This window comes from Pelmatolapia mariae, linkage group LG3_W (assembly GCF_036321145.2).
Source record: "Pelmatolapia mariae isolate MD_Pm_ZW linkage group LG3_W, Pm_UMD_F_2, whole genome shotgun sequence".
Taxonomy (NCBI): domain Eukaryota; kingdom Metazoa; phylum Chordata; class Actinopteri; order Cichliformes; family Cichlidae; genus Pelmatolapia; species Pelmatolapia mariae.
The window spans coordinates 49104480-49666815 of NC_086229.1; the positions used below are offsets into that span (position 1 = coordinate 49104480).

At 40.1% G+C, this 562336-nt stretch overlaps 22 protein-coding genes and 3 long non-coding RNA genes across 28 annotated transcripts; 12 read left to right on the forward strand and 13 right to left on the reverse strand.

Moving 5' to 3' along the window:
• Positions 1 to 944: 944 nt before the first annotated feature.
• LOC134624549 (RLA class II histocompatibility antigen, DP alpha-1 chain-like) lies at positions 945 to 9430 on the forward strand. Its single transcript, XM_063469549.1, has 5 exons — positions 945 to 959; positions 6893 to 6956; positions 7051 to 7299; positions 8761 to 9045; positions 9291 to 9430. Exons 1-5 carry the CDS (start codon positions 945 to 947, stop codon positions 9428 to 9430), a joined length of 753 nt encoding a protein of 250 aa, XP_063325619.1.
• Positions 9431 to 13038: 3608 nt separating this feature from the next.
• On the forward strand, positions 13039 to 16265 carry LOC134623271 (H-2 class II histocompatibility antigen, I-E beta chain-like). The gene is made up of 5 exons (XM_063468425.1): positions 13039 to 13090; positions 13289 to 13561; positions 15657 to 15870; positions 15963 to 16030; positions 16129 to 16265. Exons 1-5 carry the CDS (start codon positions 13039 to 13041, stop codon positions 16263 to 16265), a joined length of 744 nt encoding a protein of 247 aa, XP_063324495.1.
• A 102329-nt stretch (positions 16266 to 118594) lies between these two features.
• On the reverse strand, positions 118595 to 119397 carry LOC134623288 (uncharacterized). The gene is made up of 3 exons (XR_010573604.1): positions 119369 to 119397; positions 119202 to 119281; positions 118595 to 118673 (listed from the first exon to the last, which is right to left on the reverse strand). It is a non-coding gene; the product is annotated as an uncharacterized LOC134623288 (long non-coding RNA).
• Positions 119398 to 124794: 5397 nt separating this feature from the next.
• Positions 124795 to 125757, forward strand: LOC134624559 (histone H2B 1/2). The gene has a single exon (XM_063469558.1). The coding sequence runs from the start codon at positions 124808 to 124810 to the stop codon at positions 125180 to 125182; it is 375 nt and encodes a 124-aa protein (XP_063325628.1). The 5' UTR covers positions 124795 to 124807; the 3' UTR covers positions 125183 to 125757.
• A 2536-nt stretch (positions 125758 to 128293) lies between these two features.
• On the forward strand, positions 128294 to 128932 carry LOC134624553 (histone H1-like). Its single transcript, XM_063469551.1, has one exon. The coding sequence runs from the start codon at positions 128294 to 128296 to the stop codon at positions 128930 to 128932; it is 639 nt and encodes a 212-aa protein (XP_063325621.1).
• A 1681-nt stretch (positions 128933 to 130613) lies between these two features.
• LOC134624548 (uncharacterized) lies at positions 130614 to 232931 on the reverse strand. Its single transcript, XM_063469548.1, has 3 exons — positions 232549 to 232931; positions 225241 to 225243; positions 130614 to 131016 (listed from the first exon to the last, which is right to left on the reverse strand). The coding sequence occupies exons 1-3, from the start codon at positions 232929 to 232931 to the stop codon at positions 130614 to 130616; spliced, it is 789 nt and encodes a 262-aa protein (XP_063325618.1).
• On the forward strand, positions 131329 to 131863 carry LOC134624557 (histone H3). Its single transcript, XM_063469556.1, has one exon. The coding sequence runs from the start codon at positions 131345 to 131347 to the stop codon at positions 131753 to 131755; it is 411 nt and encodes a 136-aa protein (XP_063325626.1). The 5' UTR covers positions 131329 to 131344; the 3' UTR covers positions 131756 to 131863.
• LOC134624561 (histone H4) lies at positions 134380 to 134896 on the reverse strand. The gene has a single exon (XM_063469560.1). The coding sequence runs from the start codon at positions 134878 to 134880 to the stop codon at positions 134569 to 134571; it is 312 nt and encodes a 103-aa protein (XP_063325630.1). The 5' UTR covers positions 134881 to 134896; the 3' UTR covers positions 134380 to 134568.
• On the forward strand, positions 228413 to 395636 carry LOC134624555 (histone H2B 1/2-like). Its single transcript, XM_063469553.1, has 2 exons — positions 228413 to 228543; positions 395184 to 395636. The coding sequence occupies exons 1-2, from the start codon at positions 228418 to 228420 to the stop codon at positions 395487 to 395489; spliced, it is 432 nt and encodes a 143-aa protein (XP_063325623.1). The 5' UTR covers positions 228413 to 228417; the 3' UTR covers positions 395490 to 395636.
• On the forward strand, positions 230589 to 231218 carry LOC134624554 (histone H1-like). Its single transcript, XM_063469552.1, has one exon. The coding sequence runs from the start codon at positions 230589 to 230591 to the stop codon at positions 231216 to 231218; it is 630 nt and encodes a 209-aa protein (XP_063325622.1).
• LOC134624564 (histone H3) lies at positions 232665 to 233687 on the forward strand. Its single transcript, XM_063469564.1, has 2 exons — positions 232665 to 232687; positions 233276 to 233687. The coding sequence occupies exon 2, from the start codon at positions 233277 to 233279 to the stop codon at positions 233685 to 233687; it is 411 nt and encodes a 136-aa protein (XP_063325634.1). The 5' UTR covers positions 232665 to 232687; position 233276.
• On the reverse strand, positions 291868 to 294531 carry LOC134624566 (uncharacterized). The gene is made up of 3 exons (XR_010093582.1): positions 294490 to 294531; positions 292825 to 292980; positions 291868 to 291959 (listed from the first exon to the last, which is right to left on the reverse strand). It is a non-coding gene; the product is annotated as an uncharacterized LOC134624566 (long non-coding RNA).
• On the reverse strand, positions 310549 to 313627 carry LOC134646901 (H-2 class II histocompatibility antigen, E-S beta chain-like). The gene is made up of 6 exons (XM_063500931.1): positions 313573 to 313627; positions 313067 to 313339; positions 311510 to 311723; positions 311348 to 311415; positions 311080 to 311251; positions 310549 to 310570 (listed from the first exon to the last, which is right to left on the reverse strand). Exons 1-6 carry the CDS (start codon positions 313625 to 313627, stop codon positions 310549 to 310551), a joined length of 804 nt encoding a protein of 267 aa, XP_063357001.1.
• LOC134624551 (RLA class II histocompatibility antigen, DP alpha-1 chain-like) lies at positions 315225 to 316923 on the reverse strand. The gene is made up of 4 exons (XM_063469550.1): positions 316866 to 316923; positions 316534 to 316782; positions 315612 to 315896; positions 315225 to 315355 (listed from the first exon to the last, which is right to left on the reverse strand). Exons 1-4 carry the CDS (start codon positions 316921 to 316923, stop codon positions 315225 to 315227), a joined length of 723 nt encoding a protein of 240 aa, XP_063325620.1.
• On the forward strand, positions 341121 to 348701 carry LOC134646908 (uncharacterized). Its single transcript, XM_065470018.1, has 9 exons — positions 341121 to 341309; positions 341615 to 341720; positions 345847 to 345993; positions 346241 to 346407; positions 346651 to 346787; positions 346909 to 347002; positions 347788 to 347950; positions 348109 to 348176; positions 348375 to 348701. Exons 1-9 carry the CDS (start codon positions 341121 to 341123, stop codon positions 348699 to 348701), a joined length of 1398 nt encoding a protein of 465 aa, XP_065326090.1.
• A 1645-nt stretch (positions 395637 to 397281) lies between the features above and the next one.
• On the forward strand, positions 397282 to 397920 carry LOC134623297 (histone H1-like). Its single transcript, XM_063468453.1, has one exon. It carries the CDS (start codon positions 397282 to 397284, stop codon positions 397918 to 397920), a length of 639 nt encoding a protein of 212 aa, XP_063324523.1.
• A 1500-nt stretch (positions 397921 to 399420) lies between these two features.
• Positions 399421 to 399807, reverse strand: LOC134624558 (histone H2A). The gene has a single exon (XM_063469557.1). The coding sequence runs from the start codon at positions 399805 to 399807 to the stop codon at positions 399421 to 399423; it is 387 nt and encodes a 128-aa protein (XP_063325627.1).
• Positions 399808 to 400138: 331 nt separating this feature from the next.
• On the forward strand, positions 400139 to 400671 carry LOC134624556 (histone H3). The gene has a single exon (XM_063469555.1). The coding sequence runs from the start codon at positions 400153 to 400155 to the stop codon at positions 400561 to 400563; it is 411 nt and encodes a 136-aa protein (XP_063325625.1). The 5' UTR covers positions 400139 to 400152; the 3' UTR covers positions 400564 to 400671.
• A 3554-nt stretch (positions 400672 to 404225) lies between these two features.
• LOC134624562 (histone H4) lies at positions 404226 to 404549 on the reverse strand. The gene has a single exon (XM_063469562.1). The coding sequence runs from the start codon at positions 404535 to 404537 to the stop codon at positions 404226 to 404228; it is 312 nt and encodes a 103-aa protein (XP_063325632.1). The 5' UTR covers positions 404538 to 404549.
• A 59005-nt stretch (positions 404550 to 463554) lies between these two features.
• LOC134623304 (inter-alpha-trypsin inhibitor heavy chain H3-like) lies at positions 463555 to 488862 on the reverse strand. The gene is made up of 18 exons (XM_065470179.1): positions 488791 to 488862; positions 487876 to 488036; positions 487652 to 487756; positions 486979 to 487141; positions 486772 to 486882; positions 485475 to 485603; positions 485230 to 485346; positions 484946 to 485114; positions 484745 to 484855; positions 484022 to 484203; positions 483746 to 483925; positions 483529 to 483650; positions 481944 to 482182; positions 465693 to 465812; positions 465371 to 465539; positions 464094 to 464242; positions 463831 to 463915; positions 463555 to 463740 (listed from the first exon to the last, which is right to left on the reverse strand). The coding sequence occupies exons 1-18, from the start codon at positions 488860 to 488862 to the stop codon at positions 463626 to 463628; spliced, it is 2499 nt and encodes an 832-aa protein (XP_065326251.1). The 3' UTR covers positions 463555 to 463625.
• On the reverse strand, positions 466677 to 480880 carry LOC134624567 (uncharacterized). Its single transcript, XR_010093583.1, has 4 exons — positions 480826 to 480880; positions 479622 to 479657; positions 479077 to 479094; positions 466677 to 466782 (listed from the first exon to the last, which is right to left on the reverse strand). It is a non-coding gene; the product is annotated as an uncharacterized LOC134624567 (long non-coding RNA).
• Positions 488863 to 493877: 5015 nt separating the features above from the next.
• LOC134623318 (NACHT, LRR and PYD domains-containing protein 3-like) lies at positions 493878 to 502241 on the reverse strand. Its single transcript, XM_063468466.2, has 9 exons — positions 502171 to 502241; positions 501794 to 501889; positions 499912 to 499978; positions 499527 to 499746; positions 497635 to 499429; positions 497355 to 497528; positions 495936 to 496109; positions 495654 to 495700; positions 493878 to 494419 (listed from the first exon to the last, which is right to left on the reverse strand). Exons 1-9 carry the CDS (start codon positions 502239 to 502241, stop codon positions 493878 to 493880), a joined length of 3186 nt encoding a protein of 1061 aa, XP_063324536.2.
• Positions 502242 to 505968: 3727 nt separating this feature from the next.
• On the reverse strand, positions 505969 to 507470 carry LOC134623328 (tripartite motif-containing protein 16-like). Its single transcript, XM_063468477.2, has one exon. The coding sequence runs from the start codon at positions 507464 to 507466 to the stop codon at positions 505991 to 505993; it is 1476 nt and encodes a 491-aa protein (XP_063324547.2). The 5' UTR covers positions 507467 to 507470; the 3' UTR covers positions 505969 to 505990.
• A 24938-nt stretch (positions 507471 to 532408) lies between these two features.
• Positions 532409 to 534295, forward strand: LOC134616773 (tripartite motif-containing protein 16-like). The gene has a single exon (XM_063461772.1). It carries the CDS (start codon positions 532438 to 532440, stop codon positions 534136 to 534138), a length of 1701 nt encoding a protein of 566 aa, XP_063317842.1. The 5' UTR covers positions 532409 to 532437; the 3' UTR covers positions 534139 to 534295.
• An 11569-nt stretch (positions 534296 to 545864) lies between these two features.
• On the reverse strand, positions 545865 to 555723 carry LOC134616779 (gastrula zinc finger protein XlCGF57.1-like). Of its 4 annotated transcripts, none has more exons than XM_063461809.2 (4): positions 555491 to 555723; positions 550519 to 550624; positions 547804 to 549156; positions 545865 to 547480 (listed from the first exon to the last, which is right to left on the reverse strand). In XM_063461809.2, exons 2-4 carry the CDS (start codon positions 550534 to 550536, stop codon positions 546986 to 546988), a joined length of 1866 nt encoding a protein of 621 aa, XP_063317879.1. In that variant the 5' UTR covers positions 550537 to 550624; positions 555491 to 555723; the 3' UTR covers positions 545865 to 546985. The 4 variants fall into 4 exon arrangements, with proteins under 4 accessions (XP_063317879.1, XP_063317862.1, XP_063317856.1 ...); XM_063461792.2 differs by having other exon boundaries at positions 545865 to 547483; positions 550519 to 550616; positions 555491 to 555720; XM_063461786.2 differs by having other exon boundaries at positions 545865 to 547483; positions 555491 to 555720.
• Positions 555724 to 562336: the final 6613 nt, after the last annotated feature.

The window sequence follows — 562336 nt, forward strand, 5'->3', positions numbered from 1 at the left end:
ATTCTCAACCGAAGTGTCACCAAATATAATTTTTTTTTCCGTTTGCTTCTGATCGGCTCCAACCTCAGAACAACTATAAGTTCACAAGCAGAGAGCTGGGGCTGCACAAAGTTTCACATTGTTCTGGGACTAACAGCAGCTGCTGTGCTGTTTGTCTGTCTGTCTGCTGTTTTCTGTTTTTAAGAAAGAAAGAAAAAAAAAAAGGAAGAAAACACGACATTCACAACACAACGCACTGCTCCTCCGTAGACTGCAGTAACAGAGGGAGGTCTTTTTGACTGTGTGAGGCGTTCAGGTGCAGTATGGATCTGTAGGTCACATGAACATTGCAGGCAGTCAGAGCCCAGAACTAAAAATCGGACCAGCTCCTTAGACTTTCTCATACAAAAAAGAGCATCTATGAATATGGGAAAACAATTAACTGTAGGCTTTGCTCAAGGCCATGATACACTTCATTATCAAGCGGGTACCTACATGATGGTGAGCGTTTAACTCGCAGCCACTAAATTGACTTGCATCCACATAATGGCTATAAAGGAGCTGTTATTATCTTGCCTCTTGGTTATTTCCAGTTCAAAGATGTCCATGGAGTACTGATCTTTTTGCAAAGTTTTTATCTTTCAGTAAGTATCAGAAAAGTTTGGTTTTGGTGCTCAGTTTATTTTTCCACAATCATAACATCTCTTTTTACCCTCACTTCAACAATTTGACCAAGATTTTATGCTGGATACTTTTCCTGATTGACTTCAATGGCTTGTGGTCCCCAATGGCTGGGTTATTATCAATGACAAAGACTGGCCTACTGCTACATCCTACGTGTTAAACAGCTAGAAAGAGAGCTATATTAACAACATGTGCTAGACACGGTTCCATAGTTACAGCATTACAGACTGCCTCTGACTACAGGAACACCCCATATCAACCACACACACAATGATACAATAATGATGGTTATTAAGGTGATATTGATGACAATATTGATCATAATAACTGTGAAGATGAGCTCAGCTATGACCATGGCTTGTTGCTGCTTCCTGATTTTTACTGAATACTTCTATAAACCAATGGCACAGCACAAAAGAACCACCTCAACAGGACAAGACTCACCTGTACATCTCTATCTGAAGGTCAAAGGTCACTCTTTCAAGGATCCCAGTGTACACATTATGGACAGACAAGACAGGTGGTTTGAAAGAGGAGTAAAATAGGCCATCTACGTCCACTGTGAACAACCACCTTTGAACAGATTTATTTATAGGGGAACAAAGTGTATTTGTTACCAGTTTAATAGAAAAACAAAGCGATTACATTTTATACCTAGATTTTCCTAGTCCCTACAAAACATTCTGCAGCTACAACTAACTTTGTGAGGCCGGAAACCATCAGAGTGGGATTGCAGGTATCCCATCCAGTGGCACAATTATCTCACCATGCATCAACTGGCATCCAGCCTGGTTCAGCTGCTTCGATTTCTTCCCCACACGTACACATTGCAATAGTTTTACTGCCTTAATATCTGCACATCTTCTACAGAGAAATTAACAACATAAAGTTGATAAGAGGGACTTGTTTGCTACTGTACTTACTTAGCAACTGTGACCATATAATTTCCTCTGAGATTAATTAAGTATTCTGGTTCTGATTCACCAGGAGAACAAACATTTACAGTAATCCTGGTTTTGTTTTCTGATCCTCCAAAATTTGACTGGTTCTTATATAGCCAATTTTTACTAAAGAGATTTAAGACTAAGTTCAACAAAAATCGGGGAATACTGATACAGTCTAACATATATACTCACATAGTCTTCATACAATTATAATATCACTATAACCCTATCTCACTTTTTATGAGAATAAACTCATTTTGCATATATACATTCAATTGTCATTTTATGGAAATTGAAATTTTGAATAATCAAACAAATAATGAACCAAACTTTGGAGATGCAGAGCCTGTGGTCCCATCATCATCTGCATACAACATGTTAGAGTGAAGAAAGAACCTTTTGTGATCTGCTTTACATCGTATTTTCACCAGAGTATATATTCACCATCACATTGCTTTTATTTTTGACCTCATGACTTTTACAACATGGAAGACCACAAAGATGCTGCTGATATTTAGATCACACACTCTGAGGTCAGAAAACCAGGAAACAAAGTCAGAGTGCTTCCCAACATCATCATAAAATAAAACAATAAGCTGTTAAGCAGCCAGTGAACCTCTGAACTCATATATACATGTTTAATGTTTAATCAAAGTTTGACTGTTGTATTCCCAAAAATTAAGTGAAAGTAAAAAAAAAAAAGTCTGGTGCTGAAACAAAATTCAGTGAATATGCTATTATCTCAACCTTCAAGTAAACTAAGACTTTAATTCTGTCCTGCAACATATTTTCTTTGTCATTTTAGTGAAATACTGTGAAATGTGACTAAATTGTCCTTGATTCACTAGTTGAATGGACAGTTTGTGACTCCTGACTGAGATGTGGTATAGTGTCAGTGTTTCTATTTGCTCAGCAGCTTCAGGCTGACTCCTCAGGTAACTGAGGACCTTTGGGTGAATTTTGGACAAATATGTCAGAACATCATCAGTATAGAAGGGGATTGTTAGTAATTTAAAATTTTTCAAAATCATTCAAACATAAAGAATGCACGTCAGTAAAGACAAAACTCTGATCATACGGTGAAAATAACTTCAAAGCAGAACTATAAAATGTTATGCTATCAATTTCACTCTGAAAAACATCTCCTCCCTGCTGCTTTGAAACATAGAACAATTGGGAAAAGAATAATTAAAAGCTTGTTTGTCCCGTGTCACTGTTTTATCTCTTTTTTTCAGTTGAAAAAAAATTCTCCATCTAATCACGTTTCTCACACATGGATCACCTTCACCTTTGAAATAGAACCTAATCTGACTGAGTCCATTTTGGAATGATGTTCACGTGAACTAAACAGTGCTAAAAGGTCTGATGCCTCTAAATCTTGAGACTTTATTGTGCAGAAGCAGAGGGGAGATATAAAGTTAATAATGTTTTTGAAAGCAAGAAAAAAAATGTCAGAAGGTGATTACAGTTGAAGTGCTGACCAAAGTGCCCCCAGTAAAAGAATAAACGAATAAAAACAATAAAATAAAGTACAATAAAAGAAAATGTGAAGTGGCTGGAGCCCATCCCAGCTTATGGCAAGAAGCAATCTTCCCTCTAATTTTTCATGTGTCTGAGCAAACACACAAACTCCCTGAGTAGTTCCTTGGACCACTGTGAGCAACAGCAGACGTGAGACATCATCAAATCCATCCAAGTTACATTGTTTATTAAAATAATCAAATGACAGCATTTACATTTATGTTAGACTACTTTGAATTAACTGCTTTAGCCCACTTACAATGAAAATTAAAAAAAAAATCTTGTTCATGACCTGTGTAGTATGTTAACACTATTGGAAGTAAAAATAACTTGAACTCCAATTTTGAAAACACAACTTTCTTTTTTCTTTTTTTTCTTTTTTATAAATAAAGCTCTGACTTGTATTATGAGTATGAATCTGTGGTTTGGGAGAGAGTCCTGTAACTCTGTCTGCAAAATACAGGACATAATGACCAATGTTGGGCAATTCATTATATAGTTACTTCTTCTGAGTTTTGCAAACAACAAAGTTTTTTGCAGATATTTACCTAAAAATGCAGCCAAGGTGTTTTTTTAAATAAACATTTCAAACTATTTACAGAACAAGATCAGCTGTTCTGCATCAAATTTGATGCCACAAAAATTATTTGTGCCACTCCAAAAAATAATTTCTGTCCACTATGAGATAAAGGAAACAACAGCCTGATACCTGCAGGCCTGACAACAGGAGATGTATCACTGCTGTAACACCTGTAACAGTCAGCAGTCGCCTCATTGTTCTGACACACACAACAAAACTTTTGACTACACTACACACTAACTACACAAGATTTGTGCTAAACGTCTCAAGTCTCTCACATCTCAAAACACCGCCGTAACTCCTAAAACTTCCCCCTCCCTAAACAACTAAATGCCATGTTGCCATATCATTTTTTGATTTGTCGACATGGTACATTTTTTGACCAATAGGAAAGGGTGGGGATTTTTGGTTTTGTTTGCTCACAGGCTTTCGAGTGTTTTCCTTATAAAACGCTGTTTTTACCATTTCTTCCCGCAGTAAATATAAACAACAATAGTATTCAGGAAAAACCAAACATTGAATATATTCTTTATCATAACTCTGGTTTTACGTGGCCTATCAACACAATTTAAAAAAAAACTGGTATAAAGTCCACACTTTTTCCGTCAATTGTTCGTCTGTCCTGCTCACATCTCCAATGGTTGTACACGTTGTCATTAACGTGGCTTCACTCCACATCAGCCACGCCGCTTTGCTAGCTAAAACACCGGTGATGGCACATAAGGACGCTGTCATAGCCTGTCAATCACGTTGATTAGCTGCGTATATACGAATGTGAATCGCATCATTGGCTGGACTATGGGATAAGATGGCATCGTTCTAATCTCATACTGGAGCAGCCAGTCACTTACTGACTCACACTGCAAAACAGAATAAATTGTTAAAGTATTTATTTAATTTCAATTCAGGTCAGATTTTTTTGTGCACAACGTAGATTTTCTCTGCACAGAGACCGTGCCAGCAGTGTGCGATTGCGCACGCGCGCAGCTTAGAGGAAGCCTTGCCTGGATGTCAAAATGGGAGATGCCCACTAGGGTGGTGGAAAATGGCCGAGCTAAGATCCTGTGGGACTTCCAGATACAGACTGACAAAATGGTGGTAGCTAACCAACCGGACATAGTGGTGGTAAACAAGCGGAAGAAGACGGCCGTTGAAATAAATGTAGCGATTCAGAATGACGGCAACATCAGGAAGAAGGAACACGAGAAGCTGCAGAAGTACCAAGGGTTTCAGAGAAGAGCTTGAGAAGATGTGGAGGGTGAAGGTAACAGTGGTCCCAGTAGTAATCCGAGGACTAGGTGCAATCACTCCCAAGCTAGGTGAGTGACTCCAGCAGATCCCGGGAACAACATCTAAGATCTCTGTCCAGAAGAGCGCAGTCCTGGGAACAGCTAAGATACTGCGCAGGACCCTCAAGCTCCCAGGCCTCTGGTAGAGGACCCAAGCTTGAAGGATATTACTGCCCCCAGGGGCGAAAGGGTAACTTATAGATAGATAGATAGATAGATGGATATACACGTGTGTGTGTGTGTGTGTGTGTGTGTGTGTGTGTGTGTGTGTGTGTGTGTGTGTGTGTGGTATCTCACAAAAGTGAGTACAGTCTTCACATTTTTTGTAAATATTTTGTTATATCTTTTCATGGGACAACATTGGAGATATGACACTTAAGATAAGATAAGATAACTCTTTATTGTCATTGCACAGTCATACATAGTACAATAGTACAATGAAATTGGAAAACTGTCCTACGTCCGACACTTTGATACAATGTAAATTATTCAGTGTACAGCTTGTATAACAGTGTAAGTTTGCTGTCACCTCATATAACTCAACATACAACCATTAACGTCTGAACCGCTGGCAACAAATGTGAGTACACCCCTAAGTGAAAATGTCCAAACTGTGCCTAAAGTGTCACTCCTCCCTGATGACATCATGGAGCATGTGGATGTTAGAGACCTTCTGGAGACATGGTTGCCCAGTCAAGTACCTTTACTCTCAGTTTATTTAGCAAGGTAGTAGACTTTTGAAGGTGTGTTTGGGGTTGTTATCATGTTAGAATACTGCCCTGTGGCAGCATTGTACTTCTCACCTGGTTGACACACCCCTGACACCATCTGAACCAAATAAGTTTATCTTAGTCTCATCAGACCACAGGTAATCCATGTCCTTAGTCTGCTTGTCTTCAGCAAACTGATTGCAGGCTTTCTTTTGCATTATCTTTAAAAGAGGATTCCTTCTGGGATGACAGCCATGTGATGCAGTGTGCGGCATATGGTCTGAGCACTGACAGGCTGACCTTCCATGCCTTCAACCTCTGCAGGAATACTGGCAGCACTCATACCTCTTTTTTCAAAAGACAACATCTGGATATGATGCTGAGCACATGCACTCAACTTATTTGGTCCACCATGGCAAGGTTTGTTCTGAGGGGAACCTGTCCTGTTAAACTGCTGTATGGTCTTTACCATGCTTTAGCTCAGTTTCAGGATGTTGGCAATATTCTTATAGCCTAGACCATCTTTATGTAGATCGACAATTCTTTTTTTTCAGATCCTCAGAGAATTCTTTGCCATGATACGCCATGTTAAACTTCCAGTGGCCAGTATTAGAGTTTGAGAGCAATAACACCAAATTCAACACACCTTTTCCCCATTTGCACCTGAGACCTTGTAATACTGACGAGTCACATGACACCAGGAAGGGAAATGGCTAATTGGGCACAATTTGGACATTTTGATTAGGTGTGTACTCACTTTTATTGCCAGCGGTTTAGGCAATAATGGCTGTGTAGAGTTATTTTGAGGGGGCAGCAAATTTACACTGTTATGCAATCTGTACACTGACTACTTTACCTTGTATCAAAGTGTCATATCTTCAATGTTGTACCATGAAAAGATATAACAAAACATTTACAAAAATGTGAGGTTTGTTCTCACTTTTGTGAGATACTATAGTTGTACGTGTGTGTGTGTGTGTGTGTGTGTGTGTGTGTGTGTGTGTGTGTGTGTGTGTGTGTGTGTGTGTGTGAGTGAGTGTGTGTTTGTGTCATTTATGACATCATGAGCTGTGAGCTCTGTGATTGGATGTGTGTGTGTGTGTTTTAGAGCTCACGTGCTGCTGCACTTTCTGTCAGTTCACTCAGAGACTTCATACAAAGTTTAACTCTTTTAGTCAGTGAGAGCTGCTGATGAAGATGAAGGAGCTGCTCCTCTTCCTCTCCTGTGTGCTCTGTGTCTCCGCTGATTGTGAGTTTCTCTCTTTAAACTGACAGACAGTCAGCAGCGTTTTGATCAGGTTATTGATTGATGGTTATTGTTGAATTTCATTAATGTGTTTCAGCTCTACATACGGACATTCATATTGTTGGCTGTTCAGACTTTAATGGAGAGGTCATGTTTGGACTGGATCGTGAAGAACTCTGGTACGCAGACTTCGAGAAACAGATGGATGTTTATCCTCAGCCACCTTTTATCGATCCTATCAGCTTCGGAGATGGAGCTTATGAAACAGCTGTGTCTAATTTATATGCCTGCAGACAGTTCCTGCAGCTTAGTCGGCAGGGTATGAAGGACTTCCCTCTACTACGTGGTAAACACATACAGGCACACACAAACTTATAACAACACTCAATACAATCTACATTAATCAACTGAAATCTGGAATTAAATTTACTTCGATGTAAATGTTGTCATCAGTGTCACATGATTAGTGAGGTTAGGTTATAAATGATGCAGTGTGTGGTGGGTTTCATGAATCAGAATACTTTATTAATTGCAGAAGAAATGATGTGGTCATACTTTCTCCAAGTTTGAGAACTGTCAAGGTGGAGTATGCCGGTGTACTTTGTAAACAGGACCCAGAAGCACAACTGATTAACAAAACTGCAAAACACAAACTAAGAATTGTGAACTAAAGTTATGAGAGAACTGTGGTGGCAAAACAGACGACATAACAACAGAACACAGGAAACAGAGGACTTAAATACACAGGAGGTGATCAGGGCAAGTGGGAACACATGGGGAAACAGCTGACACACATGAACTTAATGATGCTACGGGGAAAGTCACAATGAACCAGAACACACCAGACTCTTTCAAAATTAAACAGGAAACATGGAGACGTAGAGATGACAACAAAAGCTTGACAATACACAGCCCTAAAACACATGACGGACAAGAAACAGAATACAAAAACTCATGAAAGAGATAATAATAATGGCAAACCAAACTCAACTAAACCCTATATAGGAAAGGAACTTAAAATCACAACCTAACATAAGAGATTATGTTAGGTTGTATTCAGTAATGTATATACCTTTACATATTGTACATATATTTATTACTTTTTAGATTAGCCATTTTTATATTTTGCTTGTTTTACATTATTGTATTTTGCACAACTCTGTTGCTTGTGAAGCTCGCACACAAGAATTTCACTCACATATACTGTACCAGTGTACCTGCACATGTGATGTGACAATAAAAGTGATTTGATTTGATTTGATTTGAGAGACCCAGCCCGTGACAGAGCACAGTAACAGACTAAACAAAATTAAATAATACAACATATTACAAAGTTACCAAATGTAACAAATAACTATAGTAGATAAAAATAGCTCAAGTATAAATATCCCAGTATATTACACAAATTATATATTTGGCTGACATAGGGGTGTCCCTCTTATCATACTATATGTTCCATACTTTCCCAGTACAAACCATTACTAACTCACAAACCTCTACATTTATTCGTTTTGAAGATTTTCTTCAACACTTTCAAGTCCCCAAAGTTCAAGATTTTCATTTCAGGTTTTAGAGCAGGATCTTCTATATGGGTCCCACTGACCATTTCACTGCCATATGACTGTTTGGTATTTTATCACATGTATATTCTCATTGAAGTTTCTTTATTATAAACTCTGTCTGTTGTGTTTCCATGCTGACAGTCCTGACAGGCTCACTGAAGGAGTAATTTATCTCATATAAGGACAAAAGATATTCTACTCTGCAGATTCCTCGTCCATCCTCTAACTGCCTGACTTGTGTACAGATGCTCCTTCAGGTGTGATGATCTACACCAGAGACGAGGTGGAGCTCACAGTTAAAAACACTCTGATCTGTCATGTGACTGGTTTCTATCCTGCTCCTGTCAAAGTCTCCTGGACCAAGAATGGACGGATTACAACTGAAGGATCCAGCATCAACACTCCCTATCCCAACAAAAACGGAACCTTCACCCAGATCGCCAGACTGCAGTTCATCCCACAGCAGGGAGACGTCTACAGCTGTACAGTGGAACATCTGGCTCTGACCAAACCACTGACCAAGACCTATAGTGAGAAACACTTTTATTAACACAGAGGAGACAGACTGAAACACAGAGACAATGGTGCATAATTATGCAGGTTCATGTCTTCGTGTTTCTGCCTGCAGATTTCACAAAGCCTTGGCTGAGTATTAACCTGAGCTGACTTTAGTTAATCAGCTGACAGTTTTCAGCAGGTGTGTGGTTGTTGAGCTGTAATTAATCAGATCACAGTCTGAAAGATTTCTGTGTCATGTGTCTGTTTCTGCCTCCAGATGTGGACACACCTGAGACACCTGAGAAGCCTAAGCCCAGCGTTGGACCTGCAGTGTTCTGTGGACTCGGTGTGATTATCGGCTTACTCAGTGCTGCAGGTGGAACTTTCTTCATCCTCAAAGCAAACAAATGCATCTGATTGGCTGGGGTTGATGGTTTCATCAGTGCTTTTGCAGACAATGCCGTTTAAGGCTGCTGGTCTGCTCTCTGGTCTTCATTCATGTGGCTGCCAGTTTGAAGGACCCTGGTTGTGTTTACATGGAGCTTTACATTCACTTTATTTTTACACTGTTAAACAGATTCTGTTTAAAATGCCAGGCAAAATAAAAGTGACAAGCAATATAAACCAAATGTCAGAAAGTATGCCCATGTAACCTGCTGGGTAAGCTGGTCTTCATAAACAGTCTGAACAATTCATCCATCTTTTTAAGTGTTCTTAAAGTTATATCTGTTGACTATCTTAGCTGTCAGTTCCATGTATATGATTTGGACAAATGTAAATAAACCAGAATTTGAAATAAATCCTCACCTGTAAACATGAGTCAGCTTTTTGTTTTGTTAAGTTTTATGAATCATCAGTATCACCTGATATAAGAGAAAGCTTATATTATATTATAATTAGATTGAAGATCTATTGATGTCAGAGCTCAGCCATCTCAATCTATGCCCAGAAGTGTTATGTGTTTCACTACTGCATTGCAATCTGGAATATTAATAATAGTGCCCTGTTCCTGCACACTCTAATATTCACCTGGGAGTAGTATGCACCTCTTATATTGTTGGGTTTAGACAAAAGACTCAGACATGATTAAAAAACCTCAAATCGCTGCTGTTGTGGTGGCAGATATTTTTTTTCTTTGACTTTTGAAAAAAGAGTTTAGTTTTCCCTGCACTCTAGGAGTTTCAGTAGGCTGGATCATCATATTGAAATCACTTGGATATACAGGTCCTTCTCAAAAAATTAGCATATTGTGATAAAGTTCATTATTTCCTGTAATGTACTGATAAACATTAGACTTTCATATATTTTAGATTCATTACACACAACTAAAGTAGTTCAAGCCTTTCATTGTTTTAATATTGATGATTTTGGCATACATAACTCAAGAAAACCCAAAATTCCTGTCTCAAAAAATTAGCATATTTCATCCGACCAAAGAAAAGTGTTTTTAATACAAAAAAAGTCAACCTTCAAATAATTATGTTCAGTTATGCACTCAATACTTGGTGGGGAATCCTTTTGCAGAAATGACTGCTTCAATGCGGCGTGGCATGGAGGCAATCAGCCTGTGGCACTGCTGAGGTGTTATGGAGGCCCAGGATGCTTCGATAGCGGCCTTAAGCTCATCCAGAGTGTTGGGTCTTGCGTCTCTCAACTTTCTCTTCACAATATCCCACAGATTCTCTATGGGGTTCAGGTCAGGAGAGTTGGCAGGCCAATTGAGCACAGTAATACCATGGTCAGTAAACCATTTACCAGTGGTTTTGGCACTGTGAGCAGGTGCCAGGTCGTGCTGAAAAATGAAATCTTCATCTCCATAAAGCTTTTCAGCAGATGGAAGCATGAAGTGCTCCAAAATCTCCTGATAGCTAGCTGCATTGACCCTGCCCTTGATAAAACACAGTGGACCAACACCGGCAGCTGACATGGCACCCCAGACCATCACTGACTGTGGGTACTTGACACTGGACTTCAGGCATTTTGGCATTTCCCTCTCCCCAGTCTTCCTTCAGACTCTGGCACCGTGATTTCCAAATGACATGCAAAAGTTGCTTTCATCCGAAAAAAGTACTTTGGACCACTGAGCAACAGTCCAGTGCTGCTTCTCTGTAGCCCAGGTCAGGCGCTTCTGCCGCTGTTTCTGGTTCAAAAGTGGCGTGACCTGGGGAATGCGGCACCTGTAGCCCATTTCCTGCACACGCCTGTACACGGTGGCTCTGGATGTTTCTACTCCAGACTCAGTCCACTTCTTCCGCAGGTCCCCCAAGGTCTGGAATCGGTCCTTCTCCACAATCTTCCTCAGGGTCCGGTCACCTCTTCTCGTTGTGCAGCGTTTTCTGCCACACTTTTTCCTTCCCACAGACTTCCCACTGAGGTGCCTTGATACAGCACTCTGGGAACAGCCTATTCATTCAGAAATTTCTTTCTGTGTCTTACCCTCTTGCTTGAGGGTGTCAATGATGGCCTTCTGGACAGCAGTCAGGTCGGCAGTCTTACCCATGATTGCGGTTTTGAGTAATGAACCAGGCTGGGAGTTTTTAAAAGCCTCAGGAATCTTTTGCAGGTGTTTAGAGTTAATTCGTTGATTCAGATGATTAGGTTAATAGCTCGTTTAGAGAACCTTTTCATGATATGCTAATTTTTTGAGACAGGAATTTTGGGTTTTCATGAGTTATGTATGCCAAAATCATCAATATTAAAACAATGAAAGGCTTGAACTACTTCAGTTGTGTGTGATGAATCTAAAATATATGAAAGTCTAATGTTTATCAGTACATTACAGGAAATAATGAACTTTATCACAATATGCTAATTTTTTGAGAAGGACCTGTAATTGGACATAAATTTAAGGTAACAAAGAAGAAATTAGCACGGTGATATTTTTAAGATTTTCTTCAACAAACGTGTGCATGTTAACTTGGTATCTATTCCAGAAAACTGGCAAAAGAAAGAAACTTTTAGCTTCGTGTTTCAGAGCAGCTGATCAGAGTCGGACCTATCACCTGAGTATGGTCATCTTGACTTACTAGCAGAAAGTGATCATCAATGCAGCTCACATTATAAATAAAGAGCAGAACCTCCATTTGAATTTAGAGCAGCAGGGGCATGAAGACATGTTAGTACTGACAGTGATATTTTTTTTAGAAATAGTAGAGAAAAGAGTCATTTTAATCAGCTTGCTCCACTCTGTCATCATTATTTTTCCAACATCAGCTTTCCTTAAAGCTGGAATCAACATCAATCAATGTTATGTTTTCAAATCTAATTGTTCAGGTATAATGTGAGAAGCACAAAATGAAGGTGTGCATAAAAATAAAAACCAAACAGATTAGACATGTTTTACTACTGGACCTCTTATGTCAGATGCTAATTTTGGTGATTTGCTGGTTAAAACTTTACATTTAAAATGTTCTCTGCACCATTTACTGACTGTATTTAACTGTGTAAACATATTTGAACATGATGTCAGAAACAATCAGACTGTCCTCAGCTGCTTTTAAAAAATCTACTTTCAATCTTTTACTTAGTTCTGTTCGAGAGTTGTTTCAGCCTTATCTTCACTCAAATATTCACATCTTCCAGCTTCACTTAGTCCAACATGTACTGTTGCGGGCGCATAGAGTCGGAGACGAAGCGTGGAGAGTTCGTGGGGCTCCTGTACGGTGGGAACAGCAACCCAGGGACCCCCAAGAACGGGCGAATAATATCACACTTTATAGAAGCCAAATCATGTTGTATTTGGTTTATCTTTATCTGAACAAATGAGTCACAGTGTTTCAATCTGGACAGTCCAAAGTCTTTAGACTATATACCACCACCTGCCACAGTCCTTAGTCACAGCGCCATACCGGGCACTGCATCAGCCAGAGAAGAAAGGGGTGGGTGGGGTGAGCAGATATAGCTAAAGCCTATCTCAGAGAGTTCTTCCTGGTAACAGGTGACACTGCAATCACGTGACTGTATCATCTGGTTTTTAAAGCAGCTCTCATTGAAACTGAGTTAATTTGTTTGGAGAACTCAGGAACATGGCTTCATCTTTTCTCTACACCTTCCTATTCATCACCATCCACACAGCAGGTATAATCAATGCACTGATCACTGATCAATATACTGATCAACACATGGATCACTGATCAATAAACTCTGCAATACACTAAATAATACACTGATCACTTGTTAATACAACATAAGTTCATATTTAATCTTCCATTAAACAGCAGGTATGATCAGTACTCCACAGTCTGCACTTCACTGTGGTTCTGTTTTGTTCTTCAGATGGATTTTTAGAGTATAGTGTGGATCGCTGTGAATTTAACTCCACTGAGCTGAAGGACATGGAGTACATCTACTCTCACTACTACAACAAGATAGAGTACATCAGATTCAGCAGCAATGTGGGGGAGTATGTTGGAGTCACTGAGTATGGAGTGATGCTGGCAGAGATCTTGAACAATAGTACTGCACTGCTGAATTCAACGAGACAAATGGTAACGGAATACTGTTACCACAACATTGATATTCATGATCAGGCTATTATAGCTAAATCAGGTGAGTGTGTATTTTTTGTGACATTATTAGATGATTATGTTCAGCCTCACAATGACCAACACTCTGAATCACTCAGTTTAATAATCCTTAAACTCCTGAAGGTTTAAATACATTTAGAACTCCTGAGTCTACTAGAGTTCTGTCTTTAAAATTCAAGAAAAAGGGTTGACATAAACATGTTTTTTTATTATTATTTCAGAGATAAATTACAACTTTAAATAAAAGTTAAAAATAAATAGACGATTTAACAAATATTTCTGTAAATACAGTTTGTGTTGTATCCTGGTGGTGAAACGTCCCATGTTTAATCCCAGAGAAACTCATACTGACAACATGTATATTTTAAATCATAATTATAATTTGAAAAAAAATCTCTTAATTCCAAAAAGTGTCATTTTTGACCATGATATGTCCTTCAATGTGCATATTTAAAAAAAAAAAAATATGTGGGACTGCTTTCTCCAGAGTGACAACAAAACTCCTTCATGCATTTATTACTTCTAGGCTTGACTACTGTAATTCATTATTATCAGAATGTCCTAGGCAGGCAGAGCCTTCAATTTTCAGGCCCCTCTTCGGTGTAACCAGACCAGTTTGGATTTGGGAGACAAACACTATCTCTACATTTAAAATTAGCCTTAAAACTTAAACCTTTTTGCTAAAGCACCTAGAGCTGGATCAGGTGACCCTGAATCCTCCTTTAGTTTGGTTTCATCCATATGAAAGGGAGTTTTTCATTTCAATTACAGACAAAAAGCTTGCTTATAGGGGGTTGTTAGAGTTTATGCTTTTGAGATTGTCATTTGAGATGTACATAACCATTGATTTTATGTGTCCTAATATGGTTGTCATTGTGCAGAAAGAGCAAGAGGATTAGAAGCTTTATTTTCAGCTTTAGAAGTGCAGACATGAGATTAAGGAAGCAGCCTCGTCACTATAATTTTCTGTTATACATTTAGAAACCAGAAGGTTTTATTCTTCTAAGGTGCAAGACTGTTTACTTCTGCTTTTCACATGTCAGCTCGTTGAAAGGTTGCCTCCCGTGTAGGGCGACTAAACGGCTTGATAAGAAGCCATGCCTTGTATGGTGTCACACACACACAGATGCTTGCCTTAACAGTCACGTGGTTAACTGAATTGTAAATGGTAAATGGCCTGCATTTGTATAGCGCTTTACTCAGTCCCTAAGGTTCCCAAAGCGCTTTACACTACATTCAGTCATCCACCCATTTACACACACATTCACACACTGGCAATGGCAAGCTACATTGTAGCCACAGCTGCCCTGGGGCGCACTGACAGAGGCGAGGCTGCCGGACACTGGCGCCACCGGGCCCTCTGACCACCACCAGTAGGCAAACATGGAGTTAGTATCTTGCCCAAGGATATTTGGCATGTAGCCTAGAGGCAGCCTGGGATCGAACCACCGACCTTCTGATTAGTGGCTGACCTGCTCTGCCACCTGAGCTACATCCACCCCGTTACAGTATGTAACCACTGCTGTCAATAAAAGAGGCAAAAGACAAAGTCAGGTTTGAAGTTGTTGCTTGGATGGGCGAATGGCAACACCGCTCACCCAGATGCTTCCATTGCCGGTAAGAAAACCAATTGAGCTCTGAGTGTCTGCTTTGTTCACAGTGACAGGTCTCTGAGACAGCGAGGTCTGTGAGCTTAGATCTAACAGGGGTCATCTGACTGTTATGGTTTTCTCTGTTTTCCTTGTAATAATGTAGGTTTTTACCTTACAATATAGAGCACCTAGAGGTAACTGTTGTGATTTGGCGCTATATAAATAAAATTGTTTTGAACTGAAAAAAATCTCTTTTGTTTTGTTTTTTTTAAATTTGCAGCTGCAGTAATTTATTTAGTTACAAATGCAAGAAATTATGGCAGTTCTGACAGCTGAGCTAACAGTGTTTCTGTAGATGGAAGGTAAAAGTCTGTATCAACTTCTGTATTCATGACATGATTTTGTATCAGATCAGTATGAAATGCATTCCTGCTACTGTAAATGTTTTTGTCAATAAAGCACTTTAAAAATATCATCACACATAATTTTGCCACAATGGAAATATAATGTCTCTGCGGTTTTTAGTTCAGCCCAGGGTCAGAATTAAGTCCAAGACTCCGCTTTCTGGTCAACATCCTGCCATGTTGGTCTGCAACGTTTACGACTTCTTTCCCAGTGAGATCAAAGTGAGCTGGCTCAGAGACGGACAAGAAGTCTCCTCTGATGTCACTTCCACTGAAGAGATGCCAAATGGTGATTGGTACTACCAGTCCCACTCCTACCTGGAGTACACACCCAGGTCAGACCACATCAAATCCAGATTCAGGTCCATGTCCATACTCATATCCAGTTCTTTGAGTGGTCTGTGAATCAGTGGTATTTGTCTTGAAGGTCTGGGGAGAAGATCTCCTGTGTGGTGGAGCACGTCAGCCTGAAAGAATCTCTGATCACTGACTGGGGTAAATACCTGTCTGTCTGTCTGTACACACAAATATGTATCTGACTGTTCACCTGTCTGTTTAACTATTGGCCTCTGTCTGTTACCTGTCCTACTCAGAGCCGTCCTCGGACAAATCAACATCTGAATCAACACCACTGTCTGCCATCGGAGCCTCTATACTGACCCTGGGTCTGATCTTACTTCTGGCTGGATTTATTTTCTACAGGTGGAAAGCCCGAGGTCAGACCACTTAACAGCACTTTATATCAGTCTTTATTAGACTATATTTGTTCTATATTTCATTTCATTTCATTTATTTATTTCACACTTGGTACAACAGTTCAACAAACCAACCACACTTTCTATCAATAAAGCACTGCAACCATGTGTGAAAAGGAGCAGGAAGAAGAAAATATTCTTATTAAACCCTGCCCCCTATCTACAATCCAACTTATATTACAAGTGGGCACCAAAAATCAAGGAACAAACTAACATTAACATTTATCTCCGGTCCTAACCCAAACCAAACAACAAATTTACAATCAGAATATACCACTCCACATAGTAACAAGGAGAAAAATAAAATTAAAATAAATAAAACAAAAAATTATAATGGATCCTTTTTCAATGAACCCCAATTTCATTCACATTCTTCATATTGAGTTATCGTTTTAAGCATGTAACACTTTTTAAAACAATGTAAATTCATACAATTCTTTAAATTATAATGAAGACAGTTCCACAATCGTATACCCCTAACCGTTGGACTCATTAATATTTGTGTAGTCCTAGCTAACTGATGCTTAAAATAAAATTTCCTTCTGCTATCTTCTCCCCCTGAACACAATAAAAATACTCTTTGTAACTTAAAGGGCAAAATATTATTTTTAGCCTTAAACATAATTAATAGTGTCTGTAGTCCAGACGCTTTTCTTCGCAAACTCCTTTGACTACGATGACCTGGATGACTGAGAACCTTCACAGACAATAGTGTCTGTAATTTCACTAAATCTCCTAATTTTAATAATTTCGATTTTATAAATAATTTATTTGTATGTTCTCTATATTTAACATTATGAATCATTCGTATCACTTTCTTCTGTAATAAGTTTAAAGGTTTAATAGTATTCTCGTATGTGTTCCCCCAGATATTCACTTTCAGATAGTTTTAAATCAGTTTCTCACAGGTTTTAAGTCCATATTCAGACCACAGTATAATTTTAGTGCTGCATTCAGATATGATAGATGCTAGCTATCCCTGTATAGGAGGTTTGGATTCACTATCTATTTAAAGATAGCCTCAGGTGCTTGAAGTCTCAGGGATTGCCATGTCTTTGACAGACCTGAGGGATTTCATACCAGTTGAGATGGGGTTTTCACTGAACCATTGCTGTAGAACAGGGGTGTCCAACTCCAGTCCTCAAAAGCTACCGTCCTGCAGCTTTTAGATGCATCCTTGTTTCGATCGGAGATGGGCAGTAACGCATTGCAAGTAACGTGTCACTGTAATCCGATTATTTTTTTCAAGTAACGAGTAAAGTAAGATTACTATCGCAAAAAAGGTAATGAGATTACTGTTACTTTCCCGTAATCACGCTACGTTACTGCATTACTAAACCGTGATTTTTTTTCGTGAGAGTGTATCATGACAATGATGTAAGTGAGGGCGACATGTGTGGTAACAGACATGCGCAGATCAACAATGGTTAATATATCGAGTGCAGGAGAGAGTATGACCGTGCAGCGTTTAAAGCGTGGAAGTACTGACCTTACTTTGAGTTTGATTCTGTAAAAAGTGACAAAAACATTAGCGTCCACTGTACACTGCATGGGAAGAAAACTTCTTTTTACAGTGAAAAAAACCCTAAACTTCTGAGTAAGTACCTAGCACACTGCTACGGGAATATGAAATTCAGAGAGATCCAGATCCTAGAAAAAAAGTAAGTAAGAAAATTTATTTATATAGCACATTTCACAGATAAAAATCACAAAGTGCTTCACAATAAGATCAGACATACAATTTAAAATTAATTAAAAGCCTGTTTGTATAAAAATGTCTTCAGCTGCTTTTTAAAGGAGTCAGTAGAGTCTAGAAGCGTAAAGACAACGGCAGGGAGTTCCACAGCCTAGGTGCCAGTGCCTGAAAAGCCCGATCCCCACGTGGTTTAAACCTAGTACGTGGGACCACCAGTAGCCTCTGACCCGAAGACCTAAGTACTCGGGATGAAGCATGAGGTTTCAACAGGTCAGCGATGTACTGGGGAGCTTCACCGTGCAGAGCTCTAAAAGTTACAACTAAAATTTTAAAATGGACCCTAAAATTTACTGGCAACCAATGAAGAGAAGCCAAAACTGGAGTAATGTGTGACCTCTTGTTTGTGCCAGTTAAAAGTCTTGCCGCTGCATTCTGTACAGACTGAAGGCGATCCAGAGCTGATTTGTTGAGACAAGTAAAAAGACCGTTACAATAATCCAAACAAGAAGAGATAAAAGCATGAATAATCATCTCAAGTTCTGCCTTTGACACCAGTAGTCTGAGTTTATAAATGTTTCTTAGATGATAAAAACAGTCCCGGACAAGTTGTTTAGAGTGTTTCTCAAGAGACATTGAACTGTCAAATATAACACCTAAGTTTCTGAGACTCGACTGAAATGAAGGGTCTAAAAAACTGATATGCTGCTTAATTTCTGAGAGCATGTGATCAGGTGCAATAATCAAGGTTTCTGTTTTATCTGCATTTAACTGGAGGAAATTGTCATTTAACCATTGTTTGATTTCTGACAGACAATTATTTAAACAAGACAATTTATAAAACTCAGAAGCTTTGAAAGAACAGTATAACTGAATGTCATCAGCATAGAGATGATAAGAAATATTATTGTAACATCTGATAATTTGGCCTAGAGGGAATATATACAGCAAAAAGAGAATAGGTCCTAAAACAGATGCTTGAGGTACCCCAAAAGGCAGAACTGATGTTTCCGACAACACATGATTCATACAGACAGTAAAGGATCTCTCAGATAGATACGACATAAACCATTTTAAAACAACACCAGTAATCCCAAACAAGTCCTTTGATTAGGGATGGGTATCGTTTAGGTTTTATCCGATACCGGTGCCAAACCGATACTTTTGAAACGGTGCCGGTGCTTAAACGGTGCTCAAACCGGTGCTTAAAGAATGGAGAACACAAAATTGGTCCAAAAACCTCTCATGTTCAGCTGTTTTTTTTGTAAAAAGATAACAATGTAAGCCTTTTCTTCAGCTATAGGGCATATATGATATCACTCTTGGCTGGAAGCAGTGCTTAAACAATGGAAAAAACACAAACTTTGTCCAAAAACTTCTCATGTTTAACTGTTTTCCACTTTTTCTTTGGTCATTTTAGCCTTTTTGGCCAGGGTGAAGTTAGTATCTGCCATCAAACAAGAAGACAGCCGCATGTAACTACGACGGTGTTTTCTAGTTACATGCATTAATGTAATAATGCGGTTAGCGTACTCAACGTAAATTACACACGAACAGCATTAAGCTACTCACGCAGAGAAGAACGGCTGCTGCTGCCATCATCATCCATCATCATTTCTGCTACACTGGCAGGGTTAGGGGCCAGGACTCTCCTCTTCGGGTTTTTGGGAGATGTTGCTAACTCCGGGTCCGATAACAGGCACCACACCCACAGTAGATGTGCACGGTGTGAGGTCTCGCAGCAAGCTATCAAACACGGCGCATTTAAAAAAAAAAAACGCTATGCGTTGCCAGGTGTTTCATCGGATTCGAGGTGTTACCTCCTTTGACAGTATCAAAGTATCAGCTTAAAGCACTTGTTGCAGGCTGCTGAGTTTGCATCTTTTGCTGTGAAGTACAGCCAGACTTTTGACCGCTTCGCCTTGGGCATTTTTAATCTGTAGCTCTGCTCTAAAAGAACGTACGTACCTGGGCCCGCCTACTATCCTCGGAAACGTAAAATGATTGGCTAGAATTGGCTCAGGAAAAAAAAGCACCGAAAAAAAGCACCGAAATGTGCACTGCTTTTCGGTCTGGTTACTACCGTTGATGTCAGAATGGTACCCATCCCTAATCATGATGCTGTGATCAACAGTATCAAAAGCAGAGCTGAGATCCAACAGAACCAGAACGGTGTACTCTCCAGTGTCTGCTGCCATCAGAATGTCACTAGACACTTTAAGTAAAGCAGTTTCAGTGGAGTGCAATTTGCGAAAACCAGACTGGAAAATGTCCAGAAAATTGTTCTTCTCCAAAAAGTTGTTAAGTTGTTCTGCAACTGTTTTTTCCAAGATCTTTGACACCAATAGTAATTTTGATATTGACCTGTAACTGCTTGGAAGAGATGGGTCCAAATTTGGTTTCTTTAGTATTAGTTCAACAATAGCTTGTTTAAAATCGCTGGGAACTGAGCCAGTTTAAAGAGAAGTATTAATTATTTCCAGAATACAGGGGCCAATAGAGTCAAACACACTAATGAAAAATGATGGAGGAAGTACATCAAGGTGGCTTGAAGTTAGTTTCATTCGACCAAGCAGAGCACTGATGTCCTGTAAGGTAACAGGAGTAAAAGAGGACCAGGTATCAGAGGTAAGCAACGTGTCAGTGTGATACTGAGAGGATGATGGAGAAATATTAGACCTGATGGCAGCGACCTTATTAACAAAATACTTTAAAAAGTCATTATAATCAGAGTTAGTATAGACTGGTACATGAGGAATATCCGGCGAGACAATGTTTATATAATTTTGAGCCCAGCGAGGGTCAAACATGGCAGAGAACCTTCTAGCAGCATCCTGGTTTATAATCCGCCTTTGGATAATGAATTTAGGAGGTGAAGGATCCAGGTAAAATGACAAATTAAAGAATATACAACTATGGTCACTAGGGATGGGTACCTGTATCTGGTGCCATTATGGTTTAACGATCAATGTCAGAAGATCGTTAAATTCAGTTAGAAAGACCCCAGCAGGTCCAGGAGGTCGATAGATTAAAATACAGTAAAAGGTTTTCAGAGAACCGACCTTCATCATCTGTGACTCAAATGAAGAAAAAAAGTCTGAGGTCATCAGTTTGCATATGAGTCTGTCCTGGTAAACAACAGCGAGTCCTCCACCACGTCCTAAAAGACGCTGAGTTCCAATGACAGAACAGCCAGACAGGCAGATTTCATTCAAGTGGACATAATCCTTATTTTGCTGCCACGTCTCAGTCAGACACAGAAAATCTAGAGACTCTTTAATAAAAAGATCATTTAGAATAAATGATTTGTTCATTATAGAGCGAACGTTAAGCAGGGTAAACCGAATTGATGGCAGTTTATCTGCGAAATCTACAGCTGACTGCAGCGGTACTTGAATTAAACACCTGTGCAAACCTGTGGACCTGCCGGGCAGGGCGGCGACTCCAGAGTTGGGAAAAACCTTGATCGATGAGCAGACGTAGCTGTCACCAGCAAAAGGGAAAATTTTTGACGGACACAGAGTGAGCAAACTGCTTTCGAGCCATGGGACTCGGGTCCCAGGCGGCGGAGTAACATCCCCAGCAAACGACAGGAGAGGAACTGGTCGCAGGCACCGAAAGTCACCCCACAGTCAAGCAGCTAGCCTTCGGTACCTTCTCCATTTCACCTGGACGCCGGCCCTCGTTCCCCTTTTTCGTCTCTTGAGGGTGGAAATGTCGCGGGTTGTGAACAGTAGCACGCACTCACGTGAGGAACACACCAGAGGAGGAGGAAAAGTTTTTCTGTAGCTGTCCCAGCTGTCACAGTAGCTCTCCATTGAGTCTTTGATGTTTAACAGTGTATGCCAATCATAAATTAAAGCAGCAGAAGCAAAGTCAGAATACAAAAGAGCAACAATTATATTGTACAGTGAAAAACTATACTGTCGTCTCCAACGAGCTGTAGCAGCGGCAAAGCCAAACACAGGCGCCATTGCTGCTGACAGGGTACCGCTTCCTAATTATCGAACGCCGCTGTAGCACACTTGCACCTAATCAGTAATTAGTTACTGATTACTTTTTCAAGTAACTTGACCAACATTGGTTTCGACACACCTGAATCAAATGAATGGCTTGTTACCAGGCCTTTGACAAACTTGATGACATGCTGAAGAGGTAATCCAACCATTTGATTCAGCTGTGCTGGAGTAGGGATGCATCTAAAAGCTGCTGGAAGGTAGCTCTCGAGGATTGGAGTTTGAAACCCCTGCTGTAGTAGTTTGATCAAGTTTTCATAATGTGGATAAAAATTTTGCTCTTTGTCTTTGTCTCTTTATGCAGATCCGACACCATCTTCCAATGAATGAGGCAGGATCCTGGTCCTTGTCTTCATTTTTTCTGATCCAATAAGAATCAGGTGCTTCATGTATTCAGCAGACTCCTGATGTCTGGAATGGGCTACACACAACATGATCCATGACTAAACACATTTATAGATTTTTTACTGGATGTCTTCAAACAACAATAAACAGAAACTCGCACCTGTGTGTTTATTTAGCTACATCAACACTTCAATGTCAAAAACAACCAGTTTAAACCAGTTTAAACACTGACCGTGAAACCACTGTCCTGCAGCACAGAACAGCAGTCTTTGATGACATGTCTCAGAAAATTCCTTGGTTTTACTGGGAAATAAAAGTGGTTCAGTTAGGTAAATCTGCTTGGGTTAGCGGTGTTGTTATTCTGTTATTTAAAAAAAAAATACTCAATGGGAAAAATGGCTCCTACAAGTTTGGCAAAGAAGCTTTGATGTGTGTGGCTCCCTGAACATGTGATGTGATTTAAACTGTGTTCAGTCACTGGTTTCTCTGAGCACATTTAAAGCTTTGCTGCAGGAACTCTGCACATCTGTCAGTGTCAGTGTGTTTGAGAGGAACTTTGAATGCTTTAAAAGCTTCATGGTCATTTGAATACATTTAAACTTATTGAGTTGTATTTTGTCTTTTAATAGTTCAGTCTGTATTATTCATTTTTTATGTTCTCCACACTTCCCATTGCTCTCTGTCTTGGTTCCTGAAATTTGAAGATTTTTAATTTCAGCTTCTCCTGTGATGTTAATCCTGCAAAGCCTGATGCTTGTAGTAGAAGGTTTGCAGTCCAGATCCCAAAACACTGCAGATTATAGGCAACTTATTAAAACACTTATGAACATTGGTAGCAGGAAAAACTGCAGCTGATACATAAGATATCAAAAAATTAAAACCGTCTAAAAACCGTGCTGTTTAAAACTGCACAAACAGCAGAGACAAACAAAGTAAGAGACAGAAAAAGCTGTTGGGGGCATATCTGACCATCCTTTAACCCTTTAATGCCGGTCAGAGCGGGCACGCTCCGTTTTGCGTAACTATTTTTAAATCCCTGTAGAACCAGAACCACGTAAGCTAGCGCAATAATTTTTTTTGCATATGAAACCGGAGGAGTTCTACTTACATCTTATGCCATCAGCTTGTCCTAGGTCACGGTTTCCTTCCACATATAGCTTTGCAAAACTTGCATAAAAACCACTTGCAGCAACAAAAACATAATATTCCAGAAACATGGTTTGCTGATCCGATCAGCTGTTCGTAACACTTCCTAGGTTGGAATAGACGTCAGTGCGAACTATCATATGTCCGCCATACCGTCCCGAAACTGGAAGTGATGTCTTTTTCGCAGAAAATGTAGTTTTTTTACTTATAGGCCTTACAAGCCTATACTGGTGTTTTTAAAAGTCATGTTTGACTTCATGCTTTTCTGAATAGTTTCTGGGATGCTTAGAACTCAAATTGCACTGCTTTAAATAGTTTATTTTGATGCACATGCTGTTTTCTTTGCAAATTTGCATTATAATATTTTTTTTTCGTTTTTTCTGCAGTATATAAAAATTGGTGTATCTCAAAAATAAAACTATGAAGACACTCAAAATAAATTTCCTGTTGTTGTAAACTATTTTTTGCAACTTTTTTGTATTTAAAGTTTTGAGGGATAAGCCTCTTAAATTTCTCCAAGTAGAAATATATGTAAAAAAAACAAAAACGATTTTCAATTTTTTTTTGTAGTTTATTGCACCTTTTTGCAATTCATGTAGTTACTATGGACTTAATGCATACATATTATTAAAATTTGGGCTATAACAGTTGTATTGATGTATATCAACTTGAAATGCTTCCAAAAATGGCACTACAGCATGTAAAAATATTAAGTAAGCTCTGGCGGACTTGGTTCTATGGTAGGTCTTAAAGGGTTAATAGGAGTCCATAACCTCTCCTTATCGTCCATCATTTTTTTTTTCCATTTGACAGTTTTAGGGCCCAAGTGAGTTTAAAAGCTTAAACTTAATGACTGTTGGCCAATTTTGACTATCTGTATGCCATTACCTGCCACTGCAGTCCATAAAACTGTCAAAAGTTACATTTTATTGTACTTATTAAATTCCAGTGCAAACAGTGTTTATCAACAGGTACTCGTGCCACAGATGGCGCAGGCTTATGATATAAATGTAGATAATGCTTGACCTAAGTATATGGGTCTTATACACTTTATGTGAGTTGGATGCTTAGCATGGTAATTCCATTATTTAAAACACTTTAGTACATATCCCATGTGGATATTCTGTGAATAAAAGCATACATGATTAGATAATATATGTCATCAAAACAGATACAAGCATATGGTATATATCTCTTCAAAAAATCCACAACAAGAAAGAGGTGAAGAGTCATTGTAACACAGTAAGGGGAATTAATGAAAAAAATATATGAATGGGCCAATAGGTTTGACTATAGGTGTGTTTAAATAAGACACAGAGACAGGAATGTGACTCGAACGAACCACCCGGCTTTAGTGAACTAAACCATTAGTTTGACAACCACAGGTTTAAGGCACTTTACACAACTGTGGAAAAGAAAATTACAAAAAAATTAAACCACATAAAACTACTAATATAGAGACTTCGCCAAGTGTTAGTAATCAATGTTGCATGCACCCTAGTAACCTGACTCCTAAACTGTTATGGAAAACAGGTTCCCCAAATTCAATTTCCATTCAAATGGAGATCTCACACATCAATCACATGTGGAGGATATTCTACACAGCAGCTTATTATGCACAGTCCCAAATAAAATTTGTCCAAGGGGTATAGTCCAGGAATTCTCAGGATGTGAAAGAAAATGGGAATAAGAAAATGTCAGTCACTGGACTGTGTGTGACAGTGTGGGTGATACCGACATGCAGGGCTTTCTGAAAGCAGAATGAGATGAACTTCCAGGCAGTTGATAACAAACATAGGGCTAACAAAGGCTAATGGTTTACCTCCATGCAGTACTCTTTAAAGTCACCGGAAAACTGCAGCATCCATCTGTTTACTCACTGCGACTACTTTCAACATGAAACATAGCTGATAACCAGTGAACTTATGTGCAGCAGAATTTGTTGCAAGTTTATATCCAGTACTTTTTCCAACTCAAAAAGTTCAGTCTCTCAGGAATTTAAAATGTTGCAGCACGGAACTCTTTTCCTCCAGCCAGCTCGCAACTACACACACAACAGAGCAGCGGACACAGAGCAGGTGGGCTGGACACACAGTGACAGTCTGCTTTCCCTATGGACTGTTTTGTTTCTTTGCTGTTTTACATAGCAACTCTGTGTATGGTTCATTGTAAAGACTGTCCTGCCTTTGAGACTAATTGCTCTCCTCTTCCTATGACTATTCCTGAGCTCAATATTCCATGTTTTTCTGCTCACAGAGCAGCTATGCTCCAGCCTTTCCCTGCACCCGTAACAGTGCCCTGCATCACTCGCTCCTGCACCCATATCTATTCTTTGGCTGGGACAGCGGACGCCCAGCTGTTGCCTGTGCTTTTCTCGGCACCCATTCTAGCTCCTAGGGTCTGGACAGCTGTAACCCAGCCTACTCCTGCAACTGTACCTGCTCCTTGGGTGGGAGTGACTTGTGTCCTGCCTGTTCCAACCCCCTTTCCAGTTCCCAGGGTGAGGCCAGCTGAGGTACAGCCGACCTCTGCACCCGTACCAGTCCCTCGGGTGGCAGTGGCTAGTGTTTGCCAGGTGCCTACACCTGTTCCTATCTCTGCTGGAGAGCCGGTCCAGCATCCTGGGGCCTCTGGAGAGTCCGTTCAGCATCCTTCCTCACCAGCTGGGGGCTCTGGAGAGGTCGTACAGACACCACTTGTCTCCGCTAGGGGCTCTGGAGGATCTGTCCAGCCACCACCTGTCTCCATTGGGACCTCTGATTAGTCCGTCCAGCCCCCTGCGGCCTCCATGTCGACACCTGCCCTTGCCAGTGCCTGAAGACCTCATATCATCTGGTTCTGCCTCGTTCGGTCCTGCCACGTCTGCCCTGCTTGCATTGCCAGGTCCAGCATCTGCCAAACCATGTCTAGCACATCAGCCACCTGCCAAGCCATCCGAGGATCGTCAATCTTGCCCATGTCACCGCTGGCTGGCAGTGAGGTACCGTTGGCCGCATGGCTGACCACCTACCACACCACGCTGCTGTTGGCCCTACGGTCAGACTCCTGACCTGCTCCATCGCTGGTCTAGGTTCTTCCCATGTCTCTGTCTTCCCCACTATGTTAGTTATAGTATCGTATCTTCAGTGTGCGAGTCTGTCATGTCCCCTATATTTCAGTCTGCCTCGCCCTTTGTGTGTCTCAGTGATGTCTTTGAGTTACATATCAGTCTGTAACAGTAGTCTATGTTGGTAAACACTTGATCATCATTGTCTTCTCCTGACTCATATTCATTTGGATTATCGAGTTTCTTTCTTGTTCTAGGAGGATATCTTCTGGAGTTTTTAGTTTCATTAATTAGTGGCATCTAACTGTTTACTTCTAGTTGACTGTCAGTACCTGGTTCAAGTGAACTGGTACTGGGGCTTTCCCTGTTGGTGTTGTATAAATTTGTTTCCTATTTCTCACTGTTTTTGGTCACAAAGTTAACCAGTCTACACTTTTGCACTTTAGCACTGTCTGAGAAATAATCCTTGTATACTGAAATGTTTTTGTTGTAGCCTGCTGTGAGAGTGCTTGGAAGCATCTCCTTCACTAAGGTGAAGCACCAACACGTTCTCACTCCTTACTCATCATATATGGACAGTGTTTGGAAGGTTACTGTTAAAATGTATTCCACTACAGATTAAAGAATGCATGCCCCCAAAATGTATTTTGTAACGTATTCCGTTACGTTACTCAATGAGAGTGACGTATTCTGAATACTTTGGATTACTCAATATATTATCATGCTTTTTTACAACTACATGAATGTACTATTGCTGTGTGATTTATTACTATTACTGAAGGTTACTCGCCATACCAATACCAACTAGATTTTTAATTCTTAATACAAAATGAATAACAGTAGGGTGGACATTAGGTAAGGCTGCACTTTTTGCAGCGATCTCGTATAGAAAACTGTTCCACGTGTATATAAAACAGGTCCGTAGTAAAGGGACCTCTGGCTAATACCTCGGGTTCCATGTTGGGCTCGTAGCCGAAAACTAGCTTTACTTTGTTGTTTGGGTCAACTTTGCCAGCAAGAGACAGAGAGAGGCGTTGAAAGGCTGCTCCAACGGAACTTATTGTTTCAGAGGAAAACATGAACACAGTGTACAGCCGAGTCTTAATAGCTTACTTACAACTGGGCTCGTCAGGCACTCTTCTTGGCTGCTGTGGTTATTATTATATTTACATGCTTCCATCTCCACATGCTTTATTTGCATCTGGTCAGTCATTTTTTGAATAATAATTACAAAAAATATTTCTTCACGTCATTATGTGGGCCGCAAGTAGAGGTCACATGAGCCGTGAGATTGAGACACAGGCATTAGAGCCTCTTAATGCGTGTTTTGTTTGGGTTTCCACCGGTGTAGATTTACCAAAAATAGAGCGGGCATAGCCTAATATATGAAACAGGAAAAGACAGTCGTGTAATCCATTTATTTCAACAAAGTAACTGTATTCTGAATACCACCTTTTTAAATGGTAACTGCAACGGAATACAGTTACTCATATTTTGTATTTTAAATACGTAACGCCAGTACATGTATTCCGTTACTCCCCAACATTGTATATGGATGCTTGGTCAGGGTCCCTCTGCTTCACTTATCAACGCACCGGTACCCCTCTTGAGTCATGAATCAACAAGCAGGGTACTCTCATTGAATACTATAAACCTCCCTAAACGTTGGTAATTGACGACATAAGACTGCTCTCATGGTTTGTAACGTACCAGGACAGGGACCGGGAATGCTGTCTCCACCCGAGGAGCTGGTACGGGTGTATTGAACTATAATTTTTTTTTTCAGTAATGCTTCAGCAATGTTTTATATTTACATAACTTTCAAAGCTAATTACAAGTATGCCCTTCACAGGCGATATTGTTCCGTCTTGAGTATTTTTATGTGCATTTCAAGTATACTTTCATGGTATGTACCATTTCATCACAGAATTAATATTTTGAGTACAGTGGCAGTACTGCTTATGTTAAAGAAAATCCTACTACAGTACAGTAAACAGTCCAGTTGATTATTTCACAACAACCTTTATTTGTCTTAATTGATCCAGTGATTAACAGGCCTACACAGCAAATCCAGCATGTCCAAATTAACACTTTCAGATTTGATTTCAACTCTTTTAAAGTGTCTATATGGGTCCACACCAGAGAGAGTTAATTTAACTCTTATTGGAGAGTTGGTATGTTAACTCTGATTTAGTGTTAAGTACCAAATCTGTCTGGAGTTGATAATTTAACACTTATTAATGCTAACTAGGTGTTAAGAGTTTATATACTAACTCTCACAGAGTATTCTAGTTTAACTACATAAGCGTTATCTTCTAATTAATTCTAAAAAGTTTGAATTTTACTCTTCTGAACTTCTAGAAATTACTTTGGAAATAAACATTTATTACAAAGAGGCAATGGTTTTTGAAAAACATTTATTTTGAACTGTGCACTACAATTTCAAAACATTTTCTGAAACATGTAACAATATGGAGCAATGTACATGTTCTCACTTTCATTAGAATATTGTTTATCAAACGGTCTGACATAGGTAAATGCAACAGCATGCTCATTGTTCTTTTCTTGAATACAATATGCATGTCCTCCATTCATCACTTCTGCTCTCCACCATATTCCACCTTCACAAGCATATCCTGTGTGGAGATTCAATAAAAAATAGTTGTGCACTAATTAATTGCACAAATAATCTGGTAATCAATTGCAGCACAGTAAAAAATAAAAAAAAGAATCATTTCTGAGCTATAACTTGTATTTTCCCAAAAGATTCCAGATCCAGTGCCCATATTTAAAGGCAGTATTCTACCCGAACATGTTTGTTAAAATGGTGCTCTCTCAAACAGCTGAAGAACACAGACAACAGTTAATGTTGAACTAAATTTAAAAACTCGATCTTTTTCATTTTTACCTAAACCGTGTGTACAAAACTGGAGGGATCTAAACGTACAACCCAGTCAGGACATCTGCTACTGCTGTTTGCTCGTTTTTTTTGTGGGAGATCGTTTTCAGGCTTGAAGTAGCACCATTATACCAACATTTCACAATCTAGACATTGTTTTAGGTGTATTTAAGTTAACCAAAAACTCGACTGAAAATTCATATGCAAGCTTTTTTCAAGGCTGTACTATTTGCCCGCAGACCAGTGGCGGTCCTAGCCTGTTTGGCGCCCTGGGCGAACACCCCCTCTGCCCCCCCCCCCCCCCCCCCCCCACACACACACACACACACACACACAGAGTATGAGAGAGAGAGAGTATGCATAGTATGCAAACGGCTACCAAACAGACATCATAATTCGTCATACAATGAGAACAGGACAAATCAACAATTGACACTGACTAATTAATATTATATTATTGTATATATTGTTTGGAGTTTAGTCTCTTACTGTTACTATTTTTACCATTTCTTCTTGGAGGAACTGTAACCCACATAATTTCCATAGGGATTAAGAAAGTATTCTGATTCTTAATGTTTTAGGATACATGACCTGCCATTATCCAATGACACATCTGCTTACCTGTATCTTTTGCTCGTTTCTCCTTGTAGAAGCCATAATTAAATGTATTGAATTTTAATGATCACTGGGTTTTCATTTGTTTGGTTGCTATGGTGATGTATAACGGGAGTCACGTGGGTGGTAGTGGCGACATTAAGAGGGCGTTGTCAGTCTGTCATTCACTGGTTTGATTTTGACAGAGAGGAGGGCTGGGTAGTGTAGTTTTTGTTGACCGCAGCAAAAACTACGGCTACGAGTTTCCCCTTGTTGCATTAGAGCCTGTGATGTTTTAAGAGTTTGAATAGCGAGCCGATCACATTGCTCTGTAAACTTTTCAAGCACTTTAATAAACAAGCAAGCAATTCCACCTCTCGCATTATTGCGTAAAGTTGACAGCGGGTCAGGCAAATAGGCAGGCTCCATCCCCGGCCTCTAGCGACTGTGGAAGTCGCTACACTCCTCCTTTTCTTTTCTCTTTTTTTTTAAACTTTAAAAACGGGTTGTGTGTGAGACTTTAAATCAACAAAATATAAAATATACATTTTAAATTGTTATTGATCCCTTTACCCCTGGTCCTAAAGTGTATATATATTTTTTTACTCTTAAATATTTATTGTTCGTTTACTTGCACTGCTGTAACTGGAGCCTCGTGTCTCGTCTCTCTATATACTGGACTGTATGTAGCGGAGATGACAATAAAGTTTACTTTGACTTCAGCAGCAAGCAGGCGCACCGAGGGCTCTCGCGCTCACTTTTCGCGTATAGAATTTTGAAAAAACATCGGTGCAAATTATAAGTCTGTATCATAATGTCTGCTGTTTTCGTGTTGTTGGTTTGTTTTTATTTTTGTTTTATTTTGCGAGTTGGTAGTTTTTGCTGCTCCAGCCAGCCAGAGAATCCCCCACCGCCCCACCCTCTCCTCCCTGCGCCGCAAGCAGCAGGCGCACCTCGCAAACGGAGGGCGCCGTTAATCCCAGCTAATGTCGGGGCAGCATGAGTACGAGCAATTTTTTTTTTTGCCGATGCCCGTGATGCCGCCCCCCACCACGATGCCGCCCCGGGCAACCGCCCGTCTCGCCCGTATCTAAAACCGCTACATTTCAGCTAGCTAAAACAGATTATTATGCTATCACCGAGCAACGTGGCTAATGCCTTTCACACAGCTTTGTCTCAACTCCAAAAAGCCACAGAAGTAAAAGCTAATAATAATAATTGAAACAATATCACAAAAAATGACTTACCAAGCATGACAAACAACTCAGAAATATGTAGAGCAAAATGTTCTGAAACGGCTTCACTTCAGCTTGGATCGGAATCTGTGGTGCTGGGGGTGGGGTCTGTGAATTTACTCTATTAGTGTTATAGCCCCTCTAGGAGTTTGGAGTTAAGAGGTCAAGAGTTAATGTTTCCATTGTAACACCTCCAGATTTGACATAGAAACACTAATTTTTAACACTCGATTTTAACTACTATCATTTTACACCTCGGAGTTACATTAAAAGAATGTGACTCTACTTAGAGTAAAATTAACTCTACTTTTGCAAGAAGTCTACTAACACCAAAACATTTGACACTTTTGAATTTGCTGTATACTGGGTGTAGGAGTTGAATGATGTCATAGTCATTTTAGACACATAAAAGTTGATGAAATTGTCTGTATCATTTGAATTTATTTGTTTGTAGATTTCCAATGAACAAAATCAAATACATTTGAAAAATAGCTGTCATTTTGATGTTTTCATGGAGTTTTCATGGATGCCATCATTTTATTTAATCGTTCATAAATGAATGATGATGAAAATATTGCTACCATTCATAAAGGTATTAACCGTGTTTTACTTTATATTTTTAAGACAGACATGTCAAACCTTTTGCCCGGGGGACACAACTGGTTCATTAGAGGGTCCAGTCTTACTTCTTCTTGCAATACTACTAACACACCACAACATATATGTTTGCATGATAAATACATAAAACATTATTGTTAGTGGCAAAAATCTAAATGTTGAGACCATTTTGTTTTTAGAGCAACCATGATGTAAATTATTATATAGCTCTGACTGTAGACGTGATATGGAACAACAGAATATGAGTGCAGAAAATGTAATTACTTTGTAAAAAGGAAAAGAGAAATATGTGTACATAATCTAACAAGGTTATTATTTTGGGGGGACATCAGACTTGAAATTAATTATTAGTAGTGCAATGAAGTATTTACTGTGTTAAATGTATGAATTATATGTAGACAAGAGAAAAAAATAACAGATTAGCATAGAAAGTGGAGTTATATAACACTGGAGGGACTAAGATTTCCAATGAAAAGTCTATGTTAAACATTTATAAAAATGATAAATGAGAGTGATTAAATGACATATGACAAACACATGAGAAAATGTAAAAGTGAATGTTATAACTTGTTTGAACTGTTTCAAGCTGTCTGCTGTGAGATGGCTTCATTCCATTTCAAATTCTCACCAACCGGCCACAGAAACATTTATATATTTAAAGGTATGTACTCCAGTAGCTGCTGAAAAGGAATTAAAACATTGTGTATGATAATAACACAGTCTGGGACACTGATCCTTCAATATAAATTCCATTTCAGTATAGTTTCATGAAAATTAGAGCTAATCACAACCACTCAGCACAGTTCAAGGAAGCAGCATCAAGCTACACAAAGTGGATGAAGGGAACTGGAAGTCAGAGCAGGAATAGAACCGAACATCTGGAGCTTTCAAAGTAAAATTAAAAATTGCTTCTTTGCTGTTGATGGATGAGATCTGCCATACCCTTATCATTAAACATGTAAACACACAGTTCCTCTGAACTACGCAAACTCTGACTGTCGAACAAGCAACAGCAAATACAATCAGGCTAATTACAGTTTCAGCATTTGTCAGTTTACTGTTTTACACATTTGCCTCACAAGCAAAAGGTCCCTTGTTTGACTCCAGGAGCTTACAAATCAGTTTGGTGTGTGTTAAGAAAGGCATCCAGTGTAAAATCTACCAAATCAAACAGACAGAGCTAAAAGCTGTGGCAATGCCTTGTGATAAGAACTGCCACAAGTAGCTTTTGCCTTTATATATTTCTATATTGTTGAAAATCTGCTTTGATTTTGTTACACTGATTCATTAACATAACATTTTTTTTTAAAAGTTCAGTCAGTTCATCTGTACACCATAATACATCAGAGTCCAAATGCCACCATCACTATAAACTAAAGACATTTAGTTTGTTGATCATTTAATTGCAGCATATTTCCATAAATTATGTGGCTTAATGTTTTTTTTATGAAATTCTAATTTTTATACCAAATAATAATAATAGTGGAAACATGAATCCTCAACATAAAATAGCACAATTTTTTTTTTTTTTTTTGCAGTGACAGTACTCAGTACATTCACACCAGCCTGCATAGTTAAATATAAACAAAACACATGTTTATAATGCCGCCTATATTTGAGAAAGTAAAGGAAACAGATTGATGAGTTTACAGGCTTAGTTGCTGGTTTCAGGTCATAGTGTCATGCAACATGACATGGATTTTTGAAAAACAGCCCCCAATACAGTCAGAAGGACACAGCTAATGCAGCAATGCTCAAACTGAAAAGTTAGAAAAGTAGACAGTTTCAGAACCACTTTTCACATTCTGCACTCACTTTTTACAGAACGTAGCAAGAAAAAAATGCTGTGCAATTAAAATATTCAACATAAGATTGCAGAACTAGTATTGTAGGCAACAACACAAGATACAGATTTTTGCATAACACAATACATTGAAACAAGTATAATTATGTGTCTAACATTTGTAACCAATCACACTGCTTAAAATGAACACATCCTGTCAGTAAATAGCAAAGACCAATGTGGTATCTGGATGTATGGATCTTTGTTCCACATATTTTTGACATATTTTCAGTACACAGCTACAGTTTGCAGGAATTTTGAAAAACAACCAACAGAATATCATGAAAAGACTTGCTCACTGGCTGAAGGAAGTGGCACATCCGGCATGGAGAAGTGGTGTTGAAATTCATTGTTGGGCACCCACATGTCATCCCAGATTTTCCCAGTGGAAAATATAATTACTGAAACAAATGACACCAAAAACATTAAAATCAGGTTGTGGATTACTTTAAGTTTTTTTTTTTTTTTTTTTTTTTTAATGCCAGTGGTGAAATATAATAAATACACTTACTTAAGTAATGTACTAAAATACAAATGTCATTTTCATAGATTTTTTTTCTACTCCACTCTTTGTAATTTAGACTGATTACAAAGAAAACACTCATGTACAGGTACACTAAACTTGTATGATAGATTTAGTTATTGTTTTTCAGTTTAACATTTCATAATGACCTTTCTGCAAACTGAAAACAACATTTCTCAGAGACAGCAGGTTTTTCTGCTTGCTTGATTGGGAGTCTGGCAAGATGTGCTAGGCCTGAAGTTGGGGCATGTTGTGTTGAGACAAATATTAATACACCCATAAAAAGGCAGCAGATAAACAAAAAGCTACCTATAAGTTAACCAGCTCACTGACAAAAACTGAAAAATGGACAAAAACGAAAAAGATTTAGGTAAATAGACAAAAAAGCGGATAGCAACAGAGAAACAGACAAATAAGGACAGCAGTAAGAATAGATTTAAAAAAAAAAAAAAGACCTGGCTGCTCTTAAAAGTGCATTTGGGATTTTTTTCAAAAAGCAGATGTAGGAAGCAATAATTGGCTGATTGACGAAGAACCTCTTGAGAAAAAAAGAACTCAGAAGCCCCTTATACACCACTGTTCTCTTTATCTGTGTTGCCACAATGGGAGATATTTTGAGGACTGGCTGCCATAGACGGTGGAGAGGATTTTAGTTGTGATGATGAAGTTTGATTTTTTTAAATACAACAAGTAGTACAGTATATTACAATACAATACAATACAATTTACATAGCACATTTAACACCAGGGGGTACACCAAAGTGCTTCACAGTAAGGAATAAACAGTAAAATGATTACATTGAACAGTAAGTCATATTAATAAACTATAAAAACAAATATATACATTAAATCCTTCCTGATGCAAAGACATTCAGTCATTCAGCTGGCAAACTGTCTTCAAAAGGCTCGGTGCAGTGTAACGATTTAGATAAACACCATTTACTGTCCATTTGTATTTTATTTGCTTGTGCAGAAGAGATGCTTGGTCTGCTATTTAATGGTCATGAAATGTTGTTATTAAGTTATTAATCGAGAGACAGAGAGCTAGATAGACAGATAACATCTGGCTTGATTTGAGCATCAACCCAGTGTTTCAACACTGATACACCACACAGTTTCAGGGTTCTAATAACGGTCAGAGTTCAGCAAACATGAGCACACACTTCTCTGTGACTGTACCTTGGATCATAATATGTGACCAGGTTGAACTTCATTGGCTAACAGAAACTAATTTAGTTAGCTAACCGCACATGTGGTGTAGCAAGATATATGCACTTAAATGTTTTAAGTCATTCGCTGCTCCACGAAATTGTTACCCTTCACTTCTAGAACAGCTAAGAGCAACTTTGTGAGCTGACTCTTTCAGGTTTTTTTGTGTTTTTAAAAAAATCTACAGATTCAGGTTTTTACTTACCTATGGTACGTTTGTGTAGGATGACATCACTGAGTAAATCGTCATGTAATCTTTAACGAGCAATATACGTATTTTGCCTCACATTAAGGTTGTTCTTTTTATTTCTTTTTTCAAAATACGTAAGAGCGTGATTATCCAAAGCACATGGTAAAATGACTGCATGTAGTCAGAGAAGTTGGAGAAAATATGTTAAAGATGTAGCTCAGGGGTCTGCAACCTTTAACACCCAAAGAGCCACTTGGACCCGGTTTCCACGCAAAAGAAAACACTGGGAGCCGCAAATACTTTATGAAATCTAAAATGAAGATAACACTGTATATATTGTTTTTTTTACCTTTATGCTTTGTGTGAACAACTAAAGTAAGTAAGTAAAGTTTATTTATTAAGCGCTTTTCACAGACAGGCAGTCACAAAGCGCTGTGCACAAATATTAAAATAACAATACAATCAATAGACATTATACACAATGTAAAAGATGAAATGTAAATAGTGTAAAGAATATAAAATACGTAGATCAACAAAAGGCTTGTTTGAACAGAAAAGTTTTTAACTGCTTTTTAAAAGAATCCACAGCGCAACTAAGGTGTGTTCCTTATGAAATCCATGAAGTGCTACAGAGAAAATTACATTTTATTTATGTAATTAACACATTTTGAACTCTTAAAGAAATATAACAAAAGGAAAGACACCCAGCTGAACTAAAATGATCCATGTAGCAAACAAAAACTGTTGTGAGCCGCCACCCTTATATCTCCTTTGGGCTTTTGGAGCCTTGACCTGACTTTTAAAAAGTAATTGGAAAAAAAGCACTATGCTGCTAAAAGATGAAAAATAGATATTTGCAAAATTCTGCCTAAATATGTATTTTACCACGTTAATGTGTGTGGCGAGGCGTGGTCTGCAGCACCGCTGCAGGGGAGGCGGACGCACCTGAGCGGCACCTGCAAATGCGCCTCGCCGCCTTAAAGTCTGTGCTCTCTCTGCTGTTGTGTTGTCGGGCTGTGAGCTGAAAAGCTAAAGCCGGCTGTATGCGTACAGCAACCGTGTGTGAAAAGCGGTCAATAAAGAGATGCTGAAAAGCGTGTTCATGCAAACATCGTCGAGTCTCCCGTGATATGTTTACAATAAGACTTATGGTCCCGAACTTTTGCGCACAGCGTCTGCAAATCGGGGCATTCATCTTCATGCAGGACTGTAAGCTGTCATCTGTGAGGCGTGAGCGTTGTTTGTTTTTAAACATAGTTCACGGTGGAGAACAGCTGCCGGCATAATGTGGATCCGAAGATCCATAATTGGCCTACCTGGGGTTGAAAGTCTCGATAAATGCACAGCGTTTCCGCGAGTATACCGGCTTCCGCGAGTGTGACACTTATTTTGAGCGATGAAAAAAATAATAGAATATAATTTTATTTTTATATTTCAAAATCACAATAATCTTCCAATTTAGAACTAAAAGTTAAAAAAAAGAACTAAACACAAATAAAATACACTTCAGCTAAATACTTCTAATTTATTTTCCCAAACCACGCGGAGCCGCAAAATAAAGACTAAAGAGCCGCATGTGGAGCCGCGGGTTGCCGACCCCTGATGTAGCTGAATGAATGAAAAGGTTAAAAATGTTAAAGAATTGGTATGAAAAGGATCATACAACCAGTACAATAAAGTCACCCAGTTGCTAGCTGTGACATTACCCAGCATACATCACCCCCTCCATCATTGAGAGAGGGATATTAGGCCCCTTATGTCAAAATATTCATGAGCTTTTTGAGTGATAGGTTGAAATGAATTATTCATGAGCTCCGGAAGTAATAACGGAAGTAATTAAAATATGATATTCATAAAAATATGATATTCATAAAAATATGATATTCATAAAAAATATGATTTTCATAAAATTATGATATTCATCCAAAATATACTAGTTCATAGCTCATTGCTTTTTCTTCCCTCAAAAACCTACTAATTGATTATTTAGAAAGATTTATTTTATATCAAATAGCATTCTTTTATTTTTAAGCTATTAAAAAAGTTTTTACTTTTTTATGCTTAAAAAACACCATCTACTGGTGGGTCAGCGCATGAGCGCACAGGGCGCGCGCCCGCGCCTGTGTCTCTAGGCGCGCCCGTGAGCGCGCCTCCCTCTGCATCGGGCCTGTGTGTTTCTGGGACCGTGCTTGTCTGTGAAAATGTGTTAAACCAGTATAAATGTGCTTAGTTAAACTTGTGCTTTGTAACGTTCAGTATGGGCAGACATACAGGGTGCATGCCTTTGGGGAAAACTTTATTTCAATTTATATGCATTTGTTTAATCCGAACAAGGAGATTTAAAATCACACTCAGAATCGCAAAAAACTCTCGCAATCCCCGTTGCTCCCACCCCGAGCATAAACGCACCGCTGCTCCCAACATAAAAAACTTTCTCAAAAAACTATTTTCTCCCAAAAAACGCTCCCACCCCGAGCATAAACGCACGGCTGCTCCCAAACCCCGATCCTTAGGCAAATAAGCAGGAAACCTCCTGAAAAACCCTCCGCGTTTTTCTCCAAAAACCCCAAGAATAACTAGTAGGGAACCCACCCTCGTATACCCAAATCCTTATATTCGATAACAGGGAAAAATCCTGAAAAAAAAAAACCCTTAGTCTTTTTTCTTCAAAAAACCAGCCCTCTCACTAGCTCCGTCTCAAATTCAGCGCAGAGTCTAAGTTCTACCTCGCTCTTACTCGACCCGCAACCGCACTCAGCGCACGTTTCCTTCTTGTTCGCTCCCTGGCTCAGCTCACGAATGCTCTATACCTAGTTTGAAAATTTGCGCCGGAGACCAACTCCGCCTCCCAGGTAAACCTTACTGCCCCGCTGCCAATCACATAACAAAGGGGCGGCTCCATTCGCACCCCGCGCAGCCAATCGCGCTCAGCTTGGATTTTACGACCCCCGCCGATGTTAAAACTTGCAAACGGTGTCTCACAAGCCAAGTGACTTCGGACGCGTGGACAACTACCGCCGCTCAGACCACTTCAGCAATTGGCGGCCCTCAGACCGAATTCACAATAATACCGCCGCTCAGACCACTTCAGCAATTTGCGGCCCTCAGACCGAATTCACAATAATACCCCCGTCTACAGACCACTTCAACAATTTGCGGAACTTTTACCTGTGTGCATATCAATCGGTAAGTGGTACTCTTGCTTTCTAACTACATTTTGCACTTTCCTTTTACTTTCAAGAAAAGCTTTTCAAAGCCATCCAGTAATAGGTACTCTAACACCTGTAATACACTTTAAAAAAAAATATATATATATAAGCTCCAGTTTATCGCTCAGAGCTAAAAAGTGATTGAGTACACTAACAGCGATCATGTCCTCCTCAGGTACCTCTTTTTTTTTCTTACTCCTGTTCATATAATGCTTATATTTTACTGTATTTCCTGTTTTTTAAATACTCCTTGTTATTTCTTTTTAGACTCTGAAATAAGCCTGTTTGATTCTTCTCTCTTGGATTATCTCGATCAAATCGGTAGGTCTGCTTCATTCTTCTTGTCCCTCTTAACAGTTAATTGTACAAGAAAAACAAAACATTAACCCTCTTTTTAACTTATCAAACTTTTTTCAGACATATCGGATTTGGACAACTATGTTTTTTCGAGTTCACCTATTTCTTCGCCCAGTTCTTCACCACCACCGGTTTTAGAGCGAGCTACAGGCAAGAACATACGTCTCTCGACCCGCGAGAGGCAGGCCCTGCTTTCTGCAAGGGCTCGCCCCGCTTCAGCTCCCCCGCGCCCCTCGGGGAAAAACCTCCATCTAACCGCCCGGGAGAGGCAACAACTGTTCGCGGCACACGCTCCCAGTGCCCCCGCCGGAGCTTCAGCTCCCCCGCGCCCCTCGGGGAAAAACCTCCATCTAACCGCCCGGGAGAGGCAACAACTGTTCGCGGCACACGCTCCCAGTGCCCCCGCCAGAGCTTCAGCTCCCCCGCGCCCCTCGGGGAAAAACCTCCATCTAACCGCCCGGGAGAGGCAACAACTGTTCGCGGCACACGCTCCCAGTGCCCCCGCCGGAGCTTCTCCTCCTGCATCGGGACCAAGACATCCACAGCCCCTGCCTCTGAGATCCAATCTAGGTCAGTCACTCTCGCTTTTTCTCTCATTTTATAAAAAACTATCGCCTTTTTCTATTAAACATCACTAACTAATTTGTATCTTACCACAGGATTTTGTGGAAAGATGGCGGCGCGCACAGACACAGCGGCCCGGAGCTCCTACATTTTTGCACTTTTGGTGGCACTGTGTATCATTTCACACAGTCTGGGTTTACTTCAGTACAACAGAGATGATCTACTACAACTATTACAACTAAGCCGTGGAGATCTTCAACTAACATCCGAGTATCTCATCCCCCCGGAGATCGTCAAACAACCCCCGGGGCTACCCGCAACAGCGAGCCGCAGGAGGAGACGCTGCGAGCGGAGGCAGAAGAGAGGCAGGCGGGGAGGCCTGTGGGCACGGCTAAAGGCTAGTCCGTTCAAACCACCACTCCCGACCATATTCCTCTCCAATGCTCGTTCAATCCGTTACAAACTGGATGAAATACGACTGCAGATCGCCACTCGACGGACTTTCAACAACTGTTCGTGCATGATTTTCACTGAAACCTGGCTGGACAGCGCCATTCCCGACGCGGCTATTGAGCTAGCAGGCCGCACCGCCTACCGAGCCGACAGGTCTGCGGACTCTGGTAAGAAGACCGGCGGGGGGCTGTGCATCTATATCAACAACTTTTGGTGCACGAACGTCACGGTAACGGACAGACTGTGCAGTACAGAGGCAGAACTGTTGGTGTTAAAGTGCCGTCCATTCTATCTCCCTCGGGAATTTTCTGCCGTTTACATCTGCGCTGTTTACATTCCACCAGATGCTAATGCTAAGCTAGCGTTAGCACAACTGAGCAGCAGCATCAATAACAGCCTGGTAGCACACCCGGACAGTGTCTTTATTGCGGCTGGGGATTTTAACCACGCGGACCTGAAATCTGTACTTCACAATTTCCACCGAAATGTGAAGTGTGCTACCAGAGGAGATAGAATTTTGGACCAGGTGTACACCAACACGGCGAACGCATACAGAGCCCAGGCCTGTCCCCACCTGGGCCTGTCAGACCATCTCTCTCTTCTGCTACACCCAATATACACACCAAAGATCAAGAGCACTGGGATTACAACCAAAACCGTGAGAACATGGCCGCAGGATGCTATTCCGATGCTCCAGGACTGTTTCCACCGCACAGACTGGGAGGTATTCAAGGAGCAGGACACTGACAATCGTGTCGCATTGGACAGTTACACCTCCACTGTCTTGGACTACATCTGTTTCTGTGTGGACAATGTAACAACTTGGAAACGACTCAGTGTGTTCCCTAATAATCCACCCTGGATGACACACGGAGTTCAACAACTTATCCGAACGAGGAACAACGCTTTCCATTCCGGGGACCTGGAGGCATACAGTGCTGCCAGGGCTAACCTGAGAAGAGGCATCAAGACTGCCAAGCAGCAGCACAGGAGGCGCATCGAGGCCAGGTTTGAGAACATCACAAACCCAAGACAGGTCTGGGAGAGCATCAGGGCCATCACGGACTACAAGAGGAGAACACCATCACCCTCAGCCGACAGTCCTACTCTGGCTGAGGACCTAAACCTCTTTTATGCCCGTTTTGATAGGGATAACACCGACCCTGTCCTGTCCCCACTCCCCTCAACCGACCCTGCTCCAGTCCTGAGCACTCATGAGCTGAGGCGTGTGTTCCGCAGCATTAACATCAGGAAGGCGGCCGGACCAGATGGAGTGCTGGGCCGGGTGCTAAAAGACTGTGCTGCGGACCTGGCGGACGTCTTCACCTCTATATATAACACCTCGCTGTCCTGTTCACTGGTACCATCCTGTTTCAAAGCAGCAACCATCGTTCCCATCCCCAAACAGTCAAATGTCACATGTCTGAACGATTTCAGACCTGTGGCACTCACCCCCATTCCTGCCAAATGCCTGGAGAGACTGGTCATTAAACACATCAGAGCTGCCCTTCCACCATCTCTGGACCCGCACCAGTTTGCATACAGGGAGAACCGGTCAACTGAGGACGCGATTGCCACAGTGCTGCACACACTACTGGAGCACCTGGAGCACAAGAACACCTATGCACGGCTCCTCTTTGTAGACTACAGCTCGGCCTTTAATACCATCCGGCCATACAAACTCCGTTCCAAACTCCATCAACTGGGACTCAACTCCTCCCTGTGCAACTGGATTGTGGACTTCCTCACTAACCGTAGACAGAGTGTCAGAGTGGGTAAGAACACCTCTTCCACCCTTGTGGTCAACACCGGTGCCCCTCAGGGGTGTGTTCTGAGCCCTCTGCTATACACTCTCTTCACTCATGACTGTATTTCCTCCTGCGCGTCCAATCTCATTGTTAAGTTTGCCGACGACACCACAGTGCTCGGACTCATATCCAACAACGATGAGACAAACTACAGGACAGAGGTGCAACAACTAGAGTCATGGTGCCGCGACAATAACTTGGTCTTAAACACCAAAAAGACCAAGGAGATTATTGTAGATTTCCGGAGGAAAGGTCATAACAACTACCGGCCTCTCTTCATTGGCAGTGAGGCGGTGGAGAGGGTGAGCAGTTTTAAATTCTTGGGGGTAACTGTGACTGAGGACTTGTCCTGGGGCAACCACATCACCTCAGCTGTACGGAAGGCCCAACAGCGCCTCTACTACCTGAGGAGACTGCGGAGCGCACACATTCCCAGACCTCTGATGTTGAACTTCTACAACTGTGCCATCAGCAGCGTTCTGACGTATGGATTTCTAGTGTGGTTCCCCAGCTGCACCAAGGCCGACCAGCAAGCACTCCAGCGGGTGGTGAAAGAAGCTGGCAGAATTATTGGAACGATTCTGCCAGAGATTAGCAACATCTTCCCCACTCGCTGTCTGAGGAGGGTGCACAGTATCCTGCGGGACCAACATCACCCTGCGCACCACCTTTTCCACCTGCTGCCCTCAGGGAGAAGGTACAGGTCCATACAGGCCAGAACGTCCAGATTGGCCAACAGCCTGTATCCACAGGCTGTGAGGCTCCTGAACTCTGCCCCCCCCCCTCTGCCCCCCCTCTCACGGACAATAACCATATCCAACTTATTAATATCAGTGAACTGGTCTGAAAAATAGACAATTATCATATCTCACAGTACAATAATTGAATGGGTTGCACTGTTGCACTTTGTCATATTTCTCAGGTCTTTGTCTGAATGTCCCATGAACACTACCTGTCATATTTTCATGTTTTTTTTCCTAAGGATCGTCTCATTACACTGAAGTCACATTGGGTTAAATGGTTACACTTGGGTCTAAGGGGAATTTAGTATTTATTATTATTTGTTGTAGAAGCTCCAAACACAATTTCATTGTTCTTGACAATGACAATAAAATAAATACTTGATACTTGATCTTACCCTCAAATTCTTAGGGCATCTCAGAAGGAGGCGTAGGAGGACCGTTAGGCCACTCAGGACAAGGAGCACAAGGCAAACACGCAGACAACGAAACCAGCTCGCTTCCATCGCTCTTCGAGCTGTATCTCTGTTCGCTGAATTAGTGCAACTCATCCTATAATAAGGTTTTATTTTATTTTATTGTTTTTTATTTTTATTTTTTTTATTTTTTATTTTTTTAAAAAAATATATTCTTTGTTAAACAATAAAAAAAAAAAATGGACAACCAGGAACAAGATATTCCAGACCCATTTCTTGCTTTAGAAATAGAGTTAGCCCGGTTAAATGAAAACGCTCATCATTCACAGAATACACCTCCGCAAAATTATGAACAACCTGATGTGATCAATAATAACGATCCTCTAGAACTGATTGATTTAGCTCCTGCACAACTAGCCCATAGGGAAAGTGCCCTGCAGAATAACACTCACAATTTAAGAGTTGAGGATGTTGAGGCTCATTCTCAACAAAACATTTCCTCTTCTGACCCTTTTGCAGCTCTTAATCGCGCATTAGAGTCATTAGCGCAGATACAACATGAGGTTCAAATACCTCCTGAGTTATTGAGCCAAATAAACAGGTTGAATGAAAATAATTTTAATGATAGCCATCATTCCCTCAGCTCTACCCCCAGCGGTGAGTCTGTTAACCACAGTCCACCCCCATCGCTGTTAAGCGGTTTCAATCACTCTAATCAACAACAATCGTCCGAGATTGTCTCTGTTAACGAGCCACTTAACCCCGTAAATAATGCTCGCGATCATTCCTTTCAACAAGGGGGTAATCCAGACCAGGGGTGTTCCAGTAATTCAGCACAGCCGCATATAATTGTTAGAAATAAATTTAATAACGTTGAAATTAGAGAAATTTTGAATCTCCCTCCTCCAAATGATATACCTGATTATGCGTACTATTATCAAAGCGTAATGGCCGCTGCCCGTCAAATATCAGACAGGATTTTCTCGCATTCACGTCCAGGTGATCTTATACAATTAGAGTTGATAGGCCAACAGCTACAAAATAATGTTTCAGTTATTTTAAGGGGCAATCGTGATTTGAGTGAATTTGAAAATTTATTCCTCAGAGCCGTACAGTCAAACTGGTCAGTAATGTGCGACGCTTCGCTGGAGCTCGTTGCTCAGATCGTTACACCCCCAGCCGGTAGTGGAAAGAGACATCTTACTCAGATACTCAACAATGAGATTATTAAAAAGAAGAGGCGCTTTTTATATGTCGTTCATAACCCATTCAACAGGTTATGTTTTTCAATAAGTCTTGCCCACCTGCTGCACCCTGATTTTAACGATCAACAGGCAGAGGTTTTCGGTAGAGAAATTCAACAAAAAGCTGGTCTAACTGATCAAACGCCTGTCGGCTTTAATCAGATTATTACATTTGAAAGGTTACTCGGATGTAAAATTATAGTATTTTACCGTAACGAAAACGATCGAAGCCTTTGTAAATTTCAAACTAGTACTCCGAATACAGAAAAAACCCTTTGTTTATTTTTATTTGAGAATCATTACTACGCTATCAAAAATTTAAAAGGATTTATGGGTACAGATTATGTATGTAATCATTGTTATACGGGGTACAATCACGTGTTATCACACTTCTGTCCTGCCCGCTGTTCAGTCTGTATGCAGCCTGACTGCAATGACCATTCCATCTCTCCTATTGTTTGCAGCGATTGTAATCGCACCTGTCGCTCTTCCTATTGTTTCCAGAGCCATAAAAAAGTTATGCAGAGGCGTGAAAGACTCGCAAGCAACTGCCAGCTCTATAAAAAATGTGCCAAGTGTTCGAGACTTTATTATTTAGCAGCAACAGAAAAACCCCACAAATGTCAAAACAGGAAATGCCCAATCTGTCGCCAGGAAATCTCCACTGATCAGCAAACCCATCAGTGTTACATGCAGGTTTTAGAACGCGAGACAAAACACAACAACAAGTTGATTTTTTACGATTTCGAAACGTTCGTAAACGAACACGGTGAGCACACTCCTTTTCTGGTTTGTACGAAAACATCAGATGGTAAATCCTGGAACTGTGTTGGTGAGGACTGCGTGCAAAAATTTCTCGCTCATTTCAGACGCCCACTCTTTAAGGGGTATATTTTTATCGCCCATAATGCAAAAGCTTTTGACGGGTACCTTATTTTAAGAGCAATTTCTAAGCAAGGGTTAAAACCATCGTTGCTTATGCAAGGATCGAAAGTCATAAGCTTTACAGACCCAGACTTTAATCAACGCTACATGGACTCATGTAGCTTTCTCCCCATGCCATTGTCAGGTATCCCAAAGGCTATGGGTTTTCAAGACAGCATTAAAGGTTTTTTTCCACACTCTTTCAGTTCCAGAGAAACTCTAAAATATATAGGCCCCTATCCTGCGCCCTCTGCTTACAGCCTAGAGAGAATGACAACAAAAGGCAGGCATGATTTTTACAAATGGTATGATTCAGTCAGCTCTGGCACGTTCAATTTCATGAAAGAGGCCCTGTCATACTGCGAAAACGATGTTGAAATTCTATCTCGGGGCTGTACATTGTTTAGAAACGGTTTTATTGAAGAGACAGGAGTAGATCCTTTCAGCCGCGACACGCTTGCAAGTGCCTGCCTGAAAACTTATTTAACAAACTTCATGCCAGCCAATTCTTTAGCAATACCATGTCCTCTAAATTACCGTAATCAGGTCAAATCATTTTCCTCTGCCTCAATTCAATGGCTAGAATATCTCTCGTACACACGAGGTGTTTTTATCACACATGCGCTCAATCAAGGAGAAAAAAAGCTCGGTAGTTATTATGTAGATGGATATGCACAAATTAATAATAAAACATATGTATGGGAATTTTTGGGCTGCTACTTTCATGGGTGTGTTAAGTGTTTTTCAAATCAGTCCGACATTAATCCCTAGACCTCTCTTTTGCAGAGTTAAACAACAGCACTGAAGAAAGACTCGCTAGATTGAGAGCTGAGCATAATATGTCTCTTGTTACAATCTGGGAGCATGAGTGGACCGAGTTAAAACATAGTGATGAGAGTGTAATTAACTTTCTAAAAAATTACGAACCACCCGAGCCTTTGAACCCCCGCCACGCCCTCTTCGGAGGGCGTACAAGCCCTGCACAGCTGCGCTGCAGTGCAGGGCCAGGGGAGAGAATCAGTTATGTGGATGTTACCTCACTGTATCCGTTTGTAAATAGCACCTGTAGTTACCCCTTAGGACATCCTCAAATAATCTTTCGAAATTTTCAGCACCCTAAAAACTACTTTGGGTTTATCAAAGCGGTTGTATACCCACCCAGAGCACTCTATTTTCCAGTTTTACCCTATAAAACAAAGTCAGGCAAGCTTCTCTTTACCCTCTGTCGCACTTGTGCTGAAATGAACAACCAAGAGGGAGCTTGTAACCATAGCAACGAGGAGAGAGCACTCAGAGGGGTCTGGACCACTGTAGAATTTAACCTTGCGTTAGAAAAGGGCTATCAAATAAGTAGAATCACCGAGGTATGGCACTTTGAGAAACAGAGTAACACAATATTCACAGACTATGTACATCATTTCCTGCGCAAAAAACAGGAAGCTTCAGGCTATTCGTCAGATGTTGTAACTGAGGAGGATAAACAGCTTTACATTAAAGACTACCAGGCTAAGCAAGGCATCACTTTAGACCCTGAAAACATAAAACTAAACCCCGCTAAAAGACAAATGGCCAAACTGTGTTTAAACTCTTTGGGGAAAATTTGGCCAGAGAAATAATCTCACACAGAGCAAGCTCGTGAGTGACCCAGAGGAATTCTTTAATCTGATGTTCTCTCAAAAATACAAAGTCACATATTTCTCTTTTGTCAGTGAGGATGTAGCACTTATTCAATGGTGTTATGGCGATCTCTGTACCCCATTGCCAAACTCCACAGATAACATCTTCATTGCGGCCTTCACTACATCATATGGGCGTATGAAACTCTACAGTTATTTGGATCAGTTGCAGGAGAGAGCTATTTACTATGACACTGACAGTGTTGTTTATCTCACCAAACAAAATCAATCTGAACTAGAATTAGGTAGATATTTGGGTGACCTCACTAATGAGTTAGATCAGGATGATTACATTACAGAGTTTGTTGCAGCTGGACCTAAAAGCTATGGCTATACGACCAAAAAAGGTAAAGTTGTCTTGAAAGCAAAAGGGATCACACAAACACACGATGTCTGCGAAAGGGTCAATTTTGAATCTGTAAAAAACCTGGTTGACAATTACATTGATAACAGTGAAGGAGGGTCTATACTTGAGGGCCCTCAGCACAATATCGTCCGTAATAAAGCAGGCTTTTCACTGAAAAATTCATCATTCCCCAAAGAATTCCGGGTTGTTTATGACAAGCGTAGATTGCTGCCAGGAGGTCTCACTTTACCCTTTGGTTATTGATTATTCTTTCTTTTTTTTTTCTTTTTGTTTTGTTTTTTTGGTTGTTTTTAAAAATGTTTCAACCTGCTTTAATCGAGTTTGATCCCCGACTTCATGTGCCATTTTCCTGTATGGTTGTGGGGCCAAGTGGCTCGGGAAAGACATTTTTTGTGAAATCTGTATTGGAAAACTGTGTACATGTTTTGAACAAGCTTATTGACAACATTGTGTGGGTTTATACATCCTTTCAGCCTCTGTATTCTGAGCTTCAAGAGAAAAATAAAAGCATTAAATTCATTGAAGGTCTCCCTGAATCTTTTGAAGATGAGAGCTTGTTTCCCTCACACCAAAGTCATCTCGTTGTACTGGATGATGTTATTTTTCAAGCAGCTAATCATCCAGAAGTGGTCCGGATTTTTACTCAATACAGGCACCATAAACATATGAGCGTAATGTTTTTGACACAAAATGTGTTTTTACAAGGCAAACACAGCAGGACGATCAGTCTGAACAGTACTTATATGGTGTTATTTAAAAACCCCCGTGATAAATTACAAGTTAATACACTAGCTAGACAAATATGTCCAGGACGTGTACATTTCTTTTTGGAAAGTTTTGAAGAAGCCACAAGAGAGCCACACGGATATTTATTGATAGATTTAACCCCCACCTGTCCAGAGCAGCTAAGACTGAGAACAGGAATACTACCCTCAGAACAGCTCTGTGTTTTCTTACCCAGGAAAAAATAACAGAAACAATGTCTGTAAGATTGAGAAGAAACTTTGCTTTGCTGAAAAGACTAACCACAAGCTCCCCTAAAATTCGTAAGGTCATTTTACAAGAATGCTCACCTGATTTTATCCAAGCTATTTGCGAGCTTTGTATGAATCTCTTAAAAGGAAATATTCCAATCACACAATGCCAGCATAACAAATTGAAACGATACAAAGAGAAGATCAGAGAGATGGCATGCAGACGGGATGGTGTCAGGAAGAAGAAAAAGTTACTGACTCAAAAAGGCGGTTTCCTGCTACCACTCCTCACAACAGTTTTACCCATGGTAGCTGATTTAGCTATAGGAGCGATCCGTAAATAACAATGCAGAAAATGTATCTTATCTCACCCGATCAGATCAAACGCTTACATGAAACACATGCAAATGCCTCACGACCAACCATCAGAGACAAGGCGGAAGATGAGCTGGATAGTGAAATGAGACGTGTATTGGAGAGTCAGGGTCTAACAGCGGACGAGAAAATTAAAAAGTATAACATGCTTTTACAAAAGTACCTAGTACTTGAAAGACAAAAATCAGACGAAAGCAAACAGATAACACTAAGACTCCCCAATGAGCGTGAAGTAGGGGAGACTGTGAGAGCACATGAACACCATCAGGAAGAAAGCGAGGAGGGGGAGCAGACGGGTAGTGTGAATAAAGTTTTACATGATGTTTTAAACCACATAAACCCTCGCTCAAAGAGAAACACTGAATATCTAATGCATAGAATATTAGCATCAAAAGGGCACGGCGGATGGACTGAGGACGGGGAATTCGTGCATAGACAGAAGCCAATACCAGGAAGTCATATGCTCGATTTGATGAAATTTTTATCGAGCTCTCGGGCAAGTGTAAAACCAACAGGCTGGAGTTCACTTGCACGAACTTTGGCGGATCTAAAAATACCCCTATCCACTATTACAAACTTATCGGCTAGAAGGGAAATAGCCGCATTAAAAGAATCGAGAGAAACAGGAGAATACCACAGATCATCTGATGAAGATGTTATTGTGAAGAAAAAGAAGAAAAGGAAGAGAATTGCCTTATCACCCACATGGTTAAGTTTCTGATGTAATCCAAACCAGAAATAAAAGATTGTGTTTTAAAGTTAATTTTCTCTCATGTTTTTATTTAACAATAAGCACAATACACCACTTTTTCACAGAAACATTTTTCAGTTTTATTGAAATTATTTTGAGCACAAATTACAATCGTTAAAAGCTTTCAAAGAACATGAAGTTTGATTAAAATTGCCAGCTTTACATATTAATACACATCTGATAAATTGTTTTACAAAACATGACACCATGCTATCATTTTTGTTTTGATCAGAGCTATATAAAGAAACTACATCATCATAACTCTTTCCACGCGATTTCTGAGCTAGGAAAAATATACAATGCTGCCCACACACTGTGGAGAGTGGGGCTTGTAGCTGTCTTTGATGGAAAGATACTCGTTTAGCATGCTTTTTCAGAAACGTTACAATGCTTTTAGGATAAAAAGCATAATCTGGAGGGAGACCAAACGAGTCAAAAAAGTTAGCCCCTCCGTTTTCCTCTAATGATATTGCAAGCCAATGAGTTCCAGGCTTATGCCTTCGGTCTGTATTTATGATCAGATATGCCGGTTTTTTAAATGAACGTTTGAGTAATGATAATAACTCATCTTCTGCATATACTCCAAAGAAACTGTCCCCAACTAACAATCTCATTATACTCTCCAATTGGTGGTTGTTCATAATTAATACAAAAGTGTGGAGCCTCTCAGTAATAATCGACCAAAACTTGCCTTTTGGAGTTGATCTCGAGAATGGAATCATAACATGCATAAACGATCAGTGTGGTTGTGTGAGGCAGCGGCACTCTGAAGCGCATTTCTAGTCTCAAGTTTCCATTTATCACAGGGGATAAGGCCTGACTCTCATCTGAAGGATTCAAGTTAAAAACAAACAGTGTATATCCTTGCTGAAACTCCTGTCTGTCAATGCATAAGGAGAGATCCTTAAGGTTTCTCCCGGTAGCGGTGTACAGGCTGTAAAACTCTCTTACAGAGTGATTCTCAGCAAAATTGGGTTGAAACGCTTTGGCTGGAATCTGCTTACTCTCATGACATAAAGCCAGGAACTCCAAATCATTATGGCGGAAGTTGAAAGGAGATAAATCATAACGGCCTGTAAAGGCTTCGTGATTGACCATGCCTATGACTAAATAACGGGGGAGTGAACCCAGAAACAGATTCTCATGATGTGATATGCGTGAGTTCTCTGGTATTGAAAATGTTTTCACATTAATGCGTGAGATGGGATACAGAGCATTAGCCTGCATGAGAGCGGAAGCGTGGCCTACGCGCACAGCGGGGGACACTGTAACTTTTCGTACAAACAATGAAGCTCCCAGAATATTCAGGTGGTGATTCGCATTTTGAGACGCCATAAGGCTGGAAGCATCGTTGGCCCTTGTGAGCTTAACCCTCAAATCCACATTATTGAGCAATAATCGTTCGCAGAAAAAAATATCAGAATGTAGCGGTCCCATCACATGGAACTCTCGGGACCGTTCACTGTAAACAGCACGCCGAACTAATCCCCGGTTCGGCCCATTGATTACCACGTGTGAGTCCAATGCGCCAGCGGTATCTTTGTAAAACAACCCTGCACTAAATTGAGTTTTCAGAGCTTCCTCTGAGTAATTTAAATATGTTTCTATTATGGCCCTATAGGGGTGAGTTGAGCTGGCTTGTGAAATCAGTCTGTCGCCCAATGTGACGTCACATTGTGAAAAAATGGTGTTTAAAGGGTAATTTATAATTGCAACATTAGCGTCTGCATCAATATCAGACCCATCTGGGTTTGTAATTTTCAGCCTTAAACTCAACAGTGTGTCATTTAAATCCAGGTAATGCAACCCGTTTCCCGGCACGTAAAATTCCAAAGGTCCCCGATCAGTGAGCGCTGTTACTGGTAATATTTCTGAATAACATTTGTCCTCGATTGAAAATTGCGTTAATGGGGCTGTGAACAGATCCAGTTCACTCAAGGTGCATTCGCTTGATCGCTCATGAAGTAAAGACATTGTTGTTTGTTTTCTTGGTTTTTTTTTTTTAAATATCCTGCTTCGACCTGCGTGTTGCACGTGTGGTGTTTTTAACGCTCTGTCTCTTTTTGACAGTTTTCCTCCGCTTTTTAAACTCGGTCAGCCGCTGGCCCGGAGGACGTTTTAGTGCTCTCCGGCCGATTATGCTTAACCCTGAACCCTCTTGCTTTTCCTGTGTGTTTGAGCGAGTCAAGTTAGATAGAGAGGAGGTCACAACATCTGTAGCAATTCCTTTGACAGCTGTTTTCAAATGAGGTTTAACCAGGCTGACACCACGCTTTAAGAATGGGGTTACAAATCTAAACAGTTTTGAGAAAATAGATGCTATTCCTCGTCCGTAAATTACAGGTGCACCAGAAAACCCCGGGAGACCGTTACCAGCTTGCGATTCGTAATATCTTATGAACCTATTATTATCCATATTTTGTTATTATGGCAGATCCTTGAGAGGCCGGAAATGTAGCTTTACTATCGTTTTACCGTAGGTAAAGTTTACAGGTTCGTTCTGATCAGTTTTGATTTCAATATGGATATTTTCTATGTGTTTCCGAGCAACCGGAATATAGTCTGGTTTGTTAAAGCACAGGTTCACGATATCTCCGTAATTTCCCTCTATTCTGACAGTACGCAGTAGGGGCGAATAGCTATCACCTACCAGCTGTAGCGCTGCTATATCAGAATAGCAAAACAGATGATAACATCCAGCTTTTATATCTGCAGGATAGGGGGCAAATTTGCGCTCAAACCGCTGCCATACACCTACTGGTACACCAAGCATATATGCCAGAGGGGGGGAAAACCTGAGCTGATATATCCCTCCAGCTGTGAATTCAAACTTTTTAACAATGGGGGGATATTTCAGATAAATATCCGAGTCAATACGCCTAAGGCAGGCTTCAATCTCTGTTCTCAATGTGGTAGCATCCTCATAAAAGCCAGCGCGTATTTTTGTTTTAACCACGTCATCAGGCCGCTGCTCAGCATCGCCCTTTTTCCTCCATTCAAAATAAGCCTTATCATTCGGGAGATTAAGCCATGTATAGGGATATGAAATTTCAGTGAGAGCGACCTCCCACGCCCCATCGAGATTGAGATGTTGAGCCAAATCCACACGGAAACTCGAACTTGTGTTATTTTTAAAAACATTCAGACTTGCGTTTGATGGTAGTGTGACGTAAAACCCCTGCGACCTGAGAGTCATTGCTGAACCATTACCAAGGTTACCCCGGTGAGAGTGAGGTAAGGAGTTTGTTACGTGAGGTTTTTAAGCTCACTGGCTTTAATCCAGCTATTAAACTTTTCAGGCCAATTCCTCCATTTCACCAGGAAATAAAGCTGTCCCCTCTGTTTACGTTTTGAGAGAATTTTGTCTATGTGATAGAGCTTATCCTTCACAAGAGCGATTTTCTGCAGCTCATGCTCGTAAAAACTACAGATAATTTCTTCCCCATCGTAATCTTTGATTTTATGAACAGGAGGCTCTCTAGGTATGCATTGATCAATAGTAAATACCTCGCTTGTGAATGTTTGCTCATAACGTTTATCAAACACACCTCTAACTTTAGACAGCCTCACGTGATCTCCCTTTTTAAATTTCATAGGGTTTTTTCTACAAGGAATAGTAGAAGTGCCATATAGGTTTTGAAATACTACCGCTACGTTCTCTGAATTTACTTCATTGGGGGACATTTTTATGGAACGGTGATAGCTAGTGTTATAGCTATGTAATAAATCTTGTAACACATCGATATATCTACGTGTATTTGCAGCGGTGAAATATCTATACATTTTACTTTTAAGAGTTCTATTAAACCTTTCACAGACTGAGGCTTTTAGATCGCTCCCTGTAGCAAAATGATTTATACCATGCTTTTTCATTAAAGATTGAAAACTGGAATTAAAAAATTCCTTACCACTATCTGTCTGTAGCTTTTGAGGAATTTTGCTATCTTTTAAGACAGACTCAAAAGCTTTAGTGACCTGAGCTCCTGTTTTGTTTTTCAGGGCTCTTGCGTAGGCTTTTTTAGAGAAAACATCTATAACTGTAAGTAAATATTGATAGCCATCGTTATGCTCAGCTAACGCCCTCATGTCACAAAGATCTCCTTGAAATTGATTCAGAGGCCTGGGGACAAACACGCGATTTCTCGGAAAGCGCAGTCGTGCCACTCTGTGCAAGGTGTACGCATCCTGCTCTGACAGGAACTGCTGAGCAGTGCGCATGTTAATCTTTGTACCAGTTTCATCTTGCACGCTTTTAATCAATTTTTGCACACCGCAAAAACTACCAGGGTGAGATGGTTCGTAATATGCGAGGTTCAATAGTTTCTGCTCAGCCATGTGTGTTCTTTCAAGTTATGTTTAACTATGGTTTTTATTTCACGATCGTGTGGTTACTTATGCAGAGAGTTTACAAAAATATTTTATATTTGGTGTAATTAAAAACATTACACTTTCCGATTATAGTAAAACAAATAATGAGTTTGATTCTTGCAATGCTTTTCCAAAAAGTTTTTATTAGATGTAGAGATTTTCCACAAACAATTTATTTGATGTAATGAAAAACAATACATTTGAACGAGTAAAAACAAATAATGAGTTTGATTCTTGTAATGCTTTTCCAAGAACGTTTTATTTGACGTAAAGATTTTCCACAAGCAATTTATTTGATGTAATGAAAAACAATACATTTGAACGAGTAAAAACAAAATAACTGAATAGTAAGAAAAACAAGATAGCTAAAACAAGAGAAATAATAGGAAGGAGAAGAAAAAAAAAAAATTACTAGGACAGCCACAGTGAGTAATTGTCATCTAGCACTTTATGAATTATGGTCCGGGTAACCTCTGTGACACTGGCATCGATTTCTTGCAGAGTGCCTTCTATATCGCGGGCGTCTCTGAGTTCAAAGAGATACGCCTGGGCCACACCTCTGACTTGATCCGCTGGTGGTGAAAACCCCTCTAACCGTAAAATTTGTAATAATGTGTTGGTGAAATGTCCATTCCATAATCTTTTGCAGAGTTCATCATAGTACTTGAAAAAGTAATATTTTTCCAGCGGGAAAAGACAAGGATGGCGTCTCTGCGAGGGGTGGGAGACCTCGCATCCTTGACACACATCTTGTCGGTGCTTCTGGAGTAGCGACATGATAAGGTACTTGACAGTTAATTTTATAAGTTCAAAAACAACGGTGGGGAGTAGAGTCGCGGCCTCATCGTTGTCCACGGACGAAGGCTTACCACGGCTCTCCCCGGGGTGGGGATCATTGTCTTCAGGCTCTTGGAAAAGCGCCCGGCACACAGGGTCGCCCAACGCCCACAACGAGGCACCGGAGACCGAGCTGGTTACGGGGGTCTGCTCGGGTGATTGCCAGCCGAGAGCGGGATGGCTAGATGAATTCCAGCCTTGAGGTGATGGAGGACGGAGCGGTGAATCTGGAAGCATAGCGGTCGGAGATGATGAGCCCCGCTGGGGACTCGGTGGCGGAGTAGCAAGATCCATCAAGGGGCTCGGGGCTGGAGTAGAAGCAGCTGATGGCTGAAAGGATGTTGGAGATAGAGCAGAGGGAGTCCCAAAGCTGTGGTGAGTCATGGTTGTTTTTAGGACATGTGGAGGAGAGAGGCGCTGTGGTTTTTAAAGGACTGGGTAAGAGGAGGAGGGGTAAGCAGGACCGGATGTGGGCGAGGTTATGTGGAGCGCTGGGGGTTGTTTCCAACCAGAACCAAGTCAATTGTGGTTTTACTCAGCTTAAAAAACTCTAATATTCTCCCGTTCTTCTCACCGACCATCTTCAACCAGTCCTGAGTCGGAATTCGCAACAATGTGTTGAAAACACCGGATTGGGTGTTTGTAAGGTCCAGCACAAAATCGTCTATGCGAGCGTCGTCGGTTATTTGCCGACTAGCTCTACAAATCCATTTTCAAAATGCCGTGTTCTTGGTCTCCCACTGCGCGTATGTTACTGTTTTTTTCACCGTGTTTAAAGGCCGGTGTTGTTGGGTGACTGGTGGAAACTTGTGGGCCCCTTTGAAGGGATACGTCTGGGTCTGCTGATCCCTAGTGCGTGGTTGTTGAGAGCTCGTTTCCCGCAGGCTCTTCTGTACTTCGGGGGTCGCGATGAGGGTCAGAACAGCCCAGTCAGAGCTAGTAAAGCTGATCCGTGGTGTGAGTGGACCAAAACTTTCACCCGCTTTTAGCTGGTAGAAATAGATCTCGCTCTCTGGAAGGCTGAAAGCATACCCCCAAGAGCCACCAGTGTTGAGAGGGAATCTTTCCTCCAGCGGGATAGAAGCTGCAGGCTGCACCCTGCAAAGATGCAATCGTCTGAGTTCTGCTGGAGTCGCGGAAGCGGTGTAGCTGGTTACAGGGGTCTGAGAAACCACAGTGAGGTTGCTAGGTCTGGAGGCCATGTTGTTTTTGTGGAAAAGAGAAAGCTTGCTTGTTTTTTTCTGAGAGAGAAAAAACAGTTAAATTTAAGCTGAAATGTTAGATTATTTATCCTGAATGCGAGCGAGAGAATAAACCTATCGCCGAGAAGGTAAATCCAAGCTGAGCGCGATTGGCTGCGCGGGGTGCGAATGGAGCCGCCCCTTTGTTATGTGATTGGCAGCGGGGCAGTAAGGTTTACCTGGGAGGCGGAGTTGGTCTCCGGCGCAAATTTTCAAACTAGGTATAGAGCATTCGTGAGCTGAGCCAGGGAGCGAACAAGAAGGAAACATTGTGCGCTGAGCGCGGGTCGAGTAAGAGCGAGGTAGAACTTAGACTCTGCGCTGAATTTGAGACGGAGCTAGTGAGAGGGCTGGTTTTTTGAAGAAAAAAGACTAAGGGGTTTTTTTTTTCAGGATTTTTCCCTGTTATCGAATATAAGGATTTGGGTATACGAGGGTGGGTTCCCTACTAGTTATTCTTGGGGTTTTTGGAGAAAAACGCGGAGGGTTTTTCAGGAGGTTTCCTGCTTATTTGCCTAAGGATCGGGGTTTGGGAGCAGCCGTGCGTTTATGCTCGGGGTGGGAGCGTTTTTTGGGAGAAAATAGTTTTTTGAGAAAGTTTTTTATGTTGGGAGCAGCGGTGCGTTTATGCTCGGGGTGGGAGCAACGGGGATTGCGAGAGTTTTTTGCGATTCTGAGTTTGATTTTAAATCTCCTTGTTCGGATTAAACAAATGCATATAAATTGAAATAAAGTTTTCCCCAAAGGCATGCACCCTGTATGTCTGCCCATACTGAACGTTACAAAGCACAAGTTTAACTAAGCACATTTATACTGGTTTAACACATTTTCACAGACAAGCACGGTCCCAGAAACACACAGGCCCGATGCAGAGAGAGGCGCGCTCACGGGCGCGCCTAGAGACACAGGCGCGGGCGCGCGCCCTGTGCGCTCATGCGCTGACCCACCAGTAGATGGTGTTTTTTAAGCATAAAAAAGTAAAAACTTTTTTAATAGCTTAAAAATAAAAGAATGCTATTTGATATAAAATAAATCTTTCTAAATAATAAATTAGTAGGTTTTTGAGGGAAGAAAAAGCAATGAGCTATGAACTAGTATATTTTGGATGAATATCATAATTTTATGAAAATCATATTTTTTATGAATATCATATTTTTATGAATATCATATTTTTATGAATATCATATTTTAATTACTTCCGTTATTACTTCCGGAGCTCATGAATAATTCATTTCAACCTATCACTCAAAAAGCTCATGAATATTTTGACATAAGGGGCCTAATATCCCTCTCTTCATTGCAATAACCAATACAAAAGTAAGTGCCTGTAATTAATTTATCTGTTGTATTTTTCACTCAGTTATACCTACATAATTATAAAACATGTTTCTGTCTGGTATAACAATTGTTCGCTTTGTCTTCACTTCCTTCTGCTGGTGAAAACGGTATTATTAAAGAAAGTTTGATAACAGGTAACATCACCCCTTTTCACAAAATTTCACTGAGAAAGTCACACTGACAGCATGAATAAACAACACTCACTGAAACCTGCATAAACAAACAAAAAACACCTTTCACAAACTCACCTCCATGTTTGTGTCATTTTCTCTGGTGTTCAGTCCAGAGTTCCTCCTTGTCTTACTAATGTAGAAGAGCATGAAGAAAACAGCCATCAGCAAAACACCATCCAAGGACGCACGCACAACCAGAAGCCAGGAGGAGTCAGGACAATCTGATGAAGGTGTGAAGTCTCCTGAAGTGATACTTTCACTCTGTGTTGTTGCTGTCTGCAGAGTGGAAGCAGGTGCGTTGGAAGCCATTTGTGTTGTTGTTTGTGGTGTGGAAGTAGGTGGGTTTGAAGCTTTGAATAATAAGCACAAAACAAATCAATACTAAATCAATAGTGATACAGATGCGGTAAAATAGTAATTATATTATGATACAGGTAATTACAAACATTTATGAAGCACTAAATGCAGCATTAACATGAAGCTTATGCTTAAGTTCAGTAAGAAAGATCTGTAATCACTCAGCTGCCTGCTTTCCTGTTCTTTACATTATTATCACTTTTTCAGATAGACCACAAAGTTGTGTTCAGTCTCAGTCTCATCAGATCAGCTAATGGATAAGCTCATGCTCTTTTCAAATCAAATCAAATCAAATCAAATCAAATCACTTTTATTGTCACATCACATGTGCAGGTACACTGGTACAGTACATGTGAGTGAAATTCTTGTGTGCGAGCTTCACAAGCAACAGAGGTGTGCAAAATACAATAATGTAAAACAAGCAAAATATAAAAATGGCTAATCTAAAAAGTAATAAATATATGTACAATATGTAAAGGTATATACATTACTGAATGTGTATACTAAATATGTTTTTCTACGTGTGTGTGTTTGAGTGTGTATATAGTATGTATATACATGTTTTACAAATGAAATAAAGTAAACAATAAAATAAGATATATAAAATAAAATATACAGAGGTTGGTATGTGCAAAACAGTGGTATTTATATACAGTATGGAGTGCATAATGTTGAAGTTCCAGTAGTGAGGGTGAGGTGTCTATGAAGTGTTCAGCAGTCTGATGGCCTGATGGAAAAAGCTGTCTCTCAGTCTGCTGGTACGGGACCGGATGCTGCAGAACCTCCTTCCTGATGGAAGTAGTCTGAACAGTTTATGGCTGGGGTGACTGGAGTCCTTGATGATCCTCCCCGCTTTCCTCAGGCACCGCTTCCTGTAGATGTCTTGGAGGGAGGGAAGCTCACCTCCAATTATCCGTTCAGCACACCGCACTACTCTCTGGAGAGCTTTGCGGTTGTGAGCGGTGCTGTTGCCGTACCAGGTGGTGATGCATCCAGTGAGGATGCTCTCAATGGCACAGCGATAGAAGGTCCTGAGGATGCGGGGGCTCATGCCGAATCTTTTCAGTCTCCTGAGAAAGAAGAGGCGCTGCTGCGCCTTCTTCACTGTTTTGTTTATGTGTACTGACCACGTAAGATCCTCAGCCAGATGTACACCAAGGAAGCGGAAGCTGCTCACTCTCTCCACAGCGGCGCCGTTGATGGTGATGGGGGTGTGTACTCCTCTGCACCTCCGGAAGTCCACTATCAACTCCTTTGTCTTTGCGACGTTGAGGGTGAGATGGTTGTCTTGACACCAGTGGGTCAGGGCGCTGACCTCCTCCCTGTAGGCCGTCTCATCACCGTTGGTAATAAGACCCACCACTGTAGTGTCGTCCGCAAACTTCACAATGATGTTGGAGTTTCTAGTGGCCGTGCAGTCGTAGGTGTAGAGTGAGTACAGGAGAGGGCTCAGTACACACCCCTGTGGAGCACCAGTGTTCAGTGTGATGGGGGATGAGGTGGTGCTGCCCAGTCTGACCACTTGGCGTCTGTCAGACAGGAAGTTAAGGATCCAGCTGCCGAGGGAGCTGCTCAGTCCTAGATCCTGCAGTTTCCTGTCCAGCTTCGAGGGAACGATGGTGTTGAATGCTGAGCTGTAATCTACAAACAGCATTCTCACATACGTGTCTCTCTTCTCCAGGTGTGACAGGGCAGCATAGAGTGTCAGGGCTATGGCATCATCAGTGGACCTGTTGTGGCGGTATGCGAACTGTAGAGGGTCCAGTGAGTCGGGTAGTGCAGAGCAGATGAAGTCCCTGACCAGCTTCTCGAAGCATTTGCTCACGATGGGGGTCAGGGCTACGGGTCGCCAGTCGTTCAATGAGGAGATGGTGGAGGATTTGGGTACAGGGACGATGGTGGCCATTTTGAAGCAGGCTGGGACTACAGACAGAGAGAGGGAAAGGTTGAAGATGTGTGTAAACACTCCAGCCAGCTGAGCCGCGCATGACTTGAGGACGCGGCCGGGAATCCCGTCCGGACCAGTAGCTTTGCGTGCGTTCACCCTCCTGAAGCACTTCCGCACATCCTCCTCAGACACAGTGTGCGCACTGACGTCATCCGCGGTGCGCACACTGTCCGGTCTCGTGGTGTTCGCTGTGTCGAATCTAGCGTAGAATACGTTTAGATCCTCACACAGAGAGGCCGTGGTCTGCGGTGTGCTGGTTTTCCCTCTAAAGTCTGTGATCGTGTTTAGTCCCTGCCACATACTCCGAGGGTTGTCAAACTGTTGTTCCACCCTGTCCCTGTACTCACGTTTGGCTGCTTTGATCGTCTTCCGGAGTTGGTAATGTGCGTGTTTGTAGTCCGATGTGTTCGCGGAGGCAAAAGCGGTGCTCCGTGCCGCCAGTGCTGTGCGAACATCTCCGTTAATCCAGGGTTTTTGATTTGGGAAGGATTTAACTGTTCTGGATGGGACGACATCTTCCACGCATTTTCTGATAAATCCGCAGACTGAGTCTGTGTACTCATCAATGTCTTTAGCAGCCACGTGAAACATTTCCCAGTCCGCGTGATCAAAACAGTCCCGCAGCGTAGACTCCGATTGGTCCGACCAACGGTGCACCGCCCTCAGGGTTGGAGCTTCCTGTTTCAGCTTCTGCCTGTAGGCGGGCAGGAGCAGGATGGAGCGGTGATCTGATTGGCTGAATGGGGCGCGGGGGAGGGCTTTGTATGCATCCCGGAAAGAGGTGTAGCAGTGGTCAAGAAGCCGGTCTCCACGAGTGCTGAAATGGATGTGTTGGTGGAGTTTTTGTGAGACTTTCTTCAGGTTACCCTTATTAAAGTCCCCGGTCGTGATAAACGCCGCCTCTGGGTGTGCGGTTTCCTCACTGCTGATCGCGCTGTACAGTTCCCTGAGTGCTCGGTCAGTGTCGGCTTGTGGGGGAATGTAAACCGCCGTAATAATCACTGCTGTGAATTCCCTCGGTAGCCAGAATGGCCGGCACTTAATCATCAGGTACTCCAGGTCCGGTGAGCAGAAAGATTTGACCGGGTGCACGTTCGCATAATCACACCAGCTGTTGTTGATCATGAAACATACACCACCGCCTCTGCTTTTCCCAGTAAGCTCCTGTGATCTGTCCGCGCGGTGCACAGAGAACCCCGGTAGTTGTATTGCGGAGTCCGGTACCTTGTCCGATAGCCAGGTTTCTGTGAGGCAGATCACGCAGCAGTCCCGCATCTCTCGCTGGAATGAGATCCGTGCCCGAAGCTCGCACAGCTTGTTCTCCAGAGACTGCACATTAGCCAGTAATAAACTGGGTAACGGTGGTCTGTTAGTGCGCCGTCTCAGTCGAACCAGAACGCCAGATCTTCTCCCTCTGCGTCGGCGTTTGCGGCCTCCACGGGCCCAGAACAAAGGCGTCTCAGGTGAGATGAATGGGGGGTCTGCAAACGGAGGGTCCGTGTTGCAAAACTTGAACTCCGGAAAGTGATGAGAAAGTCCATCTTTTATGTCCAGTAAGGTTTGTCGGTCGTACACAAGGAGACATGTGCTACTCGTGAAAAAATAAAGAAAAAGTAAAATTAAACACAAAAAACAGCTGTTGCTTGGGGGAGCTCGCGACGAGGCTGCCATACTCGGCGCCATCTTAAACTCTACACATTGTGCTGCCACTACTGGGGTGCAGTAGCTCCACCACCCCACTACGGGGAGGCAGTGGGTTTGTGTACCCAAGTTTATATAGAAAACATAGTAAATAAGTTAATGGAGGTGACTGGCTGGAATAGCGTCTCAGGTAGGTGATGACGATGACGATGACACAAGTTTGTTTGGGGCACAGACCAGTAGATGGAGTTTGGAGGAAAACAGTTCAGATGAAGGGTCCAGGGTTGTGCAGAAAAATGGTGAGGGAGAAATTTAAAATACTCCTGCAGTTCATGAAGGATGATGAAGATGTACAGTTAACCCCAATAGCTTTGTCTAGGTAGTTGAAAAAAAAGTGTGGACAAGTGCAGCTGGCTAAAATTCTCAGGGACGGAAATTTGTTGATAGTGGTTAAGACAAAATAACAGAAAAATGAAGTGTTAAATGTTGAAAGCATCTGTAAGGGGACTGTGGGAGAGAAAAGGATATTAGGAGAAAGTAAAGTGACACAGGGGATGATTACAGGTATTCCATAGAGGAGGATCTAGAAAAGCTCAAGTGGTGTATTAATGGTGGCAAGGTCAGCAGGGTAAAAAGACTATTAAAAACATTCAGGGGCTCTGTTGTGTCTGCTGCTAACCCGGCCCATGTAGACCGCGAAGGCCGGGTCCTACGAAGGATGCGGCCTAGGTTTTGGGACACAGCTGTTAATGGAGTCTGACTAAACTGATAGCAGCACACAAATTGCTAGTCCCAAGGTTGGTTATACTGGAGCATGAGAAATATATGCTTGTTAGTATGAGTATAGTCTGAGTTTATGTTAAACAATGACGTGAAATGGTTCTGTAGACTCTCATATTTGAAGCAAGCATATAGTTAATTAGCACTGGCGATGCTAATTATGTTAGCAGGTCAATGGGAAATTCCATTATATGTTACCAGTAAGCTATTAAGATTTGCACTACCTATTTTTTCACTTATTTCTCTTGGTTATACCAGCTGTAATTTGAGTTATTTAAACTTCAGTCTGTACCATGTAATATTTTGTAATATGCTTTTCTTATGTTTGTAGTTTTACAGTGCCTTTATTAGGGAGACAAACGCTCCAATGACAACTGCTTAACATGAAATTAATACTCTGAGATTGTTCATTCAGACTTTAACAAAAAAAAAAAAAAGAAAACATGGAAATTTTAAAGGAAAAGGTTGGGTTTTTTTGTTTGTTTTGTTTGTTTTAAGTGTCAGATCTCCTGTGTCAAAGTGATGAGAAAGTTCTAGAAATGTATAATGATCTCTCAGCCAATGTATCAACTGATCTCTGGCAATAGCAAAAATCTCACCTCAAAACCAGCAGAAGGTTCGTGTTTTTATTTTGTTGTTGTTCTAATTTTACTTTTTTTCTGAGTTGTCATTGTCTATTATTATTAGTAGTAGCAGTAATAGTAGTAGAAGTATTTTAAGGCACGTGGAATATGAAAAAAGCTTTTACTACTTAAAAAAAAACAACAACTTACCATCAATGACAACAACATCCTCTCTTTCATATGAATCTGGAGACAGAGGGTTTCCATAACCACAGATGTACCGTCCGGTGTCTGACTTGGTTGCCTGTGTGATTGTTGCATACAGTCCATACGTGGATCCTGGTCTGTATTCAATGCTGTATCTGCCACTCACAGAATTATCATTGCTTGTGTCAATGAGGATCTCCCCTTCATTCTTACACTGATTCTTACAAAAGAACTTCCTCTGTCCATACACATTGTTGGAACATACCAATGTGATTTCTTCTCCCTCAGTTACTGTGCGATAAAGACCAACCTTTTTATCCACATCTGTAAAATAGAAGAACATTAATTTTAACTGGACCTATAAGCTGGTATGTAATGATTCTATTTCCCTGCTCAAATAAACACAGTTATTATTTCATATTAAATCTCAAAAACACATTCTCGTCTGATCCTCATGGAATCAACACTTTTTTTGTACAATATTCAATGAAGCCATGCAAAATGTTACGTTCATTAAATAAGTAAAAAAATTTTTTTAACCCTTTAAGACCTACCATAGAACCGCCAGAGTTTATCTTTATATTTGTACATGCTGTAGTGTCATTTCTGGGAGCATTTCAAGTTGCTGTACAACCTTTATAGCCCAAATTTTAATCATATGTATGCATTAAGTCGATATTAACTACATGAATTGCAAAAAAGTGCAATAAACTACAAAAAAATTGAAAATCTTTTTTTTTTTTTACATATATTTCTAATTAAAGAAATTTAAGAGTTTTATCCCTCAAAATTGTAAATACAAAAAAGTTGCACAAAATAGTTTCCAACCACAGTATATTTATTTTGAGTGTCTTCATAGTTTTGTTTTTGAGATACACCAACTTTTATATACTGCAGGAAAATCGAAAAGAAATATTATAATGCAAATTTGCAAAAAAACAGCATGTGCATCAAAATAAACTATTTCCAGCAGTGCATTTTGAGTTCTAAGCATCACAGAAACTATTCAGAAAAGCATGAAGTCAAACATGACTTTTAAAAACACCAGTATAGGCTTATAAGGCCCCGAAGGTAAAAAACTAAATTTTCCGCCAAAATTATGTCATTTTTAGTTTCGGGCAGGTAATGGCGGACATGCGATAGTTTGCACTGAAGTCTATTCCAATGTAGGAAGTGTTATGAACAGCTGATCGGATCGGCAAAGCGTTTTTCTGGCATATTATGTTATTGTTGCTGCATTTCCTTTAATGCGATTTTTGCAAAGCTATATGTGGAAGGAAACTGTGACCTAGGACAAGCTGCATGCATAAGATGTAAGTAGAACTCCTCCGGTTTCATATGCAAAAAGAAATTATTGCGCTAGCTTACGTGGTTCCGGTTCTACAGGGATTTAAAAGTAGTTGCGCAAAACGGAGCGTGCCCGCTCTGACCGGCTTTAAAGGGTTAATGCAATTGTGCATACCATGCCATATAACATTCAAACCTACATGTTATAGCTGTTTAAAGTTTCTTGTATTAATTCATTAACCCTAGAACACTATCGCCGGGTGATTTTCACCCGAGCAGATGTATTTACATAATTTTCAATATGTTGCGTTTGTCTGAGTGTGGTGGGTCCCTGGGTAGCTTCAGCATTGTCTTTGACGTCTTTGAAGGCGTGGGTGTTTCACTACCCCAAATCCCGCTTTTTCCTACAGGCATGTGTTCGGGTGAATTTCACCCGGCAATAGTGATAGAGGGTAAAGTAGGTTTTGGGTGGATTTCACCCGGTGATAGTGTTAGTGTATAAAATCAGGCGATCTTGCCGCATTTTAAGGGTGACAACAGTAGCGGTTTTAGATACGGGCGGTTGCCCGGGGCGGCATCGTGGTGGGGGGCGGCATCACGGGCATCGGCAAAAAAAAAAAAAATTGCTCGTACTCATGCTGCCCCGACATCAGCCAGCGCATATTGGGAATGTCATAGGCACCGATCGGTTTTCTATCGCCCATTTGCTGGGAGTAAGGGCGCCCTCCGTTTGCGAGGTGCGCCTGCTGCTTGCGGCACAGGGAGGAGAGGGCGGGGCGGCGGGGGATTCTCTGGGTGGCTGGAGCAGCGTCTAATAACCAACTTGCAAAATAAAACAAAATAAAAACAAACCAACAACACGAAAACAGCAGACATTATGATACAGACTTATAATTTGCACCGATGTTTTTTCGAAATTCTATACGTGAAAAGTGAGCGCAAGAGCCCTCGGTGCGCCTGCTCGCTGCTGAAGTCAAAGTAAACTTTATTGTCATCTCCGCTACAGTCCAGTATATAGAGAGACGAGACGACGAGGCTCCAGTTACAGCAGTGCAAGTAAACAAATAATAAATATAAGAAGAGTAAGAAAATAAATATACACTTTAGGACCAGGGGTAAAGGGATCAATAACAATTTAAAATGTATATTTTATATTTTGTTGATTTAAAGTCTCACACACAACCTGTTTTTAAAGTTTAAAAAAAAAGAGAAAAGAAGAGGAGGAGTTTAGCGACTTCCACAGTCGCTAGAGGCCGGGGATGGAGCCTATTTGCCTGACGCGCTGTCAACTTTACGCAATAATGCGAGAGGTGGAATTGCTTGCTTGTTTATTAAAGTGCTTGAAAAGTTTACAGAGCAATGTGATCGGCTCGCGATTCAAACTCTTAAAACATCACAGCTCTAATGCAACAAGGGGAAACTCGTTGTGCTGCGGTCAACAAAAACTACGGCTACCCAGCCCTCCTCTCTGTCAAAATCAAACCAGTGAATGACAGACTGACAACGCCCTCTTAATGTCACCGCTAGCACCCACGTGACTCCCGTTACACATCACCATAGCAACCAAACAAATGAAAACCCAGTGATCATTAAAATTCAATACATTTAATTATGGCTCCTACAAGGAGAAACGAGCAAAAGATACAGGTAAGCAGATGTGTCATTGGATAATGGCAGGTCATGTATCCTAAAACATTAAGAATCAGAATACTTTCTTAATCCCTAAGGAAATTATGTGGGTTACAGTTCCTCCAAGAAGAAATGGTAAAAATAGTAACAGTAAGAGACTAAACTCCAAACAATATATACAATAATGTAATATTAATTAGTCAGTGTCAATTGTTGAATTGTCCTGTTCCCATTGCATGACGAATTATGATGTCTGTTTGGTAGCCGTTTGCATACTATGCATACTCTCTCTCTCTTCATATATAGGGTCATATATGTGTGTGTGCGTGTGTGTGTGTGTGTGTGGGGGGGGGGGGGGGGGGGGGGGGGGGCGCCAGAGGGCGTGTTCGCCCGGGGCGCCAAACAGGCTAGGACCGCCACTGGGTGACAACATTCAGGCTCACCATATTTACTGTCCCTCTTCAACTACAGCTGTCACCCTGTTGCAGGTTTAGTGTCTTTGGCATCCCAGCTAGTGAGTAACACATAGGTAAGGTTTGTTTAACTTGGCAATTGTTAGCTGATTAGATTTCTTTTTCTTTTCTTTTTTTTTTTTAATCTAAAAGCTATGTTATGTAGCTAGCTGTGGCATGACCTTAGTGGGAACAATAAAAGCAAACAAAAGGGAGATCCCACAAGTGATGAAAGTTAAAGAAAATCGCGCGCCAGGCTCCAGTGCATTTCTCTTTACCAAAGAACTAACCTTGGTGTCCTTCCTCCCTGACAAAGCTTCAAAAAAGAAGGTTGTACTGCTCCTGTCATCCATGCATACACAACCAAGCATAGGACCCACTCGTAAGCCCGAAGTGATTGAATTTTACAACAAAACAAAGGGAGGTGTCGATACTTTTGACCAGATGTGCGCTCACTATGGTTGTGGAAGAAAAACCAAGAGATGGCCCCTTTGCGTGTTCTATGGCATGATCAATGCTGTTGTGATAAACTCATGGATCATTCACAATGAGAATGCAATGAAGAGAGGTGAAAACCAAATGCAGAGGAGGCCTTATATGCAGGCTTTGGCATTGGCACTCATCAAACCATGGGCAGAGCAGAGGCTCCCCTCTTCAAATCTGTCACGTCAACTCAGAGTCCTGATCTGTAGCGTGCTCGACATCCCTACCCCTGGCACTCTTGAAGGTGAGGCAGGACCAGTGGCAGCAGAAAGCAGTGGTCCCTTATTGAGGTGTGCTGACTGCCCACAGGCTTGGACAGGAAGACGCGATACAGGTGCCATGTCTGCCGTCGACCGGTGTGTCCATGCCATTACTACCCTGTGTGTACTGACTGCATGTAAGGAATAGGTAAGTAAGAGTGGTCCTGGAATTTGCATGTTATCCTTATTTAGTGCAGTGGTTATGAATAAATCTCAACAAGTGGTGATTTCCAAGGGAATTCATATGGTAAAAAAAATATTTTAGTCAACTGCTCATTTTTACCCACTCAAAAAATGCCATTTTTTGTTTCTCTCTCCTGCAGCTGTTCGCGTGTCAAGGAGACTGTGCCTTCACCAGGGAAGACTCAAATATCCCAGGAATGGGTGGACTAAAGACCAAGTTTCCAGCATCATTATATTTTTGTTTAGGATTTGTTTTGTTCTCCAACTGCTAATTTTCCAAAAATTTTGGAGCATTTTTTAGGGTCCCCCCATGAAACTTTTTTTCCATTTTGTTAGATATGGCACAGCTGAAAATAAAAGAAAACCACTCTAATTTGTCATGTGTTGTCATATATTTTATATATTTTGATGACAAGTACTTTTTGTTGGGTATATTATATTGGGTAAAAATCACCCGGCGTTAGTGATGGTGTTACTATTTTTAGCGATAGTGTTCTAGGGTTAAAGTGATTGATCTAAACACCATCTATATTGCTAAATGAGAGTTAGTGAGGGGTCTTCACATTTTTTATTTCAGTGACTTTTAGTAAAAACTCACCATTTGAAACTCTGACCTCAAAGTCATTGTATTCATCTGGAAGAGAAGAGGTTCCCAAACCACACCTGTACATTCCTGAATCAGACTTGATCATATTTGTGAAGGCTACAAACACTATTCCTCTTCCTGGAGATCCGTCTTCATATTTAATGCTGTATCTCCCACTCTGAACTGTGCTTCCATCTGTTTTAATGAGGATATCTTCTGCTCGCTCACATTTTCCCTTACAGAAGAACTTTGTGCTTCCAGATAAAGTTAAGTTGCAGTTAAGTGTAGCATTTAATCCTTCAGCTGCAGACCAAATATTGTGTTTTGCCTTAATGAGCCCAGCTGGAACAGTCGGATGAAAAAATTAATATTTTTAAAAAGGTGGATAATCACAAGATTATATAGTGCATTTAAATATCTTTGTTTTATAAGGTTGAGCATTTTTTTAATGAGCAACATTATGATCATCAGTTCTCACCTGACAAGAAGCAGAAGAAGAGAAAATGGAGGATTTTCATTCTGACTTTGATCCTGATGCAGAAAAGTTGTTAAACTGCAGAAGAACAGCGTCTGACACTTCACTCTGTCTGTGTTTGTCAGATTGTCGGATAACTGAAGTTACTGAATGAGTTGTTTCCTTTTTATCACTTCCTTCAACTTGTTTAGATGCATCCATCACACGCTAATGAGGATGATGATGTGATAATGAATCATATGTGTACAAAACATTGTATATCTAACATTATGGATCTGCCTGTTTCTAGATCTGTACTGTGAAGCTCCTCTGATGCTCTAAATGTGAATGAAAAGAGTTTCAGACCAAATTTGACTTTGAAATCCTGATGACAGGTGGTTCAACCTCTGCGAGGAACACACAAACAGATTTTTTGTTTGTTTTGCTTTCAGATTATAAAAAAAAACATTCCTGGCATTTTTCATCTGAAAACTGAGCTGGGCTTCAGTACTGTTGATGAAGTCCTTAATCACATGTTTTTTTTGCAATCATGTAAATGTATTATAATCAATATTATACATTATATTTATAAAGTTGTTGCTGTAAACAGTAAAAGTTCAGTTTATTATATACCACAAGCCAAGAATACGTTCAGTTTAAAGTAAAAAAAAAAAAAAATTTAAAAACCCTCCAAATTGATGATTGATTTCATGGCATGTTGTTAACTTTGAGTAATACTTTAGTTGGTGAGGTGGGTGATCTCTCACCTCTGGTCTAAACTCTGTCCCCAGTGGGGATAAAAATTTTAAAAACTGAAAGTCAGCATGAAAGCAGAAAACGTCCATCAAAGCTGACTTTTTTTTAGGAATAAAGAGGAATATCTGTCACGGTTAGTCGTGCAGGACTCAATCGCAAGATTCAGACTGGTAAAAGTCAAAAGGGAATTTATTTACAACAAAACCAGTGAAATGCAGGGAATCCAGGGGAAGGTCCTGGGCTGGGTACACGTCCACATCCTCGTCACGCTGTCCATGACTTACAAACACACACTCCAATCTTCGTGGGAAAAACTTGGTCACACTCATCCAAAACAGGATTCACAGGGAAAAACAGGTGGAGATCTAGGGAAGTCTGCACACAGAGAAGAACAGTTAGGGGAAAGAACCGGGAAATAAGAGAGAAATCACTAAGAGAGCTGGAGCTACACTGACAGAGGACAAAGGACCGGAAAAGTAAGGTTTCAGTTGCGAGACATGGAAGACACTGTGTATGCGCATATTAGGAAGCCGCCGTCGACCTGCCAAGCGCTGGTTTGCTTCTTGGTATAAAGGAGAGCTGCACGGGTTGTATGCCAGATACGATGGCACCTGCAGAGATGATGGTGTACGGAGGGAACCATATGCTCACCTTCAACGACTGGGAGCAAGGGTGGTAGGTATCCCAGTGATACTTGGGATGGGTACAACCTGGTGGGAGACAAGGTAAGGCTGTTATGACCATACTCGACCCAGGCGAGATGCAAACTCCAGAAGTTCTGGTTAGTAGAGGCCATGCAATGAAGAGTCATCTCTAATGCTTGGTTTGGCTGTTGGTCTGTGGATAATAACCAGAACACAGACTAACATGGGCCCCAATTCCTTCCAAACCTTAAAGGTGAATTGGGGTCCCCGGTTCAATGCAATTCAATTCAATTTTATTTATATAGCGCCAAAATACAACAACAGCCGCCTCGAGGCACTTTATATTGTACAGTAACGAGATGATATCCGAAGGGATCCCGTGCAGCTGAAACACATGATCTGTGACTAGTTGGGCAGTCTCGAGAGCTATAGGGAGTTTAGGCAGGGCCACAAAATGTGTTGCTTTTCAGAATCAATCAATGATAAAGATTACCATATTCCCAGCTGAAGGGGGAAGACCCATCACAAAGTCTAGAGCAATGTGTCCCGTGGTTGGTAGAGGTCAAAGTTATCCTGCAGATGGAGAGAAAAAGTGATTTGTTTTGAGCACAAATGGGACAGGCTTAAAAATACTCTCTGGTTAGTAAAGGTTAGTAAAACAATCCAGCGAAGAACAGCACTCCACCGGGACTTTAAGTAGCACCGAGTAATTACTGGTGATGAGCAGCCCGTGAGTAATGGCATGCAGGTGTGGCAACATGTTCTCACTCACAAAGCGTAACATTTTACACTAGGTGACAAATCGTCAAAATATTACACTTCCGGGCACCCAACACATCCCTATATTACGAGATCGGAAAAATGAGGAAACATGAGAACCATTTGGAAAAAGAGAGTATATGTGTGGGAAGATGGGAGCAGACACATGTGGGTGTTGAAATTTTGTAATGCTGGAACTTTATGCAGGAAATGCAGGAGCAGCACTTGCAAGCTTTTTATTGCAGAGATTTCCTATTAAGATAATAAAAATACCCACTTAAACATATGCAGTTTAAAGTTTAAGAACTCTAATGTGGAGCTGTAAAGATAGACAACAGTAGGTCTGTGGAGACGGCACCAAACTGTTTCCTCTCTGTGCACTTGCGATGATCAAGTGTGACTGTGTCACACTCATCTATAAATGTGATCTAACCACAGTGTGTGAGGCATACATGGATGAGTCTGAGTTTAAGTCTAATCAGTTTATTAGAGTCAAATACTTCTCATGTCAGGTATTTTACATTTACTCCATTAAGTTTAAGTTATGTAAGTGCAGTCATGATTGATTAGTATTGTGTGTATGGATGTTAAGTATAAAGAGAGTGATGATCTGCTGAGTGGCAGGTCTTTGCTATTTTGTTTTCCTGTTTCTCAAAGATATAATGTTCAGATACTATTCGCCTGCTTCATATAGTTGCTAGACCCATTTATGTTCTCTAAATTTCTTTTATAACACACTGCATGCAAACCTGAAATACACCAAGTTTGGAAAACCCCTGGCTGATGTAAAATATTACATCAAAGCATGTGGTTTTGTTTATTTAACTGGAGAAATGAGAACAAATATAATTATATGTTTTTGGTTTGAGTCTCATGCTTAGCGGACACCCCCCTCCCCCAAAACAAACAAACAAAACAAAAAGCGTTCCTCTAAAAATGGTCAGGTACAACGACTCGTCAATGTTCAATGAAAGATTTTGAACAATCTTTACAAGAAATACAAGAAAGCCTGGTTCTGGGAAACAAAAAATGCAGACATGCAGGGTGGTTTGGAACTTACACAATGTTGTAAAACTGGAATCCAATAAAATTTCCATTTGCTTTTTAAATATTAGCATTCTGCTGTAATCTGAAAGGAGAAAATGGTCAGTGTAGCTTAAAAATTTGGGTCAAACAGAAAAGAAACATTTTGCTCAGACTGATTTTAGTGGTTTGCAAGAGCTTTTATAAATCCACTGCACTTTTCAATATGTTGCATGACAGCATTTAATCAATGCAGGAACAGTCTCATTTAGATAAGCAACAACGAAACTAGCTCAAGATTACAATCTTGATTTTGGTAAAACTGTTGCTTCCAGATTAAGAACTGGGACCTATTTACCTATTTAGACAGCATAACAACTTTATATATAAACTAAGAGCAGAGAAAAGATAAAATGGTATGAACATAGCAAATTGCTGAAGACACCAAACTTTTTGAGCCTGCATGAAAATTTAACCAACTATGGTGATATGCAACCACTTATTTTATTTTCATACAAGCTGCTTCATTCAAATGGGAACAGGAAATTAATTTAGCATTGCTGCTAGAAGAGGAGCAGACGTATGTTATTATACCACATGTCCTATACCAGGGGTAGGGATGGGTATCGTTTAGGTTTTATCCGATACCGGTGCCAAATAGACTTTTGAAACGGTACCGGTGCTTAAACGGTGCTCGAACCGGTGCTTAAAGAATGGAGAACACAAACTTTGTCCAAAAACCTCTTATGTTTTTATTTTTAGCAGTCTCTTTTCTGCTGCAAAATGATAATAACCGTCCAGCCCCATGCACGGGGCGATCCGCGCTAACTCGCTAATGGAGATTTACCACACCCGCAGTAGATGTGCTCGGTGTGAGGTCTTGCAGCAAGCTATCAAATACGGTGCATTTCTCGGCTTTTAAAAAAACGCTGTGCGTCGCCAGGTGTTTCATCAGATTTGAGATGTTACCTCCTTTGCACAATATCACCTTAACCTCTTAAGCCCCAAAGGGGTTTCTGAGCTTCCTGCTCAAAAATGCAGTGCCCAAATTTAATTGGTTATTTCTCTGCAATTACAAACTTTGTGCTTACAATCTTAGAATCAAAATAAAGCTAACACTTGTGAAATTTCATCAGAGGTGTAAATATTGAAGCAGATATTACTGAGTCAAAGTTACTGAGACTGGAACACAGAAAAAGTAAGTAGATTTTATCCTCGCCTATTTTCTTTTTAAATTCTTAGCATATAACCCTTTTAAAAATATGCCTCAGTTCACATTTCATTACAGAAATTCAGTAACCAACATATAAACATCATCTGTGCAAAGATTTATGGTTGTAAAGTGAAACAGTGAAAAGTTACAGCACTGTCCATACATGAATATCCAGATGTTGTACAAAAATGTCCATTTGGCACACAATTGGACACCATGCCAGTTGAATTTTTTAGGTATTTAAGAGCATAAATTAATTAATTTTATTAACATGCCTAAAAATGCTTTTTTGTTTTTTTTTAACATATTTTTGAAGAATTAACCACACATTTACATGGCAATGGGCCTTTTCTGCGCATGGAGCGCTTAATTGGCCTTTGGCCCTTTAAAATCTGGGGGGCTGTAACTTTGGTTTCTTTTGGTCAATTAGCATGATTAACACCTCTTTTTAATCGTTTGAGCCAATAGAATAACAGTAACGATGCGTTACTGTGATTCCCTTTCACGTTACTTCAACCAATCAGATAACCTTTCACGTTACTTCAACCAATCAGACGTTCCAAGGCCAAAACCCACGTGGGCCCAAATTTACTGCATGTGACGTCTGTCCAGTCACGTGTCTATAGGTGGGTCTAAAATGGAGGTTGTTGACGGAAAACGGCTCTGATGCGGCTAGGTAGGCGTGGTAACTGCTGATAATCACGTGGCTACCGGCGAAAATAACAGAGGAAATCTAGACAGTAAGCCAATTTCTGTCTTAGCGCATTTGCGCCACTGTGTGTTTTTGTGGTCTTCTTTTGCGGCTCATTCGGTGAATTTTGGACAGAGCGTGGTGAAACTTGGTGTTTGGAATTGGTGATAGCTCTGGAAGATAACCAGCCTTTCTTTAGCCGGTTACATGAAGTCTGGAGAATGTCTGGTTCGCCTTGTTTGACTTGTGCACATTAATGTAACTGCTCATTTAATCATGGCTTGTTTTCGTTGAGTTTGGTTGTTGTAGAAATGGTTTATATGACATTTCAGCTGAGATTCAGAGGTTTCTGTGGATACCACACATGTCTGGACTTATATTTCTCACCCCGTGTTATAACCGATTAAACGTGATCTCCTCCTTTTTGCCCCCGGTACCGGGGGCGTGGGGCTTAAAGCACTTGTTGCAGGCTGCTGAGTTTGCATCTTTTGCTGTGAAGTACAGCAAGACTTTTGACCGCTTCGCCTTGGGAGTTTTTAATCTGTAGCTCTGCTCTAAAAGAACGTATGTACCTGGGCCCGCCTACTATCTTTGGAAAGGTAAAATGATTGGCTAGAATCCAAAGTGTATGACATCTCAGGAAAAAAAAAAAAAAGCACTGAAATAAAGCACCGAAATGTGTGCTGCTTTTCGGTCTGGTTACTACTGTTTATGTTAGAATCGGTGCCATTACCCATCCCTAACCAGGCGTCGGCAACCCTGGAAACGCGTGCCAAAGCTGGCACGTGAAGGGTTAACTGATGGCACGACCATAGCTGGACTGGCCATTAGACATATCAGGCATTTGCCTATGCCCGATGGTGATTTTTCGTTTTTATGGGCGGATGTTTTTTTTGGGGGTTTTTTTGTAACGGCATAAACAATGAAAGGTAGCTCAGTTGTTTGGTGGTGGTGGTGGTGGTGGTGGTGGCTGTGGCGGAGCTTCCACAGAGGCCAGCAGATCGATGAGGGAAAGGGGAGGCAGGAAGAGGAGAGACCCGAGGCGGACCCCGGTGTTCTGGGAATCCATCCTACCTGACAAACAATCCTACCCGTTGTTTCTGCGTATGCGCACAACACAAAATTAAGTGGCAAATCGTCCTACCTTTGTTAATCTGACCTAGAACCATACTTTAACAGCTAAAATTCAGTGGCAAATTGTGATGCCTCAAAGGCATTTATGCCATTTATCTTTAATGTTTGCTTTAAAATAATTCATTTGTATGTATTTACGTTAAAAAGAACAGTAAAAAGAGTTAAAAATGTTAAGAAGATTTAATTTTGAAGGTGAACTTGCTAATAACCTCACTTCCTGGTGGGTTACCTGTATTGCTTCATTTCCTGTTTACCTCCTCTTCCTGGTTGCTCTAAGTGACATGCGGTCATGCTCTGAGGCTTATCCACAGCCATCCACTTGGGAACATTGTTCAGGCAACGCCGTAAGTGTATAGATTTCATGATGAAGGTGTTAAAAAGCATAAATAGCTGTATTTGTTAAAAAAACTGTATTTTATTTGTAATTTATGAAGGTTGATTTGTACATGTTAAAAAAGGCATTAGTTTTGATGATCTTTACTGTTGCTCAAGCTAATATGAAGATGTAAAGTCATATTTTGAGTTATTTCGTGATGCAATAGTTATGTAAACACGATCCTTTTTTCTATTCTGTTTTTCTTTTCAACTACAGTTTTCACCGCTTGTCAAATGAAGATTCTGAGTAAAAAGTCAACTCTACTCGGACTCCTGTATTCATTGACAAAGGTTTAGCTTGGTGTTTAATCAGAGTTGCTACACTCTGCAACAGAACACTACAGTGAAAAGGTGGCATTCGATGGTCCTACGTGTTCGTGATGGCAGCAAGCAACAAGTCATCGGTATCAAATACCAGGAGCAACGTGACATCAGCATCATCTGTAAGTGCGGCTCGCGCCAGAGCTAAAGCAGAAGCTGCTAAGGTACGAGCGTCATATGCTAGCCAGGAGGCTAAATTAAAACTGGAAAAGGCTGCTAGAGAAGCAGAAAGGAAAACTAGAGAAGCTCAAAATCAGTTGGAAGCCGCTAGAATTGATACAGAGCTGGAAGTGCTAACATTAAATCGTGAAGCAGACACAGCCATCGCTGAACCACAGGTGTTAGGAGATGTAGCAGAAATGCATGGAAATGTAGAAAATGTGAAATCTGAGTTAGAAGACAGGCTTAGATTGCAACGTATTAGTGAATATGTTTGTTCTCAAAACAATCAGAATCAGTCTACCTTTGCACCAGTATCTGTCCCACCTGTTAAATCTGTAGACCGTGCAGAATCACAAGACAGTTTCAGAACATGGCATCCACCTACAAGCTTAGCGGAATTCCAACATAGCAATAGCAAGCCCAAGCCTGAAGCGGATGATGGGACACATCCACCTACAAAAAACCTGTCTAAACTGACCAGAGTTGAATCAAATCCTCGCGCGTATATAGGTGCTCAGTCACAAACACCCCGGCATATGCTTCCAGTGAGCGTGTCACAACCACCAGACCCTCTGGCACAGTATTTGGTGCGACGTGATCTTGTTACGTCAGGACTGTACCAATTTGATGATAAGCCAGAGAATCTCCATGCATGGCGGTCCTCATTCACTAACGCCGTGGCTGAACTTCAACTTACAGACACAAAAGAATTAGACCTCATGACCAAATGGTTAGGAAAAGAGTCTGGACAGCAAATAAGATGCATACGCTCAGTGCACGTGAATGACGCTGGTTTGGCTCTGCGCAAGGCGTGGGAGAGGCTGAATGACTGCTATGGTGCCCCTGAGATGATTGAGTAGTCACTGTTTCAGAGACTTGACAGTTTTCCAAAAATTGTGGCCAAAGATCACATCAGATTACGTGAACTTAGGGATTTGCTCATGGAGATACAAGGCGCCAAGGAGGATGGATATCTCACCTGGCTGTCGTATCTAGACGCCTCCAGAGATATTGGACCCATAGTAGACAAGCTTCCATATGGGCTCAAGGAGAAGTGTGTGTCATCCAGGTCATTGTACAAAGAGGAGAGCAACGGTCGCTTCCCTCCCTTTAGTTACTTTTGTAACTTTGTGTGTCATGAGGCAAGGAAGCGAAATGACCCCAGCTTTATTCGTCAAAGCAACGGCGCGAACCCCACAAAACCAGAAAGATTACCTGTGAAGAGCTTTAACACCAACAAGTCTATCGCAGTTCACAAAACAGATGTCTCTATAATCAACAACGACCCTAATAAGAACTGCCCATTGCACAATAAACCTCATCCACTTAAAAAATGCAGGACATTCAGAAACAAGTTCATCGATGACAGGAAGGCCTTTCTAAAACAGAAAGGAATATGCTTCAACATATTGCCAAAGACTGCAAATCTTCTGTGAAATGCTTAGAGTGTGAAAGCATCTATCATGATGCAGCCATGCACCCGGGCCCACAACCTCAACTCACCAAGGCTCCTCAACCACCACAAGAGAACGGTGGGGAGGGAGATGATTCTAACGTAACTGATGTTAGAACCAGCTGCACAGAGGTTTGTTTGCCCTGGCCAGTGGGGTCGTTCTTGCTCTAAGATCTGCCTTGCAAAGGTCTACCCCAAACATTCAAAACACAAAGCCATTAACCCTTTAAGACCTACCATAGAACCAAGTCCGCCATAGCTTATATTATATTTTTACATGCTGTAGTGCCATTTTTGGGAGCATTTCAAGGTGCTATACATCAATACAACCATTATAGCCCAATTTTTAATAATATGTATGCATTAAGTGCATAGTAATTACATAAATTGGAAAAAAGTGCAATAAACTACAAAAAAATTGAAAATCGTTTTTTGTTTTTTTAACTTATATTTCTAGTTAGAGAAATTTAAGAGGCTTATCCCTCAAAACTGTAAATGCAAAAAAGTTGCACAAAATAGTTTCCCACCACAGGAAATTTATTTTGAGTGTCTTCATAGTTTTATTTTTGAAATACACCAATTTTTATATACTGCAGGAAAAACGAAAAATAAATATTATAGTGTAAATTTGCAAAAAAGCAGCATATGCATCAAAATAAACTATTTCCAGCAGTGTAATATGAGTCCAAAGCATCCCAGAAACGACACAGAAAGTCATAAAGTCAAAGATAACTTTTAAAAACCTCAGCAGCATCAATTAGGAGGACGATGTGCTTGCTATGAGGCTATTTAAAATCGCTTCTTGGGAGATGCTGATGAGTTCTGCGATGCTGGGGTTTAGATCTCGAACGTCGTGGCTGAAAATGGAGGAACTGGGGTCGGAGCTGCCTCTGCGTAGAGCGCCAAGGCTCTGAATGTCTTTGGTCGTAATAGCCCCAAAGCCGGCAGAAGGGGCGGCATCTGTGAAGAGCTGAACACTGTCGGGGTGGGACAGCTGATCGTTGTAGATGAAGGTGATGCCGTTCCAGTTAGCGAGCAGAAGTTGCCAGAGACGCAGTTCGGCTGTGGAAGAGCTATCCAGGATGGCGGAGTCAAGGAGTGACTGTTTGGATGCAGCGAGTGAAAGCAAGTGAGAGATAAGTTTAAGTGTCCCAACGGGGAGAGCAGCTGTCATTTGGAGCAAGTGAGAGCGAGGAGAAAGTTCGGAGGAGAAGGGTGATGTGATTGAGCTTTTCAATGGGCAGGGAGGCCTGGAAATGTTCAGTGTCGAGGGTTATCCCGAGGAATTCCATGGATGTTGAAGGTCCCCCCGTTTTCTCTTCCAACAAAGGGACGCCGAGTTCAGAGAAGACTGACCTTGGAGTTGATAATCCGTGAGCTGGTGGTGACGTGGTAGGGGGGATGACTGGAAGTCATCAAGGAGATAAACCATCTATTTTTTTCCCTTTCTTCTTTTCTGTCTCTCTTTTATCTCGCTTTTTGTTTTTCTTCTTCTTTATTATTCTTGTTGTTGTTTTTTTTGTTTTGACTCCAGGTTTTTGCTTATTGCTTATGGTACAGCCTCCAAGGTGCGTGATGGGCCTGACCCACCTGTCTGAACCGTGAGGCAAAGGCATGCTGGAGGTGGAGATTGTGGGTTTAAAAGGTTCTGGTACGGGAGCTGGGGTCAAGCGGGAGAGAACAGAAGGACAGTGCGAGGGCTGTGTATTGTTTTGGGCTGGGACTATGCAGGCGGAAGCGGGAGGTGACGGGGCGCACGACTTGCAGGAGAGAAAAGAACGGGCGGCGAAGACGCAGCAGTAGATTTCCTGATCGAGACTGCCACAGAAGGTGTCTTGGTTAAACTGCTGAAGGCAAGCAGCTGCCTGAGAAGCAAACTGGATGTGGTACTGATAGAATCCGGTGCCACCAAGTCATAACGCGAGGTCGAGAATAATGGTCAGGTAGGAGTCGAACTCTGGTCTTCGGGAGAGAAAAGCGGTGCAGAGGACGTCTCTGTATAATGAGAAGGCTAGAGCAAACTCGACCGGGGTGAGCTCTTTCGACTGAGAAGGGGCCGCACCACGGATAACAATGGGACCGTCGTGGCCATGAAGAGCAGGACAGGAAGAGCAGGTTGCGTGAGAAGAGGGAGAATGAGCTCCGCTAAATCTACATATTTACCGGCGGTGATTAGTTGGCGAAGGTTGATACAGGATAAGACTAGATACAGGAGAAGGCTTTGGGGCCGGTGGGTTGGGAGGAGGAATTGCTGTGGCTAGCGAAATGGAAAAATGGAGCCTGGGCGAAAAGGCTAGGCCATGTGCAGCTCTGAACTTCACCGATGGGAGGAGGAAAGGCTGCTGGGTAGGAGGTAGGAGCAGTCGGACGGCTGGTTGTAGGAATGTTAGCTGGAATAAGGTGGAAAGTAGCGGAGGTGTGAGGACCTGGCAACGCAGTGCAGGTGTTAGCTGTGGCGTTTAACAGAGGAGGAATGAGTGGCTGAGAACCTAGCATCCCGGTGCTGAGGTTGGTGGCATAGTTTAGCAATGGAGGAATATGTGGCTGAGGGCTTGGCAACTTGGTGCCAAGAGGGTTTGTTGGGGCCAGCTGCGAAGGGAGGATAAGGGCACGCAGAACTGGCAACCCTAGAAGAGTGTCACGCTGAGTGGGAGGAGCAGCTGAGGAGGGAGCATGCGGAGTGGTGGTGAGCTGCGGCTGTAGCTGGCTGGGTGAGGCTGAAAGGAGCAAGGAAGCGTTGTTAATGGAAGTGCTAGCTTCATCAGTGCCCGGAAGAGAATTAACTGTGTTCGGTGAATCATAGCGGGAGCGCTGAGATGTTAAGAAGAAACAGAATAATGTAGCCTTGTAATCGGATCGACGAAAGTGAATGCCTCTCTCTTTTGGGACTCGTTGGAGACGGGCGACAGTCCAGTCGGAGATATTCGTGGGCAGAGAAGCTTCGGGAGACCTCACCGGAGCGTGGGAACGGCGACGCGACCTCGGAGTTGAACGCTGAGATCAATCGTGTTTCCGGGAAGCTCCGCGGGGCTGGAGACAGCCTCGGGGCGATCCGGAGTGGAGTTTTGCCGAGAACTTTTACTGGGAGGGGATCGTCCTCTAGCAGATCGGAGGTTGGAGTATTGCGGAGAAGGGGAGCGACTGGAGCCGCTGTATTGTTGAATGGAGCGGAGAGAGGAGTTCCGGGGAATGCGAATGGCAGAACTGATGGCTGCGCGGCGAAGACGGCTGCTGGAAGGCGCGCCGGACGGGCCGGCTGTAATAGGGCACTCCGCAGCGGCTCCACTAGGAAGATCAGTTGCAGATCCCGAACTGCCAGGGGAAAATCAGGCAGAGAAGGAGTGAGGTGTTGGTCCGATGGGCTGAGTGACGGGGAATTCATGGTGATGAGCCGAAGGGTGAGTAGGAATCAAGCTCTTAGAATTTGTGAGGCGTCTGGCGATGAGGAGTGTTCGCATGAAAATGAGAACAGCGGGTATAGGGCTTTGGAGCGTGATGTCACTGGAGGTGGGCCACGCCCCCTTCCGCCATGACACTTGGCCAGACAAAGCATACAGCTTCAGCTATGGTTCGTACGTGTTGTGTGGTCGGTTGCAACGTTAGATCTCACGATCGTAAAGGCAACAAACTGGATAACGGGCTCTCTTTTCATCGTTTTCCATCCTGGAGGCAACGTGAGGGATCCCATGTATCCGATATTACTAAACAAAGACGTCAGGCTTGCATTGCAGCGGTGAGACGAGCGGATCGAGTTCTGTGCAATCCCAGCTTTTTGTTGGTTTGGTCTCCGCATCTTCTTTCCGGTGAGTTCTAAAGTAATTCATATCACTATTAAAAGGCTTTTAGTGTTATTTTCAATGCGCTGAGGTCATAGATAATGAGATAAAACATGCTAATGTGTGATGCTGCAAAACCACGTCATGTCATCATGTCGACTGAGTAGCTTATGATTTAGCATTATTGCAGGCAAACCAGCATATGAAATGGATGTAACAAATCCAGACTGGGCACCAACACTGCACATGGGCCTCTAAAAACATACTAAATTGCTATCATTGTACACTAATCTGCACATAACTTCCAGATGAATCACACACCTGTCATTGGAATATTGGTGTACATTTACCTTATGTTTATGCACTAATTTTATCTTACAGGCTTTTGTTATGCAGCTGCAGAGTCTGAAGGTTCTTATTAATAATAATAAGCATAATTCTTAAACTGGTTTGCTGTGTATGCGCTGACTCCACAGACAAAGGGCTGTATCGCGACCGATTGCAACCAGACGCCAAGAGACGGTACTTTGAAAAAATTGAAAGGTAAGTCGGTTTGAACTTGATAACTTTCTAAACAACTTCCTTGTTACAGTTTTTGATTTGCACGTACAGCGAACCCATCTATATTAGCCTTGGTTCATTACAGACCTTTTATTAAAAGTGGTTTTTGTGTGTTTCAGGTACTGCACTCACAACGACTGAATGAAACTGCACTGTGACCTCGTTGTGTGGACACAGAGAGACCGTCTGTCATACGCATCTTCCCTGATGTGGACTTCTGGGAACCACGTTTAAAGCAAGCACAAGACTTCTTTCTTAAAGTGTGTCTTCCTGAACTTGTTGGGAAATACTTCTCCAAACAATGTGCTGCTCTAAATAGCCTGTAATGTTTAATTTTGTGGTTCAAGATTGATGCCAGCTGTGTGTTGCCATGTAAATAGTTTGCATTTCATTTTTATGTACTTGCTAAGTACATGTGATAAGATCAAGAATAAAAAAAAAAAACATGTATACTATTCTTTTCTGTTTTATTGAAAGTACAATTATTTACAATGAACTACACATGCAACACAACAGCTTTATGAATACTCAACAAGAGCAAGTTTCATTTGGCGCTGGTTTGACAACCACACTGGGGGACATATTAACCAAAACACAGCAAACCTTAACAATCTTATCAAGCAGTGTTGTGTTTATTTCTGCTCTGCCCTGTTCATTGCACACACAATACTTCATCTGCCCTTTAGCTTCCGTGATGCTCTCTGTCCGATCGCCACTGTCCACATTTGCAGCTGGTACCTCAACCTCCACTTGTCCAACACAACTGCTGTCCACTGCCTCCATGACATTGTGATTTTGTTGTTGTTCTTCTGTCAGATCTTCATCGATTACTTCTGCATGGGGCACACCTTCAGACTCTGCAGCTGCATAACAAAAGCCTGTAAGATAAAATTAGTGCACATGACAGGTGTGTGATTCATCTGGAAGTTATGTGCGGATTAGTGTACAATGAGAGCAATTTAGTATGTTTTTAGAGGCCCATGAGCAGTGTTGGTGCCCAGTCTGGATTTGTTACATCCATTTCATATGCTGGTTTGCCTGCAATAATGCTAAATCATAAGCTACTCAGTCGACATGATGACATGACGTGGTTCTGCAGCATCACACATTAGCATGTTTTATCTCATTATCTATGACCTCAGCACATTGAAAATAACACTAAAAGCCTTTTAATAGTGATATGAATTAATTTAGAACTCACCGGAAAGAAGATGCGGAGACCAAACCAACAAAAAGCTGGGATTGCACAGAACTCGATCCGCTCGTCTCACCGCTGCAATGCAAGCCCTGACGTCTTTGTTTAGTAATATCGGATACATGGGATCCCTCACGTTGCCTCCAGGTTGAAAAATGATGAAAAGAGAGCCCATTATCCAGCTTCATGCCTTCACGATCGTGTGATCAAACGTTGCAACTGATAACACAACACGTACGAACCATAGCTGAAGCTGTATCCTGTGTCTGGCCAAGTGTCATGGCGGAAAGGGAGGCGTGGCCCACCTCCAGTGACGTCAACTCCAAAGCCCTATTGGAGAAGGGGGGTCTTTTATAGCCTGAGGCCAGAGGGGGCGTGAAGGAGGAGTGGTCCCGGTCCTGAAATTCAGATGATATCTCCACTAGAATTTGCATATTAATGATCAAGGAACTGACCTTTCAGTCATTGTGCAAATGTACTGTTTATAAGGTTGGAGAAACCTGCAGTCAGCTGAGACTGAAGAAGTCACTTGGATGAGTGACGAAATGTTTCTCCCTCTGAAAACGTCCAGATGACAGAATCAACTTTTTGGGATTTACTTACCTGGATGATTGAGCATGCATTATGACATTTCTGTATAAAATTTAGTAAATTATGATGTAGTTATGATGTTACTGCACCACAAAGCTTCTTCAGTTATCTGCCGAGGGTCAGGTCAAGCATTAATGCCAGTTCAATGCAGGTCATAAAGAACCCAGAGTGATGGCGGGATGGACTGAATGGCAGTGTAGTGCTTTTATTTACAGTGAAACACCAGGGTGATATATACAGGTTGTGATGGGGGGAAACAATTGAAATGGGGATCCAGGGAAAGGGGTCAGCCAAGAAATCCAACCTCTTCACACTCACTCAGCCCCAGCAGTCTCTCCAAGCACTACAGGGAAGGTCTGTACACGAAGCAAAGAACAATTGAATTACCTATGAGAGAAAAAGGCGCAGAAACACTAGACTAGCTGCTGCTTCACTAACAGTACAACAATCCATGAAATAATTATGCTCAGCCACCACCTTAAGTACTGTCCTGCTCATGAGATTGTCTGGAACAGGTAGTTGATTGCTGCAGGAGTGTTCAGCCAGTTTTTCTTTTTTTATACTTTTTCAGCATCTATGTTGTTTGGTGTCAAAGTTTGAACACTAAACACAGATGTTATTAGTGCTTTCATCAGCACAGAGATTTGTGTCTGCATGTGGGAGTGTAGCCCAACATTCATATTGTTAGCTTGTGGTTATATAACAATGTGTTTCAGATCATGTTACAGAGTGAAAGTAGTGTAACATGTAGTGTAATGAATTGCTTTCTCTACTGAGTAACTAAGTAAAATCTTTTAAGAAAAATAATAAATTATGTTTAATAAATTTAATTCATAGTCTGTAACACATAAAAAAGGTGAATAAAGCAGTTTAACGAGCCTTTCACTTGCCGTGACCACATCATCACTTGGACTTAATGATTGTGGATGAGGGATCGTGAACTACAAATATTAGTGAAGGAGACATCTATAGACAGAGAACCAGAAGGGGAGTGTATGAAGTGTGTTCCCTCCCCTGAAATTCAGATAGATCATCTTCACTTGTTAAACATCTGTAATTAGATACAAGCCCAGTTGAATAAAGTTTTTGTTAAAGTGGGAAAGTGTCAAGAGACCCTCATTTATTTGCTGTTCTTTTAGAAAGATTCTGCTTTGATGTTTGAAAATAACTATTACGGGTTTATTTTAACATTTTATCTGTAGCCACACTCTGCTTCTTGTAAACCTGTCTCCTCTCACTGGGAGAAGATGATCAGCAAGGTTTCAAAGCTGCAGCTATAGCTTGAGCAGACCATGAAACCTGAAGTTCAGTTGTACATGGAAGCTCAGAGATATGCTAACACACAGAGGGAACTGTAATTGTAACTGTTTGAAATCTTGACTTAGTGGAATGAACTTTGCAAGTTGCAAACGTTTAGTAGTGTGTCACACAAACAGCAAATATTGTCAAAAAGAAGTAAGAAATCTTTGAGGGTGCTTTGATTCAAAAGTGGGCTAAAAATGCCCCTGTTTGAAACAACAACAACAAAAAAACCCACTAGACAAGCTTCCAGTTTTGACTATTTCTCCCCCTTATCTCTGCGTGTGTCACAGTGAGGACATTTAATAGTCTAAGGAGCTTAGAAGGAAACCATCTGGATTTCTTTAAGTTGCTTGAAGACGTTTCACCTCTCATCCGAGAAGCTTCTTCAGTTCTAGGGTCACAACTCACTGTGTGTTTAGTGAATACCTCAGGCAGGAGAAACCTGAGATGGAAGAAAAGCAAGAGAAGAAGCCATAATGAAAGGGCAGGCCTCTGCTTGGTATGTACCACCAGCAGATAGAGGAAGTGGCCGACATCCAGAAATCCTACAAAGCTGGAGTAAAGGACAGCACAGAGGCACTAATCATGGCATCACAGAAACAAGTTCCAAGTACAAGATCTATAGAAGCTGAGGTCTACCACATCAGGCAAAACCCCTGGTGCAGGCTATGCAAAGATGCCTCTGAGAATATACAGCACATAACAGCAGTGTAAACGATGCTAGCAGGCAGGGCATTTATGGAACACCATAACCAAGGGGCCAGCATAGTACACAGGAACATCAGTGCTGAGTATGGAATGGAAGTCATCAGGGCAAAATGGGACACACTCCCTAGGACGGTCGAGAATGACTGAGCTCCTTTACAGACAGACAAGCTGGTGATGTATAACCAACCAGAATTAGTAGTGGTGGACAAGGAGAGGAAGATAGCCTCATGTGAATGTGGAGGGTGAAGGTAACAGTGGTCCCATTGGTAATCAGAGTGCTTGGTATCTAAATTGCTTACATTTGATTGATTAACATTATCAGTTTAGACAAGTGCTGAGGGGAAGTTGGGGTGACGATGGACATCAGTAGAGTGTTGGGCAAAAATAAATAAATAAATGCATAAAAAATGATGAGTATGTTTTTCTGATCTGTCTTCTGGTGAAAATAAAGGGGTCGAGAATTTTTCATCATTCCTAGCAAATATTTCCCTGATATACCAGCTACTACACTTGCTGCACCATAAATGCAACATAAGCATCATGTCAGTGGCTGCTTTATCTGTATGTTTAGGATCAGTATCCTCTTGTATCGACCAAAACTGAAGGTCTGTTTGTTAAATTCAGTGAGAACTCTGACATTTCCAAAGTTAAGTTTATTTATAAAGAAGAAAGGGTTAACAGCTTGAAAGTTGAGGTGAGCAGTGAATTAAAAAGGGTTAAACACACATCATCGCTCTCAAACTGCTCCTCTTCCTGCAGTGAAGCACAGCCTGATAAACCTCCCTCTTCTTCCTGCTCTTAGCACCTCCTCTCTGTCCACCTGTTTCCTCGTTGCCTCCCCTTCAGATCTGCAATTTGAAGATGGGTGTAACCAACATGTGGTGATGTGTAAAAGCTCACACAGGCTCCATTCACTGCAGAAACACATGTTGTTGAGATCAGAGCTCAGACTAGTTTCAGTCATATGGAAGAAAACCTCACGCAGTCACTGACACTGAGTGTCCGGTTCCTGTTCCATCTGTTTGGATCTACTGAAGGATCTGGTGACTACAACCTGTGGACACAGCTACTGCATGAATTGTATATACATCTGTACACACACACATATATATATGTATATATATATGCACATATATATATATATACACACACACATTTCAGTCATGTTGTACCATGACTGAAATGTTTCATATTTCATATCCATATTGAGTTCCATAAAATTCTAATCAGACTGTCTGCATCACAAATGACTCCATCCTGTGAAATCTTTGACTCACCTCTCATTTTCAGGTCCTGAGTAAAGAGAGTCTGACTGGGCGTTGTTACTGGGAGGTGGAGTGGAGAGGTGGAGCAGTTTATGTCGCAGTTGCATACAAGAATATCAGCAGAGCAGGAAGGGACAATGAATGTGGATTTGAATGAAATGACAAATCTCAGGCATTATATTGTGACACAAACGGTTATAAATTTAAGTACAACAAAGTCCAAACTGACCTCTCAGGTCCTCGGTCCTCCAGAGTAGGAGTGTATCTGGATCACAGAGCAGGTATTCTGTCTTTCTACAGCGTCTCTGAAACCATGACTCTCCTCCACAGAGTCCAGACCACATTCACTCAGCCGCTCTATGCTGGACTTTGTCTTTACTACTCTGATGGAGCCACTGCAGAGTTGATTAAAGTCAAATAGACAGAGAAGACAGGTTCATGTTGATCCCTGACCATTATATGTACTTATGTAGTTTCTAAATGAGGCTTTACATTTTAGAAGCTGAGAAGTTCAGTGCTCCATTGATGTGTGAAAATAATATTACATTGATTGATTCTTACATTTATGAGCATTTTTTACGATTATGTGATCGTGCTACTGACAATCTGTTATTGTATTTAGAGCATGAGTGGGAAAATCCAGGCCTCGAGGGCCGGTATCCTGCGGGTTTTGGATTCCACCCTGTGTCAACACACCTGAATTAGATGATTAATTCATTACCAGGCCTCTAGAGAACTTCAAGACATGTTGAGGAGGTCATTTAGTCATTTAAATCAGCTGAGTTGGATCAAGGGCACATCTAAAACCTGCGGGACTCTGGCCCTAAAGGCCAGGAGTTCGACATCCGACAGCCCTGATTTAGAGTGATAATTTAGAGCCATTTTCAGATGAAAAGTTTGAGTGATTAAAGCAGATATTTATTTATTTATTTAGAAACTGGGGCAATATATATTATTGAACATTTTTAACAAATGTAAATATGCCAGATTATAGCCTTGGGTTAATTTCCATCTGCAGACCCTCTGGCAGGTTGGTGTTAAAGACAAGTTAGTAAAAACATACAGAGACACTGTTTACAGGTCATGTGACAAGGACAAAAACGGTGATCACATTATACTAGAACAAACAATGACAAGAAGAGTGGACAACAGAGAACAATATAGATAACAATAACAGAGACACATCAATTATATTGCACAAACCCCAGTATTGCACATGCCCTGACTGTCCTGATATTGCACTGACCCATTACACTAATAGTTGTTTCCATTTTTTTAATACACTAACTCTTTTTCATGTCCAATATGAAACATGATTAATAAACATGATCACATGTTTGTGTGTCCCTCAGCCACCTTTTTAAGTGACTCTTAAAGATGTGGAGACTTGTACTTTCCCTAACTGACAGTGGAAGACTGTTCCAGAGGCTCACTCCCTGATATGAAAGAGCATTCTGTGAAAAGGTGGTCCGTCTAAATGTCAATTCACAATCATCTCTAACAGTGGCTCGAGTCAGTCGAGACCCGGCAACACTGCTAGACTGTTGTTTAATAAAATCACTCATTAGTGGAGGTGCCAGACCATGTATAACTTTGTATATTAGACAGGCAGATTTAAATAATTTGAAATTAGTAAAATTTAGAAACTTGTATTTATTTAAAATTTGACAATGGTGATATAAAAAAGTTTTTTTATCTAATATTTTCAGTGCTCTTTTGTAGCATACTTTGATTGGCCCAATAGTAGCAAAGCTCGTATAGGACCAACTTGTAATACAATATTTAATATGAGCTAGAATAGATACGAATAGATACGACCGGATAACTGCTTGAACTGTTTTTTTCTTTGTTTGTTTGTTTTTTGTTTTTGGTAATTTCAGCATATTTAGCAGTTTGCTTTTAGACATTTCACTTCGACAAGCAGGATTTTCAAGGAGAGCAAATAAAAGTAAAAGTGAGCTCTATTAAATATATTGATTTTTTTTCTTTCTCTCAGTAACAGAAACAGACTCATTTTCAGTACCGAAGATAACCAGTCCCAGTTCAAACCTTTTGCCAGCAGACTCATTAACATCATGGTATATAGTTACTTGGTATCTGATGCTTTCAGAAAACCCAGTTTAGAACAAAGACTTTTGATGTTTAGATGAAGGATACCTGGACCAGATCTAGTCTTAAAACCAGTTAAAAACAGAACATTGATGAGAACAAACAACAGGGGCATGGTGTCAGGAAACAACATCGTTTAACACAAAAACAATAAAACTCTAATCAAATTTATGCAGATATTTCTGCTTCTTACTCATCTGCAAACATCCAGCATGTTTCAAATATTCCTGCTGTTTTTGCACTAATTTTAGTTTCTGTTAGATGGAAGTTCATGTTGAGCTCAGTGAGTTTGATTTGAATTTATATGTGAGAAAATACTTACACAAAACTAAACCTGAAGCAAACATTAAAATGAGCAGAGAATGAAAGAAAACTGTCACACTGAGAATATGAGCTGAGTGAGACACCTGGTGGACAAACACAGACATGACAGGAAGAAAGAATAAGTGCAGAGGGGAGACAAACAACTGGAAATACTTGTTGGAAAGGATTTTCATGCTTCAGAAAAACACACAGCACACACTCTAACAGTCCTTTATTTGCACTGAAGGAGACACGTGAAGAAACCAAATCACACAATAATGAAGTGAACACATTTATAGCCAGTGTTCAAGATGATGGATAGAAATGAAAATCAAGGAGCATTTATGCATTTTTAGGTCTGTGTCTTACAGCAGAAGCAGCATTTACATGAACTCACTGGTCTTTTTCCACTGAACACTCTCTTCTTCATCACCTCATCTTCCTCTTCTGACTGCTGAGCTCCAACCCTTTTTACCTCCTGGAGATTTATATTCACTGAAACTTGCTGTCAGCTTGGAAAAACCTTGAGTTTCCTTCGTCAGTCTCTTTATATTGTAATCATTCCTATGAAACTGATGAGGTTTATATAACATAGTTTTGTGGTTATATTTGAATGAAGTATCAGTTTGAGTTAATATTTTTATAACATGAACACATAAATTACCCCCCCCCCGCGGACAAACTCTGCAACTACAACAGTTTTTCAAAATGGCTTCAGACCTGCTGTGATATTTCTGCAGTTTCTTCTTGTGCCTGTTTGTAGATGTTGTAATGAGTGAATGAAGTCAGACTGTAGATTTCCTCTTCAACTTGTACTGACTGACCTTTGACCTCATGTGTTGATGACTCTTCACCTCTGTCTCCTCTCACAGGGAGAAGATCTGCAGGATCCTGCTGCTCATCATCCTCACCTCATGTGTCTCTGGTTAGTTTACAGCTTCACTTTATGAACTCCAAATAAAGCTCAACAACAGATTAGTTCCAGTTCTCAGTGTGTCTGCTCCTCTCTTTCCCTCTCTGTCTCCTCAACAGGATCATTTGTAGTCAATGTGACACAGACCTCCTATCAATTTTATTTATATAGCGCCAAATCACAACGACAGTCACCTCAAGGCGCTTTTATTGTACAGTAGATCGCACAATAATAAATACAGAGAAAAACCAAACAATCATATGACCCCTGTGAGCAAGCACTTTGGCGACAGTGGGAAGGAAAAACACCCTTTTAACAGGAAGAAACCTCCGGCAGAACCAGGCTCAGGGAGGGGCGGCCATCTGCTGCGACCGGTTGGGGTGAGGAAAGAAAGACAGGATAAAGACATGCTGTGGAAGAGAGACAGAGATTAATAACAGATATGATTCGATGCAGAGAGGTCTATTAACACATAGTGAGTGAGAAAGGTGACTGGAAAGGAAAAACTCATTGCATCATGGGAATGCCCTCAGCAGCCTACACTGCCCATGAGGCTACATTCTTTGGGGCTATGCCTGTAACACTCAGCCTATTGCCTTCATATTAAGTAATTTTTTGAATAACAATTTCAAAAAATATTTCTTCATGTTATTATGTGGGCCGCAAGTAGAGGTGACATGTGCCGCGAGATTGAAACAAGGCATTAGAGCCTCTTAATGTGTGTTTTGTTTGGGTTTCTACTGGCGTGAAATTACCAAAAATAGAGAGGGCATAGCCTAACATATGAAACAAGAAAAGACTGCTGTGTAATCCATTTATTTCAACAAAGTAACTGTATTCTGAATACCACCTTTTTAAACGGTAACTGTAACGGAATACAGTTACTCATATTTTGTATTTTAAAAACGTAATGCCGGTACATGTATTCCATTACTCCCCAACACTGGATGTGGTATATAAAATATAGAAAGTGAAAAGAGGAGGGTGAATAGGAAATGGTCAGTGCACTATGGGAGGTCTCAGGGTCACCTGGTCCAACTATATGCTTTATCAAAAAGGAAAGTTTGAAAACTAATCTTGAAAGTAGAGATAGTGTCTGTCTCCTGAATCCAAACTGGAAGCTGGTTCCACAGAAGAGGGGCCTGAAAACTGAAGGCTCTGCCTCCCATTCTACTTTTAAATACTCTAGAAACAACAAGCAAGCCTGCAGTGAAAGAGCGAAGTGCTCTAATAGGGTAATATGGTACTACAATGTCATTAAGATAAGATGGGGCCTGATTATTTAAGACCTTGTATGTGAGGAGCAGGATTCTGAATTCAATTCTGGATATAACAGGAAGCCAATGAAGGGAAGCCAAAACAGGAGAAATATGCTCTCTCTTTCTAGTCCCTGTCAGTACTCTTGCTTCAGCATTTTGGATTAACTGGAGGCTTTTCAGGGAGTTATTAGGACATCCTGATAATAATGAATTACAGTAGTCCAGCCTAGAAGTAATAAATGCATGAACTAGTTTTTCACTCTGAGACAGGATATTTCTAATTTTAGAGATGTTGCACAAATGGAAGAAAGCAGTCATATATATATATATATATATATATGTATATATATATATATATATATATATATATATATATATATACATATATATGCCATCTAGAGAAAGAATCTGATTACATACCATATTTCTAAGATTTTCAGGGCAGAGTAAAATAACCTCAGTTTTATCTGAAGAGGACTCTCCATTTACATGCACAAATTGAATTCTATTAGATAGATTTGATACAAACCACTGCAGCACAGTACCTGTAATACCTACAACGTGCTCTAATGCGCTAATAGAATATTATGGCCAACAGTATCGAACTAGACTGCTAGACTGAGACTTAGCCTTTTGACAACTACTCTTTTATGGAAGACTCTTTCAAGGTGTAGAAAGACCACATGTGGACACTGTTCGGGTTTATTTCCCTCTTTTATTGCCAACACTACTGGCAGACTCTCTGTCAGTAGTGTAAAAGCATCACACACTTGTGTCACACTTGAAGAAGTTCATGAAGTCATTACTAGTTATGGTTGCTTCCATGCACTTATATACAGTGTTGGGGAGTAACGGAATACATGTACCGGCATTACGTATTTAAAATACCAAAATATGAGTAACTGTATTCCGTTACAGTTACCGTTTAAAAAGGTGGTATTCAGAATACATTTAATTTGTTGAAATAAATGGATTACACGGTGGTCTTTTCCTGTTTCATATGTTGGGCTATGCCCTCTCTATTTTTGGTAATCCCACGCTGGTGGAAACCCAAACAAAACACGCATTAAGAGGCTCTAATGTCTGTGTCTCAATCTCGCGGCCTATGTCACCCCTACTTGCGGCCCACATAATGACGTGAAGAAATATTTTTTAAAATTATTCAAAAAATTATTTAATATGAAGGCAATAGGCTGAGTGTTACAGGCATAGCCCTAAAGAATGTAGCCTCATGAGCAGTGTAGTCCGTGCTGCAGGGAGAATGGATTGCCATACCCGTTATGTGTCTGTGAGCACGAGGAGGGAGAAAAAGGAGAGTCAAAAAGTACGGGTTGTTACCCAGCAGAAACAGGAGATGGAAGCATGTAAATATAATAATAACCACTGCAGCCTAAAAGAGTGCCTGACGAGCCCAGTTATAAGTACGCTATTAAGACTCGGCTGTAAACTGTGTTCATGTTTTCCTCCGAAACAATAAGTTCCATTAGAGCAGTCTTTCAACGCCTCTCTCTGTCTCTCTCTAGCAAAGTTGACACAGACAACAAAGTAAAGCTAGTTTTCGGCTACAAGCCCGACACGAACCCGACGTATTAGCCAGAGGTCCCTTTATGGTTTTACGGCTTTACAGTTCAGACCTTTTTTACATATGCGCGGAATAGTTTAGTATGATAATATATTAAGTAATCCAAAGTATTCAGAATACGTTACTCTCATTGAGTAACGTAACGGAATGCATTACAAAATACATTTGGGGCATGTATTCTGTAATCTGTAGTGGAATACATTTTAAAAGTAACCTTCCCAACACTGTTACTACTTAACGTTAAAGGGATGGTTGGCTCAACAGAGCTCTGACTTTTTGTCAGCCTGGCTACAGTGCTGAAGAGAAACCTAGGGTTGTTCTTATTGTCTTCAATCAGTGATGAATAGTAAGATGTTCTGGCTTTACGGAGGGCTTTCTTATAAAGATTGATGCCAATTATCAGCGCCGGAGAAGAAAAACCTCTGCACAAAGGTAGCAGCCACTGTTCCAAACAAAGCCATTGTTAAAGCACGGGCTCTCTTTTTTCTCAGTGTCCTTCTCTAATTAATTTGTCTGTTGGTTACGACTGTGCAGAAATTGATAGATTGCTGCAACAACACCTACTAGCTCTGTAGCCACCATTTTTACTTCGGTAAACAGAGCACGTTGTGTGTGACGTCTTCTTTTTGGCATGCGGGCCGCTTTGAGGGCCGTCATCTGTTCTTACTAGAGCGCGTTTGCTGTCACATTTTATTTGTAGTGTGAACCAGACAAAAAAATAAAATAAAATCTTAGCTAAGCATTAAGACCTGCAGTGTGAACATAACCTAAGGGAGGTAACACAGACAAACCAGCAACAAGGAAACAAGGCTTAATACATGCAGGAGCAATCAGGGAATGGGAGACAGGAGGGAAACACAGCTGGGAGATGACGAGACAAGGGGAAACAAAATCAGACACACTAACATAAGACACAGACACAGGGACCATGACATATACACTGTGTTCACTTTACTGAATGCACACTGATTTCAGAGATCAAGTGTTTTGGTCAGATTCAGGAGTTCCTCAAAGTTCTCTTTGCATCTCCCAACGTTGTCCTCAGTCCGGGGGCCCGTTCTTCGTACCTCACTTACTACATCCAAGATCAAATGACACATCCAAGATCAAATCATCGCGCTAATCTTGAGCTCGCTAATCCGGTTCTCCGAACACACCTGTTGTTGACGATTAGTATAGCTGGATGAAGTAATCTGAGATCACTGGGTGGCTTAAAAGGGGCTACGCATCGATAGTAGAAACATTGATCGGCAACCCTGTGATTGGTCGGCGAAGATGTCGAAGGAGCGCGCTCAGTATTTTACGGCAGCAGACCAAGAACTCTTGATTGAGGGATATCAGGAGTTTCAGAGTCTAATTAAAACGCAGGGGAACACTGCAAAGGCTGCAAAAGCAAGGAGAGAGGAATGGCAGAAAGTTGCTGACAAATTAAACTCGTAAGTAATTTATTATATTACATTATATCATGTGATATTATATTATACCACATTATATTATATTACATCATATCCTCTGTCACATTAGAGCCACAACAGGACCCACTAGAACATGGGAACAAGTAAAAGTGAAATATAAGAATATTCTACAGAATGGTAATATTTATCACTTATATTGCTTTTAGTCTCTTGAAAAGAGACCGTGAAATAACCTGTTTGTTTGTTCATAACAGCAACCAAGAAAAGGGCAGAGCAAATAAAGACAGGTGGTGGTCCTGCACCCCCTCGTCACACCCCGGCTTTTTGTACTGTGACATTTATTGACATTGTGGGGTTTTTTGTGTGTAGTTTTACATAACACTCCATCACTTTTACTTGTTCCCATGCAAGGGGTGACTGAAGCATGCACAGTAAGTTGGGAAATATATATATATCTATATATCTAGAGAGAGAGAGAGAGAGAGAGAGAGAGAGAGAGAGAGAGAGAGAGAAAGAAAGAAAATAATACCCTCACGGGAATATCGATATCTCTCTATGAGCACACTGTCGCTCTGAGCTAAAGGATCCTGTCTATCCCGCAATATACGCTGAATTCTGAGAACCCTTCTTATCAGTCTTGCACCTTCCGCAATGGGTTGCTCGCGTACAAACGGACAGGACATGGCTGCGACATACTTCCCAAATCCACCTTCGCTTTTATAGCCGTGGTCTCTCATCTTGATTACACGAAGTCATTTACTATTACTACTCTAAAATATGAATTACATCTGACATAATCTACTACATGACATAGAATGATTAATAGTACATTTCCCTTTTTTTCGGAAATGACCTGTATGTATCTGTATGAAATCAATAAAAGAATGCTGCATTATATTTAGTTACATTGATAATATTTATTTATGGTAAAACAGTGGCGAAATATCGCTGTTGCTTTCATATAACTTCAGCGGACATACCTGAGTGGCCGCGATCTAATCCTGTTTACATAAAGTAAACCTGCTCCCGAGCAGGTTTACGCTTACGGATCTGTTGCTATGACAGCAAGTCCCAGATGAGCTTTGGAGAACCGAACAATCCAAGATCACGCGAAATCGTCAACATTCAAATCCGGCTAACTTACTTAGCGAGGTACGAAGAACGGGCCCCGGGTCAGTTCTCCTCCCTGACCAAACATAACGTGAGCCAAGCTCTGCTTTAGCTTCCTGAGTTACCAGATGACTTTGACGCCGGTCAAAATTCCCCTTCTACCACCTCCCCAAACACCTCCCAAAACAACCAAGTTTTTTTTCCGCAGCTGCTGAAGCCACAACACTTTGGCCCTCCCATATCGGTCTGCTGCTTCAGACCAACCAAAGCCTTCTTCTTTAGTTTGACAGCCTCCCTTACCACCACAGTAAAGAACACAGTGCATGTTAGGAAAAAGATTCTTGTATTCTGTTTCTGCCACTAAAACATGTTTCTATTGATGCCTTCTTCAACTGTCTTTATTATGCAGTGCAATAAGCATGTTCTCAGTGTAAATTTTACAAAGCTAAGATTGCATATTGAAGCTTTTTTTTTTACTACGTTTCACTGACAACATCACAGTGATTAAACAATGGTCACTGAAACCTGATAAACAGAAATCAAATAAGTGACAAAAACTCACCTCCATGTTTTTGTCATCTGTATTTTCCCTGATCTTCAGTGCAGTGTTCCTCCTCGTCTTAAAAATGTAAAGGAGCAGGATGAAAACAGCAAAATCAGAACACCAATCAGAGACACACACACAACCAGACCCAAGGAGGATTCAGGACAATTTAATGAAGACGAAGGAATCTTTGGAGTGAAACTCTGACTCTGTGCTGTTGTTGTTGGTGGTGTTTGTGTTGTTTTAGTTGTTGCTTCTGGGGCCCGTTCTTCGTACCTCGCTTACTACATCCAAGATCAAATGACACATCCAAGATCAAATCATCGCGCTAACCTTGAGCTCGCTAATCCGGTTCTCCGAACACACCTGTTGTTGACGATTAGTATAGCTGGATGAAGTAATCTGAGATCACTGGGTGGCTTAAAAGGGGCTACGCATCGATAGTAGAAACATTGATCGGCAACCCTGTGATTGGTCGGCGAAGATGTCGAAGGAGCGCGCTCAGTATTTTACGGCAGCAGACCAAGAACTCTTGATTGAGGGATATCAGGAGTTTCAGAGTCTAATTAAAACGCAGGGGAACACTGCAAAGGCTGCAAAAGCAAGGAGAGAGGAATGGCAGAAAGTTGCTGACAAATTAAACTCGTAAGTAATTTATTATATTACATTATATCATGTGATATTATATTATACCACATTATATTATATTACACCATATCCTCTGTCACATTAGAGCCACAACAGGACCCACTAGAACATGGGAACAAGTAAAAGTGAAATATAAGAATATTCTACAGAATGGTAATATTTATCACTTATATTGCTTTTAGTCTCTTGAAAAGAGACCGTGAAATAACCTGTTTGTTTGTTCATAACAGCAACCAAGAAAAGGGCAGAGCAAATAAAGACAGGTGGTGGTCCTGCACCCCCTCGTCACACCCCGGCTTTTTGTACTGTGACATTTATTGACATTGTGGGGTTTTTTATGTGTAGTTTTACATAACACTCCATCACTTTTACTTGTTCCCATGCAAGGGGTGACTGAAGCATGCACAGTAAGTTGGGAAATATATATATATCTATATATCTAGAGAGAGAGAGAGAGAGAGAGAGAGAGAGAGAGAAAGAAAGAAAATAATACCCTCACGGGAATATCGATATCTCTCTATGAGCACACTGTCGCTCTGAGCTAAAGGATCCTGTCTATCCCGCAATATACGCTGAATTCTGAAAACCCTTCTTATCAGTCTTGCACCTTCCGCAATGGGTTGCTCGCGTACAAACGGACAGGACATGGCTGCGACAGACTTCCCAAATCCACCTTCGCTTTTATAGCCGTGGTCTCTCATCTTGATTACACGAAGTCATTTACTATTACTACTCTAAAATATGAATTACATCTGACATAATCTACTACATGACATAGAATAATTAATAGTACATTTCCCTTTTTTTCGGAAATGACCTGTATGTATCTGTATGAAATCAATAAAAGAATGCTGCATTATATTTAGTTACATTGATAATATTTATTTATGGTAAAACAGTGGCGAAATATCGCTGTTGCTTTCATATAACTGCAGCGGACATACCTGAGTGGCCGCGATCTAATCCTGTTTACATAAAGTAAACCTGCTCCCGAGCAGGTTTACGCTTACGGATCTGTTGCTATGACAGCAAGTCCCAGATGAGCTTCGGAGAACCGAACGATCCAAGATCACGCGAAATCGTCAACATTCAAATCCGGCTAACTTACTTAGCGAGGTACGAAGAATGGGCCCCTGGTATGGAAGTGAAAGACATATAGATAAAATATTAAAAACAGTAGTGATACTTGAAAATACAAACATTTATCAGCACAAAATGAAGAATATACATTATAATGAAATCTGTAAAGTAGTTCAGAAAGTCATGTTGTCAGTCTTGTCAAATCAGATGATCTTGGTATCAATCCACATCATCTGATAAACTCAGACTCTTCAAAACATTAAAGTGGAAAATTTGAGTGCACACTGAAAAACTGAGTTTGGATGTTGGTATCACAGATGGTTGTTTGGCACATGATTATATTGTTTTCCTTAAAAAAACCTTACTTTCTGCAGTGTCTTGTACATTGAATATACAAGCAGCAATCAATCATATCTTGACTATCACAAATGAAACTTCTGTTCAGAATATAACACCATCATGCTTTTAGGCTAGTGTGATTTTCTGAAATTCAGTTTAAATTATGATATTTTTCAAGTCACATTTGAGACACTTATAAAGCAGGTTTTGTCTTTCAGTTGAACACAATGTCATCACCAACACAACTTTAACTTTAACTGGTTGGCTTATAGATTATATGTATGTATATGAGCAGACATTGTTGAGACAATATAGCAGAGACAATATAAAATAACCCCCCCCCACACACACACACCTATATATATATATATATATATATATATATAGGTGTGTGTGTGTGTGTGTGTGCGTGCGTGTGTGCGTGCGTGCGTGCGTGTGTGTGTGAGACAGAGAGAGACAGACATGTCTTATCATTTGTTATTTGTTGGGGTGGCTGTAGCTCAGGTGGCAGAGCAGGTCAGCCACTAACCTGAAGGTCAGTGGTTCGATCCCAGGCTGTTCCATGCTGCATTCCAAATATCCTAACTAAGATACTAACCCCATGTTTGCCTACTGGTGGTGGTCAGAGGGCCCGGTGGCGCCAGTGTCCGGCTGCCTTGCCTCTGTCAGTGCGCCCCAGGGCAGCTGTGGCTACAATGTAGCTTGCCATCACCAGTGTGTGAATGACTGAATGTAGTGTAAAGCGTTTTGGGGTCCTTAGGGACTGAGTAAAGCGCTATACAAATGCAGGCCATTTACCATTTATTTTGAATAACACCGTAAATTATTTAAGTTCCAATGATATGCCTGTATCATACATACACTGAAAAGAGACAATCACCCCAGAATGTGACAGTGAGTAACAGGAGTCCTCAGTTTTTATCTAATTTTATCCTGCAGAATGACAAAGCATGCTATTGTTTTTTTGTTTTTGTTTTTTAAATTTTGAATCACATATTTCTTACCATCAATGACAACAAGACTAGTATTGTAGTATGAATCAGGAGACAGAGGGTTTCCATAACCACACCTGTACCCTCCTGTGTCTGACTTGTTGAGCTGTGTAATGGTCACATACAGTCCAAACAGAGATCCTGGTATGTATTCAATGCTGTATCTGCCACTCACAGATTTGTTATTAGTTGTGTCAATGAGGATCTCCCCTTCATTCTTACACTTATTCTTACAAAAGAACTTCCTCAGTCCAGTCACAGTACTGGAACATGCCAATGTGATGTTTTCTATAGTACATAGGGGTGACCTTTCATCTGGTATAATTTAATTTTCCCATAATATCAAATCCTTAGCCACTATTCAATTTTCGCAAACAAAGCAAACTTATTGCTTCTATTATTATTTAACTTGGGAGGGTTTTGCTGTTAAAATCAAGACACATCTGATAATGTGATGCTTGTAGGTGCAAGTACTTAGGCTAAAACACATGCACAGAAACACACACAGCCTCTACACTTTGGCTGAAGTGACTTTTAGTACAAACTCACCATTTGAAAGTCTGACCTCAAAGTCATGGTATGATTCTGGACGGGGGCGATTCTAGGATCAGAGCTTTGGGGGTGCTGAGCACCAAGAGAGCTGCCCAGCCAGGCAAGATAAACTTTACTCGTCACAATGAGACTTCTTCCCTGTCTCTGTCAGTTCCTGCATCCTTAAATGCCTCCAGTTGTCCCGAGTTCTCTCTGACTGTCTCATTGGTGAATTTAAACCCCTGTTCCTCCCTGTCCTCATCGTCTGTTGTCTCCGTCTCTGTTATCAGTCATCGTAATTTTACCCTCTCTGTGCAAGTCTGTAAATTTCTTTATTAAATCATAAGATTCTTAAATTCATTAATTCTCTCTGTGCCTGGGTCCTCGTCTCAAAACATGACATCACTGTTTTGTACATTTTAACACAATTTAATAAGCATATGCTTCAGCCAATACCTTTTGATTAGCCTTGTCTCTTGCTTTGTGGTAGATCTTTATTCTGTTTCCACTGAGATATTTGAATGCTAATCAATAAATCAATATTCAATTCTAAAAAAAAAATCTAATCCCCACATTTGTGAAAGAAGCAAAATACTTTTTTGAAAAGTTTGTAACAAAACCATCAAATCTGATAAAGGTTATTTAAATGCTGCAAAAGAAGAATGAATTGGAATAAAAAAAAAAAAAATACATATCCTAACCTTAATTACTGGGGGAGAATAATGAATGATGCTCATAGTGAGTAAACTGAGTGCATTTTTTGGACAGAGATTCACTTTTAATATGTATGTATAATATAATACAGACAAATAAAAAATACACTCCAAAAATAGAAGAGTCCTTGAAATGTACAAATGTACAAAATATTAATTTAAAAAAATATATAAAAATGGAGGCCACTGTGCCTATAGTGCAATGTATGAAAAGATCTTTACTACAGATACTACTAATATGGCTCTGCAGATTTTTTCTTTTATTTTAACCCATGTCGCCTCACCTTGAGGTTGGCAAATGTATCACTGTTTGGTGGTCAATTCTCTCAAGCAGTTTAACAGTTTCTGTTGTGCCTGTCACTGTTCCCTGTCTGTTTTCTCACCTGATTCTTCCTGACCTTGTACTTTCCCCTCTTTCCTCTCTCCCTCTTTGGACTGACAATCATACGCAAATAGATTGTGTTAGATGAAAAAATCAAATGAATATGAAAAAAAAATACTATTGAAACCACTAATAAAAAAGTCCTCTCTCAGTGTGCTTTCAACCAAAAGGCAAATAACCAAACCTGTCATGGTTAGGCTGTGTGGCAGGCAGGAAGTGGACCCAAACGCAAAACTCACGGGAAAACAGGACTGAACTCAAAATACAGCTTTATTGCTGACAACAGATGACAAAAGATAACAGCGATACAAAATAACATAAAACTAAACTGGGAAGAACTAAGGTAACTGACTTACGAGGAACACATGGAGGAGCACACAGTCATGAGGGGGAACGCGACACAGAGCTGAGGGAGACGCAGACCTAAATACACAGAGGGTTAACGAGGGGAGTGGGAGCACACGGGGAACACAGGTGACACTGATAATCATAACGAGACAGGGGAGGAGTGAACACAACATGACGGATGCTGATGAGGGACTGTCAAAGCAAAACAGGAAGTGCACAGAGGTTCAGACAGGAGGAGAGAGAGCACGGGGAGAGCACAGACATAACGGGCTGGGGAAAACATGGAATAAAACACAAGGAGAGAGGAGGGCTCAGATACACAAAGGGGCACACAGGGGGTAAGAGCCACAAGGGGGAAAACACATAAGGAACAATGTAACAGGGCAGGAACCATGGCCTAAATAAAGAACAAAATACAAAAATACATGAAAACTAAGAATGCTGGGCCAACATGGCCCAGGATCATGACAAAACCACTTGTGCATCTAATAAAAATACTGAAACACTGATCCAACATTATCCTTACTTGACGGATAATTTGATTTTACACTTTTAACTGAATGTGGCTCCTTTTTTTTTGAAAAAAAAAAACGTCCTTATATCCATTATGAACCTGGCTTTCTCTCTGTACACAAACACACACACACACACACACACACACAACAGGAGTTATAAGGTTAATGGGCGTCAGTTAGCTAGTTAGTATCCATTTCAAACAGGACAGTGGTAACAACAGTAGGCTACGGACAATTTTAAGTTTTAGATTTTAAATAGGCTGTATACATTTCAATGGGAGCAACAGGACGGTCAAATGTCACTGATTTTACTACAGAGCAGGACGGATTGTAGGGTAGCAAACATCGTCGAAAAACACATTTTCAACACTGCAGGTTACCTGGGTGTAATGTTTTTCAGCTAAAAACAAACATGGTCTGACTCCTACCTAACTTTATAAAGAGTAATCGAAGGTTGAATGCAGTAAATATATCCTGTTTTAAGCCAGGAACTTACACCTCCGCTCCGCTGCGTCTCAGCCACGTCTCAAGGGCACCAGAGCCAGGGTAGGGGAGAGGCGAGCTGGAACAAACCATTTTGGGAGGGGGGGTATCTATACTTTTGTTGTTAAAATATTACATCTCAACCAAGTACTGTATGCTTTCTATATTTTTTTTGTAGTGTATCACAAAACACCAAATATTGTCAAAAAAGTAAGAAATCTTTGGGGGTGCTTTGATTCATTTTGGGAAGCACCCCCCAAAATGGGCTAAAAATGCCCTTGAATAAAGTTATTTACACATTTGCCTACCAAGTGGAAGCTCACCGGCTGAATCTCAGGAGGAGACATAAAATCTCTTTGGGGTTGTGTCAGAAATGGTATCAGGCCTAAAAATCTGTCAAATCACACATGAACAGTCACCCACTGTGGTGAGCCCTGTGAGTAAAAGTGCAGCTGAATGTAGCCAGCAAGCATTTAAAGCAATTCTTTTTAAATCCCTTGAATTAAAGCTCTAATTCTGCACTTCAACCACATTCTGATTGTTATACTTTGTACAGAGACACATCTACAACAAAGTTCATTGTCCAAATACTTATGGGACAAACACTTATAGTATATTACACAACATAGTACGTGAACATGTACTGAAGCACCCCTTCCTGCAACCCTAAATTGGTTGCAGTAAATCAAAGTCTGCCTGAGGTGGGATTTCAGAAGCAGAAACCATGAGGGAGCACAGTACCACTCCCAGAAGGATGAGATGTGAAGCCATAAATGCTTATGAGTGAAATGATGATGGAGGAGAACACAGATGAAGATCTGGAAGTTGCTGCGTCTTTATATAGTAGACACTGAAATTACCTTTTGCCTCCCTGCCAGCACGGACACCCACACTAAAAAATCACTTACACAAACCCTCGGCTCTGGGATGGATTCAAAAACATGTCAATTCTGGTAAACAAATGGACGGTTTCGCAACCACAAAGTTTAATCCTACAAGGGCAGAATTATGTTGAGAGGTGAACGTCAGAAGGTTAGCAAGAGAAACATTCAAAGAAACAACTTAAATAACACAAACTTAGCAGTTGGGATGTAGATCATACGATATCAGCAATGTGATGATCAAATTTAGTTAAAAAAAAAAAACACAAGAAAAAACAGGCTTTTGCTCCAAAAGGACAAACAAAGAAGGGCCAGATTAACCTGTCGGCACCTGCTGGCATGCAGAGTAACATGTAACAAAAACACACGCCCACACGACACACGTGGTAACCTGAACTTGTTTCACTGGAAACTGTAGTTTCTCTTTTATAGGTTTAAAGTGTGTATGAACTTTTGTTTCTTCATTTGGCTGCAAACGAATGGAAATCCTCACTTAAAGCCAAGAAGCTTATTACCTGTGCAGGCTTTAGTGCCCTCAGAGTAAACAAGAGAGCTTTGATCACAATTTTTTCAAATTTCATTCACTAGCAATTTTTTAATGTCACCTGATCTGAATCAGCAGATTGAATATAATGGTAAAGCACTAGTTAGCTAATTAATTAGATATTGGTCACTCATATCAACTGAAAGAGTGTAAGACAAGTAAATGTACTATAAAGGCAGGAGAAGAGTTAATAAAAAGGTCTTGAAAAGAAAATATTTCACTATTTGCTGTTTCATAGATCATTATTTTTGGTTTTATTGTACTGCACTTTTGTCAGCCCTGCTGGTGTTTTTAAAAGTACTTTTTTAATAAACTGGCATGGTATGGTAAAATTGAACTTGAAAACTTGCCAGTGTGAACAAAAGGTTCTTAACTTTAGCATAAAAGCTTCAGTTAACTTTTCTCATGGCAATTACTTCGGTATGTGTATTAATGCAAGAAAAACTCGATTACTAAATTCCACACAGCTAACATACCAAGACTGTCTGCTGTGTGGTTAACTTTATAACCTTTGGAACGCAGTGGTGTCATTCCACCTGTTAGCTAGTATAAGAAACTGGTTAAGGAGGGAGTATCTGTGAGGATAAGGAGGATTTAGTTCTTTAAAGACACATCAGATACTTGCAGGAAGCTTTCTTTCAGGTTCTTTTCTCCACTGCACAGGTTTAAAACCATGACACCAGAAGTAATGATGAAGAGAAAGAGTCCTCCTGCCTGTGTCGCTCGCCAGTATAAATAGACATTTGCTCCTGGAAAACAAATATATAAAAGGAATGTTGTCCAAGAAATGCATTTTATCTCACTAGTGAATCAAAGAAAGTCTGTATACTTTCTGACCAGCAGTTCATCTGAGCCACTTTAGACTTGGTGGGTGTTTTGTTTGGGACTACTCCTGTGTGCTGTGTTCAGTTTGAGGTTGTTTGGATGAGCTGTTGCTTAATTGTGCCTTTCTTCTCCTGTTGCTTTGTCTGGCCTAAATGAGAGTTGAACACTATATCTGCTGCTGCTCTTTTAAAACCAAGGGCTCAACTCTTTGTTTTCTTCTACATAGATGCACTTTTTCCTGAGATAGGGAAACATTGTTTTTAGATGCAAATTCAGCAGACAGGTGCTTTATCTTTAAGACTTTTTATTAGCTAGCTGTAATAAACATACAGTACATTCTACGTGGTTATAATAGCAGGCAGATAAAAGCAAAGTGATGAATATTGTTTTCGGACATTTAATTAATTAATTGTTAATGTTTGAAAGACCAGAGATAATAAATTAAAAGGAAAACTGTTGCAGGTTATGGATGTGAGTGAAAGTAGTCCTCTGTGACATGAACGCTGGGACAGAAGATTCAGCAGCTGAGCACTCCACTGAAGCATCACAAAGTACCACCACCTGCTATATAAATATCATAATAAATTTATTTTAATACAACGAATACAAACTTCTAATTCTAATGAATTCACAAAGCTTCAAAATCTATAATGTACAGGGGAAAAACAAAGGGAATAAAAAATGGCTCTATTTGCTGATGATTACATTGTAGGTGGGTGACTTTTCTTACACACTTAGAAAATTAACATTAAAGGCATTAAAATTAAATGAGATGTCTGTTCCCCCTGATGTAACCCAGCTCTGAAATCATTTGTCAAAAAAAAAGTTTTAGTTTGTGTCAATCTAAACACATCTGCACCAAGAGTGCAGTGCAGTGTACTTCAGTTTATCTGGCAAGAATTTCGACAACAACACATCATCAATATGTCGATCCAATTAAAAAAAAAAAAATAATAAAGTAAGCTTTAAATTTCCAGTTTAACAAATTCCATTGAGCAGTCCTAACCTTTAAAACTAATCCCTCTTCTTCCTCTTCTGCCCTGTGTTTTGTGCAACATTCTCCATCTCTGAGTGATGTTATCTCATATTCTTTTCTCTCCCTGGGAAATACTGCAAATGTACCTTTAGCTAGCAGACACACTGTGTGACTAATTGCACAGAAACAGTTTGCTGATATTTGTTGAGCTCTTAAGAAGGTTACATGTGTATTACTGTTAAAGTATACAATCAAGAGAGAGTTCACGATCACTGGTTAGCAGGACGGAGAAAGAGAGAAGCAGCTCATGAGCTGAAGCATGCCACATCATCTGTGAGGCAGGGTGGATGCTGTGTCATGACAGTGTGGATGTATTTACACTATTTATTTCTTTAGTGTCTTTTAATAATAATGTACAGATTCCTATTATAAATTTTAAATGTAATTCCACTTGTTTGTTTTTGAAACAGTGCACCACTAGATGTCAGTAGACTACAGACTGCAGTCAGCTGAGTTCTGTTGTCTTGCCCCTCCAAAGTGCATAATCCTAGCTATGGTGGCTGCAGGAGGACAAAAACTCTGAGTGGTTGATCCATATTGAGTGTAGGCTGTCAGTCTGGTGTATTACCTGAGCTCTATGGCTGTGTCCCAATTCAGGGTCTGCACGCTTGAAGTACGCATTTCAAGTGCGAATACGTCACCGCCACGCGACGACGGCTGTCCCAATTCAAAGTGTACTTCAAATGGATACTCCAAATGCGCCGTCGATTTCCCCAAATATCAAGCGTGGTCCGGTGCACGCTTCGTGGTCCCATATATCCCACAATTCATAGCGCAGCGGTGGGTGTGGATAATTTTGCCGCAAAATACGGCAGAAGGGAGCGGCTGAAGAGTGAACTGTCAAAAGTAAGTACTGAATATTATGTCACTTATTTATGTGCGAATGTTTAATAACATTAAAACATTACTGTTGGCCACATGTCGGGAAAGTTATGTGACATTAGTGATGTTTGTACTTTCAGCGTTAACTTGGTTTTAAAGCCTCTACTTATATATATATATATATATAGCTGACCTTAATCTTACAGAGAATGTGATGATTTTATGGATAATTAAAGTCAGTCATATATCCACAAACACAACAAGCTGAAAGTCAGTGATGCTGCTCGGTTTGCAGTCCTGAATATCACGGCACAAGCAGGATTCACTGCACTGTTAATGTTAGCTATGTTATATTGCTGCCTCTGTTCGGTGGTGTCGAGCCAAACGGACTTTAACGTGTGTTTGAACGAGCTGACGGTTCACTCGTTAAGCTGAAAGAAAGATGCTTTAATCACAGGAGTCACACATGTGTCCACTGTACCATCTGGGAACTCTTCTTGTTTAGCACTCGTAATAACACAAACACTAAATCCTCCTTCTCTTGTGCTGTTTTGTAGCAGTGTATACACCTGAGACTGTCACCTGTCTGTCTGTCCTGCACTCTCTCTCTGTTTCTTTCTCTCTGATTGTGTAATAAAAGTATGAACATGTATTTATAAGTTACACTTGTGTTTGAATCCTGCAGCTTATCACACATTTGATTTCCATGTGTGACAACTGCAAGTGTCCAGAGTGAGGACAGACTGAGGGACCCACTGCTGCACATCATCTGTGAGGCTTTGCACCCCTGATGATCCACCAGGACAAACTCAGCAGTGTGTGAGGAAGAGGAGGAGGAAGAGCCAGCAGCAGCTGACAGATGGAGAGAATAGACAGACTGTTCCCCGTTTGTGAAGGACTGCTAGGAAAGTTTAAAAGAACTAATTGTCTGTCCTGAATCAGTCTTATTAGGTAATGTTCAAATAATGTTATCATCCCAGTGTGTTCAGTGTGGGAGAAAGTACTCAGGGCCTTCAAGTTACACACTATGAAAGGCAGCAACAAGTTTAATATTCAGAAACCTAAAGTATGTATCAGCAGCAGAATGGAGCTAAAATAAATGTTTGTTTCAGTTCTATGAAGCTTTGAGTATTTTGGATTAGTAGTACTGCTGTGTTTGTTGCATCATATTGCTGTAATTGTTTATATGCTTTATATATTCTGAGGTAAGTTGATCTATAGTGTTACATCATATTCTATAAGGATGTTATGTGTTTGTTTACTTTCTGCCCAGTTTGACCCATTTAGCAGAAGTCAGCCTGTTTAAGGCTCTGATATCTATTCTGTATGACTTAAAGCAGTTATGACATGGTCTGATTTTCTCACCCAATAAAGGAATATTTCATATATCAGTCTACTCTTCATTCTATCAGAAACAGTTTTCACAGCTCGTACATTTTCTTTTTACACATATATGTGAGCATTGAGCCAAATGTAATAATGCCAACATACTGAAGGAACAATATCTGTCTCTTATGTATAATACATCTATATATACACTGTCAAAGGTACTTGTCTTTGAGTGAAGATTTAAGGTGATAGGAAATATAAATAACTGCAACTTTAATCTTTGACCCAGAGTTCAAGCTCACTGCTGTAATATATCCTGTAATATATATATATATATATACCATAATAATCTGACAATACATATAATATTGGCCATATTATATTTACATTACCACAGTGAGATGATTTTAGTCTCATGAACAACATTAGCTGATTGTTATTTACTAACTAATCTTGAAATGACTGTTCAGTACAGAAATGAAGCCCAACTATCATGTTTTACAGTCCCGTGGTCTCAGCCTCAGATAACCAACTAATCAAAGTGATGTCATGACAGAAATGAATGACCAACAGAACATTTTTTCTCCTTCATTTCTGTCACACAATGCTGTATGACACGTTTCTTGCAGTTAGTATCATAGTTGCTAGGCAACCTGAACAGCCCCACAAGGGCTAGACCGTCCCATTTCACAAGCCTCTCACTTCCGCACTTCCCGTACTTATAGTACGCACCGTCCGTAGTACGCGTAGTGTGCGTACTTCAAGCATGCATACCCTGAATTGGGACACAGCCTATGTCTATTTAATCTGGAGGAGGCTTAACAAGGTCATGAAAAGAGTCTGAATAGAGCTTTGTGAGTTACTGAAAGCCATTTTGGACAGTTGTAAAACTGAACTAGTAAAATGCATGACTTTGGAAAAGCTTACTCATAACACTGAATAGAGTTCAGATGAAACGATATTTTAATTTCAGTTCCACATGTCCTAGGATCTTGGTTATATTTAAGATCTTTGGATATGGTGTTCAATAAAGAGCAAAGAGGCTCTGTCATGAATACCATATTTTAACCACATGTCACTTTTGGCAAACACATGTATTTACCTATTTATTTATATGTGTGTCTTCTTTTCTTGTTTTCCCTTTTATCCATCACATTATTTTTCTAATGTAAGTGGAGTCATAAAAACTTGTGGCAGATATGAGAAGACTCCTTGGGCATCATTTACTACTATGTACAAAGACATGTTTTAATGTGTGCAACAAAAAACAACAAACAAATAAATAATAAATAAATTAAATTTTATTTATATAGCACCTTTCTAGACAGATTCACAAAGTGCTGCACATAAGATAACAAATAATAAAAGGGTAAAACGGACAATATAAAACAGGCAGAAATTTAACCAAAAACAGTTTAAAAAAGGTGAGTTTTGAGTTGTTTTTTAAAAACAACTACTGATTCCACAGTTCTTAATGTATGAGGGAGAGAGTTCCACAGTCTTGGGGCCACAGTGGCAAAAGCTCTGTCACGCTTCAGGGACCTGCTAGGGTCATCGGGCTGTAGCAAATAACTGCAAGATGAAAATTATTGTCAGATTTATAAAATGTGTACCAACCTGTTTTGTTCTTTCCTTGATGCATATGTTAATGAATCCAAATGAGTGAAAATCAGTGGGCACTTGTTCACCATCTGTAACCTGCACACTGTCACACACTCTTATTTCTCCAAATAAAGAATCACGCTTACCTCACGGTAAGATGGGTAAATGGTGAGGATACTGTAAGAGAGCGTGGTTAAGAGAGGGAAAATAAATAACTAAATAATAAGCTAGGCTTGGCTTCAAATACCATAGGTCTAAATATTGTTTTCCCTGAGATACGCTGACTCATGTAAACTAGCAAATAAATAATAAAGAAAAAAATCATTTCAATTTAATGTTATTTATATAGCACCAAATCAAAATAGCAGTCGCCTCAAGGTGCTTTATATTGTAAGGTAAAGACTGTACAACAATACCGAGAAAAGAGAGAAAACTCCAACTATCATATGACCCCTTATGAGTAAGCACTTTGGCAAGAGTGGGAAGGGAAAACTCTCTTTTAACAGGAAGAAACCTCCAGCGTAACCAGGCTTATGGAGGGAAAACCATCTAACAGTCAAATGTTTGATCATTTCTGAGAAAGTCCTACACTTTTATGGACAGATTCAGGGATGAAAGTATTAATGTTTTGTGTGTGAAATTCACTGTTCACGAACGAGGCACTTAGACTGTAAACAGCATTTTAATGTCACAGTTATTTGAGCTGAGGGTAACTCTATCAGATGGAAGCAAATACTATTTTTATAATGGGTCTCTCTGATGATTGTTTTTTAATCTGTTAGCAGTCCAATACTAGAAATTATTAAAACTATTACAAATACACAAAGAAAATGGTGATCACAGTTGTGGAGATAGAATCGTGAAATACTCGTGTGAATGGGGGAAATTTTGGTTGTGTTGTTATGGATGTTCTTTAGTTTATTTCATATAAAGGATGAATAATGAAGAAAAACATTGTAGATTTGTGCATTTTTATTGTTAAAAACTACTCAAGATGTTGCTCAGTCACATTTCCATAACAGATGGTGTAAGATCTTTATGCAGTGTCGGTGAGACGATCTTGCAACAGATCAGTCAGACAATACACTCAAGCGGACACTCCTCTGTAGAAGGAAAAATGGAAAGTGTAAGGTAATCAGTGCACAACATCAATTTGTATTTCAGGCTATTTTTATATAGAACTTCACCACCAATGTAAAAGTACCGGTTTTAGGAAGATGAAAAATATTTTCAGGAAGGATGCCGGTCTGCAAGCAGAGCTGGTTGAACTTCTCCTTCACCTCATCGCTGAGGTCCAGACTACGTCCTGTGAAACCACGTGATGTAAATCTGCTGCAGTGGCTGTAACTTTACTTAACAGTTTACGGAACACAGCTAAATGCAACTTTACCATATAGTCTGTTTTCAACAAAGGTTTCATTTTGTCCGGTGCTGATGTAATAATTCAGGACGTACTCGTCAGGCTTCCCATCAACCACACGCATTTCAGTTACATACGCCGCGACTGACAAAAAGGGAAACAGCAGAAGAAAAGATGTGAAAAAAAAGTAATACTCGATGATGATGATGGAGGATTAACCGTGGTGGTTAAACTGTTTCCTATCTTTGTGGGCGTACTCACAGGAAATGCTGCATATGAATTTTCCAGGTACGTCAGTCTTAGTGGCTAAAGTCTCATATTTCCAACATGGATCGCTACGGGTGCAAAGACATAACATTAATCATCAGTGTAAATATTTTAATTCTATCCAGATGGTATTTGCTTTGTTTGTCCTCTCACAGAAGAAATGAAGACGACACCTTCAAACCCCCATCTTCAGTTAGCTCAACCATGGCCGTGGCGGACTTCATTTTGGCTTTGCGACAGACAAACCACTTGAAATTAGAGCAAACTCCAGTCAAGTACCACTTACCTGCAATCTGTGGAGACACAAATGAAAAGCATTGAGAATTATACAGAAGCATAAGAGCTGTTTATTGTAACACTTTGTGTGTGTGTGTGTGTGTATGCACATTAATAATACACTGATGTATATTAGTTTTATTCATGCTATATCTTGAGAAAACAATTGCACAATTTTACATCAAAGTTTCCAACACTTATGTTTTGTTGTTCACACTCTGTTTTATATTTATATAGTTTTTTTTAAAGCAATGGACAAAATAAATATTATCACGCAAAATCCAGGGTGAAACATAACCAAATAACTTAAATGCTGAAGTAATTATAGAAGTAAATTTTGCAAATCCTATCCTTGTTGGATAAGCTCCAGTACTCCTTTTCCATAAGACGGAGACATTTGTATGAAAATAGATGGGCGGTAAAATAATAAAAAAAAAATATTATGGATTACTCTTACCCCCTGTAAATCAAAGTCCGCCTGAGGTAGGATTTCAGAAGAAGAAACCATGAGGGAGCACAGTACAACCCCCAGAAGGGCGCGAAGTGAAGCCATAGCTGCTGAAGAGTGAAGAAATGATGATGGGGGAGATCACAAATGAAGATCTGGAAGTTGCTGCCTGGTGACTCTTCATATAGAAGAGTGAGATTATCTCCCCACCAACAGCTGCACTTATACAAACCCCAGGTGCTGGGATGGCTTCTAACATGTGACATTTTATGCAACCACATCGACAGTTTCATAACCACAAAGATTATTCCTGCAGCGGCAGAATTGTTTCCACTGTGTGAGAGGTGAATGTCAGACAGTTCTTAGAAAATGTAGTTTTAATATCTTTTTTACCCCCATTTGTCTAAAAACTACTTGAAAGCCCTTCATGTAAGAGGTTTATCTGTGCAGGATGTAGCATCCTCAGAGTGAAAAGGAGAGCTTTGTTCACACAGTTTTTTCCAAAGCTGACTGATTAGGAATCTCAAAGTTGGCTTTCCTCATAAGTAATACATGGTCTCAGTCAGACTGGACATGATCACTCCTACAGGAAGCAAAGTAAATGTACTATGATTTTATTTCACCTGTGAAATGATGAAAAACAGCAGAATAGCTAACGCTAACAAATGGGTGTTGAAATGAAAATGTTTCATTTTCTGCTGTTTCATAGGTAATAAAGGGCGTTGAACCAAACTGAACCTGAACTGCTGCTACTGTTGTAGTGCAGTATCTGCTGTGTGTCTCCAAAAAGTTGATTCTGTTCATCTGGACGTAGCGTTTTGTGGGAGAAACGTTTTGCCCACAAAACGCTACGTCTAGATGAACAGAATCAACTTTTTGGAGATTTACTTTCCTGGATGATTGAGAATGCATCAAGACATATCTGCTGTGTGGTTAATCATATAACCTTTTGTACACAGCAGACAGAGGCTACTGGCACTAAAGTCCATCTGCTAGATAGCTTTAAAAATTGATTAGGAAAGTGGCTTTGATAATACTAATACACATTCTTTGCTACTGTCACAGGACAGGGATCCACCAGGGAATAGTTGTCAGGATAAAGAGCCTTCGGTTCTCTAAATATAAACTGGATACTTGTAGGAAACTTTGGGAAGCGGCATTTTTCCTCATATCGTCTAAATTTAAGTTAGCTCAGGTACTTCTTACATACTTGCTCTACAGAAAGCCAAAGAGTTTGGACCTCTGAAAACATTTCCAGTATAGCTGCATTTGTTTGTAACTTTGGTCATCTCTGTATCATCCCTCAGATTCTTTTCTCTACTGCACAGCTTTGAAACCATGACACCACTAGTGATGCTGAGGAGATGGAGTGTTTTGCTGTCTAGTTTAAATAGACCTTTATTCCTGGAAAACAAATATATGAAATGATGCTGTTAAAGAAGTACATTTTATTGCACTAATGAATCAAGCAATCTGTATGTTTGTCTGTCAGTCTGTCTGGTCAACAGTTCCTCTGATCTACTTCAGACTTGGTGGTTTTTGTTTGTTTTTTTTTGAGCGGTCAAAGTCTATCACCCGTGTTGCTTTGTCTGGTGTAAATTTGCCTGTACAAAGGGAAACATGCATATGTTTTTAGAAGCAAATTCAGAACATGGGTGCATTTTTTGGTCATCTTCTGTGATTATGTGTATTTTATATTTATTAAATTCTATTATTTTTTGTGTATGAATCTTTACAAAGTGTGTAGATACAAAGGCTTGATTAAAACAAAGGTCTCAGCTGTGCTGTTAGGGATGTACTAATATTTGTTTAAAAATGTAATAAATCAAAGGATTTTAGGCATTTCATACTTTTTATTTGTTTGGTTATAACAGCAGGTGGATAAAAGCATGCAAGTGATGAATATAATTTTGTGATATTATGAGCATTCTTAATAAAGAAAGAGCAGAGATAGTAAAGTGAAAAGGAAACTGTCTCAGGTCATGGACGTGAGATTTTCAGAACAGTAAAAGCTCCTCAGTGAGATGATCACCTGGACACAAGGTTAGGCAGCTGGGCACTCATCTAGAGAGAGGAAAATGGAAAAGTGATCTGTGCATAACATCACTGTTGATTGCAGTTATTTTACATAAAACTTCTTCTCTGAGATAAGAGTACCATTTCTGGGAAAGATGACAATATTTTCAGGCTGGATGCTGGTTTGCAGGGAGAACTGAATGAAATTCTCCTGCACCTCAGCGCTGAGGTCCACACCACGCCCTGTGAAAACAGATGACGTCAATCTGCTGCAGCAAGTATAGCTTTACTGATCAGCATAACAGGTTAACAAGGATTCAGCAGAGCGTAGAATCAGAGCTAAATGCCACATTACCATATAGTTTGTTAACAACATAGCTTCCTTTCCCCTTTGTCTTGATGGAATGAATCAGGGCATACTTGTCATACTTCACGTCAACCATGCGCAAGTCACTGAGATACCCCAGCCTGACAAAGGGAATGCAGAAGAAAAGGGGTTATGAAATTATGAAAGCAGAAACAGCAAACATATCAGATGGTTCAATTGTGTTTTTCTCTCTGTGTGTGCACTCACGCCGACTTGTGTTTGTGAACTTTCCACGTACCTCAGTTTTTTTCTCCGACATGAGCCATTAGGACTGCAAAAACATCACTAAAACATGAATTCTTTCTCTTTTTTTGTTATTACATGTGATTATGTGTTTTGTTTACGAGTTCTTGTATAGTGTAACTAGACTTCTATGGGATGTAAATTATTGTTTTGTATACAGATCTGTACAAAGCGTGTAGATGTAAACACTTGATTAAAAAGGAGATCTCAACTGTGTTGCTATGGATGTATTTCAACGTATTTGTTAAAAAAAGATAATAAAGCAAAGTATTTTAGCTGTTTGGGAGTTTTTGTTTGCCAGCAAATGGTTTGATTCAGTTCAGTTTTATTTATATGGAGTCAAATAATAACAAAAGTTGCCTCAAGGCGAAAGGCAATAGAATAACCCTGAGTTTGGCCAGGTGACACTCCTCTGAAGAACAAATAAAAAGAGTAATAAGGAGATTCGTTTTCAAGTTTTGTTTCTTTAAAAATAAAGGGTCATTGTCATAGTGAAAAATGAAGCCACTGCCAATCAGACATTTGCATAGTGGATCAAATTCTGATGGTACTTTCCTGAATTCCATACCTATAATATGTTTGCACATGCTGATGAATATTTGCAACTGATTTTCAGTCCAGTTCCTGTGCAATGTGACATACGCCAGTCTTTCTCCCTGTGTCCCTTCCTTAATAATAGAGCCATCCTTCCATTGAGACTGTTTCTGATGAGGCTTCATTGAGCAGTAGCTGGATCCCTCACCTCATCTAATCGTCCTATTTCTTAACACATGACTGTCAGAAACTATTAATCTGCTGTAGCTCTTTAACTCTTCCACTTCTTATTTTTGTAATATCTTAGTTTCCTCATGTTTTTAAGGTGGCAATGCACACTACATCCAAAGTCAACATACTGTTATAAAATGGAGTTGAATCTGTAATGGAGTTTGATTTAAACCAATCTAAGCAATTAAGTGAATGATGATGAGTAAAGAAATGATGGCGGAGGTCGTGGATGAAGACCCGGACAGCTGTGGTTGGCTCCTTGTATATAGCAGACTGAGGTTGTGTTTGCACATTATTATAAAACCATGTTCACTATATATTTTAGCTGCAGAAAATAACATTATTATTATTTTTTTTCTTTTTTCTTTTTTGCTGTGGTGATGTTATTCCACTTTGGTAAAATGGGAAAATGATCATTTCTTGCTGTTATTTCACACATTATTCCAAGACCCTCAACACAAGCATTGTAGTCCAACCATATAAATGTAACGGAGGGTAGGTGGTTTATTTGCACAGATGTTATTAAAAAGAGAGAAACCCTCCTAAAAACGGACAGAGCAGTGGGGCAGCCAAGGGAAAGCACACAAATTAAAAACTGTAAGGCTAAAATACAATTTATTATAATTAAACAGTTAAAAATATAAAACGAATTAAAACAGCCCTGGCCAGGGGGCAACAATAAAAATCAATAAAACACAACGTTAAAAGTCCAGTAGCGTCCGCCACGGTATAAAAGTCACTAATTAAAAACCCAGTGAAGCGGTGCAGAAGGGAAGCCCGGCGGCGTCCTCGCCTTTGTCTCCACCCCGGTGCGCTAAAAAACAGAAAGGCAGCGGCAGTCACTACTCTTTTAGGCGGCTTTCATTCATTAAGGGGACAAGTCAAAAGACTTACCCCGGGTGGGCAGAGCTCTTAACTCTGCCCGCCGCTTCTTTGTAACCGCCTATCGGCACCGGCCCGCCTCGCCGCCTCTAGTTCCCGCAGACGCGTAATCTGGCCTCCTGTTGCTGCACCAGTCGGACACCTCGCTCCGCGTCCTTGCTTGTCGGCGCTGTATCCTCCTGGCTCGCTTCACGCCAAGCTCTCCCAGCCTCTCCACGGGCTTGCAGGCGCCGCCGCCTGACACTATTCACTGCGCCATCTCTGCCGCCCTGTCTCTGCCTCACTTCCTGTCAGTAGTCTGTAGGCCCTCTTATTCACCTCTGTGCCCTTCCAGGTGTATCGGATTTGTGATTGGAAGTGGGCGGAGTCTCTCCAGGGGAAGTTAATATGTTCAATAAAACATGCAACATAAATAAAACACTCCACAGAAATATAACCAAAACATGCAATACAGAAAATATAAATAAAGACACTCCACACTGAAACACAGTAAAAATACAAAAAATAACTTCCAAATAGAGTCAGTCCTTCCCTGGATGACATCCCCCCACACTAAAACGTTAGCAGTCCCTGCTACGGCACAGCTTCCAGTCCCATAATTCTGGTAGTATCAGCAACATTCTGCAAACTTATTGGAGTCCCAATTTCTGTTCTATTAAACTTGAGCAGAAGTATAATGATATGCGCCCTTCTGTCCCATGCCACAAAATAATCCATTTCACGTCCCAAAAGCATAGCTACCAGGAAGCCATTAGGTCCTAAACTGCACCTAGCTGCTACTGTGGGGATACTTCCAGGCCTAACCTGGGTTTCGTGCTTAATCCCAAGCACTGCTGCCTAGCAGCAAACCATTACCCCACGTCCCGCAAACTTGCAGTTGACCTCCCATGACAACCTAGGTTGGACGTTCCTTATTCACTCTTCTTGTGGCCAAACACTCATACCTGCGCACACTGTCCATACCCATCTGCTCAGTGGACCTTGGTTTTGGCTCCAACAGTCTATCCTTTTAAACTACAGCAAGACTGGGGCACCAGAATACACATACATCAAATTTTACTATTCCCCTGACTAACCCAACTGCTCTTAACTCCGTATCCTGTCGACAACGCCAATTATGTCACGGAGGGAAGGTGATTCTTTGGTTGCACAGATGTTATTAAAAGAGAGAGACCCTCCTAAAAACGGATAGAGCAGTGGGAGCAGCCAAGGGAAAGCACACGAATAAAAACTGTAAGGATAAAATATAATTTATTACATTTAAACAGTTAAAAATATATAATAGATTAAAACAGCCCTGGCCAGGGGACAACAATAAAAAAATCAATAAAGAACACAACGTTAAAAGTCCAGTGGCATGCGCCACGGTATAAAAGTCACTAATTAAAAATCCACTGAAGCGATACAGAGGGAAACCCGGCGGCGTCTTCGCCTTTCTCTCCGCGTTCTGAGCCCCGGTGCACTAAGGAAAGAAAGGCAGCACAGTCACTATTCTTTTAGGGAGTTGCTATTCAGTAGAGGGGATAAGTCAAAAGACTTACCCCGGGTGGGCAGAGCTCTCAACTCTGCCCGCTGCTTCCTTATGACCGACCAATCGACACCGGCCCGCTTCGCCGCCTCTAATTCCTTTCAGACACAAGCTGGGCCTTCCGTTGCTAGAGCAGTCGGACTGCTCTGCGTCCTTGCTTGTCCGCGCTCTATCCTCCTGGCTCGCTTCCTCCCAAGCTCTCCCAGTTCCCCTGTAAATTACCACTCACTCCTTTTCTCTCAGGTGTGTCCAATCAGTAAAATGGGAAAAGGGCGGAGTCCCTCCAGGACAGATTGACGGTGTAACCAAAAACATGCAATAAAAATAAAACACTGCACAAAATATAACCACAACATGCAATATAAAAAGTAAATAAACACACTTCACATTAAAACACAACAAAGCAAAACAACATCCGTCCTCCCCTGGATGACATAAACACAAATAAATAGTTGTGTTTGTAACAGCTCATGAACATGAATCATTCCACATTACTTTAAAAATCATTGTAAACTAAATTGGAATAAATTAGTGTTTATATATAGTTTTGTCTCAGCTGTTTATACACAGTGTTTCAGTTCTTATCAGAGAGTCCCACCGTCTCACATGTGATGAACCTTTAGCTCTGTTGTAAGCGTTTTGTTAGACCAGGTTTCCCTCATTTAAAAAATAATCTCTCATTAGAAATGGATATGATGTCTAAGACATAGAAATGCTTATTATGGGTTCACTTGATGTCATTGAAAAGAGAGATGCACATAGGTAACGTGCAAGCCATCCAATTCCGAGGTTTATCTTCTCACCTCGAGTTTGCGACACTCTCTCCATGTACTCTCAGATAAGGGCGCGCACATTTCTGCATGATCTTCTAAATTAGAAAGAGCAATTCACAAAACAGAAGCTGACCATCACAAAACACTCATCACAAACCAAAAATGGCTCCACTGAGCGTCAAACTATCACCAGAATTTACTGATAATCTAAAAACTCACATTTGCGAATAACTAATTTTGTCTCATTTTGTCTTAGTTTGAGACATAAGTGCATGATTATAATACTGTGTAGTTAGATGAGACAGGACTGATGGTTCCTCTTAATTATTCTCTTTATTTTTTCCCGAGCCTCAGTAGTGGTAGCTACCATGGATAGAAAAACAATGACTCATCTTAAATCTACACAACTAAAGACTCCAAATCTAAAAAAACCAACCAACCAACCAAACAAACAAAAAAACGGTGAAAGAAAACAGGGACTTTAACCAGAGAAGTACACACTCAGACACTGTTGACTTAATGGTGTTCCTTATCTGCAGCTGAACTTTAGTCTGAATTACACTGAAACTGGCAATTTTATTTACTTTTACTTTTTTTTAAAGCTATTAGGCTGCTTTGTAGCTCACTTAATACTAAACTAAGATTGTGTGAATCATTTGCACAAACACAGGCAGGATTTAAAGTGGCCTGCAGAACTTTACAGTCTCTGTCTCAAAGTTGGTCCAAACATGCTAACAGGTCTTTGTTTTTTTCAATTTTCACTGGTTTGATGTAATAAAAGAAATTTTAAAGAAGCAGACAATTTTTGTTATTTTAGTTCTATAATTTCATAAATCGTGGTATGGATCTAAGTCAACATTCAAAATAAATAAGATAATACAGCACTTTTGATGTTTGCCTTTTTATTTTCCCAGCAGTACTCAGGTTGGTTCTCGGCTACATTTACATAACAGATTTTAATGTCTTCAGCAGCTGGACACTCATCTGAGGAAGGAACATTGGAAAGGTGGTCAGTGCACAACTGCATTACAAATTATATGTAAGACCCTGTATTTTATTGTATTTATATATTTTTAACATTTTACTTAAACAGTACCACTTTTGGGAAGGATGAATATTATAATTGTAATTATAATTATAATATTTTCAGGAAGGAAGTCAGTCTGCAAGGAGAACTGCCTGAACTTCTCCTGCACATCAGCGCTGAGGTCCACACTGCGCCCTGTGAAAACATTAGATGTTTCAATAATAATAGATTGCATTTATATAGCGCTTTTCTAGGCACCCAAAGCGCTTTACAATGCCGCCATTCATTCACAGACTGACAGAAGCGAGGCTGCCATATTGCACCATCGGCCTCTGGCCATCACCAGTAGGAGGTAGGTGAAGTGTCTTGCCCAAGGACACAATGACCAGGACAGAGAGAGCAGGGGGATCGAACCGGCAAACTTCCGATTACAGATGAGCTTCCCAATCCCCTGAGCCACGGTTGCCCGAATCCTTTTAAAAAAGGATTCGTCAGAGTGTGAAATTATGACTAAATAGAACGTTACCGTCTAGTTTGTTAACAAAATAGGTGTCATTCCCCTTGGTGTTGATGGAGTAAGTCAGGATATATTCATCATACTTCACATCAACAATGAGCAACTCGCTCAAATGCCCAAAGCCTGACAAAAGAATATAATTGAAATAATGAAAATACTAAAAGGTTAAACTATTAATATCTTTCTCCCTGTGTGGGTGCACTCACTCTGACTTATGTGTCTGAACTTTCCAGGCACGTCGGTCTTATTGGCCACTTTTTCCATTTTCCGACATGTGCCATTATAGCTGAAAAGACATCATTGAAATATGATTAATCTTCATTTTAAATGAAGTATTAATGCCCATTCTCTCTGCCTGTCCACTCACACTTACACACTGGTGTATGATAAATCCAAATTCCCATTGGGTAGTGGGGTAATCACATACGTGCCGATTTTCATTCTGTCTTTACGTTGATAATCCGCTCAGCATTCGTGGCAAGTTCAATGTGATACCACTTACCAGCAATCTGAGGACACACACAAGGAAAGCAGCAGGTAATTATGCAGAAACACAAGAGCAGCTTTATTTAAGAAAAACACCCTGTTTTAAAACTCCTGTTAGGCTTTGGAAGACTACCAGTTTAACTTCACATAATTACATGTTAATTGTTACACTTAAAAATGCTTTAGCTGGCATTTGTAACCAGTTCAGTTTAGAAACTCTTGGGTTGTTTTTGGAGTGTGCTATGGGTCACTATTCTTTGAAATATTCATTTGAAATGTGAAGTGCTGTTCAGTTTTGTGATGGCTGCTGAAGGTGGCTGCTGTAAAAGGCCTAACAGAGCATCTCAAGGGAGGAAACAAAGGAAATTTGGCAATGTCCACGAATTCTGTACTTCAGAATTTCACACAAGCAATATAATCAGTTGTTAAAAATGGCACATTATGTGCAAAATTGCTGTAATTAATGATTAGTTAATGCATATAATGCACAGAAACACACAGCCTCTACACTTTGGCTGAAGTGACTTTTAGTACAAACTCACCATTTGAAAGTCTGACCTCAAAGTCATGGTATGATTCTGGACGGGGGCGATTCTAGGATCAGAGCTTTGGGGGTGCTGAGCACCAAGAGAGCCGCCCAGCCAGTCAAGATAAACTTTACACATCAACTTCTTCCCTGTCTCTGTCAGTCCCTGTATCCTTAAATGTCTCCAGTGTCCAGTTGTTCTCTCTGACTGTCTCCTTGGTGCATTTAAACCCCTGTTCCTCCCTGTCCTCGTCGACTGTTGTCTTTGTCTCCGTTATCAGTCATCATAATTTTACCATCTCTGTGCAAGTCTGCAAATTTCTTTATTAAATCATAAGATTCTTAAATTCATCAAGTCTCTCTGTGCCTGGGTCCTCGTCTCAAAACATGACATCACTGTTTTATACATTTGTCCACCTTTGATCAATAGACTGTTTTATTCCAAGTTTGGTTTAATGTGATCATTTCTATGAAACAAAGGAGTTTCCCATAAAAGAGATTTTTTTCTGTTTCTAGACATTTTGTGTACAGACTCAAGCTCCAATCTAACTTATAATTATAGAAATGACTCCAAACCAAAAGAAGCTGAATGATTTTGTTTTCATTCATTTTGTTTGTTCACTCAGTTTGTTCACTATAAGCTGATATTTTGTAACATCTGCCATTTCTCACAACATGAGAGTGGTCAACTCCTGCTATGATACAGTGGACATTTCTGCATCTGTCAGTCACACAGCTTTGAGTGTCTGTTGTCTCATGTCTTACACACAGAGTAGTGACAGCATCACTTATATCAACACAAATTATTCACTTTATTTTTATTTGAACTTTGAACTTTTATGAAATCACAGGGACATATATTTACAAAGTGAATAAAAAGAACACAGTATTTACAAGGCAATGTAAGGTAATGTTCATTAGCAGAACAAAAGCTTAATAAAGTGATTCATTAAAGTGATTTTACTCATTGCACAACATCTGGAGTTAACAGCTGGTGCTGTGATGATCAGTCCAGTCTCTGTTTGTACAGGACACACACTGATGTATTTCACACATACCCACAGGTCCTTTAACAGCATTTAGCATCCCCATGGTGACCGTTCAGCTGTTCGTCTCAAACTTTAACTTGGTATCTGTCTCCTTTGTGCTGCCACTGCTTCAAGTCTCTGAAGTTTCAGTCATCTCACATCACATCTTCCTGTGTGGAAGCCCCTAAAACCGAGTCACAGCACAGATGCCAAAGGTCACGTTGTGTGTGAATGACTGATGCCAGAGGTTTCCTGTCACACCTGTAGGAGCTGCCTGCTTTAAGTTATATATGAAATAAGTGTGAAAGAAAAACAGACTGAACACATGCACCTCTCCAGGAGCACATTTCATACCACTGTCTGACATAAAATTGTGGACTACTGGTAGGATACCAATCAGACATAATGATGATACCCTGTAAGAACCTGCAGACTGTCATAAGGTGTGGGAGTGAATCAGAGCTGCTGCTTGAATGACACACACAGAGGAACCAAAACACATTTGTTGTTAAACACAGATGAACTGTCACAAAGTGAAGTGTTACACATTCCTCTTCTCTTAAACCAAAGAAAAGCGCAAACACCCACAAGACTCACTGCAGATCATTTTCTCACTTTGAGAGGAGACAGAGATGAACAGTCATCAACAAATGAAGTTACAATGCATCTGGATGTTTTTGGTTTGAAGTTGAAATTAAACGATCAGCATTTGTTCTTTGAGCTCTTAAACACCTGGAGATCAGCACTTAGCTCTAATGTGTCAGTGCAGATGTTTCACTGGAAATAGTTGAAACAAATGAAGATGGGAAGATTGTGCAGTTTAGTTTGTATCTGTGTCAGAGTCTCGATCAGTTATTTAGTTTTAGAAGGTAAATTCGCATCAACTCAGACTAATAAAACATTTGTGGATGCATAAATGGCAAACAGACTGGCTCTTATTTGATGTTTTTCTACTCTTAGTACTCAACACACTTTACATAACTTGCCTCATTCACCTATACACACTCCCCAATAAGTTCTTTCTATCAGTCATGCACACAAATACATATGCTGATATATCCATCAGAGAGCAACTACATGTTAAACACACTGGGTATGCAGACTGGAAGGTTAAAACCACCAACCTTATCATGGTTAGTAAGGTACCACCAACATCTGGACAACAGGGGGAGAAATATCTGGATGGATTTTATTTTATTTTATTTTATTTTATTTTATTTTATTTTATTTTATTTTATTTTATTTTATTTTAGGAAAAACTGCATACTGCATTTATGCCTAGTGGAGTTACAGTTGGTGAAACTGTTGTTGCTGTGCTGTTGCTCCTCTGTAATACATGTAAAACTGTGGATGTTGCATCTTTATGCTGGAACAACCTCCATCAGGACATTTATTCCTTTTACTGAACTCAGAATCTGTCTCTACAGATGATTTGTGACCTGCAGGCAGCATTTTGTAACCGGAGATGAATCATCCTGTGCTCCAGGTCTCATAGGTGTGATCATGTAGCTCAAAGTTCAGACTGAATTTAAAACAAGAACAAAAGTGAAGCATCAAAAACAGACATAAGATTCCTCCACTATCCAATCAGAGAGGCAGAAAAGTGAAGCTCGTATTCAGCTCGACATCAGGATTTATTCATCATGAATTTTCTCTGACAGTGTTTGTGCTCCTCCTGAGCATTTTGTGCCATCTAGTGACATCTAGTGTTGCACTGGTGACAATACAAGGGGAGTAGGATGAAACTGGCTCTGAATCAGTTTTTAAACACACACACACACACACACACAGACACACACACAGCAAGGACAAAATGCTGATATCTAATATTCATGAGTTGTTCACAGAATAAACTCCACTGACATTTAACCCTTTCATGAACAGTGGTCACTACAGTGGACAGCTACTCAAAGGCTGTTTTCTTGTATTTGTGTCAGTGTTGATGGTATACTGGCACATAAACCAGTAAAGCATTGGACACTGATGTGTCACTAGATACCCTGCCACCTACTGGTCGTTTAATGTTACTATGGATGTATGGCGTGTGTCATTGTAATTATTGTTATTTAACCCTGTCATGCATGAATTATAATAACCTCAATCAGGATTATTGTATATATATATATATATATATATATATATATATATATATATATATATATATATATATATATATATACATATATATGTGTGTATGGGGTATATGGGGTCTATCACACCAGGCAAGACCCCAGGTGCAGGCTGTGTAAAGATGCCCCTGAGACAATCCAGCACATAACAGCAGGGTGCAAGATGCTAGCAGGCAAGGCATACATGGAACGCCATAACCAAGTGGCCGGCATAGTGTACAGGAACATCTGTGCCGAGTATAACCTGGAAGTCCCGAGGTCAAAATGGGAGATGCCCCCAAGGGTGATGGAGAATGACCGAGCTAAGATCCTGTGGGACTTCCAGATACAGACGGACAAAATGGTGGTGGCTAACCAACCGGACATAGTGGTGGTAGACAAACAGAAGAAGACGGCCGTAGTGATCGACGTAGCGGTTCCGAATGACAGCAATATCAGGAAGAAGGAACACAAGAAGCTGGAGAAATACCAAGGGCTCAGAGAAGAGCTCGAGAGGATGTGGAGGGTGAAGGTAACGGTGGTCCCCGTGGTAATCGGAGCACTATGTGCGGTGACTCCCAAGCTAGGCGAGTGGCTCCAGCAGATCCCGGGAACAACATCGGAGATCTCTGTCCAGAAGAGCGCAGTCCTGGGAACAGCTAAGATACTGCGCAGGACCCTCAAGCTCCCAGGCCTCTGGTAGAGGACCCGAGCTTGAAGGATAAACCGCCCGCAGGGGCGAGATGGGTGTTTTTTATGTGTGTGTGTGTGTGTGTGTGTGTGTGTGTGTGTGTGCATATAGATAGATAGATAGATAGATAGATAGATAGATAGATAGATAGATAGATAGATAAAAAAATCACGAGCAGCCCACCGGGCAAATGCCCGATATGCCCGATGGCCAATCCAGCCCTGCATCACAATATGAACCACAACAAATTACAAGGAAAAAATATTTTAACTGCTAGAACCAAATATTAATCTTTTTTATACACAAACCATTTCGGTAACACTTACACACACTTGGCTACTAAATGAATGTGTTGTTACACCATAACTATTTTGTTCTTGTGAAAGTGTTGCCAGCATCAACTAATCTAACAGTCATCTACCAATCTAATTCAAGGGTCGTGTCTGTGTTCTCCCACAGAAAATGATCCTACACAACATGCTGCTTCAGACACTGATCCTCCCGGTGGAAGTGCACCTTCTTTTCCCTCCTTTTTAAGATTTTTAATGTTAGTTTAAATTCAAAATCAACGGTTAAAAAATTATATGAACACAGGATAATAAAAAAGTGAATGGTTCAGTCTAATGTGTGCTCTAGTGAGACATTAAACTTCACTAAAACTATGCAGTTATGAAACGTAACTTTAATCTGAGCCAAATCGATTTGCTTAGTTGGAAATACATTTACTGCTCATTTAGAACAAATGACTGTCTCAGCAAACGAGGACACAATCACACAGTCCACTGTCTTTGTTAGACGCGCGCCTGTTTCAGCAAAATTCACAAATTCCCTCCAACACAACGTCCGGCCCACTGTGCGGCTCCACCAATGAGATGCGAGGACTTGCGCAGTGGTATTAGCATACAGCCTGTATAAGAAGCGCTGCTCTCAGTCACGGAGCTCATTTGTTGCTGCAGAGTATCGAGGAACGAAAATGCCTGAACCTGCGAAGTCCGCGCCCAAGAAGGGCTCCAAGAAAGCCGTGACCAAGACCGCCGGCAAGGGCGGCAAGAAGAAGAGAAAGACCAGGAAGGAGAGCTACGCCATCTACGTGTACAAGGTGCTGAAGCAGGTCCACCCCGACACCGGGATCTCCTCCAAAGCCATGAGCATCATGAACTCGTTTGTCAACGACATCTTCGAGCGCATCGCTGCCGAGGCCTCTCGCCTGGCCCACTACAACAAGCGATCCACCATCACGTCCAGGGAGATCCAGACCGCAGTGCGCCTGCTCCTCCCCGGTGAGCTGGCCAAGCACGCAGTGTCTGAGGGCACCAAGGCCGTGACCAAGTACACGAGCTCCAAATAAACAGACTGGCTATGAGACGTGAACACAACGGCTCTTTTCAGAGCCACACACTAACCTAACGAGCATTATTCTTACTGTCCAACTTAGTTACTAAGTTGTTGCCAACTACTTGAATCGCGGATGTGGATTTTGTCACTGGGTGGTATTAATCCGCTGTACTGACTGAGACGACTGAAATGTTATACTGCTGCTTAGATTGTAGAAAAGAACTCGCTACATACGTAGTATTAATGCGACTTTGTATTTGACAGTTTTGCTACAGTTCAAACTTTTCCTTTTATTCCTGATAAGCAAAGTTGCAGTTTTCTATTGCATGGTCTTGTCTGCTTGTCTGTATTAATGATGGCCAAAACAAGCTTTCTAAAGTTTGTATTGGGAAAAACTGTTCATTACTCAAGGCTTTTCAACAGTCCTCTCTGGTGACATTGGTTTGCCAAAAGTATGAAGAGCAGCCTGAATCCACAAAATAAAACCAACTGCTTTATTGTTGTCCACTTTACAGAGTGGAATTCTCTCTGATATTGGGCCACCGCTGTGTTGCTTTAAATGTGTATTTTTGGGGGTGGAAAAAAATGTTTAATTTTGACCAGTAAACTTTCCTTGTTTCAACATGCACCATGGTGTGGTCTGTCTTTACATGTGACTCTTGATATTGGTAAATACAATAATTGAAAAATACCACGTTACATATAATAAACATATAATGTACACATTATGGAGTATGTTTCTGCTGTGAGGTTCCACCTCCATGTACTTATGCAGTTAATCGCTGGACGGGTATATTTATAAATAGATTTTCCTAACCATATTTTTGACCTGGGGGTAGAATTGATTGTGAACTGGGAAGGAAAATACTTATAAACTTGTAAATTAAAAACATGATGCAAAAGGTAACCCTCTCATTGTTATTTTTAGAACATTTTTTCCTTTTTCATGGAGATAATTTCTCCAGCATTAAGGAAAATCCCTTCACATGGCACAGAAGAGGCTGGAGTGCAGAAAAGCTGGTAGATATGCAGTTATACAGTCTACCTGGGCTCCACAAACTATCAGCTAAACAGAAGAAATAAATTAAATTGCTGCACATTTTGCAGACTAAGAGTTTAAGATTATTTTTAAAAAAAAAATAAGATCTATCTTTTTATAACATTAAATAATGAGTCCAATTTAAGTCTTTCTAAAGTTATTTAATGATATTTATATTATTATTATATTATTTATATTATGAAAAGCAGATTTTTGACATTTTAAGTTTTTCCCGTTTCCAGATAAAATAAACACGCACAAAACAAAAGCAAACAGCCAGAACACAAAGCTGGACAACCCACCCGATTGACCAAAATCAACTCAAAATACTCCCACACAACAGAAACTCCTCTATTCCTCGCTGGCTCCATATCTCTCAGTAGAATGATCAGTGGTTTGCTATCTGTCACCATCAAAACACTCCACAAATCCCGCAAATGATTCACTTCCTTATAAACCATTGAATCAGACACCGAAGCATTTAGGTTCTAAATGAAGCTTCGGATGGCACTGATCACTGTGACGAACCAAGCTTCGACACAGTGCTTCTGAAGCAGTGTGTTGATTTTTTTGACAGCGAGCCATCACTAGTCTGTATCGTTTTAGTCGTCTGTCTATTAGTTTTGTTGCAGTTTCTGCATATGCAGCACCATGCTCTCACTTCACTGCGTACTGTACTACACATGGTTGAAATGACAAACCCACCTGACTTGATGTGCACTTTCACTTTATAAACACACAGCTAGACTAACAACTATGATACAAAGGGCTTGTTTGTTGGACTGTTAGATGGCAGAAATTGATGCTAGATGCAAAATAAGAAAGAAATGCATAATTACCTTTTACTTTAATGTTTTTTTTTTGTATTTTTTCCCCCACTTGTGGTGCCCGTGGATGGATGACGCCTTTAGCATTTGCCTATACTGCCTATGCCACAGGCAGGCTCTGCTGTGTCCTTCAAGCTTTCTATCTATGACCAAAGAGGAATTTCCATCAAAGCTTTCTTCAATCTATTTCGTAATTTGATGGCTCTGTAGCCACCTTTCTATCTGCATTTATATAATGCAATTATTGTAGTAAGTGCTGTGCATAAGACTGAAGAGTTGTACAGGATGTCGGTAGGAATGATTTCCTGTGGTGTTCAGAGGTGAATTTTGGTTCTCAGTCTCTCACTAAACCCACTCCTGTGACTGGTCAGCACATGATAGAGTGGGTCAGAGATATTGTTCAGCATTTTACTTATCATGGACAGAAATCTGTTTTTTTTTTTTTAATAGGTGGAAGAATAACAGAATCCTCCAGAAAGAGGAGCAGAGATATGCTGGGCATAATTAAAGACACTATACTAGATTAAACTGAGGTCACTATCCAGGACATGAGATCAGCTTTATTAGTCCCAGAGCTGGGAAATTCACCAACATGGGCAGAGCAGGATAAAATAAATAGTTACAACAAAATTATTATATTACAATAACATTAAATTATTAAAAAAATATTATTAAATTATTATAAATGGTTAGAAGTGAGCAGCTGTCACAGTCTCGCTGCTCCGTGGGCCTCCAGCAGCATCGGTGTGTTTGCTGGGAGCTCGCGGCGTCACTTTGTCCCACAGCTGCGCTCACCAGATGCTGCTTTTAACTCGGAGTGCGAGAACAAACATGTGTATCAGCTGGAAAAGGCTTTTTACGGAGCTCTGCTGCGGCTCCATCGGTTTTAGCAGAGAAAAGAGTGCAAGAAGCCGCCGAGCAGCGCTGAGCTCCGCACCGAGTCACTGAGCTTTGGAAGCTCCACGAACCGAGAGCAGAGAGCACGAGAGCCCGACACGAGGCCTGCACGACGAGACACAAGCCCGCTGTGGACTGCTCCACTGTCGACCTGCAGTGCTGCTCACACACTCACTTTGAGCTCTTTGATCCCGAGACACGAAACACAAAATGAAGCATTGCGGGGCACACGCGAGAGCTGCGCGCGCTGCCTTCACTCTCCACGGTTCTCATGGTGCGTTTAAGTGCAGCGTGGCGCTTCCGACTTGCCATCACTGTACCGTGAATCTCTTTGAATCTCGATCAGACGCTAAAGGGGAAAATGTCCGAGGAAGCTCCCGCACCTGCTGCCGCCCCGGCCAAGGCGGCCAAGAAGAAGAAGACGACGACTTCCAAGCCCAAAAAGGTCGGCCCCAGCGTGGGCGAGCTGATTGTGAAAGCCGTGGCCGCTTCCAAGGAGCGCAGCGGTGTGTCCGCAGCCGCTCTCAAGAAGGCTCTGGCTGCCGGAGGCTACGATGTGGACAAGAACAAGGCCCGCGTCAAGACCGCCATCAAGAGCCTGGTGGCGAAGGGCACTCTGGTGCAGACCAAGGGCACCGGGGCCTCCGGATCCTTCAAGATGAACAAGAAGGCTACTGAGAGCAAAGTCAAGAAGCCCGCAAAGAAAGCCGCTCCTAAAGCCAAGAAGCCCGCCGCGGCCAAAGCCAAGAAACCGACAGCAGCTGCTAAGAAGTCGCCCAAGAAGGGAGCGGCAGCCAAGAAGCCCGCAGCCGCTAAGAAGTCGCCCAAGAAGGCCAAGAAGCCCGCAGCGGCGGCCAAGAAAGCGCCCAAAAGCCCCAAGAAGGCGGCAAAGAGCCCCAAGAAGGTGCTCAAGAAGGCTCCCGCACCAAAGAAGTCCCCCGCCAAGAAGGCCGCCAAGCCCAAAGTCAAGAAGGCGGCCACAGCAGCCAAGAAGAAGTGAGCTGCCACCTCTCTCACACTCAACAACGGCTCTTCTCAGAGCCACCACAGCAACACACAAGAGCTCCTTCCTCACACTCACTCACCACTCTGTCATTCACAATAATGTCCTTCTTGTTAAAGCACACACTCCCCCATTTCTCTCATTACATTTACAACTTGTATTAGTATCATGGTGCACATTAGTGCTGTCTTCACAAGTCTACAGCTCCAGTAAAAGACAACAATACAAATACTAACGACTCAATATTTACAATCATACCTTCATAATACAACACATCACACCACATCTTTTGCTCTGAAACATTATCAGACAAGAAATAAACTGTTAAAACTTATCACCTACATTTAAAATATTCTATTTGACAACAAATAATACATTCATAGATGCATGTTATTATTCCTGTATGAAATATTGAGTTCTATGTTTATGTTTTAAAAGCCTACACTGGCTGTTGTAGTGGAAGTACGCTGTATATTTTAATAACTAGCCAATATTATCCACTCAAAACGCTCAACAACCTTACCTGACTAAATCTAGGCCAGTTGAATTGATATTGTGTGATTTCAAGGACATATTTTACTCCAAGCTGAGCCTGTACTGCTATTTATTTTACCATGTATTTATTTAATCACTCATTTCATAACCATTTTAATTTCAACAAATCAGTTATTTCAAAATATAGTCTTCAGTTTACTTCTCGACCTCACTGATTCTTTGGATATCCCAGCTGGAGAAGAGTCTGGGGCTGCCCTGTGTCACCCTCTGTAGTTTTCTACTAATTCTATTGTTCAGTCTGGGGGGGTCCTCTTCCCAGGCTAGTAACTGTGGCTTCCTTTTCCTGGCTGAGGCAGCTTTTACTCCTCATTTTATGACAGGGAGACCCCCACTGTCAATACACTTTTCACACAGTTATACACCAAAGTTTATAGCTGAACCAAGTGATTTGGCATGTCAGAGGTTTCACACATTCTGTTGTAATCGTTTTATTCTACTCACAATAGACACAGAAACATATGTGTAGATGTAAGTGACTTTGTAAATGTCCCAAATTCAGCAGCAGTGCTGAACGTGTTGCAAACAGCTTCACATTTCCCTCTCCTCCTGTTATGATTTCCTATTGTGTTTGACAAGGTTTGTGATCTTGCCACATGTGTCATGAACCACATGTTGTCTGTTTCCAGGAGCTTACAAACTGCTTTAATTATCAAGCGAGTGAACCATGATGCATGTCTACAGTCATAGTTATGAAGCTAATAATTAGTGATATCCTATTTATTGTAAGTTAGTAAGATGAGCAATGAGGTTGAAAGAGGCACGAGCCTTAACCACACAGTAGGAGACTGAGCTTTTTGCTTTGGTTTTAGTTTTGGACTAAGACCTGAATTTTAGGCTCTATTCTTGTCTTGTGAATAAAAGACAGTTAATAGTATTTTCTTCAAGGTGGATTTCAATCTCTCACTGAAAAATGACATGAGTGAATGTACATTTTAAAATAAATCATGGTGCGTAATCAACATTTCCCAGTACACAACTTGTTACACACACACACACACACACACACACACACACACACACACACACACACACACACAGTAACAGCAGGAAGGATGTTTGCTCAGAGAGAAGTGTGTGGCTCTTAAAAGAGCCTTTGTTGTTGGTGAAGCCGAGCGCTTTGCGTTTACTTGGCCTTGACGGGCTTCTCGGTCTTCTTGGGCAGCAGCACAGCCTGGATGTTGGGCAGCACACCACCCTGAGCGATGGTGACTCCCCCCAGCAGCTTGTTGAGCTCCTCGTCGTTGCGCACAGCCAGCTGCAGGTGACGTGGGATGATACGAGTCTTCTTGTTATCGCGGGCTGCGTTGCCAGCCAGCTCCAGGATCTCAGCGGTCAGGTACTCGAGCACAGCTGCCAAGTAAACGGGGGCGCCGGCTCCCACACGCTCCGCATAGTTACCTTTGCGCAGCAGTCTGTGGACACGACCCACGGGGAACTGAAGCCCGGCACGGGATGAGCGGGTCTTAGCCTTAGCTCTGGCTTTGCCTCCGGTCTTTCCGCGACCACTCATTTTCACAGGTTCTTTTCTTCGTAGTATCGACACTAAGAGAAAATGTGTCCGATCAGCTCAAAGCCTCGCTTATATTTCCGCAGAGCGCGCGCAGCTTCGTCACGCACCAATCACAGAGAGGCTTGCGGCAGCGCGCAACATGAATGCACTTTTCTCCAATGAGCGGCACACACCGAGGCGGGGCGGTGCTCCTCTGAACGGTGCTGAGCACCACGTGGAGCCCGTCACCAATCACGAGCCGGAGCAGCACCGCGTCACAGCCAGTCACACACTTTAAGAGCAGCGAGTCTCCTCCGTTTGCTACATTTTCTGCTCTTATCACAGGGAAAGATAAGCGAGAAAGAATGGCAAGAACCAAGCAGACCGCTCGCAAGTCTACTGGCGGCAAAGCCCCCAGGAAGCAGCTGGCCACCAAGGCCGCTCGTAAGAGCGCCCCGGCCACCGGAGGCGTCAAGAAGCCTCACCGTTATAGGCCCGGTACCGTGGCTCTGCGCGAGATCCGCCGTTACCAGAAATCCACCGAGCTGCTCATCCGCAAGCTGCCCTTCCAGCGCCTCGTCCGCGAGATCGCTCAGGACTTCAAGACCGACCTGCGTTTCCAGAGCTCTGCTGTCATGGCTCTGCAGGAGGCCAGCGAGGCTTACCTGGTCGGACTCTTCGAGGACACCAACCTGTGCGCCATCCATGCCAAGAGGGTCACCATCATGCCCAAAGACATCCAGCTGGCTCGCCGCATCCGCGGAGAGAGAGCTTAAGCTACACGCTCTCCTACCAACAACGGCTCTTTTCAGAGCCAACTCACTCACACCGAGAGCTCGCTCCTTTATTGTTTTTTAGTATTAGTTTTAATAATATAAAGCTTGTGTTCGCACTTCATCTTTATGTTCTTTCTAAAATAGAAAGTACAGTTAGGATCAACGTGGAATTCACTAACTTCAGTTACAAGAATGTTTTATTCAATTATAGCATGAATTGTTGTGTCCTTAAATGTCTCCCTCTTTATTCACTTATTTCCCAAAGCTCCTAACACTCGAGTGCTCTGTGATAAGCTATATGATAGACCCCGTGCTCTCAAGTACCTGGTGTACACTATTGTTTAAATGTGCTGTGAAATACTACAGACATGACACTAAGCCTAACATGAATCTGATTTTTTTTTTTTTTTTCCCAAAAAATATATTATGTAACATTTTTTTACAGTTCTTTGAAGTAACTTTGAGGATGGAAACACAGTATCAGTCCTGTTCTGCTGCTAATGATCCAGTACATATAACAGTGCTCCTGTGTGAATACTGTCAAGGGTTGGATTGACCTTCTCACCTCTAACACTAAGAATCTCATGTGACAAATATGGCCATTGTGATTGGCTGTGCCTTTCAGGGAGCTCTGGTTACGTCTTGATGCATTCTCAATCATCCAGGAAAGTAAATCTCCAAAAAAGTTGATTCTGTTCATCTGGACGTAGCGTTTTGTGGGAGAAATGTTTCGTCACTTATTCAAGCGACTTTTTCGGTCTCAGCTGACGGCAGGTTTCCCCAACCTTATAAACAGCTATGTACTGTTTATAATGTTGGGGAAACCTGACGGTTTTTGAAGTACATGTGTGACTGCATGTATTTGGAATGTCTCACTGTTATTTATAGTAGCTCGGGCAGAGGTAAAGAGACGAGGTCACAGGTGACTGACTGATGATTTGGTGCTATAGATTAACTAGTATTTATTATCATGACAATTGTCAGGCTGCTTTTAGTCATCCCAGTATCCTCGGCTGAGGCTGAAAGAAGCTTCAGTGCTCTCACAAGACTAAAAACATGGCTAAGGTCAACAATGACTCAAATGCTGCTGTATGCCATGTCCACCAGGAGAGACTGGACAGTATAGATGTAAAACAAATATGCCAGCAGTTTATTTAACTGATCAAACACACACATCCACAAATGTGCAATAACACTAAGTGCAATCTTTTCTGGCATCGTTGTATTTTTACTCAGTTGTATATAGCATTTTTATCTTATTGTATATTTTATTCTAGTGTATATAGTATTCTATTTTATTCTATTCTGTACAGTTGTGTACTGTATTTATTCTTATTTTATTTTATTCTAATTTTTGCTTCATAACTTTTGCACTGTCCACTTCCTGCTGTGACAAAACAAATTTCCCACGTGTGGGACTAATAAAGGTTATCTTATCTTATCTTATCTCAGTTCGCGAGAGGAGAAGGTATGTGTTGTTGTGTGGGGCATCAGTAGTCCATGTCTGTTGCTGTAACAGTAGTTCACGTTTAGAATAAAAAATCCCAGCTCACTGATTTGATCGGGGCAATAGTGCCTAAAATGTTGCATAATTTTGCTGAGAGATCTTTTACTTTGTGGTAATCTTAGACGAGTAGTTTCATGGACAAAACCCACCAGGTCAGTCAGTGTTCCCTTAGTGCTAATGTGTAAGAGATGTTGGTGTACTATAACTGAAGTAATGTTGTTAAGTCCTTAAAGTCATATTCTTTTATTGTCATGGCTGTATTTGAAGCTTTTTTTAATTATTATTTTTGTATGATACCTGATTTTTATGGAATATGACATTATATAATTCACAAATAAAACTATGGATTGTAATTTTAAATGTGGTGTGCTGCCCAACATCCAGGCCAAGCAGACTGAGAAAGCGAAATAAAATCCTGCGACTGTCTTCAACCAACTAACGGCTCTTGTAAGAGCCACTCACAACCTCTGAGAGTACACTTGATTAAAGTAATGAAACTAAATATTTTATCCACAGGTCTCAAACTCATTGATATGATTGGTGAAAATGATATTTCATACACACATCAGGAAGAGGTTTCAAAAGCTTCATCCACTCATGTCTACCTTTTACTAGATCAAAGGTGGGTTGGTTATCTAACAAAAAGATACTACTAAATAAAAGGGCTGGCTTTGTGCAGAATCTGTGTACCTGCTCTCATTTACTGTCTTAGCTGTTTGGTGGTTGTTGAAATTTTTGTAAGGTTTAACCTGAGATCCTGGCATTTTGGGCAAAAAGAAATTATATTTAAAAAAAAAAAAAAAAAAAAAATCGATTCAGGATTAATAAATCGATATGTTATCCAAGCCAGAATAAATTGTAATCTACTATCAAAACCCACCCCTACTAAATAAAGACTTGTGCTTTGAGCGGATTTCTGGCAGAAAGTTTAGAAATAAACTGATGAATCAGTGAAATCCTTGGTCTGACTGTTGAGTATTAATAAACAGTGTTTGGTTTAATCTCTGAAATCCAGTTTGTGGTCATGTCAGTTATTATAACATTGTGTAGAAAAGCACATATTACACACAGCTGGATCTTACAACCTATAGCAAAACTAGGAGTCAATGTTCTGAATGTCAGTCAGTAATTGTTAAGATATAACACTACTTCAGAAGTTGCTGGGGAAATACTGGAAGGTATTTTACAAGTATTTACAGAACTTGGTCACAGACGTGCGAGTAGAATCAGCTCTATAGACGAGATGGGTGGTCCTGAAAAGGACCTTTTGTTGTTTAGATCGATTGACGAATTAGGTCGAATGAGTTTAACCGCCAAAGCCGTACAGAGTGCGGCCCTGCCTCTTCAGAGCATAAACCACATCCATTGCGGTCACAGTCTTCCTCTTGGCGTGCTCAGTGTAGGTGACGGCATCACGGATGACGTTCTCCAGGAACACCTTCAGCACTCCGCGGGTCTCCTCGTAGATCAGACCGGAGATACGCTTCACTCCACCACGGCGAGCCAGACGGCGGATAGCGGGTTTGGTGATGCCCTGGATGTTATCACGAAGAACTTTACGGTGACGCTTGGCGCCTCCTTTTCCGAGTCCTTTGCCACCCTTGCCCCTTCCACTCATGGTTACAGTTTCTTCTTTGAACGAGCAAAGTCGAATGAAGTTCAATCAGACGGAGCCGTGCTATTATGTGTGCCCGGCGGACGTAAAAGAAAACAGACGGCGCGAGGTTCGCTGGACGACTCGAAGCTCAGTGGCTCCGCCCACTCTTCTATTCTTTATGTGGAACCGTTGTCTTTTGTTAATGACAAATTAAATCTAACCGAAGGGAGGCTCACACCAAATCGCACCCACAATGTCATGTCAGTGTTATTTCTGGGAAATCTACAAGTGTATTTATTCAGTGTACAGTAAACTGCGATGGAGACAACCAGTGCTACTCCACCCGCAGTCACAGTCATGTTGTTCGTCATTTCCGCCAAAGGCCAAAAGATGGCGGTAGTTTCAGCCGCTCCTGTTTTCTTTGCTCTCTGTTGTCGTCTTTTACATGAGATGCAAATTTAGGAGTCCATCAAGCAACCCTTCAGATTCACATTTCTGTATAACTGTATATCTCAGATTTCTGTATAGTTTTTTTTACTTCATATTTATATCCTGTTCATAGCCTGTACATAGCTTGTACTCACTACAGCCTGTACATACTTATAGTTATAGAATATTCATAACATGCTTCACACCGTGTACATTATAACATACCATAATAGACCCATTTCTGTAATATACTTACACATCTATATTATTGCTAATATATATTGTAATATATCTATATCACGGCTAAAGCACTTTCTGGATGGATGCAAACTGCATTTCGTTGCCCTGTACCTGTGCATGTGCAATGACAATAAAGTTGAATTCTATTCTATTCTATTCTATTCTATATAGGGCCTTGAGGGTGGGCACGTTAACGGCGTCCAGTGGACGGTCTGTGTATTCCACCTATGGCGCCGGTGCCCACCTCTCAATTTTAAATCCATGTAGACATTGAGGATTCTCGGGAGGGGCCGTGCTGACACCTGCTGCTCTCTGGCAGCAGCACCATGCTCTCCCGTGTTTTAAATGCACCTTAGAACAACACGCAGCAACACTACACTGAGCGAGAGGAGGGAGGTTTGGGGTCTTCACACACCCCCGTTCTCTGCTGGCCATCGGGGCGGGGGGGCTGGGAGGAGGTGTTGGCCGTCCGATCGGGATCTGCGATGCAGGGCCTCCCTGCTGCTGTGGAGCCTGGGGCGGTCTGCTTGCCTCCACCCCGGGGGGAAGAGTAACATCTCCTGGGTCTAGGTGCCGTTTCCCCCATCCAGGGGCGAGGGTACCTGGACCCGGGTTATAGAGCTTGTTTGGGGAGTGTGAGTGTGTGTACAGTGTCCATGTATGTCTATTCCTACGTTGGGTGAGTGTTGAGTATTTGTATATGTGTGCATGAGGGTGGGAATGTGTGTTTATGTCTGTGTGTGCCTGTTTGTCTGTGTTTATATGTCAGGTCGGGTCTTAGACTCCACCTCTCTGGGAACTCCCAGGCCCTCCCAAAGCCTATCTCCCCTCTCCACACTCCCTGCCGGTAACTGATCCCCTCAGGGTTCGGTGCGGTGGTGGTTCTTGGTGTCCGGGGCTGGGCGCTCAGGTATGTACCAGCTCACTCCCGGTGGCTACTTGGCGGGGCCTGGTGCCTGTTGCTCGGTCAGGCCTCTTCCGGGGCAAAGGGGGCCCTCGGGCCTCCGGCCTCTGGGCCTGCGGTTCGGTTCACTCTGGCACAGCGGGCTGCCGGCGGGCTGCAGTGGCAGGTGGTCCTCCTTGGTCCTCCTTGGACTCAGGTGGTCCTCCTTGGGCTCTCTCACTCTGGGGCCTCTGGATGTCTGGAGCCTGGATCTCCTCCATGCCTGCTTCATGCCCTGGGGGACAGGGCTATGGCCCTCTACACCGTCTAGAAGACCATTACATGGGGAAACCTTTTAAATACAAGCGCGCTGATCCACACAGGTGTTCACTGTTCATAGACATAAGCTACACCTTCATTGGCTGCTATTTCCAAGCACATTGTGCGCTGTCAGGATTCCTCTGCAGACTTCATTCACAACACCACACATCCTGCTCCTCTTCTGTATGAGGAAAAGGAGGCATTCAGCTGCGGTATGGAGCTGTAGGTAAATGAATATTATCAGGGCCCAGAACTAAAAACCAAACTAAACACAAGTCAATGTCCAACTTTGATCAAGAGACTGTTTTATTCCAAGTTTGGTTTAATGTGATCATTTCTATGAAACAAAGGAGTTTCCCATAAAAGAGATTTTTTTCTGTTTCTAGACATTTTGTGTACAGACTCAAGCTCCAATCTGACTTATAATTATAGAAATGAGTTCAAACCAAAAGAAGCTGAATGATTTTGTTTTCATTGACTTTGTTTGTTCACTCAGCGCATACATTTATTTATAAGCTGATTGTGGCAGGGGTGTGGTTTGGTGGCCTGCTGCAGAGGAGGGGTGACACGGTGAGCTCTCTGGGCGGCACGGAGGTGGGGAGGCAACAGGTGTACGGGACTGTGTTAATGAGGGCGATGTCTTTCTGTGTGCCCACAGTGAGATGGAGCAGATGATGCTGGCAGAGAGACGGAGTGGCTGCATCTGAGGCGGGTGCCAAAAACCACAGATTATTACTAAAATAAAAGACACTGAGCATAACCCGTGTGTGTGGGTGGGTCCTGTGTCACACTGATATTTTTGTAACATCTGCCATTTCGCACAACATGAGAGGGGGCTCCTGAAGACTGCAGTGTGAGTCCACCAGAGCAGGTTTTTGTGTTTGGGACTCTCTGAGTCCAACAGCTTAGCACATCGCTATGGTAACAAAAGGATGTTTCTGTCTTCTTGCTATGATACAGTGGACATTTCTGCATCTGTCAGTCACACAGCTTTGAGTGTCTGTTGTCTCATGTCTTACACACAGAGTAGTGACAGCATCACTTATATCAACACAAATTATTCACTTTATTTTTATTTGAACTTTGAACTTTTTTGAAATCACAGGGACATATTTACAAAGTGAATAAAAAGAACACAGTATTTACAAGGCAATGTAAGGTAATGTTCATTAGCAGAACAAAAGCTTAATAAAGTGATTTATTAAAGTGATTTTACTCATTGCACAACATCTGGAGTTAACAGCTGGTGCTGTGATGATCAGTCCAGTCTCTGTTTGTACAGGACACACACTGATGTATTTCACACATACCCACAGGTCCTTTAACAGCATTTAGCATCCCAAATGGTGACCGTTCAGCTGTTCGTCTCAAACTTTAACTTGGTACCTGTCTCCTTTGTGCTGCCACTGCTTCAAGTCTCTGAAGTTTATTGACTTTCAGTCATCTCACATCACATCTTTCTGTGTGGAAGCCCCTAAAACCGAGTCACAGCACAGATGCCAAAGGTCACCTTGTGTGTGAATGACTGATGCCAGAGGTTTCCTGTCACACCTGTAGGAGCTGCCTGCTTTACGTTATATATGAAATAAGTGTGGAAGGAAAAAGACCGAACAAATGCACCTCTTCAGGAGCACATTTCATACCACTGTCTGTCATAAATTGTGGACTACTGGTAGGATACCAATCAGACATAATGATGATACCCTGTAAGAACCTACAGACTCTCATAAGGTGTTGGAGTGAATCAGAGCTGCTGCTTGAATGACACACACAGAGGAACCAAAACACATTTGTTGTTAAACACAGATACAGCGGGGCCGCTACTGCTTTTCCAAGCTACACTGACAGAAGTGCTGCTGCTGCTTTGCCTTTTCTTTTGGGTTTCTTGTCTTTGTTTGTCTTTTCTTTCGGCGTGGTTGCCACCTCCTTAGAAGGGGACATTTTAGAGAACAGTTGAGCTGTACATGCCAGATATGGAAGCCTGTTGATTCGCATGTTAATGGACTGAATAATACAATTAGAGCAGTCGGATGGATGACGATTTGATGTGACACTTTGACGCCGTTTTTGAATTTTTTACTTTCTTTTTGTTTTACACCACTGGAAAGAGGCCCTTTTTCTAGCTGCGGATCACTAGTGTGTTTCTGCTGTTGGGCTATCCACAGGGGGTATATTTATGTATTTTTGGAATACATTATAACTTTTGTTTCTTTTATTCAGATGCAGAAGGCCTGAAGTGGAGGTGACTGGGGTGACTTGGTGGTGGGACCCTCCATGTATTATACACCATTGGTTTGAGCTGCACTTATACTGTGAGTGTGTGTGTGACAGTGTGCTGCATGTATGCATTGGTGAATTCTTTTTTTTTTTTTTTTTGACCTGTCCTCATTTGGCATCCCACTCCCCCACTGGCAGCCACAGCTCTGAATTTTGTTAGAATATATGTACACTGATTCATCGGCTCTTGTTTTATGTGATGTTTTAAATAGTTGTCAATAAATTGTTGCTTTTTTATCATTGAACCACATCTCTGTGCTGAGTATAACGGACCTAAGTGACTTCCTGGTGATTAAACATAATCTCAATCCAGTATTCTCTGGGTGAAATTTCCAGTGTGGTCTTGTCGGGTTTCTATTAAATTACGACAGTTCTACCGTATCCATCCTCCCCACACCTCATGCGGCCACACTATATTTCCGCGTCTAAGTGTCTAGTCTGCGTCTTGGTGCTTTGTCTCCAGTTTCCTCTTTTACTTTGGTAATCCTTGTCCCATGTTTATGATTTCAGTTTTGCTTCCCCGTGTCTCGTCATGCCTGCATTATCCCAGCTGTGTTTCCCTCCTGTCTCCCATTCCCTTATTACGCCAGTATGTATTTCAGCTCTGTGTTTTTCCCTGCCCGTTGTCACGTCCTCCACATTTGTTGTGTAACCTCCATGTTCTATAACCACGTCATAGTCATTCGGAGTTCAGTGCAAGATTCTTATTTCTAGTTCATCTTTTGTTTCCTATATCATTCCGATTGTCTACATTGGAAGGAACCATTTCCTCTTCCGCCTTTCATATTCATGTGCGAAATACCGCTGTATAAATGTGTTGCAGCCCCTTGGCGTGCGCACTCACAACAATGGCTGAGTCATGTGTGGATGTATTTTAACTCCACAAACAGCCAAGACGCAGTTTGCAATACTTGTGGCAAGAAATTGAGGTGTTGTGGCAACACCACTAACCTTGTCAAACACCTCAGAGTAAATCATATCACAGAATATGATGAGCATATGTTGAGGCGAACTGAAGAGGAGGAGAGGGACAGGTGCTGCTAGGGCGAGACATACGTCTCTCACGGAGTCCTTAGTGCTACAGGCAGGCAAGATGTTCAAATAGTGCACAACTTTACTTTTTTTATTTCTATATGATGACTTCTGGATTGTGAAGTAATAACAAAGTAATCTGATGTCCTGTAATCATTATGACGCTATAATTTTAGATACAATAAAAGATACAATAAATAAAATATGTTTTTGTACATCGGTATCGGATCAGTATTGTCGATACCATCCTGAATTTTACTTGGTATCGGATCGGAAAGGAAATCAGTGGTATCGCACATCACTATCACAAACCCCATGACATCAGCAGTGGCAAAGATCAAATCCTTTCTTTGAAGTACTATGGGGCAGGACAGGCTGAACGGTCCAAAATTCAACAGACTTCAGTGACAGAGGGATTGATTTGTTTCCATCCCAGAATGGATGACGATGCGATCTTCTCTTTAAATAAGATAAGTCCAAAATCTCTCTCTCTCTCTCAGTTTTTGTCTGCCGAGCTGATCGTGAATGATCAACTCTCTCAAACAATTTTATTATTAAAACAAAACTCCTGCTGATGTCACGTCAAAGACGAGGGAGAGTTGATACTTGATAGAGACTTGATAAAACAGCTGGCTGAAGTAAGCAAACAACCACCAAGTAAAGAAGAGGCGAAAACAGCAGCTTGTATTTGCTCTGGGTTCATCTTTGAGTGAATTTAAAAGCGATCCATCCATATTACATGTGTTTTTTAATTATGCATCATGTTATTTAAAGAATGAATTCACTGCTGGACGTGTTACATTGTTTTTGCATTGCTTTGTAATATGACCTGATTCACATAATAATTACCAGTTTTAATATAAACCTTATGTCAAGTGGAGTGGAGTGGAGTGTGAGGACCAAAGTGCAGGATATTAAAGGCAGACTGATGTGAACTGAAGAGCTGATAATTGCAGGCTGATAGCAGGTTTGTACAGATCCAAAACATAAAGGTACAACGGAAACTGAAAACTAAACTCCTGAAACATACAGCTTCCATCTGATATCTTACATCTTGGCATTGACCTTGAACAATAAACACAAAACAAATCAATACTAAATCGATGCAGACAAATGCAGTCAAATAATAATCATATACGGGCAAATACAAACATTTCTTAAACACAAAATGCAACAATAACATGAAGTTTGCCCTTGAGTTCAATAAGAAAAATCTGTATTCCCTCAATTTAAGAAAACATCACATTAATTTGTATTTTCAAAAAAAAAAAGTCTCGTAACAACAGCCAGTAGCTTCAAATATATAGTAAGTAATCACATAAATTTGTAAATTGTACATTAGACAAAAATATATGAAGTAAAACCAAATGTGTACAACCTCTTCCAGTTAAAGTTATATTTGGGGAACAAGAGTTACAAAGAAAGTTCCCGTTGTTAACATTTAATATACGGCTACTGAAATTACAAAAGGTATTTTTAAAGCAATCAGAAGCATGTGTTTATCCCAGCTTACACACAAACACACACATATACGCCAACAATATGTAGGACACTTGTACATTGGCCAAAATTGAAAACAGGTAAAATAACAAAATTTTAAATCTTGGTCTTTAATAATGCAGAGTAGGTTTGGTCCTGGTCCTTTTGGACTCTTTATGTCTGGAGGTTATCATACCTGAAATAACTGAAAATATAACAAACGACATAACACATGAGATGCACAAGATATATTTACTAACCTCATGCAACATCACAGTTTCAACAAATGGAAATAAAAATAAGAAACTGAAAATTCCTTCCAGAGGAAAAAAAACCCTGTTGTAACATTGTAAATATCATAAGAAGACCAACAGCTTCAGAGCAGCATACGTGTACTGCACTGTCAGGAAACAGGGTGTAGGGGGCTTTCACAATTTTAGACAAGACACCTTGAAATGTTGATGTTGGGGAATAACCTCAGTGAAATATGCCATATGCTGCTATACCTACATAATTATAGAACATGTTTCTGTCTGATAAAACAGTTGTTCGCTTTGTCTTCACTATCCTCAGTTGATGTTGGAAACTTTATAACAGGTAACATCACCTTTTACTACATTTCACTGAGAAAGTCCCACTGACAGCATGAATCAACAACACTCACTGAAACCTGCAACAACAGACATAAAACAAGTGACACAAAATCACCTCCATGTTTGTGTCATTTTCTCTGGTGTTCAGTCCAAAGTTCCTCCTTGTCTTACTAATGTAGAAGAGCATGAGGAAAACAGCCATCAGCAAAACACCATCCAAGGATGCACGCACAACCAGAAGCCAGGAGGAGTCAGGACAATGTGTAGAGAATCCTGGAGTGACACTTTCACTCTGTGTTGCTGTTGCTGTTTGTGGCGTGGAAGCAGGTGGGTTTGAAGTGTTTGAAGTACAATAAACACACACACAAAAATCTAAATCAATAGTAATACAGACAAACGCAGAATAATAATAATCATGTTATCACAGGGGCAAATACAAACATTTATCAAACACAAAATGCAGCGAAATGTTGATAACAAAATCTTCCTGATAGACCACAAAGTCAGGTACAGTCTCAATCTCATCACATCAGCTGATGGATAAGTTAATAATCTTTTACACATTAAACTGGAAAAATCTCATATAAAGCACACTACAAACATTTTCACCTGCAAGAGTAGAAACGCTCAGCTTTAGTGAAAATGTTAGATGATGTCCCTCAATTTTAGATCACAATTTCTAACAAAGCATATAATGATATCTAAGCCAATGTATCAGCTAATCTCTGGTAGTAGCAACAATCTCATAACAAAATCACTAAAATGTTCATGTTGTTATTTGTTGTTGTTCTAATTTTCTTTACTTTACTGTCTGAGCTGTCATCATCTATTATTACTAATAGTATGCACATGGAATATGAAAAAAGCATACCATTTTAAAAAAAGAAATTACCATCGATGACAAGAACATCATTATTGTCGTATGAATCTGGAGACAGAGGGTTTCCATAACCACACCTGTACCGTCCTGTGTCTGACTTGGTCAGCTGTGTGATGGTCATATACAGTCCAGCTGTAGATCCTAGTCTGTATTCAATGCTGTATCTTCCACTCTCAGGTTTGTTATTAGTTGTGTCAATGAGGATCTCCCCTTTATTCTTACACTGATTCTTACAAAAGAACTTCCTCTGTCCATACACAGTATTGGAACATCCCAATGTGATGTTTTCTCCCTCGGTTTTTGTATGATAAAAACCAACATTTTTACCCAGATCTGTGAAATAGAACAAAATTAGTCTGAACTGAACCTGTAAGCGGTTATATTATGATTGTATTTCATATTAAATCAGTCAAATCTGGAAAAAGATTCGTACCTGATCCCTTCAGAATAAACACTTTTTGTTTTAAAATATTTAATAAAGCCATGCAAAACATTACCTTCATACTATGAACTTGAAGGGTAGATTTACAGACCCTAGAAGTACAGAGGACTCACAGCTCGTCAATAAATTGTTGCATACTGTTGTAGGCTTTACACGGAGGTGTTAGAAATTCAATGGAAGTTATGTTAGTACAGTTGTTACATGTCAAATCAAATGCATGTTATTAAAATTGCTTCTATTAATTCATTAAAGCGCTTGATCTAAAAGTGGTCTGCATTGCTAAATGAGAGCTAGTCGGTGGATCTCCACGTTTTTTGACTTCAGTGACTTTTAGTACAAACTCACCATTTAAAACTCTGACCTCAAAGTCATTGTATTTATCTGGAACAGAAGATTTTCCCAAAGCACACCTGTACATTCCTGAGTCAGACTTGATCATATGTGTGAAGGTCACAGACACAATTCCTTTTCCTGAAGATCCATCTTTATATTTAATGCTGAATCTCCCACTCTGAGCTGTGCTTCCATCTGTTTTAATGAGGATATCTTCTGTTCGCTCACATTTTTCTTTACAGAAGAACTTTGTGCTTCCAGACAAAGATAAGTAGCAGTTAAGTGTAGCATTTCCTCCTTCAGCTGCAGACCAAATATTGTGCTTTGCCTTGACGAGCACAGCTGCATCTGTCAGATGAAAAAAAAAAAAAAAAAAAAAAAATATATATATATATATATATACCTTTTTTAAATAAGATGAATATTCACAGCAATATATGGCATATGTAAATATATATATTTTTTAAAGTGGTTTATAAAGTTGAGTGTATTTTTTAATTAAAATTAAAGAGCAACATTAAGATCATCATCCTCACCTGACAAGAAGCAGAAGAAGAGAAAATGGAGGATTTTCATTCTGACTTTAATCCTGATGCAGAAAAGTTGTTAAACTTCAGAAGAACAACGTCTGACACTTCAGTCCGTCTGCGTCTGTCAGATCATCAGAAAACTGAAGTTACTCAATGACTTGTTTCCTTTTTATCACTTCCTTCAACTTGTTTATGTTACGGCTGAGAGGGCCAGGCTGTGTGTGTGGACTCAAATGCAGACACAGAGGGAGGCAAAACGGGCGTGAACACAGTGCTTTATTTACAGTGCCTAGTTAAATTACAAAGCAGGAATCTATGAAGGCTATGAACTGTGAAAGCTATGAACTGAGAACTATGAGGCCAAACTATGAACATGAAACTCAGAATGAGTGCCTATGACTAGATGAAGATTTCATAGACAGGTCCTGGGGAGGGAAAAAGGAGCAGTGGCCTGGGTGGAGGTGCACAGTCACTATAATGAGAAGAGACAGGCAGTCAGTGGCCATCTAGTGAATCATAGCTGGTGGATTAGACTGTGACGGTTAGGGCTTACGCGTTGCAGGTGAAAGTGTCATGTGAGGAGGGGTGTCCAGGGGGGGTCTGGGTGAGGAGTGTCCAGAGAGGGTCTAGAATACACTTGAAGCAACAGACCTGGCAGGGAGGCAGGCAGGTGAAGTCTTACGATGAAAAGGGAGCAACCTGATAACAGAGAACCAGCGTCCAGACAGAGATGCGTGTAGTTCAGCTTGTGAAGCGTGATGGCCAGGTGGGTCCTATGACAAAGAGAAAACACGGTGAGGAGAAATGCAAGTGTTAAGGGGCTCTCACAAGAGTTTGGTGGCCTAGCACTAACGTGAGTTAGCAGTAGATCTTTCAGAGGTCTGTTGTGAGCGCTGGTCTTATATGCTGGTGACTTGATGGGAATCAGGTGTGAAGGCTGATTGGAGTCTAAACTTGACAAACCAACTAACTGCCCAAATACACTGACCTAACCAAGAAATGACACACAACTAGTGATGGCCTGTTTGAAGCTGTAGCTCAAAAAATTAGCATGTGTCAAAAAAAATCAACACACTGCTTCAGAAACATTGTGCTGAGGCTTGGTTCGTCTGAACAGAGTCACGTGATCAATGACGTCCGAAGCCTCATTCAGCACGTAACTGCTTCAGTACCCAATTCAATCATTTATAAGGAAGTGAATAATTGGTGGGATTTGTGCTGTGTTTTGGTGATTTTATGTGAGAGATAGACTTCTTCAGTCTCAGCTGACAGCAAGTTTTCCATGTACAAATTGGCCACGATGGGTGAAACTGGGCAGCCCATGGCATACCCATGTTTCTGCTTGTAGAACTGACCCTTGTATGTGAAGTAGGTGAAATGAAGACACAGTTCCAAAAGCAAACACACTTGGACGATGCTGAGAGTGGTCCTGTTGCTGAGGTTGGGGTCATCCTGTAATCTCTTACAAACTACCTCCAACGCTTCCGTGACTGGAACACAAGTGAAGAGAGATGTAACATCGTACAAGACTATTGTTTCATCTGCCTCCATAATAATGAGATCTCTCACCTTCTCAACAAAATCCAGGGTGTTCTGGGTGTGGTGTTCAGAACCACCTACCAATGGGTTGAGGATTGAAGCCAGAAACTTTGAGATGTTATAAAGGTACAGCCTGTTTATGTATTTTTGGTAAACCATACAGACTTGGTGTAGATTCCCATGAGTATAGCCTCGGGTATGAGGTCCGATCAATAGCATTGTCTTGTTCTAACTGCTTCAGACAATCTATCACCCTCTTCCTGTAGCCACTTCCTGGGTCTCTATATATCTATAGATATATAGTGTATATAGTTATATAGGTATACATGTCATACAGAAATCCATCACACACCCACCAGGGCTTCCTGATTCACCTCAGTTGTTTTTTGCTTTTCTAATTGCTTGAGATTTAGCAGACGATGCGCTTAAATTATCAGTTATTCTATATCAAGTAAACCTTCCATAAGTGGCCCCTTTTATCTCGTTTCAACCACTTAATTTGACAATCTCCAATTGCACAGAACTTCAGTAAAAACAGCAGTTGTCTGCTCACCTTTCTATTAGTTACAGCGCTGCATGAGTGAGTCGACTTTCCAGGAGTCCCCCCGGGTCCCGCTGAAAATTTCCAGTCGTGAACCACATCAAATTCCTCCTCTTTTCCCAGACGTCACATAACGGTCACCATTAATTGATGCTTGTTCTTTTTATCTGAGGTAAAGGGGGTTTCAGTGTCAATCCAGTTTTCACTCATTGACAGTGGCGCTGTCACTTGGTGTTCGCTCGCTCTGCGGTAGAGTATCACTTCCTGTTCCTGCTCAAACACAGTGGTGTTTTTGGTAGCTTATCTGCTTAGCAATTATATTAAAAAGTTTTAGATACATTCTTTTTTTCATAGCATAATCTTCACGTGCTTCATCCGAAGCACACTTTCTGTGTACTCACTACCTAATTTATAGCCAAAGTACTCACTTACTGTGTCTTTACCAGTGATGGGAACGGCGTTACAAGTAACGGCGTTACTAACGGCATTTCTTTTTTCAGTAACGAGTAATCTAACTAATTACTATTTCTTTCGTTACAACGCCGTTACCGTTACTAACAAGAAAATGCGGTGCGGTCGCGTTACTATTTTTCAATAAATAGACGGTTGAAGCTGTGTTCAGGTTACCGCAGCTTATATCAATTGCAAGTAAGCAGCTCTAAGTAATCTGGCCGTTACAGCTTTAAGCAGCTGCACGCACTCCCGCGGACGGCAATCACTTTCTGTTAGACAAATCACTTTTTGGCACAACACCTGGATCTAGGGAGCAAAACAATTGCATGAGTCCTGCTGTTTGACTGAGGAAGAATAAAGTAGTCGTGGTAAGTCAATCACATGACCACTTAAAGATGACAAAGCAACAAGGTGATATATACCAGTTTTTAATTGTGTTGATAGGGCACGTAAAGCCAGAGTCATGATAAACAATATATACGTGTGTTTTTTCCTCAATATTTTCATCATGCTTACTGTCTAAGGACAGCGCTAGCAAGCACTCTGCTTATGACCAAAAAATAAAAAAAAAAACAAAAAAAAAACAGCCCGTTCTTGTTGGTGGAAAAATGCACCATGTCAGCCAATCAAAAATGATATGGGGACATGACATTTGGTTGTTTAGGGAAGAAGGGGAAGTTTTACAAGTGACGGCGAGAGAGAGAGAGAGAGAGAGAGAGAGAAAGACAGAGACAGCAGAAAAAGAGAGAGAGCGAGTTTTGAGATGTGAGAGATTTGTGACGTTTAGCGTGTTTGGAGTGTGTAATTAATGTGTTGTCTTGTGTAGTTAGTGTGTAGTGTTGTGGATAGTTTTGTGTTGTGTGTCAGAACAATGAGGCGACTGCTGTCTCCAGGTAGAAAACAGGAGTGATACACCTGCTGCTGTCAGACCTGCAGGTATCAGGAGTGATGTTCTCCTTTATAGTGGACAGAAATTATTTTTTTTGGAGTGGCACAAATAATTTGTGTGGCATCTTATTGAATGCAGAACAGCTGATTGTTCTGTAAATAGATTGAAATGGTTATAAAAAAGGTAAAAGGTAAATGGCTGCAAATAACTTTGTTGTTTGCAAAACTTGTGCATAGGATTTTAAAATTCACAATTTATATTTGCATTTAAGGTTATGAAATATGATTCAATATACATGTTTGTGGTTGTTACAGTAAAAATATCACTTTTTCTAGTCGGATTTTATGTTTTTTTGATTTTAGATCAATTGTCTTAATACAGTATGTCAAAATGAAAACATAACTGTAAATTCAGACACATGAGGTTGTGCTGAAAAGGATGATACCAAACAAGGCAGTTTGTAAATAGTTTTTAAAGGTGAAATGTGGATGTCAAATAAAAGTGGTTAAAATGGCCAATTATACCCTGGACCCCAGAGGCTTATACATTTTTTTTAAAGTGACGCAATAGTTACTTTTCAAGTAATTCATTACTTTTACAATCTGGTAACTCAGTTACTTTTTTGAAGAAGTAATTAGTAACTATAATAATTACTTTTTCTAAGTAACTTGCCCAACACTAGTGTATCGCTAGCTTAGCTTAGCTTGTAGCCAACTCGCTAGCAGCATGGCCTCTTCACCTGTCCCTCCTGCACTTTCCTGCTCATTGTGTCAGATGTTTAATTACTCCTCGGCCTCCTTTAGCAGTAGTGATACTTGTAACAAATGTAGCATCTGCAACATAATAAAGAAATGACAAATGAAAGATGAATGTAAAACACAAGTACACAAAGTGAGTCACTCTTTTATTGTGGCGTAGAAACAGCACGATGTTAGAGAAGGTTTACAAACCAATGTTGGGGAAATGGGGATTACAGATCAGATGTATGGATGGATAAAAGACAGAAACATGGATAAAGAACAGTCACTCTGTGACAGCAGCTGTGTTTGTCAGTGTGAGGAAGGTTGAGTCTGCTCCGACTGCTGGAACAGAAGAGTTTAAATAGAAACGTTGTTCTGCCCTGAGTCACAGTTTGATGTACCGTAATTGTCGGGCTATAAGCCGCTACTTTTTGCACAAGCTTTGAACCCTGCGGCTTTTAGTCAGGTGCGGCTTTTCTATGGATTGTCCATGATTTTTGTCATATCGTAAGACGATTTGTTTTGTTTGTTCCACTGTTGTACGGCACTACGTTGCCTGGCGGAAGGGCATGTGATCAGACACACAGTATCGGGGTTCAAGAGTGGTATGTTGGTCACATGTCCATCCGCCAGGCAACATAGTGCCGTACGAAGTAGCGCGAAAAACAAACTTCAAAGTAGCGCTACGCGTTCAGCGGGAGGCGTGGATGACGAGCGGCGATAAACTTGCGAAAAGCAAATTATGCTCAACTCCACCGGTGGATTCTGACAGCGTGGAAAAGTGTGAAAACATCCATGATCACCAACGGATTTCGAAGGGCTGGACTGCTGCATGATGGAGAGGAGGACACCGCCACGGCCCTTCTGAGGGTGTTCGACTCCGACACTGACAACGAGGATTTGTTTGGTTTTGAAAGTGACAACGAAGGAAAGAAGCTGAGAGTGGATGACGTAGCCATCCTGAGCCTGTTCGTATCCGACACTGGAGAAGAGGACTTTGGTGGTTTTAGTGCACAGGAAGATGGTGGTGAATGACTGACTTTTCTTCTTGTTAAAGCCGTGTCACTGCACCTGAGCCTAAAAGGTAGGCTGAATCTATTTTTCTGGTGTGCTGTAGGTTATTGTTATGTACTACATTTGTTACTCATTTATGAAGCACAGTACATGTTTCGTACTTGTAATTACCGGTACTTGTACATATACCTAAAAAGTTATGCAAATATGTACCTGTAACTTGTTTTTCAAAATATTAATAAAAGGGATGTGTCTCCAAACAGCCATCTCTTTCCTGACAATTCCCTTTGTGCATATTCTCTTACATATGATAAGTCAACATTGAAACACCTGCGGCTTTTAGTCAGGTGCGGCTAATGTATGTACAAAACAGGATTTTCCCCTGATTTTAGCTTGTGTGGCTAATATTCAGGTGCGCTTTGTAGTCCGGGAAATACGGTAATCTAAATGTCTTTGCTTACAGTCGAGGGCCACCAGTGAAGCATCAGACAGGAGATTCCTCTAACTGTGTTTGGCTAGACATCAGGATTTATCTCACAGGACTTCTGCAGCACTTACGGAGAAGCTGAACCACTTCTTTGCATGCTTTGAGGTGAAGGAACTAGAGGGAGCCGCAGCTCAAATATCGGACGGCAGCAGCAGCCCAAGCTTCATGGTGCAGGAATATGAGGTGAGGTGCATACTGAGGGCAGAGAACCCCAGGAAGGTAGTGATGTGTCGGTCGCGAACGAAATGGCTCTTAGAGCCGGATCTTTGAAGTAAACGACGCGAGCCGGCTCCTTATCGCGAGCCGTGGTTTTTTTTTTTTTCCTCTCACCCTCTCTCTCGCACTTTTTTCCCACTTCAATCCGCATGCGAGCCTTGTGCTTTCCGCTGGGAAGAGGGGGGAGGGGTGGTAGTTACACTCGCAGTAGCACAGGAACAGAGCGGGAGGGAGAGACAGAGAAAGAGAGCCAGGGACAACAACGTCACATTAGAAAGGTATAGTAATCATCCACAACTATTTTCAGTTGTCATGATAAAGGATTCAGAAAGTTTATTCATGCAGGCCCATATGACAGAGAATGTGCATCTTCTTTTTGTTTTCATATTTTAATTTATATTTAATTGTGGTTTGCAGTGTTTTGTGTTGTTTCACTTTAAATTTGTTTAAAAGGAAAAAGCTGAAAATTTAAATAGTTAAAAGTTGAAATGTGAATAGTTGGTTTTTGTATTATATGATTTATTTATTACATTTTATGTGGAGTGAATAAATAAAAGTATATTTACGGTGGCCCCTAGAGACAAAGCACGTACAAACTTCAAAACAGTTACGAACTCTGAAGCACGTACAAACTAACACAAGTCTACCGTTGTTTACAGCGCTGTCGGCCGCTGTTTTTTTTCCTTTTACTTACTTCCGAAAAGAAAGCCTCATTTCTGCTGTTCGATAGGCTACTGAACAAATGTAAACTTTTTAAAATTATGCAAAATTGCAAAAGGCTTTGCTGTGTCTATAATAAACCCTCTGTAACTTTGCCCTGCTTCATTTCAGCAGCATCAGGTAATGTTCATGTGTTGATTAATGGTTTTCTTTCAAATTTCTTTCGTTCATGCTACGGTGGTATAATCGTAGCATGAACGAGTCACTCAGGACTCACTCACCCCCTCCCTCCTGTGCTGAATCGTAGCATAAACGAATCACTCACTCACTCACCCCCTCCCTCCTGGCTCACAGCTTCTTCTTCTTCTTGGTTGGCAACCAATGTTAAGGCGCATTACCGTCCCCTTGCTCACAGCTCAGTGGACATTTAGATGAGAAAATATATATTTGACAAATTTGAGGAAAATACTAATAAAATAAAATAAAATAAAAATAAATAAAATAAATGTTCCCTTTAGAAATTTTTTTTGCTCTTTTTTGCTCCATAAAAATAGTTGTTTTTCTTTTTCAATTACTCATCTTAGCAGTAGGATATACATGAAAAGAGAAACAAATTAAGTTTGAGTGAAAATGTACATTTTTTGCACTCTCTGGTCAACTGACTCGGTGACTCAAATGACTCAAAAAACCCGATTCACTTTGGTGAGTGACTCATTAAAACTCGATTCAGTAAAAAGAATCAAATTTACCATCACTACTATCAGTAGTGGTTGAGAACAACAGGGCTAATGTCGTATTGGGCTTCAAGTGGCAAATGGACATGTAGCTGCTGGCCAATCAACAATACATGATGGAGCTTGGCAAGTAGCAGAAGTTTGAAGCTGCGATAGATGTGGCAATGCCAGCAGATGGAAACTTGAGGAAGGAGTACAAGCAACTAGAGGAATACCAGGGGCTGAAGGAACAACTGGAGCAGATGTGAATGGTACTGTCCAAAGAGATCCCAGTGGTAATAGGACCATTGGGAGCTGTAACCTCAAACTAGAAGAGTGAAAGCAGCAGATTCCAGTCACAACATCAGAGGTCTCTGTTCAGAAGAGCACAGTGCTAAGAACAGTTATGATCAGGGGTGCACATAAGTGGTCCGTAGGTGGGCATTTGCTGTCAAAATAAAAGACACGCACCAGATAAGAAGTTGCCACGCGCGTTTGCGTACATAAGATTTTCTGGAGGAGGAAAGACATTTATTTAGAACTCTTAAAGATGTCGAAGGAGCAAGCTCCTTTCAGCAATTATTTTGGTGTTCCTCCACCTCCAAAGAAATGTCAGAAGGAGTCCGAAGCGCAAAAGAAGCGCGTATTCTCGGAAAGGTGGTTGCAGGAGGTGAGCTGGCTTCAAACAAATGATGAACGCAAAGAGATGTGGTGCAGAATATGCCGTGAAAATCCCACTCTAGCGGACAAAAACAGTGCCTTTTATATGTACGCAAACGCGCGTTGCAACTTCTTATCTGGTGCGCGTCTTTTATTTTGACAGCGAATGCGCACCTGCGGACCACTTAAGTGCACCCCTGTTTATGATACTACTCAGAACCCTTAAACTCCTAGGCCTCTGGTAGAGGAACACATATAAATCTATGAAAGACTACAGATAAAACTATTAGTCTGAGTATTCTAACATGGATTCATAGAGCTTCATCAAAACACAATTACAAAATTGCATCCAACTATTGCTGTATTTTGTCCTAACAAATCTACCATTTTTTGCCACTAAGGTTACTTTGTCATGTGATCCCAAAAAGGAAAACGGAATACGGATATGTGGGAATGACCAAAAAAGCCTAGACTACAAAGGTGCTATATAAATACCAGCACATTAGATTACATAATACACACTCACAGTTCTTCCCCTGCAGAACAGCAAGTTAGAGCATTAGGAATATATTCAATGAAAATTTTTCGCAAGAAACAGCAACTTGGCATTAAATGAGTCCCAGCACTGTTTTGTTACTTTAATATGCAACTACAACTAGTAGACCAATATTTTTGTTTCCACCATTTTCTGGTACCAGTAGTCGAAATAGATTACATCCTGTGCTGTGTTTACTGAATTGTTTTGTAAGTTGGCATCTAGACATCAAAACCTTGAAAATGGCTGGTAGTTTTTGGTGTTGCAGAAATGTTTTCAGTCACAAGGTGGCGCTATTTCATCAGCTAGACATTGACGTTGCTGTCTTTCTTCTACTGTTGTCACTAAATGCATAAAATAAGTACCTGGAGACAGACCAGTAAAGTGAATGAATGTATAGTTATAAAAGTCCTCATACTGTCATCACCTCACAGTGTGTATATGTTGTACACATAATGTTTGTCTGAGCTATAATAATACTACTTTGAGTAACTGTTACTTTGAGTAACATTAGAAGTGAATTCCACAGTCAAATCAATGTTTTTGCTTCACTCAAAAACTAAGACCCACAAACAGCCATCAGTCAGTTATCAGTTGGTTGGTGATCTGCTGATTGGTCTGTTTCACTGACTTTGTCTACATGTATGTAGTTGTCTACAATAACCACTAGAGGGGGCAACATGACTTTATGTGTTGCTTGCTGCGCACACTGCAGTTGTTGTGCTTTTACATATTAATCCGTTACATTTAAGCCCTTGTCACATGAGTTCACTAAACATTAAATAAGCCTGTCAGCATCAGGTAAATGTCTTTGTAGTTTGCAAAAGAAGATTTTGAATCCTGAGAAAGTGTCTACCTAGCTAGCAGATTGCTGGACAAGATATGAAAAGCTACATCTAAATACAGAATTTTGATTATCCTAACATTACATAAATGGCTCATACAGTAACATTTAGTTGTGATTCTCAAGGATGAAAAATAAAAATAATAAAAACAGAAACATCTGCCTCAGCTGACAAGGAAACATCTTCCGAAGCTTCAGTCACTGAGGACATTACCACAGGCTTCTGCATCCTCCTTCGAGAAAACTGTATCTGCAGTAGGGATGGGTACCGGTATCTGGTGCCATTATGGCACCGGTTCTGACATAAACGGTAGTAACCAGACCGAAAAGCAGCACACATTTCGGTGCTTTATTTTGGTGCTTTTGTTTTCCTGAGATGTCATACACTTTGGATTCTAGCCAATCATTTTACCTTTCCAAGGATAGTAGGCGGGCCCAGGTACGAACGTTCTTTTAGAGCAGAGCTACAGATTAAAAATGCCCAAGGCGAAGCGGTCAAAAGTCTGGCTGTACTTCACAGCAAAAGATGCAAACTCAGCAGCCTGCAACAAGTGCTTTAAGGTGATACTATGCAAAGGAGGTAACACCTCGAATCTGATGAAACACCTAGCGACGTATAGCATTTTGTTAAAAGCCGAGAAATGCACCTTATTTGATAGCTTGCTGCGAGACCTCACACCGGCACATCTACTCCGGGTGCCTGTTATCGGACCCGGAGTTAGCAACATCCCCCAAGAACCCGAAGAGGAGAGTCCTGGCCCCTAGCCCTGCCAGTGTAGCAGAAATGATGACGGATGATGATGGCAGCAGCAGCCGTTCTTCTCTGTGTGAGTAGCTTAATGTTGTTCGTGTGTAATTTACATTGAATAGGCTAACCATGTTATTAAATTAATGCACATAAGGTGAACTAGCAATCACCGTCGTAGTTACATGCGGCTGTCTTATTGTTTGAAGGCAGATACTCCCTTCACCCTGGCCAAAAAGGCTAAAATGACCAAAGAAAAAGTGGAAAACAGCTAAACATGAGAGGTTTTTGGACAAAATTGGTGTTTTTTCCATTGATTAAGCACTGCTTCCAGCCAAGAGTGATACCATATATGCCCTATAGCTGCAGAAAAGGCTAACATTGTTATCTTTTTACAAAAAAACAGCTAAACGTGAGAGGTTTTTGGACAAAGTGTGTGTTCTCCATTCTTTAAGCACTGGTTCGAGCACCGTTTAAGCACCGGCACCGTTTCAAAAGTACCGGTTTGGTACTGGTATCGGATAAAACCTAAACGATACCCGTCCCTAATCTGCAGAGGTCTGCACTGACTCTAGTTTGTGTGTGTTCATCCTCACCTGTTTATAAGCAGTGTGTGTGATTTGGTGGTTGTGCTGGAAGTGCTTTGGGGCTGTATATAAACTCTTATTTAGGGCTGGCCCTGACTCTGAGTGGTGTTTAGTTTTCAGCATTTACCTGCAGCTCTTTTCATTCTTTTCCGACTTTGCAGTTTTTCTGATCGATTGTCCCTCCTGATGAGCTGTCCAACATGTACATGCACTTGGTCTGTCTCGCTGACAGAGAGAGAGAGAGAGAGAGAGAGCATGCTGGATCTTTCTTATTTTCCAGCTTTAAAATGACTTCTCATCACTTCTGTCAGTTTGTCCCACGGAACCCATAGACACACCATTTTTTTAAAATACTTTAAATATATGAGTTCAGGAAGAGATTTCTATGTAGTGCAAGCTGTGTTTAAGAAATGCACATGTGACACTTTATAATTAGCTTTTTACAACAATCAGGATTCAGGTTAAGTAATCAGGTTTAAAATCGGGTTATTTATAATCAAATTATGTTCAGTGATAAATCAGTGAATTTACTTCAGCAGTTTTATGATTTATAAAATAGTGTGTGATGAACCCATGATTATAACCATATACAGCGTATTCAGTGGACTCAGTGAAAGGTGAGAAAACAAAGCCACTCTGAGATGTGTCTGGTTAAATGAGAGCACCCATTGCTTCAGTTTGGAGCCAGAACGAAATATCAATTCACTTCAGATCTGAAGTTAAGTGATTCCTAATGCTTGATACAAAAGCAGATGGACAGGAAGATTTAAAGACACAAAAAGCAGATGTAAATCAGACATGATAGACATCAGACGTATGTTTTTCTTTTTTTATGTTTATCAAAATTGTGAAGTTGGAGAAACCACTGAGACCTGTAACACTTGGAGCTTTACACCACACACAGTGTCGTGTGTTGGTGGGAAGGTTGTAATCTGGGATGGTTCAGAAGAGCTCAGCTATCATCTTCATAAGATACACACACAAACACACACACACATATTTTAGATGATATGAACATAAAAACATTTGTGAAAAACATCTAATGCACTAATGATTGTTTTTAAAAAACAAAAAGGAAAAAAACTTAATGTGTTTAAATGTTTATTGACTAAAGCAGAAGCATGAATATACAAAATTAGAATGAAGCTGTATGCTTAACATCCTTTCATTTTTTCTGTTCAACATTAATGAATTCCTTATTTGTTACCAAATTTAAAAGAAGTCAATTGTTAATATTTACAAAACTGTTTTAAAATAAATTTTTGTTGCAAATCTTTTGATTTTTTTCTTTGTTCTAATTAAAGAATTTTCATGGGCATCTGTGCAGGAAAAGCACTAATGTCTTATTTTATTTATTTACATACCTAACCTAAAAAAAAGACTTAAAATATTAATACTATAATAATACTGCTCTCAGAGTCTGTCCACTTTGCAGTGCAGCCACACACCATCTCCACATCCCAACAAAGTTGGTGACAGATCACCTTTTTTTGTCAGGTCACTCAAAACGAGAAACCCAAACGACTGAGACTGAGGTACGTCTGAGTTAACCCCCATAAACTCTGAACCTTAAATTTTCAAGGCCTCACAGTGAAACAGCAAAGAGATCTAAAACTGAAACTAAGACCTGAGAGATAGTCAGAGATCCTAGTCAGAGACAAATATCTATCTATCTATCTATATGTAAATATATATATATATATATATATATATATATATATATATATATATATATGTGTGTGTGTGTGTGTGTGTGTGTGTGTATAGTGTATATTTGTATATATATCATTAAAAAGTATAACAGAAACAAATAAGATGAGAAAGCATCTTAGTGGTTAATCTTGAGTTATTGGTTATATCTCCACCGTTGTTGTTTATGTCTAATATGAGAACTCTGAAACTTTAAAGTGGCCAGTAAATCAATTTTACTGATTTTGTATTCTGGGTATCTCAAATAAAAAAATGTTTAAAAAGCAGCTTCTTAAGGTCAACTATGGGTAAACACTGATTGGTCGACTCATTGATTGGCGTTCTTCAACACACCAATTTGTGTGCAAAGTGTCAACAGCAAAGTGTTTTGACCCTGTTGACCTTTGAAGCAGAAGTGCACATAAACCTTCATAAAGTCTAAAGTGCTTCATAGAAGAAGAATGGTTTGTAAACAGGAGCAGATACAAACACACATAATGAGGGCTAATTAGTTAATGAGTCAATTAGCCACACATCTGCTAAATTTGACAATATAAAAGTCTAATAACAAAGTGCTGGATGAAAAATGTTTAAAGCTTTATAGCTGGCGTTAGCTTATCCTTCTGTTGTTGTTCATTTTCAAAACACCAAATAAAAATTGATACTGATGTTGTTCTCCATTTGTTCACGTAAATTAATGTCTTTTTTAAGAAAAGAGGAGGTAGTAATACTTAAAAGATTTGCCAAAAAGGCAAACTTTTGTTTTTAATGCATTACTTGGAGTTTAACCTTTTGTCTGTAAAGATTTCTGTGAAAATGGTCAGGTATAAGAACTGGACTTTGGAAGTCTCTGAGAATTATTGATCAAGATCACTTTGAAACTTACAAGAACATCTGACTCCTGGGATTTGAAATGTAAATCGGGGGCTCAAAACTTTTTTACAGTATTTTGGAAGAGCGGGGCGTGGTGTGAATTTGCACTGCTCTGTGGCACAGCTCTGAAGAATTTGAAAACATTGGTAGCAGTCTCATTACAGTCAGAGGTGACCTGAGGAGTGATCTGTAATGGGCTGCTATTTCACATTAATACAAATAATATTATTTAAAAAGTGTTACAGGCAGGTAACGCAGTGATAGTGCTATAATCACCACTGCAAACAAAGCCAGAGCTGCGTAGAGGCCGATCCTCTTAGAGTTCGCTGGTTTTGATGTCACTTCCACAGGTTTTTCAAACGGTGCTGCAAAGAAATTGAACAAGCATGAGTGAAGGGATCATTGCTTCAAGAAAACTTAGTGACTAATTAACAAAGTTAATTGCTTAAGACTTAAGAGATTAAGACTAAGATCAAGTGTAAATTTTAGTTTTACACACACTTCATTAGTAACAGCTCTTACATAGACCAGAATATGTGGAGCAAAAGTCACTTCATGACTCTCACTTAAATTATCTTTCTTCCCTATTCTGATCCTCAGTCTGAACTTCGGCAGGTCGTCTTGATCATGTCTACATGCCTAAATGCACCGAGTTGCTACCATGTGATCAGCTGATTAGATATTTGTATCAATAAGCAGTTAAACGGGCGTACCTAATAAAGTGGCTGTGAGTGTACATGCTAATGTGGCATTCACAGCCTGTGGTACTTTATATCATGGCCACTGGTTCAGGATGGACATAACTGGATGACATAACCAGAGAAGAAAAATGAGACACAGAGAGAGAGTACCTAATGGTAAAGAAGTGCATGGTTGTGGTAATGTTGTTAATACTGATGCTGATTTTTTTTCTGGTGTCTGACCATGATGTAGCTGTAAAAATGTACATGAATGTATAGAAACACACTGACTGAGTACAGTCCTTTAATTATACAAGTCTAAATATTTGATACGACTCAGTTATTGTTATGTAAACGAGCAAAAGAGCCAGTGATGTCATCTTACCTGTAACATTGAGGTCACAGGTTTTGGAACTAACTTCTTCGTTAAGGACAACGATGCAGTGAAATGTCCCCGTGTCGTTGAGACTGAGATCAGTTAAGACACATTCAAGCCGTCTTTTCCTGGCGAGCTGTGGATCACACTGCAGTCGTCCTCTGTAGTTCTCATCTGGATACATCTCAGTGTCAGTCTCACTGTTATAGAAGAAAACCCGTGTCTTCCTTTTCACATTCATTAGGTCTATTTGCAGGAAGTCAGGAGGCCTGTTGGTGTCAAAATGGAGCAGCCATGTTATTGTGATGTTACTTTTTTCCTCAGCTTGGTAGACCTCCTGTTCTTCACTCATAGTGAAGTTACTTTGACCTGCAGGAGGAAACAAACACAGAATAAATTAGTAAACATAATAAAGGGCAGATACAACTCATAAATAACAATCAATGAGCAGATGAAGCCTTCAAACTCTGTAACCATACTGACAATCTCAGGAGTCAGGCTTCTCTTTCTGAACTCTGTTTTATGAAGAGAAGCTAATCAAAAGAAACTTATGGAATGGAGATAAAACATATTGTTTGAGACGGAGCAATGAACTGACAGCAGTGCTCTAGTTGATAGTTTCCATGGCCACAAGTGTGTAACAGTCTGCTTTGGTTAGTCTTCATTTAGGGGTGGATGTGAGGCACCATCAGTCCACCATCAGGAAAAGAAGAACATATTTTCTGTAATTCTGAGCACAATTTCTCCGATTTTCTGAGTACCAAACCAAATCAGAGTCTTATTGAAAATGTGTAAAATTTTTTGATTCACATAAATCAAACTAAGAATCAATATCAGCACCAAGTTGACTGAAGCAGGTCTCTGGACTTAGACTGTGGTAACAGGCAGCAGGTACGTAGCTTATTACTGCTTTAACCTCCTAGGACCTGCCGTCCACATATGTGGACATCACATTTTTGGTTATTTTGACCAAAATACTCAATTTTGCTCTACATGGGCCTGATATCAACTTACGAGGACATTATACTGCTACTGTTCTATCAAAATTTCAAATGAATATCCTCATTTGTGGTTTTCATTTTTCTTAAAAACAAAAATAAGGTAAAAAAAAAAAAAATCTGGAAATTCTTTGTTTTTGCATTCATCGGGCCCCAATATGCCTAAATATCAAAGAGAAATTAAAAATGCATGTCGTGGAAGAGTTCAGGTCTTAGGAGGTTAAATCCTTCTTTTTAACATTAGAAACAGGAAGTTTACAAACTAATGCTTCATGAACTGAACACAGCAGCTACTCACCCACTGCAGCACAGAAGAGATTCATAGTGAATACTGAGAGGAGGAGAGCTCTGCAGCTCCACATTCTTCATTGTACCCTAAACAGTAAAACTACGAACAGCATTATTTACAACAGATTCAGTTAATCCATATCACAGCTGAAGTAGACTGAAGATAAACGCTGCAGATGAGATTTCTTGTCTGATGACTTCGTTGTTATTCTGTCACATAAACATGTTTTTGTCCTTGGAAGAAACACACGAGAAAATGGAAGGTGCAAAAATCAACTTTTTTAAAGTTTCAGTTTCATTTTGAATGAAACTTTTTTTCCTTCATCTTATTTTCAGAGTTCTCAAATAATAAGTCAAAGGATTTAAAAGTTATGCCCGGGATGTAAAGGATTTCAAACACTATTTTGTTATTTTGTTTGAAGTTTTTGCACTCGCAATAGATTCACTTCAAAGACTCTTTGATCTCTAATATCGATTTTAGGACTCCACGGATGTTATCACTGTATGTCTGGGTTTTTTTGTAGCTGCATGTGCTGAAAAAAAGACTCCAAATCCCAAAAAGTTGATTCTGTTCATCTGGACATAACGTTTTGAACGGGAAACCTTTTTATCACTCATCCAAATGACTTCTTCAGTCTCAGCCGACTGCAGGTTTCTCCAACCTTATCAACAGTACATTTGCACAATGACAGAAACGAGCCCACTAAATGAACAATTGGCTGTGATGTCGGTTCCTTGATATGCAAACTGTAATGAATATTGATCAGCAACCATTGATTCAAATTACTCTGAGGAAACATATCTAACGTATTTCTGATCTGAAGAGGAGTGCAGACTTATATTTTAGGTGATTATAAATCTAAAGTACAGTTCGCTTATTTAAAGCATACAAATGTCAGAGGAACATTATACAACACTTGTTATATACTTTTTTAAAACTGTATCAGTGTCCGGGCCTCTGTGGACATTTACTTACTGCAGAGTCCTGTGTCAGATGCAGAAGGGGCAGATAGTCACCGAAACAGAACAAAATTGTCCAAATATCTGAGGTAGAAATCCAAATTTATACGCATTAAAATTGCAAACAGTTCACCAACTCTCACATGGCTCCAAAGAAAGAAACAAAAGAAATGGCCACGTTTTTCCCTGCGCTATAATGGCACACCTTCCTCCTTTCCCTTAAGTCAAATGGAGCCAGTCTGCCCCCTCATGTAGGCAAATCCAGACATGCACAAGGAGCTCATAGCTGAGAAATTATAATGCTCAGAGTTATATATGAGCAAAGATGGTTATACTGTGTGGAGTTTGTATTTCTTTGAACTTTTAGCTATACTGCTAAAAAGCTCCTAAATAAACACACTGATAGACTTCATTTTTCACACAGTCTGGGTCAAATATATGAAATGAATATGCTCACATAATGTATATATAAAGCAGCCAGTTAATTTCAGAGCAGAATCCATCAGAGAAAAGAACATAAATCAAATTAAAGTGTCCCAATCAAGTCTTCACAAACTCATGCATTATTCTGAGTGTAACAAGTGTAACATTTTATGTTACTTAAAAAACATTTCCAATGCACAAGTATCATAAAATCATAAAATGTTTTGAAGGTTGAGATTAAAAATGAGCAATAATTTGTCCTACCATGGCCATAACCAGTCATGAGATCACTGTGATGGCTTTTTGGCTTGAAATGACTCGAATCTAGTTCTATAAAATTATGGCCCCACAGTGTTGTGTATAGAGGGGTTGTTGGATGGGACTCATGAGGAGCTACTGAGTAAGTATCCTTTCCCTTTGCACTATTGTAATTTCAAGTGAAGGAATAATTTCCATCTCCCATAGTTCTCTATACAAAATGTTTGTTTGTTTTTAAGGTATTTCTCGTCTTGACTGAGTTGTATCTTGTATCCAAAGTGTTATATTTTCTAATGGTCACAGAAACACAGGAGCTACACCTTAAATATGACACATTAAGAGAAAAAAAATATAAACCCTGGTTCCTGTCCATTTTTTTTTACTCTGTTCAAACTTTAAATTAGAATCATGAAACTCTAAAGTCGAGGTCTCCATGCTGCACTGAATCTGACAGCAGCTGCTTCTTTACTGGCCAAACTGTGTCACTTAAATTGTTTCTCACTCTGAACCTACTGATAAGACAGTGATGTTCAGTTCAGCGACATACAATGAAGCTTCTGAGAGGTAAGCTTTCTCTCTCTCCCTGCATTCTGTCACTGGAGTGGTCCAATAGGCTGCTTTTATCTGCTCACCCAACATGACCTCTGACCTTTCTGTGTCTTTCACCATCTTCATGCACTGAAACAATAGTTATTTTACAAACTGTTCAGAATATAGACTGTTCTCTGCATAACCTGCAGAGAAAAAGGTTGAAACATAAAAAAAAAAGAGTTCCTTCTTTGTTGGCTTTTTTTTTTAAAACATTACTTTCACTACTATAAGAGCTACGTGATTATTCTCTGGGCAGAACGTAACCTCTGAACAGAGTCTGGTTGCTACACGGTGTTGATGACATTGGTGATAAAGATATCCTGACTGAAGGTCTTTGTGTTGAATATACGACCCCTACAGCCATGAAATATGGACGTTCTCATCTTTTGAAAGGGGGAATTATTGATCCAGCGCACATGTACATCAATCAATGCATATGAGAGCAGACAGATGAAAAATCATGATCAGCAGCATAGAAATAATCTTCAGTTCATGTAGAAACACAAATCACAGATTAGACATTATCACTGAAGTGGGAACAGTGTATGTCAGATACAGCCCCCTGGATATGTTCCTGAACAAAGCTGCACAGTAATTCCAGAGCTAGACGAGACACGTGCCGCTGAACAGGAATAGAGGATTTTGTTTTTTTTTTTCACTCTGCTGTTACCTGGTGTGTATTCCCACACCTCTGAATGCATTCCAGGTAAACGCTGCGTATTCACAAGTCATGTCAGTACAACCTCCAGCTTTCATTCTCACAAGCTGTTTATTTGGATTCTCTCAGATTGTTTTAGGTTTAACATTACACATTGAAAAGTAAAAGAAATCTAAACGCTGGTTACAGCCCATTTTACTCTGTTCAAATTTACTAAGAATCAAATTCCAAATATAAGCCCGCAATCAGTTCATATTTAGTTACTAAGAGTACTTTGTTAAGGACAGAAAGAAAATATAAAAAGTTCTGTATTGTGTGATTGATGCCGAGTTTTTAAAGATATAACTCCCACATGCACTTGTTACGAGGCCTCTCAGCTTGTGACTGTTCGTACAAACATCTAGGATCATTTCCTGAGGCAGATGGCTGGGCACAGCAGGCTGCTGTATTTTCATGTCAGGTCTGATTCAGATGTGTTTGCTCTTGTTTCCTCATTCACAGAGCGGAGAGCTTTCAAAGAGGATCATACCTTTAAACTAGTGATGTGACATTCTGTATCGAGGCTTCGAAGCTTGTGTCGAGTAATGGAGGGGGCGTTTCCGCGATGCGCATATCGAGGCTTGCTTCATTTATGGGAGGAGCTGAAAATGATGACGTCCGAAGCCTCGCTGCCCGGCTGTACCACGTGACTGGTTCAGGAAGTGGTTCGAACTTTGCCGCGAGCTATGACAGCCCATCAGACTTCATTCAAAATGTGGGTGTTTGATGGAGAGTTGCGGTTTGTGAGAGTTTGGAGGTTTAGGAGAGTGAGGAGAGAAAGTCAGGAGAGAATGGAGCCAGCTAAGAAGAGGAGGATGTCCTCCCCTGTGTGGGAACATTTTGATCTTATTCCTCCCAACAAGGTATGTACATTTCTACAGAAGATGTATTTTCATAATACTGATGGTGCAATACAATTTATGTTAAGCTGTCTTTACTTTTGTACAAGGTGAAGTGTTTGCTATGTGCCAGGGAGCTGGGATATAACAACAACACCTCATCCATGCTTAGGCACTACAGAGCTTTGCATGAGAATAAGGGGAACACCAATTGTGGAGCAAGACCAGGTGAGCCATCAAATGACATGATAATATAGCATGCAGTAATGTTACTAAAGGATATAACAATATTATACAACTGTAATAAGTTACGTGTGTGATATTTATATTTGTGCTTTGTTTGTATTGTCTTTCCTCAGGAGAACAATCTCAAATACATGAAGACCTGGTTAGCATGGTGATTGAGGACTCCCAGCCATTTAGCATTGTGGAGGACAAAGGATTTAAAAGATTTGTTAAATCATTAAATCCTAGCTATGTTCTCCCCACTAAAAAGGTCATAAAAGCAGTGAAACTTTAGTTTTTACAGAATAAAATGTGAACAGGCAGGAGCTGTCCATACCTCAACGTTACAAAAGCACAACCACTGTCCATACCCCAACCACAACTCACCTCACAGTAAATGATCATTTCCATTTTTAGCATTTCCAAATAATTATTTTCCATACTGCCAGTATAAATATACACAGTATACTGCCATAACTACAATATACATGTTTTACACACTCCTTTTGTTGTTGACATTTACAGGCTGTGTGCAAAATGGCACACTCTTCAAATTCATGCCAACTAATATTTTTACGTCCAGTAGATGTCCTACTAGAGCAAATGAAGCTTCAAGACGCTTTGCGCTGGGGTGAACCAATTGGACGAAAAGCTTCAGTGCTTCATGAAGCTTCATCTGCCCATCACTACTTTAAACTGGCATGTTTATGTTATGTGAAGGCTGTGTGCAGGCAGGAGTGGTAGTAGGAGGACCCAAGGTGCAGACACTCAGAGGCAAAACTTGAACTCACAACAGCTTTAATGCTGAACTCAAATGTAACATAACTGGATATATCAAAATAAACTTACACGGGAAGACTGACAGAACACACAGCAAGATAAAGGTAGATCGCGACACGGACACAGAGAAACACAGGGCTTAAATACACAGAGGGAGCAATCAGGGAATGAGTAACAGGAGGGAAACACAGCTGGGGCAAATCAGGCCTAACGAAACAGGGGAAGCAAAACCAGATGCATTAACATGAGACACGGACTTTCAAAGTAAAAGAGGAAACATAACACAGACTGAACTACAGACACACACACTGACTGGACACAGGGAGACAGCAACTAGAGAACACAGAGACATAAACCATAAGACAGAACTTAACAAAGAAACCAAAGACTAGAAATGATAAATAATATAATAAACTCAAAACCCTGGGTCAACGACCCAGGCATCCTAACAGTTTAAGCTTGCATCGTGCTTTTTTAAAAATTTCTAGCTAACTTGTGTTGAGTTGTACTATCTCTCTTCTTGTGACCTGAATGTAGAAGGATAGGAGAGCTCAGAAAAGAATTAATGGTTGACTTGCACGACTAAGCTCACATGTCATATCAACAAAGACTGGTGATGACGTGATGAGAACTCATACTGACCCCAGCCCCCGCCCCTCAGACCCAGCACACAGATGAGTCTCCACCTCATCGTAACCAGCAGGAGCAAGAGGAAGGTCCAGAAGATCCACCCAGGGAATCCCCAGAGGGGCAGAAAGCAACCAGAGAGAGGTGGAGCAACACAGAAACCAAGTAGGTGGAGAAAACAAGCCTTGCCAGACCTACAGCCGGGCCTTGAATATGTAAAATAAGCACAGTCACTCCCCATCACATTGGAAAGGTACAGTAAAGAAAATGAGTGACAACAAGAAAAGAAGCAAAGTCTGGAACCATTTCAATCTTATTTACAAAACAAAGGCAGAGTGTAGAGTCTACAAGAAAACGATATCATATACAGCCGGTGTTCTGGGAATCCATCCTACCTGGCAAACCATCCTACCCGTTGTTTCTGCGCATGCGCACAACACGAAATTAAGTGGCGAACCGTCCTACCTTTGTGAATATTAGCTAGAAAAATACTCTGACGGGTCAAATTAACTGCCAAACCATCCTACCTTTGTGAATGTCACCTACAAGCATACTTAAACAGCTAAAATTTAGTGGCAAATCGTCCTACTTTTGTTAATCTGAGGTAGAAGCATACTTTAATAGCTAAATTTAAGTGGCGAACCATCCTACCTTTGTGAATATGAGCTAGAAGCATACTTTAACAGCTAAAATTCACTGGCAAATCATCCTACCTTTGTTAATAACAGCTACACACATACTCTGACGGGTAAAATGAAGTGCCAAACCATGCTACCTTTGTTAATGTCACCTACAAGTATACTTTAACAGGTAAAATGAAGTGGCAAACCATCCTGGCTGTATGAATATGACCTACAAGCATACTCTGATGGGCAAAGTTAAGTGGCAATCTGTCATACCTACTTAAATTGGTGTTGGAATTACTCTGTGACAGCAGAAATGTGCATAAACTACTTTTTTTTTTACATTACTAATTCCTTTTGTGCATAATTTTATATTGTTGTTGATAATTAATTAATTAAAGCAACAAAACAACCTGTAGAGCCGGTTGGGTGCCGAAAGAGCCGGCTCTTTTTAGTGAGCCGAGCCGAAAGAGCCGGTTCTCTAAAAAGAGCTGGAAATCCCATCACTAATAACCACTGCTGCAGATAGTGACTCTGGATTTAAGGAAGGAAATGTGAGAAAGAACTGACAATGATTCAGACTCTGAATATCCTGACAGCTGCACCTGATCACACCTGTTTGTTTAAACATAACCAGTGTTGGGACTAACGCGTTATTAGGTAACGCGTTACAGTAACTACGTTATTATTGTGGTAACGAGCACGGTAACTAGTTATTATGCCAAAACCAGGAACGCGTTACTCGTTACTGGGATTTAGATAGGCTCGTTACTCGTTACTTCGTGTGGTGGATATCGCGGAGCTTCCACAGATTCAATAACATTAGCAAGTGGTCGAAGCCAGCAGGTGGATGAAGGAAAAGGGAGACAAGAGGAGAGACCCGAAGCGGCCGCCGGTCCGAGTGTCAGGTGAACTGAACTTCAGGTAAGAAGTTATGACCTGCAGTCTATCTGGGTCAGATATAAACCAAGTTTATGTGCAGTTTATTTTCGGTATGCTGACATTTTATGTACTGCGTGCTAGCTAGCATGACGGAGTTTCTATACAGCTGGGTGGGTGCTATGTTACTGATGTTGAACTTTATTTTGTTCATACGGTTAATTATTAGAGTTGCCAACCGTCCCCTAAAAACAGAATCGTCTCGTATTCAGAGAAAATATTACGCGTTTCGTACTGAGGTGAAAAGGAACACAGTTTGTCCCGGACTTCAGCTACAATGAAAAAGACACAAAGCTGGAGCTGCACAGCTGCCTCTTCTTCTCTCATTCTCTCCCCCTCCCTCTCCCGTTTCTACTTCAATCACGAAACTGATCAATGATCAGCTGATCGGCTTTTCTCTCTTGTTTATTTATCGCCCACTTTGCGCCAGAAAGAAGAAACCAGCGGATGTCGCGCTAAACAACAGCAGCACGTTTAAGCTTGATCAGCTGTTGTTAGAATTTATTTAATATTAATTTCTAGTATCAGCTGATGTTTGCTGGAGCCACAGCTGTAAAGCTGCTGGTCATGATATCGGTTTGGTTATCTGGTGAGAGGGAAACATGAAGATGAAACCAGGAGATGTTCTTACTGAATCATCAGAGCTGAACAGGTGATGGAGAAACAGGTTTACCTTTTAGGTGACACGAATGAGTTGAAGTTATGAGCTGTTTCTGAGAGACAAATAACGCCAGGATCATTTTCTACGTAGCTGACAGCTGGTAACTGTGCAGGGGCGGGTCTAGCAAAGTGTTGCCAGGGGGCCAGGTAGGGCATTAACAGGGAGAGGGGGGGACAAGGAAATACTTTTCTTTATTATTCTCATTTAAAATGTCTCGCTTTTAAAAAAATAATTATCTGAATCTTACAACAAACGATTGATAGATTGATACATATATACCATCAGAACAGTGTACATCACTGTCACAACAGTGTTTATTTTCATTCAAAGGCTTTATGATTTTTCCTATAATGGTGGGCCGGTCTCTAGTCAAAATGCCCGGGACGATTTTTTTGTCCCAGTCCAGCTCTGTATGCAGCTCATCTGCAGTCTGGTGTTACCTACATCTTCCTATTCAGAAGGCAGAATTTCCGAGTTCTGAGTACAATCAAAAGCACCACGACTGCAGTTTTTGTGTTGGATGTAAAAAGCAGGCTAGAATCATGCGGCGGTCAACGACGGTCCAGGCGTGGGATTTCTCTCATGGAAATGTGCACATTATTTTTTCCTTTCTATTGGTAGGTGGCACAGTGCACTTGTGGCAAGTAAGCAAGCTAGAAGACTGGCTGGGTATCCAGTTACGGAAGCAACACATTAACAAGAGAATTCTGAGTAAAACCAAAGTTACTTTCCCTAGTAACTAGTTACTTTGAAAGTAACGAGTAACTTGAAGTAACTGAGTTACTTTTTTAGAGAAGTAACTAGTAATGCAACTAAGTTACTAATTTAAAGTAACTTACCCAACACTGAACATAACTGATCATCGGGCACCACTGATTGATGATGATGATGTCAAAATTGTTTGTTTTAAAATTAAACAAACTGTTCACCTCAACTTCATGTCCTCAGTTTCATTTCTGAGGATTTAAAATTTAAATTTTACATTTAAACACAAATTCTGCTTTTTACACAGTTTCTGGATCCAGAAACACTTTCTTAGCCTGAGTTGATACAATGTGCTTTCTAAAACTAAATAGCTGATGGAGACTCTGACACTGGTACCAACTAAAATGCAGCTCATCAAACTTGTTGTCAGATCTTTGTAAATGTCATTTTTCAACTCATACACTCTGTGTCTGTATCTATCTATCTATCTATGAATCTCATTCATGTCCAACTTTTTTCTGTTTGTTCTGATCATTTCTATGAATCAAATGAGTTTCATATCTAAAAGTTCCTCCTCACCTCTCTGATCTGTTAAGCACTATCTCTTCTGCCTGCTCACTTGAAGCTTTCAGTTACTCTCTACCCGCAGATATAAGAAACATTGATTTTCTCTCACAGTTTAAATTCCAACTCAAAACCCATCTGTTCAAATCTGCATATTCACTGTAAACCTATTGTTTGTTTATTTTATGTTGTGCTTTTTGTTTTTTATTGTTCTTCATTTTGTCATTGTTCTATTATGCATTTTATTCTATTGTTAAGTATCTAGTGTTAAGTATTATTAGTTATGTTGTTGTGTCATCGCCACCACCACCACCATCATTACCATCATCATCATACACATCGCATGAACTGGAGATTTCCAACTGCTGTGTTTGTCTTCATTTCAAAAGAGTGTCCCCTCTTGGCAGGGCCACAAAACAACAACAACAACATAGAATATTACCTAAACCAAAAACAACCAGTGCTAAACCATAAACAGTGGGTCACATAGCCCAGACCTTGACATCATTTAAAATGAATAAAATCACGTTTTCAAGTTTAGAGTAAAATACAAATGATTATAAGCTTAGAATAAATTGTGAGTAAAAATGAAAATAAAATTATTTCCAGCAATTCTGAAATTTGATAAAACATCCGAAGCTTTCAAATTACATGAAAACATTTCCGACTGCTTCTTACAGCAAAATTTAGCACCACATTGATTTAATATAGCTGAACTGATGACACTGAGGACATCCTGCAGTTTGTTTTTTCACTTGCAGTGGAGAAGAGAAACAAACTTGTCCTTCTGACACTGAGGGAGTCATTTTTATACTGACACATGGGAATGAACCGCATACATCTACAGGTTGGACAGTTTGGTTGATCTGAGTAAAGATCGTGTGTGCAGCAGGCAGTAACAGCACTTGGTGCCTGCTTACTAGTGATGGGCAAAGCGAGGCTTCGTGAAACACTGAAGCATTTGAAGCATTTGTGCAGAAATTTTATTGAAGTGTCTGAAACCATCTCCACTGTGACACCTGCTGGCCAATCTGGCTATGACTACATCTTGATGACGCTTTTCTATGAAACAATGACACAGACAAGTCCTGCACAACTCCAAACAAAGCAACGTTTTATACCAGACTGTCAGTAATCATGATCATCACATGATTTGGAGAAATTTAAATACACAGCAGGGTAAATGAAGGAAGAGAAAACACCTGGGGAAACAGCTGACACAACTGATCATAATGACACCACAGGGGAAGTGTAAACTAAGCACATAAAACATGGAAGGAAGGCTTTCAAAATAAACAGGAAACATGACAAGATGCAGACTTAACACAGGGGGTGATGACACAAAGTAATCTAAATAAACAAAGTATTATCACTGAGCAACCTAGGAGTTAAAAATAACTAAAATAAACAAGAACATAAACAATGAAAAACCAAAATACAATGAAACTCAAAACACTGGGTCACACGACCCAGGACTGTGACATATAGAACATGTTTCTGTCTGATATAACAATTGTTCACTTTGTCTTCACTTCCCTCTGCTGGTGAAGACAATATTAAGAAACTTTGATAACAGGTAACATCACCTCTTTTTACTAAATGTCACTGAGAAAGTCCCACTGACAGCATGAATAAAAAACACTCACTGAAACCTGCAACAACAGACAGAAAACAAGTGACACAAACTCACCTCCATGTTTGTGTAATTTTCTCTGGTGTTCAGTCCAAAGTTCCTCCTTGTCTTACTAATGTAGAAGAGCATGAGGAAAACAGCCATCAGCAAAACACCATCCAAGGACGCACGCACAACCAGAAGCCAGGAGGAGTCAGGACCATTTGTGTTGTTGTTTGTGGTGATGAGGCACTTGTGTTTCAAGCTGTGAATAATAAACACAAAACAATTAATAATAAATCAATGGTGATACAGAAAAATACACCATATCGTCTGTATTATGATTTTATGGGAAAATCATAAGGTCGCAGGATTTTATGGGAATTCAAAGTGTTGCACATGCTTTTCAAACACACATATTTTTACATTTTTAATTTGTGCAGTGTGCAGTGATTAAAAGAAAATACGACTGGGAAACTTACCATACATGACCATATCTTCATTTTTTGTTAAAGTATCATAAGAAATACATTTTGTATTTGTAGATGAACACAAGATTAAATTTACCAGCACAACCAGAAAATAATACACTGAGATTCTACCTTCATACTATGAACCCGAAGGGCAGAGTTACAGACCCTTGAACTACACAGGGCTGAGTGGGAATGTTTTTTTCATTTGTCTTATTTTGTGCATTTTTCAGGACTCACAGCTAGAAGATGAGCCTGGTATCAAAACTTATATAAAAAGGTGACTAACTTGTTTTTAGTATGATGAGACCCTTGGAAGATCATCAACTTTTTCAGGGTTCTCAAACAAAACAAAAGTTGCTTCTGTTATTCATTATTAAAGACATTATATTAGTATAGTTTTGCTATTAAAATCATAATATAACCCATGATACTGATGCACAAAATCAGTTATAAAAAAAAGATGTGAACAAAAGACAGATGTGGCTTTAGACTGCAATAGTTGGTTTTAGAAGAGCTGAAATTTCAGTCAATAAATCATTGCATATTGCTGTAGGCTTTAGTGTGAGGTGCTAGAAATTCAGTTCAAGTTATTGAAGTACAGTTGATACATGCCGTATAAAATGCATACCTACAGGGTATAGAAAAGTGCTTCTGTTAATTCATTAAAGAGCTTGATCTAAAAGTGGTCTATATTGCTAAATGAGAGCTAGTCGGTGGATCTCCACTTTTTTTTACTTCAGTGACTTTTAGTACAAACTCACCATTTAAAACTCTGACCTCAAAGTCATTGTATTTATCTGGAACAGAAGATTTTCCCAAAGCACACCTGTACATTCCTGAGTCAGATTTGATCATGTGTGTGAAGGTCACAGACACAATTCCTCTTCCTGAAGATCCATCTTCATATTTAATGCTGTATCTCCCACTCTGAGCTGTGCTTCCATCTGTTTTAATGAGGATATCTTCTGCTCGCTCACATTTTTCCTTACAGAAGAACTTTGTGCTTCCAGGCAAAGTTAAAGGGCAGCTAAATGAAGCATTTCCTCCTTCAGCTGCAGACAAGATATTGGGTTTTGCCTTGACGAGCGCAGCTGCATCTGTCAGATGAAAAAAATAAAATCTTTTTTTTTAATGGATAATCACAACATTATTTAGTGTATGTAAATATTTATATTTTAGAAAGTGAATATTTTTTAATTAAAGAGCAACATTATGATCGTCAGTTCTCACCTGACAAGAAGCAGAAGAAGAGAAAATGGAGGATTTTCATTCTAACTTTGATCCTGATGCAGAAAAGTTGTTAAACTTCAGAAGAACAGCGTCTGACTCTTCACTCCGTCTGTGTTTGTCAGATCATCAGAAAACTGATGTTACTCAATGAGTTGTTTTGTTTTTATCACTTCCTTCAACTTTTTTTTAGATGCATCCATCACACGCTAATGAGGATGATGATGTGATAATGAAACATATGTGTACAAAACATTGTATATCTAACATTATGAATCTGCCTGTTTGCAGATCCATACTGTGAAGCTTCTCTGATGCCGTAAATGTGAATGATAAGAGTTTCAGACCAAATTTGACTTTGAAATCCTAATGACAGGTGGCTTTGTGTGTTCCTTTCAGGAACACACAAAGGAATTGATTGTCTGCAAGAAAGCAGAAAATGTCCATCATCAAAGCTGACTGTTTTTTAGGAATAAAGAGAAATATGATAAAGACAAATAATAATGAATATATTTAGTTATAAATTAACAGTATTTAATATTACATATTGAAAATAAATGGCACGGCTGAAATAAAATCATCAATATCTGATTAAATCATCCGATTCAGGAATCTTAGAAAATTTAACTTATAAGCAACAACAACAACAACAACAACCTCTCACCAGTTTAGGAGATGGAACAAATTAGAGTCTGACCATTACCTGTGTGTGATTTCCGCTCACTCCCTCCTGACCCTCCTGTCTACTGTCTGCACTGTGTTATCTAAAACCCAACAATTTATCACCATTTATCACCAAGAACTTCTATTCAACTAATAAAACTGTTTCCACTATGATTTGTCGACAAACTTTAGTGATTTCCTCGTCTCCTTTTCAATCTGTGGGTGAGCGTCGGAGCTGTAATACACAGAGTAACCTGTAATGTTTAAACATATGCAGTTTAATGTTTTAGAGATCTAATGTTCAACTGTCAAATTAGAAATAAACAGTAGATCTTTGGAGACGGCACTGAGCAGTTTCCACTCTGTGCACTTGCAATGATCAGGCGTGACTGTGTCAGACTTATCTATAAATGGGATCTAACCACAGTGTCTGAGACATACATGGATGAGTCTGAGTGTCACGGTAATGGGTCACGGACCCAGTGTTTAGTGTTTATTGATGAACTGATAGTTCTGATTATCATTATGATTTATGGTTTTCTGCTTATGTTACATCTTTAGTCCTTGGATTGTGGTTTCTGTTTTGTACCATCTCTGTGCTTCATGTAGCAGAATGAATATTCTATTTACTGGCTTATTGATCCTGCTATTAGTCAACAGATTAGAGGGCGCTGCTATAAATAGTAGCTGCCATCTGAGCGTCCCTGAATCACTCACCTGTTGACATCCGCATCCGGCTTTTCGGTCACCTGACTTCCCTTGGTGTTACAGGTAGGAGTTGCATACATGTCGCCGCCTCCTTAGCCTGAATTGGCTGTACTTTTGTTGATTGGTGTTACTCATGTTACAGAGATTACCCACAGATTATCTTCCTGAAGCCTCCCATCTCTGCTGGTATGTCTGTATTTGGTGCCATACGTTCATTATTTCTTCCGGTGGTAACTAAATGTGTTTATAGGTTGTAGCTGCAGAAGCCTCCTATGGGCCACTTTGTTAATAAATTGAGCGACGCCATTTAATCGGTACATAACTCTGACTTGTCACAATCTCTGCCTTTTACTTTTTTTTTCTGTAAATACTCATTTTATGATGCATTACAGGAAGTGTGGGCCTCAGTGGACGGCTGATAGCCTTACAGCGGGGCCGCTACTGCTTTTCCAAGCTACACTGACAGAAGTGCTGCTACTGCTTTGCCTTTTCTTTTGGGTTTCTTGTCTTTGTTTGTCTTTTCTTTCGGCGTGGTTGCCGTCTCCCTAGAAGGGGACATTTTAGAGAACAGTTGAGCAGTACATGCCAGATATGGAAGCCTGTTGATTCGCATGTTAATGGACTGAATAATACAATTAGAGCAGTCGGATGGATGACGATTTGATGTGACACTTTGACGCCGTTTTTGAATTTTTTACTTTTTTTTTGTTTTATACCACTGGAAAGAGGCCCTTTTTCTAGCTGCGGATCACTAGTGTGTTTCTGCTGTTGAGCTATCCACAGGGGGTATATTTATGTATTTTTGGAATACATTATAACTTTTGTTTCTTTTATTCAGATGCAGAAGGCCTGAAGTGGAGGTGACTGGGGTGACTTGGTGGTGGGACCCTCCATGTATTATACACCATTGGTTTGAGCTGCACTTATACTGTGAGTGTGTGTGTGACAGTGTGCTGCATGTATGCATTGGTGAATTCTTTTTTTTTTTTTTTTTGACCTGTCCTCATTTGGCATCCCACTCCCCCACTGGCAGCCACAGCTCTGAATTTTGTTAGAATATATGTACACTGATTCATCGGCTCTTGTTTTATGTGATGTTTTAAATAGTTGTCAATAAATTGTTGCTTTTTTATCATTGAACCACATCTCTGTGCTGAGTATAACGGACCTAAGTGACGTCCTGGTGATTAAACATAAACTCAATCCAGTATTCTCTGGGTGAAATTTCCAGTGTGGTCTTTTCAGGTTTCTATTAAATTGCGAGAGTTCTACCGTATCCATCCTCCCCACACCTCGTGCGGCCACACTATGTTTCCGTGCCTAAGTGTCTAGTCTGCGTCTTGGTGCTTTGTCTCCAGTTTCCTCTTTTACTTTGGTAATCCTTGTCCCATGTTTATGATTTCAGTTTTGCTTCCCCGTGTCTCGTCATGCCTGCATTATCCCAGCTGTGTTTCCCTCATGTCTCCCATTCCCTGATTACGCCACTATGTATTTCAGCTCTGTGTTTTTCCCTGCCCGTTGTCACGTCCTCCACATTTGTTGTGTAACCTCCATGTTCTATAACCACGTCATAGTCACTCGGAGTTTAGTGCAACATTCATCTTTTGTTTCCTTTTCAGTGTTCATGTTCCTAGTGTAAGTGTGTATGTTCCAGCGAATAAAGCTCATCCCGTCTCTGAGAGTCCTGCACATCACACCATGTATTTTTGTTAATTGAACTGGAGAAATGAGAACAAATATACTTATATGTTTCTGGTTTTGAGTTTCATACTTAGCAGACAAAAAAATAAATAAATAACCCTAACCATTCCTCCAAAAATGGTCGGGTACAAGGACTGGACTGAAAAGAATTCCAGTATCAATGTTCAACAAAAGATCTTTACAAGAAATACAAGAAAGCCTGGCTCCTTGGAAACAAAAAAAAATGTGGACATGTAGGGCTTGAGACTTACAGTGCTGTAAAACTGGAATCCAATAAAATTTCCATTTGATTTTTAAATATGATCATTCAGCTGTAATCTGAAATCTTGCTGTCAGCTTGGAGAAACCTTGTGTTTCCTTTGTCAGTCTCTGCATCTCTGACAAGAAGCTTCTTCAGCACAAAGCAGCATGAAAGAAAATGATTTACTCCATCAGAAGTAGTTCTTATCATATGATTATTATAATGCTGGTCTCCTCTGCACACTTCATTCACAACACAACACAACACGCTGCTCCTCTGTACCTTGAAGTAACGGAGGGAGGTATTGTTGACTGTGAGAGGCATTCAGGTTATCTGTAGGTCACATTAATATTGCAGGCAGTCAGACCCCAGAACTAAACATGAAACTAAACACAAGTTAATGTCCAACTTTGTTCTGTTTGTTCTGATCATTTCTATGAATCAAAGGAGTTCAATATAATAGAGTTATGTTGTTGTATCTAAATGAGGCAGTAATCACAGAAAATCCTCCTTCAATGTTTATTTATAGACTTCTGATTTTACAAATTTTTTATACAGACTCTGTTCAGGCCCCAATCTGACTTATGATTATAGAAATGAGTTCAAACCAAAATCAGCTGAATTGTTTTATTGTCATTCTCTTTCATTTGTTCACTCAGCACACACATTTATTTATAAGCTGATATTTTTAGAACATGAGCACATAACAAATGACTTTTCTCCTCCTGGTGGACAAAGTCTGTAACTACAACAGTGTTTCTGACATTTGACCTCATGTGTTGATGACTCCTCACCTCTGCTGATTTTGCAATAAATATTACAGTTTTTTCTGAATGCTTAAACCCTAACTGTGATTCTTGTAGCACAATTTCTAAAACTATTAATACTTATAGCAAAACCACTCACTGAGTTTGCAAAACTAAAAGCACAAACACTGCTTTGCACTCAGTTTGCCATTTTGTAACACACACTTTGCAAAACTGTAGGCACAATTCACTGCTTACACTCAATTACCAAATTTCCAACACACTCCTAGCAAAACTATACTCATTTATGGCCATTATTTATGCTATTTTGCCAACTGTCTGGCACACTTTCACATGTGAAAACTTTTTTTAGATAATTAGTTCACTTTGCAATCAGCCTAAGCACTATAATACAGGTAAGCTCTGTGTGTGGAGTACAGTGGAGGGAGCAGAAAGAGTGAGAAGTAGAGGAGGCCGAGGAAGAGGACGTGGAGGTGAAGAAGTAGGACGAAGAGGACAACAAGGACAAGGAGGAGCAAGAGGAGGATGAGGAGGGGGGGAAGGAGGACGAGGAGGGGGGAGAGGAAGGGTAAGAAGAGTAAGAAATAGAATTGCTGATGACATCAGAGCTACAATAGTGGACCATTTAATCAACCATGGAGTGACCCTGAGGGAAGCTGGCCAACGGGTTCAGCCTAACTCGAGCTGCTACACTGTAGCAAACATCATAAGGACATTTTGAAATGAGAGTCAGTTAGTACAGTCACTTTGCACTAAGACTTGTAGCACTGCCATATGCTAATGAGAAACACAAAAATACCGTAGATGTAAAAATACTGAAATTGTTACTTTACAGAATTGCTAGACGACCAGATGCTGGGGCAGAGGAAGCATGTTCACTGCAGACCAAGAAACCCATATAGTCAATATGGCGATTGCAAATAGTCCTATACTTGGAAATAAACACTTGTGTTTGTTTTGATGTGTGTGAATAAACACCAGTACCAGAAGTTTGGATCCCTCTATGCTTATGGATCTATGACAAAAGTATGAGCTCAAACTGACATGGCCTACCTTGTGCACAGAGAACGCAAAAGTCAGATGTGTTTTGTATTCATACCATCAGTGTGTAGTTGGCGCATTGTGTGCTTAGTAGATGATGGCTTGTGTGTACTGTTTGATACGAAAACACCATTTTTACGAAGGTGTGAAGAGTTAATCTAGCTGTGTTCGCTTTTGCAAGAGAACTACAATGTTTTGATAATTGGGTGACAGGTTTTCTTATTTGTGTGTAGAGTTTTGCAAAAATAGCCAATAGTTACAAAAAATGTGCTTAAGCAATCAGAAAAAACTGTAATAGTTTTATAAATTGTGCTATAAGAATCACAGTTAGGGCTTAAGCATAACTGTTTCATAGGAAAATACCATTTTTACGAAGGTTTGGAGAGTTAAGCAAGGTTTATTAGCTTTTGCAAGAAAACTACAATGTTTTGCTGATTTGGTGAAGGGTTTTCTTATTTGTGTGTAGAGTTTTGCAAAAATAGCCAATAGTTACAAAAAATGTGCTTAAGCCATCAGAAAAAACTGTAAATCTGTGACTTTCAAGGTCTGAAATAACAGTAATTATCAAAGTGAATTGATACTTAATATTCATTATATATGTGTAATAATATTTTTATTCCTTGACTTCTTTTTCCTGTTGGCCGAAAACAAGTTTACCACAGTTTCATTTTTCTATAAACTATTACAGATTTTTCTGATTGCTTAAGCACATTTTTTGTAACTATTGGCTATTTTTGCAAAACTCTACACACAAATAAGAAAACCTGTCACCCAATTATCAAAACATTGTAGTTCTCTTGCAAAAGCGAACACAGCTAGATTAACTCTTCACACCTGTTTTCGTATCAAACAGTACACACAAGCCATCATCTACTAAGCACACAATGCGCCAACTGCACACTGATGGTATGAATACAAAACACATCTGACTTTTGCTTTCTCTGTGTACAGATGTCAATTTGAGGTCACACTTTTGTCATAGTGTCATGTAAACATACAAGGATCCAAACTTCAAGTATTGGTGTTTATTCACACTCATCAAAACCAAGACAAAGTCAGAACACAAAATAGGAATTTCACAAAAAAAAGGGAAAAAAAAGACAATCAGCCTACATCATGTTGTCTTTCTGGGTCCGGCCACAAAATTTCGTCCACATCGCATGCGATATCCTCCAGTCCAAGGCACTGGGGAAAATATCTCCTTGAATGCCGTATCCAGGCCTGACATGATGCCTGGTCAATATCTCCACATGCCTCCTCCATTGCCTGTAAAAGGGGTACCTGTTGATGAGGATGACGGTCGTACACTTTCCAGCGCCAGGCAGAGAAGAACTCCTCGATGGGATTTAAGAATGGAGAGTATGGAGGGAGGTTGAGTGCCATGAAGGATGGGTGGTCTGTAAACCAGTTGCGGACCAAAGCAGCCCTATGGAAACTAACATTGTCCCATATGATGACATATCGGGTCTGCTCTGGTCTCTGAACAGTGAGCATGTCATGCAAGGTGTCCAGGAATGCAATAATGTGTGCAGTGTTGTATGGGCCTATGGTTGCATGATGGTGAACAACACCATTTTGGCTTATAGCTGCACACATGGTTATGTTACCACCACGTTGTCCTGGGACATTGATGATGGCACGGTGTCCAATAATGTTCCTGCCACGTCTCCTGGTTTTACTGAGGTTAAAACCGGCCTCATCCACAAAAAGTAGCTCATGTCCCATTGCATCTGCTTCTAGTTCCATCACTCTCTGGACAAGACAAAACAAATGCAACACATCAGGCCCATGCACAGCACTACAGTATGCACTTCCAAATTCAGAACCAATGACACTAGCTTACCTGCACATAGTCATATCGCAGTTGCTTTACACGTACTGTGTTTCTCTTGAAAGGAACTCTGTAAATTTGCTTCATTCTTATTCTGTGGCGCACAAGTACACGACTCAGTGCAGAAATGGTTGCACTGTGTACATTTTGAAAGATGGTGTCATTATCAATTATGCGCTGCTGTATTTCGCGCAGTCTTATTGCATTATTGGCAATCACCATGTTCACTATATGGGTCTCTTGCTCTGGAGTGAACATTCTGCCTCTGCCCCCAACAGCTGGACGTCTAGCAATTCTGTGAAGTAACAATTTCAGTATTTTTGCATGTATGGTACTGTTGTGTTTCTCATTAGAGTATGGCAGTGCTACAAAGTACTTACCGATTCTCATTTCGAAATGTCCTAATGATGCCTGCCACAGTGTAGCGGCTCAGTTTAGGCTGAACCCGTTGGCCAGCTTCCCTCAGGGTCATCCCATGGTTGATGACATGGTCCACTATTGTAGCTCTGATGTCATCAGTTATTCTGTTTCTTACTCTTCTTACCCTTCCTCTTTCCCCTCCTCGTCCTCTTCTTGCTCCTCCACGTCCTCACCCTCGGCCTCCTCTGATTCTCACTCTTCTCACTCTTGCTGCTCCTTCCATTGTACTCCACATAGACAGCTTACCTGTGACCTGTTTATAGTGCTTAGGGTGATTGCAAAGTGGACTAATTATCTAAAACAGTTTTCACATGTGAAAGTGTGCCAGACAGTTGGCAAAATAGTGTAAATGATAGCCATACATGTGTATAGTTTTGCTAGGAGTGTGTTGGAAATTTGGAAATTGAGTGTAAAGCAGTGAGTTGTGTTTGAAGTTCTGCAAAAAGAGTGTTGTGCAGTGAATTGTGCCTACAGTTTTGCAAAGTGTGTGTTACAAAATGGCAAACTGAGTGCAAAGCAGTGTTTGTGCTTTTAGTTTTGCAAACTCCGTGAGTGGTTTTGCTATAAGTATTAATAGTTTTAGAAATTGTGCTATGAGAATCACAGTTAGGGTTTAAGCATTCAGAAAAAACTGTAATATATCATCCTAAAACAGGACACCTGTACTTACTGACCTCAGGTCAGTTTTTATTAGGGATAGCACAATACCACTTTTTATTATGTCTGATACTAATATCATGAATTTGGATATCTCCCGATACCGATATGAATCTGATACAGTCTATTTTATAATCAATAAAACAGTTTTTTTAATGATTTGCTGCAATTTGTATATAGTAATTTCATACACAAATTTAGAAAGACAAAACACTAAAGCTATTCTATTATACTTGTATGCAAAAAATACACTGCACCCAAAATATTTTGCAGTTCAGAAAAAAAGTGTTTTTTTTTATTTTATTTTTATTTCAAACCACGAAACTGCTTAGCCTGCAACACAGTTTTTCTCAAAGTAAAACTTGAGTCTATCCATTGTACAATCAGACTTCGCACATACGTCAGAGCTCCATATACTGGTTGAAAGGTTAACATAGGAATGCTTTACAAACATTCAGAGATTAACTTACACACTTGCTTTACTTCTGTGGGATAGCCTTCTCGGAGATGAAATGCTGGTTTGGCAGCATGTAGCGAGGCTCCAGATGCTTTCAGTGTGAAGTAATTTCAGACAGTCGTCAGGTCTCGCACGCAACAGACGCTCTATCTTGTGATGCATACTGCTCTGACATACTAAGGTACCACCCACTACCTGGGTTACGCCATGTCACAAGTTTTGTGAGGTGCTTTTGTGATATTTAATGGATCGGGTTACATTTTTTATTTCTCCCTGATATCCAATCCAGTAATTTAGGTCAGGATCAGACCGATACCGATACTGAATATACTGTAAGTGTTAGGATGCCTGGGTCGTTGACCCAGGGTTTTGAGTTTATTATATTATTTATCATGTCTAGTCTTTGGTTTCTTTGTTAGAGTTCTGTCTTATGGTTTATGTCTCGGTGTGATCCTTAGTTGCTGTCTCCCCTGTCTGCTGTATCCCCACGTCCAGTCAGTGTCTGTGTCTGCCCTGCCCACGTCTCTGTTCCCTCTGGTGTAGTGCCTGCATGTGAGTCTGTGTCTTTTGTTCAGTCTGTGTTATGTGTTTCCTGTTTTACTTTGAAGGTCTCTGTCTTATCTCAGTGTGTTCAGTTTACGCTTCCTTGTCTCGTCAGTTCTGATTTCCCCCAGCTGTGCTCTCCTTCTGTGTCTCATTCCCTTCGTTACTTCCCGGTGTATTTAAACCCTGTGTTTCTCTGAGTCAGTGTCGCGTCATCCCTCAAGCTGTGTGTTTCCTCGTGTGCCTCTCTGCAGACTGTAAGTTTATATTTTCCCAGTTTAGTTTTGTATGCTTTCCCCTTGTCAGCAAATAAAGCTGAGTTTTTGAGTTCATCTTTCGAGTCTGAGTGCCTGCATCTTGGGTCCAACTCCTGCCTGCCACACAGCGTTTCATAACAGTAAGAACCTGCAGAGCACACCAGAAAAATTTATGACACATTAATAAAAGTTGTACATGATTACAAGTGTATGAGTCAGTGTTGTGTTTCACTTCTTCAGACTCAAACATTGCCACGTTTTGCTTTTAAAATGTACATTTATAAATCCATAAAATATGTTTAAATGTACTATTAATAATTAACAGTTTTTATAAAAATAGATAAATAGAAAAATAGCAATTGTTTGTAACACAATTTCAACTTATCAATGAAAACATTAAAGCTTCAAGTACAAAGTTTAAGGCTCTAAATGAATAGGCGTCTGAACTCAGATACAGTCTGGGAGTTTTTATGAGATCAGACAATAAAGCAACAAATAACTGTGGATAAAAGCAGAACACAAACACCACTTTTTCTGTAAGAAAAGAAAAGCATATCTTTCTGACCTCCATTATTAGATGAGTAGAAATCTTGTTTTCTATTCAGACAGTAAATGAATGAAAAGCAGCAGAGCTGCTGTTAGTCCACAGTAGACGCTGATCATTCCTCCACTTGATGTCTCAGGTTTTCTCTCAGGTTCAGAACAATCCCTCACTGCTGTCTGTCTGCCATGCATGTTTACAGTGGTGCTGAAACCCAGGAGGGGAGGCACGGCAGACCCAGGATTGGGCAGCAGAGGGAGGAGCTGGTGAGAATGGTGGCAGGAAGAACTGCGGGATCAGACCGAGCGCCACCTAAGAAGAATGGCGGCAATGTTGACGCAGCTCCAGGGCAAGGCGACCCCGTCGCCACCACCCCCACCGGATTGTACTGACGGTGGGAAAGCACTGGAGGAGCTGCGGGAGGCACCTCGGCAGCCGGAGCTGTGGGACAAGGTGCTTGGGAGTCTGGGCCTGCCGGATAGTGATGGGAATTCTAGCTCTTTTTAGAGAACCCGCTCTTTCGGCTCACTAAAACGAGCCGGCACTTTCGACTCCCAACCGGCTCTTCAGGTTGTTTTGTTGCTTTGATTAATTTATTATCAACAAAAATATAAAATTATGCACAAAAGGAATTACTACAGTAAAAAAAAAAAACATGGTTATGTTTATATATAAATATATACGGTGGCCCCTAGAGACAAAGCATGTACAAACTAAAAAACACGTTGCTAGCGTTAACTGAACTTCCAAAACAGAGCTACCTAGATTACTTAAATTACACAATTGAAAGCATATGTGTATTGTTTGTGTATTCATACACAAGCACTCATATATATTCAAATAATTTTAAAAAAAATGTTAATTTAAGACCAAATCCGGTCGTTGGTACTTCCTGGCTTGTGTAGCCACTAGGTAACAAAAGCTCCACACTGCTCCTAGCATCCTTTCACTCCACAGAAAATGTAATAAATAAATTATAAAATACAAAACCAATTAAAGCTGCAAGCAGCGTTATGAGGGCCCTCGCACCCCCGGCGCGTCGAGTCACGCCCAACACCTAAAACCAGCACGTCCGATCTGATGTCACATTGATGGAATTCATGCATTTAACCACCAGGTAAAATTTTATCTCATTCAATCATGATTATAGTCGTCCCACTAGGTGGCGCTCTAATCATTACTGACAAATGGCATAACAAACATTTCCGAGCTCGAATCTCATCATAACTGTGACCTTTGGGAGAGATTGGACATTGTGTTTTTGAGTGACAGCAGATTAAAGCCTTTTGGCGAGTGATTGAAACTCCACGTGCCGCCATGGCCACCCCGTTTCCCTGAACGTAAAAAGCTTCGCAATTTAACATCACAAAGGTCTTTACATTCCAGACACAGGAGATCGCGTCAATCTGATGAAAATCCTTGGAGGAGTTCGTCAAAGAACGAGGCCTGAAAAGAGGGGAAAATGTCGCCAAAATTACACATTAATTTTCTAAAATGGCTGACTTCCTGTTGGATTTGGGATATTGCTCCAAGAGACTTTTTTGTACATCTTGATATCCTCCATAAGCTTACCAGGTTTCAGACTTATACATAAAACACAGAGCAGGGGCTGTTGTTTTGAAATTTTGCAGAGGGCGCTGTAGAGCCATTTTGCGCTATTCAATGAAAATGATCACATAACCAGAAAGCCCTAATTACATTGGAGGTGTGCGCCATATTTGAAGACTTTTCAAACTTTCCAAGCCCCTCAAAAGCCACTTCAATGTTCATGGTGAACAGCGCTGCCACCAGGGTGCGCCGTTCAGTTTAAAGTCACAATTTTCTCACTGAAGCATCACGAGGGACTGATGGTGATATTCACCACTTTTGAGATGGCCACGATGAACCTGTGAAAATCAGCACAACAAAATGAAAGACATGACATTTCCTGTTGCCACTAGGTGGCGCTCTACGTATTCCTGACAATGGGCACATCAATCTGTTCAGGGAGGGTCTGACATCACCCCTGTAACGTCTGGTTCTGATCAGACTGGATTTGATTGAGTTATACTCATTTGTTTCTTCATGGCGAGACATCAAAGTTCGCCATGCTGCAGGGGTCACACCCTTTCGCGAAAACTCACAGTTTTCACTGTAACCCAAGACCAACTCCTTAAGGCTTTCCTGGAGAAATTTGAGGCTGCAGATGTCACCCATCAGAATACTGTACCCCAAAGTGTAAAACATGACATTTCCTGTTCCCACTAGGTGGCGCTCTCCCTGATGTCAAATATGGCAGTTGAAATATGTTCAGGGGTGGAGCCTTATCATATGTGTGCTCTTTGGTCCACGTCGGACCATGTATGAGGGAATGAGAGGCAAAAAGATTTTCATGGCGAGTCATCGACATTCGCCGTGGCGCCACGGCCTCACCGTATTGTGAAAATTTAAAAGCTCCGCAATTTAACATGGCCCAGGTGTGTAGTTGACACTGACCAAAGATGAAGCTTATACGACCAAATTCCAAGGAGGAGTTCGTAAAAGTTCGAGGCATGGAAATGGCAAAATTAGAGCCAAAATGTCACCTTCACTTCCAAATGGCGGACTTCCTGTTGGGTTTAGGATATGGCCATAATAGACTTTTTTGTCCGTCTCCTAACGTTAGATATGTGTGCCAACTTTCATACATGGAAGTCATACCCATCTCGGGGGCTCGCGTTTTTCATTTTTCTAGGTGGCGCTACTGAGCCAATTTTCCCTGGACATGTCTACGGACATTAAAATACGTAAATTTTCACCAGACCTGACGCGTGTGCAAAATTTCATGAGTTTTTGAGCATGTTTAGGTCCTCAAAAGGCCGATTCATTTGCCGTAATAATAATAATAATTAAAGCTGCAAGCAGCGATATGAGGGCCCTCGCACCCCAGCACGTCGAGCCACGCCCAACACCTAAAACCAGCACGTCCGATCTGATGTCACATTGGTGAAATTCATGCATTTAACCACCAGCTAACATTTCATCTAATTCAACCATTATTATAGCCGTCCCAGTAGGTGGGGCTCTAACCATTACTGACAAATGGCATAACTAACATTTCCGAGCTCGAGTCTCATCACGCCTGCGATCTTTGGGACAGATTGGACATTGTGTTTTTGAGTGACAGCAGATTACTGCGTTTTGGCGAGTGATTGAAACTCCACGTGCCGCCATGACCACCCTGTTTCCCTGAACGTAAAAAGCTTCGCAATTTAACATCACAAAGGTCTTTGGATTCCACACACTGGAGATTGGGTCAATATGATGAAATCCCTTGGAGGAGTTCGTCAAAGTATGAGGCCTGAAAACAAGGAAAATTGTCGCCAAAATTACACATTCATTTCAAAATGGCTGACTTCCTGTTGGATTTGGGATATTGCTCCAAGAGACTTTTTTGTACATCTTGATATCTCCCATAAGCTTACCAGGTTTCAGACTCATACATAAAACACAGAGCAGGGGCTGTTGTTTTGAAAATTTGTAGGGGGCGCTGTAGAGCCATTTTGCGCTATTCAATGAAAATGGTAAAATAACAAGAAAGCGCTCATCACATTGGAGGTGTGCGCCAAATTTCAAGACTTCTTAAACTTTCCAAGCCCCTCAAAAGCCACTTTATTGTTCATGGTGAACCGTGTTCCCACTAGGGTGCGCCGTTCAGTTTAAAGTCACAATTTTCTCACTGAAGCATCATGAGGGACTGATGGTGATATTCACCGCTTTTGAGGTGGCCACAATGAACCTGTGAAAATCAGTAGAAGAAAATGAAAGCCATGGCATTTCCTGTTGCCACTAGGTGGCGCTCTACCTATTCCAGACAATGGGCACATCAATCTGTTCAGGGCGGGTCTGACATCATGCCTGTAAAGTCTGGTACTGATCAGACTAGATTTCATTGAGTTATACTAATTTGTTTCTTCATGGCGAGACATCAATGTTCGCCATGCTGCAGGGGTCACACCCTCTGACGAAAAGTCACAGTTTTCACTGTAACCCAAGACCAACTCCTTAAGGCTTTCCTGAAGAAATTTGAGGCTTCAGATGTAATCAATCACAATACTGTACACCAAAGTGTAAAACATGACATTTCCTGTTGCCACTAGGTGGCGCTGTCCCTGGTGTCAAATATGGCAGTTGAAATATGTTCAGAGGTGGAGCCTTATCGTATGTGTGCTCTTTGGTCCACGTCGGACCATGTATGACTGAATGAGAGGCAATAATATTTTCATGGCGAGTCATCCAAATTCGCCATGGCGCCACGGCCTCACCGTATTGTGAAAACTCAAAAGCTCCGCAATTTAACATGGCCCAGGTGTGTAGTTGACACTGACCAAAGATGAAGCTTATACGACTAAATCCCAAGGAGGAGTTCGAAAAAGTTCGAGGCATGGAAATGGCAAAATTAGAGCCAAAATGTCACCTTCACTTGCAAATGGCGGACTTCCTGTTGGGTTTGCGTCAATGGGCCCACTGACTTTTTTGTTCGTCTTGGCATGATACACATGTGTGCCAGATTTCATTCATGTAGCTCAAACGATGTGATCGTAGGGCTGCATTTAACAACACATAGGTGGCGCTACAGAGCCATTTCCCAGTGCTCATATGTAAAACTATTAAAATACTAAATTTTTCACCAGACCTGGCATGTGTGCAAAATTTCATGAGTTTTTGAGCATGTTAAAGCCCTCAAAAAGGCAATTCATTTCAATGAAAAATAATAATAATAATAATAATAATTAAAGCTGCAAGCAGCGATATGAGGGCCCTCGCACCCCAGCACGTCGAGCCAAGCCCGACACCTAAAACCAGCACGTCCGATCTGATGTCACATTGATGGAATTTATGCATTTAACCACCAGCTAACATTTCATCTAATTCAACCATTATTATAGTCGTCCCACTAGGTGGCGCTCTAACCATTAATGACAAATGGCATAACAAACATTTCCGAGGTCGAGTCTCATCACGCCTGCGACCTTTGGGAGAGATTGGACATTGTGTTTTTGAGTGACAGCAGATTACTGCTTTTTGGCGAGCGATTGAAACTCCACGTGCCGCCATGACCACCCCTTTTCCCTGAACGTAAAAAGCTTCGCAATTTAACATCACAAAGGTCTTTGGATTCCACGCACAGCAGATCGCGTAAATCTAATGAAACCCCTTGGAGGAGTTCGTCAAAGTATGAGGCCTGAAAAAAGGGGAAAATGTCGCCAAAATTAGACATTAATTTCAAAATGGCTGACTTCCTGTTGGATTTGGGATATTGTTCCAAGAGACTTTTTTGTACATCTTGATATCTCCCATAAGCTTACCAGGTTTCAGACTCATACATAAAACACAGAGCAGGGGCTGTTGTTTTGAAATTTTGTAGGGGGCACTGTGGAGCCATTTTGCGCTATTCAATGAAAATGGTAAAATAACAAGAACGCGCTCATCACATTGGAGGGGTGCGCCAAATTTCACGACATTTTAAACTTTCCAAGCCCCTCAAAAGCCACTTCATTGGTCATGGTGAACCGCGTTGCCACCAGGGTGCGCCGTTCAGTTTAAAGTCACAATTTTCTCACTGAAGCATCAAGAGGTACTGATGGTGATATTCACCGCTTTTGAAGTGGCCACGATGAACCTGTGAAAATCAGTGCAACAAAATATAAGACATGACATTTCCTGTTGCCACTAGGTGGCGCTCTAGGTATTCCTGACAATGGGCACATCAATCTGTTCAGGGCGGGTCTGACATCATGCCTGTAAAGTCTGGTACTGATCAGATTGGATTTCATTGAGTTACACTAATTTGTTTCTTCATGGCGAGACATCAATGTTCGCCATGCTGCTGGGGTCACACCCTTTCGCGAAAACTCACAGTTTTCACTATAACCCAAGACCAACTCATTAAGGCTTTCCTGGAGAAATTTGAGGCTGCAAATTTCACCCATAACAATACTGTACACCAAAGTGTAAAACATGACATTTCCTGTTCCCACTAGGTGGCGCTGTCCCTGGTGTCAAATATGGCCGTTGAAATATGTTCAGGGCTGGAGCCTTATCATATGTGTGCTCTTTGGTCCACGTCGGACCATGTATGAGGGAATGAGAGACAATAAGATTTTCATGGCGAGTCATCAAAATTCGCCGTGGCGCCACGGCCTCACCGTATCGTGAAAACTCAAAAGCTCCGCAATTTAACATGGCCCAGGTGTGTAGTTAAAAGTGACCAAAGATGAAGCTTATACGACCAAATCCCAAGGAGGAGTTCGAAAAAGTTCGAGGCATGGAAATGGCAAAATTAGAGCCAAAATGTCACATTCACGTCCAAATGGCGGACTTCCTGTTGGGTTTGCGTCAATGGGCCCACTGACTTTTTTGTTCGTCTTGGCATGATACACATGTGTGCCAGATTTCATACATGTAGCTCAAACGATGTGTTCGTAGGGCTGCATTTAACAAGGCATAGGTGGCGCTACAGAGCCATTTCCTAGTGCTCATACGTGAAACCATTAAAATACAAAATTTTTCACCAGACCTGGCATGTGTGCAAAATTTCATGAGTTTTTGAGCATGTTTAGGCCCTCAAAAAGGCCCTTGTTTTGCCTGAATAATAATAATAATAATAATAATTAAAGCTGCAAGCAGCGTTATGAGGGCCCTCGCACCCGGGCGCGTCGAGCCACGCCCAATTCCTACAACCAGCACGTCCGATCTGATGTCAGATTAATGGAATTCATGCATTTAACCACCAGCTGACATTTCATCTCATTCAGTCTTGATTATAGTCGTCCCACTAGGTGGCGCTCTAACCATTACTGACAAATGGCATAACAAACATTTCCGAGGTCGAGTCTCATCATGCCTGCGACCTTTGGGAGAGATTGGACATTGTGTTTTTGAGTGACAGCAGATTACTGCTTTTTGGCGAGTGATTGAAACTCCACGTGCCGCCATGACCATCCCGTTTCCCTGAACGTGGAAACCTTCGCAATTTAACATCACAAAGGTCTTTAGATTACACACACTGGAGATCGCCTCAATCTGATGAAATCCCTTGGAGGAGTTCGTCAAAGTATGAGGCCTGAAAAGAAGGGAAATTGTCGCCAAAATTACACATTAATTTCAAAATGTCTGACTTCCTGTTGGATTTGGGATATTGTTCCAAGAGACTTTTTTGTACATCTTGATATCTTCCATAAACTTACCAGGTTTCAGACTCATACATAAAACACAGAGCAGGGGCTGTTGATTTGAAATTTTGTAGGGGGCGCAGTGGAGCCATTTTGCGCTATTCAATGAAAATGGTAAAATACCAAGAAAGCGCTCATCACATTGGAGGTATGCGCCAAATTTCAAGACATTTCAAACTTTCCAAGCCCCTCAAAAGCCACTTCAATGGTCATGGTGAACAGCGTTACCACCAGGGTGCGCCGTTCAGTTTTAAGTCACAATTTTCTCACTGAAGCATCATGAGGGACTGATGGTGATATTTACCGCTTTTCAGGTGGCCACGATGAACCTGTGAAAATCAGTGCAACAAAATATATAACATGACATTTTCTGTTCCCACTAGGTGGCGCTCTAGGTATTCCTGACAATGGGCACATCAATCTGTTCATGGCGGGTCTGACATCATCCCTGTAAAGTCTGGTTCTGATCAGATTGGATTTCATTGAGTTACACTAATTTGTTTCTTCATGGCGAGACATCAATGTTCGCCATGCTGCTGGGGTCACACCCTTTCGCGAAAACTCACAGTTTTCACTGTAACCCAAGACCAACTCCTTAAGGCTTTCCTGGAGAAATTTGAGGCTGCAGATGTCACCCATCACAATACTGTACACCAAAGTGTAAAACATGACATTTCCTGTTGCCACTAGGTGGCGCTGTCCCTGGTGTCAAATATGGCACTTGAAATATGTTCAGGGGTGGAGCCTTATCATATGTGTGCTCTTTGGTCCAGGTCGGACCATGTATGAGGGAATGAGAGACAATAAAATTTTCATGGCGAGTCATCGAAATTCGCCGTGGCGCCACGGCCTCACAGTATCGCGAAAACTCAAAAGCTCCGCAATTTAACATGGCCCAGGTGTGTAGTTGACACTGACCAAAGATGAAGCTTATACGACCAAATCCCAATGAGGAGTTCGAAATAGTTCGAGGCATGGAAATGGCAAAATTAGAGCCAAAATGTGACCTTCAATCCAAAATGGCGGACTTCCTGTTGGGTTTGCGTCAATGGGCCCACAGACTTTTTTGTTCGTCTTGGCATGATACACATGTGTGCCAGATTTCATACATGTAGCTCAAACGATGTGTTCGTAGGGTTGCATTTAACAAGGCATAGGTGGCGCTCTAGAGCCATTTCTCAATGCTCATATGTAAAACCATTAAAATACAAAATTTTTCACCAGGCCTGGCATGTGTGCAAAATTTCATGAGTTTTCGAGCATGTTAAAGCCCTCAATAAGGCAATTCATTTCAATGAAAAATAATAATAATAATAATAATAATAATAATAATAATAATAAACAGAGCAGATACAATAGGGCCTTCGCACTCTCAGTGCTCGGGCCCTAATAAACGGAGCAGATACAATAGGGCCTTCGCACTTTTGTGCTCGGGCCCTAATAATAATAAGAAGAAACGGAACAGATACCCCAGATAGCAAGGAGACATTGAACAGATGTTGATTTTCCATCTGAACCATCAGAATCGTCAGGATTGAAATGTCAACGCAAAACCAATGTTGAAACAACATTGAAATACTGATGAAACCTGACACTGACATTGAAATAACATTGATTCACTGTTGTTCTGTCATCGTTGATTGTTGATCTATTTATAGTTGACAAGGTGACAACAATCACGTTGAAAAGCCATCGATTTATGGTTGAGCGGGAAATTAAAGCTGCTACCACTTGGACTATTCCATAGCACCCCTCTCACAGTGGTACATCCCATCAGGCAGCGGGAAATTCCATTCAAGCTCAGCAGAGTTGACCGGACATTTTGTCAGAACACCGGAGACGACAGTTTCTGCACGGCACACAAGGCTGTATCAGGTAAGAATTTAGTTATTCGTTATTTGAAGGTCGACGTATGTATGATATCAATAAAGCTAACTTAAACAGAAGGAGAAAAGTATAAATTTCACAGACAACACCAACGCTGAACAAAGAAAACATTTTCATGACATACATTCATGTCTTTCCGTTATAAAGCTACAAGGGTGCTTTTGTTAGCCCTGCGGTCGGCTTGCCCACCGTGTACCCCGACTCTCGCTCTATGGCTGCTGTATGCAGAGTTAAATCCCTCAAACGATTTACAAATGTGTGCAATATGATCCAGAAACGTAAAGTTGCCTCTATGGAAGTGTACAATGCTTGTGTTAAATTTGAAGATTTGACCGCACCCGCTCCCATTTATAAACATGTGAAAGAGTCACCTGAGACCGAATGATCATGTGACATGCGCACGGTTTTTTGTTTGTTTGTTTGTTTGTTTTTTCATTTTCTCATTTCAGATCAGTAAAGTACCTTCCACTCATAAACAAGTAAGATACTCATGTCTTCAAATTATTGTTAGTTTTTAACCTGTTACAGACTCTGATGATGAGCAACCTCCAAAATAAAAGGTTTCCCCAGGACCCATGTGTGAAAGTACCAGGTAATAATGTAATGTTTAGTGTGTGTGTGAGAGAGAGAGAGAGAGAGAGAGAGAACAGGAACCTTTGTAGACGAGTTGTATGTAATCTTTAATTTTTTAAACATTTTTCTTAACAGGCTCCACCACTCTGCAGTCTGCCCCCCAACCCACTACTAGCAACCATCATGATGCCCCGGCCATCTACCGGCTCCTTTCGCCAACCTACACAGCTATGCAACCTCCCCAGCAAATAGTCTGCGTTCAGTGCCTTCTGTAACAACGGTATGCTTTGAAACAATGAGCTGCATCATAATTTCATTGTAATCTTAACTTCAAAACACTAATTTATGCTGCTGAATATCATCATATTTTGCTTTTTTAGATTCCAGAGAGTCTGAGGCAAGTTCTAAAATGTTGTACTTTGACATTTTACATAGGATTTCATTTATATGTAAAAGGCTAAATTGTAAACAGTTTTAACAGATTGAACTACTTAAACCTGAATGCAAAATGTGAAGCCATCACTTATGGATATAGTTGTTTTTCTCATCACAATGCTTATCCAGTTTATCACAAGCCAGTATTCTTTGTGTTATTGTTCTTTTCAATAGATGCAGCCTTCCAAAAACTTATAATCATGATAACAGAGCTGATCAGAGAAGTCAGGGACCTCCGTGAGAAGTTCAGAGCCTTCCGTTAATCCTGCAGCAATGATCCTGTTCATGCTGGGGTATTGCCTCTGGATTAGCCATTTAACAACATAGATGAGATGAACTGCAATGACCGGAGGCAAATAAAGCAATGGTAAGTTCTTAAAGGTTGTGGGACTTTAGTAGCCCTGAACTTTAGAAATTGTCAAATTTGGTTAAACTGCTTAAAAATGGCCTTCTCCTGTATGTTCTGCTTGAATAGACAACAGCAGGCTATCGTTGGCAGATCCAACACATAGGAATAGAAATGCATTTCACTGCAAATAGTTTAGTTTATTCATTTTATCTTTATAGGCTTTGAGCTTTTTAGCTAATGGCTCTTTGAGAATCAAAGTGAGGCAGCAGTTTGCTGATTTCTGCCTTGTGACTTTCATATTAATCAGCCTAGTAGTTTAGATGCTTTCTCCCTGCTGAAGACAATAGACAAGAGGTTATTCATATTTAAGCTCTAATTTGGCTTTTTTTTTTCTTCTTTTTGTGTTTGTTTGTGTCCTAGATGGCCTGGCTCAGCGGGTGGGGGTAAACGCTGTTTCTGAGTTTGCCTTCGCCCAAGCAGTGCAGAAATGTCTCCGCTACCCTTCAGAAAACATGGGTGGTGCAGGATGCCCGATATCCAGCTTGATCCCCGAGTAAACTAAAAAAAATAAGTGACCTGTAACCAATACATGTAACAAAGACACTTTTTAAAAATATAATAAATTACTTTGTAATTGATACAGAGATGTCTGTCATTTTTATTACATAATGCCAGATGCTTCATTTTATAGGAATATTATTATGGACATGACAAATTGTAAGACAATGTCCAGCATATTATGGGTTTCCTATTTGTGGATCATACACAATTGTCTGTTTTGCAGGTTTAAGTATTGCTGGTAATTTGCAGTGGTTTTTTATTAATACAAATACCTGTTAAGTATTGATTTTTAATCATGACTTTATTGTTTCAATAGTAACCAAGGGTGCAAAAGTGAAGGAAAATCAACATCAGAGTTCAACAGTGATTCAATATCAGAATCTGACATTGTTTCAACATTAACAGTGTTTGAAAATTTGACGTTGAATCAATGTCAGCGTTCAACATTGATTCAATATCAAAACCTGACGTTGTTTCAATATTAAAAAAGGGTGCAAAAGTGACGTTGGGTCAACGTCAGATTTCAACGTTGATTCAATAGAAGCACCTGATATTGAAACAATGTTTAGTCAATGTCTCCTTGCTATCTGGGACAATAGGGCCTTCGCACTTTTGTGCTCGGGCCCTAATAATAATAATAATAATAAGAAGAAGAAACGGAACAGATACAATAGGGCCTTCGCACTCTCAGTGCTCGGGCCCTAAAAACACAGCTTTATTGCTGGCGTAGAGTGGGACACAAAAAACAATACTAAATTAAAGCTGCAAGCAGCGATATGAGGGCCCTCGCACCCCAGATCGTCGAGCCACGCCCAAAACCTAAAACCAGCGCTTCCGATCTGATGTCACATTGATGGAATTCATGCATTTAACCACCAGCTAACATTTCATCTCATTCAATCATGATTATAGTCGTCCCACTAGGTGGCGCTCTAACCATTACTGACAAATGGCATAACAAACATTTCCGAGGTCGAGTCTCATCACGCCTGCGACCTTTGGGAGAGATTGGATATTGTGTTTCTGAGTGACAGCAGATTACTGCTTTTTGGCGAGTGATTGAAACTCCGCGTGCCGCCATGACCACCCCGTTTCCCTGAACGTAAAAAGCTTCGCAATTTAACATCACAAAGGTCTTTAGATTCCACACACTACAGATCGCGTCAATCTGATGAAATCCCTTGGAGGAGTTCGTCAAAGTACGTTGCCTGAAAAGAGAGGAAAATGTCGCCAAAATTACACATTAATTTTAAAATGGCTGACTTCCTGTTGGATTTGGGATATTGCTCCAAGAGACTTTTTTGTACATCTTGATATCTTCCATAAGCTTACCAGGTTTCAGACTTATAGATAAAACACCGAGCAGGGGCTGTTGTTTTGAAATTTTGTAGGGGGCGCTGTGGAGCCATTTTGCGCTATTCAATGAAAATGATCACGTAACAAGATAGCGCTCATCACATTGGAGGTGTGCGCCAAATTTCAACACTTTTTAAACTTTCCAAGCCCCTCAAAAGCCACTTAGTCGTTCATGGTGAACTGCGTTGCCACTAGGGTGCGCCGTTCAGTTTAAAGTCACAATTTTCTCACTGAAGCATCATAATGGACTGATGGTGATATTCACCGCTTTTGAAGTGGCCACGATGAACCTGTGAAAATCAGTGCAACAAAATGAAAGATGAGTTACAAGATTCTAAAAGTAATTAATCACTTGAAAAGTAACTATTGTGTTATTTTTAAAAAATGTTTAACCCAATGAGGTCCAGGGTATAATTGGCCGTTTTTAACCACTTTTTATTTTCCCTCTACATTTCACCTTTAAAAGCTATTTATTTTGCCTTGTTTGGTATCATCCTTTTCAGCACGACCTCACGTGTCTGAATTTACAGTTATGTTTTCATTTTGAAATACTGTATTAACACGTTGTGTCCTTGGGCAAGACTCTTCACCCGTTGCCTACTGGTGGTGGTCAGAGGGCCCGGTGGCGCCAGTGTCCGGCAGCCTCGCCTCTGTCAGTGCGCCCCAGGGCAGCTGTGGCTACAATGTAGCTTGCCATCACCAGTGTGTGAATGTGTGTGTGAATGGGTGAATGACTGAATGTAGTGTAAAGTGCTTTGGGGTCTTTAGGGACAAAGTAAAGCGCTATACAAATACAGGCCATTTAACACAATTGATCTAAAATCAGACAAAAAACATAAAATCCGAGTAGAAAAAGTTATCTTTTTTACTGTAAAAATCACAAACATGTTTATTGAATCATATTTCATAACTTTAAATGCCAATATAAACTGTCAATTTTAAAGTCATGTGGACAAGTTTTGCAAACAACAAAGTTATTTGCAGCTATTTACCTTTTACCCTCTTTTTTTTTTAACCATTTCAAGCTATTTATATAACAATCAGGTGTTCTGCATTAAATACGTATGTACTCGCTCTCTCTCTTTTTCTGCTGTCTCTCTCTTTCTCTCTCCCCCTCTCCCCTCTCTCTCGCCGTCACGCCTAAAACTTCCCCCTCTTCCTAAACAACCAAATGTCATGTTGCCATATCATTTTTTGATTGGTCGACATGGTGCATTTCTCCACCAACACGAAAGGGTGTTTTTTTGTTTTGTTTTTTTATTTTTTGCTCATAAGCAGAGAGTGCTTGCTAGCGCTGTCCTTAGACGTTAAACGAGACAAAACTAATGAGGAAAAAATGCCGCATATATATTGTTTATCATCTACATCATGGCCTATCAACACAATTAAAACTGGTATATATCACCTTGTTGCTTTGTCATCTTGAAGTGGTCATGTGATTGGCTTACCACGACTACTTTATTCTTCCTCAGTCAAACAGCAGCTCTCATGCGCAGGGGCAGATCTAGAGAAATTTTCTTGGGGTGGCATGAGGGATGCAAAGAAATCAAATGGGGTGGCAAAATCAAAGCCTTTTTTCCCCCCAAACACATATGCAGGTGGTTACATATGGTTAAAATTAAAATGCAGTAAGTACACACGTTTTTCATATAAATATAGTCTATAACTTAATTATTGTCTGTAGCCCACATAATTACACATTTTAGTTACATAAAACATGTGAGTTTTGATCTTATGTACTGTATAGCCTGTATAATAAATAAATATGTAGCCCAATAAGTATAAAATCCAGAAAGCTACACAACATGGGGTGGTTCTTTTACAAACACAAGTCTAACTTAAGTTTCAAACTGTTTTTTGTCAGAAAACAATCACATTGTTACATGCTTAAATTACACAAAATGTCAGAGATCTACACTGTCATGAACAAAAATTTAAACCTAATTTTTCAAAATTTGTTGGATTAACCCACTGAGGTCTGAAATACAACCAACCATTTTTGACTCCTTTTGAGTTTACGTTTGTATTTCACCCTCAAATTGTTTCATTTTATTTTTTTCACCTTGCCTTGTTTGGTATCATTCTTTTCAGCTCAACTGAATTTAGTTATTGTTTTTTAATGACATACTGCATTAGTACTACTATTACTATTAATAGTACTATTACTGATCTGAACTCACACAAAGAACTTAAAATCCTAGTAGTATTTTTTACTGTAAAAAAACAGACATGTTGAGTAAATTTTTATAACTTGAAATGCAAATATAAATTGTACATTTTGTAAACATATACAACTATTTATCTAAAAATGCAGCCAATACACCTGCCGTTGTTTTTTTTTTTTTTGTCATTTTCTACAACCATTTAAAAATATTACTAAAACTAAAATGAGAGAACAATCAGGTGTCACAGTAAGATGCCCACAAATGATGTGTGCCAGTAAAAAAAAAAAAAGTTTGTCCACCAAAAGTCAGAGGAGAACAGCGCAGGGACAAACCTGCAGGCCTGACAACAGGAGGTGTATCACTCCGCTGGTTTTCTACTTAGTGACAGTGTTTAAATAAAATAAATAAGATAACCTTTATTAGTCCCACACGTGGGAAATTTGCGTTTGTTTACGTTTCAAATGTACCTTAGTGACATTCATTAGTGCCCTCACTGACACACAAAACAAAACGACTACACAACAGAACAGCTACACAAGACAGCACAACACACTAAGTATACACTCCACACTAAACGTCACAAATCTCCCACATCTAAAAACTCTCACTCTCTCACTCTCTCTCTCTCTCTCTCTCTCTCTCTCTCTCACTCGCTCGCTCTGTCTCGCTGCCATTACTGTCACTCCCAAAACTTTCCCCTTTTCCTAAACAACCAAATCCCACATGTTGACTTTTTATTTAATTGGTCGACATGGTACATTTTTCCACCGATAGGAAAGAGGTGGCTTTTTATCCTTTCTTTACTGTTTTCGCGCTGTCCTTAGAAAACGCTTAAAACGCACACACACAAAATCGTGACGACAGTATTTAGTAAAAAGCATGGCTTATATATATTATCATAACTGTGGATTTACTGGCCTGTAATTAAAATTTAAAAACTTTGAAGTCCGAACTTTCAATGTGGGCTGAAATAGAGACTCAGCGTGGCTGCAGCTTGTTGCTATGTCAGCTTAAAATAGTCATGTGATTTGGAGGTGCAGCGTGTCCGTGGACCACAGAGGGTTAATAACACTCACCTTCCTTCCATTTCCAGAGTGTAACATCCAACCACCTGTGTAAAATCCGAAATTCCCATGGTGTTGTTCAAAATGTGCTCTGGCACAATCATAAGCATCGCTTGCTACTGAAAACAAGAAAAAAGCCGGTCCTGCTATGGGCTGAACCATTTGTTAATGGTGGAGGGGGGGAACACTATGCAATATATTCAGTTTTAGCATTTATATTCACTGTTGACTGTAACTACGCTCAAACTGTTAATGCTATCTTATTTTAATAAACAACACTGTCATATGCAAAACTGGGGTGGCACTTGGGGTGGCAAGGGATCATTTTAGGGTGGCACTTGCCACCCCATGCCACCCTTCTAGATCCGCCCCTGCTCATGCGATTGTTTTGCCCCCTGAGCTCCAAGTGTTGTGCAACTGATATGAGTTGCGGTAAGCTGAAGACAGCTTCAACCGTTTGTTTGTTGAAAAAAAGTAACGCGACCGCACCGCATTTTGTTGTTAGTAACGGTAACGGCGTTGTAACGATAGGAATAATAATTAGTTAGATTACTCGTTACTGAAAAAAGTAATGCCGTTACTTGTAATGCCGTTATTCCCATCACTGTCTGCATGAAATTCAAAAACTTAACACTTGTTAAATTTGATAACGTGATACAATCTTGCAAAAGTAGTTAGTTGCGTGGCCAAAATTTACAAGATCACATGAGATTTTACACGTGGGGTTATAAGAGGAAGAAAAGCATATACACACCACATGTATGCTATCACTATTTATTGTGGTTTAACACATCAAGGACAAAAAGTAAAGAAAATTCTGTATTAGGCCTTGCAATCTTGGCTTTCCTTCTATTTTTAAAGATATGGCTTGACAGCTCAGTGGTGCGGTGGTGGGCGCTGTTGCCTCACAGCAAGAAGTTCCCGAGTTTGATTCCATCACCTGGCTGGTTCTTTTTGTGTGGAGTTTTCATGTTCTCCCTGTGTTTGCATGGGTTGTCTTTGGTCCAACCAAAGGTGGAATAACAGAATTGTGTAATGATTAATCGCGTGGAAATTCTTTCCATCTTAAAAAACGATTCTCTTTTCAAATGTTCTATTTTTTTTTATTGTTGAAATGGAAAAAAAAACTGCCACATGAACATTCATGCTCACATTTGTACAACATAATATGCGAAAGTATTTGACTATATATGTATGTACTCTCATAGTCTGCGAAAATCTGTAAATCACATGATGAATGAAATTAAGATGCTTCTAATCTATAAAGAGAAAAAAAACATGCTAACAGTTTTATTCATTAAAAAACTGAAAAAATGACAGTTTATAAAATAATAAGCTGAAGCTGAACATCCCAATGACAGATGTTTCAACATGATGTAAAACAGTATATGCATAACATGGTGATTCCCTGAAATCACTTCACATGTTGTCACTTCATTTAACCATTTAGTGTTAATGATGAACCTCAGCCTATGACCCTAAACATTTAAAGTATGATTGAATGATATAAATGTAAAATGAGTCTAAAGTTCAAACAGACATGTCACACAGGTCTGAAGTATGCATTCTACATTTATGCAATTCTGTGATATCACATATTAATATCAGTGATATTCATAAAATGTTGTAACACATTCCTACTTTCGCACTGCAAGTATTCCCAGGCCCAGTAGACCTACAAGAACACCAATGGCGAAACTGGTGGCAATAACATTTCCCAGATTGGGCTCTCTTAGCATCTCATCAGTGTAGCATCGTCCTCCATTTCTCTGAACCAGCATGTGTATCTTCCTTTGCAACTCTAAGACCTGAGTGAGATCCCCATCATTGTTATTTAAAACATGATATCCTCCATGACACTGACGAATGATAGAACGGAGAGATGGATTTTCACTGATTATTTCTTCAATGGAGCGCCCCTGAGCTTCCAGAATGTCTCCATGGGTGAACAAGAGCAAAGAGAAACGTGCTAGGTTTTCTCCAAATATCTGCCGAATGGTTCTCATTGTTCTTCTATCATTTTCCATGAATCTGTTTGGATTGATCACAACCAAGAACACGTGTGGACCCGGAGCAGCAAATGAGATGCAGTTAGTGATGTGCCTCTTCACCTCATCTTGATCTTGATTGGGATTAAGCAGGCCTGGAGTATCAACTAAAGCCAGTGTTTGTCCATAAAACTCTTCTTCTCTCCTCAGAGTTACTGGTGCCGCTACAGCAGGAAGTCTCATAGTTTCAAAAGCTCTTCTCCTTAAGATGGTGTTTCCTGCTGCACTCTTCCCAACTCTCGTTTTCCCAACAAGCACCATCCTGAGCTCAGCTTCATCTGTTACAGAACATCACAGAGACATTATTCATGTCTGGTCCCATTAAAAAAATATTTCATAACACTGACACTGTGCCCTCTGATTGTAAATTGGATATTAAGAAGATACAGATTTATCCTTCACCAAAAAGAAAATGTAATATGTCTACACTCCTGTATGCTAGACGTAGTAATAAAAGATAAATTGAGGGAATTAAATATAAGAACAACATTTAAAAAACAAAGTAAAACAGGGTTAGGTTCATATTAAAATCAGATTTATCACAGGGAAATGCGTCTGAACATTAAATGAATATGAAAGATGTAAATATACTTACTGGCCATGTCAGTCAACAATGAATAAGTTGAAAAGTCGTTACTTATTGATGCTGCAGAATAATTCTCTTCCCTTATCAGCTGTTTTGTCTCCTCTTTTTCAACACATCATGGTCAGAGAGGGATCACATTTATTTGCTGCTGAAAAAGGTGGTGCAGCAGCTTGACGTAGTTTCTGGTTGAATGTTTACAGCCAGAGTGAAAGCAGGAAGTATTCCAGTAGGCCTAGGGACCACCAGAAAGGAATAATTTGTAGAGCTCAAGCTCACGGTGACTCCATCAAAGTGACTTCCTCAAACCAACGTAAGCCACTTCTAAATGATGAACATCTAAAAAGCAGGAAGCAGCAAAGATAATTTTAAAGGAATGCTACATTTACATTTGGTACTCACTGTCCTCATTCAGTATTGATTGCAACAATATTTCAGGCTGAGAATATGAATTTATCCCAGACCAATTTAGCTGACAAGTTATCAGACAAATCGTAAGCAAGATTTTTGTAGGAGACTTCACGACAAAGATTTTGCTTATTACAGAAATCACTCAAAGATATGTCGGAAATCTTTAGGAAAATCTGTTAAAAGTCTTTAACTCTGTGTGTTTTGTCTTTTCTTTTGGCAAATTAATCAGTTAGACAGTAAAAACCCCTCCTTACATAATCCACATGGCATTATACCACAACAAGACAATTACTAAGGTCTGTATTTGCCTACATTTCATTTTTAATTTTTGTATTTTTTTATTTTAATTATTAATTTTATTTTATTTTTTATTTTTATCACCTTTATTTTGTATGGATTTTGCAGAACTTATTTCATTGTACTGGTGTCTTTCTATTCCAGGACACTGTAAAATTATGATTATTTTTTAAAGAAAACAAAACGGCCAACCTGAAGAGTCACTTTCATCATATTCAACCAATATTTGCAAGGTTTATGAAGTTGCAGTGGAATTTCCCACTGGGCATAACTTTAGATACAAAAATTAACAACAAGGAAAACTTACTTTTGAGTTGATGTTTGTGACAGTAATTTACCCCCCCCCCCCCCCCCCCTCAAAAAAAAAAAAAAAAAAAAAAAAAGTAAATAAAACCCTTCACTTTATTTCTGTTTATTTCTGATGTTTGAAGGAGCACCTGCTCCTTCAAACATCTCTGTATGGCCCTGGAATCCAATTTCTTTGTACATGTTACTCTCGGATTTTACAGCAGAACCTCTGTCTGATAGGGGGCTCTGTGTAACCTTCACTATATGTACTTTGATTTGCTCTTAAAATCTTTTACTTTTTAAAAAGTGAGCTATGTTAAGAAATAAAGAACATTAAAATGGCAATTTTTTGTGCTGTTTCTCTGTTTATATTAGATTATTAGATTATTTTCCAGGCCCTTAGCTATAACTTCAGTATACCTCAATATTTTGTATAATTTGTTCATATGTTTTTTTAAATGAACGAAAAAGAAAAAAAATATTCAAATAAAAAGAAAATACACACTAATATAAAGGAGCTGTGGACACAAAAATGCCAGTAAAGACCAGTGTGTATTGCTGTTTTGTCCTCTTCCTTTATTATGTACCTCTGTTCTTTTACACAGGGTTCATCACTGCGACACTATAATGAGTGCTATAGGACACTGTGGTTTCATTTCTTTAATGGTTCATATTCAAATACCATCCTGACTGTGTCACGATGGGGATGACGCGCATGGATTATTATTAATAAACGCTGCCCGTGTAGCATCCTGGCAAGACCCAAACACTTCAAAGGCTGGCGATTGGTTGGAAGAGGCACACTGTAAAATGTAATTCTAGATGTTTGTTATTGTAACATATTATTCTATATCAGTTTGACGATAGATGACTGAAGTTGTTGTTATAACATAGAATTACAAGTTAAAAACGTCCCAATTACACCAAAAAAAGCTAACTTGAAAACTCATGTCCAGCTAAATCAGCAACTTACGTGAACTTAACAATGTGGGGAAGTTGAGCACAGCAGGATTCAAAACTGCCTCACGTGACTGCTATCGAGGTGCATCATGGGGAATTGGCAGTTAATGACATGGTCACTTTACTTGGATGTTTTTAATCATCTTTATTGGAATCTGCTTTCAAGGTGAGTAGCATTGGTTATAATTACAAGGAAACAGAGCTACAAAAGTTGGAACATGTTTTGAATTTATGGCATGATGTGTGTTTTTCTCTTTTACTGAAATGTTTGCTTTAGCTAATGTACCTTTAGCCGACAAGGTCCAGCTTGTGTGTCATGACCAAACTTAACCTAATAAACTGACATATGGCCTTTTTTATGGGTTTAATGTGGCACTGACCAAATCAAAACTATTGTGCTGCTAGCTTTAAGGTTGTACACTCAACCACTGTTGCGATATTAGCAAGTTAACTCAGCTAATTAATGAAGCTTATTTCATATTGTCCCTGTACTTGTAAATTTCTTTGAAGTTCACAGGCTGTTGTATTTTGGTGGAAGTTCATTTTGGCAATATTTCCAATAACTGACTGGGTTCAAAAATAATTTTTTGGCAGGACTGCTATGTTTGTTGTCATCTGTTTACCCCTATGTAATCACTTAAGTTGTTATTTACTGCTGCATGCTAAGATGTGAGAGTGCATTGAGGACTGAGACAAAATATGGTCTACAAACCAGCATTATATTAGTTTTTATCAGATAGTCCTCCAGTGTGTTTATTTCATGCAGTAATTATATTGTGCAGTTATTTCTTACCCTGAAATGCTTAATGCTTAACAACAGCTCACCATTTTAACTTATTTTTGAACTCTTGTGATCAGTATGACCAAATTGTGTGAGTTTCCATACTAAAAGAGCTGTAGTAATAAAATAATTGGCATAAGAGACACTGATTTTTGGCATGGTATACTGCAGAAGTCCCTTGGGTTGTTTCTGATTTGTTTTCTCTATAATTTACCTTTTAATTTAACTGTATTCCCTGTATTGTAATGTTACGAAATAAATATATATTCTTAGTGCTTATTTTCTGATTATATTGTTTTATGTATTTTAATAATAAAAGGCCAGTTTTGACTCACAAACTAAGTGCTCAGCCAGACTGAAAAAGAGGAAGTTAGTGTAGAGCTGTACAAGCATATAAATAAATACAGGAAACCAGGCAGAAAAAAGAGGAACTAGTAACATATAAGGAGTTATTTGTATCGAGGCTGTGTGTGACGTGTAAAGTACCAAAATAACACCTATATGAGACACATTTTTAGCTTCTAATGTTAGAGATTCTGCAACTGGCTTTGGGCTGTGCAGGTCTCTCTCTTCCGGAAGATGATTGAATAAGGAATTATAAATGTTTTGACCACTCCTGATTCGGGTTTTTTCTGTTCTATCATGGGGATCAAAGAATCGGATTCAATAGTAACAAAACTAACATTGTTTATATGTCAGAAAATTAGCAAACATGCATAAATGGCGACAACAATATAATTATAACATATATTTTTATTTTACTTATTTTAGGTCTGTGAAGCCAAACTTGAAGCTGGGGATTTATTTTTGTCAGTGGAGTCAAATGGTAAGTTACCATTTGTGTATTTTTTCATACTGGAAACACCACAGATTATATTGTAATTTAATAGTTCTGTAGAACAAATGATATAAAGATTGTAGTGTCCGGGGTACTTCTTAAGAAGTAATATTGCACTATTGATGATCACATGCAGGTGGCATAAACTAAATATTCAGACATGCTACCAACACATGATTCATTAACAAAAGCAATGGAGCAGACTGTTTAGGTTCTGGTGGTTGTAATAACATCCATAACTGAAGGTTTGTCATTAATTTATTTTCACAGGTCTAGATGATCACATCTGTTTTTGTCATTTAAATGAGGTGGACTTGCAAACTTTGCACTTTTTTGGGTAAATTACTGTCCACTACATATACACAGAATGTGCACAGTATTTCAGATCTAAAAAAGCCTTACAGGTTAATTTAAGAGATCATGGGGTCACAGAAGGAGTATGTAATGGACTTGCTGGCTTTAATGTAAAAAGCCTGTTGTGTAACTTTAACCTCCTAGGACCTGCCGTCCACATATGTGGACATCACATTTTTGGTCATTTTGACCAAAATACTCAGTTTTGCTCTACATGGGCCTGATATCCACTTACGAGGACATTATACTGCTACTGTTCTATCAAAATTTTAAATGAATATCCTCATTTGTGGCTCTCATTTTTCTTAAAAACAAAAATAAGGTAAAAAAAAAATCTGGAAATTCTTTGTTTTTACATTCATCGGGCCCCAATATGCCCAAATATCCAAGAGAAATTAAAAATGCATGTCGTGGAAGAGTTCGGGTCTTAGGAGGTTAAAGAGGCAGTTGGACTAAAGGAGTATATTGCTCATCAAGGTAAACATCTGAAGAATAAGAAAATTGTTACTTGTCCTTTTAATCAGTGTTCTTTTACATCGCACATTTACTAAAGTTTTACATCACATAAGTCATTTTCACACTCATTCTACTTTAAAAGATTTCAAGACCGAGGTTATTGTTCTCTGAACTTCCTTGTTCACTGAACGGGAAGTAAAGTGCATCTTTTTGTTTGTTTGCTTTTGTGTGTTTGTGTTTTCTCTAATGGGCCTCAGATGACGGTTTGCTTAAATTTGGGTCTCAAAGCATTTTTTTTTTAAATTCTGCCTGTACTCCCCACCCCTCTTCTTCTATTGCTCAGGTTGAAGCAGAATGTGCCTGTTTGACATCTGTTGACCTGAAAGGGTTCCTTTTTGCTGTGCTTGACTAGGGATGGATATCTTTTAGGTTTTATCCGATACCGGTGCCAAATCGGTACTTTTGAAACGGTGCCGGTGCTTAAACGGTGCTCGAACCGGTGCTTAAAGAATGGAGAACACAAACTTCGTCCAAAAACCTCTCATGTTTTTATTTTTAGCAGTCTCTTTTTTTCTGCAAAATGATAAGAACCATAACAACATATAAACATCATCTGTGCAAAGATTTATGTTTTTAAAGTGAAACAGTGAAAAATTACAGCGCTGTCAATACATGAATATCCAGACGTTGTACAAAAATGTCCAATTCTGGTACACAATTGGACACCATGCCAGTTGTTTTTTTTAGGTATTTAAGAGCAGTCATTAATTAATTTTATTAACATGCCTAAAAATGCTTTTTTTTAAAATGCGTTTTTGAAGAGTTAGCCATACATTTACATGGTAACGGGCCTTTTCTGCCAGGAAGCGCTTAATTGGCCTCTGGCCCTTTAAACTCTGAGGGGCTGTAACTTTGGTTTCTTTTGGTTAATTTGCATGATTGACACATCTTTTTAATTGTTTGAGCCAATAGAGTCACAGTAATGATGCCACGTTCACGTTACTTCAACCAATCAGACGTTCCAAGGCCAAAACCCACGTGGGCCCAAATTTACTGCATGTGACGTCTGTCCAGTCACGTGTCTATAGGTGGGTCTAAAATGGAGGTTGTTGACGGAAAACGACTCTTATGCGGCTAGGTAGGCGTGGTAACTGCTGATAATCACATGGCTACCGGCAAAAATAACGGAGGAAATCTGGACGGTAAGCCAATTTCTGTCTTAGCGCATTTGCGCCGCTGTGTGTTTTTGTGGTCTTCTTTTGCGGCTCATTCAGTGAATTTTGGTCAGAGCGTTGTGAAACTTGGTGTTTGGAATTGGTGATAGCTCTGGAAGATAACCAGCTTTTCTTTAGCCGGTTACATGAAGTCTGGAGAATTTCTGGTTCACCTTGTTTGTTTAGCGGACTTGTGCGCATTTACATAACTGCTCGTTTAATCATGGCTTGTTTTCGTTGAGTTTGGTGGTTGTAGACATGGTTTATATGACATTTTAGCTGAGATTCAGAGGTTTCTGTGGATACCACACATGTCTGGACTTATATTTCTCACCCCGTGTTATAACCGATTAAACGTGATCTCCTCCTTTTTGCTCGCGGTACCGGGGGCGTGGGGCTTAAAGCACTTGTTGCAGGCTGCTGAGTTTGCATCTTTTGCTGTGAAGTACAGCCAGACTTTTGACCGCTTCGCCTTGGGCATTTTTAATCTGTAGCTCTGCTCTAAAAGAACGTACGTACCTGGGCCCGCCTACTATCCTTGGAAAGGTAAAATGATTGGCTAGAATCCAAAGTGTATGACATCTCAAGAAAAAAAAAAGCACTGAAATAAAGCACCGAAATGTGCGCTGCTTTTCGGTCTGGTTACTACCGTTTATTGCAGAACCGGTGCCATCATGGCACCGGATCATGTATTCTCAGCCACATTTGGTTTAGAGCACAGCCAATATTTAGCATAAGTAAATTTAAATTGAAAATTTTGTTTGCATTCTGCAATTGAAGACATGCTAATTTATTTATGAACATGGTCTTTGTTTAGAGTAAGAAATGGATTTGTAACATGGGGGTGCATATCTCATTCTGAAAAAACGTTAACAACTAATAAGCGTTACCCAAAGCCAATCACCATCATCCAAGGCATCATTATGGCTCTTCTTTAAAAAGACATGAATTCTTAAGCACAAGGGATATTGTGTAATTTTGGGGGGTTTTTTGTCTTTGAACCCTTTTATAGCCGACAGGTATTGAAGACACATTTTCTAAGAGAATGAAAGTTGGCATTGTGATGGTGAAAGAAGAAGACATCATCGATGTGTTGGTTGTCCTTGAGGCGGCAGTAATACTGTCTAATCTGAGGGATGTCTCAAGTACCATTTCCATGCTGATGGGTCTTCTTTTTGCCCTCAATATAGACTATCCAACAGAACTTAAGGACATCTTTGAAGTCATTCAGAACGTCCTAATGAACATTGGTGGAAGGCAGTCCTCCTCACTAGTGCATGGTCTAAGAAACAGACTCTTGCAGAAAGCCATGCAGAACTGTAATTGTATGATCCTTAGTGTTAAGGACAGTTTTTATTTTACTGATTGTTTTTTGATACTTGCAAGTTCTCATTCTCACTTTTGTATGTCACTAAATGACTAGACTTTACATTCCAGATTAGACAATTGCACATTTGTTCATGGTTTAAGAAACTTATGTGAACAACAATGTAATGGTGGACTCTGCAGATGCTTATCTCATGCAAGTCTGTAGTTTTTCCTTTGTTTTGCAATTGAGCAAACTCAAACTGATGTTTCTGAAATATTCATATTATCAAATGTTTCAGAAGCATGCACTCATTTTCAGAGATATTGGTTCTGTGGAATTTGTTGCAATTGTAAACGAAGACAAATACAAGAGTTTGATGTCTTAGTTGTTATAAACTGATCTTTACTGTCACTTAGTAAAGGTTTTGTACTATTTTAATATTTCAAGTTTTATGCTAACAGGTGTGACTGAGCACAATGAAGTGTAAAAATTTTGCTAATGTAAAGAATAACCTTTCTAAAACAGCAAGTGTCCCGTTGATACATTACATTAATGCAGACTTTATGTTGTTAATTTTAACACAGCAGTTTTTATCTCATCCTGTTGAAAGTCTGATAAGCTCATGCCACGGTGAGGGTTCCGTTGACCAGCTGTCCACAATTCACAAGAATACCGCTACTAGAGTATTGGTCAGAATTCAATCAAACTTGTCCAAAATAATCACCCAATCTGTCTTCACCCAAATTGGGCTCAAGACCCAGTTCAAATTTATTGTTTCACAGGGAGCAACCTATGAGTTTTGATGGATTATGAGCCTGATGAGCTACATCACTGATTTTTCTGTTTCTCAGATGACTAAGATGGCACAATAAATGTTGAATGTTGTGTGCTCATGAATAATTGTCTTGTCATGTTCTTAAAACAAACTTTCTGCATGAAATGATCAGATAGACTTTAATGGAATCTGTGGGTTTTTATTTTTTTCTGTAAACAACAGAAAATTAATTTAAAGGAATGTAGATATTTAAACCTGAGATCTAAGATAAACCTAACAGGTAGTTTTGCTGAAATGGATGTTGGAAAGCTCAAAAGAAATACTTAAGATGTTCAATACACATTTTTCTTTACATCCAGTCAATCAACTCTGATAATTAAAATGAAACTGATTTCCGAGTTCACACAGCTACCTTAAGGAGCTCAGTTAATTAATAAACTTAAATCAACTTAGCTAACAGATTATGTTAGTTAAGCTAAAATAGATTCCTAAGTTAAAAGAACTACTAAAGTATTTGAATTAACTAAAAAACCCAAGTCAACTGAACTAGGACAAGAGTTTAAACAATAGATTATTTTAATTTAGCTGAAAGGGTTTTCCCAAGTAAAAATGACTATTAAAGGAGTTGAACTGACTAACAAATCTCAGTCAACTAAACTAAGACGAAAGTTTAGACAACATGTGATTTTTCATCAACATAACATTTGGTTGTGTTACAAGAACAAACTCTATTTCTTGACTTAACTTAAAATTTTAAGGCAGCCCTTTACATCATATTTTTAAGTTGAAACAACAAGTTATATTTTACAGTGCAGTTACTTTAGTAAGACCTGGTGCGCTGATCTTGGCTTCGGATCCGCTGTTACGAGTGATCCATGGACGGAACCAGGATGAAAGAGTGAACAAAGCTGGATAACACTTACGGCACTGAGACGAACAGCGGCTGAAGGTGTCAAGGTGTTGGAGCTCCTGACATGAGGGAAACGATGTCTGAGAGGAGAACAGGTTGGTGGGTGGGATTTAAACCCAGTCCTCCTGGTCACATAACCACTACCTGACAGACTGGTTCTCTGCCAAAAGCTTTTGTTTTTTAATTAGCCAGTTTCACTTTCTTTATCCGTTCACCCATTCAGTTCACTTATATGTTTGCTTTTATTTTCAAAGATCAGATCATTTTCACCTTGTACAGAGAATGACGCTTATTTTGTTCTGTGGTGTTTGATTCAATAATGTTTTAAGATAAGTAAAACAGTATTATATGCTGAGTGACGCCTCATCTGGGACTCTCCTCAGCTCTTTCTGGGATAGTGGCGCGGCTGCCCCTCTGTTGGTCTTCCTTGGTCTCTTGTGTTCTGGGGGCCTCTGGATGTCTGGAGTATTGATCTCCTCCATACCTGCTTCATGCCCTGGAGTACGGGGCAGTGGCCCCCCCACACCCTCTAGCAGATCATTACATGAAGGAACCTTTTAAAAACAAGCGCGTTCATGCTCACAGGTGTACACACGGGTGATCACACACACAAACTACACCCTTTTTGGCTCCTACCTCAAAGCACACTGTGCGCTGTCAATCTTACGTGCTACACAATAATGTTTAACATTTAGTATTTACTGTCATATTCCCATATATCATTGTGATGTTGTTTATTCTATTACTCTCGTTTTCTTCTGCTTGTTTTCTTTTTTCTTTCTCAACAGGTGATCCAGGTGATCGATATATGTATTTTTTGTCTACTTATTCTGTTGGTTTTTGTTTTTTGCCCTTTTCGCCCGTCCCTCTTCTCAGCTGTTTTTCTCTCCCTCTTTCTTTCCCCCAGTCAAGTCTGTCCCGTATTCAGCAAGTGAAAATAAAATAAACAATAAAAGGTGAATCAAATAGACCATTACGGCAAGGCTGGGATGGTCCAATTTGTAAAGTAAATCCGTTGGGCATCTTTCTTCGCCTTTAGACAATAATTCTGATGGCAAAAGAGCCAAACGGGACAGACAAAAAAAAAAAAAAAAAGATATGTAAAACAGATTCTTATCAGGTAAAAAACACAAACTACGGACTATTAAATCAAAATTTCGTTCTCTGTAGAAATACTTTATTTTTTTTTCTTCGCAGATCATAAAAATTAACCAAACATTGCAAACATTTACAAATATCTTCCTTTATTGAATGGTCTTTTCTCGTTTACTTCCATCTTGACCAGTGTCTGATCTAGAGGTGAATGTACTGTCTTTATGTATTTTAAACTTGTGTTTCAGAGTCAGCTTTCAGAAGTAGTCTATGGTGTCAAAATTCAGATTTATAATTCACCTTTTTTAGATGAAAACTAATTTGATTAAAAACCATTTGTTTTAAGTATATGATAAATAAATATGGACTCATCGTGCCTATAGAGTTAGACAGCATCACATTTTCTGCTCCTGTAGCTCAAATTAAATAAATCAAAAGAAGAAAAAAACTATCAAAAACATTTGCTAATCTAAAAGTACCTACTACTAAATAAGTGATGCCAAACTCACTAAAAAACAGAAACAACAGGATAAACGAAGTGAAACCAAAGAAAACACAGAGACACATTGGCTGATGTAAGCTCGCTCCATTCTTAACAGGAAGCCAGGTGGGACAGTTGGGTTTGTTAATGCAACATAAAGAGTGAAACCACACTTAGCTGAGTATAAAAAATTATGAAACCAGAGAGAGAAGGACAGGTATTTTATTTGGCGGTGAAACCGGATAAAGATTTGAGTTAGTGGACATTATCAAGTGAAACTAAAACCAAACTAGCTGATTATAAACTTACCGTAAGTAATAACAGTGACTCTCGAAACTCATTTAACCGGTCCAACAGCATAGGTGTGTCACCCAAAGTCATGAGTATAGTATGCACAGCACTCCTCATCTATAGTCAAATTATAGTTGTCCAAGAGAAAAACAAGGCAATGACCTGCAAAGTGAAACACATTCATGGTAGACATTTGGCAAGCTTTAAATTGGTTTCATTATTATTATTATTATTATTATTATTATTATTATTCAACGAATAAGAAGAAGTAACTTTACATGTAGTTGTTCAGTCTTGTCAATTTGTATATTTCAACTCATTGGTCACATTTACCTATTTTACACCCATTTTGCATTTTCAGTGCAAACACTTAAGGTGAGGCAGAGGCCTGGTTTCAAAAATTGTTTTGTTTTGACTGAGAACACCTTTTACCATTTTTAAATCTGAGTATACTTTGATTACTGAGACAGGTAGCAGTGTCTGGTTTAGAAGGAAGTACAATAAGATGCTAGAATCATTTTTTTTGTCTAAACTTGATGCGATAGAGGCAAGAGTGCACCAAGTTGTTTTAGCGCAACATTTTTATATTTGATTTTAAGAGCAGGTCTTGCTTATTTTTAAAATGTCAGAACACACTGAGCATATATTAAAACAGTTATATTATCATGATCCCTGCGTCTCGAGTTTCACTGTGGGTTTGTGATTCCTTGAGAATAATTTGTGTTTAGATTTTGCTCAAAACTGAGTACACTGAACACAGGACAAGACAAAATAAAACAGGAAACATGAGATACATGCTGAGACACAGGGACTGTTTAAGAATAGACATGAGAACATAGCTGACTGCGGAGAAAGAAAGAGAACATAGAAAACGGACACAGGCGATAAACGAACATAAAGAGAAGGATGACTAGAGGTGACACATGGAACGCATTGACCAGAGAGAGAGACACAGCTGGAAAACAGATGAATAAACATTAAGACAGAACTTAACATGACTACACATGGAATGTGGAAAAAGGGGAGGCAAAGAAACACAAGCATGGAAAGTACTAAATCAAATGATATAAATTAACCCAGAAGACACAAACACTGGGTCACAGACCAAGGAACATGACACAGAGGAGCTTTTATTGAGCTATTTTAATGAATTCGAAGAGCATATGCCGCTCTCTCTGCTGATTTGAGTAAATGGAGCTCACCATCCAGCCTCTTTTTCTCACTTTCTCTCATCTGTGTAACAGGTATTATATGTTGAGATGACTATATATTATTTTTACGGCCCTGAGCCTTGGGAGTGAGAATGCCTTTTTATTTTTATGCAAATCCAAGTGTGCTAGGACTCGTGGCTGATTGGTTACTGGGAGATCTGTGCCAGCCCTCTTCTATGCAAATTAAAGTGTGCCAGACCACGCAGACGATTGGCTGCTTGGAGATCCCATGACACTCCAAGAGGAAATGACTGGCTGATTGTGTGCACCTGTGGGTATAAAAGGATGGAGAGCCTTTACTTATGGGGACTGCTGTATAGAAGTGAACATGCAGTCTCAACCTTGTCTGTCTCTTTTTTTGGTTGCTAAACCTGTTTGTAGTGTTGCACTTCGTTTGTTAAACCTGATATACAGCTGAACTTAGTTTTATTAGTCTTGTGTTGCTGGATCGCTATAGGTAACCCTTAGTGTTTATTTTCTGACACTAGCTTACCTTAGTTAACCCTTAGCTTTTACTCTTGATTTTTTTTTTCCTTTATGTATTAATTGGTTGCCCAGTGGTCTGTTGAACAGCCCTGTCGGTTTTCTGTTTAAAGTTTGCAATAAAACCTTTTACTTTACTCAGTTTTCGTGTGGGGGCTTGTGTATGTTACTCCCCTCCTGTCGCCTAGCAGAGGGGGTCGTAACATTATTCATAATATATAGGCAGCACTGTTGCCTCACAGCAAGAAGGTCCTGAGTTCAATTCCACCATCAGGTCAGGGTTTTTCTGTGCGTGTTTAAGGCATGTGTTTGCATGGGTTCTCTCTGGGTATTCTAGCTTCCTCCCACAGTCCAGACATGCAGTTAGTGGGGATAAGTTAATTGGGAACACTAAATTGCCCATAGGTGTGAATATGAGCGCAAATGGTTGTCTCTGTCTTTGTGTTAGCCCTGCAACAGACTGGTGAACTGTCCAGGGTGTACCTTGCCTCTTGCCCTAAGACAGCTGGGATATGTGGTTTTGGTCGTTGGGGTCTTAGGGTGTAGCATTTATCCTGTGGTCTTGGAGAGCTGAATCATGGTTGTCCAACTCTAGCTGCTGGCTTGTTAACTTGGTTCAGACACAGCCAGGTGGAAACCTTTTAAGAGCCATCGGTTTCTGGTCCAGTAGGGCACAGTCCCTCTTGTAGACCAGTTATTCAAGTCAAGGATGTATCTGAACAGTGGAATATGCCATCTCCGTAACTTATAACTTGTCTTATACAGATGTAATATCATATCAGAAAGCTTAATTCCTCCCTTATGCTAATTATATACAGGGATGAGTAATGGGCACTGATCTTTGCATTGGACTCTTTGCTCCTCCGTTTGACCGATGAAAGAAGCATGAACCCACAGGCGATGTTTAGAAGGTTGACACATTTGGTGTGAAACCATTTTATTGCAATCAGACCTTGATCAGCCTGTAATAACAGGCTTCATGGCCCTTCTTCATCAGGTGTTTGTCTGCCATCAGGGGAGCTCCACCTGTGCAGTTTGGTCATACACTCTCAATGCACCTGACACCCAAGGAGGTGTGCAAGTTCTGGACCAAGCTGAAACTTGTGAAGAGCTGTGGTTCTTTTATGGGGTTACATAGTGTTTTTTACAACTTTGGCCCCTTAGAGGTAGCTTCTGCTCCTTTTCACTGAGGGGAGCATTGAAGAATGTAGACCCCCCTTGATACAGCAGCAAGTCGTGGATGATGCCAGATGAACTTGCTTGGCAGAACAATTTAAAGTCCCACTCATCTGGTTTGTTGGCAATATACTGGTGGAGAGTGCCAGCCCTTGTGGCTTCATATGAAGCCATGACCTCAAACACACTGTGGTTGAAGGTGGATGGTATCATGAGTATCATGCCACAGGACCATGTGATTTTTAGCCATATAATTGTTTAGCGTACATATAGTACTTGTTAAACATGAAATTAATTTTTTTGACAACTTAGTAATATTAATTTACCAGCTACTGTAATTTGGTCAAAAGGTAATCAGTTGTGATATTTGTGATTTCCACATGTTATTCTTGATTTTTACAATATTTACTAATATAACACTTAATGTAATTTATCAATAGCAATGGATAAATAAAATGGGTCTAGTGGTCTGATTTTATGGCAAATAATCAATTTTAATAACATTTAGGTTATGTTAGCATTAGCACCATAAAGGGACAAATCATCCATTTGGTTGACCACTTTTAAAAAAAAATTATTAAACATTTAATTTCACTTATTTAATGCTGTCAAGTGACATACATCTGTTTAGTAAGTCCTCTAACACTATCATGTATCAAAATATTATATCTTCCTACCTTAGCTTCATCAAAAACACTCAAAATATGTTGGATGGTTTTTTGTTTCTGACTTCCTGGTTGGGAGAGGTATAAGAAGAGCCAACAGTTTCCATTCACAGTGCCTTCTGGTGGATTTTTTGGCATTACAGATGTAAACCAATTGGTAGAAAAGACAAAATGACGTAGGTCGATTTCAGTGAAAGCCTCAGTTAGATGTAGGGCCTGAAAATGTGCTCTACCAATTGGTTCACAAAAGCACCTCACAAAACGTAACCCAGGAGATGACCTTAGTATGTCGGAGAAGTATGCGTCACATGATAGAGCGGCTGTGGTGTGCGAGACCTGTCGGCAGTCTAGAGTTACATCACACTGAAAGCATCTGGAGCCTTGCTAAGTGCTGCCAAACTGGCATTTCACCTCTGAGCAAGCTGTCCCAGAGAAGTACAGCAAGTGTGTAAGTTCATCTCTGAATGTTTGTAAAGCATTCCTATGTTAAACTTAACAACTGATATATAACCGACGTGTGTAATAGAAGCGATAGTATCAAAAACATGAATTCAATAATTGCAAGAATTACAAAACTGAAATCCTTGCAGCTGGAAAAAAAATGTGATCTGTCGAAAATGGGGTGAAGCTCACCAGACAGAATTGTCACACGATATTAAACAGAAGTTGTCAGCTGGGCTCTTTTAAATGGAGAATCATGAAGCATTTCATTTTAATTGGTAGATTCAAGGTGCTTTTCATATTTTTGGTCACAGGACTCTTTGAATAGGGCTTTGGAGCGCGATGTCATGGGGGTGGGCGTGGAAAGGATTTTGGCCTGATGCACCATTTTCCGGGTCCAAACAAAGCGCAAGCGAAAAAGGAGCGAAGGCACACACAACAGCCATGGTTTGTACTTGCTGTGTGGTCGGCTACAATGTTCGATCGCACGACCGGCACAGGAATAAGCTTAAAAAGGGTTTGTCTTTTTATTCTTTCCCGACCTGGAAGCAACATGAGGGAGCTCATATAGCGGACCTTACCAAATGAAGGCGTCTAGCCTGGATAGCCGCCGTGAGACGAGCTGATATCCAGTTCGCTTCCATCTCCAGATATCTGTTGATGTGCTCCAGACATTTTCATTCCAGTAAGTTCTATATATGTTCATATCACTCTTTATAGCTTTAATAATATTATCGTTGGTGGTCTCGGAAGTTATAGAAATTGCGAACAAACATTGAATGGAGTGACTTTGCAGACATACGTGCTATGTAACGATTCCCTAATTCTTTCACACAACTGTAGGGATGCCTGCCTATGAAATGTATGTAATATCTTGCCCGATTATCAATGTGGTAGTTTGCATCAACTTTACAATTATGGACACATAATATGACAACGAGATTTTAGCAGTTCATTGATAAATGTATAACATTAATTATGGTGGGGGGGTGAACCATGGCTATTACACTCGATGCACTCCAGCTGACTTACCTTGGTTTTAATGACGACGTACTCACAGGTTGAAAATAGCCAAATCTTGCACCCAGCCGTTAGTAAATTGGATGTGCGCCTCCAGCGACTTGTAATTACGAAACTGGTTCGCAGTGTAAGCGCTTACTCCACAAACGAGATACGTAAAGATATCGGGGTAGGACAATGGCGGTAAGTCGTCGGGGTCTTTACTCCACTGCCGTATTTCATATGGGTCCACATTTGCGATGCACTCTATTTTTTTCAAGTACCGCTGCTTCGCCTCTGGATGCAATCAGTCTCTATACCGTCCGTTTTCTTTTGAGCTGCTTTTAAGCATGTTTCTTGTGGTCATCGTTCCAACACAGTGTGTTTGTTTTGATTTGTGGACCCGGAAGATGGCGCCGCGCTCCCACAATACATTGCGGCGTGACGTCAACTCCAAAGCCCTATAGCTTTGAGTAATGAAGCCTTTTTTGATACAAGCTTAAATGCTTCTGAAAGCTTTATTTGGCCATCACCACTCCTCACAAGAATATAGGGCACGTTATTCATTCAGAGCCTGCAGGCCTAAATAAACAGTTCCAATATTGTGACTTACATTTCTCTGTAAAATGCTTCACATGTACAATCAGCAATCAACTGTGAATCAGATCAAGCCTCGAACTGAGAGACCATCAGCACGGCTGACCTGGTTGTAACTGATCCAACATCATTGGTACAGTCCGTGACTTCTCCCTTGTAGGCAGGCTGTTAAATAACATGTCTATATCTTAAGAACAATATGTTTGAATTGATCTTATCTTATAATGAGTTTTACCCGCCTGAGAACTGAGTATTTTTGTTTTATTTTGTTCTCATTTTTACAAAGAAATTAATCTTTTATTTTTATATGTTGTCTTGTTGAACTAGGAATAATCTTTTTTGATATTTAGTCATTAACCATTAAATGACTTTATTAGTTGTAATCTTGCTCATTGATGTCATATATTTGTTGTTTTATTATAACCTGAGCCGAATAACTGAAACATAGTGAGCATTAGCGGAAAATATTCTGAGTTGTTAATTAATTAATTTTACCTGTTACTACATCTGTGTCAAGTCAGTGTTTGTTTTCACACACTGAGTGACTGATGAGAATCATGTCAACCTTGTGTGTCTGATATGTATTAATGTTAAACATTAACTGTGTATCTTTATAATATATACTGTGTACATGATGGATTTGTACGTTTTCTCCTCACATGTTGATGAGTCATTATGCAGAGACATGAAAACCTGCAGATCCTGCAGTTTGGATGACAACTCCAAAGCTTGTGCCAGTTTGTAATTGCAGAGAAATACTCCCTTCTTTTTGGGCAAGTCATTTTCAAACAGGAAACTCCGAAAGCCCTTTGGGGCTTAACAGGATAATAACATTATACCTAATGATAATGACAGCAGAGATTTCACTTTAAACACTCTCAGAGACGTTTTGACATAAATACAGAGTTACAGATAAAATACTTACTGCTGCTGTCTGCTCTTCTTTAAACTCACATTCTGCACACACCAACATCCACGGACAGATTACAGATACACTGACTGAGCATGAGAGAGACACAGTGCTCAATTTATATTACCAAGCAGAACAAACAGAAACAGAAACAATTTGTAACATCTTTGTGGTTTTGCTTGAACAACCACAAAGTTGTTCCGACATCAGTCGTTCATGTCAACCAGCAGCTTCTTCCTCCTCTGAGTCATTCACACTGCTGCAGACAGTCACTTCGTTCAGAGCCTGAAAATAAGATGGTGTCGGTAACAGAACAGAGCAAGAAACAGTGAGCTTATAGCGCCACCATCTGGACAGGCAGGCTCATTTCAGCTCTAACTGTAGCTGAGTGTTGATGTTCAAACTGCAGCATTTCTGTGACATTCTTTGAATGTTACTTTGTACATTTGGTGAATTTGTTGCTGCTGTGATGCTCCTCCTCTATAACACTCATACGTCAGTATATCACTGTGATATATACACTGTTTGTACCTGTTCTGTTTATTTCCTGTATTTAACTCTGAATCTGTTCACACAGATGATTCCTGTGATGAGAAGCTGTTATTAAATGATTTATATTTTGTATGAACTTTTCTGTGAGAGAACATGATTCAAACTAAACTAAATATAACACTTTCTAACTCTGTAAACACAAATGTGACTCTATTATTTCCTAAAGTGTTAAAGTTGAATCAATCTTTATTTATATGCAGAAAGAGTTTGTCCTGAATGTGACATGTTGTTATTAAAATCCAAAAGTTCGTAAACATTTAACAGATGATTTAATCAAAAGAAGCAGCGCCCTCTGGCGAACACACATTCAGCTATAATGATGTATATATGTAAACTTGTTTCTCTCATCGAGGCCGGTGACTGACTGTAATGCATCCAGTCAGCTAAGCAGGAAAACGTCATGCTTCATTCATGAGGTCAAAGGTCAGTCAGTACAGCTAGAAGAAGGAAAATCTACAGTCTGACCTGATTCACTCATTACAGTGTATGCAAAACAACGAGAATCACAACAACATAAGTCTTTTATATGAAACTTATATTATTTCACATGAAACTTTTTTTGTTTCATAGAAATGACCAAATAAACAGAACCTGGAACAAAAATTAGAGTCACTTGATTAAAAAAAACATTGGACATTACTTTGTGCTTAGTTTCATATCTAGTTCTGGGCTCTGACTGCCTGCAGTACTCCCCCTGAATGCCTCCTTTGAATACACACTTCTCAGTCTGTTTCCTTATGCTGAGGAACAACATGTTGTGTTGTGAATGACGTGTGCAGAGGGATCCAGCGTTATAATAATCATGTGATAAGAACTAGTTTTGATGGAGAAAAAAATGGAAACTTCAGTTATTGATTATTCTATTTTGTTGTTGTTGTTGTTGTTTTTTACTGCAGCTGTGACAGCATTAATTACAGTGTTTGTGATAAGCATTCAGAGGTTTTGGAGTGAGTCTGCCTCGATGTGCAACTGAGTTCCTCTTATAGAGAATAAATGTGCTGATGCTGAGTGACTGCTGTTCTTCAGCCTGTTGAAACCATCATGCACCTGCTGCCATACACTACACATCTAAACAAATAAGTGTTTATTTGTTTATTCTGGTTTTCTTTGTTATGGATTCTAAGCAAACTGTGAACTGTCTCACCCACAACCTCCTCCAACAACCAAGTTTCTTTTTTTCCATAACTGCTTAAGCCACAACACTTTGACCCTCCCATATCGGTCTGCTGCTTCAGACTAACCAAAGCCTTCTTCTTTAGTTTGACAACCTCCCTCACCACCACAGTAAAGAACAGGACAAAGCTGCTCTGAGGGTAATTGTGAGGATGAATACATGTGAATGCTATTCACACATATTTATGTGAATAGCATTCACATAAATATGTGTGAAATGCTAAATATGTCAATAAAAATGGAAAACATAATGGACTCTTCCTGATCTCCAGTAATTAAAAATCTTAGTACGCTTGCAGACTTTGCATTATTTTCAAATGTGGTACATGAATGTTTCATTCAGTCAGATTTATGGATAAAGAAGTCAAGAATACCTAAAGTAACTGGAAAAAATAAGCTCAGTTCATATATATTTATATGTGTATGAAGCAAATTATATAAAATCTTAAACTTGCCCAAAGACAAAAAAGAGCATCAGAACATTAGCATTTTCAGACTTCTGCCTTTTACAATGCAGAGTAGAAGTGATCCTGGTCCTTACTGCCTTTATGTTGGGAGGTTGGACCCCAGTTCTCATATGTGCCAGACAACTGAAAATAAAACATCAACAACGTAAAAGCTGAGGTTTCAAACACATTATGCATTATCAGTTTCATGCTATTAAAAATGAGAAGTACAGCAGTTTTGCTTCAGAACAGAATATTGACAGGACTAAATGTGCTTTCACATATTTAGATAAAACACCTTTAAAATGTTGGTGAATTGATGTTTGTCTTTGAAGTAAAAGACATGCAAATACAGAAGAACTAGAACAAGAATGAAACATGTTTCTGTAACTTGGTCTGTTATTAAGTGAAAAAAGTATTTCTTTTTCACTACACTTCATTAAGAACATCACAGTGATTAAACAGTGGTCACTGAAACCTGATAAACAGAAAGTAAACAAGTGACAGAAACTCACCTCCATGTTTTTGTTGCCTGCATTTTCTCTGGTGTTCAGTGCAGTGTTCCTCCTTGTCTTATAAACGTAGAGGAGCAGGATGAAAACAGCCATCAGTAAAACACCAATCAGAGACACACACAACCAGACCCAAAGAGGAGTGAGGACAATCTGATGAAGACGTAGAAATCCTTGGAGTGAAACTCTGACTCTCTGCTGTTGTTGTTGTTGGTGTTTGTGTTGTTTTAGTTGTTGCTCGTGGTTTCGAAGTATGTGGATTTGAACCTGTGAAGAATACACAAATTTTAAAAAAGAGTAGTGATACTTGAAAAAAAAAACATTTGGCAAACACAAAATGCAGCATTAACATTATAATGAAATCTTTAAAGCAGATTAGAAAGTCATGTTCAGCCTCTCACTCAATCTCAGCATCAATCCACGTCACCTGATGAACTCAGACTCTTCAAAACCTTAAAGTGGAAAATTTGAGTGCACACTGAAAAACTGAGTCTGGATGTTGGTGTGACAGATGGTTGTTCTGCACATGATTATATTGTTTTCCTTAAAAAATATTACATTCTGCAGTGTCTTGTACATTAACTTTAAAATTAGCAATCAACCGTAGCTTGACTATCACAAATAAATTTCTGCTCAGTATATAACACCATCATGCTTTTAGGCTAGAATTAATAACGGTGTGATTTTTTTGAAATTCAGTTTGATTCATAATTTTCTCAAGCCACATTTGAGACACAGGTTTTGTCTGTCAGTTGAAAATAATGTCATCACCAACACAACTTTAACTGCAACTTGACTGTAACACTCGAATACATTTGGGCTCAGCTATGATTTTATATGTATGTGAACAGACATCTTTGAAGAGACAGAGAAAATTTAAAAGAACAGCTCCCTCCAACAAAAGATTTAACATAGGGATTGTTATGCACTTTTGCCAAATGTTAATTCATACAATTATGAGTCACAAATCTTCTGCTCAGGTTTTACTGCAGGATACAGGCAACTCATTAGAACTTAAATTAAACTTAAATTAAGGTGTTATTCAAAATAACAAAAGACACTGAAAAGAGACAATAGCCCCGACCGTGATGGTGAGTAGCAAGAGTCTTCAGTTTTTATCTTATTTTATCCTACTGAATGACATAGCATGCTATTGTTTTTTTTTTAAATCACATATTTCTTATCATCCTACTTACCATCAATGACAACAATACTGCTACTGTAATATGAATCTGGAGACAGAGGGTTTCCATAACCACACCTGTACCCTCCTGTGTCTGACTTGGTCAGCTGTGTGATGGTCGCATACAGTCCAAACAGAGATCCTGGTCTGTATTCAATGCTGTATCTGCCACTCATAGATTTATCATTGCTTGTGTCAATGAGGATCTCCCCTTCATTCTTACACTGATTCTTACAAAAGAACTTCCTCTGTCCATACACAGTATAGGCACATCCCAATGTGATTGCTTCTCCCTCAGTTTCTGTGCGAGTAAAACCAGAGTTTTTATCCAGATCTGTGAAATAGAAGAACATGAATTAGTCTGTGCTTCCTGTAAGCTGTTGTGTCACATTTCCTGTAGCATGTAAGCATGATTGATGATATTCTGAGTTTTATATAAAATCAGTGAAAATCTCAGAAACACCTGACCCCAGGCAGGAACAGTTACTACTCTACAATAACATTAGCATATTTAAAGAAGCCATTCAAAATGTTACATTCACAAAATGAAGATTTTGAAGTACAGATGGGTGACCTTTCATCTGCTATATTTTAATTTTCCCATAATATCAAATGGTTAGCCACTATTCAATTTTTGCAAACAGAGCAAACTTCTTGCTTCTATTATTCTTGATCAGAGATGTTAACTTGGGAGGGGTTTGCTGTTAAAACCAAGACGCATCTGATAATGTGATGCTTGTAGGTGCAAGTACTTAGGCTGAAACACATGCACAGAAACACACACATACTTTAGTACAAACTCACCATTTGAAACTCTGACCACAAAGTCTGAGTATGAATCCGGCGCAGAAGATTTTCCCAAACCACACCTGTACATGCCTGAGTCAGACTTGATCATGTGTGTGAAGGTCACAGACACAATTCCTTTACCTGAAGATCCATCTTTATAATTAATGCTGTATCTCCCACTCTGAGCTGTGCTTCCATCTGTTTTAATGAGGATATCTTCTGCTCACTCACATTTTTCCTTACAGAAGAACTTTGTGCTTCCAGGTAAAGTTAAGTGGCAGTTAAGTGAAGCATTTGCTCCTTCAGCTGCAGACCAAATATTGAGCCTTGCCTTGACTAGCACAGCTGCATCTGTCAGATAATAACAATAATAGCAAGATGAACATCAAATGCGAATATGTGCATTTTATAAAGTTCCCTTAAAAAATAAAAATAAATAAAAAGCAGCGTGAAAGAGACAATGAGGTAATCAGTCCTCACCTGACAAGAAAACAAAGAAGAGAAAATGGAGGATTTTCATTTTGGTTTTGATCCTGATGCAGAAAAGTTGTTAAACTTCAGAAGAACAGCGTCTGACACTTCACTCCGTCTGTGTCTGTCAGATTATAAGACAACTGCATAGTCACTTGTTCCCTTTTTTCACTTCCTTATATTTGTTCAGTTATACACAAAACATGCTAATGAGGATAGTGATGCGATGATACAATGTACATGTGTACAAACATCAACATCATTAATCTACCTGTATGCAGTTTGTTCATCATGAAACATCTTTGATGTCTTGATTGTGAATGAACAAATTTCAGATTAAATTTGACTTTGTGACCTTGAAATATTGCTGATGCAGCTTTATGATCAAAGGGGAAGAGAAAGCAGACAAAAAATCTTTCATGCTTCTGGTAAATTAATTTGATTTGAGAGTTTTCCTGAGTTTTACTGTACCTTATAAAACTCCTTGTTTCATTTTGGGGTTTTTTGTTTGTTTATTTGTAACTGAAGTTATTCTTACTGAGTCCTAATCAATCCCAGGTTACCAATATCAGTGCTATATCACAGTTAGATTAGGAAAATGCAGGGACCATAAAAAAACTTCCTAATCCTTGTTCGATTTGAGGAACTTGTTTACTTTGTAACTAAAACTGGAGGAGTTTCTGAATTTTGAATAATGCTTCTTGTTGAATATGGAGTTGAGGAGGTGCATCACAATTGACTTTGGCACAGCTGTTCTCTGTCTGACTGTCAGAATGATCCAAAGTACAACTTCCCCCCATGACCCTTAATTTCTGAAAAAGCCAGAGAGAGTGAAGAAACAGCAGGCCTCTCTCCGAATGATGGGACACAAGCTGAGCTTATATCATGGCAGCTGAAAGTGTCCAAGCAGCCATTTGTGTCGACAGGAGTGACAATTAAAATCTTAGAATCACTAAAATCATGTAGCTTTATTAAGTATGGTTTCAGCTTTACTGAGTCATTGGACAGTGGTTCTCTGCAAGTGATCTGTGAGATAAGCAGATCATTTTGAGGAAGTCAGTTTATTTAAAGAACATTGTATACTACCACAAAGATAGTGCACTTTTATGCACAACTAAACTATCCAAAATATCCACTCAGCTATTAGACTGCTGTATGTGACAAGTTTACTCTTTGTAACATCAAAACAACACATAAAGAAAATGGATACATATGAAATATATGTCATGCCATTGCACATGTCATCAATTTACTTTAGTGCAATTCATTTTTACATACTGATATTAGGTCTACTCAACCAAGGCACTGTCATTATAGTGTTACATTTTTAACATGTTCAACCCCCCAAATATGTTTAGTCCTAGTCTGATGTTAGGTTGCTTTTACACTGCTAGAATTGAAGCTTCTAGATCACAGATTAAAAAGTCTTATTGGACTTTAAGTGGCAAATCAACATGTAGCTTCTGGCCAACCAACCATATATGATGGTGCTTGACAAGCAGCAGAACTCTGAAGTTGTGATAGATGTGGCAATGCCAGCAGAGGGAAACTTGAGGAAGAAGGAGGATGAGCAAATAGAGGTGTACCAGGGACTGAAGGAACAACTAGAGCAGATGTGGATGGTACAGTCCAAAGTGATCCCAGTGGTAATAGGACCATTGGGAGCTGTAACCTCAAAACTGGAAGAGTGAAAGCAGCAGATTCCAGTCACAACATCAGAGGTCTCTGTCCAGAAGAGCACAGTCCTAAGAACAGTTATGATACTACTCAGAACCCTTAAACTCCTAGGCCTCTGGTAGAGGAACACATATAAATCTGTGAAAGTCCACAGGTAAAACTATTAGTCTGAGTATTTTAACATGCATTCATGGAGCTTCATCAAAACACAATTACAAAAATTGTATTCAACTATTGCTGTATTTTATCCCCCAATCAGTATGTCCTAACAAGCCTACCATTTTTCTCCACTAAGGTTACTTTCTCATGTGATCCCAAAAAGGAAAACGGAATACGGATATGTGGTAATGACCAAAGAAGCCTAGACTACAAAGGTGCTATATAAATACCAGCACATTAGATTACATAATACACACTCACAGTTCTTCCCCTGCAGAATAGCAAGTTAGAGCATTAGGAATATATTCAATGAAAATCTTTCGCAAGAAACAGCAACTTGGCATTAAATAATTCCCAGCATTGTTTTGTTACTTTAATATGGAACTACAACTAGTAGACCAATATTTTTGTTTCCACCGTTTTCTGGTACCAGTTGTCGAAATAGATTACATCCTGTCAATGCTGTCAATAAATGCATAAAATAAGTACCTGGAGACAGACCAGTATAATGATCTGTACTAGATGAATGTATAGTTATAAAAGTCCTCATACTGTCATCACCTCATGGTGTGAATATGGTAACCTTGTCCTTGTCTTGAGCTATAAAAAGACTTTGAGCAACATTAGAAATTAATTCCATTGTCAAATCAACATTTCAGCTTCACTCAAAAACTGAGACCATCAAAGAGCCACAGACGCTTCTACAACAATAATAATAATAATAAGGGATTCGATTGTTTCTTTGCATGCCTTACTTTCCTCGTGCTCTGCAGCCAGTTGTAATTGTCTCCAAAAACCACTAGAGGGGGCCACATGACTTTCTGTGTTGCTTGTTGCACACACAAGTTGTTGTACTTTTACATATAAATCTATTACATTTAAGCCCTTGGCACGCAAGTTCACACAACATTGAATAAGCCTTTTATCATCAGGTAAATGTCTTTGTAGTTTGCATAAGAAGATTTAGAATCCTGAGAATCTGCAATTTTGAAGTACCTCGGGTTGGGAAGCTAACTTCTGGTTAGCCCCAGTGTCTACCTAACTAGCTACTAGATTGCTGGGCCAGATATGAAAAGCTACATCTAATTACAGAATTTTGATTATCCTTACATTACATAAATGGCTCCTACAGTAATATTTAGTTGTGGTGCTCAAGTATGAAAAATAAAAATAATAAAAACAGAAACGTCTGCCTCAGCTGACATGGCTGATGCTAAGGAAACATCTTCCGAAGCTTCAGTCACTGATGACTTTACCACAGGCTTCTACACCCTCCCTTGAGAGGAACGTATCTGCAGAGGTCTGCACTGACTCTTGTGTGTGTTCATCCTCATCTAGTTATGAGCAGTGTGTGTGATTTGGTGGTTGTGCTGGAAGTGCTTTGGGGCTGTATATAAACTCTTATTTAAGGTCACAAAAACCCTAGGGCTGGCCCTGACTCTGAGTGGTGTTTAGTTGTCAGCATTTACCTGCAGCTTTGTTCATTCTTTCCCGACTTTGCAGTTTCTCTGATCAACTGTCCCTCCTGATGAGCTGTCCAACATGTACATGCACTTGGTCTGTCTCGCAGAGAGAGAGGGATAAGATGCTGGATCTTTCTCATTTTCCAGTTTTAAAATGACTTCTCATCACTCCTGTCAGTTCATCCCACGGAAGCCAAAGACACACCAGTTTTTTTTAAAAATACCTCAAATATATGAGTTCAGGAAGAGATTTCTATGTAATGTGGTGCAGGCTGTGTTTAAGAAATTCACATGTGACACTTTATAATCAGTTTTTACAACAATGAGGTTTAAAATCGGGTTATTTATAATCAAATTATGTTCAGTGATAAATCAGTGACTTTACTTCAGTAGTTTTATAATTTATAAAATAGTATGTGATGAACCCATGATTATAACCATATAGAGTGTGTTCAGTGGACTTAGTAAAAGGTGAGAAAACAAAGCCACTCTGGGATGTCTCTGTTTAAAGAGAGCATCTGCTGCTTCCTTCAATCAGTTTGGAGCCAGAATGAAAGAAGTGCTGCTGAAAAATGTCAGTTCACTTCGGATCTGAAGTTAAGTGATTCTTAGTGCTTGAGACAAAAGCAGAAGGACAGGAAGGTTTAAAGACACAAAAAGCAGATGTAAATCAGACATGATAGACATCAGATGTATGTTTTTCTTTTTTATGTTTATCAAAATTGTGAAGTTGGAGAAACCACTGAGACCTGTAACACTTGGAGCTTTACACCACACACAGTGTCGTGTGTTGGTGGGAAGGTTGTAATCTGGGATGGTTCAGAAGAGCTCAGCTATCATCTTCATAAGATACACACACAAACACACACATATTTTAGATGATATGAACATAAAAATATTTGTGAAAAACATCTAATGCACTAATGATTGTTTTTAAAAAACAAAAAGGAAAAAAACTTAATGTGTTTAAATGTTTATTGAATAAAGCAGAAGCATGAATATACAAAATTAGCATGAAGCTGTATGCTTAACATCCTTTCATTTTTTCTGTTCAACATTAATGAATTCCTTATTTGTTACCAAATTTAAAAGAAGTCAATTGTTACTATTTACTATACAAAACTGTTTTAAAATCCTTTTTTGTTGCAAATCTTGTTCTAATTAAAGAATTTTTGTTAACATCTGTGCAGAAAAAAACCACCAATGTTTTATTTTATTTATTTACATACCTAACCTAAAAAAAGACTTAAAATATCAATACTATACTAATACTGCTCTCAGAGTCTGTCCACTTTGCAGTGCAGCCACACACCGTCTCCACTTCCCAAAAAAGTTGGTGACAGATCACTCACAAAGAGAAACCCAAACAGCTGAGACTGAGGTACGACTGAGTTAACCCCTTAAAACCTGGACCTTAAACTTTCAAGGCCTCACAGTGAAACAGCAAAGAGATCTAAAACTGAAATTAAGTCCTGAGAGATATTATTCTGTAGACCAGGTTCAACAAAGCCAGACTTTAATTTTTTTTATTTTTCTTAACAAAATCTGCATTCCTGGTCAGAGACATATATATATATATATCTATATATATATAGATATATATATATATATATATATATACACTGTGTTCTGGTACAGTTACCGTTTAAAAAGGTGGTATTTAGAATACAGTTACTTTGTTGAAATAAATGGATTACACGGTGGTACTTTCCTGTTTCATATTGTGGCGGGTCAGGACTGTTTGGGTTTTTTTTGACAGCTACGTTCTATTTTTCCAGGCGGCAGCGTTACGGTTGCCATGGTTACAGGGCGACGCGCTCTCTCTGCAACAGTAGTCATGTCCAAATTCATGGGCTGCATCCTCCTGAGGACCCGGCCTTCACGGTCTACGTGGGCCGGGTCCTAAGAAGTTCGGGTAGGCCGGAAGTAAACGGCTGTGAAATTGGACGGTCTAGCCTTCAGATTTGTGTCACCGCTGTCTCGGTGGAGTTTAATAAACTCAGCTGTCTGTTCCTTGCTATCTAAAATATAACAGGACACTGGTGTAAATTCTCGATTCTGTTTAATCAGTTTTCTGTTTGACGTTTATTCAGCTGTGTAAAAACCAAAGAGGAACCCACCCTATGGATTAATAAAGTTTTATTTTATCCAATCTAATCTAATAACTTTAATCTCAGCCAAATCGATTTACTCACGAACAAATAAAACACTGAAAAAAGCCAAAAAATAACATTTTTAGGTTATCTAAGTGACTTATATATTACGTTTAACCTGAGTAGCCCGATATGCCCGATGGCCAGTCCAGCCCTGCATCACAATATGAACCACAACAAATTGCAAGGAAAAAAATATTTTAACTGCTGGAACCAAATATTAATCTTTTTTTTATACACAAACCATTTCGGTAACACTTACACACACTTGGCTACTAAATGAATGTGTTGTCACACCATTTCGTTCTTGTGAAAGTGTTGCCAGCATCAACTAGTCTAACGGTCATCTACCAATCTGATTCACGGATCGTGTCTGTGTTCTCCCACAGAAAATGATCCTACACAACATGCTGCTTCAGACACTGATCCTCCCGGTGGAAGTGCACCTTCTTTTCCCTCCTTTTTAAGATTTTTAATGTTAGTTTAAATTCAAAATCCACAGTTAAAAAAATATATGAACACCAGATAATAAAAAAGTGAATGGTTCAGTCTAATGTGTGCTCTAGTGAGACATTAAACTGCACTAAACTATGCAGTTATGAAACGTAACTTTAATCTGAGCCACAATCACACAGTCCACTGTCTTTGTTAGACGCGCGCCTGTTTCAGCAAAATTCACAAATTCCCTCCAACACAACGTCCGGCCCACTGTGCGGCTCCACCAATGAGATCCGAGGACCTGCGCAGTGGTATTAGCATACAGCCTGTATAAAAAGCGCTGCTCTCAGTCACGGAGCTCATTCGTTGCTGCAGAGTATTGAAGAAAAAAAATGCCTGAACCTGCAAAGTCCGCGCCCAAGAAGGGCTCCAAGAAAGCCGTGACCAAGACCGCCGGCAAGGGCGGCAAGAAGAAGAGAAAGACCAGGAAGGAGAGCTACGCCATCTACGTGTACAAGGTGCTGAAGCAAGTCCACCCCGACACCGGGATCTCCTCTAAAGCCATGAGCATCATGAACTCGTTTGTCAACGATATCTTCGAGCGCATCGCTGCCGAGGCCTCTCGCCTGGCCCACTACAACAAGCGCTCCACCATCACGTCCAGGGAGATCCAGACCGCAGTGCGCCTGCTCCTCCCCGGTGAGCTGGCCAAGCACGCCGTGTCTGAGGGCACCAAGGCCGTGACCAAGTACACGAGCTCCAAATAAACTGGATCTCAGACGTCAACACAACGGCTCTTTTCAGAGCCACACACTTTATACTGACGAGCATACTTCCTATTGTTCAACATGCGGTTACTATGTTGCCAACTACTTGAATCGCGGATGTGGACCTTTGTGTCACTGGGTGGTATTAATCCGCTGCACTGGCCGCGACGACTGAAATGTATTCCTGCTTTGTAGATTGTGGAAAGACAAACTCACTACAAAGGCAGAATTAATGCAACTTTGACACTTGTTACAGTTCCAAGCATACTTTTTCTTTCGTTCCTGATATGCAAAGTTGCAGCTTTCTATTGCACTGTCTTGTGTCTGTATTGTTCTAGTCGTCTGTCTATTCGTGTTGTTGCACTTTCGCCATACATGCAATTTCTATGGTCCTGTGTCTGTTATATGCAGCACTATGGTCTTACTTCACTGTGTACTGCACACGGTGGAAATGACAAACCCACCTGACTTGATGATGTGCATTTTAACTTTATAAACACACAATTAGACTATGATACAAAGGGCTTGTTTGATGGACTATTAGAGGGCAAAAATTGGTGACTAGATGCCAAAATGTATACTAAAGAATTGGCATTGTTACTTTATTTTTTTTGTAAGATGGAGTTGTACAGGAGGTAGGTAGGAATGATTTCCTGTGACTGGTCAGCACACGATGGAGTGGGTCAGAGGTATTGTTCAGCATTTTACTTATCATGGACAGAAAATTGTGGTCACATATTTTTCAGTAGGTGGAAGAATAACAGAATCCTCCAGAAAGAAGAGCAGAGATATGCTGGGCATAATTAAAGACACTATACTAGATTAAACTGAGGTCGTTATCCAGGACATGAGAAGCTTTATTAGTCCCAGAGCTGGGAAATTCACCAACATGGGCAGAGCAGGATAAGATAAATAATTACAACAATATTACTATAAATAAAAAAGATACAATGATAAAATATGTTTGACTAGTAGTGAGAGAGTGATTAACAGTGAGATGGCTGGATGTTTTTAGCAGGTATTGAGTATTACACATTGAGACACTTAGTGATCAGTTTGTGGATGTGTGTATTCACGTGTTCATTCACTGCTGTTGTTTATTGTAGAAACTGTAGAAGGAAACAGAGTCAATGCAGACTAAGAGATCAGAGCCAAAGTGTGGAAGCGAGCTGCTGTAAGGTCACTAATGAAGCTTCTGATGTACAACAATGTGAGTGAAACTGTGCTTTGGTTAGAAGCTGTCACAGAAGTCTCGCTGCTCCGTGGGCCTCCAGCAGCATCGGTGTGTTTGCTGGGAGCTCGCGGCGTCACTTTGTCCCACAGCTGCGCTCACCAGATGCTGCTTTTAACTCGGAGTGCGAGAACAAACATGTGTATGAGCTGGAAAAGGCTTTTTACGGAGCTCTGCTGCGGCTCCATCGGTTTTAGCAGAGAAAAGAGTGCAAGAAGCCGCCGAGCAGCGCTGAGCTCCGCACCGAGTCACTGAGCTTTGGAAGCTCCACGAACCGAGAGCAGAGAGCACGAGAGCCCGACACGAGGCCTGCACGACGAGACACAAGCCCGCTGTGGACTGCTCCACTGTCGACCTGCAGTGCTGCTCTCACACTCACTTTGAGCTCTTTGATCCCGAGACACGAAACACAAAATGAAGCATTGCGGGGCACACGCGAGAGCTGCGCGCGCTGCCTTCACTCTCCACGGTTCTCATGGTGCGTTTAAGTGCAGCGTGGCGCTTCCGACTTGCCATCACTGTACCGTGAATCTCGTTGAATCTCGATCAGACGCGAAAGAGGAAAATGTCCGAGGAAGCTCCCGCACCTGCTGCCGCCCCGGCCAAAGCGGCCAAGAAGAAGACTTCCAAGCCCAAGAAGGTCGGCCCCAGCGTGGGCGAGCTGATTGTGAAAGCCGTGGCCGCTTCCAAGGAGCGCAGCGGCGTGTCCGCAGCCGCTCTCAAGAAGGCTCTGGCTGCCGGAGGCTACGATGTGGACAAGAACAAGGCCCGCGTCAAGACCGCCATCAAGAGCCTGGTGGCGAAGGGCACTCTGGTGCAGACCAAGGGCACCGGCGCCTCCGGATCCTTCAAGATGAACAAGAATACTACTGACAGCAAAGCCAAGAAGCCCGCAAAGAAAGTCGCTCCTAAAGCCAAGAAGCCCGCCGCGGCCAAAGCCAAGAAACCGGCAGCAGCTGCTAAGAAGTCGCCCAAGAAGGCAGCGGCAGCCAAGAAGCCCGCGGCCGCTAAGAAGTCGCCCAAGAAGGCCAAGAAGCCCGCAGCGGCGGCCAAGAAAGCGCCCAAAAGCCCCAAGAAGGCGGCAAAGAGCCCCAAGAAGGTGCTCAAGAAGGCTCCCGCACCAAAGAAGTCCCCCGCCAAGAAGGCCGCCAAGCCCAAAGTCAAGAAGGCGGCCACAGCAGCCAAGAAGAAGTGAGCTGCCACCTCTCTCACACTCAACAACGGCTCTTCTCAGAGCCACCACAGCAACACACAAGAGCTCCTTCCTCACACTCACTCACCACTCTGTCATTCACAATAATGTCCTTCTTGTTAAAGCACACACTCCCCCATTTCTCTCATTACATTTACAACTTGTATTAGTATCATGGTGCACATTAGTGCTGTCTTCACAAGTCTGCAACTCCAGAAAAAGACAACAATACAACTATTATAACAACTCAATATTTACAATCGTACCTTCGTAATACAACACATCACACCACTTCACATTTTTCTATGAGACAATATCATGCAAGAAACACCTTTAAAACTTATCTAGATTTTAAAAAAAAAACAAACAAATGTGACTGAAAATATTACATTTATAGATGCATGTTATTATCTATATATGAGATCTGTTTCACTTCTATTTTTATTTTTTGAAAGCCTACACTGGCTGTTGTAGTGGAAGTACACTGTATATTTTAATGATACCTAGCCATTGTAATCTACGTGAAATGCTCTAATCTACAACCTCACCTGACTAAATCTAGGCCAGTTGAATTGACATTGGTTGATTTGAAGGACACACATTTTACTCCAAGCTAAGCCTGTACTGCTATTTCTTTTAGCATGTATTTATTTCATTACCATTTTGATTCATGTACATTTGAACTAATGGAGTTGTGTTGCGTTAAGGGTGCAGGGAAATCCATTATTTTAAAATAGTCTTGAGGTTTACTTCTTCTTGACCTCACGATCCTTTGGATATCCCAGCTGAAGAAGAGTTATACTATACACTATACAGTTACACACCAAAGTTTATAGCTGAACCAAGTGATTTGGCACATCAGAGGTCAGGGTTCAGCTCAAGTTTCCATGAGCTTAGTTTATAATAAAAGCAGATCCTGAGTGAAGCCAATCATTAGTGATCAGCTTTGAATTTACTTGAAATTGTTACGATATGAAGTTGGACAAGACAAAAGCCTTGATCATATGGTGAGAGACTACAGGCGTTTGCCTTTTGTTTTAATATCTGGATTTGATGTCAAATCTTAATGTGAATTGTTGTCTGATGACAAGAACAAAAGTAACCACTCTGCTAAGCAGTTAACTATTTGTAAAGGTGCATTTGAGTCCCTTACTGTGAAAGACCGTATAAATAAAAATGCGTTGTATAAATAAATTAAGATGCATACTCTATATTGCGCAGCACACTAGTTCTTATTGACACAGTAACAGCAAGGAGGATGTTTGCTGACAGAGAAGTATGTGGCTCTTAAAAGAGCCTTTGTTGTTGGTGAAGCCGAGCGCTTTGCGTTTACTTGGCCTTGACGGGCTTCTCGGTCTTCTTGGGCAGCAGCACAGCCTGGATGTTGGGCAGCACACCACCCTGAGCGATGGTGACTCCCCCCAACAGCTTGTTGAGCTCCTCGTCGTTGCGCACAGCCAGCTGCAGGTGACGTGGGATGATACGAGTCTTCTTGTTGTCGCGGGCTGCGTTGCCAGCCAGCTCCAGGATCTCAGCGGTCAGGTACTCGAGCACAGCTGCCAGGTAAACTGGGGCGCCGGCTCCCACACGCTCCGCATAGTTGCCTTTGCGCAGCAGTCTGTGGACACGACCCACGGGGAACTGAAGCCCGGCACGGGATGAGCGGGTCTTGGCCTTAGCTCTGGCTTTGCCTCCGGTTTTCCCGCGACCACTCATTTTCACAGGTTCTTTTCTTCGTAGTATCGCCACTAAGAGAAAATGTGGTCCGATCAGCTCAAAGCCTCGCTTATATTTCCGCGGAGCGCGCGCAGCTTCGTCACGCACCAATCGCAGAGAGGCTTGCGGCAGCGCGCAACATCAATGCACTTTTCTCCAATGAGCGGCACACACCGAGGCGGGGCGGTGCTCCTCTGAACGGTGCTGAGCACCACGTGGAGCCCGTCACCAATCACGAGCCGGAGCGGCACCGCGTCACAGCCAGTCACACACTTTAAGAGCAGCGAGTCTCCTCCGTTTGCTACATTTTCTGCTCTTATCACAGGGAAAGAAAAGCGAGAAAGAATGGCAAGAACCAAGCAGACCGCTCGCAAGTCTACTGGCGGCAAAGCCCCCAGGAAGCAGCTGGCTACCAAGGCTGCTCGTAAGAGCGCCCCGGCCACCGGAGGCGTCAAGAAGCCTCACCGTTATAGGCCCGGTACCGTGGCTCTGCGCGAGATCCGCCGTTACCAGAAATCCACCGAGCTGCTCATCCGCAAGCTGCCCTTCCAGCGCCTCGTCCGCGAGATCGCTCAGGACTTCAAGACCGACCTGCGCTTCCAGAGCTCTGCCGTCATGGCTCTGCAGGAGGCCAGCGAGGCTTACCTGGTCGGACTCTTCGAGGACACCAACCTGTGCGCCATCCATGCCAAGAGGGTCACCATCATGCCCAAAGACATCCAGCTGGCTCGCCGCATCCGCGGAGAGAGAGCTTAAGCTACACGCTCTCCTACAAACAACGGCTCTTTTCAGAGCCAACTCACTCACACCAAGAGCTCGCTCCTTTGTTTTCTTATGCTCACACTTCAATGTTCATGCTGTTTCTATACTAGAAACTACAGTCGGCATCAACGTGAAATTCACCGACTTCAGTTACAAAAATGCCTCATTCAGTTTTAGCATGAATTGTTGTGTCCTTAAATGTTTGATTACTACTTTTTTTTTCCCCCAAAGCTCATTCAATTCAATTTTATTTATATAGCGCCAAATCATAACAAAAGTCACCTCAAGGCGCTTTATATTGTACAGTAGATCGCACAATAATCACATTGCAGTGTTTTGTGCTAATCTATATGATAGACCCTGTGCTCTCAAGTACCTTTAGTGAATTCCTATTGTTTAAATGTGCTATAAAATACTATAGACATGACAGTAAGCCTAACATGAATCTGATTTTTTCTTTTTTTCTTTTTTTTTTTTAAGCAGTTCATCATTCATGTGCTTTTTTTCCTTCCCAAAAATATATTATTTTTACACAATTCTTTGAAGTAACTTTAAGGATGGAAACACAGTATCAGTCATGTTCTGCTGCTAATGATCCAATACCTATAACAGTGCTGGTGTGTGAATACTGTCAAGAGTTGGATTGACCTTCTCACCTCTAACACCAAGAACCTCATGTGACAAATATGGCCAATTTGATTGGCTGTGCCTTTCAGGGAGCTCTGTTTAGTTTAGCAGCGGCAAGCCTGCGCTGTGAGGACCTGCAAGGAGGAGAGGAGGATGACAGCACAAAGGAAGAACCTGGATATAAGAAAGTATTTTTCAAAGAAACCTGTAAGTCACTTAAAGTCAAGTTCACTCATAAAATGTGTCCGTCATAATAACGTTACAGGCTATGCTAGGCTTTGGCCTACATCAGTCTAAAATTGTATGTAACCATAAATAACGTGTTTTGGAAACTAACTGCACAACAGGCAGCACTATTAGTTATCTCAGTCTCAGAGTAGCATTTCTAATTTTGATTGAAAGTGTCAGAGAAAACGGCAGCCTCGAGCAAGCCAGGATATTAGTTTACAGAGGCCGTTAAAATTATATGTCTAACGTTAAAATATTGGTGACACAATAATTTCATCCTAATGGCACTGACATATTCATAGGGTTCATTTTTGAGACAAAATATCATGAGGTAGTCATGATTGTGCAAATATTCCACCTTGTAGTGCAGTTTGCACAAATTGTTTTAAAAATGCACTCACCCTACAAACATTACTGACGAGTCAAGATCTGCACAAATTGACAGAAACACTGAAGCAGCTACACATTTTATTCTTATTGTCATGTATGTCCTATTTGTCAGGTGACAGAAGAACCAACACAAAGCTCAGAGAGTAATGGTGACACAAGATCACAGGTGAAATGTGATGATGACCTGGTGGTTCATGACTGTATTTGAAGCACATGTGTGACTGCATGTGTTTGGAATGTCTCACTGTTATTTATCAGGTGACAGAGGCAGCTCTGCCATGTTGTAGCTCGGACAGAGGTGAAGAGGCGAGGTCACAGGTGACTGACTGATGATTTGGTGCTATAGATTAACGAGTATTTATTATCATGACAATTGTCAGGCTGCTTTTAGTAATCCCAGTATCCTCGGCTGAGGCTGAAAGAAGCTTCAGTGCTCTCACAAGACTAAAAACATGGCTAAGGTCAACAATGACTCAAATGAGATTAAACAATGCTGCTGTGTGCCATGTTCACCAGGAGACACTGGACAGTATAGATGTAAAACCAATATGCCAGCAGTTTATCTCAGTTAACGAGAGGAGAAGGCATATGTTTGGCTCCTTCACATAGTGGACATTAAGTTGTTGTGTGGGGCACCAGTAGTCCATGTCTGTTGCTGTAACAGTAGTTCATGTTTAGAATAAAACATCCCAGCTCACTGATTTGATCGGGGCAATAGTGCCTAAAATGTTGCATCATTTTGCTGAGAGATCTTTTACTTTGTGGTAATCTTAGATGAGTAGTTTTATGGACAAAAACCAGCAGGTCATTCAGTGTTCCCTTAGTGCTAATGTATAAGAGATGTTGGTGTACTATAACTGAAGTAATGTTAAGTCCTTAAAGTCATATTCTTTTATTGTCATGACTGTATTTGAAGCTGTTTTTATTTTTGTATGATACCTGATTTATATGGAATATGGCTGAAGTAAACTAAAGTCTAAAATACTTAGTCAGTCATTTGTTTAATAGTAATTTAACATTATATAATTCACATATAAAACTATGAATTGTAATTTTAAATGGTTTGCAAGTATATTTCTCCTTTTTTATCAAGAAGCAAAGACAAAAACAGGGCAGGGTTCGGTGGTTGAATCATCCGTCCCCAGCAATGCCAAAACCAAATCTACACCCTTGACAGGATTGTCCCCCGCCGCCTGCAGCTGGCCGTCCGCAACGACGAAGAGCTGAACAAGCTGCTGAGCCAAGTGACGATCGCTCAGGGTGGTGTGCTGCCCAACATCCAGGCCAAGCAGACTGAGAAAGCTAAATAAAATCCCGCGAATGTCCTCAACCAACTAACGGCTCTTTTAAGAGCCACTCACAACCTCTGAGAGTACACTTGCTAAAGTAATTACACTAAAACTCAAACTCATGTTCACACTAGAACTGAAGTGGGACAGCCCTGTTAGTCTATCAGTGTGTGCAATACATTTAGCTGTTTTACTGCATGAATGAAAATCTGACTGACTTGAATTGTAAAGTTATTACCCAGACTTTTCTTTTCATAAACTTGCTGTAAAAACAGAAATCTGTGTAGTAAGAACATAAACATTGTCTCATTGTTTGTTCCTTAAAGTACTTTTACTAAAACTTAAAGACAAGACAGCTGAGCAGATTAAAGAGGTTCAGACTTATAATAATTATGAATCACTACAAACTCTCATTTAGGTCTGAGATTCATTTAGACCGACAGCGAGCCACAACTCTGTGCTACATGTAAACACACTTTGTGTGTGGTGTATTTTCTGTAATTCTGATCTGCTCCTTCAAAGAAGCTTTTTTTTTATTATTATTTATTTTTTAATATTTTACCTGGAAGCACGTCAACTAAACGTAGACAACCTGGCAAAACTTCTTGTTTGCGATGTGGGTCATTTCATCACAGAGCATTTACAGTTGCCTTTGATACTTTGTTTGCAGTTTAAACAGACATGTTGCATTTCAAGTGCATAAAATCTGGGTACTAAAACACATCTTTGATAATGTTGCTTGTATGAAGGTTATGTCAAGATTGTAAGACTGAGTAAGCCTTTCAGAAAGGAAGATCACATTTATATGATTGGTGAAAATGATATTTCATGCACACATCAGGAAGAGGTTTCAAAAGCTTCACATGGCTTCACCCACTCATGTCCACCCTTTACTAGATCAAAGGTGGGTAGGTTATCTTTAAAAAAAAAAAAAAAAAAAAAAAAACCTCTAAATAAGCACTTCTGCTTAAAGCAGATTTTTGGCAGGAAGACATTTACAAATAAACTAATAAATCAGTGAAATTTATTGGTTTTCTTTCGTTTGGTCTGAACATTCACACCTGCTATAGGTGAGAATTAACAGCGGTATTGAATAAGTCTGTAACCTCTGAAGTTCAATTTGTGGCTCTGTCAGTTATTGGAATTTTTTAAAGAAAAGCACACATTACAAACCCCTTAATATTATGGCTTATAACAAAATAAAGAGTCATGATATGTAGGGTACGCAAGTCGGTAATTGTTATAAAAGTTATAAAATAATACCGCTTCAGAAGTCGGTGGGGAGATACTGGCAGGTATTAAATCGATATTTTCTGAACTTTCCGCCAAAACACAAAGATCGCAGAACAAAGCTCTTAAATTGAGGTGTGTGGCTCTTAAAAGAGCCGTTTGATGGATTAGGACGAATGAGCTTAACCGCCGAAACCATACAGAGTGCGGCCCTGTCTCTTCAGAGCATAAACCACATCCATGGCGGTCACAGTCTTCCTCTTGGCGTGCTCAGTGTAGGTGACGGCATCACGGATGACGTTCTCCAGGAACACCTTCAACACACCGCGGGTCTCCTCGTAGATCAGACCGGAGATACGCTTCACTCCACCACGGCGAGCCAGACGGCGGATAGCGGGTTTGGTGATGCCCTGGATGTTATCACGGAGAACTTTACGGTGACGCTTGGCGCCTCCTTTACCGAGTCCTTTGCCACCCTTGCTTTTTTTTTTTTTTTTTTTTTTTTTTTTTTTTAAAAAAGCCTTTATTTCCAAAATTCACGGCAAATTCACAAACAAATGACACATAAGAAAAAAATATTTTTTTACATCAATATACATAACAATACACATAGTAATTTACAATAGATACATAAAGCACAAAATCCCCCCAAAAAAAAAAAAAAAACCTCAAAAAAATTTTAACATTAAAACTTATCAATTAAATCTTCAAAAGGTCCCAAGGTAAAGGGCTATTCTTTTTTTGGTCTAACGTTTTCCTCCTTCTCAGGTCTGTAAGGATATTCTTGCACACAGCCACGCTATCTATCATTTTTTGCTCGATGACCACTTTGGCTCTCGTTTTCCAAATGTGGGTGTTAATGACACACATGATAAGCCAAAAGAGGCGTCTTTTACTGTCGTACATTTTTTCGTTAAACAGACCATATTTTATAGCTTGTATGTTGTTATCAATTTCAAACCCTACTTTAGTCATTTGCTGTCTAATCTCAACTGTTCTATAACAGGATAGCAGTAAATGTTCAAGGGTTTCATCCTCGCCACACCGTGGCATAGGACATTCTTTGGTAGTAACATAACAGCTCCACTGGACCACCGCTCTAACAGGGAGACGTCCAACAGAAATAAGCCACACCGTATCTCTCATATTTTCAGAGATTAATTTGTCACGGATATTTTTAACTATTAACGGGTATTGTTCTACGCCCGCGTCTTTATATTTTATCTGACCTTCATTATTTTTATTATTAATTATATTATATACTTGTCTAGTGCTTACTTCTGTCCAATTAATGCTATGGTCTTTCCACTGTTCTATAGTGTCGCCAAAAAACAATTTATAATAAGGTATATTCGATCTAGCCCTACCTTTGATTTTTTTCCATTGAGTTACATTACCTTTAATCCACGGAGCTTCTCTATTAAGAGCGCTAAAAATATTTTTAATAAAAGGAATTCTTAAAATGATGCGGAGGTCTGGAGCACCCAATCCACCACACTCTTTGTCTGTATACATTAAGGTTCTTTTCGTTACCTCTCTGTTTGTTCCCCATATTAGTTTGACACACAATTTGTTTAAAAGTATAAATGTTTTATGGGGGGGGAGGAAAAACCGTAGCAAGGAAAAGAAGTTTTGATATTATATGGGTTTTAACTATATTAACTCGAGCTTTATAGTTAGTATTTTTATTTTCCCATTTGACTACTTCTTCTTTAATTTCACATTCCTTTTTAGACCAATTTAGCAAACAGGGGTCCCCTTTGTTGATCCAGATTCCCAAGACTTTCATTTCTTCATATACTTGTATGTTTATTTCCGGTTTTTGCACTGAGGAACCAAACCACACGCCCTCTGTTTTTTCTGGGTTCAATTTTGCCCCTGATGCCAGTTCGTATTGTTTGAGATGAGACAGTAACCTGTCTAACTCGTCATGGTTCCTAATAATAACTGTGATATCATCGGCATAAGCCATGGCTGTCACTTTATAGCCATCATTAAAACAGTATCCTTTAATATTAGGGTCATTATTGATTAATTTTAATAAAGGATTGATGGCTAAAACATACAAGGCAGCACTTAGTGGGCATCCCTGCTTCACTCCACATGAAGCATGAAATTGATCGGTCAAACTTCCATTTACCTTGACTTGTATGATGGATTTCTTATATAACAATTTTACCATTGCAATAAAACTGTCCGGCATCCCATAGGCTTTCATAACTGCCCATATATATGAATGGGAGAGATAATCAAAGGCCTTCTTTTGATCTAAGCCAATAATAAAAAATTCAGAGTCTCTTCTGGAGTATATTACCTCTCTCAAGGTGCACAGATTATCCCACATCTGGCGACCTTTTATAGCACATGTCTGTTCCTTCACAACAATTTTATCTAATATATCTTCTAATCTATTCATTATTATCTTAGCTAATATTTTGTAATCAACGTTCATTATTGTTAATTGCCTATAATTATTTATATCACTTTTATCACCTTTTTTATATAGTAAACACATCAGACCAAAATAAAAAGAGTCACATAATACTCCTTTTTCAAGACCTGAATTCAATGCTGAGGTTAAGAGTTCGTTTACTTCCTCTAAACCTAACTTGTAAAACTCAGCTGGAAGACCATCTAGACCTGGAGTTTTATTGTTATTTAGTTGCTCAATAGCAACTACAACCTCTTCTTTTCTTATCACCCCAAGAAGTGGATCAAAAGCAGAAGGTTCAAGAGGTTCAATAACATTTAACAATGATTTTAAAGCATTGCTGTCTGAAGGTAATGCCGAAAACATGGAAGAGCATTGTTCTTTGACTGCGTGTCTTTTCTCACTCTCATTGAGAGTTAATTTTCCTCTTCCATCATTAATGGAGGGGATAAAGTTGCTACCACGTCTCCTCTGACCAGAGACAATCGCAAAGTCAGTGTTTCCATTTCCATCACACCCTGCTGTTACATGCATATTAAATAGTAATTCATTATTTATCAACTCTATTCCTTTTTTCAATTCATCCATCTGATGTTCCTCTTCTTCGTTTCTTTTTTTATATTTTAAATTTATATATGTTTTTACATCTTCATTATATTTCATATTCTTGGCATGATTTAGCTCCCGACATTTGAATTTGAAAAAATCTTTTAAGCGGTTTTTAAGCAGATCCCACAGTTCTATCTCAGAATTTACCAGAACTCTTAATTGCAATATTTTTTTAATTTCACATTTTAGTTCTTGTATTAGGGCAATATTCCTCAAACACGCCGTATTTAATTTCCAATAACTTTTAGGATAGTCAAAACCACACTGCATTGTAGCTTTAACAATCATATGATCAGATAGATCAGTCATATATGTATCATAATTAAGGGCGCGTATTGAGGAAGAAATGTAGATCCTATCTATTCTAGTTTGGACATTTGTGTCAAATCTAGTAAAATGAACCTTAGTGGGATGTATTATTCTATAAAGATCTCTAAGGGAAGCATCGGCGCAAACTTGCGCTAAAAATTTACCTTCACGATTGATCTTAAAAGGCGTTGTAGCAACTCTATCCCTTTCTTCCGTTACAATATTAAAATCACCACATATTATTAAATTAAAACCCACTTCCAAAAGCTGCTTCATTTTTTTTAACAGCCTCATTTTCTTTGTCCTTTCAGGTGCAGTATAAACATTAATGATCCGCATCTTCTGTCCATGATAAAAACAGTCAACTAAAAGAAGTCTTCCAGGAATAATGTCTCTTCGTTTGATTATGTTCACATTTGAGTCATTAAAAAAGATACCAACTCCATCTGCAGTATCCTCTCCGATTGAGATTATTGAGTGTCCCGGACACCACATTTGAGTTAAGGCAGATATATCATTATCACTTTTCAGTCTCATCTCTTGTAAACACAAAATATCATAATTTAGCTTTAATAAATAATCAACTTTCCTTTTCCTGTATCTTTCTGACTATAAGCCTCTAATATTCCAGGTTAGTACTCTGAGGAGACTTATATTGGAGATTAGTATAAAGCAGGTTACTTACGAAGGGCTGGGTCTGGCGTCTTTCCGTTTCTCCCTACTATAGGAGGCCACAGAGACACTCCTCTTTCTGCATACACTAGGAGAATCATTAATCAGCTCACCCATTGCAGGGTGGTCCTTATTGGAAAAAACTGCCCACTGTAGTTCTGCTTCCGTCTGATCATCATCATTGCTTACTGTAATATTTCTGGCTGGTATTTCCCCAGGAGATCCTTCACTCTCACTCGCGCTTTCATAGCTGTCAGATGTGTTGTCCTCATCGCTTTCATCATCCTCCTCTTCCTTGTTGGTATCATTCTCACTGACACTCTCTGATGCTATTGAGTTGGATCCATTTGTATCCCGTGTGTCTACTTGTTCTTCCTCACAACCTTCCTCGCTTTCTAAATGCAGATCCAGATGCTCCTCTTCCTCCGGTACAGCCGGTTCAGTAGGTCCTTCTGTTGTGATGGTTGTATTTTGTTCAATCAGAGGAGGCACTTGAGACTCAGGTTCTGGGAGATTTCCTGACTGTTCTGGAAGCGTTTGTTCTCCTGCTGGAGCTTGAGACACAATCACACGGACCTCAGGGCGTTCTAGAGTTCCTGCTGTTTGCTGTAGATCAGATGTCTCGAAGCCAGAAAGAGATTGATGCTGATTCTTAGCCATGTTTGCATATGATCTCGGACATTTGAAAAAAGTATGTCCTAATTGGCCGCAAAGAGAACATTCACTTTCATTTTGACAGATTTTAGCTTTATGTCCCAAATTTCCACATTTCCAGCACTTGATCGTGGGGCATTCTTTTACTTGATGATCAGATGCCTGGCAAATAAAGCATCTAGCCGCTTGACCGGGATAGATTACTCGACCATTGTACGGGCCCAGAGAGATGGAGTTGGGGATATGGATAAAATGTCCATCTTTATCTCTCCGAAGACGAACTTTAAACTTCCGAACTCCATACCACAGGCCGAATTTGTCCACCGGCTTAATAGGTGGATGTAACACCTCGCAATATCTTTTCAAATATAACTCGATGTCATGATCAGGGATTCTTCCTGTCCAGAATTTGACCACAAGGGTGGTTATTTCAATTTGAAGAGACGACTCTACTGTCCACTCTTTCCATTTTGGCTGGCCAGAGTTTGAAGCAAAAATCTCCATGGAGCGTCGTAGAGAAGCTTCCTGGAAAAAACACAATTCAAAGTCCTTTCTGTTTGGGAGGGAAATGAAAGAGTAAATGTCCCGAGGAATCACCCAAGAGGACTGAAAAAGTAATTCCTCCGCAACATAGTCTCTAGTGGGAGGTTCTCCCTCCCCAACATATTTCAATCTGACCCATAAATTGCCAAATTTGGAGGCATAGGGTGCAGGTGTATAGGGCGGCATGATAGCACTGGGCACAAAAGAGAGCAGATGGGCAAGGATAAACTAAGAGTTACCTCCCCTTGCTTTTTTTTTTTTTTTTTTTTTTTAAAGCCTATATTTCCAAAATTCACGGCAAATTCACAAGCAAATGACACATAAGAAAAAATATTTTTTTACATCAATATACATAACAATACACATAGTAATTTACAATAGATACATAAAGCACAAAATCCCAAAAAAAAAAAAAAAAAAAACAACTCAAAAAAATTTTAACATTAAAACTTATCAATTAAATCTTCAAAAGGTCCCAAGGTAAAGGGCTATTCTTTTTTTGGTCTAACGTTTTCCTCCTTCTCAGGTCTGTAAGGATATTCTTGCACACAGCCACGCTATCTATCATTTTTTGCTCGATGACCACTTTGGCTCTCGTTTTCCAAATGTGGGTGTTAATGACACACATGATAAGCCAAAAGAGGCGTCTTTTACTGTCGTACATTTTTTCGTTAAACAGACCATATTTTATAGCTTGTATGTTGTTATCAATTTCAAACCCTACTTTAGTCATTTGCTGTCTAATCTCAACTGTTCTATAACAGGATAGCAGTAAATGTTCAAGGGTTTCATCCTCGCCACACCGTGGCATAGGACATTCTTTGGTAGTAACATAACAGCTCCACTGGACCACCGCTCTAACAGGGAGACGTCCAACAGAAATAAGCCACACCGTATCTCTCATATTTTCAGAGATTAATTTGTCACGGATATTTTTAACTATTAACGGGTATTGTTCTACGCCCGCGTCTTTATATTTTATCTGACCTTCATTATTTTTATTATTAATTATATTATATACTTGTCTAGTGCTTACTTCTGTCCAATTAATGCTATGGTCTTTCCACTGTTCTATAGTGTCGCCAAAAAACAATTTATAATAAGGTATATTCGATCTAGCCCTACCTTTGATTTTTTTCCATTGAGTTACATTACCTTTAATCCACGGAGCTTCTCTATTAAGAGCGCTAAAAATATTTTTAATAAAAGGAATTCTTAAAATGATGCGGAGGTCTGGAGCACCCAATCCACCACACTCTTTGTCTGTATACATTAAGGTTCTTTTCGTTACCTCTCTGTTTGTTCCCCATATTAATTTGACACACAATTTGTTTAAAAGTATAAATGTTTTATGGGGGGGAGGAAAAACCGTAGCAAGGAAAAGAAGTTTTGATATTATATGGGTTTTAACTATATTAACTCGAGCTTTATAGTTAGTATTTTTATTTTCCCATTTGACTACTTCTTCTTTAATTTCACATTCCTTTTTAGACCAATTTAGCAAACAGGGGTCCCCTTTGTTGATCCAGATTCCCAAGACTTTCATTTCTTCATATACTTGTATGTTTATTTCCGGTTTTTGCACTGAGGAACCAAACCACACGCCCTCTGTTTTTTCTGGGTTCAATTTTGCCCCTGATGCCAGTTCGTATTGTTTGAGATGAGACAGTAACCTGTCTAACTCGTCATGGTTCCTAATAATAACTGTGATATCATCGGCATAAGCCATGGCTGTCACTTTATAGCCATCATTAAAACAGTATCCTTTAATATTAGGGTCATTATTGATTAATTTTAATAAAGGATTGATGGCTAAAACATACAAGGCAGCACTTAGTGGGCATCCCTGCTTCACTCCACATGAAGCATGAAATTGATCGGTCAAACTTCCATTTACCTTGACTTGTATGATGGATTTCTTATATAACAATTTTACCATTGCAATAAAACTGTCCGGCATCCCATAGGCTTTCATAACTGCCCATATATATGAATGGGAGAGATAATCAAAGGCCTTCTTTTGATCTAAGCCAATAATAAAAAATTCAGAGTCTCTTCTGGAGTATATTACCTCTCTCAAGGTGCACAGATTATCCCACATCTGGCGACCTTTTATAGCACATGTCTGTTCCTTCACAACAATTTTATCTAATATATCTTCTAATCTATTCATTATTATCTTAGCTAATATTTTGTAATCAACGTTCATTATTGTTAATTGCCTATAATTATTTATATCACTTTTATCACCTTTTTTATATAGTAAACACATCAGACCAAAATAAAAAGAGTCACATAATACTCCTTTTTCAAGACCTGAATTCAATGCTGAGGTTAAGAGTTCGTTTACTTCCTCTAAACCTAACTTGTAAAACTCAGCTGGAAGACCATCTAGACCTGGAGTTTTATTGTTATTTAGTTGCTCAATAGCAACTACAACCTCTTCTTTTCTTATCACCCCAAGAAGTGGATCAAAAGCAGAAGGTTCAAGAGGTTCAATAACATTTAACAATGATTTTAAAGCATTGCTGTCTGAAGGTAATGCCGAAAACATGGAAGAGCATTGTTCTTTGACTGCGTGTCTTTTCTCCCCTCCCCTTGCCCCTTCCACTCATGGTTACAGTTTCTTCTTCGTACAAGCAAAGTCGATTGAACCGCTACCCGACGGAGCCGTTTTATTATGTGTGCTCGGCGGACGTAAATGAAAACAGCCGGTGCGAGGTTCGCTGCACGACTCGAAGCTCAGTGGCTCCGCCCACTCTTCTATTCTTTATGTGGAAATATTGTCTTTTGGTAATGACAAATAAAATCTAACCGAAGGGAGGCTCACACCAAATCGCACCCACAATGTCATGTCAGTGTTATTTTTGGGAAATCTACAAGTGTATTTATTTGTGTACAGTAAACTGCGATGGAAACAACCAGTGCTACTCCACCCGCAGTCACAGTCATGCTGTTCCTCATTTCCGCCAAAGGCCAGTAGATGGCGGTAGTTTCAGCCGCTCCTGTTTTCTGTCTCTGTTCATTCAAAGAAAAAATTAACCGTCAGCGGACGAGGGAAGTGTGCATTCATTTCTGAACAAATGAATTCATTTCTGAACAACAAAAATGAGAGAAAGGGGTAAGGGTCTTTTTGGTGACATTACAGAGCAGTGGAAAGATCTTAACATTAATTGGACACAAACATGCACTAAACAAGTATATAATATAATTAATAAAAAAATTAATGAAGGACAGATAAAATATAAGGACGCGGGCATAGAAGAATACCCGATAATAGTTAAAAATGTCTATGATAAACTAATGTCTGAAAATATGAGAGATGCAGTTTGGTTGATTTCTGTCGGAGTCTCCCGGTTAGAGCAGTAGTTCAGTGGAGCTGCTATGCCCAATGTCACAATGTGCCGAAGATGAAACCTTGGAACATTTACTGTTATCCTGTTACAGAACGGTAGAGATTAGACAGCAAATGGCTAAAGTGGGGTTTGATATTGATAATAACATAAAAACTATAAAGTATGGTCTGTTTAAGGAAAAAATGTATGACAATAAAAGACGCCTTTTTTGGCTAATCATGTGCATTATCAATACCCACATTTGGAAAACAAGAGCCAAGGTGGTCATTGAACAAAAGATGATAGACAGTGTGGCTGTTTGTAAGAATATTCTTGCAGACTTGAGGAGGAGGAAAACTCTAGAACAGAAAAATAATAGCCCTTTACCTTGGGATCTTTGAAAGATATGATTTGTAGCGGTAGACATTACTACAGCAGTCTTGCGTGTAAACCTTCTCCAAAGTGGCTAGCTTGCACTCTTTAGTGGCTTAATATTCACGGAGAGAAAATAACGATAGCCATCTTCCTTTTTGGCCTGGGAACCACACTAACCGTTTTTATTGCGCATGCTCACAAGAGAAAACAATAACAATCTCGTGCACGCAGGCACGCACCTCTCTGACGTCATCTCGTCACTTGGACATGACTTTGCTTATAGTGAAATACTTAACACTCCCACTCAAAGACATGTTCGTTGTTCTCTGTAATAGAAAATAGAACAAACAAAAAAATATACAGATATATTTTTCAATACTGGCCATACCAAAAAAAAAAACTTTTGCATCGCTCCTTTGTTCATTTTTTAGGATTCTCTGTGCTGATCCATTTTATTTTCCAAATAGATACTCCTTGAAACTCTCGAACTTGACCTTTGTCACTGACTTAGTAAGAACATCAGCTATCATATTTTCAGTAGGGCAGTACTCAATAGATATCTTTCCCTCAGTGTGCGCAGATCGAACAAAGTGAAACTTTATATCTATGTGTTTGCTCCTCTGTGTGCATACCGGGTTCTTTGATAAAGCTATCGCCCCCTGGTTGTCTTCATATATCTTAACAGGTACATGCTCTCTACTATCTACTCCTCTAAGTAGTTGTACAAGATACATACTTTCTTGAGTAGCAGCAGCCAGCGCCATATACTCTGCCTCACACGTAGATAGAGCTACTGTTGACTGTTTTCTGCTTTTCCAGGATATAACTGGACCATTTTCAGTTAGACTAAAACAGTATCCAGTTGTGCTCCTCCTGTCATCTTTATCTGACGCCCAGTCAGCATCACTGTACCCTTCAAGCTTTAGACCTTTCTCACTTTTGTGATAGTGAAGCTCTTGGTCTCTAGTACCCTTCAAATATCTCAATAGATGTTTTGCTGCAGACCAGTGCTGTTGTTTTGGTTCCGCAAGATGTTGTGATAATTTACTAACGATCCAGCTTAGATCGGGTCTGGTGCATGTCATAATGTAAATCAAGCTTCCCACCATCTCTCTGTACCCTGTAGGATCAATGATCTCTCCTTCACTGTCAAAACTTAACTTTTGCTCGCCTGGCGTGAATCTCGGTTTACAATCGGACATCCCCAATTTTGTCAGCACCTTTTCAATATGTCTTTTTTGAGTCATTTTAATCTCTCCCTCATCCTGTGAAAAATCGATGCCTAGAAAATGTTTAAGTGGACCCATGTCTTTCATCTTGAACCTTTTCTTTAACATCTCTTTCACATCCCTGAGTAAGGTGTTGTCACTTGCTGCTATGATCAAGTCATCTACCCACACTAATAGAATGACCTTCCCACTCTCAGAACCTCTGTTGTAGACACAATGATCAGCATCATTTTGGACAAAACCATTCTCTTCAAGGTACTCGTGCAGTAACAAGTTCCAGTTACGTCCCGACTGTTTTAAACCATACAGTGACTTGTTCAGTTTACACACTAAGTGTTCTCCTGTCTTGGATTTTACCTCAAAACCTTCTGGTTGCTCCACATAAACTTCACAGTCCATCGGAGCGTGGAGATAAGCAGTCTTTACGTCCATTTGGTGCAGTGTGAGGTCTTCCTGCACCGCCACCTGCATCAAAGCTCGAACAGACGTCATACTCGCTGTTGGTGAAAAAGTCTCTTTATAGTCAATCCCTTCTTTTTGTCCATATCCTTTTGCAACATACCTTGCTTTGTAAGTCTCAGATCCATCTGGGCTTTCCTTTACTGCATACACCCAACGGCCTCCCACTGCTTGTTTACCTTCTGGCAGTGGCATCAAAATAAAAGTCTCATTTTCCTTTAAAGAGTTCATTTCCTCTCTCATGGCATTTTTCCACATTTTTGATTTTTTAGAGTCCATGGCTTCTTTGAATGTTATTGGCACCCCATAAGCCACTTTATAGAAATAGTCTACACCTTCATCATCATCATTGTCACACTCAGTTTTGCATTGATAATCCTTTAAATACTCTGGAGCTTTTCTCTGTCTTGTAGGATACCTCACTTCTTCTCCTTCCTGAGTACTTTCTGTTGAATCTGTCCCTGTAAACTCATCTAGGTTTGGTTCTACACTCGCCTTTGGTTCTACGTCATTTTGGTCAACCATGTTTGGTGGTGTATTTTTGTGGATCTCAAAAACATTTCTGACGTCAAAATCTGTTTGTGTCTGACTGTCTGCACTACTTTTAGTAAGACATTTTATCAGCCTGTGTTTTTGGATCTTTCCTACTTCAGGATAGTAGACATTGTAGGCTGGGCTATATTTGTCATAGCCTAGGAAAATTCCCTTTTCACATCTAGAGTCCAGTTTCTTTTTATCCTGTTTGTACACGTAGCACTCAGAACCGAATACCTTCATGTTTGATAGGTCAGGTGTTTTTCCAGTGAATACACAGTAAGGAGTCTGTTCCAGTCGCCTACTGTAACATCTGTTGCGGATTTGGGCAGCTGTTTGCACAGCATACGTCCATAAATGCTTTGGGAGTTTGCTCTCCAACAGCATGCATCGTGACATCTCAAATAAGGTTCTCCAACCTCTTTCTGCAGTTCCGTTCTGGTGTGGTGAGTAGGGTGCACTAGTCTCGTGCCTTATCCCATTACTCCTGAGTAAAGTTTGGAACGGTTGCCCGGTAAACTCTGTACCATTGTCGGATCTTATACATTTTATCTTTCCATATGGAGCTACATCTGCAATGAACTTTTCTGTAGCTTTTGTTGTGCCACTCTTTGCTTTTATAAAGTACGGAAAAATCATTCCACTGTAATCATCAGTAAATGTTATCGCATACTTGTACCCATCTTTGCCTACTGGCTCTATAGGGCCACATAAATCTGTGTGTACTAGCTCCAGTATAGTTTTAGCTTTAGCATCTGCCTGTCTGTTTCTGTTTTGTGTGAATTTTCCCTGTATGCAAACTTCACAGTTTTGGTTGGACCCTTCCTGTCTTCCTTTTATGGTCATGCCTTTAACCACCTTTTCAAGTTTTGCAACATCATCTAGGTTACAATGACCAAGTATTCTGTGCCAGGTCTGAATATCATGACAACCATATATCTCATCAACATTTTCTTTTTCTACAGTGTTCAGGTAATACAGCCTACCGTACACCTTCACCTCAAATTTGGTTCCATTTTTGTGGAATAACCAGTTATCCCCATTCTTGAAATGGAGTTCGGCTCCGTTGGCTGTTGCTGCTTTAACTGAGAAAATGTTCTGAGGAAACGATGGGACGAAGAGTGCTTGCTTCAGCCTTGTTTTCACCTGCCGTCCCTCGCTGTCCAGGATGTAGATCTCTGCGTCGCCCCTCATCTTCGCCATTCCTTTCACCTTGGTTCCATCTGCAAGTTCGATCACGTGGTTCTCTGGTTTGAAGTTCTTGTCCACTGTCTTGAACTTTGTGGCGTCGTTAATCATGTGTGTGGTGGCACCGCAGTCTACTAAAAGACTTTTCTTTTCTTGTTGCATAGGACAGTCACTCATTTTAAAGAAACAAAAGGATGTAGCCTCTTCCTCTGCTTTATTCATGTAGTCACGTCCTCGTCCACGACCGCGTCCTCTTCCTCGTTGTGGTGTGCCCCAGTTTTGCTCCTCTCTCTTTAACTGGGGATCTGCAAGACAAGTCCTGGCCATGTGTCCCTTTTTACCACAGGTGTAGCACTCGATAGTAGCCATGTCCACTTTCTTTCCTCTCTGTCTTCCCCGCGACCTTGTCCCGCCGATGGTCTTCATCACGTTGTCCTCCTCTACACTCACGTCACTCCTCCCGTATCTTTCGGTACTCTCGTAACTCCGCAGTTTTGTTTTAAACTCGCTGAACGTTACCGTGTCATTTGTCTGAGTGATGTGCACGACAAAGGGTTTATATGAATCAGGTAGCCCTTTTACTACCATGGCTATCTGGAGTCCATCACTTATATTTTCATCAGCTCTTCTTAATGACGTGAATATAGTCTCTGCTCTGATAATATAGTCAGTCACTGTTTCTTTACTAGTCATCTGGAGGGAGGACAGTTCACAGTATAAACTTACGACACGTGGTTTGTCTTTTCCTGCATAGTGCTCGCGGAGAATCTCCAGCGCTTTTCTTCCGTTATTTCTTGCATCTCTCATGACCAGTGACAGACTCTTGTCATCCAAGCACTGTACCAGCTCTGCGTATGCTTCCCCGTTCTTCGCTTCGTCTTCGGCGCGGGCATCCTCGTCGTCCTCTGCTTCCTGCTGCAGGACAGCACCGAGGCCGCGCAACTCCATGTGCGCGAGGAACCGCGTTTCCCAGAGCTCATAGTTTTTCTCATCGCCGTCGAATAAAAGCTTAAACCACCTTTGGCTGGTATGACTGGGCCCATAACCTGTAGCGGTAGACATTACTACAGCAGTCTTGCGTGTAAACCTTCTCCAAAGTGGCTAGCTTGCACTCTTTAGTGGCTTAATATTCACGGAGAGAAAATAACGATAGCCATCTTCCTTTTTGGCCTGGGAACCACACTAACCGTTTTTATTGCGCATGCTCACAAGAGAAAACAATAACAATCTCGTGCACGCAGGCACGCACCTCTCTGACGTCATCTCGTCACTTGGACATGACTTTGCTTATAGTGAAATACTTAACATGATTAATGTTTAAATGTTTGAGTACGAGTTTGGGGAGGTTATTTGAAATGTATTTCTATGTATTTGTTGTAAATTATTGTGTGTATTGCCATATATTCTGATGCAAAGTTTTCTTTTTTGTGTGTGTTGTTTTGTTATGAATTGCCATGAATTTTGAAAATGGTGGAAGTAATGACCCACCTTCTCGTGATTATGTGGCGGAGGAACCTATTTTCCAATCTTCTTTCATTTCCTTACCCAATAGAAGAGAGTTTGAGTTGTGCTTTCTCCAAGAAGCCCCTTGCAATGGTTTTTGGAAATACATCATGCCAACTTAAATCATCCTAAGTGGAAGGAATGGTCTGTAGAATCTCCAGTCCAGTTAGAAGTCACAACAATTGTGGTGAAATTTTGGACAGGAAGAGTTCCAGACCAGGATATTGAACTCTACCTACAAAGGTACTGTCTTACAACCTCCTGTTAAGCCGGTTAACTTCTGAATCATTTTCAGTTATTTCTCACATTTTCTTCCTTAAATCAGGAGTCATTGTCTTCAGCAGTGATTGTGGACTCAATTTTAGACAAACTGATGTTCACCATGAAAAAAAGTGACGTCTATAAACATCTGGAACTACCAAAACATATCATTAGATGTTTTTATGAATAATTATTTGGGGGAATATTACTGTGTCGTCGGACTTTTGACTTCACTAAAGTCACGGTTCCTCCCAAATCCACAGGGCTGCATCTATTTCTGAACTATTTAAATAACCAGCTTATCAAATTTACCAACGCTGCCTGTATACTAAGGACTGACAGGCCTGTAGTGACAAATGGAGATAAGTTAGTATTTTCAAACAACATGAACACTTGAAAAAAATTCCAAACACAGTTACGAACACAGACTTCCTTCACCTCTCTTCACTTATATTTGGAAATGTCTTCCAAAAAACCATGTCTGGACGCAATCGTTCGCGATACAGCCCTTTGTCTTTTGCGCTGATTTTAAGCATGGTTCTGGCAGTCCTGCTTCCAACACAGTGTGTTTGATTTGATTTGTGGCCTTCTGACATGGCGCCGCGATCCCACAATGCACTGCGGCGGCAAAAAAGAAATCAAAACTGAAAACACAGGGATCTCTCACCGACTACTTCTGGTTTTCTGTGTTTGTGCTTCTGCATTTAATGAAGCAAAAACATGTTTTCTTACAGCAAACACATAGTAGATTTATTAAATGCAGCTCAACATGACCTCAGAGTGAATACTGTGAGGACTCCTGAATCTCTTTCTCACACAGGAACAGTTTCAGGCTGCACTTTAATAAAGATTTAAGTCGACATGGTGTTTACCTTTGCATAATGTCTGTTTTCTTGTTCTCTGCTCTACAGCAGGTTTGATGTGACTCAGAAACTCACAAACTGTGCTGATCAGTTTGATCAGCAGGTGTTTGATCTTTTTCCGCCCAGTGGAAGCTTTTAATATCTAAAGAGGTGAAGTTCGAAGAGGCGATTCATTCTAAAAAATGGCTTGAACTGGTGCCGGATCATGGCCATCTATGGACCTGGTGTTAAGTGGCACAGTGGTTCAGAGGTAAGTACTGTATCCTGATTCTATACAGCTCAAAAAAAAAGAAAAAAAGAAAAGAAAAGAAAATACAGGAACTGTGAGGGTGACGATTAGAGACTGAAATACATTGTTCAGAAGGTTGACAGCCCAATATTTTATTTTTTCCTTTACAACTGTTATATAGTGTGTTGACATATACAGTGGAGCCAAGTAAAAAAATCTTACAAGATGACAAAGAAAAAATAACACATCTCCAGCTTACAGATGATCCTGAACTAAATAGAAACATCTCTGTGAGATGTTCACTATTGCTCAAAGTGAGAATAGGGAACAAAGCAGTGTAAACACGTAAGAACAGAAGGGAACTACAGCAATATCTATTTGACTCTGAGCTGCTCTCCACTTTAAGTAATGCTCTGTGCTTGGTCCATCTTCCAATTTTTCTGGGATCTCCAGAAACATAGAACATTGTGTTCTGGTTGTATTTGTGTTGTTAGTTGTGTTACTGAATCACAGTGTTCCCTGCAGAGCTCACAGACAGAGGAGAGATTTTCACAGAGTAAATACAGAAATGTATTCACAAACAAAGAAACATTTCTTGTCATTTTTCCAGACTTAAAGAAAATGTTTGATACCAGATGAATCGACTCTCGTGTTTCCTCCTTTTACTGATTGTGAATCAAAGCTGCTCATGTTTTGTTTTCTTGCGTTTCTGATCAGAATATAAGATCATGTCTGTAACAGAGCAGGAAAAAGTGAGCTTATAGCGCCACCATCTGGACAGACAGGCTCATTTAAGCTCTAACTGTAGCTGAGTGTTGATGTTCAAACTGCAGCATTTCTGTGAGATTCTTTGAATGTTACTTTGTACATTTGGTGAAGCTGTTGCTGCTGTGATGCTCCTCCTCTATAACACTCATAAGTCAGTATATTACTGTGATATACAGTGTTGGGAAGGTTACTTTTAAAATGTATTCCATTACAGATTACAGAATACATGCCCCAAAATGTATTCTGTAACGTATTCCGTTACGTTACTCAATGAGAGTAACGTATTCTGAATACTTTGGATTACTTAATATATTATCATGCTTTTTACAACTACGTGAATGCACTATTGCTGTGATTTATTACTATTACTGAAGGTCCACGGCTCCGAACCGTAGTAAAGGGCTAATACGGCTGGTTCCGTGTCGGGCTCGTAGCCGAAAAATAGCTTTACTTTGTTGTCTGGGTCAACTTTGCTTGCCAGAGACAGAGAGAGGCGTTGAAAGACTGCTCCAACGGAACTTATTGTTTCGGAGGAAAACACGAACACAGCGTACAGTCGAGTCTTAATAGCGTACTTACAACTGGGCTTGTCAGGCACTCTTCTTGGCTGCAGTGGTTATTATTATATTTACATGCTTCCAGCTCCCGTTTTTGCTCGATGACAACTCTACTTTTCCACTCGCCTTTTTCTCCCTCCTCGCGCTCACACACACATAACGTGTATGGCAGTTCATTCTCTCTGCAACACGGACTACACCGCCCATGAGGCTACATTCTTTAGAGCTAAGGGCTTTGGAGCGTGATGTCACGGGAGCGGGGCCACGCCCCCTCCCGCCATGACAGTAGGCCAAAGAAAGCACACGGAAGCGTCAGCTATGGTTCGTACGTGCTGTGTTGCAACGTTAGATCACACGATAGGGAAGGCAAGAAGCTGGAAAATGGGCTCTCTTTTCATCGTTTCCCCTCCTGGAGGCAACGGGAGGGATTTCATGTATCCGATATTACTAAACGAAGACGTCAGGCTTGGATTGCAGCGGTCAGACGAGCGGATATCGAGTTCTCTGCCATCCCCAATTTTTTGTTGGTTTGCTCGCGGCATTTTCTTTCCGGTGAGTTCTAAATAAATTCATATCTCTCTTAATAGGCTTTTAGTGTTATTTTGAATGCGCTGAGGTCATAGATAATTAGATAAAACATCCTAATGTGTGATGCTGCAGAACCACGTCATGTTGACGGAGTAGCGTATTATTTGGCATTATTGTAGGCAAACCAGCATATGAAATATGAAACAGAAAAGAAAAGTATGTTTATTTTTTTTATTCAAGATCTGTTGACATGTACTTAGCAAGTACATACACATGAAATGCAAACTATTTACATGGCAACGCACAGCTGGAAACCTCTGGCTGTATCTTGGTCATATGGTGAACGTACTCACAACGTGGAGGCTTAAAAACGGCCAAATCTTGTACCCAACCATTTGTGAATTAGATGTGCGCCTCCAGGGATTTATAATTCCGAAAATGATTCTCCGTGTATGCGCTGACTGCACAGACAAGGTACGCGACGATATCGGGATAGGACAATGGCGGTAGGCTGTCTGGGTTTCCGCTCCACTGCCTTTTTTCATACGGGTCCACATTACCGATGCACGCTATTTTTTCAAAGTACCGTCTCTTGGCGTCTGGACGCAATCGTTCGCGATACAGCCCTTTGTCTTTTGCGCTGATTTTAAGCATGGTTCTGGCAGTCCTGCTTCCAACACAGTGTGTTTGATTTGATTTGTGGCCTTCTGACATGGCGCCGCGATCCCACAATGCACTGCGGCGTGACGTCAACTCCAAAGCCTTATTCCTGTAGCATTCTGCCTATTAGCTTAGCACAACAACAACAAAAAGGCGCTCTCTCACCCAGGAAACACACAGAGAGAGAGCGTCACCCTGTAACCATGGCAACAGTAACGCTGCCGCCTGGAACAACAGAACGTAGCTGTCAAACAAAACCCAAACAGTCCTGACCCGCCAAAATATGAAACAGGAAAGTACCGCCGTGTAATCCATTTATTTCAACAAAGTAACTGTATTCTAAATACCACCTTTTTAAACGGTAACTGTAACGGAATACAGTTACTCGTATTTTGTATTTTAAATACGTAACAGCGGTACATGTATTCCGTTACTCCCCAACACTGGTGATATATACACTGTTTGTACCTGTTCTATTTATTTCCTGTATTTAACTTATTTAAATCTGTTCTGAAGTCAGCTAACCAGTGGAAAACAGATGTGACGACAGAGCTGATATAAGATGCTAAAATACAACAGAAACATTCATGTCACTATTTTACATCTCAGATAAGTAGACTAGGAAATAGATGAGTCAGTAAAAATATAAAATACAAATAAAAGGTTCAGTTCTCTTAAAAAGAAAATGAACTGGAAGTGATTTTCAAAACTGATAAAGAAATGCTGCCATGTAACAATAACTAACATTACCTGTCATAATGTTTTTAAGCAGCTGTTGTTGTTGACTCGATGTCAGCTGTCTGGAGACACCAGGGTCACATGTTTAATCTGCTTATTACCACAATAAGTAATTGTGATAATACTGAAACCTTTGTTAGAGAACTTACACTCACACATTTCTGATCATGAACAACTATCAATAATAAACATGTCCAGCATTGGTGTTATTGAAGCTCCTCTCAGCTACATTCTGATCCAAAGTGTAGATTTCTACAGCAGAGTTCTTGAACTGGATGAATCTCATGTTTGTTCCTGATGCTTCACTTTTGTTCTTGTTTTAAATCCAGGCTGAACTTTGAACTACATGATGACACAACTCTGAGACCTGCTGCCTGCAGGACACAAATCATCTGTGGAGATTCTGAGGTCAGCTAAATAAAAATGGAGGCTGGGGGATGTTCCTGAATAAAGATAAAACATCCTTTGAGGCATCAGTGTTCACAACATGCTGCTCTTTTTCTCTGTTACTGATGTATAATGTAGCTGTTTGTAGGTAACTGTTGAAAACCTCAGATCACATTTATATCACTTCAAATTTATACTGACATGTTTTTAATTTGTTCATGAATGCCTCGTCAAAGGAGTCAAAGGTCATCAGCCAGGCTGTTCAGACATAGATGGAGACCGTTTGCATTTAACACCTGAGATCATCTTAGAGCAGAGATCCAGGTCACCATCAAACTCCATAACATGTGACTCATGGACAAGAAATCACCAAATCACCATGACGACAAGTGGCTGATCTGAGCTTTTCAACATCTGAACATGAAGTGAAAATATTCTGATTATTTATCCAGCTCTGTGTTTTATTCTGTGAGTCTACAGGAGTAACTCTGAATGATTCACAGCACAAAACATTCTTCTTTAAATTTATCTGTCTCTTTGTGAGGAAATGAAAAGAAAAACAGCCAGAATGGAGGAAGTGAGCCGAGGAGCAGAGATGTAAAAATATTTGGAGATCACGTCTGAGGAAGTCATGTGGAAGAAAGTCCTGTGATGTGATGTGTTGGCAAAGTATGACAAGCATGTGTGTCATACAGGTCCAGCTGACCCAAACACTACACCACCCTGTGTGGGGAAAAATTTTTATCACTATGTGAAAATTATCAAAAGTGATTTAAGAAACTTTTTTATGAACAATTATTACAATAGAAACGTTATTTATAAGATTGCAGATTATTTCAGCTGCATTAACTTAAATTTAGCACCAGGAAATTTTACATTTTATTCTACAAGTTATTTTCCGCCACTAGTTAAATGAAGAGAGTGGTGTAGTCTTTAGGTTGAGGGTAACTTGTTGTTTTTTGATTTTGCTCTTTTATTTCCTTCCTACAATAAACCAAATGAAAGCAGCCAGCATGGCAGACAGAGGAGCTGTTAGTGCTGTTAGACCCTGTATAGTGCTCAGCATGGTTTTTCCCCAACTCTTTACTTCTCCACTCAAAGTTGATCTCTGAGGTTGGACCTGATTAGCAGCTGTTAAAGACCAGAATGAAAATGTCAGCCATCTGGACTTTAATAATCTTAAATGTTACAGTTATAAATGAATCATACACTTAAAAATTCATAAAATCTGTTGTTCAACAGCTCAATCACTACAGCAGTGATAAAGATGTACAAAAAATTACTATTATTTTTCTACTTAATCATCTCACCAGTGACGTTGAGTCGACATCTTCCAACACCGAAGCCATAATCAGTGTTCACCTCACACAGGTACAGACCCGAGTCATCAGTCCTGAGTCTGGACAGTTGAAGTCTGATTCGTCCTTCTCTGAGGGCGTCTTTGTCACTCTGGACTCGTCCTGAAAACTTTTCATCCTGAGACTCTGACACCTCAACACCTTCATGAACCTGATACAGGACTGAGAGTTTATCACTGATGAAGAGTTCACAGAGGATGTTGAGAGTTTTGGAGGATCTGTCAGGTTTGGTGGTGAACGTCCACTCCAGTGTGATGTTGTGGTTCTCCTCTGCCTGATAGGAGGTCTGTGTCACATTGACTACAAATGATCCTGTTGAGGAGACAGAGAGGGAAAGAGAGGAGCAGACACACTGAGAACTGGAACAAATCTGTTGTTGAGCTTTATTTGGAGTTCATAAAGTGAAGCTGTAAACTAACCAGAGACACATGAGGTGAGGATGATGAGCAGCAGGATCCTGCAGATCATCTTCTCCCTGTGAGAGGAGACAGAGGTGAAGAGTCATCAACACATGAGGTCAAAGGTCAGTCAGTACAGCTAGAAGAAGGAAAATCTGTTAAATTAGATTTAAACGAATTTTTGAAACAGTTTTGTAGTTACAGAGGTTTCTTATTCTCTAAAGGGAAAAACAAGATTTGTTTCATGTGAATGTTCAGAAAATAATCAAGGAAAATATCATCAAATTAAGGCAGCACAATTTTCAATATAGTTTCAAAGATAAAAGAGATGTTATGAAAATTTGACCTTGAAGAAGAGGTCAGCGGTCCAAAGTAACATGATATTTATTTATTTATATATATATATATATATATATATATATATATATATATATATATATATATACATATATATATATATATATACATATATGTATATGTATATACAGACTGACCAACCTGTGCACAGCCTGGATTGATGACAAGAAGGCCTATGACTCAATGCCCCACAGCTGGATACTGGAATGCCTAGAATTGTACAAGATCAACAGGACCCTAAGAGCCTTCATCAGGAACTCAATGGGGATGTGGCATACAACACTAGAGGCCAACTCCAAGCCCATAGCACAAGTCACCATCAAGTGCGGGATCTACCAAGGAGATGCTCTGTCCCCACTGCTGTTCTGCATAGGCCTGAACCCCCTCAGTGAGATCATTAACAAGACTGGCTACGGATACCGACTACGAAACGGAGCGGTTGTCAGCCACCTCCTGTACATGGATGACATCAAGCTGTATGCCAAGAGTGAACGAGACATCGATTCACTGATCCACACTACCAGGCTATACAGTAATGACATTGGGATGTCATTCGGGCTGGAGAAGTGTAGTCGGATGGTAACAAAGAGAGGGAAGGTAGTCAGAACTGAGGGGATTGAACTACCAGAAGGCAACATTGCAGACATAGAGGACAGTTACAAGTACCTGGGGATCCCGCAGGCAAATGGGAACCATGAAGAGGCCGCTAGGAAAGCTGCAACCACCAAGTACCTGCAGAGGGTCAGGCAAGTCCTGAGGAGTCAGCTGAACGGTAAAAACAAGATCCGGGCCATCAACACCTACGCCCTGCCCGTGATCAGGTACCCTGCTGGGGTAATAGGCTGGCCAAAGGAGGAGATAGAAGCCACTGACATAAAGACAAGAAAGCTCCTGACCATGCATGGAGGGTTTCACCCCAAGTCCAGCACCCTGAGGCTGTACGCTAAGCGGAAGGAAGGGGGCCGGGGACTGGTGAGTGTCAGCACCACAGTCCAGGATGAGACAAGAAACATCCACGAATACATCACGAAGATGGCCCCAACTGACAGTGTGCTCAGTGAATACCTCAGGCAGCAGAAACCCAAGAAAGAGGAGGAAGGCGAGGAACCATCAGGGAAGGACAGGCCCCTGCACGGTATGTACCACCAGCAGATAGAGGAGGTGGCTGATATCCAGAAATCCTACCAGTGGCTGGACAAAGCTGGACTGAAAGACAGCACAGAGGCACTAATCATGGCAGCACAAGAACAAGCTCTGAGTACAAGATCCATAGAGGCTGGGGTCTATCACACCAGGCAAGACCCCAGGTGCAGGCTGTGTAAAGATGCCCCAGAAACAATCCAGCACATAACAGCAGGGTGCAAGATGCTAGCAGGCAAGGCATACATGGAACGCCATAACCAAGTGGCCGGCATAGTGTACAGGAACATCTGTGCCGAGTATAACCTGGAAGTCCCGAGGTCAAAATGGGAGATGCCCCCAAGGGTGATGGAGAATGACCGAGCTAAGATCCTGTGGGACTTCCAGATACAGACGGACAAAATGGTGGTGGCTAACCAACCGGACATAGTGGTGGTAGACAAACAGGAGAAGACGGCCGTAGTGATCGATGTAGCGGTTCCGAATGACAGCAACATCAGAAAGAAGGAATACGAGAAGCGGGAGAAATACCAAGGGCTCAGAGAAGAGCTCGAGAGGATGTGGAGGGTGAAAGTAACGGTGGTCCCGAGTGGTAATCGGAGCACTAGGTGCGGTGACTCCCAAGCTAGGCGAGTGGCTCCAGCAGATCCCGGGAACAACATTGGAGATCTCTGTCCAGAAAAGCGCAGTCCTGGGAACAGCTAAGATACTGTGCAGGACCCTCAAGCTCCCAGGCCTCTGGTAGAGGACCCGAGCTTGAAGGATAAACCGCCCGCAGGGGCGAGATGGGTGTTATATACATATTTGCTGTCTATACAAACAATGGAAGTAAGAAACAGTTTTACACACACACACAAAGTTTGAGACCAGCTGTAACGACCTGAAAGCGGTTGAGTGACGTCACTCTCTGAACTCCCCCCTGAATCCTGCCTTATGATAATATTTTAATTCAAAAAGAAAAAAAAAAGTTCTGATTGAAAAAGTCAGATTTTTCCCCACTTGAACTTTTCAGATGAAGAAATTTTCTCAGATTTTCATAATTAGACACAGAGACACTGACACAAAGTTTCTCCTGACAGTAAAACTTAAACTTTTCTTCTTCTTGAACTCAGTCTGAGTAAATGTGCCAGAGACAGTTTGAGTTTGCTTACAAACACAGAGCATCAGGAAGGACACAAACAGAGATAAAGATGAAATACTTACTGTTGTTGGTTCATTCTTTTTAGGATCATGTTCTGTGGGGCTGCTTTCCTCATAGTGTGGACACAAACTTCAGATAGGAAGCTGACCTGTCAGTGGGTTTAACTCAGTGTGCTGCATCTCTGACGTTTCATGCGTTTCTTCCTCTTTCAAGATTTGTTTAACAGCTGAGCTGTTATGTAATCTCACAACTGTACAGTTTATACAGTCTCTAACACAGAAACACTCCCATTACAGAGACGTTTACAGCCAGAACAACATGGCAGAAGCTGTTTCAGTGCAAACCACAGAACAAAAACAGTGACGGTGTGTTTTACACCTCTGCAACACTTTGCATTTCACTTTGTGATGACTTTGACAAAGTTATGACTTGTTCCTTTAAAATGATTTACAGATTAAACTTTACTGACTTTTAATGTTTTCATTCTTTAACAAAAACGATCTGTTATTAAAACAATTACTGCTCTACAGGAAGTTTCAAAATCTGCTGTGATGCAACAGGACTAAAGAAATAATCATCCTTCCCTCTTTGTTTAAGCAGCTTTGAACTGTTTTTGTCTGCTGAGCTGATCGTGAATGATCAACTCTTCCAAACTATTTTATTATTAAAACAAAACAAAACTGCTGATGTCACGTCAAAGGAGAGAGAGAGACCTGATGAAACAGCTGGTTGAAGAAAACAAACCACCAACTAAAGAAGAGGAGACAACAGCAGCATGTATGTGCTCTGTCTTATATTTGACTCTATTTCTACTTCCTGCTGCTTTATTTATGTCTTCTTTATTTTTATGTCACGTTTGTTAAAAACATATTTGATAAAAGCAGGTCCATCCATGTTACTGCTGTTTTTGTAATCACAATACTTTATTAATGCCTGAGGAATTTTATTATAGTTTTGATCTGTTTGTCTCCTGATGTCTCTTTTGTTTTATCTAGCGTCAGGTTTTCTCTTCTCTTTGCACGTCCTCTGGTGTCTAGTTCCCTGTGGTAGGATCTGTCTTTGACCTCAGTCTTGTCTCCGTGTTAATTAGCCCGTATCCTCGGTCATGTTGTTTTTTCGCCTGTTCCCCTTTCAGGTCTGTGTTTCTCTCGTTCCCTCTGTTCTCTCTATTTAGTCCGTCTGTGTCTCTGTGTGTGTGTTTTGTGTACTTCCTGTTTTACTTTGATAGTCACTTGTCTTGCGTGCAGCGTGTTCTGTTTTGTTTGCTTGTCTCATTAGTTAGATCATGTTCTCTCCCTCGTTTGCTCTTGTGTGTATTTAATGTCTGCATCTCCCCCAGTTCTGTGTGTTCTTCCAGTCTGTTTAGTTTCTGGTGAATTCCCAGTTTTAGTTTGTAATCTTTAATTCCAGCAATAAAGCTACATTTGGAGTTTAGTTTTAGTCTCCTTGAGTTCTGCATTTTGGGTCCATTCGTGCCTGCCTCACACAGCTGTTATGACATAAGAACAGTAACAGACTGAACTAAATTAAATAACACAATATGTTACAAAGTTTACAAAATATAAGAAATAGCTCAGTTTAAAAACCCAGAAGATGAATTATGACTGACATTTTACTCTAAACTTTAAAACTTTAAAAAAGTTTTAAAGTTTCTTGAAAAATTATGGGTAATATAAAGTTTTTACTGATTTACACATTTGAGGTGACCTTGACCTGATTTTCACCAAAATTAAATCAGCTGAGCTTTTCTTGGTTTCTGCCCTCACACAACATTCAAAAATGATACCTGTGGACACTAGACTACAGACAAACAGACAGGGAGACAAATGTAAATTTTAGAAAATAAAAATTCAGAATTTTTGATAAATAATGTAAAAATTGTGTTACATCTTCAGTATGTAGGTCAGGTATGAGGTCACCCTTATGGTAAGGACAGCAGTTAATGGCACTTTTTCAGTCTGTTCATTCTGTCAGTGATCTGTCAGAGACGCTGCTTCATTTGAAATGTTGCTTCTGAAGATTTACATTTACTCAAAAGTATTTAGTTTCTCAGCTGCAGAGACGTGAAAATTATATGAGAGTGAAATTTAAAAAAAGAACCAAAATACAGACTGCACTTTTCACTGGACTCACGCTCTTTACATGAACATTAACACGTTCCTTTTTGTTGGAGAAATTCAGTAAAAAATGTTTAAGCATTCATCATTTCCTTATCATTTGACACATGGCGCCACCTTGTGTCAAATTAAAAACATTTCAATTTGTCTGAAAATTTGCTCTTCTCTTTCTAAATGTCTCTGAGTGGCTCTGCTGTCTGTGCTTACGGCAGAAGAATATATATGATACCTATTTGGGGGGGGGGGGGGGGGGGTGAGGGGTGAGGGTGTGTGGGGGGGGGGGGGGGGGTCGGGGTCAGGGGAGGGGGGTTTTGCCTGGGGGCATTGCCCCCCACACCCCCTTTGCCGAGCTTAAAAACTGACATCTTGTGCACGTACGAGCACGCGCGCATGCACTCTCATGTACGCGCTTTCAGTCTTCCGAAAAGGGACACTTCCTGCGGTCCCACTGCGCATGCTCTGTCTCCTCCTAGCAGGGTGTTTTTTTAATTAAAGGTTCATCAACCGCTGTAGGCATTTCGGGCTTTTCACGGTAAATTTACACAAACAGGAATGACTTTGTCTTTTATTCTATAGAAAGACTTTTGTTGTCAGAAAATCAAGCTGAAACGTCAGTGTGTTTTATAAGCAGATTTTCTACAGTTAGTAGCTAGTTAGTTGGCTGTTTCAGACTTTAAGACGCTGTTTATCTCAAGAAATGGTGAATAAGGATGTGGAGAGAGACCAAACTTTTATCCCTTTCATTAAATAACTGCATCCCCCCAAAAAAAACCTTTCACCTAAGAACAGCGCCGTTAGTTCGCATTCATTTTCAGTTAAAATTTAAAATAATTAAAACAAAAATAGGCGAGGGCTTTCCCAGACATTCTTTAAAACACAGATGTGCAACGCATTATTTAATTAGTGTTTATCAGCCGATGCGTTTTAGTTTTCAGTGTGAATATATACAAACAGGAGTTACTTTTGCAATAGTGTTTTACACACTCTAACCGAAATGGTAGATTTTGTGTGTTTTTTAACAACTGCACTTTGGGGAGGGGATAGTTAAGGCGAATTTGAGGTCTGTGCTTTGGGGTGGGGGAAGAGGCATAAAGGTTTATAAAAGCCAGCAAACTCTATCCTTGAGCCTGACACCCGCACGTTAGTTTGTGTATTCGACCGTAAATTTTTAGAGAAAATACGCATTGAATTTTGATGCAATTTTTAAAACATAGATGTGCAATACATTATTTTAATGTCGTTTATCAAACGCTGTGTGCGTTTTGGTTTTCACTGTGAATGATTTACTTTTGTAAATGCAGGATCACATTTTTTTAATGGTGCTTTTGAGACACTGATCTGAAAGATAAATGCTTTCGGTAGAAGCAGCTTTGCTGGATTTGTTTTTTAACTTGGTGAAACATAGTGTGAAACTTGTAATTTAGTATTTTTACAGGTTTTAACTGCGTTGTCTTTCTGTCTTTCTGGAAAATGTTGGTAAACTTGTGACATGAGAGCATGCACCGTACTCTTCAGACCTGTCAGCTTTGCTCGTTTCATAGATCCTCTGTTGATAAAACTGATAAAACTCTAGATGTAAAATTTTAAGGCTACATATTATTTATCTCGCACTAAGTCTGCTTGGCATATGCTATGTATAAAGGCTCTTTCCAAAAAAGTGTAGAGGCGACTTTAGCGTGATTAATTTATTACAATGTCAGTTTTCCCTCCTTTGTCTAGCTGGTGCAAGTTTTTTGTTTATTTGTGAAACTGAGCGCGGTTGTGGACAATTCCGACTGTGCTGTTTGATTTGTGTTTCGTGCTGGATCACTTTCTTTAATTGTTACTTCTCTGCGAGCAGTGAAGAACCAAACTAGTACTTCAAAGTTTAGAATCAGTTTTGCCCCAGTGGCCAGTGCGAAGTTGTGCTGCAGATCCCAGTATGAAAGCTGAGGGTCCAGCCAGCCGGCAGAAAGGCCAGTTGATGCCTCGATGGGCATTGGAACCGGTTTTGCCCGCACAGAGCGTTTCTGACATGCTGGCGTTGCTTATGCATAAGAGAAAAGCAACAATACAGCGTGTTCTCTGCTCCAGGACATCCTTTCACACGGTATGTATGTATGTCTGTCTGTCAGCGCTAATTATTCAAACCCTGTTTAAAAGGCGACTCATTTGTTGTCCAAAAACATTTCCTCTAAATTTGCAAAGTTACTGATTTAAAAATATATATTTTCGATTTTAGCTGGATGTCACACTCTAGACTCTTGAGCATATTTATATAGCAAAATTCACAATGGTATAACCATGTTAAATAAAAGATGCCCAAGTGTCCACCAATGCACTCTAATGCATGCCATTAATTACCTCTATAGCTGAAAAGAGTCTGTATCTATAATTTGTGGATCTGCTGATTTGTTTTTAATGTGGCACTTTTTTTTCCACGAAATGCAGATGATGAAATCCTCTTTATTTGAGAAAGTGTCCCTAAGCTATTGTTGTTCATACTTACTGAGTTCCCTAACCACTTCTTTGCTATGTCAGCAAACTTTCTGAACAGGAAAGGTATCGTAGATTTAAAGACACATCTTCATTGAAGCAAAGGCAAAAAATTGGAATGAATTTTATGTTCATATTAAAGAGTGAAAATCCAAAATCTGCTGCAATCTTTTGTATTAATGATCTCTCTCTCTCTCTCTCTCTCCCTGTGTGTGTGTGTGTGTGAGTGAGTGAGTGGGTGTGTATAATGCTGCGTGTGTGTGTGTGTGTGTGTACAGGATATAGGTGATGGCAGGAGCTTTTTTAATGCATTTCGAATCAACTTTTTTTTTTTTGTTTTACAAGAAGTGTATTTCATACATTGGAACAAATGTAATCTTTTCTATACTTTATAACTATGAAACTCTAAAGATTTTAAGTTCATGCACATTGTGAAACAAGAATCTAAATCTTTCTGTCACAATGATTTCTATAAACGCATGATGTTTATGGGGATAATGTGAAAAATCTTTTGTGGGCTCTAATAATGATCAGTGGTGATTGAAGAGGAAGCTTGAACCCTGGCTCTGGAGATTTTCATGACAAGTGACAGTGCAGACATTTGTTAATCAGAGAACATGTTTTATCATTGTCAAAGTATTTTCGTTTCAGTAAAGAAAGAGACACCAAGCTTGTTAAGACATGTACATGGGTGAGAGCTCTGAATGAGACTCACCCTCACTGTAGTCCGCATTCTTTATTTATACACTTGTTCACACAATACACCCTTTCATAACTCTCATAAGGGCAACGGCGTGCTTCCCCTTTAGATTAACTCTACCATACATCCTCTTCCTCGTGACTACGGCGTGATCTTCTAGTTTCAAATTCCTTAGGCATTTCCTGTTTTTCTCTAAAAGTGGTCACAAGCAGTTATACAAGAGCAGTTATTTCCACATAGTTTCCGTGTTAAATGAAGTAAAACATAAGCTTTATAAAAAGGTATAATAAAACAGTAAAATCTCTTAACATATTCCCTCCTGTTTTTACGAATTTAGCAGTGTACATAATCATGGTTTTTCACATATCAGAATATGACCTCTTGTTTTCACATTTTCGATCACTTCGTCATTAGAACCATAGTTTATGAATAATTACAACTCTTTACACAAAATCATCATCTCCATCGGGATCATCCTCATCATTGTATTCATTCATTAGTACTGAAACATAAGCCGTTAATGATGTAAAAATCATCTTGGTAATCATTTTCCTTAAACATGGAAGAATGCATGTTGCAAATACAAAAAATAACAGGAGTAAAATTCCTACGGCTATTAGACTTTTGTATAACAAAACAGTCCATGAGCCACTTAATAACCACCTCAGCCAGTCGGTGCCTCCATTCACATATTCCTTTGACTGCACGTTCTGGAGCTGTTGACTTTACAGGAAGCATTCAGATACAGTCCAAAACGATAGTTTAGAGTCTCTATTCCTAAAGCGTGTTTTCCTACTCCCACCCATGGGAAGAGTGCGTGAGTAGCCTTTTGTCTTTCAGTCCAAAGTTTGAATTCCTTTGGGACATCGGAACCTCATATGGGATCATGCGGCTTGGGGTCTGGGGTGCTTCGTCTTTTCCTTGTTGTACTGGACGTCCTATTGATGTAACCATGCCTCCATTCTGCCAGATTTTTGCAAAATGGTGTACTGCAAAGTAGACATATTGGCTATCAGTAAATCATGTGCCTAATCATTATGTGCCACTGTGATCCACAAGTATGATCACAAATCTGTTTTTCAAACCAACAAATTAATCAAATAAAAACAAAAACAAATTGCTGATGGCATGAACGCTTTAAACACATGAGTTGGGACACAAAAAGAAAAAGAAAAAGCTGCTGTCAGAAACAAAGCAGAAGTGTGAGGAAAAAACTGAGCTTACAGGCTGCTGCATGTGTGAGCTTTTAATATCATGCAGCTTCTGCTCTTAAAAAATTAAAAAGTGTGTAACTTGCTCATCAGCTTAGTAGTGTCCACATATTTAATTCAGCTTCTCAATCTTGTAGCTTTAGCTGTTGTATACAGGGTTTGGCTTATTAGTTGTTAGTATAGGTTTGCTCTTCATCTTAACAAAATCTCATCTAGGATGACAGGATTTCAATCAGGTCAAGTGTCTCTATGCACTTGATTAGATTTGGGTATTTTCTTTATGTTCTTCATCTTATTAATATTATGTCATTATTAATATCATTATTAATATTATTATCGCTTAATTATTTTCTCTTATTTCTATATAACATCAATAGTATATTACAATATACTACTATACTACCAATATACAATAGTTTATTATTTCATATTTTATTATGTATCCATCAGGGGCTGGGGGTGATCTGCAGTTTCACCCCTTCCCAAGCTGGAGACATTTACCTTTTGTTTATTACACTTTATTCCTCTTGTATTTATATGAATTCAGTTGGGTCTGTATCCAGCCCTTTTAGACTTTGATCTTTAATCTTTTATTTGACGAGGGATTATTATGTTCTTCCTAGTCTGAACTGCTTCTTTGTTTCTTACAGTCACGTACAAAATGTCCCTCTTTTCCGTTCTGCAAACAATTTTTCTTCTCTTCTTCACGTTTAATTTTTTCCTTTTTGTTTTTTGTTTTTTGTTTTTTGTGACACGTATTTCTTCTTTGAGTATAAATTCTAATTTAATCATAGCTGCTTCTTTTTTTCTTTTTTCGGATCTCTCTCAGTATTTATTTCTACTTGGAGGGTTTCTTTTAATTTCGTTAATACGGAGGGACTACATTTTCCTTCCCATGTGGGACATTTGGTTTTCTTTTTGATTCCTCCTTCTACATACACTAATTTGTCCGGCGCCTGGACATTTTTTCTCTCCACTGCTTGTCAGCAGTGAGTTTTGTAGCTTTGTTACCCATTACAACAAAACTGCAGAGCCGTCTCTGGTATTAGAGTTAGGAGTGGTAGTTGACACGCCCTTCGACCCCAAGCTATTCATGGGGTGGTGTCATCTTTATGTGATAAAACACGACCTTTCTCCCTCCTCACCAGTACTTTGGCCACTGACAGAAAATAAAATGACAGAAACAAAAGAGCAATCCAGCAGCGTACTGTGCTGTTAAAAATGATTTACTCTTCACACACAGAAAACACAAACATGTAGTATACAGTCGCGCAGATCCTTTTAGTGGATCAGTCTACCAGCCCTTCAGGCGGGCGAATCCCTGCACTTTTATACCAGCCCGTGCGGTGGCGAACCTATTTTTGTATCCCTGCACTTTTCTACCAGCCCGTGCTATAGGCGAACAACGTTTTACGCGAGTGTATACGTGTGGGTTTCTTTACCTTACTGAAACGCTGTTATACTCAGGCTCGAGAGATCATTCCACTGAACCCCAGCGCCGTGGACCACTGATAAGAACACTGGCCAAGACCCGAATTATTACGCTCTTGGGCTTTCACCTCTACCTGGAGAGGGCTGTCGACAGACTTCAGTGAGGGCTCCCCACGGCGTCGGGAATCAGTGTAGATCTCTGTTTGGAGTCACAACAAAACAGTTGTTATTTTCCCATCCGGCTCGAAGGACCAAAAAATATGTCAAAGTATTTTCGTTTCAGTAAAGAAAGAGACACCAAGCTTGTTAAGACATGTACATGGGTGAGAGCTCTGAATGAGACTCACCCTCACTGTAGTCCGCATTCTTTATTTATACACTTGTTCACACAATACACCCTTTCATAACTCTCATAAGGGCAACGGCGTGCTTCCCCTTTAGATTAACTCTACCATACATCCTCTTCCTCGTGACTACGGCGTGATCTTCTAGTTTCAAATTCCTTAGGCATTTCCTGTTTTTCTCTAAAAGTGGTCACAAGCAGTTATACAAGAGCAGTTATTTCCACATAGTTTCCGTGTTAAATGAAGTAAAACATAAGCTTTATAAAAAGGTATAATAAAACAGTAAAATCTCTTAACAATCATCATAACGACTGTGAATTTAAGCGTCGTTAAAGTGTCACTTCAGCAATGCTGCCGGGAGAAAGAAGTGTTGACTGATGTTTTTTTAATAGAAGACTTAAAACACTAAACTCTAATTTCTGGGGTTTATTTTAAGTTTACAGAATATAACGTCTGGTATGACAATGAGTTTTACTCCTCACTGTCTGTGTTATGTGTATCCATTTATCATGTATGCTACTCTGCTCTGTGGACTAAAATGTTTCATTGTATTCATGAAATAAACCAGAATTTCAATGTCCGAATCTTTTTACTGTTTTTCTGCTTTTGTTCACTCCAAGTTTGACGAAACCCACAGCTCACTAACAATGTGGAGCAGTCTCAGTGTATTTAGCTGCTTTTTCCCTAAACACAATCAGTTGACTGGGAGAAATGTCTGTAGTCCTCACTTTGGTCATTGTGAATGTTGAAGGAGATTTGTTTCATAGACACCTTATGCTAGTGTTTCCTACACTTAATCCAACACTACTATGTTCTATTTAAACCCAGATTCCTTTTATAGTTTGCAGTGAAATTTGTTAAACCGTTGCTTAATGGGACAGCAGTACAAGTCACTCTTTCCTAACACATTGTAGATAAGTTTATCGCTGGACAACACAGTTAGCAGTCTCACACACTCTCTAGGTTTTTGAAGTTTTGTGTGTAATGGTTTAGTCTATCACACCTTACCCTTTTCTCCCAGTATCACAACAGTATGACTCCCAAAGTACAGAGCAGTAAACAAACAAGGACTCTGAAGTCAGAACAGAAAGATACAGTTGGAAGATGAATGATTGTGTTTTTATGATGCGTAGTAAACTACCCCGTCTTCTTTTTCTCTGTGTTGTTGTTCTTGTGTGTGTGTATGCTTTTAAAAGTCAAAGTATACATTAGCCACACTTACAAAAAACATTTTGAATTTCATTTAGAACTGAGATTCTACGTTGTAAGCAGAAATCTTATGCTCAGCCAGAAGCGTGTTTCCCCACTTTCACAATGCTGAGGTGTCAAATCCACAACCCCCAACAGATGGTTTGTCACACACTGGGTTCAAACACTCAAAAAGCAACACAACAGCAGGTTCATGAAGGACAAGCCCCCCTTTATTTGCACAGCCTCACACACTATAGATTTTTAAAGTTGTGGTGTACAATGGTATAGCCACAGATGTGACTTCTACTTTTGATAAAGATCACTCCACATGCATATTTCTTAAGAAATGAAGCGTCTTTATTAAGCTCTTATTTATACATGTCTACACAATAATAGACACCGTGTGCTCTGTGACATTATAGTCTTCTACTTCTGCGTCCATTGGTTTGCATTTTCAACTCCCAACCTTTCAGGTTGTTATGAACGGCTTATATTTCTAACATTTTGTGATGTAAAAGTGAATCATGCAGCTTTTTTATTTTCTGTCTGATGGAAGGACTTAAGACACGAGTTATTTAAACAATTCTAAATGACAGTGTGACGGCCATAGTACTTTATGCGGGTGAAATATGTTAAGGATAATGTTTCTCAATGTAACATGGCAAAGAACTTTTGGTTAGGATACAACATTTTGTAAACAGTTACCTCAGAAGCTGTACTGTCAGATCTATGCATGTAAGGTTAAACTTTCCACAGTACTTCCACTTAAGTAAGTAACCAAACACATAAAGTCACCCTCACCAATAATCAACTGTTCCTTGAAAAAGGTAGCACAAACAGACAACTGACTCAGCAATGATAAGTAGAGCTACCCTAGGCCGATACTCAAGCAGAAGAAAATTAAAAGTTGTTTTGGCTCGAAAGATTGAAGAAAAATATGTTTAATAATTCAACAAGACCCTGCACCTTCAACACATGTGCATTCAAATTTTGGAACAGGCTCAACATTGCTGTTGTTCAATAGTTTTTATCCACTTTCAAAAGTCATTTTATGGTTTTAATATTTCCAGCTGATAAGGAGACTTACAGCATTTCAAATGCCCGTCCAAATGCTTTAAACATCCGCATTGTCTGTAACAACAGCATCAAACTGCAGAGCATTGTTTTTACTCAAATTCAGCATTTTCTGATGAAAATTTAGCTGCTTTTTTTTTTCACTGTAACACCCCCTCAGTGCCATTTTTTTAGGATGATATTCTTGGAGATTCATTTTTTATATATATACACTTATGCTTTGGGAGTGAGGGTATCTAATACGCACGTTGTCACTGTGTTTTGTACTACCAACTGTGAGGGCTCTGCTTTTACTTTGAGAAGTCTGGTTTTAGTCTCGTGAGTGTGTGTGTTTTTCAAAGGAGATCTTCATCAGTTTCATTTTGTTACCACAAACTTTGTGTAAAGTTCACAACAGAGGTAAAGAGATTTAAACACACCAGTTTAAGGAGGCATGCAGGGTTTTGGACCAGTTGCACAGGAGAGGTGAAGAAGAGAGTGTCAGCGGAGATGTGCAACAGAAGCAGAGGGAACATTTTACAAGATGATAAATGGCAGATTTAGATGATTACGAATTATGTTGACAAGATTAAAAGACACGTCCGTCAGAGTTCAGCAACATTTCAGTTTGATTAAATTAAAGTTGTTGTTTTTTTTTTTTGTTTTTTTTTTTAACTACACAGGGTTTATTTTCTCCTTTGATAGTAATCATATTGAACATGTCAGTGATGGAAACAAAAATATAAAGAAATGCTAAACGTGTGTCTAATTAAACTGTTCCTGTGAACCATAAATCATCCTTTAGTATGTTCGGTGTTACAAACTTGAAAAAGCACAGAAAAGATCATCGGACATTAATCTAATCAGTTTTCAGCCTTCATTCATATTGAAATGTTGAAATCTTTCCTGCTAGACCGAAGTGTAGCGTTTGATACCGTTGGCCATTACATTTTATTACATCTATTATTAAATGGAGAGTCCTCTTCACACACTGAAGTCAATTATGAAGCTCCACGGCTTCTGTGCAAAGACTAGTTCTGTTTACATTATACTTGCTTTAGAAGGCATAGCATATATTTTTACTGCTATGTAGATGATACCCGCTTTTATTGGTTAAACTGCTGGTATGTCTTAGATACATAATGAGCTTTAATTTTCTGCTTCTAAATTCAGATAAAACTGAGGTTATTGTAATATGGCATAAAAATCTTAGAAACACTGTGGCTAACAAGATCCTTTCTCTGGGTGGGATCGTCTGTTGTAGGGATTAGACACATTATAAGTAAAATTGAGGCACACAATCCCGTCGCACAACATCAACATTTATTTATATACAAAAATAAAAATGCTTTTTTTACATAAAAGAATTGTAACTTTACAATTCATCACCGATTACGTGGGTACATAGTCCTCATCCTTAACCCATAGTGGTTCGGGTAATTCCTCAGGGCCTAGGAAGGGCGGCCATGCCCAGTCTATCTCATCAATGTCGGGAGAGTCGCCGAAATACAAAAAATCTTCCTCGTCGTCGGTGTCCATAGTCCACACTTGTGGCGGTGAAGGGGGTGGGCTCAACTCTGATACTGGTGAATACGGTGCGTCTTCACTCCAATCTTCAAATGTAGGGTTTGTGGATGGATCTTCAGAGACTAAAGATTGCCCAGCGTCCCTGATAGTACCAAGTACCAAGTATGTACCAAGTTCTGCCACTTTGATGGTTGATTGAGCAGAAGGGCTGCAAGGTGTCATTTTTTCATGGAGATATTCAACCCCAACAGATAAGAAAGGACATTACTGTTCTTTTCTAAAGTTGACGGCCAGCTCTCCGGTTTTAAAAATCGCTGCCACTCCTACCTGCCCCTCTAAGAACATCCCACTTCCAGACCACGCCCGCCTTATTTTACTCTAAAAAGAAGACCGCTTTCTCATTCTTTCAAAAACCTAGCTCAAAAACAGAAAGAAAGATGGACTCTGCACCCCTGCGTCGCGCTGAGGAGGACAGTTCCTTGGCCAGTTCCTCGGTTGAGGGCACAATAGTACCCGACACGCCCGGTTACTATCGCCCCTTGGAGAAACTGCAGCAAGCCGACGAGCTTGATGGTTGGGCACCTTCTTTATTCATAGATACCGTGAAAACCGCGGTGTATCATCTAGTCAACCTTGTAATCAACAAGTACCGCACCGAAGAATGCAACGGCTGTAAGTTCGATCAACCCAGCCAGAGACAGCACGAGTGTCTGCAAGTGTTGGAGGATGACTTTTACGCTGAAAATTATTACAGCATCAGAAAAAGACTCCTCACCCCTCGTTTCATTCCTTCCATTCAACGCCTGCTGATTGCCCGGAACATCAAAACGGACGACCTCAAAGTCGGCACAGTGGCGGAGACTCTCTTGCATGAGCTCAAATCAGTGAGGAAAGTCTTTGACGCCATTACCGAGGCCTACGACAATCTAGTGGGGGAGGATGTGGTGAAAATCGGACAGCTGTGGATGGTCACAGAATGTTACAAAGGAGGCCGCTAATGCTTTCTCTGAAAGACTGATTCTTTCCAAAAAACACGTATGGTACCGTATCTTTAAACAGTTACCCTTTTTTTCTTTCTTAAAACATGTAATCTGCATTTTGCCACATCTTTTAAAAGCATGTACGCTTTTTCAAGCATGTATCTTACATTTTAGCACATTCAAAAACAAACAAACAAACAAAAATAAACATGTATCCTGTTTTCAACCATGTATCCTGATATGGCCCTGAGGAATTACCCGAACCACTATGGGTTAAGGATGAGGACTATGTACCCACGTAATCGGTGATGAATTGTAAAGTTACAATTCTTTTATGTAAAAAAAGCATTTTTATTTTTGTATATAAATAAATGTTGATGTTGTGCGACGGGATTGTGTGCCTCAATTTTACTTATAATGTGTCTAATCCCTACAACAGACGATCCCACCCAGAGAAAGGATCTTGTTAGCCACAGTGTTTCTAAGATTTTTATGCCATATTACAATAACCTCAGTTTTATCTGAATTTAGAAGCAGAAAATTAAAGCTCATTATGTATCTAAGACATACCAGCAGTTTAACCAATAAAAGCGGGTATCATCTACATAGCAGTAAAAATATATGCTATGCCTTCTAAAGCAAGTATAATGTAAACAGAACTAGTCTTTGCACAGAAGCCGTGGAGCTTCATAATTGACTTCAGTGTGTGAAGAGGACTCTCCATTTAATAATAGATGTAATAAAATGTAATGGCCAACGGTATCAAACGCTACACTTCGGTCTAGCAGGAAAGATTTCAACATTTCAATATGAATGAAGGCTGAAAACTGATTAGATTAATGTCCGATGATCTTTTCTGTGCTTTTTCAAGTTTGTAACACCGAACATACTAAAGGATGATTTATGGTTCACAGGAACAGTTTAATTAGACACACGTTTAGCATTTCTTTATATTTTTGTTTCCATCACTGACATGTTCAATATGATTACTATCAAAGGAGAAAATAAACCCTGTGTAGTTAAAAAAAAAAAACAAAAAAAAAAAACAACAACTTTAATTTAATCAAACTGAAATGTTGCTGAACTCTGACGGACGTGTCTTTTAATCTTGTCAACATAATTCGTAATCATCTAAATCTGCCATTTATCATCTTGTAAAATGTTCCCTCTGCTTCTGTTGCACATCTCCGCTGACACTCTCTTCTTCACCTCTCCTGTGCAACTGGTCCAAAACCCTGCATGCCTCCTTAAACTGGTGTGTTTAAATCTCTTTACCTCTGTTGTGAACTTTACACAAAGTTTGTGGTAACAAAATGAAACTGATGAAGATCTCCTTTGAAAAACACACACACTCACGAGACTAAAACCAGACTTCTCAAAGTAAAAGCAGAGCCCTCACAGTTGGTAGTACAAAACACAGTGACAACGTGCGTATTAGATACCCTCACTCCCAAAGCATAAGTGTATATATATAAAAAATGAATCTCCAAGAATATCATCCTAAAAAAATGGCACTGAGGGGGTGTTACAGTGAAAAAAAAAAGCAGCTAAATTTTCATCAGAAAATGCTGAATTTGAGTAAAAACAATGCTCTGCAGTTTGATGCTGTTGTTACAGACAATGCGGATGTTTAAAGCATTTGGACGGGCATTTGAAATGCTGTAAGTCTCCTTATCAGCTGGAAATATTAAAACCATAAAATGACTTTTGAAAGTGGATAAAAACTATTGAACAACAGCAATGTTGAGCCTGTTCCAAAATTTGAATGCACATGTGTTGAAGGTGCAGGGTCTTGTTGAATTATTAAACATATTTTTCTTCAATCTTTCGAGCCAAAACAACTTTTAATTTTCTTCTGCTTGAGTATCGGCCTAGGGTAGCTCTACTTATCATTGCTGAGTCAGTTGTCTGTTTGTGCTACCTTTTTCAAGGAACAGTTGATTATTGGTGAGGGTGACTTTATGTGTTTGGTTACTTACTTAAGTGGAAGTACTGTGGAAAGTTTAACCTTACATGCATAGATCTGACAGTACAGCTTCTGAGGTAACTGTTTACAAAATGTTGTATCCTAACCAAAAGTTCTTTGCCATGTTACATTGAGAAACATTATCCTTAACATATTTCACCCGCATAAAGTACTATGGCCGTCACACTGTCATTTAGAATTGTTTAAATAACTCGTGTCTTAAGTCCTTCCATCAGACAGAAAATAAAAAAGCTGCATGATTCACTTTTACATCACAAAATGTTAGAAATATAAGCCGTTCATAACAACCTGAAAGGTTGGGAGTTGAAAATGCAAACCAATGGACGCAGAAGTAGAAGACTATAATGTCACAGAGCACACGGTGTCTATTATTGTGTAGACATGTATAAATAAGAGCTTAATAAAGACGCTTCATTTCTTAAGAAATATGCATGTGGAGTGATCTTTATCAAAAGTAGAAGTCACATCTGTGGCTATACCATTGTACACCACAACTTTAAAAATCTATAGTGTGTGAGGCTGTGCAAATAAAGGGGGGCTTGTCCTTCATGAACCTGCTGTTGTGTTGCTTTTTGAGTGTTTGAACCCAGTGTGTGACAAACCATCTGTTGGGGGTTGTGGATTTGACACCTCAGCATTGTGAAAGTGGGGAAACACGCTTCTGGCTGAGCATAAGATTTCTGCTTACAACGTAGAATCTCAGTTCTAAATGAAATTCAAAATGTTTTTTGTAAGTGTGGCTAATGTATACTTTGACTTTTAAAAGCATACACACACACAAGAACAACAACACAGAGAAAAAGAAGACGGGGTAGTTTACTACGCATCATAAAAACACAATCATTCATCTTCCAACTGTATCTTTCTGTTCTGACTTCAGAGTCCTTGTTTGTTTACTGCTCTGTACTTTGGGAGTCATACTGTTGTGATACTGGGAGAAAAGGGTAAGGTGTGATAGACTAAACCATTACACACAAAACTTCAAAAACCTAGAGAGTGTGTGAGACTGCTAACTGTGTTGTCCAGCGATAAACTTATCTACAATGTGTTAGGAAAGAGTGACTTGTACTGCTGTCCCATTAAGCAACGGTTTAACAAATTTCACTGCAAACTATAAAAGGAATCTGGGTTTAAATAGAACATAGTAGTGTTGGATTAAGTGTAGGAAACACTAGCATAAGGTGTCTATGAAACAAATCTCCTTCAACATTCACAATGACCAAAGTGAGGACTACAGACATTTCTCCCAGTCAACTGATTGTGTTTAGGGAAAAAGCAGCTAAATACACTGAGACTGCTCCACATTGTTAGTGAGCTGTGGGTTTCGTCAAACTTGGAGTGAACAAAAGCAGAAAAACAGTAAAAAGATTCGGACATTGAAATTCTGGTTTATTTCATGAATACAATGAAACATTTTAGTCCACAGAGCAGAGTAGCATACATGATAAATGGATACACATAACACAGACAGTGAGGAGTAAAACTCATTGTCATACCAGACGTTATATTCTGTAAACTTAAAATAAACCCCAGAAATTAGAGTTTAGTGTTTTAAGTCTTCTATTAAAAAAACATCAGTCAACACTTCTTTCTCCCGGCAGCATTGCTGAAGTGACACTTTAACGACGCTTAAATTCACAGTCGTTATGATGATAAAACATGTTCTCTGATTAACAAATGTCTGCACTGTCACTTGTCATGAAAATCTCCAGAGCCAGGGTTCAAGCTTCCTCTTCAATCACCACTGATCATTATTAGAGCCCACAAAAGATTTTTCACATTATCCCCATAAACATCATGCGTTTATAGAAATCATTGTGACAGAAAGATTTAGATTCTTGTTTCACAATGTGCATGAACTTAAAATCTTTAGAGTTTCATAGTTATAAAGTATAGAAAAGATTACATTTGTTCCAATGTATGAAATACACTTCTTGTAAAACAAAAAAAAAAAAGTTGATTCGAAATGCATTAAAAAAGCTCCTGCCATCACCTATATCCTGTACACACACACACACACACACGCAGCATTATACACACCCACTCACTCACTCACACACACACACACACAGGGAGAGAGAGAGAGAGAGAGAGATCATTAATACAAAAGATTGCAGCAGATTTTGGATTTTCACTCTTTAATATGAACATAAAATTCATTCCAATTTTTTGCCTTTGCTTCAATGAAGATGTGTCTTTAAATCTACGATACCTTTCCTGTTCAGAAAGTTTGCTGACATAGCAAAGAAGTGGTTAGGGAACTCAGTAAGTATGAACAACAATAGCTTAGGGACACTTTCTCAAATAAAGAGGATTTCATCATCTGCATTTCGTGGAAAAAAAAGTGCCACATTAAAAACAAATCAGCAGATCCACAAATTATAGATACAGACTCTTTTCAGCTATAGAGGTAATTAATGGCATGCATTAGAGTGCATTGGTGGACACTTGGGCATCTTTTATTTAACATGGTTATACCATTGTGAATTTTGCTATATAAATATGCTCAAGAGTCTAGAGTGTGACATCCAGCTAAAATCGAAAATATATATTTTTAAATCAGTAACTTTGCAAATTTAGAGGAAATGTTTTTGGACAACAAATGAGTCGCCTTTTAAACAGGGTTTGAATAATTAGCGCTGACAGACAGACATACATACATACCGTGTGAAAGGATGTCCTGGAGCAGAGAACACGCTGTATTGTTGCTTTTCTCTTATGCATAAGCAACGCCAGCATGTCAGAAACGCTCTGTGCGGGCAAAACCGGTTCCAATGCCCATCGAGGCATCAACTGGCCTTTCTGCCGGCTGGCTGGACCCTCAGCTTTCATACTGGGATCTGCAGCACAACTTCGCACTGGCCACTGGGGCAAAACTGATTCTAAACTTTGAAGTACTAGTTTGGTTCTTCACTGCTCGCAGAGAAGTAACAATTAAAGAAAGTGATCCAGCACGAAACACAAATCAAACAGCACAGTCGGAATTGTCCACAACCGCGCTCAGTTTCACAAATAAACAAAAAACTTGCACCAGCTAGACAAAGGAGGGAAAACTGACATTGTAATAAATTAATCACGCTAAAGTCGCCTCTACACTTTTTTGGAAAGAGCCTTTATACATAGCATATGCCAAGCAGACTTAGTGCGAGATAAATAATATGTAGCCTTAAAATTTTACATCTAGAGTTTTATCAGTTTTATCAACAGAGGATCTATGAAACGAGCAAAGCTGACAGGTCTGAAGAGTACGGTGCATGCTCTCATGTCACAAGTTTACCAACATTTTCCAGAAAGACAGAAAGACAACGCAGTTAAAACCTGTAAAAATACTAAATTACAAGTTTCACACTATGTTTCACCAAGTTAAAAAACAAATCCAGCAAAGCTGCTTCTACCGAAAGCATTTATCTTTCAGATCAGTGTCTCAAAAGCACCATTAAAAAAATGTGATCCTGCATTTACAAAAGTAAATCATTCACAGTGAAAACCAAAACGCACACAGCGTTTGATAAACGACATTAAAATAATGTATTGCACATCTATGTTTTAAAAATTGCATCAAAATTCAATGCGTATTTTCTCTAAAAATTTACGGTCGAATACACAAACTAACGTGCGGGTGTCAGGCTCAAGGATAGAGTTTGCTGGCTTTTATAAACCTTTATGCCTCTTCCCCCACCCCAAAGCACAGACCTCAAATTCGCCTTAACTATCCCCTCCCCAAAGTGCAGTTGTTAAAAAACACACAAAATCTACCATTTCGGTTAGAGTGTGTAAAACACTATTGCAAAAGTAACTCCTGTTTGTATATATTCACACTGAAAACTAAAACGCATCGGCTGATAAACACTAATTAAATAATGCGTTGCACATCTGTGTTTTAAAGAATGTCTGGGAAAGCCCTCGCCTATTTTTGTTTTAATTATTTTAAATTTTAACTGAAAATGAATGCGAACTAACGGCGCTGTTCTTAGGTGAAAGGTTTTTTTTGGGGGGATGCAGTTATTTAATGAAAGGGATAAAAGTTTGGTCTCTCTCCACATCCTTATTCACCATTTCTTGAGATAAACAGCGTCTTAAAGTCTGAAACAGCCAACTAACTAGCTACTAACTGTAGAAAATCTGCTTATAAAACACACTGACGTTTCAGCTTGATTTTCTGACAACAAAAGTCTTTCTATAGAATAAAAGACAAAGTCATTCCTGTTTGTGTAAATTTACCGTGAAAAGCCCGAAATGCCTACAGCGGTTGATGAACCTTTAATTAAAAAAACACCCTGCTAGGAGGAGACAGAGCATGCGCAGTGGGACCGCAGGAAGTGTCCCTTTTCGGAAGACTGAAAGCGCGTACATGAGAGTGCATGCGCGCGTGCTCGTACGTGCACAAGATGTCAGTTTTTAAGCTCGGCAAAGGGGGTGTGGGGGGCAATGCCTCCAGGCAAAACCCCCCTCCCCTGACCCCGACCCCCCCCCCCCCCCCCCCACACCCTCACCCCTCACCCCCCCCCCAAATAGGTATCATATATATTCTTCTTACGGCTCTACATCCTGGGGTTTGCTTTGCTTGCTTTATTATGTGTTGTCTTGCTGTTATGTGTATCTACTTTCTTGTTTTTCATATGATTCAGTGCATTAAACTGAGTTCCAAGAATTCTACTCTGTTCCTGAGGATCTTTTCACTAACAGAAGTCAAAAAGTTGTTGTTTTTCAGTCCTGTTTGATCAGGCCTGCTCCTCGACTGACTCCCCACAGGGATTTGCACCTTGACACTTCTTATTTATGCAGGACACAAATATGTGTGAGAGCAGGTGTGAAAACAGGAGCATTGTAAAGTTTGCTGATGACTGTTACTGTTAGTCAGCTCCAAGATAATAACAGCAGCCACTTGATTTTATTCATTTTAAATGATGTCAAGGTCTGGGCTATGTGACCCACTGTTTATGGTTTCGCACTGGTTGTTTTTGGTTTAAGTAATATTCTATGTTGTTGTTGTTGTTTTGTGGCCCTGCCAAGAGTGGATACTCTCTTGAAATGAAGATAAACACAGCAGTTGGAAATCTCCAGTTCATGCGATGTGTATGATGAAAATTATGGTGATGAAGATGATGACGATGGTGGCGATGATACAACAACATAACTAATAATAATAATAATATTATTATTATTATTATTATTATTATTAGTTATTATTATTACAAACCCGCTATCCGCTGTCTGGCTCGCCGTGGCAGAGTGAAGCGTATCTCCGGTCTGATCTATGAAGAGACCCGCGGAGTGCTGAAGGTGTTCTTGGAAAACGTCATCCGTGATGCCGTCACCTACACTGAGCACGCCAAGAGGAAGACTGTGACCGCCATGGATGTGGTGTACGCTCTGAAGAGGCAGGGCCGCACTCTGTACGGTTTCGGCGGTTAAGCTCATTCGTCCTAATCCATCAAACGGCTCTTTTAAGAGCCACACACCTCAATTTAAGAGCTTTGTTCTGGGATGGTGTTATTTTTCTCATTGCTTGGGTGAAAGTCCTGAAAATATTAGTGAACTACCTACCATTATTTCCGACTGCTGAAGTAGTGTGTTATAACTTCACATACTATTACCTACTGAGACTCCCAACATATTATGTTGACTCTTTGTTTTGCTATAGACTGTAAGATCCAGGTGTTTGTAATACGTGCTTTTCTTCAAAACATTACAATAACTGACAGGACCACAAACTGAACTTCAGAGGTTACAGACCTATTCAATAGCACTGTTTATTAATACTCACTGAACAGTCATAGACCAAACAAAAGAAAAACGAAAGATTTCACTGATTTATCAGTTTATTTGTAAATGTCTTCCTGCCACTAATCTGTTTGAAGCAGAAGTGCTTATTTAGTAGTTTTGTTTGTTTTTTTTTTGTTTTGTTTTGTTTGTTTTGGATAACCAACCCACCTTTGATCTAGTAGAGGGTGGACATGAGTGGATGAAGCTTTTGAAACCTCTTCCTGATGTGTGCATGAAATATCATTTTCACCAATCATATCAATATAACAATTTTGATGTGTGGTCTTCCTTTCTGAAAAGCTTACTCAGTCTTACAATCCCGACATAACCTTCATACAAGCAACATTATCAAAGATATGTTTTAGTACCCAGATTTCATGCACTTGAAATGCAACATGTCTGTTTAAACTGCAAAGTATCAAAGGCAACTGTAAATGCTCTGTGATGAAATGACCCACATCGCAAACAAGAAGTTTTGCCAGGTTGTCTACGTTTAGTTGACGTGCTTCCAGGTGAAAAAAATAAAATAAAATTTAAAAAAAGCTTCTTTGAAGGAGCAGATCAGAATTACAGAAAATACACCATACACAAAGTGTGTTTGCATGTAGCACACAGCTGTGGCTCGCTGTCGGTCTAAATGAATCTCAGACCTAAATGAGAGTTTGTAGTGATTTATAATTATAAGTCTGAACCTCTTTAATCTACTCAGCTGTCTTTTTTTTTTTTTTTTTTTTAGTTTTAATGCAAGTACTTTAAGGAACAAACAATGAGACAATGTTTATGTTCTTACTGCACAGATTTCCGTTTTTACGGAAATTTCCGTTTCCGATTTCCGTTTTAGGAAGTTTATAAAAAGAAAAGTCTGGGTAATAACTTTACAATTTAAGTCAGTCAGATTTTTATTCATGTAGTAAAACAGCTAAATGTGTTGCACACACTGATAGACTAACTAAGTAGCTGCCCGCATTGTTGGAAACCTTGAATTAGCCCAGCCTATCCCAGAATTCATGGTGCACTGCGGCCCAGCCAATTCCAGTTTCCAACAATGACCGCGGCTGCGTAGTTTTAATATTACTCTTTCTGGGTCACAAAATAAACTTTTAACATCTTTTCAGGCGAAAATGTAGGTGTGTAAACTTCAAATATCTGTTGGTTTATCAAGACATCACATATATGTGGTTCTAAATTTTGTTATAAGAAGCAGTTGGGAAAGTTTTCATGTAATTTGAAAGCTTTGGGTGTGTTATTAAATAATTTAAAAATTTCTGGAAATAATTACATTTTCATTTTTACTTACAATTTATTCTGAGCTTATTAATCATTTGTATTTTACTCTAAACTTGATTTTATGTTCTATCTTCTAGTCTATGTATTCTAAATTGAAGGAACTGACCTTCAGGCCTACTGTTCCCTCAGTGGGCTGGTTTCAGTCATTATGCAAATGCACTGTTTATAAGATTGGGGAAACCTGCAGTCAGCTGAGACTGAAGAAGTCACTTGGATGAGTGACGAAACGTTTCTCCCACTGAAAACGCTACGTCCAGATGAACAGAATCAACTTTTTGTGCTTTGTATCTTATTTTTATCAACAAAGTATATATTCACCATCACACTTCTTTGACGTTTTACTTCATGACTTCAAGGAAACGTGGTTGAGGTTAACTGCACCTGAAGTCTAGGGATTTTCTAGAGCGCTGCATTCAGGTGACTGATGAGAAACCACAGAGATGCTGTTGCTATTTAGATCACACACTCTGAGGACAGGAAACCAGGAAGCAAAGTCAGACTGCTTCCCAAAATCATCATAAAATAAAACAATAAGCTGATAAGCAGCCTGTGAATCTCTGAACTCATATATAAATGTTTAATGTTTAAGCTAAGTTTGACTGTTGTACTCTTAGAAATTAAGTGAAAAGTAAAAAGAAGTCTGGTGCTGAAAAAGAATCAGTAATGAATATGGTATTATATATATGGTATTATCCTGGTCAAAAATGACTCCAAGGTTCCTCACAGTGTTACTGGAGGCCAAGGTAATGCCATCCAGAGTAACATCTGGTTATATACCATATTTCTAAAATTTTCAAGGCTGAGTAAAATAGTTTTATCTGAATTTAGAAGCAGAAAGTTAGAGGCCATCCAGGTTTTATGTCTTTAAGACATTCCTGCAGATTGACTTATTGGTTTGTTTTGTCTGGCTTCATGGATAGATAGAGCCTGGTGTCATCTACATAGCAGTGAAAATTTATGCTATGCCTTCTGATGATACTGCCTAATAGTGATGTGTCGGTTGCAAACGAAATGGCTCTTAGAGCCGGATCTTTGACGTGAACGACGCGAGCCGGCTCCTTACTTGTTTTTTCTTTCTTTCTCTCACCCTCTCTCTCGCACTTTTTTTCCGCTTCACTCCGCACACGAGCCTTGTGCTTTGCGCTGGGAAGAGGGGGGAGGGGTGGTAGTTACACTCGCAGTAGCACGGGAGGGAGAGAGAGAGAGAAAGAGAGCCAGGGACAACAATGTCACATTAGAAAGGTATAGTAATCATCCACCAGTATTTTCAGTTGCACATGATAAAGGATTCAGAAAGTTTATTTATGCAGGCCCATATGACAGAGAATATACATCTTCTTTTTGTTTTCATATTTTAATTTATATTTAATTGTGTTGTGGTTTACAGTGTTTTTTGTTGTTTCACTTTAAATTTGTTTAAAAGGAAAAAGCTGAAAATTTAAATAGTTAAAAGCTGAACTGTGAATAGTTGGTTTTTGTAATATATGATTTATTTATTACATTTTATGTGGAGTGAATAAATAAAAGTATATTTACGGTGGCCCCTAGAGATAAAGCACGTACAAACTCCAAAACATGTAAAAACTCCAAAACACGTACAAAATCCGAAGCACGTACAAACCCCGAAGCACGTACAAACTCCAAAACACGTAAAAACTCCAAAGCACGTAAAAACTCCAAAACACGTACAAAACACAACAGAAGTGCTCCAGGATGCTAGGCGCAGTGTTGCGCTTTTGTTAACTAGTGGCTACACAAGCCAGCAAGTACCAACGACCAGATATGGTGTGTGGTAGTAACAGGTAAATGAACATTTTTTTAATTATTTGAATATATATGAGTGTTTGTGTATAAATACACAAACCATACACATATGCTTTCAATTGTGTAATTTAAGTGATCTAGGTAGCTCTGTTTTGGAAGTTCAGTTAACGCTAGAAATGTGTTTTGGAGTTTGTATGTGCTTTGGAATTTGTACGTGCTTTTTGGAGTTTGTACGTGCTTTGTCTCTAGGGGCCACCGTATATATTTATATATAAACATATATAAATAAAACCACTTTTTTTTACATTAGTAATTCCTTTTGTACATAATTTTATATTATTGTTAATAATAAATTAATTAAAGGAACAAAACAACCTGAAGAGCCGGTTGGGAGCCGAAAGAGCCAGAAATCCCATCACTACTGCCTAAGGGAAGCATGTAGAATGTAAACAGAATTGGTCCTAGCACTGAACCCTGTGGAACTCCATAATTAACCTTAGTGTGTGAAGAGGACTCTCCATTTACATGCACAAATTGGAGTCTGTTAGATAGATATGATACAAACCACTGCAGTGCAGTACCTGTAATACCTACAGCGTGCTCTAATTGCTCTAATAGAATAGTATGGTCAACAGTATCGAACACTGCACTGAGGTCTAGCAGGACAAGCACAAAGATGAGTCCACTGTCAGAGGCCATAAGAAGATAAATTGTAACCTTCACTAAAGCTGTTTCTGTGCTGTGATGAGCTCTGAAACCTGACTGAAACTCTTCAAATAAGCCATTACTCTGCAGATGATCTGTTAGCTGTTTGACAACTACTCTTTCAAGGATTTTTGAAATGAAAGGAAGGTTGGAGATTGGCCTATAATTAGCTAAGACAGCTGGGTCTAGAGATGGCTTTTTAAGTAACAGTTTAACTACAGCCAGCTTGAAGGCTTGTGGTATATAGCTGATTATTAGAGATAGGTTGATCATATTTAAGATTGAAGGATTTATTAATGGTAGGACAGTCTTTTAGCAGTTTTGTAGGAATGGGGTCTAAGAGACACATTGATGGTTTGGAGGAAGTAATTATTGAAGTTAACTCAGAAAGATCAATTGGAGAAAAAGACTCTAAATGAATATCAATGGTACTAAAAGTAGCTGTAGATAATATTACATCTGTGGGATGATTATGAGTAAGTTCATGAAGTCATTATTAGTTAACGTTAAAGGGATGGTTGGCTCAAGGTGCTCTGACTTTTTTTCAGCCTGGCTACAGTGCTGAAGAGAAACTCTAGGGTTGTTCTTATTTTCTTCAGTCAGTGATGAATAGTAAGATGTTCTAGCTTAATGGAGGGCTTTCTTATAAAGCAACAAACTATTTCTCAAGGCTAAAAGATGATCTTTTAAATTTGTGACACGCATGTTACAAGTTATCTGCTTTAGGCTAAGTGTTTGAGAATTATACCACGGAGACAAGTACTTCTGATTGAGGCTCTATTTTTCACCGGAGCTACAGTATCCAGAGTCGTACGTAGTGAGGAGGCAAAATTATTAACAAGATAATCGACCTCTGTTGGAGTAGTGTTCAGGTAGCTGCTCTGCTCTGTGTTGGTACAGGTCACTGACACTTTTCCCTCCTCATCTTCTCTGACTGTTTTTTCACTAGTTTTATGTTTGGCTAGGGTGTGTCACTACTGGTTCCATGAGGTGATACCTGGATCCTACAGAGGTTGCATAGGTAGTCCGACTCCTCCATGATGCGCCTTGAGGCGACTGTTGTTATGATTTGGCAATATATAAATAAAATTGAATTGAATTGAATTGAATGATGGCACATCAATATGTGCCATTGCCAGAAGGTTTGTTGTGTCTCCCAGCACAGTCTCAAGAGCATGCAGGAGATTCCAGGAGACAGCCAGATACTCTAGGATAGCTGGACAGGGTTGTGGAAGGTCCTTAACCTATCAGCAGGATGATTATCTGCCCGTTGTGCAAGGAGAAACAGGATGAGCACTGCCGGAGCTACAACATGACCTCCAGCAGGTCACTGGTGTGAATGTCTGACCAACCAATTAGAAACAGACTTCATGAGGGTGGCCTGAGGGGCCAGCATCCTGAGATTATGTAAAGTTAACTGGCATCAACACTTTAATCCTCATTAAAGTGCAGCCTGAAACTGTTTCGTTGGTTGCTGTGTGAGCAACAGATTGTCATAGTTGTTGTTGTCGCCAATTTTGCTGTGGATTATATTTTTTGGTCAGGTGGATGTTCATGCAGTAGTATCACATGGGGACCAGGGGGCACAGGTTTTAGATTGGTAACTTGGCCTATTTAAGGAAGGCATTAGGGGCACAGGTGCAGGGAATTAGAGCCACAAAGTTTTTCAAATGTGTTGTTGTTGGTTCTGATGGTCATGTCAGGTGTTTTTCTAATCCATTTTTGAATTGTAGTTTTGATCTGATTTTTAACTTTCAATCATGTACTCTGTTTTTGTAGGTGCTTTTAAGCTTCTTAGATAATAAATAAAGTGTTAAAAAATACTGGTCATGGCCTGCTTACTCAAGTTTTCTGCTGCTTCTCTTCACCTTTGCAATTTATTTTAATTGTTCAAAAAATTTTGCGCTGTGAAAGCAACACTCCACATCCAATAACTGGTACATGTCCCACAAATAAGTGTCCAACCTGCAGTATTTATTTGGAAAAACTCCATGTGCTGACAGGTGGGAAAGAATTAAAAGTTATTAGTGTTTAACCTGGTCTTCATGAGCGATATACAAACAGCAATCCCGGCCCACAGAATACAGATTTATTTCAACTATGCAGTCTGGAAATTTTTTACAACTGATACAGGTTTTATACTTTTTTTCTATATCGTTTCTTTGGATTGTGCAATCAGAACTTCATCATCATCATATGACCCTTCAACCTGAATGTTGGGAATAAACCAGGTAAAATTTATGGGAAACTGTAGGAACCATCTGAATCCTGACGATGAAGAATGTAGCGTGCATAGAAAATGTGCAAAATAACAAGACTTATCAGTAAAGTTTTTTGATTCCTGTGTTTTGTTTTTTGAAGAAACTTACACTCTAAATATGAGTGAAGAGAGATGGAAGAAGTCTGCACTTGGATTTTTTTGTGTGTTCATGTTATTTTAAACTCATAATCGATAAAAACAATCTGTTTTATGCATGGAATCCATTTTTGTGTTTCTCAGCTGATCAGAAACAGTTTTGCTGCAGTGGCTGCAAACATTTGACTTTTAGTCTGTGCAGAAAAAACAAAAATGCCAATAACAATAACAAAAGAAAAGTGAACAAAGTGAAAATGGGAACACTGGACTTTGTTGTGCTGGTTACCTGATCACTCAGAGCATTTAAACTTGAAACCACAAAGTTGGGTTTTAGTCAAATGAAGGACAGAGTCATGGACAACAATGATGCAGTGACTGTTTAAAGAGAATTAACAGTAACAGGCTGAAACAAGACGAAACAACAGGAGTAAGGAGTTTACTGTATTATTGTTTTCACGTCTGCTCTGTATTTGTGCACAACTTATTTGAAACTTTTATCTGTGTAAAGTATTTAAAAGCAGTGGGGCTGTCAGTCTTTTATTGTCTGTTATTGTCATTGTGTTACACTGCAGCTGTAAAACTGTCATATTGTGGAGGGTAGAAGGTTAGGAAACAAAGCAAGGCAATCAGACGAAGTCAGACTGTAGATTAGGGTAAAGCTTTAAACTTGAAGATTTAATCGATTTTTTTCAGCACCTTCATTACTAATGAAACTTATTCTGATGTGTTATTAGTGTAATTGTTTTTAATGAATGTGAGAGACTCAGATGTGTTTGTGTCTCTGCAGCAGTGAGGGATTGTCCTGAACCTGAGAGAAAACATGAGACATCAAACACAGAGAGACGAGGAAGGATCGGCCTCTACTGTGGACTGACAGCAGCTCTGCTGCTTCTCTGCTGCTTTCATTCATTTACTGTCTGAATTGAAAACAGGATTTCTACTCATCTAATAATGGATGTCAGGAAACTTCATCAGATCAATCAGTGGAAACAGTTTGATCAACAATGTAAATGAGACTGTTGGAGTTCACTTTAATAACATGATGGACAGAATAATGAGACATGATCCACAAAATCATGAACTTCATAGAAGTCTGTTCATTCAAAAGGAAACTTTATCAAACTGTCACTTTTCAGTTCAATTTACTCATGATAATCATGTCAAACTCAAAGACCTTGTTCGTCTGCACTGTAAAAAGAATAACCCTATTCAAATTAAAAAAAAATGATGTCCAATGGTCACATCCAAAATATTTGACTTCATAGAATCCAAATTGAGTCACTTGATATGACCTGATACTTTTATGTTGATATAAACAATATTACTAGACTTGACTGAAACTTTAAATTTTGCATTGATCCAAATTGATTTTTTTTACATAGAACCATATTTTAATTATTGAACCAAGCTAATATATTGAAATTTAACCAACCTAATGTATTCACATCGAACCAAATTAACATGAACTAATATGTTTGTGTTGAAGCCAGGTAACTGATTTACATATATTCAAACTATATTTTTTACATTTCATTTTATTTCAGTTCAAAAATGCTCTGCATTTCCTATAAAAAACAAGACAGTTGGCCAACCAATTATTTCAAAATTATTTATTGTTCCAAACCATTTTAACTATAATCAATAGAGAGGATTAGTAATATAAAGATTTAGTGCTACGGCAGAAATGATTAGAGAAATGTTTGTTTTATAAAACCTGCAACCTTTTGAAAACCAGTATAAAACCTGCAATCTTTTGAAAACCAGTATAAAACCTGCAATCTTTTTAGAACTGGTATAAAACCTGCAACCTGTCTAAAACTGGCATAAAACCATTATAAAAACTCTTTTTAAACCAATTTGCAAGTACTCAAAAATGTTTATATGTGCACTGTGCCTGTACAATGTAAAAAAAAATCTACACATGTATCAATGAAATCAACTTAAATCTCCCTTTCAAATGGGTGTTCTTATAATTTTTGAATGTAGAATACCACTGCAGGCCAACCAAGCAAAACAACCAAGCACACATGCACATGCATGTGCACATACACATGCACACATGCATGCAAACACACTACTGTGCAGTGTTAAGTTCACAATTAAGTTTGCGAATCTTAGAGGTCATCTTGTTAAAGTCAAGCTCCATCATAATCTTTTGAAGAGCCTCAAAGGTGAACCTGAATCCTCGTGGATATTCCATATTAAGAGCATAACAGAGTCCAAAGACCATTGCCACTCCAGCTGCCACAGAAGGCAACTCATTCAGGACTTCCACACCATCAATGATTATCCCGATGTCTCGAGGCTGATGTAGGAGGCTTGAGTTGTCCCTGAAGACGAAGAGTGCCATGGTGGTACTCTGCAGCTCTTCCTCAGCTTCATCTTTCTGGGATATCTTGAGGTAAAATATGGAACAAAATGTACAAGTGAATGAATGAATGAATGAATGAATGAATGAATGAATGAACTGCTTTATTGGCCATATGCAGGTTGCCCCACAGAGGAATAGAACCCCCCCCGACTTACACACACAACATAGACAACACATGGGAATACAAGTCGGAGATCGGCAGCATTACAGAAAAAACACTGAAAATATACACAACAATGGGGAAAATACAAGAGGAAAAAAAGAGACCTCTACTCATGCTGGGCACCTATGGGAGGACAGCATGAGAACAGGAAACAAAAAAAAAACTCCTCTGCACAGAAAGCACATAAATGTCCACAGTACAACATTGGAGCACGTGACAAGCCACAGGGTTGGGTAGGGGGTGAGGAGTAGTCCGAAGGAAAACACAGCAGTCGTCCTGCACAGCGCTACCATTCCAGCGCGGCGCGCGGACCCGCCGTCTTCCCCCACAGGAAAAAAAAAGCATCGAAGGCGTTTGGAAAGGGAGGGGGATGAGTGCGTGCTCATCAGTGTAAGTGTATGTGTATGCGTGTCCAGAGTTCAGCTGAGACAGTGTCCTTCGCCCTGCCAGGCTAAGTAAACAGTCTGCCAGCCAACCCAGGTGGCCTTGTATGGAATGGGGAGGAACAGTGTCAACATAGTCGTTATCAGGGATTGTTTTGTTCGGCTCCAGCCTTGAGCCCGCAGCTGGCGCCGGAGGGGGTAGCCGCATTAAGATGGCGATTTCTTTCCAACAACTCATGAAAATTTCGAGCTGTTGTAGCTTTAGCACCTCGACACTGGTCTCTCCATCTCCCGTTGGATAGCCGCCAGTTTCTCCATGATGTTGTTTACCTGCAATTCTGTGGTCTTGTCAATCCTTTGCTCACAAAGCAGATTCTGAGACCTCACGACCGCAGCCAACTGATCCGTGATGTTTTCCAGCTTCCGCCCATAGTTGTTGATTTGAGCTGATTCTTCCCTGATGTGACCCAGTATCCGCTCAGAGATGTTATTCTGAGTATTCACTGCAGCCGCAATAGCCTCCAAGCTCTTGACCATATCCCCGTCTGTGAGCCCTTTCTGAGAAGCCGCGCCTCGTCCCGTCAATTCAATCTCAGCGGGCAGCTTTGTGGGGGTTTTAGCAGCCGGTTCCACTGTCTTAATTCTCCGATAAGCCAGGGCCAAGCCAGCTCCGATCAGAAAGAACCCTGTTATCATGGTTCCGAATAGGTAGATATCTTCAGCGTCCTCGATCGACAGTCCCGCCAGGCACACGATCCTCCATTTCTGCCACCCGTCCATCGTGTATCCAGCAGGGAAAGTCCCTCCAGGGCACGCAGGCTCTCCCGAGCCCAAACTTCTCGTTGAGAAGAGGGTGTCAATAGCATTCAGAGACCAGTTGATCAAATCCATAGTTCTCTTTAGGTTTTAGACACAGACTATGAGAGAGTGTTCCAGGGAAGTACAGAAAACACGAGACTAGACAAGGACATAAGAAGCTAAGCAGGGAAGATAAGGGAGAGGAGAGGAGAAAGTGCGACCGCCTTCGCTGAGAGCCAAAAGAAAGACCTGAAGTCTGGCACACCTGATAAATCTTTGACCATAATAAACTACTATTTTGATAGTTGTTTGGTCACAGACTATTAGAACAATTATTTGACTAATCAGATTGTGAATTGCATAATCATTAAATTAAATCAATGGTGGAACATTTTCATAAATGTTCCACAAAGCCCAAGAAAAAAAAGAAAACAATACAGAACCCTAAGATATTAACTTGATGAGTTGATTAATCGTTGCTGTTCTACATTAATCACTGCATTTAATAGCAGAGTTGTCAAATTTACATCAAGAGACTGCATCTCATGTAGAGACAGAACAGATATGGACATACCATGTATTCTTTTATCAAGTCCTCAACACGTTCTCCAAGGTAGATAATGAGAGATTTAAGTATACACTCCCTCCTAATGTCAGCATCAGCATCCTGCAGGAACAGTTAAAATTGTTACTATGCAATATGGAGAGTATGCTGCGTGAAAGGAATTTTTTTTCACCTCTCTATCCTCATGAGGTGACTAATGCCCCTTTTCCACCGACAAATCGGCACGGTGCGCTTGAGAGCAGTTCAGTTTAGCGAGGATGAACTCGCTTGTTGCGGTGGAAACATAAAGCGGACGTAACTGGGAACAGGGGCGAACCCATCTGGCTATGAAAAGTCGCGCGCAAAAGTCTTTGTCCGCAACGTCACAGCCCGAAGAACAACAACAATCGCGATATATGTGTGTTTTTGTACTTTGCTCTGTCTGTGGTTCATTTTGATTGGTTTGATTTTTGGTTCTTGTGGAGGAAGTCGCCATGGTCCAAAGTCAATGGAGTATGGTTGCTGGGAGTTTTTTTTAAAGCCTTTTGTGGGAGCGCTTCTATATCACATCACGTGGGCACCACACACACCTGGGCCAATGAGGTGTAAAGGCGGTGGAAAAGCGTCCGCAGGGGGCTAAAGTGAACTGAGCCACACCGTGTTCTGTCGGTGGAAAAGCGGCATATGCTTTCTTGTCCCTAAATAAAAGTTTATACGTATATATGTATGTATGTGTATCTGGCGAGTGAGAGTGAAAATGTGTCTCCAAAATAAATTTTGTTGTAGTTGTGCTCCGTACTTGTATAATGACAATAAATCTCTTCATTCATTCAAGGACAAAGCCCACACTTCCTTTCAACATTTTAAAAGGTCACAGCCATAATCACTGATGTTACCAAAATAAAACTGTAACAGGATACAAATTCTCATTAGATACAGGGGTTAAAATGCTAACTGTCATCTTAATAGTTAATTATATACACCCTACCTGATCAAGAAACTCTAGGATTATGGCAGTTTTTGCTTTGGTTGTCCCTCCTTTCTTTCTGATTATTTTAAGTAGCTGTGGGGAGTGCTTGTCCAGCTGGGCCATGAATCTGGTTAGCAGGGGAACTGCAGTAACCCGCAGAAACTCTGCATTAATCTGTACATGAGTAGACAGTGTACAATACATTTTTTTAAAGACCAACTTCCAACAAGAAAAAGTCAAAACATATATTTCCCATTTCCAAACTATGATAAAAGGCATTAGTACAAAAAAGTTAAAGTTATACCTCTTCCATCTGAAAAAGACCTGGCCATCTTTCCAAGAGGTTCTTGATGTCAGGCTTCTTATCCACAACCTCTTTCCTCCTGAATTCGAAGGTCCTGGCCATCTTCTCTCGTACAGTTTTCTCATTGTTTCTCTTCTTTAATTCAGTCAGGAGAGATATTCGCTCTAGTTCTAGGCTTTCTGGATTCTCACTGCTGGTCTGAGGATAGTAATTGGCCTCACCTCTTCTTGCCTTTTTGTTGTTCTTGGCTGGCTTGGGAACAGGATCTTCTCGTGACTTTGATTTGAGGGTATTTACTAAGAGCTCAGATGCAAGTCCATGTGACTTAAGCTGAGTGCGGTAATTGCTCATCTTAGTCTTTAGTCTGAGTTTCCATCCGTAGCTCTCATTGAAGGAGTCTGGTTGCCTCAAGCAGGGATGTTTCCTTGTCAGAGCCTCCGCAACGTCACTCAGGTCTGCATCACTGGGGTACGCCTTGTAGGAGAAAATCTTCTCTGCCAGTCTTTCCAGAATGTCGGACAACATTTTTGATGTAGGTGTGAGCCTGGTTTGGTCCTTTGTGTATTCCGCATTCCCTTTGTCAAGTTGACCTTCTGTTTCAAAAGAGAATTGTGGGATGTTGAACTCCTTTGGCCAGGGCTCAGTGCGGAGTTTCTCAGAGGAGCTGCTGCTTAGTATGACTGTGTCATCAGTGTGTGTTGAGATGGAGCTTGTATCTAGGTCACTTTCTACAAATTCTAAAATTAATGTTTCAGTAGCAGACGGTATGACCTTGATGGTGGTAAGATCCTTGATCATGGAGGTTGAGTTCAAGTTCACAAATGTTCCACCAAAGTCTACATCTTTATATTGCAGCCTGATACCTCCAGCAACTTTGCATGACTCTTTAACTTGTTCAATGAGCTCTTCAACTGTGTCTGGCACCCTTGATAGATCCATCCTCTCAGAGCTATTGTCACTCAACAAAATGAGGAGTCGTATGGGATTTGCCATATTTGTGAATCAAGTTGCCTCTCAGCGCTAGTGTACACAAAACTTACAACATAAAATAACACAAAGGAAAGAGACACAACACAGTATCAGCTCCCACTGCAGGTTTTTGAACATATGTTATAAGGGTACTGTCACAGAAGACTGCAAATTTGGATTGCATGTTTAGTGTGTACAACCACACCTTATCCTATACAAAGGACATTTTCCAAAGCCAAAAGTGGTCCAGTTATGTCATGGACTTTTCTAGCCTGTATTGCACAGAAGATAAAGTGTGCTCTAAGTCCAACCTTGACTTTTTTGTGGACATGCTCTTCCATGGAGACCAGAGGAGGCAAGAGAAGACCAGGTTAGGAATAAATGTTACAAGTCACAACTGTCATTCTTACCTGTGCGTGTTGAAGGGTTGATGTAGACTGTGCACAAACTACTCATGTAGCGCAGGAATTTAATGTCAAAACACGTCCTGGATGTCTATAGAAAAGGAGCAAGGGAGGGAGGAGGCATTAGTTCCCATTTACAATCTCCTTGTGTTGGCATAAAGATGATCAGGTTAAAATTGTAAGTGCTATGTCAATGCAGACCTTAAACTTGAATATATCTCTTTAAGGTAATCAAACGCATTCCTCCTACAGTATAATCCACCAATGGATATGGATCTGTCCGTTCATCTGGCCCCAAAAGCAAAATGTCCTTGTTGGGGCTCACCTGAAGTTCAAAGGCCCTGAAATGCTCCCAATGCCACGCCCTCAGCTTGCAAACAATGAAAAACAGCTTGTCCTTCAGAACCAACATGTGGATGATTTCAGTGAATTTAGGGATCCCAGACAAAGATCCATATGCAAGGATCATTTCAGTTCTGTAGTTGAATCCATTGTAAGTGATATTCTTTGCCAGACACACATGGTCCACTGTTGGGTGTTTCAACCGTATTGCTTGTGCAATCTCCTCTTTCAACACATCAATAGAAAGAGTTGAAACATTTGATACTTCCAGGAGAGGTTTGTTAGGGTACATCAATATCTGCTGTGCCATGTGAAATTGGTGTCCTTCTGCCAAAGATAACAGCACATTCTTGAAAGATTTTGTGTATCGAACAACTCTTTTAAAAAAACTGTGCTTGGCTTCGAATCTCAAAGTCCACAGACAGCGTAATGGTCCAAACTGACGAATAAGCTGAGGATAATGCTCCAAGAAATGGTGCTTAGGCAGCAAGTTGTAGTCTGGGAAAACCTCTTTGAGTCGCACTCTGTGCTCAGAGATCTTGAAATTCAAATATGCAATTGACTCCTCTGTATGAACAGGTGAGACGATTATATCCACAATATCCTTTAGATCTGTCAATATTTTCCATGCAGGTTCATCAGCAGGCACCTTCTGGCCAACAAGGAGGGGGAAAAACCTTAACAGACTCCAATTTTCGTGTGAATTGCCACCTATTGTCTTTCGAGATACAAAGTTCAATGGCACTGGATGGGGACGATTTACTTTGTCAGTCCACTTAAAGGGGAAATTCAGTATACAGTCATTTAAATATGCATGTGTAAAATATTTCTTAGACGTGAAGATGGAAAGACATAGAGCTATCTCTGCAGGAACAATCCCTTCAAATGGACCAGATCTGGGGGGAAACCAGTAGTTACTTTGAAATGACTCAGTTTCTCAGCAAGGACACATCTCTTCTTTACACCACAGAAATTGTCCAGAGATTTTTCCTCTATGATTTTAAGATGATCAGAATGAATCTCTTCTGTTCTTGAAATAAAAATGCCACTATCTAATGCCTTGGTTTGAATTTCTGATCTTGAAGCTGTACAAAATCGGCACAGATGACCACTTGAAAATTTTTCAACAAATCCAGCGATGCCGTGGGCTCCAAGGTTATCAGCTATTATGCACTGTACTGTTCCCTTAACAAATTTCCCTAACTTTGGCAAAAACACACTGTGGTTTTCCAAGGAAATTAAATCACTAATGAGAGGCTCAAGCACTGCTTCATAGCCATACACCTTCAAATCATCACTTCTGACCAGCAGAGCCAAGTGTATCGATGACAGTGAAGATTGACAACCAAGGGACAGATTAGTTAAGGTCCAATAGAGGGCACAGATTTTATGTTTTCTTCGTGATGTCCCAATTGGATTACATATTTCAAAATCATCGATATAGAGATTTATTGAAATTGCACAGTCTTGAGACAGAAGTTTGTTGTTTTGGAAAAATTCACCATCAAAGGGACAACTATAAACTGCTTTATCACTCAGAGGAGACTCATATCTCTCTTTCAAATTGGCAGTCTTTAACAAAATAGTATCTGAACTTAGAAGCTGCTGCAATGTTTTCAGCACAGATACATATTGTAGTGATTTTTGTTTTCTTTTATCAAGAATATATTCCACTGCTGACACTACACCAAATTCTCTTTTATAATATGATTTGCGCTTCCAAGAAGTAGACAATGGACCTTGTTTCACTATTGTTTTTTGAATTGGGTTTGAAGAACAAAGTGCAGTGGCTAGCTCTTCAACCACAGATGCTTCCACATGACAGTTGTTATCTCCCAAAAACTGACTAATTGTGTTTTGACTAACTTGCACAGAGACAGTTCCTATAAGATGTAGCTCCTCAAGCAATTCATTCACAGCTGTACTGGAAACTAAGTATGTGTGTTCCAATTTAAGTAAAAGTGAAGCTAATTTCAGTTCAACTTCCTTTTCAAAATCTCTTGAGTCTGTGATGGTTGGCTCATCCAATTCAGAGTTCAACGAGTCTGTAGGATAGCAGCTGATAGATGATGTGACAAATATTCCACTTTTTAAGTCTTTAACAGTGCATGAATTATGTTTTCTCCATTTATGGGTCTTGAAACTGCCATATATATTGCTTTTGTATGAGCAACCATTAAACATACAAGAGACAAGTTCATTTTTTTTTAAATGTTGATTGATATGTTGAAAAAAATCATACTCTGTGGAAAGCTGATTGTGGTCACAAATGTAGCACTTGAATGAAGAGGCTTTTTGTGTGGACTCCTGAGAAAGATGGTTCCTAGCTAGATGTTTTTGTAGACCGTTCCATGTCCTGGATGAACAGGGGCAATTTTCATGGATGCATGGGTAAGGACGGTGCCTGCCATGAAACCGATGATCAAGTCGATAATGTTGTAGTAGCTCAGATTTTCCTGAAAATGACAGGCTGCAGTCCTTGCATTTCCACATCCGATAACTGAGGAAACAAAGGGAATATATTAAATTCCCAAACAGGTAATGTTTGTATTGGTTCGATATATAGAATTCCAAAAATGAATTTGTCCATCTGCTGCAATGACAATTTATTTGACCACCCCTTCCATCAGTATGAGAATGAGAAAATAATGGAGGGCTTTTCCTTTTTGTGTTGAGAGTAATTCCCCCCCAAGATTACATCCCTAGTCAAACTCTGTTTGAAGAAATGCCTCAGAAGGGGGCGGTGCCTGATGGATCAGCATTCGTGTGGGTGGCAGGCTGAGCTGTGATTGACACGTCGCACTACTTAAACAGCAATTCACCCTCAAAACAGCTTTTTTCTGCTTATAAACTGTATTAGTGAGTCTTTACCTATGCAACCTTTCAGTTACTGGGCATTTCTTTTACAATTTCATGTAAACTTGTTAAATTTTTTTTACACTTTTTGGTCTAAAAATGTCTTAGTGCTGCCCTCTTAGGGTTGAAAGGTGGCTATTGCATTTGAATTTTGTGATTGGCTGAAAGCAGTTCATGCCTACATCAGCGGTACATGCCAGTCACCAGCATCGTCTCTAAGACACATTCGCAACCTTGGGGTCCCAACCCCAATTGGGGTCGCGAGATAATTCTTGGGGTCGCCAAATCATTTTGGAAAAATATAAATGAATGTAGCTTCCGAATGAATGACAAGTGGTTGGTCTCAAACAGGTATTTTATTACTCAAAGCCAGTTACTGTCGGCCGTAACTAGGCAACACCAAAACAACAACAGCTAACCTGTCCACTCATTTCATATCTGCCCTCATCATTCTTTCACACAGCTGAGCAAAGAAATGTTTTTTTTTCTCTCCCCGATCTGCTGTCAGCAGGAGCTGCAGAAAGCAGAAGCATTCACAGATAGTCTGAAACCGCAGAACGTAAACTTAAACACTGGTTTACTTAAACATTCTAAAATAAAGCGTTGTTACATTCATATTAAATTAAGTAATTTCAAACAGAGTTGTTTTCTGCTTCATTGTTTGTCCAAAATGCATTGTATCAACGCAGTGTTTGTATGCAACTCTGATCTGTGCGGATCAGATTCTGGTCAGTGAAGCACTCTGGCGAATTTGTGGAGTACGCAGCACTGTCAAAAGCTGCAACTGATGTCCTGTTTTCATTTGCGTCCACATATCTGTGCGAAAATACTTTTTCTGCGCTGACACACATGAAAAACAAATAGAGATCACGACTCGTCAGAGTTGAGAGTGATCTTCGCGTGGCCGTGTCGAACATACATAAAGCCACGACTGAAGCTGTTCTGTTCCAACAAGCAGGCTCAGCCATCACATTAAATTGTTTCCGAAAAACATCTCTGCTTTGACCGAGAACTTGTTATTTTTCATGTTTAAGCTCTCTGACCATAGGGGTTTAAAATTAAACATGGGTTGTTTTTCTACTGTGTTTTGTTAAAGTTATAACGCGCTGTTATTGTTGTATTTCATTACAACGACGTTTCCGTTATTTGTTTAGGTTGGCCTACATTTTAACCGCAAAATGATGGGATGTTGCGACTACTGTCGGTCTGTTAATAGGAAAGTTAGCCCCTTCATGCTGATTTATGCTTTCCCAAAAATCCCAAAGTGTTTCAAAATAAAAAAAGATAAAGAAACTAATAGCTGAAGTGAGTTCACAAGTGCTTGTCTGATTATGTAAATGCGACTGCATATGTGTGTGGTCGGGGCAGCAGTGCATGTTAAATTGGGGGTCGCGACCCAAAAAGGTTGAGAACCACTGTCTTAGACAGACACACTCCCCCCCGCCCGCCCGGTGTCTCTAGCTTGTTACCAAAGAGCTGCACAAAGGAGATTTAGAGCAACTGGCTGAAAACTATGACAAAGAGAATAAATACTATCAGTAAAATCAGGGCAAATACTTCATTTTACTGCAGTGATTGTGTGGATGTGATTTGTTTAGAGGGGGTGAGTTTCTCTTTAACACAGAGGCCAGCCACCAGAAGGACATATGAAAATAGAAGAATCTGCTTCTGTGACAAGTTGAGTTGCTCTGATCTGTATCGTTTTGCCCTGCAGCGGCTTAGTGGCATAGAAAGGGGCCCGTCTCTTGATATCCAGGGAGCTAAAGCTAAGTTTAGATTAGCTCGAGTAATTTCATGTGACTCTGCCCACAGGTGCAGGTGCGCAAGGCTGCGGGACCTCACGGCCTGCAATAGTAAATGTGGGGGGTTTTTTTTAGCTCTGAATAAACAGATGAACAGAAGCGCTTTTGGACCGTTGTGGAGAAATATGCATCTGGTGTGAACAGCGGAGCAGCTGACAGTGTATGATTTTCCTAAGCGCACCACTTCGAAGTGTTCCTGTGGCCAATGTAAACCATGTGTAAGAGTGTCAAAAGATTTTATTATGTTTATTATGTTTATGCTTAAAAGTACATTTCATTTTACATTTTATTGGATTATGTTTGCTCTTTTAGTATTCAGCTTAAATAGAGAAGCTATGAACGCTGTGCAAACTCAACAGGAAGCCTGCCGCTGTGCAAGCTTAAACAGGAAGCTTGCAGCCAGTACAGTTCTATTTTCACTCTTCCTGTATGTTTCTGCGTTCGAATATGCTTGAGTATAAATAAAGGCTGACAACTGCTGCAGGGTGTGAGTCTCCGTTGAGCTCTCACCCGTGTGCACGTTAATTTGCAAACCTGTCTGAGTGTCAATTATTCTGACCTGAGTTGCATTACAGGAAAACTCCTGACATTTCTTGGTCCTTCGAGCCGGATGGGACAACACTTTTGTGTGATCCCACAGGAAAACCTCATCGAGTCCTGACGTCGTGAGAAGCCCGCGCTGAAGTCTGTCGACAGCTCCTGTCCAGGTACAGGATAAAAGACCAGAGACGTGCAATTCGGGTTCTGGCCAGCGTTCTTAAAAGTGGTCCACGACGGTGGGGGTCGATGAGGCGGACCTGAGAGACCGGCAGTGAATCAGCAACCAGGTGAATATTAACACTTTGAGACACCTCGCGCAAAACGTATAGGCTCGCCCAAAGGGGCTGGTAGCATCGCTCGCCTAAGAGAGGCTGGTAGCATTTCTAAAAGTAAAAGCTCGCCCAAGAGGGGCTGGTAGCATTTTTAGAATAAAATAGGGCTCGTCTAAAGTAGGACTGGTAGCTCCCCTGTAGTGGGTAAAGTTAGCGCGCGCATAAAGGTATTTATTGTTTTATTTTTGTTGGTGGAATAAGTTGATTTTACAGCACAATAAGGAGGCTGAACTATTCCACTAATTTGTTTACTGTTGGCCACCCAAGTACTGGCGAAGAGAGAAATAGGTCATGTTTCATCACGTAAAGGTGACACCGCTTTCAAGAATAGCTTGAAAGTAGAAGGCCATGTCAACTACCTCTCTCGATTCTCGTGCCAGAGAAGGTGCCGCAGTTGTGTAGTTGTAAAGGATTAAAATGGGTAACGAAGCTTCAAAACTCACTGCTGATGAGCAGTGGCTAGAGAAAAAATGTCCAGGCGCCGGACAAATTAGTGCATGTAGATGGAGAAATCAAAAAAAAAAACAAATGTCCCACATGGGAGGGAAAATGTAGCCCCTCCGCATTGACTAAATTAAAAGAAACCCTCCAAGCAGAAATAAATACTGAAAAGACTCCTAAAATGAAAACAAAACGTACATAAGAGTTGTAATATTTTAAAGCATGGAAAGTGGAATAAACAAAAGGTTAAATTAAATTAGAGCTTATCTAATGTATTCAAACTAATAATAGGAAGGATAACAACCTGTAAACTGGTATTAACAATAAAACATAGTTGGCATGACGACCGTGCCTAGAATGAATAGAATGCATGAAACCAGATAATTCACACGAAAATATATTAAATAAAAAGAGAGATGCATAAGGTATATTGAGGCTGTGTCATTATTCAGCCAAGGAAAGTGTGTCTCCAGCTTGGGAGGGGCTGAAACTGCAGATCACCCCCAGCCCTGGATGGATACATAGTGAAATATTGTAATATACTATTGCTGTTATAAAAAAGGAAAAACAAAACAATAATAATATTAACAATGAGATACTATTAATAAGAAGAGGCACCTCAGTCAGTTATGATGTGAGGTGGATAATTGTTAAAAGTAGTCTGAGTCAAGCTTAAGGTTTGCTCAAACTCAGTACAATGATATATGAGATGAAGAAAAAAAGGAAAATACCTAAACTAATCAGGTGCATAGAGACACTTGACCTGGTTGTAAACCTGTCATCCTAGATGAGACTTTGTTGAGATAAAGAGCAAACCTATACTAACAGCTAATAAGCCAAACCCTGTATACAACAGCTAAAGCTACAGGTTTGAAAAGCTGAATTAAATATGTGGACACTACCAAGCTAATGAGCAAGTTACACATTTTTTTAATTTTTTAAGAGCAGAAGCTGCATGATATTAAAGCTCATACATGCAGCTGTCTGTGAGCTCTTCTTTTTCTTTTTGTGTCCCAACTCATGTGTGTAAAGCGTTCATGCCATCAGCAATTTCTTTTTGTTTGTTTGTTTTGTTGGTTTAGAGCTGTGAGCTATGGGCTATAAGCAATGCAAAGTTTTTTCCTAACTTAAGAGTTTGAAATATGTAAGATGTGTGAGTTCTTTGAAAAATAGAAATGACCTAAATGCATTAAGTTAGAATGTAGTGTTGTATCTACAAAGAAGGAAAAAAAAAAGGGAAGAAGCATTCAGTAACCTGGAAATAGCCTTTCTACTTACAGGTAGACGGAGGTGCAGGTTACATGAAAGCAGTTTTAACACGGGCATTTGGTGAGAAACAACGTCCGCTTGCATTTTACTTCTGCAAATTAGACTCTGTTGTTTGTAGGCCTGTGCAGCTGAAGCAGAGGCAGTAAAAAAAAAAAAAAAAAAGAGTCAGCTGACATTGTTTTAGGCCACATTTTGATCATCTAAGTACCCCACGCAGTGACTTCAATTTAAAAAAAAAAAAAAATAAGCAAATTTGTCTTATCTCACACATGTGAGACAACTCTCAAATGCTGGACACTTATTGTCGCTATATGGAAAGTTCGACAAAGAGTTCGATTAGTCTGCAAAAACAGGAAATATGTGTGCCTGTGGTGTGTGTGTAACAGGAACTACATGCCCATAAAAGGAAGCTGCCAGAGTTGTAGAAGCGAAACCGTTGACATCCTCACACACGCAGGCCAAGATATAAATATATACACTGACAGACAGTATGTTTTTTCAGCTGTGCAACACTTTGAGATCTTCTAAAGACACTATTAGAAGTAATTACATTGCCAAAACAGTTAGCACTGTGTAAATGTGCTGCACATCAGAAAGACAAATCAGAAATAACTAAAGGCAATAACTTTGCAGATCAAGCAGCTAAGTTAGTCGCACAACAAATTGTAGACACATTAATGTCTGCATCCTCTATGCAAATACCACTTGATGTGCTTAAAAATGAAGAGAAAGCCGCACCAACTACAGAACAAAAGAAATGGTTAAAATGTGGAGCACAGCTAGAAAATGATTTGATGACTTGTAATGGCAAACCAATACTACCAAAATCCCTACACAAAACAGCAGCATTAGTGACACACGGTTCCACTCATGTGTCAACGGGAGGCATGGTGGATATAATTTCTAAACATTTCTACGCTCAAAATTTCGAAAATTCAGCAAAAGAATTTGTCAGAACATGCATGATTTGCCAAAAACATAATGCACAGGGAAACCTCAGACCGAAAAGAGGTAACTTTCCCACACCACCTCATCCTTTTCATACAATCCACATGGATTGTATTGAACTAAATGAATGCCAAGGCTCAAAATACACTCTAGTGATCATAGACGTATTCACAAAATGGCCAGAGATTTATAAAAAGCAGATGCAATCTCAGTTGCAAAAAGTGAACCTTTAGAAAAATCCGTCAGAGAAATAACTCTGGCAGAATGGATGGCAAAACTACTAGAAAATAAGGACATTGTTTTGAACAATAAACTGCCGTAAGACTTTTCTCCAGTCTCTTGCAGGTTGAAATCAGGCGAAAGGGGTGTTCAAGAGGAAAAATGGTAATGGAAGGTCCTTATCAAGTGCTACTCACCACACCAACTGCCTGCAAAATAGCAGAAAGACCGTCCTGGATTCATCAAAGCCACTGTAAAAAAGTGAGTGACAACCTAGATGTTTAGACGCCGACACCCCTAATTCCTGGTGATCTATTGGTGAAGGGAGGGCTGATCGGGTATACCCCGCCCTCTTTCTTCTTGCCAGTAGTCTACTCATCAGAGGTCACAGGTGTGTCTGGTCATCATGAAGACACTCGTCCTCCTAGTGGCTAGTGTTGCACTCCTGGTGAGTTTATTAACACTCACCCGAAAGAAAGAAGATGAACAACACCACCTGCAGACAAGATGGACACATGACAACTCACGCCTTCGTGACATGACACAAGACCACATTCACCGATGGATGAACAATGCATGGTACCGCTATGTCCATGATAGCACACCCACTAAAGATATGCCGCCAACAACACAGCATGCAATGTTGTATGGCAAAGCAATGAACATAACTCAGGTAAAGTGTGCAGCAAGTTACGCCAGCCTCGGGTACCAGTACCCTGGAATTGTGATCAACAACAGCAATCCTCTGGAGATAGGATTACGAAATGGGACATGTGACAAATGGTTCTGGGTAGACCTGAAAGTGAAGCACAGGAGTAAGGCTGGATCATTCCCAGTCTTTCTCGAAAACAATGGAAATTTGAACCACACCCTATGCTACTGCCAAGAGAACGGATCGACGCCAATGGGAAACACCACCAACTGCAAAGCAGTACAGACACACGCTCCTGGAGGACCAGTGAAGAGCAGCAACATCTCGAATGGCACCTACTGGGTGCAGGGAATGGCTTGGCTCTGTGGCCAACGAGCCTATTTTATCCTTCCTAGGAATTGGACAGGTCAGTGCGCTCCCATTTTCATATCTGACCACACTTTCAAGATAACCGTGGACGCCACATCAACAATAAGGAAAAGACGAAGCACCCCAGACCTCAAGCGGCATGATTCCATGTGGGGTTCCGATGTCCCAGAGGAATTTAAACTTTGGACTGAAAGACAAAAGGTTGCTCACGCACTCTTCCAATGGGTGGGGGTAGGAAAACACGCTTTAAGAATAGAGACTCTGAATTACCGTTTTGGACTTTTCCTGAACGCTTCATGTAAAATCAACGACGAACAGAATCAAGAAATTGACGCTCTGCGCATTGCAGTAATGCAACACAGGGTAGCATTGGACATGATTCTCGCCGAGAAAGGAGGACTATGTGTCCTCTTTAACAACACATGCTGCACATACATTCCAGATAATGTACACTCATCCAACATGACTGATGCTCTGAGAACACTCAGACAACTTAGGGATGTGCAACAACAAGACTATGTCACAAGCACAGAAGACTGGCTCACGTGGTTTTTAAGTGGCTCTTGGAAGTCCCTGCTGATTAAAGGACTTGTTTTGTTGGTGTTCTACTACTGTTATTGTGTCATTTTACTTCATGTGTGATACCTTGTTTGAAAAACATGGTGTCAAAAATGGTAACTGCTTCAATTAATGCTTACATCACCCTACCACAGAATGAAGAAGATGATAATGAGATAGACATTTGGATATAACATACTCACAAAACCCACTATTTAATGATGTCTTGGCTAAAAATGTTTCACAAGTGGCCATAGACTGATACAATGTTAGTGAGTTGCTATGTACATATATAGGAGAAAAGATCAAACAACAGGAGGGAATGTCAAAAGATTTTATTATGTTTATTATGTTTATGCTTAAAAGTACATTTCATTTTACATTTTATTGGATTATGTTTGCTCTTTTAGTATTCAGCTTAAATAGAGAAGTTATGAACGCTGTGCAAACTCAACAGGAAGCCTGCCGCTGTGCAAGCTTAAACAGGAAGCTTGCAGCCAGTACAGTTCTATTTTCACTCTTCCTGTATGTTTCTGAGTTCGAATATGCTTGAGTATAAATAAAGGCTGACAACTGCTGCAGGGTGTGAGTCTCCGTTGAGCTCTCACCCGTGTGCACGTTAATTTGCAAACCTGTCTGAGTGTCAATTATTCTGACCTGAGTTGCATTACAGGAAAACTCCTGACAAAGAGTTAGACCAAAAAGGGTAGAATTTAACAAGTTTACACAGAAATGTCAAAAACTGCCCAAAACTGAAAGATTGCATTGTAAAAACCCATTATAACAGTTTCTAAGCAAAACAAGTTGTTAGGCTTCAGTTACTCTTTAAGTAGTTACACTCCAAAATAACAGGACACAACCAAAATGAAATGTTCCCTTTGCCCTCCATAGAAAATGTTGCTGCATTTATAACTGGACAGAGGAAATTAGTGGACAAGGATCTCTTACTAACTCACACAACGGATGTAACTAATGCAATAGCAATATTACTTACTACTACAAAAGTGATTTTCAGAGTGCTTTTCAATTACGAAGACTAGAAAAGGGGAAATGGGGCACATCTCCCTACACAACCAGCACTGAGCACACACCTGGGTGAAGCCGAGAGAGCAATTATTGCACACAATAGTGCCAACACATCAGCAAGGTGAATGAGAGGATAATGAGGGAGGGTCTAGATTATTATGAAATGTTTAAAAAGGATGTGCAGTGTAAATGCAAAATGATACCTGTTCAGATTAAATGAAAATGTATGCTTCAGCCATGGAATGGATGGAGCGATCTGTGGTTCTGAAAGCATACAGAAAAAAAAGAATAATGTTACTTCTCTATAAAACACATAACATAGAAAAACCAAGAAATACGTAACATGACATACACATCCTTATAAAAAGCTAGTACTATAATTTGATTTAGGTTTACCAAACAGTCTACAGACCAGCCATTAGCGACTAAGTTTGGCATAGGGTCAATTTTTTGCTGTTAAAATTAAAATTTCTTCAGATAATGCACATTTTTCCAAGCCGCGCCTGAAAGTCAATTGAAGGAATTAGTCTTATGTCATTGATCTTATATGCTGGCGTGTTATTTCTGTCTCTAAATCATGCACATTAATAATTATCTTTTGCGCTCGGTGTACACACACATAACACACAGATATTTATATGAAGAGAGACAGAGACAAACGTGCGCGCACAAACACAAGCTTGTGTCTAGAAACCACGAGCTCACCAGAAAAATTCAAACGAAGCGGAGCACGGAGTTATACTATGAATGTTATGAACTATGAACTTATGCTAGCTAGCTGTATCCACCACCGATGCATCGTGGTAACGCTAGCTAGTTAGTATACTGGTAAAAAACGGCTTTTTGCCTAACTTGCATTCCCGACTGTGATGGTCGGTTGCTGGTAACCAGTTCTAACGTCGCGCCGGATAGCTAGCTAGCTTGTAGCTACAATCATGCAAAAATTGGGGGTGGCTGTCGACCCAGCTTAAATGGGGTTATTTTCTGCAATTTTGGCAATACAAATTATAAAAGCTTTTGTAACACACTTGGCTTTACTTACGTTTATTTTCAGATGAAATTAATCAAAGATGTGACACGATGTTTCCAGCAGCCATGCAGAATAAAAATGGGTCCCGGTCTATTTCTGGTGGGCGTGTTCAAGTGCAAATCACTTTGACTCAAATTAAAGATATTATCTGTTCAACATGAAAATAAATATATGTTTTGAGAGAAATCAAAAACTTTGCGTTGTGTCCTTTGTACAGATATTTAGTTCCATCCAAATCAAAAGTGGTATTTTAAAATGCAAAAAGAAAGGGTTTCACAATCAAATCAATGATTTTATTCTGTTTTGAATGGCACTTATTAGATTGAATGAATGACTGCATGTTAGACTTTTTTCAGTGTGATATGTATTAATGTTAAACATTAACTGTGTATTTTTATAATATATATTGTGTATATGATGGATTTGGAAGTTATTTTGTCACATCTATTATCAAACACAGGTCTATTTTGATGTTGTTCTTTTAAATATAGCTAGATCCACAAGACCCCACCTTTCATTTTTGTTTTGGATTTCTGAAGTATCAGCTACCCATTTGTTTTTCCTGTTACCAGTGTTCATAAGTATTTCAATAAGTAGCCTAAAATCTAAAGCATTTGGGATCTGGACTGCAAGCATTTGACCAGCGCTATTTAGAAAGTGAGGAAATTTTGTGCAAAATTGGTAGAAGGAACAGCTGGTTAAAAACAACTGTGGTGGAATTTTCTGTTAATAAAGTCTGCAACAAGGTCAGCTGTGGACAAGCTATTTAATTACTGCATGCAGGAGAGCAAACAAAGGTTATACAAAATCCTACAGTGAAGTTCTAAACACCTTAATCTAAATGTGAGGATAAACTAGAATGTTCCTATTACATAACTTTTTCAAAGACCTTAGAAAAAAAATAGATGTGAGATGGGCCTATAGTTTGCAAGTGTGTCAACGTCCAGTCCAGGCTTTTTCAAGATCAGTACTACCACTGCTGATTTAAAACAGGCAGGGAAAACTCCAGTTGTCAGTGAAGTATTTAATAGAAACAGAATGTAAGGTCCTAATACTTACTACAGTTCCTTTATAGCCCAACCTGGCAGAGGAGCCAAAGAACAGGTTTTACATCGAGCTGAGTTTACAACCTTAGTTAATCCAGACAGGGAAATAACCTTGAAGTCAAAGAACCATTGACCAACACCAGCGGGCAAAGTACTCTGACAAACTGCCCAAGGAGGGAATCTCATTTCTAATTGTTCAGCCCTGTCTCTAAAACACATAAGAAGGTCATGAGCCATCAAATTTGAACAGCAGATGAGTTTCTGTGAGTTGCAACATCGTTTTGATTAAAAGTTTGTTTATGACTCATAATGAGATTTGAGAAATAGTTTGCTTTTGCTGCGGACATCGATGATTGAAAAAAGTGAAAGTGTCTTTCTAAATCTGTAGAAATGTCTGCTTGTGCTTGTTTGTGGTGAACAACAGATAAAAAAAAGTTAGAAATTATAAAGGGCTTCAAGTGCACATTCCCACATAGCAAGCAGGTCTAACCCGGATCCGGTATCAAGCCGGCACTGCTGGCTGACTTTCTGGCATGATAAGACGTATGTCATCCAGATATGGGCCAGGTCTGGCAATGATGCCACTGTCTATGTGATGGCATGCCTTATCTGGCTCGATTGTAGTGTGGTTTATGTGGCCCAGGCCTATAGAAAACAGGTCTTCCCTGGATCCGGCATCAAGCTGGCACTTCTGACTGACCGTTCCCACATAGCAAGCTGGTCTGGCCCAGATCTGGTATCAAGCCGGCACTGCTGGCTGACTTCTGGCATGATAAGACGTATGCCATGTGGCATGTTGTATAGAGCACTTTGAGTAATCCGGGAGAGTAGAAAAGCGTTATATAAGAATCAGTCCATTCAATGTCTGAACAGAGTTTTGTCATGTTACTTTTGCACTATTATGTTCTGGCACATGTTGTTATTACCAGTGTTGGGCAAGTTACTTTGAAAAAGTAATTAATTATAGTTACTAGTTAGGTCTTCAAAAAAGTAACTGAGTTAGTAACTGAGTTACAATATTCTAAAAGTAATTAATTACTTGAAAAGTAACTATTGCGTTACTTTAAAAAAACGTTTAACCCTCTGGGGTCCAGGGTATAGTTGGCCATTTTTAACTACTTTTGATTTTCCCTCTACATTTTACCTTTAAACACTATTTACTTTGCCTTGTTTGGTATCATTCTTTTCAGCACAACCTCACATGTCTGAATTTACAGTCATGTTTTCATTTTGACATACTGTATTAACACAATTGATCTAAAATCAGACAAAAAACATAAAATCAGAGTAGAAAAAGTTATATTTTTTTACTGTAACAACCACAAACATGTTAATGAATCATATTTCATAACTTTAAATGCAAATATAAATTGTCAGTTTTAAAATGCTATGCACAAGTTTTGCAAACAACAAAGTTATTTGCATCCATTTACCTTTTACCTTGATTTTTTAAATAACCATTTCAAACTATTTACAGAATGCAGCTGTTCTGCATTCAATAAGATGCCACACAAATTATTTGTGCCACTCCCAAAAAATAATTTCTGTCCACTATAAAGGAGAACATCACAGCCTGATACCTGCAGGTCTGACAGCAGCAGGTGTATCACTCCTTTTTCTACCTGGAGACAGCAGTCGCCTCATTGTTCTGACACACAACACAAAACTATCCACAACACTACACACTAACTACACAAGACAACACATTAACTACACACTCCAAACACGCTAAACGTCACAAATCTCTCACATCTCAAAACTCGCTCTCTCTCTTTTTCTGCTGTCTCTCTCTCACGAATCAATTTTATTGGAATTCCACGTGAAAGACCAATACAAAGTGGTGTACATGTGAGAAGCCACTGTACACATTGGTCAAATATCTATGAACTTAATGCTTCTGAGTCTTGTGTTTCACACGCCATGGTGGTAAAAACAAAGACTGTATTATGTGTTGCTGAGCCAACGATTTCAGAGGCTGCCAGTGTCTCTCAGCGAGCTGTTTCAGACACAGACTTATTTTGTTGATCTGTCTCCCCTGGAGATTACTTACCCTGCTCCAGCCGAGCCAGTAAGTCATCACCACCACCAACATTGGGCGCCAGCCAAGTCACCAGAACTCTTCCTGTCTCTGCCGCTGGTCCCCCCAGCCAGCCCCCAGAGCTACACAGTCTCCACAGTTTGTAGATGCACTTTTGGGAAGATTGATGAACTTTTTTTTTTTTCATTTATTCAATCATTTAAAAAATATATATAACAGAATAACAACACCTTTAACCTGGACAGGCTTACCTTACTGAACCACTTTCATTTCCCAGTAAAACCAAAGAATTTCTGAAACATGTCATCAAGGAATGAACAAAAAATTGATCTGGACAAATGCTGGTCCCCGCTGCAGGACAGTGGTTTCACGGTCAATGTTTAAACTGGTGTACACTGTTTTCATGTCACATTAACGCGTTGATGCAGGTAAATAAACACACAGGTGGTTTGAAGACATCCAGTAAAAATTTAATAATGTGTTTTGTCATGGAGCAGGTTCAGAGTAGCCCATTTCAGAGATCATGAGTCTGCTGAGCACATGAAGCAGCAGATTCTTATTCACTTACTAGGACTAGGACCAGGATCCTTGCCTTATTCACTGGACAACAGAGTAGGATCTGAATACAGAGACAAGGACAAAGTCAATAAAAACTCTTTATCCACATTATGAAAGCTGGTCTGGATCAAACATCAACAACAATGGTTCAGTAAAAAAACAGTTTCAGAGTATGGACTCTGTCTGCTCTGAAAAACTGATCCCAACTGGTGTGAAATCCCTCAGGTCTGAGAAGGAGATCCCTGAGGCCTCAAGCACCTGAGGCTGTCTAAATATAAAGTGCAGAGTTCAGATATATATTCAAATATACACATATGATTGTGCTAATTGGTAATTTTTCTTCAAATGCAGTATTAGAATTAACAAATGCAATAAAAGCACAGACTCAGGCCCTTTAGATGGAGAGCCAATCCAGACCTCCTATACAGGAATAGGTGGGCTCTATCACATCTGAATGCAGCAGTGAAACTGTGGTCTGAACATGGACTTAAAACATATCTAAACTTGTGAGAAACTGATTTAAAACTGCCTGAAAGTAAATTTAGAACACAAACAGTCAAATAAAAAGACCGATTTAAAGTGCTTTTAACTGGTCTGTGAGTGTGAGTCCTGGTCTGACCTTGGGCTTTCCACCTGTAGAAAATAAGTCCAGCCAGAAGTAAGATCAAACCCAGGGTCAGTATAGAGGCTCCGATGGCAGTCAGTGTCGCTGATTCAGATATTGATTGGTCCGTGGATGGATCTGAGTCGGACAGGTGACAGACAGAGGCCAACAGTCAAACAGACAGATGAGCAATCAGATACATATTTTTCTCTGGACATACAGACAGGTATTTACCCCAGTCAGTGATCAGAGGTTCCTTCAGACTGGCGTGCTCCACCACACAGGAGATCTTCTCCCCAGACCTTCAACACAAACATCACTGATTCACAAACCACTTACAGAACTAGAGAACTGAATATGGACCTGGAGCTGAGTCTGGATGTAATGTGGACTGACCTGGGTGTGTACTCCAGGTAGGAGTGGGCCTGGTAGTACCAATCACCATTTGGCATCACTTCAGTGGAAGTGACATCAGAGGAGACTTCCTGTCCATCTCTGAGCCAGCTCACTTTGATCTCACTGGGAAAGAAGTCGTAGACGCTGCAGACCAACATGGCAGGATGTTGACCAGAAAGTGAAGTCTTGGACTTAATTCTGACACTGGGCTGAACTAAAAACCACACAGACATTATATTTCCATTGTGGCAATATTATGTGTGATGGAGATTTACAGGAAAAGGAATGCATTTTATACTGATCTGACACCATCTGTCAGATCTGTCAGAATATTGGTATAATTTCTGTTATTTGTATTTAAATAAATTAGAATTGCAAACTTCAAAGTACCTAAAGATATTTTTTTCAATTCAAAACAATTTTATTTATATAGCTCCAAAACAGAACAGTCACCTCAAGGTGCGTTTTATTGTAAGGTAAAAACCCTACATTAATACAAGGAAAACAGAGAAAACCGCAACAATCATATGACCCCCCTATGGGTCATAGGGGGGTCATATGACAGTTGGAAGGAAAAAGTCCCTTTTTTAAGGAAGAAACCAAATTAAGGGAGGATTCAGGGTCACCTGATCCAGCCCTAACTATATACCTTATCAAAAAGGAGACTTTGTGTTTGGTGAGCAGGATTTTAAATTCATTTCTGGATTTAACATAGAGCCAATGAAGAGACACCAATATGAGAAATATGCTCTCTCTTTCTAGTCCCTGTCAGTACTCTTTCTGCAGCATTTTTGATTAACTGAAGGCTTTTCAGGGAGTTTTTAGGACATGCTGATAATAATGAGATACAGTAGTCCAGCCTAGAAGTAATAAATGCATGAACTAGTTTTTCGGTGTCACTGTGAGACAGGATCCCAGAGAGTTGATTCTGTTCATCTGGACATAGCGTTTTCAGTGGAAGAAACGTTTTGTCACTCATCCAAATGACTTTTTCAAGTGACGAAACCGTCACTTTCCTTACCTGGATGATAGAGCATTCATCAAGACATTCTGAGACAGGATGTTTTTAATTTTAGAGATATTTTGGAAATGGAAAAAAGAAGTCCCAGATATTTATTTAATATGTGCATTGAAGGACATATACTTGTCAAAAATGACACTTTTTGAAAGCAGGATAATTTTTTTCAAATTACAATTGTTAATTAACATTAACGGTGTCCGTATGAGTAACTGTGACATTAAAAACTGGAAGCAGCTGAAGTTTCACCACTGGATGCAATGCAAACTGTATTTACACAGATATTTTTTAAATCATCTATTTATTTTTAACTTTTATTTAAAGTTTTAATTTATCACTGAAATAACCGAATAAAATAAACTATGTTAAATGTTAAATGTCTTGAATTTTAAACAAACAGAACTCCAGTAGACTCAGAAATTCTCAATGTATTTAAACCTTCAGGAGTTACAAGATTATTAAACTGAGTGATTCAGAGTGTTGGTCATTGTGAAGCTGAACATGATCATCTAATGATGTCACAAAAATTACACACTCACCTGATTTAGCTAGAATAGCCCGATCATGAATATCAACGTTGTGATAGCAGTATGTCGCTATCTTAAGTCTCATTAAATTCAGCGCTTTAGTATCATTGTTCCAGATCTCTGCAAGGTTCACTCCAAACTCAGTGACTCCAACATACTCCCCCACACTGCTGCTGAACCTGATGTACTCTATCTTGTTGTAGTAGTGAGAGTAGATGTACTCCATGTCCTGAAGCTCAGTGGAGTTAAATTCACAGCGATCCACCATATACTCTAAAAATCCATCTGAAGAACAAAAAAGAACCACAGTGAAGTGCAGACTGTGGAGTACTGACCATACCTGCTGTATAATAGATGATAAAGTATAAGTATGTTGTATTGATGAGTGATCAGCGTATTAATCAGTGTATTGCTGAGTCTATTGATCAGTGAACCATGTACTGATCAGTATACTGATCAATGAATTGTGTATTAATTGGTATGAGTGTATTGATCAGAGATCATCGCATTGATAATACCTGCAGTGTGGATGCTGATGAAGAGGAGGGTGAAGTAGAGAAAAGATGAAGCCATGTTCCCGAGTTCTCCTAACAAACTGACTCAGTTTGATTGAGAGGTGCTTTAAGAACCAGATGACACAGTCACGTGACCACAGCATCACCTGTTTACAGGAAGAACTCTCTCAGATAGACTTCACCCATAGCTGATCACCCCACCCCATCCCTTTCTCCTCTGGCTAATCCGGTGCCAGGTATTAATGTGACTGAGGACTGTGGTGGGTTCAGATGGAAACAGTTCAGATAAAGATAAACCAAGTACAACATGATTTGACTTCTACAACTTGTGAAATTCTTCAATGTTTGGGATAGCTCAGTAGGTAGAGTGTTTGCCCAATGATCACAAGGTTGGGGGTTCAAATCCACTGAACAGCTACCCTGAGGTACCCTTGAACAAGGTGCTGTCTCTGCACACTGCTCCCTGGGCACAGGATTGGTAGCTGCTTACTGCTTCACTGAATGAATGGGTTAAATGCAGAGGACGACGCAATTTCCTACAGTAAAGCAGGAATACTGGAAACAGCAGGTTCATCATGTTCATTGTTGACAGTAGATCAGGGGTGTCAAACACACCTGAATAAAATTAGTAGGTCATTAGCAAGATTATAGATCTTGACTGCATGCTGAGGTGGTAACCCCTAACCCTACTCAAGTAAATGTAAGTGTTTGGAAAAATGTACTTGTCAAAGTACTTTTATTGCACCATGTTCATTCACTCATGAGCTGCTGTAACATGAATCAAATGGCTAAATTGCCACCTCAGCATGCAGTCAAGATCTATAGAGTCTTGCTAATGACCTACTAATTGTATTCAGGTGTGTTGCAACAGGGACATGGAAAAGTTGCAGGACACCGGCCTTCGAGGACTGGAGTTTGACACCCCTGCAGTAGATGTTGGACTTACTGTAGAATCACTGATTAAATCACATGTATAAAGCATTTTGAGGTTTTTTAAGTATGTCTGAAGCTTTTGTCTAAACTCAACAGTATGAGATATGCATACTACTTCAGGGTAAATATTAGAGTCTACAGGAGCAGAGCACTATTATTAATATCCCACATTGCAATGCAGTACATAACACTTTTGGACAGTGATTGAGGCAGCTGAGCTCTAACATCAATAATCAAGTAATAATCTTCAATCAAGTGTTTAATATGAGGTTTCTCTTTGCTACATGTTGCAGTCAGGTGATACTGATAATTCATAAAACATAACAAAACAAAAAACTGACTCATGTTTACAGGTGAGAATTCATTTCAAATTCAGGTTTATTTATATTTGTCTGAATCATATACATGGAACTGAAGGCAAAGATAGTCAACAGATAAAACTGAGTTTAAGAACACTTAAAAAGACGGATGGATTGTTTGGACTGAACTTAGACAGCAGGTTACATGGGCATGCTTTCTGATTGGTTAAAATTACTTGTCACTTTTATTTTACTGGCATTTTAAACTGAATCTGTGAAAAGTAAAGTCTACGTAAGGCTCCATGTAAACGCTGTCAGAGTCCTTCAAACTGGCAGCCATGTGAATGAAGACAGGAGAGCAGAGCAGCAGCCTTACACAACATTTTCTACACAAGCACTGATGACATCATCAACCCCAGCCAATCAGATGCATTTGTTTGCTTTGAGGATGAAGAAGGTTCCACCTGCAGCACTGAGTACGCCGATAATCACACCGAGTCCACAGAACACTGCAGGTCCAACACTGGGCTTAGGCTTCTCAGGTGTGTCCACATCTGGAGGCAGAAACAGACACATGACACAGAAATCTTTCAGACTGTGATCTGATTAATTACAGCTCAACAATGTGAACCACAAACATCTGCTGAAAACTGTCAGCTGGTTAACTAAAGTCAGCTGTCCAGGTTAATACTGGGCCAAGACTTTGTAAAGTCTGCAGGCAGAAACACAAAGACATGAACCTTCATAATTATGCACTATTGTCTCTGTGTTTCAGTCTGTCTCCTCTGTTTAAATAAACGTTTTTCTCACTATAGGTCTTGGTCAGTGGGTCGGTCAGACCCAGATGTTCCACTGTACAGCTGTAGACGTCTCCCTGCTGTGGGATGAACTGCAGTCTGGCGATCTGGGTGAAGGTTCCGTTTTTGTTGGGATAGGGAGTGTTGATGCTGGATCCTTCAGTTGTAATCCGTCCATTCTTGGTCCAGGAGACTTTGACAGGAGCAGGATAGAAACCAGTCACATGACAGATCAGAGTGTTTTTAACTCTGAGCTCCACCTCGTCTCTGGTGTAGATCATCACACCTGAAGGAGCATCTGTATACAAGTCAGGCAGTTAGAGGATGGTCAAGGAATCTGCAGAGTAGAATATCTCGTCTTAATCTGAGATAAATTACTCCTTCAATGAACATGTCAGATCTGTCAGCATGAAAACACAACAGAGTATGAAATGAAGAAATTCAATGAGAATGTACACATGTTATAAAATACCAAAAAGTCACGTGGCAAAAAAAGGTCAGTGGGACCCATGTAGAAGCTCTGAATGTAGAGGTTTGTGATTTATTAATGGTTTGTACTGGGAAAGTGTGGAACACAGTATGATAAGAGGGACACCTCAATGTCAGCCATATATATATATAATTTGTGTAATAATATTGAGCTATTTGTAATATTTTGTAACTCTGTAATATGTTGTATTATTTAATTTTGTCTGTTACTTTCTCACTGTCTTGGAGAAAGTGTGACCACATAATTTCTTCTGGGATGAATAAAGTATTCTGATTCTGATTCATGAAACCAACCACACACCACATCATTTATAACCTAACCTCATTAATCATATGACACTGATGACAACATTTACATCAAAGTAAGTTTAATACAATCTACATTAATCAACTAAAATCTGGAATTGAGTGGTGTTATCAGTTTGTGTGTGCCTGTATGTGTTTACCATATTGTAAAGGGTACTCCTTCAAACCCTCCCGAGTATGCTGCAGGTTCTGTCTGCAGATATATAAATTAATCACAGCTGTTTCATAAGTTCCATCTTCAAAGGTGATGGAATCGATAAAAGGTGGCTGGGGGGAAACACCCATCTGTTTCTCAAAGTCTGCGTACCAGAGTTCTTCACGATCCAGTCCAAACATGACCTCTCCATTAACGTCTGAACAGCCAACGACATGAATGTCCGTATGTAGAGCTGAAACACATTAATGGAATTAAATGCTGATAAGTTGATCAATAAGCTGCTGACTGTCTGTCAGTTTGAAGAGAGAAACTCACAATCAGTGTAGACACAGAGCACACAGGAGAGGAAGAGGAGCAGCTCCTTCATCTTCATCAGCAGCTCTCATTGACTAAAAGAGTTAAACTTCTACTGTATGAAGTCTCTGAGTGAACTGACAGAAAGTGCAGCAGCAGGTGAGCTCTAACACACACACAGCCAATCACAGAGCTCACAGCTCATGATGTCATAGAAGACACACAGACACGCACACACAAAGGAGGATGGCAATAATCATTATATATACAGCCTCTTAGAAATAAAAATTCATTTTATCTGTTAGTCATTGAGTAATTTTTAAAAAAAAATAAATCAAAGTGACTTTGTTTCTGTCATGGAGAAAATGCTTTGCACATGTTGAACTGAAACATTTAGTCCTCTTTTTTTTTTAAATGAAGACTAAAGCCGAATGTTTAAAGTCATTTAGAGTTTTCAGACTGAATCACTTCCAGCATCAGACACATCAGAAATAAAATCAAATGCACCTGATTTTCAATTTCTTATATTATTTGTAAAACAAGACTAATTCATAAGGTAACATGTATTCGTGTGCTTCTAACATGCAGATAAAGACTTTACTTAGACAACAGATCAGTGTATAAAATTTGAGATATAGTTTAAGATTAGAGAGACATTCTATACTGAAACCTTAAATACTAACAGTCTGAAAGCAGGATTTTGGCTTGTAATGGAGTATTTCTGATGCTCCCTTTTCTTCAAGTCTCTGAGTATGTGCTGTCTTCTGCAGTATTCAGAATGAATGAACTGAATAAAAAAAATTATATCCTTCTATCATATGAAATGTTGATATGTCTCTCTGAGTGTCTGCTCTGTTCCTCTCCTGAGAAGTTTATGGACCCCCCTGTGCCTCCCAGATAGATTTCTCCTTACAGTTATTAAAATAAAATGTATTTACTTTATTAAGTGGAACAACAAACATGTTGTGTTTGCATCACAGACTGTATATAAAATATGGATGTAGTCACTGTGATGTTACCGGTTAGTTTCTGGACCTAACATTAGCAGATGTTAGCAGAATTACAGGTTATCAAGAAGGGCCCGATGAGATGATTCTGAACAGGTGTTGAAGGACATCTCCACCTGAGACTAGAGAAAGAATTTTAGAGAGAGAAAGAGAGAAGAAAAGGAAGGCAAAAGCCCAACCCTGCTGGGTCCATTAGAAAAGAGAAAACAAGTATGTAAAGGTTGCATGAGAAAGCGTCATCTCTTTAATAACAAAGTGGCAACAAATTATAGATTTGCAAAGTAGCATCTGAAAAAAATAATAAGGGTAATGTAACTCTGTGAAAAAGTATTTGCCCCTTCCTCATTTCTTAGTTTTTTGCATATTTGTCACACTTACATGTTTCAGATCATCAAAATGTTTTAATTTTAGATAAAATAACTCTAGTCAAAGAAAATGCTGTTTTTAAATTATATTTACTAATTAAGGAAGAAAAAGCTATCCAAAGTTGTAGAGTAAAGTAGCTGTCCCCTTTGTTAAATCACGAGATAAGTGATTAATTAATAAGTGAGTTTAGTTTTCACTGCCACACCCAGACCAGCTGATTCAGAAATCCCTTAAACATAACCTGTCTGACAAAGTGAAGCAGGGTAAAGATCTCAAACATCAGCTCATCATGCTACTAAAGAACCAGCTAAGAGACAAAGTCAGTGACATCTATCACTTTGAAAGGATTTCTGAGTCTCTGAGGCTGCAGAAAACCACAATGAGGGCCATGATCCACGAAAGTAGAAAACTCTGAACTGTGCTGAACCTTCCCAGGAGTGGCCGGCCTACCAAAATTACTCCAAGAGCACGGCTATGACTCATTCGGGAGTTCACAGAAGAACCCAGAACAACATCTAAATATCTGCAGGCCTCACTGGGTTCAGTTAAGGTCAGAGTTCATGACTCAACAATAAGAAAGAGACTGGGCAAAAATGGCCTCCTTGGGAGAGTTCCAAGGAGAAAACCACTGCTGACCAAAAGAACACAAATACTCGTCTCACATCTGCTGAAAAATCTAGATCTGAGAATAAATTAAAAAATAAATTAGGCAAGGAAAAAAATCAACTTACTTTTTCTATGTTCCAGCCTTAGTAACATTGAAACTGTGAAATCTGCTCTAATATTTACACCTCTGATGAAATCTTGCAAGTGTTGGCTTTATTTTGATACCAAGATTGTTAATATAGAGTTTGCAATTGCAGAGGAATACGCCATGCATTTTGGGCATGCCATTTTCGAGCAGGAAGCTCAGAAAGCTGCCTTGTGCTTAACAGGATTTAAGATCTTGTTACTGAAAGAGTGTGTACTTTCTTTTCTCATGACTGTAATAACTAGCATTAACACTGACAACTACTTCCTACAGTAACAGTCTACATGGAGGCTGTTAGCCAGCTTCCATAAAAAGACAACTTGTTGTAACGTAGCTACACAAGTATATCATCTAAGACTGGTAGCATCATCATGTTATACAGATACTAGGGTTTACAGTATACACACTGCTCTCTCAGCTGTTTGACAACATATATGACATATAGAACATTTAAGAGAGCAACATAACAGAGGACAGTCTGTGGATGACTCAGCACTGATCTGAACAATTCTAATGAAGCACCAAGAAGTTGACAGCAGTTTGCTTAATGTGTTATTCATTTCAATTTTCTGTGGCTACACAGTTCCTTTAACCTACACAAATGTATGTAAGCACATTACATATTACATCATTTTGCTTCAGTCTGTTCTTATGTATGTTCATCTTACACTCTATTAAAAATCTAACTGTTGTATATCCCAAAAAGTTGTTTCTGTTCATCTGCAGTAACGTTTTCAGTGGGAGAAACGTTTCGTCACTCATCCAAGTGACTTCTTCAGTCTCAGCTGACTGCAGGTTTTCCCAATCTTATAAACAGTACATTTGCATGATGACTGAAACCAGCCCACTGAAGGAACAATGGGCTGTTGGGTCAGTTTCTTGAAAATTAATATTCAAATTGTCATGACCATTGATCAACAACCACTGAGCAATGAAGAATCAATGGCCATGAGTACCATTCACAGAGAGGTGGGGAATGGCTGCAATCACAGCATTGTAAGATGGAGAAAGATGTACCCTTAGTCCCCCTCCTCGATTCAGAGATGGTCTTTCCCTTTTTCACGTAAATGGCCTCCTTGACTCCACGATCAAACCAGCGTTCCTCCCTGTCCAGGATGTGAACATCCTCATCCTTGAAAGAGTGTCCACTGGCCTGTAGGTGTAAATAGACTGCAGAGTCCTGGCCTGATGAGGTGGCTCTTCTGTGTTGTGCCATCCGCTTTGTCAGAGGTTGTTTACTTTCCCTGATGTATAAATAACGGCAATCCTCTTGGCACTTAACGGTGTACATTATATTACTCTGTTTGCGCCGCGGGAACCGGATCCTTGGCACAGTGTGTTTTGGGGTTTGAAAGCCAGAGAGATGCAGTGTTTGGAGAAAATGTGTCTCAGCTGTTCCTTACCTAGATGACTGAGCATGCAAGCAAGAAACTAGTGTATACATTAGACATCAGTTAACCTCACATTTATACTTTTCCCATCAACAGTAACACAGGACACAAAACAAAGCTTCTTGTCCAAAGCTGGGATGGGTTCCAACCACTTCACAACCCTGGAATGTATGAGCAGATAACAAACAAACTTCTTTTATTGTTTTTATTGCTTTTACTGTTTTATAATTTTATTGTTTTAGTAGGACCACTTCGGTCAATGTGTTAACTTTAATCACATTCAGACTATTTTTTTTTCTTTCTTTCAAAAAGACCAGTAACTTTATATCTATCCTCTGCTTCTACACCCACACAATGAAGTCTGAAGGTTTCTCTAAATAAAAGTGATAAAACAGTGACACCGAACAAACAAGATTTTTAATTATTCTTTTTCCCACTTGTTCTATTTTAATTTGCAGCAGGCAGGAGAGGTTTTTAAAAGTGAAAAGGATAACATTTTATAGTTTCACTTTGAACTTACATTCACTGTATGACCAGACCTTTGTCTTTACTGATGTGTTTTCTTTATGTTTGGGTGAGTTAAAAAAGTTCAAAATTGCTATCAATCACCTTGTAGACTGATGATGTTCTGATTTATTTGTCCAAAATTCATCCCAAGTTCCTCAGATACTTCTGAAGCTGCTGAGCAAACAGGAACACTGAAAATATACAAACTGTCCATTCAACTATCCAAGTGAATCAAAGAGAATTTAGTCACATTTCACTGAATTTCACTAAAACTACAGAAGAAATATGTTTCAGGACACAATTAAAGCCTTGGTTTACTTGAAGTTTTAGATAATGGCATAGCCACTGAATTTTGTTTCAGCACCACACATGCGTTTTTACTTTTCACTTAATGTTTGAGAATAGTCAAACTTTGATTAAACATTAAACATTTATATATGAGTTCAGAGATTCACTGGCTGTTTAACAGCTTATTGTTTTATTTTATGATGATCTTGGGGAGCAGTCTGACTTTAGGTGCAGTCAGCCTCAACCATGCTTCCTTAACCTTGGTGTAAAAGTCATAAAGTCAAACATCAAAGCCATGTGATGGTGAATATATTCTCTGGTGAAAATAAGATGTAAAGCAGATCACACAATGTTCTTTCTTCAGTCTAACATGTTTTATGCAGATGATGATTGCACCACATGCTCTGCATCTCCAAAGTTTGGTTCATTATTTGTTTGATTATTCAAAATTTCAGTTTCCACAAAATTACAAAATTGAATGTATATATGCAATATCAGTTAATTCTTATAAAAAGTGAGATAAGATATAGTAAGATTATAATATTACTAGTCTGGAACTCTTCATTTATGAAGACTATGTGAGTATAAATGTTGCATTTAATCTATCCATAATTCCCTGGTTTTTGTTGACCTTAGTCTTAAAGCACTTTGACTGCTCAAGTAGAAAAGGGCTATATACGAACCATTCAAATTCTGGAGGATCAGAAAACACAACCAGGATTACTGTAAATGTTTCTTCCCCAGGTGAATCAGAATACTTTATTAATCCCAGAAACTATGTGGTCGCAGTTGCTAGGTAAGTACATTAACACAGAAGTTAAAGTACCAGTTAGACAATCCAAGTTATTACAAAATATTACAAAAAAGCTCTAATATATAAATATCCTAGTCTGTTACAAAATAATGAATACAGATAAAGTTTAAATTGAGATGTCCCTTTAATCATCCTTATGTTGTTATTTTTTTCTGTAGAGGACATGCAGATATTAAGGCTGTGGAACTATTACAGTCTGTAAGTGTGGGAGAAAAAACAGAAGCAGCTGAAACAGGCTGGATGCCGGTTGACGCATGGTGATACAATTGTACCTCTGGATGGGATACCTGCAATCCCATCCTGATGGCTTCAGGCCTCACAAGGTTAGTTGTAGCTGCAGAATATTAGGTAGGGACTATGAAAATTGACGAACTGTGTGGGCTTGTTGTTCAGGAATTGGGCTCAGCCTCTTAGTTCCAATGAGAGGAGTTCTTAATGCTCCAGCACTCCAAGACATATTGGACAATTTCCTGCTCCCCTTCCTGTTCCAACATCACTGGTGATTTGCAATTTTTAACTTGCAGTAATGTCAACACTAACACAGGAAAATCAGATCATGCATATAAAAGAACAAAACAAGCATGGGAGGGGGTGGAGGGATATTTGGATTTAGATGTTAGTGTTTTATATTTGATGATGGTTGTGTAAGTTTCCTGGAGATTGCCCCACTTGTTAAGGAGCAGATACAGACATTCACACATGCATACATTACGATAATTATAGTCACATGGTTTTTGTAGGTGTTTTTAGACAGCAACACCAGAATTCAACAAAAGTCAGCTATCTGTCAGTAAACAATACATGCACTTCCTGAGCTGAGTTTATATAAAAACATGAAGGTGGTTCCTAATAAAATTCTTTCCACATCAGCAGCTTGTGAGCAGAATTAATGTTAACAGAGGGAAAATCATTGCAGTCACAGCTTGTTGTCTATAACAGTCTCAGTGTTTGTCTTTCCTTGTTTGTGTGAGCATTTCTCCAAAACATGTGATAATCATAATTACTGACAGTCTGGTATAAAAAGTAGTTTTGTTTGCAGTTGTGCAGGACTTGTCTTTTTCATTGTTGCACAGAACAGCGTCATCAAGATGTAGTCATAGCCAGATTGGCCAGCAGATATCACTGTAGAGATGGTTTCAGATTGTTTCAACACTTCAAGATAATTCCTGCACAAATGCTTCAAATGCTTCAGTGTTTCACGAAGCCTCGCTTTGCCCATCACTAGTAAGCAGGCACCAAGTGCTGTTACTGCCTGCTGCACACACGATCTTTTCTCAGATCGACCAAACTGTCTGACCTGTAGATTTACGTGGTTTATTTTTCCTATCTGTCAGTTTAAAAATGATTCACTCAGTGTCAGACAGACAAGTTTGCTTCTGTTCTTTACTGCAAGTGAAAAAACAAACTGCAGAATGTCTTTAGTGTCATCAGTTCAGCTATATTAAATCAATGTGGTGCTAAATTTTGTTATAAGAAGCAGTTGGAAAGCTTTGGATGTTTTATCAAATAATTTTAGAATTTCTGGAAATAATTTAATTTTCATTTTTACTTACAATTTATTCTGAGCTTATTAATCATTTGTATTTTACTCTGAACTTGAAAACGTGATTTTATTAATTTCAAATGATGTCAACATCTGGGGTATGTGACCAGCTGTTTATGTTTTTGTACTTGTTTTTTCTGGTTGTGGCCCTGCCAAGAGGAGATACTCTTTTGAAATGAAGACAAACACAGCAGTTGGAAATCTCCAGTTCATGCGATGTGTATGATGAAGATGATGGCAATGAGTTGATGATTATTATGACGATGGTGATGATAAAGATGATGATGGTGGTGTTGGTGATACAACAACATAACTAATAATAATAATACATTTTATTTAAAAGCACCTTTCAAGACACCCAAGGACACTGAACAATAGAATAAAATGCATAATAGAACAATGAGAAAATGAAGAACAATAAAAAACAAAAAGCACAACATAAAATAAACAAACAGTGGGTTCACAGTGAATATGCAGATGTGAACAGATGGGTTTTGAGTTGGAATTTAAACTGGGAGAGAAAAGCAGTGTTTCTTATACCTGCGGGTAGAGAGTTCCACAGCCTGGGAGCAGAGCAGCTGAAAGCTCTGCTTCCCGTGGTGGTGAGGCCGTAAGAAGGCACAGAAAGCTGGATAAAAGAAGAAGATCGAAGTGAGCGGGCAGAAGAGATAGTGCTTAACAGGTCAGAAAGGTAGGGAGGGACTCTTTGATATGAAACTCCTTTGATTCATAGAAATGATCAGAACAAACAGGACAAAGTTGGACATGAACTTGTGTTTAGATTTATATATATATATATATACACATTGTCATGTTCCTGGGTCCATTGCCCGGTTTGCGTTTATTATTATTATTATTATTATTATTATTATCATCATCATCATTGTGTGTTTTAGCTTGTTCTGATTATGTACTGGGGTTTTACCTTTTAGTTCTTAGACTTGGTTTCTGTGCTCCCTCTGTTTAGTGTCCCTACCGTGTCTCCTTGTATTTCCTGTTTTATTGTGAAGGTCCGTGTCTTATGTCAGTGTGTTCACTTTACGTTTCCCCTGTCTCGTCAGGTCAGTTATGTTCAGCTGTGTCTCCCTCCGGTTTGCCATTCTGCGTCTCCTTCTGTGTGTCCTCGTGTGCTCGTTGCTGGTTCGTCTGTGTTATTTCCCTGTGTCATCCTGTGTTATCTCCCCGTGTCTCCCTTCGTCTCCATTTAAGGTTTCAGGTTTCTTTGGTTAGTTTTTCCCTGTTTAGGTTATTCTTAGGTTTTGTTTCATGCCTGTTACATTCCTGTTTGTTTCACCTACCATATTAATAATGCTCATTCACATCAGAAGCTGCTTGTATCTTAGGTCAATTATTAAATCCCACACGGCTTGCCCCACAAACCCTGACACATATGTATAATATATATATATATATATATATATATATATTATATATTATATATATGGACCTTCTGCTTTTGATCAGATTGACAGTTTGACCTATAGGTCAGAGTGTTTTTACTGATTATGAGTTAAAAATGAAAATTATAAAGATCTGACAACAACTTTTTGAGCTGTAGTTCAAATCAAATCAAATCAAATCACTTTTATTGTCACATCACATGTGCAGGTACACTGGTACAGTACATGAGAGTGAAATTCTTGTGTGCGAGCTTCACAAGCAACAGAGTTGTGCAAAGAAATACAATAACATAAAACAAGCAAAATATAAGAATGGCTAAATCTGAGAGTAATAAATATATGTACAATATATAAGAGTATATGCATTACTGGATGTGTATACTAAATATGTTTTCCTACGTGTGTGTGTGTGTGTGTGTGTGTGTGTGTGTGTGTGTGTGTACATATTTTACAAATTAAATAGAGTAAACAATAAAATAAAATATATGAAATATACAGAGGTTGGTAGTTGACATGTGCAAAACAGTGGCATTTATATACAGTATGGAGTGCATAATGTTGAAGTTCCAGTAGTGAGGGTGAGGTGTCTATGACGTGTTCAGCAGTCTGATGGCCTGATGGAAAAAGCTGTCTCTCAGTCTGCTGGTACGGGACCGGATGCTGCAGAACCTCCTTCCTGATGGAAGTAGTCTGAACAGTTTATGGCTGGGGTGACTGGAGTCCTTGATGATCCTCCCCGCTTTCCTCAGGCACCGCTTCCTGTAGATGTCCTGGAGGGAGGGAAACTCACCTCCAATTATCCGTTCAGAGCACCGCACTACTCTCTGGAGAGCTTTGCGGTTGTAAGCGGTGCTGTTGCCATACCAGGTGGTGGTGCATCCAGTGAGGATGCTCTCAATGGCACAGCGATAGAAGGCCCTGAGGATGCGGGGGCTCATGCCAAATCTTTTCAGTCTCCTGAGAAAGAAGAGGCGCTGCTGCGCCTTCTTCACTGTTTTGTTTATGTGTACTGACCACGTAAGATCCTCAGCCAGATGTACACCAAGGAAGCGGAAGCTGCTCACTCTCTCCACAGCAGCGCCGTTGATGGTGATGGGGGTGTGTACTTCTCTGCACCTCCGGAAGTCCACTATCAACTCCTTTGTCTTTGCGACGTTGAGGGTGAGATGGTTGTCTTGACACCAGTGGGTCAGGGCGCTGACCTCCTCCCTGTAGGCCGTCTCATCACCGTTGGTAATAAGACCCACCACTGCAGTGTCGTCAGCAAACTTCACAATCATGTTGGAGTTGTGAGTGGCCGTGCAGTCGTAGGTGTAGAGTGAGTACAGGAGAGGGCTCAGTACACACCCCTGTGGACCACCAGTGTTCAGTGTGATGGGGGATGAAGTGGTGCTGCCCAGTCTGACCACTTGGCGTCTGTCAGACAGGAAGTTAAGGATCCAGCTGCAGAGGGAGCTGCTCAGTCCTAGATCCTGCAGTTTCCTGTCCAGCTTCGAGGGAACGATAGTATTGAATGCTGAGCTGTAATCTACAAACAGCATTCTCACATACGTGTCTCTCTTCTCCAGGTGTGACAGGGCAGTATGTAGTGTCAGGGCTATGGCATCATCAGTGGACCTGTTGTGGCGGTATGTGAACTGTAGAGGGTCCACTGAGTCGGGTAGTGAAGAGCAAACGAATTCCCTGACCAGCTTCTCAAAGCATTTGCTCACGATGGGGGTCAGGGCTACAGGTCGCTTAGACCAAAGGGTGTCTGCCCTCTTCCATATAGATAGTGTGAGGAGTTGAATCATTTGGGAGGGGCTTAGAGCAGAGCCACTGCTCCTCCATATTGAAAGGATCCAGTTGAGTTATTTGGGCCTCTGATTAGGATGCCTCCTGGGTGAGGTGTTCAGGAATGTCCCACTGGCATGATAGAGCTCACGTCTTATGCATGCCGCCATCAGTAACCTAAGTCAACTGCAGCATGTTGGCCCCACTCCCTGGCCTCTACTCCTCTCAGGGGCTGGGGGTGCTCTCCGTAGCCTGCTGGGTGGTCTCACTTGCTGTGTTGCTCAGGCCTGCGCATTGTGGGGGGTGGGGTCTTACACCTTGATGAGTTGGGGGTAGGGGGTGACTGTGCTTATTTTACATATACAAGGCCTGGCTGTAGGTCTGACAGGCTTGTTTTCTCCACCTACCTGGTTTATCTGTTGCTCCACCTCTCTTTGGTTGCTTTCTGCCCCTTTGGGGATTCCCTGGGTGGATCTTCTGGACCTGCCTCTTGCTCCTGCTGGCTATGGTGGGGTGGAGACTCCTCTGGGTGCCGGGTCTGTGGGTTGGGGGCTGGGGTGATGGCTCAGCCTCCACTTCCATGGCTGTCTGATTCTTTGGGGTGGACTGTGGTGCCTGGGTTGTGCTGACCGGTGCTCCGCTTAGGTTGTTTTGGGCCCTTCTCTCTGGATGCCCTTACTACGTCTTTTGGTTGACTGTGTTGGTTGACTTATACTGGATCTCTGTGAGAACTTTGGACACTGGTGCAGACTTTTATGCATGTTTCTCACATAGCACACTGGTGTTTTCAGCTTCTTGGTCTTTGCTACTGTTTGCGAACAAACTGGGGCTTCTTGGCCCATGAGTTCTCATCACGTCATCACCACTCTTTATTGATATGACACGTGAGCCTAGTAGCGCAAGTTAACCTCTAATTCTTTTCTGAGAACCCCCCCCCAAATAGAAAAAAGAAAAAAATATCTTTGTATATTTACACACTTGGGCAGATTTCTTGTGATAGTAATCCTTTTACATTCATGTTACAAGAAGAGAGATAGTACAACGCAACACAATTTAGCTGGAAACTAAAAAAAAGCACAATGCAGGCTTAAAAGCGCCAGTTTAAAGGTATCATCCTCTTTCAAAGCTCTCCGCTCTGTGAAAGCGCAAACAAGAGCAAATACATCTGAATCAGACCTGACATGAAAATACAGCAGCCTACTTTGGGCAACAAGTTGTGCCCAGCCATCTGCCTCAAGAAATAATTGTAGATACTAACTGTTTGTATGAACAGTTACAAGCTGAGAGGCCTCGTGAAGAAGTGCATGTGGGAGTTGTATCTTTAGAAACTCAGCATCAGTCACACAATACAGAACTTTATGTAACTTTTTATATTTTAACCCAAACCATCCTCTTTCTGTCCTTAACAAAGTACTCTTAGTAACTAAATATGAATTGGTTGTGGGCTCGTGTTTGGAATTTGATTCTTAGTAAATCTGAACAGAGTAAAATGGGCTGTAACCAGGGTTTAGATTTTTTTTTTTTTAATGTGTAATGTTAAACCTAAAACAATCTGAGAGAATGCAAATAAACATCTTGTTAGAAAGAATGCTGGAGGCTGTCCTGACATGACTTGTGCCTACACAGTTTTCACCTGGAATGCACTCAGAGGTGTGGGAATACACACCATGTAACAGCAGAGTGAAAAACCACACCTGCATTCCTGTTCAATGGCACGTGTCTCATCTAGCTCGGATTACTGTGCGGCTTTTTTGAGGAACATATCCACTTTCAGGCCCCTTCCTTTTTGCTGAAGCACATGGTTAGGGCTGGGTCAGGTGACCCCAAATCCTAAAAAAACCCCAAAAACCCAAAAACCAAAAGCCAACAAAGAAGGAACTCCTTTTTTTTTTTTTTATATGTCTCAACCTTTTTTCTATGACAACTATGCCAACAGTCTATATTATGAACTGTTTGTAAAACAACTTTTGTTTCAATGCAGTAAGATGGTGAAAGACACAGAAAGGTCAGAGGTCATGCTGGGTGAACACAGAAAAGCAGCCTTTTGGACCACTCCAGTACTCTCAGAAAAATTATGGTTCTTAAATGGTTCTTCAGATGTCTTCATGGTTCTTTAAAGAACCATCATACGTCAAAGAACCTTTTCATTTTGTAGATGGTTCTTTAGGTATTACAAATGGTTCTTTAAAGAACAAAAGGTTCTTCATCCTTAGCTATCTAAGTTTGATGGTGTAAAATGGCATAAATATTTGTTCACAAATAATGTGGTAATAGAATATGGAATTTATTATTAAGAGGTTTATGATTATGGTGAGTTAACAAACAGTAGACAAATACTGTACTGTTTTAAATTTTAATAAAGTATTACTATTTTCTGCTTCAAGGCATTACTTTTGAGAATATTATACATATTAGAAAATATAGCATAATGATAATACTAGTTATTGTAAACTTTACAAACCACCCAGCAGTATGTAAAGTCAAATTATAAAATACAAGTAAATAACAGTTGCACAACAGAATGTCAATGTAATGAACACACCGACACACTTAGTTTTGACAAAGCACACTGCTTAGGTAAAGGATCTCAGTACTTTTTTATCACTGAGCAATTTGTTAATATGTGTTTCGAGCCAAATATATGACAGGGAGAGAGAGAGAGAGAGAGCGTCACGTTAGAACACGTCGTAATATGGCAACCTCCCGAAAGGGAGGGGGGGCAATCGTTGGGATGCGCATGCGCAGACAGATTGCGCGACCGGCGGGCCTTGAACTTTCTAAGGGAAAAAACACTTTCTCACGGACGGACGGTGACAGCGAAGCGGATAATAGTTTTGAGTATCTGCTGGTCTTTGAAGCTCTGGATTCTGGGACTGTTGGAAAAGGTAAAACATTTTCATTAAAACCTTTTTACTGTTTTTTTTTTGTTACTCGTCATTGTAGCTTGCTGTTAATGTTGTGCTAACAATAACGGTTAGCTATGTTAGATACGTTAGCCGCTGACGTTAACGCAATTTAGTATCCGGTATACAGAACTGTTTTCCTAACAAAACCACTGTTATAATTAAGTGAAGGTGCTCCCAACTATTTTGAACCTTTGGCTTCTAAAATATGTGGTTTTATTGCGTGCTGCGTACATAATGTAATGTCAGCTAGAGCGATGTTAAAATTTATAATATTGTTAAAGTCACTAAAATGGTGCCTGAAGCCTATTTTGACATGAGCTCTGTGTCTGCTCTAGAAACTCAGAAATTCAGTAGAGCTGAGCCGTACTTTAAATACTCACATCAGCCTGTACTTTGCATTCTGTAAGAGCTGTATAAAATAAAGCAAGGCATAAGTGTTTTGAATGAATAGAAATGTGACACATGAGAAGGTGTGTCTTTGACTGTTCCTGTATAACTTATTTTCAGACTAGTTAACATGTTATGCTCCGGTCATTTGATGTTACCAAGATAGATATCCTTTTGTAATATAGTTAAATTTTCTTTATACGTTTCATTTATCCACCATCATACATTAAGCCAAGAAGAGGCCATTATACTAACAAGAAGTATCAACACTGGGCCAAAGTTCAGCACGTGGTTAAAGTTTGTAATCCAGCCAGGGTGTAAATATCACTCAGCAGCCAGAGCTGAAGCAGGCAGCATCAACACATAAATCTACCCGGCTTAAATCACAAGACCACCTCTGACCGAAGAGCTGTAGATTTTTCTTGTTTGCACCAATTAATTCAGATTCACACTAATTCTGTTCACAGCTCCAACAAAATGAGGAAGAGGAGGGAGAAAAACAATTAGGTTGAATTACAATTGGATGGAAGTCGAGGACAAGGAGAAGGAAGCTTAGGATGAGGAGGAAGAGAAGCAGCAGAAGCATCTTTAGGGATCTCTATGATGTCATTGAGGTTTGTTTCATTAATATGGTCCTCTCACAAAGAAAGATGACTTGTTTTAGTTCACCTGTATTAAATAGTGATGTGCAAAACGTTGTGGAAAACCACAGAGCAGGCACGTATAGTGCGTCTGCAGGTAAATGAACATCAAATCTCTCAGACTAAAATCTGTATTATACTTTTAGTCTTAAGAACATATGTTGTATATTTATCACCCTTATGATAAAACCCATGTCAGCCATTGGTTTATGGACTTTGTATTTTGAAGCCTCAACATTTGCTTTATTGCTTTCGCTATGTTGTTTTTTGTGAGCCTTTTGGGACCATATTAGGATGAGGGATCAGAATCTGGAGTCGTGCACACTACTGTTTCATTTAGCGTGTATCCATAAGATTCGTACAGCAGATCCAAGTTGTGCCTTGAAAACAGGAAAGTCGTCTGCATAGAGGAGAACTTTAATAGCAGGCTTGTACAAAGTGAGGCTTTGTGCTCACATTTGCTGGAAACACTCGTTTTAATTCTGTTACCCTGTTTTGATGCAGAATTCAGTTGAAATCAGGCACTTTCTTTTTTTAATGTGTTCTTGTGAATTGATTGTGTATCGCATACATTTGATTTGACTTTCTGCGAGACACCAGTCGTCCACTGACCAAAAAAGTTTTCCAAATACCTCCATGTCATCAAGCCTGGATTTAGAAAAGAATAGCAAAAAAAATCTGCACCTCCTGCTTCAGATGCAATTTGTGTTTGTGTGTTCAGAGGCAGCGGCGAGAGGGGAGACCTCGGCTCATCCAGCTGGAGAGCCTGACCAGGAGGAGTAGGACATTAACTCTGCTCTTCCAGGGCACCCTGCAGACTCGGCTGCTGCCATCGGCGAGGGATGACGTGAACGCCAAACAGGAGTCCATCACAGGTCGACTGCAGGTATGCGAGTCAGACCTTCTGAGGAGGGTTTCACTTTTCTCTCTTCTTTATAATTGACCCTTGTTTTCTCTCTCTCAGCTCCTTGTCTCAGAGTGGGAGGGATTTGAAGCACAAAGGGAGGAGCTTGTCGTTTGGTTGGCTGATATGGATGTCTGCCTGAATGAGGTTGACCAGCTGACAGGAAACACCTGAGAAAAACTGAAACAACTGCAGGTGTGGGCTTGTTTTGATATGACATATATTTGATATGATACATACGTCAGAGACATTGTCCTAAACTGGACTAACAAAGGACCATGAGTCCAACATGAAACTTGCCTTACATAACACTGAAGTTCATTGATCATTTTAATCATAAACTTGTTGTTGAAATATTTTTACTGAACATGCAAACATCTGCTCATGACAATGTGTTGATTTATTGGTCTGTTATGAAGCTATTGCTATTTGTTGATGTATGATGTTTTATTAGTTAAACAATACATGTATTAATTGTTGTGTTATCTATAGATGTAGTATTTATATATATTTATTTATAGTATAGTAAAAATGTTTAATTATTACTGTTTAAATGACTAATATGTGACATATATTAGTTGTGATGTTGTGCTGAGGGTTAAAATGCCTTTTTGTCTTTTGGTATACTACGAAATGGCAATAAACCATTAATATATGTCTATGCTGTGCTCGTATTTATTTTACCCTACTCAAATTCAATTTATGTTAGATTTATTTTGAAAGATTTAAAATGGTTCTTTAAAGAACCATTTTAAGGGTCAGAGAGAGAACGCTGACCCTCAGAAGCTTCCTTGTATATCGCTGAACTGAACATCACTGTCTTATCAGTAGGTTTAGAGTGAGAAACAATTTAAGTGACACAGCTTGGCCAGTAGAGCAGCAGCATGGAGACCTCGACTTCAGAGTTTGATGATTTTTATTTAGTTTGAACAGCATTAAAAACTGGGCTGTAACCAAGGTTTATATTTTTTTTCTCTTAATGTGTCTTTGTTAAGGTCTAGCTCCTGTGTTTCAGTGACCAGTAAAAAAAAACCCTCACTTTTGAAGAGACTTGATCCTAAAGATACAACTCAGTCAAGACCAGAAATACCTTAAAAAACAAACAAAGATTTTGTATAGAGAACTATGGAAGAGGGAAATTATTTCTTCACTTGAAATTACAATAGTGCAAAGAGAAAGGATACTTACTCAGTAGATCCTCATGAGTCCCATCCAACAATCCCTCTACACACAACCCAGTCAGGGGCACTGTGGGGCAGGGCCATAATTTTATAGAAATCCAGTTCCTTTCCTGCCAAAAAGCCACCTCAGTGATCTCATGACTGGTTATGGCCATGGCAGAACAAAGAATTTCTCATTTTTATCTCAACTTTCAAAATATTTTATGATTTTATAATACTTGTGCAGAGTAAATGTTTTTCCAGTATCATAAAATGTTACACTGAATAATGCATGAGTTAGAGTAGACGTTTGGTTGGGACACTTTAATTTGATTGTTCTTTTCTGTGATGGATCCTGCTCTGAAATTAACTGGCTGCTTTATATATACATTATGTGAGTGTATTCATTTCATATATTTGACCCAGACTGTGTGAAAATGAAGTCTATCAATGCGTTTATTTAGCTTTTTAGCAGTAGAGCTAAAAGGTCAAAGGGATTTTAATGTACTGTCCCTCAGTCTGCTGAGTCTGTAGCAGTGCATCATAACAGAGAGCTGATGTAGAGATGAAATATTCTAAAAGTAGCACCTAAAGCTTAAATAATGAAGTGAAAACCAGAGTATCTCAACAGTGACTCAGCGCTCTCACATCCACAAATGAACCCACAGAAACACGGACAGACGATGCAAACTATGTATAACCCTGAGCGTTATGATCTCACAGCTATGAGCTCCTTATGCATATCTGGGTTTGCCTACATGAGGGGGCAGACTGGCTCCATTTGACTTTAGGGGAAAGCAGGAAGGTGTATCATTATTGTGCAAGGAGAAACGTTGCCATTTGTTTTGTTTCTTTCTTTGGAGCTATGAGAGAGTTGATGAACTGTTTGCGATTTTAATGCGTATAAATTTGGATTCCTACCTCAGATATTTGGACAATTTTGTTCTTTTTCGGTGACTATCTGCTCTTTCTGCGTCCGACACAGGACTCTGCAGTAAGTAAATATCCACAGAGGCCCGCATACTGATACAGTTTTATAAAAGTATATAACAAGTGTTCTATAACATTCCTCTGACATTTGTATGCTTTAAATAGGTGAACTGTACTTTAGATTTATAATCACCTAAAATATAAGTCTGCACTCCTCTTCAGATCAGAATTACGTTAGATATGTTTCTTCAGAGTCATTTGAATCAATGGTTGCTGATCAATGTTCATTATAATTTGTATATCAAGGAACTGACATCACAGCCAATTGTTCACTCAGTGGTGCTACTTTCAGTCATTATACAAAGGTACTGTTTATAAGGTTGGGAAACCTGCAGTCAGCTGAGACTGAAGAAGTCACTTGGATGAGTGATGAAAAGATTTCCTGCTCAAAATGTTACGTCCAGATGAACAGAATCAAGTTTTTGGGATTCAGAGTCATTTGTTTTCAGCATGTTCAGCTGCATAAAAACATAATTACACAGTGATAATATCCGTGCAGTCATAAAATCCATATTAGAGATCAAAGAGTCTTTGAAGTGAATCTATTGTGAGTGCAAAAACTTTGATATGACAAAATTGAAATCCTTTACGTCCTGAACATTACTTTTAAATCCTTGGATTTATTGTTTGAGAACTCTGAAAATAGTATGAAGAAAAAAGGTTAATTCACAATGAAACTGAAACTTTCAAAAAGTTGATTTTTGCACCTTCCATTTTCTCATGTGTTTCTTCCAAGGACAAAAACATGTTTATGAGACAGAATAACAGCAAAGTGATCAGATAAGAAATCCCAGCTGCAGTGTTTATCTACTGTCTACCTCAGCTGTGATAGGAATTAACTGAATCAAATTATAGATGTTGTAAATAACGCTGTGATTAAAAGTTCTTGTTCGTGGTTTTACTGTTTAGGGTACAATGAAGAATGTGGAGCTGCAGAGCTCTCCTTATGGGCAGAAATCTGTGCCATCAGAAACTGAATTTGAATAAGTTAAATTTGAATTTGAATTGCTCAGATTGAATCTGAATTGTAACTTGAATAAATGCTTTTGAAAACTGAATTTGAATTAATCTAAATTGAAATTGAATTTATGGTTTGAAAATGATCATCACTAAATTGAAATTGAATTTTATATATTGAAAATGAATTCATTTGCTTTGAAACTGCATTTTATCCTTTAAAAATTCAGCTCTCGAATAATTTCAGTTTCACTCTCACCATTCAGTTTCAGTTCTACAATTCAATTTCAGTTCCAAAATTCAGTTTTTTGGAACTTACTTCCGGTTCCGGTTCAAGCGCAGATTATTAGAACTACATTTTGCCAGCGGACTGAAAGTGTTACTGACGGAATCTACAGCGTCTTGAGCTGAATTAAGACTTCAGAAGTCATTCGTCATGTCGAATGACCAGCAGATAAACTCTCAGGTTGGTAATAAATGTATTACGTGTATAAGAACAAGCGTCATGTTAACAAATGATAGCCGTACAGTAACTTTTATGCTTATTGTAGCTGCTAGCTAAAAACGCTAATTTAGCCTAGTTTGCCCTGAATTCAGCTTTGACAAACAAATATGATCGACTGTTTCTAGTAGAATTCCGAAGTTGTCATCTTGGACCCTCTCAGAGCCCTGTATGCTTGCAGAGACCCCTACAGTAGGGAAACATGCAAAACGGTGTCCAAACCTTTGTATTTGAGCTTTATTTATGTCTTACACAGCATCCCAACTCTTTAGCTAACTTAATAACTTTAGCTAAAGTGAATAGTTAGTCTAATTCATTAGTGCAGCATTACTGGATCACCTGTTTAAAGTGATATAATATGAGTTACAACTATCACTGAAACAGCAAACTTTGTAAATAAACAAACAACACTTCTCATTCTCTAAACGTTTGGCCACAGCTGTAGATTACACTATCAGTGCTTGTTCACTCTTGACAATAATTACATTTCTAAATTCTCTTTGTGCATTTACAGGTAAACAATATCTAATATTTTATCTAAATGACTGCTTTGTCTTTGAAAAGGTGAAGAGCCCGAGGCCGGTGACAGTCTAGTTCTACTCTAAGTACATCCTTACGGTGGCTCACAGGACGAGGCCACATTCCTGTCCTGCCAGAAGCGAAGAGAAACTTCAGAGTCTTCATGCAGTTCAACCACACCTGTCATATTCCATATGACAGGGGTCTCAAACTCCAGTCCTCGAGGGCCGGTGTCATGCAACTTTTCCATTTGTCCCTGGTGCAACACACCTGAATACAATTAGTAGGTCATTAGCAAGAGTATAGAACTTGACTGCATGCTGAGGTGGCAGCCCCTAACCCCTACCTACTCAAGTAAATTTAAGTAAATATATTGTGGCGGCCCAGGGCTGTTCGAGGATGTTATGGACATTTATGTTTTGTTTACAGTTATGTTTGTCGTTATGTTGCTATGGTTACTGGTGACGCTCCCTCTGTGTGTGTTTCCGGTGAGAGAGCGCCATTTTGGTTGTTGTTGCCGCGCTGAGCAGAGGGCTCGCGCCAGTGTTCCTCCTCAAAAAGCTGAATAAACGGCTGTGCTCCCGGGCTAACACGGCGAGTAGCAAGACCAAAGAAACCTCTGTCTCCTCCGTTTCCTGAGCTCGCCACAATATGTATTTGGAAACATATACTTCTGAAATACTTTTATTGCACCATGTTCATTCACTCATGAGCTGCTGTAACCTGAATCAAATGGCTGAATTGCCAACTCGGCATGCATTCAAGTTCTATACTCTTGCTAATGACCTACTAGGTGTGTTGCAACAGGGACACATGGAAAAGTTGCAGGACAGCGGCCCTCGAGGACTGGAGTTTGAGACCCCTGCTGTATGGTGTTAATGCAGTTTTCTACCCCACAATTACAGCATGTCTGACTGCCTGTTCAGCATATGCAAAAATATGAGTTTAAGCATGTGATGACAAAGGCCTTCCATTATGGTGTTTGTCATCACATGTCACAGACATCTGGATGATCATTTGGAATAAACAAAAAACTAAAAACTTGTTACTTCATCTTTTATCTTTATTATTATTATTGTTGTTCTTATCTTACATTTTTTCATTGTTAGGCATTAGGTTTATTTATAGTAGTCCTTTCCAACTTCCTCCCCTCTTCCATGTTACTGTGTCAGCATCTGTTTGGGATTGGGAGTGGAACAGAAAGTAAGGAAATCCAAAGTGCCATTAAAACCAGGAGAGGTTCTTATATTTCAGAAGAAGGGATTAATTCAAAAGAAATGACCTCAATGCCATATTTTATTTAGGAACCTTAGAGAGCAAAATAACACATTCTTATAATTTCACCCTCAGATGAGCCAAGCAACGACTGTCAGGGAAGGTGATGTAGGTACAGAGCATTTGAGAGTGGTTAAGTTGATGTCTCTTGTCTAGATGAAGGCACAAGAGGGATCAATGGCACGGCGTAGACATTCAGTATCTTCAGTCTTCAGTGGACACTCCATTTCTGGCACAAAACACCTGTAAAAGATGGTCGATTTAGGAGGTGATATGACAACTTCAGCCTGTCAAACATAGCAATGGAGCAGTATGTTTAAAAAAAACCCAACTAATTAAGCATGCACTCAGTACCCTAAGAATTATTATGATAGTTAAACACAGTGATAGTCACATATTATATCACTTCAAACAGAGGTGATCCAGTAATGCTGCACTAATGAATTAGACTAACTATTTACTTTAGCTAAATTTATTAAGTTAGCTAAAGAGTTGGGATGCTGTGTAAGACATAAATAAAGCTCAAATACAAAGGTTTGGACACCGTTTTGCATGTTTCCCTACTGTAGGGGTCTCTGCAAGCATACAGGGCTCTGAGAGGGTCCAAGATGACAACTTCGGAATTCTACTAGAAACAGTCGATCATATTTGTTTGTCAAAGCTGAATTCAGGGCAAACTAGGCTAAATTAGCGTTTTTAGCTAGCAGCTACAATAAGCATAAAAGTTACTGTACGGCTATCATTTGTTAACATGACGCTTGTTCTTATACATGTAATACATTTATTACCAACCTGAGAGTTTATCCGCTGGTCATTCGACATGATGAATGACTTCTGAAGTCTTAATTCAGCTCAAGACGCTGTAGATTCCCGTCAGTAACACTTTCGGCCCGCTGGTAAAACGTAGTTCTATTAATCTGCGCTTGAACCGGAACCGGAAGTAAGTTCCAAAAAACTGAATTTTGGAACTGAAATTGAATTGTAGAACTGAAACTGAATGGTGAGAGTGAAACTGAAATTATTCGAGAGCTGAATTTTTAAAGGATAAAATGCAGTTTCAAAGCAAATGAATTCATTTTCAATATATAAAATTCAATTTCAATTTAGTGATGATCATTTTCAAACCATAAATTCAATTTCAAATTAGAGTAATTCAAATTCAGTTTTCAAAAGCATTTATTCAAGTTACAATTCAGATTCAATCTGAGCAATTCAAATTCAAATTTAACTTATTCAAATTCAGTTTCTGATGGCACAGATTTCTGCCAATATCTCCTCCTCTCAGTATTAATTGTGAATCTCTTCTGTGCTGCAGTGGGTGAGTAGCTGCTGTGTTTAGCTGATGAAGCATTAGTTTGTAAACTTCCTGTTTCTAATGTTAAAAAGAAGGATTTAAAGCAGTAATAAGCCACGTACCTGCTGCCTGTTACCACAGTCTAAGTCCAGAGACCTGCTTCAGTCAACTTGGTGCTGATATTGATTCTTAGTTTGATTTATGTGAATCAAATACTTTTACATTTTTTCAATAATCTGACTCTGATTTCTGTTTGAAATCACACGATTTAAAATATTTGGTACTTTAAAAATCAGATAAATTGTGCTCAGAATTACAAAAATATATTCTTCTTTTCCTGATGGTGACCTCAAGTCCACACTGGGCCTCACATTCACCCCGTAATGAAAACTAACCAAAGCAGACTGTTACACACTTGTGGACATGGAAACTAACATCTAGAGCACTGCTGTCAGCAGTGGTGGTCCTGGCCTTTTTGGTGTCTTTTTGTTGTCATCTGGAGCGCATAATGGACAAACTTTGGACAAACTGCCCGAAATGGCATGACAGAGACATTTAAGGGATCTTGAGTCATTCTCAGAATCAGAATCAGAATCAGAATACTTTATTGATCCCTGGGGGAAATTATTTCTTTGTTACAGTGCTCCATTATACACCAATATATTCTGCACTCCAAATGGATTAATTGCGTTAAAATTTTTAATTGCGTTAATCGTGATGATAGCGTTAACGTTGACAGCCCTAGTTTGTTGGTTTGTTTTTATTTTGTTTTATTTTGCGAGCTGGTTATTAGGTGCCGCTACAGCCAGATAATCCCCCACCGTCCCGCCCATCTCCTCGTTGTTTTTGGCAAGCAGCAGGCGCACCTTGCAAACAGAAGGCGCCTTTACTGTCCGCAAATGGGCAATAGAAAACCGATCGGTGCCATACAATCCCCAAAATGCGCTGGCATGATGTCGGGGCAGCATGTGTGCGAGCAACTTTTTTTTTTTGCTGATGCCATGATGCCGCCCCCACCAAGATGCCTCCCTGGGCAACCGCCCATGTCGCCCATATCAAGAACCTCTACTGGCTGTCAGTTCATTGCTCTGTCTCAAACAATACGTTTTATCTCCGTTCCATAGCTTTCTTTTGATTAGCTTCTCCTCATAAAAGAGAGTTTGGAAAGAGAATCCTGACTCCTGAGATTGTCAGTATGGTTACAGAGTTTGAAGGCTTCATCTGCTCATTGATTTGTTATTTATGAGCTGTGTCTGTCTTTCATTATGGTTCTTAATTTATTCTTTGCCTGTTTACTCCTGCAGGTCAAATTAACTTCACTATGAGTGAAGAACAGGAGGTCTACCAAGCTGAAGACAAAAGTAACATCACAATAACATGGCTGCTAAATTTCAAGACCAACAGGCCTCATGACTTCCTGCAAATAGACTTAATGAATGTGAAAAGGAAAACACAGGTTTTCTTCTATAACAGTGAGACTGACACTGAGGTGTATCCAGATGAGAACTACAGAGGACGACTTCAGTGTGATCCACAGCTCGCCAGGAAGGGACGGCTTGAATGTCTCTTAACTGATCTCAGGCTCAACGACACGGGGACATATCACTGCATTGTTGTGCTTAACGAAGAAGTTAGTTCCAAAACATGTAACCTCAATGTTACAGGTAAGATGACATCACTGGCTGTTTGGTTGGCTTCCATAACAATAACTGAGTAGTATCAAATATTTAGACTTGCATAATTAAAGGACTGTACTCAGTCAGTGTGTTTCTATATATTAATGTACATTTTTACAGCTACATCATGGTCAGACACCAAAAAAAAAAAAGAGCATCAGTATTATCAATATTAAGACAACCATGCACTCCTTTACTATTAGTTACCCTCTCTGTGTCTCACACACATCGATTTTTCTTATCTGGTTATGCCATCCAGTGAAGTTAATGTCATGACTTTTCCTGCCAGATAGTCTTTTCTGACTATTTAAGAGCTGTAACCAATGAAGTGTGTGTAAAACTAAAATTCACGCTTGATCTTAGTCTTAATCTCTTAAGTCTTAAGCAATTAACTTTGTTAATTAGTCACTAAGTTTTCTTGAAGCAATGATCCCTTCACTCATGCTCGTTCAATTTCTTTGCAGCAGCGTTTAAAAAACCTGTGGAAGTGACATCAAAACCAGCGAACTCTAAGAGGATCGGCCTCTACGCAGCTCTGGCTTTGTTTGCAGTGGTGATTATAGCGCTATCACTGCATTACCTGACTGTAACATTTTTTAAATGATATTATTTGCATTAATGTGAAATAGCAGCCCATTGCAGATCACTCCTGAGGTCACCTCTGACTGTAATGAGGCTGCTGCCAGTGTTTAAAATGTTTTTCAAATTCCTCAGAGCTGTGCCACAGAGTAGTGCACATTTACATCACCCCCCGCTCTTCTAAAATACTATGAAAAAGTCTTGAGCCCCTGATCTCTTTACATTTCGAATCCCAGGAGTCAGATGTTGCTCAGACGCACCTCAGTCTCAGCTGTTTGGGTTTCTCTTTTTGAGTGACCTAAGTCTCATTGACAAAAAAAGCTGATCTGTCACTAACTTTGTTTAGACATGGAGATGGTGTGTGGCTGCACTGCAAAGTGGACAGACTCTGAGAGCAGTATTAGCATAGTATTAATATTTTAAGTCTTTTTTTAGTTTAGTTGTGTAAATAATAAAATAAGACAATTAGAACAAAGAAGAAAAAACTGCAACAAAAATTTGCAACAAAACTGTTCCATATAATATATAGTGAGAATTGATTACTATTAAATTTGGTAACAAAGAAAGAATTTAATGATGAAGAGAAAAAATAAAAGCACAAGACTAAAGTGGCTCTATTTGTGTTATATACTTGAAACACAATTGCATGAACAGCTTTACGCTAAGAGGCCGAGAGCACCCCACCCCCCGAGGGGGCCCAGTGGGGCCACAGGCGCCAGGCCCCGACAAGCAGCCACCGGGAGTGAGCCGGTGCATACCTGAGCGCCCCGCCCCGGACACCAAGAACCACCAACGCACCGATGTCGGAGGGCGTCAGCCACCGGCAGGAAGAGCAGTGAGGGGAGATAGGCCTCCATACTTTGGAGGACCTGAGATGTCCCTAGAGAGGTGGCGTCTAATAATGCCGCTGCCTTCATCCGTGTGTTTGTTTATTTTATATGCTATGCAAGTGTTTTTGTTACAGTTTTTTCTGGTGTCACCTCCCTTCGGATTTATGATCGTCATGCGTTGCTAGCGATCAAATCTGCAATGGATAGCTTTCAGAGCCAACGAAACGAGGCTGTTTTCCTACCGCCGTTAGAGCGCGACGCAGCACCCGGTCTACCTCCACTCTTGCCGGTTAGCTCATTTTTGCTTCAGAGGCCTCGTCGGAGAAAGCGGGGGAAGCGAGCCGGCCTTCACGTCCTGCTCCGTCGTCTCCGGAAAGAGATGGACCTTCGGGGGCTCTATTCCTGGGTTGCTACCGGTGAGATTCGGATAAAACTTGTCGGAACTGGATTAATCCCCACAACCCACTATGTTTACCACCCAGGCTGTCATCTGAAAGCATGGAAAGCCAAGCCTCATCGCGGCAGGAACCCTGTTTTGCTGCGCGGCTCCTCTTACTTCAATAATCTTATAAATCGTCATAAAAATAATTCAAGAATTCTATTTGATACCATCAACAGTATTGTTTCTCCTCCAACCCAGCATGCTCTGTTGCTTTCTGATGAAGATTGTAATACTTTCCTTAATTACTTTGTAAATAAGGTGATGGACTTGAAATCCAAAATTTCCTCAAGTGCCTCCCCTTATGAAGATACCCCTTGCTGTCTTGGATCATTTACCTCCTTTTCTCCAATCACACTAAATGACTTAATTATAGTTTTAGGTAAAATGAAATCCTCATCATGCTCTGTAGATATATTACCTCACTCTGTCCTGTCTGGGTCTATCACCAGCATTGGTCCCACATTACTATCCATCATCAACAGTTCACTGAGGCAAGGCTGTGTTCCATCTTATTTTAAACATGCTGAGGTAACTCCTCTGTTGAAAAAACAGAATCTTGATCCTAGCTCTACTAGTAATTACCGACCTATTTCAAAATTGCCATTTTTAAGTAAATTACTTGAAAAAATGGTTGAAAATCAGTTCAGGTCTCTATTATGTAAATTACACATTCTTGACCCTTTTCAGTCTGGCTTTCAAAAGCAGCACTCTACAGAGACCGCTCCCTTAAGAGTCTATAATGATCTATTAATGGCATCTGACGCGGGGAATTGTTCTGTGATCATTTTGCCTGATCTTAGTGCAGCCTTTAACACCATCGACCACAAAATCCTACTTAACAGGCTCAAGGTTTTGGCTGGTATATCTGGCTCTGCCCTAGACTGGTTTTCTTCCTACTTATCAGACAGGTCCTTTTCTGTTAGGACTGACAAGTTCACCTCTGACATTGCTGCCCTGACCTGTGGGGTCCCACTGGGTTCAGTTTTAGGTCCATTACTATTTTCTTTTTATATGCTTCCTTTAGCTGGTATCATTCAATCTTTTAGCGACCTGTCTTATCATTTTTATGCTGATGACATTCAGCTCCATATGTCCTTTAACCCTTTAAAGCCAGTCAGAGCGGGCACGCTCCGTTTTGCGTAACTATTTTTAAATCCCGGTAGCACTGCAACCACGTAAGCTAGCGCAATAATTTTTTTTGCATATGAAACCGGAGGAGTTGTACTTACATCTTATGCCATCAGCTTGTCCTAGGTCACAGTTTCCTTCCACATATAGCTTTGCAAAAACTGCATAAAAAGCACTTGCAGCAACAAAAAACATAATATTCCAGAAACACGCTTTGCCGATCCGATCAGCTGTTTGTAACACTTCCTACGTCCATCAGCGCGAACTGTTGCATGTCCGCCATGACCTGCCCAAAACCGGAAGTGATGTCATTTTGTGGAAATGTAGTTTTTTACCATCAGGGCTTTATGAGCCTATACTGGTGTTTTTAAAAGTTATGTTAGACTTTATGACTTTCTGTGTTGTTTCTGGGATGCTTAGGACTCATATAGCACTGCTGGAAATAGTTTATTTTGATGCATATGCTGTTTTTTTGCAAATTTGCACTATAATATTTATTTTAGTTTTTCCTGCAGAATATAAAAATTGGTGTATTTCAAAAATAAAACTGAGAAGACACTTAAAATAAATTTCCTGTGGTGGGAAACTAGTTTGTGCAACTTTTTTGTATTTACAGTTTTGAGGGATAAGCCTCTTAAATTTCTCTAACTAGAAATATATGTTAAAAAAACAAAAACGATTTTCAATTTTTTTGTAGTTTATTGCACTTTTTTGCAATTTATGTAATTACTGTGCACTTAATGCATACATATTATTAAAATTTGGGCTATATTGGTTGTATTGATGTATAGCAACTTGAAATGCTCCCAAAAATGGCACTACAACATGAAAAAATATAATATAAGCTCTGGCGGATTTGGTTCTATGGTAGGTCTTAAAGGGTTAAGCCTCATCAGCTGGATAGGCTGTCCACCCTAGTCCAGTGCTTAACCCAGGTTTCTGATTGGCTTTCAAGCAACTACCTTGTTCTAAATACTAACAAGACCGAGACCACACAGCAAAATCCGAAGTGTTGATGTGAGTTAAAATTACTGGTGTTAAAAATTTCGAGTTGAAAAGTGTTGGTTTGAGAGTTACAGTAACACTAACGGTGCTGAAAAAGCTCTGTAGCCGGAGTTATTTCAAAGAGTCAATACTATAACACTCATTTGGAGTTGATTTCCACATCCGGGTTTTTCGCGCTCATGGGCATGAGGAGTCCGCCAGAAGTTTGCTGTCAAGATCGAGGAGGTTGTTCAGGTAAGAACTATACAACAAGACCTATGTTATTTTATCATTATTAAATATTGTAACTAACTAGCCTATAACATTATTTATCAGAAGCATGCAATATTTTCCTAATGTGGAGTGTATTCATCTGCGGTAAGAGATGGGATTCGTTAGCTTAGGTAGCTAAACTATCCTCTATAACAAGTTAATATTGCAGCGAAAATAAATGCGTGCTTAATATAATTCTCAATTCTAGTTAGTTCTAATGTCATAAGAGAAATGCTTTCCAGTGTTCAATGCTTATTAAATGAAACGAGGGAGGAGATAGCTATCCTCTGGATATGTTAAATGTAATGTTAAAATTTGAATTTGTGGTAGCCTAGCTGGCAGCTAAGACAAATGCGTTTAGCCCACTGCTTTTAAGGGAAGCGAACATTCGCCTCAGAAATATCCTATTTAAAAGTGAACTAAACAATCACATGGAGACGTTCAAGTCAAGTTTTGGAAAGCGTCAAGATAGGCTAATTACACGTGCTACCAGCGAGTTTAGCAGTAGCCTAGCCTACAAATCTTTGAAGTGGCAGGGGGTTATGGAATTCTGTTAGATGTTAGTGACCAAGCAAGGCGCGCTGCGTTTGTGCATGGATTGCTTGCTAACGGTTAGGATATATCATACATGTTGTAGTAGGCCTAATCTAAGGGAACATTTTCCCCTTTTCTACAGTTTTAGTGAAATAGGCTACCATCCAGTGTTTAAGACAAAGCGGTATAACGACTGAGGGTCGTTGACGTCGCCTCCACTGATAATCCTAGCATGTCGTGTCACAAAACAACCACCACAAAGTAGCAACTAGCCAGACGGCTGTGCATGTGTCAGAAACTCCCGATATAAATGTAAGACTTGCACTCATTAATTTACAGTATAAGGGATATTTGTTGTCATAAGTGAAAGCGTGATGAAGGCAGGTGTGCGTTCAACAGGAAATTTTATGTGGATTATCATCCTGACATGGTTTAAACAGAGATGCTTTTCCCCAAGTAGGCTACAGCGATTTACTCGCAACATAGCAGAACTAAGTATCTAGCCTGCGTGCAGACGAGAAGATCGCCGTTGTCGTCTTATAAACATGTGGATGGGTGGATAATTCATTGGATGCTATTTCTGTGTACCCAAGTTCGGCTATTTTAGTGCGCAGGGGGAAGCCAAATTATGTTCCTGAGGTTGAAGTGGTCTGTCACCCCTTCACAGATCATCACACAATGTATAGCCTAATATTTTCTTAAAGTTGTCCGGATTTGTTGCCACTTAAGCTATGGTTTAAATATATGGTAAAAAATATTCTGTGCCCCCTTCTCTCCACCAGGTGCTGTTGTAAGACATGTTGCTGAAAGTGAAATACCTCAATGTAAAGAAGTACATTAAATTGCACGCAGGATTCACTTATCTAGAATTCATCAGTGAAGGTAAGATAACCTGGCAGAACAAAATTTGTTGCACATGTATCAGTTCATCATGTTTGCATCTCATCTATTTAAAAAACGAATTAAATGTTAACACATTTTATTTTAATGTGTGACATTAAAAACAGTACAGAGCAGTAGGCCTAGGCCTGTATTGTTGCTGCAGACTTGTCTAATTTAACCATTTTAAAGACAGGTAAAACAGCTGTTAATAAATATTAGCTAAATAAAAAAGTCAAAATTAGTTTTTAAAAAAGTTTTTCAGGCATTTTAGGTGACATTATGCTTATCTTTTTGTAAAGCCAAAACCAAGTTTGGACTTCCGGATGCTGCTGACCTTGATATTTTCGATGAAACTGACACAGCTGTCGAAGAAGACATTTTTCTGGAGTTACTGGAGGCCCAACCAGACCTATGCCTGACAATACGTGAAAAGATTTCAGATGAAGGTAAATGTTATCATAACTTAAATTTTCAGAGTATAGCCCACTCAATGTAGAGCCAAGTTCTTTTGCTCTTGATGCAGATGACATTGACCTGTCTTCATGCAATATACATGACAGTGGACAGGGCTGGGTCATATTTGTATAGAATGTTGTCTGAACATGAACATTGAAATTGTGTTATTAATGGCATTGTGGAGTAGCCTAAAGAAAGTTAACCAAATCATCTCTCCCAAAGATTTTTGTCCTTTAGCTCATTCCACACCATCCTCCTCGGATACATTATCTTCCCTCACGGACACTATATCACTTTCATCAAGTGACAGTGACCTCAGGGAAAAGGGCATTCCTGCAGGCCGCAGTAGATCCAGCAAAGACAGTTCTGCACCAAATGTTTCTGTGTCAGAGGCTGCAAAAGAGGTAATTGAGAACAGAAAATGTCTTTTGTATTTTTGAGTTGACACCATTTATACTGTAGATTGTTATACAAATTGAAATTCAAAACATGGTGGTTCCCAACTTGCCCTGTATGAAAAAATGTTAGTAGAAGTTAGTGCTTCTTGCTAGATATGTCTTTCACAGGTTTGTTGACATTCCTCTAAACTTTCACCTTTACTGACAAACAAGTTTTTATTGTTATTATTTTCCCTTTTATATGAGCAGATGGTTAAAAATGCCTTGACTAGGAAACCTGGTGGAGAGGAAATTCTTGAAGAATACAATGCCGAAAATTCACTGAGCCACCGCACCCGGCGGCAGCTTGTTAACATATTGGCAAGTGATATGACTGAGCGACATGGGTAAGAGTAATAGTACCTAATAAAAAAGTAAAGATGGGCCATATGGAATATTCTTGTAATGTATACTGCAGTAAAGACACATACTTCTGATTTAACATTGTCAATTGTATTTCCTCTATAGCAGAATTCCCTCCCGTAAGCAAAAGGAGAAATATGCCCTTGGAATAATTACACTCTTTCCCTCATTGAAGGATCCATTTTCTCCAAACGGCTATGTAAGTCATGCAGTGATTGTAAAACAGCACATTATTTAGTTTTCATCATGGAATAATTACATCAGCTAAATGATTTAAAAGAAAAATCTTAATTCCTCTTTCTTAATAACTATTGTCATAAAACTGTATTGAAATTGTGGATGTTGTTTAACATGTATTGCACCTGTTACATGATAATAGTCCTTGGGTTTCTTTTTGCTGAATCTGCAAAGTCTGTAAGATCGCATTTGATGTTTATTTTTCATCTATGTTTAAATGTGACAGGAGCATTTCTACGACGGAGTGAAAGGCACTGGATATATAGCGTGGCGCCTCAAAACCATGTCCAGGTCTACAACCAAACGGCCAGTGAAGGAAGTCCCAGTGCATCAAGAACAAGGGCCTAAGCGCAGAAGATTAGCAACCACATTGCCTCAGCAACTTGATGGAGATGCCTGCAAGGAGGCCATCTCATTTCTTGTTCACTCTCCTGATGAAGCAAGTGTATTTCAGAAGATGAAAATGACGTTCCAACATCGCCAGGATCTGGTGCATGATCCACAAAGAACTGCAGATGTCTTCAAAACATTTCCACGCTTTTTGGATGTCAAAGGACTAGTAAGTCAAATCACTTGATATTTTCAACTGTTAATCCTTTTTTTTTTGTTTTGCTGATGTGGATGGCAACAGTAAAAGATGTGATCATTGGTCATCCCAGTCAGGCTATATCCCATATTGTTCAAAATCACATTGCAATGTAAACAATGTTGAGCACTGTCTTTATGTCCTGTGTGTATGATGAACAGGTCAATCAAGACTTCCTGCTGCTGTTTGGTGCTGAAACAGCCACCAAGTTGCTTGAGAAGTGGGACATGTCATTCAAGCCAAAGGTTATTAAAGAAGCCAAACAGCTGACTCAGTCAACTGACCTGTGTCGTTTGATAAAAGCTGCTGAGAAACCAACAGAGAGTGATGCAAATGGTAGGCGTCGCACCATGCTTGTTTGATTTTAATAATATTTATTTTTACCTGTCATTTTGAAATTGTTTTATAAATTCAACCATACACAGACTGGGACAGTGACATGGCCTCTCTGCTGCTACTCCTTCAACTTTTGCCACCCACAGCTGGACGAAAGAGGAGAACCAAAATAAGTCCAACTGATGCAGCACACAAAATGGTGCACTTTCACAAGGTAAATATGTTGTCTCACTTTTTAAAATCCTACAAAACACTTTTTCAGTTTTTGCACTTTTTAGTTTTCCTCTCCATGAAGTATGTGTCTTAGTATTTTGTAATAAGTTAGCAAGGCACATAATGTCAAACTGAATGAATGGTTCATACTCAGCAAGTATAAGCTAGGCCTATATGTCAATATCTCATTTGTTTTTAGTCATGCTGCAGCATTGATGAACACTTGCAAGCAAGAGATGGTAAACAACCATACATCCTCGCTGTTGGTCGAACCCAGAACAGCATTGACACCTTCTACATCGCAGTGGACAAACAGCTCATCCCCTGCCAAGCCACCAGCTCACTCAGTGCTTTTGATGAACTTTTCAAATCCCACTACGTGTTCAACTTATCTTACGACGAGTCACTGGTTCATCTCTACAGTTTTGTGCAGACCACCATATTCAACATTGATGCCACCTCAACAGATGAGTCACCACGTGTTCGTGAGTTGCGTGCCAAAATGTTGAATGAGAACCATGTTTAAATGTTTTATCTGTCAAACTCTGCATAGCACCAGTCAGGCTTTGATAAGTCATTTGCGACTAGGTCACAGTTTTTATCCAAGCACCAAATTTAAGTTGGCTTGTTCACAAGATGGTTGCAGCCGTCAGTTCACTACATATTCTGGTTTAAAAAAACATTTAAATAGTGTTCATGATGAAGATTGTTGTCAAAGTGGTGATGCAGAACCCTCAGAGTCATTTCAAGCTGATTTTGACAGATTACAAGATACAGACATAGCAGTTGCAGGAACAAGTGTTACTCAGAGCCTAGAGGTTGGGTGTTCTGAAAACAATGGGTCAGGTCAAAGAATTAAAAAAAATTCTGAAGCAATTTGCACTAAAATTATTGGTAAACTCAATGGTAGTGGTTTGGCAAATAGTTTTGTGTCATCACTTGTTTGTGATTTGGAAGATTTTGCTGATGGACTGCACTGTGAGTTTAAACATAAAGTACTGAACGTTGTGCCAACAGAAAATCCTGTTAGATCTCCAGTGGAAAAATGTCTTGAGACTTTTGACAATCCAGTTGAGAAGTTCGACACTGAAGCTAAAAGAAAGTCATATTTCCGTGAAAAATGGGGAATTGTGGATCCAGTGGAAAAGACTTTAGGAATACGCTATGATACAAGGTTAAATAAAAAATCAGGCACTTATGACCAGGTACCAGTAAAAGACACTTTTGTGTACATTCCAATTTTGGAAACAATCAAATTTATATGTCGCAATTCTTATATTTGCGAGCTGCTTGCTAAACTATGTGTATCAAAAGAAGACAGATATGAAGACTTTTGTGATGGGAGTTACTATAAGTCTCATCCATTGTTTTCAAAACCACAGACTTCTTTGCAAATTCAGCTTTATTATGATGACTTTGAGACTGCTAATCCACTTGGTTCCAAACGTGGTGTTCACAAAGTTGGTGCAATCTATTTTGTCCTCAGAAATCTGCCTCCAAAGTTAAATTCTGCATTGATGAACATTCATTTGGTTGCATTGTTTCATGCAGAAGATGTGAAAAAATACGGCTTTGATCCTATTTTACAGCCTCTGATTGATGACATAAAGTTTTTGGAGAGCCATGGCATTGATTTACCCTTCTCATCTGAAAAGGTCCATGGCACTATATGTCAGATAACTGGGGACAACTTGGGGATGCACTCAATTTTGGGTTTTGTTGAGTCTTTCAGTGGATGTTACTTTTGTCGTTTGTGTTTAATTGCAAAACAGGATGCACAGAGTGTGTATACTGAGGATGATCCAAAGATCATCTTACGAGGGAAAGAACTTTTTGAAATGCACTGCAGTGAGTTGCAATCTGATCCTCAAAAGCTACATGTGTTTGGCTTAAGAAAGAATTCTACACTGAACACTCTTCAATTCTTTCATGTTTGCCAGAACTTTTCCTTGGACATTATGCATGATATTCTCGAAGGGGTAGCACAATATGAGATAAAGTTACTGTTGGAATATCTGTCAGACAATTTTCTGCCGAAACCTGCTCTTTTGTCACGGATCTATGCTTTTGACTATGGCTACTTGGAGAGCAAAAATCGTCCAACAAGGGTGAACTTAGACAGTAGTGGTAATAGTATAGGTCTTAACTCCATTCAGACTCTTTGTCTGATAAGAAACATTCCTTTAATTTTTGGTGATATTGTGCCAGAAGGAAATCAGAACTGGACTATGCTATTGCTATTGTTGCAAATAATTAACATCATATTCTCTCCATCTGTTACACATGGCATGACTGTGCTTCTAAAACATTTAACAATGGAACATCATGACTTGTTCAAATTGTTGTATCCAGGTAGGAACATGATTCCCAAACACCACTTTATGTTGCACTACCCAACTTGCATCAGAAAAATTGGGCCATTATTGCATGTATGGAGCATGAGAGGTGAGGCTAAACATAGGGTGTTCAAAGACACCCTTAAGAACTTTAAGAACATCACAGTGTCACTTGCCAAAAAACATCAAACATCCATAGCATACAAGTGGGAGACATGTCCTTTAAGCCATGTTGAGTATGGGCCCTTGAAATCATTTGATGTTGATAGTGAGGAAAATAGTGAAATGATCTCCCTAGGCTTGCCTGCTGTTGCAGAAGAGGCTTTCTCTGCTAATTGGGTTAACATTAATGGGACTGAGTACAGAACAGGATTGGTCATTTGTTGTGGTTCTGAACATGAGATGCCGGTGTTTTGCAGAATAAAAACAATAGTTTTGGTCAATAGTCACACCTACTTCATAGTTCAGAAGCTTGTGGTTGAAAATTTCAGTGAACATTACCATGCTTATAAAGTGTTTGAAACGGATGAAAAAGATGTTGTTAAAGCAGACTGTATTGAAATATACAAGCCCTTTGATTTGCAAAGTGCTTATGGTGATGATGATGGTCTGTACATTGTGCCATTATTTTTGTTGTGAACGTATGCTGTATGGTGCTTGGAATTTAATATTTATTAAAATGCTTATGTGACCAATTTTATGTTTTCTCCTTTTATCCTGTAAAGGGACTTAACAAGGATTTTCACTGAATGTAACACAGTAGTCATACAGTAATTGCACTTTAATGCATTTTTGTATTCAGACAATTAATACAGACTAGTATTTAAAAGCTCATATATGTCACTTTAAAGTGCCAAAATAACACTGTAAAAGTTACAGAATAACACTCTAAGTGAAAACAGTCAACACAATCCAGTGTGAAAATAAACACTTAAAAGTGTCATAAATAACACCATAGTTGTTGTGTAGTAACACCCTCAGTGAAAAGAGTTAACCCAAGCCAGTGTAAAAGTGAACACTTATCAGTGTCCTAAAACAACACTATAAATGTTAGGTAGTTACACTCTGAGTGAAGACACTTCACACCATACAGAGTGAAATTTTAACACTATGGGTGTTATATTTTTAACACTACAATGGAGTTAAAATAATAACACTTTGCAAAGTGTTACTTTAACTCTAAACCAGTGAGAATTATATAAACACTGGAAAAGTGTTAACTTTAACACTATAGGAGTTGAATTAACACTGGAGATTTTGCTGTGCATGATCATAGCTCCTCCTGAGCTACATTCTAAAATTAGTCAGGTTCTTGCCTCCTTCTGTCCATCTGTCAAGTCAAATATTCGAAATCTTGGAGTAATATTTGACTCCTCTCTGGGCCTTGACTCTCATGTAAAATCTTTGTCTCGTTCCTGTTTCTATCATTTAAGAAACATATCTAAACTGCGACATATGGTTTCCTCAGCTCAACTGCAAAAACTCATTCATGCATTTGTGTCATCACGCTTAGATTACTGTAATTCCCTGTTTACTAGCTTGGATAAATCATCTCTCTCTCGCCTCCAGGCAATACAAAACGCAGCAGCCAGACTACTAACTCGTTCCACCAAGCGTGTTCACATCACTCCCATCTTATATTCTTTACATTGGCTCCCAATAGTGTTTAGAATTCGCTTTAAAATTCTTGTTTTAATTTATCCAAGCTTCTTATAAAATACACTGCTGCTCGTCATCTCCGCTCACAGACTCAGAGTCTCTTAGTTGTTCCCCGTACACGACTGAAGACAAAAGGGGACAGAGCCTTTCAGTCTGTTGCACCAAGGCTGTGGAACAGTTTACCACTACAGTTACGTTTGCTTGACTCTGTGGATTCTTTTAAAAAACAGTTAAAAACTTTTCTGTTCAAACAAGCCTTTTGTTGATCTACATATTTTATATTTTTTACATTATTTACATTTGGTCTTTTTCATTGTGTATAATGTCCATTGATTTTATTGTTTATTTTAATATTTGTGTACAGCGCTTTGTGACTGTCTGTCTGTGAAAAGCGCTTAATAAATAAATTTTACTTACTTACATACTTACTAAATAGACACTGTACACACAATCACACTCCCCTAACATACTCTATACCCCAGGTCCAGGTACCCTTGCCCCTAGAGGGGGAAACTGCACCCAGACCCAGGGGGTGTTACCCTTTTCCCTGGGGTGGAGACAAGCAGACCGCCCCGCAGTAGCAGGGAGGCCCCACATTCCAGACCCTAGTCGGACGGCCAACTCATCCTCCCAGCCCCCCTGCCCCGATGGGCAACAGAGAACGGGGGTGAGTGAAGACCCTAAACCTCCCTCCGCCCGCTCATGTAGTGTTGATGCAAGTGTGTTCTAAGGTGTATTTAAAACCCAGGAGGGCATGGAGCTACCTGCCGCACAGCCCCTCCTGAGAACCCTGAATGTCTACATGTATTTAAAATTGAGAGGTGGGTACCGGCGCCAGAGGTGAAGTTGTATACGCAAACGGTCCTCTGGATGCTGTGTAGTGTGCCCACTCCCAAGGTCCTATACGTATGTGTTATGAGAGTGTGAGTAATGTGGATGTCTAAGTTGTGGAATAAAATTGAGGCACAGGCAGCCAGAAGGGGACAGAGGGGGACCGGGGCCCACAGCAGCAGCACCGCCCAGCCCCACAGAATCTGGGGCAGCCCACCCGACCCCACCACAGAGAAAACTGCACCCACCCCATCATCCACTCACCCCCCAGACTACACAATACAATAGACACCTAGGTTAAGTTCATTATCCACCTCTCCTATATCTCTCCCCCACCTGCAGAGTGAACTCCTGGAGACCAGAGAACTTCTGCAAGGATATAACAGTCTCCCCACCAGTTGAAGAGCCCCCCAGTTGGCTCGATGCACCAGAGGCCCCCAGGGCTGAGCCCCCATGCACCCACCCGCCTACAACTTCGGCAACACACCAACCAGGACCCAAGTCCCCAAGGCCCAGCCAGGGCCCCAGCCCAGAGACGGAGCATCCCCAGAACCCCCGCCCCGGACCCACCCAGGGGCAGCCAGGCTACCAGGTCAGTAACCCACGTCCGTCAGTACAGACCCTCCCCCAGCCCCGCTGCACACAGCCATGAGGAAACCATCATCTAAGAGCCACCAGAGCCCGTTACAGATCATGACCACAACCCCAGGTTGAGCCCTCCAAGGAAGACGCTCCTAGGGAATCCCCCGACACCCCAAGCCTGTCCCTGCCCCCACACCAATCACAACAGCAGGGGTGGGACCAAACTAAAGCCCCCCCAACCCCACTAGGTGATGGAGCTGATCAAAGGAGCCCAGAGCGATTGATCTGATGTGGTGGCAGAAGCTGTATCAAGACTAATGTGATCTATTAGATAATTTCTATATTGGTTAGAATTAAGATTATTTTTATTTTTCCAGTTCATGAGGACTGTTTTCTTGGCAATGCATAGGGCAGTGAAAACCATATGGGCTATATTCTTTCTTTCTTTCTCTCTCTCACTGAGACAAACTAAGTGCATGTACATGTTGGACAGCTCATCAGGAGGGCCAGTCAATCAGAGAAACTGCAAAATCGGGAAAGAATGAAAAGAGCTGCAGGTAAATGCTAACAACTAAACACTGCTCAGAGTCAGGGCCAGCCCTTAGTGGCCTTAAACAAGATGTTATATACAGCCCCAAAGCACTTCCAGCACAAACACCAAATCACACACACTGCTTATAACTAGGTGAGGATGAACACACACAAACTAGAGTCAGTGCAGACCTCTGCAGATACATTCCTCTCAAGGGAGGGTGTAGAAGCCTGTGGTAAAGTCATCAGTGACTGAAGCTTCAGAAGATGTTTCCTTGGCAACAGCCATGTCAGCTGAGGCAGACGTTCCTGTTTTTATTTTTCATCCTTGAGCACCATAACTAAATTTTACTATAGGAGCCATTTATGTAATGTTAGGATAATCAAAATTCTGTATTTAGATGTAGCTTTTCATATCTTGCCCAGCGATCTACTAACTAGGTTGACACTGGGGCTAACCAGAAGTTAGCCTCCCAACCTGCAGAAGTACTTCAAAATTGCAGCTTCTCAGGACTCAAAATCGTCTTATTTAAACTACAAAGACATTTACCCAATGCTGATAGGCTTATTCTGTGTTGTGTGAACTCATGTGACAAGGGCTTAAATGTAATGGATTCGTATGTAAAAGTACAACAACTGCATTGTGTGCAGCAAGCAAAACAGAAACTCATGTGGCCCCCTCTAGTGGTTGTTGGAGACAAACACAACTGGCTGCAGAGCACGAGGAGAGTACGGCATGCAGAGAAACAATCTGATCCCTTATTATTATTATTGTTATTATTACTATTATTATAGAAGCCTCCGTGGACATGGATGAGTTGAATCTTATTTAACGATGTAGACAAAGTCAGTGAAACAGACCAATCAGCAGATAGTGACTGATAACTGACTGATGGCTGTTTGTGGGTCTCATTTTTTGAGTGAAGCTAAAACGTTGATTTGATTGTGGAATTAATTTCTGAATGAAATAGCGCCACCTTGTGACTGAAAACATTTATGCAACACCAAAAACTACAAGCTGTACTCAAGGTTTTGATGTCTAGATGCTAACTTACAAAACAATTCAGTAAACCTGAAAACATCAACAGAACCACAGCTCATTCAGCACAACTTTGATGTGTTCATGTTCAGTTATTATTTATTTATTTATTGACATTTTAAGGCTATATAGAGTCTCAAAAGTGCAAGTGTAGGTTTTGACCTACAAGTGTAAATTAAAATTTGTGATCTGTTCAGGGTCATACTTAGTTTCCTATTCCATGTCAAAATCAGTTTACTGGATATTCAATAAAATGTATTTTTTATGAAGTAACTGGCCAATATTATGAATGATTACTTATGTCTCTAAAATGTAACACTATAATTACAGTGCCTTGGTTGAGTAGGCCTAATATCAGTATGTAAAAATGGATTACATTAAATTAAATGAGAATGACATGTGCCATTTTTTTTTTGCAAATTATTTATATAGCACTTTCAAAACAACTCCCAGCTGAAAACAAAGTGCTGTACACTTGACATGCCAAAAAAAATACATAGACTAAAAATGCAAATAAAAAATAAAATATAGAATGATGATTAGAATTAAATTTAAAATAATAAAATCCGCACATTAGATTAAGCTAAAACAATAAAATCAGGGTCATACTGTGTCATATGCCAAGGAGTAAAAATGGGTTTTAAGACGTGTTTTAGTGGACAATGAAGGGGCCTCTCTGATGTGCCCCAGCACATTAGAGAGTTCCATCCGCATGTGCTATCCGCATGTGCTATGACATAACATATAACTCATATACAATTTCTTTAAGTATTCTTTTGATGTTACGGAGACTAAGCTTGTCATATACAGCAATCTAATAGTTGAGTGGATATTTTGTGCATAAAAGTGCACTATCTTTGTGGTGGTATAAAATGTTCTTTAAATAAACTGATTTCCTCAAAATACCTTGCTTATCTCACAGATCACTTGTTAAGAACCACTGTCCAAACATACAGCAAAGCTGAAACCACACTTAATAAAGCTACTTGATTTCAATGTTTCTAAGATTTTAAATGTCACTCATGTCGATACAAATGGCTGCTTGGACACTTTCAGCTGCCATGATATGAGTTCAGCTTGTGTCCCATCATTTGGACAGATATGGCGTTATTTTTTTGCCACTATTCTGAGCGCACGTAAAAAAAAATTGAGCGCACGTAAAAAAAAATTGCAGGTGCAAGTGTTGCATTTTGAGGAGAAATTTATTTTGAGCGAAGAAAAGCTAAATTTGAGTGAACAAAATTCATTGCTGCGTGCAAAAAATGTATTTGAGTGTTTGCTATTATCCACACACACACACAATATCAGCCCCTGTCGCTCAGTTTTTGCACTTGCGCTTGCTCGCAACGTGTTGCTTGCGCTCTCAACATTTCTGCCTGTGCGCGCTCAACTCTTTCTGTACATTATATTACGTTATACGTTATATAATGTACATTATATGTACGTTATATTTCGAGCAGATATTTGAAGTTTACACAGCACCATTCTCACATGAAAATATCTTAAAAGTTTATTTTGTGACCCAGAAAGAGTAATATTTCAAACTCCGCCACTGCCTCGTTTGAGTTTTGGACGAAATGGATTCTGGGATATAGCATTTCGTCATTTCGAGCTGATTGGAGACCAAAACAGCCAATCCGATTTTTTTGCATCCAAGTCTGTGATTGGCTGGTTTTGTGACACAAATATAACGGTGTACAGAAAGAGTTGAGCGCGCACAGGCAGAAATGTGACAGGGGCTGATATTGTGTGTGTGTGTGGATAATAGCAAACACTGAAATACATTTTTTCCACGCAGCAATGAATTTTGTTCACTCAAATTTAGCTTTTCTTCGCTCAAAAATAAATTTCTCCTCAAAATGCAACACTTGCACCTGCATTTTTTTTTACGTGCACTCAGAATAGTGGCACAAAAATAACGCCATAGACAGAGGCCTGCTCTTTCTTTACTCTCTCTGGCTTTTTCATAAATTAAGGGTCATGGGGGGAAGTTGTACTTTGGGTCATTCTGACAGTGAGACAGAGAACAGCTGTGCCAAAGTTAACTCTGCAGCACCTCCTCAACTCCATATTCAACAGGAAGCATTATTCAAAATTCAGAAAGTCCTCCAATTTTAGTTACAAAAGTAAACAAGTTCCTCAAATTGAACAAGGATTAGGATGTTTTTTATGGCCCCTGCATATTCACTAATCTAAGTGTAATATAGCACTGATATTTGTAACCTCGGATTGATTAGGACTCAGTAAGAATAACTTCCGAGTTACAAATAAACAAACAAAAAAACAAAACAAAATGAAACGAGGAGTTTTATTAGCTATAGTAAAACTCAGGAAACCTCTCAAATAAAATTAATTTACCAGAAGCATGAAAGATTTTTTCTACTTTCTGTTCCCCTTTGATCATAAAGCTGCATCAGCAGTGTTTCAAGGTCACAAAGTCAAATTTAATCTGAAACTTTGTCCATTCACAATCACAGCATCAAAGAGGTTTCATGATGAAATACTGCATACAGGTAGATTAATGATGTTGATAATTGTACACATGTACACTGTATCATCACATCGCTATCCTCATTAGCATGTTTTGGGTGTAACTGAACAAATATTAGGAAGTGAAAAAAGGGAACAACTAAATAAGCAGTTTTCTTATAATCTGACACACGGAGTGAAGCGTCAGAAGCTGTTCTTCTGAAGTTTAACAACTTTTCTGCATCAGGTTCAAAACCAAAATGAAAATCCTCCAAGTTCTCTTCTTTGTTTTCTTGTCAGGTGAGGATTGATTACCTCATTGTCTCTTTCATGCTGTTCTTTATTTATTTTTATTTTTAAGGGAACTTTATAAAATGCATATATTTGCATTTGATGTTCATCTTACTATCATTGTTATTATCTGACAGATGCAGCTGTGCTAGTCATGGCAAAGCTCAATATTTGGTCTGCAGCTGAAGGAGGAAATGCTTCATTCAACTGCTACATAACTTTGCTTGGAAGCATGGAAGCACAAAGTTCTTCTGTAAGGAAAAATGTGAGCGAGCGGAAGATATCCTCATTAAAACAGATGGAAGCACAGCTCAGAGTGGGAGATACAGCATGAAGTATAAAGATGGATCTTCAGGAAGAGGAATTGTGTCTTTGACCTTCACACACATGATCAAGTCTGACTCAGGAATGTACAGGTGTGGTTTGGGAAAATCTTCTGCTCCAGATTCATATTATGACTTCAAGGTCAGAGTTTCAAATGGTGAGTTTGTACTAAAGTGTGTGTGTGTTTCTGTGCATGTGTTTTAGCCTAAGTACTTGCACCTACTAGCATTACATGAAATGTGCCTTGGTTTTAACAGCAAAAACCTCCCAAGTTAGCATCTCTGATCCAGAATAATAGTAGCAAGAAGTTTGCTCTGTTTGTAACAATTGAATAGTGGCTAACCATTTAATATTATGGGAAAATTAAGTTAAAGCAGATGAAAGGTCACCCATCTGTACTTCAAAATCTTTATTTTGTGAATGTAACATTTTGAATGGCTTCATTAAATATGCTAATGTTATTGTAGAGTAGTAACTGATCCTGCCTGGGGTCAGGTGAGTGTTTCTGAGATTTTCTGAAAATCAGAATATCATTAATGATGCTTACATGCAGAGATGGGCAGTAACGCGTTACTGTAATCTGATTACATTTTTCAAGTAACGAGTAATGTAAGGGATTACTATTGCAAAAACAGTAATTAGATTACCGTTACTTTCACGTAGGAACGCTGCGTTACTGCATTACATAAACCGTGATTTTTTGCGAGAATGTCTCATGACAGTGACGTAAGCAAGTGCGACGTTCGTGACAACAGCTGTGTGCAGATCAACAATGGATAATATATCGAGTGCGGGAGAGAGCATGAGCATGCAGCGTTTAAAGCATGGAAGTACTGACCTTACTTTAAGTTTGATTCCATAAAAATTGACAAAAACATTAGTGTCCATTGTGCGTGGGAAGAAAACTTCTTTTTACAGCGAAAAAAAACCCCTAAACTTCCAAGCAAGCACCGAGTGTATGGGCTCAAAATGTGGTCATAAATATTTTGTACTTGTAAATCAGTTTTGTACTTGTAAATCAGGATTTGTATGTGTAAAAAGAATTTGTGTGTGTGTAAAAAAGATTTGTATGTGTAAAAAAGATTTGTGTGTGCGTAAAAAAGATTTGTATGTGTAAAAAAGATTTGTGTGTGCGTAAAAAAGATTTGTATGTGTAAAAAAGATTTGTGTGTGCGTAAAAAAGATTTGTGTGTGGACTTAGCCAAAAACCCCCTGCAAGTTACACGTACGAATTTTGACCCTATTTTTCTTCCTTTCATCTGATTGGTCAATGTCATGTCAATCACAAATGTAATAATCCAATCAGAGAACAGATGGGTTTGGCTTTCGGAGGGGCACTTTTTTGAACTGCAGGTCCTTGAAGGGTAATACAGTTTGAAGCTGGAGGATCTCTATATAAATATCCGATAGCAGCTAGGTCCGCTAATTTTCAGCAGCTGTTGAAAGGATAAAGTTGTGGTATGTCAGTGGTTAGAAATACCATCATTACTTTAGGATTAGTTTAACACAAAGTCAGGGCTGACCCGGGACCATTGCTGTGAGTCACAGTGCGCAGCATAAAAGTCCTTTCACATCGGACGCAGGATGTGCTGCTAATGCTAACTGCTAACTAAAAGCAAAGGATCCAGAATTTGTTGCGCTGGCTGCTGAGCTCTGTGGGTTTTTGCAGCAGCTCTACCTGTACTAGATGCACCTGCTCCTTGTCGTTTCTCTCTGATTTTATGTCCTCTACAGGAGTTTCGTTTTTTTTTTTTTTGCTAGTTCTTCAAATGTTCAATAAAAACATGTATGCTAATTCATAAGGAAGAAAGCTTTGTAATGAAGACTGTCATTTCCAAAACACTGCCCGCCCCCCGCGGTCCGCAGCGCTGTTGAAAAGGCTGTGGAAGTCCCTGTATTAAGCACGTAGACCTGTGACACAAAAATCACCAAACTCGGACGACCACAGACTGTTTTCCTTCGTGGTGATGAAGGAAAACGCTGGGTTGGCATGTAAAAGGGCATTTATTCCCTTCAAGGACCTGCAGTTCAAAAAAAGCGCCCCTGCGACAGCCAAACCCATCTGTTCTCTGATTGGATTGTTACATTTGTGATTGACATGACATTGACCAATCAGATGAAAGGAAGAAAAATAGGGTCAAAATTCGTACGTGTAACTTGCAGGGGTTTTTTGGCTAAGTCCACACACAAATCTTTTTTACACATACAAATCTTTTTTACGCACACACACATCTTTTTTACACATACAAATCTTTTTTACGCACACACAAATCTTTTTTACACATACAAATCTTTTTTACACATACAAATCTTTTTTACGCACACACAAATCTTTTTTACACATACAAATCTTTTTTACACACACACAAATTCTTTTTACACATACAAATCCTGATTTACAAGTACAAAATATTTATGACCACATTTTGAGCCCATACGAGTGCGCTACGATGTAATGTGAAATTCACAGAGACACTCGCGGATTCTTCTACTGACCGCTGCGGCACACCTGCACCAGGGTAAACCTCCGCCTAACCCAGGGGTGCCCAATCCCAGTCCTCGAGAGCTACTGTTCTGCAGCTTTTAGATGCATCCCTACTCCAACACAGCTGAATCAAATGGTTTGATTGCCTCTTCAGCATGCCATCAAGTTTGGCAAATGCCTGATAACAAGCCATTCATTTGATTCAGGTGTGTCGGAACAAGGATCCATCTAAAAGCTGCAGGACGGTAGCTCTCGAGGACTGGGATTGGGCACCCCTGGCCTAACCCATTCCTGCTTTATAGGTGAAAATAGAGCAACAGGATCTCTAGTCTTTGATTTTATTTATTTTCTGCTGTGTTTTACTTGGATCTATTTGAAAGAGTGAGTATAAACACAAAAAACTATTTGATATTATATGCTGGAATGTGCAGAAAATAGGTTTAAATGTTAAACAAATTTCTTCCAGTCAGAGAATGTTGCATATAATTAAGTTTTTGCTTGATGCATGAAGTTAAAAGATTTAAAGTTTAAAGTTTTAAAAATAGATGTTTCCACTTGATTACATTTTGTATGATGGATTATGCAGAAAAAGTAGAATTGAGCTGAAAGATCTATCGCTTTATCACCTATTCAGGTTGTAAATCGTGTTTCTAAAAAGTAACTAAGTAACTAAGTAATTAATTACTTTTGAAAATAAGTAATCAGTAAAGTAACGGGATTACTTTTTTGGGGAAGTAATCAGTAATTAGTTACTGATTACTTTTTTCAAGTAACTTGACCAACAGTGCTTACATGTTACAGGAAATGTGACACAACAGCTTACAGGAAGCACAGACTAATTAATGTTCTTCTATTTCACAGATCTGGATAAAAACTCTGGTTTTACTCGCACAGAAACTGAGGGAGAAACAGTCACATTGGGATGTTCTAATACTGTGTATGGACAGAGGAAGTTCTTTTGTAAGAATCAGTGTAAGAATGAAGGGGAGATCCTCATTGACACAAGCAATGATAAATCTATGAGTGGCAGATACAGCATTGAATACACAGCAGGATCTGCGTTTGGACTGTATGCGACCATCACACAGCTGACCAAGTCAGACACAGGAGGGTACAGGTGTGGTTATGGAAACCCTCTGTCTCCAGATTCATACTACGGTGGCAGTCTTGTTGTCATTGATGGTAAGAAATATGTGATTAAAAAAAAAAAAAAACAATAGCATGTTTTGTTATTCAGTAGGATAAAATAAGATACAAACTGAGGACTCCTGTTACTCACTGTCACAGTCTCCTTTCACCTTATCTTTTGTTATTTTGAATAACACCTTAATTTATTTAAGTTCTAATGAGTTGCCTGTATCCTGCAGTAAAACCTGAGCAGAAGATTTGTGACTCATAATTGTATGAATGAACAGTTGGCAAAAGTGCATAACAATCCCTATGTTAAATCTTTTGTTGGAGGGAGTTGTTCTTTTAAATTTTCTGTTTCTTCAAAAATGTCTGTTCACATACATATAAAATCATAGCTGAGGCCAAATGTATTCGAGTGTTACAGTCAAGTTGCAGTTAGAGTTGTGTTGGTGATGACATTGTGTTCAACTGACAGACAAAACCTGTGTCTCAAATGTGGCTTGAGAAAATTATGAATCAAACTGAATTTCAAAAAAATCACACCGTTATCAATTCTAGCCTAGAAGCATGATGGTGTTATATACTGAGCAGAAATTTATTTGTGATAGTCAAGCTACGGTTGATTGCTAATTTTACAGTTAATGTACAAGACACTGCAGAATGTAATATTTTTTTAAGGAAAACAACATAATCATGTGCAGAACAACCATCTGTCACACCAACATCCAGACTCAGTTTTTCAGTGTGCACTCAAATTTTCCACTTTAAGGTTTTGAAGAGTCTGAGTTCATCAGGTGACGTGGATTGATGCTGAGATCACCTGATTTGATAAACTGAGTCTGAACATGGCTTTCTGGTCTCCTTTAAAGATTTCATTATAATGTTAATACTGCATTTTGTGTTTGATAAATGTTTGTATTTTCAAGTGTCACTACTGATTTTTTTTTAAATTTGCTTATTGTTCACAGGTTCAAATCCACCTACTTCCACACCACAAGCAACAACTAAAACAACAACAACAACAACAGCAGAGAGTCAGAGTTTCACTCCAAGGATTTCTACGTCTTCATCAGATTGTCCTGACTCCTCTTTGGGTCTGGTTGTGTGTGTGTCTCTGATTGGTGTTTTACTGATGGCTGTTTTCATCCTGCTCCTCTACGTTTATAAGACAAGGAGGAACACTGCACTGAACACCAGAGAAAATACAGATGACAAAAACATGGAGGTGAGTTTCTGTCACTTGTTTACTTTCTGTTTATACAGGTTTATGTGACCACTGAAACCTGACCATTCATGCAGTCAGTGTGATGTTCACAATGAAGTGTAGTGAAAAAGAAACATTTTCCACTGAATGACAGACAAAGTGACAGAAACATATTCTATTCTTGTTTTAGCTCACCTTATTCTTATTAGGTTGGTTTTTCTGCATGTGCATGTTTTACTTCCCAGACAAACATCAAGTCACCAACATTTTAAAGGTGTCATATCTAAATATGTGAAAGCACATTTAGTCCTGTCAGTATTCTTCTCTGAAGCAAAACTGCTGTACTTATTATTTTTAATAGCATGAAACTGATAATGCATAATGTTTTTGAATCCTCAGCTTTTATGTTGTTGATATTTTATTTTCAGTTGTCTGGCACATATGAGAACTGGGATCCAACCTCCCAACATAAAGGCAGTAAAGACCAGGATCACGTCTACTCTGCATTGTAAAAGGCAGAAGTCTGAAAATGCTAATGTTCTGATGCTTTTTTTTGTCTTTGGGCAAGTTTAAGATCTTATATAATTTGCTTTACACACGCATGTATACATATAAACATATATATGAATTGAGCTTATTTTTTACAGTTACTTTCTTTCTAGGTATTCTTGACTTCTTGCTTTATCCATAAGTCTGACTGAATGAAACATTCATGAACCACATTTAATAATAATGCAAAGTCTGTAAGTGTACTAAGATTTGTTATTGCTGGAGATCAGGAAGAGTTCCTTATGTTTTCCATTTTTATTGACATATTTAGCATGGTAGCAAAAAAGCTTCAGTATGCAACCTTAGCTTTGTAACACTGAGAACATGCTTATTACGCTGCATTATAAACATTTGAAGAAGAAATCAGTGGGAATATGTTTTATTGACAGAAACAGAAAACCAAAAGCTTTTTTCTAACATGCAATAAATTGTTCAAAAGTTTGCACAAAAGAACACAAGAGGAATATCTTCTGGACATCACAGATTCTGTACAGCAGCGGTCTGTGGAACTGTAGATAGTATTACATTGCTAACAGGCCCATGTGTAACTGCAGGAGCAAATAATTATAACAAAAACAGCATTACAGGAAAAGGTGCAGAAGTAGCATTACATGAGAGAGTGCAAAAGTGGAACACTAACTGCCATCTAACACATCTTGATAAGTATAGATCAAAAAGCAGAACTAGAAAGAGAGCTTGACGCGCTTAGAGACCCCACAAACTCACACTCATAGAAAATGAGGCTATGTGCAGAGAAAGAGAGACAGAGTGGATGTCCAGAACCATAAAAGGCGAGATGAACTGATGTGTAAGACCATAAAAGGAAAAGATAAGAATTTCAAAGGACGAGGGAGATGTTTTGTTTGAAACTGAATGAATGGTGCATGAACGCAGAGTACTGAATGAGGAACCACAAAGAAGTATAAATGTAACAAACTGAGGGAGCGCCCCTCGGATCAGCAGGAGGCTTTTGCGCTGTGCACATCCCCCGTGTACATGGAAGAATAAAGAAGCTGCTGAACTGAAAAGTCTGTCTTGAGACTTGTGGGTTTTTTTGTTTTTTTTTACCAGGTCAGAATCCAAGTATCGGGGTGACAGCTGGTCGGCAACAGGTCCCCAAGTCGTTTGGTACCGGGCTGCGAGAGTTGAGGCTCGGGTGTGGAATTTATGGTTTTCAGGGTTTTTATCGTTAACTCGGTTTCCCTGGGTCTTTTCCCAAGTTGTAGTTGTGTCTTATTTTGAAAGAAATGTTTACGCATTACCATAGCGACCGGAGAGCATTAAGGGGCAGAGAGGAGGATGGTACTCTCAATGTTGTTGGCACATTTTCAGGAGGACGCTGCTAATAAAGTTATACAATTGTTATACAATATAATAATAAATGTGAATTCACATTTTTTTATTATATTTACAAAATGCCACCGTTTTTGTCTTGGTCGTATCATTTTATTTTGTTGTATTTTTCTGTGACACCTTAAAGGCCGGTCCGTATCTGACATTAAACTGATCTGTGGTGCAAACAAGGTTGGGGACCACTGCCATACAGCATGAGGGTTAATAAAATTGTGCTCATATAAATATGATGTTTATTCTTGTACCTCCACACCACAGTGGCCCAATTGTTCACCCCAGTGAAGAGGTGATCGTTTTCTCCTCGTTTTAATAAATTGAGCCGTTTGGTCTTTGTTCCCCACAACATATCACAAAAAGGTTAATTCGCAAAAATCAAAATTATCAGACAAAAATTCTCCTGTATGGGCCGCAATGAATCCTGGGATATGGTAGGACACGAAGGATACACCCGACCCATTGTTCAAATTTGGGGAAATGGACGCATTTGTTGCCACATTTGGAGGACTCTATGAATTTGGACAGCCTACGTCGCGTCACTGTGACGTCATTGCCTCCAAATATGGCAGGTGAAGCATCCTTCCCCTGAATTTGGACACAGCCACTGTGAGAGAAGACAAAGGGGAAGAGTCATCAACACAAGAGGTCAAAGGTCAGTCAGTACAGCTAGAAGAAGAAAAATCTGTTAAATTAGATTTAAACAAATTTTTGAAACAGTTTTGTAGTTACAGAGGTTTCTTATTCTCTAAAGGGAAAAACAAGATTTGTTTCATGTGAATGTTCAGAAAATAATCAAGGAAAATATCATCAAATTAAGGCAGCACAATTTTCAATATGGTTTCAAAGATAAAAGAGACATTATGAAAATTTGACCTTGAAGAAGAGGTCAGAGGTCCAAAGTAACATGATATTTAGAATATATATATATATATACATATTTGCTGTCTATACAAACAATGGAAGTAAGAAACATTTTTACACACACACACAAAGTTTGAGACCAGCTGTAACGACCTGAAAGCGGTTGAGTGACGTCACTCTCTGAACTCCCCCCTGAATCCTGCCTTATGATAATATTTTAATTCAAAAAGAACAAAAGTTCTGATTGAAAAAGTCAGATTTTTCCCCACTTGAACTTTTCAGATGAAGAAATTTTCTCAGATTTTCATAATTAGACACAGAGACACTGACACAAAGTTTCTCCTGACAGTAAAACTTAAACTTTTCTTCTTCTTGAACTCAGTCTGAGTAAATGTGCCAGAGACAGTTTGAGTTTGCTTACAAACACAGAGCATCAGGAAGGACACAAACAGAGATAAAGATGAAATACTTACTGTTGTTGGTTCATTCTTTTTAGGATCATGTTCTGTGGGGCTGCTTTCCTCATAGTGTGGACACAAACTTCAGATAGGAAGCTGACCTGTCAGTGGGTTTAACTCAGTGTGCTGCATCTCTGACGTTTCATGCTTTTCTTCCTCTTTCAAGATTTGTTTAACAGCTGAGCTGTTATGTAATCACACAACTGTACAGTTTATACAATCTCTAACACAGAAACACTCCCATTACAGAGACGTTTACAGCCAGAACAACATGGCAGAAGCTGTTTCAGTGCAAACCACAGAACAAAAACAGTGACGGTGTGTTTTACACCTCTGCAACACTTTGCATTTCACTTTGTGATCACTTTGACAAAGTTCTGATTTGTTCCTTTAAAATGATTTACAGATTAAACTTTACTGACTTTTAATGTTTTCATTCTTTAACAAAAACGATCTGTTATTAAAACAATTACTGCTCTACAGGAAGTTTCAAAATCTGCTGTGATGCAACAGGACTAAAGAAATAATCATCCTTCCCTCTTTGTTTAAGCAGCTTTGAACTGTTTTTGTCTGCTGAGCTGATCGTGAATGATCAACTCTTCCAAACTATTTTATTATTAAAACAAAACAAAACTGCTGATGTCACGTCAAAGGAGAGAGAGAGAGAGAGAGACCTGATGAAACAGCTGGTTGAAGAAAACAAACCACCAACTAAAGAAGAGGAGACAACAGCAGCATGTATGTGCTCTGTCTTATATTTGACTCTATTTCTACTTCCTGCTGCTTTATTTATGTCTTCTTTATTTTTATGTCACGTTTGTTAAAAACATATGAGATAAAAGCAGGTCCATCCACATCTGTTTTTATAAACACAATACTTTATTAATGCCTGAAGAATTTTATTATAATTTTGACCTGTTTGTCTCCTGATGTCTCTTTTGTTTTATCTAGCGTCAGGTTTTCTCTTCTCTTTGCACGTCCTCTGGTGTCTAGTTCCCTGTGGTAGGATCTGTCTTTGACCTCAGTCTTGTCTCCGTGTTAATTAGTCCGTATCCTCGGTCATGTTGTTTTTTCGCCTGTTCCCCTTTCAGGTCTGTGTTTCTCTCGTTCCCTCTGTTCTCTCTATTTAGTCCGTCTGTGTCTCTGTGTGTGTTTTGTGTACTTCCTGCTTTACTTTGATAGTCACTTGTCTTGCGTGCAGCATGTTCTGTTTTGTTTGCTTGTCTCATTAGTTAGATCATGTTCTGCTGTGTTCCCACCTGAGGTCTGTTCCCTCGTTTGCTCTTGTGTGTATTTAATGTCTGCATCTCCCCCAGTTCTGTGTGTTCTTCCAGTCTGTTTAGTTTCTGGTGAATTCCCAGTTTTAGTTTGTAATCTTTAATTCCAGCAATAAAGCTACATTTGGAGTTTAGTTTTAGTTTCCTTGAGTTCTGCATTTTGGGTCCGTTCACACAGCTGTTATGACATAAGAACAGTAACAGACTGAACTAAATTAAATAACACAATATGTTACAAAGTTTACAAAATATAAGAAATAGGTCAGTTTAAAAACCCAGAAGATGAATTATGACTGACATTTTACTCTAAACTTTAAAACAAATTTTTAAAGTTTGTTTTTTTTTTTAAATTATGGGTAATATAAAGTTTTACTGATTTACACATTTGAGGTGACCTTGACCTGATTTTCATCAAAATTAAATCAGCTGAGCTGTTCTTGGTTTTTCCCCTCTACAACATTCGAAAATGATACCTGTGGACACTAGACTACGAACAAACAGACAGGGAGAAAATTGTAAATTTTAGAATATAAAAATTCAGGCTTTTTGATAAATAATGTAAAAATTGTGTTACATCTTCAGCATGTAGGTCAGGTATGAGGTCACCTTTATGGTAAGGACAGCAGTTAATGGCACTTTTTCAGTCTGTTCATTCTGTTTTACTGTCAGTGATCTGTCAGAGACGCTGCTTCATTTGAAATGTTGCTTCTGAAGATTTACATTTACTCAAAAGTATTTAGTTTCTCAGCTCCAGAGACGTGAAAATTATATGAGAGTGAAATTTAAAAAAAGAACCAAAATACAGACTTCACTTTTCACTGGACTCACAGTCTTCACATGAACATTATCACATGTTCCTTTTGTTGGAGAAGTTCAGTGAAAAACATGTTTAAGCATTCATAATTTCCTTATCATTTGACACATGGCGCCACCTTGTGTCAAATTAAAAACATTTCAATTTGTCTGAAAATTTGAAAAAATTGAAATATCTAAAATATTTTCAGAGTAAATCAAAGTGCAGGTTTTTCTTCTGGTTGCTTCCATTGCAGTGGTTGTAATTCATGTAGTTTTGGTCAGTCAGTGTAATAATCAGGATCATGAACTGCAGATTTTCCTTCTTCTAGCTGTACTGACTGACCTTTGACCTCATGTGTTGATGACTCTTCACCTCTGTCTCCTCTCACAGGGAGAAGATGATCTGCAGGATCCTGCTGCTCATCATCCTCACCTCATGTGTCTCTGGTTAGTTTACAGCTTCACTTTATGAACTCCAAATAAAGCTCAACAACAGATTTGTTCCAGTTCTCAGTGTGTCTGCTCCTCTCTTTCCCTCTCTGTCTCCTCAACAGGATCATTTGTAGTCAATGTGACACAGACCTCCTATCAGGCAGAGGAGAACCACAACATCACACTGGAGTGGACGTTCACCATCATAGACGACAGGTCCACCAAACCTCTCAACATCCTCTGTGAACTGATAACTGAGCATAAACTCTCAGTCGTGTATCATGTTCATGAAGGTGTTGAGGTGTCAGAGTCTCAGGATGAAAAGTTTTCAGGACGAGTCCAGAGTGACAAAGACGCCCTCAGAGAAGGACGAATCAGACTTCAACTGTCCAGACTCAGGACTGATGACTCGGGTCTGTATCTGTGTGAGGTGAACACTGATTATGGCTTCAGTGTTGGAAGATGTCGACTCAACGTCACTGGTAAGATGAGTGAAACTTTACAACATGAGGATAGGTCATATTTTAGTTGAAATTTAGGATAATGAACTTTGGTGAATAGATTTTATGAACTTGCATGATAAAATAATATTTTCTGTCCTTTCCAGCAGCTGCTGCTGAAACCAAACATCAAACTCCAACAATGAACCCACAGACAGAGAGTCGAGGAAGCATCTGTTGTGGGTTTTTGGGTGGCATGTACACCTATGAACCTATATATCTATCTGCACTGAACATATATACTGTAACCTTCATGTAGACTCTAAAGCGCAAGATGTTTTGCCTTCACCAGGGTTTAGGTGGCACAGTAACAGGGCAGTTAATGCTGGGGAGAGTTCTCCTGAATAACTCCCCCCCCCAATACACACTCAACGTCTTTCACGCACAGCCAAAACTTGTCTCTTAAAAAACAGTAAGATTATAACAGAGATGTTGGAGAACAAATGGGAAGTTACCTAGCAGCAGGGGCGGGGTTACTGGCCCCTATAGGGCTTTGGAGCGTGATGTCACAGGGGTGGGCGTGGAAAGGCTTTTGGCCCGATGCGCCATTTTCCGGGTTCAAACAAAGCCCAAGTGAAAAAGGAGCGAAGGTACACACAACAGCCATGGTTCGTACTTGCTGTGTGGTCGGCTGCAATGTTCGATCGCGCGACCGGCACAGGAATAAGCTTAAAAAGGGTTTGTCTTTTTATTCTTTCCCAACCTGGAAGCAACATGAGGGAGCTTATATGGCGGACCTTACAAAACGAAGGCGTCTAGTCTGGATAGCAGCCGTGAGACGCTTCCATCTCCAGATATCTGTTGGTGTGCTCCAGACATTTTTACTCCAGTAAGTTCTATATATGTTCATATCACTCTTTATAGCTTAATAATATTATCGTTGCGGCTCTCGGAGGTTATAGAAATTCCGAACAAACATAGAATTGAGTGACTGTGCAGACATACGTGCTATGTAACGATTCGCTAATTCTTTCGCACAACTGTAGGGAAGCCTGCCTATGAAATGGATCAAACAAATCCAGACTGGGTACCAACGTTACACATGGGGCACTCCGAAATCCGAACGTGAGGGTGAGGGTTAGGGTTAACAAGATACGTGAAAATATCGGGGTAGGACAGTGGCGGTAAGTCATCTGGGTCTTTACTCCACTGCCGTATTTCATATGGCTCCACATTTGCGATGCAATCTATTTTTTTCAAGTACCGCTGCTTCGCCTCTGGACGCAATCGGTCTCTATACTATCTGGGGTTTTTTTGAGCTGCTTTTAAGCATGTTTCTTGTGGTCGTCGTTCCAACACATTCTGTTTGTTTTGATTTGTGGACCCGGAAAATGGCGCCGCGGTCCCACAATACATTGCGGCATGACGTCAACTCCAAAGCCCTATAAAGAGGGGTCAGAGAAGACCGGGGCTCTTCTCTTTCTAACTGTCTCTGAGTGGCTCTGCTGTCTGTTCTTACGGCTCTACACCCTGGGGTTTGCTTTGCTTGCTTTATTATGTGTTGTCTTGCTGTTATGTGTATCTACTTTCTTGTTTTTCATATAATTCAGTGCATTAAACTCAGTTCCAAGAATTCTAGTCTGTTATCCTAAGGATCTTTTCCACTAACAGAAGTCAAAAAGTTGTGGTTTTTCAGTCCTGTTTGATCAGGCCTGTTCCTCGACTGGCTCCCCACAGGGATTTGCGCCCTGGCACTTCTTATTTATCCAGGACACAAATATGTGTGAAAGCAGGTGTGAAAACAGGAGCGTTGTAAAGTTTGCTGATGACTGTTACTGTTAGTCAGCTCCAGGATAATAACAGCAGCCATGTCCCAGTCATTGATAATGCTGTTAGACGCTGTGATGAGTCCTGTCTTCATAAAACACACACTGATTTTAGGATATGTTCATTAAGGGTCTATTTCCTGGATGGAGAAAGTTTCCCAGAGGATATAAATCTACTTCCAGACAGCTGATGGAGAGCAAAGAGCAGCAGCAAATGTGTGGGACTTTAATTGGCAGGGGACGGTAACACCACCCTGTACCTGCTTACCCTTACTGGATATTTATTCAAGAGTAAGACATGAGCCCACACAACAAGTCTGTGGTGTGTTTCATCAAGAATGAGTAGGAAATGAACTCCCCTGTGTGCAAAGTTTGAATGAAGTGTGTCAAATGAGCCACAGACCAAGTTTGTGTTTCACTCAGCTGATTTTAAAACCTCCTCTCAGGCTCACTGCATTACAAAACCAAAGATTACTTTCTGAATTTAAATATCTTCATGGTTCATGGAGAAATCTTGTGTTGAGTTTGAGTCTTTGTCCAGAATGTGAATTTATCTTTAATGAGTCTACTTCCTGTGAGTTTAGTTCTGTTAGCTTAGTTTTAAGATAAATGTATTCATTGTTCTGTGTGTGTCTGACATTAATGTAAATGTTGTTTATTGTTGTTTGTATGCTGTGTAAAAAGAATAAAGTGTGTGAAACCTGAGGCTGCAGTTCATTCCTGTGCTGTGTGAATATCTGCATCTGATCGACTGCTGTGTGTCCTCAGAGAAGCTTCAGCAAGGTGGCCATTACAAAGAGCCCCACTATGTCCAGTCCCACCAGTAATCACTGCTTCAGCTCTATCAACTCACAGAAATAATCCAGCCACAGTAAAGATGATTTATTGTTTACTGTGTTTAATAAATCTCAACAGCAGATTCTGTCATGGTCCTCGGTCGTTAGACCCAGCGTTTTGTGTTTAATATTAGTATTATCTTATGTTTTGGATTAAATCTTGTTTTCTTGTTCTCAGGGTTTTGGTTCTTGTGTTTAGTGTTGTTATACCTACCTGTGTCCTCCCCCAGTGCTCTGTTCATGTCCCTGAGTTTGTGTTTGTGAATTTCCTGTTTTACTTTGAAGGTCTGTGTCTCTTGTGTTTAATTAAGTTCAGCTGTGTCATATCTGCTCTTCATCCTGTGTTTGTATGGTTTCAGGTTTGTTCTTTAGTTTTTCCCAGTTTGGGTTATGTTTTAGTTCTGCAATAAAGCTCACTCACATCACAGCCAGTGCCAGCATTTTGGGCCCTTCCTCACAACGCCACACGACTGCTGCCACAGCCGTGACAGATTGAGTGTCTGCAGCTTTATTTTCATGCTGCTCTGAATCTTTGAAGGAATGTCTACAGTCTAAATCTCCATGATTTAACAGGACTGGAGACTTCAAAGCTCCCTGTAGCTGTGGGGGTGTTTGTATAGGCTTCATAGATTTATACATTTACTTGATATATGTGTGTTTCCTTTAATCCTTCATTGTTTCTTTTCACACATAATGCAGTTCCGTGATTTAATTTGCAAAAAGAGGACGTAAAAACCTCTGAAAGAAAAAGTGCTGCAAATCCACTCTTCTAAGCTGATGTATTTTCTGTCATACCAGATGCAGCTTTCTGCATCATCTTTTCAACATCCTTATACTTATGACCACATGTTTGTCCTATAAAGGAGAAATCATTTCAGCTTATACCGTTTCTATTTACGAAAATCTTGCTCTCGCTCGGTATTATTATTATTATTATTATCTAGACCAATCTACACTATCCAGTCACTTAAACACTGGAACCTCAAGTGTAATTAAATAAATGTGATATAAATCATATATTAATATCTAATGAGAGAAAGGGAGAGACACAGGCTGGTGGGTGAGCTCCTTTCACTCATATCAGTAGAGAGAGAGCGGCACACTGAGCTGTGACCTCCTTAAAATGTCTCAATAAAAACCCCCAAGGAGCAAGGAGGAACCTCCAAAAGTTGATTCTGTTCATCTGGTCGTAGCGTTTTCATCCCCTGTTTAGTAATTTTTCTACTTTCAAAAGAAAATGTGATTTGCAGCATCAGGTGACATTAACATCTCTGTAACCTGCTGCTCTAATACTGCACCGCCATAAAGAAAATATTTGTACTCAGGGCCGTTGCTAGCCATTTGGGTGCCCTAAGCACAAATGCTTTATGGTGCCCCCCCCCCCCGCCACTGAAAAAAAAAAAAAAAAACATTAATAATTTTGAATTTCTCAGTGGAATTTGTTTAATTAAATAACAACAAACATGACAGTTAAACAAATAAATAAGGTTAAAGGAGGTTAAAAATACTGTTACAAATAAATACTGAAACAAAAATTGAACATTGGAACAAGAACAAAGAGCCTGGCAATAATGTGTAATTTTTTTTATAAAAAAATAATATATATAATATAAAAGTATTATTATTAATATATTTACAAATAGTTTCACAATAGAATTTAAATAAGAAACTTAAATAAGAAAAATAAGAATTTGAACACAAAAGCCACATTCCTTAAGTAACTATGTTAAACATTTTTACAATTAGTTGTCAGAGTATGCCCTAGAGAGGCACACGCCTGCATTTTCTGGTTGCAAAATCAGCTATAAGGTCATCATATGATAGCTTCTGAGCCACGTCACCATTGATGCTGATAACAGCCAGACCACTTAAACGTTCCTGCCCCATTGATGAACGCAGGTACGTTTTAATGAGTTTGAGCTTTGAAAAGCTTCGCTCAGCAGAGGCAACTGTGACAGGCAGGGTCAGTGCAATACGCAGAGCAATCCACAGATTGGGATATACCTCTTGAAGCTGATTGTCATGTAAAAATGACAGCATTTCCAAAGCAGACGTCTGTGGTGGCAGCTGAGGAAGGTTGATGATTTCCTGCATCATCTCAGGTCCATCAATGTCAGCTACTCCCTTATCTGTCAGTGTCTTCTGTACTTCAGTGCAGTGTTTTTTTAAATCCTCCTTGGACATCCCATTCACTTTGCTGAAATCAAGCAGCACTCCATATTTCTCCTTCACTTGATTCATGGTCTCAAACCTCTCCTGTAGGGACATTAAAGCAGAGTCCACAACACAATTGAAAAATGTGACCTCAAGCTTTTTAAGGGCATCATGGAGGGGCTCATCAACAGCTTCATATGCAAACTGCCTTTTTGTGCTCCTGAGCCTTTTCTCCTTCAACTGTGGTTCTATGTTCAGGGCCTCACAGAGTTCTTTGGCAGCTGACACAGCCTCATCAAACCCAGACTGTCTGTATTTAGAGAGGTTACTTTTGGCAGTGTCAATGAGCCTGACAGCAACATCGAGCTGCATGGAGCTGGACTGTAGTAACTTGTTCACCTGGTTTGTGATTGTAAGAAGTTCACACCACACGATGGAGCAAATCAAAAATCGAAATGAGGCTACTTCCTCAGCAAGCACTTGAGCCTCCACCTTTGCGACTGCATCACTTACAGCTTCTCTGGCCTCCAGGAGAGCATCCCTCACTTCTTTTGTCTGACTCCGGACAGCAGTTACACTTTGAAGCCTGCTTTCCCATCTAACGTCACTCCAAGATTTAAGTGTCAATTTCACATGTTTTGTTAAAATGGCCCATCGCTGGGTGGCACTGGAAAAGAAATTGAACAACTTCTGCAAATACCCAAAGTAGCCAGTTGCATCTGGAGAGGACTTGGCAGCATCAGCTATGACCAGATTCATCGTGTGAGCTCCACAAGGCACAAACAATGCTCTCGGGTTTAATTGTAGCAGTCTGGCCTGAACACCTTGCTTCTTCCCCTTCATGTTGGCCCCATTGTCATAGGCCTGTCCTCGACAGTTTTCAAATGGAATGCCAAGCTCCTTCAACTTGTCAAGGACAACATTGGACAGGTTAAGGCCAGTTGTTTGCTCCACATTTATATAGCCAAGAAAGTATTCTTTAATATCTGGTTGTGCTTGGAAACAAACAATGCGTACTATGACTGACATTTGTTCAGTGTGACTCACATCTGGAGTACAGTCAAGAATGATGGAGAAGTATTTTGCCAACTGGATTTGCTTCACAATGGCGCGGAATGTTTCTGAAGAGATAATCTGAATTAGTTCGTTCTGTGTCTCAGGGCTGAGGTAATGTGTGTGGGAACCTTCATCTTTTATGTTGGCCAAGTGATTTGCCATTACAAGGTCATATGTTGCCATAAGCTCTACTTCCTTCAAGAAGTTGCCATTGTCCGGCTCATAAAGACGGTCAGAAGAGCCCCTAAAAGACAAATTTCTGGAAGCCAGTGAGAGAGTTATTGAGAGTAATCGTTTGAGAATCTCTCGCCACTTTTTCCTTTCTGCCTCTAGTAAGGTCAACTCCTGTTGATCTATTGCCATGCTTTTCTTTAGCCGTGTGTCCAGTTCTCTCCACTTAAGCATGCACTGTATGTGGTCTTGGCTACACTCATGACCCCTCAAACGGATGTTGATGTTCGACCAGTCACTGAAGCCCTCTGTACTCAGCTTTATATCCTTCACACTGAAAAGCTTACATGCAAAGCAGAACACAGCATTGTTCTGCGGTGAGTACACTAACCAGCTGCGGTGAACCTTTTCTCCATTGGGAAGAATTTTGAACTTAAGGCTAGTGTGAAATGCTCTTCCATCAGGCCCCTTTGGAAAATTAAAATCAGAGCTGACATTAAAAGGACCTCTCCGCACAATTTCAACACGATCAGCATCTACAATGTGAGCTGGCCAAAGAGCAGGATCGGTTGAAGGGGGCACACATGTCTCCACAGTGTCACTTTCTGATAGTCTCTCAGTGACAGGACTCTCAGTGGTACTTGTGTATGGAACTGTACCTGAACTGGTGGTTGATGGTTCTTGTTCTTCTTGGCTAGGGATTGTTGCAGGGTCTACAATGGCTGGTGGTTGATGTCCAGGGATGGCACTACTACTGGATGGTTCATCCTGTCCTTGAGATCCTCCTTGAACATATTTAAGCATTGACCCTGCATACAAGAGAAAATATTCAGGGATTTTACAGAAATACAATTTTGAATCTACAGTAGGCCTACGAAAAATTGCATTATAAGACTAATAAATTAAGTAAGTCACTGGTACATTTAAAAATTACTAACTATATTTTACATGTATAGATTTTCATAATGGCAAATGGCAATATAAACATGCTGTACATAATTTGATATAAATGCGCAAGTAGGAAATCTATATTACTGGAAGATATAGGTTTCATATTACACTGTAATATGAAACCTATATCTTATTTATGCCGCATAAATAAGATATGCGTCTTTATAGATATCCTGAAATGCAGCAACATACAAAGTAATCTTGTCTAATCTGATAATAATACTTGACTGCATCACTGACCTATCCCAAAGTTAAGGTTAATCAGTAGCATGCATGACGTTAGCCAGCTAGCAACCTGAGGAGGGAAATGCTAGTCTCACGATTGCTAACGTTATCTGAAAACCGTCAATTGAGTGACCATGATGAGTTGCTTTTAGTAGTCCATTCTATATTCATATCCACAACGTAAACAAACTACCCAACATCAATCATTTGCAACATTTGTTAACACAGTATGAACACTGCTAACGGGAGCTATCACAGAGTTGACGGACATGAGCGTGCAAGCAAGGGCTACAATAATGAACTTTTTTTATTATTATTATTTAAACATTGCCTTACCGGCAAGCGACGCCTGAGTTTCATCACGCTTCCTCTTCTTCTTTCTTTTCTCCGCTCCCGACTCCTGTTGCCGTTTCGAGGCCATGTTCAAACAGGTGTTTATCAATACCGAATTGAGGCATTATAGAACAGACCACTGGGAGTGGGGGGGGGCACCAGGAGGAGACTGGAGACAGGGCACAAAGCAGATTCACCCCTTTTCTCGGGAAAATTGTTTTATGTTGCTTTTGTATTGTTTAACCATATTAATGCATATGATATTTATAGTATTAATATGGTTTACTTTTTTTTTTTTTACGACCCTGATTTTTTTGGTGCCCTACCGGCCATTTGGTGCCCTACGCAGTGTGCGTTATGTGCGTTTGCGGAGCTACGGCACTGTTTGTACTATTAAAAGAAATGATAGAAAAACACATCCAGGTTTTGATGAGTTTTTTCTTTTCCCTTTTTTATTCTCACTGATGCTTCTGGTGTGGATATCTCATAAACAACAGGCAGCAGGTTCACTATGACCCAAACTCCAGACTCAGTAAAACATCATGTCAGTGTTACAGGATACAAACCCCACAGCAGTGGAAAATTTGATCTTTAATAAAGATTACATTTGATTAATTGTTTTTATTTATATATAGATATGTTTAAAATTAATAAAAAATAAAACCTAATGCTGTGCCAGCTTCTAGTTTAGTTTGACAGTGTATGTAGAACAAACCTGATGAAAACTTAAAGTCAGCCAAACACATCCAAAGATTGAGGCTGTGAGGAAAAAAACGAAGCCGACTGAGCCCAAAATCAGCTGCAACCCTGTGTGGTTGTTATAGTAAACACAGCAATCTTTTCTCTTTATGTTTTATTTTATAAAGTTATTTATTGTGAGCAACACAAATGTGAACAGAGGGAAACTTTTTTTTTGGCACACTGATCATTACAGTCACAGCTTGTGGTCTTTAACAGTCTCAGTGTTTTTCTTTTCATGTTTGTATGAGAATTTCCCCAAATCATGTGATGATCATGATTACTGACTGTCTGGTATGAAAAGTTGTTTTGTTTGGAGCTGTGCAGGTTTTGTCTGTGTCATTGTTTCATAGAAAAGCGTCATCAAGATGTAGTCATAGCCAGATTGGCCAGCAGGTGTCACTGTGGAGATGGTTTCAGATTATTTTGACACTTCAATATAATTCCTGCACAAATGCTTCAGTGTTTCACGAAGCCTCGCTTTGCCCATCACTAGTAAGCAGGCACCAAGTGCTGTTACTGCCTGCTGCACACACGATCTTTTCTCAGATTGACCAAACTGTTCGACCTGTAGATATACGTGGTTCATTCCCATGTGTCAGTTTAAAGATATCTCACTGAGTGTCAGAAAGACAAGTTTGCTTCTCTTCTCCACTGCAAGTGAAAAACAAAATGCAGAATGTCCTCAGTGTCATCAGTTCAGCTATATTAAATCAATGTGGTGCTAAATGTTGCTGTAAGAAGCAGTCGGAAATGTTTTCATGTAATTTGAAAGCTTCGGATGTTTTATCAAATTTCAGAATTGCTGGAAATAATTTCATTTTCATTTTTACTCACAATTTATTCTAAGCTTATAATCATTTGTATTTTACTCTAAACTTTGAAAACTTGATTTTATTCATTTTAAATGATGTCAAGGTCTGGGCTATGTGACCCACTGTTTATGGTTTCGCACTGGTTGTTTTTGGTTTAAGTAATATTCTATGTTGTTGTTGTTTTGTGGCCCTGCCAAGAGGGGACACTCTTTTGAAATTAAGACAAACACAGCAGTTGGAAATCTCCAGTTCATGATATGTGTATGATGAAAATGATGGTGATGAAGATGATGACGATGATGATGGTGATGATGATGGTGGTGGTGGTGGTGGTGGCAATGATACAACAACATAACTAATAATAATAATAATAATAATAATAATACATTTTATTTAAAAGCACTTTTCAAGACACCTAAAGACACTGGTCTGGTCTATCTGGTCACTAAAATAGAATAAAATGCATAATAGAACAATGGCAAAATGAAGAACAATAAAAAACAAAAAACACAACATAAAATAAACAAACAGTGGGTTCACAGTGAGTATGCAGATATGAACAGATGGGTTTTGAGGGATTTAAACTGGGAGAGAAAAGCAATGTTTCTTATATCTGTGGGTAGAGAGTTCCACAGCCTGGGAGCACAGCAGCTGAAAGCTCTGCTTCCCGTGGTGGTGAGGTGGAAAGGAGGCAATGCAAGCTGGATAGAAGAAGAAGATTGAAGTGAGCAGGCAGAAGAGATAGTGCTTAACAGGTCAGAAAGGTAAGGAGGGACACTTTGATATGAAACTCCTTTGATTCATAGAAATGATCGGAACAAACCAGGGCTGGACTGGCCATCGGGCATACCGGGCATTTGCCCGGTGGGCTGCTCGTGATTTTTCATTTTTATGGGCCGATGGGGTTTTATTTCGTTTCTTTTTTTTGCAGTATAAATGAATGGTGGTGGATTGGCCTGTTGGTCATGATCGACTCTGGGCTGGACCAATTACAGCCGAGGAGGTGGAACTTTAAAGTTGAGGTGAAAAGGAACGCGATTTGTCCCGTACTACTTCAGCTAGAAAGTTGCTAATTCAATCACGAAACTGATCAATGATCAGCTGATTGGCTTTTCTCTGCGCCAGAAAGAGGAAACCAGCTGATGTTTGCTGGAGCCACAGCCGTAAAAGCTGCTGGTCATGATATCGGTTGGTTATCCTGGTGAGAGGGAAACATGAAGATGAAACCAGGAGATGTCCTTACTGAATCATCAGAGCTGAACAGGTGATGGAGAACAGGTTTACTTTTTAGGTGACATGAATGAGTTGAAGGGAAGTTATGAACTGTTTCTGAGAGACAAATAACACCAGGATCCTTTTATACATAGCTGACGGCTGGTAACTGTGCAGGGGCGGGTCTAGCAAAGTTTTGCCAGGGGGCCAGGTAGGGCAATAACATGGAAAGGGGGGCACAAAGAAATACTTTTCTTTCTTATTCTCATTTAAAATGTCTAGCTTTTAATAAATATTTATCTGAATCTTACAACCAAAGTTTTCATCTGATGTAAAATGTTTAGAAATCCATTATTGTATTCAGTAAATATTAAGTCTAGTATATACTAGACTTAATATTTACTGAACACAATAATAAGTTCTAGTATTCTTTCCTTTGGGAAGGTACCATCTGTGCAGTCTGCAATTCTGTTGAAGAAAGATGTTGAATCTATTTAATTACTGAAGAAAAATAATAGATTTCTATCAAATTTTGTTTCATACGTGCATTAAATTAAAATCGGTTTTGTCAATTGAGCATCTTGAGGCAGAAGGTGGGGGAGTGGTTCCCTATTTTTTTTTTTTTTTCTTTTTTTGCTGGGAGTTGGCAAACCTATTAGTTACATATATGTAATTATACATTAGGTTGTTTTATATTTTTGCTAAGTACTGTTTAGAATACCAGAATAGGGAGGATGGTGTAGGTTTAAGTCCAGCCCTGAGTCCAGCCCTGAGTACTGCAAATTTAACCACCAAAGCCGTACAGAGTGCGGCCCTGCCTCTGTGGGTCTCACCGCGGGTCTCCTCGTAGATCAGACCAGAAATATGCTTGACGCCACCGCAGCGAGCCAGACGGCGGATAGCTGGCTTAGTGATGCCCTGACGCTTTGTGCCTCCTCACCCTCCTTTCTTTTTTTTTTCCTTAAAATACTTTATTTAAATATCAAATTCACAATTACAAATACACATCACATAAACTCCATGCACAAAGTATTCACATTATATTGTTTTACATTTTACAATGATAAAAACTCCCACAGCAAGCCATTACATAGTTTCATATCTCTAGTTTTCCTCCTCCTCAGGTCCGCTACAATATTTTTACATACTACAGAACTACTTATCATTTTTTGTTCTATAACCCCTTTTGCCCTTGTTTTCCATATGTGTACATTCATAATGCACATCACCAACCAAAACAATCTTCTTTTACTTTCAATCATCTTTTCTTTAAACAAACCATATCTTACTGCTCTTATATTATTTTCAATATCAAAACCAAGTTTATCCATCTTCTGTCTTATTTCAACCATCCTGTAACATGATATTAACAGATGATCAAGAGTTTCGTCCTCATCACAATTCTCCATAGTGCATTTCTTTGTAGTAACGAAGCAACTCCACAGGACCACAGCTCTTACTGGGAGACGTCCGACAGAGATAAGCCAAACTGTATCTCTCATGTTCTCGGATATTACTTTGTCATATATGTTTTTAACTATTTTCTGATTTTCTTCTTTTTCAGCAAACTTATATTGTATCATACCTTCGTTTTTTTTTTCCAGATTGATTTTATTATATATTTGTTTTGAGTTTAATTGTAAAAGACTTAAACCACACAGTTTCCACTGATCTACAAAATCCCCGAACACAAGTTTAAAGAATGGCACTCCTGTTCGGGTTCTCCCTTTCATTTTTTTTCCCACAATGATTTCTCCCTATTTCGCTCCTAATCCTCCATTTTCTTTTCCTTTGTACATTAATTTCCTCTGCATTAGTTCGCGGTGTGTCCTCCAAATCAATTTAGTACATAATTTACTTAATTTAATAACAGTTTTCTGAGGACGGGGGAAGACAGTAGCTAAACTCTTAGAAGGTATGTTTTAAAATTGACACATCATGTGTTAAATTTTAACACATGTGCTGCATCAGTTCAGGGACACCACATGATGTGCCAGTTTTAACACAATTAATGTGTCTGCTCCTTTAACACATTTTCTGTGTTAAAAAAAGTCAACACAAAGATGTATTATTTTCACACAAAGATGTGTTAAAATGTGTACATTTCATTTTTTTAAAAAGGAGAAAAAAGATGCATTTATTGAATTCAATTTTTTACTTAACTTTTTACATAAGTTATCCCATATCAAGCGACCTCTTATTGCACATGTTTGCTTTTTTTCTATAATTTTCTTTAATACCTCTTCTAACCTATCCATAATTATTTCAGCAAATATCTTATAATCAACATTCATTATTGTTAATTGTTATTGTTAATTGTCTATAGTGTCATCTCTTTCCCCTTTCTTATATAGCAAACACATTACTCCATTGTAAAAGGAGTCACCCAATGTTCCCCTATGCATGCCTTCATTAAAAACAGTGGCTAAAAATTCAGATATTTCATTCACTACTATTTTATAAAATTCAGACGGAAGCCCATCTAAACCAGGGTTTTTGTTCATATTTAACTGACTGACCGCACATTCTACCTCATCTTTAGTAATATTTCCTAGAAGAGAATTATATTGGATGGAGTCCAAGGGCTCTATTTTACTTAACAGGGATTCTACTGCACTTGTTTTTGTAGATAACGGAGAAAACATTTGGGAACATAGTCTTCTGATAACTCGCCTTTTATCTGCTTCACTAACAAAGGAATTTCCTCCATCATCTCTTATAGAGGAAATAAAATCATTGTTACATTTCTTTTGGTTAGCTCCAATCATATAATCTTTATTTCCATTCATATCACATCCCATAGATTTTTGTATATTAAATATTTCATTGTTTACTTTTTCAATACAAACTTTAAGTTCTTCAATCTGGTTCTCTTCATCCTCATTTCTAGATTTTTTATTCTTCAAATAAATATATTGATTTACTTGCTTGTTATACTTTATATTTTTGCATAATTTATTTCTCTACATTTAAATTTGAAAGAAAATTCTCATCCATTCTTTCAGTATCTCCCACAACTCTATCAGATGATGTGAGTTTTTTAAGTTGTAAAACTTTCTTAATTTCTACCTGTAATTCCAAAACTAGTTCCTCGTCACTTAGGCAGCTCATATTTAATTTCCAATAAGTGGAAGGGGGGTCAGTGCCACACAAAATCATAGCTTTGACTACCTTATGATCAGAGAACTCAGTTACGAAATCATTATATCTTAAAACTGAAATCTCAGAAGATATATAAATTCTATCTATTCTAGTTTTAGAGGCCGAGTCAAACCTTGTGACATGAGTTGTCTGAGGGTTTAAGATAATATATAAATCCCTAAGAGATGCATCTTTACATATTTGTGTCAGTGGTTTGCCTTCCCTGGACTCTTTGAATGTCGTGCTAGCAATCCTATCATTCTCTTCCGTAACTATATTAAAATCCCCACATAAAACAGTATTAAACCCACATTCCAACAAATGTCTCATTTTCTTTAGCAGTTGCATTTTCTTTGTTCTTTCGGGTGCTGTGTATACATTAATTAACCGGAACTTTTGACCACCATAATGGCAATCCACAAGTAAAAGCCGTCCAGGTATTATATCTCTTTTCTTTATGATATTCACATGAGTGTTTTTGAAGAAAAAGCCCACCCCGTCAGCACTATTTTCCCCTATTGAGACTACTGAGTGGCTTGGACCCCATAATTTAATCAGCTCTCCAATATCTTCATTGGTTTTCAATCTTAATTCTTGTGAACACATTATATCACAGTCCAGTTTTTGCAGAAAAAGCACTTTCTTCCTTCTTTGTCTTTCTGGTTGTAACCCTCTAACATTACATGTTATTATTTTAAGAGTACTCAGATTTATGTAGTAGGAGGTTGCTCAGTAGAGAGGGGGAAAATTGTAGATTCAACATTACCTTGCGGAGGGCTGGAGCTATCGTCTTTTCTCTTGTCTCTGCCATAAGATGTTATCGAGACACTTCTTTTCCTACCTCCTTTCGTTGTTTCATTGACCAATTCCTCATCATCCGCAGGATGATATTTGTTTAGAAAAATCCCTGTATGTGGATCCGCTTCATCTCGTCTTGCTGGGCCATCCGTAGAAGAAATCTCCACTGGAGTCAAAATAGGTGATTCTTCACTATCACTTGCGCTTATGTAGCTTTCCGATAAAACTTCTTCGTCACTTTCCCTTCGCAAGTCCTCGTCATCACTCTTGCATTCCACCTCAGAGGTTTCTGAGAAAAATTGATCCTTTGGCTCTTCTCTACTTCGTGCTGTTATCCCTTTACAGTTTTTTCTGATTGCTTAAGCACATTTTTTGTAACTATTGGCTATTTTTGCAAAACTCTACACACAAATAAGAAAACCTGTCACCCAATTATCAAAACATTGTAGTTCCCTTGCAAAAGCGAACACAGCTAGATTAACTCTTCACACCTTAGTAAAAATGGTGTTTTCGTATCAAACAGTACACACAAGCCATCATCTACTAAGCACACAATGCGCCACCTGCACACTGATGGTATGAATACAAAACACATCTGGCTTTTGCTTTCTCTGTGTACAGATGTCAATTTGAGGTCATACTTTTGTCATAGTGTCATGTAAACATACAAGGATCCAAACTTCAAGTATTGGTGTTTATTCACACTCATCAAAACCAAGACAAAGTCAGAACACAAAATAGGAATTTCACAAAAAAAGGAAAAAAAAGACAATCAGCCTACATCATGTCGATTTTCTGGGTCCGGCCACAAAATTTCGTCCACATCGCATGCGATATCCTCCACTCCAAGGCACCGGGGAAAATATCTCCTTGAATGCCGTATCCAGGCCTGACATGATGCCTGGTCAACATCTCCACATGCCTCCTCCATTGCCTGTAAAAGGGCTACCTGTTGATGAGGATGACGGTCGTACACTTTCCAGCGCCAGGCAGAGAAGAACTCCTCGATGGGATTTACAGTTTTTTCTGATTGCTTAAGCACATTTTTTGTAACTATTGGCTATTTTTGCAAAACTCTACACACAAATAAGAAAACCTGTCACCCAATTATCAAAACATTGTAGTTCTCTTGCAAAAGCGAACACAGCTAGATTAACTCTTCACACCTTCGTAAAAATGGTGTTTTCGTATCAAACAGTACACACAAACCATGATCTACTAAGCACACAATGCGCCAACTGCACACTGATGGTATGAATACAAAACACACCTGGCTTTTGCTTTCTCTGTGTACAGATGTCAATTTGAGGTCACACTTTTGTCATAGTGTCATGTAAACATACAAGGATTGGTGTTTATTCACACTCATCAAAACCAAAACAAAGTCAGAACACAAAATAGGAATTTCACAAAAAAAAAGGGGAAAAAAAAGACAATCAGCCTACATCATGTCGTCTTTCTGGGTCCGGCCACAAAATTTCGTCCACATCGCATGCGATATCCTCCAGTCCAAGGCACTGGGGAAAATATCTCCTTGAATGCCGTATCCAGGCCTGACATGATGCCTGGTCAATATCTCCACATGCAAGTACACGACTTAGTGCAGAAATGCTTGCACTGTGTATATTTTGAAAGATGGTGTCATTATCAATTATGCGCTGCTGTATTTCGCGCAGTCTTATTGCATTATTGGCAATCACCATGTTCACTATATGGGTCTCTTGCTCTGGAGTGAACATTCTGCCTCTGCCCCCAACATCTGGACGTCTGGCAATTCTGTAAAGTAACAATTTCAGTATTTTTGCATGTATGGTACTGTTGTGTTTCTCATTAGAGTATGGCAGTTCTACAAAGTACTTACCGATTCTCATTTCGAAATGTCCTGATGATGCCTGCCACAGTGTAGCGGCTCAGTTTAGGCTGAACCCGTTGGCCAGCTTCCCTCAGGGTCATCCCATGGTTGATGACATGGTCCACTATTGTAGCTCTGATGTCATCAGTTATTCTGTTTACTCTTCTTACCCTTCCTCTTTCCCCTCCTCGTCCTCTTCTTGCTCCTCCACGTCCTCTTCCTCCAACTTCTTCACCTCCACGTCCTCTCCCTCGGCCCCTCTGATTCTCACTCTTCTCACTCTTGCTGCTCCTTCCATTGTACTCCACATAGACAGCTTACCTGTGGCCTGTTTATAGTGCTTAGGCTGATTGCAAAGTGGACTAATTTTCTAAAACAGTTTCTGTGCCAGACAGTTGGCAAAATAGTGTTAATGATAGCCATACATGTGTATAATTTTGCTAGGAGTGTGTTGGAAATTTGGTAATTGAGTGTTGTGCAGTGAATTGTGCCTACAGTTTTGCAAAGTGTGTGTTACAAAATGGCAAACTGAGTGCAAAGCAGTGTTTGTGCTTCTATTTTTGCAAACTCAGTGAGTGGTTTTGCTATAAGTATTAATAGTTTTAGAAATTGTGCTATAAGAATCACAGTTAGGGTTTACAGTTTTTTCTGATTGCTTAAGCACATTTTTTGTAACTATTGGCTATTTTTGCAAAACTCTACACACAAATAAGAAAACCTGTCACCCAATTATCAAAACATTGTAGTTCTCTTGCAAAAGCGAACACAGCTAGATTAACTCTTCACACCTTCGTAAAAATGGTATTTTCGTATCAAACAGTACACACAAGCCATCATCTACTAAGCACACAATGCGCCAACTACACACTGATGGTATGAATACAAAACACATCTGACTTTTGCTGTGTGCACAAGGTAGGCCATGTCAGTTTGAGGTCATACTTTTGTCATAGATCCGTAAGCATAGAGGGATCCAAACTTCTGGTACTGGTGTTTATTCACACACATCAAAACAAACACAAGTGTTTATTTCCAAGTATAGGACTATTTGCAATCACCATATTGACTATATGGGTTTCTTGGTCTGCAGTGAACATGCTTCCTCTGCCCCAGCATCTGGTCGTCTAGCAATTCTGTAAAGTAACAATTTCAGTATTTTTACATCTATGGTATTTTTGTGTTTCTCATTAGCATATGGCAGTGCTACAAGTCTTAGTGCAAACTGACTGTACTAACTGATTCTGATTTCAAAATGTCCTTATGATGCTTGCTACAGTGTAGCAGCTCGAGTTAGGCTAAACCCGTTGGCCAGCTTCCCTCAGGGTCACTCCATGGTTGATTACATGGTCCACTATTGTAGCTCTGATGCCATCAGCAGTTCTATTTCTTACTCTTCTTACCCTTCCTCTCCCCCCTCCTCATCCTCCTCTTGCTCCCCCCTCCTCATCCTCCTCTTGCTCCTCCTTGTCCTTGTTGTCCTCTTCGTCCTACTTCTTCACCTCCACGTCCTGTTCCTCGGCCTCCTCTACTTCTCACTCTTCCTGCTCCCTCCATTGTACTCCACACACACAGCTTACCTGTATTATAGTGCTTAGGCTGATTGCAAAGTGAACTAATTATCTAAAAAAGTTTTCACATGTGAAAGTGTGCCAGACAGTTGGCAAAATAGCATAAATAATGGCCATACATGTGTATAGTTTTGCTAGGAGTGTGTTGGAAATTTGGTAATTGAGTGTAAGCAGTGAATTGTGCCTACAGTTTTGCAAAGTGTGTGTTACAAAATGGCAAACTGAGTGCAAAGCAGTGTTTGTGCTTTTAGTTTTGCAAACTCAGTGAGTGGTTTTGCTATAAGTATTAATAGTTTTAGAAATTGTGCTATGAAAATCACAGTTAGGGTTTACAGTTTTTCTCGATTGCTTAAACACTTTTCTTGAAACTATGACTCGTATTCTCAAAACAGTAAACACAAATCCATAACGTCTCACCCAATTTCCCAAACACTGTATTTTCAGGTCAAAATTAAGCTCTACACTCAAAACCATTCACTCTTGCTGAAAAAACAAACTTTGCCCACAGACATCACACACAAGGCCTCAAAAACACACACACTACAACATAGTCTTACACATTGGTGCAATAAATTTAAAACAATATTTCAAAAACTGGCAAGTTATGTTGCTTGTGGTTCTTCCCCTCAAAAACCTTTTCACATCATGAACACAAAAGATCCAATGTACATACAGTGGCACATTTTTATTCATGTACCATACAGTACAACACACATCAAAAACATTATTCCACCTCAGCATCCTGTCTGTGGTCTGGGTCAGGCCCGGGAATCTCATCCACATCACAGGCTATATTGGCCCTGGCCAGGCAGCGGGGGTAAAATCCTCTTGCATGCCTGATCCACCACTGGCATGCATCTACTGATATGTATAGGCAGGCTTCTTCCACGACCCGGAGGAGGTGAACACGGACATAAGGTTCTCTGTCATACACTTTCTACCGCCACGCCGAAAATAACTCCTCTATTGGGTTTAGAAAGGGAGAGTATGCAGGCAGAAAGATGTTAGAAAACCTTGGGTTATTGGTAAACCAGTCATGAACCAGAGCAGTGTGATGGAAGCTGACATTACACCAAACAACAGCATAGTGAGGCTGCTCTGGCTGTGCTGGTTCACTGTAGTCCAGCTGGAACATATGTTGTCTTAGACCATCAAGAAAAGCAAGGAGAAGCATAGTGTTATAGGGTCCTAGTACGGCATGGCGGTGGAGTATCCCTCGTTGGCTGATGGCTGCGCACAGAGTGACATTCCCTCCACGCTGACCAGGGACATTTACAATAGCCCAATGGCCAATTATGTTCCTCCACCTCCTCCTTGGTGTCCTAGACCTCCTTTTCCTCCTCAACCTCTTCCTTTGCATCTCTTTGAATCCATTGTTTCAAACCTGAATGAGTTTCTGATTGATGTGTGATAAATTTTGACTCGTAGTGTTTCCACTTGGTTAATTGTGTGCTAATTGAGCTCAAGCTGTGCTGACTTAAGTTAACATTATTGAATGCAAGTGCTTTCTAAATGGCCACATGGTGTAAGCACTGAAAAATGTAGGGATTTGTGTGTAGAGTTTTGCAGTAACAGTTCACCACATCTGACTCATGTGTTAAAGCAGGGGAATAGTGTTTATAGTTCAGGGAAACGGGTGTGGTTTTTGAAAAATAGCATTATGGTTTTGAAATTTTAGTTCAAAAGATTGGTTATAGTGTTTAAGCAATCGAGAAAAACTGTAATTGCTGATTGTAGCTTCAGAAGCTTCCTATTGGTCACTTTGTTTGCGAATTGGGCAATGCGGTTTGATCAGTGGTCTGAGCCCTATGGCTTTGTAGCATGGCCATTGCTGCTTCTCTGGCCTACGTTTAATCTCTGGGCTGTTGCTTTGCCTCATTGTGTCCTCGTTGCTTTTTGACTTGTTTTCTTGTTTGATCCGTTTGCAGCACTTGGGTTTTATTTTTTGGTTTGTTTCTTTTTAGATTTTTTTTATTATTTTATTTAATAAAGTATTCAAAATAAAACTTGTTAGTCTTGTTCAGAGGAAGGCCTAAAGAGGAGGTGAGTGGGGGGCCTTGGTGGTGGGTATTTATGTGTGCTGTGATTATTTATGAACCACAGTGTGTGCTTGGGACATCATCATTAGTTCCTTGCTCTTTTCCTCATTATTCCTAAGCACCTCATCCTGCCACACAGTCATAGTGGAGAACTTTCAAGGGGCTTATCCATTAGTCTAAAATACTTCATTTGTAACTGGATCTGAATTTTCGCTGTTATATTATCAATGTACATTCATTACAATGATACTCATTTTACGTAGATTTCAGAGTCAAGAGTTCTGCACAATAGTGTTGGGTTCAGTCTGGCTGAAATTATACATTTACAGATTAGTGTTTAAAAACCTATTCATACATCCATGAATGCATCCTTCTCCATCGTGTCCTGATATGTCTGGATAGATAAGAAAGCTGCTCTATTGTTGTTATTTCAGTTTCTCGTGAAGGAGGTTGGATCATGCATGCCGCATTCCTTCTAAATTGTTTTTTACTACCTGTTCAACAGGTGATAAAGCAAGAAGTGCTTTTGATTTACGAGAAGCACTTTAACAATGTAAACAAATTTCTTTGAGTTTCTTCCTCATTCACAAGCAGATAAAAGAACCCCAAGAACTTACACAGTTTTCCCCATTGCTGATACAAGCAGCTGTCCATCTATCCATCCACTCTCCTCTGCTTATATCATAGGGTAAGAGCTGTAAAACTGCTCACTCACTCTTAAAGTGGAACAAATCTGTTGTTGAGCTTTATTTGGAGTTCATAAAGTGAAGCTGTAAACTAACCAGAGACACATGAGGTGAGGATGATGAGCAGCAGGATCCTGCAGATCATCTTCTCCCTGTGAGAGGAGACAGAGGTGAAGAGTCATCAACACATGAGGTCAAAGGTCAGTCAGTACAGCTAGAAGAAGCAAAATCTACAGTCTGACTTCATTCACTCATTAAAATATCTAAAGACACAATGAAAGACTGCAGAAATATCAAAGCAAAGTTGTATCCAGACAAACAATAGTATCATTATATTTAAGAATAATTAGACTATTAATGTGTGTTTAAGACACTCTGACATGTTTTACAGTTTACAGTTCAAGAGCAATAATGCAGGAATCCACTAAGTGGAGTCAAAAATAGACTATTTACTGCTGCTGGCTTCAGTGTTTTTCACTGACATTCTGCAGCCATGAAGTAACAGTGTACTGTCACATAGCAAAGTGTCACGTAGCTGTGCTCAGCTTTTAAAAGCTCTCCCTTAATGTGATTGTCAACTTCAACAAACTGCTCATCGACCTGCCTGAGGCGTTTATGATTCATACTGGTTGTACTCGTCCCCTTGGAATGTTCCAACAATCAAAGGCATGCACTGCCTTTGATTTCCTTTCTTCTCTTAATGAATTTACAACAATTTTATAATGCAGTTGTTATTAAAATAACTGAGAATAGATTTCACATTTATGAATGTATTTTCAACTGATATCATTAATAAAGGCCAGAGGTTCCCTACATCTTTTAAAAGACAAAGTCATTATGTGCAAGAGTTTCCAGCAGGTCACCTGAGCAATAGTGAGCAAAGCAGTGGAAACTTATGGAAACAGAAGGGAACTACATCGATATCTATTTTAAGTAATGCATGTAAGTGCATGCTCCATCTGCCAAGCAAGAAAGGCATCTGGTATCTCCAGAAAAGTAGAACATTGTTTCCTGCACAGATAGTTTGTTTCAATTGCCCACAGAACCTGTCGCTGACTATCGACACTGTGTTACCTGCTAGATGCATACCATAAACTTTGCAACCTCATCTGAGTAATGCATGTGTGAGAATATTTGCACGGCAGTCATCTTCCAGTCCATTATGATCTGTTCACTCAGTGGCACTAAGTGAAAGAATCAGCCTGTATCTACCTCTCCCACATCAGGAAGTGTTTAGTGAACATGTTTCCACTCTAACACTGCAGACTGTGTATAAAATGTCAGAGCTGACTTTAACTCTGTGCTTTAACAGCAGCTCTTTGAATAGCACTGAACACAAGCTGAAATGACTGTTTCCCTCTCAGCACTGAAAATCTAACACTTTGATTGTGCTGAGTTTGTCTCTGCTTTCATGAAAGAAATGAATCAACACAAACAATGGTGGGGACATTTTCTTTCTAAGAATCCTGCAGCATGGTCGGAGCAGCTACATGTAATCTCCCAGCATGCTCCAGGACAGCTGAAGGAGAGTGTGTCCTGGTCCATCATATTTGTTCTGGTTATATTTGTGTTTAAGTTGTGTTACTGGCTTCCCTGCAGAGCTCACAGACAGAAGAGAGAATTTCACAGAGTAAAACCAGAAATGCTGTCACACTCAGACACTTTCACAGTGTTCACAAACAAACATTTCTTGTTATTTTTCCAGACTTAAAGAAAATGTTTGATTACAGATGAATCCACTCTCGTATTTCCTGCCTTTACTTGGTGTGAATCAAAGCTGTTTGTGTTTTAACTTGTTTTTTGTGTTTCTGATCAGCCGTTCGTTTCTAACCAGCAGCTTCTTCCTCATCTGAGTCTTTCACACTGCTGCAGACAGTCACTCCATTCATTAGACTGAAAATAAGATGTCTTTAACAGAGCAGGAAACGTGAGCTTATAGCGCCACCATCTGCACAGGCAGGCTCATTTCAGCTCTAACTGTAGCTGAGCTTTGATGTTTAAACTGCAGCATTTCTGTGAGATTCTTTGAATGATACTTTGTACATTTGGTGAAGCTGTTGCTACTGTGATGCTCCTCCTCTATAACACTCAGTTTATCAGTAGTCATTATATTACTGTGATGTATACACTGGCCCTTTCTCAAGTACACAAGTCCGTACTCGCCGAGAACGCGAGCACGGACTCACGATTTGTAGAATTGGAACACCAGCGTACTTGATGATGTCACAGGTCCAGAGTTTTTACCGCCACCCCCTCCTAATTTAACTGTGATTAACATGTTATTTAATCTCAGCCAAACCGATTTACTCCAGAACAAATAAAACACTGAAATAAACCAAACAATAACATTTAGAAGTGATCTAAGTAAGTTATATATCATGTTTAACCTCAGTAGCAAAACCTCTCTATTAGTAAAAATACTGTACATGTATGCCTTAATAAAACAAACAGGTGAGATGTTAGAAGACTTTTATTTTTAATTTAGTAGACACTCAAAAATTACAATAGACAGCTGCTGGGGTTTGGAAGAGAACTGAACAGATATATAAAATAGAATCTGATCATTTTGAAGCAGCCTTCAGAATCTCATGCTGTTTTTGTTCCTGGTGATAATGTTTCCTCCTCAACTGAATTGACGTTTATTCAGCTGTGAGGAAACTATAACTTTAATCTCAGCCGAACCGATTTACTCAGGAACAAACAAAACACTGAAATAAGCCAAAACATTAACATTTCGAAGTGATCTAAGAGACTTATATATCATGTTTAACCTGAGTAGCAAAAGACAGGGGGGGTTGAAAATGATGTGCCGGCAGTCTGGTGTTCTCGCCAGCTCTAGTGATCCTCGACCTCACGGTCTGCTCTGGAGCTGGTGGGTAACAGACATATCCCAAAACATCGGAGCACATTTGGAAATATATGATATCCTGATAAATTGAGCAGATATTCGAAGTTTACACAGCTACATTCTCGCTTGAAAAAACTTAAAAGTTTATTTTGTGAACCAGAAAGAGTAATATTTAAAAGTTTTTTGCCGCGTTCAACTGCCGTTGCCACGTTTGGGTTTTGGACAAAATGCATTTTGGGATATTTAGCCGTACCAAGTACACACAAGTCACCAACGACGCATGCTCGATAAATCAGGCGGAGCGAGAACACATCTGAAAACATTTTTCGCGTTCTCGGCTTGAAGTGTACTTTGAATTGGAACAGTACTTGGTCTCCGACTGATGACGTATCACAAGTACACGAGACCACGGGGGGGGGGTCCAAATTCATGGGCTGCATGCTCCTGAGGCCGCATTTGTAGGCCGATTACGTCACAGCGACACAACGAAGGCTGTCGAAATTCGTAGACTGCTCCGAATGCAGCCGACAAATGCGTCCTCCTTTCCCTGAATTTGAAGGATGAGTCGGGTGTGTCTTTCGTGGCCTACCATATCCCAGCATTCATAGCGCGGCTCAGCCAATTCCAGTTTTCAACAATGGCAGCCGCTACTAAGTTTTTAATATTACTCTTTCTAGGTAACACAATTAACTTTTAAAATATTTTTTTAGCCGAGAATGTGGGTGTGCGCGACACCGAACAGAGGGAGATTCTGGCATAAATACACAGAAGGTAATGAGGGACAAGGGAACATACACACCTGTGTTTATTTGTTTATACTGGTTTTCTTTGTCATAGATTCTAAGTAAACTGAGAATCAGCTGATCTAACCTCTGACCTACATCTCATCCAAGTTACCCACATTCAATTTTTAGCTGCCAAAGCACTAGATATCTATCTGTAAGAATTTACATTTTACTATTTTTAACTTGTGTTTCCAATGTTCACTTTCTGGTGGGCTAAAGGAGATGTGACCACAAGTATGAAGATGAGGAAGTTGGACTTCTGCTGAATGATCATCATTACAACTGTCAGAGACATGCACACAAAGCTGAAGCCCCACAGAGCTTCAGTCTATATCAGAATGAAGTATTTACTCTAAGAAATGCACTAGAGACTGAAAGCAAGAATTTGACCTTTTGATATTTTTTCCTGAGTCAGTGTGTAAATATAGGTAATACAATTGGATCTCTTAGTTTGAGTCTGTGTTATAAAGGAATAAATTATAAATATAATCTACAGTTTAACTTTGTTTGTTTCTTAATTCTGGTTAATGTGTTTGTAGGTTCAGGGTTGAGGGATTTTAAGACTTGATGACAACAGCAGCAGTGTTAGTTGTAGGTCATTGGACTGTGGTCAAATGATGGAGTTCTCACACAGTTAAAATAAAGTGAAAGTAATCAAATTTTATTTTACTGTAACACAAATGTTACTATATTAATAACACATTAGAGTGATGTTAAAGCTCACTGTCAGGAACACTGGGCGAGATGGACTCAGTGGCAGTTTAGTGCAATTATTTACAGTGAAACACCAGGGTCATATATATAGGCTTTGAGGGGGGAACAGGGATCCTGTTTCCTATCCTGGGAAATGTCACACAGGCAGAGGCCGACTCAGGCGCAGACCAGATGAACTAGAATTACAGTAACAAGTTAATTTACAAACACACCATGTGAAACTATACACAGTGAACAGGGGCAGGGATTTTCAGTGGTCCAGGTTAAAAAGGGAAGAGAGTACAAACATGCTCCGCTCGTTCGCTCCTCTCTCACTTGTCTTCAGCACTCTCACCCACTCCACTCCACGCCATGCTGCCAGAGAAACAGATCAAGGAAAAAGGACAGGTCCAGGATTTTATGCACAGGAGAAACGTGGTTAAAACAAACTGAGAAATCACACAAGAAACAGATTATCAGAGCTGTACTGAGAAGTATGACTCAATGATCCAGCGAAGATGTGCTGACCAGTCACAGGGAAGCTCATCAAAGAACCAAATATTAATCTTTTTTATACACAAACCATTTCGGTAACACTTACACACACTTGGCTACTAAATGAATGTGTTGTCACACCATTTCGTTCTTGTGAAAGTGTTGCCAGCATCAACTAGTCTAACGGTCATCTACCAATCTAATTCACGGGTCGTGTCTGTGTTCTCCCACAGAAAATGATCCTACACAACATGCTGCTTCAGACACTGATCCTCCCGGTGGAAGTGCACCTTCTTTTCCCTCCTTTTTAAGATTTTTAATGTTAGTTTAAATTCAAAATCAACGGTTAAAAAATATATGAACACCAGATAATAAAAAAGTGAATGGTTCAGTCTAATGTGTGCTCTAGTGAGACATTAAACTTCACTAAACTATGCAGTTATGAAATGTAAGTTTAATCTGAGCCACAATCACACAGTCCACTGTCTTTGTTAGACGCGCGGCTGTTTCAGCGCAGTTCACAAATTCCCTCCAACACAACGTCCGGCCCACTGTGCGGCTCCACCAATGAGATCCGAGGGCCTGCGCAGTGGTATTAGCATACAGCCTGTATAAAAAGCGCTGCTCTCAGTCACGGAGCTCATTCGTTGCTGCAGAGTATTGAAGAAAAAAAATGCCTGAACCTGCAAAGTCCGCGCCCAAGAAGGGCTCTAAGAAAGCCGTGACCAAGACCGCCGGCAAGGGCGGCAAGAAGAAGAGAAAGACCAGGAAGGAGAGCTACGCCATCTACGTGTACAAGGTGCTGAAGCAGGTCCACCCCGACACCGGGATCTCCTCCAAAGCCATGAGCATCATGAACTCGTTTGTCAACGACATCTTCGAGCGCATCGCTGCCGAGGCCTCTCGCCTGGCCCACTACAACAAGCGCTCCACCATCACGTCCAGGGAGATCCAGACCGCAGTGCGCCTGCTCCTCCCCGGTGAGCTGGCCAAGCACGCTGTGTCTGAGGGCACCAAGGCCGTCACCAAGTACACGAGCTCCAAATAAACTGGATCTCAGACGTCAACACAACGGCTCTTTTCAGAGCCACACACTTTATACTGACGAGCATACTTCCTATTGTTCAACATGCGGTTACTATGTTGCCAAATACTTGAATCGCGGATGTGGACCTTTGTGTCACTGGGTGGTATTAATCCGCTGCACTGGCCGCGACGACTGAAATGTATTCCTGCTTTGTAGATTGTGGAAAGACAAACTCACTACAAAGGCAGAATTAATGCAACTTTGACACTTGTGTTACAGTTCCAAGCATACTTTTTCTTTCTTTCCTGATATGCAAAGTTGCAGCTTTCTATTGCACTGTCTTGTGTCTGAATTGTTCTAGTCGTCTGTCTATTCGTTTTGTTGCACTTTCTCCATACATGCAATTTCTATGGTCCTGTGTCTGTTATATGCAGCACTATGGTCTTACTTCACTGTGTACTGCACATGGTGGAAATGACAAACCCACCTGACTTGATGATGTGCATTTTAACTTTATAAACACACAATTAGACTATGATACAAAGGGCTTGTTTGATGGACTATTAGAGGGCAAAAATTGGTGACTAGATGCCAAAATGTATACTAAAGAATTGGCATTGTTACTTTACTTTTTTTGTAAGATGGAGTTGTACAGGAGGTAGGTAGGAATGATTTCCTGTGACTGGTCAGCACACGATGGTGTGGGTCAGAGGTATTGTTCAGCATTTTACTTATCATGGACAGAAATTTTTTCAGTAGGTGGAAGAATAACAGAATCCTCCAGAAAGAAGAGCAGAGAAATGCTGGGCATAATTAAAGACACTATACTAGATTAAACTGAGGTCGCTATCCAGGACATGAGAAGCTTTATTAGTCCCAGAGCTGGGAAATTCACCAACATGGGCAGAGCAGGTAAGATAAATAATTACAACAATATTACTATAAATAAAAAAGATACAATGATAAAATATGTTTGACTAGTAGTGAAAGAGAGTGATTAACAGTGAGATGGCTGGATGTTTTTAGCAGGTATTGAGTATTACACATTGAGACACTTGGTGATCAGTTTGTGGATGTGTGTATTCACGTGTTCATTCACTGCTGTTGTTTATTGTAGAGTCAGTAACTGTAGAAGGAAACTGAGTCAATGCAGACTAAGAGATCAGAGCCAAAGTGTGGAAGCGAGCTGCTGTAAGGTCACTAATGAAGCTTCTGATGTACAACAATGTGAGTGAAACTGTGCTTTGGTTAGAAGCTGTCACAGAAGTCTCGCTGCTCCGTGGGCCTCCAGCAGCATCGGTGTGTTTGCTGGGAGCTCGCGGCGTCACTTTGTCCCACAGCTGCGCTCACCAGATGCTGCTTTTAACTCGGAGTGCGAGAACAAACATGTGTATCAGCTGGAAAAGGCTTTTTACGGAGCTCTGCTGCGGCTCCATCGGTTTTAGCAGAGAAAAGAGTGCAAGAAGCCGCCGAGCAGCGCTGAGCTCCGCACCGAGTCGCTGAGCTTTGGAAGCTCCACGAACCGAGAGCAGAGAGCACGAGAGCCCGACACGAGGCCTGCACGACGAGACACAAGCCCGCTGTGGACTGCTCCACTGTCGGCCTGCAGTGCTGCTCACACACTCACTTTGAGCTCTTTGATCCCGAGACACGAAACACAAAATGAAGCATTGCGGGGAACACGCGAGAGCTGCGCGCGCTGCCTTCACTCTCCACGGTTCTCATGGTGCGTTTAAGTGCAGCGTGGCGCTTCCGACTTGCCATCACTGTACCGTGAATCTCTTTGACTCTCGATCAGACGCTAAAGGGGAAAATGTCCGAGGAAGCTCCCGCACCTGCTGCCGCCCCGGCCAAAGTGGCCAAGAAGAAGACGACTTCCAAACCCAAGAAGGTCGGCCCCAGCGTGGGCGAGCTGATTGTGAAAGCCGTGGCCGCTTCCAAGGAGCGCAGCGGCGTGTCCGCAGCCGCTCTCAAGAAGGCTCTGGCTGCCGGAGGCTACGATGTGGACAAGAACAAGGCCCGCGTCAAGACCGCCATCAAGAGCCTGGTGGCGAAGGGCACTCTGGTGCAGACCAAGGGCACCGGCGCCTCCGGATCCTTCAAGATGAACAAGAATGCTACTGACAGCAAAGCCAAGAAGCCCGCAAAGAAAGCCGCTCCTAAAGCCAAGAAGCCCGCCGCGGCCAAAGCCAAGAAACCGGCAGCAGCTGCTAAGAAGTCGCCCAAGAAGGCAGCAGCAGCCAAGAAGTCGCCCAAGAAGGCAGCAGCAGCTAAGAAGCCCGCGGCTGCTAAGAAGTCGCCCAAGAAGGCCAAGAAGCCCGCAGCGGCGGCCAAGAAAGCGCCCAAAAGCCCCAAGAAGCCCGCAAAGAGCCCCAAGAAGGTGCTCAAGAAGGCTCCCGCACCAAAGAAGTCCCCCGCCAAGAAGGCCGCCAAAGCAGCCAAGAAGAAGTGAGCTGCCACCTCTCTCACACTCAACAACGGCTCTTCTCAGAGCCACCACAGCATCACACAAGAGCTCCTTCCTCACACTCACTCACCACTCTGTCATTCACAATAATGTCCTTGTTAAAGCACACACTCCCCCATTTCTCTCATTACATTTACAACTTGTATTAGTATCATGGTGCACATTAGTGCTGTCTTCACAAGTCTGCAATTCCAGAAAAAGACAACAATACAACTATTAACAACTCAATATTTACAATCATACCTTCGTAATACAACACATCACACCACTTCACATTTTTCTATGAGACAATATCATGCAAGAAACACACCTTTAAAACTTATCATCTAGATTTTAAAATATTCTCTTTTTTTAAAAAAACAAACAAATGTGACTGAAAATATTACATTTATAGATGCATGTTATTATCTATATATGAGATCTGTTTCACTTCTATTTTTATTTTTTGAAAGCCTACACTGGCTGTTGTAGTGGAAGTACACTGTATATTTTAATGATACCTAGCCATTGTAATCTATGTGAAATGCTCTAATCTACAACCTCACCTGACTAAATCTAGGCCAGTTGAATTGACATTGGTTGATTTGAAGGACACACATTTTACTCCAAGCTAAGCCTGTACTGCTATTTCTTTTAGCATGTATTTATTTCATTACCATTTTGATTCATGTACATTTGAACTAATGGAGTTGTGTAGCGTTAAGGGTGCAGGGAAATCCATTATTTTAAAATATAGTCTTGAGGTTTACTTCTTCTTGACCTCACGATCCTTTGGATATCCCAGCTGAAGAAGAGTCCGGGGCTGCCCTGTGTCACCCTCCTCAGTTTTCCACTAACTATTGTTTCAGTCTGGGGAGGCTGTCCTCTCTCCAGGATAGTAACTGTGGCTTCCTGTTTATCTGGCTGAGGCAGCTTTTACTCATTTTATGACAGGGAGACCCGCGCTGTCGATACATTTTTCACACTACACAGTTGCACACCAAAGTTTATAGCTGAACCAAGTGATTTGGCACATCAGAGGTCAGGGTTCAGCTCAAGTTTCCATGAGCTTAGTTTATAATAAAAGCAGATCCTGAGTGAAGCCAATCATTAGTGATCAGCTTTGAATTTACTTGAAATTGTTACGATATGAAGTTGGACAAGACAAAAGCCTTGATCATATGGTGAGAGACTACAGGCGTTTGCCTTTTGTTTTAATATCTGGATTTGATGTCAAATCTTAATGTGAATTGTTGTCTGATGACAAGAACAAAAGTAACCACTCTGCTAAGCAGTCAACTATTTGTAAAGGTGCATTTGAGTCCCTTACTGTGAAAGACCGTATAAATAAACGTGCGTTGTAGAAATAAATTAAGATGCATACTCTATATTGCGCAGCACACTAGTTCTTATTGACACAGTAACAGCAAGGAGGAAGTCTGCTCAGAGAGAAGTGTGTGGCTCTTAAAAGAGCCTTTGTTGTTGGTGAAGCCGAGCGCTTTGCGCTTACTTGGCCTTGACGGGCTTCTCGGTCTTCTTGGGGAGCAGCACAGCCTGGATGTTGGGCAGCACACCACCCTGAGCGATGGTGACTCCCCCCAGCAGCTTGTTGAGCTCCTCGTCGTTGCGCACAGCCAGCTGCAGGTGACGTGGGATGATACGAGTCTTCTTGTTGTCGCGGGCTGCGTTGCCAGCCAGCTCCAGGATCTCAGCGGTCAGATACTCGAGCACAGCTGCCAAGTAAACGGGGGCGCCGGCTCCCACACGCTCCGCATAGTTGCCTTTGCGCAGCAGTCTGTGGACACGACCCACGGGGAACTGAAGCCCGGCACGGGATGAGCGGGTCTTAGCCTTAGCTCTGGCTTTGCCTCCGGTCTTTCCGCGACCACTCATTTTCACAGGTTCTTTTCTTCGTAGTATCGACACTAAGAGAAAATGTGGTCCGATCAGCTCAAAGCCTCGCTTATATTTCCGCAGAGCGCGCGCAGCTTCGTCACGCACCAATCGCAGAGAGGCTTGCGGCAGCGCGCAACATCAATGCACTTTTCTCCAATGAGCGGCACACACCGAGGCGGGGCGGTGCTCCTCTGAACGTTGCTGAGCACCACGTGGAGGCCGTCACCAATCACGAGCCGGAGCGGCACCGCGTCACAGCCAGTCACACACTTTAAGAGCAGCGAGTCTCCTTCGTTTGCTACATTTTCAGCTCTTATCACAGGGAAAGAAAAGCGAGAAAGAATGGCAAGAACCAAGCAGACCGCTCGCAAGTCTACTGGCGGCAAAGCCCCCAGGAAGCAGCTGGCCACCAAGGCCGCTCGCAAGAGCGCCCCGGCCACCGGAGGCGTCAAGAAGCCTCACCGTTATAGGCCCGGTACCGTGGCTCTGCGCGAGATCCGCCGTTACCAGAAATCCACCGAGCTGCTCATCCGCAAGCTGCCCTTCCAGCGCCTGGTCCGCGAGATCGCTCAGGACTTCAAGACCGACCTGCGTTTCCAGAGCTCTGCTGTCATGGCTCTGCAGGAGGCCAGCGAGGCTTACCTGGTCGGACTCTTCGAGGACACCAACCTGTGCGCCATCCATGCCAAGAGGGTCACCATCATGCCCAAAGACATCCAGCTGGCTCGCCGGATCCGCGGAGAGAGAGCTTAAGCTACACGCTCTCCTACCAACAACGGCTCTTTTCAGAGCCAACTCACTCACACCGAGAGCTCGCTCCTTTATTGTTTTTTAGTATTAGTTTTAATAATATAAAGCTTGTGTTCGCACTTCATCTTTATGTTCTTTCTAAAATAGAAAGTACAGTTAGGATCAACGTGGAATTCACTAACTTCAGTTACAAGAATGTTTTATTCAATTATAGCATGAATTGTTGTGTCCTTAAATGTCTCACTCCTTATTCATTTTTTTTTTTTTTCCAAAGCTCATCGCATTGCAGTGTTTTGTGCTAATCTATATGATAGACTCTGTGCTCTCAAGTACCTTTAGTAAATTCCTGTTGTTTCTATGTGCTATAAAATACTATAGATATGACAGTAAGTGTAACATGATCTGATTTTTCTGCAGTTCATCTTTGAGGTGCCTTTTTCTTCCCAAAAATATATTATTTAACGTTTTTATACAGTTCTTTGAAGTAACTTTGAGGATGGATACACAGTATCAGTCCTGTTCTGCTGGTAATCATCCAGTACATATAACTGTGTGTGTGTGTGTGTGTGTGTGTGTGTGTGTACTGTCAAGAGTTGGATTGACCTTCTCACCTCTAACACTAAGAACCTCATGTGACAAATGGCCAATGTGATTGGCTGTGCCTTTCAGGGAGCTCTGTTTACATAAGATAAGATAACCTTTATTAGTCCCACACGTGGGAAATTTGTTTTGTCACAGCAGGAAGTGGACAGTGCAAAAGTTATGAAGCAAAAATTAGAATAAAATGAAATAAGAATAAATACAGTACACAACTGTACAGAATAGAATAAAATACTATATACAGTAGAATAAAATAGAATAAAATATGCAATAAGATAAAAATAGAATACAAGTGCTATATACAACTCAGTAAAAATACAACGATGCCAGAAAAGATTATTGCACATTAGTGTTATTGCACATCTTGATGCATTCTCAATCATCCAGGAAAGTAACTGTCCAAAAAGTTGAATCTGTTCATCTGGACGTAGCGTTTTGTGGGAGAAATGTTTCGTCACTCATCCAAGTGACTTCTTCAGTCTCAGCTGACTGCAGGTTTCCTCAATCTTATAAACAGCTATGTACTATTTATAATGTTGGGCAAACCTGACTGTATTTGAAGCACATGTGTGACTGCATGTATTTGAAATGTCTCACTGTTATTTATCAGGTGACAGAGGCAGCTCTCCCATGTTGTAGCTCAGACATAGGTGAAGGGGCAAGGTCACGGGTGACTGACTGATGATTTAGATATTTAGTATTTATTATCATGACAATTGTCAGGCTGCTTTTAGTCATCCCAGTATCCTCGGCTGAGGCTGAAAGAAGCTTCAGTGCTCTCACAAGACTAAAAACATGGCTAAGGTCAACAATGACTCAAATGAGATTAAACAATGCTGCTGTGTGCCATGTCCACCAGGAGAGACTGGACAGTATAGATGTAAAACCAATATGCCAGCAGTTTATCTCAGTTAATGAGAGGAGAAGGTACGTGTTTGGCTCCTTCACATAGTGGACATTGAGTTGTTGTGTGGGGCACCAGTAGTCCCTGTCTGTTACTGTAACAGTAGTTCATGTTTAGAATAAAAAATCCCAGCTCACTGATTTGATCGGGGCAATAGTGCCTAAAATGTTGCATCATTTTGCTGAGAGATCTTTTACTTTGTGGTAATCTTAGATGAGTAGTTTTATGGACAAAAACCAGCAGGTCATTCAGTGTTCCCTTAGTGCTAATGTATCAGAGATGTTGGTGTACTATAACTGAAGTAATGTTAAGTCCTTAAAGTCATATTCTGTTAATGTCATGACTGTATTTGAAGCTGTTTTTATTTTTGTATGATACCTGATTTATATGGAATATGGCTGAAGTAAACTAAAGTCTAAAATACTTAGTCAGTCATTTGTTTAATAGTAATTTAACATAATATAATTCACATATAAAACTATGAATTGTAATTTTAAATGCTTTGCAAGTATATTTCTTGCGAGTATATTTCTCCTCAAGAAGCAAAGACAAAAACAGGGCAGGGTTCGGTGGTTGAATCATCCGTCCCCAGCAATGCCAAAACCAAATCTACACCCTTGACAGGATTGTCCCCCGCCGCCTGCAGCTGGCCATCCGCAACGACGAAGAGCTGAACAAGCTGCTGAGCCAAGTGACGATCGCTCAGGGTGGTGTGCTGCCCAACATCCAGGCCAAGCAGACTGAGAAAGCTAAATAAAATCCCGCGAATGTCCTCAACCAACTAACGGCTCTTTTAAGAGCCACTCACAACCTCTGAGAGTACACTTGCTAAAGTAATTACACTAAAACTCAAACTCATGTTCACACTAGAACTGAAGTGGGACAGCCCTGTTAGTCTATCAGTGTGTGCAACACATTTAGCTGTTTTACTGCATGAATGAAAATCTGACTGACTTGAATTGTAAAGTTATTACCCAGACTTTTCTTTTCATAAACTTGCTGTAAAAACAGAAATCTGTGTAGTAAGAACATAAACATTGTCTCATTGTTTGTTCCTTAAAGTACTTTTACTAAAACTTAAAGACAAGACAGCTGAGCAGATTAAAGAGGTTCAGACTTATAATAATTATGAATCACTACAAACTCTCATTTAGGTCTGAGATTCATTTAGACCGACAGCGAGCCACAACTCTGTGCTACATGTAAACACACTTTGTGTGTGGTGTATTTTCTGTAATTCTGATCTGCTCCTTCAAAGAAGCTTTTTTTTTATTATTATTTATTTTTTAATATTTTACCTGGAAGCACGTCAACTAAACGTAGACAACCTGGCAAAACTTCTTGCACATCGCAAGATGTGGGTCATTTCATCACAGAGCATTTACAGTTGCCTTTGATACTTTGTTTGCAGTTTAAACAGACATGTTGCATTTCAAGTGCATAAAATCTGGGTACTAAAACACATCTTTGATAATGTTGCTTATATGAAGGTTATGTCAAGATTGTAAGACTGAGTAAGCCTTTCAGAAAGGAAGATCACATTTATACGATTGGTGAGAATGATATTTCATGCACACATCAGGAAGAGGTTTCAAAAGCTTCACAGGGCTTCACCCACTCATGTCCACCCTTTACTAGATCAAAGGTGGGTAGGTTATCTTTAAAAAAAAAAAAAAAAAAAAAAAAAAAAAACTACTAAATAAGCACTTCTGCTTAAAGCAGATTTTTGGCAGGAAGACATTTACAAATACACTAATAAATCAGTGAAATCCATTGGTTTTCTTTCGTTTGGTCTGTGAACGTTCACACTCCTGCTATAGGTGAGAATTAACAGCGGTATTGAATAAGTCTGTAACCTCTGAAGTTCAGTTTGTGGCTTTGTCAGTTATTGGAATTTTATAACGAAATAACGAAAAGCACGCATTACAAACCCCTTAATATTACGGCTCATAACAAAATAAAGAGTCATGATATGTAGGGAACGCAAGTCAGTAATTGTTAAGTTATAAAATAATACCGCTTCAGAAGTCAGTGGGGAGATACTGGCAGGTATAGATATTTTCTGAACTTTCCGCCAAAACACAAAGATCGCAGAACAAAGCTCTTAAATTGAGATGTGTGGCTCTTAAAAGAGCCGTTTGATGGATTAGGACGAATGAGCTTAACCGCCGAAACCGTACAGAGTGCGACCCTGCCTCTTCAGAGCATAAACTACATCCATGGCGGTCACAGTCTTCCTCTTGGCGTGCTCAGTGTAAGTGACGGCATCACGGATGACGTTCTCCAGGAACACCTTCAACACACCGCGGGTCTCCTCGTAGATCAGACCGGAGATACGCTTCACTCCACCACGGCGAGCCAGACGGCGGATAGCGGGTTTGGTGATGCCCTGGATGTTATCACGGAGAACTTTACGGTGACGCTTGGCGCCTCCTTTACCGAGTCCTTTGCCACCCTTGCCCCTTCCACTCATGGTTACTGTTTCTTCTTCGTACAAGCAAAGTCGAAGGAACCGCTACCCGACGGAGCCGTTTTATTATGTGTGCTCGGCGGACGTAAATGAAAACAGCCGGTGCGAGGTTCGCTGCACGACTCGAAGCTCAGTGGCTCCGCCCACTCTTCTATTCTTTATGTGGAAATATTGTCTTTTGGTAATGACAAATAAAATCTAACCGAAGGGAGGCTCACACCAAATCGCACCCACAATGTCATGTCAGTGTTATTTCTGGGAAATCTACAAGTGTATTTATTTGTGTACAGTAAACTGCGATGGAGACAACCAGTGCTACTCCACCCGCAGTCACAGTCATGCTGTTCCTCATTTCCGCCAAAGGCCAGTAGATGGCGGTAGTTTCAGCCGCTCCTGTTTTCTGTCTCTGTTCATTCAAAGAAAAAACTAACCGTCAGCGGACGAGGGAAGTGTGCATTCATTTCTGAACAAATGAATTCATTTCTGAACAACAAAAATGAGAGAAAGGGGTAAGGGTCTTTTTGGTGACATTACAGAGCAGTGGAAAGATCTTAACATTAATTGGACACAAACATGCACTAAACAAGTATATAATATAATTAATAAAAAAATTAATGAGGGGCAGAAAAAATATAAGAACGCGGGCGTAGAAGAATACCCGATAATAGTTAAAAATGTCTATGATAAACTAATGTCTGAAAATATGAGAGATGCAGTTTGGTTGATTTCTGTCGGAGTCTCCCGGTTAGAGCAGTAGTTCAGTGGAGCTGCTATGCCCAATGTCACAATGTGCCGAAGATGAAACCTTGGAACATTTACTGTTATCCTGTTACAGAACGGTAGAGATTAGACAGCAAATGGCTAAAGTGGGGTTTGATATTGATAATAACATAAAAGCTATAAAGTATGGTCTGTTTAAGGAAAAAATGTATGACAATAAAAGACGCCTTTTTTGGCTAATCATGTGCATTATCAATACCCACATTTGGAAAACAAGAGCCAAGGTGGTCATTGAACAAAAGATGATAGACAGTGTGGCTGTTTGTAAGAATATTTTTGCAGACTTGAGGAGGAGGAAAACTCTAGAACAGAAAAATAATAGCCCTTTACCTTGGGATCTTTGAAAGATATGATTAATGTTTAAATGTTTGAGTACGATTTTGGGGAGGTTAATTGAAATTATTTTTTATGTATTTGTTGTAAATTATCATGCATATTGCCATATATTTTGATGCAAAGTTTTTTGTGTGTGTTGTTTCGTTATGAATTGTCATGAATTTTGAAAATAAAGGCTTAAAAAAAGCAAGGGTGGTGGTCATGCCTGAGTTTATCCCTTCCCTTCTGCTTGTAGCTCTTGTGTGTTTAAACATGCCCCCCTATGTACCTCTATCCTATGCCTCTAAATTTGGCAACCTATGGTTGAGGTTGAAATATGGTGGAAGTAACGACCCACCTTCTCGTGATTATGTGGCAGAGGAACTTATTTTCCAATCTTCTTGAGTAAATCCACAGTACATCTATTCTTTCATTTCCTTACCCAATAGAAGAGAGTTTGAGTTGTGCTTTCTCCAAGAAGCCCCTTGCAATGGTTTTTGGAAATTCATAATCCCAACTTAAATCATCCTAAGTGGAAGGAATAGTCTGTAGAATCTCCAGTCCAGCTAGAAGTCACAACAATTGTGGTGAAATTTTGGACAGGGAGAGTTCCAGACCAGGATATTGAACTCTACCTACAAATGTACTGTGAAGTCTTACAACCTCCTGTTAAGCCGGTTGATAAATTCGGCTTATTGTATGGAGTGAGAAAATTCAAGGTACGAATGCGGAGAGATGAAACAGGTCATATTGTTTCCATCCCTAACTCCATCTCTCTGAGCCCTTTTAATGGACGTATCATATATCCTGGACAAGCAAACAGATGTTTCGTCTGCCAAGCACTAGACCATCAAGCAAGAGACTGCCCTACCTTTAAGTGTTGCAAGTGTGGGGAGTTGGGTCATAAAGCTAAAGAATGCCAAAATGACAGCGAGTGTTCCCTGTGTGGACCGAAGGGACACACCTTCTTTAAATGTCCCAAATCCTTTGCAAATATAACTAAAGCCCTCCACGAGCTCTGTTTATACAATTTTTGCATCTACATCAGCGCTGCCAGAAGCCTTAAATTCAACCTCGCTACAAAAAAATGCTCACATATGGAAATGAATCCTTAACAAATCCACTTGTGGTCTCGGAAACTATTTCAGGACAAGAACCTAGCAATCGTACCTCAAGAAATCTTCCTGGTGTAACAGAGTCGCAGACAGACAATAACAACATAGAGGAGAAATTAACGCCCCCAACACAACTTACAGTTTTTTCTGAATGCTTAAACCCTAACTGTGATTCTTATAGCACAATTTCTAAAACTATTAATACTTATAGCAAAACCACTCACTGAGTTTGCAAAACTAAAAGCACAAACACTGCTTTGCACTCAGTTTGCCATTTTGTAACACACACTTTGCAAACCTGTAGCTACAATCCACTGCACAGCACTCTTTTTGCAGAACTGTAAACACAACTCACGGCTTTACACTCAATTTCCAAAGGATCAACACACTCCTAGCAAAACTATACACATTTATGGCCATTATTTACACTATTTTGCCAACTGTCTGGCACACTGTCACATGTGAAAACTTTTTTAGATAATTAGTTCACTTTGCAATCAGCCTAAGCACTATAATACAGGTAAGCTGTGTGTGTGGAGTACAATGGAGGGAGCAGGAAGAGTGAGAAGTAGAGGAGGCCGAGGAAGAGGACGTGGAGGTGAAGAAGTAGGATGAAGAGGACGACAAGGACAAGGAGGAGCAAGAGGAGGACGAGGAGGGGGGAGAGGAGGATGAGGAGGGGGGAGAGGAAGGGTAAGAAGAGTAAGAAATAGAATTGCTGATGACATCAGAGCTACAATAGTGGACCATGTCATCAACCATGGAGTGACCCTGAGGGAAGCTGGCCAACGGGTTCAGCCTAGCTCGAGCTGCTACACTGTAGCAAGCATCATAAGGACATTTTGAAATGAGAATCAGTTAGTACAGTCACTTTGCACTAAGACTTGTAGCACTGCCATATGCTAATGAGAAACACAACAATACCACAGATGTAAAAATACTGAAATTGTTACTTTACAGAATTGCTAGACGACCAGATGCTGGGGCAGAGGAAGCATGTTCACTGCAGACCAAGAAACCCATATAGTCAATATGGTGATTGCAAATAATCCTATACTTGGAAATAAACACTTGTGTTTGTTTTGATGTGTGTGAATAAACACCAGTACTTGAAGTTTGGATCCCTCTATGCTTACGGATCTATGACAAAAGTATGACCTCAAACTGACATGACCTACCTTGTGCACAGAGAAAGCAAAAGCCAGATGTGTTTTGTATTCATACCATCAGTATGCAGGTGGCGCATTGTGTGCTTAGTAGATGATGGCTTGTGTGTACTGTTTGATACGAAAATACCATTTTTATGAAGGTGTGAAGAGTTAATCTAGCTGTGTTCGCTTTTGCAAGAGAACTACAATGTTTTGATAATTGGGTGACAGGTTTTCTTATTTGCGTGTAGAGTTTTGCAAAAATAGCCAATAGTTACAAAAAATGTGCTTACAGTTTTTTCTGAATGCTTACAGTTTTTCTCGATTGCTTAAACACTATAACCAATCTTTTGAACTAAAATTTCAAAACCATAATGCTATTTTTCAAAAACCACACCCGTTTCCCTGAACTATAAACACTATTCCCCTGCTTTAACACATGAGTCAGATGTGGTGAACTGTTACTGCAAAACTCTACACACAAATCCCTACATTTTTTAGTGCTTACACCATGTGGCCATTTAGAAAGCACTTGCATTCAATAATGTTAACTTAAGTCAGCACAGCTTGAGCTCAATTAGCACACAATTAACCAAGTGGAAACACTACGAGTCAAAATTTATCACACATCAATCAGAAACTCATTCAGGTTTGAAACAATGGATTCAAAGAGATGCAAAGGAAGAGGTTGAGGAGGAAAAGGAGGTCTAGGACACCAAGGAGGAGGTGGAGGAACATAATTGGCCATTGGGCTATTGTAAATGTCCCTGGTCAGCGTGGAGGGAATGTCACTCTGTGCGCAGCCATCAGCCAACGAGGGATACTCCACCGCCATGCCGTACTAGGACCCTATAACACTATGCTTCTCCTTGCTTTTCTTGATGGTCTAAGACAACATATGTTCCAGCTGGACTACAGTGAACCAGCACAGCCAGAGCAGCCTCACTATGCTGTTGTTTGGTGTAATGTCAGCTTCCATCACACTGCTCTGGTTCATGACTGGTTTACCAATAACCCAAGGTTTTCTAACATCTTTCTGCCTGCATACTCTCCCTTTCTAAACCCAATAGAGGAGTTATTTTCGGCGTGGCGGTAGAAAGTGTATGACAGAGAACCTTATGTCCGTGTTCACCTCCTCCGGGTCGTGGAAGAAGCCTGCCTATACATATCAGTAGATGCATGCCAGTGGTGGATCAGGCATGCAAGAGGATTTTACCCCCGCTGCCTGGCCAGGGCCAATATAGCCTGTGATGTGGATGAGATTCCCGGGCCTGACCCAGACCACAGACAGGATGCTGAGGTGGAATAATGTTTTTGATGTGTGTTGTACTGTATGGTACATGAATAAAAATGTGCCACTATATGTACATTGGATCTTTTGTGTTCATGATGTGAAAAGGTTTTTGAGGGGAAGAACCACAAGCAACATAACTTGCCAGTTTTTGAAATATTGTTTTAAATTTATTGCACCAATGTGTAAGACTATGTTGTAGTGTGTGTGTTTTTGAGGCCTTGTGTGTGATGTCTGTGGGCAAAGTTTGTTTTTTCAGCAAGAGTGAATGGTTTTGAGTGTAGAGCTTAATTTTGACCTGAAAATACAGTGTTTGGGAAATTGGGTGAGACGTTATGGATTTGTGTTTACTGTTTTGAGAATACGAGTCATAGTTTCAAGAAAAGTGTTTAAGCAATCGAGAAAAACTGTAATAGAAGGCTTCAGAGAAAAAAATCCACAGGTGATTCTTGTAACAGCTAGGAGAGTCAGATGACCGAAGACCCGGACACATTTGCCAATAGGTGAACGAGTGAGGGATGCTCAGATGACAGCTATTATTTAAAATAGCGCCGTACAGTGTGATTCACTGTTAACTGCACAGATATTAAATACTGGTTGTTTCAAATGATGGTGTGTAAATTTGTTTTCCTCTCCCTGAGTAGAGTCCATACTGTTAAGGTCCAAAAGTTCAATACTGCAAACTGAACAACACCCTGCAGGATGTTGTCAGTGTCATGAGTTCTGCTATATGAAATCAGTTTGGTTGTAAATTTTACTATAAGAAGGAACCGGAAATGTATGAATTTAATCTGAAAGCTTTGGACGACTTATTGAATCATTTTAACACTTCCGGAAATGTTTTCTTCCATTTTAACCTAAGCTTCTAAGAGTTGTACCCTCTAAAACTGAATGACTGATGGAGACTCTGACACTGGTACAAACTAAACTGCAGCTCATCAAGGCTGTTATCGGATCTTTACAAATCTTCTTTTTCAAGTCATAATCAATAAAAACAATGTGATTTATACACAAAATCTATTTTTTGTTTCTCAGGTGATCAGAAACAATTTTGCTGTTGTGGCTGCAAACATTTGACTTTTAGTCTGTGCAGAAAACACAAACATGACAATAACAAAAGAGAGGTTGTAGAAGATATTTTGGGATGTTGGGGTCACAGGTCTGGACAAAGTCTTCTGTCAGAAAGATGGCAGCAGTCCAGGAACTGGTTTAATGGCTTTTTAGAAAGTCCCACAGAACAACTGTTTACATCAAAGTGCCTGCCAGGGTTAATCTAAATTCGGTGCAGCCATCCATGAACGTATTGTTTTACAGTATACATGTGACTATAGTATGGTTTTTTGAAAACAGAAACAGGCCAATCTCTAATTGGCCTGTTTCTGGCCAATCATAGGAAAACAATCACAATAACATCATCTAGCTGACCCAAGCAATATCTCAAAATATCCACAAGGGGTCTCTGTCATCAACAATTTTCTTCATAGCGCATCACAAAGTTTGCTAATAGTAAAAACAATAGAAACATTGTTTAACTTAAGTCCTAATATAGCTGGATGTAATTAGTGCTAAATAATCTTACTAACATAGCATCAAAGTACTGAGACATAAAATCATCTCAGTCCTATGAAACTCTTCCTTTGGGAAAATCCACTAGGAATGGCCGCTGATGCAAAATGATTCTTTCCCCTAGACATCCTGAGGGCAAGTCAGAGCAGGGAAATCTGAACAAAGTGAAAGTGGGAACACTGGACTTTATTGTGCTGGTTACCTGATCGCTCACAACATTTAAACTTGAAACCAGAGAGTGGTGTTTCCATCAGCTGCAGGACAGAGTCATGGACAGCAAGGATGCAGCGAATGTTTGAAAAGAATAAACAATTACCAGCTGAAACAAGAGGAGACAACAGGAATAAGAATTTTATATTTTACTGTATCATTGTGTCCACTTCTGCTCTTTATTTGTGCAACTTATTTGACACTTTTGTCTGTTTAAAGCATTTAAAAGCAGTGAGGCTGTCAGTCTGTTATTGTCTGTTACACTGTAGCTATAAAACTGTCATACTGTGGAGGGAGCAGGTTAGGAGCCAAATACAAAGCTGCAGAGTTCACAAACAAAACAAAAGCCATTTCATTGGCTGATAAAAATCTAAATCAGAGTGCAAATTATAACATTAACAAAAATCCAGAAAGCAGAGGAAGCCAAGCATACAGGCAGGTAAACAGTACAACACAAGAAAGAACACATAAAAGAGCACACTGAGCTAACAAAGGGAGGATGTAAAACAACACCACAACCAGTAAACTAAGAACTAACTGAGAACATCTTTACAAAGAACCACAACAACAGATGACCTAAAATACAAAACTCCAGAATCACATTTACAGAGGACACAAAAAGAAACTATAAAAAATTAAAAAATAACAAAAATACTTAAAAGTAAAAATTGAAATCCTCAGATACACCTAATAAACTTTTTGTTTTAATCATCAGTTGAAGCTGGTAGTTCATGTAGTTTTGTGTAGTTCAGTGTAATAATCACAATTTAATGATTTACACCCACACAGCAACAGGCAACAGTCCAGTTTAACATAGACCTGCTGCTTTTGGTCACACTGACAGTTTGATCTATATGTCAGACTGTTTTTACTGATTATGGCTACGTTCACACTGCAGGATTTTTTTGACCCTATGCGACCCATATCCGATCACGGTATGACAGTGTGAACGGCACAAATCCGATATTTTCAAATCCGATCTGGGTCACTTTCGTATGTGGTACTGAATCCGATACATATCCGATGTTTTAGAAAGCGACTGCTATTTGAACGGTCATGTCGCATTAAATCTGTCTTTTACGTCACTGACACGAGACAGACGCCAATTATCAGCGCCGGAGAAGACATCACGAAAGCTTCCTGGCCATCCAGTGTAGATGTTAGTGAAACTGTTGGGAAGACAACGTTGGAGAAACGTGAACATTTTATTTCTACTGTATAATCTGCAGATTCTGACAGAAATCTGCAACTATCCTTTGAAGCACCGCTCCTCTAAAACAGCAATAAGGATAATTATTAGGTTATCTACATTATTATGTAAATAACAAAATAACTTAAAGCAAAAATTGGGAAACGTAAAGTCCGAAGTCTTTATATTAACGGCCATCAGTCAAACAATATTGTTTGCTCTGGGTCTAAACAGAGCGCGTTGTGTGTGACATCGTCTTTTGCGCATGCGGGCCGCTTTGAGCGTTCACACTAGAGCGCGTTTGATGTCGCATTTTATTTGTAGTGTGAACAAGCAGACAAAAACAATCGGATTTGATCAAAAAATCGGAATTGAGCATTAAGACCTGCAGTGTGAACGTAGCCTATGAGAGATGAACAATAAAGTTAAAAACCCAAAACAACACTGATGAGCTGCAGACAGTCTCCACCTCACTTCACTCATATTTAGACACTAAATCTTGACTTGTACCATCCTGTCTAACCACATGTTCCTGGGATCTGTACTATGAAGATACCCAGGACATCTTTCTGCTTTGTGCCTTTACTTCTCCAGCACTGACGACAACATTTGTTCTAATTTTGTCCCGATTGCCACCAAAATCAAATCAGCTGCAACTGTGGTTTTTATGCACCATCACGCAAACTTTAAAAACAACATCTTTCAAAAATGTGGAACTAGAGGATGCAGCATGTAAAGCACAAAAGTGACTGCACTAAAGATTTTCCACACTCAGTTTTACTTTAATTCAGCACACAGCGAAAGCGCTCCCTCAGCAGGGTCATAGCGAAACAACACCTGGGAACAACACTTGGGTGTGTCTTATATAACCTAACAGCACTTCTCTCCAGCTCAGTCAGTGAAATCTGTCCGTGGATGTTGGTGTGTGTGGAATGTGAGTGGAAAGAAGAGCAGACAGCAACAGTAAGTATTTTATCTGTAACTCTGTTTTTATGTCAAACGTCTCTGAGAGTGTTTAAAGTGAAATCTCTGCTCTCATTATCATTAGATATAATGTTATTATTTTAGCAGCTGATGTTACAGTGAAATACAGACGCTGTCTCTGTCTGATGTCATTTCTGATATTTTTTTCTGCCTCGAGGGATTTAAGAGGAAACCCTCTAAAATCAGGTTGGTCGGTATTCTCAAAACTGAAAAATTCCATTTATTTTGTCAAGATCCCAGAGTCCAGATGAATATCTCTCCGCATGTCAGCTCTTTATGCATTTTTTCCTGATTTATTTTCTTTTCAAGGACTTGTACTTCCTTTGTCCTCCATGTATCCAGTTTCTTCTTTTAAGGACACACTACACACCAACTTTCCAGTAGCTCTTTGGGAAACCTTCTTGCTGGCGCCTCATGTCTGTCAGACTATTTAAGCTTTTGGTAAATTAAACTACAGAAATAAGACGGGTTGACAAGGTTCTAAAAACAAAGTACCTAAAGATAGATTTTAAAACTGGTTCCTTGACAAATTTGAGTTAGATGCGTTTGTTTGAAGTATTGAAAAAAATTCTGCTTCAGTCGAAGATAAATTTAAAGAAGTAAGAGCTGGCTCAAGACTTTTGCACACTACTGTAACTACCAGCAAACATGTGTTGGATAATATTTGATATATTCTAAAACACAGAACACAAAGTTTTTATACTTTCTTCTAAAGAGCTGTTTGATCAGCTTAAAGCTGAGAGCACGTCCAAAACCTGATTTTTTTTTCTGTCTACTGGGGGTGAAGATGCCAGTCAGATTATAGAGAGATAAATCAGTTATAGCAAAAAACAAAAAACGATTGTGATCCCAAATGTGGGGGCTTATCTCCCCACCACCACACTCCCTGCCATTGTCTGATGCCCTCTGACGTCAGTGCGTAGGTGGTTCTCGGTGTCTGGGGCTGGGTGCTCAGGTGTGTACTGGCACACTCCCAGTGGCTGCTCGATGGGGCCTGGCACCCGTGGCACGGCCAGGCCCCTTGCAGAGAGTGGAGGGTCCCCGGCTCTCAGGTCTCTGAATCCGGGGACTCTGTCTGTTCTGGCTGGCTGCTGGTGGAGCCTGTGGGCATGTCGCCCCAGCCCCCTGTGGATTCTGCACCATGGCTGCTGGGTGGCCCCCACTCCCCATGCTGTCAGGGTCTCTCCTCAGCTCTTTTCTAGGAGGGTGGTGAGGCTGCCTCTCCAGTGCTCCTCCTTGGGCTCTTATCATTTCTGATTTCACTGTAATGTGAGAACTCCCAGAGGCACATTTTATGACCTACTCTTTATATTTTTCTGTCAGCTTGGAGAAACCTCTGCACACTTCATCCACATCAGAACATGCTGCTCTATAGTACAGGATATATTGCACACTGTAGATTTTGCTTCTTCTAGCTGTACTGACTGACCTTTGACCTCATGTGTTGATGACTCTTCACCTCTGTCTCCTCTCACAGGGAGAAGATGATCTGCAGGATCCTGCTGCTCATCATCCTCACCTCATGTGTCTCTGGTTAGTTTACAGCTTCACTTTATGAACTCCAAATAAAGCTCAACAACAGATTTGTTCCAGTTCTCAGTGTGTCTGCTCCTCTCTTTCCCTCTCTGTCTCCTCAACAGGATCATTTGTAGTCAATGTGACACAGACCTCCTATCAGGCAGAGGAGAACCACAACATCACACTGGAGTGGACGTTCACCACCAAACCTGACAGATCCAACAACACTCTCAACATCCTCTGTGAACTTTTTATTAGTCGTATATCCTCAGTCTTGTATCAGGTTCATGAAGGTGTTGAGGTGTCAGAGTCTCAGGGTGAAAAGTTTTCAGGACGAGTCCAGAGTGACAAAGACTCCCTCAGAGAAGGACGAATCAGACTTCAACTGTCCAGACTCAGGACTGATGACTCGGGTCTGTACCAGTGTGAGGTGAACACTGATTATGGCTTCGGCTCTGCCAGCTGTCGACTCAACGTCACTGGTATGTTGATTTAGCGGAAGTTGATCTAGTTTCTTTTATTACGATGGTGTTCGCTGTTAGATCCACTGAGCTGTTAAAACAGACCATAGACTGTGTATGAAAGATGTCCATCGCTTCTGGGTCTGAACAATGAAGTCATTGTCAAAAGACGTCAATTCTTTTTTTTAGTGAATAGCAGGGTGTGGTTGCAAAAGCACCTCCATTAATCTGTTATCTCAGTAACCACTCTCCCCTTTCATTTTTCTTTTTTTCCCTTGTTAACTGAAATGAGACCAAAACTGAGGCCATGATACTTAAACCCAGGAGTTCTAATGGTTTTGCAAAATGGGACCTGTGTCCATTGGTTCCTTGTGTCAAAAACATCAACATGATACGTTGGACTTTAACTTAAAATTGGATGAAAAGATTAATTTTGTTATAAAATCGGGTTTTTACTAACCAATACTTCTTTCTAAGGTCAATCCCTTCTTATCTTTTACTCATTTTATAGAGTTCTACATGTTTTTATTACTGCTGTTTATTTTGGTGCAAATTATGTTTTCCTTTCATGCCATCAGTTGGTCCAAAATTTGAAAGCTGGCCTTCTTACTAGAACTCAGAAACTGGAGCCTCCTGTCTCCTGTTTCCTGGCCTTCATTCACTGGCTTCCTGTGACTTTTAGGACTGATTTTAAAATGTTTTCTCTTTTTACAAATCCCTTAATGTGTTGATCTCCTAACATCACATGTTCCTTCAAGCTCTTTGACATCTGCTCACCAGTTACTCCTCAGTGTCCTATTTGTTGACCATTTGGTTATATTTATTGATGTGGGGCATCTTTCCTTTTTATTATAGAACACTTTGGTCAACTCTGTTGTTTTAAATGTGCTTTATAAATAACATTGGATTGGAAACATCTCTGCTCTAGCTTTGGGCTCAGTCCACACAATCTAAAAGCGAAGAAGAACATTAGTATAAAAGGCAGCACAGAAAACACAATTCCAACGACTAAAGTGTGATTGAGTGGACAGCCTACAGCCCACCTCCACAATGTCCCACTGCCCACAGTCTTCATGTGCTCAGAGGTGCAATCACTAAAAGGAAGAAACAGACGGCTGTTTCTTTCAGAGTTCAAATATCTTCAAGACACCTAAAGGCCCCGAAACCTTTTATTAAATATTTGATCTATAGTCAAGTTGTTTATGTTTATTTATATCTGGGATCATGAGAACAGTCGACTCAAAGATGTCAACATCTGATCAGGGACTCAAACCAGAAACCTGCAGATTATCACTCGGCTGCAGTCGACCTCAGACTGTTTCACCAGTTAAACACAATTTTTTATCTGTTCGTCTAAACACAGCAGAGTAGATCTGCTGCTGAACTCAAACCGAATAAAACAAGAGGTTCATTTCATTCATATTCAGGTTTCCTCAGTTTCTCACTCAGATTCACCTCGTGCTCATCACGTGCAAACATCAAGATGACCATGACAAAACAATACTAATTATGGCTTCATTAAACAATGTAGGATGTTGTGGTGACTGGCTCCATCTTTTATATACAGTCTATGAAGTAGCCCTTATGGGGTTTACCTGCTCAGAGTCATGTTGATCTATACTTAAAATTATGAGCTGAGTAACTCTGTGTAACTAACATTTTAATTCAATCAATCAATGATACATATTTTCATGTCATTTACAGCAGGTGATCAGCTCCACCCTCAGAGACCGACAACAGCAGAAAGTGGAGGCATGACCGGTTTCTATGGTTTAATGGGAGTGTTGGCAGCTCTGCTGGGACTGCTTGTAATATTTTTAGTTGTTTTCAGAAATAAAGCCAGGAGACAAAACCCTGTAGCAGAAATATGCTGAGCTTCAGAAAGACTCATCACGAAACATAAAGCTGCAGCCGCAAAGTTACTCTGCTGTAAACTCATTAACACCAGATGACAGTGTTGGATTACATTTATCCATGTGGTGATGTGACAGCTGTAGAGTTAGGAGTTGGTTTAACACAGAAATGAATGAACTAGTTTCAACAGATTGTTTTATAAACCCACATAATCTTTAACATTAATGTAAAAGTTGTTTATTGTTGTTTATTTTTTCACACACAGCATACAAAGTGTGTAAAACCTGAGGCTACAGTTTATTGCTGTGCTGTGTGAACACCTGCAATAACTAAAGCAATGACTGGACTCATCTGATCGACTGCTGTGTGTCCTCAGAGACGCCCCATTATATCCAGTCCTACCAGTAATCACTGCTCAGCATAATCCCAACTTCAGTTCCATCAGCTCACAGAAATACTCCAACCACAGTAAAGAGGACTTATTGTTTACCGTGTTTAATAAATGTCAACACCAGATTCAGTGTCCGCAGTTTTATTTTCATGCTGCTCTGAAACTCTGAAGGAAAGTTTACAGTCTAGATCTCCATGATGTAACAGGACTGTTTAACCTGAGTTACTCTACAGGATGGCTGGAAAAAGAAACAGTAACTATGTTGATGAAGCAATGAGGGGCTGAAACCACACACTCAGTAACTGATGCTGAAAATAAAGTCTGACTACAGAAAGTAAAAACATGTTTGTTTTTTAATAAATGTGGAATAAACCCAGACAGGACTGATGGTTTTTTTTGTGTTGATTATAAACTCTTTTTTGTTTTTTCCACTTGTTTAAAAATAAATAAATGAAAACACAAAAATAAGAACTTCTCTAATTAAAAGGATTTTATTTACAATGTACACATTATTACAGCAGCGATATGTCTGAGGATATGTACTCATCACATATCTTACTTATTTTAATGATAACACGTTAAACAGCAACCCTCTCAATCAGCTGTTACAGTCTTTAGTATCCATGGAGGTGAGAGATGAAGCTGAAACTTGTAATGCAGCAACAGGATGAGACACAGAAGAATCTATTCAAAGATTCCTCGTTTTTTAGTAAAACAAGAATCATTGTTTACACTGATGTTATTTATCACTCCTGTAAAAGCTTAAATAAATAGGAACTTTATTAATACAGATTATATTTTTTTCATAACTTGCACTCTGGAACTTAAACACATGTTGAAGAGTTTGTTGGTTAAATTTGTGACTCGGGTCTTTATTTAAAGCTCAAATAATTTGGGCTCAAATTGATCCTCCAAAAAATGGTCCTCTAAGTCGTGATTGGTTTAATTTCTGAAACACTCGTCAATGTTTGTTTCTTTTTTTTATGCCAACTAAACAGAGCACAGCACAGATGACAACTAGAGCTAGTAGTGGTAATACCAGTGACAATCCAACACCACGCTGGCTTTCTCTGCTCTCTGGTTGTGGACTCACAGTCTGAAGGTTGGACTTATGAAAAACTGCTAAAAACAAACAGACCAAGCCCAAAATAACAGGTTTTGTTTTAACTTGAATTGAATAATGTTTGCAAAGTGTTAAAAAAAAATATCTTACCAGTGACGTTCAGTCGACATCGTCCAACACCAAAGCCATAATCAGTGTTGACCTCACACAGGTACAGACCCGAGTCATCAGTCCTGAGTCTGGACAGTTGAAGTCTGATTCGTCCTTCTCTGAGGGCGTCTTTGTCACTCTGGACTCGTCCTGAAAACTTTTCATCCTGAGACTCTGACACCTCAACACCTTCATGAACATGATACAGGACTGAGGATTTATCACTGATGAAGAGTTCACAGAGGTTGTTTAGAGTTTTGTTGGATCTGTCAGGTTTGGTGGTGAACGTCCACTCCAGTGTGATGTTGTGCTTCTCCTCTGCCTGATAGGAGGTCTGTGTCACATTGACTACAAATGATCCTGTTGAGGAGACAGAGAGGGAAAGAGAGGAGCAGACACACTGAGAACTGGAACAAATCTGTTGTTGAGCTTTATTTGGAGTTCATAAAGTGAAGCTGTAAACTAACCAGAGACACATGAGGTGAGGATGATGAGCAGCAGGATCCTGCAGATCATCTTCTCCCTGTGAGAGGAGACAGAGGTGAAGAGTCATCAACACATGAGGTCAAAGGTCAGTCAGTACAGCTAGAAGAAGGAAATCTACAGTCTGACTTCATTCACTCATCACAACATCTGACCAAAACTACAAGAACTACAAACACTGCAATGGAAGCAACCAGAAGAAAAACCTGCACTTTGATTTCATATTAAGGTTTTCAGAGCTGCAGAATTTGTTTTCTGTCAGAAGGTGGCATCGTGCTACAACTGAAATAAATCATTAAAATCATTTTCTCAGAAGTTCTCTCAAAGTTTCCAGCTCACCCTGAATAAATATAATAAAGGATTCATGAGTATCACTGATACATAAGCATTTAATTTACTATTTACGCAGAATGTTTCTGTTTATACCTCCAGTTTAGTCTTAACTTTTCGACGATTGATACAAACAAAGTGTCCATAAAATAATAAAATAATGTTTTATTTAAATACTTAAAACAAACAGACATCAAATAAGACAGCTTCCTGTTAGGCGAAAATAAAACTTTAACTGCAGTTTAATGGTTGGTGTCAGTGTTTGGTGTTTGAGCTCTTCTAAAACCAAATGCAGCCTACTGACCTATAAATAAACTGTATCAACACCACTATTTTACCACAAAGATGAACTCACACCTGACTCGGATGCTAATAATAACAATAGAACATTATTGCATTAACAGCCTTCAACGCAGTGTATATTTCACCCACACAGAGTGTCTATAAGAAAAGCACAAACTGAGTTCTCACAGTTAAAATAAAGTGAAAGTGTGCTACAGGTTATCACTCATGAACAGTTGTAATCACATGTTATTTTACTCTAACACAGAAACGTTTCCATATTAAATTCAGTCATTATATTACCTTTATGATGTAGTTATACTGTTACAATAAACATACATCTTATTAGTGCTCTCATCAGCATAGAGGTTTGTGTCTCTGTGTGAGAGTGCAGTCTAATGCTAAGCTGTTAAGCTGCTGGTTGAGCTGGTGAACCACAGGTCAAAGTGTGCTGCAGAGGCCTGAGTCTGGGTCCACCTCAGGCCTGCTCATTCCTCCTCACTCTGTCCCTGCTTTCCTGTCTTATTTGTGCACTGTTCAATGAAATAATTCAATGAAATAAAAATCAATATTTAACAGACAAAATAAAAATAAATGACACCCAGAAACACGGTAAAGTTTAACAAAGATAAAGTACATGCTAATGTTGTCTCCTCTTACCTTTAACCACTTGATTTATCTCTGAAGTGCACAATGACTCCGTCCTGCTGCAGTTGTGTGGTTCAGCGCATATAAGTGTATATATGCGAGCACGTCTCTGTCTTTGCGACTGAGTATGAGTATGAGTAATAGCTGCCGCTATTTAATGCTGACCTAAAATTAAAAATATATTTTGGTCATCATTATTTCCTGTTCCTCAGTGCAGTACTGTGTGCATGTTTACCAGAAAGACAGTGACCTCTTTGCACACTGACTACAGGCGTTCTGTCAAATATAAAGGTCTACATCTCACTCTGGTGTATGTAAAGGACCAGTTCATCAAATTTACCAAAGGTAAAGTTAGATTGGATGCTAATTGTTTTTTTTTTAAAAAGTCATGAGCTAACGTTGAATGAGACAATCCAAGTTGATGAGCACCTCATATGCATGTGTCATAACCAAGCTGGAAGACTGTTTATACTATCTGACCGTGAATTTATGGACCCAGACAGTGGTTCTGTAATGAGCACAGTCACAGTAAGAAGAGGTTTGATCCCACCTCCTGGTTGTTTTCTACCATTGTACAACAACACATTCAAATCCCTACTCTGTCTTTGCTAAAGTAACATACATGGAGCAAACAATAGAAGCTCATTAAACACTGGTCCTTACACACTGACTGGATGGGTCACCAGCAAACACACTCATTTATAGAATTCCTCATTCAACAATCATTTTCAGTATCAAACACTCACATATTACAGTGTAAGTGCATATGTTCAACATTTAAGTGGTTTTAAAATATTTTACAAAACACAACCTTCTCATCCATCTGAGATTCATCTTTACAATCAGCAAGTCAATGAGAGCACCACCCAAACCCAAAGTCCTGGTGCTGTACCAGGAAAGACAGAATCAAATCCAGGAAAAAGTGTATAAAAACAGAAAATAGGCTCTGAGTAAAAAGACAGAACCACGACTTGCTTTCACTGTTTCTCTGCCTGACGTCATCACTTTGGTCGCATAGGGACTGGTCTCTTGGTGCCACTCGCTCGTGTATGAAGCTCGAGGAGATCGATGGACAAACTTACGATCAATCGTTTATGTTCTCCAGGGTGAGACGTCTGGGTTTCTTTGAGGGGAAACGTGCACCAACTGCGCAGATCTCTGTGTATTTCCTTGAGCAAGCTGCACTCGCTCACGTCTACCAACTAACAAACTTCATATGATCGGTGTCACTGAAGCTGCAGACGATCATTGTTCGGCGCAACGGCCACGATGTGGAACCGTTTCCCAGAAAAAAAATACTCCGCGTGCACAGCTTAAGCTGGGCTCACACTGTGCGATTTTTTCAGTCGCGTTATTCAGCTTCTGCTCAAACTGTACGATTGACTCGCAGGGGTTAGAAGTTCGTAGGTCACGATGCAGGGTCTCACACTATACGGCCCGATGCTGTGATGTGACCTGAGTGCTTACACTGTGCGTCCATAAAATGAAGGTTATAACAGAAAATCTGTCGCTCACTCTCCCTCTCTGTCTTTCACTCACACAGACACGCACACCACCACCATCAACTTTGCTAAATTGCTAATGAAAAACATTAGGAAGGAAGCTGCAATTGAGCAGCAATGTAAATCCAACTATTTTCACGGTTGTTGTGGTCGTGATAATTTTGTGAGGCCACATCGAAAGGGCTCCGATGAGCTTTCCAAAGTTCTACAAGTGCCTCCATCGCTTGTGTCCAGATCACACGCTGCACAGCCGTGCTGCTCCGTCTTTTTCACCAACGTTTATGTGTTTGCGCGTGAGCAGTGTGAGAAGCTGCGGTGACACCCTCACCCTCAAACAGGTTTGAAATCCTTCAAACAGGTTTGAAATCCTCCCGACCAAGCGATTGATGATCGGGAGCTGGTCGTGAGGTGTTAATCGCTTCTTGTTACCCCATGTATACTACACGATGCACGACGCACGATGAAGGCCAAACTCGGGCAGATCACCAAAACGGTCACACGACTCAAAAATCGGCTCAAAATGGGCCAAAAATCACACAGTGTAAGCCCAGCATTACCTGTCCCCACTTGCAGCAGGTAGCGAGCTGCCGTGTACCTGTGACTTTTCCACTCAGCACCTTGAAAATGTCCAGCTGCTCACTGAGCCTGCAACTGCTGTGTATTTCTACTTTAGTATTTTACACACTGAACTTATTTTCACGTCTTTTTCTAAATCTGGTTTTCTTTTCTGTGCTGCTGTTTCTTTCACACTCTTAGTCTTTAAAATCCATTTGGCTCAAAGACAACAATAAACTGACGACTCCAGTTTCTCTGCACTGACTGTGGAGGAAACGTGAGAAGTTTCCATTTTTTCATCAGCTAAAACATAGCGCCACCGTGTGTCAGAAAAACACTTCTGCAGCTTGAAAGACTTAACACTAGATTTACTATCCTGCGCAAATTTGCGTAACTTCCCTAAACCCAACACCCCCTAGAATTACTGGCTTTTTTATTTTCTGGTGCAAGTCCCGAGGTGTTAAGCACCCCTGCTGAGATTTTCACAGGTCGTCAGCTTGTTTCTCCTACAGCTTTTGTTGTGCAAACCACCCATTATCCTTGAGGCCTGGCACATTTGCATTTGCTCACTCAGAGTTGCTCAGATCCAAGGCAGGCCAAACCTCTGTGTTACAACTTTCAGAAATGCCTGGTAGAAATGCTTCAACTTACTCATGAGATTTTGACCACATTTTTTGCGGAAGTCACAACTATACTGAATGCACGACCGTTGTTGCCAGCTGCAAGAAATGCTTGGTAGGGAACAGCTGTTCCCTACCAAGGTTCGTTTCAAAGTTTGAAACACTTTGAAATAAAACAGACTTGTGTACCCATATATTGTGAATGTCTGTCTTTTGTATGTAGGTTGTAACACAGAGGTTTGGCCTGCCTTGGATCTAAGTAAACAAATGCCAATGTTGCACAAACACACACACACACACACACACACACACACACACACACACACACACACACACACACACAGCAAATCTGCATTTATTTGTCCCACAAGTGGAAAATCTGCATTGTCATTGCAAAAAAGTGGACAGAGCACAGTATAGAAAGTGCACTATACAAACAATCTGGAAACATAAATATGGACACGTATATTCAAAAATATTGGTCTATGTATACACACACACACATATCTATCTATCTATCTATCTACGTGTGTGTGTGTGTGTGTGTGTGTGTGTGTGTGTGTGTGTGTATATATATATATACATACACACACACACACACACATACACACATCTATATCATATATATATATATATATATATATATATATGATATAGATGTGTCTGTGTGTATAACTAGACTTTATGCATATTATATAACGTGTGGCTATATAAATATATGTACAACTCTATGTATATATGTTTATGGCCAGGCATCTGTTACGGGTTCGAAATTGAGGACGAGAGTAAAACAATGATGGTCCAGAAGAGGTCGGTCAAACAATTGATTTTAATGAATGCACGCAGCGTGGAGAGGTGCAAACTGCAAAACATCAGTTGTACATCTCTACCCAAAATACACTCTAGATTGCTTTTTAAATATTACACATCCAATGTAGTGACAAGGATTGACAAGATCTAATATTGCATATGAGAAATATTGCACATAGAAACTACCATGGTGTATAGTACACTGCAGGTAAGGAAGGAAAGTAGCCTTGCAGGGAAGGAAAGAATGGTCCAAGTCAGGCCAAACGACGGCACTGTGTGGGTTGAGGAGGACATTGGAATGCCCAGTGCAGAAGCAAATCGTTCGTGCTTCACTGCGCAAGCTGGACCCACAGAGTCTGCTAAGGTTTGTCACTGTCATATTAGATATGATATTTATATGAACCCATTTAGAGTGAGGTTCATGTAAATTTACCATTTTCTATTTGTTTATCTTCCGACAGCGTAAAGTTACAAGTGTGCTCCAAAGCTTCCTTTGCCTGTTAGACGTGGGAATGCTGCAGACCATCAGAGAGTGCACGGTACATCAAGCCCGCAGAACAGAGCCGGACTGGAATTTGGCAGTTCATGAACTTATGGCATCCATTTCAATCCTGTTTGTAAGAGCAATCATGTGTCCTGTTGGTGCCATTGTGGATTGCTGGTCAGAAAGTTTTCTGGTGCCACTAATCAAAGAGACAATGCCCCGAGATAGATTCATTTCAATTATGCAACACCTTCGATTTGATGACAGGGACACGCGGGCAGAACGGGTGAAAACAGACAAATTTGCAGCGATCTCCGACATCTGGACACGCTTCAACGAGAACTGTGCTAAGAGTTTCACTCCAGGGGAACACATGACCATAGATGAACAGCTGTTCCCTACCAAGGTTCGTTGTCCATTCACCCAGTATATTGCAACCAAGCCAGACAAATTTGGGATCAAGTTCTGGATGGCCACGGATTTGGACACCAAATATGTCTGCAGTGCATCTCCTTACTTGGGAAAGGACCCCAGTCGTCAGAAGGGAGAGAGGCTGGCAGAGAACGTGGTCATGAAACTGATGGAGCCGTTTTTGGATGATGGAAGAAATGTCACAACGGACAATTTCTTTACTTCACTGTCACTGTGGCACAGACTGCTGCAGCACAAAACAACATTACTGGGCACGGTGAATAAAGTCCGGCGTGAACTTCCTCAACTTGCAAAAGATACTGCAAAGCGAGAGGTATTCTCCACTTCAGTGCTTAGAAGTGGCAGTGTGTCCTTGACAATTTATGCACCTAAAAAAAACAAGACTGTGTGTGTTCTAAGTTCCATGCACCAAGACGTGACGATCGGTGACGGCAGAAAGAGGAAACCCAACACGATCACAGACTACAACCACATGAAGGTATGTGAATGTGTGTACAATTTTACACCAGTGCTACAATGTTTTCTGATGTGTGCTATACAGGCCTATAGAAAAAAACATATACTCATGACTCTCTTGCTCTGCTTTTACAGTGTGGTGTAGACGTGTTGGACCAAATGGCACGGATGTATTCTGTAAGATCAGCAACACGCAGGTGGCCAGTAGCGGTTTTCTACAATATGCTGGACCTGGCGGCAGTGAATGCCTACATTTTGTACAAGGCATGTACAGGGTGGACAGGCAAAAGAAAATTGTTTCTGCGTCTTCTAGCTCAGCAACTTCGTAGCCGATTCATGCAGCACAAGGAAATCTTAGCACAGAGGCAGGCTGCTGCAGCTGCTGTGCCAGGGACTGTAAAGACAACGCAGTGCCAGGTGCAAGAGAGCTGCAACAGGAATCGCAGCAGATTTACCTGTGCAACATGTAAGAAATTCACCTGTGCCAAATGCAGGGATGATGGACACTGGGTCTGCAAACGCTGTAAAGTTTGAAACACTTTGAAATAAAACAGACTTGTGTACCCATATATTGTGAATGTCTGTCTTTTGTATGTAGGTTGTAACACAGAGGTTTGGCCTGCTTTGGATCTGAGTAAACAAATGCCAATGTTGCGCGCACACACACACACACACACACACACACACACACACACACAGCAAATCTGCATTTATTTGTCCCACAAGTGGAAAATCTGCATTGTCATTGCAAAAAAGTGGACAGAGCAAGGTATAGAAAGTGCACTATACAAACATTTTATATATATATATATATATATATATATATATATATATGTATGTATGTATGTATGTATATATGTATATACATACATATATATATATATGTGTGTGTGTGTATAACTAGACTTTATGCATATTATATAAGGTGTGGCTATATAAATATATAAATATATGTACAACTCTGTGTATATATGTTTATGGACAGGCATGCAGGCAGGTAAGGAAGGAAAGTAGCCTTGCAGGGAAGGAAAAACTTGAATCTCTCATGGTTAGGGGTTGGGGGAGGGTGTGTTTGCACAACAAAAGCAGGAGAACAATGGAGCTGAAGACCTGTGAAAATCTCAGCGGGGTGCCAAGAGGTGTTAAGGTCGGGGGGAATTTACGCAAATTTGCGCAGGCCAGTAAATCTAGTAGTAGGGACTTGCACCAGGGAAAAAAGGCTCAGTAATTCTAGTGTTAAAGTACATGAAGTACACGAATACCTTTCATCCACGTACTCTCTGATTAGAAAACAGGATCCATGTTCAGTCCAGTGATCAGTGTTTAATCAACAATGTAAACGAGGCTGTTGGAGTTTAGTTCAACAACATGATGACAGAGAATAATAATCATAAACTTAATGGAGGAAACTGTTCATCATGTTTACATTATTTTGAACGAATCTTGATCAAAGTTTCAATAATAACATGATGAATATAAACTGCGATTATTTTAAGGGAATAAAACAAAATGTGAACTTTGACCTAACAGAGACGTTTATTGTAATTATCGCTCTCTGTTGAACTGCAGCTTATTATGAGGTCTTCAGGTTGATGTTATGATAATGATAATGATGTGTTATAAGCTCTGATGTATCTGTGGTTTCATATACATTAAGTAATGTGTTGCCTCCTGACGGAAATGGTTTTAACTATAAATTAACTGTAAATGTAAAAATATGTTTTGGTTTTAGAAATGTAGTTTTTAAAAGCAGGAACCTGCTTCAGATCCTGCGGTGAGTGAGCGTCCTCTCAAACACACTGACACTGGTCCTGAGCAGCGTCTCACATGAACTCTGAATGTGTGTTGAGTGTGAAGGACACAAAGATGAGCTGCTGTCTGGTTACCTGCTGGACTTTATTTTGCTTCAAGAACAGGATCATCAATAAACAGTATTGATACTATGACTCCAAAGGGAGGATGAGCATTTAATCATCATTTAAAATGAATGAAACACTTCAGTCTATAAACTCAGAACAGAGTTTTCTCTGATCAGCATTCAAAGCTGTAACATTACACTAAAACATTTCCAGCTGCTGTTTGTAATAAACTTGAATATTTTACCTCCAGTTTTATTTCAGTGATGACACACAAATATGTGTGAGAGCAGGTGTGAAAACAGGAGCAATGTAAAGTATGCTGATGGCTGTTATTGTTAGTCAGCTCCAGGATGATGAGAGCAGACAGTCCTTGATGATGCTGTTAGATGCTGTGATGAGTCTCTCTTCATCTAAGATGAGAGACACGATCACCCTGACTTGGAGTTAAAGACATCATTCTCCACCTGATCAACCGTGTCCACACCCTCCTGACTAAACCAGCAGGCACTGTGAGAGTCATGTTTTTGACTTCTTTGCCTTCACACAGCACTGACTCCAGCTCCTGCACAGAGACCTGCCAGTTTCAGATGTTTCCAGGTACTTGTACAGTGGTGGGATGTATCAGAGAGCATGATGAGGAAGAGTACAAGTCTGTGGTGGAAAACACTCACACTGCGAAAGCAAAACCATCTACAGCAGTGACTCTCCTTCCCTGGTGTTTACTGTCTATTGAAGCATATTTGGAAAAGGGTTATATGCAATAAAATGCAAAAATAAATTAGGTAAGAAAAAAAAACTACTTCCCTCTATGTTCCAGCCTCTGTTACTTACATTTATATAATAGAGAGAAATAAGGGAATACTCTCTCATATATTTTGGGCATGTGGTTTTTGAGCAGGAACCTCAGAAAGACTCTTGCAGCTTGATTCTCTGCACATGTTTCTCTTTTCATAAGTCCTTCTAAGCATATTAAGTATGCTGTTCTATTGCCATGGCCATTGACTGAAGTTTTTTTCTTTATTATCAACATCATCGAGCACCTAGAAGTTTAGATGCTTATTAGTGTATGACAAATTTCAATACAGGTGCTTTACAACATTTGCAAAAACAACTGTGCACTGAGGAAAGTTTTCACTCTTCATTTATATCTTTCTATTATACATGAAAGCAGATTATACAGGCACAGGTAAAGATCTCAGCTGACCAGGAGGTTCAGACATGGAGGCCTCGCTAACCTCTGCAATTTGGAATAAAATATTTATGGATTTAAAAAGAATTTAAGAAGCAGAAGTTGTTGGTAGAATATTCAAATTCTTCAGCAAATTAAAGGAAGGAAGGAAGACTTCCAGCTTTGAATCTTGGATGTGTTTGCTCCAAAAATCTGACTGTAGACTTCTGCAAACTCAATCTAATGTTTTAATAGCAGCTTAAAACCAGAGCTGATAAGAGAATATGTGTTGATATTCCCTTACTGCTGCTTTCATTTGAGTTCTCTGTCAAATCATCACACAGCAACGTGATGAACTTGTATCAGTGTTCGTTAATGCTCCTCTCATCTCATTCTTCACAGGTCCAGTACAGTCTGATCCAAAGTGATCCAGAAGCTTCACTTTTGGTCCTGTTTTGAATCCAGTCTGATCTTTAAACTACTCCTGCTCTCTCTGACGCTTTTCAGTAATTTTTGGCCAGATGGTGGTGCTACAGGATTCCTATCCAAAAGCCTCTGAACTATGCACTTGAATTGCAAACATATTACAACCACCGGTTCGCTTAATCAAATGCTTTGCCTGTTTTTTAATTCTTTCCTCAGTTTTCTATTTCCACTACTACTGCATGATCTAGAAGTTAAGAAGGTGACACTAGGACTTTTGGTGGACTGTTGGTTGAATTTGAATCACATTTGAAACATTTATCACATTCAAATGTATAATGTTGTGTATTTTATAATATATGGATGACACTTTTGTTACTGTAGCTCAGTAATTTTGCTATACTGCTACTTTATGAGCTCAGGTTCAGTTTTCTGAGTCAGCACAGATGTAGATATGAGAGTCACGCAACCCAACTCTAAACCCAGGGTATACAGGTTCAGTGAATGTGGTGTTGAAGGTGTGGAGGTGGACCAGTGTGCCAGAGATTATGTTATAGAAGGACACGGTGCCCATTAGGACAGTCCACATACACTGCTACTTTGTGACAGGCAGAGGCAGAGGAGACAGGGATGGCTCTTGAATTGTAATTGTGAGTTGCAAAGTATTCACCCTCATCGCAGTACAAAGACCAGGACTGATCAGTTTTGCCAAACCTGCTGTCATCACAGTTTCCTTTCCGTTTTATTACTTTGTAAGCCACTGCAATATGAACCTCTCCACTCCACTCAACCTCCCAGTAACAGAGACCCGTCAGAGTGTTGGTACACAGCAGCTGAGGCCAATGATCAAATCTTTCATCATTATCAACATACTGCTGGTCCTCTTCTACATGCACCACCTTCCTGTTGTTGTCAGACAGTTTGAGTTTTCTGTGTATTGTGTTTAGATCCAGGTTTAGTTCACAGAAATCTAATGGAAAGAATGTGGGGAGAAGATATGCAATCAGTTTGTAGAACTCTGATCATTCAAACTACAAGAGTTACTGTGCTATACAGTCTGAAGATATTCTGGAATTAAAGGAATCATAAATACAGATTACCAGGAGAATTAAGACATACAGTACCTAACTGCAACATGCAGTGATTATTCAACTCCAAGCCTGAAATCTTCTGCATTCACAGCTCAGAGTCTACTACAAAAATTACTTACCACTTCACAGGATGGTTCGTCATGAGATTGTGTTGTTTGTCTTATAGTTGATGATGAATATCACCTTTAGCAATTGTTATAGTCAAGTTCTCATCCAACAATCCACTTTTTCAATTCACATCTGAACTTTATAGTTTAAATCACACCGCTTTAATTCCCCTTGGGGTGTTTTGAAAAACTCTACTACTTAAGAACTCCCACTCTATTGACTTATGGTTTTATAGGGGATCTACAGAAGATAGTCCCAGATAATGAGGCCATGTGGAGCTATAGCCATAGTGAATGTAGTTGAATGTGGGGGGAGGATACCTAACAGGCCTAGCACAGTGAAGAATAAAGTTAGGGTACACTTGGAGTGTTGAGCAGAGGTCTAAGAGATCCTCAACTCCCATTTGCATCAGAATGTCAACACCATGTTGAGTATGAAAAGTTCCAGCTAGATGCATCTCAATTATTGAGGCTGGAGCACAGAGCTGTGCCTGTAAAATGCCAAGTCCCTAATGGAGTGGTTGGTTTTCCTAACCAGTCCACATTACACTCCATCAGGGCTTTCCTTTTCATGAAATTTATGAAAATAGAGTCGACAAAATACAAAAAGATTTGTGGATTATGTCTCATTTAGTGCATGATATGGTCATGTGGTTATTTCCAATTTGTAGAGGACCAGTTTGCAGTCAAGTGTGAAGATGACTGAAGTGAGGATGTGTGAACCTTCAAGTCAGAGGTCGTGGCTCTAAGCTGCAAATTATTTAGACACTTTCAGTGCCAAATGAAGAGTTCAAGTATCTGTGGATCTTGTTAGGGAAGATTTGAGGAGACAGTTAGTCAGTTGTCTGTGTATCCTCTCGAGACACTCTACTGACCCTGGTTTTCACGTCACTTCATGACGATCAAACTCCAGCTGGTAAAGTGACTTTTTATGGTTGTACAAGAAGGTACGATCATACCTTATGATTTTACCTTATACCCGTGGCTTTTGTAAATCTTTCTTGGAAGTGATTGTTTGTATACCTTTGCTGTGGCTGTATTTTTTAAAACTGATCATTTCAAATATACATATATAAAGATGATAAATAAAGTATACTAATTATACTACACAATACAACTGGATTTAAATGCAAGCTGTCAGTGATTTAATGCCTGGATTTAAAAACACACTTACATTTCCTTAAACCTGGTTTAACCCACTGTACTCCACAAGGCTCCATCCTGAAATTAAAAAAAAAGATTCAAAATAAATAAGGACAGTGTCAGACTAGCTCATTCTTACTCAGTAATCAAAAGCAAATATTTCATGTTTCCATCCTTCGCTTGAACAAGGTATCACAGTTTTGTTTTAGTCTGTACCTGTTTTGTTTAAGCATATAAAACACAATTTATTACATTTACATTGTCTTGCCTACTAACAACACTATGGTGTAGGCTTACAGTATGATAGAGGTAATGTTTGTAGCTCTACCTCGACTTCTCCTTACCTGAGAGTTTGCAGTTTACACTGTGGATCCTGCAGTCGAGTCGACAGCAGCTTCATTTCTGAGTCTCCTAGATGATTGTAGCTCAGGTCCAGCTGTCTCAGCTGGGAGGGGTTAGAACTCAGACCTGAATTGAGGAAAGCACAGCCTTTCTCTGTGATCAGACAGCCTGAAAGCCTGTAAATATAATACAATACATGGCACACAGTCTGAGTGAACTACATTTAATTTGTTTGTTTGTTTGCCATGTAGAACAAAGATTATTTCAATTAGTGGAATGTCAAAATCTTAAACAAGGAGTAAGATGATCTAACCTGAGGGTTTGAAGTGTGCAGTGTGGACTTTCAAGGCCAACACACAACAACTCCACTCCTGAGTCCTGAATGTTGTTGTTACTCATGTCCAGCTCTCTCAGTCTAGAGGATTGGGATCTGAGAACTGATGATAGAGCTTCACAGCTTTTCTCTGTGAGGTTACGTCTGCCAAGCCTGAAAATATATCAGTGAAAAAGTTAGAAAACATCTGCGATGCTACCAAATTCCTAGAGAGGAGCACAGATCTGAAGCATGCCCCAACCTGTTTCACACTGGTTACACACTTACAGAACTTTCTTGGAGGCTTTGACCACTGGCAACAGCCTCAAAAAAGCTTCCTCTGAAGCTGAGTATTCCTTCAGATCAAACACATCCAGCTCTTCTTCTGATGACAGCAGGACAAAGACCAGAGCTGACCACTGGGAAGGAGAAAGATGAACTATGGACAGGCTTCCTGAACTCAGATGGCGTTGGATCTCCTTCACTAGAGAGTCATCATTCAGTTCATTCAGACAGTGGAACAGATTGATGATTTTTTCAGGAGGGAGATTCTCATTGAGTTTATTTTTCATGTACTGAACTGTTTCATGATTTATCTGTGAGCTGATTCCTGTTTGTGTGAGAAGGCCTTGTAGGAGAGTCTGATTGGTCTACAGTGAAAGCCCAAGGAGAAAGCGAAGCAACAAGTCCAAGTGTCCATTTGGACTCTGTAAGGCCTTGTCCACAGCACTCTGGTAGAAATGTCTTACTGAAGACTCGTCAGTCTGCACTGAGGCTGTTTCTTCTTCTTCCGGTAGGTTGATACCAGAGTTGGTGAATGTCAGATGGACATGAAGAGCCGCCAGAAACTCCTGAATGCTCAGATGGACAAAACAGAACACCTTCTCTTGGTACACTCCTCTCTCCTCTTTAAAGACCTGTGTGAACACTCCTGAGTACACTGAGGCTTCTCTGACATTAATGCCACACTCTGTCAGGTCTGATTCGTAGAAGATCAGGTTTCCTTTTTGCACCTGCTCAAACGCCAGTTTCCCCAGTGCTTCAATCATCTTCCTGCTCTCTGGACTCCAGAGAGGATCTGTCTCAGCTCCTCCATCATACTTGATGTTCTTCAGTTTGGTCTGAACCACCAGGAAGTGAATGTACATCTCAGTCAGTGTCTTGGGCAGCTTTCCTCCATCCTGTTTGGTTTTTAACAAACTCTCTAAAACTGTAGCAGTGATCCAGCAGAAGATTGGGATGTGACACATGATGTGGAGGCTTCGTGATGTCTTGATGTGAGAGATTATGGTGTTGGCCTCTTCCTTGTCTCTGAGTCTCTTCCTGAAGTACTCTTCCTTCTTTGGGTCAGTGAACCCTCTGACCTCTGTAACCATGTCTATATACTCAGCAGGGATCTGATTGGCTGCTGCAGGTCGTGTGGTTATCCAGATGTGAGCAGAAGGAAGCAACTTTCCCCTGATGAGGTTTGTCAGCAGCACATCCACTGATGTGGACTCTGTAACATCAGTGAGGATCTCAGTGATGTGGAAGTTCAGAGGAAGTCTACACTCATCCAGACCATCAAAGATGAACACAACTTTGAACTTTTTAAAGTTGCAGATTCCTGCTTCTTTGATTTCAGTGAAGAAGTGATGAATAAGTCCCACTAAGCTGAACTTTGTATCCTTCAGTAAATTCAGCTCTCTGAATGGGAATGGAAAAATTAACTGGATGTCCTGGTTGGTCTTGTCTTCAGCCCAGTCCAGAGTGAACTTTTGTGTCAGGAATGTTTTCCCAATGCCAGCCACTCCTTTGGTCAGAACTGTTCTGATTGGTTTGTTTCTTCCGGTCGAAGCTTTAACCTCCTAAGACCCGAACTCTTCCACGACATGCATTTTTAATTTCTCTTTGATATTTGGGCATATTGGGGCCCGATGAATGTAAAAACAAAGAATTTCCAGATTTTTTTTTTACCTTATTTTTGTTTTTAAGAAAAATGAGAGCCACAAATGAGGATATTCATTTAAAATTTTGATAGAACGGTAGCAGTATAATGTCCTCGTAAGTGGATATCAGGCCCATGTAGAGCAAAATTGAGTATTTTGGTCAAAATAGCCAAAAATGTGATGTCCACATATGTGGACGGCAGGTCCTAGGAGGTTAAAGATGTCTTCACACCTGATTGTTGTTTCTGGTCTGTTTGGTTTCCAGGAAAACATTTCAATCTGTCTGACCTCATGTTCAGTGTTGACCTCTCCGGTCCCTCCCTCTGTGATGCAGAGCTCTGTGTAGATCTCATTTAGAGTGATTCGGGTTCCTGGTTTAGCAATCCCCTCAAAGACACACTGGAACTTCTTCTTTAGATTACATTTAAATGTATTCTCACAAAGTGGATCAGGATTTTCTACAGGAAAGCACCAGATACATGAGTGTTATGATTATAGAAAATATGACAATTTCTTTCCTGTAAAGACTGAATTTATGAAGAGAAATCCTCTCACTGCTCTGCAGACAGTCAGCCAGCTCCTCCTGTTTCATTATTCTCAGGAAGTTAACTGCAAGTTTCAGAAATGCCTCTCTGCTGCTCCTTCTCTGCTTCTCTTCCTCACTGTCCAACACCTCCTCTTCATCCCTCTGACACTCTGAATAATCTGGATTCAGATCATTCTGCAGCTTCTTTAGCTCGTTCTTCACAAAAGTGATAATGTTTTTCTCCAGCCTCTGGAAAAAATGAGACATTCTTAATTTATGAAAATCAGATCTTCAGTGTAAAAAGACTTTCACTGATTTGTTTTTTGTGTTTGTTTCCGATTTAACAAAAAAAAAAAGAGTGTAAAAAATATGGAAGTAATAATTTAAAACAAAGCTCCTGTAAGAGAAAAAATATAATTTCAACATTTCATTATTTTGTAACATTACTGGATCAATTTTCTTAAAATTATGGAGTATCAGTTTGTTCTTATTAATGTAAGAACATAGATTAATAACACTCTTTTACATTTCTGAAAAAAAAGATAATAAATGAATAAATTTTGATCCCTCAATTTCATCTCCACACTCGGACTTTTATCTCCAGTTTTAGTGATAAAATGTTTTGCAGCTCAGTTCATGATATTAACAACAATCAGATCTTTGTAAAATTTCATTCTGCCTTTTGCTCACATCACAATCCTGAAACTGCTTTGATCAAGGTCTCAAATGATCTACTGCTCACTGCTGACTCTGGGCTCTACTCTGTTTTTATTCTGCTTGATCTGAGCTCAGTTTATGACACTTTGGATCGCACAATGTTAATCAGCCATTTCAATATTTTGCTTTGCATAACTGTTAATGCTTTTATCAAGTCCTTTTTTCAGTATATATATTGGTTTTTATTTATTTTTTCAACATCTTTTGCATTTTAAATTGTTCTTAATTTTCATTGTTGCTTTTCTCATTGTTCAGCACTTTGAAATACTTTCACATTCAGTGAAACGTGAAAACATTTTAATATCTTTGACACTATAAAAAGTGCAACATGAAAATAACTACAAACAGAGTTTGGTGAACATGTACAAACCTTAAATACTGAGTCCAGATCAGTTTGATGTTTAAGACTTGAAACATCTGAACTCTCCTGATCAGCTCTGTGGAGACATCATGAAGAAACTGTAACCATTTTGTACATAAATACAAGATGATTTTTCTTTGAATATTTTTTTACTACATTGATTTAGATTGATTCCTTTAAATTCATTACATTGATTACTAAATTAAGAGCCTTGGTGTACGAGACCACGGCAGCATTATTAAATATAAGGAACGACTGGCTTCATCAGGTGATGGCCTCCAGCTCGCACTGGAACGGTTCGCAGCAGTGTGAAGTGGGAAAGAGAGTCAGCACCTTCAAATCTGAGGCCATGGTCCTCAGCTAGAAAAGTGCCCACTCCGGGTCATGTACGAGTTCCTGCTTCAAGTGGAGGAATTCAAGTATCTCGGGGTGTTGTTCCCAAGTGACGGGAGAAGGGAGCGGGAGAGCGACAGATGGATTGGTGCTGCAGCTGCAGTGATACAGCCACTGTATCCGTCTGTTGTGGGGAAGAGAGAGCTGAATGTAAAAGCGACGTTTTCATTTTACCGGTCGATCTACCCTAACTGCTCCTCCACATTGAAAGGAGCCACTTGAGGTGGTTTGGGAATCTGACACGGATGCCTCCGGGGTGCCTCCTGGGTGAGGTTTTCTGGGCATGTCTTACTAGGAGGAGGCCCCAGGGCAGACCCAGGACATGCTGGAGAGATTATATCTCTTGGCTGGCCTGAGAACGCCTTGGTGTTCCCCCGGACAAGCTGGAAGAGGTGGCTGGGGAAAGGGAGGTCTGGGCTTCTCTGCTTAGGCTACTGCCCGGGCCCTGATAAGCGGAAGAAGATGTATGGATGGATGGGTGGATGGATGGATTAAAGAAAAAGTGGCACAGCCTGTAATTTATTCTTAATGAGTAAATAAAAAAACTGTTGTCAAAGTAATCTTAAAAACTTTATTTTGGACTTTCATGCTGGAGGAGTCAACAGTCAGTAATAAAAAAGCAGTTGGCCGTGAAAGTAAAACTTACTGGTTCCATGAATGAACAAATTGTCCAATGTTTGTCCAACTTTTTCCAAGAGTCAAATATCTGGACTCAACAACTACATATTGAGTAGCCCATAAAGCCAATGGTGTGCAGCAGTCAAAGCAGCCAAAGAGTCAAGGGCAACTACTGGTCAAACTGACCAGCTGCTGACTGCATTCCTGTTGAATACGGCATAAATTATGAACAGTGTGACGCCCAGTGCAGGGAAGGCATGGGCTGTTATGACAGCCTGCCAGCTTCCTCATGGAGCTCTTAAATCTCAGGGCTGAGGCCAGGTGTACTACACAGCTATAAGGTAAATTTGAAATGTGTCTTACTCAACAGCAACAGATTTTGATCCTTTAAAATCAAAGATGTAACTCTTTGACAGATCACTCTTCAAAGACACACAGCTGGGTCCAGGTTCAGGAGCATCTGGTGCCTCAGTGATCCTGGTGAACAGAGCAAAAAAAAAAGAAAAAGAAATTAAATTTAATAGATATTAGATACAACAAGTGCTGGACAAACTAGTCACAAGAATAACATTACAGTAAGATTGTAAAGGTTGAAGCTCTTCGCAATGAATGACTTCTCTCATTAGCCTGTTTATTCAGCTATCTTTTACTCTTTTTATTACAACATGGATTAAAATAATAATAATAATAATAATAATAATAATAATAATAATAATATATGGGCTACATATGCGGTAAACCAAACCTTCTCACTGATTACTCATGGAAGGAACGTTTAACATTTTGTTAACTCTCACTTCTCATCAGGAGACAGTTTCCTGTTTTTAAAGCCGGGGCGGTCTTCCTGTGGACTGGTTCTCTTACTCATAGTCACAGAGCTGAGTCCAGGCTCAGGATCAGGTTTGGGAGAGTCTGGTCTGGGGAATGAGGAAAACATCAGGTAGGAGAATATATATAACAGTGAGCCTATAAAGTCTGAAGCTCTTAGATGAGATGGGTCTCTATGAGTCGCTGTAGGACAACATTTTATCATTACAGCTGCAGTTTTGTTTAGTAAGTTTGTCTTAAATAAAATAAAAAAGCTTTTAGTGTTTGTTAACAGTGCTGGGTTAAAATAAATTGTTAACATAAGAAAGAACAGACGATTATCTGGTAGACAGATGTGTTGTATAGTTACTGCATGTATGTCTTGATGCCTGCTCAGTCATCCAGGTAAGTAAATCCCAAATGGTTGATTCTGCTCATCTGGACGTTGCGTTTTCAGTGGGAGAAACTAGCACCACTGTTCATTCAGTGGGCTGGTTTCAGTCATTATGCAAATGTCCTGTTTATAAGGTTGGGGGAACCTGCAGTCAGCTGAGACTGAAGACGTCACTTGGATGATGATGAAATGTTTCTCTCACTGAAAACGTTACATCCAGATGAACAGAATCAACCTTTCGGGACTGCATGTATGAAATGTTTTCTGCATTTGTTCTTGTAGCAGTGAATCTAATGTAAGGTGTTGAGTGTGATACCTTTCCATGTTCTTTAAAACCTGCAGTCACCCGATAAAAGAGAAAAGTGAGAATAATTCAGCTTTATTTCTGTTTATTCAGATTTTTGATTGATGTGAAGGTAGTGACCTGTTTAATATTCTCATATTATATTATATTATATTATATTATATTATATTATAATGAATGTATTAAATATTTGTCAGAAAAATAGATCTGGAATAATACGTTCAAAAGGCTAAAATTTAGACAATGTCCTTTTAACTCTTTGTGAAACAGTAAAGGTAAAACTTGTGAATAAAATGCCAGAAAAACCCTTATTCAAAGGTTCTTTCGTGCATCACCAATTTTAATTTTAAAATGTAGGCATTAGTCGTAAAAATGTGAAGGACAAATGACATATCAGGTTGTTTTGTAAAGCAGGAGAGTGCGCTGTTCACACACATTTTTAAGAGCAATAAAAAAAATGCCTTTAAAAAGCTTGGTGCACTTTATAAAAAGTCACATAATAAAAAGTGACCTTTAGAGAAAAAAAAACACAGAGTCCACCTACGGGTGAAAAACTCTATACCTTCCTCCTGGCTCTAATTCCCTTTACCTGTTTACTTCCTTTACCTGATTAAAGCTACAACAATATTTACAACCTTTACCCTAGAACAACTTGATAACACATAACGAAACACAACAAATACAATCCAACAATCTCACTTATAGAAAAATTATTTTTTACTTTCTCAACTGATCAGAAATATGTTTGCTGTGTCTACAGAGATTTTTTTATGGATGTCTAAATTAATGAAATAGAAAGAAAGTTTTAACTGAAAACAAATACTTAAAGGAAGTGAAATGTGAGGGGAAGTATAGAGTTCTGTGGTATTAAAGAAGAAACGAAACTAATAACTGTAAGTGTTCTGTCCTTATTGTGCGTCCCTTTGCCCAACTTGACAGACAGCTAACGGTTTCAATGAACATTGGAAGCGGAAGTAAGTTTGAGGCTTTTACTTCGTCAGTAGTTCAATGATTTACATCCTTTTCTTCCCGTAAAACTAAAAACAAACACAAAGTAAATGTCACAATAGTCTTTTCCTTTTAACTCACACTTCTAGGATATGAACTATACTGTTATATAGTATGTGTAATCAACAGCGATTCAGTATTGATCACAATACAACTTGGCGAGTTTAGCTTCCTCAAAGATAAACATAACAGATGAAATAACTGGTTTCTAAACAAATCTCTGTAATAGAAATGCACCAAATAAACTTGTAAACATGTTATACATTAATACTCACAAGCAATAACTCTCCAAGGCAGAAATGTTTTAAAGAGCATCTAAGGCGACAAACAGCATATTCTGCAGGCTAACAAGCGACCAGCTTCCTGTTTCCTCTACCCACAGGAACACAGAAAAACCCCACCAAAATATAAGCTTGTGAGTATTTCCACTATGACCAGCAGAGGGTGCTGAAGAGAAAGAACCTATGCATGTCATAACAGTAAGGCTAATTTACATCATGGAGCCCTGCTCTCAAAGTAACTCAGTAAATCAGTCTGTAAAGATAGATTCAATCTCTCCAGCCCCAAAGCCCCGGTGTTCCAGATTAACTGGTGTCACAGATTAACTGGTGACGGTCGAACAGATCGTAGATTTGCTTTTCAGGAACCGCTACCGACAAACCAGCAAATAAACACTGAATATATTTAATCTGCGACATTTGTGAGGTTACCTCAAACACAGTCCGTCAGTCTTGTTGTTGTTTAACAACAAAATATTTAAAACTGTCTTGAGTTTACCTGGTGATATTCTCAAGCACGAGGCGACCGAGAAAACGCCAAACAAATAAACGTCCCCACGCCGATGCTGTTCACAGGACAGCAAGAGTCAACGATCTGGAGAATCTTGTCTTCGTCATCATTCCCCTCGTACATTTTATTATCCGATGTCTGTTACGTCATAACTAAAGCGTACAGTTTACTTTGTGTGCACTCAAATGGAGTCGAGTCAACTAGCGCCACCTGTGGCCAAGTGCCGTAGCCTACAGCCAGATCAACTTGTGACACACATCTGTACCTGGCTTTATGACCACATTGAGTTGAGGCTGAGTGGCTGCACTTACACCTGGTGCATTCAAATCTACCCACAAACATGTTCAAATATGTAAGCAATGTGGATTGTCAAGACTTTTTTTTCTCCATTGAATCATTTACACTGCAGAGAAGAGAGAGGAAAAAAAGAAAGAAAAAACCCTCTATTTAATGAAACCTTTATATGGTTATTTTGTTCAAATATGCAATGCAAGCAATGTGGATTGTAAAGACTAAAACCAGTCATTAAGCAAAGACAACAGGAATCATTTTTTCCGTTGATTTAACACAAGTAACATCTGTAGTAACTTTCTGTACTTTCCTTGTTCAGACACATAAAGACACACACATACAGACACACTCACAGTGCGCATGAACTCCACACACCCTATGTAGTACCACTAAACAAAGAATGCTTTCAAAAAAATGGAAGTGTTAATCATTTATTTTCATCAATCAACAAAATGCATTGAATGAACAAAAGAGAAATCTAAATCAAATCAATATTTGGTTTTTATTTATTACTTATAATTATTATTATTATTATTATTATTATTATTATTATTATTATTGAGACTTGTTTTGGATCTGTTGGATTGCTCATACCTAATTCCAGAGAATGGCTATATTCTCTTTTTGGATTTATTTAAGGCCTTTGACACAGTTGGACATCAGTTTTTACACCATTCCCTTAAAAGGCTTGGATTTGGAGAAGTTTTTGCAGTGAACATTATATAACAATGCCAACTGCTCTGTTAAAGTCAAAGACGGGTCATCAGCCAGATTTGATGTGCAATGCAGCATCCGACTTGCTGTCCAATTTCACCATATTTTTTTCTTCTTGTTTCTCAGCTGCTTTGCTCCCATATAAGTTCAAACACCTTACAGGGCATTTCTATTGCTAACAGGACAATTGGACAATTCTCATTAGTCACCTTACTGATGACACAAGAATATTTTAAAAGATAGCTCACAGATATTTTCTGCAATTCAGTTAGAATCATTCTCTAAACCCCACCCACCGTTGCACTGGTGGTTCTCTGTGTCCAGAGCTGGGTGTTCAGGTGTGTACTGGCTCAATTCTGGCAGCTGTTTGGTGGGGCCTTTTGGGCTCTTTTGGGCCCCTTCCTGGGTGTGGAGGACCTTTGAATCTTGGGTCTCTGGGCCCGGGGCCTGGTCTGCCCTGGCGTAGTCGGCTGCTGGCGGAGCCTGCGGGCTAGTCGCTGCGACTCCCTGTGGCTTCTGCACAGTGTTGCTGCTGGGTTGGGGCTGAATGATGGAGCCTGGATCTCCTTCATGCCTGCTACGTGTCCTGAGTGGCAGGGCTATGGCTACCCACTATTAGACAGTTACATGGAGAAACCTTGTGAACAAAAACGCGCTCACACACACACACAAACACAGGTCAATTGGCTTCTCTCAAAATGTAAAAGAACCCACCCACCACTTTAATCACACTATAGATCTTGTTTTAACATATGGCATAGAAACTGAACATTTAACAGTGTTTCCTGAAAACCCTCTCCTGTCTGATCATTTCCTGATAACATTTACATTTACAATAATTGATTAGATAGCAGTGGGGAGTAGAATTCTTCACAGTAGATGTCTTTCTGAAAGCACTGTAACTAAGTTTAAGAATATAATCCACCCACTGTTATCATCTTCAATGCCCTGTACCAACACAGAGCAGAGCAGCTATCTGAACGCTACCCCATCAGAGGTCGATTATCTTGTTAATAATTTTATCTCCTCACTACGTACGACTCTGGATACAGTAGCTCCTGTGAAAACTAAGGTCTCAAATCAGAAGTACCTGACTCCGTGGTATAATTCTCAAACACGTAGCCTAAAGCAGATGACTCGTAAGCTGGAGAGGAAATGGTGTGTCACAAATTTAGAAGATCATCATTTAGCCTGGAGAAATAGTTTGCTGCTTTATAAGAAAGCCCTCCGCAAAGCCAGAACATCTTACTATTCGTCACTGATTGAAGAAAATAAGAACAACCCCAGGTTTCTCTTCAGCACTGTAGCCAGGCTGACAAAACGTCAGAGCTCCATCGAGCCAACCATCCCATTGACGTTAACTAGTAATGACTTCATGAACTTCTTAACAAATAAAATTTTAACCATTAGAGAATAAATTACCAATAATCATCCCACAGATGTAATATTGTCTACAGCTACTCTTAGTACCATTCATGTTAAGTCAGACTCTTTTTCTCCAATTGATCTTTCTGAGTTAACTTCAATAATTACTTCCTGCAAACCATCAACGTGTCTTTTAGACCCCATTCCTACAAAACTGCTCAAAGAAGTCCTGCCATTAATTAATTCTTCGATCTTAAATATGATCAACCTATCTCTAATAATCGGCTATGTACCACAGGCCTTCAAGCTGGCAGTAGTTAAAGCTTTACTTAAAAAGCCATCTCTAAACCCAGCAGTCTTAACTAATTATAGGCCAATCTCCAACCTTCCTTTCATATCAAAAATCCTTGAAAGAGTAGTTGTCAAACAGCTAACAGATCATCTGCAGAGTAATGGCTTATTTGAAGAGTTTCAGTCAGGTTTCAGAGCTCATCACAGCACAGAAACAGCTTTAGTGAAGGTTACAAATTATCTTCTTATGGCCTCTGACAGTGGACTCATCTCTGTGCTTGTCCTGCTAGACCTCAGTGCAGCGTTTGATACTGTTGACTATAATATCCTGTTAGAGCGATTAGAACATGCTGTAGGTATTACAGGTACTGTGCTGCAGTGGTTTGCAGTGCCCCTCCCTGAGCCTGGTTCTGCTGGAGGTTTCTTCCTGCATCTTCACTCACAGATGCACAGTATCTTGGTTGGCTGATGCCTCTAAACACATCATGTGTTATCAGTCCTGTATGCTGCTCAGTAACATTCAATAATTGGTATTTACTGTTACTTATGCTTATGTTAGTTGTTTCTGTGGTTTCCCCACTGCGTTGTTTTCTTTTTGTTGGTCTTTTTTTCCAGCTGGTGGTGAAGCAGATTAAAGTGTATTTTCTCTCTCGTTACCTCTCCTTCCGTTAACTCACTTCCTTCTTCTTTCTCTTTCCCGTCCCCGGTCCTGTCCAGACTGATTGTAACAACTGAACATAAAAAATCCTACTAAAAATCTAATAAACTATGACAATCAAGCCGACCAGTATGGCAAAAATCATAATGATCCACATGGGAAAGTTAATCTGTTGGGCATTTTTCTTTCTCAGATAATAATTCTGATTGCTACACTGCCAGACTCGTCCTTCCTTTGATGCACCTTGTGGAGTCATAGTATCAATACAGTTTATTAGATTATACTTGGTGTTGCTCTCATAGATTTTCTAGCCAGTCAGGACTCTGGCTGAGGGCCATCTGTAGATGGGCAACCTTTGACTAACCCTTTGCTTTGCCTTATCACAATAGGTCATGACACAGTCAAACATCGAACATAAATCCTAATTATTAAATCTTACAACAAGCAGTACACATCAACAGGTGCTCATACAGCAAGTGGCATTATCTTATGATATACATGTGAATAATACTTGACCTAACTATGTAGGTTACACGCTTAACATGGGAATTCTCATATATAAAAACATTTCAGTGTAGGTGTAGCGCCTCTACTCAGGACCAGTACACTTTCACTTCAAATAGAGACCCTAGACATCTTACTAGGTTCAGAAGGTGGTTTTGTTTTGGAAACTCACAAAAGGAGTTGGCTTGGAAGTGAATAACTGGGACCTTTATTGCCTCAGTACCATTCATAAACATGTACAACACAATAAACCAAATTGCACACTAATAGTGCATTTTAAAGGTGAATAAATGTAAAACAAAACAAAATAAAGACATTTAAATGGAAGACTTATACTGAACCGTATCAGAGCTCTTTGGAATGAATGAAACAGATTAAAGTGTTCCTCTTGTGAATTTTAAATTGTCCAGTCTGAATTGTCCTTTAAAGTCGTTGAAACCCAAACAGGTGTACTGTAGGGGAATTGTCAGTGTGCAGACCCTATTATCCGGGTAGGAAAAACAGTGCATAGGGCTTATCTGAAATCCAGGGTTGCTTGAATCAGTTTCTCAGGCAAATCCCACAATCCGATCGCATGGCTGGCCACACCATTTCACGATCATCCAGGATCTCATTTGGGCTGTTCTCGCCGTCAGTGGTTCTCCAGAATCCTTCTAGTAGTTCAAAAAAACCAATCGGGATTTTCCAACACAAATAACTTGACAGACGTTATTCCCTTTGTGGTCAGAGTTCGGGGCCAAGATATTATTTTCCATGCGCTCCGACACGCACTTGACCGCCATCAGAGGGAAGATCTCACAGGAAGAGACAGGTAATACTTCCTACGCACTAGACGCAAGGTCGTCAGAACACAAGACTGCATCACAGCACCCCCTTGTGACAATAACAGGCTATAGCCTTAGATTACAAAAAGGGATTTTGCAGCCCTGTATTTCACATGGGTTACATAGGTTTATAGTGTATGTGTGTATATATGATTATATAGTATTTTAATCATCATTAAGGTGATTTTATTGTGATGTGTTTACTCTTTAATTGCAGCGTTACTGTTTTTAAATAAACATGTTTTTGTTGTTCTACATGAAAAATGTTGAGTGTGTACTGTGGGGGAGTTAGTTATCGGAGCAAGAGAGTGAGTTATTCAGGAGAACTCTCCCCTTACATTAACTGCCCTGTTACTGTGCCACCTTAATAAACCATGTGCTTAAGACTCTACGTGAGAGTTAAAACATATATGTTCAGTGCAGATAGATATATAGGCACATAGGTGTACATGCCACCCAAAAATCCACAACAGATGCTTCCTCGACTCTCTGTCTGTGGGTTCACTGTTGGAGTTTGATGTTTGGTCTCAGCAGCAGCTGCTGGAAAGGACAGAAAATATTATTTTATCCTGAAAGTTCATAAATTCTATTCACCAAAGTTTATTATCCTAAAGTTCCACTAAAATATGACCTAACCTCATGTTTTAAAGTTTCACTCATCTTACCAGTGACGTTGAGTTGACATCTTCCAACACTGAAGCCATAATCAGTGTTCACCTCACACAGGTACAGACCCGAGTCATCAGTCCTGAGTCTGGACAGTCTGATTCGTCCTTCTCTGAGGGCGTCTTTGTCACTCTGGACTCGTCCTGAAAACTTTGCATCCTGAGACTCTGACACCTCAACACCTTCATGAACATGATACAGGACTGAGGATTTATCACTGATGAAGAGTTCACAGAGTATAAAAAGTGTTTCTGAGGATCTGTCAGGTTTGGTGGTGAACGTCCACTCCAGTGTGATGTTGTGGTTCTCCTCTGCCTGATAGGAGGTCTGTGTCACATTGACTACAAATGATCCTGTTGAGGAGACAGAGAGGGAAAGAGAGGAGCAGACACACTGAGAACTGGAACAAATCTGTTGTTGAGCTTTATTTGGAGTTCATAAAGTGAAGCTGTAAACTAACCAGAGACACATGAGGTGAGGATGATGAGCAGCAGGATCCTGCAGATCATCTTCTCCCTGTGAGAGGAGACAGAGGTGAAGAGTCCTCAACACATGAGGTCAAAGGTCAGTCAGTACAGCTAGAAGAAGGAAAATCTACAGTCTGACTTCATTCACTCATTACAACATCTGATCCTGTTCATGATCCTGATTATTACACTGACTGACCAAAACTACATGAGTATCTGTTACCTTCTATGTATCTAACGGTGTCGTGGTACTCCATCTATGACCCAGTGCTTTTGTTTCTCATGTTCTCATTTGGTATTGTTTAGTTTTCTTGTTCTTCCTAGTTAAATTATTTTCATTTCTAGTTCTGAGTTTCTTGTTCATTTACTTTGTTCCCTCTTGTTGCTTCCTGTTTAGTCCCACATATTTATCATGTATATTAAGTTCTGTCTCCTGATCTCTCGCTCCCTCTGTTCCCTGTGTTCAATCAGTCTGTATCTTAGTGTGTGTCTCATGTTTCCTGTTTTATTTTGATAGTTCCTTGTTCAGTGTGTTCAGTTTAGAGAGAGCATGCAACAGTAGCCTGGATGGTCCCTGATAAATAAAGTGAAAATGAAATAATGTTCAGCCAAAGGTTCTTTTTAGTGATTTCTCTCTCCAACATCTTAAAAAAAATTGTCTGCTGTCTTCACAGTGTGTGAAAACAGACACTGATTTGTCATAGATGTAGTCGAAGGTAGAATTAATTTAGTAGCAACTAAGAATATTTTCTGCTAATGCTCACCATGTTTTTGTTATTGAGTTCAGGTTATAATAAAACAACAAATATAAAATAAAATAAAAAAATAAATAAAAAGTAAAACATTACTACCTTTGTAAAAATTAAAAAAATACTAATACTCATTTCTTTGGCGGGTAAGAAACTCATTATAAGACGAAATCAATTGAAACTTATTGTTCTGAAGATGTAGACTTCTTATTTAAAAACAAGTCACGGACTGTACCAGCCTGTTGGATCAGTTACAACGAGTTCAGCCGTGCTGCTGGTCTTTCGGTTCGAGGCTTGATCTTATTCACAGTTTATTGTTGGAAAAAAATATTCTACAGAGAGCGAAAGTTTGATATAATAGTCCATAGTTTGTGTGTGTGTGTGTGTGTGTGTGTGGGTGGGGGGGGTTGTTTTTTGCTTTTTTTTACCTGATAAGAATCTGTTTTACTTTTGTATCTTAAAACTATACAGCTTTGTTCATTCTTCCATCCATGATTCCGCCGGCGGATCAACATTGGTTCCGAAGCCGCGATCAGCGCACCAGGTGTTACTAAGTAACTGCGTGCCTCTTCCAACCCATCCCCAGCCTTCGCCGTGTTTGGGTCTTGACAGCACGCTACACGGACGCGCCCATTTATTAAACCTTTAAAGCCTGAATTAATTGCCAGAAAATTCAAATGTTTGGAAAATAGTGTTTATTTAACCTTGTTTTGTTTAATTTTGTTTAACTGTTTAAAAAAAACACATTTCAATTTCTGTATATGGAATTTAATTTGTATCATATTTGCTTATCTGTTTGTTTGTTTTTTTAATTGCTTAAAATGTATTGTGCAATTTATTTAATTTATCGGAGGGAAAAATTCATACTGATGATGTTGAAGTGCCCCAAACTGGCAAAAAACAACCCTCTATGTTTCAAATATGACACGTTAGGCTTAGGTTAAGAAGGTTAAGAATCGTGACACAGTCAGGATGGTATTTGAATATGAACCATTAAAGACATAAAACCACTGAGTCCCTACAGCACTGTCATCATAATGTCACAGTGATTAAGCCTGTTTAAAAGAACAGAGGTATATAATAAAAAAAAAAAGAGGACGAAGCAGCACCACACACACTCTGGTCTTTACTGACAATTTTGTGTCTGCGTGTATTTTATTTTTATTCCAATATTTTTTTTCCCTTTTCCTCCATTAAAAAAAAACCTATGACCAAATTATGCAAAATAATATATTATTGTAATATATTGAATTTATAGCTAAGGCACTGAAATATAAATATATGTAAATAGAGAACCATTTTTATTGTCTTTATTAGTTGTAACATGGCTCACCCTATGATTGAAAAACATGTTTATAGCTCTGAATACTTAAAAAATCTTTTCAGAGTAAATCATGTTACCAAATACTGCGTCGCTCTACAGGTGTCAGGTCCATATGCAGATAACCTGTTAGCACTCCACACAGATTTACCACTCACACACATTGTTTAAATCTTTTAGGACAATCACACATATAGCGATATCACCCACTGTCATATATCTTTTTTTACTGACAGTGGAATTCAAATCGTTTTTCCTTCTACTTTTATTTAGTTTAATTTACTGTCACAGAAGTTAAATCAAAGTAACATTTTCCTTATTGTTAATTTTTGCATCTAAAGTTATGTCTAGTAGGGAAATTTAGTTTCCACTACAATATCATAAACCCTGCAAATATTGGGTTCCACAAAATCCACACAAAATGCAGGTGATAAAAAAAATCGAATTAAAATTCAAATAAAAAAAATAAAAAATGCAGGCAAATACAGACCTTAGTAATTGTCTTGTTGTGGTTTAATGCCATGTGGATTATTTAAGGAGGGGTTTGAGTGTCTAACTGATTAATTTGCCAAATGAAAAGACAAGACACACACAGTTAAAGACTTTTATCATTTTTGTCTAAAGATTTTCTACAGATCTTAGAGGGATTTTTTAATAAGCAAAATCGTATACAAGTCTCATACAAAAACTTTCCTGATAATTTGTCTGATAAATTGTCAGCTATATTGGTCTGGGATAAATTCATATTCTCAGCCTGAAATATTATTTCAGTCCAGACTGAATGAGCACAGCGAGTCCCAACCAAGATTGTAACATTCCTTTAAATTTAACTTTGCTGCTTCCAGCTGTTTAGAATCCTCAGTTTCTTATTTTCTTTTCACTGATGGTCACCATTCAGAAGTGGTTTATGATAGCTTAAGGAAGTCACTTTGATGGAGTCACTGTGAGCTTAAGCTTTTCAAATAATTCCTTTCAGGTGCTCCCTAGGCCTCCTGGAAAACTTCCTGCTTTCAGTTAAGCTGTAAACATTCAACAAGAAACTACGTCAAGCTGCTGCACCACCTTTTCCAACAGCCAATAAATGTGATGTCTTTCTGGACATCATGTGCTGAAAGATAAGGAAAGGAAATTGTTCTACAGCATCAAATAAGCAACCACTTTTCAACTTACTCATTACTGACAGACATGGCCAGTAAGTATATTTACATATTTCATATTCATTTAATGCTCAGACACTCAATATCCAATTTACAATCAGAGGGCACAATGTCAGACTATGAAATGCATTTTTTAAAAAAAAAAATGAGACCAGACATGAATAATGTCTCTGTGATGTTCTGTAACAGATGAAGCTGAGCTCAGGATGGTGCTTGTTGGGAAAACGAGAGTTGGGAAGAGTGCAGCAGGAAACACCATCTTAAGGAGAAGAGCTTTTGAAACTGTGAGACTTCCTGCTGTAGCAGCACCAGTAACTCTGAGGAGAACAGGAGAGTTTTGTGGACAAACACTGGCATTAGTTGATACTCCAGGCCTGCTTAATCCCAATCAAGATCAAGACGAGGTGAAGAGGCACATTACTAACTGCATCTCATTGGCTGCTCTGGGTCCACACGTGTTCTTGGTTGTGATCAATCCAAACAGATTCACAGCAGACGACATGAGAATAATGAGATCCATTCAGCAGATGTTTGGAGAAAACCTAGCACGTTACTCTCTGCTCTTGTTCACCCATGGAGACATTCTGGAAGCTCAGGGGCGCTCCATTGAAGAAATAATCAGTGAAAATCCATCTCTCCGTCGTATCATTCGTCAGTGTCATGGAGGATATCATGTTTTAAATAACAATGATGGGGATCTCACTCAGAGCCCAATGTGAGAAACGTTACACTCCCCAGTTTCCCCATTGGTCCAGTTGTTGTAGCTCTACTGGCACTCATATTTATAGTAATGCGACAGTAAGAATGTGTTAGAACATCTTATGAATATCACTGATATTAATATGTGATATCATGGAATTGCATATATGTAGAATGCATACTTCAGACCTGTGTGACATGTCTGTTTAAACTTTAGACTCATTTTACATTTATATCATTAATTCATAATTTAAATGTTTAGGGTCATAGGCTGAGGCTCATCATTAACACTAAATGGTTAAATGAAGTGACAACATGTGAACTGATTTCAGAGAATCACCATGTTTTGGATATACTATTTTACAACAGGCTGGGCATCAAGTCAGGTTGTTGAGGTTGTTCATCTTCAGCTTATTAATCATGTGTAGATTTTATAAACTGGCATTTTTTTCAGTTGTTTAATGAATTAAACTGTTAACAAATAGTTTTTTTTTCTCATTATAGATTAGGAGCATCTTAATTTCATTCGTGTGATTTACAGGATTTCTCAGAATATGAGAGTAAATGCATACATATATGTGGCCCTGTCATGGGGAATGAGACAGGACACAGAAAATACTCTTTTGTGGGTTTTTTATTCTCCGACTGTACTTAGAGGAGCACAGTTTTAATTCTATAGTTTTAGGTGAACATGGTAAAGTTTAACTATTCCACTGGCTCAGCCTAAACTGTTTTTCAGGGTCTGAGACAACAGTAAATATCAAAGTAGGGAGACTGGGGATAGTTGTAACATTTCTGACATTTCTGTCTGTAGCTTGGAGCTCTTTTAAGGTAATGGATTCAAAATGCAATGCAAAAGTATTTACATGTCTCTGCTATTAAATAGTAGAGCTATTCTCTCTGCAACGTGGTTGATAATCGCATGGCATGGTCTCAAACACAAAGAGTGAAATGTTACAATTAACCCTATAGTCTGGGTTAGTTGTATTAAATTCAGTTCTTTGCATTCCTTTGGCGGCGAAGAAAGACGCAAGCTCAAAGTGGTCTAACTCAAAAAATGATCTTTTATTTTACATTTTCCGGAAAATGGAGACTGAGCACCGAAACATCAGCTCACATCTGAGGCAACAGCAGCCAGTCTTGCTATATATTTTTGCAGCACGTCACACACAGTTTCGATACAACTCCTTATATGTTACTAGTTCCTCTTTTTCTTTGTGTCAAATTTCCGGTGCAGCTTTGCACTTCCTCTTTCTAAAGTCTGTTGCCAGGGCAACTTGTCACCCTTAACATAGTTCTCGTCTAGTCTGGTTTATGATGGCATACATAAAACAATATAATCAGCAAATAAGCACTAAGAATATAGAATATATCGGGCTGTGAACTGTCCTCCCTTAAGTATTACCCCCCTTTGTAAGTAGAATCCCAGTTTAAACCCACTTCTGACTTCCCTCACTGCTCACGGTAGAATCCAAACAGATATAATTAGCTTTTCTGGTAAAAGGTTCTACATTACTTTTGTCACTCTTTGGAAACAGCCTCTATAGAGTTAACCCGTTTCCTCTTTAAAAATTTACTCCACCCCCTCTAGGGGTAACACATATCTGGCCTTAACACTATTTTTGGGCAATTTACATAACATAGAAATCCTGCAAACTGTTACTAAAGTCCCTCTCATTACTCTTCATTACTTTTATGCTCACATTTGACCTTAACAAGCTTTTAATTTCCTAAACAACGAATTTTCTGAAACTGTGCGATTCTCTGTGCTTCTTCTGGGTGCCCCTTTCTTGTGGTTCTGTTCGGTCTGGTGCTCCCTGGATTCTCGCCAACCCCTTTGTGATTTTTGCTGTGGTCCTGAAATGTCCTGTAAAGAAAACAAAACACGTCTCCCTGCTACGCCTTACTAGTCTATTATGCGTATCAATTGTACTCTTAATTATCTGAACTCGATTCAACCTATCATGTTCTAGGGTCTATCATTTATACCAGTGGTGGCCAACTCCAGGCCTCGAGAGCCGGTGTCCTGCAGGTTTTAGATAACACCCTGGTTCAACACACCTGAATCAAATGATTAGTTCATTACCAGGCCTCTGGAGAACTTCAAGAAATTTTGAGGAGGTAATTTAGCCATTTATCAGCTGTGATGGATCAAGGACACTTCTAAAACCTGCAGGACACCGGCTCTCGAGGCCTGGAGTTGGCCACCCCTGATTTATACCTATATAATCTTCAATTTTATTTATTTGGGTAAACGACACTCTTAACAACCTTTGACACCCTTTTAAGAAACGTGTTTCCTCTGGCTCGCTCTCTTCTTCTCTTATCTGATCATCTTGAGCACATCTTGTACAAAACTGTTTTTTTTTTTTTTTTCCAGGCACACATACAGTTACAAGCTCAACCACATTTGGCCACATTTGGGTCGTGTCCAAATTCATGGGCTGCATCCTCCTGAGGCTGCATTTGTAGACCGATTACGTCACAGCGACGCGCCGAAGGCTGTCCAAATTCGTAGACTCCTCCGAATGCAGCTGACAAATGCGTCCTCCTTTTCCCCGAAGGATGTGTCGGGTGTGTCCTTCGTGGCCCACCATATCCCAGAATTCATAGCGCGGCCCAGCCAAACTCCAGTTTCCGGCAATGGCGGCCGCTACTAAGTTTTAAAATGACTTTTATTAATCTTTCTGGGTCACAAAATAAACTTTTAACATATTTTCAGGCGAGAATGTAGCTGTGTAAACTTCAAATATCTGCTCGGTTTATCAAGGTATTGCATATTTGCAAAAGTGCTTCGACGTTTTCGGAGACGTCTGTTACCCACCAGCTTGATAGCTAACCGATAGCTAACCGAGAGCTCGAGGGTCACTGAAGCCTGAAGCGGCACATCATTTTCAGATCACCGCGGACTTTCGCTACTGAGGTTAAATATATAAGTCACTTAGACAACCTAAAAATGATATTGTTTGGCTTTTTTCAGTGTTTTATTTGTTCGTGAGTAAATCGGTTTGGCTGAGATTAAAGATATTAGATTAGATAAAATAAAACTTTATTAATCCCCTGGGTGGTTTTCACACAGCTGACTAAACGTCAAACAGAAAACCGATTAAACAGAAGTGTGAGATGGTCGAGAATTTACGCCAGTGTCCTGTTATATTTTAGATAGCAAGGAGCAGAAGGCTGAGTTTATTAAACTCCACCGAGACAGCGGTGACGTTAATCAGAAGGCTAGACCGTCCAATTTCACAGCCGTTTACTTCCGGCCTACCTGACCTTCTGAGGATCCGGCCCACGTAGACTGCGAAGGCCGGGTCCTCAGGAGGATGCAGCCCATGAATTTGGACACGACTTTGGTTGTCTCACTCTCAACATGCTTCCTATCAACTTTTTCATGGCATGTCTATCTTTAACACCTTCTGCATCACCAGTTGCTACGCAAAGACAAAGCAAAATGTGTTTCACCTCTACCCTAGAAATAAATCTATGTAATATCTGTGTGTGTAAGCGTGTTGGCATTGACCTTATTACACTCAAGTCTCCTTTCAAGATGTATCATCTGGACAGTCTCGCCAAATGAAGCTTCTGACCCTTGAACGACTGAATGCTTAACTCTTTATGAGCACACTTTGCAATGTGTATAAGAAAATGATTAAAACCACTTATTCTAATATAAAGATCAAAGAGAAAACAAACATTTTCACTCCTAAAATCTTCCCTTCTTTCCCCAAAGCATATGTTTTATTCAACCTGCTGTCCCACAGTTTCCCCTTAAGTTGACAAGAAACATGAAAATAACAATTTCTGTTTTACCGTATCTAAATTATCAAACACCTAAAAAGTCATAAAATGGTCATAAAGCCCCTTATTTCAAATTAAACCAAAAATCCCCCCTTTTTGACACGTTTTATTTGTCAAATAAGCTAAAGACCAGCTACTGAAACTGAAAATGCTTCACCACATCTTATGAAATTAAAAGAAAAAGGTTAGTCTTCCTCCGGACCTCCAAACCTGTGTTCAGGAATAAAATCAGTTTAATCATCATGTTAAATCTTTTGAACTCCTGCCTCCATTCTGAGCTGCCTAGAAACAAAACCTATGTGTTAACATTAACTTCATTTTTAAAACTCAATTTTCCCACTTATAATGCAATCTGTGTTATAACAAAACTTAAGACAGAACAGTTATCAGTCATGTTCTTCATACAAAATTTCCATAGTTTGATTTCATGTAGCTCCTCTTAATGCAATCGTACATTTTAATTTTACTTTATCAGACTTAACCAAAATATATATGCTTTCCTTACTTTGCTCCTGTCTCCCTCTAGTACCAGCTAGTCTCACATATCCTTACCGATAATGCTCTTTTAATAATTTAGTATTTTAAAGGGAAAAACCTTGGTCACTTGGACAAGTGTTTGTTATTCTATAACAGTATTTTTATATGAAAAGTCTAGCAATCCCCTATGTGACTCATAAATATTACCTTGATTGTAACTATTTTCTCTATAAAATTTAATTGACTTCTACAGTGGCCTGCTTTTGTTAATAGTAACATGAGTAACGTCCAACATCTTCTCCCCTCTAACATTTGGCATTTTCCCCACTATATAATGTAATACCATAATCTAAACCCAGTCAATACAACAGAATTTTCTTAAAGCAAACATCAGCAACCCAAAAAATTAGCAGCCGAAAGGTTAAGTCTCCAGCTCCAAACTCATGTGAACCTCCAGTCTCCCTCTTTCTCTTCTCCTCCTGCTCAGGGCAAAGCAAAACAAAGCAAAGCACAGCATTCCCCCTTCTCTCATGCCGGCATGGTGAATCGTTTGTCAACATTTATTCATCCTAACCTCGGTCCAGTCGTTGTCTCAGTGTCAAGTCAGTCAAAACTTCAGTCCATCACAGTTCAGTCCCACATTCACTCACACGCATTCACTCAAAAGAAAAAAAACCTTGTTTATCATTTTTGGTCTGGATTAGCACGCGGCAATCCTTTAAGACAGGAACTCCCAGGTTCCCACAGATGGCTTTTCCTCAGCCCATTGTAATCTGGAAAAGTATGGGATCAGAACTATCAAAAGATTGATAGTGAAAAACAACTAATTGAAACTGTAATTTTTTGGTTTTCGCTTACAAGTTTCAATCCATTTTTTTTCGGTTTCAAACAATTATTCGGTTTCACTCTGCTGGCACTGTTTTGGCGTCCGGGGGCGCGCCGGGGGGGCGGGGATTCCGACCCGAATATATTTGCATATATTACAATGCTGACCAATGACTGGAGAAAACACGGACAACGCGGCTGCAGTCACGGACAAACTTGCACGTGTCTGTTCGGGAATGGCAGATGCTGAGAGGTCCAGCGTTTACATTACCGACTATTTCAAAGTGACAGCCTGAGGTGTTCTTCAGTAAATTGGACTACCGGACAGGAGGACCTGAGGCCCCACCGCATTGTTTTTGGTAAGTTAAATGTGTTTGTAAGCTAATCCGTAATTTAGGTCTGTTAAAAGTCCGCTTGTTCACTGTAACTGTTTAGACTACGTTACCCATGATGCACCTCGGTATCTGTACTTCCGGTTGGGAAGGTGTTCAGCGCAGTTCGGCACAGATGAGAGGTGTGTCAGAGGATTAACGTATTTACTTGCATTCCTGTGTGAGTTAACCCCGTGTGCGTGCTTACCATGTGAGTATTGTAAGATGAGAGTGATGCTTGTTTGACTTTATCTGTGTTATTTACTAAGTAAGAAGCTAGTCCCGTTGCTATCACTAAGATGCGTTTTTTGGCCTACTACAGGCAGCCTTGGTTGCAGCTGATATCTCATTGCATATACGACTTACTGTCAAGCATTGTGGTTGTAGGTGGATGTAACTATTTACTATGTTTATTATCTGAATCGTTGTAATCTGTAGAGGTCCTGTTTGCCAATGTATATACTAGCTAGAAATTCATTTATGGTCTTAGGGTGCCATCTAGTGGCCATGCGGTTATGGCAGATTGTACAACATTACGCTGGAAACCCACAGTACTGTATAAGGGGTACACTGCTATCCATAGTGGTTAATACAAATGTTTGTTCTTTCTGTTTACAGATGACCACACACACTCATATACACACTCACACTCCCTTTACCTGCATTTTGAATACTGTAATGCAATCGCCTCCCCACCAACGCTGTACATCCTGTTGATGTCATCTGCCTCCTCCTTATTAAAGTTACTTGAACTACGTCGCTGTGGAGTGCCATTCCTTCTGACCGAGGACGACTCAGTTGAAGCGTGATCGGCAATCAGTGCAAACATATATTACAAGTGGTCCTTCGAGCCGGATTCGCCTTGGCTGAGTTAATGAGATGGCAAACCCTCAGGATAGAGGTGCATCGAGTAGCCCCCGTCCAAAGCGGGAGAAGAAACTTCCGGGACATCTGTTGGACTATGAGCACAACCTAACTGAGCCACCCGAGTCATCTAGAGCTCCAAGTAGTTCAAGCAGCTCCGACTATGAAGAGGAAGAGAGATGGCAGAAGATGGAATCAGTCTGGAACAGTGTCCTCCAACACATGACTCAACTGCAAGTATCTATGGAGGAAACTCGTGGGACATTACTAAAGCGAGTGGAGCGTTTGGAGCAAGCTTCTAAACCTGGCAGTCCTCTTCCCCCAGAAACAGGAGCGTTAGAACAACGCCAACATATTTCCTCCATAACAGAAGTTGCACCACTACAACCTAGCAGTGAGGTGTTACATGAGACCACAGAGCCACTAACTGTGCCAGTAATACCCCCAGAGCAGGACACCACAACACCTGTGAACATGCTGACCCCAGTGGAAACATCCGCTCCATCACCTCCTCGTAAAGCGAGCCTTCACACTCAGCCAGTGCTGCACCCTGCCACTTATGTAGCCACATCGACACCACTCAGGAGACCTGAACGATGCACTGCTGAACCCTTCTCATATCAGCGATCGGAACATCAGCTCCTTATAGACAGGCCAGACCAGGTGCAGCTATTACACCCTGCAGCCCCAGCTGATCAGCCACTACAACATGCTCATCTTTCAGTACACCAGCTATCACAGGCTGCGGACCCAGTGAGTCTGCAGCAGACGTCACATCCCGCTGCTCCCGTCTTCCAAGCCAGACATCCAGCTAATCCTGTGTACTTGCAGCAACCACCACATCCTGCTGATCCTACCTACCAACCTTCACGTCCACCAGAACCTGTGACCCAGCCATCACAGTGGTCAGAAGCTCATCGCCCTGTGCCCAACATACTGCATCCTGAAGCTGTGCCTGATCCAGCTGGCAGATACTATGTTCCTTATCCCTCAGGAAGTAACTATTCATGACCTTCCTCTGCTGAACACCGTAATCCACAGGCTGCCACAACTTACCCAGCAGGAACGCCTCTACCAAACCTGATGGAGATGATGGTGGCGTCTTCATATGGCATTCCAAAGCCTAAGCTGGTGATCTTCCGGTCGGGCAGAGAGAGTGACTTCGCCTTATTAAAGAAAGGGCTGGACAGCACCTTAGGGCCACATTCTCATCTGGGAGAAGATTACAAGTATCAGGTCCTACTAGATCATCTAGAGCATCCCAGCGCCCTACAGGTAGCCAAGCGCTACATTCACGACCGCACTCCCTACACTAGTGCAATGAGGGCGCTAGAGCAGAGGTATGGACAGCCAAGGCAGTTAGTCCAAAGTGAGCTTAGCACTATATTAAACTGCCCCCCTATTAGAACCGGAGACGCTCAAGCTATCGAAGACCTCTCCCTGTCAGTGTCCAGCCTGGTCGGGCTTCTCAGTACCATGGATGAAGTAGCAGCCAGTGAGCTCCATTGTGGTTCACATGTGGACAGACTGCTTACCAAGCTCCGTCTGAACTACAGGGACAACTTCATCGAGTACTGTATCACCCGGGGGATCATCCGCACTGGCAGCAGCCGAACGTACAACATGTACGACTTCTCAGAATGGCTCGAACGGAAATCCCAAGTCCTTCAGCTATCCAGGCAAGCCTCTCAAATGCCCCCGGACAAGCCACGTCCAGAGAAGAACCTCCTTAAAGCCTCAGTAGGGCTCAAGCCACACAACAAATCTGCATCCATCTACTACGGCCCAAATCCAGCCCAAGCCAAGCTAAAACAGGAGGGAGAATCTACAGCTCCAGATCCGACAGTCCAACCTAAGAAGAGACAGAAGTTCAAACCTTATTGTCCATACTGCGAAGGGACAGAGCATTATCTGAATGGCTGTGATGGATTCAAAAGGCTAGACCTCAAAGCTATGGCTACCTGGATTACAGAGAAGGCCAAATGCTGGCGCTGTGGCCGTAAACATTCTCCAGAGCAGTGTACTCTGAAGAAGCCGTGCAGCACCTGTGGTGACCAGCATTTGGCGGTGCTCCATGACCTGGTTGAGGCCAAGAAGCGGGACCCTAACATACTAACTGTGAGTACTAGTATGGTCTACCTAGACTATTCAAGTCACTCAGGTCGTGTTATGCTTAAGGTAGTACCCATCCAACTACATCATGGTGGCAAATCTCTGGACACATTCGCCGTACTCGATGACGGCTCAGAGAATACTGTTGTGCTTCCTGCGGCAGTTAAATCTCTAGGTTTGGAACAGGAGGAAGCAACACTCTCACTAAGGACTATCCGTCGAGATGTAATCCAGATGAAGGGAGGCTTTGTCTCATTTCAGGTGTCACCAAGGGCTAAGCCCAAAGTGAGGTACAAAGTAACACATGCCTTCACAGCCGAGCAGCTGAGTCTAGCTACTCAGTCATGTCCAGCTGACCAGCTGAAGAAGAAGTATCTTCACTTGCAGAAAGCCCAGATTGAAGGATTCAACCAGGTCCAACCTTTGGTGCTGATTGGCTCAGATAACGCTCATCTCATCACCCCTGTCCGTCCTGTCCTTCGGGGGTCGTCCAAAGGGCCAGTAGCCATCTGCACCAAGCTCGGATGGGCCATCCAGGGGCCGGCCAGTAGTATGCCTACATCTGAGGGGGACCTGCAGTGCCTGAACATGTGCCTTTCTCCTGCAGAGGCCCTGCATCAAGGTGTGAAGCGTTTGTGGCAACTAGATGCTCCCCCCTACAGGACAGAGAAGGAGGTCACACGGTCAAAGGAGGACAGAGAGGCGGTAGCTATGTTGGAAACAAAGACCATCAGAGTCCCAGTGGACGGTGTCGAGAGATACGCCACTCCGCTGCTGAGGAGAAGGGACTTTCCACGGATGTGTGTCTCTCCTGAAGCAGTAAAAGGCCTCCTCAGAGCTACCGAACGTAAGCTGGCCAAGGATCCTGATCTGACCCTCACATACAGCCAGGAGATCCACAGGTTAGTAGATTCTGGTTATGTTGTAAAGCTGAGCCCAGATGCGACACATAGCTCTTCCGAGTCATGGTATGTGCCCCACCACATGGTAAATCACAATAATAAGGCTAGGGTGGTCTTCAACTGTTCGTTTGAGTTTCAGGGGGCCGTCCTGAACCACTACCTCTTACCAGGGCCTCCCTTGGGGCCCACTCTGCTGGGGGTATTACTCCGCTTCCGCCAACACCCTGTAGCCGTGAGTGGAGATATCAAAGCCATGTTTCATCAGATTCGGCTGCTCCCAGAGGATTGTCCTCTGCTACGGTTTCTGTGGAGGGATTGTGAAACTGACCGGCCCCCAGACGTATATGAGTGGAGAGTTTTGCCCTTCGGAACTACATGTAGCCCCTGTTGTGCTATTTTTGCCCTACAGAGACATCCAAGGGAGCACGAAGACACCCACAAGGACATCTGCGACTCTGTCCACACAGCCTTCTATGTGGATAACTGTTTACAGTCCCTGTCCAATCCAGAAGAGGCAAAGCAGCTCATCGCCTGAATGAGAGATTTACTCCTTCAAGGAGGATTCGAGATACGTCAGTGGGCGAGCAACGTGCCCGAAGTAGTTGCTCACCTGCCCGCTTCAGCTAGATCAGGGAGCTGCGAGCTTTGGTTGAACTTTAAAAGCCTCGACCCACAAGAGTCAACATTAGGACTCAGCTGGCACTGCCCGACAGATGTCCTGGGATATAAGCACCGCCCTATAACCTACTCCACGGTCACGCTGCGTAATGTGTACAAGGTACTAGCTACCCAGTATGACCCACTAGGTTATATTTGTCCCTACACTACAAGGGCCAAGCTGATTGTACAGGCCCTGTGGAGCACAGAAAGAGGATGGGATGAGCCCATCGGAGGGAATCTACTTCAGTCCTGGCTTGAGTGGGAAGGTGAACTGTCACACCTTCAGCATGTCACCATTCCCCGCTGCTACGCTCCTCCTCACAACTCCAGCAATGTGACATACGAGGATCACGTATTCTGTGACGCATCAGAAAAGGCGTATGGGGCTGTGGCTTATCTCCGAGTAATCGAGCAACAACTGCCCATCGCCACATCATTCCTGATGGCTCGCTCCAGGGTGGCCCCACGCAAACAGGTGTCAATGCCCCGATTGGAGCTTTGCGCAGCACTCACAGGAACCCAACTGGCCAAATTACTCCAGACAGAGCTCACCATTCTCCTGCAGTCGATCTACCTGTGGACAGACTCCACAACGGTGCTGCAGTGGATCCAGTCTAGTTCCTGTCGCTATAAGGTATTTGTGGGGACTAGAATCTGTGAAATACAGGAGCTGACATCTCCTGAACAGTGGCAGTATGTGACCTCTGACCTCAATCCCGCTGATGACATCACCAGAGGGAAACATCTCGCCGACCTAACTGTCCCCAATCTCTGGTCACATGGTCCACCCTTCCTGTCACAAACTGCTGACACTTGGCCTAAGTTGCCAACAGAGTTCCCGGCATGCAGCGAGGAGGAGCTCAGGAAGACTGCATTCTGTGGGCATGCTTCTGTATCTCCGACCTTATCGGATCCATCACAGTATGCCACACTAGATGAGCTGATGTGGTCTGATCGAGGGACCAATTTCAGAGGTGGTCACAGAGAACTCCAAACGGCGTTTGACAACATGGAGCCTGACCTCAAGCAGCAACTAGCCAAGCAGACTATCAACTTCTGCTTCAATCCCCCACACTCTCCTCATTTCGGCGGAGCCTGGGAAAGGGAAATCAGAGCAGTGAAGTCAGCTCTGCAAGTAGTCCTGAAGGACCAAGTTGTGGCGGAAGAAGTCCTACTCACAGCCATCATAGAGGTGGAGGGCATTTTGAACTCAAAACCGCTCGGCTATGCATCGGCTGACATAGCTGACCCAGATCCCATCACACCGAATCTTCTCTTGATGGGGCGGCATGATTCGGCACTACCCCAGGCAGTCTACGGCCCCTCAGGCACTCTTTCGACCAGAAGATGGAGACACAGTCAGGTCATCAGCGACCACTTCTGGAAGCGGTTCATACAGAACTACCTCCCAGGACTGCAACTCCGACAGAAATGGAGGAAGTCCACTGACAACATGTCCGTGGGACAAGCTGTTATGATTGTGGACTCTAATCTGCCTAGAGGCCTTTGGCCTGTGGGTACCATTTCCCAAGTTTTTCCAGGGACTGATGGCATTGTTCGAGCTGCCGAGGTCAAGGTTAAAGACAGTACCTATGTTCGCCCGGTAACTAAGCTGGTGGAACTTCCCAAAGTTCCTGAGGACGCAGATGATACTGTTTAAAATAGAAGGACTTTAGCATGTGTGTATTTCCATACAAATACAGGGGCAGCTGTTAAAAGTCCGCTTGTTCACTGTAACTGTTTAGACTACGTTACCCATGATGCACCTCGGTATCTGTACTTCCGGTTGGGAACGTGTTCAGCGCAGTTCGGCACAGATGAGAGGTGTGTCGGAGGATTAATGTATTTACTTGCATTCCTGTGTGAGTTAACCCCGTGTGCGTGCTTACCATGTGAGTATTGTAAGATGAGAGTGATGCTTGTTTGACTTTATCTGTGTTATTTACTAAGTAAGAAGCTAGTCCCGTTGCTATCGCTAAGATGCGTTTTTTGGCCTACTACAGGCAGCCTTGGTTGCAGCTGATATCTCATTGCATATACGACTTACTGTCAAGCATTGTGGTTGTAGGTGGATGTAACTATTTACTATGTTTATTATCTGAATCGTTGTAATCTGTAGAGGTCCTGTTTGCCAATGTATATACTAGCTAGAAATTCATTTATGGTCTTAGGGTGCCATCTAGTGGCCATGTGGTTATGGCAGATTGTACAACATTACGCTGGAAACCCACAGTACTGTATAAGGGGTACACTGCTATCCATAGTGGTTAATACAAATGTTTGTTCTTTCTGTTTACAGATGACCACACACACTCATATACACACTCACACTCCCTTTACCTGCATTTTGAATACTGTAATGCAATCGCCTCCCCACCAACGCTGTACATCCTGTTGATGTCATCTGCCACCTCCTTATTAAAGTTATTTGAACTACGTCGCTGTGGAGTGCCATTCCTTCTGACCGAGGATGACTCAGTTGAAGCGTGATCGGCAATCAGTGCAAACATATATTACAAGGTCCTTAGCTAGCTACCTAGCTAGCTAAAAGTACAGTAACCGTGGTTAGTTACTGAGCAGCCCGGTGCGTTTCTCTTAATTATTATGAGTATTATACTGTAAGAGCAACAGGCTGGACTCTGCTTCTGCTCCTGTGCAGAGCTGATTATTAAATATGTGCAAACAGCAGCGTGTTTTCTGTCGCTTTCCACCTGTGGAAGGACATTAACGCCAACTTTTAAAAACCTGGCACTTCAGTAACCCCTCATTAGTCAATAGCTACGGATTAAATAGCAAAGCCCGATATTTATGTACTGAAACCAACTACTTCCGCTTGGCAGCTTAAGTTAAAATGTAAAATTTTTCCTCTGATTATTTTTTTTAGCACTGACTGTTAATTTTTTTATTGAGTTTGTTACAAATATTCAGGTTAAAAAACTGTCCGAATTATTTTTAATGAGTTATGTTCACAAAGTCACATGTGCAGTACTCTGTACAGCTTGCATCCTTCAGTGGTTCAATACCACTGCTGATAACACCTCTGTATGTTGTGACCAGGATGCAGCAGCAGACTGAACCTTGACTGAAACCTCCTCCATCATCTCATCTTTGCAGATGTCAATTTATAAAGCATCAACAACTCAAAGGTAAAGATGATATTGGAAAATGTGTTAGTATATAAGGCCTTTAAAAAAATAAAAAATAAACAGCTCATATGTCACCAGAACTGTAGGACTGAACAACTTCAGATCCCGAGTGTGTGAGGACAGAGAAGGATCAGCTTTATTTCAGATTTGAGAGATAAACTTTATATTTCAGTTTGTGATGATTCTGTTCTGTTTGTGATTACAGGAGCCGTCCTCAGATTCAGACCTCAGCACCACCCAGTGACAGCAGACAGATCATCCTATATCTTCAATCTTTGTAGTAACTCCAAAATTAACTGAAGAACACATTACAAAGGTTAAAGTACCACATGTGCTGTCAGTGAAATCTGCAGCTGTTTTATTGATAAATTTAAAGACAAAAAGTCAAAAGGATTAATCACCCCTGTAACTGTGTCACTATACATCAGCATTAACAGTACCTCAGTTTGATGTTTCAGAAAACTGCTGATCTCAGACCTGCACAACTTCTGTTTTAAACACTGAATGTACTCAGCTACATGAAGAGCACATGATGTTTTCTCTGACACAATTAAATAAAACCTGATTAAAGTCAAAGTTTGTCACTTGTATTTTGGACTTAAAAATTGTGATCTTGAATTCTTTCACAGTTTTTTTCAGATAGTGTGTTATTTACCATAAAGTGATTCAGAGTTATTCTTACCAGAGTAGCCAGAGAGGATCATATATTTTTAAATATACATATATATGTATACATACATACATATATATGTATACATACATACATACATACATACATATATATATGTATATGTGGCAGTGGCAAAAACAGGCAAGCTCTTATTTTTCTTATTTTTTTGCATATATGTGTGTGTGTGTGTGTATATATACACATATATACACATATATACATATACATACATATACATATATATATGCATATACATACACATATATATATATATACACACACACACACACATATATACAAAAAAATAAGAAAAATAAGAGCTTGCCTGTTTTTGCCACTGCCACTTTGTAAATAAACGCCACACACTTCATCAGTCTGCTGTCTGCATTTTGGGTCCTCATCCTCACACCACCTCATGGCTCGCCCCAGCAGCCGTGACATTCATCTTTATTTTTAATGAAATTCACAAAGTTGGATGTATTATTTTGACTTTATACCCATTTTTTCAATAAAATGAAAATTGTGAGTCATTAAACAATCCAAGATATTTTTATTTGTTCATGCTGGAAGCAGGTGTTGCAAGTATTTTCCATATTCTCTTCTTAAATGAAATATTTTTTCACTGTTTCCAGTTAAAGTTGTGCAACAATGAAATCGGCCAGTGGTCTCTGCAAGGCAGAGTCAGCAGATGTGAGCCAGCAGTTCATCATGAGAGGAGAGGCAATGCTATAGTCATTGGCATTGCCGCTACAAAAGAAAGGGAGGGGAAAATTTCATTTATGTTTACATAATAAAATATGGTAAATATCAGAAACAACAACAAAAAACGATATGTACCTAGTAACATTGATCTCCTGGTTTTTAATCTTTAGTTTTGTAGCCGCAACTTGTTGTACCTCCTCATAAACTGCTGACTTTAGAGCTAGAAAAAGAACATGAGAACAAACAAACATTGAATATCCACACAACAAGGTCTTTTTACAGAAAGCACCACCTTTGGGTGCAAACCTTTGTAATAATAATATGATGCAAGCAAATGCTGCACACACTTCACAACTAATGTATACAACATTTAAAAAAGAAATGAACTTTTCACTCACCTAAAAGTCCATCAGTGTTGTTGGCTGAAGGATACTGTCTTAAAACTGGCCAAAGGAATTTAATGCTGTTCTTCTTATGAACTAAAATAACCAGGCGCATGTCTCCTGCTGCAATGTCTATTTCATTGTTGCGCATAATCATTGTGACACTGGAAAAATATATAAATATGTGAAATTATATTTATATATATATATATATATATATATATCCACTATATATCTTATTGTGAGTACAAGAAAATAATTATTATAAAATGATGTGTTAAATTTGTTTAGATCACAGGAATAAGGAAGGATTGGTCTGTGTTTTAGTTTGGCTGTAGGCCTGAGAGTGTGTGTAATTGTGTAGAGGGAAAGGAATTTATTGACACTGGGGGTCTGGTGTCATAAAAGGAGACAGGAAGCTACAGTTGGGGGTTGCTGATGCTGATGCCTTTACCTGTTCTGTAGTCTGTTTTCTATGTTCTGTAGAGGAATTTGGTGTAGCTTGGGCTAGGAGATTACTTTTATGACCGGCAGGAAGTCACATACACAGACACACACACACACACACACACACACACACACACACACACACACACACACACACACACACACAGTGCTTTGACTGTTACAACGCACCTACACCTACGCACACACAGTCACTCACATGCACTCAAATAGACACAGGGGTACGCGCATACACAGGCACTCACATGCTCGTGCATACACACACAGACACACAGAGTTTGCAGCACACCATGGGGGTTTTATGATGGGGTCGCTTCTATAAAGCTGACTGTAACAAACAAAGGAGTGAAGATCTGCAGAGGGACACCGGCCTGGCACATCTCCCCTTCTAGAAGATGCATGCTTAAATGAAGATGAATAAAGATGAATAAAGGTTTTGTGAAATGACTACTGAGTTCCGGTGCCATCCGAGGAATAAAAAAAAAAACGGGGTGAAACTGATTTCTTAACAAATATATATATATATATATATATATATATATATATATATATATATATATATACACACACACACACATCAGCAGATTTTCGCCCTGCTGATGTTACCCTGTATTAGAAAGGTAAGTATAACATACAGTAGGAAGTATGTTAATCAAATTCCAATATTCTAATACTGTGATTCGTGAGTTGAGTCACTGAAAGTAATTCAAGCCATTAAATACCATGCAAGTCTCATTTAACCACATGTGAATACGGACACACATCTGTACACTATGCTGAGAGTATTGTAGTATTGAGTAGCCTTGATCATTATACTGTAAAATCACCTTCCAGCAGTGACCAGATCCTCTCCAGTGTGATGTGTTTCTGTCTGTCCATCTCGTACAGTGACCCCTTTGGTGTCAATCTCGAAATGCTGGTTAGTTTTGAAGTGTATGAAAATTCTCTTGAAACCTCCGTTTGCAACGGAATCAAGCTCACCATTCACAAACAGCTCTAGCACAAAAGAGAAGTTCAAGTCAAAACCACACCACAAGTTGGAGGATTGTTATAACAATGGAGATGAGGTAGAACCAATAATGAAATTTTATTTCACAGGAAATACAAAAACAAGAGTTCATTAGCTTAGCAAAACTGGAGACTACTGACCCCTGCTGGGATGATGAAGAAGTTTAAGGCTGAGAGCACCACTGACATCAAAGCACAGCGGAACAGTCTGATTCTCAGCTTTTAACAAAAACCTGTGGAGAAGAGGAGCTAGAGATACACAGATACAGAGTTAGAATGGAGATATAAATTTGACTTTTCTCTTAGCCAGAAATCAAGCACTTGCATACTCGTTTTCAGTTTCATTAACATGTACAATCTTGAAGGTTTTTGAAAGAGGGATTTGTCATTACATATAAAATATAGAGCCTGACTTATGGAGTATTTCATTCCTAAAAATTTGTTTGTTTTTTTCCTAGCTGTTTTTCTCATGTATCATGTGATTGTTAAAACAAAACAAAAAAAACAACAAAGTAATTGAAAATATTTTTTTACTCTAATATGTCAAAGAAAACAAAATAAATGAATTAAATAAGAGTTTTGAGCCTGGCACATCATATATTATTGTAGGTTCAGATTTCTGTAATGCCTAATGCGGATGTTTAAAAAATTCAGAAAATTATTATTAAAAATAATTATATATTTTTATATAATTAATTATATATAATTATATTTATATATATATATATATATATATATATATATATATATATATATATATATATATTTAACTCCAACTATATGTATTTAACACAGTACCATCAGTTGGTGGCAGAGGATTGCCACGAAGTGAAAAATCATGTATGAACATATCATGGAGAATTTCTGTAAACAGATTTACACAATGCTAGTTACATACATTAATATAGCAAAGCCAAAAGAAAAAAAGTTAAAGTTTATTGTATGGCTGTGGAATATATTTGTGTAATAAACATCAACATTTTCTGATGCATTACAGCAAAACACAAAACAGACATGTTAAGTTTTAACTGTTACCCCCCTACGATGTAAATGTAGATAATTAAATAATTAGAATGACTGAAGAGGCTTATCCAGTCCGTTATTAGTTGAACACTGGTTGGTGTTACATATATAGAAATAGAAAATAACAGCTGTGAACTACAGTACACTACAAAAAGACATTTACCTCTTATAGTAGATCGATCTATGTGGGGATCACGTTTGGGTGGGGCTGAATGTTAGAATTAAATATATTAGTTTCTTTAAAAAAATACCATTTTAAATTTAGAAAATCTTTAAAGAAACAACTCTAAAATATAGCATATAATACTCTTTTTTCTGGCAAAAAACTGAAGCAGAGACACATCCACACAATCAATTTCATAAACCAGATTTTAATGGAAAACTACCCCAAATAGTATTATAAAAACGGGTGAGATAGAAGAACAATTAATAAGCAATTTTTCAGTTATGTAATTTAAACTTATCCACCTTCACTACATCAGTTCCTGGCAGCTTCACTGTTACACCTCTTTACGTCTCATTTATACAAATGTTTTCTGTTGTTTACTGAATTTTCTCCAGAGCATACCTCCACTGCTCTGGGTTCTCTTCCTGCTTTCCCTATTGTCACTACATACTACTTTTGAATTCATATGATTTTTTTTCATGTTACTTTGGAATATTCTGGGCAGGGCTGGACTGGGACAAAAAATCGGCCCGGGCATTTTGACTAGAGACCGGCCCACCAGGATAGAGATTGAAAATGTGATGTCATTCAGGGGTAAAACCGCAAAGGATTCTGGGAACTTGTGGCAAGAGGTACTAGCGCACGCAGGCTTTCAATTGAACTCAGTTACACAGCGATAAAAAGAAACCCAAAAAATGGCAAGAAGCTGTTGTATTATTAACTGCAATAGCCGGTCGCATGACAGCCACGGGAAGCCGACGGGTAAAGAGATCGTTTTTTTTATCGGATTACGTCGTTGAAGAGAAATTTTTTAAGCCATGTTTCCGAAGTAAGAGCCGACGGATGGCCTGGATATACCAAATATAACGTCTCAGAACACTCCAGCTCACATGTTAGTCTGCTCCAAGCATTCCCACAAAGGTCAGTGTTTTGTAGTAGTTAATACGTCATTTTTCTTAACATAATTGGTGATATAGGTTACAAGCAAGTCTGGCGCTGAACAGAAATTGTCGCGCTATGCTCCTTTATTTATTGTGCATAAATAGTGAATTGTCCTGACACAATATTGCGTTTCGCTTCTGTTATTACCATGGTACATTGACAAAAACATATACTTTTATTCACAGGATAAAACAGTTGTTTTGTATCACTAATTGTCCAGTGCGATTACAACATACAATATTATTGTCACTGCTACATTTCTGTAATGCGTACCAGAAATTATTTCCACTACTAATTAATTACCGTTGAGCTCAAAGGTTATATTAATAAACGGTTAACGAATGTGTATTTATGACGACGATTTGTGAGACTGGTAAACTTACCTTTGTTTGTACGATGGTCGTTCTACACGGTGCATTTCAAGGTCCTGTACCCATCCGTCGGTAAACTGTACCTGGGCTTGTTGCAGTGACCTGAAGTTACTAAACTTCATGAGTGTATGCACTCACTCCAAGAACCGTATAATTATAAATCTGAGCGTGGTGAAAGTTGGGCAGCACGCTAACGTCTTTTGTCCACTCTGTGTGCTCGTAAGGGTCTGACCCTTTCACTCCTTTGATTTTTTCCTCGTATCTTTTCTTTGCCTTTTCGTCAAGTCTGTCTTTGTACGGTCCGGCATTGTTCTCCTTAGTTTTGTACATTCCTTTTTTGTGCGGCAAAGAAAAACCAAGAAGGTATTGGAACCAGAGAATGAACGTTTTGCGGTGCTGCAAATGCTTGCATTTGATGCGGTACTTGGATTGTTTTGCCACGAGTTCCCGGCATGCAATGCGCGAAAGTCACATGATCTGTCAATCGATATAGGAAAAACCTTAAATTAAGACCAAGAACACTAGAGGTGAGACATGATCATTAATTAATATAAAAATTAATAAATGACAGATTTAGTGATATTTTCATAAATACCTTTCCTTTTTTTGTTCTCCATTTTCTTTAGTTCATCTATAACAGTGCGTTCACACCGAACGCGATAGAGGCGGCCAGAGCGTCAGGTTTACATGTAAAGTCAATGGAAAGAGCGCGATGACACGCGATTGCGCGTCCGGCAAAAATTCGGAAGCAGATTTGCGTCGCGAAAACGCCAAAACGCCTGAAACGCGCATCAGTTTAGCGCGTCTGGCGCGTTTGACTCGCGAATAAAACCATGCGTGTCAGATCTTGTGTTGCATTTTGTGCACACGCGCGTATCGCGCCAACCGCTCGAGTTGGAAAATCTGAACTCCGGCGTCAAATCGCGCCGCGACAACCAATCAGGAGCCTGGTGACGTGGCTGTAACTAGGTCAAAGGGGCAGATCCAGCCAAAGCCCTTCATTCGTCATTCAGTATGGAGGAAAAGCTCATCAATGCCGTGGCTAATCATCCAGAGCTATATGATGCTAGCTGCTACTTCTACCGAGACAGGAATAAAAAGGACCTAGCTTGGAGGCACATAAGTGAGGAGATTGGGCAACCTGGTAAGTTCATTCATTCTTCTTTTTAATTTTCAGAATGACCCGATGAAGCCGCGCAAAAGCTAGCAAGCCCGCCTACTGTCCCGTTATTTTCCCACTGATGTACAAATACCTTTCCGCTAACAAGATAATGTGTTTATTCAGAGGACATCTGCAGCACAACACATCTGGCACAACGTCCTCCCACATTCCTCCCACATTCCTCCCACATTTCCGGTTCACGCGCGTGAAAAGATGCAATTTTGCGGCGCGATGGATTTTTCTTGGACACGCGTTGAGGTGCAAATGTGCACGTGTAACCCAGTAGAGAAAATCGCTTTTGTTGTTATTCTTTCGTGTTTTCGCTTTATTTGTATAAATGTATTTTCATTCTTTTATTTTGAAAAGAAACATTTATTTTGAAAAAAGGAAGTGTGATCCTCCAGCAAACTTTATTTTTTCTGTTGCCAGATCACAAGAGGTAAATGCCTTTTTCATTGGTTGAAGGTGGTTTTAGCCCCGTCTTCCAAAACACTAGACCATCATTTCACACGAGCTAGGTCTTTTCGCACGTGGAAGTAGATGAGACAGGCCACGGATAGCTCGTGCAGAATTTTCTATCATTTTGGTGAGTTGAGCCCATGTGTTTGAAAGAATAAAAATGTGTTAGTCTGTTGCTAAAAGTTGTTTCTTCTGTTCATACTGATTCGCGAGTGGTAAGTTGCTGTTTAAAAAAACGATGGAAATGCTGTTTGTGGTAGAATTTGTTTAGTATACTTGAAGGATGATTGAAAAAATCCATTACCTTGCTGTTTCTACCTATTAATCACAATTTCATGGTTAAAAAGAGAACGAGAAATTCATTTGTTGTTTTACATGGTTAAAATAATTTCATGTACAACGAGAGATATATTCAAAGCATGCATGTAATGTATTACTGTGGTAATGTGGAAAAGATAAAGAACTGAAGCTATAGCTGTGATACGAGAGAGGAGACGGAGCTGGCTGTGTGCAGTGGTGTTAGTATTGTTGTGCAGGCTAGGTTTTTTCCCCTTGTTGGTGTGGAAGGAACTAAAATCCTGGATTATGATGGATTCTCTCCGGATGGAGATGGCGAGCCTGAGCCCGAACTGAACTTTGCAGAGGAACTTACTCTTCTTCCTTGATGGAAACTTCGAAGTGGTAACACACAAACCACAAACGAAAGAGAAAAAGAACTAGACTAAGAATTTCTGACTTGACAAATGACCAAAGACAAAAAGACAATTGAACATTGAGCTCAAAGGGACTATTTTTGGGGTTATTTTTGTTTTGCCGGCTTATGCTTATTATTGTTATTGTTATTATCACCATTACTACTGTCAGTATGGAATTTGTGTCTTGTTTATTTCATTTTTGTGCAAAATAATAACCGTTGTTGCTCAAATTCCTGTCTCCAGCCATTTCATTCCGTATTCGCCTAGCTTTCTATTGTAGCCCTGCCGAACCTAGCAACTGGTCTGTAGTTTGGCTGTTCTAAACTATTTTAAATGAGTCAGTGGTTACAGTAAGTCTCTCTCTCCCCAGCTAAATATCATGCACGTCTCGTTGCATGTGTAGCCAGTACTGTCCCTCTGTATTATTTAGGGACTCAGAAAAGGCTATGCTTAAACCCTGGAAAAGTGATTTCACAACAGTCACCAGAGGGTTTCCTAAATCAGGATAATCAAGTCTTTTAGGTGGATGTCTGATTCTTGTTGACTGTCTTACTGGTTGAGTTGTAATGGGATCACCACTGTCCATCTCATCAGGTGAGTTAACAGGCTGGTTTCCTGGTTCTTTAACTGAATCCTCAGACGATTCATCCAATACGGTTTCGGTTCCATTGTTCACAGGATTGTCAATTCCAATCTCATCTCCATCTGGTGAGTTTTCAACAAGCACATGATCTGTAAGTTCGTCTTTGCTTGCATTTTTATCCATATTCAGCTCCTTGTTGCTAGCAGTTTCAGAAAGGTCACAATCAGGTAAGTTTGTAATGTCTGGTTCATGAAAAGGTTTTGGATATTCATGTACAGTAGTAAATCTGGTTATTTCTTCACATGGGGAATCATCAACCCATTGAATGAAAAGTTCATTGTCAAGTTCCATTGATTCTTCATCCTCATTGCTTTCTGTGACAACAGTTTGACGCGTTTTAGGACGGTGAACCTGCTGTGGCTCAGATGTGTCTGCGGTGGCAACCGGGAGGAAACTGCAGGGAAGCAACAGGTCTCTGTGTAAAGTTCGGGAGGGACCTTGCTTTGACTCGGGTTTAACAGTATAAACGGGTAGGTCGCCTGCACGTTTGACTACCACATGGATGTCTGCCTCCCATTTATCAGCAAGTTTGTGCTTGCCACGCAGCCGCACGTTTCTAACCAAAACCCGGTCCCCAGGTTCAAGTTCAGAAACAGTTATTTTGCGATCAAATCTGGCCTTATTCTTGTCTGCCACTTTTTGTGCGGTTTGAGAAGCTAACCTATAGCTTTCCTCTAGCCGTTTCTTGAGACTTTCAACATATTGCGAATGTGTCACTTTTTGATCTTTGCTGAGGGGAAGTCCATATGCAAGATCAACAGCTAATCTGGGTTTTCTGCCAAACATCAATTCGTAGGGTGTAAACCCTGTTGCATCACTACGAGTGCAATTGTACGCATGTACTAATGGCATAACATAGTCTTTCCAGTGAGATTTTTGTTTGGATTCCAGTGTTCCTAACATGCTAAGTAATGTTCTATTAAATCGTTCAGTAGGGTTACCACGTGGGTGGTACGGGGTAGTTCTTATTTTCTTTATCCCAGAGATCTCACACAGATCTTTTATTAGTTTTGCCTCAAAATCAGGACCCTGATCGCTGTGCAGGCGCTCAGGTATGCCGTAGTGGACAATGAACTGGTCCCACAGGCACCTGGCGACCGTTCGTGACTTTTGATTAGAGGTGGGCAACGCGAGGGCAAATTTAGTGAAATGATCGGTTATCACAAGGATATCACGTGTGTTGCTACTGTCTGGTTCCAGACTGAGAAAATCCATGCAGACGAGTTCTAAAGGTCTGGTTGTTGTTATGTTGACCAGTCTAGCTGCTTTTTCAGGAGGACTCTTTCTCCGTATACAACGATCACATGTTTTCACTTTTTGCTCAACCTCTGTTGCCATACGTGGCCAATAGAATCGTGTTCTGACCAGATCAAGGGTTCTGTCGATACCTAAGTGGCCCATGTCATCATGCAAACTTTGGAGCACTGAAGCTCTGAGCTCCTCAGGAAGAACAAGCTGGTGGGTCACCTGGTCTCCATCTTGTCTTTTTCTGTATAACACCTCATTGTGCATTTCCAATCGACTGAGTTCCCTAAGCAAAAGAGGGAGATCTGGGAGTTCTTTTCTAACAGTCGGTGGAGGTGTCTGGCCATGTTCGATTTGTTTGATAACTTGGCTGATGGTCGAGTCCGCTCTCTGCTTATCCTTAATTTCTGATTGGGACAAGGCAGGAATGGTTGGTAAGCCATGATGTTCTTCTGAAACATAAATGTCTGGGATCGCGTCAGCTGAGAGGGTAAGTGACTCTACAAGTGTAACACCACTATCCTGACAATCATTACTGACTTTTACAAGGTGATTTCGACAGATTGCTTGGACAACATCACTATCTACAAGCTTTAGGGTGTCAGTGGTGTCAGTGTCAGCTAGGTGACGCTCTACAAATCGGCTTACACGCTCCTGCTCTTTCCTGGACTGGACATCATTTACGAGTTCCCCATGAGGACGTCTAGACAACCCATCTGCATCGAGGTTGTGCTTGCCCGCTCTATACTGTAACTTAAAGTTGTAGTTAGACAAAGCGGCAAGCCACCTATAGCCAGTGGCATCTAACTTAGCAGAGGTCAATATGTATGTGAGTGGGTTACTATCTGTAACCACAGTGAACTGACCACCATACAAATAATCGTGAAACTTTTCAGTCACTGCCCATTTGAGTGCTAGAAATTCCAACTTGTGGGCAGGATATCGTGCTTCACTTCTTGATAACCCACGACTGGCAAAAGCTATGGCTCTGAGCTGACCCTCCTGCTCCTGGTAGAGTGCTGCACCTAAGCCAGTAGTACTGGCATCGGTATGGAGCACATAAGGCAGCTTCGAGTCTGCAAAGCCTAGGACGGGGGCTGACGTTAGCTTTTCAATGATGGAGTCAAAAGCTTTTTGACAGTCTGCGGTCCATCGATCCTCAAATGGCAGTTTGGGATCAAAGTAGGTCTGGTTGGGTTCCCTGGACTTTGATTTCTTATGGAGTGGTGGGTAACCACGAGTGAGGTCATTGAGTGGGCGTACTATGGACGAGTACCCTTTTACAAAACGTCTGTAGTAACCTGAGAACCCTAGAAAAGATCTCAGTTCTTTGAGATTCTTGGGCCGTGGCCAGGTCTTTAGGGCCTGAATCTTTTCGGGATCTGTCTCAACTCCACTTTCAGAGATTACATGCCCAAGATACCGAACTGTGGTTTGGAAAAATTTACATTTTTCCGGCGATAACTTTAGGCCATACTCTTTAAGGCGATGGAGTACCCGCATAAGTCGGCGTTCGTGTTCTTCCAAACTATCTGAGAAGATGATGAGATCATCTAAAAAGACGAGCACTTCATGTAAGTTCATATCGCCAACACAGCGCTCCATTAGCCGCTGGAAGGTGCTTGGGGCGTTGGTTATGCCCTGCGGCATGCGGTTAAACTCCCAGAACCCAAGCGGTGTCACAAACGCGGTCTTCTCTTTGTCTGCTTCCTCAACCTCTATCTGGTAATACCCAGACTTAAGATCGAGGACCGTGAACCACCTGGATCCTGAAAGGGCAGAGAATGTCTCTTCCAGATTTGGAAGAGCATAAGAATCTTTTATTGTTTGCAAGTTCAGCTTGCGAAAGTCTATACATAGACGCACATCATTGTTCCGCTTTCTCACCACGACAATGGGAGACGAGAAGGGTGACTGGGACTCTCTTATCACACCTGCAGCAAGCAGCTCCTGCAGATGTTTCCGGACAGCCTCTAGATCTTGAGGGTGTATAGGGCGTGCACGGTGCTTGAAGGTAGTCGGATCATTAAGCTTGATGGAATGTTTCACCTTGCTCGTACACCCAAAGTCAAGATCATGAAAAGCGAATACTTCCGGAATGTCAGTGAGTTGCTTGGTTATCCTCTCTTTCCATTCATGTGGAATCGGTGAGTCACCAAAGTTGAAATTCAGCGGTGCCTTGTTTGTGGCTGATTCATTAACACTGGTGACATTATGCTGGGACAGGATACAATGGAAAGCTCCCAGCTCTGCAATGACACAAGTAGACGGGATAGTAACATCTTGTTCTGTTTCATTTGTAATCATAACAGGCACTTTGTGTGGAGCTCGGGAAGGAAGTGTTATCAAGCAAGTTTTAACACAAAGGCCACCAGGCAAGGAAGACTGAGAGGGGTGTTCAACTATGGCACATGTGTCTGCTGCAGTACAGTGAACGTTAGCAGATCCCTCTAAAACTACTGTTTGGCCTGCTGGAACTACAGCTGTAGCCTTGCCCGACAGGGTAACTAACCCAATGTTCCCATCTTTGTTCTGTGTATGTCTTAGTTCGAGAGTTTTCAACAGGGCTCTAAACCCGCAAGGACTAGGTAAGTAGTCAGAAGTCTTAAGGTCCAAAAATGTTTCATAAAGGACATCAAGCGTGTTTGTTCCCACTAACACTGGGGTCTGACTGTTTGAATGAGTGTCTGGAACAACAAGAGCTAAGGTTGGTATGTCGATCTCTGCATCTAGGAAGTCTTTTGGAAAAGTAATGCATGTCTCTATATAACCCAAATAGGGGACGGGCTGACCTGCAGCACCCTCCACTTCTAAAAGATCATAGAGTGGGTTAAGGTTTTGATCTGGAAAGTTCTGTTTGTAGAACGACTCAGTGACTGTGGTCACTTGTGACCCTGAGTCCAGGAGACAATTCACATTAATGCCAGAAATGCTAACTACTGCTGTGCATTTAGAGCCAACCAACCCTTTTGGCAGACTATACTTCTGTGGCTTAGTGACAGATTGCTTGCAGTTAGCACGCTGCATGTACTTAGTGGGACATGATCGCCTGGCTGCAGTCTCCATTTGCCCCGCAATAGAGACTGTTTTCAGTTTAACTGTTCCTTAGCGGCTGGAGGGTTCTCAACCTCCCATTTCCTCTGTTTCTCTTTAAACAGTTTGCGCTTTTCAGCAACTAGGGCTGGGTTTGGTTCATTTTCGCAGTTTGGCTTGATGTGGCCATCTTCTCCACATTGGAAACAGTACCACGGTTTGGGTGGGGTACTTTGAGTTTTAACTGTTCGTTCTGTGGGCTCCCGGCTCACTCTGTCTGGCTTTCGGTTCTCTTTAGACTTTGTATGGGGGGCACATCTGGAATTCTGTGGTTTCGGTTTCGCAGTCAGCCGCACCAGTTGGGCCTGGAGTTCTGCAACTTGCTTTGAGAGTTCTTTAATTGAGCTTAAGGTGGTTGTGTTTTCATTTTCGTCTAAGCAGCCTTTGACTGTTTGGAGGTGGTATGTCGCTTTTTGTTTTGTGATGTTCAAATGTTGCTTCATTCGCATGTTTTTGGTAGCATTTTGGTCTTCTTCTGTGCGTAATAAGAGAAGCAACTCAGGAAAAGATGGGGGGTTTATCCGTTTTTGTTTTAGTTGAAGTGCGTTTAAAAGGGAATCATCCCAGCAACCACGACAGAACTGCGTGACAAGGAGTCTGTCAACATCATTGCTTAAAGCACCACCACGTTTCACAGTGTGAGTCAAAGCTACCTGAAGGCGTTGTAAGTATGCCGACGGTTTCTCACCTGGATTTTGGAAGGTGTCAAGAAATTTGGCGTAAAGCTCTCCACCATCTTGAACTGTCCCATAGGCAGAATCCAACATCTGAAGGTAGTCTGCAGGTGAGCTGTCTGGGTTCAAGTGCTTAACTACGTCAGCTGCCGGGGGTAAGAGAGACTCAAGAATCTTTCGCGATTGTTGCAGTTGCGACATGGAAGTGTCACTCATGATTAGTTCAGCACTGGAACGCCAAGTATCATAATCTGGCTCATAGGTTGGCCGGGGATCCTTGCCAGAAAAAGCTCTGAGTTTTTGAGAAAAATGTTGCACTGAATGATCATCTCTTCTCACAATGTGCTCAACTACTACACGCTGCACCTCAGGAGGGTTTAAATCAGGTGCAGGTATGGTGGGTGCACTATGAGCTGGGTTTCTTGCAGTGTGATTTGACTGGTTCGATTGTTGTGCACCATCAACACTGGGTTCAACAGCTGAAGGCTGCAACTCAGCCAAAGGAGACTCAGGTAAGCCAATTTGCTCTGATTGATCATGTTCAGGCTCTTTGATTGATTCAGCTATCTGTGACATCATGTCCTTCAGAACATCTGCAAACCCTCGGCCGCTCATTTTGGCTAGGTTTTTTAACTCAATGAGATATGACTTGGTTGTATCATTCCCCACACATCGCGTGTATACGCTTGCAAGAGATTGTATTCTATAGTTAACCCCACTATCGGATATGTGGTTGTAAGGTAACGGCTCAAGAGCATCAACAGCAGTACCTGAATTGTACTCAACAACAACACTCGGGAAAAACTCAGATTTACTATCATCTACCTTTAAAACTCTTGAGATTGACCCATACTGTTTTAGGAATTCAGTCACCTCATCAATTTGCTCATCTCCAGCTATTTCACTCACTATCACCGAATTTGGGACTTTAACAGATTCACGCTCAACAAGACGCTCCATTTTGGGTGCGTTATATACTTGTAATCACATGATAAAAAGGCTCCTGGCTGGCTCGCCAAGACTTACTGTAACCACTGACTCATTTAAAATAGTTTAGAACAGCCAAACTACAGACCAGTTGCTAGGTTCGGCAGGGCTACAATAGAAAGCTAGGCGAATACGGAATGAAATGGCTGGAGACAGGAATTTGAGCAACAACGGTTATTATTTTGCACAAAAATGAAATAAACAAGACACAAATTCCATACTGACAGTAGTAATGGTGATAATAACAATAACAATAATAAGCATAAGCCGGCAAAACAAAAATAACCCCAAAAATAGTCCCTTTGAGCTCAATGTTCAATTGTCTTTTTGTCTTTGGTCATTTGTCAAGTCAGAAATTCTTAGTCTAGTTCTTTTTCTCTTTCGTTTGTGGTTTGTGTGTTACCACTTCGAAGTTTCCATCAAGGAAGAAGAGTAAGTTCCTCTGCAAAGTTCAGTTCGGGCTCAGGCTCGCCATCTCCATCCGGAGAGAATCCATCATAATCCAGGATTTTAGTTCCTTCCACACCAACAAGGGGAAAAAACCTAGCCTGCACAACAATACTAACACCACTGCACACAGCCAGCTCCGTCTCCTCTCTCGTATCACAGCTATAGCTTCAGTTCTTTATCTTTTCCACATTACCACAGTAATACATTACATGCATGCTTTGAATATATCTCTCGTTGTACATGAAATTATTTTAACCATGTAAAACAACAAATGAATTTCTCGTTCTCTTTTTAACCATGAAATTGTGATTAATAGGTAGAAACAGCAAGGTAATGGATTTTTTCAATCATCCTTCAAGTATACTAAACAAATTCTACCACAAACAGCATTTCCATCGTTTTTTTAAACAGCAACTTACCACTCGCGAATCAGTATGAACAGAAGAAACAACTTTTAGCAACAGACTAACACATTTTTATTCTTTCAAACACATGGGCTCAACTCACCAAAATGATAGAAAATTCTGCACGAGCTATCCGTGGCCTGTCTCATCTACTTCCACGTGCGAAAAGACCTAGCTCGTGTGAAATGATGGTCTAGTGTTTTGGAAGACGGGGCTAAAACCACCTTCAACCAATGAAAAAGGCATTTACCTCTTGTGATCTGGCAACAGAAAAAATAAAGTTTGCTGGAGGATCACACTTCCTTTTTTCAAAATAAATGTTTCTTTTCAAAATAAAAGAATGAAAATACATTTATACAAATAAAGCGAAAACACGAAAGAATAACAACAAAAGCGATTTTCTCTACTGGGTTACACACGCGTCAAATTAGGGGCGTTTGGGGCGTTTTCGCTTGCGCCTATCGCATTCGGTGTGAACGCACCGTAAGATTGCTAAACAAGGGGGAGGGTGCATCCGGCCTCCTCGGCTGTAATTGGTCCAGCCCAGAGTCGATCATGACCAATTGGCCAATCCAACACCTTTCATTATATATACCCTTCCTAAAAAAAAAAAAAAGAAAAAATTCCACTGGCCCATAAAAACAAAAAATCGCCAGCGGCCCACCAGTCAAATGCCCGGTATGCCCGATGGCCAGTCCAGCTATGATTCTGGGTTTTTTTAGTCTTGATATTTTACCGGTGTAATAAATTTAAGCGGGAAATCTCTTAATGGTAGTGTAGTATTTGAATTACAAGGATCACTATTCCCTATTATTACTATACTCCCTAAAAAAATTACTCTCTAAAATAAACCACAACACTCCTTTAAATGTTGTGTCAAATAAGGATTTATATCATCTTGCCACAAAAAAACTAAACTTATTTTTTATGCATTTTCAAATGATAGAAACATGTTTTACTCTAAAAAGCAAAGTAAAAACAAATCAAAACTAAATGTAGCAAAAACATGCAGCACAATGTTTAAGTGACACAAAATACATAATTTAAATCTGGATTACAAAAGAAAATAAAGTCAGATAAATTTCAAATTGAAAAAAAAATATGTAACTTCATACTGTCAACAGTAGATTGCACAGGTATGAGGGTTTTCTCATAAGGTTATTTTTTTAAATCACAAAAGACTGAAAAGCATATAAATCCCAAATACTCACAATAGTAAAATCCTCTATCTGAAAAAAAAGATTAAACAAACAGCGATTAATTTACTTTGCAATTTCAAATTAGTCGTAGTAATAAAAAAACAAACAAAAAAAAGCATTCGACTAATACTAAAATTCTGCAAAAATGTTTAGCATTTCTGTGATGTATAAAAAATGAACTGACATTTACAGTGATTTTTTGGGTCTTACTGGCCACATTCATGTAGTACTTTATCTGCGTCCCACTATAGAATCACACTGTAGAATTACCAGTTAACATGTTAACTCCTATCTCCACGAATTCATCATACTGCTGCACTGAAATATTGTGAGACACACACACACACACACACACACACACACACAAACACACACACACTACCAGCTCCATTAAAAAAAGTTTTTCAATTCATTTAGTTACTTTCCTAGCTGTACTTACTAATTTCAGTGTAGCTTTAGTTCAAAGGTTTATTTGTACTTAAGTTAGTTTAATATTCATTATAAATCTTTTCAGTAGTTACATCAGAATATAGTATGCCGCATGTGTCATATCATACCTTCAGTAACAAAGTAAAAAAAGTCTGTCATTTCATCTGTAGCAAGAACAGCAAAAAGATCACGTGAAAGCAAGAAATAAGCATCATATTTACATTTATAGTCAAATCAATTTAATTTAATGTATTTAACACCAAATCACATCAACATCAGGGCACTTTGTATTGTAAGGTGAAGACACTGCAATAATTTAGAGAAAACGTGAACAATCAGATAACCAGCTATGTATATAATAATGAACTACTCAGATGGCCTAAAGGTTTCATGAATGAATCAAGTCATAAACTAAGTGCCTTCCTCTTGTAAATCCAAACTTTTTTTTTTTTTGAAAAACAAATTAAAGCAGGAATTGCTTCTTTGGAGCAAACTGATGATAATGATTGAAGCTATCATTATTGTTATTATTATTATTATTATTTGAAGAAATTTGGATTAGAAAATTTAAAATAAATGAAAATTCAAAATTAAACTAATGTAACTCCAAGAAATACTTTCAACAAAGGCAGGCATAAGAGAGGGTTTGCATGGAAGGTTTGAACACAAAAAATTGTAAGGCTTACAAAACCCTACAGAAATCATGTTACATATACATGGTCACTGCTAGTACAAGTAATAATCATAGTCATAGTCATAATATTATATCTGTATTTATAAATGGCATACTAAGGAGGAGTAATGCTGCAAACTACGAAACATTTTTGTAATATTTATTGAGAAAGTTCAGATACATTTATGGGAAACGTTTGAAATTTAACTGATGAGTCAGATAATGAAAATGTGTTTAATCCTATTTGAATTAATTAAGCATTAAGTATTAACTGTAGGGTATTGCTGTTTAATGCTATACGATCAAATTGTATAATATATTAATTAGTACAAGATGGTAGCTATGTATTCATTTTTTCCATTGCCTTAAAAAATGTACTTAAAACTAAGTTAAGGGTTCTCATATTATACTAAACTACATTTTGAGGGAAATAAAATGTTGTAATATTTAAAGTAGAAAACACCATATTAAAAAGTAGAGGTTGAAAATGTGCATGTAGGTACAGTATGTAAGAGTCAGTTGTTAAACTGTTATATTGTGTCAAAACGAATACTTAACTATGGTAACATTTTATTTTTTTTTTATTTATTTAATTTTTTACATTTTTATCTCTATAAAAAGAAAAATGCATTTTATTTAATTCTATCCTAACAGAGTACCTGGAGGAAGTGAGGTGAACCAGCGCTCAAAGGCATTCTCAGCAGCACTTGTTGCTGAAAAAAAAAAAGAAAAAAGAATTAATTGATGTGGAAAAAAACATGCCAGTATTTCAATCAAATGTAAAACAATTTTACAAATGCGCACCAACCTAAGTACCAAACCTGAATAAATATTGATCATTTACATATTATTGTTAGCTTACAGAACAATCCTGAATATTTCTGCTCTCAGCTAATATCACATTAGATATTCCTTGAGATGGTCAAAAGTGCTTAGACTGACAAAAAAAACTTAAGAATTTAAGTGCAATAAAATTATGCTTTTTATATAAAAAATTGAATAATCAGAATAACTTTACTTCTTGCTACTGGTGGACTTGGTCTGTAGCTTGCCTCTTGTGCAGCTAAAACGTTGAAGGGAAAGAGGCTGGCTGACAAAGTTGAAGTGAGATGTGCATCTTCTTTAATAGGCCACGATGTACTGTATCTGAGATAGCAGCTGCTCTGTATCTAATGCAATTGCTCAGAGTGGTCGTAATAATTTCTGACATCCAAATTTCTGTCATCAAAGTGTAGTCACCCTCACTGTTTCTTTATCTTGATGTAGTAAAGCTGTCCCTGTGCAGTATGGAATCATTTTTATACAGGAAAATGTTTATAGTTTTCTGAGACTATAAGGAGAAAAAAGATTTTTGTGTGTGTGTGTCAATGTGTCAAACACAATATAGACAAAGAAAAAGTCATTGTGTTTACGCTTGTGGATCATATTATACACATTTGTAACACTTTGAGACATATTTCTGTGCATAAACAAAAATATGAAATATAGAAAAAAAAAGTTACACAGTTAAAGTGTTTTTGTTAAACCTCTAGAAATAAAGCTAAAACCTTTGGTGGTGTACAGAGTCATAATTACCAAAAAAGCAAACTCATGCTATATTTAATGTCATTTTGGTGTAGAGTTTTTTTAAGTATTAAATTTTTTAGTGAGAAATGTAAATATCTGCATTTAGGAAGAGAAAATAATGAAATAATATTGAAAATAATCTTTAACAATTAAAAGAAAACGTCATGATGAATACTACTCATTTTGCATTGTCTTTGTTTGTGCTGCTCACCAACATTATCACTCCTGTGACTAGTAGAAGTACCATGGTGTCTTGAAATGGACTGACGTCCAGGGGGCTTCCTTCTCTGTGGTGCTTCACTTTCCTTGGGTTTATGAAGCACATGTATGGTCTCTCCCAGAGGCTTTGTGACAACCATAGATGTGAGCGGCGTCACAAAGCTGTACTTCAGTGAGAGACTCAAAGCCTCCTTCTTCACTTGCTTTTTCTCAGGTCCAGATAACTGGAGCCTGTGTCATAAAGCATTAAGTAAATATAACGATTGATTTAGTAGTAATATATGATAAAGTAATTTACACATATTTATGCATCTTTAGTTCTTCATTGTCCCCAGGTATTCCCTGGCAATTTAAAATTACTGTTTGAGTCCCAACTTAGGAAATTTAAAGAACATGCTAGTGGAATCTAATATGGACATAGAAACATGGGAAAAAAATAGATAAACTCATTGTTATGTAAACATCCTGCCTTCTTTTTATTTGACATATTTGTGGGAGAGTTGACTTTAGAGCCAAGATGCTGAATTTTAACTGTATTCTGCTGCTGTAATAAACATAATTTCCTGTCTTTGTTGTAGCTGTAGATTTTTAACTTGTTTTGTAAATTGCAGCTTAGTTGTTGAGACCGTGGGATGCCATCTATGTTATGAATAAGCTCACAACTTCGGAAGCTGATTCAAAAATCTTTTAGTGGACAAATTGTTTCTTGCCAGGGAAAACATTTTAAAATGGTCACTGAGTTCTTCAAACATGATCAATCTTGGATGGAAAGAAAGGAAACTATGACTCTCCTTCTCCTTGCCCATAAATTCATGCTACATTGTAACTATTAATGTTACTTTTGACCAAACAAAATTTTGCCTTTTGGACTGCTAGGCACATCAAATGATCTAAGACGTTACCTTGGGTTTCAGGGAAATATATGTTGGGCCTTAACCAATATCCCAGATTAGTTATGCACTCAACAGTTAATGAAGAGAAAAAATTGTGTTGCTGCCCTTTAAAAAGTAGCTGATTAGGAAATAACACAAGAAGAAAGATGTCACAACTGGGACAGCAGCTGTGTGATGTGTGGAAACGGAGGACTCAAATGCAGCACTTGAGATGCAGGGTGATTTATTTACAGAAGACAGAACACAAAGTGGCAAAACAGAACTAAGGATAAACTAAACTGGGGAAAACTAAACTATAGAACAGCAAACCTGAAACACAAGAGGAGGACTGCAGGGAGAGCACATAGAGGAGTTACGGAGAGGTTAAAGGAGCAATGCAGAGTACGCAGGGTAACACAGAGGATGAACACAGACGATGCGACAAGGAACAGGCAGGCACACACTATAAATACACAGAGGGACACTGGGAAACCTGATTAACCTGATGAGACAGGGGAACACTAACACCAGGGACCAACAGAGGGAGCACAAACCCAGAAACCCAGTATCCAAAACACAAACCATCCCAAAACAGCCCACAAATAATAATAATAATGATAATATCATCAATAAATACACTAAACACATAAATCACCTAGTCACGGACTCAGGACCTTGACAAAAGATGGCATATATGGTACTTACTCTTTGTCCAGAAGCTGTTTAACTGTGAGGTAGGCCCAAACTCTCTGTATAAGGTCATCGGACACACTTCCACCAGATTCCACAATGTCATTTGGGTCAGAAAATACTAACCTTCTATTACTCTGTCATAAATAAAATATATTGTAATGTCAATATGCAGGGAAAAAAAAAACTTTTACAAGATTACAGCTGATAAATATCTTAGATCAAACATTACCGAAATGGCCACAACTTGAGGTGTGAAGGTTTCAATGTCATTGTCTGTGATCTGTCCGGCCACCACAATCTCAGAACCATTATAATACTGACTGAAGTTAGTCTGGGTTAGATTGGTCCCACCCACATAGATCATTGTCACATCTGTCAGCAGAGGAGTTGCCACCTCTTCATAGAAACCCTGTTGACATACAGTGTGGACATGATGCAAATCATGCTAATTTCTTCCTAAATCTGTAGTGATTTCAAATCACGTGGTAGGAAGAATACAAAATACCTTCAGCTGTAAATCAGCATCAGAGTCTACATAAATCCGTCGTGCCACACCGTTATTTTGCAGCGACATTTTCTTAAGGAACTCAAAATCAACATCAAAACCAAAACCCAGACAGTAAACTGGGAATTTGCCTGCAACAGCCTCTCTTACATTTGACTGTATTTTCTCCAGATTTGTCACCCCTGAAAATACATCAGACACAGTCAGTTCAGCTCAAAAACAATGGAATCCCACACTTGATAAAACAAAAAGCTAAAACGAAAAATATTGAATAACTGATCTGTACTCATTAATCTCCCTGCATTCTTGAGTGTTGTGCTGCAAATGTATTCTTTACATCTCACATGCTGTCCAAACTCCATGCTGTCATCATCACTCCAGCCTTGCCTGCCTTCTACAAGTGCTAAAGCTCTCAGTGCTCTTCTATCAGCCTGCCTTTCAGACTCATTTGTAGTACCTCCTCATTTGTACCTAGTTGGAGATCCTACATCTCTACCTCTGCATCTAGACTCTGAGAGGTCCTGTCCTACCATTACTGGACTCCACTCTGCCATGTTGATTTGTCAAAGTCTCATTGCCAAATTTCAAACCATTCTTCATTAAACCATGTTCAGGTCTTTCAAATAATCTCTCCTTAATGAAATCACAATAAACTCATTGACTAAAATCATTAAGTCCAGAAGTATTTGTGCACATTTTTGTACAGGTGTCATTTGTCACAACCTGTGGTTGGCTGTCCATCTGTGAGGAGTATAAGGATTGATGCTGAACCTTCTCTGTCATGGGTGTTCAGCATATTTGCTCCTTGCAGCAGTGCTTGATTGATGTCCGTGTCTGAAAGTCAACAACAAAGTTTCAGTACTATAATTCTTCTGTTAACTGTTTGATATTAAAAGATATATACTGATTTCTGCAACTCCTCACATCCTGTAGCTTGAATGTTGCGTGCAAAGTTTTTGGCACTTTCCACGTTTTTACTGTTGGCCTGAACAAGTTCCAATTTCCAGGAAAAAATGTTGGCATTAAAAGTGATCAAACCAAAATGGTCATCTTCTGCCAGGTCATTCAAAATATGGATTAACGCGATCCTAGTCTGGGCAAAAACAACATTTACACATTACAGACTTTTATAAAAGATTTAAAAAAGACATAAAAATAAATAATGTTTTCGTAAATGATAGACATAGCAGACCCTTTAAACCATTTACCTGCTCTATTTTTCTGCCTTGCATTGAACCACTTTTGTCAATAACAAAGACGACATTTTTGGAAATTCGGGGAAGATTGGATGGAGCAAAGTGATGAACAAAGTACCCACCAGATTTCTAAAGAGCAGGAAAAAGGATTGCTTTAGTCAAATTTTTGTTTAATTGCCAGACAAAGGATTGATGGTACTGAAAACCTTTTCTGGCCCATGCAGTTTATATTGTGTGTAATATTGATCAGGGTTTACCTTGATGTCTCCCAATCCATTGTTCCTGTTGACATCATAAACAATAACCAGATCTCCATTCATACCCTGCTCTCCACAGTTGTCACACATTGTCTGTTGATCCACTGTTGGATAGAAATATACCCATGCCTAGAAACAGAAAGAATTGCATTCTTTAGACTCTTGATCGAGTGAGAGGTCAGTGATTTTAATTTCTGTCAAAACACTGTCCTGTGCTTCTCATTGCTTTGGCTTGATAAATCTGAAAGGTGCATATACAAGTCACTGTTACCAAAAGGTTTGGACACTGTAGATTAGAAATAAAGAGAAAATGCAGTGATTTTTAAACCATTTAAACTCCCCATTGAAAAAAAAACAACAACTCGGGATCTGAGTTTTTTGTCTGAGGTTTAATAAAAGTCTTGTAATGCATTTAATGCATAAAATATTAAAAGAAAATCAGAATTCATCATTATGAGTAAAATTGGGGAATTGCTCAACATTCTGACATATATAGCACAGGAAGACTTCAATAGTTCAAGACTAACATGACCCAAAACAACAATGCAAATACTGTAGGATTCGATTACATTATGTCACATAGTACCAGAGATATGATACAGTACACAGGGACAGTTGAAATCAGTATTTAACAGATGTGATCATTGGGCATTCAGTTGGTACTGCATTAACAAAATTTGTAGTTGTAATCACCATCTTCTTCTATCTCTCACTCACACACATGCATTCTGTCATGTTTCTTGTTTCTACTGACGTTCATTCCTCTTCTCTCTAGAGCATATCTCCACCTTTCCTCACTACAAATCTGTAACTTCAGCGACACACATCACCACTGTTTCTCATGCAGTCCCACAGATCTACTTGGCAATCTATCATACGTCATGTGAATCAACTGGCTTTTTACTCTTTATCCTCTTCGTAGCTGCCCTCACTTCCTCCTTAATAATCCTCTGCACTTCATGATTCACTGTCATCCCTCCATCTGTCCTCCTTTCTCTCTCATTTTCTTCAGTTCCTTAAATTACTTATTCCATTTTTTCAACAAACTCTCTTCATTTGTTAATACATTACCATTACCTATTACGCTAACCTGCTGCACATTCTCTCCAGTTTGATCTCTCAATCCCAAAGTCCTTTTCTCCTTTCTTAGTGTCCAGCCTCACATACAACCCACTAAGAGCCTTTTCCTTTGCCACATCTCTTTGCTGTATGCATAGATTTTTTTTAAGCTTCCTCTTATTGCAAACTTTTGTGACTCTTAGTGTTTATAAAACTGACATTTCTGTTATAACTGTACCTGTTTATTAACATGTGTTTTGGTGATGGCATTAGCGAGGGCTTTGGTGCTCAGGCCTCCTTTCACATCGATGAAATTGATGCCAGCTTCCTCGTGAATGTACACATCCACCTGGGAACAAGTATAATAAAATAAAAAAGAAGATCTAATCATGTGTGGTCTTATCTCAGCATTGTTTTCCTAAACAGATACCAAGATGGAAGTCACCTTGAAGTCCCTGACAGGCTGCATGGGTCGAGCATGAATTTGCAGCTCGTACTTGCCATGTGTGCGTTTCATCAGTTCCTCATATGTGAGTTCAAAAGTGACCTTTTTGTGAGCAGCCACAGTTACAGACGTCATAAATTCCTCCAGAGTCCTCCCTACAGAACTGTAGCAGAAACAATAATTATTTCATATAAATGCATTTAAAAATCAGTTATTCCTGAAGACCAAACTTGATTTTTGAGTAAACTGACTAAAAATCAAGGATTAAAGTGATATTTGGCAGGTGGGGGATTTGGACAACTGCATTCAAAAGTGTACAAACTTATGTAAGCTATAGCCTGTGGCTAATTTAGTGCACTTAAATTGTTTTGTACACTCCTACAGAAAAACAGAATTCAGCAAAACATCATGGATTGGTTCAATATCTGATTTAAAATATCTACAATAAATGAGGATATGACATGTAAGATTTAACTTCCTAATCTAACCTACTGAGCTGTGCAACCCGGGATGTCATTGTTTCACTTTAATCCCTGCTAAAAGGTTTTTTCCTCCTCACACAGTTAAACAAAAATAATTTTAGAGAACTGAAGATACAGACGAAGAAATAAAAAAATTGTTACTGGGAATTTTTTCACATAAACCTTTAAAGTTAATTAATGAATTTAAATACCTGACAAGCCCAGCACTTTCACCACGGGACACAGCTTCAGTGTACTGCTGCTGAGCTTGCTCCTTAGCTTTCACAACACCGTCATAAACTTGGCCATCGATAAACCTGAAGAGGACCAAGAAAGCCCTTATGTACACACACTACTAAATATCAGGCAATGTGTTCTTCAGTGTAGAATTTACAAATGTCTCTGGAGGGTTACAGATCACTTTAACTTCACACACATTCGGAATTTACTGATGAAGGCATTCTTGGCAATCCGAACATGGAATTCAATTTCCTTTGACTCGTCCATACGATTGACCACACGGCTTGTGATGACAGTGGTGGCATAACGACTGGTCACTGTGGAGTTGATGTGAAAGCTGTAGACGTCCCAGTCATCCTGAGAAAAAACGACAGGGTTAACCGATCTCATTGGCTGGTTTCAGTGGAATTTCATTGGTCTCCCTGCAAAAACCCCAAAATTTGTTTTCATCTAGTGTTCAGGGCACACACTCAAAATAGCATGAAACTCACTTACATTTATACTTTTACTTTTTATGCATCAGAATGGGAGTTGTTAGAAATATCTAACACGTGTTTCCATAGCTCAAACAACTAAACAAGCCAAATTTACCTTAACCAATCAACACCATCATCAAATAACAAGCTCGAACAATTACAATGAGATCTGTGATTGTGGATGCACAGAAAGGATAAGGTAGACATGCAGACACATACAGTTCGAATTCTTTCACTTCATAGGACATTACATGATGTTATATTGCTTAGCAGAACACTTCATCTTAGCCCAATCCTTCTTTTTGTCTCCAAAGTAATGCGCAAATGCCAGTGTTAATGTGTCAGCTGACTTGTACGCACACACAGGACATGAACACAATGAAATAATCCTGAGGATTGTCACAAGAACCTTCAACCCACATTTTGGTGTTGAACTGACAGAAAGATGCTGAGACACAAAATATTCAATCGCACACCTCAGATATCTCATTATTTGTGAAATATTAATTGCAGAGGTACAAAGTTTGTTTTCTTTAGCTTTTGGCTTTTAAACTATTTATTTAACCGTGTATATTTAATTTTAAATTATGGCTCTTTAAAGTGGTGCTATGGCTGTTTATGTATTTTGACCCTACCTTGTTTGGCAGCGTGGAAGCCAAAGCCAGCTGCAGCCCAATGAGGGTGAGCTGCACCACAGTTCTCCCCATGATGCCTCCTAGCAGAGCACAAACAGCTGAAACTGTCTTTTTAAGTCAAACATGGACAAAATTATTGTGTACATAATTTTTTTAAAGGGTAAACTTCACTTTCTCTCCCTCCTCTTTCACCTTCCACCCAGACAAAATACTCCCCCAAAGCAATAATTTACCAGAAATCCGGCAGTTTCTGTAAACCTTAATGTTGACATTGAGGGTCAAACCAGTGCACATTACAAGGACTTTGTCACCTCAAGAATCTTTTCTGTGATAGGTAATACTGTTTTGGTCAATTTAAATGAAAGAGACAAATTGACTTCACACTATTGATGAAACAAGTATGTGAATAATATTGTTTGGTGTCATATACTTCAAGTATTTCTAACTTTTTAAAGAAGAAAAAAAATTCTTTCACGGTGAGGAAAGTGCTGAGAAAACCCAAGACAGTGATAGCAAATTTAGAAGTCACATGACAGTTAGTCCAGAATTACATTTATTTGTGTATTTATTTACTTATTTTTCCAGAGTGGATTTCATATGTTTGGATTTGTAATATTCTGACTTTCAAACCAGCAAGTCCTTTTTTAAAAAATAAACTGAACTGAGGGGATTGAACTACCAGAAGGCAACATTGCAGACATAGAGGACAGCTACAAGTACCTGGGCATCCCACAGGCAAATGGGAACAATGAAGACACTGCTAGGCAAGCAGCAACCACCAATTACCTGCAGAGGGTCAGGCAAGTCCAGAGGAGTGAAGAACCAGATCCAGGCTATTAACACCTACGCCCTGCCTGTGATCAGGTACCCTGCTGGGGTAATAGGCTGGCCAAAGCAGGAGATAGAAGCCACTGACATCAAGACAAGAAAACTCCTGACCATGCACGGAGGGTTTCACCCCAAGTCCAGCATCCTGAGGCTGTACGGTAAGCAGAAGGAAGGAGGCCAAGGTAAAATAGAGAGAAGCCTGAGCTCAGTGGAAATTCCCCAGGGGATACCTGGAGGGGGGGTCTCAATATTTGTAATTGGATAACTTTTGTCTGGAAGGGAGATGGACTTTTATGGGCCCTAGGAAGTAATGTACCCAGAGGTACATACACATATATATACACATGCACTTACACTCAGGAATGCGCACACGCAGGCACTCACGTACTCACACACACACAAACATGTAAATACAGTGCTTAGTTTTATGGCACATTGTAGAGGGGTTAGAAGGGGGTCACTTCTACAAAACTGTGTTTCACAGACAAAGGAGTTGAGATCTGCAGAGGAATTTTGTAGTCCTGTACAGCTCCCTTCTAGAAGCTGCATCAATAAGCGTGGATGAATAAAAGTGTTCTGAATTGACTACTGAGTCCCGGCGTTCTTTCTGGAGGCCTGAGAAACCGGGATGTAACTGTTTAGAGGCAACACATTCCTCTTCACTCTGTCCCTGCTTCCCTGTCTTTTTTGTGCACTGTTCAATGAAATAAGAGCTAAAATGTAGAAGAAAAAAAATGTAATACTTAAAAACAGACAAAAAAATGACACCCAGAAACATGGTAAAGTTTAACAAAGACAAAGTGCATGCTAATGTTGTCTCCTCTTCTTTCAGCTGGACTCTGTTTCTTACCTTTAACCACTTGATTTATCTCTGAAGTCCACGATAATAACTCCGTCCTGCTGCAGTTATGTGGTTCAGCTTAAATGTATTTATGCGAGCAGGTCTCTGTCTTTGCGGCAGTGAGTGAGTATGAGTCACTGCCACCGGTATTTAAATGCTAACCTAAAATTAAAAATATATTTTGGTCATCTTTATTTCCTTTTCATTGATGTGTTCATGTTTACCAGAAAACAGTGACCTCTTTACACACTGACTACAGGTGTTCTGTCAAATATAAAGGGCTACATCTCACTCTGGTGTATGTAAAGGACCAGTTCGTCAAATTTACCAAAGGTAAAATTAGACTGGATACCAACTGGTTTTTCAAAAAGTGGAGATGTCATGAGCTAACATTGAATGAGACAATCCAAGTTGATGAGCACTTCATATGCATGCATCATAACCAAGCTTGAAGCCTGTTTATACTATCTGACCAGGAATTTATGCACTCAGACATTGGTTATTCAATGAGCACAGTCACAGTAAGAAGAGGTTTGATCCCACACAAAACTGCCCACAACACTACAAACTAACTACACAAAACAACACATTAACTACACATTCCAAACATGCTAAGCGTCACAAATCTCTCATATCTCAAAACTCTCTCTCTCTCTCTGTCACTCCTAAAACTTCCCCCGCTTCCTAAATAACCAAATGTTGTGTTGCCATTCTCTCCCATCATGCCTTGGGACATGTGCTGCTGTTTTATTGTCTATGATTATGTTACTTTTAACTGTTGTCTTGAATGTCTTGACGCTCGAAGCACAGTGTAGCACCAGCAAGTGTTTAATAAAGAGCTCCTATCAGCCAGGGGACAAACAGCAAGCTCAATCTCTGTGTGGAGCTTCTTTGTTAAGATTTCTCTGCATGCCACAATAGTAGCACGACCACACTGCATTTTCTTGTTAGTAACTGTAACGGCGTTGTAATGATAGGAAAAGTAATTAGTTAGATTACTCGTTACTGAAGAAAGTAACGCCGTAAGCAACGCTATTACTTTTAATGCCGTTATTCCCATCACTGGTGATGACACAAATATGTGTGAGAGCAGGTGTGAAAACAGGAGCGATGTAAAGTGTGCTGATGACTCTGTTATTGTTAGTCAGCTCCAGGATGATGAACGCAGACAGTTCTTGATGATGCTGTTAGATGTTGTGATGAGTTTCTCTTAATCTAAGATGAGAGACACGATCACCCCAACTTGGAGTTAAAGACAATATTCTCCACCTGATCAACCGTATCCACACCCTCCTGACTAGGGATGGGTACCGGTGTCCGGTGCCATGATGGCACCGGTTCTGATATAAACGGTAGTAACCAGACCGAAAAGCAGCGCACATTTCGGTGCCTTATTTCGGTGCTTTTTTTTTTCCTGAGCCAATTCTAGCCAATCATTTTACGTTTCCGAGGAAAGTAGGCGGGCTCAGGTACGTACGTTCTTTTAGAGCAGAGCTACACATTAAAAATGCCCAAGGCTAAGCATTACAAAGTCTGGCTGTACTTCGCAGCAAAGCATGCAAACTCAGCAGCCTGCAACAAGTGCTTTAAGCTGATACTGTGATACTGTCAAAGGAGGTAACACCTCAAATCCGATGAAACACCTGGCGATGCATAGCGGGTTTTTTTTAAAGCCGAGAAATGCGCCGTGTTTAGCTTGCTGCGAGACCTCACACCGTGCACATCTACTGCGGGTGTGGCCTGTTATCATCCCCCCAAAAACCCGAAGAGGAGAGTCCTGGCCCTTAGCCCTGCCAGTGTAGCAGAAATGATGACAGATGATGATGGCAGCAGCAGCTGTTCTTCTCTGTGTGAGTAGCTTAATGTTGTTCTTGTGTAATTTACGTTGAGTAGGCTAACCACATTATTACATTAATGCATGTAAGGTGAACTAGCAAACACCGTCGTAGTTACATGCGGCTGTCTTCTTGTTTGATGGCAGATACTCCCTTCACCCTGGCCAAAAAGGCTAAAATGACCAAAGAAAAAGTGGAAAACATTTAAACATGAGAGGTTTTTGGACCAATTTTGTGTTTTTTCCATTGTTTAAGCACTGCTTCCAGCCAAGAGTGATGCCATATATGCCCTATAGCTGCAGAAAAGGCTAACATTGTTATCTTTTTACAAAAAAAACATTTAAACATAAGAGGTTTTTGGACCAATTTTGTGTTCTCCATTCTTTAAGCACCGGTTTGAGCACTGTTTAAGCACCGGCACCGTTTCAAAAGTACCGGTTTGGCACCGGTATCGGATAAAACCTAAACGATACCCATCCCTACTCCTGACTAAGCCAGCAACATGGTGAGAGTCATGTTTTTGACTTCTGTGCCTTCACACAGCACCGACTTCAGCTCCTGCACAGAGACCTGCCATCTTCAGATGTTTTCAGATGGCCTTGCAGAGGTGGGATGTATCAGTGTGATGAGGAAGAGTACAAGGCTATGGTGAAAAACTTTGTCAAGTGGTGAAAGTAGAATAATCTGCAGCTTCATGTAGCAAAGAGAAATGAACTGGTATTGAGTATAAGGAGGACAAGAACAGCAGTGAGTCTTGGTTCCATCCATGGGGTCAGCGTGGAGACAGTGAAGGATTATAGAGACCTCGGTGTTCACACTGACAATAAACTGGACTCCATTAAAAACACAGAAGCCCTCTTCAAAAAGGGCCAAGTAGTCTGTATTTTCTGAGGTACCTCAGGTCCATGATACAGGATTGAGGTTTTATTAGTGATAATCAGCTCACAGAGGATGTTCAGAGTTTTCAGGTATATGTCAGGATTCTGGACTTTTCCACTAACAGGAGTCAAAAAATCACAATGAATGCAATCCCATACTGAAATTTATTGTCTATTGAAGCATATTTTCAAAGTAATTATATGCAATAAAATGCAAAAGTTCTCTATAGAACTTAGAGCTCTATAGAACCATGTTCTATTGTCATGGCCAATTTTTTCTTTATTATTATCATCATCACCAAACACCTAGAAGTTTAGATTCTTAACAGTGTAGTAAGAATTACAGGTGCTTTTCAACATTTGCAAAACAACTGTGCATCAACGACTGATTTCATTCTTCATTGATTATATTACATTATATCTATTATAGATGAAAGCAGATTATACAGGCACAGGGTAAATATGTAAATTCCACACAGTAAGATCTCAGGCATGGAAGCATTGCTAACCACTGCAACTTGGAATAAAATGTTTATAAATTTAAAAAGAATTTAAGAAGCAGAAGTTCATGGTAGAATATTCAAACTCAGCAAATTAAAGTAAGGAAGGAAGACTTCCAGCTTTGAGTGTTGGATGCGTTTGCTCCAAAAATCTAACTGTAGACTTCTGCAAACTCAATCTAATATTGTAATAGCAGCTTCAAGTTCAATTTTCTGAGTCAGCACAGATGTAGATATGAGAGTCATGTAACCTAACTCTAAACCCAGGGTATACAGGTTCAGTGAATGTGGTGTTGAAGGTGTGGAGGTGGACCAGTGTGCCAGAGATTATGTTGTAGAAGGACACGGTGCCCATAGGACAGTCCACATACACTGCTACTTTGTGACAGGCAGAGGAGGAGACAGGGATGGCTCTTGAATTGTAGTTGTGAGTTGCAAAGTATTCGCCCTCATCACAGTACAAAGACCAGGACTGATCAGTTTTGCCAAACCTGCTGTCATCACCGTTTCCTTTCCGTTTGATTCCTTTGTAAGCCACTGCAATATGAACCTCTCCACTCCACTCAACCTCCCAGTAACAGCGACCAGTCAGAGTGTTGGTACACAGCAGCTGAGGCCAATGATCAAATCTGTCATCATTATCAACATACTGCTGGTCCTCTTCTACATGCACCACCTTCCTGTTGTTGTCAGACAGTTTGAGTTTTCTGTGTATTGTGTTTAGATCCAGATTTAGTTCACAGAAATCTAATGGAAAGAATATGGGGAGAAGATATGCAATCAGTTTGTAGAACTCTAATCATTCAATCATTCAAACCACAAGAATTACTGTGCTATATAGTCTAAAGATATTCTGAAATAAAAGGAATGCAATCATGAATAGAGATTACCAAGAAAATTAAGACGTCTACAGTACCGAACTGCAGCATGCAGTGATTTTTTTTCTACAAGCCTGAAATCTTCACCTCTCAGAGTCTACTACAAAAATTACTTACCACGTTACAGGATGGTTCGTCATGAGATTGTGTTGTTTGTCTTATACTTGATGATGAATATCACCTTTAGCAATCTTTGAAGTCAAGTTCACATCCAACAATACACTTTAATTTCACCTCTGAACTTTGTATTTTAAATCACACTACTTTAATTCCCCTTGGGGTGTTTTGAAAAACTCTACTACTTAAGAACTCCCACTCTATTGACTTATGGTTTTAAAAAAAGGGTACAACTTGGAGTGTTGAGCAGAGCTCTAAGAGATCCTCAACTCCCGTTTGCATCAGAATCTCAACACCCTGTTGAGTATGAAATGTCACAGCTAGATGCATCTCCATTATTGAAGTTGGAGAACTGAGCTGTTCCTGTAAAATGGCAAGTCCCTATTGGAGTGGTTGGCTTTCCTAACTAGTCTACATCAGACTCTACCAGGGCTTTCCTCTTCATTAAATCTATTCATGAAAATAGAGTCGATGAAATCCATGGCAATAAGGCTTGTGGATTATGTCTCATTTAATGTATGATGTGGTCATGTGATAATTTCCAGTTTGTAAACAGTCAGTTTGCAGTCAAGTGTGAAGATGACTGAAGTGAGGATGTGTGAACCTCCAAGTCTGAGGCCGCGGCTCTAAGCTGCAAATTATTTAGACACTTTCATTGCTAAATGAAAAATTTTAAGCATCTCTGGAACTTGTTGGGAAAGATTGGAGGAGAATGTTAGTCAGTTGTCTGTGTATCTTCACCAGTGATTCAGACACTCTACTGGCCCTGGACTTTATATCACTCCATGAAGAACAACATCCAGCCAAATCTTTATGGAAGTGATTGTTTGTATACCTATGCTGTGGTTATATTTTTTTTTAAAACATCTTAATATACAATACATCTAAATATACATACATAAAGTGCAGCAGTTATACTGCACAATAAAAAGGTTTTAAATGCAAGCTGTCAGTGATTTAATGCCTGGATTTAAAAACACACTTACATTTCCTTAAACCTGGTTTCAACCACTGTACTCCACAAGGCTCCATCCTGAAATTCAAAAAAGATTCAAAATAAATAAGGACAGTGTCAGACTAGCTCATCCTTATTCAGAATTCAAAAGCAAATATTTCATGTTTCCATCCCTCGCTTGAACAAGGTATCATACTTTTGTTTTATTCTGTACTGTTATTGCTTTTATTCTCTTGCCTACTATCAAACACTATCCTGTGGACTTACAGAATGATAGAGGAATTTTTGTAGCCCTACCTCAACTTCTCCTTACCTGAGGGTTTCCAGTTTCCACTGTGGATCCTCCTGTCGAGTCAACAGCAGCTTCATTCCTGAGTCCCCTAGATAATTGTAGCTCAGGTCCAGCTGTCTCAGATGGGAGGGGTTAGAGCTCAGAGCTGAATTAAGGAAAGCAAAGCCTTTCTCTGTGATCAGACAGCCTGAAAGCCTGCAAATATAACACACAGTGTTGAGTAATGTAATACATGTCCCACCGTTACATATTTAAAATACAAAATATCAGTAACTGTATTCCGTTACAGTTACCGTTCAAAAAGGTGAAATTCAGAATACAGTTACTTTGTTGAAATAAATGGATTACACGGCGGTCTTTTCCTGTTTCATATGTTAGGCTATGCCCTCTCTATTTTTGGTAATTCCACGCTGGTGGAAACCCAAACAAAACACGAATTAAGAGGCTCTAATGCCCGTGTCTCAATCTTAGGGCCCATGTCACCGTTTAATTGCAAAATGACATGAAGAAATATTTTCAAAAATTATTGTTCAAAAATTATTTAATATGAGGGCAATAGGCCAAGTGTTACAGGCATCACCCTAAAGAATGTAGCCTCATGGGCAGTGTAGTCCGTGCTGCATGGAGAACTGAATGCCATACCCGTTCAGTTCTCCATGAGTCGCAAAGTACGAGTTGTCATCGAACAGAAACGGGAGCTGGGAGCATGTAAATATAATAATAACCACTGCAGCCAAAAAAAGTGTCTGACGAGCCCAGTTTTAAGTAAGCTATTAAGACTCAACTGTACACTGTGTCCGTGTTTTCCTCTGAAACAATAAGTTCCGCTGGAGTAGCCTATCAGCGCCTCTCTCTGTCTCTTGCTAGCAAAGTTGAAACAGACAACAAAGTAAAGCTAGTTTTCGGCTACGAGCCAAACACGAAACCCAACGTATTAGCCAGAGGTCCCTTTACTACGGTTCGGAGCCTCGGACCTGTTTTTTATACGAGAGTTTTCTATACGAAATCGCTGCAAAAAGTGCAGCCTTACCTAATGTGCACCCTACTGTTACTCATTTTATATTAAAATTTTAAAATGTAGTTGGTATTGGTGTTGGTATTGGTGAGGAACCTTCAGTAATAGTAATAAATCACACAGCAATAGTACATTTATGTACTTGTAAAAAAGCATTATAATATATTATGTAATCAAAAGTATTCAGAATACGTCACTCTGATTGAGTAACTTAATGGAATACATTACAAAATACATTGTGGGGCATGTATTCTGTAATCTGTAGTGGAATACATTTTAAAAGTAACCTTCCCAACACTGATAACACAATACATGGCACATAGTCTGAGTGAACTACATTTAATTTGTTTCTTTGTCATTTAAAACAAAGATCATTTTCATTATTGGAATGTAAAAATCTTAAACAAAGAGTAAGTTGATCTAACCTGAGAGTTTGAAGTGTGCAGTGTGGACTTTCAAGGCCAACACACAACAACTGCACTCCAGAGTCCTGAATGTTGTTGTTACTCATGTCCAGCTCTCTCAGTCTAGAGGATTGTGTTCTGAGAACTGATGATAGAGCTTCACAGCTTTTCTCTGTGAGGTTACATCCGCTAAGCCTGAAAATATATCAGTGAAAAATTTAGAAAACATCTGTGATTTTCCTAGAGAGGACCACAGATGTGAAGCATGCTTCAACCTGTTTCACACTGGTTACACACTTACAGAACTTTCTTGGAGGCTTTGACCACTGACAACAGCCTCAAAAAAGCCTCCTCTGAAGCTGAGTATTCCTTCAGATCAAACACATCCAGCTCTTCTTCTGATGACAGCAGGACAAAGACCAGAGCTGACCACTGGGAAGGAGAAAGATGAACTATGGACAGGCTTCCTGAACTCAGATGGCGTTGGATCTCCTTCACTAGAGAGTCATCCTTCAGTTCATTCAGACAGTTGAAAAAATTGATGCTTTTTTCAGGAGAGAGATTCTCATTCAGTTTATTTTTTATGTACTGAACTGTTTCATGATTGGTCTGTGAGCTGTTTCCTTTCAGTGTCAGGAGGCCTTGCAGGAGAGTCTGATTGGTCTGCAATGAAAGACCAAGGAGGAAGCGAAGAAATAAGTCCAAGAGTCCATTTGGACTCTGTAAGGCCTTGTCCACAGCACTCTGGTAGAACTGTCTTACTGAAGATTCTCCAGTCTGCACTGAGGCTGTTTCTTCTTCTTCCAGCAGGTTGATACCAGAGTTGGTGAAGGTGAGATGGACATGAAGAGCTGCCAGAAACTCCTGAATGCTCAAATGGACAAAGCAGAACACCTTCTCTTGGTACAGTCCTCTCTCTTCTATAAAGACCTGTGTAAACACTCCTGAGTACACTGAGGCCTCTCTGACATTAATGTCACACTCTGTCAGGTCTGATTCATAGAAGATCAGGTTTCCTTTATGCAGCTGCTCAAAAGCCAGTTTCCCCAGTGATTTAATCATCTTCCTGCTCTCTGGACTCCAGAGAGGATCTGTCTCAGCTCCTCCATCATACTTGATGTTCTTCACTTTGGTCTGAACCACCAGGAAGTGAATGTACATCTCAGTCAGTGTCTTGGGCAGCTTTCCTCCATCCTGTTTGGTTTTTAACAAACTCTCTAAAACTGTAGCAGTGATCCAGCAGAAGATTGGGATGTGACACATGATGTGGAGGCTTCGTGATGTCTTGATGTGAGAGATTATGGTGTTGGCCTCTTCCTTGTGTCCGAGTCTCTTCCTGAAGTACTCTTCCTTCTTTGGGTCAGTGAACCCTCTGACCTCTGTAACCATGTCTATATACTCAGCAGGGATCTGATTGGCTGCTGCAGGTCGTGTGGTTATCCAGATGTGAGCAGAAGGAAGCAACTTTCCCCTGATGAGGTTTGTCAGCAGCACATCCACTGATGTGGACTCTGTAACATCAGTGAGGATCTCAGTGATGTGGAAGTTCAGAGGAAGTCGACACTCATCCAGACCATCAAAGATGAACACAACTTTGAACTTTTTAAAGTTACAGATTCCTGCTTCTTTGATTTCAGTGAAGAAGTGATGAATAAGTCCCACTAAGCTGAACTTTGTATCCTTCAGTAAATTCAGCTCTCTGAATGGGAATGGAAAAATGAACTGGATGTCCTGGTTGGTCTTGTCTTCAGCCCAGTCCAAAGTGAACTTTTGTGTCAGGAATGTTTTCCCGATGCCAGCCACTCCTTTGGTCAGAACTGTTCTGATTGGTTTGTTTGTTTCAGTTGAAGCTTTAAAGAAGTCTTCACACCTGATTGTTGTTTCTGGTCTGTCTGGTTTCCAGGAAAACATTTCAATCTGTCTGACCTCATGTTCAGTGTTGACCTCTCCGGTCCCTCCCTCTGTGATGCAGAGCTCTGTGTAGATCTCATTTAGAGTGGTTTGGGTTCCTGGTTTAGCAATCCCCTCAGAGACACACTGGAACTTCTTCTTTAGGTTACATTTAAATGTGTTCTCACAAAGTGGATCAGGATTTTCTACAGGAAAGCACCAGAAACATGAGTGTTATGATTATAGAAAATATGACAATTTCATTCCTGTAAAGACTGAATTTATGAAGAGAAATCCTCTCACTGCTCTGCAGACAGTCAGCCAGCTCCTCATGTTTCATTATTCTCAGGAAGTTAACTGCAAGTTTCAGAAATGCCTCTCTGCTGCTCCTTCTCTGCTTCTCTTCCTCACTGTCCAACACCTCCTCTTCATCCCTCTGACACTCTGAATAATCTGGATTCAGATCATTCTGCAGCTTCTTTAGCTCGTTCTTCACAAACGCGATAATGTTTTCCTCCAGCATCTGGAAATTAAATGAAACAACCTGAATTCATGAGCACTTTGATTTGAAAAGTTCTTTTTAAATAAAAATATAGTGAAACATGAAAGGACGGCTTTTGCCGGCAGACATTTAAATATTTTTGATATGAAAATAATTACAAACAGAGTTTGGTGTACATGTACAAACCTTAAATACTGAGTCCAGATCAGTTTGATCCTGAAGACTTGAAACATCTGAACTCTCCTGATCAGCTCTGTGGAGACATCATGAAGAAACTGTAACCATTTTGTACATAAATACAAGATCTTGTTTTTTTTCTTTGAATATTTTATTGCTAAATTGATTTAGATTGATTGCTTTAAATTCATTACACTGATTACTAAATTAAGAGCGTTGGTGTACGAGACCATGGCAGTATTATTAAATATAAGGAAAGACGAAAGAAAAGTTGGCACAGCCTATAATTTATTCTTAAGGAGTAAATAAAGAAACTGTTGCCAAAATAATTTATTTTGTACTTTCATGCTGTCAGCAGTAAATAATACCAAAGCAGTTGCTGCAGAAAGTAAAACGTACTGGTTGAATGAATGAACAAAATGTCCAATGTTTGTCCAAGAGTCAAATCTCTGGACTCAACATCCAACTACATATTGAGTACCCCGTTAAGTGAATGGTGTGTAGCAGTCAAAGCAGCCAATGTGCCCAAAATACCTGCTTTTCTTAATGTTTTTATTTTTATTTTTTATATACTTTCAGGTCACTTCACCTTCCTAAGCAAACCTGACACCCACAGCATCGGACTTTCATTTATCAGGGCAAAGGGAACTACTCGTCAAACTGACTAGCTGCTGACTGCATTGCTGTTGATTAAACAAATTATAATCAGTGTGGCACCCAGTGTAAGGAAGGCATGGGCTGTGTGAGATTATTATATTATCTTATGCCATGTCATACCCCTAATTAAAGATTGTGAAATCATTATGGAGTATTAGTTTGCATTATTCTCCTGACTTAGAAAAGGGTGATAACTATTAGATTTATTAGGCTATGTCCACACGTAAAGGCAGAAATGAAGGAAAACGCTGCTAGGAGCATGCCAAAGCAGCAGGTGGCGCTATATTCCTAACCGTGTAGAAATGTTGGCCAATCAGAAGTGTAGAAGCCTCGGTGGGAAATAGTAAACAAAGCTGGGGCGTAGAAGCAGAACCGAGTCGTATGTGTGGAGGGACAGTAACTGTGTGTGTATATGTAAGCATTTAAACACTGCAGAGACAATTAACAGTAACAGTACTGTAGAAATTCATTTCACCGAAACAACAACGTGGCGCACAGTGTGACATCAAAACAGGCGCACACCTTTGACGCTGCGTTTTCTCCGTTTTTCTCGTCCACACGTAAATGCAAAAACTGAGTTTTAGAAAATATCCACCCTGCCCGGAGTTTTTAGAAATCTCCGTTTTCAGTGACCGAAAACGCCGTTTACGTGTGGACGAAAGGTGCAAACGCATAGAAAAATCTGCGTTTTCAAAAATACCCGGGTACGTGTGGACATAGCCTTAGACTGATTTGTATTACATTAGACTGCTGATTTATTGTGAATGAATGATATTGTTTTATGATGCATTATACTGCTGAGTTATAATAAATACTGTTTTCAGAGAAGCATGGCCTTGTTTGTCTGATTAGAAAAGAACAGAACATACTGCACAGGAAGCCAAAGTCTGAACTCAGGCTCACTGAGAGAGAGAAAGAATGTGGATGCTTAGGTATTATGACTTTGGAGGGGGGCTGAGGGTATAAGAATGTGAGAAACGCTCAGACACGTCAAGATCAGGCGGACACCCTCCTGCGCTCATCTCCCCTCCGGATGGTTTATGCTCAGAAGTTTTGATGGAATAATGAGAAGTGTATGGAATAAAGAAATTGTTGATTGAGCATTTATACACCGATTGCTGTCCTTCCTTCAGCCCAAAGATCAAAGAACTGAGAATTTAACAGCTGTTATGATAGACCTACCTCATGGAGCTCTTAAACTTCAGGACTATAAGGAACATTTGAAATCTCTTACTTCTCAGCACCAGCAGACTTTGGTCCTTTAAAGTTGATGCTGAAAGCCTTCGACTGATCACAGCTCGGTTCAGGTTCAGAAGCATCTGGTGTCTCTCTGATCCCGGTGAACAAAGAAAAAGATCACGAGAGAAAAATTGAGTTTTTAGCGATCAGATACAAAAACTGCTGCATAGACTAAGGAATAAAGACTAACATCACAGTAAGTCTATAACCCTTTAAGCTCTTCTATCATTAGGCTGTTTATTCAGCTGCCTTTTGTTCTTTTTATTCCCACATGAATTGAAATGATAATAATATCGGTCAATGTATGCAGTAAATCATATCTTCTCACTCATTACTCATGGAAGGAACATTTTGATATTCAGCAACTCTCACTTCTCATCAGGAGACAGTTTCCTGTTTTTAAAGTCGGGGCGGTCTCTCTGTGGACTGGATCTCTTCCTCATAGTCACAGAGCTGAGTCCAGGCTCAGGCTCAGGTTTGGGAGAGTCGTGTCTGGGGAATTAGGAAAAATATCAGCTAGGGCAATATATATAACAACAAGCCTATAAAGTCTGAAGCTCTTCACACTGAATGATTTCAGTTCTTTTTAGTCTGTCTAGTTTTAAACTGTTACATTTCAGGCTGTGTAAATATCGTCTTTGCAGTTTTCAGAGTTTTGTCTCCTTTCAGATGAGATGGATCAGTTACTGTCATGTAGCCTGGATCTCCATGAGTCACTGTAGTACAACAATTTATCATTACAGCTGCAGATTGTTTATTATGTTTGTGTTAAATGAAATAAAAAAAGTGTTTAGTGTTTGTTAACAGTGCTGCGTTAAAATAAATTGTTAACATAAAAAAGAACAGATGATTATCTGGTAGACAGATGTGTTGTATAGTTACTGCATGTATGAAAGTAGTATTTGTAAGTATTTGTTCTTGTAGCAGTGAATCTAATGTGAGGTGTTGAGTGTGATACCTTTCCATGTTCATCAAAACCTGCAGTCACCTGATAAAAGAGAAAAGTGAAAATAATTTAGCTTTATTTCTGTTTATTGAGATTTTTGATTGATATGAAGGTAGTGACCTGTTAAATTTGCTTGCATGATATGATATGATATGATATGATATGATATGATATACAGTGTTGGGAAGGTTACTTTTAAAATGTATTCCACTACAGATTACAGAATACATGCCCCAAAATGATGTATTATGTTTGAGGAAAATACGAACAGTGTACAGTCGAGTCTTAATAGCTTACTCACAACTGGGCTCGTCAGGCACTCTTTTTGGCTGCAGTGGTTATTATTATATTTACATGCTACAGACATGCTATGCCAGTAACAGACTGCCTATTGCCTTCATAACATAATATAATATATTTGGAATAATGCGTTCAAAAGACTGAACAGATCCAAAGGGCCTTTTTCCCAGGACACTGAACTAAACCTGTTCAAATTAGCATTATTTCCTGTTGGGTAACACCCACAGAATCAGAGACTCCTACCCTTTCAACTGAGCTCTGGTCCAGACTTCCTGTATTGGGGTAAAGCTCCTGAACACCATCACTGTGCAGCTCTGTGCTGTCTGCACCAGGATATATCCTGTTCCTGCCTTCTTGTTGTTTTTCTATTACGGTCTCTCTTTTTTACACTCAATGTTTGAAGAGTTTAAGACTATGTTTAAAATATTTTTCTTTCATTCATTTATTATTCATCTTTTCACTTTGATCTCATTATCACACTAACATTAGGAATCATCCACTACTTTAACTATTTCATCTTTTCTTTCAAATCTTCAATTTACCGAGCAGAAACTGTTGACTGTGTGTAACCACAACAGGATTTGAACAAACAACTTCAAATAATAATTTAATGAAAACTTGTCCAACTCAAAAAAAAAAAGAAAAGAAATCCGTTTCAATGCACATTCTTAACAGAAACATTAAGCTTTAATGACTCATGTCTCAATATACAAAAGACCAAATTCATGGTTCAGTCCTCCCAACAGACACAGACACAGTGCACAGGATGTGGTCTCCCTCAGTCTTCTCTTTCCAGAGCAAAGGTTCTCAAATGTTTTGTGTCAGGTCCCCGTTACAGAGGTGAACATTATCCTGTATAATCAATTGGTTTGGTCTTAATAATATGTAGTAACTCAAATATTGAACTAATTTCAACAGGACGCAAGCTGACCCATCACCCACATTGCAAAATGAAAGAAGACACAGAACTAAAATAAAACCAATGAAAAGAGTAAATACATACGTCTGCTGTATCTTCTTCTTTCACTCAATACCTGTCTGTTTCATCAGTACCTGCAGTACACTGGCACAAGTGTAGTTTCACTATATATGCAGGCACAGCTGCCACACCTGGTTTCCTGGAGTCAGTTTGTTCCTCTTTCTGTGTTCACTTCAGCTTTAGTTCATTTCTCTTTTTGGTTTTGTTTTCAGTACGTTTGTAGAAACACAGAGTTATTCATTTGGGGCAGTTTTATGAGTGATGTTTGAAGGCAGCAGTAAAAATACTTCTCATTACATGTTTAAGGCACCTTTGCATCAGTGGAGATTGGTCAAGCATTTGTGACACATAGAGGTCAAACTTATATCAAAAGTGCTTCTGTGTGTATTTTGATCTGAAAGCAGAAAATGTGATACTCTGCAACACTGTAGCTAAGATTTCAATTTTTATTTCAGCTACTAGTTTCAGGTCTAAAGCATAACATTATCATTTGGTGAAGAAGCACAGTAGAGACAGGCATTTCATAAAGGTGGTATGTTCAGTGTGTGCTATATGCTGTGTATGCTTTAGTTCAATATACACAAAATACAAGCAAAAAACCACAAAAAAACATTTTCACATATTTTTTCACTCATGGCTAATGGACGTCTCTTGATTCCAAAATGTAGGTATTAGTCTTGAAAGTGTGATGTAGGACAACATATGGGGTTGTTTTTTTTTAAAGCAGGACAGTCTGCCTTTAACACTTCATTTTTTAAGTGCAATTAAAAGTTCCTTCAAAAAGCTTGATACACTTTATAAAAAGTCACATAATAGAAAGTGACAGTTACAGAAAATAAAAACTGTGCAGCTTCATCCAGGCTCTAATTCTGTTTACCTGTTTAATTCCTTTCAGAGGCTACATTATATATTACCAGTTAAAGCTTCATTAAAATTTACAACCTTTTCCCAGAACGACAACTTTGTAGTACAAAACAAATAAAACACAACAAATATCACGCAGCAATCTCACTTATAGATTAAGCCCTTTTTTAGTTTTAGAAAAAAATTTTCCCTGCATACAATCATTTGTTATTGATGTCAAAATTGATAAAACAGAAAGTGGAACAGAAAGTTTTAATTAAAAACAATGCAAAAGGGAAGTGAAATGTGAAGGGAAGCATAGAGTCCTGCGATATTAAAAAAGATGTTTATTTGCCAATCATTCAACATCACCACTTGTGTATAACTCTGCTGATTTTATTCCCTTTGTGTCCAGGCTGAGATTCCAGGTGTCTCCCTCAGATCATTTTCTCCAAATCAGAAGCTTCTGGAGACGCTCTGCCTGCCAGACACAGCTCAGGGCAATGAAACGTGTCAATACTCCACAATATACAGGCCTGTGTCATTTAGTCTTTATTTAAATGTATAAATGATCAGGTGTGATCAAAGTTTTCACATGAAACATGACATTAAATGTCAAACATTAAGTATTTAATTTTTGTTACATTTTAAAAGTTCAAACCTCAAAGACATTAAGTTTACAGTCATATATGATCAAGAAAATCAACAATCTTCACATTTCAGAAACTGGAACCAGCTTTAAATGTGACTAAAATCATTATAAAACAATCAATTCTCTGATCATTGACTAACTGATGAATCACTGCAGCTCCAATATATTGTTGCATTTGACAACCCACTACAGCAACTACAGAATAAAACCACTAACCAGACTGATGACAGATTTCAAACATGCTGAATATGAAGAGTAGTATCATTTAAACTCACATGATTATCAGCCATACGAACAAATTCAGATTTATATTGATGTAAGGTATATAAATGTAAGTACAGTTTGAATCAGTGCAATATTATTTTCACACATCAATGGACCACTGAACTTCTCAGCTTCTAAAATGTAAAGCCTCATTTAGAAACTACACAAGTACATATAATGGTCAGGGATCGACATGAACCTGTCTTCTCTATTTGACTTTAATCAACTCTGCAGTGTCCCCATAATTAAAAAGATAAAGTCCAGCATAGAGCGGCTGAGTGAATGTGGTCTGGACTCTGTGGAGGAGAGTTATGGTTTCAGAGACGCTGTAGAAAGACAGAATACCTGCTCTGTGATCCAGGTACACTCCTACTCTGGAGGACCGAGGACCTGAGAGGTCAGTTTGGAAATTGTTGTGCAGAAATATATATCTGTTTTTGTCACAATATAATGCCCAAGAATTGTCATTGTACCCAAATGCACAGTATCCAAATCGACATTCACCGCCCGTCGCTGCTCTGCTGATATTCTTGTATGCGACTGCTACCCGAACTTCTCTCCCTCTCCACTCCACCTCCCAGTAACAACGTTCAGTCAGACTCTCTCTACTCAGGACCTGACACCATCCAGTGAATCTGTCTGGATGATCAGAATAAGACTGTTGTTGGAACATAAATGTTACTTTTCTGTTCCCCTCAGATAATAACAGATATTTGTTTGCTGTGTTTGGATCCAGTGTGATTTCACGTGAATATTTTAAGAATCCAGCTCTGGTCTTTGGCTCTGGTGGTGACAGTAAAACATCCACTTCAGTGACTGTCAGTGAGATGTTTGTCCATTCCTCTCTCAGAATGTCCTGTAGTTTATCTCTGGTCTCTGACACAGCTGCTGTCACATCCTCAAAGTACCTCAGAGGACGAATATTGATGCTGGATGAGTGTGTAGACTCACTGAGTGCTGACAGTGAGGGGTAGTTGTGTAGAAACTGGTTGTGATCCTCTGTGTGTGAGAGCTGCTCCAGCTCGCCGTCTTTCCTCTTCAGCTCAGCGATCTCCTGCTCCAGCTTCTCCTGAAGCTCTTTGACTCGACTCACTTCAGTTTCCTGCTGGGATCTGACCTGCTGCTTCACATCAGAGCTTCTTTTCTGGATGAGACGGATCAGCTCAGTGAACATCTTCTCACTGTCCTCCACTGCTTTATCAGCAGAGCCATTGATGGCCTCCACCTCCTGTTGAAGCAGCTTCACATCTTTCTCTCGCTCCTGGATTCTCTGCTGGATGTTTAGTCGTCTCACCTCGAGCTCCTTCTGCTTCTCAGTCCTTTCTGCTGCAGCTGGGACTGTTTCATGGCCTTTATGTTCATCCATTGTGCAGAGATAACAGATACTCTGCTGATCAGTACGACAGAAAATCTTCATCACCTCATCATGACGAGAGCAGATGTTCTCCTGGAGCTTCTTGGAGGGGGCCACCAGCTTGTGTTTCTTTAATGGAGCTGCATCATAGTGAGGTTGGAGGTGTTTCTCACAGTAAGAGGCTGGACAAGATAAACAGGACTTGATGGCTTTCAGCTTCCTCCCAGTGCAGCCATCACAGGCCACATCTTCAGGTCCAGCATAGCAGTGATCAGCTGGAGCAGCTTGGAGTCCAGTCTTCTTCAGCTGCTCCACTAAATCTGCTAACATGATGTTTTTCTCCAGGACCTCGAGCTCCTTCTGCTTCTCAGTCCTTTCTGCAGTGAATGGAGCCTTTCAGCTCTTACACGTCACCACATGTTGGTTACACCCATCTTCAAAGTGCAGATTTGAAGGGGAGGGAACGAGGAAACAGGTGGACAGAGAGGAGGTGCTGTGTTTAAGAGCAGGAAGAAGAGGGAGGGTTATCAGGCTGTGCTTCACTCCAGGAAGAGGAGCAGTTTGAGAGCGATACTGTGTGTTTAACCCTTTTTATTTACTGCTCACATCAACTTTTAAGCTTGTTAACACTTTCTTCTATATAAATAAACTTCAGTTTAGAAATGTCAGAGTTCTCACTGAAGTTAACAAACAGTCCTTCAGTTTTAGTCAATGCTGGAGGATAATGATCCTAAACATACAGATAAGGCAGCCACTGACATGATGCTTATGTTGCATTTAAGTTTATGTTCATTTCAGTTGTTTATGTCCCTCAAACACCATCAAAGGTGAGAGGGTGCAGCAGGTGTAGTAGTTGGTATATGAGACAGTAAACAAATTAAAGAGTTTTCAAACACATTCATCTCTACAAAAATGTGATAAATGTTTGACAGGAATAAAAAGAAACTCTAATACTTCTTTAAAAGTATTTTTCTGTTATTACTGTCGAGTTGATCACACAAAATCGTCTTGAGCAGGGACGTGGCTAAATACAGTTATTTGAGAACCAGTCAATATTAAGGTCTCCAATGACTGACTGCAGCTATGTACATGTGACCTGGATATTAGAACTTGGTGGTTTGTAACAGCAGCCCACTAGTTTAGGTTTCACAGGAGGAAGCTGGACCTGTAACCACAGAACTTCCAGCTGGATCAACAGTCACAGCAAGAATCAGCATCTGCACATTTATCATCAAGAGCAGCAGGGGGCGCTGTTACAGACAGAGGCAGGTTCTCTCCCAAATTTGTCCAGAACAAGAGCTGAGCAGCTTTTTCTGTGAGTCAAAGTATTTCTAACAAATTACAGCAGATCACAGAGCCTGTGTCAGCTCAGCTATCAGAATCAAACAGTGAAGCTGACCTGTGTAAGTCAGCAGGTCAGACAGTATGTTAATGAGGGGAAATCTAATGAACTTTTCATAAACCACATTTAATACTAATCTATGATACGTCCATAAGTCTGCACAGTCTGAAACCTCCTCACATTTCAGCCCTCATTTCTCATCATATTGTAATCTACAGTTATTTATGGTTCAATGAGTTTTGCTTGGAGTTTGCAGCTTCTGAGAGCGTTATTTACATCACTGAAGTATTTATGATTCCCCTGGTATAAAAAAGCTTCACAGTAAAATCTCATCTTTGTAACATTCACACTGAAACATGTTTACTATACTGCATGATAAACACAGCTGAACACGACGTCCCCAGAAACACGTTTTATTATCAGAAACAGACAAAAAGAATCAGCTTTCCTGACCTACAGTTTGATGCTTCAAAAGCACGAAGGACAAAAAATGTAAAGAATTTAAATGTAAGAAATCTGTCCTCTCTTCATCCTCCCCACCACCCTCAGGGTGACCTTCATTTTCTTTGCTCTCTTTACCTTCATCATCCTCTTCATCGTCTTCCTGCTCACTGTCTGCTGCACACACACACACACACACACACACACACACACACACACACACACACACCTCTACATCAATGAAGATATGAGCCTCTTAACCTGCTCACAGCCTCATACTGTTTTTAACATCAGAGGTCACCAAGGATCGCCATAACAACTGTAACTAATACCAGAATAGGTCAAAGGTCAAAGTGCTTAAAGTGGTTACATGTATGAAATACTCAACAGTGTGTCAGAGAGAAGAGAGCAGCTATCAGTCTGAGTCACACACTGAGCAGTTTGGCAGCATTCATGGTTTTATTGACACAGTTATGATCAGTTTGAACTGTTGCAGCATTTTCACTCCTGCTCTGCATGTTGTGCAGTTACTGATGTGTTAAACTGTGTGTGTGCAGGCTGTGGCTCTGTTTCACTTCCACAGTTCAACTACAGAGGGCGCTAAAAGGGTCCAGGACATGTTAGTCTCAGATGTTAGAAAAGAAGTTCAGTTTCCTTCTTTTTAAGATATCCAGGCTGAACTTCATGACAGCAATTCAAGCATCTACCAATGAGAGTTCAGGATACTGTGATTGATCTACGACGGGGTGGTAAATACATCAGAGGTTGACCTCAACTGTTTTTATGTCTAGTTAACAGAAAGAGTATAAGCCATGTTTGCACAGCAGCAGCTTTATATTAAAGGTTGTAGCTTTAGTATTTTAGCTTTTATATAAATCCCTGTTTCACCCCCTGCTATGTGCCTATTGTGAAGAGGGAAGCTGTGACCACTAGAAGTGTAGTAGTAGGTGGTCGGAGGAGGCTTTAGTGGAACTACAGGGTTGTTTTGAGCTGACAGACTGGGAGATACTCTGTGAGCCTCACGGTGAGGACACCAGTGGGCTTACTGAGTGTGTGAGTGGAGGCAGTGAGGACAGAGCGAGATGCTTGAATGTGCTTTTCAACAGATTTGACACTGCAGTGAATGCTCCCCCCCTACTGACTTACCTGTAGCCAGCCCGCTATCCACAACCATGCCACTGTCTCTCCCTCCCTCTCCACATTGCACCATTGCCACCTCTCCTCCAACATTCGTGACCAGATTCAAAGACAAAGGAGAAGACTCCATCAAGCAAGTCTGCTGGACCAGACCAGATGAGTCCTGTGTCCTCAAGGCCTGTCCCACTCAGCTTTGTGGAGTCTTTTATAAATTGTTCATGTTGAGTTTGCCATCTTCAGAAGTTTTATGATGACTCTGCAGTGGTTGGATGTATCAGTGTGTCATGGTCCGGGTGAGTGCAGGTTATTGCATTACAGCCTGCAGTCCACACCTGTTGGCAATACTTAAGACCAGCGTCACCAGATCTTCAACTAACCTCTGTTAGTGTAGGCCGACACAGCTCTTGTGATCTTGTTCACAGTGATATTATCTGCTCACCTTGTGTTTCTCTGCCTGTAGTCATCCACCTGATCCTGATGCTCAAACTCTGACAATACTCACCTTCATTTGAAGGCCAGTTTTCTCTGCAGCTCTTCCTCCACAGCTCCTGCTCACTTCTCCTCCCTCCACCTACTGCTGGAACCATCACCGCCTCACTCGGACCACTTTCCCCTCTCATGCCAGTCCTCCACCTACAATAAGTAACACAGTTCTTGTCCATATTTACTCTTTCGTTCCCCCAGCCTGACGTCCCTTTTCCCCATGTCACAGAATTCATATGTATATAGTTTCCTAGTACCTCATGTTTGTTGTACAGTTCATGTTTGCTAAACTACTTCTTAGAATCTCACGAACATCATAGTTCACAGTTCATAGTCACATCATAGCTGTAATTCTTTACATAGCTGTAAAGTTGCAGATTAGAGCTCTGAAACTTTAGACTGCACATGTTTAAATGTTACTGGTTACTCCCTGTATTCAGCTCTGACGCTCACCCACAGACTGAAAAGGAGACGAGGAACTGACTTTAGTTTGTCGACAGATCAGAGTGGAAACAGTTTTATTGGTTGAACAGAAGTTCTTGGTGATAAATAGCCTGTAAATGCTGCTCCTGCTTCTCCTGCATAAAGTTCCAGCATTGCTACATTTCAAACACCCACACTCTGCTCCCATCTTCCCACACATATACTGGGAAACTGTGGGAACCATCTGTGTATTTTCATACTTGATCCCAGATATAAACTGGGGGTGGCGCACAACAAATAAACACAACAAATAAATGGATCTGGTTGTATGGGTACTTAATGATCAAGCTGGCAGTAATGTTGTGGTGTTTAGTAGACAGGAGGGTGGAAAGTGTGAGAGGAAATGACACACAGGACTTGGTTTGAGGTAGATTCATACCCAGGCCTTGCAGTGAGGACAGTAACCTTCAGTACATTGGTCATCTGCTCAGCCAGGTTAACTATAACAACACTGTAAATTCAGTCTGACAGTGAGTTAGTGAGTTAATGACAGTGAGTCAAACCCACTCCCTCCTCCAACTATGACGGCCTAGACAGAGACTTTATGCAAGCTTCTTTGAAGCTGGCAGACAGTGAAGGTGAAGGTGAGCATAACTGAGTTCTAGCGACTCGTTCTTACTTTAATAACTGGTAAATTTCACTGAAGTCCAAAAGAACTCTCAAACCTCCAGGAAGGAGACAACAGAAGTATTTATTTTTACCTTCAGTGCAATTTCTTCCCTTGCCTAAGCTGGTGAGAGGTTGTTGTTGTTGTTGCTTTCAATTTGTAAGATTCCTGCATGAAATGATTTGATCAAAAACAATGCAAAAGGGAAGTGAAATGTGAAGGGAAGCATAGAGTCCTGCGGTATTAAAGAAGAATTTATGCTAATAACTGGCTAAGTTACACATCAGAGCCCTGCTCTCAAAAACTGACATAGATGTAACTCAGTCAGTGAAATTAGATTTAAGAAATACGTGTTTAAAGTTTTAAAAATGTGTTTAGTACCATCTTCTGTCAGTACAGAGCATGATGTAAGTGGGTTGGTTGGTAATAATCAGTTTAAGGGCAGAGGGAGAGAGGCAGTACAGTTCATCAGTCTGTCACAGGGCTAACAGAGAGACAGACAACCATTCACACTCACATTCACACCTTTGGACAATTTAGAATCACCAATTAATCTAACTCCACATGTAAAGCTTCGGACTGTGGGAGGAAGCTGGGGAGAACCCAACCACTATTTAGTTAGCCATTTATTTATGTTTTATTATTATTATCTTAGTGTTGCAGTACATTCATGTCAGACTGAAAATAAACAACCAAATTAAACACATGGTTTTTCACCTTCCTTTGGAAAATAAAGGAAGCAGAGTAATGACTTTATGGACTCAGCTGCTAGTTTCAGGTCTAAGGCATAACATTATCATTTTGTGTAAAGGCACAGTAGAAACAGTCATTTCATAAAGGTGGGATGCTCAGTGTGTGCTATATATTATGTATGGTTTAGTGCAATATAAACCTTATTCATAGGTTCTTCAAGTGGAGGTTTCTTGATTTGTAGGTAATACCAAAATTTAGGTATTAGTCTTAAAAGTGTGATGCATACAGTCTGCCTTTGACACTTTATTTTTAAGTGCAATTAAAACACAGAAACACACAATGGGTAAAAAAATGTGCAGCTTCCTCCAGGCTCTAATTCCCTTACTTCCTTTCAGAGGCTACGCTATATTAACCAGTTAAAGCTCTGTAACATTCTGTGCATACAAATATTTATTATTGATGTCTAAATTGATAAAACAGAAAGTGGAACAGAAAGTTTTAACTGAAAAAAAAAATCCAAAAAGGAAATGTATTTGTGTGGGGAAGCATAGAGTTCTGTGGTATTAAAGAAGAAATTGTGCTAATGACTGGCTAATTTACACATCAGAGCCCTGCTCTAAGAAACTGACATAGATGTAACTCAGTCTGTGAAATTAGATTAAAGAAATAAGTGTTTAAAGTTTTAAAAACATGTTTAGGACCAACTTCTGTTGGTTGGTAATAATCAGTTTAAGGGTATATCCTCGGTTTTAACATAAAACTTATTGGCTGCAACAATAAGTTTGGCTAGCTGCACTGAAACAAGAAAATCAACCTGTTAGCTATAAAGTTCAAGCTTGTAAAGCACTTTATAAAAAGGACTGTGTGGAGGGGGTTGTTTGTTTGTTGGTTTTTTGTCCTGGCCAAGAATGACCATCAATAAAGTTGAATAAAATAGTAGTACACACATACACACACACGCATGCATGTAGGAAGAAGACAATGGAACAATTAAACAGTTTATTTAGAGACAGAATGAGTAGAAATACAGTAAGTATAGACAGGCAGAGATATAAAATGTAGACGTCATACAGTAAGTAATGATTAACTGAATATTTGAAAAATGAAAACTTAAAGATTGAATGGACAGAATAAAATGAATATTCAATATTCATATACAGGCAGCATTTCCTCACAGTTACATCCTGTTTGCTGGTCTTCTTCCTCTATGGGAAGAGCCTGATTTTTTTGCTCACACTAATCATCATAAAGCACACTCAGAGTAAAGCTTTCCAACCTCACACTTTGATGATTTTAGACACTGAAATGAGAACTATATGTAACAGGCAGCAGCGACAGATGGGTTGAAGAGAAGGAGAAGGAAGGTCCTTGACACTGCATCACTTGTGGATGTTGCGCAGCACTGGATCCACATGATGCACTGATTTCAGCACTGAGTCCACAAGGCAGATGATACCTCTTCTGTAAAGCTGACAGCAGCTCAGGCCTGGTGACAGAATTTCAGGGTGGACTGCAGAGAACATGAAACATAAATGAGAAATGTGGTTTACCTACTGAACAAAGTGGAAAGTGTGGTGTTCACCTTTTTCTTTTGCAAAAGGTAGTGATGCATACCGACAGAGGTGGCGGTCTTACAGTCAGGTTTACAACAGCCTCATGACAGTCTTTACCGTTGATGTAGCAAAAGTAAAATCCCTGATCTTCAATCTCAGCCTGCTGCAGATTCAAGGAGAAGCTTCCGCTTGAGCATCTGTCAGGTGATACAGAGAGTCGGCCATCAGGAATCTCGTTGCTGTCGTCAGTGCAGGATTTCTGCTCAAGCACAACCTTCCCATTTTTCTCCCACCGCACAGATACAGATGTGCTGATGTCAGATGGATGAGATGATGGATAGCAGCAGGGGAGCGTTGCAGGCCCCCCCTCATCAAGAGTTACATTAAATTGCCTTGCTGAAACTAATGGCATACATTTTCCAGCACAGAGACTGAAAACACCCAAAACAGAGGTCACAATCAAGAGCAGCTGAAGACGTGCCATAGTGACCCTCTATGTCAAGCTCAGTCCAGTGTAGAGGAACGTCTGTATTAATATAACCTCAAGAAGATGAAAACCACACCCTCCAAGCAGTTTACTATCCTTGATGATGCCTGATTGGTCAAGACATTTGACATCAGATTCTGTTTGTAGGAAAATTAAAGGATGTGCACTATTTTTAATAGGAATGAAAACACTGAACCAGGGGTCGGCATGCTTTTTGCAGCTCCCTGTGGCTTTGGAATTTAAGTAAATTTAAGTGTATTATATTTTTATTATTTGTTGTTTTTTTTATTGTTGTTCAGAATTTGAAGATTATTGTGATCTTGTAATATTAATTTCTTGTCGCCCCAAATACACATCACAAACGCCAGTATATGCCCGACAAACCACGCCACATTTATCAAGCTTTACGACCCCGGGTAGGCTAAACATGGATAAATATAAGAAAAGAAAAATATCTGAAGAAAATAGAAGGAGAAATATAATGATGTGTGGGCAGACTCATTTGCATTTATGCCAAATGTCAAAGAAGGCTCAGCAGTGACTTTATTTCCTAAGAATCCTCGGGAAAAATAACATTCCTCGAAAGTTGCTGCTGTCCTATTGATGTTCTGCTGCCTCTGGGTGTGGTTTTCCAGCTGCACAACAGCACAGAGGAAAACACTTCAGGGGATTGTAAAGCCCAGGACATCATCTTACCCTCTCTGGACAAACTGCACAGCTCTCGCTTCCCAGGAAAGCAGGAAATATCATAAAAGACTCCTCACAGCCCTCATAATCTGTTCCAACTGCTGCCATCAGGCAAAAGATACAGGAGCATCAGAACAAAGACTATTAGACTAAATATCAGTTTCCAGCCTTTAGCAGTTAGGACCTTGAATTACAAGTAATCACCCACAATTCAACCTGATAAATACTGTGCAATGGATGATATTCTGCACAGTAGTGTTTATGTGCAATTAGGTTCTATTTATTATTACTGAATGACTTTGTTTAACCTCTTTTTACACTTCTTTTGTAATTATAGTTAAACTTTCTTCTCTTGACACCACAGGGACTGCACTTAATTTCACTGTACTTGTTTCAATGATGGTAAAGAGATTCTGATTCTATGCTAACGCCTCTCATTTCCTACCCATACTTCCTACTCTCATCCACAGAGCTTACACTAAGTGAGGTTATATAACAGACAGAGCTCTTGGGTGAGAAGTATCACTCAACCAAATGTGCCAGCATGAAAACCACCCTTATAACAAGAAAAACAGACAAATATGACCAACCTCCGTTGCCCATGAAGTGGTTAAGTGTGCAGTTTTATAGGTATGCACATCGAACTTTAAACACAAATATCTTTGGGCTGCACTCCGTGTGTTTTTTGGCTGTCCATTGTAACGCATTACTGTGTAGCATTTTTGGTTGCAAAGGTTTTTTAACCTCGTGGTTTGTGGTTTGTGTTCAGTTGGGCATGTACCTGTTTGTTTAAGAGTAGACAGCCAATGGAGAAGTTAGACAGACTGTCTAGCACTTAGACAGAAGGGCTCAGTGTGTTGTATGTGTGGGTTAAAGAGATTTTACTGTTAGTGAGGAATTTATGAGACCCCAGAAAGAAAAAGTTTTGTCAGCACTATAAGATGTGCTACAGTAAATGGACTTATAACTGAGCAGGCAATGTGTGTGTGTGTTCTTTTTTACTACAGTCCTCTTTAACAGATCAACGCCAACACAGATCATGGATGCAGGATCTTGCCCAAAAACAACTCAACGTGGAGACTGGAGGGGCCAGAAAAAAAACGATCACCAATCTTTGGACCTGTAGATGACCCACTCTCTGCTTCTTGAACCACAGTGTTAGAAAAACTCCATAGCAGCAAGTTTTAACACGTTTATATTAATGCAAGGAAGCCAAAGCATACACAGTATTTCCCTTCAAGCCTCTTTTATGCATCTCTCCCGACCTTGTCCTGGGAGCAGAGGTCTGTGTCACGTTCTTTCAAGGAAAACAATTCAGCAATGTGGTGTGTCACTACATCATGCTAATAGTGCTTGGATAACAGATAGCAGAGGAGCTACAACAAGGCCTGGGAGAAACAGACAGATAGACAAAGAGGGAGAGACAGATTCCTTCAGCTTACTGAAAAGAGTGTTGCATAGTTTTAATTTTAGAGCGTTGCACAACTTTATTAGATTTTTCTATCACACACCCACTTCAAGATTTATGTTTCGTGTAGACAGTTTTGTCTGACGTATATTTGAGGAAGAAGACCACAATTAAATTTTTTTCTGTGATTTTCTTGCTTGAAAGAATACAAATAGCAGTTTGCTCACTTGGTACAGAACCATCAGATTCAGAATTAACTCCATGATGGTTTTCATCTTCAGACACATCCCCCTCCTTTTTGATCAAACTTTTAGAGTCTCCTGGGCTGCTAATTCTTTACTTCTTCTGCTCATTTTGTAAAATGATGAGTTTATAATATGTAGCTGCAGAGTGAGCTGTTGTTAGGACTCTCTTGCAGAGAATATGTCATGGTCCCAGGACTTCTGACCTGATGTTTTGAGTTTTGACATTCTGTATTAAGTTCATTTGTATTCTTAAGATCCCAAGGTTTTCTGTTTAGTACTGTTTATTAGATTTCCCCCCTGTGTTGTCCTCTGTGTCTCCCTCTGTGACTGTGTATATAGTGATGTGAGTTATTGTGCTTTGCTCCCACTCCTTGTGTTCCGTGTTTTCCTCTTTCCGTCATGTTCTCTCTCTCTCTCTCTCTCTCTCTCTCTCTCTCTCTCTCTCTCTCTCTCTCTGCCTCTGTTTGTGTACTCTCTGTGTTATGTTTAAGGTCCGCGTCTTGGTGTCAGCATTTTCATTTTTGTGTCCTCCCCGCGCTGTCATGAGTAATTGTCCTCAGCTGTGTTCCCCGTGTGCTTCCACTTCCCTCGTTACCTTCTGTGTATTTATGTCAGAGTATCCCTTTGTTCCGTGTCGCATTGTCCCTCAAGCTGTGTGATCCTTTATGGAACATTAGGTTATATTTTCCCAGTCTAGTTTAGTTCATCATTAGTTGTATCATTTTCCTGAGTCTACAATAAACTGACCTTTTGAGTTCATTCCCGTGTTGCGAGTCCTGCATTTTGAGTCCTCACCTCCTGCCTGCACACAGCGATTCATGACAGAATATTTCCATTTTCTTTATGTGTTTTGTATATGTTGATTACAGTCAATATTTTATTAAAAAGAATACTTTTAGCTATTTGTTTTTAGAATATAAATAAGGGTCAGTTTGATCTGTAGCATAGCATAAGAGTTAAACTCTTCCAGAGAAACAACAAATATTCAGATTTAGTTTGACCTCAAAATAATTTCACTAAAGAGCAAAATTTGAGAACTTGAGGTACCTTAAAGAAGAGCCAAGCAGCTGTTACATAAATTACACATAACACCAGAGTTTACCCACGCACTGTGCTTCACATAAATACAGATGATTACCGTCCGTTCTCTTCCTCTTATCCTTGTCAGGGTCGTGGTGGGGCTGGAGCTACCACAGGGGTACACCCTGGACAGGTTGACAATCTGATGCAGGGCTAACAACAGAGAGCAAAGAATTTAATTCCAGTTAAATGTTACATTAATTATTGCTCTCCTTATATACATTGGAGCTTAGATGTAGTTTTTCAAAGAAGGCTTAAGGAAGATGGCTGAGAGTTTTTTTTAAGCTATGGGCAAGAACTCAAGAACTCTGTCTATGTAAATACATTTGTTTTAAACGCTAGAGGACCACTGGCATTTTTGCTTGTCGACTCACCACTTCTGTATTCAGAATCAGAATCAAAATACTTTATTAACCCCTAAGGAAATTATTGCCAGATGGCAAAAATACCACATGGTGACTCTGCTTATTCATGTATATATTCAATCATTCACACCATTGTATTGACACCAATAAACTGTACCAACAACTATACCTACATGACCTTGTAGAGCTAAACCTTGCCAAGCGAAGTATTTGATGGAACCTACAATCTTCAATAATCCATACCTTGCTTCCTCCTGTTGTCTGGTAACAGCTGAAGAAAGATGTGAAGCTATGTAACTTGAGGATATGTACCTGACTTTTTGCATGTCCTGAAAATGCATGTCCTGATGAGAGCCGTTTTCCCATTTCTTAGCCCCCTTCCCCACATATACAGCATAGTGTTAACATCAAAGTTTGCAGTGATTTATGGTGGCAGACGTCAACAAATAGAGCAAGTATTTCCTTTTCCTTACATTGCAATTATTTAACATTCAGTATTTCCGATTTTTTGCAAGTTAAAGAACAGCCAACAAGATGTTTCTGTTAATCCTCAACTCACCATTTCAGTCATAGATAGGGTGACCATATTTTGATTTCCAAAAAAGAAGACACTTGGCTCAGTCATGAAGAACTTGCTTAAAGAAACATATTTAACATATTTAAATGATGCCTTCTCTGTGCGGTTAATGAATTGTGAAATAAAATATGTCATATAGGCTTTTAAAAGTCAACAAGTGCAAAAAATAACTTAAAAGCCTCTGCAATTAAATAATGGTACAGAAATAATGCCTCATCTGCATAAGAAAAATTACCAGTACTGGGTCGGAACGAGGGAAATTTCTTTTGCAGTTTGTCTGAAAAGATGGACTTGTACTTTGGGATCTTTTAAACATTGTTAGGCGTGTTGCTGCGCGTTGTCTGTCCCGTCTGTGAGCGCAGAACAAGCGCTCACAAAGCAGCAATTTGGGAATGACGTCACACACATGGGTCCTCTGATGGAATATAGGAAAACCCAGACATTTTTATCAATCTCGAAAATCCCCCCGGACGGAACGTGAAAAGAGGACATGTCCGGGGAAAAGAGGACGGTTAATCACCCTAGTCATAGACTACATGTTTTTGTATCTAACAAGCCTACAAACATGCAACGTCATTCACCGTATGTCTGTGTGTGCAGGCGTGTGCGCTCAAAACTGAACTCTGTGCTCTGAACTAACCATCAGCAGCTAGCTGTCAATGGCAGTGTTATTAAGTAGGAGGGATGGCAGATAGGTAAACGATGCCAAAACGTGTGACTGTATTGTAGCAAACAGCTACTTAAGTTACAATTCAGTGAAACTGACACTGGACCTAGACAGTAGGCTACAAAGCCTCTGCTTTTCCTCACAGGAGACCAACTCCAGTCAACAAATCATCAGCTAACTTAATAACACAGGTATTTACCTCCTTTTGGTCAGGACTTTTTTTCCTTTTGCAAGCGGTTGGTATGGACCAACAATTAAATAGTGATGTCTGTCTACCTCTTTTCATGTCTGATGTCACCACAGTTCAGTTAGCTAGTTTTTAGTTACCATCAGCGACTGCGCTAACAAACATACAGCAAATACTGAAGGTTTGGTAGAGAAAGCCGGTCGGGTAATACCAAGTATTCGGCAAATGCGTCATAACCCCCCTAACCCCCCTAGAAATTACACGCCTGCACTTAGAAGGAAATATATATACAAGGAAAGAAGGGTGACTAATTCCCTTTTTATGACTTGCATCCAACAATTTATTTATTAGGTTTGTCTTTGTTTTACTGTCGTAAAAGTCATTTTACATGCTGCTTATTTTACATCAACACTCTGGATTTTGTCAGCATTGCGAATTTAGTGTTCACGGTTAGATTTGGAAGTCTTGGAATAAACTAATTGAAAGAAAACCACAGATCTGCCTGAGCTTTACAGCAGTAATAATCTTCTTCACAAATCATGACCCAGTTTGTCGGATGTGAGAATTTAAATCTTTCCTTTTTGATAAACATCATGAAAGGTTCTGACTAAATTAGGCAGCAGCTAAATCCCACTGTGGGGTGTAGGGCAAGTCTAATGGACATTCAACAAATGATTTTATTAATCATCCAGATAATAACAAAGATCTGAATCTCTCCTAAAAAGTCCATTGTGCATTTTTGGGAAACTCTGTTAGAGAAACGTTAACTCATTAATCACATCACCCTGATTTCCCTTCAAGGCCTTTTAATTTTATCTGATTTCTTTTTAGGTGAGTAGCATCCTCTAGTGGTCAACTGCTCAGCTTTGTTACCTGCAAGGCCTGATGAAATCAAAATGAATCAAGACATTATTGTTTGTTTGTTGTTGTTTTTTTCTCCAGGTTCGTATCTGACTGTAATGCACGCAGCAGGAAAACTTCATCCTCACACGTTTGTCCACAGCTGGCAGACACGCAGCAGAAACACACAAACACATCTATGACCTCTGTCTAAACAAGAGGATGAAAAAGTTTGGCTTTAAGAAGGAATGTTTGTGTGTGTGTTTTAATTTAATGTAAAACATGGTTGATGGAGTCAGTGTAATAATCAGGATCATAACCCTTTGAGGTCCGCACCAAGAAAAAAGCAATAGAATTTTTTTTTGTTTGTATTTCTTATTGACTTGGGTGAGTAATAACCACAATGAATTTTTTTTTCAATAGACCCTCTAGTTTTTAAAATATTGATCTCTACCAAATGGTTGAGATGTCACTTAATGGTAATGGTCATCATGCAAATACAAGTACAGTAGTAATACAGTTGAAAAAATCAAATAAAGGGCCAAATTTATAATTAAATTAATAACAAAAACTATCCAGGGCATTGGATACAGTTTACTTCTAGTAGCATGCCAGTGATCATTGCTGGTTTTCATTCCATCAAAGGAAAGTATTACATCAAACAACAAAATACATATTTTTTAAATCTGCAAATGTGAAAAATGTGCTACAGCACAAAATACTCACATTCAGGCCACTTCTGATTGAATGCTACTGTGCAAAATCATTTTGTTTTTTAAAAAATAAAATAAAAACAGTGCAAATCAAGCACATCTGCTTGTGGTTTTGGTCATTGGGGTCTTAGGGTGTAGCATTTATTCTGTGGTCTTGGAGAGCTGAATCATGGTTGTCCAACTCTAGATGCTGGCTTGTTAACTTGGTTCAGACACAGCCAGGTGGAAATCTTTTGAGAGCCATCGGTTTCTGGTCCAGTAGGGCACAGTCCCTCTTGTAGACCAGGTATTCAAGTCAAGGATGTATCAAAACAGTGGAATATGTCATCTCCTTAACTTGTAACTTATAACTTGTCTTATAAAGGTGTAAGATCATATCAGAAAGCTTAATTTGTCATGGTCCGGGTGTGCGCCAGTGTGTCTCCTTCCGAGCCGGCATCTCCACCCCTGGGAGGGGCTTCAGTGTTCTGCTGATTACTCACACCTGTGGGTAATTTAGCCGGGGACTCATAAGACCAGCGCTCTCAACTTCTCTTCGCTAGATTCTCAGCTAACTCTAGTTAGTGCAGGCCACCATCGTGATTTCGCACCCGTTTTGTGATTGCCTTGTCTCATCGTGTGTTTCTCTTATAGTCACACCAAGCTGCCAAATACTAACACCTGCCGAAGAACTCCAACCCGGACGCTGGACCACCTGACAGTCCCACGGGCTGTTCACCCGAACCACCTGCCTGCCTCCCTGCCTCCACGCCAGGAATCTCGGACCACACACCCGGACCACTCACCCCTCCACGTCACCACCGACCACCCGCGGCAAGTACGCAGTACAAAGGAAGATTCCAAACTAACAGCTTATCCATATACCTCCTGAATCATAGCTGACCGTCTGTACTCTATTTACAGTGGCTCTGACCCTTTCCCTGGACCCAGTGTGACTTCCCCGCCAGTCCAATACTCGGAATTGCTGTTTTCACTGTCCAAGACAAGATTGCTTACGTAGCCCAGGCTGCTTAAGACCCCTTGGATTCAGTTGTGGCACTTCGCACTTGTAATCTCACTTTCCAGTTTATAAACACTTACTGTATAAATAAACGTCGTCACTAAAACTACTTACGTGCTGTTCGGCGTCCTGCATTTGAGTCTTTTCACCTTTGGGACGGCCTCGGCCGTGACATAATTCCTCCCATATGCAAATTATATACAGGGATGAGTGATGCGCATTGATCTTTGCATTGGACTCTTTGCTCCACTGCTTGACCGATGAAAGAGGCATGAACCCACAGGCGATGTTTAGAAGGTTGACACATTTGTTGTCAACCCATTTTATTGCAATCAGACCTTGATCAGCCTGTAATAACAGGCTTAATGGCCCTTCTTCATCAGGTGTTTGTCTGCTATCAGGGGAGCTCCACCTGTGCAGTTTGGTCATACAGTACCAATGCACCTGACACCCAAGGAGGTGTGCAAGTTCTGGACCAAGCTGAAACTTGTGAAGAGCTGTGGTTCTTTTATGGGGTTGCATAGTAGTTTTTTTTTTTACAACTTTGGCCCCTTAGAGATAGCTTCTGTTCCTTTTCACTGAGGGGAGCATTGAAGAATGTAGACCCCCCTTGATACAGCAGCAAGTCGTGGATGATGCCAGATGAACTTGCTTGGCAGAACAATTTAAAGCCCCACTCATCTGTTTTGTTGGCAATATACTGGTGGAGAGTGCCAGCCCTGTTGGCTTCATATGAAACCATGACCTCAAACACACTGTGGTTGAAGGTGGATGGTATCATGAGTATCATGCCACAGGACCATGTGATTTCTAGCCATATAATTGTTTAGCGTCAATATAGTACTTGTTAAACATGAAATTATAATTTTGACAACTTAGTAATATTAATTTACCAGCTACTGTAATTTAATTAAAAGGTAATCAGTTGTGATATTTGTGATTTCCACATGTTATTCTTGATTTTTAAAATATTAACTCATAAAGTTATAAAAATGACTTACTGAGGAAATTATTTCAGCATATTCTTGCTATGCTAACACTTAATGTGATTTATCAACAGCAACAGATAAATAAAATGGGTCTAGTGGTCTGATTTTATGGCAAATAATCAATTTTAATAACATTTAGGTTATGTTAGCAGTAGCACCATAAAGTGACAAATCAACCTTTATGTTGACCACTTTAAAAAAAAATATTAAACTAATGTAATTTCACTTTTTTAATGCTGTCAAGTGACATACATCTGTTTAGTAAGTCCTCTAACACTATCATATATCAAAAAATTATATCTTCCTACCTTAGTTTCATCAAAACACTCAAAATATGTTGGATGTTTTTTTGTTTCTGACTTCCTGGTTGGGAGAGGTATAAGAAGAGCCAACAGTTTCCATTCACAGTGCCTTCTGGTGGATTTTTTTGGCATTACAGATGTAAACCAATTGGTAGAAAAGACTAAATAACGTAGGTCGATTTCAGTGAAAGCCTCAGTTAGATGTAGGGCCTGAAAATGTGCTCTACCAATTGGTTGAGCACGCTAAAGTTAATGTTTCCGTTCCCTTCAATGCACATGGCACAGTCCAGGAATGGCAAACAGTTATCCTTTGTGTCTTCCCTTGTAAACTTTGTTTTTATCCACAGCATTAATGTGAGCAGTAAAGGATTTCACTTCTTGTGTTTTGATTTTGACCCAGGTGGATTCGTTGTCTAAAGCTGCTGTTCTCGCAGATGAGTTTGTGTTGACCCATCGCACTACGTTTTCAGCTGTGCGCCGTGAATGTGCTCCATTGTCTAAACCTGCGAGAAATTTGAGGGTTTCTCCTAAGCGTCAAACGCGCCCTAATCAGGTTCCCATGACTGTCCGAGAATGCTTTTATTGCCATGATACTGGCCATCTCATTGCTAATTGCCCATCACTTCGTCGCAAAGAGCAAATTCACACATCCCTGTTTGCTGACACTCCATCTCGCACTACTGTCCTTGAACATGACATAGATGTGACACCCTCCAATCAAACAACACGCTTATCGTGTGAACCCTACTAAACGCGCACTTTTTCAACAAGAAGTTTCCTACTTCCTGGAAAATAGTCTCGCTGTCCCTAGTTCGAGTGCTTGGAGTTCCCCATGCCTTCTTGTGCCGAAGGAAGACAAAACCCCACGTTTTTGTACTGATTTTCGAAAAGTGAACAGTGTGACCTAACCCGACTCCTATCCTCTTCCCCGCATGGAAGATTGTGTTGATAGGGTTGGCTCTGCAAAGTTTGTCACCAAGCTGGATCTATTAAAGGGCTATTGGCAAGTTCCCCTCACTCCACGTGCATCTGAAATTTCCGCTTTTGTCACCCCTGATCACTTCCTCCAATACACTGTCATGCCTTTTGATCTTCGAAATGCCCCTGCCACATTCCAACGCCTTATGCACATTGTCTTAGGTGGTGTCAAAAACTGTGAAGTGTACTTAGACGACATTGTAGCCTATTCAGAGACCTGGTCAGAACACCTTGGAACACTCACTGAAATTTTTGAAAGGTTAAAAGCGGCATCCCTTACCCTAAATCTTGCCAAATGTGACTTTGGTAAGGCCACTGTGACTTATCTACGGAAGCAGGTGGGTCAGGGTCAGGTGCGCCCCCTTCTGGCCAAAATCCAGGCTATCCTAGATTTCCATGTGCCTCGCACTAGACGTGAACTTCGCCGGTTCCTTGGAATGGCCGGCTATTATCGTGGCTTCTGTAAGAATTTTGCAGATGTAGTTGCACCTCTCACCAGTCTCACAAGTGTGTCAAAACCATTCGTATGGTCGCCCACATGCCAGAATGCTTTTGAGTCTGCCAAAGCTCTCCTCTGCAGCACACCAGTACTTGCCGCTCCTGTTTTCACACGTCGGTTTAAACTCGAGATGGATGCCAGTGCCAACGGTGCCGGGGCGGTGTTGTTGCAGGAGGATAGGCAGGGTGTTGATCACCCAATTGGTTACTTTTCAAAAGAATTCAACACCCACCAACAGAAGTACAGTACCATTGAAAAAGAAGCTCTTTCTCTGTTGCTTGCTCTACAGCATTTCGAAGTCTATGTCGGCTCTAGTTCATTACCTGTCATCGTTTAGACCGATCACAACCCCCTCGTGTTTTTGACTAGGATGCAAAATTCTAACCAGAGGCTCATGAGATGGTCCCTCTTAGTGCAGGACTTTAATTTGGAGATCCATCACAAAAAAGGAACCGAAAATGTAATGGCAGATGCACTGTCGCATGGTTTTCTGAACTCCTAAGTGCCAAACATCTATAGGGGAGATGTTTGGTCTTGGGAAGGGGGGTGTTATAGCCTTATTTAGCCTTATGAAGGCTAAATAATTATATAAACCTTTCAGAATCTAAATAGTGTACTTTGGTAGAATTAAAAAATAAGTGTAGTGCAGGTCTACGATGATTTTTAGTGCTACTATCATCTAGTTTTGATTCTGGTTCTGTTTTGGTTAAGTCCTAAGTAGTCCTGATTTTGAACTGTTGTAGTCCTGTTTTAATTCCGGATCAGTTCTGGGTCTGGTTGAATTGGGGTTTAGTCCCTGTGTCTTGATACAGCCCCGACTTTGTTCTGCCTTGCTGCTTAATTAAAAACTAGTTTAAGGTGTCCTGCATATGTGATATTTATTTTTTTCCTATATGAAGACATTCTTTTTTGAACAAAACTCAAAACAGAGCCTAATAATCTTTCAGTCATTTCTACCCTCACTTAATTTCCTTTTGCTGCTCAGCTCTCACACAGTGGCTCAGCTATGCTCCAATCCCTCCATATTGTGGCCAATCACATGCGAGGATATAGGATAATATCATTATGTGAAAAACAGAGAGGGTGAGAGACGCGACAGTCAAGTGGAGCATCCGTCTGTCCTCTGAGTAAGTTAGTGAGACAGTAGACAATGGTGAGGAGGGCTGTGCGAAAGCAAAAACACATAAATATGCCTGACACCCGTAAACGAAGCAGCATCTGGCTGCAGTTTAAAGACTTTTTTTGTCTCAGTCTTGGTCTTGGTCTTGGTCTCGTCTCGACTTGGTCTTGGTCTTGGTCTTGTCTTGGTCTCGATACCCTCTGGTCTTGGTCTTGTCTTGGTCTCGGATTAGGCGGTCTTGACTAGAAGTCTATTATTCAGGTAGGGAGTTAGGCGTAGCATTTGTTTTTTGTTTGTTCTTTTCATCACGTAGGGTTTAGGTAGCACCTCCTTGACTGATTAAGCTGGTTTTGTTTGTTATTTTGGCCTTTGTTCACCCCGGAGTCATGCTTCAGTTTAGACAATAAACCACTGTTCACTAAGAAATTGGTTTTTTCTGTGTATGGTTTTGGGGACCAGGGCGGGGTCACTTCCTTTTTTTTTAGCTCTTATGTTGCATACCGGTACCCCTAGACTGGGGCGTAACAGTCGTCCACATATCTGTACCAGTGGCTGGGTACTCTCCCTTTTAAAGGGAGAGTACCCCATATGGTGATGTTGTGGTTCAACCTGTACATGAATCAAACTGGTAATAGAGTTGTTTTATATTAAAGTTTTTCATTCATACAAACCCTCCTTTATTATGACAGTTCAGCACAGAGTCATGAGTGGAGAATAGATTTGTAGTCCGTCACATCAGTGTAGTGCCATCATTGTGTTCACCCATTTTTAGAGTGAAGCCCACTGCCGGGCCCATTTTACAAGCGCTCTTTAAATGACTGTCATCATTTATACTTGAGAGAAAATGCGAACACTTTTGAAATGAAGAGCAGCTGGGCTTTACAGGGATATTTAGTGTATTACAGTAGCACAAACACTTCACAAGCTACTGCTTTCTGGAAAAGGAAAAGTCAATTCTGCCTAGGTGTTACCGTGGGTGATCTGCACTACCGTAGCTCCTTGACCAGTTGGGCTAGAGAGACATTTCAAAAAGTTACTGAAAGACTAGAAGATGAGCTTTACGGAAATTTACAGTGCATCATTAGAATGCACGAGCAAAGGTGGTCCAATCACAAGTAAGAATTGATGACGCGATAAATTGGCAATGCCCCAAAAAAACTGAGTGGCTTAAGCTCCAAAACTTTTTTGTTGATGTTGTGTTACGTTTTGTTCCTGTTGAATATCAGTTTCCACTTAACTATAAATCTAAAAAAAACTGTCTGTTTTTTGTTTTTCCACTTTATACTGTTGTTCCATTGTCATAACAATACAATAATGTAAAATGACTGCCAGACATTGAAAGCTGAGGTTATTCTGAAAAAGGGGGCAAAAGCATTCACTTATGATTTATGACCCTTTTACATCCAAAATAACCAAATAAGTCCAGGCGGCCTGTGTGATACCTGGTCAATAAAGGGTTAATGTTGACCGTTTTCACATATCTGTATTTAGCCACGTCCCTACTGTTGTGAAATCAGTTTCACCCCGGTTCTTTTTATTCCTCGGGCATCCAGAGACGGCACCAGACTCAGTAGTCATTTTCACAAAATCTTTATTCATCTTTATTCAAGCATACATCTTCTAGAAGGAGAGACGTGCAAGGCCGGTGTCCCTCTGCAAAATCTCTACTCCTTTGTCTGTGAAACGCAGTTTTGTAGAAGCGACCCTATCATAAAACCCCCATGGTGTCCTGCAAACTCTGTGTCTGTGTGTGTATGCAGGAGCACGTGAGTGACTGTATGCGCGTACCTGTGTGTATGTGAATGCATGTGAGTGAGTGTGTGCATGTAGGTGTGGGTGTGTCGTAACAGTCAAAGCACTGTTTGTGTGTGTCTCTGTATACGTGACTTCCTGCCGGTCATAAAAGTAATCCCCTCACCCAAGCTGCACCAAATTCCTTTAGACAACATACAAAACAGAGTTAACTTGAGCATCCCTTAAAATTTACACCCATCCTTTGCCCTTCGTACCCAAGCGGGTCCCCTGACAAAAAGTGATATAGCAATATAATATATGATTTTTTTTTCATTTTTTTCCACATCAGATCTTTTAAACAACTTCAGACCTAACCACAGATATAAAGTTTTTCATAATTTTTTAAATATTTTTTAGGTTTTTATGGCTTTATTGTCATAAAAAACCCTGTTTTTTGGGGGTGAAAAACCCATAATATGCAATATTTTCAAAAAATGAGTTGCAAATGGAACTATTTCGCATGAGGTTATTACAGCCTTGAATAGGTAAATAATTCATAACAACATTGATTTGGATGCATTATTATTTTTGGAGTAATAAGAATTTTTCAAATTTACACCCATCCTTTGCCCTTCGTACCCAAGCGGGACCCCTGACAAAAGGTGATATAGCAATATCATATATGAATTTTTTTTTCATTTTTTTTTACATCAGATCTTTTAAACAACTTCAGACCTAACCACAGATATAAAGTTTTTCATAATTTTTTTAAATATTTTTTAGGTTTTTATGGCTTTATTGTCATAACAACCCATGTTTTTTGGGGGTGAAAACCCATAATATGCAATATTTTCAAAAAATGAGTTTCAAATGAAAATATTTGGCATGAACCTATTACAGCCTTGAATAGGTAAATAATTCATAACAACATTGATTTGGATGCATTATTATTTTTGGAACAATAACACTTTATTGCATAAAAACAAACTGAACTGATCTGAACAAACTCAACAAACTGAACAAAGATGTAATTTACATTTTATAGCATGAACCACAAGACGCATAGATTTTGCAGACAGGACATATCTTATATATATCTAACATTTGCAGCAGTTATGATAATAATGCCCTGTTTGCACGATGAGCACTGCTTCCTCTTTTTGGAACGCTGCTCTTTCTCAGCAAAAGCCTCCCCAAATTGACTGTGCGCTTCGCGTTGTGCGTGCCCGCGTCTGTGCAGAAATGACTAGTAAGACCAGGCTGCAAACTATTCTCACAGACTTCAAAGGTGCACCTAAATTTAAAAAAAAAGATCATCCTCTATCTTATTCTATAAACGATTATCTTTTTCTGTCTCTCCCTCCTCTTCTGATCCTGTGCCACTGGGAAACTGAACTGATCAGAACAAACTCAACAACAATCTCAACAAAGATGTAATTTACATTTTATAGCACGAACCTCTAGATGGATGGATTTTGCAGACAGGACATATCCTACCATTAAGTTACGATAATAACGCGCTGTTTGCACGATGAGCACAGCTTCCAAGCTTCCCCTAAATTGACCGTGCGCTTGGTGTTGTGCGTGCGCGCGTCAGTGCATTTCATGGCGTCTGTGCAGAAATGCCTTGTAAAACCAGGCTGCAAAATATTCTCATAGACTTCAAATGTGCACTTGAATCCAAAAAGATAGAAAACACTCTCTCTCTGTCTCTCCCCCCGGCTCTTTTGATGTGCCACCGGGAGAGTAAACACTGCCCATCCCCCGTCTGCTCAGCAAACAGGTGGCTGTTTTTGCACCCCTCCCCCCTCTGCTCAACAAACACGTGGCTGCTTTCACCCCTCCCCTCGCTTGCTGAGAGCCAACACAAGGCTCACAAGGCAAAATGAAGCATAATAACAATGACAGAGGTTCAGAGAAAGGGGGAAAAATGGAGCAGGCCCCCTTTGTTTACTTCAAGGAGGCGGCTCTACGGGCCGTTTTGTTTGCGACCGACACACACACAGTGTATATATATTCTCAATCACATTCACACCACTCTCTTATATCAGTTCCACTACATCAAGACTATTTTATGGTGGTCAGCTGTTTTATTGCCATGTATTTTGCAAGGTAAGATAACCATGTCCTGCATTCAAAACCACTGAAAATATCTATGGTGGTGCTGTACCTAATATTGTGCTCATTTGATCCAAAACCTATTTTTCCTTTATTTTGAAGGCAGAGGCTTAGATCCATTAGGTATTCACGAGAAAAGCATTATCACATGTCAGGATTACAGTATATCGAAAATATGTGATTATAATGGGAGTCAATGGGGCCCAAGCGGGCCCAAGGGTAACAGGAGGTAGTACATATGTGAATCTCCTTTACTATACACCACACCATAGAGGGGATCATTGAATTTTAAAAATAATCCTAAAACACACATCCTGGCCAAGTTTCATGCAACTGGTCTTTAAAATAACTGATATATTGAGAATCAAAAATCCAAAAGTACCCAAGCGGGTACCTTTTTTCGCTAGAGTCACTCGAGGGTTAACATATTACAAACACTGAGAACCCCACTCTGCACCCACTGTGCCATTGACCTCTTATTGTCTTACAATTACATTTAAGGTGGAGAGTCTCCTGCAAACCTACTTCTAAGTTTTGGCAATTATGAGTTTTTATTAACCCTAGAACACTATCGCTGGGTGATTTTCACCCGAGCAAATACATTTACATGATTTCTCTCTCCTGCAGCTGTTAGTGTGTCGAGGAGATTGTGCCTTCACCAGGGAAGTCTCAAATGTCCCAGGAATGGGTGTATCAAAGACCAGCTTTCCAGCGTCATTTTTTTTTTTTTAGGAATTTTTTGTTCTTGAATTCCAGATTTTTCTGTAATTTTGGAGCATTATTTTAGCATCCCCCCATGACACTTTTTTTCATTTTGTTAGACATGGCACAGTTGAAAGTAAAAGCTGACCACTCTGATTTGTCATGTGTTTGATATATTTTGATGAAAAGCAGTTTTTGTTGGTCATATTATATCGGGTAAAAATCACCCGGCGTTAGTGATTGTGTTACTATTTATAGCGATAGTGTTCTAGGGTTAAAGGTACAAGCATCAGCATCAGCAACCCCCAAATGTAGCTTCCTGTCTCCTTTTATGACAGCAGACCCCCAGTGTCAATAAATTCCTTTTCCCTCTAAACAATTACACACACTCTCAGGCCTACAGCTAAGCCAAACTGAAACACACAGACAAATCCTTTCCTATTCATCTGATCTACTGCTGGACCCTCTCATCTAAGCAAATTTAACACATTACATTCTAATAATTACTTTCTTGTACACACACTACTCAAGATGATTGTAGAAGTTGTGATCAACTCAACCATAATAACAGAAAAATACTTTTTAAAGAAGGAGTCAGGGTTTCTTTTTATTATTTCTGTAAAACATTTATCACGTTTTTGTGAAGCTGAATGTGTTTGAAAACCCTTTAATTTATTTACTGCCTCATATATCAACTACTACACTTGCTGCACCCTCTCACCTTTGGTGGTTGTTAGGTCTGCACTCGCAGGCCTCGCTAACTCAGAGACTTCTCACAATGAACAAAGCAAGACAATCAGAGCTGAATCGGTTTTTACTTGGGGAGTCCGAGCTCTTCACATGATCTCAGCCAACTCCAAACTCCAGCCTCCCATCACAGCCTTTTATTGAATGAAAACAGTTACAAAAACACCCCATATGGTGTGTTGTAAAAGCTAAGGCACTGTGTGTGTGTCTATGTGTAATGCATGTGTGTATGCGTCTCTGTATACGTGACTTCCTGCTAGTCATATGTGGTTACAACCGTTTTAATAACATCCCTAATCATAAAAGGTTCTTCTCCCCTCACCCCGTATATGGCTTAACCCCTTTAATGATCCACCATATACAAGCATAGCTGAGCGCATAAAGGGCAGGAAGTGAATATTTCTTATCAAAAAAGGAAACCAGCATCTTTACATGCAATGTGCCTGCAGTTGGAAACTATAGCTAAAATGCTTCCCCCAACATCCTGCATTCAGCAGAAACAGAAAAATATCTAATCATGCAGTTCAAGACAAGGTTTACAAATACAAGTACAACAATGACAACTTTTATCAAAATATGTCCAACAGTGGTGTTTGAAGAACAGGCACAATTTAAATAAATATAAACTTAAATGCAACATAAGCATCGTGTCAGTGGCTGCCTTATCTGTATGTTTAGGATCATTATCCTCCTGCATTGACGAAAACTGAAGGACTGTTTGTTAACTTCAGTGAGAACTCTGACATTTCGAAACTGAAGTTTATTTATATAGAAGAAAGTATTAACAAGCTGAAAAGTTGATGTGAGCTGTAAATAAAAAGGGTTAAACACACAGTTTCGCTCTCAAACTGCTCCTCTTCCTGGAGTGAAGCACATCCTGATAACCCTCCCTCTTCTTCCTGCTCTTAAACACAGAACTTCCTCTCTGTCCACATGTTTCCTCGTTCCCTCCCCTTCAAGTCTGCACTTTGAAGATGGGTGTAACCAACATGTGGTGACGTGTAAGAGCTGACAGGCTCCGTTCACTGCAGAAACACATGTTGTTGAGATCAGAGCTCAGACTAGTTTCAGTTATAAGGAAGAGAAACTCACACAGTCACTGACACTGAGAGGAGAAATGGCGCAGAAAGGAGTTCAGCTGGACCAAGAAACCTTCTCTTGTTCCATCTGTTTGGATCTACTGAAGGATCCGGTGACTACAACCTGTGGACACAGCTACTGCATGAACTGTATTAAAAGTTTCTGGGATGAAGAGGACAGGAAGGGAATCCACAGCTGCCCTCAGTGCAGGAAGACTTTCACACCGAGGCCTGTCCTGGAGAAAAACGTCATGTTTGCAGCTTTAGTGGAGCAGCTGAAGAAGACTGGACTCCAAGCTGCTCCAGCTGATCACTGCTATGCTGGACCTGAAGATGTGGCCTGTGATGTCTGCACTGGGAGGAAACTGAAAGCCATCAAGTCCTGTTTATCTTGTCCAGCCTCTTACTGTGAGGAACACCTCCAACCTCACTATGATGCAGCTCCATTAAAGAAACACAAGCTGGTGGCCCCCTCCAAGAAGCTCCAGGAGAACATCTGCTCTCGTCATGATGAGGTGATGAAGATTTTCTGTCGTACTGATCAGCAGAGTATCTGTTATCTCTGCACAATGGATGAACATAAAGGCCATGAAACAGTCCCAGCTGCAGCAGAAAGGACTGAGAAGCAGAAGGAGCTCGAGGTGAGACGACTAAACATCCAGCAGAGAATCCAGGAGCGAGAGAAAGATGTGAAGCTGCTTCAACAGGAGGTGGAGGCCATCAATGGCTCTGCTGATAAAGCAGTGGAGGACAGTGAGAAGATGTTCACTGAGCTGATCCGTCTCATCCAGAAAAGAAGCTCTGATGTGAAGCAGCAGGTCAGATCCCAGCAGGAAACTGAAGTGAGTCGAGTCAAAGAGCTTCAGGAGAAGCTGGAGCAGGAGATCGCTGAGCTGAAGAGGAAAGACGGCGAGCTGGAGCAGCTCTCACACACAGAGGATCACAACCAGTTTCTACACAACTACCCCTCACTGTCAGCACTCAGTGAGTCTACACACTCATCCAGCATCAATATTCGTCCTCTGAGCTACTTTGAGGATGTGACAGCAGCTGTGTCAGAGACCAGAGATAAACTACAGGACATTCTGAGAGAGGAATGGACAAACATCTCACTGACAGTCACTGAAGTGGATGTTTTACTGTCACCACCAGAGCCAAAGACCAGAGCTGGATTCTTAAAATATTCACATGAAATCACACTGGATCCAAACACAGCAAACACACATCTATTATTATCTGAGGGGAACAGAAAAGTAACATTTATGAAACAACAAAAGTCTTATTCTGATCATCCAGACAGATTCACTGGATGTTATCAGGTCCTCAGTAGAGAGAGTCTGACTGGACGTTGTTACTGGGAGGTGGAGAAGGGAGGGTTAGAAGTTGGTGTAGCAGTCGCATACAAGAATATCAGCAGAGGAGGGAGCCTCAATGAATGTTCTTTTGGAAACAATGACAAATCTTGGGCATTATATTGGTACACAAACAGTTATAAATTTTGGCACAACAATGTTCAAACTGTCCTCTCAGGTCCTCGGTCCTCCAGAGTAGGAGTGTACCTGGATCACAGAGCAGGTATTCTGTCTTTCTACAGCGTCTCTGAAACCATGACTCTCCTCCACAGAGTCCAGACCACATTCACTCAGCCGCTCTATGCTGGATTTTGTTTTTTGGGAGTCGGAGACACTGCAGAGTTGATTAAAGTCAAAAAGAGAAGACAGGTTGATGTTGATCCCTGACCATTATATGTACTTGTGTAGTTTCTAAATGAGGCTTTACATTTTAGAAGCTGAGAAGTTCAGTGGTCCATTGATGTGTGAAAATAATATTGCACTGATTCAAACTGTACTTACATTTATATACCTTACATCAATATAAATCTGAATTTGTTCTTATGGCTGATAATCACGTGAGTTTAAATTATACTACTCTTCATATTCAGCATGTTTGAAATCTTTCATCAGTCTGATTAGTGGTTTTATTCTGTAGTTGCTGTAGTGGGTTGTCAAATGCAACAATATATTGGAGCTGCAGTGATTCATCAGTTAGTCAATGATTAGAGAATTGATTGTTTTATCATTATTTTAGTCACATTTAAAGCTGGTTCCAGTTTCTGAAATGTGAAGATTGTTGATTTTCTTGATCATATATGACTGTAAACTTAATTTCTTTGAGATTTGAACCTTTAAAATGTAACAAAAATTAAATACTTAATGTTTGACATTTAATGTCATTTTTCAGATGTAAGTTTGATCACACTTGATCATTTATACATTTAAATACAGACACTAAATGATACAGGCCTGTATATTGTGGAGGATAGACATGTTTCATTGCCCTGAGCTGTGTCTGGCAGGCAGAGCGTCTCCACAAATCTGAAGCTTCTGATTTGGAGAAAATGATCTGAGTGAGTCACCTGAAATCTCAGCCTGGACACAAAGGGAATAAAATCAGCAGAGTTATAGACAAGTGGTGATGTTGAATGATTGGCAAATAAATGTATTTTTTAATAATGGACAAAACTGGATGGAATTGTTCCTTCAAGGCTTCTTTGGAACTTGGCTTCAAAGAGGAAAACTGTTTTGGTTTTTTTTGGTTTGTTTGTTTGTGTCCCCCCCATGTTTAGACATATGTTTTATCCAAACTGCTTTACCTGAAGTGTTTCTTCTTCCCTCATACATAAAATATAGTTCTTAATCTTAATATGTGTGTTCTCTAAATGTGCCATGCTAGACCACTAAAACCAAACTGAGATTGTCCAAGCTTTCAGATCCCACAATAACCGTAGGTTACACATCAGATTAAGTGACTTGGTTTGACAGACTTCTATGCCTACTGTTTGTAAAACATTATAAGGGATAAGCTGTTTCAGACAAAGTAATAGACTCTCACATATACACTATATTACCAAAGGTATTTACTCTAGTGATGGGATTTCCGGCTCTTTTTAGAGATCCGGCTCTTTCGGCTCCGAACCGGCTCTTCAGGTTGTTTTGTTGCTTTAATTAATTTATTATTAACAATAATATAAAATTATTTACAAAAGGAATTACTAATGTAAAAAAAAGTGGTTTTATTTATGTATGTTTATATATAAATATTAGGGGTGCAACGATACACAAAATTCACGGTTCAGTTCGGTTCAATACTTTGGTGTCACGGTTCGATATTTTTTCGATACAAAAAAAATGTTCATGCCTTTTTAATTTGTCATTTATTAAAATTATAAATATATATTTTAACTCAAAAGTACAGTTTTTAAATTTAATGTTGCTGAAACAAAGTAATAAAAAAATAAATCTATCTGATCGAGAAATCACTCATCTTTGGAAAAAGAGAGTTTATTACAGAGAAATGGCTCTTTCCAAAATAAAAGCTATACTATAGCTTCTTCTGGGCTATATTCTCAGCAGAATATTAAACATATCAGGTCCCCATTAGGAGAATCATGTGCTAACGGCTGTCTAAATGACTCGGGTAAAGTTTGTAGCATGCGTGCTTGTTGTTTTTGTCTGCTTCCACTTGTCTTTGCACTAGGATGATGTCGGAGTAAATGTGCAGTCATACTCGTTGTGTTCCCACTAGTGCTGTCAGCGTTAATCTCGTTGAAATGACGTTAACGCCACAACACGGCAAATCTCCGTTAACGAGCTACCGCGGATCGCCCCGTGCGTGGGGCTGGACAGCGTCAACACCTTAACGAGCTAACTGCGCTAACGCACTAGCTCCCACCAATGTAATTGAGCATTGCATGGCACATCCGACATACTGTTTTACTTTTGTCCATGACGCGCTTACCATCAGGGTCATACTTCACATGAAAACCAAAATAGTTCCAAACGCCAGATCTGAATGAGGGTGGCTGAGGTTCAATTTCGGGTAGCGTTGAGGCAGTTGCCATGTTGCAATGAGCTTAACTTCTGTCTCGCTCAGTGGATCTGCGCTCGACAGCGCAGCCTAGGCGGATAAGTCGAACGCAGATCCACTGAGCTCTCAACACAGACAGCATCGTCAGAAGAAAAGTTGATAAGATAAATTAAAAATTTTGTATTGTTCGATACATATGCGTACCGAACCGAAAGCACTGTATCGAACGGTTCAATATCGATACGAGTATTGTTGCACCCCTAATAAATATATGTGGTTGTAAAAAGTCCGCTTGTTCGCTGTAACTGTTTAGACTACGTTACCCATGATGCACCTCGGTATCTGTACTTCCGGTTGGGAATGTATTCAGCGCAGTTCTGCACAGATGAGAGGTGTGTCGGAGGATTAACGTATTTACTTGCATTCCTGTGTGAGTTAACCCTGTGTGCGTGCTTATCATGTGAGTATTGTAAGATGAGAGTGATGCTTGTTTGACTTTATCTGTGTAATTTGCTACGTCAGAAGCTAGTCCCGTTGCTATCGCTAAGATGCGTTTTTTTGGCCTACTACAGGCGGCCTTGGGTTCAGCCCATATTACATTTCATATACGACTTATTCTCAAGCATTGTGGTTGTAGGTGGATGTAACTATTTACTATGTTTATTATCTGAATCGTTGTAATCTGTAGAGGTCCTGTTTGCCAATGTATATACTAGCTGGAAATTCATTTATGGTCTTAGGGTGCCATCTAGTGGCCATGTGGTTATGGCAGATTATATAACATTACGCTGGAAACCCACAGTACTGTATAAGGGGTACACTGCTATCCATAGTGGTTGATACAAATATTTGTTCCTTCTGTTTACAGATGACCACACACATATACACACTCACACTCCCTTCACCTGCATGTGAATACTGTAATGCAATTGCATTCCTACCAACGCTGTTCATCCTGATGATGTCATCTGCCACCTCCTTATTAAAGTGATTTGAACTACATCACTGTGGAGTACCATTCCTTCTGACCGAGGACGACTCAGTTGAAGCGTGATCGGCAGTCAGTGCAGTGGTCCTTCGAGCCAGATTCGCCTTGGCTGAGTTAAGGAGATGACAAACCCTCAGGATAGAGGTGCATCGAGTAGCCCCCGTCCAAAGCGGGAGAAGAAACTTCCGGGACATCTGGTGGACTATGAGCACAATCTAACTGAGCCACCCGCGCCATCTAGAGCTCCAAGTAGTTCAAGCAGCTCCGACTATGAAGAGGAAGAGAGATGGCAGAAAATGGAATCAGTCTGGAACAGTGTCCTCCAACACATGACTCAACTGCAAGTGTCTATGGAGGAAACTCGTGGGACGTTACTAAAGCGAGTGGAGCGTTTGGAGCAAGCTTCTAAACCTGGCAGTCCTCTTCCCCCAGAAACAGGAGCGTTAGAACAACCCCAACATATTTCCTCCATAACAGAAGTTGCACCACTACAACCTAGCAGTGAGGTGTTACATGAGACCACAGAGCCACTAACTGTGCCAGTAATACCCCCAGAGCAGGACACCACAACACCTGTGAACCTGCTGACGCCAGGGGAAACATCCGCTCCATCACCTCCTCGTAAAGCGAGCCTTCACACTCAGCCAGTGCTGCACCCTGCCACTTATGTAGCCACATCGACACCACTCAGGAGACCTGAACGATGCACTGCTGAACCCTTCTCATATCAGTAATCAGAACAAGCCAGACATCCAGCTAATCCTGTGTACTTGCAGCAACCACCACGTCCTGCTGATCCTACCTACCTACTATCCGTCGAGATGTAATCCAGATGAAGGGAGGCTTTGTCTCATTTCAGGTGTCACCAAGGGCTAAGCCCAAAGTGAGGTACAAAGTAACACATGCCTTCACAGCCCAACAACTGAGCCTAGCTACTCAGTCATGTCCAGTTGAACAGCTAAAGAAGAAGTATCTTCACTTACAGAAAGTCCAGATTGAGGGATTTAACCAGGTCCAACCTTTGGTGCTGATTGGCTCAGATAACGCTCATCTCATCACCCCTGTCCATCCTGTCCTTCGGGGGTCATCCAAAGGGCCAGTAGCCATCTGCACCAAGCTCGGATGGGCCATCCAGGGGCCAGCCAGTAGTACGCCTACATCTGAGGGGGACCTGCAGTGCCTGAACATGTGCCTTTCTCCTGCAGAGGCCCTGCATCAAGATGTGAAGCGTTTGTGGCAACTAGATGCTCCCCCCCTACAGGACAGAGAAGGAGGTCACACGGTCAAAGGAGGACAGAGAGGCGGTAGCTATGTTGGAAACAAAGACCATCAGAATCCCAGTAGACGGTGTCGAGAGATACTCCACTCCGCTGCTGAGGAGAAGGGACTTTCCACGGATGTCCGTCTCTCCTGAAGCAGTAAAAGGCCTCCTCAGATCTACTGAACATAAGCTGGCCAAGAATCCTGATCTGACTCTCACATACAGCCAGGAGATCTACAGGTTAGTAGATTCTGGTTATGTTGTTAAGCTGAGCCCAGATGAGACACATAGCTCTTCCGAGTCATGGTATGTACTCCACCACATGGTACATCACAATAATAGGGCTAGGGTGGTCTTCAACTGTTTGAGTTTCAGGGGACCGTCCTGAACCACTACCTCTTACCAGGACCTCCCTTGGAGCCCACTCTGCTGGGGGTATTACTCCGCTTCCGCCAACACCCTGTAGCCGTGAGTGGAGATATCAAAGCCATGTTTCATCAGATTCGGCTGCTCCCAGAGGATTGTCCTCTGCTACGGTTTCTGTGGAGGGATTGTGAAACTGACCGGCCCCCAGACGTATATGAGTGGAGAGTTTTGCCCTTCGGAACTACATGTAACCCCTGTTGTGCTATTTTCGCCCTACAGAGACATGCAAGGGAGCACGAAGACACTCACAAGGACATCTGCGACTCTGTCCACACAGCCTTCTATGTGGATAACTGTTTACAGTCCCTGTCCAATCCAGAAGAGGCAAAGCAGCTCATCGACCGAATGAGAGATTTACTCATTCAAGGAGGATTCGAGATACGTCAGTGGGCGAGCAACGTGCCCGAAGTAGTTGCTCACCTGCCCGCTTCAGCTAGATGAGAGAGCTGCGAGCTTTGGTTGAACTTCAAAAGTCTTGACCCACAAGAGTCAACATTAGGACTCAGCAGCCCATCGAAGGGAAGCTACTTCAGTCCTGGCTTGAGTGGGAAGGTGAACTGTCACACCTTCAGCACGTCACCATTCCCCGCTGCTACGCTCCTCCTCACAACTCCAGCAATGCGACATATGAGGCTCATTAATTCTGCGACGCATCAGAAAAGGCGTATGGGGCTGTGGCATATCTCCGAGTAATCGAACAACACCTGCCCATCGCCACATCATTCCTGATGGCTCGCTCCAGGGTGGCTCCACGCAAACAGGTGTCATTGCCCCGGTTGGAGCTTTGCGCAGCACTCACAGGAGCCCAATTGGCCAAATTACTCCAGACAGAGCTCACCATTCTCCTGCAGTTGATCTACCTGTGGACAGACTCTACAACGGTGCTGCAGTGGATCCAGTCTAGTTCCTGTCGCTATAAGGTATTTGTGGGGACTAGAATCTGTGAAATACAGGAGCTGACATCTCCTGAACAGTGGCGGTATGTGACCTCTGACCTCAATCCCGCTGATGACATCACCAGAGGGAAACATCTCGCTGACCTAACTGTCCCCAATCGTTGGTCACATTGTCCACCCTTCCTGTCACAAACTGCTGACACTTGGCCTAAGTTGCCAACAGAGTTCCCGGCATGCAGCGAGGAGGAGCTCAGGAAGACTGCATTCTGTGGGCACGCTTCTGTATCCCCGACCTTATCGGATCCAACACAGTATGCCAGATGATTGCTGCTACATACCAGACCCTACACGGGGCGGCCGGCACTCCTATTACAGCAGCGGAGCAACTAGAAACCAGGACCATGCTGCTTCGCTCGGCTCAGGCTGACAGCTTCCCAGAGGAGGCCCGAGCCCTCCAGATCGGTCACCCAGTCCGCTCAGACAGCCGTCTTAGCGTGCTGTCCCCTGAATATGACAGTCTGACCGGTCTCATCAGAGTCGGAGGCCGGAGCCACCGACTTAGATCCAGACAGTATTCATCCCATTGTGTTAGCAGCTGAACATCCCCTGACTAAGCTCATCATAAAACCTTATGATGACCAGCTCCTTCATCCAGGGGCAGAGAGGCTGTTTGCAGAAATACGGCGCACCTATTGGATTCTCAGAGGACGTCAAGCCATTAAGAAACATCAGCACCAGTGTGTGGACTGTAGGAGATGGCGTGCCTCACCTTCTACACCCAAAATGGCTGACTTACCTTCATCACAGCTGAGACTCTATAAGCCCCCGTTCTGGTCAACGGGCGTAGACTGTTTTGGGCCATACACAATAAAGATAGGTCGTAGAAGAGAGAAACGCTGGGGAATTATCTACAAGTGTCTTACAACCAGATGCGTGCACCTTGATCTCCTCTCTAGTCTTGACACCGATTCCTTCCTTATGTCATTACGCAGATTTATCGCACGCCGAGGAAAGCCATACGAGATGTGGTCTGATCGAGGGACCAATTTCAGAGGTGGTCACAGAGAATTCCAAACGGCGTTTGAAAACATGGAGCCTGACCTCAAGCAGCAACTAGCCAAGCAGACTATCAACTTCTGCTTCAATCCCCCACACTCTCCCCATTTCGGCGGAGCCTGGGAAAGGGAAATCAGAGCAGTGAAGACAGCTTTGCAAGTAGTCCTGAAGGACCAAGTTGTAGCCGAAGAAGTCCTACTCACAGCCCTCATAGAGGTTGAGGGCATTTTGAACTCAAAACCGCTCGGCTATGCATCAGCGGACATAGCTGACCCAGATCCCATCACACCAAATCTTCTCTTGATGGGGCAGCATGATTCGGCACTACCCCAGGCAGTTTACGGCCCCTCAGGCACTCTTTCAAACAGAAGATGGAGACACAGTCAGGTCATTAGCGACCACTTCTGGAAGCGGTTCATACAGAACTACCTCCCAGGACAGCAACTCCGACAGAAATGGAGGAAGTCCACTGACAACATGGCCGTGGGACAAGCTGTTATGATTGTGGACTCTAATCTGCCTGGAGGCCTTTGGCCTGTGGGTACCATTTCCAAAGTTTTCCCAGGGACTGATGGCATTGTCCGAGCTGTCGAGGTCAAGGTTAAAGACAGTACCTATGTTCGCCCGGTAACTAAGCTGGTGGAACTTCCCAAAGTACCTGAGGACTCAAATGATACTGTTTCAAAATAGAAGGACTTTAGCATGAGTGTATTTGCATACAAATACAGGGGCGGCTGTTAAAAGTCCGCTTGTTCACTGTAACTGTTTAGACTACGTTACCCATGATGCACCTCGGTATCTGTACTTCCGGTTGGGAACGTATTCAGAGCAGTTCTGCACAGATGAGAGGTGTGTCGGAGGATTAACGTATTTACTTGCATTCCTGTGTGAGTTAATCCTGTGTGCGTGCTTATCATGTGAGTATTGTAAGATGAGAGTGATGCTTGTTTGACTTTATCTGTGTAATTTGCTACGTCAGAAGCTAGTCCCGTTGCTATCGCTAAGATGCGTTTTTTTGGCCTACTACAGGCGGCCTTGGGTTCAGCCCATATTATATTTCATATACGACTTACTCTCAAGCATTGTGGTTGTAGGTGGATGTAACTATTTATTATGTTTATTATCTGAATTGTTGTAATCTGTAGAGGTCCTGTTTGCCAATGTATATACTAGCTAGAAATTCATTTATGGTCTTAGGGTGCCATCTAGTGGCCATGTGGTTATGGCAGATTATATAACATTAGGCTGGAAACCCACAGTACTGTATAAGGGGTATACTGCTAACCATAGTGGTTAATACAAATATTTGTTCCTTCTGTTTACAGATGACCACACACATATACACACTCACACTCCCTTCACCTGCACGTGAATACTGTAATGCAATTGCATTCCTACCAACGCTGTTCATCCTGCTGATGTCATCTGCCACCTTCTTATTAAAGTGATTTGAACTACATCACTCTGGAGTACCATTCCTTCTGACCGAGGACGACTCAGTTGAAGCGTGATCGGCAATCAGTGCAAACATATATTACAGTGGTGGCCCCTACAGACAAAACACGTACAAACTCCAAAAAGCACGTACAAACTCCACAACACATTGCTAGCTTTAACTGAACTTCCAAAACAGAGCTACCTAGATCACTTAAATTACACAATTGAAAGCATATGTGTATTGTTTGTGTATTTATACACAAGCACTCATATATATTCAAATAATTAAAAAAATGTTCATTTACCTGTTACTACCACACACCAAATCCGGTCGTTGGTACTTGCTGGCTTGTGTAGCCACTAGGTAATAAAAGCTCAACACTGCGCCTAGCATTCTGGAGCACTTCTGTTGTGTTTTTACGTGTTTTGGAGTTTTTACGTGCTTCTGAGCTTTTACGTGTTTTGGAGTTTTTACGTGTTTTGGAGTTTGTACGTGCTTCAGAGTTCGTACGTGTTTTAAAGTTTGTACGTGCTTTGTCTCTACGGGCCACCGTAAATATACTTTTATTTATTCACTCCACATAAAATGTAATAAATAAATCATATAATTCAAAAACCAACTATTCACATTTCAACTTTTAACTATTTAAATTTTCAGCTTTTTCCTTTTAAACACATTTAAAGTGAAACAACACAAAACACTGCAAACCACAACACAATTAAATATAAATTAAAATATGAAAACAAAAACAACATGCATATTCTCTGTTATATGGGCCTGCATGAATAAACTTTCTGAATCCTTTATCATCTGCAACTGAAAATAGTTGTGGATGATTACTATACCTTTCTAATGTGATGTTGTTGTCCCTGGCTCTCTTTCTCTCTCTCTCCCTCCCGCTCTGTTCCTGTGCTACTGGGAGTGCAACTACCACCCCTCCCCCCTCTGCCCAGTGCAAAGCACAAGGCTCGCGTGTGGAGTGAAGCGGAAAAAAGTGCGAGAGAGAGGGTGAGAGAAAGAAAAAAAAAAACACGGCTCGCGATAAGGAGCCGGCTCGCGTCGTTCGCGTCAAAGATCCGGCTCTAAGAGCCATTTCGTTTGCGACCGACACATCACTAATTTACTCAACATTGCTTTAGGGTCCCAACTCAAGGGTTCAGGTAATGAGTTTGAGGATCAGAACTAACCTGGATAAAGTCAGTTACTTTGTTTAAGTCATGTCTTAAAAAATAAATTTATGGGACTGCTCTCTCCAAATTTTTTTAAGGTTTGTTTCCTATAAAGCATCCCACACCAACAATCCCTCCCATGCCAGCCATCTGAACTCAAAAGTTGGTGTCTCAGTTTGGAGTAGATGTGCAATTAGTGCAAAGAAAAAATAAATAAAAACACAGACACTTGTATGTTCAAAGTTTAATCAAGAACATTGAACCTATCCAGTCCACTGAATCCAGAGTAGTATTTGCTGTAGTATAAAGAAATGTCACAAGGTGGCGCTATTTTATCAAATAAAACGGGAAACACTAAAGTTTGTTAACTTTCAGACTCTTCTGCTGACTGTCAGTAAATACAAAAAAAGCATCTTGGAGTAAGAGCTGTCAATGTTAGTACTATAAACATGTTGTGTATATCACAATGTAAGTTTTAAACATCATAAGTCAGCAGGCTATTATAATATACAAAAAGCAATATTATAAATGAGTTCACTTCAAGTTCACAGCCATCATTCAGTAGTTGCTTAAATTAAATTAAATTTCTTATTCTGTTTTTATGCAGACTTTGCCATCAGTCTATATAATAAACAGCTCAGAGCTCCAAATTATACAAGAACAACTAAAGAGCGTTATCCATTTGAACTTGTTATTATTACCATTATCACCTCGGCATCTTTTGAACCAGTGAGTCGGGCCCATCCCGCAGGACAACTCAAATATGTTTGCTGCACGAGTCTCAACCACTTCACATGCTTTTTCATCTCCTTCCTGATGTACCTGGTGCGTCTCCTCCAGCCCCATGCTGTGCAGCCAGTTACATTTTGTGAAGATTTGTTGTGAGATTTAAAACTACATCATTTATTTTCAAAAAGGATTTTTTTAAAAATATTTTTCAAACTTTTACTTGATTTAGAGCATCATATTTGACAAATGTAAATTTTAGTCTGATTATCTCATTTCATACAAAATAACTGAAACAGTGAACTAAATATCTGAAATCTTTCCTTCCTTAAAAGTTATAATCCTACTTAAGTTATAGTGCAAAAGTTTAAGCAACGAATATACTTAATGCTAATTAATTAATAATTCACTTTAATGTTGCAACTATGCGGTCACTTTTGTCTTTAAACAAAATAATATTTTCCAGTTACAGAAATCATAAAATCCAAACTAAAGTGTTACTGTTGCTATATGCATTTTATATAAATAATCGATGATGGTACTGACATGAAGGAAGACAAAGTTACAGGTTGCATCCTTTGAGTTTGTCTCTGTGCCTTTGGGCGATTTTCAGAAGCACATATGTTTCTGTTCAATTCATAAATCACTTTTTTCAAAACACAAACACTATTTTAAAGCTTCTAGAGAGTAAAATAATAATGATAATTATAATAACAATAATAAAAAGAAAACCTTGTAGACTTCATTATGTTCCAGCTGCTCTACAGACGCTGTGACCTCGAACTTAAGCAGGTCGTAAAGTATGTGCAGCTCACTAACTTCATAATTAGACCCTGTGGTATTTAGGCAGCAGAACAACTAAGAATAACAACTACAAATAATGTTTTTAGGTTTCTGTTGTACTGCAAGGTTCTGTACAGGAGAACCAAACCAAGAGCAAATATTACGTCTCATTTACACCCGAGCACGAAGAGCCATCAAAATTTAGCAAATTGAATCATCTTTGTTTAGATGCAAGAAGAATCATATAGAAATGAAAAAGTATAAATATAAATCCAGAGCAAAGATATCCTCTAAATCAGCGTAGCACATGTGCAGCTGCTGGGATTCACTTAAGCATTCGGCTCGTTGCTGTTGCAGATTTTTCTCTCACTGTTCTGGCTCACAGCGCTGCAAGCACAAAAATAAATACTTCCAAAGGTGTGAAAGGTAACTAATCAGTAAGAGTATTGTTACTCTCCCCAGGAGTAGTCCAGCAGTAGAAATCAGTCCAATAACAAGGTGTGTAACATCTAGCAGGGTGACAGAAAAACCCAGGGTAACTTCTAAGGACCTCAACGTCTCTCTCACATTGTGTTTTTTAAACATGTTTCCATTTGTGACTTCAGTCTTTACTCTGAAATACAGGAAGAGAAATCGTGGCTGAAACAATTTCTCATGAAACCAGGGGTGTGGTCCAACAGTCAGTTTTGGTGAGGAAGGTTCCTAACTGAGAGAAGTGATCCAGAAGTATCTGTGTAGCAGCCACAATGAATCAACATCATGAGCTTTATTAACTGATCACAGTCTATTCTTTCATCTTCTGTATTATTCAGTTTGCATTGGTGATGCACATTATTGTAATGCTTTTTTAAGATGGGCAAAACTTTATTTCACTTTGGGTTAGCTGGGATAAGTGATGGATGGAGGGAATTTTACTTCAGTCACAGAAATCCTAAACAGGAAGGAGGAGCAGAGTTACAGTGGATCACTATCCAGCAGGGAAACAAGATTTATTTCAATTTCTTGGCCATGAGTGAGATTTACTAAGTGGACAAATTAGGGTGATGACACCGTTCCAGAGTGATCTATTAATAGTGCACCAATTTACATTCAGAGACGCATGCAGCCAGTTCATTTCAGCATTAACCAGCTTGCTACCAACAGCAGGACAAAAACAGCAGATTCGATCATGGAGACACTGAATCTGCTAAACTAAATAAAACATTGTAAGTGCAGGTCTTCAGTTTACGTTTCTTTGTGGAAACAGCACAGCAAAGGAGACTCTGTGATGTTTTGGTATAAGGGATAAATCTTCTGACCAAACCTGCTGGGACTGTGTGAGGTCCTGAGGCTAAGAGTAAGGATTTATCCACAGGAGAGCTGCGTTCTTACAAACCATCCCACTGTGTAAACCTGACATCTGTGGAACAGCTGAGCTGTATGATGTGTACAAGGACACAAAACATTATTTACCATCAGATCCCGAGCCCTCCATGTGTAAATCAAGAAACTGCTGCTGTGCTACATCCATAAATAATGAATAAATTAGGAGCTAAAGCTAAAAGGACAGTTTATTTGTACCAGCTTCATGTGAACACATTCAAGAACATCACAGATGAAAGAAACATTAACAACTTCCACACTACATAAAGCAAGAAAAATAGTTTTTCTTTCAGGTGGTTTCAGAAAAAACAAAAACATCAAACACCTCCAAGACTCTCTTTGAAAGAACTAAAAACCTTTATTCTCATGGTCCAATCATGAGTGAACTCCCCGATGAAGCCTTGTGTGCTAAAACATGTCAGAGTTTTAAAGGTTAAACATAAGTTTCCAAAACGTTTTGCTGGAGAACAATGAACTATTTGACTGAGCTTCAATTATTTACAGATGAGCGAAACCAGGAGAGAGAAAAAAGGACAAAACTGACTCAGTAAAACGACAGAAAATAAGATCCCATGTGCATCTGTATTATGTAGAAGTTCAGCCCAGCAACCAGTTCAGTTCAACACAAGTTTAAATGATTCTATCTGAACTCTGTGGAGCCTGATCTCAAGCTTTTTGAGTCTGACTCTGAAACCAGAGGATCTTTCTGTCTCTTCAGATTCACCGTGATCCAGTGATGGGAGAGATTTCAGCCCTGAGTGATCACGCTGATGTTTGTGTGCTTGTGTGTGCTTGTGTGGTTTCTCTCCTGTGTGGACTCGTTTGTGTGTTTTAAGGTCACCTGCAGTGGTGAAGGATGACCCACACTGATCACAGAGGTGCTTTTTAACCCCACTGTGAATCAGTTCATGTCGTTTTAAGTCACGTGATGTGGTGAAGCTTCTCCCACATTCTTTGCAGTATTTCAGTTTGTCTCCAGCGTGTCTATGTTGATGTGTTTTTAGGTCAGCTTGGCAACTGAAAGTTTTTCCACAGAGGTCACAACGAAAGTCTTTCCCACCACCACAGTGATGACAGGGTTGAGAACTGGATCCTTCTGTGTCGCTCTGCTTCTAAACAAAGACACAAAGACAGTGTAAGTCAGGCCTTAAACACTTTTATCCTGAACGTCGCCGGAAATAAAGAGCATCTCTGCAGACGTCCAATTACATTTTACTGTTTCAGTTAACACACTCAGTTTACTGGGCTGCAATAACTGCAATACTACCACCATAACACTACAGTAATAATAAAATTATAACTGAAATGAAAATCTGAATTATCACTCAGAGCTGCTTTTCCATGCAGTAGAATTGCTAACATGCTAACACAGTTTAATGAGCAGAGTTGTTCCAAACAGTCAGGCTAAAATGATAACAATATAAATACATACCTCACAGTAACTGCACTTGTAGAGTCTCTTTCTGGTGTGGATCTGTTGGTGTCGTCTCAGGTAATGTGGAGATTTAAAAGTCTTCTCACACAGGTCACATTTATAAGGTCTTCCCTCAGTGTGGGTAAACATGTGTCGTTGTAACTTTTCGTCTGTTGTAAACTCTTTGCTACATTGTTCACAGCAGTACACATCATGTCTGGTGTGAATGCGTAGGTGTGTATTTCGGTGCCCTCTCTGGCTGAAAGTTTTTCCACAGATGTCACAGCTGTATGCCTTAATTCCAGAGTGGGTAACTAGATGACTCTGTAAGTGACCCCTTTGAGTAAAAGCTCTGCCACACTGATCACAGCTGTACGCTTTAACTCCACTGTGGATGAGTTGGTGTCGTTTTAGGGAAATCTTCAAGGAAAAAGACTTTCCACACAAGTCACAGCTGAACGGTCTCTCTCCAGTGTGGATGATCTGATGCTGTTTTAGTTTAGCCTTCTCAGTAAACTCCTTCCCACACTCGTCACAGCTGTATGCCTTAATTCCAGAGTGGGTAACTAGATGTTTCTGTAAGTTGCAACTGTGAGTAAAAGCTCTGCCACACTGATCACAGCTGTACGCTTTAACTCCACTGTGGATGAGTTGGTGTTGTTGTAGGTGAGACTTCCTGGAAAAAGACTTTCCACACAAGTCACAGCTGAACGGTCTCTCTCCAGTGTGGATGACCTGATGAAGTTTTAGTTTAGCCTTCATAGCAAAATCCTTCCCACACTCGTCACAGCTGTATGCCTTAATTCCAGAGTGGATAAGTAAATGACTCTTTAAGCTGCCACTGTGAGTAAAAGCTCTGCCACACTGATCACAGCTGTACGCTTTAACTCCACTGTGGATGAGTTGGTGTTGTTTTAGGGAATCCTTCCTGGAAAAAGACTTTCCACACAAGTCACAGCTGAACGGTCTCTCTCCAGTGTGGATGACCTGATGAAGTTTTAGTTTAGCCTTCTCAGTAAACTCCTTCCCACACTCGTCACAGCTGTATGCCTTAATTCCAGAGTGGGTAACTAGATGACTCTTTAAGCTGCCACTGTGAGTAAAAGCTCTGCCACACTGATCACAGCTGTACGCTTTAACTCCACTGTGGATGAGTTGGTGTTGCTTTAGGTGACCCTTCCTGGAAAAAGACTTTCCACACAAGTCACAGCTGTATGCCTTAATTCCACTGTGGATGAGTTGGTGTTGTTTTAGGGAATCCTTCCTGGAAAAATCCTTCCCACACTCGTCACAGCTGTATGTTTTCTCTCTCTTTCTTCTGTGAGGTTTGTCGGCCTCCTGAGAGCGCTGACTTCTTGGTCCATGTTGGTCCTGCAGTGACAGAGATACAAACAGAGGCAGTGAGTGAAATGCAGTCGTGGAACAACCTCAACCTTCAAACTCCCTCCATTAACACTAGCTTTAAACCTGAAGGTGGAGTGTGGCACCAAACACCTTAAAGGTCTCTTATCCCCACCTGCTGGTAATAGTAACACATTACATCCAACCTGGTGCTAAAAATAATTCATGACTGTTCAAACACTAAAATCATGCCCATCCCTCCTGATTGTATGTACACCAGTATTGGGTAAGTTACTTTAAATTAGTAACTTAGTTACATTACTAGTTACTTCTATCAAAAGTAACTCAGTTCAAGTTACTCGTTACTTTCAAAGTAACTAGTTACTAGGGAAAGTAACTTTGGTTTTACTCAGACTTCTCTTGTTAATGCGTTGATTCCGTAACTGGATACCCAGCGAGAGTTCCAGTCTTCTAGCTTGCTTACTTGCCACAAGTGCACTGTGCCACCTACCAATAGAAAGGAAAAGATAATGTGCATATTTCCACGAGAGAAATCCCACGCCTGGACCATCGTTGACCGCGGCCATGATTCTAGCCTACGTCACAGCGTCATGTGCACTTTTTACATCCAACACAAAAACTGCAGTCGTGGTGCTTCGATTGTACTCAGAGTTCGGAAATTCTGCCTTCTGAATAGGAAGATGTAGGTAACACCAGACTGCAGATGAGCTGCATACAGGGCTGGACTGGGACGAATAACGAGCCTATCTAAATCCCAGTAACGAATAACATGTTCATGGTTTTGGCATAATAACTAGTTACCGTGCTCGTTACCACAATAATAACTGTAACGCGTTACTTAATAACGCGTTAGTCCCAACACTGATGTACACACACACACACACACACTTTTATATTATTTTATAATTTATATTATATTGTTGTTTCCTATTACACATTTCTATAATTTGTATAGATTTATACATAACTATTCAGTGATAATAAATCCCATGTTTGTTTATTTGTTTATTCATAAGGAACCCCATTAGCTTCCACAACAGAAGTTGCTCGTCTTCTGTCAAATACAATCACATGGAGGAAAAAACATGGCGGCGACGGAGAATGAGAAGGGTGAAAGCGGATCGTTGAATGAAACAGATGAACCAGAATTGGTTTGTAAAAATGCAGCAACGTCAGTGGTGTGGAACTGGTTTAGCTTTCGTCCGTCAGATACACAACAAAGCACTATTTGTGGTAGAGCATGCTAGCAGGCTGTTTTTTGTGGAGTTGTAAAGTATTTTGTCTAGTGTCAATTATATCGTCAGCTACATCGTTAACACAAATTTTCAAATGTATATCGTGATAAATATTTATATCGCCCTGCTCTGTCACCTTCTGTGTTGAGCTCATTGTTTTCTCTGTAGTGGCTGAGCTGAGTCCAAGTAGCTGAAAATGTTCCTCTGCTGCTCCGTCAGACTCTTCTCCTCCTGCTGATCAGCTGGGACACAAAACAGATCTTTGTTAGGCTCCACACTGCACTGAAGAGTCAAAGTGTCTCATATGTTCATCTGACAAGACAAGGAACACATTTTTGTTTCCCGAGGTGGGCAACTTATTGGAAACAAACACAAAAGGTTTGAGCACTGATACCTGGCATTGCTGGCATTGAAAGATGCAATGGCAGCAATGTGGATGGTCAAGACTAAAACCAATCATTAAGCAAAGACGACAGGGATCATTTGTTTCTGTTTATTTAGCATTCACAACATTTGTAGTTGCCTTCTGTACAGGGGAAGTCCACGCACACTGTGTGGTACCGCCATCCGCAGAAGGTGCATTCAATCTCTGTAAGAAAAACTAGATTGTCTGAGACTGAAATGATATTAACAGAAGGAGTGGTGATTTGTAAAACTTCAAGTGTATGATGAGGTGAAAACAAATACACACTTGCATGTCATGTAGTTGAAGGTTTTTTTTTTCTTCTTTTGGAAGACCGGAAAACACTGAAAGTTACAAATGTATTGTGCTTGAAACAAATTCAAAATAGGTGATAAAGCCAGCTGCACATGTGTGTCACAAGTAAATCTGGCTGTATAATAAACAGAAACAAGTGATCCCTGCTGTCTTTACTTAATGACTGGTTTGAGTCTTGACAATCCACATTGCTGGCATTGCATCTTTCAATGTGTTTGTGGGTGGATTTGAATGCACCAGTGTAAGTGCAGTATTAACCCCGATTCTTTTGTCCCCATGATAGAACAGAGAAAACCGACTCATAGTGTGTTAAAACATTTATATTTCTTTTTATTCAATCATCTTCCGGAAGAGAGAGACCCCTGCACAGCCCAAACGCCGGTTGCAGGATCTCTAACATTAGAATCATAAACTGTGTCTCATATAATAATTATTTTGGTACTTTACACGTCACAGTTTTGACACAAACATTGCTTATATGGCAAAGTTCCTCTTTTCTGTCTGGCTTCCTGTATCTATTAATATGCTGTACAGCTCTACACTTCCTGTTTTCAGTCTGGGTGAGCACTTAGTTTGTGAGTCAAAAGTGGCCTTGCTTTACAAACCTTCATTATTAAAGTTCATAAAACAATATAATAAGAAAATAAGGATACTAAGGATATTAATTACATGACAGCAGCCACTCAGACTCTACTCAAAGGATTACCACAATTAACCTAACAGACCTACACCTTGGTTCACAGATTTGTCTAAGGTTTATTTCTGGGATTTCACACAACCCAGTATTCAGATCATGAATACATAATGGCCTTGGATTTACAACATTATGAATGAAATGTGCTCTATTTGGAAGCAGCATGTCCCCCTCTCCTTTCCAGGGGTTGTGTGTGAGACTTTAAATCATCAAACTGTACCTCTCCAAAAGTTGAATCTGTTCATCTGGACGTAGCGTTTTGTGGGAGAAACGTTTCGTGAAGAGGGAAAAGACCATCTCTGAATCAAGGAGGGGGCCTAAGGGTACATCTTTTGCCGTCTTACAACGCTGTGATTGCAGCCATTCCCCAACTCTCTGTGAATGGTACTCATGGCCATTGATCAGTGTTCTTTGATCAGTGGGTTTGGTCAGTGATTGTTGATCAATGGTCATGAGAATTTGCATAATTATGATTAAGGAACTGACCTCACAGCCCATTGTTCCTTCAGTGGGCTGGGTTCAGTCATTATGCAAATGTACTGTTTATAAGGTTTGGGGAAACCTGTAGTCAGCTGAGACTGAAGACGTCACTTGGATGAGTGACGAAACGTTTCTCCCACAAAACGCTACGTCCAGATGAACAGATTCAACTTTTGGAGATTTACTTTCCTGGATGTTTGAGAATGCATCAAGACATCAAACTGTACCTTACAAGTTGTAAATTGTTATTGATCCCTTTACCCCTGGTCCTAAAATGAATATTTATTTTCTTACTCTTCTTATACTTATTGTTCGTTTACTTGCACTGCTGTAACTGGAGCCTCGTCGTCTTGTCTCTCTATATACTGGACTGTATGTAGCGGAGATGACAATAAAGTTTACTTTGACTTCAGCAGCGAGCAGGCGCACCTCGCAAACGGAGGGCGCCCTTACTCCCAGCAAATGGACGATAGAAAACCGATCGGTGCCTACAACATTCCCAATATGCGCTGGCATGATGTCGGGGCAGCATGAATACGAGCAATTTTTATTTATTTATTTATTTTTCGCCACCCCCCACCCAGTGGCGTGTCTAGAAAATTTTTGTTGGGGGGGGGGGGGGGGCAGGTAGGGGCACAGATTTGGAGAAGGGTGGCAGATGTAATTGGCAGATAATGTTAAAAAAAATTCTACCAACAGTTAACCATCATTCAATAACCCTGTAAACCTAATAACTGAATTTGCTTTTGACTCTTATTAGAATGAGATTTTAACCACTACGGTGCAAAGTTTTTAGATACTGCGCTGATAATGTACAAGAGATACAATCAGTGCTTTGTCAGTGTTTATTCAGCGTTCAAGGACAGCAATATTTGCATAGTATTTTTACTGACATATAGGGCACATATGTTTTGGGCAAAAACATTTTTGAATATTAAAATACGAACATTTTTAACATACAGTTGGCAAATTAGCCAATGCAAAACTTTATCTGCCTATTAAAAAAAGAAGATAATCTTCTCACAAACTGGTGTTTGATTTTGAAACAGGAAAAAAGTGGGGAAACAAATGAAAAGACAAACATTTGAATGAAACCTGAAAGCAAGTAAATACTTTCTATGCTGCCTTATGGTAAACTTTGGTAATACTGATGTATAAAGAACAACACTGGCTGATGATGAAATACAGTCAGCTGGCATGGTGACACTGCCAGTATTAACATGCAGGGCTGGACTGGGACAAAAAATTGGGCATTTTGACCAGAGATCGGCCCACCAGGTATTAAAGCCATAAAGCCTTTGAATGAAAACAAACGCTGTTGTGACAGTGATGTACACTGTCTTGTTGGTATATGTATGATTTCTATCAATTTTACGTCAGATAAAAACTTTGTTCGCAAGATTCAGATAATTATTTAATAAAAGCTAGATATTTTAAATGAGAATAAGTAAGAAAAGTATTTCTTTCTGCCCCCCTTTCCCTGTTAATGCCCTACCTGGCCCCCTGGCATAACTTTGCTAGATCCGCCCCTGCACAGTTACCAGCTGTCAGCTACATAGAAAAAGATCCTGGTGTTATTTGTCTCTCAGAAACAGTTCATAACTTCCCTTCAACTCATTCATGTCACCTAAAAGGTAAACGTGTTCAGCTCTGATGATTCAGTAAGGACATCTCCTGGTTTCATCTGCATGTTTCCCTCTCACCACATATCCAAACCGATATCATGACCAGCAGCTTTACAGCTGTGGCTCCAGCAAACATCAGCTGATACTAGAAATTAATATTAAATAAATTCTAACAACAGCTGATCAAGCTTAAACGTGCTGCTGTTGTTTAGCGTGACATCCGCTGGTTTCCTCTTTCTGGTGCAAAGTGGGCGATAAACAAACAAGAGAGAAAAGCCGATCAGCTGATCATTGATCAGTTTCATGATTGAAGTAGAAACAGGAGAGAGAGGGGAGAGAATGAGAGAAGAAGAGGCAGCTGTGCAGCAAAGACACAGAATAACTCCAGCTTTGTGTCTTTTTTTCATTCTAGCTTAAGTACGGGACAAACTGCGTCTCTTCTCAGCTCAATACCAAACCTGTAATATTTTCTCTGAATGAGGGACCATTCCATTTTTTAAGGAGCCGTTGGCAACTCTACTAACTAACCTTATGAATAAAATAAAGTTCACTATCAGTAACATCATAGCACCCACCCAGCTGTATAGAAACTCCATCATGCTAGCTAGCACGCAGTACGAGTTATTGTAACTGACTGTAAAAAGTCAGCACAACGAAAATAAACTCCACCTAAACTTGGTTTATATCTGACCCAGATAGACTGCAGGTCATAACTTCTTACCTGAAGTTCAGTTCACCTGACACTCAAACCAGCAGCCGCCTCGGGTCTCTCCTCCTCCTGCCTACCCTTCCCTCATCCACCTGCTAGCCGCCGTGGAAGCTCCGCCATGCTCGATGGCCAGTCCAGCTATATTAAACTGTTAATCTTTCGCCGAAAAACTGTTTTCTGTGATGCTGTCTTTCGTGCTTGGCTCTCCTACCTTTGCTAACATGATGCTCATAGCGCAGAAGCCGATGCTGCATTCACTACACTCGGATATCTGAGCTTCACTGTGAAAACATAATCGTACATTTGATATTTCATTGGATTTTATTGTTTTGGCTTCGGGGTGGCACCTGGGGTGGCCAGTCTGGTTGGGGGGGTGGCCTGTGCCCCCCCAGGTCACCCCGTTGGACACGCCACAGCCCCCACCACGATGCCGCTCCGGGCCCGTGTCGCTCGTATCAAAACCCGCTTCTGCCTTTACTACTGTGCTTTGATGTCGCTTGTAAGGGTGAAACTCATTGTGAAACGTTTGAGAATCACTGCTACAGAACAATGGAGATTCCCGTTATATGGTAACACCTGCACCTCACGTGACGCCCAGAATTGTACAATACTGATGCTTGAGTGTGTAGAGTGTTGAGCGCGTGATCAGTGGAAAAACAACTCACGAAACTTGACCTTTCTATACTCGTGGCTCACTTGCACTTCTAATCTATTCGTTTGCACACTTACACACACTCGGCTGTGGTTTCCTGTTTTGCTACACTCTGGAGAGCCTCGCCTTTAACGGTCTTCTCTCACAGAGAGCAACAGAAAACCTCACTCAGAAAACTTCGAAAAACTCAAGATTGACTAAACTCAGTTCAAAGTTACCTTGGCACTTACCTTTAGACGTGAGAGGTAGTGATGGTCCGCTTGAAGCTGACGCTCCGGTGCGTGTGCCAAAAAGATCAACACACTGCTTCAGAATAGTGATGTGTCGGTCGCGAACGAAATTAGAGCCGAATCTTTGACGTGAACGACGGGAGCCGTGGTTTTTATTTTCTCTTTCTCTCACCCTCTCTCTCGCACTTTTTTTTCACTTCACTCCGCACTCGAGCCTTGTGCTTTGCGCTGGGCAGAGGGGGGAGGGGTGGTAGTTACACCAGCACAGGAACAGAGAGGGAGGGAGAGAGAGAGCCAGGGACAACAACGTCACATTACAAAGGTATAGTAATCATCCACAACTATTTTCAGTTGCAGATCATAAAGGATTCAGAAAGTTTATTCATGCAGGCCCATATGACAGAGAATATGCATCTTCTTTTTGTTTTCTTATTTTAATTTATATTTAATTGTGTTGTGGTTTGCAGTGTTTTGTGTTGTTTCACTTTAAATTTGTTTAAAAGGAAAAAGCTGAAATTATAAATAGTTAAAAGTTGAACTGTGACTAGTTGGTTTTTGTATTATATGATTTATTTATTACATTTATATGGAGTGAATAAATAAAAGTATATTTACGGTGGCCCCTAGAGAAAAAGCACGTACAAACTCCAAAACACGTACGAACTCTGAAGCACGTACAAACCCCAAAACACGTACAAACCCCAAAACACGTACAAACCCCAAAACACGCAAAAACTCCAAAACACGTAAAAACTCCAAAATACGTAAAAAACACAACAGAAGTGCTCCAGAATGCTCGGCGCAGTGTTGAGCTTTTGTTAGAGCCTACACAGCCAGCAAGTACCAACGACCGGATTTGGTGTGTGGTCGTAGCAGGTAAATGAACTTTTTTTTTAATTATTGGAATATATATGAGTGCTTGTGTGTAAATACACAAACAATACACATATGCTTTCAATTGTGTAATTTAAGTGATCTAGGTAGCTCTGTTTTGGAAGTTCAGTTAACGCTAGAAATGGGTTTAGGAGTTTTAACATGTTATGGAGTTTCTCTGAAAGAGCCGGGTCTTTTTAGTGAGCCGAGCAGAAAGAGCCAGTTCTCTAAAAAGAGATCCCATCACTAGTCGTGTAATATGCTGGTATTGATATGATCAAAAATTAACTGAGTTGTTTCCTATTCTATAGAAATTGTACATCTAATTAATAACAAGGCTTTCTGCTGATGTTATTAATTAGAAATGTATTGTTTTATTCTTAAGCAACAACTTTTTAGCATGCAATCAGTCCATGCCGTACAGGACAGATTTGTAAACTGTGAATACAAAAATAGACAATTTTACAAAATTGCTCATTCAACAAATGTAAATCACAGCAGATCTTTTTGTTGTAGTGCACTGTCACAACTAGAAATGTGGGGGGAAGTCCTCAAAATTGAAGGCAGAACAGGAAAATACATGGAAATAACAATTTTCCTTTAAGCACATCAGTAAAGGTCGATCCGGATACTTGATAACTGTTGGTATAGGTATGACATGAATTTGAATCTCCATTATCACAGGTTTTAATTGGGAGGCAACATGCAGATATACAGGAGGACTATAAACAGCAATTCCTATTGCATACAACTGTTATAGAAAATACCAACAACACTGTTAATTTATCGCTTGCTGGTCTATAGACTTTACAGTGTGGACGGATGGAAAATCCATCTGGCTCCACTCTTGCTGAATTGGTGCTACAAACAACTCTGCGCTCGGCTTTCCTGGCTGTGTGTGGATTTATACTTACAAATTTTGACCCTATTTTTCTTCCTTTCAGCTGATTGGTCAATTTCATGTCAATCACCAATTAAACAATGCAATCAGAGAACATCTCTGATGCTGATTCTGTTCATCTGGACGAAGCGTTTTCAGTGGGAGAAAATGCTGAAAACGCTTCGTCCAGATGAACAGAATCAACTTTTGCAGATTTACTTACCTGGATGATTGAGCATGCATCAAGACAATCAGAGGACAGATAGGTTTGGCTGTTGGAGGGCTGCTTCACGAGCTTCAGGTCCTGGAAGAATAAATTCCCTTTTACATACCAGACCAGCATTTTTCTTCATTACCATGAAGGAAAACAGTCTGTGCGTGTCCGAGTTCAGTGGTTTTTGTGTCACAGGGCTTATAATATGTGTAAAAATCTGGCCAGGGACCATCACATCACACTGCTATCATATTTTTCTGTTGCTATCATGTTTCTTTTCTGAGATGTTGTTACTTTTGTGACAGATGTAACGAGAAATCTTCCAGAAAGTTAAATTTTTTATTCTAATCAAATATTTGATTCTGATAACAGATAAAGTTTTTTTTTTACTTTTGTTCTGCTATGATAGTTTATACAAATCTTGGCCAATTCCTATTTATTTTAACCCTCAGCCCCCAAAAAGTCGCCAGCGACAGGTTTTTCCAAACCTGTCTCGTCAAACCTGAGCTCTACCAGGTGCCCAACACGCCTGGACTTTTAGAAGAAAAGAGATGTCCGAAAATAAACCACAGGATCAAATACTTGATTTTGTTCAGTGTTTTAGAGTTATCAATTCGAATTGACTAATTTAAATATTTTAGTCATGTACATTTGGATTGCCTTTTTCAGTAAAACCAGCAAAATTTCAATTTCTTTTTTTTTCTGTCATTAATCCTTGATTACACTCATATAGTATACAGTAGAGGAAAAAACCTACCAGATGTGTAAAGTAGTAGTAATACTGAAAAAAGGGACAAAAGCACACACACTCACAGCTGATTTTATGACACTTTTACAGCTAAAACAATATATAATTCCGGTTATCCTGTGTAACATTATTGGGGATAAAGGGTTAAGGAACCGCAATTAATTTTTTTAGTTTAGCTTGTGTTTACTACCATTTTTTTTATCACCACACAGTAAACATTAAGTAATATGTAACGTGTCTATTTATCCTCCATGCCTGGTCCATTATCTTAAGCTTTGGCTGCTGCCCCCCGCGACCCAATCCGGTACTAAGTAGAGAGGCCCAGACTTCGCTCTCTCCAGGCACTTGGTCCATCCTCCGGGGGAATCCCAAGGCATTCCCAGGCCAGCTGAAAAACATAGTCCCTCCAGCATGTCCTGGGTGTTCTGGGTCTCTTCCTGGTGGGACATGCCCAAAACACCTCACCAGGGAGGCATCCTAACCAGAGGCCAGGATCTAATCTGTCCTTTTTGTATGTTCCCCTCAGGTTGCCATGGTAGCAGATACAGGGAGAACAAGTGTAGACGATGCCACATGAAGGATGATGAAATTCCTCATATGACCTGAGCTGGCTGTGGAGTACAACATGCTTGGCCGACATGGGAAAAAAAAGTTTGCGTCTTTTTAATGTTGTGTATGGTAAGTTAGTTTCACTTGAGACATTTGAACTTTAGAAAACTAAACTCTTTTAATAAAGTGTTTGAAAGTGTAACTGAGATTGGTTATCATGCAATTTGTATACATTTTTTGAGGCAATAAAGTGAAATAAACATTGTTCTTTGCAAATCATCACCAAATGAAGTAAGCTAAGATTAACTTTACTTTGGCTTGCCCATTTTTCTTCTTCATTTGCAGAGACACTGAAGAAGAATTATTTAACATCAAAAGTCAACTTGCAAGAAGCAGAGAAGGCTCTGTCCAAGTGGTTCACTGGAGCTAAAGACAGAGGAGGACTGAGGGCTGCAAGGGTACAAAATAGAGTTACGGCTCTGTAAAAAAAACAAAAAACGAAACCCTGCTGATTCAAGATAAACTTTTGAGTTTTCCATCGGACTTTTTCCCCATGTTGCTACAGTTCCAAATATCTAAGGAATTTTGCTGTAGTTTGACATTTTTTGTTTTTTAAAAGTTTACGCACTTTGGTATACAGTTAAGTAAAATCACAGTTGTTGGACAAAATAAATGTGAAAAATGTTGTTTTGTGTACTCTTGTGATTTTTGAATTTTTTTTTTATTTACAAACTAGTTTTTGTTTGCGGTCAATATATTTGGTGTCTTTCTGTCACAGAACCCGTATTGGCCGTCTGATAAATTGATTTTGTGACTGTTTTGCTACATGGGGCCCACCCAGTGCCAGAAATTTGCCAATTCAAACTAGAAGTAAGATGCAACTACAGAACCCACCGATAATGCCATTCCAACTTTTTAGCTCATGTTTTCCTCATGTTGTACCCACAAAAAACTTGAAAGGTGGGGCCCGGGTGGGTTTCTGTGTACTTTGCCTAGTTGGGGCCCATTTAGTTCCCAGACTTTACCAATATAACACCGAGATGGGCTTATAAAATGGGGCCATTATGGAACCTGCGGACAATCCCACTTAAAACCCACTTTTTAGCCTTTGTGGTACCCACATGGTACCCACAAAAAATTGAAAGATGGGGCCCGGGTGGTTTCCTGGGTACTTTGCCCAGTTGGGGCCCATTTAGATTTTCCTAACATAACACCTATATGGGCATTTAATATGGGGCCATTACGGAACCTGCGGACAATCCTATATGGGGCCCATTTTCAGCCCATTTCCAAACCATATCGGCCCCACATATAAATGTTGGCTGGGGCAGGGTATCCCTCAGCAGCAGCTACAATATCTTCAGAGTGACAAACTGCATTTAGCAGAATACCAATTTAAATTCAAAGAACCAGAAACTGCAGTTTATACAAACCGGGTCCACTAAACTGCTCCACCTGAACAGGAGAGGAGCGCTTCCTGAACCGGTGTTTGTCAAAACATCACACATTGTCAGATTGGCCGAAAACGGCGTTCACGCCGCCGTCGCTCCAGTACAGCTGAGCAGACTGCAACCGTGGGAGAGAGTGACTGTGTTTCACACGCTCAGCTCGAGCTTTCTGATCCTGAACTTCATGACAGATCGACCACTGTGAGTAACACTGTTTGGTCTTCCGTGGATATAAAGACATTATTCAGAGTGACACCTCGGTGTCAAGTTATTCACCGGTTGTCCTCGCTAGTGATCTTTGTGTTCCTGAGCCGTCAGACTCTGGTAATGCTCGCAGTGTTTTCTCTGAGTTAGCCAATATGGATTTTCCAGCTGTTGAGCTGAACAAAGGACTGTTATTCCACCCCAGACTCACCTACACGCTATTACTGGCATTGTATCCCCGCTGGACTGTTTTACTCCCCAGCCTCTTAATTCTGAGGTTTCCCAGCCTGAGCCCAGCCACACACCATCAACGGTTGTAAATAAAACAGTGCGTGCTGAGGAGCATAAACAGTCTAAGACTTTGTGTTCTGTAGCCGATGCTCCTTCTAGTGACTGGTTTGTGTTCAAACCTGTTTTATCTTTTCACATTTCCTGTGTTGCCCAGCGGGCCCTGGACACAGTAAAACTTCTTCATCTGAGACTTCCTGTGTTGGTCCGACAGTTTCCCAGTCTGTGATCTTTTCTGCGCCTCAGCTGGTAAACGTAAATGGTAACAGATTGCAACCTGCCATAGTTAAACTGGCTAAAATGCTTGAACTTAGCACAAACGTCTTTGGTTCCTGTTTACACCTCAGCTTCTTCTTATTTTATATATATGGCCTGGTCGTGGGGAATGAGACAGAACACAGAAAATATTCGTTTTTGTTTTTTGGCTTTTTTTTTAATTTCTCCAAATGATCTCGGAAAAGCACAGTTTTTTAGTTTTTGTGGTTTTGAGTGAAAACATTTAAGTTTAACATTAAACCCAGGAAGAGTTCCTACTTTGGGTTCCAATTTAAGCAGATTATTAAAGTAGATCTAATTTTAACAGCTTCACAGGCACCTGTTAAACTGTCACTAACCCAAAACCAGCAAGAGCTCTAATCCTGCTCCACAGGCTCAGCCTAAAACACCTGTAACTTTCAAGGTCTGAGATAACAATAAATATCAAAATATCACAGTGTAATAATAATTAATATTTGTAATAAATGTGTAATAATATTTTTATTATTATTTGATTTGATTTTCCTGTTTGCAGCAAACAATTTTACAAGCAGAGCTGCTGTCAGTCCACAGTAGAGGCCGATCCTTCCTCGTCTCTCTACTGCAGAGACACAAACACATCTGGGTTTCTCACATTCATTAAAATCAATTACACTAACAACACATCAGAATAAGAGAAAAAAAACTGTTAGGAGCAGGTTATGTTCAGAGTTTTACTTTTAAATTCACATTTTCTCTCTGAGTCTCTGAGTTTTAGAACAAAACCTGATCAACTGAATTCAAACATCAAACTAAAAATGTCCTAATAAACTTTCAAACAGAAAGTGTCAGACTGTTTTCTTTGGTCTGTTTTACTCTGAAAATTCACATTTATATGAAACATTTCTGCTGATCTACACAGACCAACAGTCAGCAGAGTCAGTATTAAATATCAGAAAATGATTATTACCAGTCTACTTTCATAAGTTAACAGTATCCTCTAAACTTCATGTTGCCTCTTGTCATTCAGAGGATTTGTGCTGAGCTGGAGCAGCAATAATGTAGAAACTATGAAACAGAAGAAACTGCAGCGCACAGGAAAAATTTATGACATGTTGATAAGAGTTATGATTACAAGTGTGTGAGTCAGTGTTGTGTTTCACTTCTTAAGACTCAAACACTGCTGTGTTTTGCTTTCAAAATGTACATTTATAAATTCATAACATATGTTTACATGTACTTTATTATTAATGTTTTTTAAATAGATAAATAGAAAAATAACATTTGTTCATAACACAATTTCAACTTATCAATAAAAACATTAAAGCGTCAAGTACAAAGTTTAAGTCTCTAAATGAATCCTGAGGGTCTGAACTCACAGCTACACTCTGAGAGTTTGTATGAGATC

What these genes read in the sequence shown, in the direction of transcription:
- LOC134624549 (XM_063469549.1), top strand. An exon ending in GCTCTGTGTCTCCGCTGATT is followed by an intron (nt 6,957 to 7,050) that starts GTGAGTTTCTCT and finishes AATGTGTTTCAG; the next exon opens with CTCTACATACGGACATTCAT. An exon ending in GGACTTCCCTCTACTACGTG is followed by an intron (nt 7,300 to 8,760) that starts GTAAACACATAC and finishes ACTTGTGTACAG; the next exon opens with ATGCTCCTTCAGGTGTGATG.
- LOC134623271 (XM_063468425.1), top strand. Translation starts at nt 13,039, where the DNA reads ATGGCTTCATCTTTTCTCTACACCTTCCTATTCATCACCATCCACACA. An exon ending in CATCACCATCCACACAGCAG is followed by an intron (nt 13,091 to 13,288) that starts GTATAATCAATG and finishes TTTGTTCTTCAG; the next exon opens with ATGGATTTTTAGAGTATAGT. An exon ending in GGCTATTATAGCTAAATCAG is followed by an intron (nt 13,562 to 15,656) that starts GTGAGTGTGTAT and finishes TGCGGTTTTTAG; the next exon opens with TTCAGCCCAGGGTCAGAATT.
- LOC134624559 (XM_063469558.1), top strand. Translation starts at nt 124,808, where the DNA reads ATGCCTGAACCTGCGAAGTCCGCGCCCAAGAAGGGCTCCAAGAAAGCC.
- LOC134624553 (XM_063469551.1), top strand. Translation starts at nt 128,294, where the DNA reads ATGTCCGAGGAAGCTCCCGCACCTGCTGCCGCCCCGGCCAAGGCGGCC.
- LOC134624557 (XM_063469556.1), top strand. Translation starts at nt 131,345, where the DNA reads ATGGCAAGAACCAAGCAGACCGCTCGCAAGTCTACTGGCGGCAAAGCC.
- LOC134624561 (XM_063469560.1), bottom strand. Translation starts at nt 134,880, where the DNA reads ATGAGTGGAAGGGGCAAGGGTGGCAAAGGACTCGGAAAAGGAGGCGCC.
- LOC134624555 (XM_063469553.1), top strand. Translation starts at nt 228,418, where the DNA reads ATGCCTGAACCTGCAAAGTCCGCGCCCAAGAAGGGCTCCAAGAAAGCC. An exon ending in ACGCCATCTACGTGTACAAG is followed by an intron (nt 228,544 to 395,183) that starts GTGCTGAAGCAA and finishes ACCGCCGGCAAG; the next exon opens with GGCGGCAAGAAGAAGAGAAA.
- LOC134624554 (XM_063469552.1), top strand. Translation starts at nt 230,589, where the DNA reads ATGTCCGAGGAAGCTCCCGCACCTGCTGCCGCCCCGGCCAAAGCGGCC.
- LOC134624548 (XM_063469548.1), bottom strand. Translation starts at nt 232,931, where the DNA reads ATGAGTGGTCGCGGGAAAACCGGAGGCAAAGCCAGAGCTAAGGCCAAG.
- LOC134624564 (XM_063469564.1), top strand. Translation starts at nt 233,277, where the DNA reads ATGGCAAGAACCAAGCAGACCGCTCGCAAGTCTACTGGCGGCAAAGCC.
- LOC134646901 (XM_063500931.1), bottom strand. Translation starts at nt 313,627, where the DNA reads ATGGCTTCATCTTTTCTCTACTTCACCCTCCTCTTCATCAGCATCCAC. An exon ending in TACCTGGAGTACACACCCAG is followed by an intron (nt 311,416 to 311,509) that starts GTCAGTCCACAT and finishes TTTGTGTTGAAG; the next exon opens with GTCTGGGGAGAAGATCTCCT. An exon ending in ACCTCTGATCACTGACTGGG is followed by an intron (nt 311,252 to 311,347) that starts GTAAATACCTGT and finishes TGTCCGACTCAG; the next exon opens with ATCCATCCACGGACCAATCA.
- LOC134624551 (XM_063469550.1), bottom strand. Translation starts at nt 316,923, where the DNA reads ATGAAGATGAAGGAGCTGCTCCTCTTCCTCTCCTGTGTGCTCTGTGTC. An exon ending in GCTCTGTGTCTACACTGATT is followed by an intron (nt 316,783 to 316,865) that starts GTGAGTTTCTCT and finishes AATGTGTTTCAG; the next exon opens with CTCTACATACGGACATTCAT. An exon ending in CCCACTGACCAAGACCTATA is followed by an intron (nt 315,356 to 315,611) that starts GTGAGAAAAACG and finishes TTCTGCCTCCAG; the next exon opens with ATGTGGACACACCTGAGAAG.
- LOC134646908 (XM_065470018.1), top strand. Translation starts at nt 341,121, where the DNA reads ATGAACAGCTTTACGCTAAGAGGCCGAGAGCACCCCACCCCCCGAGGG. An exon ending in TGTCAGAGGCTGCAAAAGAG is followed by an intron (nt 346,408 to 346,650) that starts GTAATTGAGAAC and finishes TTATATGAGCAG; the next exon opens with ATGGTTAAAAATGCCTTGAC. An exon ending in GATATGACTGAGCGACATGG is followed by an intron (nt 346,788 to 346,908) that starts GTAAGAGTAATA and finishes TTTCCTCTATAG; the next exon opens with CAGAATTCCCTCCCGTAAGC.
- LOC134623297 (XM_063468453.1), top strand. Translation starts at nt 397,282, where the DNA reads ATGTCCGAGGAAGCTCCCGCACCTGCTGCCGCCCCGGCCAAAGTGGCC.
- LOC134624558 (XM_063469557.1), bottom strand. Translation starts at nt 399,807, where the DNA reads ATGAGTGGTCGCGGAAAGACCGGAGGCAAAGCCAGAGCTAAGGCTAAG.
- LOC134624556 (XM_063469555.1), top strand. Translation starts at nt 400,153, where the DNA reads ATGGCAAGAACCAAGCAGACCGCTCGCAAGTCTACTGGCGGCAAAGCC.
- LOC134624562 (XM_063469562.1), bottom strand. Translation starts at nt 404,537, where the DNA reads ATGAGTGGAAGGGGCAAGGGTGGCAAAGGACTCGGTAAAGGAGGCGCC.
- LOC134623304 (XM_065470179.1), bottom strand. Translation starts at nt 488,862, where the DNA reads ATGGGGAGAACTGTGGTGCAGCTCACCCTCATTGGGCTGCAGCTGGCT. An exon ending in AAGGCAGAAAAATAGAGCAG is followed by an intron (nt 485,115 to 485,229) that starts GTAAATGGTTTA and finishes GTTTTTGCCCAG; the next exon opens with ACTAGGATCGCGTTAATCCA. An exon ending in GATCTGGTCACTGCTGGAAG is followed by an intron (nt 464,243 to 465,370) that starts GTGATTTTACAG and finishes ATATTTTTCCAG; the next exon opens with TGTCACAATGATTATGCGCA.
- LOC134623318 (XM_063468466.2), bottom strand. Translation starts at nt 502,241, where the DNA reads ATGAGGAAGAGATCCAGTCCACAGAGAGACCGCCCCGACTTTAAAAAC. An exon ending in AAGTCTGCTGGTGCTGAGAA is followed by an intron (nt 499,979 to 501,793) that starts GTAAGAGATTTC and finishes ATGTCTCCACAG; the next exon opens with AGCTGATCAGGAGAGTTCAG. An exon ending in GAAACCAGGTTTAAGGAAAT is followed by an intron (nt 494,420 to 495,653) that starts GTAAGTGTGTTT and finishes TCTTTCCATTAG; the next exon opens with ATTTCTGTGAACTAAATCTG.
- LOC134623328 (XM_063468477.2), bottom strand. Translation starts at nt 507,466, where the DNA reads ATGTTAGCAGATTTAGTGGAGCAGCTGAAGAAGACTGGACTCCAAGCT.
- LOC134616773 (XM_063461772.1), top strand. Translation starts at nt 532,438, where the DNA reads ATGGCGCAGAAAGGAGTTCAGCTGGACCAAGAAACCTTCTCTTGTTCC.
- LOC134616779 (XM_063461792.2), bottom strand. An exon ending in ACAAGTGCAGTTACTGTGAG is followed by an intron (nt 547,484 to 547,803) that starts GTATGTATTTAT and finishes GTCTTTGTTTAG; the next exon opens with AAGCAGAGCGACACAGAAGG.